At 39.3% G+C, this 540,605-nt stretch overlaps 3 protein-coding genes, 1 long non-coding RNA gene, 1 other non-coding gene and 1 pseudogene across 12 annotated transcripts; 3 read left to right on the top strand and 3 right to left on the bottom strand.

Moving 5' to 3' along the window:
• Positions 1-20,281: 20,281 nt before the first annotated feature.
• Positions 20,282-120,924, bottom strand: CCDC150 (coiled-coil domain containing 150). 5 transcript variants are annotated; one of them, XM_043577371.1, is made up of 27 exons: positions 120,734-120,924; positions 113,198-113,361; positions 109,810-110,030; positions 108,758-108,936; positions 106,862-106,930; positions 97,924-98,040; positions 97,161-97,290; positions 94,057-94,100; positions 92,437-92,529; positions 88,527-88,634; positions 83,552-83,676; positions 83,132-83,309; positions 82,510-82,578; positions 68,320-68,433; positions 61,757-61,840; positions 48,319-48,426; positions 41,468-41,596; positions 39,811-39,980; positions 37,396-37,489; positions 35,571-35,740; positions 34,030-34,156; positions 24,785-24,979; positions 24,324-24,392; positions 24,068-24,229; positions 23,307-23,393; positions 21,054-21,173; positions 20,282-20,645 (listed from the first exon to the last, which is right to left on the bottom strand). In XM_043577371.1, the coding sequence occupies exons 1-27, from the start codon at positions 120,743-120,745 to the stop codon at positions 20,526-20,528; spliced, it is 3,258 nt and encodes a 1,085-aa protein (XP_043433306.1). In that variant the 5' UTR covers positions 120,746-120,924; the 3' UTR covers positions 20,282-20,525. The 5 variants fall into 5 exon arrangements, 4 of the variants coding, with proteins under 4 accessions (XP_043433306.1, XP_043433308.1, XP_043433309.1 ...); XM_043577373.1 differs by having other exon boundaries at positions 20,282-20,642; XR_006296897.1 differs by lacking the exons at positions 20,282-20,645; positions 21,054-21,173; positions 23,307-23,393 and adding an exon at positions 24,502-24,571 and having other exon boundaries at positions 24,183-24,229.
• On the top strand, positions 26,975-27,045 carry LOC122482348. Its single transcript, XR_006297135.1, has one exon. It is a non-coding gene; the product is annotated as a small nucleolar RNA SNORD56 (small nucleolar RNA).
• Positions 85,090-86,016, top strand: LOC122481603 (annotated as a pseudogene).
• Positions 120,925-160,066: 39,142 nt separating the features above from the next.
• LOC122481601 lies at positions 160,067-164,034 on the bottom strand. Its single transcript, XR_006296896.1, has 2 exons — positions 163,926-164,034; positions 160,067-163,781 (listed from the first exon to the last, which is right to left on the bottom strand). It is a non-coding gene; the product is annotated as an uncharacterized LOC122481601 (long non-coding RNA).
• Positions 164,035-164,231: 197 nt separating this feature from the next.
• Positions 164,232-534,119, top strand: HECW2 (HECT, C2 and WW domain containing E3 ubiquitin protein ligase 2). 4 transcript variants are annotated; one of them, XM_043577366.1, is made up of 29 exons: positions 164,232-164,328; positions 299,937-300,251; positions 380,083-380,190; positions 390,354-390,448; positions 395,259-395,334; positions 399,770-399,939; positions 402,577-402,719; positions 407,337-407,437; positions 408,130-409,479; positions 410,504-410,599; positions 420,558-420,708; positions 421,389-421,492; positions 422,226-422,350; positions 434,881-435,066; positions 454,167-454,301; positions 458,499-458,601; positions 462,714-462,810; positions 471,508-471,591; positions 476,854-476,963; positions 488,449-488,569; positions 490,028-490,141; positions 500,582-500,734; positions 502,508-502,606; positions 505,912-506,041; positions 507,076-507,222; positions 507,865-507,979; positions 510,832-510,917; positions 511,900-512,012; positions 527,545-534,119. In XM_043577366.1, exons 2-29 carry the CDS (start codon positions 299,960-299,962, stop codon positions 527,654-527,656), a joined length of 4,716 nt encoding a protein of 1,571 aa, XP_043433301.1. In that variant the 5' UTR covers positions 164,232-164,328; positions 299,937-299,959; the 3' UTR covers positions 527,657-534,119. The 4 variants fall into 4 exon arrangements, with proteins under 4 accessions (XP_043433301.1, XP_043433303.1, XP_043433302.1 ...); XM_043577367.1 differs by lacking the exon at positions 164,232-164,328 and adding an exon at positions 165,036-165,130; XM_043577368.1 differs by lacking the exon at positions 434,881-435,066.
• Positions 386,218-388,678, bottom strand: LOC122481600 (proteasome assembly chaperone 4-like). The gene has a single exon (XM_043577370.1). The coding sequence runs from the start codon at positions 386,835-386,837 to the stop codon at positions 386,418-386,420; it is 420 nt and encodes a 139-aa protein (XP_043433305.1). The 5' UTR covers positions 386,838-388,678; the 3' UTR covers positions 386,218-386,417.
• Positions 534,120-540,605: the final 6,486 nt, after the last annotated feature.

Raw genomic sequence — 540,605 nt, 5'->3', positions numbered from 1 at the left:
GAAAATTATAATTTTGAGGCATTTTAAAGAAGGAAATGATAAATAAACAATATTTGAAGTGGGGAAAAGGTGGATCCTGGGAACCACATAAGTATGATGTTCCTGACATGATTCTAGCTTACTCAAGTGCACATAGAAGTTATATTTCTTAGGAGACCTACTCTGTCTCCTTGGAAGGGGACTTGGTAGCCCAGAGGACTACTACAGTTTGAATGTATCTGGATTTCAGCAGAGTATTTGAGGACGTCTCTTGGACTATGCTTGTGGGTTGAATGGAGAAATGTGACTTACTGATCTGCAGTGGACCAAAGACTACCTACTGGAGGAGTCCCATGATGGCAGGCATGGCCAGGCCCTTGTATTCCAGACTTACTCAGAAGCTAAGGCATAGCTTATAGTTGCTAATGGTTGAAGGCAGTCAACTAACCACATCCCTGTTTACAGAGCTACCCAGAAGTTTCAAGACCAAAAAACTGCCCAAAACCCAAAAACAGGCAAATGACAAAACAATTTTAGAAGTTGGGGCACGTGACTGGCTCAGTCAGGAGATCGTGTGACTCTTGATCTTGGGTTCGTGAGTTTGAGCTCCATGTTGGGTGTAGGGTTTACTTAAGTATTAAAAAAAAAAAAGTTTTTAGAAGCTAAAAAGCAAAGGGGCAATTAGCAACTAAATAAACCAGGGAAGAATGAAAGCTAAGTGCCCACAGGTGGTGGCAGTATGCAGCCAGAAGCAAGCGGATTCAAGCTCAGAGAGGCTCATGCATAAGAGATACATTCAGTATCCCCAAAGGCAGATGAGGTGGGGCTAAAAACAGGTGAAGCAGTTGAAAGTCTGTTAAGCAGGCAGGAGGTGCCTGGGTGGCTCAGGCAGTGAAGCATCTGACTCAGATTTTGGCTCAGGTCACGATCTCAAGATTGGTGAGTTTGAACTCCGGGTTGGGTTTTGTGTTGACAGTGTGGAGCCTGCTTGGGATTCTCCCTACGTGCCCCTCCTCTGCTCTTTCTCTCTCTCAAAATAAACATTAAAAAAAGAAAAAAAAAAAAAGCATGCCAGCGTTAAAAAAAAAAAAGATCTTCAAAGTTACCCTCTTCACTCAGAGCATGTTACCATTTCACCCCTGCCCTACAGAACACTGGTGGTTTATTTTCTGTTGAGGCTGTATCAGGATGTCTGGATTCCGGAACACCAGGTGTAGCTGAAGGCAGAGTGTTCGGATTAAGTGAAAGCGCACATTGAACAGTGACTTTGGCCTCCTCCTATTTGACTCCCAGAAAAGTGGCAGCCAAGTTATATCCTCCAAGCAGGGGATTAGAGGCTTCCTCTCTGAGAAAAACCCGGCCCAAGAAAAAAGACCTATAGAGACTTACAGTTTCAGGTCCCCAGTGAAACAGCCTGGTCCTGGCCAGGAGCTCGCCAATGGGATAACCCTCCCACTCCCACCTGGCCCCAGTCAGCTATCCGAGGAACAGACAGCTCGTGAGCATTAGGTGTTTGCGGATAGCTTCTGAGATGCAGAGATCCATATGAGCAAATGGGCAGGGGAGGAGGGGTCCTCAAAGAAAACAATGCAGGAAGTAGAGAAATAAAATGTAATTAATATCCCCAGATGATGGGGTGCCTGGGTGGCTCCGTTGGTTAAGCGACCAACTCTTGATTTGAGTTCAGGTTATGATCTCACAGAATGTGAGACTGAGCCTTGTGTCGGGCTCTGTGCTGACAACGCAGAGGCTATTTGGGATCCTCTTTTCCTCTCTCTCTGCCCCTCCCCAGCTCATGTGCACGTAGCAAATGTTCATTAATTTAATGAAAAGATTGGGGAAATTGACTTTTAAAGAGAAAAAAGGGAAAATTTAAGAGATAAGAAAATTTCAGATAAGGAAATTAAAGGCTACAAAAACAATCTAAATGAGAAGTTCTTTGTGGCAGTTACCATATCTTATAAATTCATTTATTTTTTTTAAATTTTTATTTATTTTTGAGACAGAGACAAGAGCATGAACGGGAGTGGGGGTGGTCAGAGAGAGAGGGAGACACAGAATTGGAAGCAGGCTCCAGGCTCCCAGCTGTCAGCAAGGAGCCTGACGCAGGGCTCGAATTCAGGAACTGTGAAATGACCTGAGCTGAAGTCAGAAGCTCAACCAACTGAGCCACCCAGGCGCCCCTTATAAAGTCATTTACATTTCACGGTGTTTGGTTATAAGTAATTCCTATAGGAGGAACAAAGTCCTACAATGATTTTTTTTTAGTTTTATTTGTTTTTTAGTAGGCTCTATGCCCAACATGGGGCTCCAACTCACAACTCCAAGGTCAAGAGTCCAGTGCCCTACTGACTGAGTCAGCCAGGTATCCCCTGCAATGATTTTTTTATACGCAACACATTGCAGTATATTTCTATAATTTAGAAGTGTACTTCATCATTCATCATGCCAGCTTTTAACATTTTCCTCCAAAAAGCTTAAATTTATTTGAATAGAAGAAATTCAGTATTCTTCTCTACATTTTGGCAATCACATCCAAAACTCCGTCCCTTTGCACTGCTCTCCGTCAGCATGGAAAGGGCAGCTGGAACCTTACCTAACGTATGTTTCTCGTCCATTTTTTGGCCTTGACCCAAAAAAAATGTCTAGAAGATATCGGGGTAACCTCTTCCTGCACTAAAAGTTTCTAATGATACGCTGAAGATTGTACCTGGCATTTACCCTGTTTGTGGACTCAAGGTAAGCAAGTGTAGAATGCGAATTAGCACCGAATTAGCTGGCATTTCAGTAAAGAGAGTCAGGTGTTTATATTCAGCAAAAGGAGTTCAAGAGAAAAGAGAAAGCCAATAAACAGATCCCTCTGGCTCAACTCCCCACAGCTGCGTAGGACAGGTGGAAGTCAGTTCTGATGCGAGTTCTAGGGCTGTCCGTTCCCTCTTTTCTCAAGCTAGTGTTGTAATGAAACAAGTTTTCTTATTGAAGCATATCTTCATAACTATAGACAGCTGAAAGAAGTATTTTTGTAATTACTTGCTTTACAGATTAGTTCTGTCTTGCTTGGACAGAGACTTGCTCAATTTATGGTGTGAGTGAGGCTGATCCTGCACCTTCTCCATCTCAGGTGCTTTCCTGATTGGGAGAGAAAAGTAGAAGCTCTGACCACTAGAGGGGGTATGCTAGTCACAGAACTTCCCACCGCACGCAGGAAGGCTCGCGCTGGGAGCAGTCAGGATCACCTCTGTCGGGCAATCCCCCAACAATGTGTAAGTTTTGTAGGATCTGATTTAACTCTCCCAGATGAAAAAGAAAAGATCTGTGTATAGTCAGAATTACCGGATTGTAGGGCACCAGCACAGTTTTAATATGGGTACCAAGTTGCTCTCCCAGACGGCTTTACCAATTGTGTGGGGATACCTGTTTTCCCCAGGCCCAGTTCAAACATATTTTCTCCCCCGATTGATAGGTGGGAAATGGATGTTGCAGTTGCATACTGGTAAAGTTGAAACCTATCTTCTCATATGCTTATAGACCTTTCAGAATCCTTTTCTTCTTTGAATTGCTTTTGTTACATCCGTTGCCCATTAAAAATTTTTTTAAATGTTTATGTTTGAGAGAGAGACAGACAGAGCATGAGCAGGGGAGGGGCAGAGAGAAAGGGAAACACAAAATCCCAAGCAGGCTCCAGGCTCTGAGCTGTCAGCACAGAGCCCGACGCGGGGCTCAAACTCACGAGCGGTGAGATCATGACCTGAGCTGAAGTCAGACATTTAACCCACTGAGCCACACAGGCACCTCTCCTTTGCTCATTAAAAAAAAAAACAAAAAACAAAAAACATACTGGGTCCTATTTTTTTCTTATGGAATTGTAGGCACTCTTTATTTAACCTGGACTTAAGTCTTTGTCATTTGTTTTTCACTTTATGGTGTCTTTTTGTAAATCTCAATTTTTTTTAATAGCCAATATGAGACTTCAAAAGAAAGTGTTTAGCAAAGTAAGGAAGATCTTGGAAAATCAAGCAGAGTTCTTAGGAAGATCACAGCAGAAGGCAGACCAGCCCCATCTCCATCTGGACAGAAACAAGGGAACAAAGAGTAGGACCACTGAAGTAGCCTGGGTGGAAAGTGAACAGGTTCTGGGCACAGAGAGTGGATTCTGGGGGGACAGAGAAGCAGCTAGAGAAAGAAGTATGGCTAGACTTCTTAGAGACTTAGAGGCAGAGGTGGATTTTGAAGGATTTGCAAGGTTCTCCTTTGAGATGTTGTAAAGATTAAAAATACAGAGAGGGTACGTGGTCCATATGCTTGACTACTTAAGAGCTTCATATAGCAAACTTCTGGCTTTGCCTTACAACACAAATGACTCTAGTTTCATCCTAAAGCCAGAAGTCTTCTCTAGAACAATCAAGAAGTTACTTACATGTTGTTAAAGGCACTAGAGGGGCACCTGGGTGGCTCAGTCGGTTGAGTGTCCGACTTTGGCTCAGGTCATGATCTCGTGGTTCGTGAGTTCAAGCCTCACATTGGGCTTGCTGCTTTCAGCCTGTCAGTAGAGCCCGCTTCAGATCCTTTGTCTCTCTTTCTCTGCCCCTCCCCCACTTGCACTCTCCCCAAAATAAATATTTTTAAAAATTAAAAAAAAAAAAGGCAGTGGAGATAGGCAGGGGTCAAGTAAGTCCTGACAGCTGTGGGTCAACTTCAGGTTATCTCAAGAGGCAAAAGAAACTCCTGAGATTTTTCATTTTTTAAAAAATATGTTGTTATTGGGGTGCCTGGCTGGCTCAGTCAGTGGAGCATGCAACTCTTGATCTCAGGGTTGTGAGTTCGAGCCCCTAGTTGGGTGTAGTGGCTACTTAAAAGTAAAAACATGCAAATGTTAAGATCATGTGTCTTTCTGTAAAAATGCGATTAGAATTTTGATAGGGATTGATTTCACTGGGTCTGTAGATTGCATTGGGTAGTTTGGATGGATATTTTAACAGTATTCTTCCAATCCATGGACATAGAATATCTTTCCATTTATTTGTACTCTCTTCAGTTTCTTTCATTAGCATCTTAAAGTTTTCATTATACAGGTCTTTCACTTCCTTGGTTAAGTTTTATTCTTTCTGATGCACTTTTAAATGGGATCACTTTCTTAATTTCTCTTTCTGATATTTTCAAATTAATATTTTTATCCTGCAACTTTACTGAATTTATTAGTCCTACTGGATTTCTAGTGGAGTCTTTAGGGTTTTTATATATATCATGTCATCTGTAAACAGTGACAGTTTTATCCCTTCCTTCCCAATTTGGATGCTCTTTCTTTTTTTAATGTTTATTTTATTTTTGAGAGAGAGACAGACAGAAAGAGAGGGAGACACAGAATCCAAAGCAGGCTCCAGGCTCTGAGCTGTCAGCACAGAGCCGGACATGGGGCTCGAACTCATCAGCCATGAGATCATGACCTGAGCCAAAACAAAGAGACACTTAACCAACTGAGCCCCCCAGGTACCCCTGGATGCCTTTTATTTCTTGCCTAATTGCTCTGGCTAGGACTTCTAATACTATGTTGATTAAAAGAGGCAAGAATAAGTGTCCTTGTTTTATTTGCAATCTTAAAGAAAAAGCTTTCAGCTTTTTACTGTTGAGTATGATGCTAGCTGTACATTTGTCACATGTGGCTTTTATTATGTTGAGATGCATTCCCTCCATAACCTTTGTTGAAACTTTTATCATAAATGAAAGTTGAATTAAAAAAAATATTTTTTTTAACGTTTATTTATTTTTGAGACAGAGAGAGACAGAGCATGAACGGGGGAGGGTCAGAGAGAGGGAGATACAGAATCTGAAACAGGCTCCAGGCTCTGAGCTGTCAGCACAGAGCCCGACACGGGGCATGAACTCACAGACCGAGAGATCATGACCTGGGCCGAAGTCGGTCACTTAACCGACTGAGCCACCCAGGTGCCCCAAAAGTTGAATTTTATCAAATGTTTTCTCTGTACATATTGAGATGATCATAAGATTTTTATCCTTCATTTCTTAATGTGGTGTATCACATTGACTTATTTGCAGATATTCAACCATCTTTGCATTCCTGGAATAAATCCCACTTGATTATGGGTTATGATCATTTTAAGGTATTGTTGAATTCAGTTTGCTAATATTTTGTTGAAGATTTTTGCATCTATGTTCATCAGAGATACTGGCCTGTAATTTTCTTGTGGAACTTTGTCTGGTTTTGGTGTCAGGGTAATGCTGGCCCCATAAAATGAGTACAGAAGATTACTTCCTCTTCTGTTTTTTTGTTTTTTTGTTTTTTTGTTTTTAGGATTTTAAGAAAGATTGGTGTTAATTCTTTGAATGTTTAGTAGAATTCACCAGTGAGGCCATCTGATCCTGGACTTTAGTTTATTGAAAGGTATTCAGTTACTGATTTAATTTTCTTACTAGTATTGGTCTACTCAGATTTTTTATTTCTTCATGATTTAGTCTTGTATGTTCGTAGAATTTATTCATTTCTTCTAGGTTGTCTAATTTGTTGGCATATAATTGTTCATAGTAGTTTCTTAGGATCCTTTGTATTTGTCGTATCAGTTGAAACAGCTCCTCTTTCATTCCTGAAAAATTTTATTATTTTTTTTTTTGAGTCTTTATCTTTTCAAAGAACCAGCTCTTAGGTTCATTGATCTTTCCCATTGGTCCTTTTTTAACTGTTTCATTTATTTCTGCTCTGATCTTTGTTTATATTCTTCCATGAACTTTGGGTTTGGTTTGTTCTCCTTTTTCTAGTTTTTGAGGTGTGATGCTAGGTTGTTTTGAGATTTTTCTTGTTTCTTGAGGTAGTCATTTATTATGAACTTCCTTTTTAGAACTTTTTTGCTGCATCCCATAAATTTTGGTGTGCTATTTCCATTTTCATTTGTCTCAAGGTATTTTATTTCTGTTGATTTCTTTGTTGACTCCTTGGTGGTTCTGTAGCATGTTTGCTAACTTCTACATATTTGTGAATTTTCCAGTTTCCTTCTTGTAATGACTTCTAGTGTCCTACCATTTGGTGGAAAAGACGCCTGATATTGTGTCAGTCCTCTTAAATAAATTAAGACCTGTTTTGTGGACTAACATGTGACCTATCCTGGAGAATATTCCATGTGTACTTCAGAAAAATGTATATTCTGTTGCTTTTGGATGGAATGTTCTATAAATATCAAGTCCATTTGGTCTAATGTGTTTTTTTTTTTTTAACGTTTATTTATTTTTTGAGACAGAGACAGACCATGAACGGGGGAGGGCCAGAGAGAGTGGGAGACACAATCTGAAACAGGCTCCAGGCTCCAAGCTGTCAGCACAGAGCCTGACGCGGGGCTCGAACTCACGGGCCATGAGATCATGACCTGAGCCGAAGTTGGCCGCTTAACCGACTGAGCCACCCAGGTGCCCCCTAATGTGTTATTTGAGGCCAGTATTTCCTTACTGATTTTCTGATCTCCACTGATGTAAGTGGGATACTAAAATCCCCTACTATTTTTGTATTGCCAATTTCTTCCTTTTGGTCTCTTCATATTTGCTATATATATTTAATGCTCCTATATTTAGGTGCATAAATACTTCCTTATTATATCCTTTTTAGTGAGCTTGACCCCTTATTTTACAATGCTTTGTCTCTTAACACAGTCTTTGTTTTAAAGTCTATTTTGTCTAATATCCATATAGCTACCCCAGCTTTCTTCTGGTTTCCATTTACATGGAGTGTCTTTGTTCATCCCCTCACTTTGTGTATTCTTACAGCTGAAGTGATTATCTTGTAGGGAGCATATAGATGGGGCTTGTTTGTTTTTTAAATTTAACCACTTTTTTTTTTCTTCTTGGAGAATTTAGTCCATTTACATTGAAAGTAAGTATTGATAGGTACTGTTGGCCTTATTTACATTTTTGTTTTCTGGCTTTTTTGTAGTTGTTTTTTGTTTTTTTGTTTGTTTTGTTTTTTGGTTGTTTTTTTTTTTTGGCAGTGTTCTGGTTTTTTGTAGTTCTTTTTTGTTCTTTTTCTTCTCTTGGTCTCTTTGTGGTTTGATGATTTGCTTGGGTGGGATGCTTAGATTCCTTTTTCTCATTATCTTTTATGTATCTACCTGATGTTGTTTTGTGGTTACAATGAGGCTTATACATATAACAGTCTATTTTAAGTTGATTAATTGTAATACATTCTAAATCTGTTTTTATCCACCTCCCCCCCCCCCCCGCTACACTTTATGGTTTTGATGTCACATTTTACATGTTTTTGTCCTTGTATCCATCAACTATTGTCATTTTAGTTATTTTTACTATTTTTTTCTTTTTATCTTTGTATTAGCTTTATAAGTGATTAATCCACTACATTTACTATATATCTAACTTTAACAGTGTGAGTTACATTTTCATATGTTTTCTTGTTACTAATTAGCACCCCTTATTTTTTCAACTTAGAGTAGTCTGACATTTCTTGTAAGACTAATTTGGTGGTGAACTCCTTTAGCTTTTGTCTGTAAAACTCTTTATCGTTCCTTCTATTCTGATTAACTTCACCAGGTAGATTGGAATTGCTTTGTTTCTTCTTCTAGCACTTTGAATATACTGTGGCACCCCTTCGGACCTGCAAAATTTCTTCCAAAAAAATCTGAGTTTTGGGGTGTCTAGGTGGCTCAGTCAGTGAAGCATCTGACTTCAGCTCAGGACATGATCTTGCAGTTCATGGGAACAAGCCCCACATTGGGCTCTGTGCTGACAGCTCAGAGCCTGGAACCTGCTTTGGATTCTGTGTCTCCCTTTCTCTCTGCCCCTCCCCTGCAGGTGCTCTGTCTCCCTCTCAAAAATAAATAAAAACATTAAAAAAAAATCTGATAGTTTTATGGGGCTTCCCTTGTATATAACAAGTTGTTTTTCTTTTGCTTTTAAAATTCTCCCCTTTAACTTTTGAAATTTTAATTACGTGTCTCAGGTAGGTCTCTTTGGGTTCATCTTATTTGGAACTCTTGGATCTTCTGGGTCTAAATGTCTTGTTTTCTTCCTCAGGTTAGGGAACTTTTCAGCTTTATTTCTCCAAATGTTTCCTGCCACTTTCTCTCTTTCTTCTCCTTCTGGGATCTGTATAATGTGAATATTAGTATGCTTAATGTTGTCCCTAAGTTCCTTAAAGCTATTTTTACTTTTTTCATTGTTTTTCCTCTTTGTTGCTCTGATGGGGTAGTTATATTGCCCTGACTTAGAGTTAACTAATCCTTTCTTCTGCTCAAGTGGTCTGCCATTCAACGCCTTCACTGTGTTTGTCAGTAGTTACTGTATTCTTTTGCTCCGTGGCTTCTATTTGGTATTTTCTTACATTTTTCTCTGTTTCGAAGTTCTGACTGTTCATTTTTCCAGTTTTGGTGAACATCTTTTTTGTTTTTAATTTTTTTAGTGTTTATTTTTGAGAGAGAGAGAGAGAGAGAGAGAGAGAGAGAGACAGAATGTGAGTGGGGGAGGGTCAGAGAGAGAGGAAGACAGAATCGGAAGCAGGCTCCAGGCTCCGAGCTGTCAGCACAGAGCCCAGTGCAGGGCTCAAACTCACGAGGTGTAAGATCATGACCTGAGCCGAAGTTGGACACTTAACAGACTGAGCCACCCAGGCGCTCCGTGGTGAGCATCTTTATGATGATTACTTTGAACTCTTTATCAGGTTAGTTATCTGTTTTATTATGTTTTTTCCCTGAGGTTTCCTCTTGTTCATTTGGAACATATTTCTTTATTTCCTCATTTTGCTTCACTCTCTGTGTTGGTTTCTATGCCGTAGATGTAACAGCCACCTCTCTCAATGTTGAAGGAGTGGTCTCACGTAGGAGATGAACCTTATTGTTCATCCTTGCTGTAACTCTTATCTCTCAGACCTTTGTGCTTATTCCAGCAGCCTGTTTGTGCTTAATAGCTCCCAGTGGTTGAAGGTGTGCCCCTACTGTCAGTGTCCCAAAGGGGGTGTTATCTCAGTCAGCACCTATATACAGGCTGATTGGAAGTCAGATCCTCAGGCAGTGCATTTTAAAGTACCACAAATGTATATAGTTGTGTGGGACCACAAGCATAAACCCTGCTGTCCAGTACAGCCAGGTCCCCCAGGCAGGAGTCACAAAGATGTGGGTGTAATACAAGGGTATAAACTCCTCTTTAGGAGATCCCAGCAAGCCGAAGTGAAGCAGAGGGAGAGTGCCAAGACTGCATCCACTAGCTCTATTCCCTGAGACCACTTCCACAGGCCCCTAGAAACGTGCCAGACGAGCAGCCTGCCCTTCAGCAGGCAAACTAAAGAATTAACGACAAGCAAACAAAAAAGCCAAAGCAGTTCATCACCTCAAACGAGCCTTACAAGAAATATTTAAGCTGAAAAGAAAGCCCCTGGACAAGTAAATAGGCATCTTAGAAAGGGTGGGGGTGTTTCAGCCTGCCATCTGAGCAGTGCTCTGGAAGGCATTTGGCCAAGAAGTGTCTCTCTGAATGTTACAGTCCCATGGGTGCTCTGGAGTGTGGCAGAGGAAGAAAGTGAAGCTAGCGCATGCAGAGTGGGGGAGGGGGAAAGGACTGCCAACCTTAGCAAGGTAGAGAGGTGTGAAAATGGTGCTGGCCCGCATCTGTCCCCACAGAGTATCCCAGGACCCCCTGCCTCTCCTGCCCACTCTTTAGGATTAGCTATTCAATCTCACATAAAATCTGGGCTTCTCTGCTGGGCCCTGTGGTGAGTTTATGTGTGCCCCTTAAAAGCCTTTTCTCCTTTTGCTATAGCCCTTTGGATCTCATGGACGTGAGCCCCATTGGATTTCAAAGCCAGGTTTGGGGGGCTCATCTCTTGGGTACAGGTCTTAAAACTTGGGGTATGAAGCCTTTGCTTCTCAGGGAGAAGTTCCAAGCTTGTAAGTTCTCTCCGGATTATGGGTCACTGTGTCACGGGTGAGGCTTATGGTGAGACTGGGTCTCAGACTCCTACCCTCTTCATCGTGGTTTCTCCTCATTTGCTTGATAAGAAGTTGCTCAGCTAGTTTTCAGGTCTTTTTCAGAAGAAACTGTCCCATTTGTAGCTGTAGATTCAGTGTGACCTCGGGAAGAGATGAGTTCAGGATCTTTGTACGTTACCATCTTGCACCTCCTCCCTCACCTGTACTTTTTTTTTTTTTAATTTTTTTTATTAATGTTTTTTTATTTATTTTTGAAGGAGAGAGAGAGAGACAGAGCATAAGTGGGGGAGGAACAGAAAGAGAAGGAGACACAGAATTCGAAGCAGGCTCCAGGCTCCAGGCTGTCAGCACAGAGCCCGATGCAGGGCTCGAACCCACGAACCGTGAGGTCATGACTTGAACCGAAGTCAGCCGCTTAACCGACTGAGCCACCTAGGCGCCCCTCACCTGTACTTTTTTTTTTTTTTAAAGCGCTTAGTCCTGTTTACTTATTTAACCATTGACCATCTGGTTTATCAAGATTCCATTATCCTTTAATGCCCTCCTGTGGCCCATACAGCAACTGTATTCTACTTTTGTATTTCCCTTTCCTTTCTTTCGTTAAAAAAAAATTTTTTTTTAATTTTTTAAAGGTTTATTTATTTATTTATGTATGTATTTAGAGAGAGAGAGAGAGAGAGAGAGAGAATGCCAAGTAGACTCTGCACTGTCAGCACAGAGCCCGATGTGGAGCTCTAACTCACGAACCGTGAGATCAGGAACTGAGCTGAAACCAAGAGTTGGGTGCTTAACCCACGGAGCCACCCAGGTGCCCCCCACTCTCTGTCATTTTTGTATCTACTTTATCGTAATATGTGACATTTGTACATCAGTTTTCCACTCTTATCTTGACCTTTGCCTTATACATTGCTATACATAATTATATATTTTTAAAACTTCACCCCATCAATCCTTTGCCTGAAATTTTCAATTACTACTTAGTTGGATGAAGCTTCTTCTCTAACACAGGGGTTATGAAGATAAGGCCTGAAGGCCAAATCTGGCTCCTAATCTGGTTTGGTGTGGCTTATGAGCAAAGAATCCCCGCCCCCACCTCCATACCACTTTAAAGGATTGTTAAAAACAACAACAACAACAACAGCAACAACAGCAACACGGGGCATGTGGCTCAGTTGGTTAAGCTTCTGACTTTGGCTTGGGTTATAATCTTGAGAGTTTTGAGAATTCAAGCCCCACATTGGGCTGTCTGCTGTCAACGCAGATCCCGCTTCAAATCCCCTGTCCCCTTCTATGCCCCTCCCCTGCTTGCTCTGTCTCTCTCTCTCTCTCTCTCTCTCAAAAGTCAATAAACACTGGGGCACCTGAGTGGCTCATTCAGTTAAGCGTTGGACTTCGGCTAGGGTCATGATCTCAGTTTGTGAGTTTGAGCCCCACGTCTGGCTCTGTGCCGACAGCTCAGAGCTGGAGCCTGCTTCAGATTCTGTATCTCCCTCTTTCTGCCCTTCCTCTGCTTGCACTCTCTCAAAAATCAAAAAAAAAAAAAAAAAAGGTAAATAAACATTAAAAAAAAAAAACCAACAATATGGGACATAAACTCTATTTGACCCTCAAAGCCTCTAACCTTTACTGTCTCATCCTTACACAAAAAGTTGGCTGATCTCTGCTCTTGTAAATTTGTCAAGAAGGCCTAATGGATGCAGAATTCTCTAAGTTCTTATATGTTTATAACCATTTTTCTGTAGTTTTATTTATTCTATTTATCTTTTTGGGTGAACCTCCCCATTCCCAGGTGAGGGGCCTTGGGGGGGGGGGATGGTTACACAACCAGGTGGGAGGGGCCCTGGAACAGGGAGGGGCTGGCCCACCCTCTGGCAATGGTAGCCTGGCTTCAAATCCAAGTTTCTGTAGTTTTGATAGTTGAAAACTGAATATAGAATCCTTGGTTCACACACATTCTTTGAGTTTTTAAAAAATGCCAATTGTGCTAATTTTTTGTTATTGCTGCCAGCACACACTTAGGGGCTTAAAATAATGCAAACTTGTGCTCAGTTGGTGGAGTGTGCAACTCTTGATCTTGGGGTTGTGAGTTCAAGCCCCACATTGGTGTAGAGCTTACTTTAAAAAATGAAAAATTAGAAAATTAAAAGAAAAAATACAAACTTACCTAACAGTTTCTGTGGGTTAGGAATCCAGGGCGGGGCTAGAATCTCAGGATTTTGCAGGCTGACACCAAGCTGTTGGCAGCACTGTGCTCCTTTATGGAGGTCTGGGGAAAGAACTACTTTGAAGCTTATTCTGGTTGTTAGCAGAAATCAGTTCTTGGCAGTCTTGGGACTGAAGTCTCCATTTTTCTGCTGGCTTCCAGCCAGGGCTGGCGCTCAGCTTGTAGATGCACCTGCATTTCTTGCTACACAGCCTTATTCTTCTAGCCAGCAGGGGCACAAAAAGTCTTCTTGTGCTTCAAATCACAGACTTTCCCTTCTGCAACCAGTTGGGAGAAAATGGCTCTTAAAGGATTTATCTGATTAGGTCAGCTCTACAGGATAATTTCCTTCAAGTCAACTGTGACCTATAATCTAATCACGAGTGAACTCCATCATTTTTAAAGTCCAAGAGATGATGCAGTTATGTCTACCTGAAGGTGGGACATCTTGGGCCCTATTTTAGAATTCTGCCAACCACACTGCTCCATTGTTGCCTTGCTTAGTGTGTTGGTTTATAAATGTGAGGCCAGTTTCTTTTGCCTTTGTAAGTTATTTGATCTTTTTGCCTGTACACTTTGAGAATACTTTCTTTGAAATCTATAGTTTTATTAGAATGTGTCTTGATTTTTTTTTCCCAGCTTCCTGGTGAATTATTTCAATATGTAGATTCAGATACACTTTTTTCTGTTTTTGGAAAGTGTTTATGGGTTGTAGTTCTAAATATTACTTCTGATCTACCCTTTTTTCTTCCATAAGGGCTCCAATTAACACAAATACTATTCCTTCTTTGCCCGTATTCCATTCTGTTACCTTTTCTCTGAACTTTTTTACTTTTATTATTTTGTTCAAGTTTATTTTGAGACAGAACGGGAGAGGGACAGGGAGAGAATCCTAAGCAGGTTCCAGCTATCAGTGTGGAGCCCAATGCAGGGCTTGATCCCACAAACCGTGACATCATGACTTGAGCCAAAATCAAGAGTCAGACACTCTAATGACTGAGCCACCATGGTGCCCCAGACTTTTTTAGTCCTTAATGCCATTTTCATTTCCTTGTTTTCCTGCCTTTCTTCAGTGTCTCTTACTTTGATCTGAATTGGTTCTCCCTTGGGCATCTTGTAACTTATTCTTCGTTTCTGAGATAATTTTGTCTTTTTCTTCCACTGTTCTAAGTGCAAACAACACTCTTCATTTCTCTGATTTTTGTCCATTTATGTCCTTAGTTTTTAAATTTGTTTCACAGTGGTTCTCATATCCTGAAAAGTTTGTCTTCAAACTTGAAACATATTGAAGTTTCTTTCCCTTCATAAGGGTTTATTGGGAGAAATTTTCCTCAGTTGAGATGTAATTTTATTCCCGACTTTCTGCAGTACTCTGTATAGACTTAACTTTCCTCTTATTCACATTTGTGCTATTGGGTTGTTTTGCAATATTTCTAGTTTACTGAGCCCTCACTGGTCAGTATAGCAAAGTCCAGGTGCTTTTTCCAGGGTGTTGTGATTTGGTGGGGAGGTTTTTGTGTTGTGGGGAGGGTTATGAGTCCTTCAATTTTGTGCTTCTCTTTTTCTTATTAGTCCTAAAACTTCAATTTCTTTTCCCCTTAACAATCCAATTTCCAATAAGGTCTTTTCCTCTTTACCTTTTTTGTTCCCCTAGCAGATCCACATTTTGAACAGTGCCCCTTTAAATCATGCCTGCACCTTTAAACCATGTGTATTTAGAAGTTCCTTTCCTGTAGTTCATACTCTGATCTGCCTGGACACTTTTTTTTTTTTTTTTTTTTTTTTAGTATTTCCAGGTTTAGGATACATGTAGTCCTTGTGGTAACAGTGTCCGGTGAAACTGAGACCCTTTCACTAGCTTCCTTTTTCCATCTCCGTTTGCCTTTGTCTGTTACAAACCTTCTAGTGAGGTGGGGCAGAAGTGTGAGACAACACACACTGGGATCTGGTGATTTTTCTCATTTTACTTAGTTATTTTTAAAGATTTGACATTGTCTGCCTTCAAGTTACGCTGAGTGTGGTTTTATGTAGAATTCACCTTTCCTTTCTTGTTTCATATTGCTTGTGAAGGAAACATTAGGAGGTAGGTGACTAAGCAGCTGCCTCAAAGTCTCTATATAGGTTATTAAAGAATCCGTTTTAAAAGCTCGGGAAGAACCTGATAGCTTGTGTCTCCTATAAATGCTTTGGAGGAAAAGGAGTGTCAATATGAAAGGAATCTAGCAGCTACTCAGAGCTCTGTGTTAATGAAGTTCAGTAGTGACCGTGTTGGTGTATTTTCTCTGCTTACAATCTTAAGATTGTTGTGATAGACATTTACGGTTTTGATTTGACTTACCTCTGTTTCCCCGTTCTTCTAGGAACATCACTGAGATTTCCTTTGGGGAACTATTCTCAGTTTCAGAGATGGGCACATCTAGGCCTAGCCAATTAGTATATAATCTCTCAAGTGATAGTGATTAATTGAGGGTGGACATGTGATCAGCCCATCCAAGGAGACTCAATCCTGGATTTATTAGAGCTCTAAGAAATCTCTGCTGGATTGGTAAGCAGAAAATATTTCAGTCTGTTCTAGTCTTCTATATATTGTACATTGTTTCTGACCATTTATAAAAAAGGCTTGCATTAACAAATGGTGTAGAATCCCTATTGCCCAAAGAAGTCCAAGGTGGAGAACATATGATGATGTAGACCAGTGTGAACATAAAGCCATCTTGCCCAATGAAATGAGATTGATCACGAGATAAGAGCCCAGAATAAATGCTCTTGAGAAGAGAGATGCCAAATACCATCAAAAAGTCCAATTTCTTAAATATTTTGCTCTTCTTTCAAATGGTATCCTGGGGCAGACCCAACAGCTGAAGTAAGGGCCTTGTCTTCTTTTTGTTCATGGGCTCATTATCTAAACTAGGGACTTTAATAAGAAAAACAATTGGAATAATTGAAAAACTAGGGACTTTAATAAGAAAAACAAACTATTTTGGAAAACCAGTAATCTGTAGCTAGATGTCTCTAGAGAGCCTTAGAAAGTAAACAGGCTCTGGCTGTCTATCTAAAACAACTGGTCCTGAGATAAAAACAAGGCCCAATATCTTCTGTTAAGAACTGGAAGTCTTTGGTAAAGAAACTAGAGAAATTGCAAGCAAAAAGATCACTGAGCTAATAATTGCCCAGTGCTGGCTAAGAAGCTGAAGGACAACCATCTGAAGTCCAGTGATGCCACCCTGGGGGAGACATTACTCCACAAGTCCGTGTCTTCCCTCTAAACTCCCAAGTGGAACAGAACAGTACTTGATATTACCGTTACCTACAATTAATCCTACTACTCTGAACATCAGATCCTTCAGACCCAAATTTTACAGTTGTCTAAGAAGCAAACAGATAAGCAAAATGATTTCTAGTGTGAGAGAGTATTATCTTATAAATGACTTTATGACAAAAGATGGTAATAAAAGGTAAAACTGAAAATGTATAGTAATTATAGAAGTTTGAGAGGCAATGAACTTTGCTTTCCTTTACTAAAACCACTCTGAAAAATGAGAACTTGGAACAATTGTGAGTCCTTTCCTAAGTCTCAACCTGTATCTGATTCTTTGGGATCACTGTCAGAGAAACAGTCCTTTTTTCTTCAGGACACAGAGATTTAATAGGTAGGATCTACTTCCAGATAAAATATGCTGTAGCCCATACATGTGATCAGATTAAAGCTGCTATGACATTAGGATATTTATGGTAGTCTCCAGAAATACCTCAAAGAATTGGAGCACCTGGCTGGCTCAGTTGGTACAGCGTGTGATTCTTGGGGTTGCAGACTCGAACCCCATGTTGGGTGCAGAGATTAAAAATAAACTCTTAAAAAAAATTCAAAAAATCACCAAAGACACTTATATGTGGAATCTTAAACAATCAAACTCTTAGAAGCAGGGAGCAGAAAAGTGGTTGGCAATGACTGAAGGTTGGGGAAATAGAAGTTGTTAAAGGATACTTTCAATTACAGGATGAGTAAGGTTTGAGGATCAAATGTATAATATGATGATTAGAGTTAACACTGTATTATATAATTGATATTTGCTGAGAATAAAAATGAAATGTCCTCATCAAAAATTAAGTATGTGAGGTGACAGATGGAATAATTTCACAATGTGTATCGAATCATTATGATGCTCACCCTCAATAACTTACAGTTTTGTCAATTATACCTTAATAAAGCTGACCAAAACAAACAGCTATAGTGTCAGAATCCCCAAGGGCAAATGACTCCATAGACAGTTTACCTGGACCAAAGTCACAGTCCAGATGGGTTCTTCCTAGATTTTCACAAATCACTTTTTGTACTCACAAGAAAAGGTTAGGTCATGCTCTATGGGTGTTAACAACACAGCACAATTAATAGAACCATTGCTTATCCCTTAATTCAGGAGCCACAGCTCAGTCTCCTTGCTTTAGAACAACTGCAGTCATCAAAAAATCAAAACATCTTCAGATCTTGTATTGAAATCCCCTTTAAATCCAATGTTCCTACATGTAGTCAGTCTCTACTGCTAAAGGAAACCATCAGTTTTCTACTAGTTAATAATTATGAATTCTTTTCAATTTTTCTATTACCATCCATTGTTTTAATACTCTTTGAACATATAGTTATGGTAACTGTTTTCATGTCCTTGTTTGTCACTTTTTTTTTTTTTTTTAATGTTTATGTGAGAGAGAGAAAGAACGAGGGCAGAGACAGAGGGAGACACAGAATCCAAAGCAGGCTTCAGGCTCTGAGATGTCAGCAGGCCCCGACGGAGGGCTGGAACTGATGAACAGTGAGATCATGACCTGAGATGAAGTTGAATGCTCGACAGGCTGAGCCACCCAGGCGGCCCACTGTCACTTTTAACATCTGTTAATCTGGGTTAAATTTTCCTGCTGCTTTGGATTGGTACCACAAATTGTGATTTTTACCTTGATGGGTGCCATATATTTTTGTATTCCTCTAAATATCCTTAAGCTGTTTTGGAATGCAGTTACTTGGAATAGATCATTTGGGGTCTTGCGTTTCAGATTCGCTGGGTAGGACTAGAGCAGTGTTCGCTGTAGGGCTACCTATTCTCTACTTCTGAGACAAGTATTCTTTAGTGTTCTCCACCCAATGCCCTGCAAATCATGATGTTTCTCATGCTGGCTGATGGAAGCTGGTATTGTGTGTGTGTGTGTGTGTGTGTGTGTGTGCTGGCCACTGTTAACTTAAACCCTTTTGGATGATTCTTTCTCCAGCTTTAGGTGGTTTCCTCACATGCATGTGCTCAGCTAATACTCAAGAGGGCTTTCAGGACATCTCTGAAATTCTCCTTCTGTAGCACTCTCCTCTCCGGTATTCGGTCCTGGAACTCTAGCAGTCCTGGTCTCCCTGGACTCTGGCTCCTTAACTCAGGACCAGGTGCATGAACTGTCTGAAGGCTAGAAGGCGGGGTGATAGTAGGGTTCACCTCATTTGTTCCCTTTCTCTCAGGGAGTACTGTTCTTTGTTGCACAATGTCTGGTGTCTTAAAAGCCACTGGTTGATATTTTGTCTGTGTTTTGGTAGCTTCAGATGAAAGTACAGGCCCACAATAGAACCTAGTATACAGCAGACCATTATAAAAGTACTATAGAAACACTTCAGCAAATTCATCACTCTAAACAGGCTGTTCTAAATATAGGTTTTACTAGAAATGATCACCAATCTAATGCTATAATTCACTTCTCCCAAGCTAAGGTTTAGTATAGCCAACCTAAAAAAATGACTTAAGGTTACACTGACTTTATCAATAATGATACTCTTTGAGAACAAAACACAAGTGGAGAAAAATGTCCTTGCTCTGGATGAAGAAGATAAACATATTCTTGGCCAGTAACGGTCATGTCATGACAACACTCAAGAACGGTGTATTTACAACCCAATAAGGTTGATCATCTCTCCGCAGTAATTGGGATCTTTTGTCCTATGAGGAATTCAGGACAAAGGAACTGTTCTGTGGGGTTCTTGCTTAGACTATTTCAAGATTGACTCTCTGGTACCTTAAAATAACTTTATCTTCTTATGAAGACTCTAAAGGGATAAATTCTGTAGGAGTTAGATAACTTGGGGAGGCTTTTCCCAGCCTGCCAATCAGTGAACCCTCACCTCTGGAAGTCAGACACACAGAAATAGATGCATTCCAACAGGTGCCCCCTGAATGCCAATTACCAACCTTACCCACATAACTACACTTCTACAGATGGTACCAACCCTCAAGGTCTCTGAAAGTCTTGCGATTCTTGAACTTCGTGTTTCCCCCAAACGTTATATAAGATCAGCAGTCTGCTCCGATCAGGGAGGACTCTGCCTGACCAACAGAGCTCTCCCTCAATTATTACGGCTTAGTTTAGGCTATAAATTCAGCTTTGTCTTTTTTATATCAGAAGAAGAATGGTAGGCTCTTCAACCTCTGAGAGTCTTATTAATGATATTCCCTCCAATTCACAATGCTCACTCAATTTAGGTCCTGATAGTATCATCAGTAGCTACCATTACTTGAACATGAATAAAGCCAGGTACTATGGTAGCTGTTTATGTTAAGTCTGGATTACCTACTCTACTGCTCCCTATCTAAAATAAAAAATATACATATATATAAAGCTGAATTTATTGCTTACTATAGTAAGGAAGAGCTACATGGGCCAGGCATAGTCCTGGAGCAGAGCAGTCTGCTGTATACAATAATTTGATTTGTAAACATCTGAGGAAGTTATAAATACAATCTCTGAGATATCTAATATAAGAATAGAGCTGTAGGGGCACCTGGATGGCTCAGTTGGTAGAACACATGACTCTTGATCTCGGGTTTGTGAGTTCAAACCCCACACTGGGTATAGAACTTACTTAAAACAATTTAAAAAAATAAAGAAAAGAGATCTAATCCTACTAAAGATGTGCTGGTAATTACCCAGCATAAAAGGGTATTTTTTTTTTTTTATGTGGAAAAGTTTTTACCATTTTCCAGGTGATCCCATTTTCAAGGATTATCTACTGGGTGTTAGACTAGGGGATTTTATCGAAACAAAATATCCTATCATTTAGTGGCTGTACATCTAGTACCTCACTAAATGCTTTTTGATAAAATGTACTTAGAAAAATAGACAAGTATCATACAACAGTAACTTCTATCATACAACAAATTCATATAAATTTATTGGGTGGAAAATGGGGAAAGAGACAAAAAAGATGGGGTGGTTCTGTACTGATATCAGCAAGTTCCTGAAAGAATAAACTCAAGTCCAAAAATCTTCAGCCCACATCAAAGACTTGATATTCTGATGACTATGGAAAAGGCCAGTCCTGATTGCTGGGCTCTGGAAATCATGGTGGTGTAGCTATCGATGAAGAAGTGCCTCTGTCAAGGGCATCAATCTCTCTCTAGTTCAGAATGACATTTCTTGGGCGTAAGTCTAAGACGCTGTTTATTCTCCCACCGATGTAGAGCAGACTGGCTGGATGCCACGTCGTGCTTGTTACCTTGGTCCTGCTGGAAAGAAAACAGACCCGACACTGCAAAACTAACTGCATAGCTGAGGCCGTTTTGTCTTTACGAATATAATTTATTCATCAAGGTGAGTGGTTCTAATCTAGACAGGTTGGGAAATGTAGAACTTTTAAGAAAGAAATTTAATTCATTTGTTTTCTTTGCAGTTTAAAGAAATCTACAGATTAGTGGGGAGAGTAGCTGGATGAAGAGAGAACTTCTGTAATTAGAAATTTGAACAGGGGCACCTGGGTGGCTCAGTCGGTTAACTGTCCGACTTGATTTCGGCTCAGGTCATGATCTCACGGTTTGTGAGTATGAGCCCTGAAATGGGCTCCATGCTGAAGAAAAAGAAATCTGAGAAGGAACAAATCCAAAATTGCTTACGACAGCCATGTCCAAATACCCTACCTCTTCCATCCACCCGTCTTCTCGGGGAAGCCTCTGCAACCGGTTTCTCGTCAGCTCAAGCTGCAGGCCATCGAACCTGCACTTAAACCAGCGATGAGCTTCTTCCAGGTTAGCTGTTATCTGGACATACAAGCGTTATCATTAAACATTACAACAAAGAAACAGTTTTTTGTGTATTGGTTCAAGAGACTTTTTACCTAGATGTTAAGACCCAAATTCTGAATGCAAGGTCCTTGTACCTATTTGCATCATATCCATTCTACAGATGAGAGAGATTTCTGAATGCAGAGCTGAGGGATGCCTGCAAGCCTGTTGCTTTTTCATGCATTTGTTCCTATTTCTTGGGCGTGACCTAAGGTAAGAGAACCCCGGGGAAAAATCAGAATGACGGGGTAAGATAGCGCTGCAAGTGAACGTGGTAGTGCAAACCATGGTTGGGACTTGTGAGTTCTGTTCTCCAAGACTAAATACTTCTCCAAAGTCCCTACACTAGATTTTTCTGTTGTGCTTTATGAAAGTAAACTGAATTAGTAAAAGACGGAACCAGCTTAGCGTAAGTTGCATCCTCTTTATTTCCTTTATCATCAAAATATTTTAGACTTCAGCTCCTAAGCACAAACTTCCAAATCACCTTTGTTAGATTGACTTAAATGGTCCCTCTAGTCGTCTGCCTTTGAAGATGATCTGGACTCCGTATTCATTTAATTGACAAATATCTACTGTGTGCCTGGCACTTTTATGTGTATTTGGGATACTATGGTATTTTAAGGTAGGGCCAACAGGCTTTTCTGTGGTATAATGGTTGCTTCAAAACAGCTCCAGAACATATCCTCTAGAATAAAAAGCAAAATGACTGTTTTCTTCCCTTTGATTATTTGTTTCATGGACAGCATTTTCGTTTTTTGATTCTCAAGTCTTGAGAGGTATTTCTGTCTTTCCTGGGAGAAGGCAAGATCTAGGAGAGCAGGGACTTCGTCGGGCTTGTTTCGCCCTGTGTCTCCATCACGTAGGACAGCGCCCAACATATGACAGGTCCACAGTAAATACGTGCGACCATGTATTTGTCCTAGCCCAGCCAGTTCACAGTGTGGGCACAAAATAGGTAAAAAAAATAGAGCTCCCCTGGCATTTAACTTTTAGAAAGTTACAAAGTTCAAATATTTTCCAGGTCTGTTTGTATACTCTAATGCCGGTGATACTCACACCCTGCCCCCCACCAAAGGCAGTGTCCAGCACTCTTTACCAGGAGTGGAGGGAAAGAGGCTTGAAATGGCCCTGTACATCCATCCTATCTCCTCTTGTTTGGTAAATGAGAAGGGAGGCACCGTTTACTGAAACTTACTCTGAGCCATCTAACAGAACAACAGAAAGGTAAGTCTCAATACCCTGACTTTTCTAGATGGGGTAACTGATGAGTTAAAGGAAGTAAATGTAAATTCCTTAAGGGCACTGTGTCACAGTGTGACAAACTCATGTGACAGTGTTCAAACTCATGTGTGTCTGAGTCCATATTCCCTTTAATATCCCACTATGACAGTCATGTTGTCTTGTAATTTAGTGGCTGTAAAAGGCACACACATCATGACCAACTGACAAAAACATCACTGTGATACCTTAGAAGCTGTTTTCCTTATCTGGAAAATGAGGAATGGTTGTGGCAGACCATGATTTCAAAGACCCTTTCCAGCTCTAAAAAATGTATAATTTTAAATACCTTCAAATAGGCCAATTTAAGATTAGAGAAAGGAAAATCACAAAGTAAGAGGGCCTACTCAGGGGACCTGACAGGCTCAGTCTGAAGAGTATATGATTCTCAATCTCAGGGACATGAGTTTGAGCCCCACGTTGCATGTAGAAATTACCTAAATTAAAAAAAACAAAAACAAAACAAAACTTAGAAAAATAAGGCCTACTTAACTTTTTTATTGACTGAACAAAGAGCTTCCACTTTTATTAGTGATGTTGAGTAATAATGCATTAAAATCTACACACATGCTGGTCTTCCCTTCTTATATTAAGTGGTAAAGACTTGGACTTAATCAGTATTTTGGCATTCTGTTATCTTTTATCAGGACACAGTCTCAACCTAAAAATCATTCTTCATAATGGAGATTATACTTCGTAAGTCATAATGGTTCTTGCCTGTTATGCTCCCAACCATGTTAACGAGGCATTTTACTCTGACTTGAGTGTTTCAAAATTGTTGTGTGTGAGGAAACTTGTTAAGTCTTTATGTCCCTAGGTCTGGCTTACCTGTTCTGATTCCACACTGGCTTCTTTGAGTTTATGCTCTGTTGCCTCTTTGCATTTCTTTAGGTGTCTGATGGTTTCTTCCAATTCCTGAAAACGTGATACAAAGATTTTTACAAATTCCCACAGTCCCATATGGAACAAAGAGCTTCCATATTGTTCTAAATGGGCAATCAAATTATGAAAGCATGATGGAGTACACTTTCTAACTTCAGGTGCCACCATAATATAAGATGAAAAGTGTTAGTAGTATCCACAGATGTATATGATCATAGATTTTGATTTATGGATTCTCCTGAAGAAAAAGTGATTAATAGCTCTTTCCAGGACGGAAGGAATACTTTTTCATTGGAGACAATTTCTGCTAGAAAGCAAGGGCTTAATGATCTCTTGAAGTCCTTTTGCAGTGATAAAATGTTATGCTTTTCCAGAGGCTGGGAAGAGCTAAAAATCCTGTCATAGCAACAGGTGTATCTAAGCTTCAGGGAAGAAGCAAGGGGTGTAAAGTGCCTGAAAGACTATGAAATTCAGTTCAGAAGTCTTTAATAACCAGTATTTTGCATATGTGAGCTGTAGCTGTTAAGAATGAATATCTTATTAAGTTGAAAATTGAGAACATGGGTCACATTCAAAGCTATAGGCTTCTTCCTACTTGTAGACTTATGTTTCTTCTACAGAATCTAGAAAACGTAGATGCTCTGATGGTGGGTTTCGGTACGTGTCACTTGCTGATAATCTGAGATGAACCTGAGGGAACTTTTTACCTGGCACCGGTTCTCCAGTTCCTGCCTTACTTTCCGCTCTGCCTCCAGGCGCAGCTCTTGCTGTTTATTCCGTGCTGAGGTCTCATACTGGCTCTTGGCCAACAGCTGCATCTCTTTCTGTAGGTTAGTCATTTCAGATACAAATTTCTGGATACTCAGTGACTGGGAGGGCACAAAGAGAGAAGCAGTTGGTGAACCTGTCCAAGTGTGAGATTTTAGGTGAATAGTAAACATAGAGTTTGTGGAAATCATCTACCTGTTCATAATTTTTTTTCTGATACTGATCCTTAATTAGCTCCATTTGCCTCAATTCTGTTTCTATTTGCTGAAAGTAAATGTGGAAATAACATAGAAAGATGATCAGTGGAGAATCCCATATGAGACCCACAGTTACCAGCCCCTGCTGGGCTCTCCTTCCCGTCTGGCCCACTGACCCTGAAAGAGCAAAATCCTGTACGATCACTGTGGGAGAGGCAGATGGGGGGCCAGAAGGTGACATGGCAGCTGAAGAGAAATCAAACATTGACACAGCAGTGTCTGTCTCTGCTGGAGAAAGACAGTCTGTCCATCCCCCTGCAATCTGCCCACTTCCCAGGTGTAGCTGTAATTCCCGGAGCACACATGCTGCTGTTAGTACTCTGGAACTATCTTCCAGAGCCTGCATGGATCCTCATCAGATAACAGGGAGTAAGGGAGACTTAGCATTTTTCATACAACCTTCATCCTCTCTACATTCTGAGTATTATTCGCCTTAGTCGACAAGTGGAGCTTAATTTGGGCCTTTTGATTCTTTATTTTCTCCTTGCTAGTGTTCAGGATCTTCTCCAGCTCTGTGAGTTTCTGCCGCAGCTCTCGGTTGGTCCGGGTTACTTCCACTGATCTGAAGTTGGCTTCGTCAAGGGCTTTCTTCAGCTGTGGAACACAAAGGGAAAATTCAATCATTTTTACCTTTCATTAAGAGAAGCTTGTAAGTATGTCTGTCCCCATACTTAGTTCCTTCTCTTTGGAACTTTCTTTTAACAAGAAGGGAAAGTGAGGTAATAATAATGACGTTTGATTAAGAAGACCTGTGGAGCAACACTCTCAGTGGTTTTCATCTTTTGTTTTCATAACTATTAACACTAAAGAACACAACATATATAATGTTCGTCATTCTCTTTTCAAGAGCACGACCTTGGAGTCCAACCCCAGTTCAAATCCCAGCTTTAGCACTTACTAGCCAAGTAATTTTGGATAACCGACTTCCCTAAGCCTCAGGTTCATCATTGGCAAAGTATGCACATAACCTATTTCATAGGGTTCCTAGTTAAATAAGACAAAGTAGAGAAAGAAAGCAGAGCCTGGCATATGGTAATTTCTCAGTGATCATTAAACTTTTCTTTCCTGTCACTTGTGACCTCATGTCTGGACAACTGAAAATTATATGGTAATTTCTATAAATACTTGCCAGTTACTACCACTGCATATATTTTTAGAATACTGCTTTTAGTTTTTAAAGATTTTAATAAAATTGTCTAGTGGAAAAACAGCATAGTGCTTACTGTTAAAAACCAGACAACAATTTCAAATGGAGTCCCTTATGCTCAGTCCCAAACTGAGACTGAATTACGGTTTTGGCTTTCCCAGAAATGAACTCTTAAACAAGTCCATCAGGAATTACCTGATCAGCAGTAGTTTGGTAATCTGCCTGATCCTGTCATCCCCTAAAAGGAAAGAAACTGCAATAACCAACTCAAGTTTTTGTCTAGTAGAACTTGTTCTTGCTCCCTTTTGCTATAAAAAGGCTTTCATTTTGTACACCTCCTTAGAGCTCTTGATCTGCTAGACTGGATGATGCCCAATTCGAACAAATTTGCGTTCTAATTAAACTCTTAAAAGATAAACTGAGGCATATTAAAACTTTTCTGATTCCAGAACTGTTAAACTGAAGGACAGCACTGGTCCCCAGGAGCAGTGAGCTGCCTGGTGTAAGTGCCCACTGAGCTCCCCGCTCCATCACTGCCTCTGGAGGCCACAGGTTACATCTCTCTTGGATCCTGGCTCTGCAGCTTTCAGACTTTAAGCCTTCCATTTTCTGGACTGGGTCGCTCCAGTGTGAGGTCTCAGGTGAATAAAACTTTTTTTTGAATTACAATGGCTATAGTGGAGAACTTTTAACCTAAATATGCTTATCCATGTATGAGGTGCTCTAGAGAAGGTGCTCTAGAAAAGCAAAGCCAAGCCCTCATAAAGGGAAAAGAAAAATTATTTTCCTTTCTCTGTGGTTTCTGGGGACTAGAATGAGATATGCTGGAACACGAGCCTCCAGATGGGATCTGGGACAACTTAGCAGAAGCTAACAAAGAGTGAGAATTCTCAGCAAAGTCAGCTTTCTCAGATGTCTGTGATGTCTGGCTGATAGAAGAAAGTAAAAAAATTCACACTGTCCTTTCCTTTCCAAATTCAGATTGATAGGCAAAAAACAGCTGTAAGAATTAATCTTTGAATTGTATTTTGTGAATCTCCTTTTGGGTACCCACTGGTTGTTGATCCTTTCTCACCCAGGGACAGCTACTGCCTTCTTGTTTATCTTGCTTTATGTCCTGAGAACCTGGCGAGGCAACCATCGGGTCAGAGGCTGGATAGAAATAGGGGTGCCATCCCATTCATGGCTAGGGACCTACTGACCCCCAACACAATTCTCTTTCTTTTGGTTACTTTGGGAGTGGCTCTGATCTTGGGAGGGTAGTATCTTTTGTGCTCTTTGGGGATCTCTCTTATATTCAAGGGTTTAATACTGCTAGGAATATTTACTGTTTGTCCTGGCTGAAACTTGGCAAGATATCTGAAAGAATTTAAAGGAGTTCTATGGTCAGAAGATGGCCATATTCAGAGCCTGAGAGACTTTAAAAAATTCCTTTCTCCTCTCTGCAATGATGGCACTATTACTGGTCAACAGCAGTTCACCTCCTGCTTGTTGATCCTTTGGGTCTGAGTGAAGATGAGGGGAAAAAAAAAAGTCTTCTCCCCTGAGCTAAGATGAAACTATGTACCCAGAGAGAAAGAGGAACATTCTAAAGCCTCTGTGGAAGGATTTACTAGACATTCCAGACACACAGCTCTGAATCTAGAACCTAAGAATCTTTTGACTTCCACCTTAGTTGAAGATCTTCTCCCTGGGGTAAAGAAGCAAATAAAGATAATGTAGTTGGGTGAGTGGGTCAGCCCACGAATTAAAGGTTGCAACCCAATTCTTTGAGAAATTAAAAACTGTACTTGTCTTATAAATCAAGTGTACAAGAACAGAAATTCAGCTCTAAAAACAATTCAAAGCCCTCTTGTTCTTTTTACTGATCCCCAAACCTCTCTATTCATCTAATGTTTGCAGATAGTGTAAAAGATCTGGACTTAGAATACAAGTTCCACCAAGGGGGCTTTTGTTCCCTTTTTCTGTGCCTTTTGAGATAAAAGTGTTCTACTTGGTCTTCTCCATGAACGAAAAGACCATTCGTACGAGTGGGGGGTAGGGAGAAAAGATATTTGGAAAACTAGGCCCATGAAAATCTTAAGTCACCTTTAAAAATATTAGTTAAAAGCTTTAGCCATCTGAACAAATGACCTTAATTTTATTCCATTTGCCAAGAACACAATATGGATCTAACTGTTCTTTTATAAACTAGTGAGTTTTGCAGTATTGTACCCGTCTCAAGACTAAAATTATAAAATGAAACCTGTAAGACCTGTTTGTATGTTTATGTCTTTTATACATATTACTTTTTTCCTACCTTTGAATGGTATTGCCAAAATGACTTTGTAAAGAGCTCTATTTAATTGGTTTAAAGACAAACAAGTATTTATACGTATTCAGTGTTCTCTAAGAAATAGAAAATGTAACCCATATGATTTTCAAGTTCACATGACCTAGGATAATCATCAACAAATCAAACAATGAACTTAAGCTACCTTTTTCCTTCTTTAATTTTGTGTGTGTGTGTGTGTGTGTGACAGAGAGTGCCTGAGCAGGGGAGGGGCAGAGAGAGAAGGGGACAAAGGATCTGAAGCAGACTCTGTGCTGACAGCAGACAGCACAATGCGGGGCTTGAACTCACCAACTGTGAGATTAAGACCTGAACTGAAGTTGGATGCTTAATCGACTAAACCACCCAGGTGCCCCTGAAGCTACCTTTTAATTAAAACATCCATGTCTTAAGAATTATCAACATTAGCTGTAATACTTCCATTTTACCCAGGTTTACTAAAAGTCAAAGAAGCTTATCTATGTCTGTCACAGAATTTGTCGGCAAGAAAGATAATTTAAGATCATGGTTAGCTGATTTCATGTCTCATAAAATTTTCATGAGTAATCTAAATGTAATTGTTAAATGGAGGATAAGTTTCCAAAATCTTTTTGAAAACTTTTAAATCACACTAAAATAAATGAAATGATGGGTACTCACTGAATATCTAGATCAATTCCAAGTAAGAAAATACCAAAACATAACTAAACACAGGTTTATCCACTTTTGGCTTCCTTTCACAGAGGAACTAAAGGTATTTGGGTCTGTGAGTAAAGCTGTTTTGTGCTACATTAGAAGTTTACTATGAGGAAGAATAGACTTCTAGAAATTAATGGATTTACAGACTGGCCAACCCACAGAATGTTAGTGTAACACACTCCACAACTGCTTACTTCCTAGGTTTTACTAGATATGAGGATTGTAAGGGTTAAGAATTCTAATCAATATATGTAATTATAATTACTTTGAAATAACAAGGGTGAAAGGAAACAACTGTGTATGAAAAGTAGTAAGTAAATGACGGACTGTTCTAGAATGAGAAAGAGGAAAAGACACAAAACAAAATCTGAATGGATAAAAGAAAAAATTGAAGATTTGTGGAAAAGGAATCTTAAGAAAGGAATTTTCTGTGTGGTCAAGGTGGCTAAGTTAGAATTGGTTTATTCAAGTTTCTAAGGAATGAATTTGGTGCAAAATTAGAATTTGTTTTTTTTTTTTTCTTCATTATAAGGACAAAGTTTCCTTGGACTATTGGTCTGTTCTTGATTAGATTTTATGAAAATGTTTTTTTAACCTTTTGGGTAATCTACCTGAAAGATAAAGATTTTGCAACTAAGCACAATAATTTACCGTGCTTCACATGGTCTTTTATTAAGTCTGTGATTACGTTAAGAAAACCTAGTCTTGTCAATATTAAGAGCTAAGTTTTGTTCACAACTATGTAACCTTCTGTATTTGCCTTTAAAATTTTCCATTATCAGTTTAACTAATACTTCATCTTATTTAGTCACATGTTCAAATGTTTTGACAACTTCTCCAAATCAAATTCTAAATGGGGTCTTTCTGATCTCAAAGCAACTTGCAGATTTCCCAGATAGTCCTTGGAAAATCTCAAAGGATTTGTGTCTTACCTTGTAAGAGAGAAATGTTAAACTAATCAGGCTTATTTGGTATGCTAAATTACATGGGAAGCATTGTCAAGTGATGATAAACCTTACATAATATTCGTACAATGTGTGTTATTAATATGTGTTCTAGAAAACATAGGAAATTCCTAAAAATCTGATATGTCCTTTTATGAGTCATAATTTCAGTTTTTATCTTCAAATGTTGTATATCATGGATATAACCAAATTTCCTTGTCAATCCTATTATAATGAACTCTCATCAGATCTTTAAACATGAGCATATTAAGGTTTTTTATCATTTATAGACAGCTATTGTTAAACTCTGATACTTTTGCAAAAGGGAGATTTCCGGGAAGGAGCCTACTAGGTACTCTTGACCACTGACATCCCTGCTGTAGTAGGTATCAGTAGATACCGTACAAGGTATCAAACCTTGGGTGCATATTTCACAACTGAAGAAGGCCCCAGCTGACATGTGGTCCTATGTAAAGACGTTGCAGAGGCCTCAAAATCAAACTGACAAGTAGCAGACATTGAGGCAGACTGCTTCCTCCCAAGACGTCAGATCAAAAATTATTTGTTTCTTTCTATTCTTGCTGCTCTCTCTGACAATCCTTATCCTAATTCTTATATCCTGAAGGTCTTTATGATTGTTTTCCCCATGTTTTGCCTTGCTCTGGCCTGCAAAGATGATGCCATTGCAAAGGGGGTAACGTAACCGCCAAACAACTGGTGAATTTGCCACGATGCTGGTAATTCTATAGGTCTGCCCATCACACATTTCTCCCTGACTTCCAATGCTTGTTTCTCTGTACCAAACTGCCCCCTCTCCATTGTATCATACTCCCTACTCCTAGGGGTCAATTTCTCTGCCTCTGGCTAAAAACTCCAAACCAGGGGAATCTTGTATCCAAGCTCTGTATAAAGAAATGGACATAGGCAAGGGCAACCAGTCTGTGGTCTACAGACTCGTAAATTTTACTGGCTTTCATGGCTGTCGCCTTTCTAATCCTGAGCCACAGACTGAAATCAGGACTTACAGGAGGCGCTCATAATCCAAAATTCGCTTCCTTTCGCAGATCCCTACTGTCTTGGCTAGGAGTAAGTACAAATGGGAATACCATCAGAAACCTCTCCTTAACTCTTGAAGGTACTGCGGAATCTACTGATAAAGTAACAGCTGTCCAACAAAAACCACTAGACTGTCTGAAGTTGTTCTGATAACAGGACAGCCCTATCTTTTAGTTGAACACAGAGGTGTTTGTTCTGTGTACAACACCACATGCTGTACTTAGATGGACACTTCTGGGCAGGCTGAGACTCGGCTATGTAAGATCACTGAACAAGCTAAGCTAGTTAGTTGGCTTGAGAAAGGGACTCCTTCAACAGAATCCTTCACTTATTTGACTTTTTGATTGATTTGGGTCTTGGGGACCAAGGCTCCAAAGGACACTCTAGATGTTGGGAATTATCATGCTTATAATAAACTTAGTAGTCTCCGTAAGTGTGCTGTATTCTCTCAAAACCTTGAAACACATGTTCACAGTTGCTAACCACCAAGCAAATGATCTAAGACTAGAACGTCAGAACAGAAATGAAGAGAATGACTGACTTAAAAAATGTGAATCTAAAATGTCATGGCCTGTGAATGCCACAAAGAATATCAACAAAAAGCATGACCTATGAATACCACACAGAAATTCAGCAAAAAAACTTCAAGAACTCCCGAGTAGTAGCTGGGAGTAGATAATGCCTTAAACTTTAATGACCTCTCTCAGGCTGAGAGTCTGATCAAAAGGGGGAATTGTCAGGGTGCCTGAGTCGGTTAAGTGTCTCTTTGTTTTGGGTCAGGTCATGATCTCACGGTTCGTGAGATGGAGCTCACATCGGGCTCTACGCTGACAGTACAGAGCCTGCTTGCGATTCTCTCTCTCCCTTTCTCTCAAAATAAATAAATAAACTTTAAAAAGGGGAGGGGAAATTGTTAAAAACAAAAACAAAAAAAACAGGCCCAAAATGGAGTCAGCTCTCTGTCACCAAACTGAGACTTAATGCTTCAGCGATTCCAGAAACGGACTCTTAAACCAGTCCATCAGGAATTGTTTGATCAGTACCAGTTAGGTCATCTGCCTGTATAAGACCTGCCATCCCCTAGAGGAAAGTACTTTGCAGTAACCAACCAACCTGCTTTTATACCTAATGCAAGTTGTTCCTGTTCCCTTCCACGAATGAAAGCCTTTCATTTTGTACAGCTCCTTGAAGCTCCTTTTTATCTGCTAGATTGGACACTACCTGATTCGAATTGAGTTTTGCTCAAACTCTTAAAATGTTTAATATGCCTCAGTTTATCTTTTAACATTACTTAAATCATTTTACAGAGCTCCCTTCCTCCTCCAGTGCCCTTAAATAAGTGCTGCTTGATTTTTAGGAAAAGGTGGCAGCAGAGAAGGGAGAAGATAAGAACACAGTATTCTGAATGGGTGATAGTGTTTAACGTGCAAGGTTGTTTGTATCTTTTCTTTCTACACGAACTCATTGTTTCTGATACTAACTTCATGACACAGTGCTGGTCTTTTATTACTACTCAACTAACTTCTTGTTAGCTGTTCTGCCATTATTTTAATCATAGCTTTGTCAAAACTGGGTAAGCCCTAACAACTATCACTTACTTTGTATTTAATATGTTTGGGCACTGTGACAATGACTTTACATATATTTTCCAACTTAAAAACAAAAAGTAGTTATGATGATTTCCATTTTATGACTGAGGAAATAGACTCAGGAATTATTGCAGACAGAAAATGTACACATTGTTAGTAAGAGGCAGAACTGGGACTCTTAAGTGGTATGCCTTGAGCCTACCCCTGATATCACACACTCACTCTGCCCTTGGTCTCCTCACAAGGTCACAATCTCCAGTGATCCTTGTTAAAAGGATCTACATTTTATAGGTATTCTGACAACTATCTCTGATTTTAATTTTAATTTCAGGGCACATTTTTGTTTCCCACAGAATTTTGTTTCTAACCTTTAAAAAACTTTTTTAAAAAAATACTCATTTTTTGAGAGAGAGATGGAGACAGAATGTGAGCAGGGGAGGGGCAGAAAGAGGAGACACAGAATCTGAAGCAGGCTCCAGGCTCTGAGCTCTCAGCACAGAGCCTGACGCGGGGTTTGAACCCACAAACTGTGAGATTATGACCTGAGCTAAAGTTGGACACTTAACCAACTGAGCCACCCAGGCACCCCTCTTTCTAACTTTTTTTTTTTTAATTTTTTTTTTTTCAACGTTTTATTTTATTTATTTTGGGGACAGAGAGAGACAGAGCATGAACGGGGGAGGGGCAGAGAGAGAGGGAGACACAGAATCCGAAACAGGCTCCAGGCTCTGAGCCATCAGGCCAGAGCCCGACGCGGGGCTCGAACTCACGGACCGCGAGATCGTGACCTGGCTGAAGTCGGACGCTTAACCGACTGCGCCACCCAGGCGCCCCTCTTTCTAACTTTTTAATATTTACATAGTGTTTTGTAATTTGCAATTCTTCCCTCCTCTTTGTTGATGATACAACATTTAGTGTCTGTTTAATGATTTTTCTATTAAAATTGCCTTTCGATTTGTTTTCTATTTTCACCTGAGCCATGTTGCTTGGCCCTAGTCTTCTAAAGCCCAAAGTAACTGTTCTGGTTTCGAGTCTTCATATCTCCTGTTTCTCCTTCATTCTTGCCTATTCTCCACTACCACCAGACTAACCTTCCTAAAATTGTGCTTACAGTGCACTATCCCTTTCTCAGAAACTCACAGGGCTCCACTTTGACTGGAAAGTTCACCTCTACCATTCTGACAGTCAAGGTCAGCTGGTACCATCTCAGCTAACCACTCTTTCTTAGACACTTCCCAAAGTCTGCTCTGATCAAGAGAGAAATCCTATTCATTTGGTCACACATCCTGTTCATTTCTCTAAGCTTGGGTCATCCCCTTATACTGGGTGTCCCAGCCCTGCTGGTTCTGTCTCAATTGTGTACTTTCATTTCTCTTCTTCTATCACCCAACTTTCCCTTGCTTTGAATTCCTTCAAGATTGTACCTAGCCTCTAGTTACTCAACAGAAGTCCTCAGCTGTTTACCCTATTTGTCTCCTTTTGTAAAGAGGAGATCATAATGAAATAAAGGTCATGTAGCACGCACCAGAGCATGGACCATACATGCCTCTCAGGAGAAGGTAGATGAGTGATGGGTGCTGGTGAAGCGAACTGAGGGGACAGATGATTGGATGTCTCCCAATGGCCACTTCCTTCCTCTAGCCCTCAGTTATCACTGTCCAATGCAAAAGCTGTCATTGAGACATTCCTTCGCTGGGCAGAGAACTGTCTATCAGAAACTCTCTGTGTTTCGATTTACAAAGAGCACAGAGATGGTTTGATCACTTTGGGCTTATTGGTCAAAGAGGAATGAAAAGGGCCAAAGAACAGCTGTAGGTAGCCATTCTTGGAAATCCTGCGACTGGTTCTCCTCTTGAAAGATTCACATCTAGAAACCTTTTTGTCACTCGACTGCATACCTCAGTCATTTCCCGTTGCGCTGCCTTCTTTGCCGTTTCTCTCTCAGTTTGAAACTGCTTTCTTAGGGCTTCTATGCGTTCAGCATGCATTTCTGCTTCCACTTTGGATTCCTCAGTCATCCGTTCTCTGTTTAAAAAAAAGATAAGTCACTCTTAGAAATCATCTTAGCAGGTAAGGAAGGCCTGGACGATCATGGGCAGCTGTCCAGAAGGTATGACATGACATGTATGTACATGAGAAGCACATCAGGCACCAGGTGAAACTCACTGGTCTGGAGCCCATTAACACAAAGGGAAGAAAAGCATATACCTGTAGCATTAAAAGCCAAAAAGTCTTTCAACATCAAGAAAACCAACCAAGAATGAAACACACACTCTTGTTTTAACCAGCAACCAGTCTTGAGCCAGCAACATTTCACTAGATAAAATTTGCAGCTCATGGACAGGAAAAAATGCCTTCTCTGCTTTAGCTTATACCTTCCTCATATCCGTATGTTCATGACCTGAAAGGCATAAAGGTCTATGTGCACACTGCATTTCCCTTGGGTAAAAGTTTTCATGGAACGTTATTTATATCTAAATCCTATTTACCAAGGTGCAGTTTACAAAAAACTCTGGTGGCCTGACTTGAACTTGATGCGTTTGACCTAATCTTAGGCCCAAAAGGAAAACAATGGCTAAAGATCTGCCTGGGTGGAGTCATCCCACTCCTCCATGGGTTCTTCCCATCCAGGCTGAGGCTATTCCTTTTCCAAATCATGCTTCTAAAGGACACATTAGCTTTTGATAGAAAAGGCTTGGCAGAAACATACAACATTCTTTAAATGTTGGCTTTACCTTCATGTGGAGCAGCAGCTTGACACCAGATGAAGGGAGAGCTGAAAAGGAGATTCACATGAGCATTTCCCAGCCTGCTGGCGGCTGCTGCTGCTCAGGATGCCTGGTTCCTAACACAGTTCTGCTGGAGTACTAGTTCCACGCAGAAGATGAGCATTTTATTTTTTAAAAAAATTTTTTTTTTCAACGTTTATTTATTATTTTGGGACAGAGAGAGACAGAGCATGAACGGGGGAGGGGCAGTGAGAGAGGGAGACACAGAATCGGAAACAGGCTCCAGGCTCTGAGCCATCAGCCCAGAGCCTGACGCGGGGCTCGAACTCCCGGACCGCGAGATCGTGACCTGGCTGAAGTCGGCGCTTAACCAACTGCACCACCCAGGCGCCCCAGAAGATGAGCATTTAAAAAAAAATTTTTTTTTAAATGTTTTTATTTATTTTTAAGACAGAGAGACAGAGCATGAGTGGGGAGGGGCAGAGAGAGAGGGAGACACAGAATCTGAAGCAGGCTCCAGGCTCTGAGCTGTCAGCACAGAGCCCCACGCGGGGCTCCAACTCACAAACTTTGAGATCATGACCTGAGCTGAAGTTGGACACCCAACCAGCTGAGCCACCCAGGCGCCCCTAACCAGTTTAGGTAAGTGAGCCGGACGTAACTCTCCCAGAGGCTCTTCCCTAATTTCACTGTGACTCTACTGCCCTTACTTGAAGGTTTCCAAATTTTGTCGCTCAAGTTCTTTGTTTTCCAATTTCTCTTGCACATGATCAAGCTTTGTTTGTAGATGATTATTTGTCTGGAGAGCTTGCTCCAGGCTCATAGCCAGTTTCCTGTTGTCTTCTCTAGCTACATCTAGAGCTTTCTGTAGAGGCTCCATCTGAAAGAGAGAAGGCGCTCTTTAATTCTACTGTCACAGATAGATTCAAGAAGTCGGTAACACTATATACTCACTCCTTAAACCTTTTCATCAAATGCCATTGAGACAATAACTGGATGGAACCAGAACTAAAGATTCCAGATGCCTGGGATATAGATGCGAGAATTTACTGCAGACACTGCTTAGACAAAGCAACGGGAAAAGCAAGCTCTGCTGATTACTATGAGCTTTGAAAAATAGAACCAACTTATTTATTTTAAAATTTTTATTTATTTTTTTAATTTTTTTTTCAACGTTTATTTATTTTTGGGACAGAGAGAGACAGAGCATGAACGGGGGAGGGGCAGAGAGAGAGGGAGACACAGAATCAGAAACAGGCTCCAGGCTCCGAGCCATCAGCCCAGAGACTGACGCGGGGCTTGAACTCACGGACCGCGAGATCGTGACCTGGCTGAAGTCGGACGCTTAACCGACTGCGCCACCAAGGTGCCCCTTAAAAATTTTTGGGAATGCAAATTGGTGCAGCCGCTCTGGAAAGCAGTGTGGAGGTTCCTCAGAAAATTAAAAATAGACCTACCCTATGACCCAGCAATAGCACTGCTAGGAATTTATCCAAGGGATACAGGAGCACTGATGCATAGGGCCACTTGTACCCCAATGTTCATAGCAGCACTCTCAACAATAGCCAAATTATGGAAAGAGCCTAAATGTCCATCAACTGATGAATGGATAAAGAAATTGTGGTTTATATACACAATGGAATATTACATGGCAATGAGAAAAAATGAAATATGGCCTTTTGTAGCAACGTGGATGGAACTGGAGAGTGTGATGCTAAGTGAAATAAGCCATACAGAGAAAGACAGATACCATATGGTCTCACTCTTATGTGGATCCTGAGAAACTTAACAGGAACCCATGGGGGAGGGGAAGGAAAAAAAAAAAAAAGAGGTTAGAATGGGAGAGAGCCAAAGCATAAGAGACTGTTAAAAACTGAGAACAAACCGAGGGTTGATGGGGGGTGGGAGGGAGGAGAGGGTGGGTGATGGGTATTGAGGAGGGCACCTTTTGGGATGAGCACTGGGTGTTGTATGGAAACCAATTTGTCAATAAATTTCAGAAAAAAAAAAAATTTTAAAGTAAATTCCCCTTTCCAATCTTATAACTTCTGGTGTCACTACCTAAAGAGAGAAGAACTGGAAATTGTTCCTTGTATGTCCTTCCAGAAAAGCTTATTTATATGAAATATCAAAGACTTTTTAATATATGTGCATATATACTTATAAATTCATGTGTGCATATATCCATGAGCACACACATGTAAGTGTGTCTCCTTATTAATAGTGGGGTCACTCCACCTACTTCTGACTTAAATTACAAATTATTCCCTAAGCCCTTTAACTTCTGCAATCATTTATGCATTAATAAGTAAAAAGAAGTAAACTATACCAGAGAGAGAATTAGGCATAATTGTGGCCCTGGTTTGCCAATAAATGACTCACTGTAAGGTTGCAGGCCCACTTCCCATTTGTAAACATAACTCAGACTTGAATGAAAAGGAGATTTACCTGATTACTTACCCCATTTTCCTAAAAGAGCAATGTCCCAATAAAACCAAAAATATCAATATTCTCATCTATAATAATGGCCTTTACCTCACTGTTGTGCTGGGCATCCACAACAAGCATTCTCGCCTGCCACTGGTCCACTTCTGCCTCCAGCTTCTGCACCCTCTGTTGATTTAGAGCCCTGAAAATGGGAGACACAGAAAGAGTGACTACAGAAAAGAACCATCTAGGAAGGATACCACTGGGAGCTACAGGGCACTCTTCTTCCAAGAAGCTCAAATAGCATATGTGATGAACTACAGATGCTCAGAATACCTTAGAGTTGGCAGGTGACAATTAGTAGCCTCAGCTTCAGGTTAAGAAACTAAGACTCCCAAGGATTAAAAAGTTGTCCCATCTACGCCTGGGTGGCTCAGTCAGTTGAACGTCTGACTTCCACTCAGGTCATGATCTCATGGTTTGTGATTTTGAGCTCCACGTCAGGCTCTGTGCTGACAGCTCAAAGCCTGGAGCCTGCTTGGGATTTTGTGTCTCCCTCTCTCTCTGCCCCACCCCTGCTCATGCTATCTCTCTCTCGCTCTTAAAAATAAACATCAAAAAAAAATTTTTTTTGTCCCATCTATGATTCAATTTGGATTGATACATTAGCTATCAATACTTGTCAATGACTAACTTATGAGCTGGTAATTTTATACTATATACATATATCACCAGTACAAAAATATATTGCTTCTAGATGGATGGGCCTGCTGTTGAGATTTTGCTTCTAAATACACTAGCTACCCAGAATCTTATTGTGAATGGTGAACAATTTTCAGTACCATCCCCTTGACTTTTTTATGTTCAGAGGCAATACACGTTTATAATATGCAAAAAACAAAGATAAGCACAATGGAGAATATAAAACTGGCACCTGTTCTCCCATAGCAGAGAGACAATAAGCACTAATACACTCATCACAGTATATTTCAGAGGACCCGTTAAACTGAAACCATTTGCTCATTAACCTCAAGGGGAAACTTTTATGCAACTTGAAACTTTCAAAGAAGGAGTTTACTTCTTTTTAAAAAAAAATTTTTTTAACGTTTATTTATTTTTGAGACAGAGAGAAAGCATGAACGGGGGAGCGTCAGAGAGAGGGAGACACAGAATCTGAAACAGGCTCCAGGCTCTGAGCTGTCAGCACAGAGCCCGACACGGGGCTTGAACCCACGGACTGCGAGATCATGACCTGAGCCGAAGTCAGCTGCTTAACCAACTGAGCCACCTAGGCGCCTGGGAGTTTACTTCTAAAACATGGCTAGAAGTAGGTCTCAGAATGATTCATCTAAAAATATTAATCTTTAAAAAGGATACTAATAAAGATAATTCAAACTCAACTAGGCACGGAGCTTCAATTATCTAGATAATTACTAGTCTGCAGACCCAAGGACAGGTTTAAAGGGTAGCAGTAATATAGCACATGAATTTCTAGAATACATACTCCTTTACATCATTACAAAATATGGGAATTTTGAATTTTTGAAAGTCATGTTTATTTCTACTTCCAGATACTCCCTAATTTTCTAGATCTTTACTTTTTTATAATACCATGTTTTACTGAATAGGTCTACATTTCACCACTTCTGAAATGTCAAGCTAAAATAGAGGACTTTTAGAGAGCAACATAGTAAAGGGGGTGAACTGTCAGATTCATACATTTAGTGAGTAGTAAAATAGGGAGAGGGAAATATGTAAAACTTTGGGTTGGAATTGGGGGAAAAACCTGTTCAGGACTGAAGGGAGGTCCTTGATTTCAAACAAAAATCTCCCCTTGAATAAAGACTATACAAATAAGAACTTTGGTTTACAAAGAACATCGAATAGCACAAAACCCCATTAGGCGGAAGAAATGGCCAGGACAGAGGGGTGTGGGCTGTGGGAGCAGGCAGTCTGCAGCAGGGATGGCTGGGCTACAGGCTGGGAACCCCGCTGGAGGCCGCAGCTCAGGTACAGGATCTACAGGGAAGAGCAGGTTGGGAAGTCTAGAGGCAGAGGTTAGTGCATTCACCAAAATCCCTTGCTTTCCAGTCAAGTTCCTAAGATGTTTCCCCAAACAGGGGCTAGATCTTTATTTTAAAGTGACTTTGTTTCTCGCGGTGCCTGGGTGGCTCAGTTAGTTAAGCATCTGACTCTTGGATTTAGCTCAGGTCATGATCTCACAGTTCATGTGTTTGAGCCCCACGTCGGGCTCTGCACTGACAGTACGGAGGCTGCTTGGGATTCTCTCTCTCTCTCTCTCTCTCTTTCTTTCTTTCTCTCTCTCTTTCTGCACCCCACCCCCCGCCTCTGCTCACATGCTTTTGCGGTCTCAAAATAAATAAACAAACATTAATAAATAAACTTAAAAAATGAAGTGACTTTGTTTCTTGACTGCATGCCACTCCTTACTATTATGGAGCAGACATGCTCCATTACATGCACAAAGACAAAAAAAAAAAAAAAAAAAAAAATCTCCAGTACCTTTCTTTCTTGAGGCCTGCAATCTCTGAATCCCTCCGCCCAAGCTCTATTTGTACTTTTTCCAGAGCACCTTGCATCTTACTGTGAGAAGCCAGCACATTTTCCAACATAATTGTAACTTTGCAGTTGTCTTCTTTAGCCTCTGCCAGTTGTCTCTGAAAGTTTCCCACCTAACAGAAAATGAAACAATACAAAGATATTTGATCCTTTCTCCTTATTCCACTGCTGCTGGGTCCCATTACTTCTAGGCAAGAATATGGAAACCAAGCATGGCAAAATGCTAAGAGGAATAATTGAAGCATATTTTATTTTATTGTTAAGATCTTAAGTTATTGTGACTTTGAGAAAAGAAAACTAGCCCCCGCCCCCCACCGCCACCCTGTGGAGAACTCTGCAGCACTTCCCAACTTTTGTCATGTCATAACATCTGTATTAACTGCAGACAATGGGATCAACAACTTCCTGGTTCTAGATGTGTTCCCAGGCTGGTCTGCTCTGGCCCTGATCAGTTATCTTGGGACAGAAGAGAACATACCTGAAGCCCATCAGAATCAGGAACATGTTAGTTACACATAGTAGGAAGATTACTGTTACCAAGGTCAGATGATTTTCAATAGAAAACATTAGGACTTTCAAGACTAGAAGTTAAAAAAACACTGGGGGGTGCCTGAGTAGCTCAGTTGGTTAAGCGTCTGACTTTGGCTCAGGTCATGATCTCATAGTTTCTGAGTGTGAGCCCCGCACTGGGCTCCCTGCTGTCAAGGCAGAGCACATTTCAGATACTCTCTCTCCCTTTCGCTCTGGCTCTCCCCAGCCTGTGCTCGCTTGCTTTCTTTTCTTTTCTTTTCTTTTCTTTTCTTTTCTTTTCTTTTCTTTTCTTTTCTTTTCTTTTCTCTTTTTTTTTCTTTCTTTCTTTCTTTCTTTCTTTCTTTCTTTCTTTCTTTCTTTCTTTCATAAATAAAATAAAATAAAATAAAAATAAAATAAAAATAAAATAAAATAAAATAAAATAAAATAAAATAAAATAAAATACCAAAACCAACAGCAGTTAGCAGCGCCTGGGTGGCTCAATCGGTTGAATGTCTGACTCTTGATCTCGGCTCAGGTAAGGAGCCCACTGTTGCAGGATCGAGCCTTGCATCAGGCTCTATTGAGTGTGGAGCCTGCTTAAGATTCTCCTGCTCTCTTCCTCTGCCCCTCTCTCCTGCTTGTGTGCACGTGCTCTCTCTCTCTCTCAAACGAAAACAGGAGCACCTGGGTGGTTCAGTTTGTTAAGCGTCCAACTGTGGTTCACGTCATGGTCTCATAGTTCATGCGTCAGAGCCCCAAGTGGGGCTGTCTGCTGTCAGGGTGGAGCCTGCTTTGGATCCTGTCTCCCTTTCTCTCTGCCCCTCCCCTGCTCTCGTGTGCTCTCTCAAAAATAAACGTTTAAAAAAATAATGAAAAACAAAAACAAAAAAAATTGGGAATTAAATCATGTACTTTTAAGGAAAATATTTTACAGCTCTTCTAAAGTTATCTTAAAAAAAAAAAAAAGCTCCTCTTATCAATCCTTGTTCTTACCAAAGGTAACAAGAAATGAAGGAATACGACTTGCGCAAGATTTCTTAAGCACCTCATTTCAATAACAAACTTTCAAAAAGGATTGATGCCTTGCCTTCTTGCTCTCTCTGTCCTCCAAAGCCTCAAGGTCCCCTTTCAACTTCTGACTCTCTTTTAGGGCTGCATCACGACACTTCACTGCTCGGGAGAGCTCCTCTTCATTCTTTTCAAGAATGGATTTCACCTTAGTAGAAAACAAGGAATGATAAATAATTTGTCCAAAGCACTATAAATTAGCAATTAGAATAAGAAAAAGCAATTTGGACACCAAACTTAAAATGTTTAATTAAATATGCTCATCCACTATAATAAAAAAAACAACTTTATTAGCTACTTTTCCCTTTAAAGAAAACTACAAAGCAAAAAAAAAAAAAATTTGTGTGAATAAACATGAGCAAACCTAATATATGTCAATCTCCATGAAAATACAGGGTAAGTGATAAAGGAGATAAGACTATGAAGGTTAGATGTAAAATGGTTGGGGTGGTGGACTGATTATCCTGGAATTTAAAAATACAGCAAAACCTTGGTTTGAGAGCATAATTCATTCTGGAAATATGTTTGTAACCCAAAGCACTTGTGTATCAAAGCAATTAAAAAAAAATTTTTTTTTTAACGTTTATTTATTTTTGAGACAGAGAGAGACAGAGCATGAACGGGGGAGGGGCAGAGAGAGAGGGAGAGAATCGGAAGCAGGCTCCAGGCTCTGAGCCATCAGCCCAGAGCCCGATGCGGGGCTCGAACTCACGGACCGCGAGATCGTGACCTGAGCTGAAGTCGGCCGCTTAACCAACTGAGCCACCCAAGCGCCCCTCAAAGCAAATTTCAAGAACCATCAGCCCAGTTGTGATCATGTGATGTCTGGCGTCACACACTACTCATATTGCAAGACATCGCTCCTTTATCAAGTTAAAATTTTTAGAAATGTTTGCTTGTCTTGCAGAGCACTCGCAGAACAATCCAAGGTTTTACTGTATAACAACTGAAAGAATATAACAAAAGCCAAGATGAATAAGTAGCGTCAAGAAAATACTGTTATAGAAGAATGCATCCTAATTAGAAGTATGAGAATTTTATATCCTTGAAATACTTTTCTTTTTTCTACACATTCAAATGATCACAGTATTTTAAATATTATTTTTAAAAATTTTTGAAATAATTAGATTCACAGGATGTTGCAAAAGTAGTGAAAAGAATCCCATGTATTCTTCACCCTGCTCCTAATGGTGTGGAGACATCTTACACTACTGTAGTTCAACATCAAAATTAGGAAACTGACTTTGGTGCATTACTGTTCACTAGATTAACTGGCCCACAGAACTTACACAGTTTTCACCACTTTTTTAAAAACCTGCATTCATCTCTGAGCGCACACATAGCTGTATGTAATCTGATGTCGTGCACATTATTCATGAACCATCACAATCACAATCAGAACCGTTCCATCACCACAGAAGAATTCACATATGCTACTTCTTTGTGTATATACACACTCTCCCAAACCCATCCCCGGTCCTGCGGCAACCAATAATTTGTTCTCAATCTCTACAGTTCTGTCATTTTAAAAATGTTAAACGTTTTAATATAATTAACTTTTGTATAGGTAATACATTCACACTATTCTTTTTTATCAGCATTACCGAGGTAAAAATGACCTGCAAGAAGCTGTGTATATTTAAAGTATAGTTCTGACTTCAAGAGTGTATAAGCTCTTGAAGCCATAATCAAGATAAGCCATTTCCATCGTCTCAAAATTTCCCTCATGGGGGCGCCTGAGTGGCTCAGTCCGTTGAGAATCTGACTTCAGCTCAGGTCCTGATCTCAAGTTTGGTGGGTTACAGCCTGCAGTGGACTCTGTGCTGACAGCTCAGAGCCTGGAGCCTGCTTCAGATTCTGTGTCTCTCGCTCTGCTTCTCCCTCATACTCTCTCTCTCAAAAATAAATAAACATTAAAAAAAAAAAAAGTTCCCTCATGCCTTTGTGTAATCTCTCCTTTCTGTCTCTCCTTGTTCCCACACCTCCACACAACTAATCTGTTTTCTGTCACAATAGTTTTTTTTCCTAGAATTTTATATAAATGGAATTATATTGTATGTACTCTTTTTTTTGTATGGCTTCTTTCACTCAGCATAATTATTTTGAGATTAATTTTGATGTAGCAGTAGTTCAATCCTTTCTGTTGCTGAAGAGTGTTGTATTGTAGAACATACCACAGTTTACTTATCCATTCACCTTCTGAACACTTGAGTTGCTTCCGGCTTTAAGATATAAGCTGCTGTGAAGAGCTGTGTACAAGTCTTGGGTAGACATATGCTTTCATTTATCTTTGCTTAGAAGCGGAATGGCTGGGTTATACGTAGTGTTTTATTTTTAAAGAAACTACCAAAGCATTTTTCAGAGCGGTTATACCATCTGACATTCCCTTCAGCAGTGTTATGAGAGTTCCAGTTGTTCTACATTCTCACTAATACTTGGTATGAACAGTTTTTCAGTTTTATACATTCTAATAGATGTGTATCTCACTGCAGTTTTAATTTGCATTTCCCTAATGACTGATGTTTAACATCTTTTCAACTACTTATTTATCATCCAAATATCTTTTTTTTTTGAGTTTTCTTTTTTGTAACCTTTATTTTTTTTTAATGTTTATTTATTTTTGAGAGAGCACACGCGTAAGCAGGGGAGGGGCAGTGAGAGAGACAGAGAATCCAAAGCAGGCTCCAGGCTCCCAGCTATCAGCTCAGAGCTCAACTCGGGGCTTGAACTCACAAATCATGAGGCCATGACCTGAGACGAAGTCAGACGCTTAACCAACTGAGCCCCTCACGTGCTCCATGGAGTTGTTTTCTTCTTAATGAGTTTTAAGAGTTTAATACATTCTGGAGACAATGCCTTTATCAGATATGTGATTTGCAAATATTTTCTCCCAGTCTATAGCTTGTGTCTTCATTCTCTTAACACTTTAAAGAGCATAAGGTGTCAGTGCATCCATTTTTCCCCCCTTTAGGGATCATGCTTTTGATGTCAAATCTAAGATATCTCTGAGTAATCCAAGATAACAAAGATTTCCTCCTACATTTTCTTCTACAAGTTTTACAGTTTAAGATTTTACATTTAGGACTCTGATGCATTTTAATTTTTATATATAGTGTGAGGTATGGATCAAAGGTTTTTTGGTTTTGCATATGGATATCCAACTGCTCCAGTGCCATTTGTTGAAAAGATCATCCTTTCTCTACCTTCACTTTTGTTGAAAATGAAATGTTCATTAAATGATTTTGAATTGGTAGCACATTCACATTATTCTTTATTTTTAATGTTTATTTTTATGTTTGAGAGACAGAGCGCAAGTGGGAGAGGGGCAGAGAGAGAGGGTGACACGAAATCCAAACCAGGCTCCAGGCTCTGAGCTGTCAGCACAGCTGACACACCCCAATGTGGTGCTCGAACTTACAAACCATGAGATCATGACATGAGCCCAAGCAGGCTGCCCAACTGACTAAGCCACCAGGTGTCCCACATTCACATTACTCTTAAGATACAAAAGGGTAAAGTGGAAAATTTCCCAGTCACCTGGTTTCCCTCCTCAAAAATAATGTTGCCATTATTATTATATTATTATTATCCATGATAGAGACATTCTATGCATTATAAGTGAAAAATATCTATATGTACTCACATAGGGATATATTTTTTATTCTCTTACCCCTTCTACAAATAATAAAATATTATGTATACTCTTCTGAGCCTTGGTTGTTTTAACCTAATAATACACACATACATATGTATGTATATACTATATACATATGTTCGAGCAGTATTCCAAACCATGAATACACCATGATATACTTAGCTAGTGTCTTATTGATGAAATTTTGCTTACTTCCAGTCTTTCGCTATTAACAAGCAATACTTCAATAAGTAATCTTGTAAACATGTCATATGTATAAGCTAGTATATCTGAAGGAGAAAGTCCTAGAAGTACAACTGTGGGGTGAAATGATAGGTATTAAACTGTCTTCCACAGGAAGTTGTACCATTTTATACTTCCAACAGCAACAACAAAGAATATTTTTCCCCACATCTTCCTCAACATTACACTTCCTTAAAACTTTTTACCTGTAACATTTGAAATACTTTTTCTTTAAGGATCTAAGAATATTACAAAGGATGCCAATTCATAGGCTCTGAAAACCTATAGAATTTTGTTCTAGAAACGGACACAAGGAAGGGTACATACTTTTACCAGGGTTTTTAAGATACATATGAAAATGTCACTAGCAAAAATGTTGAGAGAAAAGATCTAAATAGCTACCAACTCTAGAAGACAAGATACAGAACTTTCTATTTTTAAACATCAAGCAAAGATGTACGCTCTCAAAGGTTTTCTTTCAAAAATAATTTCCAGGGGCACCTGGGTGGCTCAGTCAGTTGAGCCTCTGACTCTTCATTTTGGCCAAGGGTCATGGGTTCAAGCCCCACATTGGGCTCTGCCCTGAACCTATTTAAGATTCTCCCTCTCTCTCCCTCTGCTCTTCTTCCCCGCTCACATGCTCTCTCATAAATAAAGAAAAGCCTGAGACATGATAGGCTCTCAATAAATGTTGGTTCATGCTTTTCTTATTAAGCAGTTGTTGTTTTCAATTTTATCATGATAATTTTCACCAATAACTTGGTTAAGGCATTCAGACTATAAGGTTCACATCTAAAAACAACCTAAAACTAAGATAATACTCAAAAAAATTTTTCTCCAATGTTCAAGTTCTTAGGGCTTTGATTAATGTATTTCTATTTTAAAATCAGGCTTGAAACATTTTACCATGAATATTAAGATTAGGTGGAGGGGCGCCTGGCTGGCTCAGTCGGTTAAGTGGCCGACTTCGGCTCAGGTCATGATCTCTCAGTCCGTGAGTTCAAGCCCCGTGTCGGGCTCTGTGCTGACAGCTCAGAGCCTGGAGCCTGTTTCGGATTCTGTGTCTCCCTCTCTCTGACCCTCCCCCATTCATGCTCTGTCTCTCTCTGTCTCAAAAATAAATAAACGTTTAAAAAAAAAAAGAGAGAGATTATTAAAAAAAAAGATTAGGTGGATGTTTTGAATTTGTAAAAACTCAAAATCATATTAAAAAAACTCAATGGCTACTGTTAATCAAAATCTTTCTATGTCTAAAAATTAACCATGTGATAACCAAAATAATGGTTGCAATCCACATTGTCAATTTTTCTTATCTGTGAAGAACCTTTCTTGTTACTCATACCTCCATATATTATCTTTCTGAATTGTTACTACTTTTCTTCATTGTTGTATAAATCTGAAATTTCCTTATGATTTAGTTTGTGGTCTCCACTTACCGAATCCTGTTTAAGAAAATTTGGTGACTCATTTATTAATGGTCTTGAAGCAAGAATGTCTATTTTACCTTCCAGTCTTCCCTCCATGGTTTTAATAGCATTCAAAAGAGTCTTTAGAGAGATTCTAGAGTCTCCAATCTCCTGAGAAGCTCTCAAAGAAGTGAGGTTAGATGCAAAGGTCACACGGCGTGCAGAGTTTGGAATAACACTGGGTAAACCAACTGATGAAGTTCTTTCCTTTATATTGTTTACATGGGGCCTATAGCCTTCAAAGAATTTCGAAGATGCAGGCCTCTCTGGAGATTTCCTTTTTCTTGGAGGCATCACCAATCAAAAACAGTAAAACAACTAAACCTAGAGTTATTTTTCAATGAGCGCTCCTTTTATGAAGAGGAACAACACAAAGTTCTAATGAAGCTGTGATAGAAAATATACTTGAAAATGTGTTCCTTTGCTTTCAGAACGAAGAAATCACACTGTAAAGTTGTCCTGGTGAAGAAACAAGCCTTCCTTAAATCAAATTCCCTGTAGGAGAGTATATCTAATGAGGCCCTCTTTTCCAGTAGTCAGATGGTTAGAACCCTAACAGTATTCTATTTGAAGACACATTCTAGCTCCTTGGTTACCAAGGGTATAGAAACAGAAATATTATAGCTAATAGAAGTCAAACATATTTGAGTAAAAAAAAAAAAAAATGCACACATGGTAAATTTGTAAATCACTGAAATGAATCACTTTCTTTTGGTTACACATTCTTGGATTATTTTCTTCACTAAATGTTTTGTATCTTGTTTGTCTAACTTTCTCTATTCATTTGTTAAAATGTTATGTGACTTACAAAAGGATTGTAGCCTCAGCAGTCACCCTGATGACAAGTAAGCATTTATACCACTAACACCTCTTTCAACTGAGCTGTCTCCTGCAGTTCTATCTTGTTGCCACTGAGTTCTAAGTTTGCCTATAATTAAAAAACCATTTCCTCTATGAAAGTGTTTCTCCAAACTGAGGGTTGATGGGGGATGGGAGGGAGGGGAGGGTGGGTGATGGGTATTGAGGAGGGTACCTTTTGGAATGAGCACTGGGTGTTGTATGGAAACCAATTTGTCAATAAATTTCATATATATAAAAAAAATAAATAAAATAAATAAAAAATAAATAAATAAATAAATAAAAATAAAAAATAAATAAAAAATAAAAAAAAAAGAAAGTGTTTCTCAATGCTTTCATTATAATGATGCTCCCTATGAACGCTCACTCTATTTTGCTTCTGAAAGACTTAACTTCTAAATCTATAATAAAGTTTATGAGTATATTCTTAAGCCTCCAATTAGAACATAAGTTGAATATCCCAATCCTGCTTCAGGTATGTTTATTTCTCTACAGTTTAGCAAAACCTTGTACATTGCGGGTGTTTAAAAAATGTTTGTTGAATTGAGTCAAGTGAAAGAATATTCATCTTTCTGGGACTGTATGGTAAGGTGGAGAAAAAGGCATCAATTTCTTAAAACCTAATTAAAACAATATAATAGCAATTTGTTTTATAGCTATTAATCACACCTGCATATAGCTGCCCTCTAGAGCCTTGTTCAACTTGCGTAGATGGTCATTCTGTGAACTGGTTTCAGTAAAAGAATGTAGTTGTTCTTCTAACTGTTTAACTTTTATCTAGGATAAAACAGAAGAATAATAAAATAAGGAGTAATTATATATATTTACATATTTTAAAAGGAAAAAGATGTCATGAGTTTGGAAAAATCACAGAGAATCCTTAAAACTTGTAGAAGCAATCCTAAGTTTTTCTAATCATGTAAAGATTGCTATTTCAACTCTCAGAGCTATTTCAATAGCTAAAAGTAGGCTATAGCCATTTATACGTACTGAGATAACTCATTTGATTTCTATTGCTTATGAAAACTCCAGCGGCACCTGGGTAGCTCAGTTGGTTAAGCATCCAACTTCCCGGTTCAGGTCATGATCTCCCAGCTTGTGAGTTTGAGCCCTGCCTCGGGCTCTGTGCTGACAGCTCAGAGCCTGGAGCCTGCTTCGGATTCTGTGTCTCCCTCTCTCTCGGCCCCTCTCCTGTTCACATTCAGTCTCTCTCTCTCTAGCTCAAAACTAAACATTCAAGAATTTTTTTAGAAACTCCAAATTAACATGACTTATAAATATAACAGTGAGACTTTCGGGGTAATAATTTCAACTTAAAAAAAATTGTAATACCTAACATTCAAAAACCATTTTGGCTATGGATAATTAGAATTGTCAACATGCAAGTAGATGACACAGACTCTTGTGTTTTACTGACAGAATTATAAAATCTGAGTAAATGAAATTCTTATATGATGAATTATACTTTAACACTAACTGAGAAAGATAATTACGGCTTTCTCTTTAAAGAAAATGATCATTTGGGGGAATGAAATCATTAATATTTACTCACTAATCTCCAAATTGTGTTTTCCCACATTTTCTTCCCTTTATATCCAACCCTTTCATACAAATCAACAATGAATCCCTGAATCAGACAAAATGTCATCCAAAATTTTTTACTTAAATCGACTTTTTCCTTTCTCTGTGTCTTGTTTCCTACCTGTGGAGGGAAAACACTTCTTGGCTGGAGTTACTGCACACTTTCAGGAACTGTTAAATTTTGATTGCTAATATTAGTATTTTTTTTTGAAGGACTGCATAAAAATACATTTTGTCTCAGGAAATCTCTCTTGTTCTATCAAGCAGAATCCTTCTTTTATCTCTGCCTGTTTCTGTTGCTCTTTTCCACAGTGTACATTATAAAATGTGTGCTATGGCTCCCTAAAGCCATCAGTAAAAGTTAATCATGACTTTCACTTAAGGTTCAGAATTAAAATGACTGCCTCTAAAGGGAAGTATTCATGCAACAATTATTCTCATTTTAAACAAGCAAGCTGCTGTTAACCCATAGAATCTAATGGAAAATGGGCTGAATAACTCTGAAGACTTTGAGATTTGCTTTTCTTCAAGCAAAGAGAATATCCTTATTCTACAATATTTCTCAGATAATTTGCCCTAACTCAGCCTCTGGGCACACAGTAAAATGCCCTGAAACTTTTTAGATGGGATGTTCTCATCTACAAGCACTTTAAATTTTGTATTGAGTGTCTTATTTGGCATGATTTCTAATTCAGGACATTCACATGGGAAAGAACACAGAAGCAAATAAATTGTGCTGCTGCTCAGAGATCTGGTTTTTCCGTGTCATTAAAAGTCAAGCAACTTCCATTATTAGCTTATCAGCCAGTCTCAGGAACTGCAGTAACTTAGGTCAAGGTCCTTTGTTCATCATTTTTAATCCTTTTTCATAATTTTACCATAAATGTATTCCTAAACAGTGTACAGTATTATTTTATAAGATTGATCTATGTTAGGGGTGCCTGGGTAGCTCAGTTGGTTAGGTAGCTGACTTTGGCTCAGGTCATGATCTCATGGTTTGTGGGTTCAGGCCCCACATCAGGTTCTGTGCTGACAGCTCAGAGCCTGGAGCCTGCTTTGGATTCTGTGTCTCCCTCTCTCTCCGTCCCTCCCCTACTTGTACTCTGCCTCTCTTTCTCTCTCTCAAAAATGAATAAACGTTAAAAAAAAAATTGATGTATGTTAGCACATGTAGGGGGCACCTGGGTGGCGCAGTTGGTTAAGCGTCCAACTTCAGCTCAGGTCATGATCTCACAGTTTTTGATTTCGAGCCCTGCATCAGGCTCTATGTTGATAGCTCAGAGCCTGGAGCCTGCTTCGGATTCTGTGTCTCCCTCTATCTCTGCCCTTCCCCCACTCACACTCTGTCTCTCTCTCTCTCTCTTTCAAAGTAAATAAACATAATAATTAATTTTTTTTTAAAGATTGCTTTCAAGACTGATATAACTACTTTCAGGAGAAATTTAATAAACTCCAGTAAAATTCAAGATCTGTAAATCCTACAACCTAGTAATTCTTCTTCTGAGAATTATACTAGCTAGAGAATTTTTTACATGAATACAAGGGGACCTGTACAACAGTTCATCATTTCAGTGTTGTTTGTAAGAAACTGGAAACTACCTAAATATCCATCAACAGAAGAAAGGATAAATCTATTTTGGTATATTTATAAAATGGAATAGAATATAGCACTGAAAATGTAATTCACACCATGTTTGAATAGGGAAAGCAGTTTCTGACACAGTCTACATTAACACCTGAAACCAAGTGTTTATACCAATCATGAAGTCAATTCTAAAATGTAATCTTTTATCAAATGATTCATAGGTAATATTTTTAATCAATTATTCAATTTAGAGAGAACACAGCAGACTATTTTGATTATGCTTAGTATGCAGCTCTTCCTTTAAACTATTGCAAGGGTATTATGCTTTAAGAGCACTTTCCCTTGGGTTGATGAAGTCAGTCTGGAATGTGCCAACCCAAGGTATGACATAAAAACACCAGTGAGTCAATAGTTTCAAATGTTTCAGCTTTCAAAGACTATCAAAAATTTTAAGCCCTTGTTGTAGGAATAGGAGTAGAAAGTAATATTTTCCTTAAGATTCTGAGGATAACTTCTAAGGTTATAACTGAGGTCTAAAAGGTTAAATAGATATCAGCTCACTAATTTTAAAATGTATCCTATTCCCAGCCAAAACTTGGCTTTAAGTTGGCTATGAACATTTGGTTTTTTTCTTATATACTTAACAATACATTTAATTTCTCTTGGGAAAGATAAAAGAAGGTCAAAATCATTGGTCACAGTTTTTATGAGATCATTAGTTTCACAAAGGAGAAGGCTCTTCTGTGCCTGTAATAATCTATATACCTAGTCTGTAATGTTGACCAGCTTTCCTAGTGAAAAGTAGATGAGAGGTATGCTTTCCCCTCCTCAGTTTATAGGTGAATAAGATGAACCTCAAACAAGAACAATCAGAAAACAATGAACAAAGTGCCAATAAGTACCTATCAGTAATTATTTTAAATGTAAATGGACTAAATGCTCTAATCAAATGACACATGGTACAACACAAGCACTTCTAAGAGGGAAGTGTACAACAATACAGGCCTACCTCAAGGAAAAAGAAAAATCTCATATTAACAACCTAACCCTACACCTAAAGGAGCTAGAAAATGAAAAACAAAGCCCAAAGCCAGCAGAAGGAAGGAAATAATGAACATTAAAGTAGAAATAAACAAAATAGAGACTGAAAGAATAGAAAAGATCAATGAAACCAAGAGCTGGTTCTTTGAAAAGACAGACAAAACTGATAAACCTTTAGCCAAACTCATCAAGAAAAAGAAGACTCAAATAAAATCAGAAATGAAGAAGAAATAACTACCATATCACAGAAATACAAATGACTATAAGACAACATTATGAAAAATTAAATGCCAACAAATTGGACAACCTAGAAAAAAGTGGATAAATTCCTAGAAACATACAATCTCCCTCAACTGAATCAGAGATAGAAAATTTGAACAGACTGATTACTAGTAATAAAACTGAATCTGTAATAATAATAAAAAAAAACCTCCCAATACATAAAAGTCAAGGATCAGATGGCTTCACAGATGACTTCTAAACATTTAAAGTAACAGGTTCTGCTAATACTACTGTGGTTTCATTAACTACATTAAAAAAAACTTCTTAAAATGTTTATTCACTTCTGAGAGAGAGAGAGAGAGAGAGACAGACAGACAGACTATGTGAGCAGGGGAGGGGCAGGGACGAAGGGTGACACAGGATCTGAAGTAGGCTTCAGGCTCTGAGCTGTCAGCACAGAGCCTGACGCGGGGCTCAAACTCACAAACCGTGAGATCATGACCTGAGCTGAAGTCACACACTTAAATGGCTGAGCCACACAGGCGCCCCTACATTTAAAAAAAATTTTTAATTGAAGCATAGTTGACATACAATACTATATAATTTTAGATGTACAACACAGTGAATCAATAATTATATATATTACAAAGTGCTTACTATAAGTGTAGTTACTATATGTCACAATACAAAGTTATTATAACATTATTCCCTATGCTGCACTTTTCATCCTGTCACTTATTTATTTCATAACCGGAAGTTTATATCTCTTAATCCCCCCTTCACCTATTTCACCCATTCCTCCACCCTTCTCCCCTCTGTCAACCACCAGTTTTTTGTATTTATGAATCTATTTCCAGTTTTTTGTTCTTTGGTTTTGCCTTTAATTCCACATAGAAGTGAAATCCTGTGGTATTTGTTTTTCTTTGACGTATTTCACTTAGCTTAATACCCTCTAGGTCCATCCATGTCATTGCAAATGGCAAGATTTCATTCTTTTTTTACGGCTCTTCTTCCTTCCCAAATTATCCCCAAAATATAGAAGAGGAAGAAAAACTTCCAAATTTATTCCACAAGGCCAGCATTACCCTGATACCAACACCAGACAAAGACTCTACTAAAAAGAAAACTCTAGGCCATTATCTCTGATGAACACAGATGCCAAAATCATCAACAAAATACTAGCAAACTGAATCCAACAACACATTAAAAATATCATCAATACATTGAGTAAGGATAAAAACCATACGATCATCTCAATAGATGCAGAAAAAAGCATTAAGCAAAATACAACATCCATTCGTGATAAAAATTCAACAAAGTAGGGTTGGAGGAAACATATGTCAACATAATAAAAGCCATACATGAAAAATCAACAGTGAACATCATACTCAATGGTGAAAAACTAAAAGCTTTCCAAGATCAGTAACAAGACAAGGACATCCAATCTCATCACCTTTATTCAACATAGTAATAGAAGTCATACCCCACAACAATCAGACAAAAAAAAAAAAAAGGCATTCAAATTGGTAAGGAAGAAGTAAACTGCCATTATTTGCATATGACACTAAACTGCCATTATTTGCATATTATATAATGCGATATATAGAAAACCCCCAAAACCCCCAAAACACAGAGAAAACTCTGTGCTGATGATGTGAAGCCTGCTTAGGATTCTGTCTCTCCTTCTCTTTGTACCACCTTCCTCCGGATTGTGAGTGCATGCTCTCTCTCTCAAACTTAAAAATTCTTTTTAAATGTCCATTTTACCCAATGTACAGATTAAATGCAATACCTATCAAAATACCGATAGTATTTTTCACAGAACTCTTAATAAATAATCCTAAAGTTCATATGAAACCACAAAAGACCCCAAATAGCCAAAGCAATCTTGAGAAACAAGAACAAAGCTGGAGGTATCACAAGGCCAGATGCTATTTTATTTTATTTTATTTTATCTTATTTTATTTTTTAATGTTTTTATTTACTTTTGAAGGAGAGAGAGACAGAGCACGAGCAGGGGAGGAGCACAGAGAGAGGGAGACATAGAATTTGAAGCAGGCTCCAGGCTCTAAGCTGTCACACAGAGCCCAATGCAGGGCTTGAACTCACAAACTGTGAGATCATAACCTGAGCTGAAGTCGGACGCTTAACCGACTGAGTCACCCAGGCGCCCCACAAGGCCAGGTTTTAAACAATACCACACAGCTATATTAATAAAAATAGTATGGTACTGGCACAAAAACAGACACATAGATCAATGGAATGGAATGAGAGCCACACTTATATGGTCAATTAATCTATAACTGAGGAGGCAAGAATACACAATGGGGAAAAGACAGTCTTTTCACTAAATGGTACTGGGGAAAACTGAACAGCTACATGCGACAGAATGAAACCGGACCACTTTCTTACGGCATACACTAAAATAAAGTCAGAATGATTTAGAGACCTCAATGTAAGACTTGAAACCATAAAACTCCCAAAAGAAAAAACAGGGAGTAAACTCTTAGATATTGGTCTTAGCAGTATTTTTTTGGATCTGTACCTGCAGACAAGGGAAGCAAAAGCAAAAATAAACAATTGGGAATATATCAAGTAAAAAGTTTATGCATGAAGGAAACTATCAGCAAAATGAAAAGGTACCCTACTGAATGGTAGAAAATATTTACAAATGGTGTCCAAAATATATAAAGAAGGCACAAATGTGTACACACATACAGGAATATCACTCACCCATAAAAAAGAATGAAATCTTGCCATTTGCAATGACATGGACAGACCCAGAGGGTATTATGCTAAGTGAATTAAGTCAGAGAAAAACAAATACCATTCACTTCTATGCGGAATCTGAAAGGCAAAACAAAAGAACAAAAAAACTGTTAGACCTAAAGACACCTTCAGATTCAAAGTAAGGAGATGGAGAACCATCTATCAAGCTAATGGTCAGCCAAAGAAAGCCGGGGTAGCCATACTTATATCAGACAATCTAGGCTTTAAAACAAAGACTGTAACAAGAGATGAAGAAGGGTATTATATCATAATTAAGGGGTCTATCCACCAAAAAGATCTAACAATTGTAAACATTTATTCTCCAAATGTGGAAGCACCCATATATATAAATCAATTAAGCACAAACATAAAGAAACTCATTGATAATAACACCCCACTTACAGCAATGGACAGATCATCTAATCAGAAAATCAACAAGGAAACAATGGGTTTGAATGACACACTGAACTGGATGGACTTAACAGATATATTTAGAACATTTCTTCCTAAAGCAGCGGAATATGCATCCTTCTCCAGTGCACATGGAATGTTCTCCAGAACAGATCACATATTGGGACACAAATCAGCCCTCAACAAGTACAAAAAGACTGAGATCATACCGTGCATATTTTCAGACCATAATGCTATGAAACTCAAAATCAACCACAAGAAAAAATGTGGAAAGATAAATACTTGGAGACTAAAGATCATCCTACTAAAGAATGAATGGGCTAACCAAGAAGTTACAGAGGAAATTAAAAAGTACATAGAAGCCGATGAAAATGGTAACACCACAGCCCAAAACCTCTGGGATGCAGCAAAGGCGGTCATAAGAGGGAAGTATATAGCAATCCAGGCCTTCCTAAAGAATGAAGAACGGTCACAGATACTCAACCTAACCTTACACCTTAAAGAGCTGGAAAAAGAACAGCAAGTAAAACCCCAAACCAGCAGAAGACAGGAAATAACAAAGATTAGAGCAGAAATCAATGCTATGGAAACCAAAAAACACAGTAGAACAGAACAATGAAACCAGAAGCTGGTTCTTTGAAAGAATTAACAAAATAGATAACCCCTAGCCAGTTAGATCAAAAAGAAAAAAGAAAGGACCCAAATAAATAAAATCAAGAATGAAAGAGGAGAGACCACAACCAACGCCACAGAAATACAAACAATAATAAGAGAATATTATGAGCAATTATATGCCAATAAAATGGGCAATCTGGAAGACATGGACAAATTCCTAAAAACATATAAACTACCAAAACTGAAACAGGAAGAAATAGAAAATTTGAACAGACCCATAACCAGTAAGGAAATTGAATCAGTAATCAAAAATCTCCCAAAAACAAGAGTCCAGGGCCAGATGGCTTTCTGGGGGAATTCTACCAAACATTTAAAGAAGAGTTAACACCTATTCTCTTGAAGGTGTTCCAAAAAACAGAAATGGAAGGAAAACTTCCAACTCTTTCTATGAAGCCAGCAAGCCAGCGTTACCTTGATTCCAAAACCAGAGAGAGACTTCACTAAAAAGGAGAACTACAGACCAATTTCCCTGATGAACATGGATGCAAAAATCCTCAACAAGATACCAGCCAGCCAGATCCAACAATACATTAAAAAAATTATTCACCACGACCAAGCGGGATTTTACCTGGGATGCAGGGCTGGTTCAATATCCACAAATCAATGTGATACATCACATCAATAAAAGAAAGGGCAAGAACATGATCCTCTCAATAGATGCAGAGAAAACATTTGACAAAACACAGCATCCTCTCTTGATAAAAACCCTCAAGAAAGTATGGATAGAAGGATCATACCTCAAGATCATAAAAGCTATATACGAAAGACCCACTGCTAATATCATCCTCAATGGGGAAAAACAGAGCTTTCCCCCTAAGGTCAGGAACAAGACAGGGATGTCCACTCTCGCCACTATCATTCAACATGGTATTGGAAGGTTTAGTCTCAGCAATCAGACAACACAAAGAAATAAAAGGCATCCAAATCAGCCAGGAGGAGGTCAAACTTTCACTCTTTGTAGATGGCATGATACTCTATATAGAAAACCCAAAAGATTCCACCCCAAAACTGCTAAAACTGATCCATGAATTCAGCAAAGTCAAAGACTATAAAATCAATGCAAAGAAATCGGTTGCATTCCTATACACCAACAATGAAGCAGCAGAAAGAGAAATCAAGGTTCAATCCCATTTACAATTGCACCAAAAACCATAAAATACCTAGGAATAAATCTAACCAAAGAGGTGAAAAATCTATACACTGACTACTATAGAAAGCTTATAAAAAAATTGAAGACACAAAAAAAAAATGGAAAAAGATTCCATGCTCCTGGATAGGAAGAACAAATATTGTTAAAATGTCAATACTACCCAAAGCAATCTACATATTCAGTGCAATACCTATCAAAATAACACCAGTATTCTTCACAGAGCTAAAACAAAAACAAAAACAAAACCAAAAAACCCTAAAATTTGTATGGAACCAGAAAAGACTCCAAATAGCCAAAGAAATCTTGAAAAAGAAAACCAAAGGTGGAGACATCACAATCCCAACTTCAAGCTGTATTACAAAGCTATAATCATCAAGACATATGGTACTGGCACAAAAACAGACACTCAGTGGAACAGAATAGAGAACCCAGAAATGGACCCACAAACATATAGCTGACTAATCTTTGACCACGCAGGAAAGAATATCCAATGGAATAAAGACAGTCTCTTCAGCAAATGGGGCTCGGAAAACTGGACAGTGACATGCTGAAAAATGAACCTGAACCACTTTCTTACACCATACATAAAAATACACTCAAAATGGATGAAAGACCTAAACATAAGATAGGAAGCTATCAAAATCCTAGAGGAGAAAGCAGGAAAAACCTCTTTCAACTCGGCCGCAGCAACCTCTTACTCAACAGATCTCTGGAGGCCAGGGAAACAAAAGCAAAAATGGGACTATTTTGGGACCTCATCAAAATAAAAAGCTTCTGCACAGGGAAGGAAAGAATCAGCAAAACTATAAGGCAACCAACAGAATGGGAGAAGATATTTGCAAATGACGTATCAGATGAAGGATTAGTATCCAAAATCTACAGAGAACTTATCAAACTCAACACCTAAAAACCAAATAATCCAGTGAAGAAATGGGCAAAAGACATGAATACACACTTCTCCAAAGACATCCAGATGGCCAAATGACACATGAAAAAATGCTCAACATCACTCATCATCAGGGAAATACAAATCAAAATCACACTGAGATACCACCTCTCACACCTGTCACAATGGCTAACATTAACAACTCAGGCAACAACAGATGTTGGCGATGATGCGAAGAAAAAGGATCTCTTTTGCATTGTTGGTGGGAATGCAAGCTGGTGCAGCCACTCTGGAAAACAGTATGGAGTTTCCTCAAAGAACTAAAAATAGAACTACCCTATGGCCCAGCAATTGCACTCCTAGGTATTTAGTACAGGTATGCTGTTTCGAAGGGACACATGCACCCCAATGTTTATAGCAGCACTATGCACAATAGCCTAAGTATGGAAAGAACCCAAATGTCCATTGAAGGATGAATGGATAAAGAAGATATGGTGTATATATATATATACACAATGGAGTATTACTCAGCAATCAAAAAGAATGAAATCTTGCCATTTGCAACTACGTGGATAGAACTAGAGGGTATTGGGGCGCCTGGGTGGCGCAGTCGGTTAAGCGTCCGACTTCAGCCAGGTCACGATCTCACAGTCCGTGAGTTCGAGCCCCGCATCAGGCTCTGGGCTGATGGCTCAGAGCCTGGAGCCTGTTTCCGATTCTGTGTCTCCCTCTCTCTCTGCCCCTGCCCCGTTCAAGCTCTGTCTCTCTCTGTCCCAAAAATAAATAAACGTTGAAAAAAAAAATTAAAAAAAAAAAAAAAGAACTAGAGGGTATTAGGCTAAACAAAATCAGTCAGAGAAAGACAAACATCATATGACTTCACTCATATGAGGAATTTAAGATACAAAACAGGTGAACATAGGGAAGGGAAGCAAAAATAATATAAAAACAGGGAGGGAGACAAAACATAAGAGACTCTTAAATATGGAGAACAAACAGAGGGTTGCTGGAGGGATTGTGGAGGGGGGATGGGCTAAATGGATAAGGGGCTTAAGATATCTACTCCTGAAAACATTGTTGCACCATGTGCTAACTAACTTGGATGTAAATGATAAAAAATAAATAAATTATAGAAAATTAAAAAAAAATAGAATGCGATAAAAGCAAATCTAGTTAATAATATCATCATGGATGCAAAGATTAAACAAGGATTTGTAAATTTTTTAATTAAAAAACGTAAACGTCCAACAATGAGAGCAGTTAAATCATGGTTACATAGTGTAATTGTTTGGTGTTTAGGGACTGCAATCTGACCGCTTAGATTAAATCCTGGCTTTGCAACACAAGAACTGTGAGACCTTTCAAAAATTACTTAAATTCCTTATGCTTCCATTTCCTTGCCTATAAATGGGCATAATTACAGTACCTGCCTCCTTGTAGTGTCACTTGGCACAGTGCTTGATATATTCCTAGATAACCGTACAGCAAGAAATGGTTCAGAAGATGCATTCATAAGATAGCCTACTCTTGAGGCATTAAAAATAGTATATAGAAATAAGAAAAAAAACCAGATTCATAAATACAGAGAACTGGTGATTGTCAGAGGGGAGGAGGGTGAAATAGGTCAAGGGGATTAAGACGTGCAAATAAGTGACAGGGATTAAAAGTACAGCATTGGGAATATTGTCAATAATGTTATAGTAACTGTGTATGGTGACATACGGTAACTACACTTAGGGTAAGCATTTTGTAATGTATATAATTACCAATTCATTATGCTAAACATCTAAAATGATATAGTATTGAATGTCAACTATACTTCAATTAAAATTTTTTTATTTAAAAAAATTTTTTTTAATGTTTATTTTTGTGAGAGAGAGAGAGAGAGAGAGAGAGAGAGAGACAGAGCGCAAGTGGGGTAAGAGCAGAGAGAGCAGCACACAGAATCCGAAGCAGGTTCCAGGGTCTCAGCTGTCAGCACAGAGCCCAATGCAGCGCTTAAACTCACAAACCATGAGATCATGACCTGAGCCAAAGTCGGACACTCAACTGACTGAGCCACCCAGGTGCCCCTAAAAAATTTTTAAATGTAGGCAATAAACCACAGTAGTATTAGTCTAACCTGTTACTTTGTCTCCAATAGACATCACAGATATTTTCGTATTATAGAATAGTTATTGCAAATATCTTGAAAAGCTGTTTGTGCTTATCACCAGTTTGAAATTAATAGAGTTTATAAGAACACCATTAGATCTTGTTATTGAATGCACCAGTAAAGAAACAACTGTTAAATTATCACAATTACTATTGAACTTTTTAATTTTTTTTTTTTTTTGAGAGAGAGAGAGAGAGAGCGTGCAAGCAGGGGAGAAGGACAGAGGGAGAGAGAGAGAGGAATTTTCAGCAGGCCTCACACTCAGTGCGGAGCCTGATGTGGGGCTTGATCCCATGACCCGGAGATCATGACCTGAGCCAATATCAAGAGTTGGACACTCAATCAACTGAGCCACCCAGGTACCCCTGATAAAAACATTTTAAAGGAACTGAATTTTTTTTAAAAAGATGAAACTCAAGAAAATTAAGACTCGTCCAAGGTTACACAAGTATAAATGCATATTATACTTAAATGTATCATTGGCTCTAGAAAATATTAATTAAAAGTACACAAATTGTGGCCAAATAGCCTTATGTTTTTAGTGGCCAACATATGGTTTCACAACCATGGTTTATCATCTTTCACATAGCCTGCCATAAGGGCCAATCTCATCTGCTAACCCTATAATAAACTCCTTGAGCAGATGAGATTAGATTAACATTGACACGTTTTACATGTCTCTAGTGAGATCACTTAATTAAATCAGCTCTTTGGTTGCCAAGCCTAAATGGACTTTGTACCATTGAATCCAGTGGTCCTCATGTATGGTTGCATACTGGAATCAGTGGGGAACTTAAAAGTATTGAAGCCTAGGATCTACTCCCTGAGATTCTGATCTAATTGCTCTGGGGTGCAAGCCTTGTCATGGGGAATTTTCCCCTTGTATTTTATAAATATACAGTAAAATTCATTTTACTGTGAATATGCATACCCTCACCATCCAAATTCCACAATTAATTTTTTTAAACTTGCTCATCACATATCAATCCATCTATCAATCTCCTCTATCCATCAAAATGTTTTTTCTTTTTCTGATTCATTTCCAAGTAAATGGCGACTATCATATACTGCCCTGCCTGAGGTATTTAAAAAATTCCTCAATTTGTGATGTGTAGCTAAGGCTGTGAACCACTGATTTAGATTTCATTTAGCATTTCCACTGGAGTTGGGTGTCAGTGGCCAGCTTCCTGCTCTGTATACTATAGAGATAAAACACACAGGAAGCAAAAGAATAGTATCATCCCAGTCACTCAAGTCTATTGCCTTTGAGTCCCAATATCCAGGGTTATTTCTTTTTAAGAATGCTATAAAAATTCAGCAAAAAAGAGAGCATGAGCTCTCTAACATTCTTAGTGAGTGGCCATGCACAAAACAATCATAATACAACTTTCAATAGCTACAGAATGGGATCTGGTTTCACAATTTTAGTTTCAGTATTATATTACAGATATGTGAACAGCAATCACCTGATTTTACTTAATGAGGCAACAAACTTAGGAGGGTTCAAAAACTTGTCCAAAGTTAGAGAATTAGTGGAGCTAGGTCCTCTCAAAATCCATCATTTATTATATTTAGCTTGATAATTGGCATTAAAAAATTAGACAACACAAATCAGAAAATAAAATCTCATACCTGGAGTTTTCCCTTTTCATAGGCCAGTTTATTTTTACTCTCAGTAATTCTTCCCAAGACCTTTTCCACCTGCTGTTGAGCCAGCTGGGAAAGCAAACACAGGTATCAGTACCTTGGCAGAGAAAGGAACAACCATTTTCTGAACAAGCATTTATACTCTTATCATTTCTACAGTGATGAAACCAGGATTCATATTTATTTGTCTTTTTGCCTCTTAGTTTTTCCCTACATAGCTGATCATAGTGCTAACATGCAACATTAAAGGATTGCTAGTGAAAGTGTGAGTGCCTTAAATGTCCCAGAGTTTGTAGTTTTTTGCTTACTTATTCTAAGTTTACTTATTTATTTTGAGAGAGAGAGAGAGAGAGAGAGAGAGCGAGCACATGAGCAGGCATGAGTGGGGGAGAGGCAGAAAGAGAGGAAGAGAGAGAATCCCAAGCAGGGATGCGGGGCTTAGTTCCACGAACTGTGAGATCATGATGCCAGCCAAAACCAAGAGTTGGACGCTTAACAGACTGAGCCACACAGGCGCCCCTGTAGTTGCAATCCAACCCAGATGTGGGGTATCAGCAGTTGCAGATATGCAGTTTAAAGATTATACATTTCTTTAAGAAAACAGGAGCTGCAAATCATTACAACTGTGTAGACAGAAGACACTTCAGTTACCATGCAAGAGGGAGTAAAAAAAAATCTCTGAACAAAAGAAACATTTATTGGAAATTCCAATATTGTCTGATCAAGCACTCTACACAGTGTTATCCTGGAGAAACACTACTGAAGGCTCTATATTTCAAGAAATTACATATCTTATCATTCAAACAGCCTTTAATAATGACAGTTATTTTTTATATGTCTTTTTCCTCAGACTTTTTCAGAAAAAATAAGTATAAAATACAGTTTCATTTTGATTAAATTTTGGTCCTTGTTGGTACTCCAGTGATTGAATTTGGAATGATTACATATTAGTGATTGAATATGGAAATTTTCACCTTCCATGATCTATTTCAGTGTTATATCTTAACAGCAGGACATACTGATATTTGCCTTATGTCAAAATCATCTTCACAAATAAACTGCAAGAATAATACACACAAAAGCAAATGTAACTGAGAATGCAAATTCTTTTTTTTTTTTTTAAATGTTTATTTACTGTTGAAAGAGACAGAGACAGAATGGGAGTGGGTTGGGGCAGAAAGAGAGGGAGACAGAGATCTGAAGCAGGATCCAGGCTCCAAGCTGTCAGCACAGAGCCTGACGCGGGGCTCGAACTCACGAGCTGTGAGATCATGACCTGAGCTGAAGTTGGACACTCAACCAACTGAGCCACCCAGGCGCCCCAAGAGAACGCAAATTCTTAATCACATTGGCCAATGAGCTGCACTATGGATCATTTGCAGTAAATCTTTAGTGGGAAGTGTTATTAATGCTGGTAAATATCCTACATTGACATAATTACTATAGACCAGGAGGCCTTTTCAGCATTTAAATCCAAAGAATTTAGACTTGTTTTATGTTCAACTTTAGGCAATTTAATAAAGATGTCAACAGATGTAGAGATATGAATTTATACAAGAGATAATTCTCACCATCTCCAACACTGTTATAGCTATTCCTTAGTTATCACTTTGTAGTGTACTTTATTTCAAGTGTTATGAATATTTTCCAAATAAAAGCAAAAACACATTCCAAACTAGATTACTATGTAATAACATGTAACACATTTCTTCTTGGGTTCAAAATACTTTCATGATAGCATATGTTCTACAAGAGTGTACACTAGCCTGGAGCATTGTTTTCCCTTTGGTAGTTGCCTTGGCTAGAAGAATTAGGCTATTTTAGACATTCTAGGCTTGATAAAAACCTATGGAAAAGCCATAAAGAGTGATTAGTTCTTCTATACAACCCACCCCAAATTATGCACATTCAATATAAAAATTTATATCCAATTTTTGGCATCAGTGGGTTAACCATTATGGCCTATCTAAGTGTTTGTCCTATCAGACCAGTATTTATTTCATACGTAATTATACATATTCATACATTGTTTCTTAAACTTTCAATTTTAATCACTATATGTGGTTCCCACTAAGTCAAAGGAAATTATTTTTTTAAAGCATTCAGGCCAATAAAGAATTGGTTTCAAAATAAACTAAGGGTGGGGCTCCTGGGTGGCTCAGCAGGCTAAGTGTTGACATCGGCTCAGGTCATGATCTCACTGTTCGTGGGCTGGAGCCCCGCATCAGGGTCTGTGCTGATAAGGCGGAGCCTGGAGCCTGTTTCAAATTCTGTGTCCCCCCTCTCTCTTTGCCCCTCCCCCACTCACACTCTACCTCTCTCTCTCAAAAATAAATAAACATTAAAAAAATTAAAAAGCCAATTTGACAATAAATTATATTTAATAAAAAATTTTTTTAATTAAAAAAAATTTTTAAAAACCACACAAAATAACCTAACGGAAATATAGACTGTTATCAATAAATAGGAGGTTAGAACATATTACCATAAAATTAATCATCAATTAATTTTCTGTCAGTGTAACACATACAGTCCCCCTTTCCCACAATACTTTCTATTTTGGAAACTATGAGGTAAAAACATTCCATGAACACAACATTTGGGATAATGTTCTGACCAAGTCTTCAGCAAAATAAACAAGGATGGCCAATGATGTTACAAAAACAAAAAACAAAAGCATAGGTATTTAAAATTCAGTTCTAAGTTCTATAAATTGTGGTGCCCCATGTGCTATAAAGTGCAATATAAAATACCAAGAGCTAGATTTAAACCTAAAATATGCTAGCTATAACAAACACTCAAAGATAACTTTGCTTGTCTTCTTGGAATATGAAGTCTTTTTTTTTCGCAGTAACTTAAATGATCTGGGTCTCTTATAAAAGATGTCCAGGAATTTTTTAAATAATGGCACTTTTTACCTCAATAAAGTTCCCTCTTTTAGGCAAAGGCATAAAGAAATTCCATTAATCTTTTAAATATACTTTAAAAATGATTTCCTCTTTTTTGGTCACCTAAGAGAATGTTAATGCAGTGATAGTGTAAACTGTCTAAGCAAAATCAAAATGTGATATTTGACACAAGGTCACTTATTTAAATTCACAACAAACAGAAAAGAAATTGTTCCAGTTGTTCCAGTTGCTAAGGGAAAGCAGATATTAAAGCAGTAGTTTAAATTATTGTGTCCAGATTATTTAAATAGGGCTTATATTTAAGAGAATCAACGGAAGACCAGAAATTAGAGAGCGCTTAAATGAGTGAATATCTCAGATTCTGAGTTATGGAAGGCCAGAGATTAACCTTTGCATAAAAAATCTTGGCAATATACTAAAAAGACCATTAATATGCAAGCAAAAGAGAAATTGGAGACTCACTTGAGAATTAGAATACCAAGAAAAATGCTAATTGTTAGAATATGCATTTTAACTGATATACAAAGATATCACTCCTTGGAAAAGCAGGAAGCAAACATAAAATTATCTTAAGAAATAAAAGGTAGGTTGACAAGGGTCAATTGTAAGCCACAAAATGATTTCTAAAATCATTTTTAAAATTAAGATGAGCTGTGAAAGTTAGAAGGCTATTAGAAGAATACATGAAACCAAAAGATATTAGCATCTTGATAAAGCTATTTTATGAGCAGATTGTAAGCAGGGATTTTTTTGAAGATTTTATTTTTAAGTAATCTCCACACCCAAAGTGAGGGTTCAAACTCACAACCTTGAGATTGAGTTGCATGCTCTACTGACTAAGACAGGCACCCCTGTATGCAGGGATTTTATTCAAAATATTTAACAACTGGTTTGCATGGGCCACAGCAAACTGAGCCAACTTGGATACCTACATGAGCGTGCACTGAATGTCATCCTAGTTGTAAGAAATACTACATTTAATTCACGGTTTAATTTCAAATCATTGAAGTCCTGGTTGCATAGGGAACTATACTTCTGTCTAGTGCTACTGTTTGAAAATGTATGTTTAAATTCCAAAAGAAGGGGCACCCGGGTGGCTCCGTCAGACTCTTGCTTTCAAATCAGGTCATGATCTCACAGTTCGTGGGATTGAGCCCCATGTTGGGCTATGCACTCAGCTTAAAAAAAAAATCCATTTGGATCATTTCTCACTGTGGTTCCCTGCATGACTGACTATAGTAATAGACTTAAATTATACCATCATTAAAGGCTGAAATAATAAAAATAAGCCCAAAATTGGTGTGAAGAAGAAAAGAGAATAATGTTTATACATGTATTAAGTATGCTAGGCACTGTGATGGGTACTTTACGCACAATATGATATTTAATCCTCCTTGTGACCCTCCTTGTGTTCTACTCAATCTTTCTAAAATACCTATTATGGGAGTGCCTGGATGGTTCAGTCAGTTGGGCGACCGACTTCACTCAAGTCATGATCTCACAGATTGTGCTGACAGCTCAGAGCCTGGAGCCTGCTTAGAATTCTGTGTCTCCTCTCTCTCTGCTCCTCCCCCACTCTCATTCTGTCTCTCTCCTTCAAGAATAAATAAACATTAAAAAATTAAAAAAAAATTTTTAAATACCTATTATGTATTAGGTGCTATGCTAGGCAAGGGAGTGTAAAGGTGAGTAACTACTACTCTTGCATCAGAAGACAGTGAAGGCAGATGCATCAACAGGTCAATTTCTAATTCACAAAGTTACCATTTTGATATGTGCAGACACAGTGTGCTGTGATTAAGGGAGATCTCCTTAGCCCCAAGGGCCATAGGGTTTAAGCCCTGCCCAGGCCACACAGTAAATGGAACCTTGAGGGTTGAAACCAGGTCGAACTTCAAATCTGTGGTGTGGCATACACAACATACACTCATAAGCATATCTCCAAAAACCAGTAACAGATTATACTAGAAAGGTAACTTGTATTGAGAATTTCAAGTGTGAATTCCCAAAGAACAAACATATACTGCCAGCATTGAACGGTGATAAGTTTAATGATATTGCTGAGATTAAAAAACAAACTAATACTGACATCTCAACCTCATTTCTCAAGACTCATACAGCCAACTGGAGGACTTCCAGGCAGGCCTGGTCAGAGAAAATTCTATGTGGAAACACAGAACTACAAGCTGGACCTGAGGTGTGGTTTATCATTGGGAGACCTTAAGAGGTGTGGTGAGAAAGCAAGAATCAACACTGACAAAATCATTAGCAGGATCTGTCAAAGTCACTAACAGGGTAAGGCCACAGGCCTACTCACTGGCAGGGGGGCACTGAAAGAATCCGAGAGACTGAGATGTAGTCTTCCAGAAAGACCAGAAGCAAGTAGGCTGATAAGTCTAGCTGATACATGGCCAACAAGCAGAGGACATGGATAAGTCTTTAATCTTGGGAAGAGAGGGTTGGTCTGAGATAGTACCAGGAACTAGAGCTAATGCACCTTGTTGCTATAAGAGGAACTTAAAAGCCTTTTTTCTGGGACAGTTCAAATACTAAAAATTCAATAAATGTTAGTTATCTGCTACATGCTTTAATGTATTAACTTACTAAATCCTCCAACAACCTCCTAATAATGGTATTACTTCCCCCACTTTGACAGATTAAGAAACTGAGGCTCAGAGAGGTTAAGGCTCATACTCGAGGTCATAGCCAAAACTGAAATGCCGGCCGTCTGGCTCTAAGGTCATGAAAATGTATTAGATTATTCTCTAGGATTTCACAACTGAAGTAATGTACAGCTTATGACAGAGTCTGAAAGAATTTAACTCAGATCAAGACAGACTCACACCAGGGTCTTCTATGCAGTTTTCAAAGGTGATTTGCATGTTACAGAAGCAGTAACTAATTTTTTTCAAGTACTCAAAAGCACACAGGAAACATACTAGCTGCTTAACAGAATGATCATCTCTTTAAATATCCTCCCCTTAGAGATGGTCTAAACTCTACCATTTATTTGTATTGCACTGACTGTGTCAAACAGCTTTTAGATATCGTACTTATTACTGATTGCCTAATGGAAATGTCAAAAAAGGAAAAGAAAAATACAGCCTTCTGCCTCATAATTTATGGAATAGGAAGTATTTTAAAATATTAGAAATATTCATACTTTTCAGTATTATAGATCATCTGTGGAGGCAGATGTTTATTAGCTGCCTTAAATTCTTGTTTTAGGGGCGCCTGGGTGGCGCAGTCGGTTAAGCGTCCGACTTCAGCCAGGTCACGATCTCGCGGTCCGTGAGTTCGAGCCCCGCGTCAGGCTCTGGGCTGATGGCTCAGAGCCTGGAGCCTGTTTCCGATTCTGTGTCTCCCTCTCTCTCTGTCCCTCCCCCGTTCATGCTCTGTCTCTCTCTGTCCCAAAAAATAAATAAACGTTGAAAAAAAAATTTTTTTTTTAAAATTCTTGTTTTATTAATCTTTTACTGTTTGAGCACTTGTAAGGCTCTCTGCACAGTCAGCCCAAGTTATTCAGGACTAAATGATAATTATTAAAACACAAGTGAAGAAAATCCATCTCCTAACTTCTGATTTTTTAAAACACACTAGTCATTAATTCCTAATTTAGACTGACCTTTTTATACCCACCTCATTGTAATCAGAAGGGACTTGCTGAAGTTCTAGGGAAGCCATTTGTTCTGACAGGTGCTTATTCTTTTCCTCTAGAGTCTGTAGGTTGTGGGTCAATGTATTTATGTCTACCTTTGAAACACAAAAGGAGAAAAGAAATCTATTTATGCCAGATCCAAAAGCATTATCTTGCTTTTAAAATGACATTTGTGGGGAGCCTGGGTGGCTCAGTCAGTTGGGTGTCTGACATCGGCTCAGGTCATGATCTCACAGTCTGTGAGTTCGAGCCCCGCGTCGGGTTCTGTGCCGACAGCTCGGAGCCTGGAGCCTGCTTCAGATTCTGTGTCTGCCTCTCTCTCTGCCCCTCCCCTGCTCAAGCTCTGTCTCTCTCAAAAATAAGCAAACATTAAAAAAAATTTTTTAAATGACATTTGTAACTGTAAAATAGCAGTTATTGTATGAACATGTTATCCTGTGTCTAAATGCAGGGATTTGTAGTCTGACAGCTCTGAGAATTTTTTTAAACTTTTTTTCCTTTTCTTTTACATTTTTTCAGCTTTTCTAGTTGTCTTCAGCAGGAGGATTATGACAAATTACCTAATTCACATATACTAGAAGTCCTTCTGGTACTTGATATTTACTTAAATATTAATTTAAGCTAATGAATACAGATGCAGAAGGCCTCTGCAAAAATACTAGTAAAATGAATCTTGCAATATATAAAAAGGATAACAAACCAGGATCAAGTTTATCCCAGTAATACAAACCTTATTGAACACCCGAAATTAATTAGACTATAGTATATAGAAGAAAAACTATAATGGCAATTTATATAGATGCAGAAAAAGCATTTCACAAAATTCAACATTTATGATAAAAACTCAGCAATCTGGAAATGAAAGGGAACCATCTCTACCTGATCAAGTGTATCTATAAAACACCTACAATTAATATCATTTATCGTTAAAATTTTTTTAATGTTCATTTAATTTTTGAAGGGGAGAGAGAGAGAGAGAGAGAGAGAGAGATTGAGACAAACTGTGAGCAGGGTAGGGGCAGAAAAGAGGGAGACACAGAATCCAAAGCAGGCGCCAAGCCGCCAGCACAGAGCTCGACACAGGGCTCGAGCTCACGAGCTGTAAGATCATGACCTGAGCCAAAGTCAGATGCCCATCTGACTGAGCCACCCAGGCGCCCCTACAACTAATATCTTAAAAGTGAAAGACCTGAATGTTTCTCCCTAACACTGGGAAAAAAGCAAGGATATCTGCACCTTATCAGCAATAAGGTAAGAAAAAGTATAGAAGGCATAGAGATTGGAAATGGAGAAATAAAAATCTCTACTTATAACAAATATGATTGCCTACATAGGAAATCCCAAAAAATTGACAAAAAAGATACTAGAATAAGTGACTTTAGTAAGGTTGAAGGATATGAGGATGCAACTCTATTGTTTTTATATACTAGCAACAAACAATTGGAAATTGATATTTCTTAAAAGTGTACCATTTGTAATAGTACCGAAACCCATGAAATTCTTTGGTACAAATCTAAAATATGTCCAATGTTTAATATGCTCAAAACAAAACACTGATAAGAGAAATTAAAAACCTAAATAAAATGGAGAGATATGTCATGTTCACGTATGAGATTCAATATTGCTAAAATGTCAATTTTTTTTGTAATTCATTTATTTTTTAATTTATATCCAAGTTAGTTAGCATATACTGCAACAATGATTTCAGAAGTAGATTCCTTAATGCCCCTTACCCATTTAGCCCAACTCCCCTCCCAAACCCCTCGAGCAACCCTGTTTGTTCTCTATAATTAAGAGTCTCTTATGTTTTGTCTCCCTCCCTGTTTTTATATTTTTGCTTCCCTTCCCTTATGTTCATCGGCTTTGTATCTTAAATTCCTCATATGAGTGATATCGTATGTTTGTCTTTCTCTAATTTCGCTTAGCATAGTTTCATCCACATAGTTACAAATGGCAAGATTTCATTCTTTTTGATTGCTGAGTAATACTCCATTGTGTACATGTAGCACATCTTCTTTATCCATTCATCCATCGATGGACATCTGGGCTCTTTTCATACTTTGGCTACTGTCGATACCACTGCTATAAACATCAGGTGCATGTGCCCCTTCAAAACAGCACACCTGTACCCTTGGTTAAATACCTACTAGTGCAATTGCTGGGTTGCAGGGTAGTTCTATTTTTTTTTTAATTTTATTTTTTATTTTTTAATATTTACATCCAAATTAGTTAGCATATGGTACAACGATTTCAGGATTAGATTCCTTAGTGCCCCTTACCCATTTAGCCCATCCTCCCTCTCACAACCCCTCCAGTAACCCTCAGTTTGTTCTCCATATTTATGAGTCTCTTCTGTTTTGTCCCCCTCCCTGTTTTTATATTATTTTTCCCTTCCCTTATGTTCATCTGTTTTTTTCTCTTAAAGTCCTCATATGAATGAAGTCATATGATTTTTGTCTTTCTCTGACTAATTTCACTTAGCATAATACCCTCCAGTTCAATCCATGTAGTTGCAAATGGCAAGATTTCGTTCTTTTTGATTGCCGAGATATATATATATCTATCTATATATATAGATATATAGATAGATATATATATACCACATCTTCTTTATCCATTCATCCATCGATGGACATTTGGGCTCTTTCCATACTTTCGCTATTGTTGATAGTGCTGCTATAAACATGGGGGTGCATGTGTCCCTCTGAAACAGCACAACTGTATCCCATGGATAAGTACCTAGTAGTGCAATTGCTGGGTCGTAGGGTAGTTCTATTTTTAATTTTTTGAGGGACCCCCATACTACGTTCCAGAGTGGCTGCACCAGTTTACATTCCCACCAGCAGTGCAAAAGAGATCCTCTTTCTTTGCATCTTTGCCAACATCTGTTGTTGCCTGAGTTGTTAATGTTAGTCACTCTGACAGGTATGAGGTGGTATCTCAGTGTGGTTTTGATTTGTACTTCCCTGATGATGAGTGATGTTGAGCATTTTTTCAGGTGTCGGTTGGCCATCTGGATGTCTTCTTTGGAGAAGTGTCTATTCATGTCTTTTGCCCATTTCTTCACTGGATTATTTGTTTTTGAGGTGTTGAATTTGGTAAGTTCTCTATAGATTTTGGATACTAACCCTTTATCTGATAAGTCATTTGCAAATATCTTCTCCCATTCCATCAGTTGCCTTTTAGTTTTGCTGATTGTTTCCTTCACTGTGCAGAAACTTTTACTTTGATGAAGCCCCAATAGTTCATTTTTGCTTTTGTTTCCCTGGCCTCCAGAGATCTGTTAAGTAAGAGGTTGCTGCAGCCAAGTTCAAAGAGGTTTTTGCCTGCTTTCTCCTCTAAGATTTTCATGGCTTCCTGTCTTATGTTCAGGTCTTTCAACCATTTTGAGTGTATTTTTGTGTATGGTATAAGAAAGTGGTTGGGGCGCCTGGGTGGCGCAGTCGGTTAAGCGTCCGACTTCAGCCAGGTCACGATCTCGCGGTCCGTGAGTTCGAGCCCCGTGTCAGGCTCTGGGCTGATGGCTTGAAGCCTGGAGCCTGTTTCCGATTCTGTGTCTCCCTCTCTCTCTGCCCCTCCCCCATTCATGCTCTGTCTCTCTTTGTCCCAAAAATAAATAAAAACGTTGAAAAAAAAAATTAAAAAAAAAAAAAAGAAAGTGGTCCAGGTTCATTTTTTGTCATGTCACTGTCCATTTTCCCAGTACCATTTTCTGAAGATATTCTTTCCTGCATGGTCAAAGATTAGTCAGCTATATGTTTGTGGGTCCATTTCTAGGTTCTCTATTCTGTTCCACTGAGTGTCTGTTTTTGTGCCAGTATCATACTGTCTTGATGATTATTGCTTTGTAATACAGCTTGAAGTCCGGGATTGTGATGCCTCCAGCTTTGGTTTTCTTTTTCAAGATTTACTTTGGCCATTTGGGATCTTTTCTGGTTCTGTACACATTTTAGGATTGTTTTTTTCTAGCTCTGTGAACAATGCTGGTGTTATTTTGATAGAGATTGCTCAATTCTCTTTAATCTCAATGAAAATTGTGTAGGTCTGGACCAGGGTCCACTCTCTGGTGGGGCTATGGGGCTAGAAAAAAATGCCCTAGAAGAAACACGAGAGAGAGTTCTTCAAGTTGAAATAAAAAGGGATTAGATAATAACTGAAATTCACATAAAGAAATAAATAGTACAGCCGCTACAATAAAGGTAGCAATATAGGTATATATAAAAGAGTGTTTTCTTGTTTTGGTTTTTAAATGTTTATTTATTTTGAGAGAGAAAGGGAGAGAGAGAATCCCAAGCAGACTCTGTGCTGTCAGTGCAGAGCCTGACACAGGGCTTGATCTCATGAACTGTGACATCATGACCTGGGCTGAAATCAAGTTAGGCGCTTAACCGACTGAGCCACCCAGACACCCCTAAAAGGTGTTTGTATATGTATTTTTTTGTTTGTAAGTTTCTTGTTTACCCATAATGCAAAAATATGCAGTAAAAGAAAGAATAAGAGAATTAAAATAGTGCACCAGAAATATCTACTTAACACAGAAAAAGACAGTAATGGAGACAGGAACAAAAAGCATATAAGACATAAAAAATAAAGAGTAAAGTAGCAAATGTAAATCCTATCTTATCAGTAATTATGTTAAATATAAAAAGATTAAACACTCCACCAAAAAAAGCAGAGATAGGCAGAATGCATCTTTTAAAAGATCCAACTATATGCTATTTATAAGAGACACACTTTAGATTCAAAGACACAAATGGGTTGAAAGTAAAACAATGGAAAAAGGTATATCATGTAAACAATAACCTGAAAAGAGCTGAAGTAGCTATATTAACATCAGACAAAACTACATTAAGACAAAAAATGTGTGAGACAAAGAAGACTAGTATAATATAATGGTTTATAAGAAATATGTTTGAAAAAATTAAAAAATTAAAAAAAAGAAATATGTTTGGTCTTTCAGGTGACCAAAATACATTTCTCAGATATATGTGGTCTTCATCCACAGTTCCTGAAAACATTTCAGAGCCATAATGGTGAAATGGGTGTCCTGTTAATAAAGAAGGTAACTTTTGAACCCCACCCAAGGGTGGGGGCTGATTGCCAGGAGGACCAACCAAGTGATTAGGGGGTTGGACCTTTGAGTCCTAGCCCCTAACCTCCAGGGAGGAAAGAGGGCTGAAGATTGAATCATCCAATGGCCAATGACCTAGTCAATCATAACTGTGCAGTCAAGCCTCTATGAAACCCCCAAAGGACTGGGTTCCAAGAGCTCCTGAGTTGGTGAATACATGGAAATTGGAGAGAGTGGTATGCCTAGAGAGGGCATAGAAACTTGTTGTCCTTTTTCCATACTTCACCCTATGTATTTCTTCATCTGGCTGTTGATTTGTATCATTTATCATATCCTTTAATAAACTAGTAAGCACGTTTCCCTGAATACTGTAAGCCACTCTAGCAAATTAAAAGAATCTAAGGAGAAGGTTGTTGGAACCTCCAATCTATAGTCAATAGGTCCGAAGCACAAGAGCCTGGAGCTTGTGAGTGGCATCTGAAGTGGGAGGTCAGGGGTGGGAGAAGTCTTGTAGGACTGAACCCTTAATGTGTGAAATCTAATGCTATCTCTGGGTAGACACTGTAAGAATTGAGTTGAATTCTCAGACACCCTGCTGGTATCCAAAAACTGCTCAGTGTTGTGGGGTGGGGGGGCATCCCTGCTGTGTTAGAATTGGGTCTAAGAGCCTACGAGATATATTATATATTGAAAAAATGGTCAGTCCATCAAGATATAACATTTATAAATATATATGCCTCTAACAACAACAGAGTCCCAATACAAATGAAGCAAAAACTAATAGAAGTGAAGAGAGAAATAAATGATTCAACATAGCTGGCGACTTCAATATCCCACTTTCTTTTTTTTTTTTTCCAATATATGAAATTTATTGTCAAATTGGTTTCCATACAACACCCAGTGCTCATCCCAAAAGGTGCCCTCCTCAATACCCATCACCCACCCTCCCCTCCCTCCCACCCCCCATCAACCCTCAGTTTGTTCTCAGTTTTTAAGAGTCTCTTATGCTTTGGCTCTCTCCCACTCTAACCTCTTTTTTTTTTTTCCTTCCCCTCCCCCATGGGTTTCTGTTAAGTTTCTCAGGATCCACATAAGAGTGAAACCATATGGTATCTGTCTTTCTCTGTATGGCTTATTTCACTTAGCATCACACTCTCCAGTTCCATCCACGTTGCTACAAAGGGCCATATTTCGTTCTTTCTCATTGCCATGTAGTACTCCGTTGTGTATATAAACCACAATTTCTTTATCCATTCATCAGTTGATGGACATTTAGGCTCTTTCCACAATTTGGCTATTGTTGAGAGTGCCGCTATGAACATTGGGGTACAAGTGGCCCTATGCATCAGTACTCCTGTATCCCTTGGGTAAATTCCTAGCAGTGCTATTGCTGGGTCATAGGGTAGGTCTATTTTTAATTTTCTGAGGAACCTCCACACTGTTTTCCAGAGTGGCTGCACCAATTTGCATTCCCACCAACAGTGCAAGAGGGTTCCTGTTTCTCCACATCCTCTCCAGCATCTATAGTCTCCTGATTTGTTCATTTTGGCCACTCTGACTGGCGTGAGGTGGTATCTGAGTGTGGTTTTGATTTGTATTTCCCTGATGAGGAGCGACGCTGAACATCTTTTCATGTGCCTGTTGGCCATCCGGATGTCTTCTTTAGAGAAGTGTCTATTCATGTTTTCTGCCCATTTCTTCACTGGGTTATTTGTTTTTCGGGTGTGGAGTTTGGTGAGCTCTGTATAGATTTTGGATACTAGCCCTTTGTCCGATATGTCATTTGCAAATATCTTTTCCCATTCCGTTGGTTGCCTTTTAGTTTTGTTGGTTGTTTCCTTTGCTGTGCAGAAGCTTTTTATCTTCATAAGGTCCCACTAATTCATTTTTGCTTTTAATTCCCTTGCCTTTGGGGATGTGTCGAGTAAGAGATTGCTACGGCTGAGGTCAGAGAGGTCTTTTCCTGCTTTCTCCTCTAGGGTTTTGATGGTTTCCTGTCTCACATTCAGGTCCTTTACCTATTTTGAGTTTATTTTTGTGAATGGTGTCAGAAAGTGGTCTAGTTTCAACCTTCTGCATGTTGCTGTCCAGTTCTCCCAGCGCCATTTGTTAAAGAGACTGTCTTTTTTCCATTGGATGTTCTTTCCTGCTTTGTCAAAGATTAGGTGGCCATACGTTTGTGGGTCTGGTTCTGGGGTTTCTATTGTATTCCATTGGTCTATATGTCTGTTTTTGTGCCAATATCCCACTTTCAAAAATGAGCAGAACAATTAGAAGATCATAGAGGAGACAGATGACTTTAACAACACTATAAAGCAACTGGACATCTATAGAACACTCTTCCCAACAATAGCAGAATACTCAATTTTTGAGTATTTTTCTCAATTGCATATGCAACATTCTCCACAATGTACCATGTTAGGCCACAGGACAACTCTCAATAAATCTGAAAGGACTGGAATTATATAAAGTGTGTTCTCCAACCATAATGAAATAAAATTAGAGATTAATAAAAGAAGGAAATTTGGGAAAGTCACATATATGGGAAAATTAAACAAAAAACTTGTAAATAACCAATTAGCCAAAAATAAAATCACAAAAGTAGTTAATACTTTGGGATGAATGAAAATGAAAACACGACAAAATGTACGGTATGCAGCTAAAGCAGTGCTTAAAGGGAAATTTATAGCTGTAGAAAACTATGTTAAAAAAGAAAAAAATAAACCAACAACCTAAGCTGCTATCTTATTTTTTTTTTTAATTTTTTTTTTAACGTTTATTTATTTTTGAGACAGAGAGAGACAGAGCATGAACGGGGGAGGGTCAGAGAGAGAGGGAGACACAGAATCCAAAGCAGGCTCCAGGCTCTGAGCTGTCAGCCCAGAGCCCGACGCGGGGCTCGAACTCACGGACTGCGAGATCATGACCTGAGCCGAAGTCGGACACTTAACCGACTGAGCCACCCAGGCACCCCCTAAGCTGCTATCTTAAAAAACTAGAAAGAGCAAATTAAACCCAAGCAAGCAGAAGGAAGAAAATAATGAGGATTAAAGCAGAAACAAGAGAATAGAAAAATAAGAGACAGTCAGTAAAACCAAAGTTGGTTCTTTGAAAAGATGAACAAAATTGACAAACCTTAAACTTGTTAACAAAAAAAAAAAAAAAAAAAAAGAAAGAAAGAAAGCAAAAAGGAGACAGAAAGAAAGACCCAAATTACTAAAGTTAGGAATGAAAGAAGGAACATTATACTGAACTTAAAGAAATGAAGAAAAGGAGCTACTATGAACAATTGTATGCCAATATATTAGACAGCCTAGATGAAATGGTAAAATTCTTAGAAAAACCAAAACTATTGAAATTAACTAAAAAAATAAGTGGGAATTGTGAATAGATCTCTAACAAGACATTGAATCAATAATAATAATAATTAAAAACAAATAAAACAAAAAATTCCCCACAAAGAAAAACCTAGAACCAGATGGCTTCTGGTGAATTCTATAAAACATTTAAAGATGAATTAGCACCAATGCCTCAAAAACTCTTCCCAAAAATAGAAGGGGTGGGAACACTTAACAAATCATTTTAAGAGACCAGTATTGCCTTGATACTAAACCCAAAGTCATCACAAGAAAACTAGAGAACAATATCCCTTATTTATAACATTTCAAAAATCCTCAACAAGCAAGCCATATGAAACAACATAAAAGGATTATACATCATGAGCAAGTAAAATTCATCCCCCAAATGAAAACTTGGTTCAACATTTGAAATCAACCAATGTAATATACCATAGTAATAAAGGACAAAATCTACAAGATTATCTTGGTAGACATAGAATATGCAATTGACAAAATTCAACATACTTTCATGATAAAAACTCTCCAAACCAGGAATAGAAGGAAATTTCCTCGTCCTGATAAAGGGTGTTTAGAAAAAGCCCACAGCTAACATCATACTTCATGGTGACAGACTGAAAGCTTTCCCAAGATGAGGAACAAGACAAGGATGTCTGTCTGCTCTCACCATTTCTATTCAGTGTTGTATTGGAGATTCTATCCAAGGCAATTACACAAGGGGGAAAAAAAAGAAGAAAGAAAGAAAGAAAAGACAGGAAAATGTGAAAGGGAGAAATAAAACTATCTCTGTTTGCAGATGACACATTCTTATATAGAAAAAATATACTGATTGCAATACTCCCTTAATTGAGATACAGATTCAATACAAACTCTATCAAAATTTCAGCTGCCCTTTTTTTGCAGAAAATTAAAAGCTGATCCTAAAACTCATATAGAAATATAAGTATCCAGAATTGTCACAATAATCTTAACAACAACAACAAAAAAAAGCTCTTGCATCTTGATTTCAAAACTTACTACAAAACTACAGTAATCAACACTGTGTGGTATGGGCATAAGGAAAGACATAGAAACCAGTGGAACAGAATTGAAAGTCCAGAAATAAATTCATACATCTATGGTAAATTGGGTTTTGACTAAGGAGCCAACACTATTCAAGAGAAAGAATAGCTCTGCAACAAATAGTGCTAGGACAAATGGATATCCACAGATAAAATAATGAAGTTGAACCTCTACATCAACCCATAAATAAAATTAACTCAAAATGGATCAAAGACCTAAATGTAATATGAAAAACTGTAAAATTCTTAGAATAAAAAAATGTTAATCTTTGTGATCTTGGATTAGGCAACAGTTTCCCAGTTTCTTTGATTTTGTAACATCAAAGCACAGACAACCAAAAAAATAAATAAGTAAACTGAATGTCAAAAAATCTAAAAATTTAAAAACAGAACCCATAGTGGGTGCCTGAGTGGCTCAGTCAGTTGAACATCCAACTCTTGATTCTGGCTCAGGTTATGATCCCAGGGTCATGGGATTGGGCCCTGCATCAGGCTCTGGGCTGAGCATGAAGCCTGCTTAAGATTCTCTTTCTTTCCCTCCCTCCCTCCCTCCCTCCCTCTCTCTCTCTCTCTCTCTCTCTCTGTCCCTCTGCCCTTCTCCCCTGCTTGAGCTCTTTCTTAAAAAAATAAAAAATAAAAAACAGAACTCATAGAATGGGAGAAAAATATCTGCAAATCACAAATCTGATAAGGAGCTACCATCCAGAATGTATAAAGAACTCCTACAACTGAACAATTAAAAAACAACCCAGTTTGGGGCGCCTGGGTGGCGCAGTCGGTTAAGCGTCCGACTTCAGCCAGGTCACGATCTCGCGGTCCGTGAGTTCGAGCCCCGCGTTGGGCTCTGGGCTGATGGCTCGGAGCTTGGAGCCTGTTTCCGATTCTGTGTCTCCCTCTCTCTCTGCCCCTCCCCCGTTCATGCTCTGTCTCTCTCTCTCCCAAAAATAAATAAAAAACATTGAAAAAAAAATTAAAAAAAAAAAAACAACCCAGTTTACAATGGGCAACTGATCTAAATAGACATTTCTCCAAAGAAGATATACAAATGGCCAATAAGCACATAAAAAGAGGCTCAACATCTTTAGTTGTTAGTCATTAGGGAAATGCAAATCAAAACCACAACAAGGTACCACTTTCATAACTACTAGGATGGCTATTATTAAAAAACAAAAAAATAAAAAAGTTGGTAAGGATGTGGAGAAATTGGAATCTTTGTACACTGCTGGTGGGAATGTAAAATAGTTTGGCACTGTGGACAACAGTCTGGTGGTTCCTCAGAAACTTAAAACAAAATTACCATACGGCCCAGCAATTCCATTCCTTGGTATGTATCTCAAACAAATACATGCACAACACATATGTACACTTATAGCAGCACTAATCACAACAGCTCAAAGGTGCAAACAATGCAAATGTCTATCAACAGATGAACAGATGAACAAATTGCGGTATGTGTATATATACATCATACACACACACTGTGAATATTACTCAACTGTAAAAGGGAGTAAAAGGGTATGGATTACTGAAATGTACAAAAACATGAATTAACCTCAAAAATATTATGCTAAGAAGCCAGACACAAAAGATCACTTATCGTATGATTACATTTATATGAAATATCCAGATAGGCAGATCCATACAGACAGAATGCAGATTGGTCGCTGTCAGGGGGGAGAAGAAAGAGGGAATTGGAAATGATTACTTACTGGGTATGGGGTTTCCTTCTGGGTGATGAAAATGTTTTGGAACTAGACAGAGGTGGTGGTTACATAACACTGCAAATATATATAAAGCTACTGAATTGTTCCCTTTAAAGTGTTTGATTTTTTATTATGTGAATTTCAGCTCAATTAAAAAAACACCGTGAGATACTTCATACCCACTTGGATGGGTATATTAATTTTTTAAAAAGCAGAAAATAACAAACGTAGGTGAAAATGTGAAGATACATGAATCTTCATACACTGCTGGTGAGATTGCAAAATGGTGCAGTCACTTTGTAAAACACTTTGGTAGTTTCTCAAAATGATAGTTATCATATGACCCAGTTTTATTCCTAAAGATATGCTTACACACATAAAAATTGTATGCAAATGTTCACTGCATTATTCTTCACAGCCAGAAATTGGGAACAACCAAATCTCTATCAACTGATGAATGGTTAAGTCAAGTTTGGTGCAGTCACACAATGTAATATTATTCCGTCATTAAAAGGAATGAAATATTGACATTTACTACTATTTCAAGGACATACCTTGAAAACATCATAACTAGTAAAGAGGCAAGACCCAAAAGGCCACATACTATTTTATGTTATTTATATGAAATGGGAGAAAAAAGACATTCATAGAGACAGAAAGTACAATAGTTGCCAGGGGTTGGGGGCAGGGCAGAATGGAGAGTGAATGCTAATGGGTACCAGGTTTTGTTTTGGTGATAAAAAGGTTCTAGAATTAGATAGTGATGATGTTTGCACAGACTTGTGAATATACTAAGAAATCGCTCAATTGTATATTTTAAGAAGGTGAATCTATCATATACTAATTATCTCAATAATACAAAGGACTAGAACAATCAATCCATCTGAAAATAAAATGAACCTTAAACTATACCTTGTATGATATCCAAAAATTAACTAGAAATGGGTCATAGCCCTGATCTAAAACCCAAAACTATAAACGTCTAGAGAGCAAAAAAGAAAATCTTTGTGATCTTAGGTTAGGCAAAAACTTCTTAGATATGATCCAAAATTAAAAGTATGACACAAAAAATATGATCCAAAATTTTAAAAATTCCTAAGTTGGATTTCATCAAAATGTAAAACTTCTGTTCTTTGAAAGAGCACGAAAAAATAAGGCATAAAGTGGAAGAAAAATATGTAAAGCACATATAAGATTTGTACATATACAAAGAATAAGAATTTTTTTTTAATGTTTATTTATTTTTGAGACAGAGAGAGACAGAGCATGAACGGGGTAGGGTCAGAGAGAGGGAGACACAGAATCTGAAACAGGCTCCAGGCTCTGAGCTGTAAGCACAGAGCCCGACACGGGGCTTGAACTCACGGACCACGAGATCATGACCTGAGCCGAAGTCGGCCGCTTAACCGACTGCGCCACCCAGGCACCCCAAGAATAAGAATTTTTTACATAAGAACCATACAAGACTGTTTTACAATCTCTAGAAAAAAACAACAGTAAGAAAATAATAAGAAAAACTGAATTACAAGTGGTTAAAAGATTTGAAGAGACACTTCAAGTTGTAGATGACAAGCAGAGGAAAAGATGCTCAATATTATTAATCACTAGAGAAATGCAAATTACAGCCACAATAATACACCCCCCTATGCCAGTCAGAATGGCTAAAACTAAAAGGACAAACAATACCAAGAGCTGGTGAGAATGCAGAGAAAATGATGGGAAGGCAAGATAGTACAGATTCTTTGGAAAACAGTCAAATGGTTTATTATTATGTCAAACATATATTTACCATAGGATCTAGAATTCCAAATTCTGTTAAGTAGCCAAGAGAAATAAAAATACATGTTCATATTTGAATATTTATACAGGCTTTATTCGTAACTGCCAAAATTTACCATCTCAAATGTCCTTCAAATGGGTAAAGAAATTGTGGTATATCCATATAATGGAACACAAACAACTGATACATATGACAGCATGGATGAACTTCAGATACCTTATGCTAAATAAACGAAGCCAGGCTTAAAATGCTGCATGTTGTATGATTCCATTTATGATATTCTGGGAAAGGCATAACCACAGGAACAGAAAAGCAGATCCATGGTTGTCAAGGGATGGAAGTGGAAGAAGAGGTTGATTACAAAGAGACACGAGGGGCCTCCCTGAGGTGATAGAAGTGTTCTGTATTTTCATTGTGATGATAGTTATATAATTGTGTTTGTCAAAACTCACAGAACTGTACACTAAAAAAAAAGTGAATTTCACTATGCATATTATAACTTAATAGGTCTGACTTTAGAAAAACATAGCTTTACAATGAATACACATTTGAAAAATATCAAATTAGGCAAAAAAAAAAAAAAGAAAAAAGAAAAGGACCCTCTATAAGCATGATCACTTGGCCTAATATAATTTCTCTAATGAACAAATATCTTTTAGCCCCATGAACTTACATTTAGGTTATGCTCAGACAAATGAAATCAGACAAGCAAAATGATGCTATGTTTTTGTTTTATTTTAATAAGAATTATATTGTGTCTCTGGCCATTCTATCTTTTTAGAACCCAGAAAAGAGTATCTCACAGATGAAGTGACAGGTGCTAATAGGTACTTAGGAAGCCCAATTGGCTTTAGGAAACAAAAAACCCAGCCCTGTCAGCAATTATCTCTTTGCCTCCCACAGGACCATTAGCTCACTCGTAAGGGACTTCCTGGCTAAAATACCCAATAACACTCGGGCCAGAGGTGGTCATGACTCACTGGCAAACGCCAGATCTCAACAAGTGCTCCCTGGAAGCAGCCTTGTGCCACAGTGCCTGGAGCGCTGAGTCGCATCCAGCCCAGGGGCTTCTTTGTCCTTCCACATCCTTGGTATTCAACAAAATAACCCATCTCCTCAGTAAGGTAAGCTGATACAGGAGGCAGAGGTACAGAAGGAAATAAAATACGGTGAAATGTCAACAAATAAAATGTGGAGTACCTTGTTTTTAGCTAATTCCTTTTCCAAATTGCATTTTTCTTGAGCTATTTCTTTCTCTGTTTTATTAACCTGCCCAAGGAGGGGAAAAAAAAGAAATGGGTCAATTTTAAAGCAGGTGACGGTCTCTACTATAGCAGACACACCCTGCATGTTAATTAATACCTACACTGCAGAGATAGAACATCCTCTCAGAAAAGGGGCCACTCAGGGAGTCTCTGAGGCAGAGCAGACTTCACAAATAGCCCTGAAATTAGAAAGACACGTCTGCATGTCAGACTCTGATGGTACCTTCCTAAATAGGAAGACAGGGCTGTTCCCCCTTAACCTCCATTGTCCACTCCTTCAGGGGAAATCAATTTTTTAAATCTGACCCCTTCACTAACATGAGGATGTGTGAACTATGAGTTGACATTCACTAACGCTGTATAAGGACATGCTGTTTGGCACAGACTACTCCACATGCTAAAAAACATAGATCAGCTACCTAAAGATTTCTTTAATGGGCAACTCAGACAAACTGCATCTGAGTGGGCTGTATTTCTTTTCTTATCTTGCACTGAAAATAGTTTTAGAACAAGATCACCACCCCAACCAGGAGGTAATATAAATCTGCTTCCTCTACCTCTTCCTGAAGTCTTTCTTTCTCCTCTAGAAGGGACTTCTTCTCTTGCATCGATGCTTCCAATTCACCTCGCAATCTTGCAATAGTTGATTCCAGCAGCTCTTTCTGCAAGGCTGCCCTCTTCTCAGCATCCTGTGCTTTCTGGATACACTGATTATGTTCAAGGATTAAATGGTCCCTGTAGGAAGAGAACAAGGAGACATGAGCACTCAATGAGAGTTCTTTAATAGAGTCATTTCTTGGAGAGCGTACTGCCTGACAGCAGTTACCAAAATGTTCTAACAGAACTAGTTCCTTGAGGGCAAAGTCTTTACCTTTGTGTCTGGCCCAAGAAATGCAGAATTAAATGTTCTCATTAAAGATAAGAAATACAAAGGCAAGAATAAAAGATACAGAAGAAGTTGTCTATAATTTACTTACAGATGTGCCTGGAGCTGGGTCTTCTGATTCTGAACACTCTGTAGCTCAGTAGTGATACTGGCATGGGCTGCATCCAGCAAGAAGTTTTGTTCTTGAAATGTCTGTGTCATCATTTTCTGCTCTATCTGAATTTTAAAAGTAATATTAAAAGCTGAGATGCCAGAAAGTCATTTGATGGGGTATCATTCAATCATACTGAATTAACTTACAAAAGACAAATGTTTATATAAATAAAACCTTTTTAAAAAAGAACTTAATGCTCAGCTCTCTCTGTCGCCACTCTGACCTGACCACAGTTCTATCATTTTATGGCTCTACCAGCCAAGAGTGAAGATGCATTGTCTACCCAGCCTGCTGCAAAATCTGTAAAACTCAACATAAACATATTTTTAGATAAAAAATTCTATTAATATTTTGGTATTTTAAAATTTCAATATGAAAAATTTCAATTATTTTGAAAAGTAAAATATCAATGCAGATAAAGTGAAAAGATCTCTTCACCTATATCTCCCGCCACCCCAATGAAATAATCCCACTTTCCAGGGACAATCATGTTAATAATATGGTGTGAAGTCTTTGGAAAATATTTAAAATTGCACCCAGATACCGTGATAGCAAAAGTACTATATAGGAATACCTAGGAGATATTATGGGCTCAGTTCCAGACCACAACAATAAAGCAAATATTACAATAAAGCTTGTCAAATGATTTTGTTTCCCAATGCATACACAAGTTATGTTTACACCATACTGTAGTCTATTAAGTGTGCAGTAGCATTATGTCTTAAAAAACAATGTACATAATTTAAAAACACTTTATTGCTAAAAAAATGTTAACCATCAACTGAGCTCTGTGTGAGGCTGAAATCCATTTTTCCAAATTCCTGTGAATGTTGATGCTTTGGCCTCTTTCCACAAATCACAAATGTTTTTAAAGGAATCTAGAATGCTGAATCCTTTCCAAAGGTTTTCAATTTCCTTTGCCCAGATCCATCAGAGTAATCACTATCTATGGCAGCTATAGCCTTATGAAATAGATTTCTTAAATAATAAGACTTGAAAATTAAAATTATTGCTTGGTTCATGAATTGCAGAATAGATGTTGTGTAAGCAGGCATGAAAACATTGATCTCGTCCAACTCCATTGGAGTTCTTGGGTGACCAAGTGCATTGTCAGTGAGCAGTAATATTTTGAAAGGAATTTTTTTTTCTGAGCCACAACAATGGGCTTAAAATATTCAGTAAATTGGAGCACCTGGGTGACTCAATTAGTTAAGTGTCTGACTCTTAATTTTGCTCAATTTTGGCTCACAGATGTGAAATTAAGCCCCATGCCCTTGGGCTCTGTGCTGGGCATTGGAGCCTGCTTAAGATTCTCTTTCTCCCTCTTTTCCTGTCCTGCTCACACACATGCACACTCTAAAAAATAAATAAATAAAATAAAAATAAAAATATTCACTAATCATGTTGTAATCAGATGTCATCCAGGCTTTCTTGTTCCACCTGTAGAACACAGGCAGAGTCGATTTAGCAAAATTCTTAACGGTCCTAGGATTTTTCGGAATGGTCAACAAACACTGGCTTCAACTTAGAGTCACTTGTTGCATTAGCCCCAAACAAGAGTCAGCTTGGCTCTTTCTCTTCAACAAGGTGGCTGAGCAACAAATGCAGAGATGCAGATTTTTGTGAAGACCCTGACTCTCACTCTGACCCTTTAGAATGGGTCCAGAGACATCACTTGGAATGTCAATGTCAAAATCCAAGACAAGGAGAGCATCCCCTGTAACCAGCACTGTCTGATTTTTGCAGACCAACAGCTAGAGGATGGCTGCACTCTCTGACACTATAATATTCAGAAAGAGTTCACCCTGCACTTGGTGCTTTGTCTGTAGGCTACAGCATTGAGCCTTCTTTCCCTCTTCTAGCTCGTTCAGAAATACAACTGTGACAAAATTATCTGCTTTAAGGGTTATGCTCACCTGCACCCCTGAGCAGTCAACTGCTGCAAGAAATGCGGCCACACCAACAGCCTGTGACCGAAGGGGAAGGTCAAATAAGGCCCCTCCCTTAGCTCTTCCTTTGCCTGCAGGGCAGACTCCTGCCTGAGTCCTATGGTCCTGGAGCTTCCATAAAGTTTCCTTTACACTGAGTGGGGGAAAAAAGGGGAGTCAGGCTGTGTTTTGAAGCCAGGCATTGACTTCTCCTTTCTAGCTATGGAAGTCCTAAATGGCATCTTCCAATGGCATGTTTTGTCTACATTGAAAATCTGTCATTTAGTGTGGCCACATTCATTAATCATCTTCTAGATCTCATAGAGAACTTGCTGCAGCTTCTATGTTAGCACTTGCTTCCACTTTCATGTTATGGAGATGGCTTCTTGCCTTAAATCTCATGAACCAACTTCTCTTAGCTTCCAACTTTTCTTCTGCAGCCTCCCCACCTCTCTCAGCCTTCATAGAATTGAAGAGAGTTACTAGTGCCTTGCTCTGGATTAGGCTTTGGTTTAAGGAAGTGTTGTAAATGGTTTGATCTTCTATCCAGACCACTAAAACTTTGTTCATACCAGCAATAAGGCTGTTTCACTTTCTTTTTTAATTTTTATTTTTTTTAAATTTTATTTAAATCTAAGTCAGTTAACATATAGTGTAAAAATGGTTTCAGGAATAGAATTTAGTAATTCACCATTTACATATAATACCCAGTGCTCATCCCAACAAGTGCCCTCCTTAATGTCCACTACCCATTTAGCCCATACCCCCACTCAACAGCCCTCCAGCGACCCTCAGTTTGTTCTTTGTATTTAAGAGTCTCTTACGGTTTGCCTTCTTCTCTGTTTTTACCACTTTCTATCATTCATGTGTTCACTGCAGTACTTTTAATTTCCTTCAAGAACTTTTCCTTTGCATTCACAAGTTGGCTAAATGTTTGGTACCCAGAGGCCTACCTTTTGGCCTTTCTTGGCTTCTGACATGGCTTTCTCACTAAGCTTAATCATTTCTAGCATTTGAATTATAGTGAGAGATGTACAACTCTTCCTTTCACATGAACACTTAAGAGACCATTGTAGGATTATTAACTGGCCTAATTTCAATATTGTTGGATCTCAGGAAATAGGAGGTCTGAGAAGAGGGAGAGATATCGGGGAATAGCTGATCAAAGAAGCCAGAACACACACAACATTTATAAAGTTTCCCATTTTATAGCGGCATGGTTTGTGCTGCCCCAAAAGAATTACAATACATCAAAGATCAAATTATCACAGATCACCAGAACAAAAATAATGAAAAAGTCTGAAATGCTGTGAGATATTCCAAAATATGACACAGCACAAAATACAGCACAATATGAGAAAATTGCTACTGAAAAATGGCACTGACAGATTTGCTAGATGCAGGATTACCACAAACCTTCAATTTGTAAAAAATGTGATTACTTGAGAAGCACAATGAATATATATCTGTAAGTGTTTTGCAGAATTTATTTTCTCTGGCTCATCATGTTGGACTTATCAAAACATAACATTTTTACACATATCCCCTCTACCTACAATATACAAAACTTTTGCAAGTATAGTACATATTAATAATTACTTTTGTAAACATATTTTAAAACACTTTTATCTTAACAATATTTGACTGCAAAGCAAACCTTCACACTTTGGAAAATAAAATGTGTAACATTCCAAAGTTTAAAAATGCTTATGACAGTGTTACTTGCATATGTCACATTAATTATTCTACTAAATTGTTAGTCCACAAAAGTAGAGATTTTTGTCTTGTTCACCACTATAATCCCATCTAGACCTAGCATCATATCTGCACTGAATAAACACTAAGTGCTTGTTGAATTAATGACAAATATTTATTGAGTATCTTTCTGTGCAGTGGTTAGCACTCTGGGAAATAGCAAAGATCTAGAAGACAATGTCCTTGGTTCTAGGAAGCTCACAAAGTTATATAGGAAATGAGCCATACATATAAACTGCTCTAGAATGCACAGAGAGGCAACATAATGTAACAATTAAAAACACTGACTCTGGAGTGAGACCTAGGTTTCAATCCAGCTCTACCCCTTACTAGCTAGGTGACTTCCGTCAAGTTGTACATTTCTCTAAACCTCATTTTCCTTATTTATAAAATGAAGATAATATTCCTTTACATAATGGCTGCTAGAATCAAAGGACATAATATATGTAAAATCCTTAGCACAATGCTTGGTATACAGTAAGTATACTCCCAAAAGAGTGAGAGCTATTATTACGATGTTTAGTGTCCCAGGAGTAGAAGTTAACAGAAAAATTGATCCCTTCTGGTTAGAATGAGCAAGCTTCCTGATAAAGGTGAGTCTTAAAGAATGAACAGAATTTCAAATAGCTGAAGAAGAAAAGACCATTCTCAGCAGATGGAATATGGCATAAGCAAAATGGGAAAGTACTGGTGTTTAAGGAAAAAGTATTTTAGGGTCAGTCATAGTATTTTCTATGATTCTATAAACAATAGGACAGGTAATTACTTTTCCTAAAGCAATAGTATTTGAGAAGAAACCATTAAGAAAGTATTGAGGGGCGCCTGGGTGGCTCAGTCGGTTGAGCGTCCAACTTCAGCTCAGGTCACGATCTCACGGTTCGTGAGTTCGAGCCCCGCGTCAGGCTCTGGATTGATGGCTCAGAGCCTGGAGCCTGCTTCTGATTCTGTGTCTCCCTCTCTCTCTGCCCCTCCCCCGTTCATGCTCTGTCTCTCTCTGTCTCAAAAATAAATAAACATTGAAAAAAAAATTAAAAAAAAAAAAAAAGAAAGTATTGAGTATAAGGCTAAATGACCACTCTTGATTAAAACTGAAAACTGCCAATCAAAAACATTTCTTGGAATTGTTAAAATATTTTATTTATTCAGTTGGTCATGCTTATTTCCTTATCTCTTAGCCAAGGAGTTTTATTGTTGACTCTATCAGAGATGGACTAGTATTAAATGAATACCTGCAGAATGGCTTGATGGTCAGAAATAATTCTAGCATTTTCCATACTAACAGTCTCAAGCATGCTGTGCAGCTCTGAACACCTCCTAGTCAGTTGGTCATTCGAAACCTAAGGTGATATGTACAGCATGTCAGGTCTCTCCAGTAAATAATTTTTTACTTATTAACCATTATTTTTAATGATGGCATAGTATTTCACTCTGTATGTGAACCTAATTTATTTAACCTACCTCCAATTGATATTTCATTAGATAATGCTTTCAGTATTTGGAGTCAACACCCCACATAATTCTAAATCAAAAGGAGAAATTTGTTCATCTGGTGGAGCAAGTGAAGCATTCAATAGTTTCTTCAGAATTCTGGACACTGGTCAGACACAGCACGATATCTACAGAATGGACTTTACAATGTTGATGCCAAGATTATAGAAATTCATTCCCCAATTTAGATGAGCATTCTGAATTATTTGGCTAATAACACAAAATGTTTTAAGTTATTTCGCTACCAATTACAGTATTCATAAAAGCAAAATATAGATAATTGTACCATTTCACAAGACAGATCATCCAAACTAAAACAAAATTCTTTTGTACAACAGATCTTTCATACAATTCTGTTGTCTTTTGATATGTAAAATTTGTATTCCTGTGGAAACCATTTATCCTAATTATCAGTTATTTTTGCAAACTGTATTTGCCACGGATCTTATCTTTTTTTTTTTTTTAACATGCTGTGGTTTATCTTTATTTTTTTAATTTTATTTTTTATTTTTTAAAGGATCTTATCTTTTAATGAACAAGTTCTTCAAGGATGGGGACAAATAACTCTATAGGATCAATTTAAAAAAATTCAAAAAATGGTAACAAAAAAGAAATGAAAACTTATCTGGAAAGCCTAAGTGGTATGTATAGTACACAAGTTAGGAGTTCTGAGTACACATGTTCAGGAGCACTTTTAAGTTCTAAGTTATACACCAAGAAATACGTGGGATAAGACAGAGGTGAATTCTTGAACCTTGAAAAGAACAAGCTAATTTTCTTTGGAGCCAGATTGCTTGAGCTCAAATTATAACTCTGTCACTGATTAGCTATGTTATTAAACCTCTCTGTATATCAACTTCCTTATCTTTAAAATGAGAATAATAAGTTTCTATAGTAGCACTACTGTGAGGATTACAATTTGTTAGTAACATAAGGTGCTTACAATTGTGCCTGGAATGTAGAATGGGTTTGGTAAATGTTAATTACTACTACTACAGCAAAAGTAGCAGTAATAATTTTTATTATTATTTTATAAAAGAACACGTTTATTTTGCATTTTCTTTATCATAAAGACAGCACAGCAACATTATGATCCCAACATTGAAGTAACCAAATTGTACTAGCAACAGTTATTTTAAGTGATTAATACTATTTCTTGGCTCTATGAGAAATAACCTGTTTGCCGACACACACACACACACACACACACACACACAAGTAACATCCGCTAAATTTGGCAATAACCATCCCACAGAAAATAAGTACACATAACTCTACAATCCAGTAAGCATTTATGAGGTTCCTACTGTGCTACTTGTTATAAAAGATACAAGGAAAGTGTAAGACATTGGCCCTGGCACTCAAGTGCTTAGAAGTTCATAGGTTGAGATGAGAACTATATATATTCAATGGGTAAATTATAAAGCAAACAAAGGCAAAGTGTAAATTAGTGCATTATTTAGCAGTATACCTCATATACTGATGTATTATAGAACTTTGGTAATGGGAGATGTAGTTAATGTGATCATGTTTCATAGATGAAATAGATTTCATGAAAATAAAAAATCTGGATGATGGCAATAGTATGAATTTATATAATCAGGATCAATCGTGGTTCTTTGTTTTTTAATTGAACAAAATTAAATAACATGTGAAAACCAGAGAAATGCGAACATTTACCTGTGCTTTTTCTGATGGGGAAAAGACAGTTTCTTCAATAAATGGTGTTGGGAAAACTGGATAGGCACATGCAAAAGAATGGGAAACTAGACCATTATTTTGTACCACACATAAAAATTAACTCAAAATGGATCAAAGACTTGAATGTAAGACTTGAAACCAAAAAACTACTGGAAGTAAACATAGATAAGCTTCTGGATATTGGTCTTGGCAAGATTTTTTGGATCTGACATCAAAAGCAAAAGCAACCAAAGCAAAAATAAACAAGTAGGAGCATATCAAACTAAAAAGCACAACAAAGGAAACCATCAACAAAATGAAAAGGCAACCTATTGAACGGGAGAAGATATTTGCAATCATATATTAATATATCTGATAAGGGGTTAATATCCAAAATATAAAGAAATTATACAACTCAATAGCACCCCCCAAAAAAATCTGATTAAAAAATGGGTCCAAGATCTGAATAGACATTTTTAAAAAATGTTTATTTTGAGAGAAAGAGAGCATGGGAGAGGCAGAGAGAGGGGCACAGAGAGAATCTCAAGCAGGCTCCATTCTGTCTGCACAGAGCCCGATGAGGGGCTTTATCTCACAAACACTGAAATCATGACCTGAGCTGAAATCAAGAGTCAGATGCTTAACCAACTAAGCCACCCAGGCACCCGTGAATAGACATTTTTCAAAGACATACAGATAGCCAACAGGTACACGAAAAGATGTTAACATCACTAATCATCAGGGAAACTCAAATCAAAGCCACAATAAGATATCACTTCACATCTGTTAGAAGGGCTATTACCAAAACGACAAGAAATAACAAGTATTGGAGAGGATGTGGAGAAAAGGAACCCTTGTGCACTGTTGGTGGCAATGTAAATTGATACTACCACTGTGCATTACAGTACCAAATTTTCTTAAAAAATTAAATATCAAACTACCATAGGATCCAGCAATTACACTCTGGGTATTTATCTCAAGAAAACAAAAACACTAACTCAAAAAGATATATGAACCCCTATGTTCACCGCAGCCTTATTTATAATAGACAAGATCGGGAAACAACCTGAATGTCCATCGACAGATAAATGGATAAAGAAAATGTGGTATATATATCGATATTTATTTAGCCACAAAAAAAAGAACTTACTCTTGCTATTTGCAAAAACATGGTGAGACCCTGAATGCATTATACTAAGTGAAATATGTCAGCCAGAGAAATAAAATACCATATAATCTCATTTACAATATATGTGGAATCTTCAAAAAGCAAAACACCAAAAAACAATACCAAGCTCACAGATACAAAGAGGTAAGTGGCTGCCAGAGACAAGGGAGAGTGAGAGATGGGAGAGAGGTAATAGAGATCAAAAGGCATAAACTTCTCGTTATATAATAAGTGAGTCATAGGGATGTACTGTATAGCATGGTGACTATCGTTAATACTGTACTACATATTTGAAAGAGAGTGAATCTTTTTTTTTTTTTTTTTTTCAACATTTATTTATTTTTGGGACAGAGAGAGACAGAGCATGAACGGGGGAGGGGCAGAGAGAGAGGGAGACACAGAATTGGAAACAGGCTCCAGGCTCCGAGCCATCAGCCCAGAGCCCGACGCGGGGCTCGAACTCACGGACCGCGAGATCGTGACCTGGCTGAAGTCGGACGCTTAACCGACTGCGCCACCCAGGCGCCCCGAAAGAGAGTGAATCTTAAAAGTCCTCATCACAAGCAAAAAATTTTTGTGACTACACGTGGTGATGTATGTTAACTAGAATTATCGTGGTGATGATTTTTCAATGTACACAAACACTGAATCATTATGTTGTATACCAGAAATACAATGTTATATGCCAATTATACCTACGGTGTTGGTATGAATTTATATAATTAGGGTTAATCTTGGTTCTTGATTCCTTAATTGAACAAAATTAAATAACCTCTAGAAGTTAGAGATACGATAAGATCTACCTGTGCTTTTTCTGATGTTTCACGAAGGGATAGTATTTCAGTCCTCAAATATGCATTTTCTTCATGTTCCTTGTTGAAAGACATCTGCATATTCTGAGAAAAAACAGTAATTTCTCCTTTTTTACACATAAGAACGATTACATATATCTCTACCAAAATACACGTTCTGTATTTTAGTATGAGTTCAGGTTCTAGTGCTTCCTTCAGCAGCACATATACCAGTGCAAATTCTAATGATCAATATAGACAAGTATCTTACAAAGAATTTTTAAAAATCTTGGTATCTTCAACTCCCAAACTTCTTTTTAAACAAATTATAAAAGCTGTTTACAAAATGTTCTCATACTGAGTTTCAAACTAGAAAGAATTTGCCTAAAACCATAATGTAAATATTTACTTAGCATCCTTAAGAAAATTCTGCTAAGGTGAATATTTTTCCCTAAGCAGTAAGATCTTGTGATTTTCTTTATTTTCCATTAAAAAAATTTTTAAATATTTTTTTGAGAGAGACAGAGTGCAAGCAGGGGAGGGGCAGAGAGAGAGGGAGACACAGAATCCGAAGCAGGCTCGACTCTGAGCTGTTAGCACAGACCCTGACATGGGTGCTCTGCCCCTCTCCTGCTCGCTTGCTCTCTCTTTCAAAAATAATAAACATTAGAAATGTTTTTCCATTAAAAAAACAAATAAGTAAAATAAAATAAAATAAAATAAAATAAAATAAAATAAAAGATGGGAGAAAGGTGGCAGGGATGGGAGTTGTGGGTTGGGCTTTCCCTAACAGGTAGTAACTGAAATGGGGAAGGATAAGTCCCCCCCCTACAAAGAGAGAATCACTCCATTTTGAGAAGCATCTCAAGATTTAAACATCACATAATACAGGATGAGACAGAACCCAGAAAAAATTACTCCAAACAGGATTAAGATTTATTTAGAAATGAATTAAGATATAAAAGTTACAATATTTCCTGTTTTTCATTTTTTATTGTGGTAAAATATAAATAACAAAATTTACCATTTTAATCATTTTTAAGTGTACAGTTCACTTAAAAATATTTAAGTGTTAAGTTCAGTGGCATTAAGTATATTCACATTGTTGTGCAGCCATCACTATCACTAGTATTTCTTACATTTTATAAAAAACTTTCCTTTTAACAATTAGTTTCCAATAAGCAGAAGATGCAGATAAGTCTATTTTTGCTAATTCATCTTTTTTCAAACCATATTAACCTGCCTGAAATGATTTCTTAATACCCAGTTTGCAACAGGACTGAATATACAACTTATTTATACTGCAACTTTTTTTTAATAAAAATTTTAGGAGAATCAGAAGAACTGTAAACCAGGGGTACTTGGGTGGCTCAGCTGGTTAAGCCTCTGCCTCTCGATTTCCACCCAGGTCATGATCTCACAGTTTGTCAGGCTCCATGCTGACAGTGTGGAGCCTGTTTGGGGTTCTCTCTCTCCCTCTCTCTCTGCAACCCCCCCCCCCACACACACAATATAAATAAATTTAAAAACTTAAAAAAAAAAAAAAGGAACTGTAAACCAACACGAGTAAGGGGATACTCCTTAGTGAAGAGAGGAAAGATCACCTCTGAACTCTACAACCTCAAAACTTACCTTATTTTCTTCAGCCAACTTGGAAATGAGGTCATCTCTAGAAACTAAAAACAAAGAGTCCACATAACTATGATAATAACTTACTACAACTAAACTGAGATCAACACATTACCTTTTCCCTGAGCTTTCCTTTTTTTTTAGTATGTTGTGGAAATGAGGAGAATGCAAGTATTTCTACTATATTTTAATAGAGTGGAAAATAAATAATGAAATTATCAAGAAAATAGTCCACAGTCATGTGCTATAGTAAATGAGGTCATATTTTACTCCATGATGCGTCTGAGGGATTTTAAGCTGGAGAGGCACAGGATCAAAAGCTTTGTGTTAGAATATTCTAACAGAGGCTCCATAAGGAAAAGAGGAGTTTAGTAGCTGTTGTAGTACTCAAAGTATAAAACAATGAAAGCCGGCTCTAAGGGATTGGCAATGGAGATGCAGAGGGAAAACACACTCATGAAATAACAAGCAGGGAGAACTGTCAGGACTCAGTGGCTGCCTGGTGGGGTAAAGGCAATAGATAAGTCAAGGAGAGTATCTAGTGTCCACATGTCAGCAATGGGGTGGGAGGCAGACTCCAACAAAATAGGGAACACAGGGTAAGGGGCAAGTTCAGGGGACAGAATGAGTAAGAATGACTGCAATAGATAAGTATTCACATGTGTTTTGAGATATGTTGAGTTGACAGTAAGATACTATCTGGAGAAGGAAGATGATTTGTGTGGAAAAGAAAAGATGTGAAACCACTCAGAGAGAATACAGTGATAACAAAACCAAAGAGAAATAGGAACAGTTTGGCATTATATATTGGTAGCCCCAAGTAAACTTCCCTGAGAGTAATGTTTTGGTTTCATAAACAATTCACAAAGATCAGTTTTGTTTCGCTTAAATATTCTAAACCCAGGGGCGCCTGGGTGGCGCAGTCGGTTAAGTGTCCGACTTCAGCCAGGTCACGATCTCACGGGGTCCGTGAGTTCGAGCCCCACGTCGGGCTCTGGGCTGATGGCTCAGAGCCTGGAGCCTGTTTCCGATTCTGTGTCTCCCTCTCTCTCTGACCCTCCCCCATTCATGCTCTGTCTCTCTCTGTCCCAAAAATAAATAAACATTGAAAAAAAAAATTAAAAAAAAAAATTCTAAACCCAGAAAATTACAAAACATATAACTCACATTTTATGTAGAATATACTCAGAAAAACTATGCTTTTTGAATGAATAAGTCCAGGACTCATTTCAAATAGAGTAAATGCTAATTTAAAATATGTGAAGGAGGGGCGCCTGGGTGGCGCAGTCGGTTAAGCGTCCGACTTCAGCCAGGTCACGATCTCGCGGTCCGTGAGTTTGAGCCCCGCGTCGGGCTCTGGGCTGATGGCTCAGAGCCTGGAGCCTGTTTCCGATTCTGTGTCTCCCTCTCTCTCTGCCCCTCCCCCGTTCATGCTCTGTCTCTCTCTGTCCCAAAAATAAATAAACGTTAAAAAAAAAAATTAATAAAATATGTGAAGGATAAAAAGGATACCCATAAGATCTCTTCTAATAATTCCTCGATCAAGTTAAGAATGAAAAGAGAATGTTTATCTTACTTGGAAGAATAATTTAAGCACTTTAATTAGTGGGTGTGTATATAAATGTTTATTGCTAATAAACAATTACATTTTTAAATTCATTACAGCAAATATACAAAGGCATTCCGTTTACTCATCTAGTTAGTTTAACTATTTGTACCTTATAGTAATCAAATTGCAAGCACATAGGGAGTCTACTATTCAATAAGAAGCACATGGTTGGTACTCAGGCAGGCTTCTTTTCCTCGTGTTACTTTTAATTACTGTTGTATAATTGTTATATTTTAATGGTCTTTCATATGTTCTTTACGAAATTCGAAACTACAGCATTAATCCAATGAAAGATAACATTAAAAAATTACTGACAGAAAGATCTGTTTTAGTTCCAGCTATACTATTTGCAGTGGATCCTTGGATACAGATCTTTTTATTCTTCTACAGAATGGAGTATATTTTCTTATCTTCTCACAAGGTTGTAAGGTTCAAATGAGATACTGTGGCAGCACCATAAAATATAATATGTATTTTTGTAGTTCCAGTCACAGGAAGACAAAAAATTATCTTGGGGCCTTATCAGTGAGAGCTCCCCAGAGTAATTCACTACTTAACAACTATTAGGAAAAAGAGTACTTTCTGTTAAAAGCAGTAGGTCAAAACATTGAATGATTACTCTTTGCTGTATGCTTTTTATAGTTTCCATTTCCCTTTTGGTATTCCCTACCCTCATTACAGCCAGATACAGAAGGCACACTGGCAGGAACACTGCGTTTGGAGTTAGAAGACACAGGTTCAGGCCTCACTTCACCATTTATTCCCTTTAACTTTGGGAAGTATGGATAGTTTTGCATGTTGCATGCGATCGTTTATGTGAAAGCCTTAGGTAAACCATGAAGTGTTACTCATGTGGGGCCATGCACCATAATTCTTTGTGATCTATTTGATACTGTCTGAAAATTGCTTTACAACTATATATTAACAACAGTAAATATGGTAAGGGCTCAGGGGCTGGAAGAACTTTGATTCTGAACAACATGGGACCAAATCTAGACTCATCCATTTCCTAGCTCAATCACCTGAAAGGACTCTGTTAACTCATCTGTAAAATGAGGACTTTAAGCTCTAAGGTAACTTACAACCATCCATTGCTACAAATTCAGGACAATAGACTGGTAACCTGAAAAATGGAGAGTCTGACATGATAAATGGCTAGAATCAGTAGATAAGCAAGTATCAAAGGCCTTAATTCCTTATTAATAATCTAGATTTCTAGAAACCCAATGTTCCTAAGTCCACAAACACTTAAATAGACCTGAAAAAAAAATCTAAATAGAAAATAGTTCACAGTTAAGAGGATCAAATTCTATTTTATTACCAGCACTCTTTTTTTTTTCTCCCCGTGCCACAGACAGAAAGGAAATCAGCAATTTTTTATATTCAGTCTTGTGGTAAATATCGGTAACGGTCACTTCAAAAATTTGGGATCTTAAGAGTTTTTGCATGAAATCTCAAAAAAACTAACAAATGTAATTTCTAGCACCTATTTTCATACTTAGATTAGACTTGAGCTGTGAGATAGTAGTCTCCAACTCTCTTTTTTTCTGTTGCTCCTGTGCCAGTAGTTCTTGGGTGGTCTGTATATGACTGCGTAGGGCAATGCAGTTTTGCTGCAAAATTTGCACCTGGAATGTAGAAGAAAAACTCCTTTCTTTAAGGTACAAATTTCTACCCAACTACTTTACAGTAAGGAACATTTTCAAATCTTAACATCACTAGAGGGAAAAGTTTCTAGGTCATGGTTAAAGATCCCAACAGGATGCAGTGTTTCAGAGTAGGGCCATCCAGCACAACTTTCTATGCATTCTCCCACCACAGCAGTCACCAGTGACAAATGACTGCTGAAAACTTGAAATGTGGCCAGAGTGAGTGAGGAATTGAATTAATTTTAACTAATTTAAATTTAAATAGCCATATGTGGCTAGTGGCTACTATACTGGTAGTGTAAGTAATAAATTATCATTTACAAATTTTTTAAGTAGGATCTTTTTCATAATTAATTCTGTTATGAAGGACAGCCACTGGTTAAAATAGTAAAGATTATGTAATCCAATTACAGGTATTAGAATTTGGAACTACTAATTAATTTCCTTCAATACTTAGAATTGAATAGTCTAAATTACATGTAGGTATGTTGAATAATACAGGCAAAAATTTAGTAAATCTAGAGAAAATTAGCAAAACCGTAGGGTTCAAGGTATGTCAGCTTTCTCTTTTGGTTTCACTTCCTTGACACAAATAAGGAGAGAAAAATCTACCTGTTTCCGTTCCACCTCCACTGTTGATTCCATTTCTTGTATTTTGAATAGCATAGCTGATCCAGATTTCTCAAGAGATTCCCTGAGGTTCTTCTCCTGAGACAGCTGTCTCCTTAGCTACAGAGCAAGTTGCAGTTAGGCAAGACCAAGGGAACATGACAGCAGTTTGCCAAAGATCAAAGTCACCAAGAAAAGTTTACCAGACACTTTGCCATCTTACTCCCATTCTTCGTTCATTTATGACTACTCAGGAACATGCTTTTGTTTCCCCCTAAGGGATAAACTACTAAGAAATGAGGCGTCAAATCTGTTGCCCTTGTCTTCCCATTGTATAAGTCTTTTTTCCAAATTGTGGGTCAAGACGCATTAGTAAGCTGCAAGCAGCACTTGAAAAAGGGAAAAAAATATCAGAGCACACAGCATGTAATAAGGAAGGGTAAGTAATGCTTCATGAAATGTCTGTATTATTTATGTATGGTGCTATGGTATAAAATATGCATCTTACAATGGACTATTACCAAAAAGAAGATTGAAAAACACTATTATCATACCTTACTACATGTACTTTCTGTATTTCCTGGCTTTCATTTTTAAGTCTCATTTTTCTGTGTTTCATTACTTCATCTATATATTTTTTATCCCATACTATTATAAACATACTTCTAAAAGCTGTTCCAATTCTGTTTTGGAATTTAAAGGTCTAAACAAATAATAAAGTAACTTAAGTAGCAGATAAACTACCACTCAAGAATTGGGGTACACTGGGGCGCCTGGGTGGCTCAGTCGGTTGGGCGGCCAACTTGGGCTCAGGTCATGATCTTGCGGTCCGTGGGTTCTAGCCCCGCGTCGGGCTCTGTGCTGACAGCTCGGAGCCTGGAGCCTGGAGCCTGCTTTGGATTCTATGTCTCCCTCTCTCTGACCCTCCCCTGTTCATGCCCTGTCTCTCCCTGTCTCAAAAATAAATAAACGTTAAAAAAAAAAATTTAATAAAAACAAAACAAAAAAGAATTGGGGTACACTGACATTGTTTCTCTCAATAAATGATGAGTCAGATAAAGATACAAAAGAATCTCTTTTATCATGAGGTAAAGAGAACTTTTTTTAAAAAATATAATTTATTGTTAAATTGGCTTCCATACAACAGCCAGTGCTCATCCCAACAAGTGCCCTCCTCAATGCCCATCACCCACCTTTCCCTGTCCCCCACCCCCCTCATCAACCCTCAGTTTTCTCTCTGTATTTAAGAGTCTCTTATGGTTTGCCCCCCTCCCTCTCTGTAACTTTTTTTTTTCCTCTTCCCTTTCCCCATGGTCTTCTGTTAAGTTTCTCAAGATCCACATGAGTGAAAACATATGGTATTTGTCTTTCTCTGACTTATTTCACTTAGCATAATACCCTCCGGTTCCATCCACATTGCTGCAAATGGCAGGATTTCATTCTTTCTCATTGCCAAGTAGTATTCCATTGTATATATAAACCACATCTTCTTTATCCATTCATCAGTTGATGGACATTGAGGCTTTCCATAATTTGGCTACTGTTGAAATCACTGCTATAAACATTGGGGTACATGTGCCCCTATGCATCAGCAGTCCTGTATCCCTTGGGTAAATTCCTAGCAGTGCTATTGCTAGGTCATAGGGTAGTTCTGTTTTTAGTTTTTTGAGGAACCTCCACACCGTTTTCCAAAGCAGCTACACCAGTTTGCATTCCCACCAACAGGGCAAGAGGGTTCCTGTTTCTCCACAACCCTGCCAGCATCTATAGTCTCCTGATTTGTTCATTTTTAGCCACTCTGACTGGTGTGAGGTACCTCAGTGTGGCTTTGATTTGTATTTCCCTGATGATGAGTGACGTTGAGCATCAATCGTTTCATGTGTCTGTTGGCCATCAGGATGAACCTTTTTTTTTTTTTTTTAATGCTTATTTATTTTTGAGACAGACAGAGACAGAGTGCAAGCGAGGGATGGGCAGAGTGACAGAAAGGGAGACACGGAATCTGAAGCAGGCCCCAGGCTCTGAGTTGTCAGCACAGAGACCGACATGGGGCTTGAACCCATGAGCCATGAGATCATGATCTGAGCTGAAGTCAGACTTAACTGACTGAGTCAACCAGGCACCCCTGCAGAGACCCTTTTAAACTTAAATGGGATTTGCAAAATGCTATTCCTTTTGCGAAGTGATGTTAAGTTAAAAGAAATTCTATTTTTGAGCCCCAGTGAAGATGACTTAAAAGAAATTCTATTTTAAGCCCCAGTAAAGAGGACTTTATAGCCCTTCCCGAAACTGTACATATTTTATATGTGTTTTCTCTATGAATGACATATTTTATAATGTTTAAAAAGTTTCTAAAAACAGTTGAAAGACATGAAAAGTGTGTTGGCATGAAACTGTTATAAGCCCATTTTGGAGTTGTTTTATTAATATGCTTAATCATACCCCTAATAAACATTTAGGTTTTTCCAGTTTTTCACTATTCTAAATATTGTTCTGCTAAACATGCTTGTGAATAAATCTTTCACTGCATTTCTATTTCCTCTGGATAAATTCCTACAAGAGGAATCACTAGATTAAAGGTATAAATAATTTTTAGACCTTTGATATATTTGATATATAATTTTCCTTCAGATATTAGCCACCTATCAATAACATTAATAATAAATCCCATCAGTAGTATGTATTATTATTTTCTTAAATCTTTGCTAATTTAATAAATGAAAAATAGCATCTTGACAGTTTTTCATTTCTCTGGTTACTACTGGGGTTAAATATGTTCTAATATGGTTATAAGCTCTGTACATGTTCTGACCTGTTAGTTGACCACTGTTTTTGTTTTTTCATATTGTCTTTTTTTAGCCAATTTTAAGTTCTTTAAAAGGTAAGATTATTAACTCTATCTAGTTTTGCTGGGTTTTATTAGTTTTGCTTTTGCTCTTTTTAAACGTAGAATTTTTAATTCTTATGTGGTCAAATCTATCCTACTTTTTATAATTCTGTCCTTTCAAGTTTAGAAATTCCTTCTATACCAGTTAAGTATTACAATCTTATGTAAGAATGAGCCATAGTTTTTGGTTTTGGCTATATTAATAATCTGATACTAACTATACTGTCAGATTATAATTATTTTGTTACATTCGGTAGATTGCTGCATTTTTCTAAATTCTGGATCAAATTATATAGTATAATATACTCAAGATCTAATTTAAGTCCTTTGTAGAGCAAATTTTTTTCTTAATGTTTGCTTATTTATTTCTGAGAGAGAGAGGGAAAGAAAACGAGTTAGGGAGAGAGGGAGAGAATCCCAAGCAGACTCAGTGCTGTCAGCGCAAAGCCCAACACGGCTCAGTCTCATGAACTGTGAGATCATGACCTGAGCTGAAATTAAGAGTTGGATGCTTAACCAACTAAGCCACACAAGGGCCCCTAGAGGAAATCTTTATTTGATAATTATACTACTGAGGTATTTCTGAAGCATTATTAAAAGCTATTAGCTTTATGTTTATCAGAACTAGATTTTATATATTTTATCTCTTAGGAAGATATATACCACATTTATTCTGTCTTTATACAGCCCTCTGATCTGGGCTAACCTGTATTCCTCCAAATTACTCCAATGAAGCTCTAACAGTAGTATCTCAAATGTTACTGTATTCAGAGACAGGGCCTTTAAAGAGGTGATAAACTATAGTGACACTGTTAGGGTGGGCCCTAATCCAACCTGAACGGTGTCTTTCTAAGACAAGGAAATTGGGACACATAAACAGATATCAGGGATGTATATGCACAAAGAAAAGACCATGTGAGGACACAGTAAGAAGGCAGCCATCTGCAAGTCAAGTAGAGAAGCCTCAGGAGAAACCAAAAACCTACTGACATCTTGCTCTTGGACTTCAAATCTCCAGAAATATTTTAAGAAATTTCTGTTGTTAAGCCACCCAGTCCATGGTACTACTTTGTTACTGCAGCACTAGCAAGCTATTACACCCATTCTGCTCGAATACAAAAATGCATTTTGACTAGGACAGTCCTATGGGTTCTTGACAGGGTTCAAAAAAATTCAAGATTTTATCTTGAAGTAAGATGGTCTTATACCAGAAATAGCAGAAATAAGACTGTCTTAATAAAAAACTAATAATAAATGGTAATCACTGATAATCTTTTAAACAAATGGTGCTGGAACAACTGGACATACACACACTAAGAATCTAGATATAAACTTCACATCATTAATTCAAAATGTATTGATGAGGGACCATAAGGCAAGCTGAGGGCCAAGCACAAGTTAGCACAATCAACTCCCCCTCTCCCCCCACCTCAGGGTGTGTGACATTCCTCAGGCACTCCTGGCTGCCCAATAACAAAGGGAAGGACAGAAAACAAAAGGTTAAACTGATAATCTCCATCAGTTTACAGATATCTCATCAATAGCCTCATCAGGAACTTCCTACTATCTTAATGATAATGCTTTGCTACAGGGAAAAATAACCTTAGCTTGACAATAAATAAGTAGGCCTCCAGTAATCTGTAAATCCTCTTCAGCATATGGAAATCCCTTCAAGAAACTTCCTATTGACTTTACCTTCCTCCAGACTCCACAATATATAAATCAGTCACTCTGCACAACCCCAGTGCAGCTCTTTCTTCCCACAGGTCCTGTTCCTGTGCTTTGATAAAATCACCTTTTTGCACCAAAGACGTCTTCAAGAATTCTTTCTTGGCCATTGGCTCTGAACCCCCAACACCCTAAAATCCCATCATTTGGTGCCTGAACACAGGGCTGATTCTTTTCATCTGGATTCTGAGTTTCAGTGCAAAGTTGCTGAGTACTTTCTCTTTTCCTCCTTTACTTTAATTTCAGAGGCTTTTCGAGGAGTATCATCTTACTGGAACACTTTGCTGTTGATTGTTCAGGCTGCAATCCTCTTGCCCATGACTACAGGGAGGAGAAAGCCTGCCTTCTGGCTGGAAGTTAGTACCCTGGCTGGGATGGTAACGAGACCCAGAAACTTGATGCCTTCTCTTATTCCTGTCCTTATACAAAGTTGTCTGTATTGAGCACAGGACAGCCACCTAGATGGCTGCCAATCTTAAGACTCCTGTGTGAGGTTTCCTCCTCACTGGTCTAATGTGATCCCCTCCACATCTCTGGTCTAGCCACTTCTGGCCACGTGACCTCCACTGGGAGGTGGCCAAAATCAGTACCCGAATGAATTAAAACCCAACAGGGACCATTTTCTAGGGAAGTTGGCTGTGAAGACTGTATGTGTTTGAATGTCACTTAAAGCATGACGGATTTCTATCTTTACTGTTTTTAGTCAATGTCCTCTACTAACTACCTAAATTACAAAATTGGGTAATTGCCTCTTGTAAAACTTTTCTAGTGTTTTCCATGGGTTAAAAACAGCAGTTTTCCTCAAGAAACTAAAACATAGCTTCTGTGGCATGCTCTTCAAAGATCAGGTAAACCAAGGCATGACAATCAGGGCATGTTCTTCAAGGCACGGCCTTTTAGGGCACAGCCTTCAGGGTATGGTATTTCGGTCCATACACCAGGCACCTATTTGTAGCCTAGGATGCAACAAGGAAGTGGAAGGATGCTGGCATCCCTTCCACTGGGGGCCCTTTATGGGGCCTTCCAGGGGAGTATTGCCCTCAGTGGCAAGGTAATATTGTGGCCATAGTGATTTCGTTCGAGGGATGCGTCAGGTCGCTTTGACACCTCAGGAACCTCTGACATATCCTATGCGTGGGACGCCACCCAGGTGTCAGGGGATTTTTTAGTAATGGTCCTTCCCTACTTGTCTGGGAACATGGGAACTTCTTCTACAGTCCTCAAGGACTCTTCCTTGGGATGCCCTTTTAACCCACTGGAAATAATTCGGATTGCAAAATTTAAGAAAGGACTGATCTCCTATAATATTGCATGGCCTTAGTAGGATTTAACAGATCTCTCCTGCAGGAAATAGGGCAAATAAATGGAGTTACCGTAGGTCCAGGCCTTCATGACTCTAAATCAGGACCTGGAGCTAAAGGTCTCTTGCAGAATGTGTTTGGCCCAAACATGTTTGACTAGGAAACTCCCTCCTGACAAACTGCATGTCTAAACAGGCCTCCTCCTGATAGAACTCAGGTTTCTGAAGGAAAGACAGGCCATCCCTAACAAAAGGGACATAGACTTTTTCTTACTGTTCTTCCTCCTAACAGATGTGAGGGCTTCTCCCTCATTTATTTCCTGGGTTAATGGCTATGACAATTAGAGCCCCTCCAGCACTCCAAAACCCCATCAGTATCACAGATCTAAATGTAAAATGCAAAATTATAAGGTTTCTGTGGGGTGCCTCAGTGACTCAGTCAGTTAAGTGTGCAATTCTTGGTTTTAGCTGAGGTCACGATCTTGCAGTTTGTGAGTTTGAGCCCCACATCAGGCTCGGTGCTGACAGCAAGGAACCTGTGTGGGATTCTGTGTCTCCTTCTCTCTGCCCCCCACCCCCCCCCACCACTTGCTCTCTAAATACATACATACATACACAAACAAGCATTTAAAAGCTATACAGCTTCCAAAAATTACACAGTAGAAAAATCTTGGTGATGTTGGGTTCAGTGATGACTTAGTAGATATAACACCAGAGTATAATCTCCAAAAGAAAAAAAAGTTAAGTTGGACTTCATTAAAATTAAAAGCTTCTGCTCTGCAAAAGATAAGCTACAGAAGGGGAGAAAAATTGCAAAACATGTATTTGATACAGGACTAATACCCAAAGTACACAAAGAACTCTTAAAACTCAACATAAGAAAACAAACAGCCCAACTACAAAATAAGCAAAAGATCTAACAGATACCTCACCAAATAAGATATACAGTGGCAAATAGGCATATAAAAAGATACTCAATATCATATTTCATTAGAGAATTATAATTAAAACAAGACACCAATACCACCACATACATATTAGAATGGCAAAAATTCAAAACACTGACAACCTGCTGGTGAGAATGTGGAGCAACAGGCACTCATTCCTAGTTGGTGTGAATGCAAAATGGTACAGTAATTTTTTAAGACATGTTGGCAGTTTCTTACAAAGGTAAACAAAAGCTTACCATATAATCCAGCAATTGTGCTCTAGGTATTTATCCAAATGAGTAGATAACATGTCCACACAAAAACCTGCATATGAATGTTTCAAGTAGCTTTATTCACAATTGCCAAAACTTAGAAGCAACGAAGGTGTACTTCAATAGATGAATGTATAAACTAACTGTGGTACATCCATACAATGGAATATCGTTAGGCAATAAAATGAGTTATCACACCATGACAAGACTTGGAGGTACTTTAAAGGCATGTGCTAAGTGATAGAAGCCAGTCCAAAATAACCACACACGGAATCATTTCAACTATAGCAAAACTACAGACAGTGAGAAGATCAGTGGTTGCTAGGGGCTCAGGAAGAGAGGGGGGCCGTTTTAATCCTCTGTAATCAACAAAGGGTGAATTTAAAATAAATTGTGGACTTTAGCTAATTATGATTTATCAATATTTGTTCATCAAATGTAACAAATGTACCACACTAATGTGAGACGTTAATAAGGGAGGAAACTGTGGAGATGGGAAGAACAGGTTTATGAGAACTGTTTTCTGTGTGATTTTTCTATAAATGTGAAACTTCTCTTAAAAAAAAAAAAAAAGTCTACTGGGGCACCTGGGTGGCTCTGTCGGTTGAATGTCTGACTCTTGAATTTGGCTCAGGTCATGATCCCAGGGGTGGTGGGATCGAGCCCTGCATCGGGCTCCACACTCAGTAAGGAGCTGGCTTAAGATTCAAGATTCTTCCTCTCCCCCCCTCTGCCCATCTCCCCCACTTGCACATACTCTCTCCCTCTCTAAAATTAAAAAAAAAAAAAAAAAAAAAATCACATTAAAAAATAGTCTACTAAAATATCTGAAAACTAAAAATATGCTAAACATAACACATTCGAACTATGAACAATCATGCTTTTATCAATAATTAGTAGCAAATAAAATATATATAAGAGAATTTTTCAGATAGCTATACTTCTCACTGTAAGCACTAAAATCCATAACTTAAAAATTAACTTTAGGGGTGCCTGGATGGCTCAGTAGGTTGAGCGTCTGACTTCTGGTTTCAGCTCAGGTCATGATCTTGCGGGTTCTTACGATTGAGCCCCACGTCGCGCTTGCACAGAGCCTGCTTGGGATTCTCTCTCTCTCTCTCTGCCCCTCCCCTACTCATTCATTCTCTCTCTCAAAATAAACATTTAAAAAAAATAAAAAAGTAACTTTTCTTGAAATTTTTCCTAAAAAGTGTATCTACTTCTCTGTTTTATGTAATAGAATATTTTAAATATAATTTGACCCTCTTGATTTGCATTAACATAAATGATTATTCTGTCAGGAAATATTGAGGTTTTTAGGCCAGGGTATGTTGGATTACTAATTCTCCTGACTCTTCTACTGTTTTCAGCTGCCAATTTTTAGTCCAGCAACTTTTAGCAGCCACCTACTTCACAATTCCCAATCTGTTATCTACTAAAACTTAGGTTGAAATGGAGGTTTCAAGGTAAAATTAGATGAACAGGCTTCTTAAAAGCTTTTTGTTTTAAATACTTTAGTTTAAAAGGTCTTTGTATGAAGGTGTTCACTTAGCTCTAGCATATGAATATGTGGTAACTAATTTCCTTTGTAGTTCACAGAGCACTTATTGTATTTCTGGTTGTATGACCATATTGAGGCAAAAAGAATTCTTAGTGTCAAATAAGGGCAGCCACTTTCATTTGAATTTCACGTGGTATATTTTAAAAGTCTTCCTACTACATAGTAACATTTTCTTTTTCAAAGTTTTTCATTTTTTCTACTTTCTTGACGTCCTCTTAGTAATTCCAACGCCCCCTCCACCCGCTAGCATCTTTTCTATCTTACCTCTTGAATTCTCAGGTTCATTTTACGTTTTGTGGTCTTCAGTTCCTCTTCAATAATGGCTGCATTCTTCTAAAAGTACAAAGAGAAAAGGTTCTAAACAATCTGAAATGACAGAAACTGTCTATAGGCACATCAGTTTAAATCTAGACTCTTTTCTAACAACCTATAAATGCTATTCTGAATATGGTTATAAATACCTATTTTGTGTCTGAAGTAATTATGGTGAGATATCTAAAAAGAAGGTTATTTGATTACTTTGATTCATGACTTCTTTCATTTTCCCTTTTAGACCAAAGAAGTGATTAACTTCTTAAAGTGAACTTCGCATTCACTTTACACATAACACTCAATAATGAGAAAACCTGGTATAATTGATAGAACTCTTCCTTACAGGGTATATTCCTTTTGCTTTTTTTTCAAGTATTCTATTTCTTCTAGCCTCAAATATTATCCATGCTTAGGAACTGAGAATCAAAAACACAGCTTTCAGGGGTGCCTGGGTGGCTCAGTTGGTTAAGCATCTGCCTTCAGCTCAGGTCATGATTTCACAATTCAAGAGTTCAAGCCCCATATTGGGTTCCCTGCTGTCCATGCAGAGCCTGCTTCAAATCCTTTGTCCCCCACTCTCTGCTCCTCTCCTGCTTGCACACATGTGTTCTCTCTCTCTCAAAAATAAATAAGACAACAACAAAAACAAACACAGCTTTCACTATTTATTCTCTTTTACATCACTATTAATGGCACCACAATCCAACATGTAAAACCTCAGTCATCTTTGCCTTCTTTCCTACTCTCCGCTCCTGTCCAACACCATATTCTAGTGTTATCTTTGTTCACAGTATCTTTCACAGTATCTTTCTTTTCAAAATGCCACAACCTTAAGTCAGACCTAATAAGGCTTATGCCCCAAATCATACAATGGACTCCTAACTGGTTTCCCAAAACTCTACACTACTGGTCAGATTAGTTTGCCTGTTTTTGATATGTTTCTTCCTTATCAAAAATGTTAATCACCCTCCATAGGATCAAGCCCAACTATTGATTATTTTTGATTTTGAAATCCTCCATGTGATCTCTAACTAAGTTCCAATTTATTTGCCCCAAACAAATCCTCACTGCTGTCAGCCTAGTTTGTGCATTTCCTCTAACTGTACCAGTGGAAAGATCTAACTTCAAACCTGGGTTAACAGTAAGAAGACAAGGAAGTGTGATCTTAGAGAAAATGAATTCTCTCTGGGCCCCAATACTTTTATTACTAAAATGGGGACAATAATATCCTATGTCATGTGTGTTTTTTTTTTAATTAAACACAATAACATATTTACCATCTATGATACTGCGCAGCCCTAGGAGGTTAAACAAAATTGTTAGTTTATTATCCTACTCTATATGCTTTCCTGCCTCAGTATGTACTCCTTGAAATGTCCTCACCTCTCTATCTTAGCTTCTAAAGGTTCAGCTCATGTCTTATCTCTTTCTTGAAGTTTCCCCTTCTCTACATAGGGCACACTCACCCTCTCAAACCCCCTGAACGTGAAACACTTACTCTTCAATATCCACTGATTGTCCCACACTGCCCTTTATCATTTCCCATGCCCTTATTCTTTCTCTATTTAGTACTTCACATTATTCCTTGTTCTCCCACCTAGCATGTAAGCTCGTTGAAGAGCAGAGACACTACTTCTATCTCTGGACTTTCACTTTCATGTGTATAGGGTAAGGGCTCTATAAATATTACATTACTGATGGCACACAATGGTTTACGTTATCAATGTAGATAACTTTGAAATGTCAAGAATCCTCACATCACCATTTTTAACTCAATTTTATGGATCTGTTGCCTCCTCCAGTTAACAGATAATAGTGAATCTGTATTTCAGAAATCTGGATTCAAACCTTGGTCTCTGAGGCAACCTCCAGGGTAGCAGTCAACCTTTGCACTTCTTCTTGTGCCTTGTCTTCTTCCTCTTTTACATCTCTTAGTTGCTGGCGCAAATTCATCACCTCAAGATGCAACAGCTTCAGGTCCTTGGTATGCTTCTCCTGTATTGCGTTCAGTTGATCCTTCAGAAGAGCTACCCAACAGCAGAGAAGGGTCATTGTGGGGTATAAGCTTAGGAATTCCCTGAGCTTGCACATGGGTTAACAAGGCATAAAGAATTAGAAAGCCATAGGATGTACACACCCAAGTTTGGGTAAACAAGATTAGGTAAATAAGGTTAGGTAATTGGGGCAAAGGCCCCCAGTATAGGATAAAGGTATAGGAATAAGGAAATCTCAGGAGGAAAACATCCAAGATGAGGTAAACAAGATTAGGTATTCAGGCAGAAATGCCCGCCAACTTAGTACAATAGCAGAAAGCTGCTTTCACCTGAAGGAAGGACCAAATTAGGTAAAAAGGTAAATAGGGCTATAGGCCACAGCAGGACAAAGTTGCTCAGAGCGCAGCTAATTAGCAAAAGAAAGGTGCCTTGTTGGCCCTGAGGTAGCATGCTCTGCACTTCTTGTCCCCCAGGCCACTTTAGGCTAACAGAGGTGGGGCCTCATGTCTGCCCCACAGACTTTCCACCCAGCACCAGGATTTTGTTTTGTATTGACCCAAACCCCTAACACCACAAATCTCCAAAATTCCCTTCTCCCCATGCCCGTAAGATAATGTTCACAATTTCATCGTCTCTCTGCACGCCCATCAAGCTTGTAAGCCTTCTGATCCTAATAAAAACTGCAAAAGGACCCTTACTCAGGGCTCTTGTTCCCTCCTGGACATTAGCCTCTCTCGCATTTTTAATCCTGCATACCGCTTTCTTGCTGAACAAGAGAGAACTCCAGACCCAGAGTCTACAACAGGTCATCAAGCATTTGAAAGAAGATCAGGAAAAGAAAAGGATCAAAAACTCATTAAACACCCATATAGGATCAAATTTCTGATGATGCTCTCCTCTCTGTACCTGTTTTCTGTGGATTCAAATCCTTTTCAGTTTGCAGACGAAAGATGTTCATCTTCAAAGACTGGATAAGGCTTTCCAGACGGCACATTCGATTTACCAGAAACTCACAGTTCTTCCACAGAATATCCGTTTTTCCTGAACAAATTACTTCTTTTTGGATAGGACTAATGATGTTCTGGCTCAAAGCCTCTTCTAAACATTTTGGAGCTTCCAATTGGCCTCTGGACAAAGATCCCAATTTAACAATATTATGTAATGCAATGTACTATGATAATCCCAACCATCAGGTCAGTGTAACATTCTACCAAGAATGAAAATTAGATCCTTAGTTAACAAGCATCCATTAGCTTCTCCAAATTTACATTTAGAAGGCACCGTTAGGTATTGAGGATGAGACTATTATCAGATGGATAAAGACCACTGATTTTATAATGGTTGTTTCTCCTTCAGCAAAGTTGCAGGATACAAAATCAATGTACAGAAATCAGTTGCATTCTTATACACTAACAATGAAGCAACGGAAAGACAAATAAAGAAACTGATCCCATTCACAATTGCACCAAGAAGCATAAAATACCTAGGAATAAATCTAACCAAAGATGTAAAGGATCTGTATGCTGAAAACTATAGAAAGCTTATGAAGGAAATTGAAGAAGATTTAAAGAAATGGAAAGACATTCCCTGCTCATGGATTGGAAAAATAAATATTGTCAAAATGTCAATACTACTCAAAGCTATCTACACATTCAATGCAATCCCAATCAAAATTGCACCAGCATTCTTCTCGAAACTAGAACAAGCAATCCTAAAATTCATATGGAACCACAAAAGGCCCCGAATAGCCAAAGGAATTTTGAAGAAGAAGACCAAAGCAGGAGGCATCACAATCCCAGACTTTAGCCTCTACTACAAAGCTGTCATCATCAAGACAGCATGGTATTGGCACCAAAACAGACACATAGACCAATGGAATAGAATAGAAACCCCAGAACTAGACCCACAAACGTATGGCCAACTCATCTTTGACAAAGCAGGAAAGAACATCCAATGGAAAAAAGACAGCCTCTTTAACAAATGGTGCTGGGAGAAGTGGACAGCAACATGCAGAAGGTTGAAACTAGACCACTTTCTCACACCATTCACAAAAATAAACTCAAAATGGATAAAGGACCTAAATGTGAGACAGGAAACCGTCAAAACCTTAGAGGAGAAAGCAGGAAAAGACCTCTCTGACCTCAGCCGTAGCAATCTCTTACTCGACACATCCCCAAAGGCAAGGGAATTAAAAGCAAAAGTGAATTACTGGGACCTTATGAAGATAAAAAGCTTCTGCACAGCAAAGGAAACAACCAACAAAACTAAAAGGCAACCAACGGAATGGGAAAAGATATTCGCAAATGACATATCGGACAAAGGGCTAGTATCCAAAATCTATAAAGAGCTCACCAAACTCCACACCCGAAAAACAAATAACCCAGTGAAGAAATGGGCAGAAAACATGAATAGACACTTCTCTAAAGAAGACATCCGGATGGCCAACAGGCACATGAAAAGATGTTTAGCGTCGCTCCTTATCAGGGAAATACAAATCAAAACCACACTCAGGTATCACCTCACGCCAGTCAGAGTGGCCAAAATGAACAAATCAGGAGACTATAGATGCTGGAGAGGATGTGGAGAAATGGGAACCCTCTTGCACTGTTGGTGGGAATGCAAATTGGTGCAGCCGCTCTGGAAAGCAGTGTGGAGGTTCCTCAGAAAATTAAAAATAGACCTACCCTATGACCCAGCAATAGCACTGCTAGGAATTTATCCAAGGGATACAGGAGTACTGATGCATAGGGCCACTTGTACCCCAATGTTCATAGCAGCACTCTCAACAATAGCCAAATGATGGAAAGAGCCTAAATGTCCATCAACTGATGAATGGATAAAGAAATTGTGGTTTATGTACACAATGGAATATTACGTGGCAATGAGAAAAAATGAAATATGGCCTTTTGTAGCAACGTGGATGGAACTGGAGAGTGTGATGCTAAGTGAAATAAGCCATACAGAGAAAGACAGATACCATATGGTTTCACTCTTATGTGGATCCTGAGAAACTTAACAGGAACCCATGGGGGAGGGGAAGGAAAAAAAAAAAAAAAAAGAGGTTAGAATAGGAGAGAGCCAAAGCATAAGAGACTGTTAAAAACTGAGAACAAACTGAGGGTTGATGGGGGGTGGGAGGGAGGAGAGGGTGGGTGATGGGTATTGAGGAGGGCACCTTTTGGGATGAGCACTGGGTGTTGTATGGAAACCAATTTGTCAATAAATTTCATAAAAAATAAAATAAAATAAAAAAAATAAAAATTATATGAAGCTTAAAAAAATGGTTGTTTCTTTTAATGTAATTTTTTGTAAACTTTTATGTGATACCTAAAACATGATAAATGCTGAATCTATAAACTAAGAATTAATGTTTATTTTTGAGAGACAGAGAAAGAGTGCGAGCAGGGAAGGGGAAGAGAAGGAGAGGGAGACACAATCTGAAGCAGGCTCCAGGCTCTGCGCTGTCAGCACAGAGCCCACACAGGGCTCGAACCCACAAACTGTGAGATCATGACCTGAGCCAAAATCAAGAGTTAGACACTTAACTGACCGAATCACCCAGGTGCCCCTAAACATTCCTACTTTATTCTAACATACTCAACATCTGTACAGATTTAATCTTTAAGTGAAGAATTATTCATTTTTTGGTTGCTGTAATACCAATTATAATTATTTCAGGTTTTCAAGAGAAACACAAAGGAAATATGTACGTAATCTTAAAGAAAATCACACCAGTAAATTTGATATTGGCTGCTAAGTCACCCAGATTCTTCAGGCCATTGATAATCCAACTTCTAATGGCAATATCTTCTTTAGCCATTGGGGAAAAATGGTTTTTAAAGACTTAAAGCCTTTCTTTTAGTTTACAATAAGTCTGGGGAAAGAAAATGAAAACTATTTCAATGGCATGAATCAAGTTTAAATGTTCACCTTAACTAATATCAAAGACTATTTCTGATTTAAAAAATAAGAACCAAGTTTTTTCTAATTATACAAAAAATTCCATGTTTGTTTTCAATCAAGATTTGAAGGTGAACAGGATATCAAAGTTTGTGCACCTAATTAGCACAATTTAAATATTTATTTAGGGTAATAGTGGTAGTACCTCTTACACGATAACAATTATCTTGCAAATATTTTCTAATTAATGTTCAAATGGAAACTGTTTTTTTCTCAATTCTTTCATAAACACCTATTTCATCAGCCAAACCATCTGTAATTCGACTCCTTATTAATAACCAGTGAAGCAAAATTCTTCAACTTACAAAGATCTAGTTCATTTTCCACGTGTTACCTTTTTTCACCAAAGTCCAACATTATTAGGTCATCCCTCAGAGAACTGGTCTGTTCCTCAACTATTCTCATCCTTTGTTGAAGTACCGTGAACGTTTCAGAAGCTGTAGCATTGATGTGGGTTGGAGAGAGGACCTGTCTGGACATTGCAGTTTCCATATGCACCTGAGATTAAAATCACATTATTAGTATAGTAGGTTCTACTATGGTTCAAAACAGTCACTGCCCCTTCTTATGGGAGAATTATACATCCCTGTCCTGTTGAGCTCAGGAACAGCCATGTGTTTTGCTTTGGTCAATTTAATGCAGGTGGAAGCTTTAAGAGCCAACTTGTCTTATTTCATCTCCTTCTTTCTCCCCCTCCATGAGATGGGCAACACCCAGACAGGGCCTGCCTCCTGTGCCAAGATGAAGAAGACATGAAGCAGAGCTATGACCCGTCCGTGACATCCATGGTGAATGGGCAATAAACTTAATGCTGTTATCATCCACTGAGATTGTTGAGTATTTTGTAACAAACTACTAGTCCAATCATCATAATCTAGTCTATCCTATCTGCTACTTTTAGACACACACTAGGACCTATGACTTGGCTGAGGGAATTATCACTCTTTCATTACCATCCACTGTCACTGTAACACATTCCCACCTGGGGCACCTGGGTGGCTCAGTCAGTTAAGCATCTGACCCTTGGGTTTTGGCTCAGGTCATGATCTCACAGTTCATGAGATCAGGCCCCGAGTCTGGCTACGCACTGAAGCACAGAGCCTGCTTGGGATTTTCTCTCTCTCCTTCTCTCTCTACCCCTTCCCATGGCCTCTCTCTCTCTCTCTCAAAATAAATAAATTTAAAAAGGAATAAAACATATTCCAACCAACCTATCAGAAAAAAAATCCTATACTGAGACTTCTGAGTTATTTATTTCTCTCTTGAGAGAGCGTGCACGTGCAAAAGAGAGAATCCACTAGCAGTGCAGAGCCCACCGTAGGACTCAAACTCCCAAAACTGTGAGATCATGACCTGAGCCAAAACCAAGAATTGGACACTTAACCAGCTGAGCCACCCAGGCACCCTCTGAGCAGTTATTATAAAATAAATGTACTAACTACACCAAAGCAGCAATTTTAAAAAATAATCCACAAACTTAACTTCATAGCCTAGCAAAGACTCTTCTATAGCTATTGATATAAAATTTCCAGATTTCTCTCCCCAAATGGTCTAAGAGTAACGAGTAGCAAGACTACTTTTTGAAATGTTAGTAACAAATGAGACAGAATTAACAAAGAAGCAGTCTTAACATATAAGTGAATCATGGACCCAAAGTTCATGACAAGATCATTGATGGAAAGAAACTTTAAGGACATTTTCCTGCAACTCCATCCTGTATAGACATTTCTATAGTAACCAGCCTGTAAACCTTAACCATTACTAGCAATGGTATCCCTACGGAAACATGTTCATAAAGATCCCATTCAGATATTAGGAACACATGTTTTCTCCCCTATTTACTGTATAATTAGATCTCTCCCCCTCACCTCCCAGGCAGTTGAAGTGTCCCAGTCACTGAAGGTCGTATCCATCACTCAAGGCAAGAATTAAAGAAGTGGGAAAACTGATGGCAAGATTTAAGGGGGCAAGAATTATGGTGAGGAGCTATGAAAAGGATGAGCTTCTTGCCAATATAACAGTGCTACAGCCATCAACGACATATCTTCATCCTGAAATAGCTCTCCAATCACTTTTTATCTTCCTCCCAAAGGTCCCAGAGAATGGCCTATTGTCTTTTCCATCTTCCTTTTTTTAAACTTTTGAATATAAACTTTTGAATTTAAACTTTTAGAATAGAATTGAATATATTTAAAGTGGACAATGTGATATTTGATATACATATACATTGTAGAATGGTTACCACGATCAAGATAATTAACACATCACCCCACATAGATAATATAGTGAACTTTGTGTGTTTATGGGGTAACAATGCTTAAGACCCACTCACAACTTTCAACTATACAACAGATCACTATGTTACCATGCTGTACATTAGATCCTCAGAACTTCTTATTTGAAAGGTTACCTACAGAATGGTAGAAAATAATTACATACCACTGATCTGATCAGGCATTAATGTCCATAATATAACTCGATAGCAAAAAAGCAAAGAATCCAAGTAAAAAATGGGCAGAGGACCTAAATAGACATTTCCCCCAAAGACAATGTACAGAGGGCCAATAGATAAATGAAAAGGTGCTCAATATCATTAACCACCAGGGAAGTGCAAATCAAAACCACAATGAGTATCACCTCACACCTATTAGGGTAGCTATTACCAAAAAGACAGCAAATGTTGGTGAAGATTTGGAGAAATGAGAAGCCTTATACACTGCTGGTGGGGATATAAAATAGTACAGTCATTATGGAAAACAGTATGGAAGTTCCTCAAAAAATTTAAAAATAGAACTACCATATGGTCCAGCAATCCCACTCCTTGGTATATATCCAAAGGAATCAAAGACATCATTTTGATGAAGTGGCTGCTCACTCATGTTCAGAGCAGCATTATTCAGAATAGTCAAGATAGAGAAACAACCTACATATCCTTATCTTTCAACAGATAAGTGGATAAAAAATGTGATATATATATATATATATATATATACATATACATGTGGATGTGTGTGGATGTGTATACTTAATAAAATATCATTTGGCTGTAAAAAGAAAGGAAACTCTGCCATTCACAACATGGATTAATCTAGAGGGCATTATGCTAAACTGAGATAAACAAGACAGAGAAAGAAAGATACTTTCTGATATTACTTATATGTGGAATTTAAAAAAAAAAGGCTGAAACAGAATAGAATGGTCTGGAGGGAGGGATAAGGAATGATAAAGGTCAAAGGGTACAAATTTTCTTTTTACTCTTACTTTAGTGCTTCTGACCAGGATTTCTCCCTTTTATCCTCCTCTATGAAATAGAAAGCATTTCTGACACATATAATTTCAATTTTTAAAAAATATTTTCTGTTAACAATCAGTTTAAGAATATGGGGGTAGAGAAGCTCATTATTAACTTCCTTCCATGCTTTCAATTTTTCCTGAAGGGAAAGACAAAGGTACATATAGGTAGTAAAGGGGCCTATGTATATACAAAGATTTGAAGTAAGGTTCATCTATGTTTCTGAAAAAAGCCAGATTTGGAGACTCCTGCTCATGTTACCACAGGAACCAGGATAGTATTTCTCAGGTAATAGAATGAAGAGCCTCCATGAAACTAGGGCTAGGGTTGGGGAAACCACCACTAGTGTGGGGTAGGGAGAAAATGGAACGGTAACAATGGAGAAACACCACATGGATTTACCCTCCATTGCATTTTCTGTCACCTGCTGTCTCTTTACTGTCCACCTAGAGATAAACTAGGCCTGAAGTGAGGAGAAAATGTAAAAGGTGTTTAATAAGGTTTGGGGTAGACATAGTTGGCTCCTTTGTTCTCTCCCTAACAGAAGCTGAAAAGTTCATGTCCCCAGCCTCTCTTGCAACTGGCACACCCATATGACACATTCTGGCCAATGAGGCTTTGGGCACAAAGTTTGCAAGGAGCTTCTGGGAAGGGTTTTGTTTTTGCCATTAAAAAAACTGAAATGATGGCACCTGTCCTTTCTTTCCCCATATGAAGCCCAGAGTTTTGAGAACTCTCTTTCAGTCAGTCATGTAGTACCTCACTTTTAGATATAAATAGCCAGAGATCACCAGCATCTGAGAAACACAAGGAAAAGGCAAGAGAAACTCAGATTAGCCTTTTTTTTTCAAAGCTTGTAACATCCAAACTTCTTATTTAAGAAAAATAAACTTTTTCTTTTGTTTTAAGCACTTTTTTCTGTTGCTTGCAACAAGATATTCCTAATACACAGTAGTCCCAGGCAATAGCTGGTGGAGAAACAAGTAGAAGGAGGCCATAAAAGAAAAGACAAGCAGTGCTGGGAAGTGGGAGGAGGACAACGTCCTTAACAACTTGTTAGGCTGAAGTATCCGGTTATAATACAAAGGATGATCCCTATTTATTTATACCAGAAGCCGAGCACAAAATACTAACACAAACATTAGTCCATTTAGGGGAAAAAATACAGGAAATGGAATACAAGCTTCCCACATATTTTGAATGGGATATAGGTTGCCACCTAAAATTTCTGCATGTAATTGTTGAAAAAAATCACGGTTATGCTGACATGTCCCTAAGGTACCTACATGTATAAAATGCTCACATTTACTTTACAGTATGTAGGCTCTTTCAGACATGAAAACAAAATGGAAAACAATTCAAATTAAATTGCTTCATTTTTTAAAAAAAGAGGAAGTCCATATATGTTTGAGTAAGAATTTGATTTGCATCATCACTCACACCCACTTGATCTACGCTGGAGCTCCTCAGGCTTCCAGAGATGAAAAAAGTAAACAAAAAGGAAGAAATAAACTTGGCCTCTAGACTCTGAGGGGGAAGAGATTTACAGAAAATTCACCCTAAGGAAGGGAAGACTGAGGTGCCTGGGACAAACTGATGGCAGGCAGGGATAAAGCTTCTTAGTGAACATGGCAGTGTTCTTGAAATATTCTTAGTGAATCACTCATGAGCATGATCAAGTCATCCAAGAAGTTGACTAGAAAAGCAAACAAGCCAATCTACCCTTTGGAGATTAAAAAACAGGTGTCAGGATTAGCTGAAAACCATCCCTCCACAAACCTTCCCTACAATAGGAAAGAGAAAAAAAAAAAAAATGTCAAGGTCAGGAAAGCCCAAGGAAGCAATGGTAGATGAATAGCAAGAGGGAGACAGCCTTAATATACACCAGGGAGAGTCCCTGAGTACCTGGCAGCTTGTTAAAGAAAGAGTGAGGTAACTACCTGGGATCCAATAAATCTGTTGAGTTGGGAGACTCTCATTTCACTACAGTTATTCATACCCGTCTGTCTTCCCTTATTTGGCAGGCTCCCACACACAATCCACTGGCCACTTGGCAGATCTTCTGAAGTCATAGCTCAAAAGCTCATAGTCTAAGAACAGTCTTACAAGAAAAGAATATAGCTCCAATTGCTACTATTCTAGCAAAGAGACTATGGCTTGACTTATGTGTGCTTTGCTGCTTTTGAAAAGGTGAAAATATCACTGTAGTCTTGAACCTAAGTCCTGATACTTGATCGTAACAGTAATAAAATCAATGAGATATAAACTTCTAGTTTTTAAAAATGTTCATTCATAGCTACTTTTAAAAATGTATTATCATCAACTTAATTTAGGGAGAGTATTTCTTTTTTTAATAAATGTTTTTTATTTATTTTATTTTTATAACTGTAAATAAGCATATTTTTATTTTTTATAATATAATTTATTGTCAAATTGGTTTCCTACAATACCCAGTGCTCATCCCAAAAGGTGCCCTCCTCAATGCCCATCACCCATTTTCCACTCCAGGGAGAGTATTTCTAAGAAGCTTCTAAGTAGGTTACCTCACTGAAAGGATGGCATGAATAAGACTAATATTATAAGTAATATCCTAGTATAAGCCAGGTGACTGTAAAGGGAATACGTGGGGCTCCTTGGTGGTGAATGCGACTCTTGATCTTGGGGTTGTTAGAGCCCCACATTGGGTGTAGAGATAACTGAAACATAAATTCTTAAAAAAAAAAAATAGGGACACTTGCTTCAGTGGACATAGGCTCCATTCCTACACCTGGCAATAGGTACAACTACATGCTGTCGGTTCTAAAATAACAGGCTAGGGACTTGATGTTATCACAACCGTTGGAAAATAATGTGTTCAGTAATACTGTCTTCATTCACTCATAAAGCCAACAAATATTTCCTGAATGCTACCATGAGCTGGAAACTGTTATAGGCACTGGGAAATACAGTAGTGAACAGACAAAAATCCTTGCCCTCGTGAAGCTTATATTCCAACTGAGGAGCACAGACATTAAGTAAAATACATAGTTTGTTTATTGCTGATAGTGCAATGGAGAAAAATAAAGTAGGAAAGAGGATACGATAAGAGCTGTGGTGCTGGCTTTCATTTTAAACAGACTGATCAAAGAAAGCCTCACTGAGATGATATTCCAGCAAAGACCTGTGAAGGAGGTGGAGGCGTGAGTCATGTAAACATCTCGGGGACAGAGAAGTCCAGAAAGAGTGAACGATGAGTACAAAGATCTTCACAAACAGTAAGGAGGTCAGTCTGGCTGGAGAGGAGTAAGTGAAGTAGAGAACTACAGGAGGTGAGGTCAGAGGGTAATAAAGGGACCAGATCATATTAGGCCTGAAGGGCTATTGGAAAGATTTGGTCTTTACTCTCAGTGACTCTCAGAGCCATTGGAGGGTACAGAGCTGAGGCGTGCTGTGATCTAACTTACTTTAACTGGATCACTCTGGATACCCTCCCACGATGGTAGGAGGACAACCACAGAAGTAGGAAGACCAGTTGGGAAGCTGCTACAGTAATCCAGGCAGGTGGTGCCTGGTGGATAGGACCAGGGTGATAGATAGCAACACAATAGTAAGAAGTGGTCAGAGTCCAACCATATTTTAAAGATTGGTTTTGCTAATGAATTAGATATGAAACATGAGAGCAAGGAAGCAATTGGAAGATGGTGCTGCCATTTATTTAGACAATAGAAGCCCTTCAGAAGAATTAGCTTTAGTCGGAAGATTGAGTTGTTTTGGAAATGTAAAATTTAAAACCGGAAAGACGACCAACACGACTGAACTTGTAGATACAGAGTTCAAGGGAGAGTTGTGGACTGGAGATATAAATTCTTAAATTCTCAACACACATGTAGCGTGTAAAGGCACAAGACTGCCTAACAGAGAACAGAAAGGATTAAGGGACCTAGTCCTGGGTGCTCCAAGACTCACAAGTCAGGGACATGAGGAGTGGGTGGGTGTTCAAGCCAGACTGTGAGCTTCTTCCCAGTAGGGTCAGATTAATCCCTCTCTATCTTCAGAGCCTAGCACAGTGCATGGGACACTGCAGATGGCAAACAAACAGGAAGAAATTTCGGAAAAATTTAACGAACATGTATTTTGTCCAGGCACTGAGGAAACTTCAATGAACGAAAGCCAATTCCTGACACCTGCATTCTAATAAACAGATCAGGGAATATAACCGGTGTTATAATTAATTAATTATAATTAAAAACAAACAAAAACGTCAAAATGGCTTTTCTAGGAACCGATAACCTCCAGCCAAACATAAAGAAAAGGTGGTGTTGGGGCTCATCTGGAGGCCCTCTCTGGTAGCTATCCTCCTTCCCTCAGCTAGAGCCAGGCCAATGCAAACTTTGCTCCTAAACGGTTTTCACTCGCATCAAGCACAGAAGCGCCGTAAATCAGGGTCCCGACGTCCAGAGAACGAGACTAAACTCTGCCAGGGAGGAGAAAGGGCAAAAGGGACAGGTGATGGTGGTCTTATGTGAGCTGCCAGCTCTCCCCCGCGGGCCCAGCACCTCCGTTCCCGGATTAACCGGTCCATGGCACGGTCGCCCTTACCCCACAGTCCATCCGTCCGCCTGTAACTCTGTCTCGCAGCAGGTAGGCGGGTTTCCATGGAACTAAACGCGCTTTAAACCAACCCGCTCCGGCGCGGTAGCTCCTGTACGCAGGCGCATCCGTGGCAGCGCATGCCGGGAATTGCAGTTTTCCCGGCCCAGGAGGGCCCTCCGCCCGGGGCGGGACCCAGGCCGGAATCCGGCGGTGCGTAAGGAACGCTCAGCCCCGTGACCCCGGATGACGACAGGGCTCCATTGTGCTCGCGAGCGAGGCATGCCGGGATATGTAGTTTCCTCCCACTCAACCTCACGGATTGTCCTGTCTACTTTGCAGAATTACTGGTTCTACCTGGGTGAACCGGCGGCACTTAGGTAATTTGGCAAACATACCCTGTAACAGGAGAAATCCATGATTAGAAAATGATTTTAGTTTTAGGAGGACTAAAGTAACAAGTAACTTCTGAACGATAAGAAAATACAACAGACTTTGTTAATGAGCATTAAAAAAATGTTAAAAATACAAACACAAACATTCTTCTCTCGAAGGAAAACCCAAGGGCCTCTTCATCCTCGTCCATGGCCAGACGGAGAGTAAAAGTCATGTTTTCTGTTCGCTTGTCTTTTGTTTCATCAGCATAATCTATTTCTTGCCTTGTCAACCGGGAAGTGAATAGGTATTTCTAAATAGGGCTATAAATAGCTAAGAAAGAAGAAAGATTTGAAAATAATACTGCAGCCGTTTTAGAGTTGTTTTGCTGTAAGACTGGGAACTCACACTTGACGAGAAGCCTCTAGTGAAAAGACAACATGGCTTTGCATTTAGGTAGCTGAAGAGAACACCTGTTACCACCATCAGGGCAATTAAGGCGTTTCTCTTATCTCCTTGGGGGCGCAGCTGAGAATAACTTTAGCCCTCAAATGAATGCAGTCAAATTCCAGATGAGTCCTCATTTGCTAAGCAAGTGCCTGACTGAAATGATCTGGCTATTTTGATAATTCTGATAGCCAAGCTTCAACATGAGATAGAAAGAATGTCTATCAAACCACAGCTGTAAGATGTATTCATTAAACTGTGAGCCCGTCTGGTAAAAGAGAAATGAGCCCTGCATACATTATTCAGGTGGAGGGACCAAATAAAGCTTTTAATAGGAAAAGTGGGAGAGTACTTTAGAGCATCAACACAAAGAGCCAATTATTCTCTCAGTATGTACATTTTCAATGATGTCTGATTTATCTGCGGAGATGAGCTATATGTGTATGCCCTCCACAGATATCCACACACTTCAATGTAATGAGCATTTTCACCTTCCTGAATCTGCATATTAAGCAACAGTCAGGGAGCCAATTGATTAAATTTACTGTTTTTCATTTCTTTTCCTCTTTCTACCACCTGGAAAACCATATAAGAACTTAAGCAATTACAAAGTTAGAGAACAGAATCTGAATTCTTCAATAAACGAATTCATCTGCTAGAGAATCAGTCTTGGATACCTGAGAATTCATTATATAAAAAGTCTGTTTTTATTTTTTTAAGTGCCTAAGATTTTGTCTGATTTCACTCTTGATTTTCAAGTGATAAATGGCTTTTATATGTCTTGACCCATTGATAAAAGTCTTTTCAGTCATCAAAAGCTTGAGATTCCATGAAAACCATATATTCTCTCACTAAAATACCACATTAGACTTCTAATTGATTTTCTGATCACCCTTCCCAATGCAACCTTTATATATCTGCTAAAGTGATCTTAAAAATCACAGTTGACCCAACAACAACATGGGGGTTAGTGGCCCTGAAACCCCATGTGTTCAAAACTTCATGTATAACTTTTGATACCCCAGAATCCTTAATAGTCCACTGTTGAAGTCTTACAAATAAAACAGATTTGATTAACATATTTTCTGTTTTTACAATAATGTAAGCTAAAGAAAAAATGTTAAGAAAATCGTAAGGATGAGAAAATACATTTAGAGTATTATGCTGTATTTATTTAAAATATCCATATATAAGTGGACCCATGCAGTTCAAACCCATGTTGTTTGAAAGTCAACTGTAAATCCAATTATTTCTGTCTCTTGCTGAAAAACATATAATAGGGGCACCTGGGTGGCTCAGTCTTTTTGCGTTGGACTTCAGTTCAGGTCATGATCTCCTGGTTTGTGAGTTCAAGCCCCGCATTGGGCTCTCTGCTGTCAGCACAGAGCCCGCTTGGGATATTCTCTCTCCCTCTCTCTCTTTGCCCCTCCCCTGCATGTGTGTTTGCGCTGGTCTCTCTTTCTCTCAAAACTAAATAAAAACATTAAAAAAAAAAAACCATTTAATAGTTCTCCCTTTGAACTAGTAGCTTTCCACTGAACAGGAAGAAATAGAAACTGCTTATGACTTCAGCCTAATCCACCAGCCATATCTGCACCTGGTCACCCCAAAAAAGCTTGAATTCAAGCATACCAGCATGTCTCTGTGCATGCAGGCTGTGTATCCTCTGCCAGGCATGCCCTTCCTCTAGTCTGCCTGGTGAACCCAACAGAAATGTAACCTCTTCTGTGAAGCCATTCTATTTGCTCCCATAGTTTACTGCACTGCATTATAACTGTCAGTGTGTCTTATCTACCCTTAATTAGGCTGTAAGTTAAAGATGGGAGTTTTGTTCTTATTTTGAGCTTATTATTTTCAACACCAAGCACAATGCCCGGCACACAGCCAGGCTTACAATGCTTGGTAAGTCCTCTTTATTAAGTGAGTGAACTAATGAATGCTTCTACAGACAGAGGCTATTTCTCAGTCTCTTGACTATATATGCATATATATATATTATATATATATATTCTCTATATATAATATATATATAATATATATATTCTATATATATTATATTTGTAGGCCAAAAAAAAAAAAAGGCATCTACTTTCTTCCAAAGCTGGCAATGATTTGCCATTGCGATTACAAAAATGATAGCAAAGTTACTTGCAACCACTTCTCCTTGGAAATGTATTCTGTGGATAGAGAAATGCAAACACAAAAACTCAAAGTTTTCATACCAGCAAGAGCTGGTACAATGGAGAAAAAAGAATGGCAGGTTCACTAACCAGTCCAGCACCTGATGTGTGCAGTCCAGACCTTTTGGTAAAGTATTGGCTCTCTACGTAGAGATTAGAATTTGAAGGGGTCTTGGACTTTTTATTGAACTGGTGCTTTGACTCAGGGCTGAGAAAATAAATCTGTTATTTCCATCAGTCTAGAGTAACAACACTTCTTTACAAGGTCTCTGTCACTTAGTTTTACCAACTAAATTTTGTGGCCAAGTAGCTTTTCAGATTGTTCTAGTGACCGAATTTCAGAACAATCAAGATTATGGTGATATTGCTGCAGCTCTATTTTACATTTCCCAAGATTGGAATACTCTTTTTGTCTTAATAAGATGATACATAAGGGGCGCCTGGGTGGCTCAGTCGGTGAAGCGTCTGACTTCGGCTTAGGTCATGATCTCACGGTCCGTGAATTCGAGCCTCGCATTGGGCTCTGTGCTGACAGCTCAAAGCCTGGAGCCTTCAGATTCTGTGTCTCCCTCTCTCTCTGACCCTCCCCCATTCATGCTGTAACCTTAAGATGCAGTTGTGTTCCCATAGGAGATAGCCATGCAGCCAGTAAGTGACAGAATGGTTATTGGGACTTGGGTCTGTCTTCAAAGTCCTGCTTTTGAATCTGATTCCATCTCCTGCACATTTTGACAACAGTGGGTCAAGACAGAAATTTCAGCATCTAACTATAAGATAAGAAATACATTGAAAAGAAAATGAGGGAAATCTATGTATTTATGGAAAGTTTCTAGGATACATTTTAAATGAAAAAAGCAAGGTACATGGAAACAGGAGAAATAAGAATATTGTATTTATATAAATAAGTACTGAGAGGATACACAAGAAACCAGCAACATTAATACCTTTTATTACCTCTGCAGGTAAGGCAACCATATAATTTTTCATCTTACCCAAAATGATTTTTACCAATTTTGTGTTATGAAATAATTTTAAATTTACAGAAGAGCTGCAAAAACAGCACAGAGAGTTCCCGTATACCATTCGCCCAGCTTTCGCCAATGTTAACCTCTTACATAGTCATGCTACAATGATCAAATCAAAGAAATTAATACTGGTGTTAAACAATTAACTAAACGACAAACTTCATTTGAATTTCATCAGTTTGCCCACTAATGTCCTTTTTCTGTTCCAGGATACAATCCAGGATTTTACATTGCATTTACTTGTCCTGACTCCTTCCTCAGCTTTTGTCTTTCATGACCCTGGGATTTTTTGAAGACTGCTGGTCAGTTATTTTTTAAAATGCCCCTCATTTTGGGTTTGTCATGATTTCTCATGATTAGGTCAAGATTCTTCATTTTGAGACGAATACTATAGAAGTGACATTGTGTACTTCTTGAGTGTATCAGGTCTGGGGGTGCACACAATGTGTATGTCTTATAACTGTTAAAGTTAAGGTCCATCACCTGTTTAGGTGATGTCTACTAGATTTCTCCAGTAAAATATTTCTGTGTTCCTCTCTGTACTACTATTAAATATTGGGGGGGGGGGGGGAGATACTTTGAGGCTCTGCAAGTATCCTGTTTCTCCTTAAACTTTCACTCACTAATTTTAGCTAGTTTGTCTCACCAGAAGCAGTTATTATGCAGTGTGCTTAACAGTGACTTTCCATATTCCTCATTTATTAATTAGAATTCTTTGGTAGGGAGAAATTTATGTTTTTTCCCATTTATTTATTTGGATTTGTTCATTTGTGTATTTATATCAGTGTGGGCTTATGGATATTTGTTCTATCCTTTGTGTTATAATTCAATACTGTTGTCATTTTATGGCTCGAGCAATAAAATTGTTCTAGCTTTGGCCATTCAGAGATCATGAAGGAGCTGCTGTGTCCCTTCTTCCTTTTTTTTTTTTTTTTTTTAGCACTTCCTTACTTTTTGTCACTGCAAGATTTCCAAGTTCATCTTGTATTTTCCCTGCCTCACCACAGATTTAACCCCTTTTCCAAGCAGTCCTGTTCCTTTTTATGAAAGAATGGTATTTAAAATCAAATGCTAGGGTATCGCTGCTGATAGCTCCTCTCAAAAGGTAGAGCTAGAAAATACATGTTTATATACCAATCCATGCATATACATACATGTCTATATTTCTTTATCTATCTGTATATATATTTGCATATACATAAATAAACAAAACATGAGTTCCTACTGATACTGTCACTCAAATTAGCACCACAGCTTATTCCACCCTTTGTCCTTTCTTGACTTTTAACTTCTTTCTCTGACTGTTGGAGCCCTGACTTTCATTATCTACAATGTATCTATTTGTTTGTTCAACCCTAGTACACTGCATAAAGTCGTTTTAAAACTTGCTAACCCATGCCCAAAGAGAAACACAATTTAAAACTAGAGCATATTGCTTGAGTACTGTTCTTTATGCCTTAGCCTTACAGTACCCAGTCAAAACAGTTTTCCAAAGTTACTTAGATCAGCCCCTTTCTTCTCTACCTGCTTCCGTGTGGCTATTTGATTTATTTGTAATGCAGTTAGATTCATGAGTGCCAGTCTGCATTCTATCTTGTGTTCTGTGTGCATCCTGGTTGATTTTATTTAATTTACATACAGTAAAATTCACTTCTTGTGGTGTAGAGTTATATGGGGTTTGACAAGTTATTAGTCTTAGTCTCCCACCATGAGAACACTCTCCTCGCTTTCAAAACTCAAAACTCCATCATGCTTCCCCTTTCTAGTCAACCTCTCCCCCCACCTCCTAACCGCTAGCAACCACTGATATATTTTCCATACCTATAATTTTGCTGTTCCAAAATGTCACATTAATGGAGTCCCACCCTTTTGGGTTTAACCTCTCTCAGTTACCAGATGCATTTAAGATTGATCCATGTTGTTACATGAATCAATAATTCATTTGTAACTCAGAAAGTTCTTTTCAGTTCTGGGATGACAGACTTCCTAGAAAACGCTATAAAGATAAAGCATGGTCTTGAAGATTATCTAAAGTATCCTACTGTTTTAAATTAATAAGGTTACTGAAAGGTTGATAATGATGTCCTGAGAAGACCCCAAGGAAGAACAAATTGAATAAATAGTTATATGTGGAATTGCTCATTCTTTTTTAAAGTTTATTTATTTTTTGAGAGGTGGGAGAGGAGAGGGAGAGAGAGAGAATCCCAAGCAGGCTCTGTGCTGTCAGCACAGAACCCAACACAGGGCTTCACCTCACGAACCATGAGATCATGACCTGAGCCAAGATGAAGAGTCGGAGGCTTAACTAACTGAGCCACTCAGGCGCTTCTGGAATTGTTTATCCTTATACAGACACAGGCATGCTCTCATTCCCACTATCTCCCCAGGGAGCTTACTCCTTCACTTACGCACCTTCCTCCTCTACTTGGTTCCTTCTCAAAAGCCTAAAAATAGGGGCGCCTGGGTGGCTCATTCAGCTGAGCGTCCCGACCAGCTCAGGTCATGATCTCCCAATTCGTGAGTTCCGCCCTGCATGGGGCACTGTGCTGACAGCTCAGAGCCTGGAGCCTGCCTCAGATTCTGTGTCTCCCTCTCTCTCTACCCCCTTCCCCGTTTGTGCTCTCTCTTTCAAAAATAAACATTAGGGGCGCCTGGGTGGCGCAGTCGGTTAAGCGTCCGACTTCAGCCAGGTCACGATCTTGCGGTCCGTGAGTTCGAGCCCCGCGTCGGGCTCTGGGCTGATGGCTCAGAGCCTGGAGCCTGTTTCCGATTCTGTGTCTCCCTCTCTCTCTGCCCCTCCCCCGTTCATGCTCTGCCTCTCTCTGTCCCAAAAATAAATAAAAACGTTGAAAAAAAATTAAAAAAAAAACATTAAAAAAAGCCTAAAAAAACACATTTTCGTGACACTGCTTTGGTAGTAGGCTAGCAATACCTCCCTCAATCTTTCATTGACAAACTTTAGGAAAACATGATGTAGCAGAAATAATGCTCCATGTACTAAATGTCACCCTCACCCCTAGATTTCATATGTTGAACCCCTAATCCCCAACATGATGGTATTGGGAGGTAGAACTGTTGAAAGGCAGTTAGGGTTAGACTAAGTCCTGAGGGTGGGATTAATGCTCTTAGAAAAAGAGAAAGAGACACAAGATCTCTCTCTCTCATCCATGTGAGGATACAACAGGACAGCCATCAGCAAACTAGGCAGAGGGTCCTCACCAGACACTGAATCTTCCAGCATTTGATCTTGGACTTCCTAGCCTCTAGAACTGTGAGAAATAAGTGGGTTTTGTTGTTTAAAAAATAATAATTCATTTATGTAACCTACTAACATTCCACCAAACGGATACATCTGAGTTTGCTTATTCATTCACTGGTTGAAGGACATTTGGGTTGTTTCCAGTTTTTGGTGATTTTTTTTTTTTTAAATTTTTAAAGTTTTTTTTTATTTTTGAGAGAGAGAGCATGAGCAGAGGAGGGGCAGAGAGAGAGGGAGACACAGAATCTGAAGCAGGCTCCAGGTTCTGAGCTGTCAGCACAGAGCCTGACATGGGGCCTGAACTCACTAACTGTGAGATCATGACCTGAGCTGAAGTCAGATGCTCAACCAACTGAGCCACCCAGGTCCTCCTGGTTTTGGTGATTATTAATAAAACAGGTATAAACATTTGCATAGAGCTTTTTGTGTGAAAACAAAATTTTCATTTCTCTCAGATAAACCCTTATGAGTGTGATTGTGGCATTATTTATTAGGTAAATTAATAAGAAGCTGCCGAATTGCTTTCCAAAGTGGCTCTACCATTTTGCATGTCCATCTGTAAGATTGCATGACATTCTTAGTTGCTCCTCACCATTGTCCACACTTGATATTGTTAGCATTTTTAAGCCATTTTACTAAATGTGTAGTGGTATCTTGCTGTGGTTCAATTTCCATTTCCTCAATGACTAACGAAGTTGAACACATTTTCAACATGTATATATCTTTTGCCCATTTTTAAAATCGAGTGGTTTGTTTTCTTAATTAAATGGTGGTTTATTTCTCAAGTAAATTTTTTGAGATACAAACCCATTATCAAAATATTTTTTGACAACATTTTCTCCCCGTCTGTGGCTTGTCTTTTTATTCTCTGCACATTATCTTTTGCATGGCAGAAGTTTTTGATTTGTTTTTAACTTTAAGTAATCCTTATACCCAATGTGGGGCTTGAACCTACAACCCTAAAATCAAGAGTTGCTTGTTCTGCCGACTGAACCAACCAGGCACCCCCAGAAGTTTTTAATTTTGTTAGAGTCCTACTTACCAGTTTTTCTTTTATGATTAGTGCTTTTGATATCATACCTAAAAACTCCTACCCTAGTCCTAGGTCATGCAAATTGTTTTTCTTACATTTTCTTCTAGAAGTTGTATCATTTTATGTTTTACCTTTAGGTATATGAATAAAGTATGAGGTATATGTTGTCAGGGTTTTGTTTTTGTTTTTGCTTAGGGACATCCAATTATTCTAGCACCGTTGCTGGAAAAATTACCCATGATTTCTCCATTGAATTGCCTTGGCACCTTTGTCAAAAATCAATTAATCTACCTAAAAGTCATGAGCCTGTTTCTGGCCTCTCAATTCTGTTTCATTGATCTTTGTGTCTCTCTTTCCACCAGTGCTACCCTGTGTTCAGTTAGTGTAGTTTATAATAATTCTTGAAATCAGGAGGTGTAGTCCTCCAACTTTGTTCTTTTTCAAAATTTTTTGGCTACTCTAGTTCTTTTGCCTTTCCTTAGAAAATTTTAAATCAACCTGTTGATACCTACACAAAATTCTGCTCTCTTTTTAATTGGGAATATGCTGAATCTATATATCAAATTGGGGAGAACTTAATATATTATCGAGTCTATCAATCCATGAACATGATGCATCTCTACACTTTTTTAGGTCTTCTTTGACTTCTTTAATCAGTATTTTGACGTTTTCAGCGTACAGGTCCTATACATAGTTTCATAGATTTATATCTACGTTTTCATTTTGGGGGTGTTATTTTAAATAGCAGTTTTTTAAGTTTCAAATCTGAGTGCTCATTGTTACAACATAGAAATATATAGAATATAGAAATAGTGTATAGAAGCATACTTGACTTTTGTACTTTGATCCTTTATCCTGTGACCTTGCTAAACTCACTTATTAGTTTTAGGAACTTTTAAAAAATGTATTCTTTGGGATTTTCTACATAAAAAATCCTGTCATCTGCAAATAGAGTATTTTTCCCCTCATAATCTGAATAACTTTCTTTTTCTCATTTGTTACATTGACTAGGATTTTTACTCTGATGTTGAATAGGAGTAGTGAAAGAAAGATATCCTTGCCTTGTTCGCACTAAATTTGATATTAGTTGTAGGGTTATTATGGTTGTCCTTTATCAGGATATGTAAGTTTCTGGCCATTCCTAGTTTCCTGAGAGTTTTTATTGTGAAAAGGTATTCATTTTTGTCAAGTACTATTGAGATAATTATATATTTTTTTCTTCTTTAATCTAGTAATCTGATTAATTACATTGATTTTTCAAAAGTTTACCCACCTTGCATTCTTAGGATAATACACACTTGGTTGATCTGTATTATCCTTTTTATGTATTCCTAGACTTGATTTGCTAATAGTTTGTCAAGGAGGTTTATGTCTGTATTTGAGGAGGGATATTGGGTTTTATTTTTCTTTCATTATAATGTGTTTGGTTGTGATATTAGGATAATTCTACCCTCATAAAATGTATGGGTATTTCCTTTTCTTGTATTTTCTGAAATACATTGTATAGAATTGGCATTATTTTTTTCTTACTTATTTTTTAGAATTTTCCAGTGAAGCATCTGGACCTGAAATTGTCTTTGTCGGAAGGTCTTTTAACTACAAATTCAATATCTTTTATAGTTATCAGACTATTGGATTTTTGTTTGTTTTTTTGTTTGTTTGTTTGTTTTTTGTTGTTGTTTTGTTTGAGTAGGTTTAGGTAGTTTGTATCTTTTTAATTTGTCCATTTTTTCCAAGTTGTTGATTTATGGGTTTAGAGTTATTGGTAGTCTTACCTTATTATCTTTCTACTCTCTGCGTGGATCTGTCATGACAGTTTCTCTTTCATTTCTAGTACTAGTAGTTTTTGTCTTCTCTCTCTCTCTCTTTTTTTTTTCTGGTTAATCTGGCTAAAATTTTATCAATTTTATTGATTTTTTTTCAGAGGAGTAGCTTTTGGGTTCATTGATTTTCTTGATTGTGTTCAAGTTTATTGAATTTTTCCTCTCATGTTTATTATTTAAACTAGAACGCTTTTGAAAATAAAAGGTGACATTATTAATAATTAAAACAAGACAAAAGGCACAAACTGGAAATGTGCTAGGAAAACCAGGATATATGGCCACGCTACCTGTAGGATACATAGGATGAGGAAAAAGGTAGATGGGAACTTCTATGCAAATAAAACTTTACAGTATATACCTTTTAGTATTATTTTATTTAATTTTATTTATTTAAAAAAAATTTTTTAACGTTTATTTATTTTTGAGACAGAGGGAAACAGAGCACGAATGGGGGAGGGTCAGAGAGAGGGAGACACAGAATCTGAAACAGGCTCCAGGCTCTGAGCTGTCAGCACAGAGCCCGACGCGGGCCTCCAACTCACAGACCGCAAGATCATGACCTGAGCCGAAGTTGGCCACTTAACCGTCTGAGCCACCCAGGCGCCCCTAATTTTATTTTTTTAAGTAAACTTCATGCCGAGTGTGGAACCCAGTGTGGGGCTTGAACTCATGACCCCGAGATCAAGACCTGAGCTGAGAACAAAAATCAGCTACTTAGGGGCGCCTGCGTGGCTCAGTTGGTTAAGCATCTGACTTTGGCTCTGGTCATGATCTCATAGTTCATGGGTTCAAGCCTTGCATTGGGCTCTATGCTGACAGCTCAGAACCTGGAGCCTGTTTCAGATACTGTGTCCCCCTCTGTCTGCCCCTCCCTTGCTCATGCTCTGTCTCAAAAATAAACATTACAAAAAAAAAAAAAAAAAAAGTCGGTCACTTAACCGACTGAGACATCCAGATGCCCCAGGATTATTTTGATTTTTAAATCGTTTGAATGTATGACCTATTCAAAAAATAAAATAAATGTACTTCTTCAATGTACTTCAATTGTACTTCAGAACTGGTAAAATTCCCAGCATATAGAAAATCTCAATGTATAAAGTTGAATAAATGAATGAATCAGTCAATAAGCATTGAGGACTACCTGAGTTTTATTGGAGAGAATGGGGTAATATTATATACCTAATTCTAAATGTCTACATATGTATCAGAATTGAGTGATTGAACCAATCGTTAAGACCTGTAGTCTTAACCTGCAGGTTTGGTAGCAAAAGTATTATCATCACAGACTTAGTTATTTTGTTTTTATTATTTATATCTCCTTTTCTTGCCTACTTTCATTTGTGGCATCTTACGTACAAAGAGTAAACTGCAACTTGCTTTAGAATATCAGGGGGAAGGTACAGGATATCATTGAGGGATCCGTTGAGGGTCTCTCCAGCTCTGCTCCTTTTCTTTACAACCTACGCCCTAGTTCCATAGTGACTGTGGGGATTTCCATTTTCCTACATGGTACTATATGTATGTCCTCAGCATAAAATTCTCTTCTACATGATTTTTGGTCAAGAGAATCATTGCAAAAATGGGAAAACCGTTGCAAAATAAGATCTATAAGTGGTTATTTAGAATTCAACATCTGAGTGAAATGTTGTAACTGTAGTCAGGACCTTGGTTCAATTGTTTCTGAGATGTATTACATTCTTAGATATTGAGTGTGTCCTTGAATTCCACGAGCCAATAAATCAGATAAATAGCATAAAATTGTTTTATTTATGGAATGAAAAGAGTCAAAACATTATTCATTTTTCTATGACTTGGGGGAAAATCGCATCTCTCTCTTAAAAACACATTGAAAATATGCACATACACACATATCTTAAAGAACTGATATGATGAGTTAAACACAAGTAATGCATTCCAACAAGTATTCCTTAAAACAATAAGAATGCTCTTGGTTATAGTCAACAAAGATTAGTCCAGCCCTTCAAAATACAAGGCTCTGAGGTAAGCTATGTATCAGTGTCACAGCAGAAATATGTTGTATCCAAAGTGTAATAGAATTGTTTCTCTTCTGGCTCTCAACAAATAGAAAATCCATATTTACATTTCTTTCTTCATTGTTTCTCCATAACAATCAATACAGAGGGCCCGCCAAGGTAGTAAATTTAATCAAACTTATTGATGATAAAATCAAGCTTCTACATTAGGTCTAAAGTGCATATTGTCTCTTGAAGTCCTTGACAGCTTGACTGGTTTCATTTTCTACCCCTATATACTGCCTTCCTGGAAAGCATCCTGGCTTCTTAAAATAATTATTTATGAAAAAAGTCTTCTCTAGCTATAGTGCTATCAAGATACAATTTCTTTTCTTATATAAACTGAACAGCTTAATAAAATCAAAAGGACTACTTCTTATATGATAATGAAAGAATTGGGTTCCTCAGATTTTTCTTAAACAAAAATCTTTGTCCTAGAAATATTGACCACTATGCCTGACTCTCCTATTCTTTAGCTGTATGACCTTGGGAAAGTTACTAAATTCTCTGTGCTTTAGTCTACATATTTGTAAAGTAGAGAGAATTAAGTTAATAATACCATTAGGAGACAATTGTCCATAGATCTCTCCTATTTCTCTATGACTTGTAAGGAGAGGCATTGACCTCCCTTTGTTCTGGTCTATCTTTTCAAGAAGATTTGTATAGGGAACAGTCTTAAAACATAGAATGTCTGCCACTGGAACAAAGGCAGGTTTGCTTACTAACTTTTATAAAAGATTTGGATTCCCTAAACTCAAGGATCCCTTGCTGTAACATAATCCATGTGCAATTATCCACCTGGGCCAATCTGTGATGCCTCTCTGGTGCTTAGGAGAAAGGGGAACTAATACAAACCTGCTGCTACATATGCTGCTTGTCCTAAGTAACAACGTCCTTTGTCTCTGATTCAGGAGTTTCATGTCTTTGTCAGCATCTACGAAACTGTGGCAAGATAACTTGTTAGCTTGCAAGTAGGATAAAAGCTCATACCCTTTACAGTTCTTGACGCATGTGAAAAATTTAGAGTCTGGAATGTAGAAAATGCTTAACAAATGTTAATATTTACCATCGCCCACATTAGCTAGCTAGCTTAAAAAATATTAAGATTTGACTTAACTATTATGCTTCTAGGAATTTATCTGGCTGAAAGTTGCATAAACGGATGGATACTTATTATAAATTTTTTATAATAAAATGTGATACCACATAACAGAAAACACTCTAAAACTCAGTGTCATACAAAAGAAAGCATTTATTCTCAGAATCACAATGTCTACAAGCTGGCTGGGAAAGCTCTATGTGGTCTCATTCCAAGAGAGGAAGGCAAAAGGGGTCAGTGACTACCTGGAGCATGCTCTTCCTGAGAATGATAGAAGAACCAGAGGGCAGCCCAAGTGCACAAGCACATTTCAAGCCTCTGCCTGTGTCACATCTAGTAACATCCCAATGGCCAAAGTATGTAATGTGGCCAAGCTGAAGTCAAGACATAGGAAATTATACCAAGATCACTAGGAAGCCACAGCAAGGGTGTTAGATGGACTATAGGAGAGTGGAAAATTGGAATCTGTAATTTAATCTACCACAATCTTCAACAGGAAGTGGTTAGGTAATAATAGTACAGTAACACTAAGCAGCCATCAAAGAGAATGAGTATATCTGAATATACTAATTGGAAAATATACACCTCACATTGCTGGATGAAAAGAACAATTGTAAGATATGTATGTCATCCTATTTTTATTTAAAAGAAAAACTTTTGAATATATTTATTTTATGTGCCTAGTAAAGAGTTTGAGAAGATACATAAACTGTTAGTATTTATCTCTCAGGATTGGAGTTGGGAGATGAGAACTAACTTCCTTCCACTTTATATTTTATGTATTAACATAAATACTTGTGTATCATTGGGAAATTTTTTATAGATATGCATTACTTTTATAATAAAAACTTAAAAAGATATAATAATAAAGCAAAAACAAATACTAAAAATGACAAAAATGTTTTTATCTCCCAGGTACTCTCTAGTTGATAACACATTTCCCATTCCCTTTCCCCAGTCCCCATAAGAATAAAATAACATCCAGTATCTAGAGGTTTTAGGTCTGAGGTCCTGTGCTATAAAACTTCATTCTGCTTCAGAAATTATCTGTTTTATTCCTCATAGAGCTCATTTTAATCCTATTGGGTATCTTGGTGGAGCAGAGCATTACAAAGAGTATTTGAAGATTTCCTGAGTTTCTTGACATTTATTTTAGATATAGTATTTTTCTGTTTCAAAATTCCAATTTGTTATAGTAGATAGAGATAATTTCCATTTCTCAGTTGAGAACTTTGAGTATCTTTCCATTCATTTCAAGAATGTTTACCTTCACTTCATGGAGTATTGTTACAATAGCTACTTAAAATTTTTTTTAATGTTTATTTATTTTTTGACAGACAGAGCATGAACAGGGGAGAAGCAGACAGAGAGGGAGACACAGAATCCGAAGCAGGGTCCAGGCTCTGAGCTGTCAGCACAGAGCCCAATGCGAGGCTTGAACCCATGAACTGTGAGATCATGACCTGAGCCAAAGTTGAACACTTAACTTATTGAGCTATGCAAGTGCTCCTATATACTTTAGAGTGTTACTTCCAACAGCTAGACCAAGAGTCAGCAAGTGAAGGCCTGTGAACCAAATCTAACCTGCTGCCTGTTTTTGTATGGCCCATGAGCAAAGAATTGTTTCCACACTAAACTAAAGCTTTAACTAAGATTAAAGTTTTAAATGATTGGGAGAAAAATCAAAAGAAAGCTATATTTTTTGACATGTCAAAATTATATGAAATTCAAATTTGTTTCCATAAACACAATTTTATTAGAACATAGTTATATTCATTCATTGAAATATTATCTATAACTGCTTTTGTACCACAATGACAGAGTTGAGTTGTGACAGAGACAATATGGCCCACATAACCTAAAATATTCCTTCTATCTGTCTGTTTACAGAAAAAGTTTGCCCCGATCTGGGTTATCTCAGACTTTACATCTGTTGATTGTCTTTTCTCTTAAAAATTGGTTATATTTTCCTGGTTCTTTGTATGTTGAGTAATTCCAGATTGTGTCCTGGACAGTTAAAATATTATATGGTGAGGCTCTGACATCTATTCCGTGCATGCATAGCTTGGGAGTGAGCCTGGGGCTTATGTTGGTTCATACACAGAATTAGAAGATATTCTCCAGCTCTCTGCTCTCTGATATTTCCATTATTCTCTACAATTTCTGAGGGCCCCTTTTCCAGTACTCTGGTTAGAAAGATGGAATTTCTCTCAGAGTTATAGTTGTCCATGTTGATACATAGTTACATACAACTGAAGTTTTCTTTAGGTCAACACTAAAACAATAGATAACAGAGAGAGGAAAAAAAAAAAAGCAAAGCAAAGCAAAGAAACTCACCCCCATAGAGGTCTTTCAAGTGTTCAGTCTTCTCCATGAGAGAAGTCTTCATGACTTGCTGTTTTTTACTCAGAGTGCTCAAGTAGTTGCTTTCATATATTGTCTAGAGTTTTTCTTTGTATAAGGTTTTAACTCCTGTAAAGAATTAAGGAGTTGAGATTTCCAGGGCATAAGCCCATTCCAAATAATATCTTAATAATTCATATGCTACTATTTGGTGGTGATTTTGCTGTAACATCTTAAACTTCTTGGGGCTGGGAATATGGAAAAGACAAGATCATTGTTTTATTTACCCAGGACATCAATACCCATGAATCCTGAGAATCTTTACTAGAGTACACTGGGTGGATGAATTCCTATGATGAAGCCATGTTGACCTGCGTGAAGAGGCTTATAGGCAATGATAAATCAAAGTGGACTCAAAATACTTATTCTGTTAGATTTTGTACAAGAAGTTGTATGGTCAGTTAGGACTCCTGTTTGCAAGTGACAAGAGGAAGAGAAGAAGAAAATAATTTTTTTTTTCTTTTTTTTTTTTAAATTTTTTTTTTTCAACGTTTATTTATTTTTGGGACAGAGAGAGACAGAGCATGAACGGGGGAGGGGCAGAGAGAGAGGGAGACACAGAATCGGAAACAGGCTCCAGGCTCTGAGCCATCAGCCCAGAGCCTGACGCGGGGCTCGAACTCACGGACCGCGAGATCGTGACCTGGCTGAAGTCGGACGCTTAACCGACTGCGCCACCCAGGCGCCCCAATTTTTTTTTTTTTTGGGAGCCTAGGGATGGGGTTAGTGTGATTAAAAGGCTAATGTAGAGGATCCTAAAGGTTTTTGTGGTAGAAAGCTCCCAAGGAAGCAGAGGTCAGAAAGAAAAAAAGAGACATAGAGACAAAGAGATTTGAAAATTCTATGCTGCTGGTTTTGAAGATGGAGAAAAGGGCCATGAGCCAAAGAATGCAAGCAGGCCCTAGCATCTAGTAAAAGCAAGGAACCAGATTCTCCTCTAGAATCTCTAGAAGGAACAAGTCCTGCCAATACTTTGACTTTAGCTCATTAAGATTGATTTTGGATTTCTGACCTCCAGAACTGTAAGGTAATAAATTATAATGTTTTAGGCCACTACATTTTTGGCCATTTGTTACAACAGCAATATGAAACTACTGTAGTTAGCCAAGGCACAAATAGATCCAAGGAGTCAAATTATGTCATGAAATCTGAGGCCCAATCTCTCTTTCTCTCAACCACTTCCATCCACCCACTCTCACTTCTTCTTATCTTTTCTTTTTTCTTTAATGTTTATTTATTTATTTTGAGAGAGAGAGCAAGTGATAATGTAAGCAGGGGAGGGGCAGAAAGATAGGGAGAGAGAATCCCAAGAAGGCTCTACACTGTCAGCACAGAGCCCGAAGCAGGGCTCAAATTCACAAACTGTGAGATAATGACCTCAGCCAAAATCAAGAGTCAGACACTTAACCAACTGAGCCACCCATGTGCCCTCGTTTATCTCTTCTTGACCTCATTTCTGTTGCGGACTCAGGAAACATGGCTTCAACCAGCACCAGTTTTACCTCTTTCCTATTGTGTACATTCAGAGTCAAATGATGCTTTGTCCTCTAGAGCCATTTAAGGCAATCTCAGAGGACTTTGATTGGCTTGGCTTGGGTCAAGTGTCTGCCATTGAACCAATCATCCCAATACATGGAAGAGGGCACAGTTATAAGGCAGAATTGCCTGAGTCACTTGCAGACCCCCTTAAACTGAGGGGTAGTAATGTAATGGCAATCTCACTAGAAACACATGGAAAAAAATAACAAATTCTCCAAAGGATTAAGGGGTGCTGATGAGACAAAGAGAACAAATGTCCACCATAGTTCGTCATTTTACTAGCCAAACCCAGCAAGACCACAATAAGGATAATGTCACACATAACCCCTAATTCCTGTTGAGATTACCAAGATCACAAACCATTTCCTTCCTATCAGCATGTCTACACTCCCTTGTCCACTTTACCAGTTGTGTCAGTTAATGTTATTAGATCTTTCCTTTAGTGACAGTAAGCTCAAAATAGTAATGGCTTAAATAAGATAGCTATATGGGGGTGTTGTTTCACTCTCATGAAAACGCTGGAGATAGATAGTTCAGGCTGGCAGATCCGGGCTAGATGATTTCTCTCTTGTTGTCTACCATTCTTAGCAAGTAAATGCCCCCCTAATGGTCCAAGATGGTGCCTCAGGCTCTACCCATCATGTCTGTGTTCCAGAAATCAGGAAACAACTAATAAAGAACACACCTCCTTCCTAAAGATATTTTCTGGAAATTGAACACATCTATTGATCTAAATATAGCTATTTAGTTTGGTTCTCAAGCCACTAGCTCATTTCATAAAGCTGGTGGGGAAAATAATTGAACTTGAGGGAAGAAAAGTATGACTTTACCACTTTCTAGTTTGGTGACTTTGGGAATTCATAATCTGAAACTCAGTTTATCTGCAATTTGACAGTATGAAAGTCAAAATAATTTTTAACTAAAAAAGGCTATTCATTCTTTTAGTTTGTAACAGAAAGAATGTTCTAAACGGATTGTATCCATTTCTTTTATCTGTCCATCTTTAGGCACTGTAATTGGGTGATTAATTTCATTACTTTCTTGTAACGGCCATCTAGAATGGCCCTGTTGACCTCCATTCTGCAGAGTCCCAGTAGCCTTTTTTTTTTTTTTTGCCTTCATTCTTCTTGACCTCTTTGTAGCACATGAAACCATTGATTACCTTCCTTTTTATTAGCACACTCTCTTCACTTGGGTTTCGGAATAAATCACTCCAAATCAAGCACAGACAGACTTAAATCCTCAAGCTGAGCTGAAACTAGGCTCTGCATCATAACAAAACTTGACTGTAGTCTTAGGGGAAATGGAAGGGAAGCATAATACAGACTACTGGCTACAAGATACGACTGTTTTTGTAATTCTGGTTCATCCGTACAGCATCACTTCTGCCTAGTTAACACATGAACTCATGGTAGAAGCCAGTTTCCTTCCTCTTATAAGGGGCTTCAGGTACATTCTTGCAACCCAGGCTGAGAGAGATTGAGAGAGAGAGAGAGAGAGAGAGAGAGAGAGAGATGCCTTCTTACCCTATTTAGGGTTTTTCTCTTCCCAAGATGTTTGGCTGTGAAAATAACCATGTCTTTCAGAATAGCTTGTATATCCTTCCCCAGGATGAACCTTGATGTACAGTATCCAGTTTCAATACAGGAGATGCACTCCCAACAGTAGCAGGATAGCAACCCTAAATGCCTCACTTTCAAGTAGTAAACAAAAAAAATTTTTTTTAACTTTTCTCAAACCTGTGTTGTTACCTATTAAATAACACCAGATGTTGGACAGCCGTAATTCAGTTCAAGATGAACTTTGTCAAACCCAGTCTGGTGCCTTTTGTGACGCCTTCTTCCGTGTGAGATAAAAACATCTGCACATGCTTCCTGCAGTTCTCAGGATTACAGGATATGATCTGTGATAACTTCCCAGACGAGAACAGAAGCATCTCAACAAACGTAGCAACATTTTACAGGCACAGGGCGGTTTAAATCTACTCACAGTAAGCGTGTCTCTAAAGAGGATATAAACTGCAGAGATTCAGCTCTGGCTAGGGCGAAGAGACAAATTCATGAGCAGAAATGCAGTTTAACTTCTTAAAACCCAAAGCAGACCCTTGGGTGCCCCGGGCCCGTGTAATTCTAGCAGAGCTGTGGGGGAAAATTCCAAGAACAGGGCCAGTGTTAACTGTATTCTCTGTCAACTTCCATATATCTTAGAAGTGTGAACTTACTTAACTCATTAACCAAATAAATGACCATTTCTTGCTTGGGTCAGAAACTATGGAAACTTTAGGGCAAACAGAAATTAATAAGATAAGATTCCAGAAGATAAGGAGGTCACTATCATATGAGAGACTGAAACAAAAAGAAATACCCAACTTTCTGTGATCAAGAAAAGCCCAGGTGGCTCAGACTGCACATAGGAAGGGCATCTAACTTAGACAGGGTCCAGGTAGTGAGGTCTAAGAAAGTGTTCTGGAGGAAATGATGCAAGAATTAAGTAAAAAGTGATGAATAGGAAGTTTCCAGTTAACTAAGGACAGAAAGGGAGCACCAGGTAGGAGGAACAGTCTATACCAGTATATTTGCAGTGAGAAAACAAGATGCATGTGGGGAGCTGGATGTGTGGTGTGAGGAGAGCAGAAATGGTGAGAAAGGAAACTAAGCAAGTAGGAGTAGTTGGATCAAAATTATGCTAAGGACTCTGAATTTTTTGTTTTAATTTTTTTTTCAACGTTTATTTATTTTTGGGACAGAGAGAGACAGAGCATGAACAGGGGAGGGGCAGAGAGACAGGGAGACACAGAATCGGAAACAGGCTCCAGGCTCTGAGCCATCAGCCCAGAGCCTGACGCGGGGCTCGAACTCACGGACTGCGAGATCGTGACCTGGCTGAAGTCGGACGCTTAACCGACTGTGCCACCCAGGTGCCCCTGAATTTGTTTTTTAAGTTTGTTTATTTTTAAGGGAGCGAGTGAGTGGGGGAGGAGCAGAGAGAAAGAGAATTCCAAGCAGGCTCTGCACTGACAGTGCAGAACCTGATGTGGTACTTGATCTCACAAACCCTGAGATCATGACCTGAGTAGAAATCAAGAGTTGAATGCTTAACCAACTGAGCCAACCAGGTGCCTCAAGGACTCTGAATTTTGTCTTGAACCTGTCTGATTTTTCCAAGTCCCCAAAGTCATTTAGTTATGGAGTGAATTCATTAGATTTATGCTTTTAGAAAGATACATTTGGTAGTCCTATGGGAGTGGATTGGAAACAGTAAAGGTTAGAGGCAGAGAGACTGACTAAAAAGGCCGCAGTGATATCTGGGCAAATGATTCTAAAGATCTGAATTTATATATGGCATCCTTAAAGAATTAGGAAGCTATTCAGGAGGCAGAAGTGGTAGCCCAAAGGGATTGGTTGAATGTGGGGTGAAGAAGAGGGAAGAATTCAAGATAGCTTGATAAGTAGAGTAGAATATACAGTCCTTTAAAAAGACAGAGAAAAGGGGTGCCTGGATGGCTCAGTCAGTGGAGCATGCAACTCTTTGTCTCAGGATTGTGAGTTCTAGCCCATGCTGGGTGTGGAGATTACTTAAAAAATAGAGTCTTTAAAAAAGAGAGAAACAGAAGAGAAAAGAAGTAGAAGATGAAGTTTGGGGTGTATTAGTTCTGTCTTGCTATGTAACAAATTTCCACAAACTTAGCAACTTTAAATAACATATTTATTATGTCACAGTTTCAGTGGGTCAGGAAGTTGGACATGACTTATTGGATCCTCTGCTTAAGGTCACACAGGCGACAGTCAAGGTGCTCGCCAAGTTGCATTCTCGCCTGGAAGTTCATCTGTGGGCAGGGAATCTGCTTGTAAGCCCACTCAAGTTGTTGGCAAAATTCATGCCGTATGGTTGTAGGACTGAGGACCCCACTTCATTGGTAATGATCGGCTGGAGGCTGCCCCCAGCTCCTTGAGAACCAGTTGCAGTTTCTAGAGGTTGGCCATAGATTCTTGCCACATGGAATCTGCCAACATGACTACCAACTTTGTTAAGCCAGCAAAGAGAGTCTCTAGTGTGAGTCAGCTGGCAAGAGGGAATCTTAGAGAACATCATGTCCCAGAAGTGCCATCTCCTCAATTTTGCCACCTTCTACTGGTTAGAAGCAAGTCACAGGTCCCATCCACTCTCAAGGGGAAGAGCTCACGCAAAGGTGTGAACACTGTGTGGCAGGAATCAAGGGTCACCTTAGAGTCTGTCTGCTGCTATGGGGAAAGATGAGTTCAGTTTTGGCATGTTGAGTTTCATGAAACCTCCAAGTAAAGATGTTCAGTGGGATATGTTAGTCTAGAACCAAAAGACAGGTTTGGTGCTGGAGCCATAAATCCACAATCTGCATGTGGAATATAAATGGTAACAGAAATGGTGAAAGTAGAGGGTATTGTCCAGGAAGAGTATATACGTAGGCATCTGAGGAGATGGAAATGAACTAACATACTCTCCTTAAACTTAAGGACCGCCAAGTTGTTCCTTAGCCTTCTTCTTTGCGCAGTGAGACAATGCAAAGAGCCGCTTCTATTTTCTCCATACTCACTCCTGTTTATATTTTTTGTTTGTTCTCCTTCAGATGTTCATTTGTTTCTGTACATTACACTCAAATTAAGGAATTCAAATTAGAGGCAGTACATCAATAAAGGTTCTGATAAATCCTTAGTAAAGCAGAACTACCTTCAGAGTATCTCATCGTCTCTTTTGTTTGCCCCCATTAATATAATTTTAAACTTTTAAATAATATATTGTATCCTAAAGGTTATTTTACATACCTAAGACAATATTGTAAGAAGCCAAAAATAATTGAAATCTCCCCAACATAATTAAAAGCCTCAGAGCATATCTAATAGTAACTTAAAAGAATAAGAAGGGAGCATGTAGTTATTGATTCGTTTGACACATTAATGTGGGCATCTGTATTGAAGGGTAATACATAAATAAGGGAAGAATGTCAACCATGTTACCATAAATATATCTGGTTTAGTTCATGAGATTTTGGAGTCAGAATTTACAGGAAAATTATAAATTGTGTAAATTAGGAAATTGCATACCTTACTTCTTGTAGTGTGTGTGATAGCAAGTGACCAAGGGACTTGAAAATGAAAGGGTAGTGGAGTAACAGCTAAGAGGTGTGGAATTTCTTACTGAGAAAATAAGGATGTTGTAAAATTGGTTGTGGGGATGGATGCAAAACTCTGAAAACAGCTGTAGTGTTCAGAGATAAAAGTTCTAGTTTAGTAACTTGAGTTTTTAATTTATGGTTTTATGGAAGGAAGCAGTTCACACATCAATTAAAAATTAAATTCATGTACCTTTTGATAATAAATTTGTTAATTTTAAAAAATATTTATTTTATTTTTGAGAGAGAGAGAGAGAGAGACAGAGAGAGAGAGAGAGAGCGCATACAAGCAGGGGCAGAGAGCTCCAACTCACAAACCGTGAGATCATGACCTGAGCCAAAGTTGGATGCTTAACCAACTGAGCCACCCAGACGCCCCTATATGTTAGTTTTTAAAATACAGAGAAATTGTGTTATTATCCATTTGCCTTTCCAGATCCATTTGCTACCCTTCTCTTTCCTGTTTTCTGCCATAAGAAACTGGCCTCTACAAATAGATCACATAGCCTCTCCTGCCTTCCAGTTGGTTTGTGGCCAATGGGAGGCACAGGCAGGTGATCAGAAGAGGGAGGAAAGAGAGCCTGATATTGATTTTTCCTGGTAGACCTTGGTTTGAACAACAATTGAGATCTTCTAATTCCTCTACTGAAAGTCAAAGCTGCTGTCAAACCCCTATCCCATGCTGTAACTCACAGCAGATTCTGGAAACATTAGTCCCTCTCTCTGCCCTTTCATGTTCAGAGGTGATAAGGACTTCCCACTGTTGCTACTCCCTGGATGTTTTACCATGTCTTGTTCTTTAAAACTGCCCATACTTCTATAAACAGTCTCTGCATTACCCTCTTTATCACTCTCTTTCTAATTGACCTTTGTGCCATCATCAGCTTTTTGCTGGGATCCTAGCCATATTAGGATTGAACCAGAGTATATCTTGTGTCTGGATGTACACATATGGAGAAAAATGTTAGCAAACACCAAAAAAAAAAAAAAAAAAAGGGATGCGAATGATATATTCTATCTTCAAGGTGGTGGTTATTTCTGAGGAAGAAAAGGAAAAAGAAAAGTGGGAAGTAGGGGGTTTTAGCCATATCTAAACTATCTTGGTTCTGAAAATAATATTTAATACACAAAAACTAAAATAAATAAGGCAAAGAGTTCATGCTTGTTTAATCTCAGTCATGGATACCTGGATGTCTATTTTCTGTATTTTGGAAAACTTAAGAAAGGAAATAAAATCTACCTTATTATATTATTTAAAAAATTGTCTTAATGTTTATTTTTGAGAGAGAAAGACAGAGAGTGATAAGGGAAGGGGCAGAGAGAGAGAGAGTGAGACACAGAATCTAAAGCAGGCTCCAGGCTCTGAGCTGTCAGCACAGAGCCCAATGCAGGGCTCAAATTCACAGACCCTGAGATCGTGACCTGAGCTGAAGTCGGCTACCCAACCGAATGAGCCATCCAGGTGTCCAGTTTTTTTTTTAATGTTTATTTATTTTTGAGATAGAGAGAAAGAGAGAGAGAGTGAGTGGGGGAGGAGCAGAGAGAGAAGGAGACACACAATCTGAAGCAGGCTTCAGACTCTGAGCTGTCAGCACAGAGCCCAACACAGGGCTCAAACTCACAGACCACGAGATCATGACCTGAGCCAAGGTCGGATGCTTAACGGACTGAGCCTCCCAGGCACCCCGTAAATTTACCGTACTTTAGATTAAACCTATTTGTAAAAGAACCTACTGTGTGACAGGTTGAGTGTGCATATGCATATGGATTTGGTGTACATTCACTAAGGAAAGGGAAAACAAAGCCTGAACATTGAAGGTACTAGACTGGTTGAATTGCACCCAAGAAATGAGCTGAGTCTATGTGCATAAAAACAGGGAGAAGCAAGCTTCTATTGTTCCTAGGAGGTGATGTGCTGACATTACCCATTTTAGAGTTTGCATGGAAATAGTGTCTCAGGGCCATGTAATTTCTTGCAAAATGTATATGCCAATAAACTTGGAGTAGATTTAACCTTGGGGCTACCACCAAGAGAACTCTCTTCTGTTCTGGGGAAGACAAGAGTTCAGGAATGATGGTGTAAACAGAATGGAAGACTGAGGCCAGCTGTGGGCTAGGAATTAGACATGTTTGCATTAAATCCTCACTTCTTGAGGTAGCAACACTTTTGCTAATTATTGTATGGCTCAACTTCTCAAAGTTCCTAGAGAAGTCTGTTACGAAACTGGTAGGCTGACCCAGTAAACCTCCTAGGAATTCTCAATGTCTCTGTAACATACTTGGCACTTTACTACCCTCCCCTGGTTCTTAGCCATGTTGTTTGTGTGGGATGGATCCCACTCACATCTGTAGGGGTAGGCCCTGATTGGTGTGGGTGTAAAACAAAGGAAACAATATATCCCAACTCCCATCCCCCTAGTGACTGCCTCAGAAATATGCACATAATCTAATCATAATCAGTTAGACCTAAGGAGACCTTACAGGGCTTCAGGAGGAGAGGCTTTTAGTCTTCCTCTAGGCTTAGAGAAATAAAGATATGAGAAGGATGGGTTACTGCAGCCATTTTGCTACCATGAGAGGAACCAGCCAGATGATGATGTCCTAAGAAGGCAAAGTCAGCCTGGGTCTTCATGTTCTAGTTTGGCTTAAAGTCAGGCTGTGCCTGGTGCCAACCCTAACTGAAGGTTTCAGTTATGGGAGTCGACACATTTTTTTTCCTTCCTTTTTCTTTTCTTTCTTTCTCCTTCCTCCCTCTAATCTTCCCTTCCTGCCTCCCTGCCTCCCTTCCTTCCTTCTGTCCTTCTGTCCTTCCTTCCTTCCTTTTCCTAAATTTAGTTTGAAAGCCCAACTAATTATAGAGGCACATAGTGCAGTGTGACTCTCAAAAAATACCCTCTGGTCAACTGACAAGGTAGATCTTCTGAATTAGACAATATCAGACAAGAACTGTGTTTGGCTGATAGTAATATAAACACAAGGAGTGACTTATGTACCCAAGAGTTTATTCTCTCATGTAAAATAAGTCCAGAGTTTGGCATTTCAGTCTGGTACAGTGACCCTGAAAGTCCCAGGCTTATTCTGTCTTTTTTGCTTCATTATCCTAGTCATGAGTTCTATTTCCAGTGTTAACCTCAAGGTCCAATGTAGCTGCTAACATCCAGCCATCATGTCTATGTTTTGGGCAGAAGGGAGGAAGAAAAGAGGAAGAACAAAAGAGTGCATTTTGCAGTTAAATCAACTTCCTTTAACTGTTCTTCCTAGAAGTTCTTCCTATTACGTCTCTTTGGCCAAAATTTAATCTTATAATTGCATCTGGGAGAGAAGTTTGTAAATTTAATGTTTCAGCTGGAAATACAGCTACTTATGATAGACTGATTAATGGCCAGCTTCCTCCTCCAAATCTATGAATGTGTTACCTTACATGGCAAAAGGAACTTTGCTGATGTTATCACATTAAGAATCTTGAGGTAGAGATATTATCCTGAATTATCTAGGTGGGTCCAATGTATTAACAAGGGTCCTTAGGGAGGCAAAAGGGTTAAAGGTAGAGTAGAAGAAGGGGATGGTACAATGGAAGGGGAGGTTGCAGTGATGAGCTTTGAAGATAGAAGAAGGCGTCACAAGGCAGGGAATATAGGTGACATCTAGAAGCTGGAAAAGGCAGGGAAGTAGACTCCCGGAGAGTCTCCCCATGGCAGGCCTGATGACACTTGGACTTTTTAGTTCAGTGAAACTGATACCAGGCTTCTGAACTCTAGGACTGCAAGGTAATACATTTGTGATTTACAAGCTGTTAAAATTGTGGTAATTTGTTACAACAGCAGTAGAAAACTAATACAGTGTTCTGTTACCAAGGAAACAGGTTCTAAACGTTTCTTCTGGAGCAGGAGGTAATAAATATGTGAAGTGTTGTGCAACCCCCAAAACCCATTGCTGCTTTGGTACAGCTCATTAATCAGTCCTGATAAACCCCTTGTAAGTTGAAAATCACGTTAGGTTGAACATGTGTTTAATAAACCTGACTTACTGAACACCATAGCAACTAGTCTACCTTAAACATGCTCAGAGCACTTGCATTAACCGACAGTTGGGAAAATCATCTAAAAGAAAGCCTATTTGATAGTCAAGTATTGAATACCTCGTGTAATTTATTGAACACGATACCGAAAGTGAAAACCGGAAGGGTTGTATGGGTACAGGTAGCTATAAGTGTGTTTATTGGTTGTGGACCCTCGTGATTGTGGGGCTGATGTGGAGCTGTGGTTCGCTGCCCCTGTCTAGCGTCATGAGCAAGTATTGTGCTGCATATCACTGGCCTGGGGAAGAAAGTCAGAATTCAGAATTCAAGGTACAGCTTCCACAGAATGCATATCACCTTTGCACCATTGTAAAGTTGCAAAAATCACAAGTCAAACCATCATACACTGGGGGCCATCTGCAATCATAAAAGTATGACGTATCGAAAAAGAGGATGGCCTTACCCAATGCACTTTAATTTGGAACCACGGTTGGCTGAAAAGTCCTCTCACACTTTAATTTCATCAGCTATTTAGCTTGTAAAAGGTTTAGTTGGTTTGTTTTTGGAGTTTTTTTGGTGGTGGTAGTGGGTTGGGGGTGTAATAGCACCTATATTTGCCACAACTTTAGATAACAAAAGAGAAAAGAATGTATTTGGGACTGGATTTCAAAAAGTGGTGGATTGGAGAGTTCATAATTGTATTAGGACACCTACCTCTAGAAATCTGATTGTTAGGAATACAATGGTTACAAAAGAGATATTTGGACAATTTTAGTGACAGTGTAATTTGCTAACTTTGTTGATATATGCTAAGCATTTTGAAAAATTTCTTCTGTTAAATATCCTCATTGAAGTTGTAATGAACCAGAATTCTTCCCCAAAAGGAGCTTATGAAGGCCACAAGGGTTTTCTGGTTTCCTTTGACAGCTAGGTGGGTGAGACAAATCTTTTTTTTTTTTTTTTAACATTTATTTATTTTTGAGACAGAGAGAGACAGAGCATGAACAGGGGAGGGTCAGAGAGAGGGAGACACAGAATCTGAAACAGGCTCCAGGCTCTGAGCTGTCAGCACAGAGCCCAATGCGGGGCTTGAACTCACTGACCGCGAGATCATGACCTGAGCTGAAGTCGGCCGCTTAACCGACTGAGCCACCCAGGCGCCCAGAGACAAATCTTATTACGAACAAACTAAACCAACATAAATGCCTAAATAATCAATCAATCAATCAATAATAATAAATAATACCAAATGCTTAAAATAATAAACTACCATTATTATTATAAACAATCACATGATAATTCTCATAGAAAAATAATATTTTCTTTAGATGAGTCAAGGCAAAATGGAATGAAAGCCTTTATTGCAGGGTTTCTTTCGTGATGTTTCAGAATGTTGTTTAAACAAAGTCCCTCTGGCATGGCAACTGTTGCCAGGTAGGGCTTTGCTTCCTAAGGAGTTCAATGAGATGACGCTGTTTTTAATCAGTGCACCACAGGAACCATATGTAGGCTTTAGACTGACTACATAATGCTTGTTCCCACCAGTCAACATCCAGACAAAATAAACAAGAACCAAAATGGCCACTGTACACATCCTTTGTCTACATACAAGTCTATGGGGAATTCTGGACTTAAGTGGAGGGCTACTGGTGCCACAAGAGTTTCTTAATGGCCCTTGGGTTTGGTTTTATGATCTTCCTCCAATAGTGTAAACTCTTAGCTTATTTTGTTATAAAATAAGCTAAATAAAACTCCAGAAGAGTGGTTTTTTTGGGTGGTAAAATATACATAACATAAAATTTACTACATAAAGTTTTGTTTTTGTTTTTTTTAGAGAGCATGATCTGGGGAGAGAGGCAGACGGAGAGAGAAATTCTTTTTTTTTTTTAATGTTTATTTATTTTTGAGAGAGAGGGAGGGAGAGAGAGAAAGAGAGAGAGAGAGAGTACGTGAGCAGGGGAGGGGCAGAGAGAGAGATGGAGACACAGAATCCAAAGCAGGCTGCATGCTCTGAGCTGTCAGCATAGAGCCTGACATGGGGCTCGAACTCAAGAACTTCAAGATCATGACCTGAGCCAGAGTTGGACACCCAACCGACTGAGCCACCCAGGCGCCGGGAGAGAGAAATTCTTTTTTTTTTTTAATTTTTTTTAACGTTTATTTATTTTTGAGACAGAGAGAGACAGAGCATGAACGGGGGAGGGTCAGAGAGAGGGAGACACAGAATCTGAAACAGGCTCCAGGCTCCGAGCTGTCAGCACAGAGCCCGACGCGGGGCTCGAACTCACAGACCGCGAGATCATGACCTGAGCCGAAGTCGGCCGCCCAACCGACTGAGCCACCCAGGCGCCCCCAGGAGAGAGAAATTCTTAAGCAGACTCCATGCTCAGCGTGGAGCCTAACACGGGGCTTGATCCCATGATCCTGGGATTATGACCTGAGCTGAAATCAAGAGTTGGATGCTCAACCAACTGAGCCACCAGGTGCCCCACTACATTAACCATTTTTAAGTGTACAGTTCAGTGGCAGTAAGTAATTCACAGTGTTGTACAACTGTCTCTTATCATTCATCTTTAGGACTTTTTCATCTTCCCAAACTGAAATCTGTACCCATTGAACATTTACTCCCTATTCCCCTTCCCCTTGGTTCCTAGCAACCACCATTCTACTTTCTGTTTCTATGAATTTGACTACTCTAGGGACCTCATATAAGGGGAGTCAGACAAGATTTGTCCTTTTGTGTCTGACTTAGCATAATATCTTAAAGATTCACCAATGTTGTAGCACGTGTCAGAATTTTATTCTTTTAAAGGCCGAATAATATTCCATGGCATGTTATACCAGATTTTGTTTATTCTTTCATCCAGGGACATTTGAGTTGTTTCAACCTTTTAGCCATTGAGAATAACGCTGCTATGAACCTTGGTGTACCAATATGTGTTGGAACAGGAGAGCAGTTTTTAAGTAGGGAAGTGTGTATGATTCACCCAGGACACATTCTGAAAATATATATGACAAGAAAGTGGGAAACGACTCATGGAGGCTTTGAGTCAACAGGTGTGGAGGTGAGATTCCAAGGCACACATCTGACTACAAATCACTGCTCTGATGTATCCAGAGGCACATAAAAAATATTTTTAATTTTTTAATGTTTATTTATTTTTGAGAGAGAGACACAGAGCACAAGTGGGGGAGGGGCAGAGAGAGAGGGAAACACAGAATCCAAAGCAGGCTTCAGGTTCTGAACTGTCATCACAGAGCCTGATGTGGGGCTTGAACTCACGAACCGTGAGGTCTTTTTTTTTTTTTTTTAATTTTTTTTTTTTTAACGTTTATTTATTTTTGAGACAGAGAGAGACAGAGCACAAGTGGGGGAAGGGCAGAGAGAGAGGGAAACACAGAATCCGAAGCAGGCTCCGGGTTCTGAACTGTCATCACAGAGCCTGATGTGGGGCTTGAACTCACGAACCGTGAGATCTTTTTTTTTTTTTAATTTTTTTTTTTTAACATTTATTTATTTTTGTGACAGAGAGAGACAGAGCATGAACGGGATGAATGGGGGAGGGGCAGAGAGAGAGGGAGACACAGAACCGGAAGCAGGCTCCAGGCTCTGAGCCATCAGCCCAGAGCCCGATGCGGGGCTCGAACTCACAGACCGCGAGATCATGACCTGAGCTGAAGTCGGCGCTTAACCGACTGAGCCACCCAGGCGCCCCAAAAAAAAGTTTTTAAAAAACATCGATGGAACACTTTACAGAAATAGTCCAGCCTAGGAAATTATTTCTAAGAATTTTGTGAAATGAAACCAGAGCATCATCATTATTTCATCATTCATTCATAATCTAGAATAGTTGTGATGAAGGAGCACCTGGGTATCTCAGTTGGTTGAGCATCCAACTCTTGATTTTGGCTTAGGTTATGATCTCATAGTTGTGAGATCAAGCTCTGCTTCAGGCTCTGCTGGACATGAAGGCTGCTTAAGATTCTCTCTCTCCCTCTCCCTTTACCCCTCCCCTGCTTGTACTCTTTTTCTCTCTCTCTAAAAAAAAAAAAAAATAGCTGTGATGTTGAACATTATTATTTGAGATAATATCATGATAGAAACTTCAAAACTGACAATGAATACCCCACTGGATAAACCAAGTTGGTGGTCATGGGTCAGTGGATTTACAGTATTGTCCCAAAGAGAGAAGCTTTGGTTCTAGAAGTGGTACTGGTAAATTTTTTAAAAAAACTTTTTATTGAACTGTAGTATAAACATAAAATATTTACCCTTATGTAGATGTAAATTTTCACAAACTGATCCACTTGTGTAAAGAGCACCTAGATTGAGAAAGAGAATATCACCCTCTCGAGAATCCCCCCTCATGGTTCTCTTCCAGTTATAATCCCCACCTTCACCCCCACACCAAGGTAACTACTATTGTGACTTCTAAATGGCAGTGATTAGCTTTCCTGCTTTGTGCTTATATAAATTGAATCATACAATGTATGACTCTTTGTATGTCTTCTTTCACTCAACATTACACTTGTGAGATTCACCCATACTGTTGGTTAGTTGTAATTTGTTCATTCCCATTACTTTATATAGCATTCCATGTGAGTGCTATTTGGTTTTGTTGTTGTTTTCATGTAGGCATATACTTGAAGTGTATAAAAACATGGGGCACCTGGGTGGTGCAGTCGGTTAAGCGTCCGACTTCAGCCAGGTCACGATCTCGCGGTCCGTGAGTTCGAGCCCCGTGTCAGGCTCTGGGCTGATGGCTCGGAGCCTGGAGCCTGTTTCCGATTCTGTGTCTCCCTCTCTTTCTGCCCCTCTCCCATTCACGCTCTGTCTCTCTCTGTCCCCAAAATAAAATAAACATTGAAAAAAAAATTAAAAAAAACCCAATGTATTATGGCAATTAAATTTGTAGGAAAAACCTCTAAAAATATACAATGACTGTATTCTAACTCTGTGTCCACTATGATGCAAACATTTGATCTATAATTTGAGACTCTAAAGGATTTAAAAATTTTTTAAATGTTTATTTATTTTTGAGACAGGGCATGAGTGGGGGAGGGGTAGAGAGAGAGAGGGAAATACAGAATCCGAAGCAGGCTCCAGGCTCTGAGCTGTCAGCACAGAGCCTGACACGGGGCTTGAACTCATGAGCTGTGAGATCATGACCTGAGCCAACGTCAGATACCCAATCAACTGAGCCACCCAGGTGCCCCAAGTCTCTAAAGGATTTTATCCACCAGAAAGGAGACCACCTGAGCTGATGACCTTATGGTTCTGGTGTCAGATTCACTTCTTGAAGATAATAAAAGGAAGTCTGGAAATATAAATCAGTGTCCTGTGAATTTGGCATGAATTACAGGTGAACTCCAGGTGAATTGATAAAATTGAAGTTCTTGAACCTTCAAAACTGAGTTGTAAACTCTCAGTGAATCTAGGTCTGAAATTACCTGATGGAAATTGATTGGAGCTCTATTGATCTGAACTTTATTGATCTGAATTGTAAAAACTGTCTAGTTTAAATGTACTTCTGTACCTAAATCTATCATTTTGTAAAGTGTAAATATCCTGGAAAAGAATGCCAAACAGGAACCCAGCAGAAAATAGAAGACATGCTATGCTGCAAAGTTGTACAGAATGTCAAGAAAAGTCTACTCACAGAAACTTGGGCAGAGTGAAGATAACCAACAAGGAATGTTGAGGCACTCAGGGACCAGAAACAGTGGGGAAACTGTTACTGTCCATAGGCACAAAGGAGTAAGGGAAGGCAATAAGGTCCTAGAGTCCAGTGAGGGCTGGAGTAGTAGAAGCCGGGCTGTCTGACAGGGTGGGTGCTGGAAATACATCACCAACTCAAGGAGGGAGTTGGGAAGAAAACACAGTCCAGCCCCTCTCTTTTCTACCCTCTAGTCTCTTCCATTGCGAGGGAGCAAGGGAGCCTATGATGCAGTCCATATGGGTCAGTCTCCCAGGACACAAAGCAGGGCAGAGAAGGGAGAGACATGGGTCTCCAGAGGAGGTAGCTTGGCCTACAGAGAAAACCAGTGTGAAAGGGTAAGTTGTATGTAGTATAACATTGGCCCTAGGACATTGGCGAGAATAACACTTAAAAGGGCGTCATAATTAAACTTTTTGTATATCTTATATCATTTTTCTAGGGCCTCACCCTTGCCTTTAATTTCACAATGTATTTTCTAGGCTGCTGTTTCATTTTCTGTCTTCTTAGATTAACTTCATCACCTGTTACCTCTGTGTGACCTTGAACTAAATCATGACATAAATGCTTTGGCACAAGTTTCAGTAATGATACAACTTCCAGAAAAGATGTCTTTTCTTTGGCCAAAGCTATAGTTTTCTCCCAAGACAGAATCATGTTTAGGTTGGAATTCTGAGCCAAGTAAGAATTCTGGGTTTATTTGACATATTTGTTCACCAACAAGGAACAAATGACAGCTGTGGTATACATTTTGGGTTTTGAAAGCTTTGATGGTATTTCTTAATTATATAACCAAAATGTTATCCTCTTGGGGGATCTCTTTCCACATCTTCAAGTTTATTTTGGCTTCTCCTAAATTGTGATAGCCAAATTGTGATAGTCATTCAAAGAGCAACTTGGGGCTCTTCATATGTGAATATTATTGAAAATCCTGTAAGAGATGGTAGTATTAAGAAAGATGCTATAGGGGTGCCAGGCTGGCTCATTCATTTGGGCGCCTGACTCTTGATTTCAGCTCGGGTCAGATCACGGGATCAGCCCTGGTCAGACTCTGCGCTGGACATGTTGCCTGCTTAAGATTCTTTTTCTCCCTCCCTCTGCCCCCCTCCCCTCCTTGCACGTGCGTGCATGCGCTCTCTATCAGATAAAGAGAAAATACTTTAAAGAAAGATCTAGGGGCGCCTGGGTGGCTCAGTCGGTTAAGTGGCCGACTTCGGCTCAGGTCACGATCTCGCGGTCCGTGAGTTCAAGCCCCGCGTCAGGCTCTGTGCTGATGGCTCAGAGCCTGGAGCCTGTTTCACATTCTGTGTCTCCCTCTCTCTGACCCTCCCCCGTTCATGTTCTGTCTCTCTCTGTCTCAAAAATAAATAAACGTTAAAAAAAAATCTATAAAGAGGAAAACAATAAGACAGTAAGAAACTAATAAGGAAGTCAAAGAAATGCATAAGTGATCTGAGGTAGTGGGTGATGTGAGTGAGTCTTAAGGAAATAAAACTTTAAAAAGTAACTTAAAAGCTACCTTATCTTAACGAAAGGGACAATACACCGTGGTGGAAAAACACTGGATGAGGAGTCAGAGGCCTCGTGCTAGTCCTGGCAAGTGACTTAGCCTTTCGGTGCTTCAATTTCCCACCTATTAAGTTGAGATAACAATGGAATCCATTTCTTAAATGAGATATTATATATTGAAGTTGTTTGAGACGTTAAATATTCTTTGTTAATGGTGCAGTTGCAATATTTTAGAATTGCCCCCCTGATTTAGTTTCCCTTATTGATAAACCCGACTTTTTTGCTCCTATCCTGGCCTCATTAAGGCTTAGCAATGAGGCTGGGTTTGGGAAATAGCACATGGTGTGAAGACATTGGACAGCAGAAGGGCTCATTTTTAGCCAAAGGAAGTTCCAAGTAGACAGGAAAATAAAGTAAAAGAAGGACATCTCTTCCAGTTCTGGCAGGTCATGGGAGAAGGCAGACAGGGATAGGAGAGGCCCATCGTGTGGCAGATGTGCGTCTCATAACATATGCCCTCTCCAGGCTTTGGCCTGGATATGTTAGAGCAGGGACACTTGCTTCAATTTGTTTTATTATTTATTTATTTATTTATTTATTTATTTATTTATTTATTTATTTATATTGTGGTAAAGCATACATAACATAAAACTTACCATCTTAACCATTTTTCATGTATAGTTTTGTGCTATTAAATACGTTCACATTGTTGTGTGACCATCACCACAACTCTTTCATCCTGTAAGACTGAAACTCTATACCCATTAAACAATAACTTCCCATTCTCCTTTCCATGCAGTCTTTTTGTCTTCATGATTTTGACTGCCCTAAGTACCTCGTATAAGTGGAATCATACAGTCACAAAACTATATCTTTATACATGTGTGCCCCCAAAATAAATTAGTAATTCTTTAAAAAAAATTTTTTAATGTTTTATTTTATTTTTGAGATACAGAGACAGAGCACGAGAAGGGGAGGGGCAGAGAGAGAGAGAGACAGAATCTGAAGCAGGCTTAGAGTTGTCAGCACAGAGCCTGACATGGGGCTTAAATCTACAAACCGTGAGATCATGACCTGAGCTGAAGTCGGTCGCTTAACTGACTGAAGTACCCAGGTGCCCCAATAATTATTTTAAATGTATTGGCCTCTTAAATTATATAGAAAACAAGATCTGGAGTTACAAACCAAAGTTATAGTAATACTAACATTTACATTAATGATATTTTCTTTAAATGCATTAATCTTTTAAATCATGGGGAAAACAAAAAGTGCAGTAACAAATCATTGTTACAATAATACTAGCTTTCATAATTACCTGTGTATTTTTCTTTATTGAGATCTTTATTTCTCCATATGACTTCAAGTTACATGTCCAGTATCCTTTCATTTCACCTTGTAGGACTCCTTTGAGCTTTTCTTGCAGGGCAGGTCTAGTGGTCATGGACTCCCTCAATTTTTGTTTACCTGGGAATGTCTTAATTTTTCCCTCACTCTTGAAGGACAGTTTTGTCAGATATGGGATTCTTGGTTGAATTTTTGTTTTCTTTTAGCACTTTGAACATATCAGCCCACTGTCTACTGGCCTCTAAAATCTCTGATGAGAAATTGAAATCTGCTGATAATCTTAGATTAATGTGAGGATCCCTTGTATGTGATGATTTGCTTCTCTTTTGATGCTTTCAAGATTGTCCTTTGTCTTTTGATACTTTGATTATAATGGGTCTCTTTGAGTTGATCTTGCTTGGAGTTTGTTGGGCTTCTTGGATGTTTATATTCGTGTGTTTCATCAAATTTCAGAATTTTTCAGCCATTATTTCCTCAGACATTCCTTCTGTCCCTTCTCTCTCTTCCCCTTCTAGGACTCCCATGGTGCATATTTTGGTCTGCTTGGGGGTGTCCTATTAGCTGCTTAGGCACTGTTAACAGTTTTAAGTCTTTTTTGTTTTCTGTTCCCCAGACTCAATAATTTCCCTTGTCTTTTCTAATAATGTGGTAACTGTAAACCAGATTCTCCCACTTCCCCAAGATTTGATGTTTTTTGTTATTTTTCTTTTTAAGTTGTGCTCTATCTCTGTACCAAGGACGAGCCTGAGTTGTAAACTTAACGCCTCCTCAGGTGACCCTTTCCCTGGGAATGTATGGTCAGTTTCAAATTTTTCATGTATATACAGTAACTTTTGAAAGTCTTAATCTTTAATGTCTGGCTCTCAGAAGGGTAAAAAGTGAAAAAATAAAGGGGGAGAAAGGGTACCATCTCTTTAAATCCCTTAGAAATCCCTTCAGCCAGAGAGGGAGGGTTTAGTATCAAGGGGGTTAGGTGCGACAAGAATGGTTACCTGCTTTTTTTGTCTTTACCTTTGTGATCAGAAGCAGCAATCAGTGATCAGAACACAGATCCCAGATATTTGGAGGACAGGGTCCTTTTCGCCCACCCTGGCTCCCAAAAGCTGTGTGCAGGTTGCTCAAGGACCATGTACAGAGCTGCCTGCCATGTGGCTGAGGATGGGGAATGGGTAGCTGCTACTGTAATAAGAAGTGAAATTGACCCAAATTAACCACAGTTTACCATACAAGTATTCCCCTGCAACAGACCCCAGAGTTCTAAAATAGTTACCTCAGACAGATTCTGAGAGTGCAATTATTGTCTAAGTGGAAACAGATTCCTGGTGCTTCCTACTCCACTATCTTCCCAGAATCTTCTTCAATCCATATTTAAGGTTTAGTGAGGAGCTTGCCTCACAGGCTGCTCTGGCACCTGGCACCAACCAAAGGGCAATTGCATCAATCTAGAAATGACCCACTTTGGTTGTGCTTACATTTCACTGGATAGAACTAGTCACATGGCCACATAACCATAGAGCATCCTGGGAAAAATAGAGAAGCACAAAGTGATTGGTAAAAACCAATATATTTTTCTTCTGTTCATCAGTTATCCAGTTGTCCCACTTTCACCTGTGACAGACAATGAACTAATCCCCCAGTGAATCATGTCTTTGTAAATCCCTTTACTTGAATGTGGGTGAGGTCTGTGACTTGTTTCTAAGCAATAAAATATGGCAAAAGTGATAAAACATTAGTCTCTTGATTAAGTTATGTTATATAAGACTCTGTCTTAGAAGACTGGAAAGATAGATTCTCCTACTGGCTTTGAAGAAACAAGATGCCATTAGTTCTAGAGCCATAAGGAGATGAATTCTGCCAACACATTGATGGAGTGGGGTTTTTTTTCCTAGTCAAGCATTTAGATGTGAATACAGTTGGCAGACGTTTTGATTGCAGCCTTATGAGACCCTAAGCAGAGGTCCCCATTGAGCTCTGCCCACATTTTCCACCCACAGAAACTATGAAATAATGTGTTGTGTGTTAAGCCACTGAATTTGTGGTAATTGGTTATGCAACAATAGAAAACTAATATATTCCTGTATTTAAAAAACACTCATTTTTCTCCCTAAGGAAAACAATATAGTCATTTTTTTTTTCTGGTTCTAAATTCAAGATCTTTGATGTATAGTCCTCTCTATCAAGTCCAGATGTGGTGCTTTACGGTGTAGTAACAACTTATGATGTAACAGGACAAGATATCTACCTCCTATGAAGTCCAAAATATAATGATGGACACCCATAATAGATACCACATTCAGAAAAGAAAATAATGGAAGATATGCAACAGACTTGTCCAGAGTAACTCTGAAATCCTATGGGTAGATATTGTTATATATCCCTGGCCTGGCAGTTTGCTAAGTTTCATGATTAAATTCTGGTTTTGCCCTTGGAGAGGACCTCCCTTGTCCATTGTTTCTCTCTACCCTCATCCTTTTCCCTTCCACCTCTGTGAGTTTCTTCCTTCCCCATTATCTTGCCTGGCCACATATGAAATAAGAAACATTATGTGAGATCTCCTTGGGGAGAGTATACAACATTCAAAGTCTGCTCCTTGCACATGGAAAATTATAAGTCTTGGACTGACAAATAATTTTTTGTCTGGGCTCATGGTTTCTTTGGTAATATAATTTTCTCTAAAATAAACTGATTTGTGATTTTTCTTTTTTGCATCCAATCAGTAGTATGTTCCAGTAACTGCACTCAAGTGTTTTTTGAAACATAAGTTTTAAACCTCTCTCAACTACATGGTAACCTTGAAGCTATCTGACCATACCCTCAAATTTGATCTTTTCACTGGCTGAGTTTTACCGAGCTTTTGTCTCTCAAAGTCTTTATAAATCCCATTTTTACTGCTTGGGATCTAAAGCAGTCAGCCTTTCTACCTTTGCAAAGACCCAAATATCTAGACTCCGTGTATTCTCTTTCATTTATTTTTGAAAACTGGTGACTTATTTCCTAAATCATCTACTTATTGTGATACTTTGCCATGTGCTACCAATAGCTTCTTTTTTTATATTGTGGTATACTTGACGTACAATATCATATTAGTTTCGTGTGTATAATAAAGTGATTCAGTATTTGTATACATTGTGAAATGATCATCACAATGTCTAGTGACTATCTGTCACCATACGAAGTTAATACGGTATTGTTGACTATATTCTCCATGCTGTTCATTACATGCCTGTGACTTATTTGTTTTATAACTGGAAGTGTGTACTTGATTTCCTTCACCCATTTTGCTCACCCACCAACTCTGTCCCTTCTAAGGCAATCACCAATCTATTCTCTGTTTTAGAAGTCTGGGTTTTGTTTGTTTGTTTTGGTTTGGTTTTTAGATTCCACATATAAGTGAAATCATGTGATATTTGTCTTTGTCAGACTTTTTTCATTTAGCATAATGTCCTCAAAGTCCATCCATGCTGTCATAAATGGCAAGATTTTGTTCCTTTTTATGGCTAAGTAGTATTCCATTGTGTGTATGCACAGCTTTTTTATTCATTCATCCATTGATGGACACTTAGATTGCTTCCATTTCTCAGTCATTATAAATAATGTTGCAATTAACATAGGGGTACACATTTCTATTTGAATTAGTGTTCTCATTTCTATCTTTGCATAGATACCCTGAAGTGGAATTGCTGGATCATATGATCTATTTTTGTTTTTTGAGGAATCTTCATACTGTTTTCCACCATGGTTGCAACAATTTACATTCCCACCAACAATGCTTGAAGGTTCCCTTTTCTCCACAACTCTCCAATAGTTATTTCTTTTTTGTAATAGCCATTCTGACAGGCATGAGGTGACATCTCGTTGCAGTTTTGATTTACATTTTTCCAATAATTAGCGATGCTGAACATCTTTTCATGTGTGTATTTATCATCAGCATGCCTTCTTTAGAAAAATGTCTATTCAGGTCTTCTACCTATCTTTTAATCAGATTTGTTTGCTTGTTTGTTTTGTTATTGAGTGGGATGAGTTCTTCATGTATTTTGGGTATTAACCCCTATTGGATATATGATTTACAAATCTCTTCTCCCATTCACTACCAACCAATGGTTTCCATCACTGACTAGTTGTTTCTTCTAATCAATTTACTTAGAGCTGCGGACTCAGTGGCACAAGATAAATTTTAGTTATTATAGCAACATTTTATTGTTTTTCCACTGCATATCATTATAACCATATTTCTAGCTTCTAATATTAGTTTCCTTGCTGCTTGCTACTGAACTCCTAAGTAAATGACACATATTTTAGGTTTTAATTATAGCAATACCCTACTTCAAAATACCAGTTTCTGTTGTAGTCAGGATCATTAATGCTGGCTCACATAACAAATAACCCCACATCTAATTATCATAGCACTTTATTTCTTGCTCACATCACAGTCTCATATCAGTTAGTCAGCTTTCCTCCAAGTGATGGTTCAGGGATCCAGTCTCCTCCTATCTTGGGATGACACCATTGCAATATATAGCCTCTGTGGTCTCAGTAAAGGTGAAGAGAATGAGAGAAGTCACATTAGATTCTTAATCTCGAGGTAGAAGTGACACCCATCATTCCTCCTTAAATATTTGCCAGAAGTGATCACATGGCTATCCTAAGTACAAAGGAGAATGGAAAATGTAGAGGAACATATGGATATTGTAAACACTCACACTTTCTGCTGTATCTTATTTGACCTCTCATTCCCTATCCTATTAGAATATAAGCTTCACAAAAGCAGTGATTTTTGTCTCTGCCCCTCACTTTTATATCCTCAACACTTAGAAGAGTACCTGGCTCACAGTAAGTGGTTATTAAATATTTACATAAGGAATATATGAATGGGAGAATCCAGAGCTTTTCAACACTGATAATGGGTGAGAAATTGGAAGAAAATGAGAAAAGATTCCAAGCGACCAAAATAGATGCCACAAAATGTAGGCACTAAAGCTCAAGTACATTATTCACTGACCCTCCTCCTTTCCACAAGCCATTCTAGACAAAGTTCTAATGAGAATATATATCTAGAGTATAGATTCCATGCAAGACATAAGCAGGAACTTAAGAATGAGATATGATTATCAATAAAAGAAAAGGTGATAGGAAAAATATGGGGTTCCAAGAAGAAGGTTACTTTTTAAGTACAACAACAACAAGAAAACTATAATGGTCTAAGGTCATTTGGTGTAGAGGCCAGAAACCTGTTATATACCTACATAGTACCTAACGACATCACTGAATTACAGCACAGTAAATAAATCATAGCCACTATGAAAATAATGAGGCAGTTAGGTTTGGTAAACTTTCTTTAAAAATACAGAAAAGTTGGAATACATTTAAGTTCCATTTTGGCATTCACATGAATACCCTTATGTCAGACCCCAAATGCCCTAATTGTAATTCACCACTTATTCCCTTATAATGGTTGATAGATAAAATACGACAGGAATGGACGTCTCAAAACATTATTGCATTTAGTCATTTCTGTGGAAGCTCCCACCCCATGAATGCTATACTGATTAGGCCGCGTTTAGAGTATCTGTTTCAATAGGGGAGAGGTCCATGTTTTTTGGAGTCTGAAGATAATACAGCTCAGAACCTTCTTTAGGAATACACACACATACACACACACGAAAAGAATACACAGTTTACATATTTTTTTAAATATTTATTTGGAATTAAAAATCACAACAGATTACAAATTAGAATAAATTCACAAGTATCAGACATCATCAAATATAAACAAATACAATTATTAAAAAAATTAATTGCCTAATATACTTTCACAATACTTTTCCCTACATTTTGGCTGTATACTGTTTTCTTCTTCATGTAAAAATGATTCTGTCACATTTTGTTCTATAGTATTAATAGCTATTTCAGTCTTTCCGTTAGCGTAGTTGATTGAAATTTCTTTTTATTATTGATACTTTAGAAGAGTTTCTTTCCAGTCTACAGTTCATTTTTGCAAAAGTTATATACATTTTTAAGATTATCGTCAAATATGGAAAAATCTCTACCAAACTTCTTTCCCCTATATTAAGGTGTGGGGGGATTTTCCACATTCCAGTTCTGGGTCCATGTATTCCAAATATTGTCTACCCCGTTACCTGTATACTTACATGCTGGATCCTGAAGGACATACTCATTTGCTGATAAGGTGTCTGGCCCTCCACCTTTGTGTCATAATAACCTTTGGTCAGATAACTGTAGGCCTTTGAGCTGCTGGAATAGATGTCACTGTTACTATAGGCTGTGATGCCCATGAACTACATACATTTATTCCACTTACAAAGTCAATTTTCCCTTAGCCAGGTCCCCAAATGTCCATGACCACCATAATGCTGGGGAAATTATGACAGAATGGAAGTTAGATGAAGGAATACAGCAGGCTCTTGAGATTAAAATATTTTACTGTTTAAACCTTTACAGAAATGTAAGACCATGGGAACATATTGCTAGGATTCCACCTGTGGTGTTAGAAGGGGCTTGATGTTTCAGTTTCTTGGAATCTGCTTTGGGTTCAGCTTTGGACACTACACTTCAGAGGCAGTGTTCACAAACTTGAGCACATTCATAGAAAGGAGGTAACCTAGGATGATGAAGAGTCAGGACACTCATATAATCAGCAGTTAGAGTCCATGCAAAGATCTTGGGAGACACAACTCAAGTAGTGTACAAGTCTGTCCTCAGTTCTTGGAGTCCTGTGAGGTAAAAGAAGTATTATGACTCAATATTAGGAATCACTTTCTAGGGTTAGGCCAGTTTCAACATAGAATTGATCAGCTTGTGAAATACGAGTTTTCTTTATAAGAATGGTTTAAGGAGAGGGTTTAAGGAGAGGCTACGTGAGAACCTGTCACGGATTCTGTGAAGGGGAGACTCATATTAGGTAGTGGCGGTGACAGGGGATGGGGGGGGGTTTCAGTATGAAATAACCTAACCCTTACACACTTTTACAAGTCTGAGATTCTAGGATGACTTTGCTATTAATTTTATTTGACACCTTAGCCTCAGGTTTAATGCTTGATAAATGGAAAATTTTAAAGATTAGATGGGGCTACTTTTAAGGTAAGAGGAAAAAATTTTTTTTTCTTGAAACCTAAGGGCAGCAATACAGATTCATTTTAGTGTTATTTATTTTTATGCTTTTTTAATTTAAGGCAAGATTCTAACATAGTTAATCAATACAGGAGGTTAAAGGTTGGAGGTATGGAGTTGCTGGGACTAAAGCAAGTTGTAGAAACAGAACATCATGTGGGATCTCTATGGATCCTGATTCTTCTAGTAGGAACAAAACCAAGCTTTTTTTTTTTTTCTTGCCATGTGCTGGGAGGGGGGTTCCTCAATTCTGTGGAATAGCCTAGCAATGGACAGATGTCTGGGAATAATGAGTCAGGGCTTTTCTATGACAGGTAACAGAACACAATGGAAACTGGTCTAAGGAAATAAAGAGGACGGGGATTTATTGGCTTCAGAGGTAGCGTTCATTCAGACATATTTGCCTCCTAAGGCTCAAAAGGCATTATCCTCTCTCAGCATTCCTTCCCTTGAAGTTGGCTTCCTTCACCTGCATTAGTGGTACCTGTTATCACTGCCTTATTAGTTATCCTCGTTTAAAAGGCTTCTTGTTCTGAACTGATTCAGCGAAAGCCCCAGATGGAGTTCTCCGACCAAGATATCCATCTCAGAACCAATCTCTGTGGTCTGGACTATGATGACTGGCAGTTCTGGGGAGTGAGGATGGGAGGTGTAATCATCCAGAACCATTAAGACTCCTGGGCAAGAGGGAGGGGTAGTTCCCAAAGGGGGTAAAAAATTTTTTTCTTTTAACAGAGAAGGGTGGGGAAGATGGATAATACTGAGAGCACACACTCAAAAATTCCAAAATAATGGATATCCATTATTTAGGGGAGGGGACAATGTTTGGGGACTTCCTCTATAGGGCTATAGTTGTTAAACTGTAAAATCAGGTAAATCTTTCCCACATATGGATAGATATAATGCATAGGGGGCAAGATCCTTACATTTTGGCGTTTTTACTCTTTCCTCCAAGTGGGACTGAGAGTCAATGAAGATGCTACAGAAGAAGTAAATGGAAAGCTGAAGCTATTAATGCAGTGATTTTTTAATTTAGTGCCCTCTTTAGGCAAAGTACCCCAAAGCACTTTCAATAATCCATTTTTATTATGACCACACCCCGTGTAGGTGACATGAGTATTACCGTCTTGCCCTTGCAGTTGGGGAAACCGAGGCATGACACTCCTCCATTCAGCTTTTCGGTGGGATTTGGGCAGAGACCTGCTTGCATGACCTCAGAGGGTCTCCTTCCTCCACGGCGCCTCTCAGAACTCTCGTGTCCTTCGGCGTCGCAGGAGAGAAGCTCCGGATCCTCCGCAGCCTCGGGATTCGTCTTCCGCCCGGCTGTACCCGCCCCACTCTCCCGCACCTTCCTCAGGAGGTCCAGCTGGCCAAGGTCTGGCTGTCCCTCTCGTCCTTCCCCCTGCCCCCCGACTCCTTTTCCCCGGTCCCCGACGTGCAGGAAGCCCCCAGCCAAGCGCCCCGCAGGAAGGTGCGGGCAGATGCTGCCCAGGCGTCTAACGGGAGGGGCGCCGGCGCCGCCGGAGGTGAGCGGGCCGGCCCTGCGCTCTCCGAGGGCCGGGGCGCAGGGGTTGGTTGGGGCGGGCGCCCGGGCTAGCCCGGCAGGAGGAAGGTGGCGGCGGGAGGGAGGCCGGGCCAGGCGGCGGGTAGCGGCGAGAGGAGAGATCCAGGCGGGCCGGCGCACTGCTCGCGGGCGACGCCAGGAGAGCGAGCGCCGGGGAGCCGGACGCTGCGGAGCGGCTCGGGCACGCGCCGCGCCCCGCCGGGGTCGCCGAACTCGGCCGGAAACCTCCTCGCGGCGCCCGGACCCCCGGCGCCCTCTCGAGCGCGGGCGGGAGACATGGCTTCGCGCGTCCCCGCCGCCGCGGGTGCTGACTCGACACAATCGGCGGGTCGCGCGGGGGGCGCGGCGTAACCCGGGGGTGGGCGGCGGCGCGGAGCCGCCAGAGGAGCTCCGAGTGTCGCTGGGAGCGAAGGAAGATGCCAGCACAAAGGCGAGCGGAGACCCAGCCCGCTGCGGAGGGCGGCGGGAAGAGTCGCTGAGGGGCGCACCGGACGCGCTCTGCTCTTGCGCCGCGTCTCTCCCGTCGCCGCCTCGGGTCGCGGGGTCGGGGACGGCAGCGCAGGGTCCCTGGGCCCCTTGGCAGCGGCCGCCGCAGTGGGGAGCTGCATGCGACGCGCGGCGGCGCCCCCGGCCGCCTGCTTTCCCCGCGGCGCGCACGGACCGGCCGGAGGGCGCCGGGGCCGCCGGTCTGGTCGACTGCGGGGGCGCCCTCCCGCCCCGCGGCCCCGTTCCCACCCGCAGCCCTCGGCGGCGCCGAGCCCCAGGTGAGTGTGCGGCCGGCGCCGGGCCCTGGCGCCGCAGGTACCGGCTAGCGGGAGGTGCCTTTGTTTTCCTCCCTCGCGCTCCGGCGCGGTCATTCATTTGACATTTTGGCTTCCGCTACCTTGAAATGCGGGCGAGAGACACCGGGACGTGTTTTCTGCTTTGATTATCCGAGGGAGCTGAGACTTTCGGGTCCGTTTGGGCATCATTTGAGGGAGAGGGGGCTTCATTTCTTTTCGGTTAGGAATGTTTTGTGAACATCCTCTGCTGGAGCTTGGGGCCTGGAGAAAACTGGGGCTGCAGATTTAGACGTAGTCGTTTCCGAGGACGTGCAACTGCAGAGGTCTGGCTCTTCCATGCCTGTCTTTTCCTCCCTTTGCAGTGCTCAAGTGTTTTTCCTTTATGATTACCAACTTTAGGAACATCTTTACAGGCATGCTTATTTCTCTAAGAGTTGGAAGTCTTTGGAGACAATACTGAGAGCTCACAGAGTTACAGGGGATCGATGTTAAAGTTCGAGAAGGCAAGCATCGGCGATCATCATAGATAGAGGTGGACGGTAGGCAAACTTCCTGGGAGGCTTTAGCCTTCCTGGTATGTTTCTGCTCTCACTGCCCCAGAGTCAAGGAAACTCTGAATTCTCGCTGTACGTACACCTTTGTCAAAGGGTGAAACTTGTCTTTTCTTGCGCAGTTTTCTGTACTTTGTCCTTTAGAAGAAAAATATTTTTATGCAATTAGTAGAGTCTTCCATTAGACCTGGTGAAATTTCATGTATTCGTTTGTCTTACCAGTATGATTTTCATTTTACTGTTTCTCCTTTTCCCTGAAGGGCTCATTTCTTCGTTGCCTAGAGAGAGCTTTCCCCACCCCCCTCCTCCCAACAGATGGCTGTACCCTCTGAGAGGTTATCTTTAACATGACACTCACATTACCTATACAGAGAAATCAGTTATATGGCTTATCTTTGGCGTTATTAAAGCAAGAGGCCTAATCTGGATGGGGATATTATTAATGGTGTGAAAATCTGGAGCTTGCTAATCTGTTTGGTCATCAGAAGATTCCTGCAGGGATTGTTTATATAGTGTGGGAGACAGATGGCATCCTTAGCAGACAAGAGAAGCCCGGCATAAAGGGTCATTGTATTTTTCAGAAACTATCCACTTCACTGTTGGGAGGAGGGGTAGGGTGCTGTGGAGGGTGGGGAAGATGTAATTTTGATCTCCCAAAGGAGACATTATAACCTTACCATTTGATTTCCTAACCAGTTAATTTCTTCTTTCTTTGAGCATTTAAAAAGTCATCATTAAGTTGTTTGTTTTGATTATTTGTTTGGCACATCTTGGTCTCATTTGTGGTTATGTGAAGCAGTTTAAACAGTTATATTAGCAAAGATGTCTTTGCATTTAAGATTACCATACCACCTTTGGGGAGAAAACAGTCATAACTTTCTTAGCTCTTGTTCATTTCAACAAAGGGCCCCTTGCTCGCATACAGTCTCCTCGCTGGAAGGATGGTAGTCCAATCTGCATGAATTCATCCACCATCTCTATGGCAGGTGGTTCCCAGTCTTACAGCCCTTGCCCCCAGAGCCTCAGCTATGGATAGTACTTACCTTCTGTAATTACTTAGCCCAAGACATTTGCTTTACCATCGCCTCTATCACAACTTTGAGCAGACTTTGGCAGTGAATCTTTATGAATGACCATGGAGTCTGTGAAGAATCAAAGGCATTCTGAATATTTGAGATAAGCCAGCTGGAGCTTTTCTGCTCCATCCAGTATTATAGCTCTTTATGTGCTGTAGATTATAGATCTGGTCTTCCCTCTCTGATTGTGAGGGAAAATATCCCAGCAAATTAATATTCATCAATGGCAGGACTAGATTTAATGAAGAACATGAGCAATGTTTGACCCCTCTGAACAGGAAATATGGAATAAAAGTAAGCATTGGCTTTGTTTTTCTTGGGCAATGTGATCTTGAGAGAAAAACATGGTTTCTTATTCTTTTCAAAGACTTTTCCACCCTTGATTTCAGCAAAAGGCAAAGAAACTTAGGTTGTTACCTGTAGTTGAGGACAGATGCTATAACCTTTTCTGTGGATGAATGTATTTTGCGGGAGAGGTGGCTTTTTGGGTTCTGTCCAGTTTCAACGGGTGCCCTAGCGTCAGTGAAATGATCTAACACTCGAAATACTTTTTAAATCACTGGCTGGTATCTGTGTACCCTCTTACCAGGTTGCTGTCTCGTGAAGTGTTGCTTTAAGAGAAACCCGAGGCTCCGGGCCTGAGGCTTGCTATGAGCCTGGCCTGGATCCACGGTTTAGTGTATTGCTTTTTTCCTTGGGTAAAAATGGAACCAGTTTTGCATGGTGCGTTTAATAGGGAAGGGCAGCATGGAGTGAAAACCTTTCCATTTCCATTGTTGGAAGCCAGGCATGACCTGAAAGAGAGAGGACTATATTTGAAGTTTGGTTGACCTAACAGAGACAGAGGTTGCTTCTTTATACACAGGATGTCTTTTGTATGGGAATATGAATGGGGAATTAGAAGAGTGACCAGACCTCCTAGTTTGTCTGCAACAGTCCTAGCTTATTCCTGTTGACCTTAGTTATCAAAAGCACCCCTATTCACGTTTAAAAGTGCCCTGGTTGGGATGATAAATTTTTTGGTCATCCTAGATGTTAAGGAATCTTGACTTTTCTTTACCACCCTCTCTGGACCACAGATTTGTCTTTTAGTCATTATATGCAAAGATAAGCAAGACAAACAAAACAAAACAAAAAACAAAAAATGCACACAGAAAAAAATATCAAGGAAGATAGAAGAATGAGGTAATTGATTATGTATTTATTTACACATATAGGAAAGAAATAGTTTTATCCTTAAGTTGCTAAGTGTCTGCTATGGCTCTAAGCCTATGTTATTATTGTCTTTCAAGAATGTGAAGAGCTAACACTTCCCTGTTGACCTAGGGCCAACAGGGCTTGCAGAGAAGAATGTGGTGAGCCTGCTCAGCCCATGAAAGTTCTCATAGGGGTTTGAGATTGTGCAGGTGACCTGGTAAGGGTTTGGGTTCCAAACCTAGATATTTGAAGCTTGTGGCATCTACTTCTGCAACTGTTGCTATCTACCTCGCCAGCCGAAGAATTGCCTGTTTGAAATAGTTCACTTGCAGTGCTGGCCAGTATGTGTTAGAATTAATTATGGCTGTCACCTTTTCCATACACACTCCAGTAAAATCTTCAAAATTGAGGTCAGCATAGGAAGGGGTTTATTTATCTCCTTTATAACTTGGATGACCATATAATTCTTTTGTCCAGACAAGGACACTTTTGAGAGTAAAAATTAGCAATAACTGGAAAAGGCACTGGGTCAACAAGCATAACCTGGGACTGTCCCAGGAAGACGATGATGTATGGTCATCTTAACTATGACCCAAGCCATTATCTTTTTATGAAGAATACCCATAAGATGGAAAGATGTCTTTAGCTTCTTCTAGATTTGTTCAACATAATTTTTTTTTAAACAGAGGGAACAGTTAAAACTTTTTTTTTTAAATGTTTATTTATATTTGAGAGAGAGAAACCGAGTGCAAGCGGCAGAGGGGCAGAGAGAGAGGGAGACAGAATCCGAAGCAGGCTCCAGGCTTTGAGCTGCCAGTACAGAGCCTGATGTGGGGCTTGAACCCACAAACCATGAGATCATGACCTGAGCCGAAGTCGGTCGCCTAACCGACTGAGCCACCGCGACTGAGTTCACCCATGGGTGAACACCCCATGTTCAACATAAATTTTTATGCATGTGCATGCATATACATGTATGTGTGTATTGTTTACACAAACATTGATCATATGTCTATAGACGTGTGTACTGTAAGGTTGAAATAAACCATTCAAGAAGGCCTAGTTATTTGGAAAATTGTGGCCTTCATAATCTCTTCTATGGATTGACTTTTGAACTAAACGCTCTGCATCCAGCCTGTCTAAACTTTAAATCATCTCCTGACCTTGTGTAGTTTGAATACCAATCTGTTAGTATAATTCTTGTTTAAAAACCAGTGTTGGTTCTCACTTTCTGTTTAGTTCTCAAAGATCTGCAGATAGTTTGGTGGTTAGAAAGGAAAAGCAATGAAAACATTTTATTCATTGGTTCATTAACTCAACTACTATTTATTAGGCACCTTTCATAAGTCAGTGTCTGATCTAGTTGCTGAGGATATACCAATGAATAAAACAAGAGATCCCTGCCCTTGTGAAGTTCTCATTCTCTTGGGGCGGAAGGGTGGGATGGGAGACAGATAATTAAAAAAATGAATAAGTAGCTTAAATAGCATGCTAGAAGGAAGTACATGCTTTGGAAGAAAGGGAAAGTAGAACAGGATAAATGTGTTTGAGTAGCCTTCCTGGGGAAAGAGATCCTAACTTTAAGCCAAGACTTTGAAGGAGGCGAGAGAAGTTACTCATACAGAGTTTTCCAGGTGCAAGGAACAGCCAGTGTGAAAGCCTAAAGGATGTGTTCAAAGATTAGCAAGAAGATCAGCATGATGGGGTGGGGTGACTGGGTGGAGTTGGAAATGAGATCAGAAAGGTGTTATAGAAGTGGCAGAGCATGTAGGACCTTGATATTACAATATGAAGAGTAATTACAATGTCAGCAGAAATCCCATTGTGTTCTTAAAACTCATAATATTAAAAAATTGTGTTTGTGCTATGAAGCCTGCACTGGTCAATATGACTTACATTTCACAAATAGTGCACTTCATCTTGGTTAATATACTCTTTGTGTCATTTGCTTACTGTTTATTTGTTAAACTAGCATATTTTTGTTTGTTGCTAGTCTTAAATTATACCCCCATTTTGCAAAAATAGAACAGTGGCTCAAGAGTGGTTCTTTGAAGTGTGAAAATAGTAATTAAAATAGTAATGTAAATGCTGGGGTTCAGAATGTCATAAACATACTTAGAGAACTCAATCCTGCTGCAAATATAAAATGTGAAATCTGTATGTATAGAAACAAGGGAATCCGTGATAATCTCCAAACAGTAACTGAAATTGAAAAGTGCTAATGGAAGTATGATGATGACTATCTTAAAGCTATTTTTTTTTCTTGACTTTGCCATCCATTCGCTCCTAATTCCCAGTCGTTGCCTGTTATGAAACTGTCCAATAGTGGCATGAAGCCATGGATGTTTTGGTGTCATTTTCAAACAAAGCACAGTGGCTTCTCTGTTATACCATTGAAGTTTTCCAGGACAAGCACACAACAATGCTTTCCATTACAAAATTAACATATCCTATTGCTACAGGTAGGGAAGGGACTAAAACCCTAGTAGCATCATTAAAGGACTCTTGTAGCAAAAATAAGAATGAGTCATATTATTGGATAGACACTTGCAAAATCGGCTAGATAGCTAAAGACAAACATCCTTAAAGAGAAACCAGAAGTTATTGACAGAATTTCTCTGTCAAATGACACGGTTGGCTGTTGCATAAGAGCAGTGGAGTAGCATGTGGAAGAGCGATTCCGATCAAGTACATACTAGCAGATATTTCACTTTATGGTTGGATGAAACCACTGAGGTCATGCACAGAATGAATCAGCTCTTGGCACTTGTTCAGGGAGGAGTGCTTGGTGATGCTTTGTTCATTTATCACTGAAAACTCGTGCTACAAGAGAGGAGATTTTTCTTTTGGCTAACTGTTATTAATGAGACTGGAAAAGTTGCTAAGGGGGCAGGACTTACAGAGCACTAGTTTCATGTTCGAATGAGAAGGTGATGGCTTTGTAAAGAAAAGAAGCTGTACCTAGAAGCCAGTCTGTGTGCTGCTCCGTTCACAGAACAGATGTAGTGCCTTCTGATCTTGAGGGAATACTAAAAGAGAGACCTGGGTGTAGTCAAAGTGCAGCCCCTGAGTATAGGAGTGTGCTGTGCAAAGTGACAGGCAGGGAGCCTAAGACTGCTTTTCCATGCTGACATATGCTGGCCATTTAGAGGGAAGGCACACGTAAAATATTTTATCTGTGGAGTAAGAAGAATGTTTCTTCATGGCACCGATGAGAAACCATTTCTCTTCTATCAAGTGGCACACCTCAGCGATATACTCTGCCCACAGTGAGTGATGTCAAGAACAGGGAGGGAAGGAAGAATTGTCAACAAATAAAACAATCTGCAACAATCTTAGGACTAAGAAATTTTTTCATTAGAGAAAGTTGGAGATCTACATTGACCGTAAAGGGTTACGGTGGTAATATTTTCAGTAATGGACAGTCCTTTAAATAATAACCATATTTCCTCTTGATGACCCATTAAAAGAATAAGAACACAAAGAAGTAGAACTTAGACCTACTAATTTGATGGAGAGAAGGTACAAGTGTATACATGGTATTTGAGAGCATGTAGAGAACCATGCTGGGAGGAACCTAGGCCTTTAAGATTTTCATGGAGATACTGGGTGTTGGGGGGGGACAGGTAGAAAGAGATGGAGAAGTCTGACCATTGGACATCACTTTTTATATACTTTTGCCTTAGGCTTGGCTTCATTCGAGACAAATGGAGTTGATATTCAAAAGCTTTCAGGACATGATTTGTATTGCCCCTGACCTAACCTAGAAAAAATAAATGATCTCTAATGGTCTTGGATTCTCTATGCATAGGCCTTCTTCCCTTCCTCCCTCCTTCCCTGTCTTCTTCCCTCCCATCTTCTTTTCATTTGTTCTTTCCACCTTAAGTCATTTAATTGGCATCTTTAAGCTAGAAGAGACTTTGTGAGCCCATCTCTTGTATCTCCGTGTCTTAGGTGGATACCTGTGCTACCCAGGGCAAGAGGGATAAGGGCCTCTAGGGGAAGGAAATTCTGTTCCTTGCTCAGCTAACCCACTCTAATGTGTAATGTCCAGTTATAGCACGCATTTAAATTTGAACCCTCATTCTTCAATGAAGATCCATTTCCCTTTTTTTGAATATAAATAAAGATGGAATCTTTGTCTTTTGTCTGATAACCCATCTATGTTGGTCACCATTATTTACTTCTAGAACATAAGCGATTCATGCATTATTCATTGAACAAACATCGAGAGCTACATACGTGCCAGGCTCTATGCTAAGTGATAGGTATAAAAGAGGTTGATAATTAGACATGGCCCTGTCCAGATAAAACAGAGAATCTAGTAGGAAATAGACAACAAGGATATGATAAACAAATACATACATAATTGCAAAGCAGATGTGGCAAAAATGTTTACATTTGTTAAATGTGGGTAGTGGTATATGGGCTGCTATTAACTTCTGAACTAGATGAGCTTCTGAATATATATTTGCAATGTTTCCTAAGTAAAAATGAAAAAATATGGTCGGAAGCGAAAGTACTTTGTAGAGGGGACTTCGATAGACAGTGGAGTGTAACAGACTTCCTTTGGATGGAGTAGTCAGGGAAGACCTGAAGTGCACCTCATTGCCTGCCTATGTGAGAGGGATAAGGGTCACTTGGACAGGGCTCAGAGAAGAGTCACAAAGATAACTGATGACATGGTTGGAAATAAGACATATCTATGAGAACAGCCTCGAAGAACTGGGGATGCTGAGCAGCGGGAGAAATTTACCTGATGCGGCGGGGTTGGCTGTCATTTTGTTAAATTTATAGGGTCTTTTACACAACCACATTCTCTTCAGTCACGTCCCATGCTCAACAGCAGGCAAGGCATGTTATTCCGGTTAGAATTATGTGTGAGAGGAAATTGAACTTTTGTGCTTCAGCTGAGGAAAAATTGGAAAGGACCTGAGAGACAGACCAGTTCAGCCTTCCTGTGAAGAAATATCTCTTTAATCTTCTTCACAGGCGGTCATCAAGTTCTTAGGAGATCCTTTCCATGCTTCCTCTACTCAGAATGGGGTGGTGGTGAGTGGGGCACTCACTCTGGTTTACTTTTATTAGGCCGGTCTTCTTTCTGTCCCGTAAATACCCGACTCCTCTCTCCCTCAGTACCTTCCTTCTACCACAGGAGGCACTTCCCACCTGGAACACCCACCAATTGAACTTACTCTTCAGGCCCCGTACCTCCATTGCCTTTCTGTATACAATCTGAAAACAGTAGTTTCCCCATTTTTCCCGTCTTACCTTTCTGAAGAATATGGCATTTCTTTTTTTTTTTTTTAACGTTTATTTATTTTTGAGACAGAGAGAGACAGAGCATGAACGGGGGAGGGTCACAGAGAGAGGGAGACACAGAATCTGAAACAGGCTCCAGGCTCTGAGCTGTCAGCACAGAGCCCGACGCGGGGCTCGAACCCACCGACCGCGAGATCGTGACCTGAGCCGAAGTCAGACGCCCAACCGACCAAGCCACCCAGGCGCCCCAGAATATGGCATTTCTTGTAGCATATGTAGCTTCCTTTGTCAGTGACTGACAGAAAGGGCGGGTAGAATCAGTGTCATAATCTGAGGGGATAGAAGGAAGTGGGTTTGGTTTGACATCTTCCCCTCCAGATGTTGATATGCCACCCTCATATCACTGTTTTATAGCAGTTAATATCATAATCTTCTTTGCTTTAGATGGTGTACTAGTTATTTTGTTTCCTACCAGCCTTTCACCAACTAGGTTTTAAGCACCTTCAATATTTGGAAACTTGGCCAACACCTGTGTATAATGCCCAGTATTGATCATGGAGTGAATATACAATTATCAATGCCTAATGGTTGAAAGGCATTGTTTCTTTCTCATGGACCATTATGAAAGGTTATTATTTATATAAATCAGATATTAAGTTGGCACAGATACTAAATAATTAACATTTTGTAGTTTTTAAAATGGCAGAAAGTCAAGTCTTGGGGGTCTGATTCATTGAGATAATCCTAATCTCAGAACTCCTTCTTCCTTTGTAAGTCTTCTAACTCCTTGCTAGTCAAAGTGTAGTCCATAGACCAGCAAGCATCAGCATCACCTGGAAGCTTGTCAAAAAAAAAAAAAAGAAATGCCGAATCTCAGGCCCCACACCAGAACTACTGTGAATCAGAATCTGCATTTGAACGAGATCCCCAGCTGTGTTGTATTAGGGAAAGCAAAGTTGGAGAAACATTGTTTTAACTTACCAGAATCCTGAAATTTAGGAGGAGCATTTATCTTCAAAGAGAAGGAAGACTGGAAATGAGGATTTCATCAGTCTCTGGGTGAGATTGTCAGTGCTTTCTGCAGTGTGGCCTCATTACTCTGCTTCACGTAGAAGCTTCCAGGCCAGAAGATGTCTCTGTAGGAGTGTCCTGGAGGAATTTAAGTGGGTGATATGTGTGAGACATGATGGTGATTACAGGAATTTGAAGCAGTTGTTGGAGCGAGAAACTAGGAGAGCTTGGTAAAGGCGGAGGGGCGTGGCCATGCAACCTAATACTGAAAATAAAGAGGTCTTCCCTTTAGAATCTGAAACAATTTCTGATGCTGAGGGCTTGCACTTGTCTTAAAGTGTAATGCCTCCAGAACCAGCAGGTCACAGATGAAACCAGCTGGATGTGCTGTGCATGGAGACCTTGTAGAGTGGTGAGGATCATGGAGAGGCATTCTTCATCAGAGTGGAGAGAGGGGGCCACTCAGCTCACTCTGTTGTTACCACATGGGAATTTGGGTATAGCATGGCCAAATCTTCACATTTTTCAAATGAAGCTAGAAATGTAAGTTTGTATGTAAAACATCTCTTGAGTGGTAATTAAAATGTTTTTAGAACAGCACAGGCCAAACAAAATTCATATGCTGCCTGCATCTGTTTTACAACCCTTGTTCTGGAGCCACAGAACATATGAGATTGTATCACTGCTCAGCTTTTGTGATGCAGGGCACCAAACACAGAGGTGTTTGGGTTTTGGTAGGGACCATTTTGGATCATTATTAAGTAAAAGAAATGAAAGACATGAAAGAAAGGAGCTGCATTTGTGTTGATGACCTGACAAAATGTATATCTGCAGAACCTCGGTGACTAAAGGTATTGGAAAGAAAGAGTTGGGGGCTTAAAGGAATACAGTTTAGGTCCTGTGAGATCTGAAGGGGGTTGGGACGAGGGTGAGGAAATGGAGACATGGAAATTTCTTGGTACACCCAAGCTGGGATCCCACACAGCAACACAGCAATCAGGGCTGGAGGGCTGGACCACAACTTGGACGTTCTTGTGTTGGGAGAGGAGTGTGACGGGAAATAGAATTTGAGTTAATTTTTCTTTAGCATCTGGTTGTTATATTTGGGTGCCTGCTAATACTGAACGTTTGCTGGAATTAGATTTTCAATTAAAGTTTGTCATGGTAAAATTAGCATTTTATATATTTTGAAAGTGAAAACTAGGAGAAAGAATCAAAATTCTTTCCAAATATTTATTATTGATTATGTTTCTTGTTAAAAACTAAGTTCCTCAAGGGTCAGTACTGTTTGTTATTTATCTTTGCATCCTGGCATCTAGCACAGTCTGGGTTAGTGAATGTTTGTTGATCTGAAATGATTGTAAGGCAAAATGTAATTTATTTTTCATCTTGGAAAATCATTCTGTAGGTATTCATTTTCCTCACTGATTTAAAAAAAGATAGCCTTATTGAGATAATAATCCTCATACCATGAAATTCACCATTTTAAGTGTACAATTTGGCGAGTTTTAGTATATTTGCGAAGCTGTGTGACCACCACCGCTAGGTAACTTCAGAACCCTTTCATCCCTCCCAAAAGAAGCCCAGTTACTCATTAGTTACTCACCGTGACCCTTCCTCCCACCTCCTGGCAACTGCTGTCCTACATTCTGTCTCTATAGATTTGCCTATTCCAGACACTCAGTTTGTGAGATTGCGTCCCGAGTTGGGCTCCCTGCTGACATCATGGAGCCTGCTTGGGATTCTCTCTGTCCTTCTCTCTGCCCCTGTCCAGCTTGCTCTCTCTCTCTCTGCCTTCTTCCCACTCACATGCAAGCATTCTTTCTCTCAAAATAAAATAAACTTAAGAAAAGGTAGAGTTATATAATATGTAGTGTTTGGTGATTGGCATCTTTCACTTAGTATAATGTTTTCAAGGTTTATTCATGTTGTAGTGTGTATCAGTACTTTGTTCTTTTTCTTTTAGAGAGAGAGAGAGAGAGAGCGAGCGAGCGAGCACAGGAGTGGGAGGGGGACAGAGAGAGAGAGAGAGAGAAAGAAAATCTTTTTCAAAAAGATTCTTTTTAAACTTTTTTTTTTTTTTAACTTTATTTGTTTTGAGAGAGAATGAGCACAAGCAGGAGAGGGGCAGAAAGGGAGGGGGAGAGAGAGAATCCCAAGCAGGCCCTGTGCTGTCAGCACAGAGCCCAACACGGGGCTCGAACTCACAAACTGAGAGATCATGACCTGAGCTGAAATTGAGTCAGACACTTAACCAACTGAGCCACCCACCCAGGTGTCCCAAGAGAGAAAATCTTAAGCAGTCTCCAGGCTCGGTGCAGAGCCCAATGCAGGGCTCTATCCCATGACCCTGGGATCATGACCTTAGCCAAAATCAAGAGTCAGATGCTCAGGCAAATGCTCAACTGACTGAACCACCCAGGCTCCCCTATTTTGTTCTTTTTTATAGCCAAATAAAATTGTACTGTATGGATATCCCACATTTTGTTTATCCATTCACCAGTTGATGGACATTTCAGATGTTCTCACTTTTTGGCTGTATTATGAATGATTCTGATATGAAAACTTGTGTAAAAGTTTTTATATGGATATGTTTTCAGTCCTGTTGAGTACATACCTCAGAGTGTAATTTCTGGGTCATATGGTAACTACATTTATCATTTTGAGAATCTGCTAAACCATTTTTCAAACTGAGTGTACTATTTTGCATTTCAGTCAACATGTGAAAGTTCCAATTTCTCCGTATCCTCAGCAACACTTGTTATTTATTTTTCTTTTTGACTTTAACCATCCAAGGGAGTATTAAGTGCTATCTCATTGTGGTTTTGATTTGTTTTTCCCTAATGACTAATGATGTTGAGCATCTTTTCATGTGCTTATTGGCCATTTGTATATATTCTTTGGAGACATGTCTCTTCAAATTCATTGCTTATTTATTTGTTTATTTATTTTAGAGTGGAGGCGGGGTGGGGGGGTGCGGGGGAAGAGAGAGAATCCCAAGCAGGCTCTGCACTGTCAGCGCAGAGCCTGAAGAAGGGCTTGAACTCACCAACCGTGAGATCATGACCTGAGCAGAAACCAGGAATCTGACGTTTAACCAACTGAGCCACCCCAGGCACCTCTCATTGGTAGTTTTTAAATTGGGTTATTGTATGTTTGTGTTGTATGAATTCGTTTTATATCCTGGATCCTAGACCTTTATGAAATACATGACTGGAAAATATTTTTCCTATTTTGTGGATTATCTTTTTACTTTCTTGATAGTGCCATTTGAAGCACAATCGTTTATAATTTTAATGAAGTCCAGTTATTATTATGTTTTTCACCCTTGTGCTTTTGGTGTCATACCTATCCTTGTTGGTCTAATTATTATGCAAGTTGTGACAAGTAGAATATTGACATCTCCAACTATTGTTGAATTGTCTTTCTCTCAACTCTATCAGTTTATACTTATGTATTTTGTAGTCCTGTTCTGAGGCACATACATTGTTTATATCATTATGTCTTCCTTCTGAATTGACTCTTTTATCATAAAATATTCTTCTTTCTCTCTAGTTACAGTTTTTGTCTTAAGGTTTATTTTGTCTGATATTAGTATTGCCAGTCCATCTCTTTTTTTAAGTTGCTCTTTGCATGATGTATCTTCTTCCATCTTTTTACCTTCATCCTGTTTATGTCTCTGAATCTAAAGTGTCTCTTTTAGGCAGCAAGTAGTTGGATCACTTAAAAAATATGTTCTGCCTATCTCTGCTTTTTGACTAGAGTGTTGACCTAGTGACTGGAATGTTTAATTTATTTGCATTTAATGTTAATTACTGACAATAAGATTTTATTTGTCTACCATTTTGCTATTTGTCTTCTGTATGCCTCAGGTCATTTTTATTCAGTTCCTTCATTACTGCCTTGCCTTGTGTTAAATATCTATTTTCTAGTGTGCCATTTCAGTTCCCTTGTTGCTTTTAATTCCCTTGTTGATTTTTCATAGGTCTTTATTCTGTCATGACTGATAATATTATTGTGATATTTTTTGAGTTATATCATTACGTTTGCTGTGGGGATTACAATAACCTTTTTAATTTAAAACAGCCTTACTCAGATGAATTTCGGAAGTATACAGAAGCTTCAATATAGCTCCATTCCTTGCTTTACATATTATAAGCCCATCACTGCACTTTTTTTTTTTTAAGTTTAATTTTGAGAGAGAGAGCACACGCGTGCATGTGCAGGCAAGTAGGGGAGTGGCAGAGAGAGACAGGGAGATGGAGGATCCGGATCCCAAGTGGGCTCCCTGATGACAGCAGAAAGCCCTATGCGGGGCTCGAACCCATGAACCATGAAACCGTGACCTGAGCTGAAGACAGATGCATAACTGACTGAGCCACTCAGGCTCAACTGTCAATGCAGTTGTTCTTAAATCAGATAATAGAAAAGGGTTATAGCAAATACATTTATGTTGTCTTTTACGTTTAACTACGTAGTTAGCTTTACTGATTCTCTTAATGTCTTTGTGTAGGTTGGAGTTAATGTTTGGTGTTTTTTCATTTCAGCCTCAAGGACTAACTTTAGTATTTCTTGAAGGACAGATTCTCTAGTGACAGATTCTCTCAAGTTTTGCTTAAATGGGAATGTCTTAATTTCTTCTTCATTTTTGAAGGATAATTTTATTGGATATAGAAGTCTTGTTTTACCTTTTTATTTCACTGCTTTGAATATGCTGTTCCACTGCCTTCTAGCCTTCTCTAGTGTCTGATGAAAAATCAATTGTTAATGTTATTGAGAATCCCTTTTATATGGTAGACTTTCCTGCTGTGTTTAAGTTTCTGTCTTTTGACATTTTGACTATGATGTATCTTGGTGGGGTTTCTTTACAGTTTATCCTACTTTGGGTTTGTTGAGCTTCTTGGATGTATAGATTAATGTTTTCATCAAATGTGGGAAGTTTTTGGTCATTATTTTGTTAAATATTCTTTCTGTTCCTTTTCCTTTCTTTGGGGGATTCCCCATATGCATGTATTGATACAATATTTGTTGTTCTCTAGATCTCTGAGGCTCTGTTAATTTTTCTTCATTCTTTTTTTTGTTCCTAAGACTGGGTAATTTCAACTGACATGTCTTCAAGTTCGCGGATTCTTTTTTCTGCCTATTCAAATTGTTGAATCCCTCTAGCGAATTTTCCATTTTGGGTATTGTACATTTCAACACCTGAATTTTTAATCTTTTTTTTTTTTAATAATTTTTGTCTCTATATTGATATTCTCTGGTGAAATATTCTTTTTATATTCTACTTTAATTCTTTACACATGGTTTACTTTAATAATTTGAACATGCTTATAATAGCATATTTAAATCTTCATTTAGTATGCCCCATCTGGATTTCTCAGGGACATATTTAAAAAAAATTTTGGGGGGGCTCCTGGGTGGCTCAGTCAGTTAAGTGTTCAACTTCAGCTCAGGTCATGATCTCTTGGTTTGTGAGTTTGAGCCCGACATCAAGCTCTGTGCTGACAGAGCCTCTCTCTCTGCCCCTCACCATGCATGTGCTCTCTCTCTCTCAAAAGTAAATAAACATTGAAAAATTAAAAAAAAAATAAAAAAAATTAATGTTTATTTATTTTTGAGAGAGAGATAGAGAGAGAGAGAGAGGGAGAGGGCTCAAACTCATGAGCTGTGAGATCATGACCTGAGCCGAAGTCGATGCTTGACTGAGCCACCCAGATGCCCCTCGTAGGGACATAATTTAATTTACTACTTTATTTCCTATGCAGGGACCATACTCTCCTATTTATTTGTGTGTGTGTGTGGGGGGGGGGGTAGGTTTTTGTTGGAAAGTGGACATTTCAAATAATATCTCATGGCAACTCTGAAAATGAGATTTCATTCCCTCCCCAGGGTTTGGTAGTTTTGCTCTTTGTTGTTATTTGTTTACAGACATTTCTGAATAAATTCTGTAAAGTCTGTATTTTTTGTCACATGTGGCTACTGAAGCCTCTGCTTAGTTACCTTAGTGGTCAGCTAGTGATTTGACAGAAATTTCCTTAAATGCTTGGAATGAATAAGTCCTTCCATCTGTGCTGAGAAGCCTGGGTGCATGTTAGGGTACATCTTCAGCAATCAGCATGCTGCTATTTACAACTCTGCCTTGGCCTTCAGTTGCTGCAGGCATAGAGGCTCAGTGTCAGCCAGAGGTGAAAGATGAGGGTCTTCTCAGGTATTTGTTGCATGTGTGTGTGGTGCTACATATGCATGTGGTCTTCTGTATCCCAAGGAGTATGTCAGAGCTCTTCAAGTCCTTCTATGTACGTCTTATTCCCCAGAGTTTCGTTTTAAGTTTTTTAGTCAGCCTCTCCCCCATCTCCTCCCCACCCCCGCCCACAACTGGTATTGCTGCTTCAGGTGTTTACAGTGTTAAACAACTGTTTTCTTTTCTTTTCTTTTTAAATGTTTATTTATTTATTTTGAGAGAGGGAGAGAGAGTGCGCCAGTGTGTGTGCACACGCGTGTGCACGCTAGCAGGAGAGGGGGCAGAGAGAGAGAGAGAGAGAGAGAGAGAGAGAATCCCAGGGAGGCTTGACACTGTCAGTGCAGAGACTGACACAGGGCTTGATCCCACAATCATGAGGTCATCACCTGAACTGAAATCGAGAGTTAGAGGATTAACCAAATGAGCCACCCAAGTGCCCTAAACAGTTGTTTTCAACAAATGCTGAGAGGCTAGAGCTTTTTCCAATGAGTGATCCCTGAGTTGGGCCCAGTAAACACAAGCCCTGAGAATGGGGCTTTTCCAGATAACTGCCAGGTCAAATAATGACAGTTCTCTGGGATAGGGCCTTTTTAGGGGAACTCCAAACCCATTTTGCCTTCTTATGGATCACTAGAGTACTGGCTTTCTCAGTCATTTGTTCCTGCAAGGATGCTCATTTTCAAGGGTCCTGTGATACGAGGGAGAGAGTGATGGAAACAGGGAAATTAAAATCCTACAAAACTCAGTGTTCTTATTGAGATTCAAACATTCATGACTCAAGTATCATTGTAATGTTGTAAGTCTTTTGTTTATTTCCATAATTTTGAAAAAGTTGATTTTGACAATTTTTGGTAGCTTTTGTGCTTTTATGGAGGAGCAAATTTTGGGTGATTCTTACTTGGCTATTCTGGAAGTGCTTCCCCCTCCTACTGAATTTTACCACTGGCTGCTAGAATGTGATGTTACAATTGACTGGCTTCTTTTTTTTCTCTTTCTTTCTTTCAAGATTTTGAAGCATGATTTATTTATTTATTTATTTATTTATTGAATTTATTTTTATTTTTTAGCATTACTTATTTTTGAGAGAGAGAGAGACAGAGCATGAGCAGGGGATGGAAAGAGAGAGACACACAGAATCCCAGACAGGCTCCAGGCTGTCAGCACAGAGCCCATTGTGGGGCTTGAACCCACAAACCACAAGATCATGACCTGAGCTAAAGTCGGATGCTTAACCAACTGAGCCACCCAGGCGCCCCAGAAGCACAATTTTTATTATCTTTTTTCATCTTTTTTATCTGTTTTTTTTAATGCTTTTTATAGGTATATACTTCTTTAAACATCCATGTGTATATTTTAAAAATATTTAAATTGAGGTAAAATACACGTAACAAAATTTTGTTGTCTTAATTAACCATTTTAAATGTACAGCTCGTAATGTTAAGTACATTCACTCTGTTGTATAAGCAATCTCCAGAACACTTTTCATCTTGGACAACTGAAAATCTGTACCCATTAAACAAAAATTCCCCATTTCTCCCTCCCACTAGCTCCTGAAACCACCATTCTACTTTCTGTCTTTATGAATTTGACTACTGTAGCTACCTCATATAAGTGGAGTCGTACAGTATTTGTTTTTTTTTGTGACTGGGTTATTTCATTTAGCACAATGTCCTCCAGGTTCATCCAGGTTGTAGTATATGTCAGAATTTCCTCACTTCCTAAGGCTGATTAATATTCTGTTGTATGCATTTAACACATCTTGTTTATCTGTTCATCCATCAGTAGACACTTGTGTTGCTTCTACCTTTTGCTATTGTGAATATGAGCATAGATCTACACATCTCTTTCAATTCTTTTTAGTATATTGCTTTTATTTATTTATTTATTTATTTATTTATTTATTTATTTATGCATGCTTTGTGTGGCAGCATGTACAGAAATATCCAACTTGATAGTTTTCTTAAACAGGTTAGTAAACTAAATGAGTTTCTCAGATTTTGCTATACAGTACATTCTTCATTAAGCCCAATTAAGTATTATTTTCTGATTCTTCCCGGACTTAGACATTACCTCACTTGTTCTCCCATTTTTAAGCTGGTAAAGTTTAACAATTTTTAGATGACTTGACGCCATGTCAGGGGTTAGGAAACGAATAAATTACAAAATTAAATGGAACCCAACTTCCGATTCCTAGTTGAAACCTTAAGTTGCTGTGTTTTGTTATTTTTTATGTACCTAAATAAAAAAGAGTGTAGGGATAAGAATTCTTGTAATCCTTTTGAATCAGAAACCAACATGGGATTTCATAGTTTAAATTTCATTGATAAATGAGTAGGCTACTGGGGACACATATTTAGGGATAGAAAGTAACAGGTTTAGTCATGTAATAGATGTGAGTGGCCATACATTCTTTGTACATCTGGGGAGCAAGCTCAAATACCTGCACCACGTGGGAAGGTAACATAAATCTGTGAAGCAAACTAGATGAGAGCTCTGGTAAGCTGGACCTTACATGCAGTTTCTAAAGGGACAGCTGTTACCAGCTCCTTCCAGAGTGTTGCCCCAAGATGCTACATAAGCTAGTTTTTCTTTCTTTCTTTTTTTGTTTATTTTTGAGAATGACTGACAGAGGGAAACAGAGGCTCCAAAGTGGGCTCTGTGCTGAGAGCAGAGCTGTGAGATCATGACCTGAGCTGAAGTTGGATGCTTAACCAGCTGATCCACCCAGGCACCCCCGATAAGCTAGTTTTTTTAAAAAGAGAAATTAGAATTTTTATGTGTAATCTTCTTATTTAAAAAGAAATGGGCAGATAATTTAAAAGTGAAAATAAAAAATCGTGCTGCCCAGCCAAACAAGATTGCAAGCTGGATTTATGACTTTGATTGAGGTCCAGGAATTTATAAATTCAGGGGGTAGCCTGTTTGATGGATACCACATAAGCGATATGTTTGTAGTAATTGGAGAAAGTTGACTAGGGTAATTACGATAATACCATTTCTAGTATTGCAGAGGACTGTAAGGGTCATCTAGCGTGTCTATTTTATCGTATAAAGAAACAAGACCCACCAAAGTTATGTGACTTGCCGTGGTACCTGCTAAGACTCTTGGAGTCATGCAAAGCAAGCTTAAGGATAACAATGCCAGCTGCTCTTTCTTAGTCCAAATGCATTTGGACTTCTCTTGTGTTATTTTTAAAGAAAATTTTTAAGGTTTATTCATTTTTCAGAGACAGTGAGACAGAGTGAGAATGGGGGAGGGGCATAGAGAGAGGGAGACAGAATCCGAAGCAGGCTCTAGGCTCTGAGCTGTCAGCACAGAGCCTGATGCGGGGCTCAAACTCATGGACCGTGAGATCATGACCTGAGCTGAAGTCAGATGCTTAACTGACCGAGCCACCCAGGCTCCCCCCTTGTGTTCTTATTTACAATAACTTAGGTTTATATAGAGCTTTTCCATGTCATTCGCATATGTCGTCTCCTATAATCACAAGTTGTAGCACAGAGGTTATTCTCCTTGGGCCAAAGAAGAAACTGAGTTCCAAAGAAGTTTTGTGACTTATTCAAGTTCACATAGCTAGCTAGTAATGGATAGTGTGCCCATTATACTTTCTCTTCAGCCTGAGATACCTTTGAGATTATTACAGTGGGACAACAGACACAAATGGGGATAGTCCTTGGTAGTCTGGGACAGGGTCCCTTAGTGATAGTGCTGAAATTAAGGATCTAGTCTCCTTATTTGTATTGTAAACCTCACCCGTCACAGCAGGAAGATAAATAAGATGATAAAATAAAGGTTTCTTAAGGAGAAAACGCACAAATGCTGAATAGACCAGAAGGCTATAAAAGTATCCTGCAGAAAAAGTAGACAGAAGGCATTTCTTGGATAAGTTTTGGTGTTTATCAAGGAGGAGTTGACATTTGAGACAAAGTTTTATTTCTATAATTTTTCTTAGGTTTTTGACTAGTGCTTTTTAAGGCTTGTTGTTTTCTTGCACTTAATTTTATTCACCCTTCTAGTCTCTATTTTGCATGAGGTGGGGGTGGGTAAAGTTCAGTCCTATGAGGTTTTAAGTTGGTGTCACTGTCAGACATGCTTTTGGGAACTACAGTTTCATATAATGAAAATAGAACGATAACTACCATAATATAGAGTTCTTTTATTTAGAGATATATTTGAGGGTTATAATAACTTCCCGATTTTTAAAGAAACATATAAGTTGACCTTGAATGAAGTTCTAACTAGTCTAGCTAAATTTGGAAATAAAAAGATATTAAGAGAGGACAAGTGAAGCAAAATATGCAAAATCTCCAATTAAGTATATCTAAAGGAAATACGTCTGCAGTGATGTGTTTTATTGTTTTATTTATTTATTTAAGTTTATTTATTTATTTATTTTGAGAGAGAGAGAACACGTGCATGCCTGATGATGAGGGGCTCGAACTCACAACCTGAGCCGAAACCAAGAGTCGGACGCCGAAATGACTGAGCCACCCAGGCGCTTGAATTGTTTTCTTTTTAGACATGTGTATCATCAAAGTGAAACAAGACTAACTAGATAACTGTGGTATATAAGATTAAAAATTTGTTTTCATCCAACAACTTTTGGGGGAAATAAAATATTCCATTTCTCAATTTCCAGAATCTGAGAAGGTTTTATTTAGTGCTTGCTATTTAATTCTTATTGAGGGAGGGATGAAGTTAATCTGGAAACAAACTTAAGAAGGCATATTACCACAGATATTTTTATTATATGAGGTAGGGAAGCCTCTGACTTTTGCTGAAGAATGTAGTTAGTTCCAGGATTTCTTTGTGACAATAGCCCCTATCAGTGTTGGCTAATTAATTCTGGTGGAACACCCGGAATTATGGGAATGGCCCATTCTTGCACTTTCCATCTACTTTTTCCTTAGGGCAATAAGTTCTGTAGGTACGTGGTCGGCTGCCTTAGAGGTTGTCTCAGGTGAGAGATATACCAAATGTTTTACTCTGACAAACAAGGGTCACCGGTTTAGGACATTTTTCAGCTAGCAACATCTTTCTTGTTACTTAGCACCCAATCGCTAACCCAGTGCCTTCTATTTTATATTTGTTTAACATCAGCACCCCATTTCTGTTACCACTTCTTATGGTTGTTTGGGTATGAGCTAAGCTGAGGAAATGTCCTCAAAATTACAGTGGCCCTAAGGATAGAAAAGCTTATTTCTCTCTAACATTTTCTCTGGCCATTTTTCACTTATTTTTTATCTGAGGTAGTGTTTTGGAAAAACTTCAGTCCTTCCCTCCTGTGTATCTCCTTTGCGTTCACACAGAATACTTCACTTCAGACACTTCTGGTTACCAAATGTGTGGAGGTTTTCTCCTAATAAGCAGTTCTCTGGCACACCAGCTGGTTGTCCTGTAATTTAACTCATTTCTGACCCTATGTGCCTGGGGACAGCATCAAATGCCACAGGTTAAGGGCTCAGTTCCACAACTCTGCCATTTCACATGCCAAACACAAGTAGTAGGTCCCCAGGTTACCTATCACTTCTGGTCAACTTGGCTACGAATTGGAGGTTCCCGTGACCTTTGGATTAGATTTATTTGCTAGAGCGGCTCATAGAACTCAGGGAAACACTTGGGTTTACCAGTTTATTAAAGGATATAGTGAAGGACGCAGATGAATAGCAAGATGAAAAGATACCTAGGGTGAAGTCTGGGAGGGTCCTGAGTGCAGGAGCTTCTTTCCCTGTGGAGTTGGGGTGCACCACCTCCCAGTACATGGATGTGTTCATCCACCTGGAATCTCCTTGAACCCTATACTATAAGGATTTTTATGGAGGTTTCATCACCAAGGCATGATAGATCATTCACTCTATTTTCAGCCCTTCTTCTCAAGAGAATGGGAGGTAGGGTGAAAACACCAGGCTTCTAATCATGGCTTGTTCTTTCCAACAACCTGCCGTCATCCAGAACCCCACCTGGAGTCACCTGATTAGAACAAAAGACACTTCTGTCTCCTAGGAAATTACAAAGGTTTCGGAAATCTTGTGTCAGGAACAGGGATCAGAGAGTACTGCATGTTTTTTTCTATTATTTCACAGGTAGATGGGTAGTCCAGGATGGACGGGCCCTTTAGCACTGCTTGATTCCTGTGTTTTGTTGCTCTGCCATCCCTTAGGGTACTGTTGTCATCTGCATGGTTGAAGCTGCCTCAGTTCCACATTTGTGTTCTAGCCTGAGAAAGGGGAGAGGCATGTAACACGGCAGGTACATACATCACCTCCACTCAGTGTGAGAACGTAGTTCACCAGTGAGAACTGTTGGTGAGAACTTAGTCCATGACCACATGGAAATTGAATGGAGGCTGGCAGATGTATCCTCTTGCTGGGCGTCCATATGCCCGGCTAATACTCTGTGACTAGGAAAGAAAGGGATGTTAGATTTTGGACAATGCCTAACAATATGCCATAGTTACTTAACTTTTCTGAATTTAGTGTCCTCATCTCTAAAATGGTGATAATAGTACCTGCCTCAGAGGATTATCAGAAGATTAGGTATGGTAATTTGTATACATTATTTACTCAGTTTCTGGTATATAAAATATGCTCAATAAATATTAGATTTTAACTATGAAGATGTTTCTAATAACAAGAATAACTTCCTTTTTTGTTTTTCAAAGCTTAAAGAAATCTTAAGCAGTATTTTACTTCAAGAGAACTGTACTATTTAAAGTAGTAAAAGGCACTAAATACATGGAAACAACAGATTTTATAGGAATGTAACGTCTAGGCTTTTTATTTTAGCTTACTTTTGAAAAAGTATTATTAATGGAACATCTCACGCTATTTCTTAGAATGGTTTTAATGTGGATAACACATAAGTAGGTTTTGAGGTAAGTAGTCCATTAGAGTAATTTAATTTCGCTTGCAAAAATTTTAGTTGGATTTTTCTTTTAAAATGGGTCATCGCCAGAAGCAATTCATTTATTTGGCAAGGTGTTCTTAGCGTATGGATTTGTTGCAGAAGTGAGAATTCTAAAATGCCTCTGTAACTTTAAAAGTTGTTTTCTTGGTATTTTGCTGGGACGAATAAACTATAAAATCTCTTACTAACCTGAATCCAAACTTCTTTATTATTGATTTTTTAAAGTTTATTTACTTATTTTGAGAGAGAGGGAAAGAGAATAAGCAAGAAAGAGCATGTGCATGCGTGTGTGCACAAGTTGGGGGAGGGGCAGAGAGAGAGAGGCAGAGAGAGAGAATCCCAAGCAGGCCCTGCACTGTCAGTCCAGAGTCCCATGCAGGGCTCGAACTCATGAACTGTGAGATGACCTGAGATTAAACCAATAATTGGGCACTTAACCAACTCAGCCACCCAGGTACCCCTATTATTGATATTTTTAACATATACCAAAGTAAAGAAAATTTGCTATTATTTTAAACTGATTTTGAAAGTACAGAAAGTAGTCCCTACTTTTCCTGGTATAATACTATTGTGATTATTTTAGTGTACTAGATATTATGTGTCATTGGTAGCTGGAAAGAAACCTTTAAACAAATGATCTTTAATCCCCATAGCCAATTGTAACTATTTTCGAATAAAAAAAATAACTTTATTTTGTTTTAGGTTCCTTGTTTATTTTATCCTGTCCGTTGTTAAGGATCATTCATTAACTTAAAAAAAATATATTTTTTAATGTTTATTTGTTTTGGCGGGATAGAGAGAGAGAGAGCAAGTGAGCACATGAGTGGGGTAGAGGCAGCATCTGAAGCAGGCTCCAGGCTCTGCGCTGTCAGCACAGAGCCCCACACGGGGCTGGAACTCACTAACTGTGAGATCATGACCTGAGCCGAAATCGAGAGCCAGATGCTTAACTGACTGAGCCACCCAAGCGCCCCTTCATTAACTTTTTTGAAAGTAATTTTACTAAAGTTTTTGGTTAAAAAAATAAAGATAAAAAGAGGCCAGACATTTATTCAGGAATCTTCTTTAGTTTTGTGAGATAGTATGTTAATTTGGTTCAAGCAGAGTCTTTCCATTGGCAGTGTATTTTAAATATGACAGAGCTTACCTATCAGTCTATTTGTGCATTCATCCCTTACTCTCTTTAGTGATAAGGACGTGAGAAATAAACAAGTGAAGAATAGGTTAAGTTTTGTTTTGCCTTAGCATCTCTCAAGTGTGCTCATTTGTTGCATAAGAATTCTTCCTTGGTTTGCTATTTCTTGGGCCAAATGCCAGAAGGGAATACGTGTGCCATCTGCTCTGTCATCGTCAGTTTGAGATTGAATTCCCCCAATTTAGATTTTCTCATTGATTTAACCTGCAGCTTTTGGTAATTTTTTTTCTTGATCTCTGGTATTGCTGCTGGCTAATTTTGTGAGTGAGCTTAAGATGACCTTTTCATGTACATTTCACCCTGAACAACGTGGGTTTGAATTGTGTGGGTGCCATTATACGTGCATTTTTTCCATAAATATAATTGAAAATTTTGGGCAGGTTTTCACTTATGATTTTCTTGACAACATTCTCTTTTCTCTAGCTTACTTTATTCACTGTGAGAGTACAGTATATAATACAACATACAAAATATGTGTTAATCAGCTGTTTACGTTATTGGTTGGGCTTCCAGTTAATAGTAGGCTGGTAAGAGTTTTGACTTAGAAAGTTATGCACGGATTTTTGACTGTGTGAGCATTCGTGCCCCTGACCCTTGAGTTGTTCAAGGATCTACTGTGGGGAGACAGGGCTGGGGACACAGCTACCAGCCTTGTAATCTCTTACATTTGACTTCATTGTTCACTTGGTGTGGAGCATTGCACTAAGGACAGTTTTGCATTTTACCAAAGGGTTTCTCTAATTGTCTCTAAAGATAGTTGAAGTACTTGCCTCAGAAAAAATGGAAAGCAGAGAAACAGAAATGAGCACTCTGCTTTTCACCTATTATCTTCTGGACTACCCTGCCCATTAGACTTTTGATGCTCTGTTTTATTGTTAAATATATTTTTATTACGACCTCTCTAGATTTGGAATATTGAATGCATCATTCAGAGAGGACTGTAATTGTTACCACACTCCAAGTGTAAGTTAGTGGAAACTTCTGTAGTAGGAGGTATGAGGTTGAGGAACATAAGCTTTTATGTAAAAAAATAAGGCTGAGGGGAAAAGAAACACTCATGAGTGTTTAAATTAAACAAAAGTTTATAGCCTTTTTCTCTCAACCTTTAATTTTGAAAAATTACTGTGAAAAATTTGAAATAAAAAAACCCACTTATATACTCTTCATCTGTATCAATTGTTAACCTTCTGTCATATTGGATTCTCTCACTGTATGTCTATTTTTTCTGACCTTTTATTATTTTAAAATGTCTATTTTTTGAGAGAGAGAACGCATGCACGCACACGGGAGAGGAGCAGAGAGAGAGAGAATCCCAAGTAGGCTCTGCACTGTTAGCACAAACCCTGATGATGAGGGGCTCCAACTCATGAACTGTGAGATCATGACTTGAGCTGAAACCAAGAGTTGGATGCTTAATCAACTGAGCCACCCAGGTGCCCCTGAGCTTTAAAGAACAAGTTGCAGACACCATTGCACATCACCCCTAAATACATGTTTCCTGAGAATAAACAGTCTCCTGCCACCCCCAGTATTATTGTTACTGTTTTTATCATCGTTAAACCTAAGAAAATTAACCATAATTCAATAATATCATTTCATGTACATTTTATGTTGAAAGTGTTTAAGTACTTTTTTTTTTTTTAAGTTTGTCCGTTTTTATTTTTGAGGGACAGAGAGATAGAGTGGAGGAGGGGTGGAGAGAGAGGGAGACAGAGAATCCCAAGCAGGCTCTGCAATGACAGCGCAGCGTTGCTGGACTTGAACTCATGAACTGTGAGATCGTGACCTGAGCTGAAATCAAGAGTTGGATGCTTAACTTACTGAGCCACCCACGGGGCCTCACAACTTTTTTTTTTTTTTTTTTTTAGATCCAGGATGCAGTAAAGTTTCATGCATTGAATTTGATCACCCTGTCTCTTCCTTTTGTTTCGTTCTATAACACTGTTTTGAAGAGGTTAAACCAGTTGTAGAATGTTCCACATTTTGAACTTGTCTACTTGTTCTCAATTTTTAGAATCGGGTTAGCAGTTTTGGCAAGAAGACAGTGGATGTGATACCACTTACGGTGCCACAGCAGGAGGCACGTGAAGTCTGATCATCCTGCTGTTGGTGACAGTGAAATGGGTCACTTGGTTAAGTGGGGGCCACCAGAGCTTTCCCATATACAAGTACACTTGTCCTTTTATGAGTGGTAGGTAATCTGTGGGATGATGCTTGAGGCTATGTGAATATCTTGTTTCCTCGTTATCTTTTCCCAAGAACTTTTACTATTTATATGTGATTGTTGCCTAAATCAATTACCTGGAGATTGCAAAGGGATTATTTTCTAATTTTATCATTCCTTTTCCACTGATAGCTGGCATTTTGCAAGAAGAAATTCCCTCACCTCCCCCATTAATATGGATTCATGAATTTTTAAAATTAGATGTTATAATTATCAACATTACACTTTTAGATGTGCAAATTACCCTAAATCTGGTGCCATTACAAGCCAGCTCCTGTGTTCTTTTTATACATGACTTCTGTACTTTTTGAGCACTTCCCTGCTTTTTCAGAATACATATTTTTTAGTGACTCAAGTGAAGTAATAATATTTATAATAAAAGAAATAAAGGTATCTTAGACATTTATACAAATTGATTTCCTTCGTTCCTTTCCTTTGATGGAATGTTCTCCTTTCCTTGTAGTATCAGTGATATGTGCATAACTGGCTTATTGAAGATTACAAGCATATCAAGAGGGCAATTTTTGATTTCTCAAAGCTAGTCCTTTTCTGATTTATGATTCAAAATAAACACTCCTGTGTGCTATCTCCTGGGACCCTCTCTGATCCCAGAGAGGCAGAATAATGTGGATGCTTAAGATGGTAAAAAAGCTTTGGGACGGCCCTCCTCACATACATCTCTGCTCTGTCCTTCCTTCCTACTACACACTTTGTAAATACGGTGTATACTGGAGCTCGTTGTCCATTATCTTTCCCAAATTTTAATTGGAAAAACCCCTGCTGCTTCTCCGACATCCACTTTACCTCCTCTATTACCAACCTCTCTTTAAGCATTAACCACAGAAATTGCCATTTGAAAGCAGTTTAAATAACTTACACAGGGACAAGTCATTACATTTTAATTACTGGGGCCTTATCAAGAGAAATTGCTGTCAAGTATACTGAAATTGAATCCCTCTTTTGTAGAGTTCTTATATGAGTATGTGTAAGAATTTATTTCAGTACATATGACCTGGGTTGTCTCTAATCGGTTGGAGGTTGAGAGGAATTGGTGGATGGGGGGTGGGCTGGTGGGAGGAAGGAAGCGGTCTTAAAGGGGTCTGTTCCTAGACTGAGGTTAATTCACCCACCTGCTGGATATTCTGTTTAACCACTGCCTTGTTGAAATCTAAGTATCTAGATGTCTGAAGCATTGTCCTAGTCCACTGTTCTTACAAGCCTGTCAGAAAGGAAGTAAAGGATTTGGCATCACTAATTCTCAGTGAAACCATGCTGTTTTCTAGTGAATGCCTGTTTTTTTTATCTGCCCTAAGTTCTCACAGACTGCTTATTCAGTAATCCATTTCAGAGGTTTGGAGGACATGAAATCAAGCTCTGTGATTTTCAGAATTTCCCCTTCCTCCTAACCTTGGCTCCAGTCTGAGGGCAGTCCTTTTCCTGCAACTGGATGTTGGTTGTACTCCTGAATAAGGTAAAACTGATCAAGAAGTCATTGTATGGCCCTCTTTTATGGAAGATTATTCTTGAGTGCCCACCAAGAAAATGTCTGCAGACTCTGTTTTGAGAAAAGCTGTCTTAAATAAAACCTATTTTCTGGAAATGCCTGTCAATTGTTTCTGCAAATGAGAAGTCTTTTGTCATTGAACTAGTACAATGTATGTTTTTTAGGTTATCCAAAATATGAAGGCACAATACATAATTTGTGTAAAGTTCAGTTTGCTGGGGCCAGTGTGAGGAACACTGGCATGTTAGTGAAGAAATCGAGGCTGAGATCTTTGCTGCTAAGGGCTGTTCTGGCTGTTCTCTGCACATCAAGGTCACCTGGGTGCTTGTTAGAAATGCAGAATCTTGGGCTCTGTTCTAGCCTATTGAATCAGAATCTTCATTTGAACACTCTCTCCAGGTGGTTCACATACAAATTAGATTTGGGAAGCACTGAAAATCATTTTTTGTGAGCCTGTCCTTCTCTGCACATTAACTAGTTGGGTGATAAAGGCTTGTTGTGTGAAGTACCTGCAGATATTAAGTAGCATATTTCGGAAGATCCTTCTTGAGTGAAAGCATTTCCCGTATATGGTGTAAGCTCTTGGCTCAATACAGTAGTTAGAGATCAACCTTCCCACATCACTCCTCCCAAGAAGACTTAAAGAGAAGTTTTCAAAATGCCAAGAATATTATTTTCAAAAAGTGATTTTGCTAGTCATAGGCTAGCATGCACAAATACTCCCCTCCCATTCCTTGCTTGACATATTCTTTGTATTTTGATGATACCACGGGGCTAAAATTTTGAAGTCCTGCTTCAACTTGTAAGGAAAACTTACAGAGAAAGGCTTTAGGCTGCCTCTGTTGTTTGCTGGATAGCCTGTTTGTTCCACGGCACTTGAGGGGTCAGGCACAGGTGCTGATTTACTGCATTACCCTGTGCATAGTACTCATTAGGTTTCTGTCTTTCACATTAACCCAGCATTGGCTTTAGTAATGTTGATGGCAGCTTGATATAAGTCAGGTTTCCCCAGCTTTTTAGATGTTTCACTTAGATCTGGAGGTGATGGGGGTGATGGTGAAGAAACTGAGCCACCTCACCTCATGAATCTCCCTCAAGTCTCTAGATATTTCTGAGGGGAAGGTGGGTGAGATATGCCTCTGACAGGTTAATTAATGTGCTGTTGAAGCAAATGCCTTAAGCCAGTGCCAGATTGCAGGTGCACCCTACTGGCTCAGTCCGGTGGGAGGTCCATCGGGACCCACGAGTGTGAGGAGCTGACTGAGGGCGGCAGTATGGCGGTGTGAAAAAGAGTATTGCATTTGGAATTAGTGGGATGTGGATTTGAATTCCGTCTCTTCTGCTTTTTAGTTTTTGATTTAGTAGCAGTTATTTAACCTCTGATTTTTGAGTTAGATAATTATAAAAATAAGGTTAATTGATTTCTTCCAGGGTTGTTGTGAGACTCTAATAAGATAATATATTAATAGCCTAATACTGTGCTGGCATAGAGTAGGTACCCATTCAATATCAAATACACATTATGATATACATTTTGTATATTAAATAATTCCTTACCAGTTTTTTTTCCCTCAGTGCCTGTCTCAGCTAAACTAAGTAGGGATTTAAGTAGCTTCTGATAGTTTTGTTCATCAAATATATTTCCAAGTGATTCTTAGCCAGGTAAGCATCATTTTTTGTTATCATCACTATGGCAGTCCTTGGCCTTCAAAGGCACAGTGTTTTCAGCCTGGCAGATTCATCAGCTAGATCATAGCCAGGAGGGATTACATGTCCAGAAAACTGAGACTATTTCATTTTACACAGAGGATATGCCAACATGTAGTCGGAGTCAGGAAAAAGTGAGGATATGCGTAAAGCAGTAATGTTAACTTGTGATGAAAAGGGCTTTGGTGAATTAATCATGTTTGAGTGGTTGCAATATGTAGAATTATTTTTCATGAAGAAGGCTAGGAAATGTGCTTATTACTATTATTTTATTGTTGAATCCTTCCTTTTTCCATGGATCTGAAGTGCACTCTTATCATCTAATAAAATTTTATATATACCTCAAGTCTTTTATGCAGTTAGATTTTTTTTAAGCTTAATTATTTTGAGAGAGGGTATGTGCCAGTGTGTGCTAGTGGGCAGAGAGAGAGAGAGAGAGAGAGAGAGAGAGAGAATCCCAAGCAGGTTCCATGCTGTAAGTGTGGAGCTTGAACACACAGACCATGAGCTCATGACCTGAGCTGAAATCAAGAGTCCGATGCTTAACTGACTGAGTCACCCAGGCACCCCTGCAGTAAGCTGTTTTGATAGGACCCATATTGATATTTTTTTTCTTTACTTAATCCTACGTGAGGGGAAATCTGTTCATTCTTGATGTAGGCCTTATTTATCCTTATTCTTGGTGTCCTTATTCTAGGCTTACATTATAGGTTTTGTAATCCTCGTTTGGCCTTTTAAGTTAGAGGGCTAAGTGCTGTGCATTGTGTTACTGTGGGCTCTATTGTGTATAGATCTGTTGTCTAAAGCAGAGATTTTCTGATGTTGTGTTCTTGTTATCTTTTTATAAAGGTGAGAATTTATTCCTGGATGATCTGAGAAACTTACAGGTAATTTCCAAGCCAGCAGTTTTGCACACCACAGAATCTACTGCTTATTGTTCTTCTAGGCTAAACGCCAGCAGTTGACTTCTTATTTGTGCACTGCACACTGGGAAGTGTAGTTGGCGGGAACTAAAGTGGATTTGGTACAAGAAAAGAAGTATTGGCATATGGGGGGCAGCTCCCTGCTGCTTTAGAAAGCAGCACGAGAGAGTGGTTTGCTTTCTTTTTGTGCAAAGCCCAGATTTGGGCAGGGAAGGGGTGGGGGAAGTGCAGATATTTTTTGGTAGGGATGGAATTCTCCTATATGATCACCTGCTCTCCTTCTTCAGTTTAGGTCTCAGGGCTTCAAATGAGGGTCAGTTAGGAGATGTTTCTGTCAAATTTCCAGGACCTTGAAAATGTCACAGAGAAGTCAATGAGCCAATGAGTGTAAATCAGGGGTTGCTTATTTTCTGTCATTGTAATTCAGAAATCTTAAAAAAAAATCTCTCTATTCACATCTCAGATGTCTGGGAGATAACCTACCAGGTGAACAGCTTCTTGTCTTCTGTGGCACTTGGGGCTGGGTCATTTGAATGAGATCCTGAGGTTAGTGACGGTAGAGATCTTATTGGTTTTGTGAAAATGACACTAGCATATAAATGTGTTTTGAGGCTTGCATGGGTTGAATATTGTTGATGGCTCAAGTTAATACTGTCTTTGTGAAAAACTCATGCAGTCTGTGGGATATCAATTTGATTAAATATAAAGCTCTGTAAGAGTCTCTTTTGGTCTAGTGAGTCATCAGCCTGAAGGCTTCTCCAGACAGTTGTTTTGCAAATCAGAGTTTAAATGCATATGTCCCCTAGACCAACAATTTTGTGCAATTTTCTACCATGTTTTCTTGGTCACTGCTTCATTCTGCTAAGGAGACTATGGCAATTGGGTAGTGCCTGGGAGTATAATTTTGTTGCAGGATGTGATGCAAACACCTATTACCATTTGTAATGCTCTATTTACTTGTTTACTTGTTTTTTTGTCTGTCTCCTCAGTAGTCTTTAAGCAGTGGGCACATTTATTTTATTCTCCACTGTGTGCTCAGAGCCTAGTGCTGTATTGGGTATGTGATACATGACTTATACATATTTGCTGAAGAAATGAACTTGAAAGAGTCTAAGTACCTTCAGGTTATAGGGGAGTTACAGTCTTAAGTTTTTGACTTTTGTTGGCTAACCCACAACTTTGATTAACTGGATTCTAAAACCTCTTGCAGGTTTTATAATTACTGCATGTAATCCATACTGTGAGCAGAATTTGAACAAAATGATGTTTCTGGAGAACTGTTGTTTGCCTGTGAAATCTATTTTCTAATGACTTGCAAAAACAATTGTTAGCTTCTAGTGTATCTAAATTTGGCTCCTAGAAAGCAGCTATAGTAAAACATAATGGCTTGTGAGAAAGGATTGGATTTTCTTCCCTTTGTGCCCACCATACCCAGTCTTTCTGGGGTTTGGAACACAGCCATTATTTTTCTTCTATGGCCTTGACCAGGTTAGGTTAATGGGAACAGGTATGGTAAGGTGGGTTGGAAATTTGGAGGTGTTTTTGGATCTAGGTTTATGTTGAGGGGGTGGTGGTCCTGGAGACTTCACTCTCAAGCTGGATCTGGAAGTTCGTTTCTCCTGATTCTCTGAAGAGGAAGGATCTTCACCTTCACTGCCATTCTCTCCTCCACCTTGTTCCACTGAAGGAAAATCTAGTGGAACCAAATGGGAGGAGACTCTTCGCCAGTAGCAGAGGAGGAGGAGATGAGCCTGGGGCTCTGGTTGACAAGTGAAGACACGTAAGGAACCATAGGCAAACAGGAGAGGAAGGACTTCCCTGAGCCTCCCAAAGTGATCATGTTAGGAGCTGGGATTTAAGAAACTCTAAAATAACTCCTTTGTACCATCCTCTGTACTGTATGCCTCATCTTGTAATAGTAAGATTTTTCTTCTAGTGGACTGTATTTCTGGTTTCTCTGAAGTTGAAGGTTAAGTCATCTTCTGTGTCTGAGGCAAACAGAGGCTGTCTGGAAATTTTGAGGAGAATGGAGAAAGTAAGAAATAGTTGTCATGCAAGTGGACCAGAGAGCTGCCCTAGGGAAAATCTAAAAGGACTTCCAGGCAGCTGAGGCCTGAGGACTACTTTGGGGGAATATAAATGTGTCTGGCACAAACCTAGTTGGTCAGCATCACATGCTCCAGGAAGCCTGCTTTGACCATAAATCCTCAATTCTGATTTACAACTTAAAATATCCCTCACTGATAGTCTTACACCAACTTGGTCATACCTTACAATTCTGATCATTTTGGGCTGAAATGTTAGTTACTTGCATCTCTCTCCTCAAGGACCAGACACGTCTTGATCCTTCTTTGTCTATAGGATATAGTGTTGTGCCCATCTCCTACTAGGCTCTAGGTAATGTTTGAATTAACAGAGATTGGGAAGAGAGGGAGAGAAGTGATTTAGGATGGTATATTGTTAGAAAAGCTGGAAAGTAGAGAATGTTAAGAAAGAGCAATATTCAACAGTAAGACATGCTAGGAAAAGAAAATTCAAGAATGAGAAGTATTGCATGTGGCATAAAGGAAGTCACTGATGACCATGGAGAAGAGAGTTTCCGGCAAGATTTCGATCCTAAAGTCAGACTGTAAAGTCTTATGGAAAGAATATATGATTAAATAAAATCACATTTTCTCAACATTTACTGTAATTTTCAATTCATGTTGATTCTCTCACAAATCAGGGAGTAATTATTATACATCTGAGTTTAAAAGAAATTTATAATCATGTTTACCATTTAAACAAAATTATCAGACACTAACTATATTTGGATGTCTTGAAACTGTATAGTATAGCAGCGAAACACATCTTTACATCGTTTGGGGAAAAATTACACATTTGTAAAGAAGCATATTCAAGCATTTGTTCTGGATTACCATTTGGAATAGAGTTTTAAAATTTTTTTTTTTTCAACTTTTATTTATTTTTGGGACAGAGAGAGACAGAGCATAAACGGGGGAGGGGCAGAGAGAGAGGGAGACACAGAATCGGAAGCAGGCTCCAGGCTCTGAGCCATCAGCCCAGAGCCTGACGCGGGGCTCAAACTCACAGACCGCGAGATCGTGACCTGGCTGAAGTCGGACGCCTAACCGACTGCGCCACCCAGGCGCCCCTGGAATAGGGTTTTAGTGGTAAACAAGCCAACTTCTGCTTGGTGGTGTCTACAAATTCTTAGTCTTTCCACTTCCTAGAATGGAGTGATTCAAAATAGTTGTGATTTCTATAGTCTGCCACCTTGTGTAGCTTGAAATTTTTTGTTCTTTTAAGGTGTCCTACAAATGCTTGTGAAAAATAGTATCTAATTACTGTTTTTCCTGCCCCTATGCTTGGCTGTAAGAGTTAGTGTATTTCTTCCTAATAAAATGAGGTGGGCGTGTTTTGTAGTTGTTTTCATTGTGAAACTTTTTTTTTTTTTTTTTGGTCCCCAAGGCATTGCATTTCTCTGCCTCTTTCTTAACATATTAAGCAGATAAAGCTGTTTACCTGGTCTGTTGTGATGGAGATAGGAGGAACATTTGGATTTCATTGAATTTTCTAGTGTGGAGACAATGGCAATAAAAATACTGGGCAAAAAGACACATTTTTACATTTTATCCTAATCAGAAGTTTGAATGTTTAGCACGGCCTTGCTTACATGCTAGCAATAAGGCATGAAGGATTTAAAATCTTTATTGATCTTATTAGAAATTCTTTTCAGTCATTAATCTTTTGGGGTGTAATTAAGGTTCCTTTAGCATCTTGTAGTTGACTGTATTTGGTCGTAAACTGCAACAGATTACCAAGGCAGAAAATCAGAATGGAATGTTCTCATTCATCAAACATATACCTTTACAAAAAAGTTTACTTAGAGGCCTATTAGGTCTGTCTGTCTGGTACATTCTTACAGTGGAATTCTATTTTGCCATTAAAAGTGATGATATAAAGAAAAAATGTTACCAGAAGATAGTCTTTGTAGTATATATTTTTAAGGCAATAAAGTAAGTCACAAAATAATACAAATTATAACATGATCTCATTTTTAAATCTATTTACCTATGTATTTATGAGTAGAAAAGAATAGACTGGAAGGATATGTGCCAAAATGTTAACAGTGATTATCCTCGAGGGTTAGAAATAAGAGTGACTTTCCCTTTCTTCCTAATAATTTTATAGAGACTAAAGATTAATAATAAATTTGAAGGGAGAAGCTATTTTATTATTTAAAGAACTTTTGTGAATATTTCATATCTGTTGTAATTTCTTAATTTCCTTTTTTATTTAGCTCATTTCTACTTCACAGAGATACATCCAGAGTGACAGAAAAAAAACAGCTTCCCAGTAGTGATTCATTTGTAGGGGAGTCACGTTGCCATTAGGACTGGAATTTAAGTTGGGATTGGAAAATAAAGCTGCTTGTCAGGACCAGGAATGAAATCTGAATGGAGACTTAAAAGCAGGTTTTAGGATCTAATACAAGTGAAGGATGGAAGGCCAGTCTACCTCTGCAGGTCCGGGGCATTAACAAGTAGATGAGTTAACCAAACTAGTGTCAGATATCAGCCTGAGATTGCAGACTGAAACCCAGTTCACAAAGGTAAGCAGATAGGCAAGGTCAGAGTACTGAGACCATTAAGTTAAGTAAATCTCAAATAGAAGTGACCAAGGAACAAGTCTCTGACCATTGAAAACCCAAGAATTGGGCAAGTCTGTATTGTTAGCATAGCCCAGCAAGTTACAATGTTGTCTTTCCTTTGAGGCCCTTTGAAATCTGTCAACTAGACCCTGACGAATGACTGTCCTCTCAAACCACTGAACCATCCCGTCTCATTTTTTCCTGCTGGTTCACGTATCTTGTGAGAAATGGTCTGTGGGCCAGTACAACCTTGAATATTATAGCATTGCCTAAAACGATCAAATTGTTTAGTAAATATGCTTTGCAATGAGTATCATTTCTTGTTCAGTTTTTCTGGGAAAATGCAGAGGTAACACTGAAGAAAGTTGCTTGTGTGCTTGTGTTATAATCTGTCTTCATAGACACAAAAGCACAAAAGGCTTTTTTTTTTTTTTTTTGGTAAGGAAAAAACCCCTTTTTTATAAGGAACAAAAACTATAAGAGTAAGTTTTAGTCAGAGTAGTGCCCCAATCTCTCCCCACTGCCCCCAGCAAATTCATATGTTGAAGTCTAACCACAAATACCTCAGAAAGTGAACTTATTCTGAGTTGAGGTTTACAGAAGTAATCAAGTTGAAATGAGGTGATTAAGGGGGGGGCCTCATACAGTATGACTGATGTCCTTCTAAAAAGGTGAAGTTTCAAGCTCAGACACACGTAAAGGGAAGACATTGTGAAGAGACATCTACAAGCCAAGGTAAGAGGCCTAGATCCTTCCCTCACAGAACCAACCCTTCTGACATCTGGACTGTGGACTCGGCTCCATCTCCGTGAGACGATAAAGTTGTTGTTTAAGCCACCCAGTTTGCGGTATTTGTTATGGCAGTTCTAACCAAGTAGTGCAATTTAAAGGCTGATGAAGATTTTACTTTGTCATTTAATCAGTGCCTTTATTTATTACAATGACCTGTGTGGGTTTTTCAGTGCTGAGCAGGAGAGCTACTTTTCCCATGTGATTTGGGAGTCTCTCAGGTGATTGAAGAAGGTTAGGAGCAAGGGTGTGGTTTATTCTCAGATCATCCAGATTTTCCTTCATATAATAGTTACCTAATTATCTTTCAGGTCTTTTACTATTTTTTTTTTTCTCTTTTTGTAAACATTTGTCAGTTTTATGTAGTGACTTCATAGTGAATTTCTTATTGGTGTAATTTAAGCAGTGAGTTTCATGCTTATATTAAACTCATACATACTGTGGAGAACAGATCTCACTCAAGTTTCTTCAGGTGATGGGAGCTGCACAGGGAAGAAGGCCCCCAATTGATGTATGAGAGTATAATTTCACTTAGTTTTCCTTTGGTTGCTAGTGTAGAGATTAATTTCCTTGCTGCCCTTGAAGCTAGGCATGATCATGTGGTAAAATCTGACCAATGGGGAAGGAGTGTGCCCTCCATTCCTCTTTCTGCCTTCCTACTGACTAGGGGATGGTGATACTTGACATAGCTATCTGGAACTGGAAGTGGAAGATTTTCCAGTGTGGACTGGTTACATCTCGACTGTTAAATATTAAGATATAAATAGGGCTCTTGTTCAAGCCATTTACTTTTTGGTTTTTGTGTAATCACACCCGAGTCTAAAGCCCCAATGAACATATCCCAGTAGTTAGAGGAAGGTAAGGGCTCCAGGTCTCCCACCAGTTCCCCCATCCCTAGATATGAAAGCCAAATGTACATTTGTAAGAGGACATACAAATACACCTACAACTTATTTTATTAAGTTTAATAAAGTCTGTATTTTTGCCCTTTGGATGTTCCTTGGTTTGCTTAAGAGATTCACTTGAGGCAAATATCACAATGTTGTAGAGGCAGGATTCAATTAAACTTTGAGTTGGTATTGGACAACCAAGATCATCTAAGTAAACTGTGCCTGAGTGCAGAATCCAGCCTGGGGCCTGTTCCTGAGAATGGCCTGGTGAGATTATACCCCTTCATGAAATGGTGGGGTACCCCTGAAGTTTTTCTACCCAACTCACAATCCTTTTTTTAAGCTTATTTATTTATTTTGAGAGAGAGCGAGATCACATGCACTTGTGCATGTGCGGGGGGGGAGGGGCAGGGAGAGAGGGAGAGAGAATCCCAAGCAGGCTCTGTGCTGACAGTGCAGAGCCCGACATGGGGCTCGAACTCCCGAATCATGAGATCGTAACCTGAGCTGAAATCAAGAGCCAGACGCTTAACTGACTGAGCCACCCAGGCAACCTGCCGACTCAGAAGTCTTAAATGTCTCTGATTTCAACAATAAAAGCCTACTTCTAATGTCCATTTTGATAATTGACAACCTCAGCTCTTTAGTAGAGGTAAAGATAACTGAAAAACTTACAGTACCTGTCTCTTAATGTGGCCTTTTCATCCACTGACCTCATGTTGTATTGTAAAGGAAATTTGAGATCACATTATAGTGGCTGGAGTTCTTTCCTGATACTTGTCTCAGCTTCTTGCTGTGTCTTCTCTGTAGTCTTAAATGCTTCCTTCCCCCTACAGACCTCAAGATTTGAATTATTCTTGGCTTCTCTTGCTTTAGAGTTTCAGCTTTTACTTTCTCTTGATTTTTTTTTTTTCCTGTGCTATTCTCTGACAGCTTTCTCTGTCAGAATTGCATTCACACACTCTGAGAAGGGATCTTACCGAGTTGCTTCATCACTATTCAGTACACTTTGTCCCTCCTGGGGTTCAGCTCTCATGCCTGGCCACCTTGGAGGCCAGTGGCCTTCCTCGTGTCCAGTCTCTATCTGACACGTTTAGGTCAAGCACCAACCCCTCGGCCAGAGAGCTGTAGCCAGGGTTGCAGGATATATTTTACAAAGGTTGAAAATTTGTTCAGAAGAACCTGTTTCGGGACCCCTTGTTCTTGGAGGGAGGGCAGACACCAAGTTTCTAAGACTCCTCTCCAGTACTTTCCTTGATGCTTGAAACTGAACAGTGACATAAAGGTCACAGACCAGATATTCTGGTAAGTTGTCGACAAGTGTAGTGAAATCCACACAACTGATGTGTAAAGTGTCTGCCAGACACTGTGCTAGACTGGTGATCAAGTCATCCAAGGAGCTGAGTCTAGTGGGGGCGACACAGAAGCAAATGATGATAATGGTTTGAGGAGAGAGAAACTGTTTGCTTCTCTCCATCGCGTGGGTTAATTGGGACAAGGGGCTGGGAAGTGGTGCTGGGGGAGGCACTCAAAGAATGTAACCACACACAGGATTTGTGTCTGAAAGGAGGAAAAAAGTGGTACACTGCAGCCATTATTTGCCTAACAGGTGCTCCAATTGGAGCTTAGCTTACAAAGATGTATACTTTTGTCTTGTCCTACAAATTGGAGTGAGCGTAAACAACTCCTTGTAATCGAAATAATGTGGGTTTAAAGAACCGACCTTAAAGTATCAGAGCTATGTGTTCACCTTAGTGAAAATATCATTGATATATTCCCATAGTCGGAAACTGTTGAGTATGTCATTTTGCTACAGTGAATAATTTTTTGATGCTAGAATTCACTGGAAGAAATTCATAACATTTAATTTGAATGCGTTACGAGTTCTCTTGGGTGCCATAGAATTTAATCTATTAAGTGGTTTTCGATTATTCTTGGTACTTGGGATCCAGTGATGCATCCCCATAAGAACTTGGGAACAAGGGATATGTGATTGCCCTCTGAGAGCTGGTTAAATGGAGCAGAGACAGGCTTGCCAGGCGGATTGAACATAATGAGCATGGTTTAAGAAACAGTGTGTCTGTGCAAGTGGCTCTGGTCCTTCTGAAGGACAGAAGGATGCCCAAGGATGAGTGTTGGATTGCCTTGGTGTGGATACTAATGCATTAAGCTACTTTGATGTTGATTAAGGATTCAAATCATATCATAAACCTTCCTTAGTCCAATTCCATTTTCTCTGTGAAAGCACTTATATAAACAAGAAGAAAGGACTTCTTTTTGTTTACAGGACATAGAATCCCAGCTCAAAGTGAGTTAAGAAAGGAGTTTATTTTCTCTCATAAGTGAAAAGTTCATTGGGTATCCTGGTCTCAGGCATGGCTTGACTTCAGTGTTAAATGGTATTATGAAGCAACGTCTCTCTCCATCTCTTGCCTTCATTTTCATTTTCAGTCAAAGCTCTCTCATTTTGAGGGGCTTTCTGCATCTCCCTGCTCACAGTTTAACAATCCTGTCAACTACTGGGACAGGTTCAGCTCTGGGACTGGCCACTCCTGGGACATGTGCCCACCCAACCATCTAAACCATAAGTTCTGTTAATGGGGAATGAATAGTTCTCAGAAATGAAATTCTGTAATCAGAATAAAGAGGAATGGATTTGGATAGGTGGAAATGGCAGTTTTTCTGTAGTTCGGTTATTTGATTTTCATGTATGTGCCCACAGAAAGAAAATGCACTTGCCTCCATGTTGAGTGTTTATGGTTCCTTGACAGAGTTCTCCCTGTAAATGAATACTTTGGCATTCTGTAAGTGTATGTGTTTACATACATACACACCCAACGCCCCCCCCCCCCCGCCCCCATACATACACATAGATCTTATGAGTTACAATAAGGTGAATTTGCCTGAGAGAAGGGTCTGCTCTGAACAACTAATCAGGTTCCAAAGCCTTCCAGAGACGGGTGATGCAAGTCTGGACTTGAGCAAAAGCCTGAGGTATGAGACCCATAGGAGTCTCCTCTACTTTACTGTTCCCACTTGCTTTTCCCTTTTGAATTCCCATACTGATTACCACATTGTATGTGTGGTATGCCAGTTTTTAAAAAGGCCATGGCATCACGAAGAGGTGAATTGCCCTAACAGATCAGATCTGTCATCTAGCCAGCTTTGTATTTAATGTAAATACTCTTAGAGACCTCTGACTTGACTTGCTTTTTGAGAAGTAGCACCATCCCTATTTTTACACTTTGAAAATAGAACTTTGGATGGAATTCATTTCCCAAAAATGGTACCTGTGGAATTGTGAGGTAATTTTGCAACAGTGGATTGAGACTTTCTGGGAGACTTATACATTGATCTATTAGAAATACCTGTATCTGTCTATCCCAAGTTTAATGCTTAAGATTATATTATTATATAAATATATCCATGCTTGTATGCATGTACTGTCCCTGGAAGGAAACAGAATCTAGTAACAGTAGTTGCCTCTGGGGGCGAACGGGTGGCTGAAGGAAAAGTGTGTGAGGGAGACTTGCTTTTCATTATTTACTCATTAATTGTCTGAATATTGTATGAGGTGTATGTATTACTTTTCCTAAAATTATGGATGAAATAAAATGCCTAAAAATCACATTATGAGCAGTTTCTTTCATCAGGAGGTAGTTTTTCAAGAGCCAAGTTCTAACTTCTGCTTAATTTTCTCGTTTATTTTTCATTTCACCAGTTCTGGTGTTTCAGAGTATTGGGTTAGCCTTTGTCCAGTGTGGTTTTAGTTCCATGCCTTTCTCTTGCTCTTCTTTGTGTCCTGTGCTTTCCTTTAATTTGTAGTTTTGTGTTTGTATTTCATTCAAGTTCTTTTCAATTTGGCCGGCTTTTCCTTTATCTATCTGCAAAACATTGAGATAAAATCTCTCTCTCCCAAAATAAATAAACACTAAATAAAAAAAGAGTCTTCCCCCTGGTTTTTGACACTTGTATTTTTAGAATAAAAGCCAAAAGGTGTTTTTTTTTTTAATGTTTTATTATTGGGGTCTTTAAATATGTGGAGTCAGTTAAAACAGTCAAAAAGAGATTAAAAAATTTCTATGCACACTCACCAGTCTTTTGAGAAGACTGAGGTGTTCTCTCTGAGTCTTTATCTGCTCATGGGGGTTCCTCATGGGCTTTCTTGTGTGAGCTGCACCCATACTGCCTCTTCCATGCTTTGCCGTTCCAACCTCTTCAGTAGGGAAAGTATGCAGACTTGTGAAGCAGTCTGAGTCAAGAATTCTAGAATTTTAAGATTTCCTCCAATCCTTTACTCATTCTTAATTTGACAGAAATATTTTTAGGTCCTTGCCTTTACCAGATCTTTCTAAAGCATTTAACTTGGTTTCCATAGTTACTACCACTCTTTCTTTTTGCTCTCAAATTTCTGGGATTTACATAATATTTAATTCAATTATATAATTAACAATAACAAGTAGAGCTGGCATAAACAGGTCTGGGAACAAACACAATTGGCTTTGGTGGGCACATGACTCAGCTGGTGGGAACAAAGGTGCAGAGGCAGCCTGGAGGGCAGCCTCTCGGGGGCTTCTGGGAACATCACTCAGGAGGGGCAGAGAGAGAGGTAGAGAAAGAATCCCAAGCAGGCTCTGTGCCACCAGTGCAGAGCCCTACACAGGGCTTGATCCCATGAACCATGAGATCATGACCCAAGCTGAAATCAAGAGTTAGATGCTTCACCAACTGAGCCATCCAGGCACCCAAGGTAAGAGAGTTTTTTAAGATAAAGATACTGATGGATAGAAGAGTACAGATGAGCTGAGGATAGTTTTATGTACAGTCTTCTTGCTGCAATGCTAAATTGCCATGTTTTTTTTCTTTTTAGTTGCTGCTACTATTCGTATTCTCTGTCGTGTAAATAGGATGACCAGTCGTTTGTGTGATCATTCCATGGAAAAAGTGAAATGATTAAAAATATTGTACATCCTCATAGTGATTTCTTTGTTTTAGGAAAAAAATGGGTAATAGAAGATAGTATTTGAGATTTAGACTTTTTACTAGATTCTATTCCTGAAGCCAAGACTACACTGTATGTTATCTAATGTGAGAATAAAAATAAATAATAATCAAAAAAAAAAGATACAGAGATTTAGACTTTTTAGGCACAAATACATTCCTCTCCTATACTTGATTACCAAATACTAATCAGTTTCACTGATATTAACGGATTTCTTTAGCATAGTAACTTTTTTTGTTTTGTTTTTTAGAGAGAGAGAGCATGAGTGGGGGAGAGGGACAGAGGGAGAGAATCTTTTTTTTTTTTTTTTTTTTTAGTGTTTATTTTTAGTTTTGAGAGAGAGAGGTGGGGGAGGGTCAGAGAGAAAGAGGGAAACAGAGGGTCTAAAACTGGCTCTGTGCTGACAGCAGAGATAATCTTAAGCAGGCTCCACGCTCAGCATGAAGCCTGATGTGTGCTCCATCCGACAGCACTGGGATAATGATCCAAACCAAAATCAAGAGTTGGATGCTCAACCAACGGAGCCACCCAGGTGTCCCATAGCACAGTAACTTTAAAATAAATTAATGAGGGGGCACCTGGGTGGCTCAGTTGGTTAAGCATTCGACCTTGGCTGAGGTCATGATCTCATGGCCTGTGAGTTTAAGCCCCGAGTCGGGCTCCGTGCTGACAGCTCAGAGCCTGGAGTCTGCTTCAGATTCTGTGTCTCCCTCTCTCTCTGCCCCTCCCCCACTCTGGCTCTGTCTCTCAAAAATAAACATTAAAAAAAAAGATTAACGAATAGGTCTTTAATGGATACAGTGACGACTTGCTCTTTCAATTTTTAAAAGCCTTAAAGGAACAGCAGAGTAGCAATCATGGTGATAAAAATGTGTACAAATATTTGCTTATTGACTAGTATTTTATGGAAAGCTCTTCCATGTTTTCTGTCGTTCAAACCTTACCACTTCCTGTGAGGAGAGATGGTGGGGGATATTATCCCCACCTGACACATTTGTAAAATGAGCCTCAGAGGTTCAGTGATTCACCCAAGATCCTACAGTGGTTGAGTTTCTCAGACAAGAACTCAGGAGTGTCCAGAATTTCTCTTCCAACCCACCTTTAGTCTCAGCTTAAGGCTCTAGGATACTTCTGCACTTCTGCCACTTTTCCATGCCATTTGGGCAATAGTTACTTGCTTTTAGGACTGAAAAATTAAATAGACTCTTTCTTTGCAGACTACCACTTCTCACTGTTGGAAGGACTTGTTTTCTTTGTTCTGAGATATTTTTTCCTCACTTCAAAGTGTGTTTCAGCTCCAAGGAGACTGCCATGGCAGCGGGCTGATTTGGTATGGAGGCAACAGCTGGTTTCCTTGCACGTTACTAAGCTTTTAATTCTGGTAAGTTTTTTTTTTTAATTTTTTATTTTTTTTATCGTTTATTCATTTTTGAGAGACAGAGAAGAGACAGAGTGTGAGTGGGGAGGGGCAGAGAGAGAGGGAAACAGAATCCGAGGCAGGCTCCAGGCTCTTACCTGTCAGCACAGAGCCTGACGCGGGGTTCTAACTCATGACCCGTGAGATCACGACCTGAGCCGACATCGACGTTTAACCTACTGAGCCACCGAGGCGCCCCTATTTCTGGTAAGTTTTGACGAGCAGCCAGCAAGCTGGCCTCTCTTTCCTCTCATATCACCAGGATTGTCTTTCATGTAAAAATAAAGGTACCTGGGAGAAAACCTTATACAAGCAAAACCAAAAGTGTCAGAACATGTTGGCTTATGATATACCTTTGCATAGTTTTACAGATGCAGAGTTTTCAACAAGACAAATCTTTGTTTTTTTAAAAGAAACCAAAAATCTTGGGATGCCTGGGTGGCTAAGTTGGTTAAGGGTCTGACTTCGGCTCAGGTCATGATCTCGTGGTCTGTGAGTTCGAGCCTCGCCTCGGGCTCTGTGCTGACAGATCAGAGCCTGGAGCCTGCTTCGGATTCTTTGTCTCCCTCTCTCTCTGCCCTTCCCCCGTTTGCACTCTGTCTCTCTCAAAAAATAAATAAATGTTAAAAAAATTAAAAAAAAATAAAAAAAGAAACAAAAATCATGAGTAGGCATGTAGGGGCACTGGCTAAGTTTGTGATTAACTGGCCTTTGAGGTACTGCTGTGATAGAAGAGTATTTTAAATTGGAGCCCTAACTCTCCCATAAGTGTAATGTGGGCAAGGTTTTTAGAACCCCTTTGCAGTAGCCTCTCTGAGGATTGTGGAGGGTGCAGGGTATCTTTTATGCTGTCAAAACAAATCTGGAGCTGCTGGGCTGGCTGGAAAATTAGCCTTTTTATTGCCCTCTCGGTCGTTCAGTGTTTGCCAAATTGTGGTCCGGAACTGCCTGCATTAGAATTTCTTGGGGTGGGACTTAGGATTCTTAATTAAACAAACTTTCCAAGTATTCATAGATACTTTAAGATTTGACAGCTACTGGCGCCTTTCTCATTTCCCTTATTTGTCTTAATCACAAGTAATTGAGCTACATTAAGGACAAATCACTTTGTGGAAGGGGGTGAGGAGGATACAGGGGAATGGTCTCAAAAAGGTAGAGAAACAATTGCCATTCTCAACGGTCTCTGCTAGACTCTTGAGTCTTTCTACTGAGCGCTCTTCGGTCACACCTCAGCCTGGTCTGTTCTCTGCCCTGGTTCATGTTGTCCCTGGTTTTACGAGAAGTATTTCATATTTACAATCATCTGTGCCCTGACTGGTCTGCCTGGCAGTCAAGAGCTCTGCATCTCCCCATCCTTGGCTTCAGTTGAATTATAAACCTTTGGATATAGCTACCTGGTCTCTAGATTGGATGTTTGAGTTCCTCTTGGCTCTATTGCCTTCTATCCAGAGGCTTTCATTCATTCATTTTTTTTAAGTTTTTTATTTCAATTCCAATATAGTTAACATACAGCGTTCTGTTAGTTTCAACAGAAATTCAACAATTTCATACATTACTCAGTGCTCATCATGATAAGTGTACTCTTTAATCCCCTTTGCCGGGGCGCCTGGGTGGCGCAGTCGGTTAAGCGCCGACTTCAGCCAGGTCACGATCTCGTGGTCCGTGAGTTCGAGCCCCGCGTCAGGCTCTGGGCTGATGGCTCAGAGCCTGGAGCCTGTTTCCGATTCTGTGTCTCCCTCTCTCTCTGCCCCTCCCCCGTTCATGCTCTGTCTCTCTCTGTCCCAAAAATAAATAAACGTTGAAAAAAAAAATTAATCCCCTTTGCCTATTTCACCCATCCCCCCACCTGTCTCTCCTCTGGTAACCATCGGTTGGTTTGATCTCTATAGTTACAAGTCAGAGGCTTTCATTCTTCTCCCTTGTCATCTTGGTCCCATATACATATACAACAGATTCTCAAATTCTAAACAGTTTTCCCCGATATACTTTTTTGCTTTTTGTTTTTGTTTATGTCTACCGGAAACTCTGTCATAGTGTTAAGGTGTTCAGGTTCTTCCACGAAGCTTAATTCACTTTATATGGTAACCGAATTGTTTCCCAGGAGCAGGAGGCTTGTGATATGGAGGGAGGACAGAGAACAGTTTTCCTTCTTCTTCCTAGTATAGGAATGACTTTTTACCCACTCCTTTTCTTCCACTAGATCCTCCTTTCTTGGCTTCTGTATTTGAAGTCAGGTGATGGAGCTCTGAGGTGAATGATGCATCCCACACACAGGAGATGGCTGATGTGTGGGGAGCTCTGGCTTGTTCACTTGTGGCTGCTGCTGCCTTTCACCCACCACCACCACTGATGTAGCCATCAAAGACCCACTGAGTTAGAAGTCAGGACTTCTGGGGTGCCTGGGTGACTCAGCTGGTTAAGCGTCTAACTCTTGGCTTTGGCTCAGGTCATGGTCTCATGGTTCGTGGGTTCCAGCCCTGCGTTGGACTCCACAAAGAGCCTGTTTGGGATTCTCTCTCTTTTCTTCTCTCTCTGTCTCTCCCCCACTTGTGCTTTCTATTTCTTTCTCCAAATAAATAAATCTAAAAAGAAAAAAAGAAGTCAGGACTTCTAACTAGGTGGATCAATGCTTATTAGTTTATTCATGGAGTGCGTTGGCCATTTGGCAGATTAATATGGAGGGTGACTGGCCCCATAGCTCTCAGCTTCTAGTCCAGAAAATTGGATGACATGCTGTCTGAAGATCATTTGCCCTGTAACTTTTTGGAATTTATAATCTCCTTTTCCCATTCAAGCTGGAAGTGAGTCCTAGAAGGGGGTCTAGGCACCAAATAGCAAGGCTAAAATTTTTCAAGAAATTATTATATACTTTTTGCTTCTCTTTCTGCTTATCATTGGAACAATTCTAGAAGTTGATGGAGATAGGAGGTCTTTTGTGAGGCTGAGCATGCCAGCTTTTAAGATTTATGGGCTTTAGACACATAATCTGGAAAGCAAGTACCCACGGACATTTCTGATTTTTCTACTTCGGCTCTCTCATGTGATCCTATGGCCCCTGCAGTAGTCCCTTATGCAGGATGCTGCCACAGCTGTCATAGTTTAGAGTGGCAAACCATGCACCGAGGTGAGCCAAGAAAACTAATGAACTCAGAAGTGGACAAAGCTAGAGGGTCCGTGAATATTCTAGCAGAGCATCGGAGGGTTCTCATATCAAGTTACTCGCCAACTTATTAAGTGTGTCCTCCATATCCAACATTGGTCACTTAGAAAAAGAGAGTTTGAGTTTTTAGGATGCTGTATGGTTCCTAAGAGCCCACTTCACCTTTCCAGGTTGTTCTAAAGTGCTTCCAGATTATTAGGTCTCTGTCATCCTTTTCTTTCCTCTGTAGCTGTTCTCTGATAAATGTTAGGATAGAAAGCGATCTGATTAAATTCTTCATAGTATAATGATTCCCCTGAAGGTGGTTGGATTTTTTTAAAACAAATAATGCTTGTTGACTCATATCTTTAATTGGTGACATCTGAGGCAATGTATCATAATGAAGTGAGCAATTTCAGACATTCTGAACAGAAGTGAAGGGACAACACAAAAGAGGTCTGTAAGCTGTTTCTGCTTTCTCTGACTTTTGCTGCTTTTGAAGTCCTCTCACCTATTTCCAAAGTGACTGTTAATAGGTTAGGGATGGATGAGGTGGGGGGTGGGTAAGACTAGCCAGGACTATTATGTATACATTTAGGGTTGAGTTTGCCACAGACAGACCTAAAAAAGTATATGGTAAGAGGATAAGGCTTTTAATTAATTGTCTTGTAGTTTGCCTTAGCAAATCTCTTTATCTTTCAATACATTATGCAAGGCATTACATCAGACTCACCCAAACTGCCTATGGCATGTAAATGTGATGTGGAACAGTATAAAATTTCTAAACATTGATGTATTTGGACTAGCGTCCTTTCTTATGCATTATGTTGGAAGCAGCCCTTAAGAAATAACAAAGCCAGCATGGTGAGCAGTCTGTATGTCTCACATTGGTGGTAAGGACCAACCACATCTATTTTAGTATGATCCTGATTTTGAGTTTCTGCATTTGGAGTCGTTACCAAATCTCTGAAAGCAACACTGATTTTCACAGACTGGGAAATCTGTTTTCCCTCTTCTGGGAGTGCTGTGAGAAATGAGGCTTGAAGCTTTAAATACGGCTTTTTAGGGGCTAGCTTTTTTAGCAGTTGAAGAAGAGTTATGTCGACAATTTGTTTTCTTCCTAGTCATTTTGTTGTGCGCATTGTGGAGAAGACTAGTTAGGTGAGGAGTTAGCTGCTATGCTCATTTAGTGTTTGCTATTTAAAAATTTCCCCATTTAGATGTGGGGAGCTGTGGGGCAATTGAAATGGGATATGATTTCAGTATATGAGGCTTGTAGCAAGATGCTTTGCCCTCACACACACTGTGGCAAGAAAAGCATGAAAGTGTCGTGTTGGTCTGGTTAACCCTGCCCGGTGTGGTGAAACCATGAGAGGAGGCAGATGAAGCCCATCTTGTTCCCCAGTAGAGACTGGTGGTGGAAATGCTGAGGCTCAGGCAGGCGGTTGTGTTAAGCAGGTTCTTGGGAGCTACTTTTAGTTCTTTGAAAAATTTATATCTCAAAGCCCCAAATCTCCCTCCTGCGTCACAGCAGCTGGCCTACATTCACCAGAATATGCAGCCTCTCATCTGATATTTATGGGTGGTGGAGTGAGGCAGAAGAGAAGAGGATTTAACTATCATTTCAACCCCCGTTTTCATTTCCAAGGCTGAAAAGATTCTTCTGTGGTCCTCAGATATGTATTATTTAAAGAGGAAAAAAGTAACACATTCCCTCTGATGTTTCACTGAACTCACTGAGTTGAGATCTCAGAGCATGTTGCTGCTAATAATTGATTCCTGTGTATTAATGCTGACATATGAGCGGCCTAGTGTGTGTGGCAGGGAAGAGCTACATAATTTAAGAAAAAAGCAGAGTAAAGATTTTTTGCTGCACAAGGATAGGAGGTCCTGACATATACTGAAGACTCATTTACAGCCAGACTGAACCTTTCCTGTGGTCAGGCAACACATCTGGGAAATAGGACTATAAATAGCTGGATATTAAAATTTATACATACTACTTTCCAATTGGCTGATCTCATTTAGTTTAGGACACAAAATTGGGACCTTTTAGCAGACTCATATTAACAGTAAAAACAACTGAAATCAGGATTCTGGGAATTGTGTGCAATAGTAAATCAGAGTGCAGTTATATAAAAAAAAATACTCAGCCTTTGCTGATAACTGCTATCAAAAATGAGGTTCTAAATTATGTACAGTAATCCTTTTTTACAAGGCTAGTATTATATTTTCGCCTCAAGCAAAATTTGGTTTCTTGTTCTTGATGCAAAACAAGAATTGGAGGTGTTATAAAGCTTTCATCTTAGGCATTTAATTAAATTCTGCAATCTAGCGTTGACCTCATACTGTTTTATAGTGAGGTAAGCTGAGCCAGAAAAAAGTCAGTCTAGTTTAAGGTGACAGTAACAGAGCCACTTGCCTAATTAAACACATTGTTAAAGGAAGATCAAGAATGAAATTACATCTGTATATTCCTTTTCTTGTGCTATGGACAAGAGAACAGATAATTTTGCTGAGATTAAAGAATAGGAGCTTCTCTGTCTTATAACCTTAAAATTGAAGGGGAAAGCAGGAGTATGGAAAGGGAAGTGAAAAACAAGGTAAGGGAAAAAAAAAAGGCAAGCTGTCTCTTGGCTGTTGTGATTCAAAATAATTAAAGGACAAAGTTCATCTATGGTGGTTGAGGCTGTTTCAAAATATGAAAGGGGCTCTAGAATGTCCCACATCAATGACAGACATTTGTCTTCCAGCATCATGGCTTTGGAAGTAGATAGAGGTCACAGGTTGCTAATTCCCAACTAACTTGGGGGTCTTTCTTGGTTTCTCGACAAAGGATAAGGTAACTAAAGTTTGGACATACTTGCAATATTATAATTTATTTGTTTACTGGAAGATCAGCTGCCAAATCCCTGGCTTCCAGAAGAGAAAACATACTAGCTAAGCACCTGTCTTAGTCTTCAAACACACATGGTTAAGATGCAATTGAAGTTCTATCCAAGGTGAAGAAAGACGTAGTAATAAGGCACCTAGTTGGTCTCCATACCACATAAATTATATGCTATGGGCTTGAAAAAAAATTACAGCTAAAGAACCTATATGCAATCTAACTGTCTTCAACCCCCAAATATTTTGAATATATTTTCTTAACAAAGTGTTTTGGGAAGTAACACAGACTGGAAGGTTCACTAAACCATGCCAAATTATGCCATACTAATCTCTTCTTCTCCGCCCCCCCCCCCCCCCCCCCCCGCCTTTTGTCCTCTTCCCTTTCCTTCTCCTTATTAGTGTTTCTAGAGGTAAAATAAAACAAAATATGGAGATATTTCTAGATTGTAGTAAGGTAATTGACAAGATCTGTTGAGATGGCATTGTGGTCAAGATGGAGGTTTGCGCCCCAGATCATATGTTAGGTTGCCAGATCCACAGGGTGCTGCCAATGCAGCAGTAGATGAGTGAGAAGTGGCCTCTGTCTGCAAAGAGCTTATAGTGTGTTGAAGGAAAGAGACTATTACAAAACAAAGGGTAGTAAAATATGTTGAGATAATGGTGGTGGGGGTGCAGGATCTTCTGTTGGATCTAATGGATCCTCAAGGTTAGGGAAGATTTGTCCAAGATAATCTTTAAGCTGTGATTTGGAGGCTAATAGCTACATTAACGGTGGGAAATGGTAGAGTATTCCAGTCATAGCCCTTGCATGTACAAGGACTCAGAGGTGAGAAGGACATGGTCTCTTCACAGACCTGAAAACCATTGAATATAGTAAGTGCATCTGTTAAGGTACAAGCTTAGCTGCTGTAACAAAGTCATCCCAAAGTATAGTAGCTCAAATAAGACAAATTTATTTCCTCCCATGAAGTTGTCTGGAATTGGTCGACAAGCCAGGTTGGTTAGGCAACTCTATTTCTAAAGGAACTTAGATTCTTTTTATCTTTATCATTCACTTACCAGTGAAAAACTATTTCTAGCATCTTTTATACACTTAATGAACCACTGGTGTCTAAAGTGATAACTGAAAGTCAGAAAGAAGTCTGCTATTGGAATACATATCAAGTGGAATGGAGCCCAGACTTAAGGTTAGGGATAATTTCTCCATGGAGGTGAGAACTGAAGTAGAAGTTGGTAGGATGCAAGTTAGGAGGTGGGAGAGTTCCAGGCAGAGGGAAGAACATGTGCAGAGAACCCATGGCAAGAGGGAATATCGGAGATTTAAGGAACTAAAAATCACTGGGTATAGTATTAGATAGGGTATAATTTAAGGTGCAGCAACACAGAGACCACAAATTACAATAACTCAAACAAAACAAGTTTACTTTCCTCCCATAGAACAGCAGCTTCTAGAGGATGGATCCCTGAATAGGGTGTTTGCAATGCTAGCAGGAGTGAACTCTTGATTAGGGAACTTTAACTGTGAACTAATTGTCTCATGTCAATTTATATATATATTATATATTATATATTATATATTATATATTATATATTATATATTATATATTATATATTATATACACACACACACATATATCACCATCTCACTATATTTTAAGAAGTTTAGGATTTATCCAAAGGCAAATATGAAGCCATTGGAAAGAAGGGAATTAAATTTATAATTTAGAAAGGTGGCTCTCGTTTTAATGCCATGAATGAATGGGTGGGCAAGATGTAAGGCTGGGGGGCCAGTGGGGCTATTGCTGTAATCCAGATGAGAAAGAATATGGTGATAAGGATATGGTGATAAGGGATGGTTATCTGTTAGCCATAATATAGTTAATAGGCAGAACTTTGTGGAGTAAGAGTTTGGCAGAGATGAGCTATTTTAATCTATTGCTATCCAGGGCTGAAATTCATAAAATTATATGAATTCCAATAATTTTGAATGGCCACAAATTTATTTTGATGAGGGGTTGCAAAATCAAGTATTTACTATGGCCTAAGAATAGGAAAACAAAATAAATAAAGCAGACCTATTGTAATATTGGGAGGTAATGGAGAACTGGATAGCACATGCTGTCTCCAAAGGGGTCAGATATCCTCAGTTCCAGCCAAGCGTTGTCATTTATAAATAAAAATTCATTGTTGCTAGATCTAATTTTTTCCCCTTTTATCTTGGGTTGTTACATGAAATCTTCTGATTTTTAAAAAATGTTTTATTTATTTTTGAGAGAGCACAAGCAGGGGAGGGACAGAGAGAGGGGGACAGAGGATCTGAAGTGGGCTCTGTGCTGACAGCAGTGAGTCCAGTGTGGGGCTTGAACTCACAAACCGCGAGATCATGACCTGAACTGAAGTCAGATGCTCAACCGACTGAGTCACCCAGGTGCCCCTGAAATCTTCTGATTTTGAATGTTGACATCTAAGTAAAAATTAAGCAAACATACGAAGTACTGTGTAGACCAACATTGTAAGGACCAAGCAAAACAGGTCTGTAAATGAGATTTGATTTGCACAGATTCATGTGTGCTTACATCTTAATAACTGTATTAGTTTGGGTAGGCCGCTGTAACAAAGAAACCCAGTGGCCAAGAAAACAGAGATGTTTATTTCTTATGTGACAGTTTCAATGTGAATGGACCGGGTGGCTGGACATTGTTGCTCTTCGTAATCTTTCAGGTACTTCCCAAGTTGTTGTTACACCATCCCCAGGTAGAGTGTTCATCTTCATGGTTAAAGTTGGATCATTACATCTGGATTCCAGTCCTCAGAGAAAGAGAAAGAGAACACAGATGAAGTATCTGTCCATATATTCATAAAAACTCTTACTATTTTCTTTTAATTTTTTCTGGCATACTTCCTTATTAATTTTTATCCTTATAGATTTTTGAGCCTGGCATGATGGATTATTAGTCCTATTTAACAGATAGAAAAATGAGGTGTAAGTAAGTTGTAACTTACCCAGGATCACAAAGAGAATTAGTGGTAGGACTAGAATCTACCTTGACTCCCTTTTAATAATAATAAAATGTCTTTGAAATGCATATGTAATACATATTTAAATAACAGTTTATTTGAATTCCTGTTATTAAAGTTCAGTCACTTACTGAAGCATGAAAACAGATAGCAATGTATATTTTTCCTCCTGGATACGTTATCATATCCCTCTTCTGAAGTATCATTCTTGTTTGCTCCTGACATCACATGGGGAATCCACAAAAGCCAACGGCCCTTCAAATATTTTGTAAGATGATTTTGCTTTGGTAGTACCAGAATATTCTTTTGTCTTAAATGTTACAGTTTAATTGTGTGCAGGAACATTGATTCCTTATAGCATGGTGTTTACATGTGGCTAGAGCTCTCAGCCTCATTCAATTTCTGTTTCTGAGAAAACTATTAGAGAGTGTCATGGCCAGAATTGCTGTCATTAGTCAAGTCACTTTTCTCGTCTGGGTAACCACAACTATGCACAGATAAGTGAAATTTCATTTGACAGTTTTGGGGGCATTTCACTAATACAGATCAGACAAAGCCACAGAATTTCCAGATACTTTCCAGATACTGTCTTTTGTTTTTACTCAGGCCTTTGAATGAAACATTTAAATAGTGGATTTGGAGTTCTAGAAAATGAAACATTGTAAGGATGTGGAATTCTCCTCTGGCTTTTATTAGAAAAAGGAAAAGAAGGCTTGACCATTTAATTGTGGCTGCTCTGATGAAGAATGGGCAGAACAATGAAGCAGTGATGTGTTGACAATGCCTTGGATATACACAATAGAAAAGCCTTCTGTTTTGTTTTGTTTTGTTTTGCTTTTTGAAGGAGCGTCATGTTCTGGTTGGTGGAGCCCAGGATTATAATGCCCATATATCAGGATTCTAGTTGCGGTGTTTCTGCCACTGATTCTTAGCATTGACTTTGGAAATAGCTTTCGGTTGCTTCAGGCAACAGATAATTTTTTAAATGAGTGAGGGTGAGTGTGTTCTACCCCCCACGTAGAGAACAGGATGGTGATACTGTTGCTTTTATGTAATTTAATTTATATAATTAAAAAAATAATTCATTTGACTCGTTTTCCATTAGTCAGTCAATTTCCAGTAATGTAGGCACCAGTGTTAATATTTAATTAATTGTTGGATAATGCATCACACACTTCTGCAGTTGAATCATTTAAAGAAATATATTTAAAAGTCTATGTCATATTTATTGAGGGAAGAATTTGGCATATTAAATAATGGCCCAAATGATCTGGAAATATAGGTGGATATAAAGATAGCACCACCAGTACAGTTGCTGTTACCTTCATCACCAATATTAGGCTGTTGTGAAGGTTAAGTGAAATGATGTTCTTCTTTTTGTTTGAACCCTTTTCAGTATATTCCAGTATATTCCTATGCCACATAGCCATTGGGTAAGGATATGAGAAACATTAAGGAATGGATGGGAAACTTGTCCCAAGCTAAAAACACATACTTTCTTTGATGTATCCTAAAACCATACTGTTTTATGTTTTAGCTAGCTTCTTCCTGTTTATGGTGTATTTTTTCTGACTTTATGAATAATTCTGTCTTATATATGGTATAATTATGACTCATATTTCCTCTTATGAGAACTGAACATTAATCTTTTTTAATTTTAATATTTATTAATTTTTGAGAAGCAGAGACACAGAGCGCCAGCAGGGGAAGGGGGCAGAGAGAGAGAGGGAGACACAGAATCTGAAGCAGGCTCCAGGCTCCGAGCTGTCGGCACCGAATCTGATGAGATCACAAACTGTGAGATCATGACCTGAGCCGAAGTCGGACGCTTAACCAACTGAGACTCCCAGGCGCCCCAAGCATTAATCTTAACTAGACAGGATTCCCTCAGACCTACCTGTCTCATGTTAACTGTTCTGCTTATCCATGAGGCATTGATGCACATTCATCTTTTGAAGTTACAGTTGAACAACTGTTTTGAGTATTGTATTACAAATGGATCTGGTTCTGCACAACCAGTAGACTCACCTGTTTCGGTACCTATGTCTAAACTCCAATAATTAGGAGTAATTTCTTACTGGGTTATAATAATGAAAGCAAGTTTCAGACTTCATTCCACTGCATATAAAGATGTTTATTAGAGAAGGTATGAAATAACCCTATATAACCTGTTCTTTGAGCTCTCTGAATTCTCAACAGTCTTTCAGGTGCTCTCTAGGTGCACATTACAAGTGCCAGGTTTAATGCCATATTCTACATGCTCACTCGGTTTTTACTTTTTGACAATCATTTGAGATTTATAGACAAATTGCGAAGATAATACAACGTTTTCATATACCTCTTACCTGATTTCTGCTCTTGTTAACTTTCTACATTACAATGATTTATCAAAACTAAGAAATCAATATTATTATTATTATCAGTATTAACTATACTCCAGACTTTTTTCCATTAATATCCTTTTTCAGTTCTAGAATCCAATCTAGAATATCACATTGCATTTAGTCATTAGACTTTGTACCAGGTTCATGAAAAAGATCAGTTTATACATCTTAAACACCACTAATTTTAACCAATGAAAATTTGTCTCTAGTATCTACAACACCTGTGATCAAAACCACCAGTATCAGTTGGAAAGAGATAGCCAGCTGCCTCTGGGAGTGTGGTTCTTTCGAGTAAATATCAGCTGACCACCAGTATAGTGTGTAGTTCCAGTTAGGGTAGGAGACAAAAACTAACACACACATGCATTTCATATTGCTCTGCTGTGGTATTTGAAAGTAAATTCCAGGTAATCTAACACTTGGGCTATATTGAAGTTCTGTTTAAGTTAAGTGTATGCTATAGATTACTGATGAAAGGAGATCCTTAGTCCTTTTTAAAAATTTATAACATTTTCTACCCTAATTATAAAAAAATAGTACTTTTATTCACTTGTCAGACATACAGAAAATATAGAAAAGCATACAAAGGAAACATTCACATAATTCCTGTCATACTGATTTTCTTGGCTTAAATGTTAATTTTTCCCTTAAATCTAATTACCTCTGTGACCTCCAGAAACAAAGAAATACTTTAGTCTGAATCTGTATCCATCTTTCTCTGACTTAGTGTTTCAGAGAAGCTTTAGCTTTTTTGCCATCAGGAGTGGACTGGACTCAAGAATTGAGGGGCAAGGAGACGAAGTGTTTCCTAGCATAAATTACTACTTTTAAGTAGAGTTCTTTATGGAATTTTACACTTCTGTGTTTTCAAGAAGTATAAAGATGTGCAAATGTTCCTCAGAACATAAACTAACATGCTAATGTCATAGCTGAATAAAAGGTGCCAATGCTCTTTTCTGTTTATTTTGAATTATTATTATTATTATTTTGTACAGTTGTTGCGTTACTGATACGGAATTGTGGGAGAAGTTGATGACAGTGGCTTTGCATGTCATTTGTGCTGATAAACCTGCGAAGGTAGAATAGGGTACGGGGGAAAGTCAGGTTCACACAATGGGGGCATTTCGTCTTGACTCCACACCACCTTCTCAAGTTTAAGATTGGGCATGGATATGTCATGTAGCCTCTCCCTGCCTTGTTTCCTCACCTGTAGCACAGGGATGGTGATAAATGCCTCAGAGGTCCAAAGGTTACATTAACTGAGATGATGTGTGTAAAACACTGAAATACATGGTAGCTATTATTAATATTCAATGTATTTCCTTTTTTTTCCTTTTTAATTTATAAATTGAATCAGTTCCAGTCGTGAGGCAGGCACATGTTGAGTTTTCCTCTGTGTGCTAAGATCTGGACATGGTGTTAGGGACATCGAGAAATGACATGTCTGGGTTCTCAGGCACTGCACAGAGTAGTAGTGGAGACAGATGCCAACACCATGGGACGCGGTGGGACAGGCATTGTGGGAAGACTGGTGAGGAGTGAGCCACCCAGGCCTGTCTGGGAGAGGCAGAGATACAGGGAGGACACCCAGGCAGACAAGAAGGCAGTAGGCACTGAGCTAAGGCTGGGTTTTAAGTTATTGGGCAAGGGTGGTGCATGGCACAGAGGAATTAAGGATCCTACGGCTAATTTTCTCCCTACAGCCTCTTACCGTGAACTCTTTAAAGGAGTTCTCTGCAGTCATGCGCAGAAGCCTTTTGTTTTTTTAATTTTTTTTTTCAACGTTTATTTATTTTTGGGACAGAGAGAGACAGAGCATGAACGGGGGAGGGGCAGAGAGAGAGGGAGACACAGAATCAGAAACAGGTTCCAGGCTCTGAGCCATCAGCCCAGAGCCTGACGTGGGGCTCGAACTCCCGGACCGCGAGATCGTGACCTGGCTGAAGTCGGACGCTCAACCGACTGCGCCACCCAGGCGCCCCTAACGCAGAAGCCTTTTGTAAAGCAAGCTACCACCACATGGGTCTTATAAATTTGGTTTCAGTATCCCCTGTCCCATCTAGGTGTCTCTGTGTATTTTTTAAACATTACACTTAATTTTTTCTTCATATATTTTTGGATTATAAAAGGCCTATAACAACATTACAGAAAATTTTGAAAATAAAGAAGAGGGAAAAAAAAAGTCCACAATTTGCTAGCTGTGTTAATACAGTGGATTTCATTCTTTGTTCATCTTATCCTGAATATATATAAAAATTATCTTCCTCCCTTTCCTTTGTTATAGGGATAAAATTTGATTGACACAAACTTTAGAGGAAGTCTGAATTGTAAGCCTCATGCTCTGTATGTGGTGTTAAAGGAAAAAAGGGTTACAGTAAGGATGGGTTACCCCACAGGATTCCCTGGGTGATGCTTTGAGGCAGAATTATGGGAAATTATGTGCCCCAGGCCTTTTTTTTTTTTTAAAGCAATAGCTGCCTCCCCTAGTTACTGGTGATCTTGAAATTGTGGGGAGGTGTGGCTGGGATGGTTCACAGTGTTCATTACTTAGGACAGAACAATTTTCACAGATTTTTACCTTATATGCTTTTACTATTGATTACGTAATATTTTCTTTTCTTTTTCTTTTTTTTTGAGACTGAGAGAATGTGCATATGCAAGTGGGGGAGGAACAGAGGGAGAGAGACAGAGAGACAGAGAGAGAGAGAGAAAGAGAGAATCTTAAGCAAGTTCCACGCCCAGCGCAAAGCCCATCTTGGGGCTTGAACTCTCGAAACTGTGAGATCATGACCTGAGTCGAAATCAAGAGTCAGTTTCTTAACTGACTGAGCCACTCAGGCGCTACTTAATTACCTGATATTTTCTATTTACTTACTTTTTATTTAACTGAAGGAAATTTATTTTAAAAGGTAGCTCTATACTATTATTACATGATTAAGAGAAGGTCACTCTAGCATTCATTACAATGAAAACAAGTGAAAACAACATAATTCACTTCTAGGTGGATATGGATACTTGCCAGAGGCCCTAAACCAAATTTCTGCTCTTTGTTAAAATGGGAGATGAGCAGGTGTTGAAGATTTATTGGTGGGATCCTATCATTAAACAGAGACTATTTCATTAGAACTATTGGAATAAGATTTTTATATTGTATGTGTGTAATTTACTTTGGAAGTGCTTCAACATAAACAGCATGATTCTTGGCTTATTTTCTCCTTACAGGCTGGTGTCATTTCAGGCACCTTAATAAGGAATTAACACCTTCGGTATTGGATACTTAGAACTTCAAATATTGTTTTTCTATTAGTTTTTTAATTTTTTTGGAAAGAGAGAGAGCATGCGAATTGGAAGAGAGGAGCAAAGGGAGGGAGGGAGGGTGAGATAGAGAGAGAGAGAGAGAGAGATTGAGAGAGAGAGAGAATCTTAAGCAGGGTCCACGCTCATCATGGAGCCAACTCCCACAACCCCTGGGAGTTGATCTGAGCTAAAATCAAGAGTTGGATGCCTAAGCGACTGAGCCACTAAGGTGCCCCAGAACGTCAAATATTGTTATAGAAATATATGCCAGAGGATTTACTTAGCTTAAAGGATGTTAGGAACAATTTTTCATCTGTGACATGATTGCGAATTGTGTGAATGAACTGTGGGAAGCCCAGGAGGGCTCATCCTGCCATCTAGGTTTTCCGGTGTCTCTCTGGGAGTGTCTTTCATCTTAGGTGGTAGTAGGAAGTGCCTTAAGAAAGTGGGGCTTCCTTGAGCTACAAAACAGGTTTGGTGCCTGCTTGCTAAAGTACTTTTGGCTGAATTTAGTTTATGACTTGATTTCATAATGTACTACCCCGTAGCGAGGTGTATGAGGAATGAGATATATGGCTTATACCTAGCTTGACAGGTCCTTCCTAAATGATGTAGACCCTTCCTGAACAGGTCAGCTTGCAGTATCTTTCTTCCTCTGATTCAGTGTGATTGAATGCCTTGTCTATGACCAATCAACACGTCCTGAATTTTTGGACAATATAGCCCAAGGGAAATCTTTGTTTGCATAACTCTGGCTTGTTTTCTAGCAGTCTTGGGTAGATCAGTATTTTTCAAATTATCTGTGGAGAAGGTCAGGTTTTTTTTTTTTTAAATTTTAATTTCCAATACATTGTGGACTGGTACTCTGAATTACTAGAAAAATAAAATAGTGACTGTGCATACAAAATAGAAGTGTAGACTTTTTAAAATTAGGTTTAACAGATAACATGACATTTCAATAAATAACAAACCTAACATAGGAAAGAAGAGAAAAACTGTGACAATGATAATTATGAAAATTACACAGATTTCTTGAAAATGTGTATATGTGTAGGCAGTTACTTTAGAGAATTGTTATTGCATTCATACCTTTCTTGACCTGCAGTTGTAACTAAACAAATAGTTATAAGTGAAATAGTGATCTCTATATGCACACTTTGAATGTAAACTGTGTGTGTATCAGTATTTATAGTTTCTAATTCTTCAAATGGGCTTGCTTCTTGCTTGTGGACGTATCTAATATAGGTTGAACTGCTGACATGCTACTCACAATGCGTGTCTACCCAAAATGTTTAAGGTTTTGTTTTAATAACACTCACAGCAAAGAAGCCAGGCTCACAGAAGATATGTTTACAAGAATGGAAAAAGTATTTTTATAAATCAGTTTCTGCAAGCTCAGGATATTCATTTCAAACTTTTATCCAAAGTAAAGCAAGTAAGGCTACTATTTTCACATTAATCTTCTGTCCTTTGTCAGTAATCAATTTCAACAATTTTGTAGTAAATAACTTGCTTCTTGAAGAAAGATGGACACCTATTCAATGTTATTCATGACTAAAATACATACACATTTTTTTAGGCTTAAAGAATAAGGGTCAGTAACAGTGGAGTAGATTGTCTTACAGCTTTTTGTTTTCTTTGTCTGAAATGGTGTATTATTTGGTGAAATGGTGTATATTAAAAAGTAAAACCAGCTGAAGAGTTAAGTCTTTTTTACATAGGTAATAGAGGTAAAATATTGAAGGAAAGTTATAAAATGGTGATCCCCAAACTTGATTTATTTGGTCCACTATAGTTTTTAAAAAATTGGTGTGTCATATGAAAAAAAATCTAGTTTTCTAGTATATCTTTATTTAAAAAATTTTTTTAACGTTTATTTATTTTTGAGACAGAGAGAGAGACAGAGCATGAATGGGGGAGGGTCAGAGAGAGAGGGAGACAAAGAATCTGAAACAGGCTCCAGGCTCCGAGCTGTCAGCACAGAGCCCGGGGTGGGGCTCGAACTCACGGACTGCGAGATCATGACCTGAGCCAAAGTCAGACACTTAACCGACAGAACCACCCAGGCACCCCTCTCTATATCTTTAAAAAACCCTAATATTTGGCCCCTTGTGGGGCCTGCATCTCTAGGTGACCTCAGTCAGTGCAAGGTCTCCACGGTCCCCACCTTTCACACAGGGTGCATATAGCTGCTTCATTAATTTTCCTTACCTGCCCACCCACTGTGGACATTGGAGTTTGTCATCTCCAGTCCAGAGTAATGTCTGAGTGTCCAGGGAGCAGGCTGTGTTGAGGGACACCATCTAAAAGAGAATCCATCAGGTTGTGGCACTAGTGATGTCATACTCCTGTTGCCTCGATTCTCAGACCTTGCTTTGAATGGTTGCTGTTCTCTTTACCCTGTCTTCTACCTAACTCTGCCCCTGCTTTCCTATTAGCCTTTGTAGAAACCTCGACCTATGAACCTCTATCTGCTTGCCTCTTACGGCTCTGTCCTTTGGATTACACATTTTTTTCTCATGTAGTGCTAACCTTACAATACCTCTGGTTTTGCCTTTGTATATCCCTTATTCTGGAATATTCTTGATAGCACTGTTTGTTTCCTTAATTGCACTTACCATAGTTTGTAAACATACACTTATTTATACGCTTACTTATTTAATCCAAAACTGTATGCTCTATGATGGACCATCTCTGCTTTGTTCACCACTGAATTCTTTTTTTTTTTTTTTTAATTTTTAAAAATATTTATTTGTTTCTTAAGACACACACACACACACACACACACACACACATACACACAGAATGTGAGCGGGACAGGTGCAGAGACAGAGGGACACCCAGAATCTCAAGCAGGCTCCAGGCTCTGAGCTGTTAGCACAGATCCTAACATGGGGCTTGAACTCATGGACTGTGAGATCATGACCCGAGCTGAAGTCGGACACTTAACCGACTGAGCCACCCAGGTGCCCCATGTTCTCCACTGAATTTTTAACCCCTACTACTATGTGTGGCATACCTAGGACATTGTCATAGTTGATGGCTGGATGAAATGAAGGTGTTGGCGCAGTAGGCTTGAGGGTGGGTGGTGGAATTGATTTGCACCCATGCAGTGTGCAGTCACCAGTGAATCCTAACTTAGAGCTATTTGAATTATTTGAATGATTGAATTATTTCAGAAAATGAATGGAAATATTGATTGATGGTTTAGAAGTATATTAATTATTTTTTTGGCGCTCATGATTTCACATTTAGGAATGTGATATTTTATACTCCCAAAAATAATTTATTGACTGTATTTTACATTATTATCAATCAGATTTAAGTGTCTAATTTTTAGAGATTTTCAAGAAGGTAGGTCCTCACTACTGATGGCTTGTGGTTATAATTCTGAGGGGAGAAAAGAGTCACCATTAAATTAGCTTCATACTAATTAAAACTGCAGGCTACACAGTAATTAGAACTGTTTGTCCATAAGGTCTTTTGGGCTTTTGATCACACCATTAAAAAAATAGATGGTTAAGTAAAAAAAAATATGATAATCCTTATATTTGTGGAAAATAACTACTGAAATTCTTCTTTAGTGTTGAGAGCTGGAGGATTTTTTTGTTTTGTTTTGTTTTGTTTTGTTTTGTTTTGTTTTTTCAAATTATGAAGTATAGCAATTTAGGGAATCATTTTAAAGAAAATCTTATAGTCCTACTAAACCATTTTTATTCTTGACCCAGAAGCTTATTTAAACATTTAATAAGTTATTTTTTGTCCTAATTATGGTAGAAATATCTTTCACAGAGTGATAATTGTGATTGTTTGAAAGCTCAAGATTAGAATATTCATAAAAAGAAATCCTATAGGGAATGATGGAGTTCTCTTCAGGGAGGAGCAAAATGGAGGGGAAGGAAAGAAACAAGAGTCATCATCCCCCACTAAGATGCCATTGGGGGATGAGGGGATGGAGGGCAAAGAGGCAGAGTGGGGACGGTTGGTCTGAGAGGCACATTCTGGGATAATTTGCATATTCTCAGAAATAGTAGTGGGAGGTTGGGATGAAGGAATTAAATCTGCTGAAGAACCAAAATACTGTTCTTTCTTATTATACCCCCACCTACTCATCCTACACACATCCCTCTGTACACACTGATGCTTTTTTATAATCCATGCATGTTGAAAGTCAAACATTTGATGTGCACCAGCTGCAGTGAGAACCCAGTAGGTTTCTTCTGCAGGCTCTTCGATTGTAATCTTGCAAAAAAAGTTTACTGGTTTGGTTTTCTAATTTATATTTTAGTTGCACCACTGGGAAGGGTGGAAATATTTGGCTTGTTTGTCTCAAATACACCCAGAGATTGATGGACTCAAGCTTCTCTGTTTGACACAGGTGGCTTATTAACTGTCTTTTCTCCTCTCTGCAGTCGGAGTACGGGAGTAGAAAACAGGTTAGAAGAAGTAGGTCATGAGAGTTAACTGAAGAAAAGTAAAGTAACATATTTATGTCTCTTTCCATCTTTCAGAAAGCAGTACACTTCTAGACAGTTGCAGAAAGGTAAAAATACTTGTTTAAAGTCTGGTTTTTTCTCTCTTAATACCTATTGTATAAATGACGTAAGCTAACAATATTTAACAAACACTAGCCTATTACAAAATTTCCCAGGCTCGTTTAAAACAGTGGACCTAGGTTTCCAGAGCATATTGGAGTCAAAGAGAAATGTTAATGTCAGAGGAGAAGAATAGCTGGACAGAGATTTTGGTCAACTGCTCTTAAACCTTCTGTCCGTTGCCTGGTGGTAGAAGGAATTTGTTAACTTTTCTTGCCTGTAGCTCCACTAGGGAAAGAAGACTCCCTGTGGGGTGAATGTCCTTTCTCTTAATTATGACTCTTTAGTTAGGTATAGTGTTTAGGTAAGTTTTAGAGTTGGTTATTTGGAATTCAAAATGCATTTTTCCATAGAAATAAAGTTTTAATTCAGTGATAGGGGTGCATCGTAACAGTGAAAGAGCCCTGGACCCAGAATCCAATTTGGAATTAGATGTTGCATTTTGTCTAAGCCAGGGTTTCTCAACCTTGCCATTATTGACATTTTAGACCTGTTTTTTGTCCTGCAAGATTGTCCTGTATTTCATTGTAAGAGATGTAACAGCATTTCTGACCTCTGACCTGGTTGCCAGTAGCAGTCATCCAGTCATGACAATGAGAAATGTCCCCTGGGAGGCAAAATTGTCCCTGGTGGAGAATCCCTGCTTTAAATGTATGATGTCTAAGACCTTGGACATATTATCTAACAGTCCTCAGCCTGTTTTTCTGTCTATAAGTTAGGTACTACTTACTTCAAAAAAGTTAATGAATGGTCTTTAATTTGTAGTCTATCTACATGTGTCTTTATTAATATATGTGTGTATATATATTACTTATATATAATATATATGTATATTAATTATATATAATTATTTCTGGAGTAAAACCTGATGGGTCATGATATATTGTTCTTTAAAAGAATTTTTTGTATTAGATTTTCTAATATTATATTTAAAATTTTTTATACATAGAGTCATTCATAAGTAAGTTTGATCTATGTTAGTATTTCTTCAAATATGGTCCATATGCCAGTACCAAGTACTGGGAGAATGTAATCTACTCTTAGGTAGTATGTAGATAAATATTTCAAAAATTGTAATATGTATGTAATTATTCAATTACTTTTGACAAGTGATACTGTTTTTCATTCTTGACAGTGATAAAAATTTATCTTTTAGAGTAGCCAGTCAATTTAAATGAACATTAATAATATTTATATGTACTATTGGTGGTTTCTGGATATGTTAAAAATTGTGAAGATGGTTTGAGGCACATAGGCCTTTAAAGTTGTGTGTGTGTGTGTGTGTGTGTGTGTGTGTGTGTGTGCGTGTGTGTGTATTTGCTAGATAAATGGATGGAGGTGAGTAGTAGAGTTATCTATATCTATCTATCTATCATCTATCTATCTATCTGTCTGGTTTGTTTTCCATATTCTATGAGCCTCATTAATGTTCTGAAGCTTTTCACATAGGGCTTATCAGTTCTTCAAAGGCTTGGTGGAATTTACCTTTAAAGCTATCTGGGCCCATTTTATTTTAGAGGTGTTTTCTGTTGTTGTTTTTGTTTTGTTTTATTCAGTTTTTAATTTTAATTCCAGTATAGTTAGCATACAGTTTTATATTAATTTCAGGTATACAATATAGTGATTAAACCATTCTATACATTACTACTCAGTGCCCATCATGATAAAGTGTACTCTTTAATCCTCATCACCTATTTCACCCATTCCTCCACCCCCCCCCCCCCCCCTGGTAACCATCAGTTTGTTCTCTATAGTCTAAGAGTCTGTTTCATAGTTTGCCCCCTCCCCTTTTTTCTCCGTTGCTAATTTGTTTTGTTTCTTAAATTCTACATGAGTAAAATCATCTCATATTTGTCTTTCTCTGACTGACTTATTCACTTACCATTATACTGTCTAGCTCCATCCATGTTGTTGTAAATGGCAAGATTTCATTCTTTTTCCTGGCTGAATAATAGTCCATTGTGTGTATATACCACATCTTCTTTATCCATTCATTGGTCAGTGGACACTTGGGCTACTTCCATAATTTGGCTATTGTAAATAACGCTGCAGTAAACAAAAGGTGCATGTATCCTTTTGTGTTTTTGTATTTTTTTGGGTAAATACCCCGTAGTATGATTATTAGATCATAGGGTAGTTCTATTTTTAACTTTTTGAGGAACCTCCCTACTGTTTTCCACAGTTGCTGCACCAGTTTGCATTCCCATCAACAGTACACAGGGGTTCCTTTTGCTACACATGTTGCCAATACATGTTGTTTCTTCTGTTTTTGGTTTTAGCCATTCTGACAGATGTGAGGTGATATCTCATTGTGGTTTTGATTTGAATTTCCCTGATGATGAGTGATGTTGAGCATCTTTTCATGTGTCTGTGGCCATCTGTATGTCTTCTTTGGAGAAATGTCTGTTCATATCTTCTGACCATTTTTAATTGGATTAGTTGTATTTTGGGTGTTGAGTTGTACACATTCTTTATATACATTAGTACCAACCTTTATCAGATATGTCATTTGCAAATGTCTCCCATTCTGTAGGTTGCCTTTTAGTTTTGTTGATTGTTTCCTTTGCTGTGCAGAAGCTTTTTGCTTTGATGTAGTCCCAGTAGTTTATTTTTGCTTTTATTTCCATTGCCCTAGGAGATAAATCTAGAAATATGTTGCTGTGTGGCCAATGTCAGAGAAATTACTGCATGGGCTCTCTTCTAAGATTTTTATGGCTTCAGGTCTCACATTTAGGTCATTAATCCATTTTGAGTTCATTTTTGTATATGGTGTAAGAAAGTGGTCCAGTTTCATTCTTTTGCGTGTAGCTGTCCATTTTCCCAACACCATTTACTGAAGAGACTGTCTTTTTCCTGTTGTGTATTCTATCCTCCTTTGTGGAAGATTAATTGACCATATAAATGTGGGTTTATGTCTGCGTTTTCTATTCTTTTACATTGATCTATATGTCTATTTTTATGCCAGTACTATACTGTTTTGATTACTACAGCTTTGTAATATAACTTGAAGTCTGGAATTGTGATACTTCCTGGTTTTTTTTTTTTCAAGATTACTTTGGCTATTTGAGGCCTTTTGTGTTTTCATACAAATTTTAAGTTTCTTTGTTCTAGTTCTGGGAAAAATGCTGTTGGTATTTTGATAGGGATTACTTTAAATCTATAGATTGCTTTGAGTATTATAGATATTTTAACAATATTTTTTCTTCCAACCCGTGAGCATGGAATGTCTTTCCATTTTTTTGTGTCACCTTGAATTACTATCATCAGTGTTTTATAGTTTTGAAAGTATAGGTCTTTCACCTTTTTGGTTAAATTTATTCCTAGGTATTTTATTATTTTTGGTGCAGTCGTAAATGGGATTATTTGTTTTTAAAATGGTTTTTCTAGTTTCTCATGTAATTATTGTTCTGTGTAGTGTTTTCACCTCTTTTTGGTCTTATTTTGACCTTGAAAACTTGCTGTATGTATGTATGTATGTATGTATGTATGTATTTAAATTTTAGAGAACAAGAAAACATGAGCAGGCTCCATGCTCAATGTGGAGCCCAGTGTGAGGCTCCATCTCATGACTCTGTGATCTTTACTTGGGCTGAAATCAATATTGGACGTCCAACTCACTGAGCTACCCAGGCATCTCTTGAATGCTTCTTTTTTTTTTTTAATTTTTTTTTCAATGTTTATTTATTTTTGGGACAGAGAGAGACAGAGCATGAACGAGGGAGGGGCAGAGAGAGAGGGAGACACAGAATCGGAAACAGGCTCCAGGCTCTGAGCCATCAGCCCAGAGCCCGATGCGGGGCTCGAACCCGCGGACCGCGAGATCGTGACCTGGCTGAAGTCGGACGCTTAACTGACTGCGCCACCCAGGCGCCCCTTGAATGCTTCTTTTAAAGTATACACCAGTTCATGTTACACATTTACTCCTAACTGTACTTGAGCAAGCTGGATACACTCCAGTTCCCTTTCCCTTTGATCCACATGGCTCCATTCTTTCTCTGACCACAGCTTTGAAAGTTGTTCCTCCTTCCTTGTCTCCCTCTGACAACCATCTTTGTTCTTCGTGGCGTGTATTACCATATGACATGCTATGTATTTACTTTTGTCTGTCCTTCGATTCTAACCCCCAAAGGAAAGCTCCATAACACAGGGACTTCATCTGTTTGATTGTGATAGCCCTAGTACTTGGCATATAGAAAGGCTTCAGTAAATATTCATTGAACGATTTGATATATTTATATTTTCCTAGAAAGTTATCCACTTGGTTTAGAGTTTCAAATTTATTGTCATAAATGTATTATTCTCTTAATACCGTTTTAGCAGCTGTGTCCTCTTTCTCATCTGTAACACTGTTTATTTCTGTTTTCCTTCTTTTTAAAAATGAGTGTGGCCTCTGATTTGTCTCCTCTCTTGGTCGTTTCACAGTATCATCTCTTGGTTTATTCATCAAGTTAGTTTCTTTGTTTTCTCTTTCATTAATTGCTGTTTTTATCCTTATTAATTCTTTCTGCTGTCTTAGTGTTTAAAAATTATTTTTTAAAGTTTTTTTTTAACTATAAAGTCTGGTTAATACAGTATTTTACTCTTATTATTGTGGGTCAGCCCTTGAAGGCTATTTGAGGCCCCATGTAGCCAAATAATACACAAGAATGTCTAGAGTTGGCCATTCATCAAGTAGGAAGCTAATTCAGTGGGAAGAGTAGCTTTGGAGTTTCACAGGTACAGGGAGAACTCTGTTGGGTGTTCACACATTTCCTAGGTTTGTCATCTTGAGTCACTTGCTTAATTTTTCTGAGCTCTGGATAAACATGTGGGTAGTAATAATGGTTGTAAAGCTTTAAACATGGTTCCTGAACATGGAAGGCATGTTCAAAAAGTCCTTCCCTCCTGTCTTAGTGCGTGATATATAAGGTTTGATCATACATGCTCTGTTCCAAAGAACTCACGAGTAAACCAATAAGTCAAGTCGAATAAAAGAGATACGTCAGAAGAACAGATGGGAGGGGACTTGAATTCTTGTGAGGGTGAGGGCTGGTGTGGAGGAAGAAGGGGAGAATTACACTAGAGATGGAAGTATAACATGATGTAGAATGTAACTTAATGGATAGGTTTGTGGGCCTCTGGGCTGGCATGGACCTGGTAAGTATTTCTCTAAAGCCCATAGGCTTTGCCCAGTGGATAGAGGAGAGAAGGGAGAGTTAACTGTTGTGATGGGCACGTGAGACAACTTGCCAGGTGTCTCTGACTCAGAGGGACTGAGAGGGGAATTAGTCAGGTGGAGGCATCTAGCAGGTGAGCCCAGGAGAGTATGTACTGCATCTCTATGATTGAAGGTTGGGTGTACCAGAGTCCTGGCACCACTGGTTAGCCAGGCATTCATTGCATGCCTCTGCCATTTGTGAATAAAGCAAGTATGGGATGCTCCCAAATTAGAAACATCTATGATTATTTTAACAGTGGCAGTTGCTGAGTTGATGGCTCTGACACAGAAGGCTCACAAACAGCAGAGCAAAGCTGGTGGTGGGAAAGGTACTTTACTTAAATTTTTCTTTTGGTAGGGGCGCCTGAGCAGCTCAGTTGGTTAGGTGTCTGACTCTTGATTGTGGCTCAGGTCATGATCTCTGGTATGTGGGATCGAGCCCTGCATCTGTTTCTGAGCTGACAGCTCAGAGCATGCTTGGGATTCTTTGTCTCCCTCTCTCTCTCTGTCCCTCCCCTGCTCACATTCTCCCTCTGAAAATAAATAAAGAAAAAGTTAAAAATTTTGGTATAATTTAATAAACAACTTTTTTTAATGTTTATTTTTGAGACACACACACACACACACACACACACACACACACACACACACAAGTGCAAGTCGGGGAGGGGCAGAGAGAGAGAGAGAGAAAGAGACACAGAATCTGAAGCAGGCTCCAGGATCTGAGCTGTCAGCACAGAGTCCGATACAGGGCTCGAATTCACGAACTGCGAGATCATGACCTGACCCGAAGTCAGGTGCTCAACTGACTGAGCCACCCAGGCGCCCCTAGACAACTTTTTAAACACTGCTGCTTATGTTGGAGTTTTTATTTGTTTGTTTGCCTTTCTGTATTTCTGAGGTGGGTAGAGCTGGCCTTCAGCAGAGTCTTAATAAATATCAGTTCCCTTCCATATTCCTTCTTGTTTCCTTTCTCTTTACCTGAGTCTTCCAGGCTGTGTACTCAACTTGGCCTTTATAGGGAGACAGCACTCACGCAACAGCAGAGTACCTGGCCGCTCCTTTTCCCCTCCCTCTGCTGCTGTTGGCAATCTGGGTGGAGGAATGCAAGGGTTCCTCCCTTGGGGTGGTGGAGATTACCTGTTGGCATCAGGGTAGTATGTTGTTTTTTCCTTTCCCTTGACTCCTCTTACCCTGTTGCTCAATGCTGCTCTTGACTGATTCTGAAAAGTATAATCTCCTGTTTCTGTACAGACCACACTAATGCCCTTTGCACTGGGTGAGAGGCCATTCCTTTGGCCCTCCTTTCTACTCCTCCCTGTAGGGCAAGGAGTCCACAGGGCTAAGTGAATATGCCCACCTGGAGCCTGTGTCCTGCCTTCTGGAACACCATCTGGGCACTCTGGGTACATTTCCCTTCCCCAAAGCCCTAAGCCTGCTTCTGGGGACTGCTTGGGCCTCTTCATAGGGTTTCTTACTGAGGACACATAGGGAAGCCAGGGTGCAAACCCAAGGAGTGTTTAGAAGTACCTATTTGCAGGTAGTGTGAATGGAGTTTGATGAGGTGGCTTAAGTGCCCACAAGTATGCACAGATGAGGCCCCTTTGCTGGATGGAGCTGGGGTAGATAGAGAAGGGTATCTTGTACCTCCAGACCCCCACATTTTGGTTTGAATTCTCAGCTCCAACCTGACCTTTCAGGCCATTATGAGGATCAGAGTAGGAGAATAAAACATATTTATTAGTTAAATTTATAGCCTTTAAATATTTAGACATATGGAGGTCAGCTTCTATTTGTATACTTGCCCTGAACCTTGCAAATGTTAGCAGTGGACCTACAAAAGAGCATTGCCCCAGGCAGGCACTCTGCTGTCTATTGGTGTTGAGAGGATCAAGGCTGGGTGAAGAACATGCCTCTCCCACCAAACATCAGCTCCATTGGGCAGGAACCATCACTCCTACTGCTCACCATTGTTCCTTAGAACAATGCCTGGCACATGTTGAATGAAAGAAGGACTAGTCATGGGATCTGAGCAGCAGTGGAAGGGAGGGAATTATTCAGCAGGAGAGGGAAATACCGTTACTGACTACATTGGGGTACAATTATGTGTAATAGACTGATAGCTGTTCCAGGATGCTCTCTGGTATCCATTTTTCTTTTGGATCATATGAAGCTTGAAAATTTTTGTATCATTTAGAGACCCTTGGTTATGTAAATTTGATAATATGTTCTTGTTTCACTTTGTATCTATATCATATTTTTGAGGGAAAGGAGTTCTACCATAATTTCCTGATTCAGGTTTTCACCACAAATATCCATATAGGATGGTATGTAGTTCAATTAAGTTGGAAGAAAGAAGGAAAGAAAGAAAAAAAAAAGAAGGAAAGAAAGATAGAAAGAAAGAAGACATATAAACAAAACCCCAGACTACCATAAATTAAGCCAAAAAGGGGAAGATACATTATAAAAACCATTGTGATTGTTATCGATTGAGACTAAATTTTTAAACAAAATAGGAATGCTATATTTTCTGAAAAATTTTTCAAAGAAGTCCTAGCACTATTTTGAAAGCATTTTCAAAATAAATAAAACTACCAAGGATATCAAGATTCAAGTATATCAAGATTCAAGGCTAGTCCAGGTTTTCATAGTGAAGAATGCTAATCTCAGTGTGACTTGAGTCATTTGAGACCTTGATTAAGGTCACTGGAAATCTAGCCCATTTGTGGATGTTGGGAGAGCGTGCTAGGAGAAAAGGTCAAGTGGGACCCATCCTGTGTCATGGTCTTCTTTGGGAACGTACAGTGGCTGGAGCTGAGGAAAACGTTATCTACTGACCTTGTTTCTGATTTTGGAAAACCATGCAACGACTCTTTCTCATGCTCAAGAGAAGTGTAAGCATTCATAGTTTCAAACCAGAAGATACGTTTTCTTATATTCAATTAGAAGTAAGCCTAAGTCACTGAGTGTTTTGATCTATGATAGTACTTGTGGGTTTAGATATTGACAGGGTTTTTTTCGTGTTTATTTATTTATTTTGGAAAAGAGAGAGCAAGAGAGAGCAGGGGAGGGGCAGAGAGACAGGGAGACAGAATCCCAAGCAGACTCCATGCTGTCAGTGCAGAGCCTGACACAAGATTTGATCTCATGAACCATGAGATCATGATCTGAGCTGAAATCGAGTTGGATGCTTAACTGAGCCACCCGGGCACCCCAGATTTTGAGAGTCTTTTACTTAAAGGAGTCTTTAAAAAATCGAAAGCAGGAGAAACTCTGTGCTTTCATGAATATACATACAAAACACATGGAGGAGTTAGCCTATTAGTGCTAATTTGAGAATTAGTAGTTTGTTCCCCAGAACATTCTCCTTTTGTCAGTTTTTGTACTTGTGACATCTCTTCCAACTCTTTAATATCATGCAAAATCTGAAAGGAGAGTTTCACAGAAAAGAAAACATTTTTAAAAATATTAGTCATCTTTTATAACTTATGATTTAAAAAAGTTATTTGGATATTTTAGGATTTTCACAAAAGAGACAGATAAAATGCATTTCTGCAGCTACTAGAAGTTTATTGTTTTCACATGGAAATTCTGTGTATTATTTCTTTATTTTCTGAAAAGAACAGACTTCTGAACAAGGATTAAATTCAGTAGGTGGGTGGGGCGCCTGGGTGGCGCAGTCGGTTAAGCGTCCGACTTCAGCCAGGTCACGATCTCGCGGCCCGTGAGTTCGAGCCCCGCGTCGGGCTCTGGGCTGATGGCTCAGAGCCTGGAGCCTGTTTCCGATTCTGTGTCTCCCTCTCTCTCTGCCCCTCCCCCGTTCATGCTCTGTCTCTCTCTGTCCCAAAAATAAAAATAAACGTTGAAAAAAAAAAATTAAAAATAAAATAAAATAAAATAAATTCAGTAGGTGGGTTCATTATATTATTATTATTTACGCTCATTTTATCTTTCTTCCTTATCCTTCTCCACCTTTGTATTCAAAAGAGAAAAACCTTCACTTTTGGAAATGGGTTAACCAAGACAATTAGGGCAGGAAAAGTTAAGGATGATCTCACCGCCAGAGATTTGCTGTCCATCTATGGGCATGGTGTCCCTCAATCAAAGTGTGCCTTGACCTTGTGTCTGAAGTGTTTAATCCTGGATAGGTGACTGCCCTGTTGGCAGACAGGGTCTCGGACAAAAAGAAGTAGCACAAGGGAAATATAGGTGAGAAATAGAAATGTGGAGGTGATGCTGTTGTCCTTAAGTCCAGGATAGACTAGATTAAAATTATTCCCAAGTTCTGTTCCGAGACATTTTGTATGGGGTTAGAAAAATTCCGGCCATGTACTCAATTTTAATTAAAGGTGAGGTGATTCAACTTTAAGGAAGTAAGTGGTAAAGTGGTAAAATAGTATTAATGGTTCTAGTTTTTTTCTTTCCTAAATATCTTTGTTTGGCAAAATAAAAAGTCAGTTACTCTATGTCAGCCTGCAAAATGTGTTTGAAGTTTTATTATCGTGTGAAATCCCAAGGCCTGCCATTCACTCTTCTAGTGGCAGTGCAATTATTTTTTTAGCTTTTGGTGTTTTTTTGTTTTTTTGTTTTTTTTTCCCTAGTGGTGTCAATTGCTCCTATGGAAATTGTTTGAAACGCTTATGTCTTTTAATGGTGGAGTGTTTCTACGTATGTCTGTATATACACATGTATGTTTTGTGTGTGAGTATTAAGGAGATCAGCCTACTGCAAATGCCAGTGTTGTCTTTAGGTCATATGGTGAGGAAGTGAGCTTTGAGCTTGCTTTATTTTGAGTTACATTAAATTATATGCTATTTTTTCTTTTTCTAGAAGTTGATGTTCAGAGTTCTAGATCCTGGTCAAAAAATCGAGGAAAGGAGGTTCTGTAGTTCTTGAGAGTGTTTTTCACATGTATTATCTCATTTAATTCTTACAACAACTTGGAGTCGTAGAGATAGCATTATTCATTGGAGAATTTTAATTATGAGCAAGGGGTTTGCAGTCTCTCTCTTTTTTTCTTTTTTTGAAGAGGGACATTTTTAGGGATGGTTAAGGTTAGAAAAAAATATATAGTAGAACTTGAAATGAAATCACAGACTCATTCCATCTGTTTCCATATGTTCGTAGAATAGAGTGGCAGTATAATGCACCAATGGGTTTTGTTATGACAGTCTGTTCTCTGAAAGGTCATGTAGCATAATCCTTAACTCAGAATGATAAAGAACAATGAAGTTAAAAAGAAAAAACAAAACAACAAACCCCGAGGAAGAGAACTTTCTGGAAGTCCTTGAGTTCTTTAGGGAGGTGTTAGTGGTTTGGTCAGTATTGATGTTTAGGGTAAAGTGCTTTCTAACTTAAAAAATGCATGCATTTTATTATGTTGTTGAGTCTAAGAGTGAAAAGCAAGCCCCAGAATTTAATGTAATATGAATATTGACAAATGAAGGACTCTAAATTTGCCTTTGAGAAGATTACCAATAAAGATAAAAGATGTCTGGATTAAAAAAATATATTTATTTATTTTTGGGAGAGTGCAAAGGGGTGAGGGGCAGAGAGAGAGGGACAGAAGATCTGAAGCAGTCTCTCTGCTGATAGGCTGACAGCAGTGAGCCTGATGTGGGGCTTGAACTCACGAATCTCAAGATTATGACCTGAGCTGAAGTCAGACGCTCACCCAACTGAGCCACCCAGGTGCCCCTGTCTGTAGATTCTAAGAATAAATGCAGCATCATTTTCCATGGTAAGCCCCTATCTAAATAGCTTATCTTGTAATGCATTCTCGAGTCTTTTCAGGGTCTTCTTGCTTTGATAAAATTTTTTAAAAATATATTTTTTAAGTTTATTTATTTATTTGAGAGAGACCGAGCACAAGTGGGGTAGGGGGCAGAGAGAGAGAGAGAGAGAGAGAGAGAGAGAGAGAGAATCCCAAGCAGGTTCCATGCTGTCAGCACACAGCCCAGTGCAGGGCTCGAACTCACGAAACCGTGAGATCATAACCTGAGCTGAAACCAAGAGTTGGACACTTAACCTGACTGAGCCACCCAGGCACCCCTAAGGTCTTCTTGTTTTGAAACTGTTAAATGCATAAGGGATTACTTGCATTTATTTGTCAGATGTGTTTAAGTTCACACGTGAGCATTGATGTAAAAAAATTCAGAATGTTTAAGCCTGGGGAAGGTACAGTGAAGCTAGTATTGTAGTCCTGCAGTCAGAATGAATTTAAGTTTTGTTTAAAAGCAGTTTGTCAGTACATCATAAGAACTTTAAATATATGACCTTTTCTTTATTTTTAAGCTTATTTATTTATTTGGGGGGGGAGGGGCAGAGAGAGAGAGAGGGCAAAAGAATCCCAAGCAGGATCTGTGCTGTGAGCACAAGTACAGAGCCCATCGCAGGGCTGGATCCCACAAACTGTGAGATCATGACCTGAGCTGAAATCAAGAGTTGGATGCTTAACCAACTGAGCCACCCAGGCCCCCCAAATATATGACCTTTTAATTTTACTTTGAGATCCCTATTCAAAGAGCAATCAGAAATCCATACAGACCTTTATGCCCAAAGATGTTCACCATAATATTATTCATAAAATGAAAATAAAAAGGACCTTTGGGCTATTCCAGCAAATGGGAATGGTTAGAAAAATTATGACATAGTCATGCAATATTTATCTAGTTTCTAAAGTGACGCATGGTGAGAATTTTTGATTAAATGAGAAAACACTTCTGCTAGAATGTTAAGTGAAAAAAGACAGGTTGTAAGATTCATATGACTTCCAATTATTAGGAGTGACAGTAGCTCTTGAAGTTCCAAAATGTCTTGACTTTTCTGGTGAGTGGGTGCATTATTATTGCAGAATAGAGACCTTGTGATTCATTCAGTTAAGTCAACAATCATTCATATTCTGTCTACTCTGCCAGATATTGAGCTGGGCTCTGAGATACAAAGGTGAAGTGCCTAAAATCTTTAGTATCTGATTGCAAACTTAATATTTACTCATAAGTTGGGGTGCCTGGGTGGCGTAATCTGTTAGGTGTCCAACTTCAGTTCAGGCCGTGATCTCTTGCAGTTCACGAGTTCGAGCTCCACGTAGGACTCTGTGCTGACAGCTTAGAGCCTGGAGCCTGCTTCAGATTCTGTGTCTCCCTCTCTGTCTGTTCCTCCCCTGCTCACGCTCTGTCTCTCTCTCAAAAATAAATAAACATTAAAAAAATGAAAAAAAATTTACTCGTAAGTGTTTATTAGTAAGCAGTGGAGTTCTAGTTAAATGTCACAGTCTGGAATTTGTTCCTGGGTGGAAGGCTTTGTTTGCTTTAGGAACCAGGGTGGGGCAATCAAGGTGCAGCAGAAAAAAAAAAAAAAAGGCCAGGAAAAACAACTTACTTTAGGAAATTTTAAGTGCACAGGTGCGTCTGAACATTTTTGGCACATATTTTGGGAGTAATCTATAGATCCTGGAATTGGGATTTAGGAGTAAAATTTTTCCCTATTTTTCCCTCTGCGAGGCTCCTAAAGACCTTCGGCCAGTCTGGTTTGTACTAGTCTGTACTATCAACCAAGAGTGGGTCTTCTCCACTTAACTGAGAATTCCTTAAAGGCAGGTACACAGATTTATTTCTCTTTTCGTCCATTTCTCTCTAGCCTTTCATGGTGTCTGGCTAATGGTAGGCACTCAATAAATGGTCGGAAAAAATGACTTGCTGGTGTATTTATAGTTAACAACTGCTGTGATACAGAGTAGATGGATGGAGAAAATCCAGGTTAATATTTGAATAACATAAAAAAACATGACCTCCTCAATGTCAGTACTCTTCTGCAGTGAACATTTAAGAAGACTATTTACAGGACAGTGAGGTTATATAGTATTTTATACCTACTATCTCACAGGACTTAATAAACTTGAGACTAATTATAAAACAACCTAAGCTCCTTGGAAGAAAAGTGCTATGCATATCTGAATTGGAAATTTGATTATTTTTAACTTCAGTGGGAGTTCAACGGCAAAAGAAGAGTGAAAAGGGTTTAAGATTTGGAGGAAAACATGCTGTAAAAAGAATATGAGTGTGATAATTATAAAAAATGTTTCGGATTAGTCATACTGATAGAAGATAAACATGAGAATTCTATATATGTATGCATATATAAATACATGTATTATAAATACATGTGTTATATGGAAAAATTAATCAGTGTTTCTCATATCAGCACTAGTGTATCGCACTTATGATTAATAAAAAGAAAAATTATTGAAAACATCAGTAAATATTCTCTCGGTCTTATGTTTCAAATACTGTACTGGTATCTGAGGCCGCCATGGCCCAAGGGTTTTCTTTTTTTTTAGTGATACAGGACACACACACACACACACACACACACACACACACAGAGTTAACAAAAAATATGTACAAGGACGTACTATAGGAATTTCAGGCAGGTTTTGTTTTTTATTTTTATTTTTTAAGCAGGTCTAAAATTAGTCCTTTCAATCTCTGTATGTTGTTGGAAACTTGTGTGTAGTCAGGCATGGGGTTGAAAGCAGATAATTTTATAATTGAAGTTCCTTATATTGTAAATGTAAAATCAGATATTTGGAAAGATAAAGGACATGCATCTTCCTTTCCTGCTCTAAAATCATCAGTGGCACTTCTTGCCTGTAAAGTCCACAATTCTGTCTCTCTTTTTTAAAACATTTATAGTCTGTTTTTAATTTTATGCCCACTACTAAGCATTGTGAACCAGGCACTAGTCAAATTGACCTTCCCTTAATTTCTGCCTCTGTTTCTGCTAAGTATGATGCTAGCTGACATGTGCCCTGTGCTAAGAATCTTACATATTGTGTCTCATAAAATCGTCATGGTGACTGAAAGATAGTTGCTCTTATTCTCCTTCAGATTCATTATTTTGTCCAAAGTCACACAGCTAGTGAGTGCCGGAGCCTTAATATAAAGCCAGCTTCTCTGACCAGAAGCCCATGCTTCTGCTATTCTGTCTTTCCCTACTATTTAGATTGCCCTGCTGTCTCTCTGCATGTCTATATCCTACCCTTTTCTATAGGTGGTCTCTCCCTCCTTTGATGGCCCATCACTCTTTATATCTTCTGTAGAGGTGTCCATTATCTTTGCAGTATATTATAGCATTTTTATGTTACATACCTCATCTTCCCCACGAGCTCATGAGCTCTCTGAGTATAGAGAATGACAGAGGTTGCATTCTTCGAGCTTTTACTGATCACCTACAGAGTGTCTGGTATCATGTTATTCCTTTCCATGCAATTATCTCATTTAATCGTCCCAGCAGTGCTGGGTAGAAGAACTCCAGTGCATTTTACAAAAGATCAGAGTGGGCAAGTGCTGGAGATCACAGGGAAGATGCAAAGCCAATATTTATATTCTGAGTCTTCACTCTGAGTCTAGAGCTCTTTCCACCATGTACAGAAGCCTCATTGAACCCTCAGTGGAGTGCCCTGCATCTGGGAAGCATGTGATAAAATCTGTCAAGCAAATAAAGATGAATCGCCTCAACTGGCACCCAAAGAGTTCTGCGTTTAAAAAATGTGCTGGGAAGTTGTAGTAGACTTGAATTTTTGGATTTCATATATTTAGTTGTGTACTGGACAGTCTTGAACATCACAGATTGTCTTGGTCCCCTCAGCTGGCATGCCCTTCCCTTGTGTGCTCCGTTTTTGTTAATGGCAGTACCATCTAGACAGTTGGTCCAAGAAATCTAGGAAATTTCCTAAACTCGTCCCTTCTGTTACTGCTTTCCTTTCCTCCCCACTCTAACCAGAAACGGAGTTCTGGAAATTCTATTTCTTGAGTATCTTTTAGTCTGCACCATCTTCTCTGCCATTTGGGGTCATTGCAATTGCTTTCCGGTTTTCTCCTCTCAATCATACCCTCCACATTGCTACTTGACTGTGATTTCTAACATGGAAATTGGATCATCTCACTTTCCAGCTGAAAATTCCTTTTTGATGGCCCCGACTGCCAATTTGGCAGCATGGCGTAGGTGTCTATGATCGGGACTCCAGCTCTTTGTCCAGCCTCAGTTCCCACTTCTACCCTCTGGGCGGCACAGCGTGTATTTTGTAGTCTAGTCGCTCAGGAAATGCTTATAGAGAGAAGCCAATTTTGAGTAGTAAGTAAATAGGCTTCACCCCTCCAACTCCCCATTTAGGAGCTAATGTTGAACTATTGTATAAATTTGATTGTAATCTTACTAACCTCTTGTCCAGAATTTGCTTTTTGAAAAGGATTGAGAGCACCTGGAAAATTCTCCTCCTCCATCTCTAGCTAAAATTATGGCCAGTTAGGTCTTTGACAGATCAAGGAAACATAGGTTTTTAAAAAAGAGATGGACAATATCCTAAGCAGTGACATCCCTAATTTAGTCTTTGAAAGATAATCGGATTGAGCATCGAGATACACAGAGACTTAAAAAACAAACCAGAAAACAAAACTATATCCATTAGTAGCAAAGACATTTCTGAATCTCTGTTTATCATCTAATTCTGATCTTTTTGGAAGCATTCAGGCAGATTTTTGTGAAATATCCAGAAAGTGCTTATTTCAGTCAGCTATCTCTATTCTGTACCTCACCCCCATAACTTTATAGCAAAGTTTGTATCTTTAGGGTTTTTTTTTAAAGTTTATTTTATTTATTTTGAGAGAGACAGAGACAGTATGAGTGGGGGAGGGGCAGAGAGAGAGAGGGAGAGAGAGAGGGCCCCAAGCAGGCTCAGAGCTGCCAGTGCAGGGCCAGACTAAAGACTTGAACTCAGGAAACTGTGAGATCATGACCTGAGTTGAAACCGAGAGTCAGGTGTTTAACTGACTGAGAACTACCCAGGCACCCTTGTCTTTCATTTTTTAAAGAGTCAAGGTTGTTGATAAAGTTACATCTCTGCTCTCTAGCATCACAGACTTGAAATATGTTTGTAGTTTTTGCCAGTAAAATGAGTCTATTAAGTTTTGTGAAATTTTTGTTAAAGAGGGGCAATTTTTCTGGCTGCCTCATGGGTATGTAATGTGGAAAGCCTTAATTGTGGAAAGAATATTATATACAAACTTTTTTCTTACCACTTTATTGAGGCATCATGTGCTAAAATTCACTCATTTTAGCTATATGATTCAGTGGTTTTTAGCAAATTTTTGGGTGTACATCGCTACAATCCAGTTTGGGAACATTTTCATCACCACAGTAAAATTCTTCGTGCCTTTACTATGAATCCTTTTCCCATGCCCAGCCCTAGCTGACCACAAGTATACTTTCTCTTTTCTAGATATAAATGAACTCCGGGGTGCCTGGGTGGCTCAGTCGGTTGAGCATCCGACTGCCGCTCAGGTGATCTCATGGTTCATGGGTTCAAGTCCCGCCTGGGGCTCTGTGCTGACAGCTCAGAGCCTGGAGGCTGCTTCTAATTCTGTGTCTCCCTCTCTCTCTGCCCCTCTCGCACTGTCTCTGTCTCTGTCTCTCAAAAGTAAATAAACATAAAAAAATAAATGAACTTCCACAATATGTATTGTTTTGTTTTGTTTTTCCTTTTCTTTTTTCTGGGCATATTTTTGAGGTGTTGTAGCATGAATCAGTTCTTTATTCCATTGTACTGTTGAATGATGTTCCATTGTATGGACATACATATGTTATTTAGCCATTCACAGTTGATGGACATTTGAGTTTTCACCTTTTGGTTTTGATGAAAAATGCTGCTATTGAACATTTGTGTACAAGTTTTCATGTGGACGTAGGCTTTCATTTCTCTTGGGTAGATACCTACCTAGGTGCGAGGTTGCTAGATTGTGTTGGTAAATACATGTTTAATTTTTAAAGAAAATGCCTGTTTTTCAAAGTGGCTGCATATGAAGGTTCTTGTTGGAATAAATCTTGTTCAAGTGCTTTGAGGCGTTCTCTGCGTCAAATGAGAGCAGACTGGTGAATGAATTTAGTTTGTGGGCAAGTAAATCCCGTCATTGTCAGGGAACAGGTGGAGGAGTATGACTGCTTTTATAAGAAAGATGAAACAGGAAAGGAAGAGAAAATAGAGGGAAAGAAGGGCAACCCCATCCTCCAGCCTTTGAATAAGCACTGTTGAATTGTTTGTTTGTTTGTTTAATTTGGTTTTGGTTGTAGTTTTTCAGTGCTTATCAAGAATAGTTCAGTAAAATCCTTTTCCAGGAAGGCCTAGCCCAGTGAATGGAATGTTCCAGGCAACTAGTCACCTCTATCCCATTTTGTTTGTTTGCATCTGTGTGGAACCCCACGTGGGTCTTTACCTTTATCCTGTAAATGTTTTCTAGTGCCTGTGCTCTTCCAATTCTCACCTACCCTATTCTTCTTGGCTGCTTAGCTTTTCCCTGTTTACAGTCTTCTGTGCAGATGAGTTCAGATATTATCATGGGGCTTAAAGTATCATCCAACGGAAAGAAGAAAGTTCGGGAACAGGGCATTCCTATTCTTTACCTTTTGCTGTGCCATCCCACTCGTATTTCCTTGAGTTCCTCACTAGTTCATGAGATCCACTTCCCAAGGCTGGGGGCCAAGTGCATGGGCCATCCCGCACTGTTAAAATGACAGTGGCAACCTTGACTGCGTAGGGAGTAAGCATTTGAAACAGGCTTTGCGGTCTGTTTTCACACTCCCAGGGCTGTTTTTGTTTGGGATTCTTTAGTTTAATGGTTTGAAGGAAAGGATTTGGATTAAGTTGACTCTATGGGATTTTCATTACTGTGCATATCTGTGATGTGGGTTCTTTTGATCTTTCTGCTGGTCAGTCATTAGTCCCTATTGAATTTAGCTGTGTCCCTCCAGCACACCACTGAATTATAACAGTGTCTTTGAAAATAAATAGCTTTGAGGACCTTAGAAGAAAAGTAGTACTTTGCTATGGAAAATGATAGCTTTGTTATGATAGGGTGGTTATAGCTCCCTCTTTGAGTCCTTGTAAAATCGGCTCACAGTTTCTAGCAAAGCATAAAAACAAAGCACCGTTTTGAAAAGTGTGTTCAGTCTACCCTCCTATGAGCCTACTAATTTACAATATTATACTGTCTTCTGATTGGCAAAGCAAAACAATACTGAGGACTCACTGCCTCTTGGAATTCCAGGTTTCTTGAGGTCATCTCTGATGTGGGAAACAAAGGCAGAAGGAAACATAGATAAAATTAAGTTTCCTTATAGCCTGCAGCCCACTGACAAATACTTAAGGCAGGCAGAGTATAGCGTTCCTCCAGGAACTCCCAACTGTCCTTATGTTAATACTTTGCTACAGGGAAAAACAGCCTTAGCTTGACAATAGCTAGGATCCTGGGAATCTTTTTTAGCATATGAAAATCCTTTTGGAAACTTCCCTTTGCCTTTACCTCCCCTAACACCCAAGTATATAATCGTCACCATCCTGGGGCAGCACTTTCTGCCCCGGGGTCCTGTCCTCATGCTTTATTTAATAAAACCACCCTTTTAGCACTGAACACTATCAAGAATACTTTCTTGGCTGTCAGCTCCGAACCCCAATATTTTCCACATGAATCCTCCACTGTACGTACACTTAAAAAAAGGAACTTAAATAAAATTATGAGAATAAAAGAAACTAATTTCATTACTGCAAAAATGTTTTGAATTCATTTTGGTTGATATGGAATTTTTAATACAATATACTTTGTGTAGGTGATGTTTTACACTTTGCTTTTTAGTTTATTTTGGTCTGTGTGCATTTTTATGCGTGTTTTATAACTTTTATGTATTTTTTTAAATGTTAATTTTGAGAGAGAGAGCAAATGTGAAGGGGGGAGGGGGAGAGAGAGAGAGAGAGAGAGAGAGAATGAATCCCAAGCAGGCTCCTTGCTGTCAGGGCAGAGCCTGGACCCAAGGCTGGATCTTATGTGAGATCATAACCTGAGCCGAAATCAAGAGTTGGACTCAACTGACAGAGCCATCCAGGCACCCCTGCATTGGATTTTTAAACTAATGTTTTTTTGAATGCTTACTATGTGTAGGCACAGAGTTTTGTGTTTGAACTCAGGTATTATTTAATTTCCAAAATAACCCAAAGGTCACCGTCATTGCAGAAAAGTAGGAAAATATTGAAAAGTAAAAAGAAAAACTCATTAGCAATCCAATCTTTGAGAGATAACATTTTGGAGAAATTAATTTTATTCCTTTCCCCCTGCCGCCAGGTTTATATGTGTGCAGGTGTGTTTTATATGGTGTGTATGTGTGTATTCTTCATTATAAAATTAAGATATTAATGTATATGTTGTTTTGAAATGCACTTTTTATTCCTTTAACCACGTATAGCGGAATGAACATTTCCCCATTCCATTACATATTCTCTTATAACATCATTCTAATAATTTTTCCTCCTTATTGTAAAGGGAATAAATGCATTGTTATTTAGTGAGCCAATTCAGAAATATAAAGAAAAAATAGAATCACTGTTTTGTGTTTCTGCTTTGAGACTTTTTTCTATTCTTGATCTCCCTTAAAAGAACTATTTACATGTGGGTGGAAATATTTGTCAGGATTATGATCTGACATGCCTTAACTCTTACTGGTGTTTGTAAGAGGGGAATTGGGTATTTTGTTGTTTTGGATGGAAGAAAGGATTTGATCCTGTTCCTTGTAATATGCCCCTGAGAAATGCAATTTGAAGAGACTGGAGAATATGAGCAAACTGACCTACATGCTCAGTGTGGTAATGATAATCCACCTGAATACTTCCTAATCTTAGAATATGTACAGGTACTTTCCCATTTTAAAAATGAAATATAGTAAATGAGGTTTTAAAAACATCATCCCACTGTAGTTCTAGGATTATAGTTTTTGTTTGTTTGTTTGTTTAAGCCTTGTTCACATTCCCTAGCCAGCTGATTTAAGGATAATTAAGAATTTAATTCATGTGTCCTGAAAGACCAAAGTGTTCCTTAAAACTGGGGCATTTTGGAGAGATCTTGTTGCCAATGCTCTCATGGCAATACTACCTAATTAATGCATTGATCTAATAGAATTGTTGTTTTTATCTGAACATCTTATAACAGTATCAAAATATTTGAGTCATGCATTTATGGTCAGTATTACAGTTTTGAGATGACTCAATTCACTTAGTATTTGGCCCCTGTCTTAGAAGACATCTGTATCACAGTCAAATTGTCTAACAAGGTATTGCCTGCTGTGGGAGGTAATTTCAGGCAGCTACCAGGAGACCTTCTGCGGGCTCTGTGACCAAATAGGCCAACTTATTTCTCTGGACAGTGGGATATGGTTCCACACTATAGGGTTAAGGTCTCAACCTTGCATATTGGAGCATTAGTAAGCAAGGTCTGAATGGGGTTAAATTTTTCCAAGAATAGACAGGGAGCCTTTCTTTATGAGCTGGCCTGAGTATTATCCCCCAGAGATGGGTGATGTAGTGATAATTACCCATCTTTTATGGTACCACTACAGCAATAATAGCAGTCTATTTAAATCTTATGTTTGAGGATTTAATATCAGCCCTACATTCGTAATGAGGAAATGTGTAGAAGTGAGAAACACAATTTCTCCGGACTTATATTTGGAATTACATGGAAAAGGGGTGGACCCTGAGCATTTTTATTCTTGTTTAATAGTTCCCTTGGATGCTGGGTTGCAGTCTTTGTTACCAGGTTGAACTATCATTCCATTCATTAAGCTTCTCTCAAAATAGGGCGGCGTATGGAGTAATAATTAAGGGTGCTTGATTCTACATGTCTTCTTCCATTTCTGTCCCTTGCAGGGGAAAGCTGCCACCCACACTCTGGGCCCAGAGAAGATGTTGCCACTGATTTTATTTATTCTATTAGGAACATTCATGTGTGTAATGCTGGCCGAGTGCATGGACTTGAGGGTTTTCCAAAATCATCATTTTTCTCTGAGCCCAGAGGGATTGCATCTGTAGCATGTGACAGCGTGAAGCCTGGCCACCCTTGCTGTGCTCTGACATAATGAAAAGGCCTAACTGCCCAGTTCCACTGCTTGCATGAAAGTTGTGAAACATGCAGGCAGCTCCGTGGGGAAGCCCTGGAGAGCTACAAAAATGCATTTAGTTTGCGTAATTGCAGAAATTACCATGTGACATCTACTGATATGGCCTTCAGAGCATTTCCTCATCCTCTGAATTGTTCTTTGCCTTTCTGTTGAGTTATTTCTTTTCTTCCTTTCTCCCCACTCCCACTTTCTTTCTTTCCCTTGAAACGTAACAGAAGGCTGCAGGAACTAAGTAAGGCCTGGGCTGGATTCTGCCCCCCACAGACAAGGTCAACTACCATCAAAACCATGGTGCCAGAATCTGGATCTAGAATACCACCACACCCTTTACAAAATCCACAAGAATTGCCACGTTTCTGTCACTATTTCTGTGTGATATAGGTGGGGAAGTTGTAGATGCTATATTTGACATTGGTAAGAAGTAGGAAAAACATGGTATGATGAAAGATAGCTCTGAATTGACTCAGGGATTTATCTTCCTGTGTTTTGAGAATTTCTACTTTTTACTTATTTTACTGGTCTTTTACTTTCTAAGTTATCCTCCTTCCTTACATTTTTAGATCACATTTTTCTTCCTTCCTTCCTTCCTTTCTTTTTTTCTTTTTTATTTAATTTTTTATTTTTGAGAGAGACAGACAGAACATGAACAGGGGAGGGGCAGAGAGAGACGGAAACACAGAATCTGATGCAGGCTCCAGGTTCTGAGCTGTCAGCACAGAGCCTGAGGCAGGGCTCGAACTCATGAACTGTGAGATCATGACCGGAGCTGAAGTCGGCTGCTTAACCAACTGAGCCACCCACGTGACCTGATCACATTTTTCGTCTTAAAACTCATTTTAAATTTTAAAAAATTAATTATTTTTTAAAACCTTGGTGTTATGGTGATAAGTCATCTCCTTTCTTTCCTTTTCATCTCACTGGGCAGTTCCTTTCCTGGTCTTTTTCCCAGATGCATTTTCCTCAATCCTCTTGTTACATACTGATGTTCTCTCCTCCTCTGTGTCCTTGACCTGATCTTTTTCTCTCCCTGGTTTCAACTCTGTGCTCTGCTCCCAACTCAGTTTCTCTGAGCTACACTTTTTCTGAAGACCTCCACTTTGATGTTTTACAAATCCTCGCACTCAATGTGCCCCGAATGGAACTCTCATTTTCTTCTGTTTTCTCTTCTCTAACTGCTTTTTCTCTTGTGATCTTGATCTTCAGCAAGTGAGGACTTGTCTCGACTTCTCCTTCCCTCAGTCACCACGCCCAGTCAATCCCTCACAGGGCCCTGTTGGCTCTTCCTCCTCCTCCACAGGCCCCATGGCTCCCAGGCTGGTTTGAGTCAGACCCGCATCACTTCTGCTTTAGAATCCTGTAGTAGAACCTCTAGTAACTTCCAGCATTGTCACCCACCCAGAGTGCAGCCAGAGGACTGTTTACCACACTGAATGAATGTGTAACTTTCATGCTTGACTCCCTCAAGCACTTCCATGGTTTTCAAGATGAAGTTGAAACTCAAAGGTACATTGAGAGCCCTCTATGATTTGACCTTTTCGTGCCTCATCACCTCCATGGTTGCTGTCTTGCCACACACTTCATCCTCAAATCACATTTGCACATCCACACCCACACACACCCACACACGTACAGATGCACAAGCACCACACTCATGTTACCTTCCCTTGTAGATGAACTGTTAACAGTTTCCTGAACATGTCATACTCTCTTATTCCTTTGTTTTTGTTTGTGGATTTGATTTTGGCAATCCCATTGCTTCTCCTAATTGTTCTTCCTTTGCTTCTACACCTGGCTATCTTCTTGTGATCCTTATTTAAGACTCTGAGGGGGTGCTTGGGTGGCTCAGTTGGTTAAGCTTCTGACTTTGGCTCAGGTCATGATCTCACAGTTTGTGAGTTTGAGCCCTGCATCGGGCTCACTGCTGTCAGCACAGAGCCCTCTTTGGATCCTCTCTCCCTGGCTTGTGCCCCCTCTCTCAAAGATAAATAAATATTAAACAACAACAAAAAAGACTCCCGAGTAGGCACCATCTCTTCTGGACGAAGTGACCTAACATGTTGAGTATTATTCTATGCTTCAGCGCTCCTATAACTGTGGCCACAGCCCTGTTGTATCATTTGTCATTTTGCCCTGTAGTGAACTTTGTACTTATTTGCTCCTTAACTGGACCAACTAGTTAATCATGATGTAAAGTCATCAAGGCACAGACTTATTCATGCATGCATTCATTCATTCATGCATTCATGCATTCATTCATTCATTCAGCAAGCATTTGAGTGCCTTCTACCTACCGGGCACGGGTCCAGTTGTTGTTTTATTTGTGTCTCTGGGCTTAGCACTTAAAATGTAATGATTGGAAATAGTAGGGTATCAGTGGGTGTTTGTCAGATTACAATCTGGGAAAAGATTTTCATCTGAGGATGAACAAACATCCTGGACAAATACATCAAACTGGTAGCAGTGGTTGTCTTTGGCTCTGGGAGTTCTGGTTATTTATGCTTTTTTTTTTTTTTTACCTTTCTCATTTACATTGAGCATATGTTACTTTTACAATAAAAGTAAAACACCTTAAACACGATAAAGAAGAATTATAATTATAAGAGAAAGTGATGGTATTGTAAGTCATTGTATATTTTCAAATGAAAGAAGTAGACTATAAAGCAATATATTCCAGAGAAGCACAGTTTTTTTTAATGTATGTTAAAAAGGGGGCCTTAGACAGAAATAAACCTTGAGTGTATGGTAAAATAATCTTCAACAAGGGTGCCAAGGCTGCACAATAGGGAAAGGATAGTGTAGTCAACAAATGGTGCTGGGAAAACTGGATATGCACGTATGCAAGAAGAAGATGAACCTTACACTGTATACAAAAGTTACCTCGAAGTGGATTAAAGACCTAAATGTAACCCTGAAACTATAAAACTCCTGGAAGAAAACGTAGGGAAAAAGCCTCATGATGATTGGATTTGGGAATGATTTTTTTGATATGACACCAAAAACACAGGCAACAAAAGCAAAAAGAGACAAATGGGACTCCACCAAACTTAAAAACTACTATACAGCAAAAGGGCCAGAGTGATAAGACACCTTACTGAATCCAGTAAAATATTTGCAAACCATATATTTGATAAGGGATTAATATCCAGAATATATAAAGAACTCCTACAATTCAAAATGAAACACCAAGTTATGTAATTAAAAAAGGAAAAAGGTCTTGGATAAACATTTCTCCAGAAAAGATACACACATGGCCAACAAGCATATGAAAAGATACTCAATTTCACTAATTATCAGAGAAATGCCAATCGAAACAACAATGAAATACCACCTCATGCTTGTTATAATGGCCTTTATAAAAAAAACTAGAAAATAACAAGTATTGGTGAGGGTGTGGAGAAATTGGAGCCTTTGTGCACTGTTGGTTAGGAATGCAGAATTGTGCAGCTGCTATGGAAAACAGCATAATGAGTCCTCAAAAAATTAAAAATAGAACTACTGTATAATCCAGCAGTCCCACTCGTGGGTATATATCCACAAAAATTGAAAACAGGATTTTAATGAGATATTGCACACCCATGTTTATTGTAGCATTTTCACAGTGGTCAAGAGATAGAAACAACTTAAGTATCCATCAGGGTCTATGTTTTCCAGAACTGTGGAGACTAGTAGATGCAAACAGTTTGTATCTGCTGTTCAACTTACAAGGAAAGATTTGAACAATTAATAATTTGAATAATAGCTACATCAATCGAGTGCTTCCTGGTACACTGTTTCAAGCATTATGTGAAGCAGTTTATACTCACTATCTCATTTAATCCCCACAAAAAGCCCTATGAGTTAGATACTGTCACCTCATCTTATAGATGAGAGGCTTGCCAAGTCCCAAGCCCTCATAACTTGTGTGTGCAATCTAATGTCAGATGATGGTGATAGGAAATTGTAGAGTAAAAAATAGAATGGTAGGGTTTTTGCAATTTGGGATTTTCTTTTTTTTTATTAAATTTTCTTTTTTTTTACATTTATTTATTTTTGAGAGAGAGAGAGAGAGAGAGAGAGAGAGAGAGACAGAGCACAAGTGGGGGAGGGGCAGAGAGAGAATGAGACACAGAATCCAGAGCAGGCTCTGAGCTGTCAGCACAGAACCCGATGTGGGTCTCGAACTCACAAACTGTGACATCATGACCCGAGCTGAGGTCAGAGGCTGAATCAACTGAGCCACCCAGGTTCCCTGAAAATTGGAATTTTCATATATTCTTTGGAAAACCAGGCTATCAAGAACAGGCCTAGTATCTCATTTTTGCTTCAGAGAAAAACTTACCTCTTGAGGCTACAATTGGCTTCACTTAAAAAAAAATCTTTGAGTTATGTACTTAAGTGATTTCAGAAGAAAAATTAGTAGCATCCTACCATTTTGCTTCCTAATAGGTAATTCTGAAGAAGTTTGTAGTTGAAGAGCTTTTTGTAATTAACTCTTGATTTGCATACCAGACCTGTTTTGTGAAGCTGAGAGCCTCTGGCTGAATGCTGAACTGACATGAAACTTTATTAATGTAATGAACATTTATTTAGCAGTTACTAAGTGGTAGGTACTGTGCTTAAGTACTCTCGTGTGTTATTTCATTTAATCCTTGCAAAGTGTTGTGGATACAGTTACCATTATTTGGCCAATGAGAAAGCCAAGGCTCAGAGAGGTTAAGGGCTTTGCCTAGAGCCACACAGCTCATATATTGCAAAGTTGGGACTCAAATCAGGGCTGCCAGTCTTCAAAGCACCTGCTTTTAGCCACCATATTAGATTTTAATTCAACATATATTGATATGTTAAAATACCTTGAGTTTGAGAATGGAATACAAAACTGTAAACTGGTTGGTCTCTTCCTTTGTCAAGGAAATGATATCATCTTTATAATGCTAAAGTTGGAAGTAATCTATTATCCATAAAAGACTTTGGCCCTTTGAGTAAGATGAACTTTGTGCTTTAAAGACCTTCTCCTCCATTCAAGTTCAATATATTTTATTGATTTGTTTGTATTCTTTTTCCTTGAATTTCTTCTGGCTACTAGCCTGATTTTATTTAAGAATCTGTTTTCTCTCAGGTCAAGTGGCTTCAACCTAAGAGGCCTCAAACTGAAGTGTAGTAAGAATTCAATTTATGCTTAAACGTTTTTGCCTGTTAGGTCATTTTAAATGCACATTAATCTAACTGTGAAATAGGTACCCCGACAAAGTAAATGACAGGCATTTTAATTAATGTATGGCAACACGGATTTCTTTTCCTGACTTCGCTTGTGAATTTGTTATATCTCTTCCTTTCCTGAGAAATGAAAGTGATGTGAGAGCACTTTGGGTGTGCTCAGGTGTGCAGTACATTTATTCTGAATGTCTTTCCAATTGGTGTCACCCCTGAGACCGGTTGTGCTCTCCTCCTTGCTCCGGGGAATCTCTGGAGTACTTACTCCATTGTGCTAGCTCGAGTTGTTGATGCACTGGCTTGTGGGCTCCTTGATGGTGAGAAGGTGTCTTCCTGGAATTTCAGATCTCCCCTGATGCTGCCAGGTGCCTTCCATGTAACAAGTGCTTGCTGTGTGCTTGAATGAGTGAATGGGGCACTTGGCAAATGTGTCAATACATTGGGTGACCAAACGGAGTCACATCCTAAATTGCTTCTTCAAGACTATCTAGTAGCCAAGTTGCCTGAAATAGTTGGGAAGTGTTCTACCATTATAGATGCTCGGTATATTTTTAGGTTTAGATAAAAATGAGGTTCATTAAATTTGAAAAGTTAAGTAACCAATCTAAAAACACATTGTAAGCTTACCTAGATTGAAATTTATGAAGAATATGCAAGGTAATGCTGTACTCACAACTAAATATTTTAAAAACAATAGAAAATTAACTCAGTGCTCATAAGATCATCCTTCATATTCTGTGATAGCAGAGATACTTGCTGTTAAAATAATATGAAAACATGCAGTGTGAGTCACAAAAATGATGCCATTGTTGTGTATATAAATTGCTTATTTACTAACACACTGTGCTCTGGCCATGTTTTAAAAGACAATAAAAAACCTCCTTTAATCATCTGATATAACTGATAATGAAATATCTCAAGTGTTTGTATCATATCCTCAACTTACTTATACGTAGGCTAGGGGTAAGACACCAGAATTTTGTAAGCATGTTATCACATTTTATAGGACGTTCATAAATATTAAATTTATAACCTTAGAATGAAGGCAGAGTGAATATTAGCTTTAAAAGATGGGGAAATTGACACCAGTTGAGATTGTGATACGCTCAAGTACACACGGCTAGTAACTGACAATTGGAACTTGAACTTCCATTTCCCTGTTTTTAGTCCCATGGTCTGTCCAGCAGTTCTCCTTTTCTAAAATACATGACATATTTGTAAAGAAAATGGTTCTTAGGTATAGTCTGTGCGTTGAGTTATATTTCAGATCACTGCATTAATTAATGTTAGTGTTGGGCACTATAACTAATGCCAGGAGCTCCTAAATTTTCAAGATAAGCTTTAAGAAAATAAGACCTTGTATAATGAGTTTTTGATGTATTCTATATATAATACAGGTACTTTAAAATATCTTGCATAAGCAGAACTACCTACCCATGAAATCCTGCCACTTTCCCTTCTCCAAATATTGTCGTATAACCCGATGCTTAACAACAGCAGAGGAGCTTAGTTTGTCCTTTATTATACTTGAATATTGAACTAATGAAAGCTGCCAAAAGAAATGATCTTCCTTAAAGTCTGTGGTGGAGCTGAAAGGAGTAAGTGTTTGTTATTATTTAAAGGCTTTGGCTTATAACTCCTTAGAAATGGTCTTTACCTTAAAGAGGCTTGTGGAATAAAGTGGAAGATAGATGAATGTCTATACTATATATACTACTACTTATACTTAATGTATATACTATATACTTATACATCTTATAAGTATATATTTATATGTGTATAGTATACATATACTACTATAACTTTAGTATAAATGAATGATATGGTCAGTAAAGGGGACCAATGGAATTAAATGTTCTTATTTTAAAGTCTTTATGGAAGATGTGGGTCTTGAGCTGAGTTGTAGAAAACTGTTACGATAGAAGCAAGGTGGTAGCGTGGTGGGTAAGGGGAGGTATTCTGGAATCTGACATCTTGGGTTTAAATCCTTGCTCCACCCTCTGCTAGCTATATGACCATAGAGAAGTTTCTTAAATCCTTTGGGCCTCAAATTAATCATCCATAAAATGAGAAAATCAGTGGTACCATTCATGGGGATGTAAAGATTAAAGATGTCAATACCTACAAAGCACATAGAATTGCTCCTGGTGCATAGTAAGTGCTCAGAGATTGGTAGCTACATGTGACAGTTGGGGATAGAACTGTAGTGTGGTAGAAAAATTTGGGAAGCCAACAGCAGCCCTACATTCTCAGGTGCTTTGTGACAATAATTCAGTTCCCAGGAAGACTTCTGACTTATTCCAAATCTTATGGAATATTGGAGAAAGGCTGACTAACCTGGGTTCCTACCTTGTGCTACCATTTACCTGAACTTAAGTTTCCTTGTAGATTATCCTGAGACCTACACACCTGTAATTCAGATTAACAAATGGAAATTGAGTGTCTGCTGTGTGCATTGACTGATATCAGCCAGGTTTTTTTAGGTTATAAAGAGAACCTCACTTTCTGCCCTGGAGGAGTGAACAGTCTAGTGGAAACAAGTATCCCTGCTTAGGCATAACCAGCGTGTTGCCAGCACATAGTAGATCCTCGACGATTGTTAATTATCCTTCCTTCAGGACTCCTTAAATCCAGAGGGTCTCTGGAAATTCAGATTAGTGCTAGGTTTGCCATCCACTTAGGGCAGGGGTTGGCAGACTTCTTCTGTAAAGGGCTAGATAGTAAATATTGTAGGCTTTGCCGGCCATGTTGTCTCTGTTGCAGTTACTAAACTCTGCCATTGTTGTGAGAAAGCAGCCATAATATGTGAATGAGTATGTATGGCTGTGTTTCAGTAAGACCTCATTTACAAAAACAGGTGGCTGGGGGACAGTTGAGGTAACTGGACTGTCGAGACTGGATTGAAGATGGACGGGCCTATGTGGAATCTAGATATAGACCACTGACTTCAATGTACACTATTTATAGTATGCCCACTGCTAAAAACATGCCTCAAGAATTAACGAGTTCTGTTTCTGAAAGAAGTCAGATGTGGTAGGCTGCCTGAAACAGGATAAAGTGGGTTGTTTGGGAGGTGAGAGTGGCAACATGGTGGGGCCACACAGAAGGGTGATGTAGAGTCCTCCGTGCAGACATGGTGGACGGTTTTGTGGGAAGGCTTTAAGAAAGGGCACGAGGAAGAATAATTGATGTAAATTTTAATCGCATTACAGAGGATGGCGTGAAGGTGAGAGAGGAAGGGTTTTTCTAAGTATAAAGGGTGAAATGGGTTGGAATGGCAACCCAGATATTTGAATGAATGTCATAGATTCATAGATGTTGGGTTCAGAAGGGACCTTAGAGATCTGGCGGTCCAGTCCTCTCATTTCAGTGATAACGGCATTGAGGCCCTGAGAGGGGTGGTGATGTGATTGTTTGGACTTCTTTTAGTGGGTGGCCAGCTCTTTAATCCAGGTATCCAGATTTCTTTTCCACTCTTTCTCTCAGCAGCAAGATGCCAAGAACTTTAAGACAGAAACTGTGATTTGATCCCCATTACGAGAAACCTGCCTCTTTAAGTTGTGATTGCCCCCGCCTCCCCCATTTCCAAAAGAGTGTTTCTTCTGTGAAGAAGACTGAGGAGATTTTTAGCTTGACTTTCTTTTGAGATCAACCTTTTGCTTGTCATACAGTTTGGGGAGATTTTTGCCGGGGCTCCTACAAACCCTTGCCTCTCTATGCCATGGCCATTAGATTCATTGTAATGGAATTTCCACAGCAGGCAAATGTAGGCCCCAAACAGGTCCCAGCTGGCAGGATGCTGAACTGAAGTCCTGCTCCTGTGCAGGCTATGATTTTGTGATTTCTGTTTACAAACATCGATTTTAATTGTTGTCAGTTCTCTGGAAATGTTTCTGTCTCTAGATGAATTTTTATAGCATTGGCTGCATTCCAAGATGCCGGTTTAAGGTGGATGGATCAGCCTTCAACAAGAGTAGTTGATAACTCAATTTTATACCTAACTTTCAAGGAACAGAGAGGAACACAGAAGGGGGGCTAAAGCCGTGCTCTAGTTTAGCCAAGGCAACCTCAGTTTAGCATGATACAGTCTCTAAAACCTGAACAAAGTATCATCTCCGGCAGAATTCCTAAGTAAATGAACGAATTCAGCAGATAGTGGACTGGCTACCATGTACAAAATACGGTGCTAGAATAAATGCTCATATTTAGTATTTGAAAATGTGCTGGACCCTGTTGCTAATAAACTATTAACATTAACTAACATTGGTACTGTTATTTCACAGAATGTTAGACCAATACTCCATGACTTTGGTACAGGCAGTTTAAATTTCTATACGGCAACTAACATAGGTATTATTATTAGAACTTACAGAAATGTTGGTTGTCACATTAGTGTTCAATTTGATAGTCATGAAGCATTGTTGGTTAATGGTTATTGTGAAAATAGTCACTGTCTGTGAGTACCATCACTTGAGACACAGCATCTGGGAGTTTTATCTTTTACATTCAAAATCATACCTTCAGAGTATGGGAGGGTTTTTAGAGATTCTGTAATCTCACGTCTTCATGTTGCATATGAGGAAGGTGGGGCCTGGAGAGGTTTAATTGTTTACTGAGAGTCCTATATGTTTAGTTATTAGCACAACTATGACAAACAACCGAGATCTATTACTAAGAAGTCAGGAGTAATTAGATTATTTTTTTCTTTTGGGATAGTAGCAGGGGGGAGATTTTAAGAATCGTGTCACCTTCTCTACATTAGTTTCCCCGAGGCAGTGTTTGTACTCTCTTTTCTCTGGCCCCTGACCTGTAAACCAGCCTTATTCCCTGCTCTTTAGTATTATACAAATTCACCAAGGATTTTTTTAGTGCCTAAATGTACAAAACACCAAGGAATTGGCCTTGGAGGAATCAGAACAGTGTAAGGTGGTCTCTGGTCCTAAGATTCACCAAGGGTCCTGTCCTCTGCCCCGAAGAGGAGAGAGGGACGGGATTGCTGCAGAGGATGGGAACTTTCAGACTTGGCAGGTGCTTTTGTGGCCTGAAGGCCATGAGAAGCGGCAAATGGTGGCTTGTGTTTGTCGCATCTTAGGGCATACAGTACAGACCCGGAGTGAAAGAAGAAGCATGAGCTTGCCCTAGCCACAGTCGGGAGGGTACTGCCTGGATCCTGCTGGGCTGAATGAGGGCATGAATGTAGGAGCTGAAAGAGGCTTCACCCAAAGACATTTAGCAGAGGAGGTGACTTTATTCCTGGAAATTTACTATTCAAGTCCACAGGGCAGTAAAGGAAAGGCACAGGGATTTGTGAATTTGGTGGCTGGGAGGGGAGATGCACGTGAGAGAGAGCAAGCAAGGAAGGATGGTGGATGTGAATGGTGCACCCCCATTAAAGGAAGTCCTGCAGGCATCAGGGTGAGCCAGGCAGCCTAAGGGAACCAGGTTGGTGTGCGCAGTTTGAGAAGAATTGTGATTGAAGTAATTTTGAACACAAATTCTAAAAGAAAAGCTAAATTTTGATCACTTAATAAGGGTGCTGTGTATGGAAAGTGCAAGAAGAGTAACCTAGTTGAGATCAGAGTAACGTGACTGCGTGAAATTGATAGCGAGGTTTATAAAAAGTCCCTCATCACCATACTAGAATGAACATGAGATGGACGCTTCCTGTGGACCAGGCACCTTTTCGTGTACGTCTCAGCCTCCAACAACGTAATGAAACAGCTGCCATTATCATTTCCTGTTTTAGAGGATACACAGCCATTGGGTCTTACTTAACCTTTTGTTGCCCAGTCTCAGAAGGGGTATTTGAAACCAGGAAATGTAATACCCAGGCTTGGACTCTTAACCGTTTTGCTTTCTTGTCTCCTTATCCATAACTATAATGCCAGAGTTAATCTAAAACACTAGCAGTTCCTTAATTTCCTTAAATATTTTGGTCTCCTAAGTGTCATAATGTTTCATTCCCTCCACAAGGATACAAAACACTTCCACACAAGGCCCACGCACTGCAGACAGTTAATATATCTTGTAGATCTCTTTTCATCTAACGAGCATTCTATTTTTTCCTTCGTCCAATTTAGTTTTTGAAGAAATTGAATGATTTGGCCTATTAGAGTGTCCCCCACAGTCTGGACATTGCTGAATGCATCCCTTGGTGTTAGTTTAATACATTCCCCTGTACCCTGTTTTTTCTTATAAATTGGTAGTTGAATCTTGGAGGCTTGAATAGATTCAGGTTTTGATTCTTTTTTGTTTTTTCGGCAAGACACCTTCTCATACTTCAGAGGTAGTATTGTGTTCTCACACAGTAGATTCTGAAAGCTTGTAGGAGAAGGTTTGTAACTCCAAGGTGTTGTCAGTTTTCTTGGGAAAAAATGTTCCCGCGGACTTAATGGGAAAGGTTGGAAAACCTTCACCCCAATTCACCTGGCTGCGTTGGATGCCCTTCCCTCCCTGTGTCTTCAGGGCACATGATTCCACAGCACTTAGGAAACCAAATGGTCTGCTTTCGTGTGTGTCTTCTCGGCGTGACTTGTGGACTCTTCAGGGGATTGTATAATTCTTGATTTTTGTAACACAGACCTCAGCATAATGCCTGGCATGTAGGTACATAAGATTTATTAAATCCACTGAATAAATAAATTAATGAAGATAAATGCATTCTCAAGGCATGTTTCAATCCATGGTTATTGCTGTGCTTGGCCAGTTGTCCATGTTGTCAGTATTTGGGTGCTACAATATAAGGCTTAGAAATGAGGAAAATAAGAATGCTTCCTTTAATTCCATTATGAAATCAATACCCGTGTGGAAGTTGTTTAGTCTTTAAAGTACCTGTTTAGGGGCACCTGGGTGGTTCAGTTGGTTGAGCTTGATTTTGGTTCAGGTCATGATCCCAGGGTCATGGAATCAAGTCCTGCATTGGGCTTCCCACTGTGTGGAGCCTGCTTAAGATTCTCTCCCTCCTTCTCTCTCTGTCTCTTTCTCTCGCTCTTCACCTCTCCCCTGCTCTCTCTCTCTCTCTCTCTCTCTCAAATACAAAAAAAAAAAAAAAGGTTAACTAATGAGGAACCTTAGTTTTCTTGAGGCAGGCTACCAAGTTGTAAGTGTAGGCAAAATTGAACTGTATTTGCTTGTCATGCTTGTCACTGGCATACGCAGTGACATTTAGAAGACAAGAAGCAAGAGAAGGAGGGTATATGACTCGTGCAGTCACACGGGCACACCACTAGGAAGGGCTCTGTGCTTGGGGTACAGTCCTTTGTGTTTGCTATTTTGAAATTCTTTTTTTTTTTAAGGTTTTATTTATTTAAGTAATCTCTACACCCAACATGGGGCTTGAACTCACGACCTCGTGATCAAGAGTCGCATGTTCCTCTGACTGAGCCAGCCAGGTGCTCTGCCAGTTTGAAATTCTTAATAATTTTGTTTTTGAATTTGTGTTTTTGTAAGTAAAGTCTGATGGGACAGTGGAGCTTGTCTAGGAGCATGGAGCCCTGCCTCTCCAGACTTGGCAGCCTCCTCCCCTGCTCCCTGGTCCTCTGGTCCTGCTCGGCCTGTGCATACCCTGGTCATCAAGTAATCACTATCACCCTTTGTCCCCTGTGGGAGACTGGGTGCAGGAAGTGTCAGGGTCCAATATGTATACCCCGTGGTGTCTTGGTGAGAGGCATGGTGTTGGTCATTTTCACCTTGGGCTGGCAGCACCATAATGCTTTCAGCAGGTGATTTGATGCCCCTCACCCACTTGTAATCCAGGTACAGAGTATGTCCTAACGTAGATGTTGTAGATGTTGCAATTCCTGGGATAGCCTACCTATGGTGGGTTGGGCTGCGTGCCCTGTCACAAGGGGAATTGTCTGGCTTGGCTTCACCTCCCCTGGCATAGACATTGTCCAGCAGCTGGTGGGAGGGGGAACCCACTGGTTAGTGGGCTGCACACTTACACCAAGTCATGGTGCGGGCCTGTCTGGTGCCCCTGAGCGTTTGTTCTGGTCCAGGGAGTACCTCTGTACTCAAGGGGTCATGCTATTAAATAGCAAATTAAAAATAACATGATAGGTCAAGAGAGAGAAAGGCCATGGAAGAAAGGAAAAATATATTTCTGCATCTTTAGCAGCATTTTTATCTTACTTTTTTTTTAATATTTATTTTTAAGAGAGAGAGAGAGAGACAAAGTGCAAGCAGGGGAGGAACAGAAAGAGAGGGAGACACAGAATCTTAAGCAGGCTCCAGGCTCAGAGCTGTCAGCACAGAGCCCAACGCAGGGCTCGAACTCACGAACCGTGAGATCATGATCTGAGCTGAAGCTGGACGCTTAACCCACTGAGCCCCCAGGCGCCCCTGTCCTACTTTTTGAACAAGGAGTTAGCTCCACATTTTTCTTTTGGATTGGGCCCTGCAGATTATGCAGTCGGCCCTTGAAAGAAGGCAGCAGAATTCATATGGAAAAAGGGGGAATTTGGTCATTGTGCAGCTAGCTCTCTTCATGGGAAAGGAGTGTGGTCAATTTACTTGGAATATTATGGGAACAACATCTTCTAAGCTGCCTTGTGGGAGGTAAGGACATCTGTAAGGACACCTAAATCCCTTAGTCTTTGATTTCACTGTTTGCCGAAGCAGTCGAATGATTATGATTTGTCTTCCATGAGCTTAGCTAGGGGAGAGAACATAGTAATCAGATGAACTCTAAATTTTCTGGTACCTCAAGTTTTCTAATACCTCCTATCTAATAAATATAATTACCTCTTAATGTAAAGTAGATTAATTGGCGTTATGGTTTTCTATGTTAGTGTAAGCTTATTTTATGAAAATCTACCTCTGAAGATGCATCCAGCTTGGTGGACTGTTACAGATAGGTTTTTGAGCCGCCAAGGCTGAGGGCTGAGTTGAGTTGTGGTCCGTGAATCCCGGCAAGGAGCGCCACCCGGAGAGGTCTCTCAGGAGATGGTCTGTCACGGATTTCCCGTGAGCGAGTCCACCCCACCACAGTGTGCAGGGCACATAGGCACTCCTTTTCCCAAAGCGTTCACAGCCTGGGCACAAATAACAACTGTGATGCTTTCTCAGACCTTGAGCAGATCAGGCATAACTATATCTCTTTCGGCAGCACCTAATGACCTATAGCTTCTGGGTAGGATGAGATTAATATGTAATTGACAGGGTCAGGGAAGCCAAACTAAAATTGTGAGACTCTACCTAATTTTAGAATGAGAAACAAGTTTGTGGTCTTCAGAAGATCTTTTGAAAAACATTTGCTGCCAAACACCTGCTTTGCCATATGCTACTAGTACTTAAGTAATCCTGAAAGCAGGGGTGAGTTTTCACAGAAGAGTTTAATTATGAATGCAAAGCCTTCCTGAAACTTGCTAATGAAAGCTTTCCAGTGTCTACTGACTACAAGTGATAAGGTGATGACTGGAGAGACTGCAGAGGGCTAAAATTAAGTCCATTATTTCTTCCCAGTTAAAATATTTATTCTCAAATGCATGTCAGAAACATTTCTTGAGTACAAGTACTTATTAAGTACAATGCACAAATGTCTTTGTACATGTGTATAATGGTGGTAACCTGCTGAGCTATGCATGGGGTGGGAAACATGACTGAGGGTCAGACACTTCCCTTAAGTAGCCAACCGACAATAGAAAGGATGTTTTAAATAGGGCTCTGCTTGCAAGGGACCTCAAACTTGCTTAAGCAGGAAAAGGATACTTTTTACCCGTGTAACTGACACTCTAGGAAAGGACGAGGTGTTGTGTGGCACAGTGCGGACGTCAGAGAGTGTCTCTCACCTTTCACCTCTGTGTCCTGTGGCCCGTCCAACTTTCCATTCTCCCAATTCAGTGCTTTTCCTAGTCCCTGTCTCCACTTTGTCAAGTGCGCATACCAGAGCCCCTGGCTGTGGCTGAGGATGGAATGTGTAGATTGCCTGAGCCTGGCCCCCTGCTCCACCCTGGGGGCCTCATTCAATTCTAGTGGACTACTTATGGAGGGTACTTGGTCCCCAGACAGAAACCAGGCTTTTATTACATGTGGAACAACCCAAATGCAGCATTGTTTCACTATAGTGGATGAGGGAGTACACAAGTAGGTATATTAGGATAATAAAGTACAAAGTGCTGTGTGTGGAGCAGGATGAAAGAGAAAAAAAATCTTGTGTCAGGGAAATTGGAGACGCTTTGTGAAGGACACCTCCAAAACGGATGTGATTTGCTAGAAATGTGGAAAAGAAGGTGTTTCAGGCAGACCACCTCTTTTATTGGGACGTACAGGGAAAACAGATGGCTGAGATAGGAACAGGGTTAGGGTAGAATACAGACTGGAGAAAAGGTATTTGTGGGGGAGTGATGGTTGGTGTGGTGGGAAAAACCTTTGGGGTCATGTTGTGAAAGATCTCAAATGCTGGGTCAGGTATCTAACTTAGCAGGCAGTAAGGAGTCTTTGAAATACTTCTTGACATGGGTAATATACAAATAGAGCTGCAGTTAGGACACAGTAGGAGGTTCATGATGCACTGAAGCAGGGAGACCCGTTAAGAGACTATCTCCGTCCTTCAAGCAAAATTATGGTTGTGGGAGTGGAAAGTCAGGGCAGGATGACAAAGAAAATATGGGACTGGCAGGAAGAGTCAGAGATAACTCAAAGCTCTCGAGGCAGGTTTCTGTTTATAGAAATAAGGAAGTCTGGAAGAGGGAGCTGGTAGAGGAAAAGGAGAGAGACCCCGAGTTTGTCCTTGGAAATATTGAGTACTGTGTAAACACAGCATAATGTGCTGGGTTAAGCATTGGATGGAGACCCAGGTAGTGGAACAAAGTAGCTATGGCTCAGTGACCTAGTGATTTTCAATCAGGGGGCAGTCTGGGACGTGTGTTGGGACAATTTTGATTTTGATTACAGTACTGGGATTTAGCAGGAGTTGCTCTGCCATTCTTGAGATGTCCCTCCACAAGGAAGAGCTGTTCCCCCCAGATGTCAGTTGCACATCCTGTTGAGAAGATTGAGAACCCCTTGCTGACCATGGAAGTTTTGCTGGCAAGTGTAAATTCCTGCTCCTTGTTGCTTATTTCTGTAATGGAATGATGAGTATTATGCCAAAGGCTGTAGATACTTTTGGAATTTTACTCCCACCCTCCTCTTGATGGAGATGGGGAGAATGTATGGCGGAGACAGAGCTAGAAATGATTTCAAAGGCCCTGGGTTCACTTCCTTATTCGGCCACCGATTTGTATATACTCACACTGGCCAGTTTTCTGCACCATCGCTTCTTTATCCATTACATGAGAAACGGAGGGCACGGCTCTGCCCCTCAGTAATAGTATGCTGGTGGAATGAGCTTATGCTGTACTATATTGTGACCTCTTTTCAAGTATTTTACAATTATGTACCCTCCTCTTTGGCCCTGACATTGGCTGTGTTACTTCTCAGTAAGTGGGGTTCCAGTGGGTCCTCTAATGGGTGCTGTCTGACCCCATTTGTCTCTTAGGATGAAATCCAGTAATCATGAAGTTTGTTATAAGAGACCACATTGTATACCACAACTTAGAGGTTGTCTTTTCCCTAGCCTGGGCTGCTATGTTTCTATTCGGCCATACAAATCAGTAAGCATTTCCAGTGAATTGAGAAAGTGGTGAAGAAGGCAGCTTGCTACTTTCTCATATTGTAGACTTCCTGTTCTCAATCGCAGGGCTGGCTTCCTTCTTCTGGTATGAGTTGGGATCTCCTCTGGTACTTTTGTCATATTTTTTTCTGATACTGTTCTTGATGAAAATGTTTATGGGGATTAGGTAAAAAACAGCTGTTGAGAGTGACGTTAAAATGAATAGTGATAATACTAACAACAGCAATAATTTCTCTCCCTGACATACGTTTTTAACCCATTCTGGTTAGTGGGTATAAGCAACAGAATGTTCAGACTGACTTTAAAGAAGTATCCAGCCAAACCCCAGTAACTGCAGAGCTACTGGGCAGTATAACATCCACCTTTCACGTTAACGAACAGTAGGAAAAGAAATGACATTACATGCCAGCAGCCAGGAGGCATGTCTGTGGGAGTGGGTCTGTTTTTACGAGAACCATTTTGCATTGTACAGGGTTTGTGTGGGGAGTTTTTCCTTCTCCATGCTGCCTGTTTAAATTCTGCTCTTCAGAGCCTAGGTCAAGTTTCCCCTTTGCTTGGAGCCACTCCTCATGCCAGGGACACTATGATTTCTCCTTTTAAATTTCCTGCTGCTTCTGTTTCTCCAAAGCCACTGTCTAAGTCTCTCTGGACATTTGTTTCATGAGTGGGACTTGTGTTTAGGAGATGTTTAGCTCCTGCAAGACGGTGGTGGTCCTTGGCATTCCCTCCTCTGACGTTATCAGCAAGCAGCGGGAGCTTAGTATCTTCCTGTCCGTTTTATTCAGGTTTTACTTTAAAGAAGTATGAAGCATTCATTCAGATTTTTTGACAATAAACACTTGAAAAAAAGGAAAGTCAATTAATAGCATAGACTTTGTATTAAATTATGACACAAATGAAAATGAATCCCCTGGGACACTTGAAGGGATTTTGAACATGAATGAATTTTGCATGCATCCCATTTAGAATTTTCCTCCTGAAACACTTGAAAGCTGAGAAAGCAGAAGTGTTTTCTTTATTTTAAAAGCATGCAAGATTTCCTATCAATGGTCTATTAATTTTTAGCTTTAATAAGGAAATTTAGATTGAGTTTGATTTTTTTTTAATGGCAGCAATTTGATGAAGTGAATTGACCAAAATTTTTATCAGACAACTGCTAGAAAAATATTCATGACAACTTTCTTCCACACATTAAATATGGGCTAATTTCTCCTTTTCTTATATTCACATAGCTTTTGCTTTTTTTTAAATGTTTTTTTTGAGAGAGAGAGAGAGAGACAGAGTGTGAAGAGGGGAGGGGCAGAGAGAGGGGGAAACACAGAATCTTAAGCAACCACCAGGCTCTGAACTGTTGGCACGGAGCCAGATGTGGGGCTTGAACTCATGAACCGTGAGATCATGACCTGAGCTGAAGTCAGATGCTTAACCAACTGAGCCACTCAGGTGCCCCATTAGCTTTTGCTTTTAATGAGTTGAGGATATGATATTTCTATCTAGATTTTTTTGCATTGCCTGCAGGGTTATAAACACAGTCTTTTACAGTTCAGAATTCTGCTTTCCTATGTACTCCAAATTTTAAGCTGTACTTTCTTCTTTTCTGGCTTTATCAGTAACCAAATTAAATAATAGACACAATATAAAACTAGTGAGAGCTTTGGATAAACTATGCATTAATTATTATATTTTTAGATTTTTAGGTGTTTAGTGTCTTATGGATTAAAAAAGACCTACTTTGATAATTGTTAACTGAATTTTTTCATAATAGCTCTGCAAGAAGGATAAAAAGATAATGCCCAGTTTGGTAAAGATGAAGTGAAATAGGCCCATTCATTCATTGATAATGAGAATATAAATTAGGAAATACAGTCTTAGAAAACACCATTAGATACACCCCATCCTTACATGTTTTCTTGAGTGATATCTTTTTATAAATTGCATTTGTAAGACATCTCAGATATAAGCAAAAATGAGGCAGTGTTAGTGAAGTGTTAACCAATCATTGAATATTAATACCTACTGTTTTTCGAGAGATAACTTTGTTCCAGGCACTGTTTTAAGCATTTTGCATGCATTATCTTATTGATTTGTCCCAACAACTTAATGATAGATGTGCTATTGTCACCTACCTTTTTTTAACTTTTTTTTTTTTTTTTTTTTTTTTTTTTTTTTGAGAGAGAGAGAGCAAGCGAGCAGGAGAGGGGCAGGGAGAGAGGGAGAGAAGGAATCCCAAGCAGGGTCTGCGCTGTCAACATGGAGCCAGACACAGGGCTCGGATGCATGAATCAATTAACTGATGAAGTCAAGAGTCGGACGATTAACTGACTGTGCCACCCGGGCTCTCCCCTCCTTTTTTTGATGAGGAAATTGAGGTGCAGAGAGACTGTGCAGGTTGCTGAAGTGATAGAGCCAGAAATGGAACCCAGGCTGTTTGACTCTAGGGTTAGTACACCACACGAGTTTTTCCTGTGTCAGGGAAACATGTGGAGAGGTTCTGTGTTTGACAAACATGGTAAAGGCTGAAGGTTGGGGGGGCGCCTGGGTGGCTCAGTCGGTTAAGCGTCCGACTTCAGCTCAGGTCACGATCTTGCGGTCCATGAGTTCGAGCCCCGCACCGGGCTCTGTGCTGATGGCTCAGAGCGTGGAGCCTGCTTCCCATTCTGTGTCTCCCTCTCTCTCTGCCCCTCCCCCATTCATGCTCTGTCTCTCTCTGTCTCAAAAAAATAAATAAACGTTAAAAAAAAAAGGCTGAAGGTTGGGAAAGTGTGGGAGGGGGTTTGAAGACAGGATAAACAAGGAGGGTCCTGAGATCAGCTGTGGGCTTGCCGAAACCTTCCTCTTCTGTTGCAGCACCCTGGTTTGCCTTTTGAAACCTCCCTTCTTCCTGATGCCAGGGGTGGGCATCTGACTTGGGCTGGGCCAATCATAGAAATCCTTGTATCTCCCCAGCCACATGATTGGTTCTGGGATGAGCACATAACCCATGAGAGGCCAATTAGAACTGATAAATTTTCATTCTGGAAATTTTGCTGAAATTCTTTAAAAGGAGATGCTCTCTTTTCACTGGACTTAAAGCTGGGGAGATGTAAGCCTGAAGCTGCTGGCAGACATCGTGTCACTGTTAAGGTAAGACCCTCCTAGAAAATGAGGATCATGCAGAGAAAAGCAGAGGGAAGAGATGCAGAGAAAGGGATCTAGTTCTGATGAAATCTCCTGGATCCAGCTATGGATCCCTTCCCCTTCGTCTCCTGTCTCCTCTCTTCCTTGCTTCTCCCCTCTGTCCCATTATTTGTAGTTGAGAGAATTCTAGCATAAAAGGTGGAAAGATTTAGGAATTGTCCAACCTGGACAGATATTCATTTCTGCTCCTGGTTTGAAGGAGGAACTGTTCAACTGCATCAAGGGTACAAAACTGAGTGGGAGCTGTGTTGTCTGGGGAGTTTTCTGAGCCTCTCAGAGGAAACCACTGAGAAAAGACTTTGGTCACTGATGCTCTCTGGGAGGGAGAGCCGTGGGACCACGGACCAAGCTACTGTCGTGCATCAGAGAAATTTGTAAGCCGTGGACACCCATCTATGGTTAGTCTTCTCTCCCTAGGCCCAAAGGGTTGGCTCTAGGGGATGGGAGCACGATACATGCCATGTTTCTATATGGAACATATTCTAATAAATGGGCCTCTTGCTTTGAGAGCCTGGATGTTAGCGTGATTAATTTGCTTAGTTTCAGGCACTTGAGGGAAGAAATTAGAAAACCTAGCAAATGCTTTCATCAAAAACTTATTTATCCTGAAATGACCTATTATATTCTATCATGTATCTGGTAGGAAGCAAATCCTTAATGAGTAATCAGCAGTGGAGACAGGATGTAAATTGATAAATCTTTCCATTATCATATATGAAATGGCAGATAGCTTTCTAAGCTTTGCACCTTTTTTAGAGATATGTAGCTCCCTTATGGCATATCATAAAATAGGTGTCTGTATAAATTGGTACTGCTGAAGGCCTGTGTTAGATTTTGTGAGCTAGAGTCCAAATGAATGTTTTTTTAAAATATTGGTGTGAGACCATTATTATTAAAGCAAAATGTACACTCTCCTAGTAACTATCTTAATTTCCCTTGATTTATGGTTTAATGATATTTTTAGTATCCAACCACCTCTATTTCTGCTTCTGCCAGAATGCAGGCCTTTATGGTAGCTGGTTATGTGCACTTATTACTTTGTTGTTAAACTGACAGGGGCGCCTGGGTGGCGCAGTCGGTTGAGTGTCCGACTTCAGCCAGGTCACGATCTCGCGGTCCGCGAGTTCGAGCCCCGCGTCAGGCTCTGGGCTGATGGCTCGGAGCCTGGAGCCTGTTTCCGATTCTGTGTCTCCCTCTCTCTCTGCCCCTCCCCTGTTCATGCTCTGTCTCTCTCTGTCCCAAAAATAAATAAACGTTGGAAAAAAAAAATTAAAAAAAAAATAAACTGACAAATCACACATGTGAATATATACTCATCTCACTGCATTAAAAGGTGTATTTAATTTATTTATTTACTCAAATACACAATGTGTGTGTGTGTTTTTTTTTTTAATGTTTATTTATTTTTGAGAGAGACAGAGACGGAATGCAAGTGGGTTAGGGGCAGAGAGAGAGGGAGACAGAATCGGAAGGAGGCTCCAGGCTCCGAGCTGTCAGCACAGAGTCCGACGCGGGGCTTGAACTCACGAGCTGTGAGATCATGACCTGAGACGGTCAACCGACTGAGCCACCCAGGTGCCCTAAAAGGTGTATTTAAATTTTTTATTACACATTTAGTAAAACTATTTATTTTTATCATGAATTCAGTTGGCAGTAACTAAGATCACTAGGATAAAGACCAAGCAGTTTATTTTAATTTAATTTAATTTAATTTAATTTTTTGAAGATGTTTATTTATTTTGAGAGAGAGAGTTTATTTATTTATTTATTTATTTATTTATTTTTTCAACGTTTATTTATTTTTGGGACAGAGAGAGACAGAGCATGAACGGGGGAGGGGCAGAGAGAGAGGGAGACACAGAATCGGAAACAGGCTCCAGGCTCCGAGCCGTCAGCCCAGAGCCTGACGCGGGGCTCGAACTCCCGGATCGCGAGATCGTGACCTGGCTGAAGTCGGACACTTAACTGACTGCGCCACCCAGGCGCCCCGAGAGTTTATTTATTTAGCATACACAAGTCGGGGAGGGGCAGAGAGAGAGAGGGAGAGAGAAAATCCCAAGCAGGCAACACGCTGTTAGTGCAGAGCCCCATGTGGGACTCTGTCTCACGAACTGTGAGATCATGGTGACCTGAGCCAAAATTAAGAGTCGGATGCTTAACCGACTGAGCCACCCAGGCACCCCAACGGAGTTTATTTTAAAATGCAGCTTCTTTGAACAATTATTTATAGTAAGATGATACTACTTGATTTTATATAGTTTATTTTGTTGGAAGATTACATTTCAGCCTAAAGGGTGTGTGCAACACATATTCTTTTCTGGCTTCTGAAGTTGGCTCTGGAAAGATTCTAGCTGCATTGTATCAGGCAAAATCCTACACCCTCACCCACATTTTCTGGTGATGTGCCATTTTCTAAATATGTCCTGCCTGTTCCAAAATGAATATCAATAGCTGGAAGCAGTTGGAGAATGTTAATTTAGCTCTTGTGTTAAAGAGTGGCACTCAGTTTCCTAGATTGTGCCCTGTTCCCCTGTGGGTTTTTTAAATGATTTATTTTCTTTCTGTTTCTTTTCCCTTCTTTTTAAAACAAAACGTTCAACAGTAATGTATTCAGACCTGGTGCTGCATTGGTTGGCATTTATATCAACCTTTATCTTGAAGCCTGATATAACATTTCATCTGTAGAGAGTTGGTAGAGTTTGTTTATTTATTTTGAGGGAGAGAGTGAGAGAGCGAACACAAGCAGGAGAGGGGCAGAGAGAGAGAGAGGGAAAGAGACTCTCAAGCAGGCTCCACGATCCTCACTGAGCCTGACACAAGGCTCAGTCTCCCAACCTGTGAGATCGTGACCTGAGTGGAAACCAAGAGTAGGACACTTAACCGACTGAGCCACCCAGGCACCACTCAGACTACAATTTTAACTTTCTGGTTTAAGATATTTTCCACGAATAATTTCTGTCTTAAAAATCCAGTACTGTTCTCAATTTCTGTTTTTAACCTCTAGGGTTTGGGTATAGATTTCTTGGATGGGTGGTTTTTAACGTTCGTTAATGGTCATCTTGAACAGTGGTTTTTAATCTTTCTGGATTTTGTACCCTGGCCAGTAAAGTTTATTTTTCTTAAAAATTTTTTTAAAAATGTTTTTTTATTTTTTGAGAGAGAGAGTGAGAGCACACAAGCAGGGGAGGGTAGAGAGAGAGGGAGACACAGAATCTGAAGCAGGCTCCATGCTGTCAGCATAAAGCCCGAAGTGAGGCTCGAACCTATGAACGATGAGATCACAACCTGAACTGAAGTCAGACGCTCAACTGACTGAGCCACTCAGGTGTCCCAGTAAAAGTTTACTTTTGAATGATATACACTTAGCACTATGCAGGACCATATTGTAAATTATATATTATATAATTAATATAAATAATTTATATTAGTGTCTATTATGCATATTATACAACAGACAAAAACCTAGGAATCAAAAAGATTTTATGAGAAAAAAATTCTGTTATTTTTTTCTTGAGCCCAAACGTACCTCACTTTAGAGACCACTGATTTAGAAATGAGAGGTTCTGTCTAGGAGAGAACCTAGATGGTTCTTTTTGCGCCATAACACTAATTCCAGCTTGATATTTTTGAAGGATGTGGCTCTTAGTAAACTTCAGAATGAATGTAACTTGAATAGAACTTTTGGTCATAATTAATTGCTATCAATTCTTTATTAAGGGAATGTGGTTACCAGTTCCCCAAAACAATATCTTAAATTTTTATTATGAAGCATTTAAGAAATACAAAGAATATAACATATGACAAATGCCCATATTTTTGTCTATCACCTTAAAAAATAAAACATTACTTCCCTCCTGCAGAGGGATCCATTCTTTTGAATTTGCTGTTTCTTATTCCCATGCAATTAAAGACCTATGTTTGGGACCCAAACAATGAGTGATCATTTTACACATTGTAAGTTTTATGCTAAACATACATACAATGTATTTATTTTCAACTTTGCCCCACTCCATACATGTTGATCATGGGTAACTCAAATTTACTCATTTCCACAGCTGTATAGTATTCTAAAGTTTGAAAATACTGTGGTTCCTCTATACTATAAGTGACATTTGTTTTTTTTTTTTCCTTTTCCTTTTCTTTTTTTAATTATAAATAATACTGGTAGGATTTTTAGTGACAATCTGTTACTATCTTCCTGTTTATCTGTTACTATGTTACTGTGATTTTTCTAGAATGTACCTGGCATGGGAAGTGCTAAATTGCCGGGGTATGTGTACCTCTTCACATATGTGAGGTACTCCCCACCAAGGGTACACAGGGATTTCCCCGGCTCAGCATCTTTGGTAACACTTGGTATTGTCAAATGATGAAATAATGTGAAATAATATCTCATTGTGGCTTTATCTTTTCATAATATGTTTATTGGCTATTTAGGTTTCATTTTCTATAAATTGCTTACTCATATATTTTGCCCAGTTTTCTGTTTCATTTTTTTCTTACTCCGTTTTCTCGGTTGGTCTCATATGCTTGTACACACACGCACCCACAATGATTCAATGACCTTCAATTAAAAAAAAAAAAAGTAAAACAGACTTGTTTTTCTTCTCACATGTGGCCCTGATATGGTATCATATCCTACTCCTCTCCTTTAGAAAAGTCATCGCTTCTCCTACAGGGTCACATTGCAGTGTAAGTAAGCTGTCATTAGGTTGCTAAAAGATATTTTACAGCCTAAGGGCTGTCGAGGAAGATGAGGCAGATAAGTGGAGGAAAGAAACAGCAGTCCAGGTCTGCTGTAACTCTCACGAACACCTGCAGGCTTGGTTTAGATACGTGTGTGCTGATACGTGCACATCGCGCTGCCCTTTGTTTCCTTCCTCTTCCAGTCCAATTTCCAGTGTTCAGATCTTGCCTACCCTAGAGTTATTTTGAAAAAAGACCTTACACCTTCGTACATTTAGAAAACCTGTAGCTGGAGAAGTGGAAGCATTAACAAGCAGTGGAAAAATGCAATAGCTTAAAGCAGTGCTACTTGAAGTGTGGTTTGCTGATGGGCAGCCTCACCAACCCTTGATAGTTTGTTAGAAACACAGATTCTCAGCTTCCACCCAATCCTGCTGAATTAGAGGCTGCATTTTAACAAGTGAAATTTGAGCAGTTTTGCTTGAAAAATGTTTTTTAAAAAATATTTTATTTTTGAGAGAGAGAGAGAGAGAGAGAGAGAGAGAGAGAGAGAGATTGCAGGAATGGGAGCTGGGGAGGGATAGAGAAAGAGGGGACAGAAGATCCGAAGCAGACCCTGTGCTGACGGCAGCAAGCCCAAGGTGGGGCTCAAACCCACAAACTGCGAGATCATGACCTGAGCTGAAGTCAGACCCTCAAATGACTGAGCCATCCGGGCGTCCCAAGAAGTTTTGCTTTTAAACACAGAGTCCCAGGGGCACCTGGGTGGCTCAGTCGGTTAAGCGTCCAACTCTTGATTTCTGCTCAGGTCAGGATCTCACGGTTTGTGAGACTGGGTCCCGTGTTGGGCTCTGCACTGACAGCATGGAGCCTGCTTGGGATTCTCTCTCCCTCTCTCTCTGCCCCTCCCCCACTTGTGCACTCACACATGCACCCACTCTCTCTCTCTCAAAATAAATAAACGTCAAAAAAAACCCACGTAGAATCCCAGTCAAGGTTGACCTGCCCCAGAAAGGACCCCTCCTCCACTAATCTTCTCTCCCAGTAACTGAAGCCTGGGTGTGGGTGGGTGTTGACATATACCATACATGTACCATATGTACATGCGCCGTATAATTTGAGTCTCTACCAATGAGAGGTTCATTTAAGTTCAGTGAATCTAATCGCTCCTCTTTAAAGAAATAACTAGGAGAATGAAGGGGCTACTAACAATTTGTATGTTAATGATTATAGACCTTGTTGCTATCTGCTATTTTATAAGGAAACAGAAGTCTTTTAGGAAGAGAAGAGGAGGTTGTTTTGTAACATGGGTCACTTAGGGAGTAGGCTGAGCCTGGATTGGAGAGGCTGTAAGGGAGACTAGGGGAGCCTGAAATTTATTTAGTAAGAAGAGGAAGTATGAGGTGGGATAAAGGGAACATCGAAGATTTTGCTCAGAAGTGGGGAGAACACCTTCCCTTTTCCTTCTTCTGGGTTACAATGATTTGTATTGCTAAGACCCAGTATTATTCTAACCTATCAAGTTTAGCCTGGAAAGTTAATTACCATTTCTGACACTGTTTTTACTCATCAGTTTTCTACTGAGTGTCATTATGGGCACATAGCAGAATGGGGTTGTATGCACACGTAGTAGTCCTTTCCTGGGACCTTCGAGCCGAGGAAGGAGTCAGATGTGAAACCAAAATTATGCAAAGTATGGGAGTGAACTAAGTCTGTGTCTTCCTCTTTCACAGGATTACTGTGGGGATTTATTGGGGTCTGCGAAAGGCTCAGTGAAAGTTTTCAATAAGTTGTAGCTCTTCCTCCCCTTCTCTCCACATGCACCGCCTCCCCCCAACACCGGCCAGTTCTTCCCCCCTCATCCTATTCCAGTTTGATTACAGTCTGTAGAGGTTAGCACTAAGAGGTTAGTGCTCAGAGTAGTCGTTGTGCCAGAATTATTTACAAGGTGCAAAGATAAGAAGGAAGGGGTTTTCTATGGGAAGAGCCGTGTGGGGTTCCCAGTGAATGGCTTAAAGAATGGATATACATAGTTTTTGTAAATGTTGAAGATGAGAATCACCTTCATTTAAATCCCGATAATTTACAACTTGCTGAAGACAAAAGCTAGGCTGAAATTTCCCCTAAGCTACTTGGGAATCCCTCATACAAACTTTATGAGGCAAAGCTGGCATCAGCTGTTACTTGTTAGGTCTCAGCAGATGGCTCGGGGTTACCAGGTGACATGCCGGGGTGCTGTGCTCAGTGCTAGCATGGATTCTAGTCTAACAAGTCTGAAAACTAGGGGGTTTGAGATTATCAGAGATCAGAACGAAAGAATTAAAGATCATAAAGACAAGGAGGTGAGCAAAATTGGGAAGAATATTCCTAAAATACTTTATCACTGTCTTCTCAGAACTTCAGTAGCTCCCTCTGCCTATTTAGCTTTCCAGGTATCCTTCCTCATATTGGCCCAAAGTCCCTTTCTGGCTCATCTTACTCTCTAACCTCTTTGTCTTGCCCATTCAGTAATCCCCCTTGGGATGACTGTTTCCACTCTTTCCAGTTGACCAAAACCACAACTGCCAAGTAACTTCTACTTCAAATCCCATTCCCTCTTTGTCTTTGAGCTCTTCCTGACAGTTTTATCTGATTTGGATCCTTCCTGCCAACTTCACTAGTATTTTGTACACCTGCCCCTCACAGCATTACTTCTGTCTTGACCCTCTGAATGCTTTGGAGGTTCCCCAAGGGCTAGGGATCTTCTACTTTTCTATTCTTCCTAGTTCTTACTGTTTCTTGCAAGTGATGATTTCCTAATGTAAAACGTAACACTTACTAGCCAAACCCAGGAGCAGAATAGATTTGGATTTTTTGGAGAGGGGACTATTTGGAACAAAATCACAGAGGTGTAAATACTTTCCTCCTGGCTCATCTCAGGCTGCCAACTTGAAGTCTCTGAAGTTTGGGATGAAACACACAAAGTCAGTTCCTGAGCCAGTTGAGAGCGAGCTCCAGTGCACCATATAAAGGGATCCCTCACTTCCCAACTGGTTACCTCGTCTCTGGAACCAAATATTAATAGATTTGAATAACATGGTTTCCTTTACTGTCAAACTCATGGATGAGGCAGGACAGTCATTTGTGCTTGATCATTGGATTCTTCTATTATGAGGTTGAAGTGAAGAGAATTCTTAGCCTTTAGAGTAACTTTCTAGTTTCTAAAAAAATAGTTTTATAGGCTTCTATGTTAGAGAGCCAGTCAAGAGGTTATGGGATTGGATCTGAGAGCAAAGTTTTATAGCTATTTATTTGGACAGCTGTAAAAGTAATTCTTTGCAAGACTAAGTGCATAGCAGATGTTCAGTAAATATTGGCCAGACGACTGATCTAAGGAAAGAGGCAAGAAAGAGGAATGATTTCTTTGTATATCCAGTGGAATTGCACAATGCACTGTAAAAGTAATGTAAAACAAGAAACTGCACAGCTTTTTTAACATAACGTCTGCTTGGATCAGTGGTCAACCAGGATGGCCAGGGATTGGCCTGGTACAGTTAGGAAAGGAGTTCATTTGAGCTTAATGTCAGTACAGGTATTTGTAGAGAAAACGTACTAATCTTTATGACGGACTAAGTGAAAGATAAGGCAGGTTCCTTAAAGTAAAATTAGCTTTAAAAGCAGTAGAAGAAAGGATGGATTTAAGAGCACATTAGAAAGGATGGTAAAAGTTGGGTCCATATTGTCCTGGGCACATGATTATTTTTTATTTTTTTGATGTTTATTTTTGAGAGAGAAAGAGACAGAGTGTGAGTGGGGGAGGGGCAGAGAGAGAGGGAGACACAGATCTGAAGCAGGCTCCAGGTTCTGGGCTGTCAGTACAGAGCCTGACATGGGGCTTGAACTCACAAACGGAAAGATCATGACCTGAGCCAAAGTTCGATGCTTAACTGACTGAGCCACTCAGGTGCCCCCACATGATTATTTTTAAATCTGTTCTTATTTGCGAGGACTAAAGACACTGAATCCAGCATTATTTTGATTATTTGAATTTGATTTCCTAATTAAAGCTAACTATTGCTTCACAGATAATCTAGATAAGAAAGTTAAAGCCTGTTGCCTTTAATAAACACTGCTGAATTTGGAAGGTTAGCTGAGCCAAAATCTTATTTTATAACTTGAGATTCTAAAAAGCAATAGAAAATCGGCCCCTTAGCATTTCCCAAAATATTCCAGTCCATCTGCTTGAAAAAATTACTGCCAAATACTTTAATTTGTTAGTAAGAAAGAAAACACACTGACTCCTAAAGCTATCTTTTGGGTTTTTCGTCCTCCATTGAAGTGTATATAGAGGGTGTTAGGATTACAGGCAAATACCTGCATTACCATTCTCCTGGTTAAGCAAATGTTGTACAGACTTGTAATCTTATCCTCTTTGGAGGTTTATCTTCCTCTGTCCTACCATACATATTAAAAAACCCGGTTAGGACACTTACCTTTTGCCCTCCTTGAATTCTTACGGATTTGAGCATAGCCAATGAGATGATCACAGGCTCAGTGTTTGCCTCCTGTTTGTAAAATCCTTCGAATTATACTTCAGGTTTTTCTTTGACTTTTTCCCTTTCTTGACTGCTTGGTAGTTTTGTAATGGAAAGAGGATTGAATGTCTGAATTTAGCCATCAAAAACTTGTCATTTCATATCTCTTAAGGAAACAGAGTCTACTTAATTTTGGTGGAGCCTTCACGGTTAGTAAAACAGAACAAAACAACAAAGACCCTGATGATACTTAAGTTGTAATTCTAACTCCTGCCAATACTGTTTGACTCTGCATCTACATTAAATTCTTTCTTTCCTACATAACATTTGCAGGTTTTCAGGTGAGAATTCTGGGTAATGTTTAAAGGCCCTGAAGGGGAGTTAGATAAGGCAATAAATAACAGCTGGTGATAATGTGGCAACATATGCTTTCTTGGGTGCCATTTTCTTAATGTTCATGTCGAAAGATCCAAAATGAAATTGGAAGCAATAGGGCTGGTAAGGGCCCCCAAAGTGGGTCGCAGTTTTACAGTATTCCTCTTCCAAAGTGCTGATAGAAGAGATTGCCCCAAAAAAACTTGGATATGGATTAAAAGTAAGATAAAAGGACCTGACTCGAATCAGCTTGGAAATTGTTTCCCTTTATAATTTAAAATATTATATGATCAAGTTTAAAGCACTAATAAAAATATTAGCTATCTTTCTGCAATGGCTACTGTTATAATGCAGATACCAGTCTATATTACTATTCTGAAGCATAGCCCCATAGTTTTGAACTTTCATTTCTATTAAAATCTCCACTTTTTTTTGTCTTTTTTTTTTTTTTTTTTGAGAGAGAGAGAGAGAGAGCATGCAGGGAGAGGGGCAGAGAGAGAGAGAGAGAGGGAGAGAGCGAGCATGCAGGGAGAGGGGCAGAGAGAGAGAGGGAGAGAGCGAATCCCACACCTACAGCACGGAGCCTTTTAGGGGGCTCGGTCTCAAAAACCACAAGATTATGACCTGAGCCGAAATCAAGAGTCTAATAATGCTTAACTGACTGAGCCACCCAGGCGCCCCAGTTTCCACTTTGTAGTTGCATTTTTATATTCTCAGAGTGGTAGTGGTGGTGTGTGGGGATGGTGGTGGTGCACCTGCATGGTGAAAATCTGCCTTGGATCTGTCTCAATCTATTCCCAAATATTTGAGGCACTAAGGCCTCTCTCGTCTTTTTTAGAGAACTCATCTCTCAGTAACCCACACTAACGATCGCCACTGATAGAATGAACGTCTGTTACAGTAACTACTGCTGCTTTTCTTTTATTCTAATCTCGTGAAAAAGGTGAGACACCCCTTCTACACCCACAGGGCTATTGGTGTATCACTGGTGATCATGAGTGAAGACAGAATTGGGTTATTACAGATCCCCATGGCTAATTGCTACTTAGCAACAAACTTCTATCAGTACTCAGAAACCCTGGCATTATTAGTACCATTGGGGAACGGGAGAATTTGCGATTTCTTTGGCCACTGGTGTGATCGGGGGGTTATCTCGGTCTCGTTGGGAATTCTCCTTGGAACAGGGGACAGTGAGCTGGTGAGAGCTGGTTGCCCTCAGCTGGAGCTCTCACCTGTTTGTTTATTGTCTTAGGCCACTCTCTTCAGGTTTTCTCTTACATTTTATTTTCTAGTCTTTCTGTTTGCTCGCCACTGGATCTCCTTAGAGTATTCATTTCTAATGTTGAAATGAAAGAGTACAGTTGTTTTGACCTGATTTCTGTCCATCAGTACTGAGGATTGTTAAGCATGATGATGAAAGATCATTTCACTTTGTTCAGTGTTTGTTGTTTTTTGTTTCTTCCTTTTGTTTGTTTGTCTGTTTTGGTGGTGGTGTGGTGGTTAGGAGTTGATTCAGAGATTTATGAGTTTATCATTTACTAAAAATTCAAAACTGTCTGCTTTATACATAAATGGCCTTAATGGAAGACCTATTAATAAAAAGGAACATGTTTTGGTTGTATTTCTGGGAAGTAGTGATTACATTAAGTTTTAAGATTCTATTCAGCTAAGACCTGATTAAGGCAAAACAAGGAAATGGCCATCTGGAAAACACTATTAATGGATCCAGAAATGCCACTGTCACTTGAATCATGTAATAGAATTTGCACTGAAGAAAAATGTGGTGGGTTGAGTAGAATCCAGTCTATGAAAATGTCTTGTCTTTCTAATTCTATTCTTCCTTTGGGCCAATTTATTTTGCATTTCATTTCCAATGAATTATAATTTTCTGTCACTTTTGTACATAATTTAACATTTAATTTTTGTAGTCCCATGCTATTTGTTGTTTTTGTGATGTTGTCTCCCCAACTGGACTGCAAGCTTCTAGGAACATGTCTTTCCATTTTGTCTATATTCTGCAGCACCTAACATGGTTCTGGACATAAAATAAATGCTTAATGAATACCTAGTACTTAGTAATACCTAGTACTTAGCGGGTCAGTGTGTTCACATTCTTGTTATCTTTATCACCTGGTTTTATAGTTTTTGCTCTGGACCTTTTTAGAGTCTTGTATCATTTGTTTCAGCACCTAGCAATGCCAAGTCACACATTTTTGCCCATTGGTGACATGTAATAGGTCAAGGCAGAGACTGCCAGCCTTACAAGATCTTTCACTGTCAGAGACTGGGTTGACTCAAATGTATAATATAATGGAACTGGTAGAGGGCAGAGGAAAGAGAAACAGCTCCCAGTGTATACCACTGTGGTGGATTTAAAGAGTTATGGGCACTACCCTTTTTGATTCTTGGATCAGACACCACCTATTTTATTGAAATATGTGAGAGTACGGTCAATAGTTAATAGAAGTGTCAGGAATAGGACAATGTTGTGAATAAGTTGAGATAATCAATTGATACTATTTCTCAATTCTCTGACCCGGTTTGGAGAATGTATTATTCTGTAGATAGATATCCACATTCTTAAAAAGTATAAATTTTTTAAGAAGAAAGTCTTTCAAAAGATTTTTTATATGTGCATACATTGAACAACTCTACAAGATGACTTTACATGGAACATAGTTGGGAGGGAAGATACCGTGTAGTGAAGCATGTAGTTGAGAAATCTGGGCCATAATTCCAAGTCTGTTTATTACAAACTGTGTGACCTTGCAACGAGAAATCATACAACAACTAGAAAGTCAGTTGGCGTTATCACTGAAAAATTAAAGAATTAGACTAGAGTCTCTCTGGGAGACCTTCTAGTTGTAAAATTCTGGGTAGAAATGAAGCAGTGGCCAATACTTGGAACTTGACATGATCAAGGCTTTATGAAATCAGAGTAGAGACTGGTGTATGTAGTGTCTTACCAAGCATGTCAGCTGTTCAACATTTAAAATTTCATTTCTTGATTCCATACTGTATCTCTGCATTAGGCACTATTGGTGCTCTTTCAGATGATTTCTATTTCTTAGGCTTTATTTGAGTATTTCTTCTTTGCTTGGAGTTGTTGTTTTTTTTAACGTTTATTTATTTTTGAGACAGAGAGAGACAGAGCATGAATGGGGAGGGTCAGAGAGAGAGGGAGACACAGAATCCGAAACAGGCTCCAGGCTCTGCGCTGTCAGCACAGAGCCCGACGCAGGGCTCGAACTCACGGACCGTGAGATCGTGACCTGAGCCGAAGTCGGACGCTTAACCGACTGAGCCACCCAGGCGCCCCTGCTTGGAGCTTTTTATAGGAATATGAATAATGAGTATAAGTATATATAACCAATAAACCTATTATTTAGGAATCTTTTGGCTCTTCCAAATGAGTAGTCCATACATATTTTATATGTATTGGTATGTTAAAGAATCAGGAAAATTAAATTTGAAGTGTATTTGTAGTGAAAAGTGCTGTAACTACTCCAAGGGCTAGTTTTGTTGGATTAGTGTGTTTTGCCTGGTAAACTCCCCTTATTTTACATTCTGTGGAAAAATAAATCCAGAGCTTCTTAGCCACGCTCAGTCTTCTTCAAGGAAAGTGTCCCCGAAGGGTAAATGGGAAGGCCATCTGGTCATACTTAAGTGTCATTTTACTTCTCCCGCATGCTGGGATATGGTTACTCTTATTTGCTGATTGTTGTGATCTCAAGTGATCAGTCTCTCACCAGCCCAAGTTCAAACTATGTCTGCAACGCCTGGAGCCCTGAAATTTCTCCTGCTTTTCTTCAGAGGCAGCTGGTCAGTAATGACTCCCAAAGAACCATTTGCAATCTGTTTATAGAGTGCTTTTGGAAGACTCTGTGTGGCAAAGGCAATGTGCAGCCAGTGGGGTGGCAATATTTTCCTTGTTGGGGGAAGGTAAAATGGGTGATAGGAGATGATGTGGGCAGCACAAGATCATAACCTAGGGTCTAGCACATTTCAAATGCTCAGTTAATATGGTATTATTCTACCTTACAATTTAGTCTCTAGGGTTATAGACCCCAGGCAGTCAGCAAGCAGGCTTATGTATTTGTTAAGACTTAGGGAAGATCTTCCAGAATATTTGATTTATTATAGGGTTTTAGCACCGTGTCTTTTCTGTTGTTTAATTTTTAAAAAACAAGCTAACTGTTCTGTGACTTGAGTATCCCTCATTTTGGGGATTAGCAACTAGGACCTTAATATGTACCGAGGGCTTTTATATCTAGAAATAATACAGGCTCCTTTTCAGAGGGTACAAGTAAGGGAGGGTGAATTGTGAGAAATGGAGTCATTCTTTGGAAATTTATATGCTGTTTTTGGATGAAAACACAAGGAGTAAAAATACTAGATCAAATTGTAGCTGTTTAAAATTAAAGGGCTTTATATTTCTGGCTGCAAATGGTGGTTCAAACTTTTTGTGTTATTTACCAGATTTATTTCTTTAACAAAAAAAATTGATTTTGGATCATTAGACAAACTACATTATTGTCTTTCAAATTTCTTTTGCTTCACAAATCAAGTAATATAATAATTTTTATTTTTTACTTTACATTCTTAGTGTTAAGTATACTGTGCTCTTTACTGAAAGTATGTGCGAATTTAATTAATAAAGCTCATTTCAGGTTAAAATGTAAAAAAAGACTTTTCCCCAGAAGAATGCCACAATTTAGAAACAATGCAGAATTTCTATTTAAAGAGTACTTTGTAAGAAAATGTGTAGAAAAAGTTGCTATCACATTTTCTAATTTTGAATTTTGAAATACTTTAAAAAGCTTCTATTACTATAAAATCATGAATGAGATAAAGATATTTGTGACCACTAATATTTTCACCTTTGTTTTAGAAATTCTAACCCGTGCAATTATCCTGGAAAAATAAATCAGGAATGTACAGATATTTGTAAATGGTATGGTTGACTACTTAAAAAAAGTTAGGCCAAGGAAAGTAAAATCACTTATAAAAATTAAATAAGGTGGCCTATGTTTAATCCCAGTAAGAATTGAGAAAATACAAATTAAACAAAAGTGAAATTTGTTTTTACCTCTCAGATGGGTACTATTGAATATAATAAGAGCAAATTTTTATTGAGTACTTACTGTGTATCAGGTGTTGTAGTAACTCATTTAATCCTTAAAAGTTACCTCTGTGGGGGGCACCTGGGTGGCTCAGTCGGTTAAGCATCTGACTCCGGCCCAGGTCATGATCTCACAGTCTGTGAGTTCGAGCCCCGCATCGAGCTCTGTGCTGACAGCTCAGAGCCTGGAGCCTGCTTCGGGTTCTGTGTCTCCCTCTCTCTCTGACCCTCCCTTGTTCATGCTCTGTCTCTCTCTGTCTCAAAAATAAATAAACATTAAAAAAAAAAAAAGTAACCTCTGTGGTAGGTATAATGATACAATCCCTGTTTTACAGAAATCTACAGAAATGTTGACTAACTTTCCCAAGCATAGCATACCTAGGCTTTGAACCAAGCTATAGAATTCTAGCTCTAGAACCTGTTTTCTTAGCCGTTAACCTGCCTCCAGAGATTGATAACATTCAGTGTTGGTGAAGGTATCAAGAATGAAGTAGCTGCCTTCCCTATACTGCACGTATGGGGAATATTCACTTCAACTTCTTTCTAAGTGGCACTCTGGTAACACTTGTCAACACCTTATGACCTGGCAACTCCACTTCTAAGAATTATCCTAAGGAAATAATCAGGCAAATGTGCAATAATGAATGTATGAGGATATGTTTACAATGTGATTTATAGCAATAATTACATGACCATCTTGAGGACATTGTTTAACTAAATTATGCGATGTCACACCATGGAATGCCATGTGACTATTTTAAAAGGACGGCGTGGTGCTATGTTTATTAATAATAATGCCCCCATTACATTTTGCATGAAAAAGATTAGGTTACAAAACAGTCTGTACTCTGTAGTATGATCTCATCTTATTTATACGTTTAAATAGCAATGCATGCATTTATAGACCAGACTACAGTGGGCTGGCATCTCTGAGTGGTGGCATTATGGATGATATTTACCTCCTTCTTTATCTTTTCACATCTGTTTTGAAATTTTATGATGGTATATATGATCTTTATTGTTGGAAGAAAACCCTAAAAAGTATTTATTTTTCTTATTCCCTCAACTCCTTTCTCCTGTGATACAATTAGGTTGGTAAGTTTGATCGTTGGTTTCATGCTTTCTGAATGTGAGCCATGTCACAATTTTGTTTCTGAAGTTTCAACTTCCAGTTATGTATTCCTGCACCCAAACTACTCCAGAGTCCTGGGTGTGCTGTCATTAGGTGGGGCTCGTGAGCTTTGCAAGCACTCTAAACTGCAGAGCCACCCTTGTTGGCTTGAGCTTCCTTATTTAAACCTGATTTTTCCATAACCTAATTTACATAAAAATAGAACTCAGAGTAACTAGATATAAGCTATCAGTGAACATTAGAGCAGATGACATTTTAAAGCTGCATTTAAAATCAACAAATATCATTAATAATCAGGAATCTTTTGTCAGGTCAGATTTTTGTTTCATGATTATATATGCAGATCCTGATTAGAATGTCCCTTTCTTCTTCAATCTTAGTTTGATGTAAAAAATCTCCCAAAGCTTATGCTTTGTTGCACACCCCTACCCTGGGTTTAGACTTGGCTGATACTAAAACACTTTGGACAGTTTCTTCTTTATTTACACTTTGAGCACGTGTGCTTAAAACTAATTTAGTTGGCAAGATTCTTTCAAAGTCCTCTTTAGAAGTAATTGCCTGGCAAATTTTAGCATCACTCCAGTGAGGGACCCTAAACTTCTATGATGTAAAAGAAGAATTACAACTAGTTTTTTGCAGGGAACCCCAAACCCTCAGTGATTAGATGCTTTCAATTCATAAAAGTCTGTTTTCTTAAAAAAGAATAGAGCCTACCCTTTCTCTCTTGTATGAGTGTGTTAATTTGGTTACATGGTTTTGAAGGCAGAGTGAATACATATACAGGTCTTGCTGAGTTCCCTGAACATATTACTTAGAACATAACTAATTACCATTAAAAGCAGATTTACCAGAAAATAAACTAGTTTTCATTGGAGGCCACAGTTTCATCATGAATTCTCAATAGTCCTTGTGGATGAGGCTTAGTCTTGGGATTGATTTGCTGAAATCATAGGATTATCTCACTGGACAGTGGCCCACTGATAAGCTCTGCTCTGAAAATATACCAGGCCCATGAAAACATGGGGCCCATGTTTTTTCCTTAGAGCTTTGGGATCAGTCACTCATTTGGCTATGCATAGACAGGGCCCAGAATTGTTTTCTGGGGAAGATCTTGCCCAGAAGTGATCCTACCTCCATGCAAGAGAGGAGTGGCCTTTTGTGTGGGCACATGTATTGATCAGCTTCCTTCATATTTGTAAAAGAATGAGACCCTTCCCAGAGGCTTTGCCCCTAGGCACTTGTGTCTAATATTCAAGGTCAGATTTCTGTTAGTGGACATTATCTTGAACTTATGGAAAACTCATTTATAAGAAGTTACATTCACCAAGACTTGCTTAGAGATATGAAGTCTAGTTATTGCTCTAAGCTATAAAATTTAAGTCTAAATTTTATTCTTGAGTTTAACTGGAGTATAGCTACTAGACCAGTACCATTCCAGTAGAAGTATAATGCAAACCATTCATGCTAATGTTTTTAGGAGCCACCCTGAGAAAGGTAAAAAGAACGGGTGAGATTTGTTTTAGATCTATGTAATTTAACCCAATATACCTAAAATACTATCATTTCAATATGTAATCAATATAAAAGCTTATTAATGAGCTATTTTACTTTTGGGGGGGTACTAAGTTTTTAAAATCTGGTGTGTATTTTATACTTACAGCATATCTCAATTTGGACTAGCCCTATTTCAGATGCCCTATAGCCACACGTGGCTGGTAACTCTTATAGTGGATAACACATTGTAGACCATTGTAGAGCTATGTGCGAATGTGCCTGAATTGGAGCTATTTTTGTTAAGCCAATGAGATGTCATGAAAATGGTAATATAACAGCACTGTCATACTTCATGTAGATAGAAGAATGCAGAATAACAACTTCATAGTACCATGAAGACTAAGGAGTCTGTGGGATGCTAGAAAGTTCAGAGACAAATTAATGACCTATTTCTGGTATCTGAGCAGTGCTGAATGGCACAAGTCCTAGGTATAAACTTTACTCCTTGGCTTGCTTTCTCTTGCTGTTTTGGCTTGCTTCTTTTCAGCTTATTGAATGTCCTGTGGCAACATGTCATGTATTTTTGTGTGTGTGGAATAAGGATGGGGATACATAAAGCCTTGTGTTATTTAAATTGTTATTAAGTGTAAATAATTATGTCAGTCTAAATTTTATGGAAAATAGAATCCAAAAAATTTTCCGAAGACTGAAGTCTCTCGGTTGACTTTTGGTTCTTTTAAATTTAGTTTAATAGGGGCGCCTGGGTGGCGCAGTCGGTTAAGCGTCCGACTTCAGCCAGGTCACGATCTCGCGGTCCGTGAGTTCGAGCCCCACGTCAGGCTCTGGGCTGATGGCTCAGAGCCTGGAGCCTGTTTCCGATTCTGTGTCTCCCTCTCTCTCTGCCCCTCCCCTGTTCATGCTCTGTCTCTCTCTGTCCCAAAAATAAATAAATGTTGAAAAAAAAATTAAAAAAAAATAAATTTAGTTTAATAAACTTGGATGTACTTGGGACAATGGCATCTAAGTTATTTGGGCTAACATGGGACTATATAGAGATACTAACTGGTGATTTCTTATGTTAGCAGTTTTCAAATTTCAGCATTTAACAACGTTAATGAGAATATATTAAAAATCTGATGTCTGAGCCCTGCCTCACAGGTAGGTTAGGATTAGTAGATTTGGGTTGGGGTCTAGAAAATGGTAGTTTAACATGTTCTCTTGGATTTCATATTCCTGGTAGCTGCTTCTCCCATTTTCTTCCTAACCCTAATCTTCCAGAAAAAAAATGCTTTCCATACCTGACACCCACAGTCTTTTTCCTTTGGTCTTTTCCCCAGCTCTAGCTTTACTGAGAGATAACTGACATACAACATTGTGTAAGTTTAAGGGGTAAAACGTGGTGAGTTGATACACATATATTGCACAGTGATTACCCCTGTAGTGTTAGCTAACATCTCGATCACATCACATAATTTCAATTTCTTCTTCTTTTTTTTTTTTAACCCTTTATTTATTTTTGAGACAGAGAGAGACAGAGCATGAACGGGGGAGGGTCAGAGAGAGAGAGGGAGACACAGAATCTGAAACAGGCTCCAGGCTCCGAGCGGTCAACACAGAACCCGACGCGGGGCTCGAACTCACAGACTGCGAGATCATGACCTGAGCTGAAGTCGGACGCTTAACCGACTGAGCCACCCAGGAGCCCCAATTTCAATTTCTTCTTGTGATGAAAACATTTAAGATCTACACTCTTAGCAACTGTTAAGCATATAATACAGTATTATTAACTATAATCTCCATTAGATCACAAGAACTTGTTCATCTTATAATTGGAAGTTCGTGTATTTTGATCTCTAACCCCCCCCCCCCATTCTCCCCTGCCCTCTCTCCCTACCCCCTCACCCCCCCCCCCAGTATTTTTCTTATCTCTCTTCCTTGCCTCTCTCTGGCTAATACCGTGTTTTGTAGGGCAACTCCTTATGCAAGGAACCCTCTAAGTATATATTCATTATTCTTTAAAAAAATAGATGGGTGAGAAGAGAACGACAAAGGATGGGACTTACCTGAGTCCTGCGCTGGAAGGGTTGCCCGCATTGGCAAAGCCACTCTTTCAGATCTCTGTTACATACACCTGCACATTAAAAAGTTGTCAGAGCCTATGGAGAATGTCCTGAGGGAGGGAAATTGCTACTTATCAACTTATAATAAATCTGTGGCTCATAACAAACAAACAAACAAACAAATAAATAAAGACTTTCTCTGCCTGCAAAGCTTACAGTAGATGGACCAAAAATGAGAACCAGAAGGCTGGGGAGAAGGCAAGGCATTTCTGGTAACTCAGAAGCTCTGTTTTGGCAGTGGGAGGCTGTTTGGCACCTGCCTTTAGGACATTGACTTTAAACCCTGTAAATAGATGATTTTATCTTCCCACCCCCCAATTTTGTGGGTAACCCCAGGTACCACATGATGTGGCCTAGGTATAGAAGCTATAGGGAGCTGTGATATATGGTCAGAGAAGCAGGCTTTAAGGATCTAAGTGTGGATCTCAGCTGTGTCACCCACTCGCTTGGTGCTCTCATCTGGAAATCAAATCTAGAATTACAGCTCCATCATAGGGTAGCTATGGAGATAACATGGGGTTGAGGGTGGGGGCAGAGGGTACACAGGAGGTATCAGAAAAGCAGGCCTTTTAAGGTGAATCTGTTCAGGGGCGTCTGGGTGGCTCAGTTGGTTAAGCGTCTGACTCTTGATTTTGGCTCAGGTCACCATCTCACGGTTCGTGGGTTTAAGTTCTGTGTCAGGCTCTGTGCTGTCAGTGTGGAGCCTGCTTGGGATTCAATCTCTCCCTCTCTCTGTCCCTCCCCTGCTCTCTCTCAAAAATAAACATAAGAAAAAAAAATAAAGTGAATCTGTTCATAATGGGAAGCCAATTTTTGTAGTAAATAGGGGGAAAAAGGTTTGATCTGGACAAGGAAAAGTTCAAATTATGGGTATCAGTTTATCTTGCATACAACAAAATTTAGATTTAGTCACAAATATGGCCTGATTATTAGAAGGAAAAAAGAACAAATGAAAGCGTTGACATTTTTTAAGTTGAGGGGAGTTAATTTTTTCAAGGAAATTGTATGATAGCACAATGTAATATGTGTGTTTCTTACCACAACTGTGAAAGTCTTACTACAAAAACTGCCAGGGCTCTGTCGACTTTCCCACAGCCTGTGTTTAATCCTGTGACATTCAAATTGCTCTTAATTTTTTTCCGCCTTCACTTGTCAACTCTTCTAACTTCGCCAGACCCTTTTTAATCAGTGGTTTTGCATGTGCTTCAAGAAGTTATTCAAAATCTCTTTCATTGACTTTTATGAATTCCTGAATCTCTCACTAGTTCATGCAGTTTCTCTTTTCAGTCAGTTTATTCTTGGAACATCTGAGGCTCCGTGAGTGACTGACTGACAGATGTGATTGGCAGGGATCAACTCTATCATTGCAGGGAAGAAGTAGTTGAATGGGGATGAATTTAAAAAGTCTTCAGCTCATTGTTTTGTGAACTGTTTTGCTTTCTTCCTCGGCTCCTTAATAGAGTGGAGCTGGATAATGAATACCTAGGTAAAAAGATCATTTTTTTTTTGTCAAAAGAATTTGAAAACAGTAGTACCGTGAAAATGTAGGTAGTTCTTTTGGGAAAGGTTTCAAACATTTTCTATCCTAATACTTGAATCGAGATTAATCAAGACTAATCCTTGCTCAGGATCATGATGCTGAGCAGAACGGTTTCCTTCTCCATATGCTGCACCTTGATGTTCATTAAATTTGTTGGTTCTTCCAGATGATTCTGCAGACCACTGGGAATCTTGGACGTTGGGTGGTTTATTAATTATTATTTTAAATTAGTTCTTTTTTCTAGTCTTAAGACTTTACGTTCCTTGAGAATAGAGTCTGTTTCATCTGTGTTTCCCTGGAGCTAGAACAATGCCTCACACATAGCAGGCGCGGGAGGTTGCTGGTATGAACAATCAGGTCAGTTTAGCACTCTGTATTTATGACTTACATGTGACTCCCCTCTCTAACATGATTATTCCTTGGTGTTTGATTATATCTCATTTCCCTTTTTCTTTCTGAGGTGCTTTTGTTAACCTCGGTGATAACAGGAAGCATCAGTTGGTAATCTCAGACTTTGAAATTTAACCTGTACGTTTGCAGCTTGTGCCCACAACTATTGCAGGTGCCAGTGAAATTGCTTCCGTTAGAAAACTTAGCGTGGTGGCGTATCACCTGGAAAGCTAAAAACAACAGTTGATCGTGTCATTGAATGGACGTTGTTCTTGGTACTCTGCTGAAAAAAAGGTCTAAATATATTTGCCAACTTAGAGGTGACATCTGTCTGTCATTTCCGAGTCTTCATGAAGCATACATTGTAGTGAGGAGAGACACTAGACACTGGAGAGATATTAATGATTTATACTGGATATTAGGATGTGAAAGTGCTATGGAGGAAAAATAAAGCAGGGAAAGTGTAGTGCTGAGGCAATTGAAATTTGACATGGAGTGGTCTGGGAAGGTCCTACTGAGAGGGTGGCATTTGGTAAAAGTGTGAAGGGGTAGCAAAATGAGCCATGTGGATATTGAAGAGAAGAGCTTCTGTGGTAAAGGAAACAGTAGATGCAAAGGCCCTGTGGTTGAGTATAGCTGGTACCTTCCAGGAGCTGCAGTGGGAATAGGATGGCATGAGCATGGGTGGCCACGGTGGTAGATGAAGTCAGAGAAGACCAGATCATGTGTCCTTGTAGACCATTATATGGGTTTTGGCTTTCATTCTAAGTGAAATGGGGGCCCTTGGAGGGTTTTGGGTAGAGAGCAAATGATCTGACTTCCATTTGAAAAAAATCATTCTGGTTGATGTTTCGAGAATAGACAGCGAGAAATCGAGGATAGGAGCAATGAACGAGATGGGTTTTTGTTTTGTTTTGTTTTTAAGGTTTACTTATTTATTTTGAGAAAGACAGCAAGTGAGCAGGGGAGGGGAGAGAGAGAGGAAGACAGAGAATCCCAAGCAGGCTCTGCGCTGTCAGTGAAGAGCCTAATGAGGGGCTTGAACCCATGAACCGTGAGATCATACCTGAGCCAAAATCAAGAGTCGGATGCTCAACCGACTGAGCCATCCAGGTGCCCCAAGGAGATGATTATTTATTCAGAGGACAGATGATAGTGGTTTGGATCAGACTGAAGCCACTGAAAGCTAATTCCTATCTTCCCATTTTTGAATTGGATTCTTTCTTTGACTTAGAATTCACTCCACGTTTCCGTGGCCTGTTCATATCTTTCAAAGTTCAGCTCAATTTTTCTCATTAGGCTTTTCTTAAACACTGCAGTCTCTGCAGTGAATTCTTACTGACTTCTGCACTTATACCTTATAATATAGGAGGGAGTTGTTCTCTATTTCTTTCATGTAGGTTGATTGGTTTTTATTTCTTTCCATTGGATAGCATGACCTTATCTTGTACTTTTCAGCATAGAGTTGGCACTTGACCTAATAAATCCTTTTTTGAATGCCTGGCTAAATTCTAAAGAAAAGTCCACGTGTGCTCCTCCTGTTGATTTGGTCCTTTCAAATTCTTCTTTCCTCATTAGTGGCAGTTAACTACATCCACTCATTTATTTGAAAAACATTTACTGAACACTTACTATTTTGCTGAGGATATAACATGCAAGAGAAATAGAAATTGTCCTCGGAGAGTTTATAGTCTGGCAGAGGAAGACCTGAATCTTCATGCTCAGACTCTGAGGCGTTGTGAGGTACAGAGGATAGGAATGTAAAAAGGCTGTGGGAGGGGCACCTGGGTGGCTCAGCCGGTTGAGCATCTGACTCTTGGTTTCTGCTCAGGTCATGATCTCCCAGGGTTGGGGATAGAGCCCTGCATCCGGCTGTGCACTGAGTGTGAAGGCTGCTTAAGATTCTGTCTCTCCCTCTGCTCCTCTACCCTGTTCATGCTCTCTCTAAAAGAAAAAAAAGGCCCCTGGGATTCAATAGTAGGAGAGTTGCCTTCTGGCTGGGTTTTCTTCAAGAAGGGTGGTCTCCAGGCCTTGAACGTGGGTGGGTGCAGTAGGTGGAGAGAATGGCGTGGACACTGCCAAGAATGCTGAGCAATTTCATGCTTAGCAGAATAGATGAGTTCTCAGGGAGAAAGTCTGTATGCGACTTTTTCATGTGTTTATTTAGGGAAGTATAAAGAAACAGAAGACCATGAGGGAAGGGAAGGGGAAAAAAATAGTCAGACACAGAGAGGGAGGGAGGCAAACCATAAGAGACAAATACAGAGAACAAACTGAGGGTGGATGGGGGGGGGTGGGGGACAGGGCAAAACGGGTGATGGGCATTGAGGAGGGCACTTGTTGGGATGTGCACTGGGTGTGGTACGTAAGCGATGAACCACAGGAATCTACCCCAAAAACCAAGAGCACACTTTACACACTCTATGTTAGCCAGTTTGACAATAAGTTATATTAGAAAAAAAAGAGGAAGTATAAAGAAATCCACCCTTCAGGTTTCAGCTTTATCAGCCTAAACCTCACTCCCTGTGAGAGGCCTGCCCTGCTTTCCCTGCGTAGACTTGGTCCCACCCCTGCCTCTTTGTTTGCTTCCTTCCTGGACCTGTAATTATGTTCCTTGATCAGGAGTGCTGTCATTGAGGGAGTGCTGCAGGGTGGCAGAAAACACCGGAGTCAGAGAGGCCTGCTGAGAAGTGACTGTCTGGATAGGATATGACACGAACTTGGCTTAGTCCTGCTGTGCTGGTGGGAATGGAAAGAGAGAGGCATTAAGCCTTAAAAAATGTGCTCTGTGGAGTGCAGAGTACCTGCAGCCATTACTAGTGTTTCTAGTTATGACCTCTGGGTGTTTTATGGAATACAGTCGATTGTCTTTTCTAGCAGCTTTGGACAATCAGTAACTAGAAGCTTATGTTTTGTGGTTTGCATTGCAAGGAAAACTTTCCCACGAAAATGTGTTCCAGCCACCACAAAGTGATGCAGAATGTTTAATATCTGAATTCCACTTACCAACAATTGGTAATTATCTGCAGCTTCAGCTAAAGATGATGTTTTGAGGTGTATTCCATGCGAAAAAAAAAAAAAGACATCTTTCGCCCTAGGGATGTTCAGGGAGTAGAAGTTTAATATCTTTCAAAAGAGATGACTTTAAAATGAATTGATTCCACTTCCTGCACTCAAACCATTGATATTTGTCAACAGATAAGCAACCCACCAAAAGTGCTTGATATACAAGCAAAGGCTTTTTTCTTTTTTTAAAGAAATATTTAGACCGTAGAACTTCATATGTATTTACTGAAAAATAGGTTGGCATTTTAAAAAGGCATTGAAAATACATGAAGTTTTGATTCCCATTTTTTCTAATTTGGCATAATGTTTGAAAATGACTCTTGAGGGGCGCCTGGGTGGCTTGGTCGGTTAAGCGTCCGACTTCGGCTCAGGCCATGATCTCATGGTCTGTGAGTTCAAGCCCCGCGTCGGGCTCTGTGCTGACAGCTCAGAGCCTGGAGCCTGTTTCAGATTCTGTGTCTCCCTCTCTCTCTGCTACTCCCCTGTTCATGCTTTATCTCTCTCTGTCTCAAAAATAAATAAACGTTAAAAAAAAATAAAAAAAAGAAAACGACTCTTAAGTTTTACTCGTCTTAATTTAATAGAATTTTAAAAATATAGATTAGTGTTTTAAAAAATCAGGGGCACCTGGGTGGCTCAGACAGTTAAGCGTCTGACTCTTGGTTTTGCCTCAGGTCATGATCTCACAGTTCGTGAGATCGAGCCCCATGTTGGGCAGTGCGGAGCCTGCTTGGGATTTTCTCCCACCCTCTCTCTCTGCCCCTACCCCACTGGTGCGTGTGTGCTCTTGCGTGCGTGCTCTCTCTCTCTAAATAAATAAACTTAAAAAAATAAAATAAAAAGTTGATATCCATGCCAATTGAATATCATTCCAGTAAGGGACTGGTTACAATCTACAATCAACTTTTGAGGTACATGAGTAAAGTTGTTGCTTTTCTTCTTCCCATACTTGCTGTCCGATCCTATATTCTTCTCTCGTTACATATGTAAGGGTCTGTCATTTGGGTGCTCATATTTTGTTACTTTCATTTTTCTTTCTCCTTTATTTTTGTCCAGCATTCGTTTCCTCTTCTTCTAGTTACAACCATTCCCCTTTTTCTGAGGAAGCTGCCTTCACTTTTGGTCTGGATGCCTTTCGTTCTCCCAGGGTGCCAGCAAGCTTTGTGAGACGTCTCACTGCACCTGCACGTCTGAGTACTGTTAGTTTTCTTTTTTAAAAATAATTTTTTTAAAAGATTTATTTATTTTTGAGATAGAGAGACAGACAGACAGGCAGACAGACAGACAGAGACGGAGCACGAACAGGGGAGGGTCAGAGAGTAGGAGACACAGAATCTGAAGCAGGCTCCAGGCTCTGAGCTGTCAGTACAGAACCCAATGCAGAGCTGAAACTCACGAACCGTGCAATTGTGACCTGAGCTGAAGTCGGACGCTTAACCCACTGAGCCACCTAGGCGCCCCTATGTTAGTTTTCAAACTGGACATTTTAATGGATAAAAAATTACATCTCATATTTAAAATATTTGTTTTTTGATATGTAATTATCAATTATTTAACTTTTTCCTTTTGGGAATTATCTATTCACACCTACAAAAGAAAATTTAGTAGTTGAATTAAAAACCTTATTGAATTTAAGGAACTCCAAAGAGTTGAACCAAATCGTAATGATTTTCTCTTATTTATCTCATATATTCAGCAATTGAAGGTTAAAACAACATATTGAATGCACTGTTGGACTCAGTCTTTAAGATTAAAAGCTTTTTGGGGGGCGTCTGGGTGGCTTGGTCGGGTAAGCGTTCGAGTTCAGCTCAGGTCATGATCTCATGGTCCGTGAGTTCGAGCCCCGAGTCGGGCTCTGTGCTGACAGCTCCGAGCCTGGAGCCTGTTTCCGATTCTGTGTCTCCCTCTCTCTCTGCCCCTCCCCTGTTCATGCTCTGTCTCTCTCTGTCTCAAAAATAAATAAACGTTAAAAAAAAATAAAAGCTTTTTGAGGTGTCTGGGTGGCTCAGTTGGTTAGGTGTCCAACTTGGGCTCAGGTCATGATCTCATGGTTCATGAGTTCGAGCTCTGTGTCAGGCTCTGTGCTGACAGCTCAGAGCCTGGAGCCTGCTTCAGATTCTGTGTCTCCCTCTCTCTCTGCCCCTCTCCCACTCACGCTCTCTCTCAATAATAAATAAACATTAAAAAATTTTAAAAATTAAAAGGTTTTGGAACTTAAAGTGATTTCTTCCCATTTGTGTACATTCCTTTTCCAAACTGACACGTGGACTATTTTTATGTTGTGGATCCTAACATATTATTTGGTGAAACTGTGAGAAGGACAGGCTTTTTCTAAAGAGCAGGAGCCTGGAGGGTAAATTGCATTTTCTGATACTTCTCCCCCTGAGAAGAGGAAGTGAGAGGCAGGCAGCTTGAGTCAGCCGAGGCTCTCTGTCAAATGCCCTGGAGTCCTGGGAGCACTTACTGACAAGTGTTGTAGCAGGGATTTTCTGGTATTAATCACCTTACTAGAACATTCTTGCTGAGTAAGCTGAGTATTGGGGTTATGATTATGTAGGATAAACACTGAGTGATGACTATGATTGCTTTCTTTTAGCAGCAGGTATGGTGGAAATCCACTGGGAGAGATCTGTAGTTGGGAATTTGGTGATGACTTTCTTCATTTCCTGTGTCAACTGGCCTGGCGGGTCTGCTGGGTGGCTGATTTCTCTTCCTAGGTTTCTCACATCTCCGCTTGTTGCAGGCTAATTATATTTCCTTTAGTGTCTCTTGACATCTTTTCGCCCTTTGTTTCCCTCATTTATATAGTAAAACACACACGGAGTTTAAAGCATAGTATAGTTGAGTAGGTATATGTGTGTGTGTGTGTGTGTGTGTGTGTGTGTGTGTGTGTTTATGTGTTTTTGTTTTTGTTTTTTTGGAATTTGAATGGTTAAACAAGGTTGTTTTAGCTTTGTTTATCAGTATACAGTCTAGGAAGTTAAAATCCTAGGGTGCATTTCTAGTTTGACATGGAATGTTGTCAGTACTTACCCTTCAGGTGAAATTCAGTAAATTGACATTCACCTCCAGTTTCTTGAGCAAAAATATTTTAAATAAAGATGCTTGCTTAATGTATTTGTCGTCTGCTACTGTCTCTGTCTTCTGCACAAAATCTGCTGCTTTTGGACATGGAGTCATATACTAAGGTGTTTTGCAATTTGCTTGGTAATTACATCTCTGTTGACCTCTGGAAGAAAAGTGATTTTGTTTTTAGCTGTTGTTTAAGCAGACGTCCGTTATCCGAGAGAGCAGCATAGTGCAGACCTCATCATAAATCGAAGGGGGCGGGGTTTAAGGAGTGCTTCATCATATTACATTGTGTCCTTTGGGAATGGGACCTAGAGCTGCAGCAGCGCTCCTCAAGGGAGGGATTGTCTAAGGATCTTCCAAGGACCAGCTTTCTGTGTAATAAGTATGGTGGGTACTAATCAGTTTCCCTTCCATTGGCTTTATCTGTAAAGCTTTTCAGAACAGCATGGATACTTATCTAAAGAAATTGTCTTTCTTATTGCATAAGGCATAGGTGTGAAACCAAGAAGCAAGTCAAGACTTCTTAGATTTCAGTAGGAAAAAATATAAAGTAGCCATTCGCTGTCATTTCAGTAGCTAATTTGCCCATGTGGGAATAGTGCTTTGCATAAGGTAGTTATAAAGGAAAATTGTATCTATAATATTTAGAGTGGTTTGTTATTTTTCATTTTCATGCAGCCTTGAGAATTTTTGCATGATGTTTGATCTTATTTACTGTTGAAACATGAACTCTAAAATATACTTTTCTTTTCCTATAGGGGAGAAATGAAATTTTCCAATACAGGCTTGGACTATTGTCCCTCATCGTAATCTGAGCATTTTATTTTATTTTATTTCATTTTATTTTATTTTAGAGAGAGAGTGCACTCACTTGTGTGTGAGTGGGGGAGGGGCAGAGAGAGAGGGAGAGAGAGAATCTTAAGCAAGCTCCATGCGAGCCCAATGCAGGGCTTGATCCCACGACCCTGGGATCATGACCTGAGCCGAATCAAGAGTTGGATCCTCAACCGATTTAGCCCCCCGGGCATTCCCTATTCTAATTTTTTTTCTTTTCCATTGATCTAAGTTATGCAAAGTAAAATCTGAATGAGGCTTTTTTATTTTTTTTTAATTTATTTTTAACGTTTTTTTAAAATTTATTTTTGAGACAGAGAGAGACAGAGCATGAACAGGGGAGGGTCAGAGAGAGGGAGACACAGAATCTGAAACAGGCTCCAGGCTCTGCACTGTCAGCACAGAGCCCAACGCGGGGCTTGAACCCATGGACCTCGAGATCATGACCTGAGCCGAAGTCGGCCGCTCAACCGACTGAGCCACCCAGGCGCCCCTGAATGAGATTTTTAAACCCTGGACTAGTAAGGCTTTTAGAGATGATTTTAGTTGATTTTAATTAACAAACAATAAGGCTATTATTAAGCAGAAACTTGCATTTGAATATTTATTTTTATCCCTGGCTTCATAATAACCAGCAACTCGACCCACCTTCACAAGAGTCTTTGGGACATAGTGACTTGGGTATATTGCATTTACTTCCAACTCACCGAAGATCGTATTGATTTTCTTAGCCCCATCAATGTTTCTGGGATTTTATTGCTGCTTGGACTGAAAATCCAGAATTTAGTCCTGATTTTTCCCCACTTTGATCCCCTGTATTCATTCTGTTGCCACATCTTTGGGCTCGCTCTTTGAAATATTCCCAATTGATATATTTCCCTTCTGTGTTACTAAAATCCGTTTTTCAGCACTCAGTGCGGGATTCCTCACTTAATCAGCTTCTGACTGGTTTACCTTCTCTGTTACCCTCCTTTTACAACCAGCCCTGCAGAGGCTCTCAGATTAAGTTTCTCATACTTATATTTAATGTTTTGACTCTTGTGCTCGAGACCCTGCAATGACTCCTGCTTATCACTCTTAGGTTCCAGCTGACTTGTTTTCTGTTCTGTGCCTGAGGTTCTTCTAATCTCACCTCTCAGTTCCTGGCTTGTGGGTGCGGGGCTCTCAAAGTTCTTTCCTAAGTGGATTGTTTGGAAATTGGAATTATTATTTTTTTAATGTAGAAACAATTATTTAAGAGACGTGGTTGAGTTAAAAGCTATAACTCAAAGGGCTGTGTATCCATATGTAGCTGATTTCTGGCTTCTGTGAGCCAGGAGCCATGTTGAATAGGGAGGCAGGGGAAGAATGGACTGTTTTTTCCATGGGGTCATCTAACATGAGGAAGAATTTAGAGTAATTTTTCCTGTGTAAAAAGGTAGTCTTCAGCATTTGATTTTCTTAACTGTCTCCCAACCCTTGGAGCTACTCCAAAGTAAATCGTGCATTAATTAATTCAGTAATTATATTGTTACTAAAAATAACAGTAGTTGCTTTTTACTGAACACTTTCATGTATGATTTTTCTTAAAAATATTTTTTAATGCTTATTTATTTTTGAGAGGCAGAGCATGAGCAGATGAGGAGCAGAGAGAAAGGGAGACATATAATCTGAAGCAGGCTCCAGGCTCTGAACTGTCAGCACACAGCCCATTGCGGGGTTCACGCCTGTGAACTGTGCAATCATGACCTGAGCTGAAGTCGGGTTCTCAACCGACTGAGCCACCCAGGCCCCCCTCACTTAAGATTTTTCTTTTCTTTTTTTTTTAAATTTTCTTTTTTATTTTTTTAAAATTTACATCCAAATTAGTATATAGTGAAACAATGATTTCAGGAGTAGATTCCTTAATGCCCTTACCCATTTAGCCCATCCCCCCTCCCACAACCCCTCCAGTAACCCTCAGTTTGTTCTCCATATTTGAGTCTTTTCTGTTTTGTCCCCCTTCCTGTTTTTATATTATTTTTGTTTCCCTTCCCTTATGTTCATCTGTTTTGTCTCTTAAAGTCCTCGTAGGAGTGAAGTCGTACGATTTTTTGTCTTTCTCTGACTAACACTTACAATTTTTCTAATCCTTACAGCAATCTCTCATGGTACCTTAAAGTCATCTCCATTTAATAATTGAGGCAGGGCGAAGTTTAAGCATGTGCAGCTATTGATTTATAAACACAAGTCTTACAAATAACCTATGTGTTTGTGAATCACTTGAAAGATTAAGTACTGTGTGAATGTTTGTTAAAGAAATATACAGATAACCTCCTCCATCCTTTCTCCATGTCAGCTTCTCCCTTGCCGTACATAAGCACCCCTGAGACACTGTTCCTGCTTTTAAAGACTGTGTAACTTCAACAGACCTGGTTTCTTTTGCTGTTCAGAGACTTTTTAGTTTGATATAGTCCCAGTTGTTTATTTTTGCTTTCGTTGCCTTTGCTTTTGGTGTCAGATCCAAGAAAAATTATTGCCAAGACTGATGTCAAGATGCTTACTCCCTATGTTTTCTTCTAGGAGTTTTATGCCTTCAGGGTTTATTTTCAAATCCTTAATCTGTTTTGAGTTGGTTTTTGTCTACTGTGTAAGATAAGGGTCCAGCTTCATTCTTTTGTGTGTGGCTGTCCAGTTTTCCCAGCACCGCTTATTGAGGAGACTGTCATTTCCCCAAGCTTGCGTTCTTGTTGGGAGAAGTATGCAATAACCAAATAAATAAGTAAATGGTACTGTGTGGCACATCAGGTTATGGTAATTGCTATGGAGAAAAATACAGCGAGAGAGGAGAGATGGGGAAGAGATGGGGTGTTGTGGTCTTAAATACGATGGCCATTCTATTTAAGAGCGGAGGTGACATTTGAGCAAGTTCCTGATAAACACTGATGGGTTACATTCCTGTGAGAAGGAAATTGAGCAGGTTAACCTGTGCTCAGTGGTAGATTTCAACTGTGTTTAGCACGTGTCACAATTTTCTGTCTTGCTATTTTAAAATTCAATTTCCACAAGAAATAAGTATATGGGGTGGGGGTGAAGGAAAAGAGGACCATTCCTGAAGGTGGGGTGTCTGGGAGAGGATAAACCTAAAGGGACTGGTAGGGAAATCTGCTTGTCCCTAATTGCCAGGGGGAAGCTGTGCCCTGTGAAATCAAGGGCCACAGGTGCGTGATGGCCTTTGCCATCATGTGACCTCAGACTATAGAAGTTGTTTCTGACATCATCAGTTGACAAGTAGAATAATAGGTTTTATTTTGACAGCAGAAGATTATTGCATGGCCGGGCTTTCGTAAACACTCTTTAGGGCTTTACGTCTGGGAGGCTTAAACCTAATTCCCTCGCATTGTAGCACTAATGCTTTGTGCTTGTCTGTCTCTTGCAGCTTTGTAGGAAGCTAACCTCAGGATGGCCAGCTCAGCTCGGGAGCACCTGCTTTTTGTGCGGCGTCGAAATCCCCAGATGCGGTACACATTGAGCCCAGAGAACCTTCAGAGCCTCGCCGCCCAGAGCTCCATGCCAGAGAACATGACCCTACAGAGGGCAAACAGCGACACAGATCTGGTGACCTCTGAGAGCCGCTCCAGCTTGACTGCCAGCATGTACGAGTACACGCTGGGGCAAGCCCAAAACCTCATTATCTTCTGGGACATTAAAGAGGAGGTGGACCCCAGTGATTGGATTGGACTTTATCACATAGGTGAGTGACATAAGATGGACTTGCATGTGATGTAGAGCATATGTTTTTACTCTGACAGTATCCTAGTTTGTATTTTTTCCTGGAAAAAAAAAATCACCCACATACAAATAAACAGCAAATTCTGGGAATTTTTTTCCCCAGAAAAATTTGAGTCAAAAATGATAAATACCTTTGCTGATATGAATTTGTGGTTACATTTCTACCCTGATTAAATGCCAGAACCTGCAGATTTTACAGTGTTTTCTTTTAAAGAAAGAAAAATTCACATTGCCCTTGATCAGTAGTCCCATTTCAGGGAGGAGGCGGATATTAGCTTTTACCTATATTTTTGAACTGACTGAAAAGAAGTCTAGGTTTAGATAACTGATGTGAGAAAATGTTCTGTAGTTTCTAAAGATTGAATTCCATGAAGAACAACCTGCAGTCTGTGGTGTCTTTTTATATCAAAATTCCTGATGTGTGCTTGATCAGTTAGGTGAAGAACGTGTCATATTCTCTTAATAAATGACTTAGAAATAGGTTGGTGTTTGTTTTCATAAAAATGTCCCAGCTGTATTTAGCTAATTTGTACCTGTTATTCATAGGTGAGCAAATGATGAATGGCACATGCCAGAAAATATAAAATTTGTTTTGTTGAAAGCAAAAATCAAAACCTATCAACCAGGCTTAAAGAAAATCTAAATTAAACGTGATAATGGGACACCTGGATTAGCATCCAGCTCTTGATTTCAGCTCAGGTCATGATCCCTGGGATCGAGTCCCATGTCAGACTCTGTCCTGAGCATGGAGTCTGCTTAAGGTTTTGTTTTTTTTTTCCTCTCTCCCTCTGCCCTTCTTCCTGACGCACAGGTGCTCTAAGACAAACAAACAAACAAATAAACAAAATCCTTAAAGTTGGGGAACTTTTTCACTCAATGAAGGGAATTCTTTTCAAAATTTAACATCAAGTATTTAAAAAAAAATTTTTTTTTTAACGTTTATTTATTTTTGGGACAGAGAGAGACAGAGCATGAACGGGGGAGTGGCAGAGAGAGAGGGAAACACAGAATCGGAAGCAGGCTCCAGGCTCTGAGCCATCAGCACAGAGCCCGACGCGGGGCTCGAACTCACAGACCGTGAGATCGTGACCTGAGCTGAAGTCGGATGCCTAACCGACTGAACCACCCAGGTGCTCCAACATCGAGTATTTTAATGGAAAGACATTGTTGCTTTCACTGTAGATTATAAGTCCAGCATTTTGTTGTTGTTTTTTAATGAATAAATTAGGGGGAAATAAAAGACCTAATCATTTATGGCAGCGCTCCTCAGTTGGGGGTGATTTTACCCCCTACAGGACATTTGGTGATGTTCAGAGACATTTTTGGTTGGCACAGTTGGGTAGGGAATGGGAGACCAGAGATGCTGCTATACATCTTGGAGTGTATTACAGAACAGCCTCCCACAACAGTTATCTATTAGCGCCACTATTGACAAATTCTGATTTAAGACAAAGTAACATCCTTTCAGAGATTTTATTAAAATGTTAAGCCCACTAAAATTGATGTTTCTCAGCAACAAAGAATTGTATTTGACTAAAATAAATTCATTTGTATTACTAATGCAACTCCTTATTAATCATGCTGGATAACAAATCTAAAATGGCAAAAAAACAAAATTCAGGAATTTTTATATTTTCCTCTTATGACAACAAAACAAAGGAAAAAGTCTTCAGAGTTTAGCATTTTTACCAAGTGTGTTTAAATATATATATTCAGGGGCGCCTGGGTGGCGCAGTCGGTTAAGCGTCCGACTTCAGCCAGGTCACGATGTCGCGGTCGGTGAGTTCGAGCCCCGCGTCAGGCTCTGGGCTGATGGCTCGGAGCCTGGAGCCTGTTTCCGATTCTGTGTCTCCCTGTCTCTCTGCCCCTCCCCCGTTCATGCTCTGTCTCTCTCTGTCCCAAAAATAAATAAACGTTGAAAAAAAATAAAAAAAAAAATAAATATATATATTCAAAATTAGGAAGGGAGGATTTTAAAAATTATATTTTTATATCTGCTATCTATTATATTCACTGAAAAAGTTATAGTTTTGATGTGACTTTAGAAGTAATTCTTTTGATTTTGATATAACTTCACCATTTTGGATTTCACAAAACTGTTTTATTTTTTCTTTAATATGATTTTTTTATATGTACCTATCTTCAAGTTCACTCACTTTATTTTTGCATTTTCATTCTGTTGTCAATCCCGTCCAATGGATTTAAAAATTTTACTCATTTGACTTTTCACTTACAGAATTTGCATTTCTTTCCCTTTTTATGGATTTTATTTTTCTTATGAGATTCCCTTAATCTTATTAGATTTCTAATGAGTATGTTAACTCATTCAGACCATATTTTCCTTCAGTTATTTGAATTGAACTGAATTGAATGTAGCTGCTTTAAATTTCTCTGCTAAATCCAGTGTCTGGACCCCCAAGGGGCAGTTTTTGTCGTCTGTAATTCCCTGACCGTGGATCCCATTTTCTTGTTTGTTTGCACATCTAGCAGTTATTGATTTTACACTGGCTGTTGAGAGTTCTAAGTTGTCAAAATTCTGAATTCCGTGGAACAATTTTTATTATTCATCTATTCATTCATTCATTTATTTTTGAGAAAGAGAGAGAGGAGAAAGTGAGAGTGAAGCGGGGAGAGGGGCAGAGGGAGACAGAGAGAGAATCTTAAGCATACTCAGTGTGGAGTCTGACCTGGGGCTCCGTCTCACAACTGTGAGATCTTGACCTGAGCTGAAATCGGGAGTCAGGCACTTAACTGACTGAGTCGCTCAGGCACCCCAACAATTTTTACTTTAATGTTAATTTTTATCCAGTAGGCAGATTTATTTCTTTGCACTTTCTAGGTATGATTTTCCACCTCGTTAGGATGGATCTGTGGAAAGCCCAGTGTGGTTCCCCAGCACTTCTAACTTGATGGGATGTGGGATTCAGCCTCTAAGTTTGGTCTCCCCTGTGGATTTTGTTAGGGCTTTGTTAGGCCTAGTACTTCTTCCAAAGCAGCATTTCTGATGTCTTAGCTAGATGCCTGGAATGATGATCAGGTGTTCTTTTTCTTCGGCTGGGTCATAACTCCCGTGTTCTCCAGCACTGCTGGACCTCACGGAACTTCAACACACCCGTCAGCCCTGTAGCAGCTGCTCTCTGGAAGGCCTTGGTAGTGTTTCCCTGCACATGCGCAGAGCAGACATTAGCCAAAGGCCTGGGGGGCATCCCGATGTGCACTTCTGGCCTCCACCCCTCCATAGCTCTTTCCTTTCCTGTGCCCTGCCTGTTGATCTCTGCATCCTCGGCTTGTCAGAACTTCCCAGGACTCCAACTCCCTGCGCTGCACTTGGGAAGTCATCACCTGGCCGAGATCTGGGTGGTCGTAGAGTCACCTCCTGAGTTTTTCTTGTCTCTGGGATTTTTGTCTTCAGCCACCTGCTGTGCAATGTCTGCAAACCACTGCCTCACAGTTTTATAGTTGGTTACACTGGGAAGGCCAGTCTGGAACTAATTATTGGCCTATGCCCTGAAGCAGAAGTTTTCCCCGTGCTTTTGATTGACAGTAGGGAGTAAGCTGTTTCATTTTATTTTCCCATTAATAAATGGTAGTGGAAGTCCCGTATGTTTGTTAGTTCTTCTTAGTATGTCTTCTAATAGTTTTAGTTCCGTGGCAGGGAAGAGAGGGCAAGCACTGGAGCCCTCAGGCCTCTCGAGTGACCGGGATGCGCACGGAGACTAACATTTGCAAGTAAAAATAGCACTTATGTAGAACTTGGTGTGCTTGGGCATGTTGTTGGTCTCAACAGGTCTTCTGCAACCAATGACTCTGAAAGGCCCAGGTCCCAGCATCTAAGACATTAAGTATGGCTCATTTCTGTAGTTGAAGGGCCACGACTGTGTTTAGAAGAAAAGCCTGACTTCCCTGGGACCTCAGAATGACTGAACAGAGACCTGGCCTTAAGCAGAGATAGCCATTTCTCCTGAGGCTAAGATGGGCTATTCTGACCTCTAGACTGGAGGCAGCCTCACTTCTGTGGGGACTTTGCCATCCCGTGTGGAGAGGGATAGGTGGCAGCATTGTCATTTTTAACTGACAGCTGTTTCCAGATCCTTCTTCCTTACAGGGTGAGGGTTAGACAGCAAGCCATTCATCTAGAGCAGGTAGGCCCTCCCCAGATTCATGAAAGTTTTAAACTTATATGGCAATCCAACCAGTGACTAGCGTAGGAGTGGGCGGTGAGCCAGGCCTGGCCAGTGAGATGTAAAGGAAAGACTTTTGGGGAGCTTCCTTTTCCGGTGAAAAGCCAGAGCTTCCTGTAGAGTCATTAAACTTCCCCTTCTCTTGTACCTGGGACTCTGCCGAAAGGCCGTGAGATCTTGCATTGGTGCACCCATGTATCCACCGTAAGACATCAGTCAAGAGTAAAAGCCAAGAATGACAGAGCAGAAAGTTAGGATGAGCTTGGACTGTCACTACAGAGTTCTTGCTTCATGTGAAAAAAATCTTCCCCTCTTTGCTTAAGTCATTATTGTGAAGCTTTCTTGTACCTGTTGTTAATGCTGAGCTGCTAAGTGGTATTGACATGCAGAAGGGAAAAGGAGGGACATCAGCGGTTTGTGAGGGCAGGAGAGAGTGTGTGGGCGACTGCAGTAGTTACTACTCCCGGGAGTGTGCTCGGCACTGTTTCACCAGAGTTAAAGACTACCAGGTTGTGTTTTATAAAAGCAACAAAAATCTGATACCAAATTTTTGAAAGTAGTAACTCCAAGCCATGCAGAAATTTTCAAAAGTTTAATAGGACCAATCATGTGAGGGAAAGAATCTATGAAATGAGTAAATTAAGTAACCTGAATATATACCAAACCGTTTTCTTGGGCATTGCTACGTGAAAGTGGTGAGGGGATACATTTGGAGAAGCTGAAAGAAAAGAGGAAATGCAAGGCCAGGATGGGGAAAAGAATTTCAGCGTACAAATGATGTCACCAATTTAAGGCTGTTACGGCTAAACAGAAAAATATTCTCTCTCAGGCTCTGACATAGGTGCACGGAGAATCTAGGGTTCCTAACAATAGCACATATGTCAGGTAGAGATTCAGACTCCTGTAGCTCTTGGTAGGAAGCAGCCACCCCTCCTTAGCTGGATCCTGAGAAGCCAGGCTGTTTCCTAGCAACGCCTAGTTTTATTTGCGGAACAGAGAGATGGTCTCTATAGAAATCAATCCCAAAGGGAAAGGATTTGGGTGGAACGTCTGGCCGGTGAGGTGTGGTTTACTGGCACGCCCTGCACTTTGATTGTGTTTCTCTTGGCTTACATTTTCTTACTCTCTAGGAGTGTGAGTGTTGTTTGTGTTTGGCTAATTGTTAATAAGGTTTTGCATTGTACAACTCAGTCCAGATGACTTTTAGCTAATCTGGAGAGAAAATATATACTCCTGGGTCAGAAAAATAAATTGTTCTCCAGGCGTTTGAGGCACTTTATAGGTCCTATTGGGAATACAAAGAAAACAAGTTGAAAATATCAAAGCGCCATTTGGGGAAATTTGGGGTGTGAACACAGTTCTTGAAACAGGTGCTAATTATATTTTCTCTCTCCAGAAAGTCTCACATGCACCCTGAGATTTTCACAGACGATTGCAATGTAGCTATAGCCCTGAATCTCCAAATTACAACAATTAGTGCATCGTAAATGGTTTTCAAAAATCACTGGATTTATAATTTATTTTGGTCTCCATAATTAGAAGTGACCTCTGACAAGATTAACACTGCCACTCATTGCTTCCTTCCAAGCTGTCTAAATAAAAAGAGCCAAATGCTTAAACATGCAAAAACACTTAGGGTACCCAACACAAACAGCTTTCCATGAAAAATCAAATGATCGCTGTTTAAAGAAGAGACAGAGCATATTAAATTCGTTTCAGGTTCACTATCTAATTCCCCTTGACCTTTGGTCTTGTGCTTTTATTTCTGGCTGTTCAAAAGGAAAACACTTCAAAAGGCTTACTTTGCTGTTTCTCATTTTCAGGCAAGTTGAAGTCCCTAAACAGAGCTAGGAAAACGCTCCTTATGAAAATTAGAAGTATATAGTGTGCTGTGCACCAATGCTTCTCAAAGTGCAAGCCTGCGATTTATCTGTGACTAGATAAGAAGTTGTCTCTAGAATATAAATCAATGCCCTGCATCCTTCATTGAGAAAATGTCACTAATAAAAAATTAAATGAAATAATGGGCTTATTGATGTAGGTATTTCATATTCTGGCTCAAGCTTGTCTTGCCATAGACCAGTAACAAATAGTTTGCCAGCATTTCTCTGGACCACGCTCAGTGTCTGCATGCCGATTATATCTTCAAAGGTGAGTGAGTGGCACAACAAATGTATTTTACTCTACCTTAAAAAGTATTATGGCTTATGTATTATGATATTTTCCATATTTCTTTGCATTTGGATGGTAAAAAAAAAAGTAGGATTGTAATAGTTAACCAAGGCATTTAGGTTATGTATTTTAGACCTTTAAGATCCCAAAATTTAAACTGGTATTTTATAGATTAAAAACTAAGGTTCAGAGCGGTGAGCCATACAGCTAGTTGGGAGCGGTCAAGGCTGGAACTTAAGTGTCTTGTGTCTCAGTCTTCATTTTCCCCCCCTGTGTTGCAAAATGGAGTCCAATGTTTTCCACCCTTTAGTTATTTACTCAGCACCTTCTTGAGTTTTGCCATATTGGATTACCCCCTGTACTATTAATATTTTTCTTCAAACCATCTGATTAAAACAAACAAACACACAAGCAAACAAACAAAAAACCGGTTATCTACCCTGACTTTGTTTTAAGTAGTAAGGTCTGGGACAGGTTTTCTGTGTTAGTTATATTTCTTTCCAACATACATTAACTGTTAAAAAAAAATAACTTTTGTCTGTGCACCACCAAGATTATCACCCAGAGCATACTTTGAGAAACTCTGGGGTTATCAGTGGTTAAGAACACAGACTCTGCAATCAGACAGACTAGTAAATTCAAATACATTTACTAGCTTGAGTGAAATATGTAATATTTTTCAACCTCCTGTCCTCATCTGTAAAAAAAAAAAAAAAAAAAAGAGAGAAAAAGAAAAGAAAAAGGAAAAGTACCAGTATGGTAAGAAATAAGATACTATGTATAAAGTGCTCAGCAAGGTGCCTGGGCTTTTTGTAAGGCCCTGCTAATTGCAAACTATCATCCTTTTAGCTACTGTTAATCATTTTCCTGGTGGTCCGAAGCTGCACTGCAAACTTATCCACTGGTTGAATCCACAAGAAGAGATTTCTGGATTAAAGTGACATACCAGGCCGCTTCTGCTTACGAAAACCAAAACCCAGTCCTTTGAATCAGAGTTCTAGAAATTACATAAAGCGTTTAAAATTTCAATACCAAATAATACAGGATTTTAATGTGAGCATCACGTAGGTTCTAAACCAACATGCTTTTAAAGGTGATGGGAAAGCTGCAGTTTAATCCAAAATTCAATCAAATGGAACAAAGAATTTATGTATGAAGTATTTAGTTTCCAGAATAGCTATCCAACATAGCGAAGAGTGACTGTTCTTAAGCTCCTTGGTATTTTGGCATGATTGCTGCCAAAGAAAAGTTGTTTCAGGTCATGTGTTTGCATTTTAGAAAATGCTTTTAGAAACTAAGAGCTTCGAACATGAAGTGGTTTTTGGAACAACTTAACTCTAAATTACTTTTTGTTACCTAGTTGTACTAGTCAGCCTCAGTCAGATTATGCTGTGCAAATGAGCTAACCCTGAATTCTCAGTGACTTAACAGAACAAAAGATGATTTCTTGCTAATGCTACGTGTCCAGCATGGATTGGCAGGGGGTTTACTTTGTACTGTCATTAAGGCATGCAGGCTCAGCATCCTCTTGACTTTTGCCATATTGGATTCTTAAAGGATCTGCCATCTTGACATGACACCATTTGCAACAGGAGGCCTCTCCAGGCAAGTGTTCAGGGAAGAGAGCACTGGAGACCCCCATACCAGCTCTTACAGTCTTGGCCCCAAGGTGACACATTTCACTTCAGCTCAGGGTCCACATTCAGCAGTAGCCCCATGATCTGCCTAACTGCATAGAGACTGGGAAATGGGGAGAAGCCCTTGGCCATGTAGTGAGCAGTCAGTGTCTCTGCCATGGTAGATGTGTCTTGCTAACAACGTGTCTGGTCCTCTAGTCTGTTTCAGAGCCTAAGACATCTATTCTTGCATGGTCTGGAAGAATAGATGCTGGGGATTTAAGAAGTGTCATACTCTGGTATATACTTTATAAAGTGTTCAGGAGACTGAATGAGAAGCACACCCAGAGCAGGACCAAGGACAGTACCTGAACTATGGATGTACAATAGTTAGAATCTGAATTCACAGCATTGCATTGGCATCGCAGACCATCACAGATCTTTCTTAGAATATGCATGTTAGAGATTTGGTTTGCAGAGAATTCCATGTTTTTAAACTGGTTATGGAAGAGTTCCCTGGATAGTAGGCAGGCTTTAAAAAGATGGATGGCTCAGTGTATCCAAAGAAGTTTTAGTATATTTTATTCCCTAACGTACTGGAAGAAAGCCATACTTGAAATAGGCATTCTTCTGTCTACGTACTGAGATGGTGAGGCGGTTTTTATTTTTTATCTGGTTATTCTAGGAAAGTTATCTGAGGTGTTTTTTTTACCCCCTCATGTAACTTGTGTCACTTTTCCTTAAAGGATACTTATATAGGTGCTATAATTAGTAAATGTGAAATGATTGTATTTTGTGATGGAGTTAAGATGGTGTTGGCATGAGGTTTAGAAATTCTTCGTTCTGATAAAACCCATTACAAACTCACAAAATAATTGCTTCCCACACATACTATTTTTATAATGTTTGTTTGAATTGTCTTTTCATGCTTTTCTAAGGACTAATGGGCACATCAGTAAGAAAATACATTTATAATGTCATCTTTTTATCCAGATATCTCTCTTAAAGTCTGTTATCAATTGCTACATCAGCTTCCTTTGGTTAGTTTTTGCTTGATGTGTCTTTTGCCACTGATTTCCTTTGAGCCATTCTTTGGGATGCCTCAGATATATCTGCTGTGAATCATCTATGGTTTTATGATTTTTAATCCGATCTGAGTGACCACCTTTTAAAATTGGTGCATTTAGTGTTTTAACATTTGCTGTTATTTTTTGATATATTTGGACGTATTTCCATGTCTTACTATATCTTCTGTATTACGTGCTTTTTGGTAGTTATTTTTTTTCAACCTGTTTTTGTGCCTTCCATTGAAATAATGACTTTTATTTACTCCCTATCTTCCACATTTTTCCTCATTTTATTTGCTTGGAAGTTAAACATTCTAGGTGTAGTCTGTTAGCAGTTATCCTTAGAATTTTTGTCATGTATTATTGAGTTAAAGGTTAAAATGAATCCGTGTCCTCACACATCTCTCAAGCTGTACAAGGATCTTAGAACATAACTCATTGCAATCACTTCCTTCTCCATCTTTTCTTTTACTATCGGCAACATTTAATTCTAGCCTGTTTTGGGGTGCCTGGGTGGCTTGGTTAAGTGTCCAACTCTTTGTTTTTATAGCATTTATTTTATTTTTGGGGGAGAGAGAGAGAGAGAGAGAGAGTGTGTGTGTGCGCGCACACAAGCGGGGGAGGGGTAGAAAAAGGGGGACACAGATCTGAAGCAGGCTCCAGGCTCCAAGCTGTCAGCACAGAGCCCAATGTCGGGGCTCAAACCCACAAACTGTGTGATCATGACCTGAGCCGAAGTCAGATGCTCAACCGACTGAGCCACCCAGGCGCCCCTGAGAGTCCAGCTCTTGATTTCAGCTTAGGTCATGATCCACGGTTGTGAAGTCGAGCCCCACATTGGGCTTCACGTTGGGTGTGGAGCCTGTTTAAAAGTCTCTTTCTCCCTCTCCCTCTGCCCCTCCCCTGCTCGCTCTCTCTCTCTCTTTCTCTCTCTCTCTAAAAAAAAAAAAAAAAGAAAAAAAGAAAAAAGAAATTCCAGCTTGTTTTAAACCCCCTTTCCCATATTAGTCATTGTTATTATTGTTGTGGGTTTTTTATAGACAGGGATTTTTCCAGTTTTTTATTCTTCATAAAAAGCCACCAGAAAACTTAGTGGCTTAAAACAACAATTTATTAAGTAGACAATAAGGATTAAAACAAGAGACTGATCTGAATCAGCAGCACTGGAGTTCATGAGGTTTGATTTTCTTACAAAACACACATGCACACACAGCAAATGTTGCATTCTAAGATAAGTGGAAGCAAACAGAAGTTTCAAATTTAACTTCAAATTCTTGTTGATGTGCCAAACCAAAGAATATTTCTTTCTTTTTTTTATTGTTAATGTAGATAATGATAAAAGGTACCACGTATACCTGAACTCTTCTTGTCATTTTCTCCAGTGGGTTTTCCCTGTTACGTGTTCTCTCATTCATTTTGCACATTTATTATTTTTTTAATTAAAAATTTTTTTAATGTTAATTTATTTTTGAGAGAGAGATAGAGCACAAGCAGGGGAAGGCAGAGAGAGGGAGACACAGAATCTGAAGCAGGTTCCAGGCTCTGAGCTGTCAGTCCAGAGCCTCATGCAGGGCTCAAACCCACAAACTGTGAGATCATGACCTGAGCTGAAGTTGGACGCTCAACTGACTGAGCCACCCGGGCACCCCTGCACCATTTATTTTTATCTTTATCTTTAATTTTATTTTATTTATTTATTTCTTTAAAGTTTACTTTTCAGAGAGACAGAGACAGCATGGGTGGGGGAGGGGCAGAGAGAGAGAGGGAGAGAGAGAGAATCCCAAGCAGGCTCCACACCACAGCACAGAGTACAATGCGGGGCTTGAATTCACAGAACTATGAGATCATGACCTGAGCCGAAACCAATAGTTGGACACCTAACCGACTGAGCCACCCAGGCACCTTTATCTTTATTTTAGACCAGTCTTATACTGGCAGTCTTTGAGTTAGAGTAGAGCTGTGATAACTATCAAAGTCATTATATTAATTTCTGACAGTTGTTTCCCACGGTCTGGCTGACATTACTGTTGAATTTTTGAGTAAATATAGGCTTTCTTTACAAATGTATGTACTTCATATGGACAGCAGAGGAACTATGAAGAGCATCTCAGATTTTCAGTCTAAGTGGTAGGGACCAGAGTGTCATAAGTTGGATTCAATGGTGACACGAGAGAATTCTTCCTCTAAGTCCTGTTTTGTGTGTGTGTGTTTTAATTTAAAATATGAATTGTAAAACTCCCAGTATATGCATGCTCATTGAGAAAGCCTGAATTTTCTTTTCCTACATAAAAACTTAGCAGTTAATTGATCACATTTTTCTCAATTTACTGTAGTTCATAAAATCATTAGAAGAACAACACTAACTCCGTAGTTATATCTAGAGCTTGAACTGGGTAGAGTCCAGCAGTAGTAGAGTGGCAAAAAGGATGGTTTTGGAGTAGGGGTGTGGGATGGGTCTAGATTCAAGTTCTGGCTCAGCTGTTTAGTTGGTGTTTGGGAGTTATTTCACCATTCTGAGCCTCAGTCTCTTATGTAAAAATGGGAATAATATCAACCATATACATTTGCAGGGAAGGTGAAACAAGATGACATCTGTGAAGCGTACCCAAAGGTAGTTGCTTTATAGGAGGTAGCCACCACCCCACCCACAGGCTTTGTGGAGAGTCTGCTATTTGTCTTCCACTAGGCACTGGGATACAAACATGAATCAGCTTGCCTTTTGGTGGGGTGAGAAAGAGGAATGGTTCTGCGTGTTCGGGACAATATTACAGAGGCCATGAGAGCATGGTTTAATGCCTGAGATGGGTTCAGGGACCGGGAAGGTATAGAAGGTGCCTCACTAAGATGGTGATATTTATACTTATCATCAAATAGGATTTTTTTTTTTTGGGTACTTACATGAGAAAACATCATTCTGGGGGTGAGAATTTCATATGTACGTCTCTTTCTCATGAAGGGTTTATGTCAGCTTTACTTGAAGATTGTACCTCCTGTCCTATCCCTTTTTTGCCTGGCTGACTTATGTGAATCCTTTTTTAAATTTTCTTCTAAAGAATTTCTTTTATTTTTTAAATGTTTGTTTTGTGTGTGTGTGTGTGTGTGTGTGTGTGAGAGAGAGAGAGAGAGAGAGAGAGAGAGAGAGAGAGAGAGAATGAGCATGTGCAAGCGGGGGAGGGGCAGAGAGAGAGGGAGACGGAGAGAGAGAATCCCAAGTACGCTCCACACTGCTGGCTCAGAGCCCGATATGGGGCTTGATCTCATGAACTGTGAGATCATGACCTGAGGTGAAATCAAGAGTTGGATGCTTAACCAACTAAGCCAGCCAGGTGCCCCTGTGTATCCTTTTACATAAGATTCAGAAGTCACCCACTCCACGCTGTACCCCAGAACTATTGCAGGCAGTTGGTCTGTTTTGCTGCTTCCTTAGGAACTTTTTCATATCAGTGTTTCAGTGCCAGTTACTGTGTGTTGTAATTTGCCTTTTTCCATGTCTGTCCCTTCAGTTGCACTCTTAACTCCTTCACTGTGTCCTGTGCACGTTGTATCCTGAGCACCTCACCCAGCTGTCTGTGCTGCCTTATTCATGCAGATTACTGAATTTCACTGAAGAGTAGGTTTTAGGCTAGGGCAGTCATGACAGAAAAGTGAGTACTTTTTTACTGGAGATTTATTCCATTTATATAGTTTTCTCCTCAAAATTTTATTCAGATTATTTTTGGTATTCATTCACTCATTCATTTGTTCAACAATATTAGGCATTTACTATATACCAGGCATCTGAAAGAATTTTTAAAATATCTGTATTTAAGATCATAGTTAAGGAGCTGTCATTCCAGTTATTTTTTTTTCAATTATCACATAATATATTGGCCTTTTGCTTCCTGTTTCTGTACCTATGGATTCTCTCTTCAATATGGAAAGAGCTATGTGTTTAAATAGAAATGAATTTATTCCCTGAATTCAGTGTGCTTACTGCTTTATACCCTCATTCTTTTTTGTCCTTATTGTCTTGCTTCCAAAAATATGCATCTGCTGTTCTAAGCAGTGATAGGGGTTTATCTGAAAGTTGTGGGTAGTTTGGCATGAAGAATATCTGTTTGCCGTTCTAATATGTACTACCTTTATATTCACACCATAATTACTAGACATCTGTGACCAAGTGCTGGTATAAAATTGTTGATGGATCAAAGAATGATCGATCATCTTTTTACTCCATAAAAATATGTACAATTGTTTTGGGGACTGTAATTATAGCACTAACCTATAATATTGGACACAAATATATTACTGTAAGAGTAAAAAAAACCTTGAAATTTCCAAGTGAGAATTTGCATTAAGTTAATGATAGGATTTTAAATATTTGTATATGTTTTTAAAGTGTCCAAATAGATAGATTTTTTAAAGTGTAAGTCTGTGGCATATTTTTGATAGGGTGAAGCATTCCATGCAAAAAGGAAAGCCGTAAGAATTCAGCGAACATCTGGAGGACATTACATTTTTAGTTTTGAGCTCTGTGACAGCCATTTTTTTTTTCTTTCTGTTCACTTAGCTACCAAACCCTGTCATTCCTGAGCTATTTCGAGGAGATAAACAAGGTGAACTGTGTATGCACAAGGCCCAGTGTAACTGCTGATTTGAGCAAGGTTATAGGTCAGCATCTGTCAGGTAGTTTAGAATTTTCTAGTTCATCATATGATTTATTTGCCTGAATGGAGAGCTATGAAACAAATAAAATTACTCAAAATTTTTTTATGTTTATCTATTTTGAGAGAGAGAGAGAGAGAGAGAGAGAGAGAGTGAGTGAGGAGGGGCAGGGAGGGGCAGAGAGAGGAGGGTGAAAAAGAATCCCAAGGAGGCTTCATGCTGTCAGCTCAGGGTCCGAGGCAGGGCTCGATCCCAGGAGCCACGAGATCATGACCTGAGCCGAAATGAAGAGTCAGACGCTCAACCGACTGAGCCACCCAGGTGCCCCAATAATACAATTACTTTTTACAAATTATTTATTATTAGTTGTAAAAGTCTCTCCAGCTAGAGTTATCATGTTTGTGTTATGTGCTGCTATTGTGGAACCTCCAGAATTCCTCATTTTACGTAAATTTCACTCAAATGTAGGGAAACTATTATTTAAGGAAATCGAAAGCTGGTAGTGAAGTGTATTTTTCATCATCTGGAATCATTAAATATATGATCCATCTGTTGAAGTTTATTTTAAAACTTAGAGGCACGGAGGTTTTAGATTTAAAAAGGAAATTAATGATCATTTACTCTGCTGGCCCCATTTTACAAACGAGAAACTGAGGGCCCAGATGGATTAAGTAATATGCCCATGGTTGCTCAGTAAAGTGGTTGGAAAAAACACAGTGTTTAATAGGAATTTCCTCCACAGTGGGGTTGCTTTTTAAAGGGAGTTAGGTACTAAAGTCAATTCCTGCAGGTGATTTTGAGTTTAGCTAAAATTACTCTCGAAAAACCCCAGGAAGGCAATAGGACTTAACACCGAGTTTGACCCAGCTGGTTTTCCTTCAGTATTGGAGCAGACTCCTGTCTTAGATTGAGTGCCAGAGAAGTTGGCTTGTGTTTAGGAGCTGTTTTTATACCCCTCGAACCCTATCCTTTGAAACTGAATTTCCACTCAGCCTGGTGGGCCCCTTGAAAGAGCTGCACCCTTCATGCTCCCTGAAGGGGCACACGCTCCGAGTCTGGAAAGGTTCCCATGCAGTTCAGATCGTTCTCTTTCTCAGTCTCTTGTCTTGTACCGACTGGGCGTGTGTGGTTACACCGGAGTGTGTGAAATGAGCATTTGCTGTGCCTCCCCTGAACATCGGTTCATCTCTGTAGATTCCATAGAGTACGATGAGTCACTTCCTTTACTGGAGGCTCAGAGAGATTTATTTTTTAAGTTGTTTTTGCTAGTTTTTATAGCACTGTCTAAAATACTCCCCCAAATACTTATTGTCCATTTGTCTGAGCAATACTTCAATGAAAGAATTTTATTTTTTTAGAGCTGTCAGAGTTTTTCAGATATGCATAAATACTTCGTTCTGTTACGTTTGCTGGTTCCTTTCTGGGGCAGCGCTCCGATCCCTGAGGTTTTGAATCCAAGGGTTGAGTGTGTACATGAACTCCAGGCATAGGAAAGACTGAGATGATCTAATATGATTGTTTCGGTACACAATCTCCTTTGCCATAAAGTATCAAACCTACTCATCTTTCTCTAAACTGTAACTGATGAATTTATTTTTTCCTAAAGGCAGATGGGACCAACACCTGTGAGTGTCCATGAGCTGAAATATTCCAAACATTCTTCAGATATTGAAATATTTCAAAATTACTTTAATAACTCTATTAAGAAAGATATGAAGAATTAAATGATGTATATGCAGAAATATTATGTATAAAAGGTTACAGGAGGACCCCTGAGCCCCTACTGTTTTCCAAAACCATGCACTTGCAAGTCTGAAAAGTCACACACCGGACCTTTTGTCAGCCTTCACCGCCCTGGCCTCAGATGCTACCTGCTGGCCTTTTGTTTTGAGGCTGTTTCTTCATTTGGCTGGGACACTGTCCTGACTCCCCTGGTTTTCTGCCCATTCGTTCTTTTATTCTTTACTGAAACTCCTTTCTTTTCTTACCCTCTTGTAGGTGAATTTTCTTTTTGTTTTTTTCTTAAAAAAATTTTTTTTAATGTTTATTTATTTTTGAGAGGGAGACAGAGGATGGGGGGGGGGGGAGGGACAAAGAGAGAGAGGGAGACACAGAATCCAAAGCAGGCTCCAGGCTCAGAGCTGTCAGCATAGAGCCCACTGTGGGGCTCAAACTCACAAACTGTAGAGATCATGACCTGAGCTGAAGTCAGACGCTTAACCGACTGAGCCACTCAGGTGCCTCTGAATTTTCTTTTTTAGTATCTCCTTTCTTGAATGATTTCATTCACTCCCAGTTTTTAGCCAGTCTGGGCAGAAAGCTTTATTTCTAACTAAGGGTGGCTGAAGCCATCCTGGCCCATGAGAGCCAGTTGGGCACATCTCCTCCTGTCTCTGTGATCAGTGTCCTCACATTGGTGGCATGAAGTCAGCTGTGAGGGGAACATGCATGCCACAGAGTGGGGCACACGCTGCAAATCAGGGCCGTGCCTCGCTCTAGCTAGCCCAGAACCAGCTTGCTAGCTACCCACTATCTAACCCCAACCTCTGTCTAAAGCTCCCCAAACCATTTCTCTCTGAATATCCTATTCCTTCTTTAAACTCAGCTTATTCAGGAGCACCTGGGTGGCTCAGTCAGTCAAGCATCTGACTCTTGGTGTTGGCTGAGGTCATGATCTCATGGTCTGTGAGAGCCCTATGTGGGTCTCTGTGCTGACAGCATGGAGCCTGCTTGGGATTCTCTCTCTCCCTCTGCCCCTCCCCTGCTCTCTTTCTCTCTCTCTCTCAAAATAAATAAATAAACTTAAAAAACAAACAAACAAATAAGGGGGCCTGGATGGCTCAGTCAGTTAAGAGTCCAACTTTGGCTCAGGTCATGATCTCATGGTTTGTGAGTTCAAGCCCTGCATCAGGCTTTCTGCTGTTAACACAGAGCCCGCTTTGCAGAGCCCACGTCAGATCCTCTGCCTGCCCCCCCCCCGCCCCTCTTCCACTTACTGTGCACGCTCTCTTTCGTATTGTTTTAGTCTCTCAGGTTTGAAAATTGCTCAAGATTTTGACCCTACCCCACTCTTGACTCCACCCCCACTCTTAATGTAAGATTTCAGTTAGCAGTGTTTCCTGGCATTGTCACCTCTTTTGATTCTCATTTCATGTGTGTCTTTATTATTAGCTTCCTAAATAATCGCCTCAATCTAACATAGTCTAGTCCAATCCACATTCCACATTCCTGTCAAATAGTTAGTAAATAAAAGTTTATTTTTGCCGGGCATTAAGCTAAGTGCTTTACATGTTTCATCTCATTTAATCCTCAAAACAATGTTATGGTGTAGTGTATCAGTTGGGATTTGTGACGGACTAAAAACAGCCAAACAAACCTAGCCTTTCCCTGGACCAGTAAGTGGCCGGGAGAATGGCATATGCACATTGTCCTCTAAACCACCAAGGGCCCACCTGGAGGTGGGGGTGAGGTTAGTGTTATACAGGCCACACTGCTGAGAATGGGAAGGGAGATGGAAACTGAGTAATGCAACAAATGTCTAATTTAGGCAGTTATTAGTATCCTCATTTTATAGAAAAGTAATAGGCTAAAGTTAACTAGCTTCTCCACGGTATTTTCAGTTAGGATGAGGAAGCGTTGAAACTCTCCTGACTCTGCACCTTATGCTCTCCGTTATCCTTTGTCATAGACCTCCCCACTTATGTAGCAGAGGCTTGTGGTCAGATGCTTTGGCTGTGAAGTTGAATAGACCTATATTGGCTTTGCCACTTGCTTCCTGTGTGCCACTGGGCAAGTTACTTACCCACTGGTAACCATATTGATCTCCTAGGAAATAAAATCCTCAGTTGGATTTTTCTGCATACATAGGACACAGAACTTGGTTTAGTAAGAATAAAAGAAATGTCGACTATGGTGATGATGATTAAACTCTATTTCAGCAAGGCAAAGAACTTAGTTGCTGTACTGGCGAGTATAGGGCATAACTTTTGGATAAAGTATTTGTTGAGTTAAAAAAAAAAACAACCAACACTATGTGTAGGAAGATGTGATGATGAAAACTGCACTCCAGGCATTAAAAAACATTGTTAATGTGCAAGACTGACGAAAGGGAACTCGTCCTGCATCAGCTGAGGCTCCTAGGTGGAGGGTAACAACCACTGCCACATGCCAAAGTGAGATGCTTGACCACCCAAACAGCTCTCATGAAGAAGGTGCCCAGAGTCATTGTCATGACCCTTGCCTGGCCACCCGGGTGAGAGAGGAGTTGTCGATTTGATGGAGGATTGCCTTGGGGGCATTGTCAGTGTGCTGGGCGGCCATTCCATCAACCATATACATGCTGGAGCGAAGTAGGGTGCTTCCTTCTACCTCAAGTCAAGTGAGAGGAATGTCAGGGGAACTGCCCTGATGGCTTCACGAGTGTCCTCTACCATGTGAGGGACACATTGGACTGGTGTCAGATCCATGCCTGAGGACTTGAAAGGTGAGGAGCTGTGGCTGGCTCAAGGAATGTGGGCATGGCTCGCTGGCAGTGAGCTGCACTGCCTGAGCTTTTGGGATAAGAATGTGTTTTGGTGGACGAGGAGTGGGGTCTGTCCATAACAGAACTGGTGTTGGGTCACTGTCATGCTTGCTCCAAAACACTACCAGGAGGAGCTGATGTTACCCAGGGGCAATTCAGAGGGACAGGGCAGAAGACCTTGGCAGAAGGAGACTAGGTGTGCTCCGGGAGGGCCACCATTTGTGGGAAAGGGGGTTGTGAGTAACCACAGCAAAGAAACTGCAGGTGGGAATCCCCAAAATGGGGTATTTTTTCCAGAACCCAGGAAGTGTCCCCTTGTGTGAGAGAGAGAGACCCTCGAAGCTCAGAGTGTTGGCAGTAGATTGTGGCAGTGCCCCTCAATCATACCTCCTCTGCCCCCTAACCTTTCTTTCTTCCACCCACTGATAGTCTCAGAGAGTCAGAAACCAGTGAGAATTAGAGAATCCAGTGACACCCCCCCTTTCTTTCTGAAGACTTTCTGCCTGAAGCAGGCTTAGCTAAGAGAGAGGATAAGATTTGATTTTAACTGAAATTTGAAGATTTAACTGGGACACAGGACTGGACATTGCTGCATAGAAGTGAACCTTTTTGTGACTTGATGTGACCTGAGGACTTTTCCTTTATCTCAGAATGACCAGAGAAGCCAAAGAGTCTGCTCTCATTTCATCCAGTAGTGAGCAAAGAGCTAGTCCCCCAGAGCAGATTAGAATAGGTAGCAAGGTTAAAGAATAACCTTGTGTTAAGTTACGCCCTGTGTGTCCTGCTTGCTGAATGTAGCAGCTGACCAAATACCCAATTGTAAAATTTACATTGGCAGATATGGGGTTAAACATCGTCTGGCGTTTGAAGTGGAGAAGACAAGTTGGGATTTGTTTGGTTTGACTGTCAGGTTGCAAATTGAGATGTTACAAGACTGGACACTGGGTGCGGTTTTAGTCTTAGATTCAAGGGAGAACGTGAGCTGACTTCCACAGGCACAGTGGGATAGAAGATGGTACTGTTGGGGAAATGTTGCCTTTGTTTGGTCCCTTGCTTCTAAGTCAAAGTCTTGCTCTGACTTGCTTCTAAGTCCGTCTGAGTTGACTGATAGCTGTGCTCAAGTCCCCCTGGAGAGAACCATTTTTGAAGAAATAGGCAGGTGGCATTAGGCTCTGAACTATTTATGGAAAAGCAAAGAATTTCACTCAAAAGTAGCACAGAAGAGAAAATCAGGGACTGTATTCTCAGTGGTTTTTGCCGGTATTGGTAGAATACAGCTGGGAGTAGAGGTGAAATAGAGTGCGATCATCACTAGAACCAAACAGCAACACGTTGAGGCAGATTCTGCCTCAGTCCTCAATGCAGGGGGTGCAGGGTGGTGGAAATGAGGCCACATGTCCCTAAGATTGGCCTCGGCCTTCTTGTAGAAACCAGCACGAACTGACAGAGAAGTGAGAGATGGTGTGGGCAGTCTGTATAGCTGTGGTAAACCTCAAAGAATAAAGGAAGAACTCTGAATTAGTGGAAAAGAAGGCTCAATTAAGATTTTACGTTTTTGGTGGGGTCTTTACAAAGGTATCAAGTTTCAGTGACGTCATTAGAATGGGCCTTAATCCACTTGACTGTTGTCCTTATGAAAAGGGGAAATGTGGATAAAGACATGCCAGATAGGAAGAATGCCATATGAACGTGAAGATGGCCATGCACAAGCCAAGAAGAGGGGCCTGGAATGGACCCTTCCCTCATCGTACTCAGAAAGAAACAATTGTTGTCACTTGATTTCAGATTTCAGCCCCCCCCAGCTGTGAGACAAGAACTTTCCCAGTTCATGGTACTTTGCTATGGCAGCCCTAGGAAATGAAAACAACAGATACTTGTTTAAAAACAAGGACTATACCTCAATAAGAATGCTTAAACTGAATAACCTGATCTTCTTCCAGTGTAGTTTTGATCAAACTCATAATAAATTTCAAATTCAATTGCCTCCTCAGGAGCTTTGAGGCCATCCCAGGCTGCCACTTTCCTCTCTTTGTATTCAACAGTGCCCCCATCCCCACCGACACTACTGTCTCCTGGGCTTGGACACCCTCTGGTGTATCTCCTTTTATGTTCGGTGCCCTAGATGTCTGGACTTTTCCACCCTGAATCATGTCAAGCCTGTCCTCCTTTCCACAAGGCCTTTGTGTTGAACTTGGATTGCTTTTCTAAACTCCCACTGCTTTTTGTTTTTTTGTTTTTTTCCTGTTTTTACTTCTGTCTAGAAAAAAAAAATGTCGCCTCTAGAAATGGTAGCACCCAGTAAGAAGAAAGCACTATTTGAATTCACCACAGATCTTGACCCTTAATTAAAAGATGCTACTGCCTCCAATTTGGCTGTTGCCTTTCATGGCATTTGGAGCTCAGAGTCTGTACTTATCTGGGTGGGCTGTTATCACAGCTCTTAGCACACTGTGCCCTTACCACTTGTGGGTGCATGCCTTCCATTGTATACCATCAGCTTAGAGACTGGCCATGTCTTAATCATATTTGGATCCCCAGTGCTTTGTACCCAATCCGAATTCAATACAACTTTGTTGAGCCAATGAGCATTTTAAAAGGAAAACTGGGATTCAGTGTCCTATAGTTTGTATTTCAATATGACATACAATTGAATTCTGTGATGCGTTGTTGCATCTGAAATGTTCTTCTAGTCTTTAGTTTCAGGATGTTGTTGATTTGGAGAATGGTTTTAGCCCTAGACTGAAGTCCGAAGATTTTATGGAGCCTCTATTCCTAGGGAGCTTAAGGACTTTTTCCAGTGGTTTAGGTGTGTTGATCTGGTTAGACACAGCTGATGGACCTAAATCATTGCCCCCCTCCCATTTTTTCCATAATCTCTTAAAGATTTATTTCTATGAGTTAGACTGGACACAGATGATCATTTTCTAGAATCCATCCTGTGCTTTAAACCACTCATCTATTTTTAAGTTCCGCTTTCTGTGACTGAATTTTTAAAAATCTGGCTGTCAGTACAATGACAAATTGGTCCTCCTGAGTGACATTCTACTTCTTGCTGCTTTTAGGATTGTGTCCAAATGCACTTTTGCCATTTACCAATTAAATACTTCCCCCAAGTGTGTTATGTGCACTTTTATTCTGAAGAGCAAGATGGTGGCATGATGATGATATTTACAAATCCTTGCATCCAGAAAGGAGAACACTTACTTGGACGAGGGACAAGGGCATTTACATCTTCTCATGATCAAATGGTGCACAATGACACTGCCATCCTATATCATAGGATAAATCTGTGCTGGCTTGTCAGGGCAGCTATTCTTAGGAGTCCTTTGCTGCTCTGGGAGAAACATTTAACTATATGTTATTTGTTGCCCAAATAACAACCTCATGTTTATGAACTCCAAACTGTACCAAACCAGGGAATTCACTTTAACAGATCTTTCATGATTCTTGTGCCAGGTTTTATAGGTAACACCCAGTCTCTACTTTTAAAGAACTTACTATATAAATGAGCTCAGGACGGTAGCTCTGGTTTGAGGCTGGAACTCTGGTATTAGGGCAGGTACTTCTTCTAAGTCTTCTTCTGGAAACGTGGCACTTAAAAAAAATGTTTGTTTATTTACTTATTTTGAGACAGAGAGATACAGCAAGAGAGAGAGAGAGAGAGGGTGAGAGGCAGAGAGAGGAGAGAGAAAATATAAGAATACCAAGACATGGGGCTCGATCTCATGGCTGTGAGATCATGACCTGAGCTGAAATCAAGAGTTGGATGCTTAACCGACTGAGCCCCCCAGGTTCTCCACAACATGGCGGCTTTTATTCTTGCCCTCATGCCCAGTGGGCTCCTTATAAAACCTCACCATTGCAACAGGAGATAGAAGTAGCACCTGCTTAACAAATATAGCCAGGAATGCTCTGTGGGCCTTTAGCCTAAGTCTAAAGGAAACCCTTGGACCAGCTGGAGGCTTTCTGAAACTCTCTTTGATGTAATTCAATAATTAAGAGATCCAGGGAACTTTAGAACTATGACCAGGTTTGCCCACGGTTGGCCAGATACATCAGACTGAAGAAGTACCAAATCTCGCTCTTGCAAACGGAGAGAAGATTGGTCAATTTCTTGGTGCTGCCCAGTTTTTGGAGCATATCCTGTTAGGAGACCTCCGAAGTCAGGATGTTCTCCCAAACAGAACCACAAAACCTTAACTTTTAGACCCTGCAGGGATCTTGAGCTCACTTGTTTCTCTTACATTTTAGTCAATAAAACAGAGGTTCGAAGACTTGCTCCGGTTTTCATTGCTACTTAGTGGGAATATTAGGGCTAGAAGTCAGATCTCTTTGTTCTCTGTTGGTCTTGCATTATGTGTTTTGCCTATAGTCTTTCTAGCCAAACATTGCATTCAGTGGTGTGTTGATAAGCTGGCTGTCTCTAAGACAGACACACTCCGATTTGTAGTGTTTATAGATTTCCACAGTGTAAATACTTCCACCATAGCCAATTTCAAATTATCAACAACCTAGCAGCCAGATTTCAAGATTCCAGAAACAACATGTTAATACTTGGTTCCAGCATGCCACTGATTGTATTCTCCTGCCTGGTCTTTTGGCTCTTGTTGATGGCGTATCAGTGACCAATGGCTTGTGAGGTGGGTAGGCCCCTGTGTTGATAGGACATAAAATAGTGTGGCTAAGAGAAGGGACTGTTTCATTGACTAGCTCAGTTCATGTGACTCCAGAATTCCCTGGATTCTAATCTCTTCCTTCATAGGACTCTGTAGTCTTTGAGTTACATTTGATAATAAACACTAGATGTTAGGCGGAGGTATATTTCTTTTGTTCTAAAGCATTTTGAAACAGTCATGTTTTGGGACTTGGAATTCGCTATTCATAAAGATTCTGCATCTTGAAAGTAAATCCAGTGGAGGATGCAGAGTTTCCCATCCGTCTAGTTATTCATTTATATTTGACTGTTACCACTGCATCTAAACCTAATTATGTCACTCCTTCATGTAGGTATTTTGAATTGGGAGATTGGAGGGGATAGGATACTGGGGACAGTGTAATCAGGACTGCATAGCAGAAGAACAGATTCTAGAGCTGGAAGGGCCCTAAAGATAATCGTCACTCGTATTCTATAGGAAACTTAGAGACTGATTGAAATCAGCACATACTCACACAGCTGTTGAGAGTCAATTGGGATCATAACCTGTGATTCTTGATAATCCATGCAGTGTTTTTTCCATTACAGCATTATAACTATTTGATGACTATTTGTACATTCAGAGCATGGAAGAAATATAGCATTATGTCACTAGCTTCTGACTTCAGATGGAATAAATCTTAGATTTTCTACATGCCTTTTGTTCATATTAAGAAGTGGAAAATGAATTGGAGTACTGATTTGGAGGACTGCCTAGGGCTTGTTTAACCCCCTGCAACTTCTGGTACCTAAGTTGCCCATGAAAGGCCTCAGAAAGTGCTGGATGATGTGAAATTTGAGGCTTTTCAGAAAAAATAATCATTAAAGGTTTTTTTATATATGCAGAGTGAAATCTTCAGTACTGAGATAAAGAATAACACATCTGCTTTATACTGAGAGGAAGACTTGGCTCTGATGTGAGTATCAGTTAATTCCACAAGCATTTGAAACCTACAACATACCAGGCAGTGTGCTAGTCACTGGGAACACACAAATGAATAAAACATCAGCTTGGTTTTCTAGAAACATGTAGCCTGTGGGAGAAGAGACATGTGAAGAAATACCTTTAGCATAATCCTCTTTTTTTTAATTTTTAATTTTATTTTAGAGAGAGAGTACCAGCGGGGGAGAGGGTCAGAGGGAGAGAGAGAATTTCAAGCAGGCTCCATGCTCAGTGCAGAGCCCGACACAGGACTCAATGGGATCATGACCAGAGCCTAAATCATGAGTCAGACACTCAACTGACTGAGCCACCCATGCGCCCTGATCAGCATAATCTTCCAAGGACAGGACATGCACAGAGCACATGATGGCAGAGGGGTTGAGTTTAATATGTGTTTTCACTTGTTCATTTAGGCTTAGCAGGGAGAGCACTGAATAAGCAATTAGGTTTTGGTCCCAGCACTGCAGTGTCTGACCGTGTAACCTGATAGTAATCATTAAGCATCTTTCTCTCTGTGCTGGAGAAAGGAAGAATCATGGTGAACTCTTAAAAGGTTATCGGGGAGATTGAACAAATGTCAATGAAAGAGTTTTGAAAGTATTGTCTGCTGTACAAATGCAAATTGATTTTCGCTTTCAGTTTGGAAATAGGTAACTTTTTCTTAAGCTCATATTCTTTGACTAAGCTCTCTATAAAAACATTCATTATCAAATATTTATTGGGCACCTACATCCGTGTCCTGAAATACAACAGTGAATTAAACAGAGAAGGTCCCTACTTGTGGAGCTTATATTCAAGAGGGGAAAGAAAAGATAAAAAAAGTTTTAAAAAGTAAAGAAAAATATCAGACAATATTTCAAGTACAATGAAGATAATAAAAACAGGATAATATGATAAGAATGGTTGGATAGACTTTATATTGGATCGGGAAAGACTCTTTGAAAGGTGACTTTTAAGCTGGATGACAAGAAGGAACAAACAAGGCAAATATCAGAGATTGGAAGGAATGGTTCTAGCACAAGCCCTAGGCAGGAACAAGCTTGGCAGTTTTCAAAAATGGAAAGAGGACCAGTGTGGCTAGAGTACAGTGGATAAGAGGGAAATAGGGCATGATGGGGCCAGAGAAATAGACACATTGGATCACAGAGAACTTTGTAAGCCATCATAGGGAGTTCAGGTTTTATTCCAAACACAGCGGACTGGTGAAGGATTTTAACTAGCAGAATAACAAGGTTTGATTTTTTAGAGGATCACTTTGGCTGTCAGTGGAGAATGAATTATAGGTCAAAGTCTCATGGCAGTGAAGGTGAGACTAAATATGGGCTTATCCTGGGCTTATAGCGGAGAGGCCGATAGAAGTAGAAAGTATATAGGATATTATTGAAGATAGTGTCAACAGAATTTCCTCATGGTTCAGTATTGGATAATGTGGAAAAGAGAAGAATCTGGATAGCATCTTAATTTTTGACCAGAGTACTTCAGTTTACTGAGGGGAGGAGTAATTGGGGGAACGAGGCGGGAAGAGAAGAGGCAGTCAAGAATTGTTTTGTTTGTGTCAAATTTGACATCCTATTAGACTTAGGTGCAGATGTCAAGAAGGAAGTTGGGTCTGTGAATCTGGAATCCAGGAATCATTGACAAATAGATAGAGCTGGAGGAGGCTACCTTGAGAGGGTATATCCCTACACTATCTAGAGGGGGGTCTAGGATGGAGGCTGTGTAGAGGGCAGAAAGAGTCACAGAAGTCAAAGGAAGTGTGGTGAGGAAAGAAAACCATGTGAAGGAGGTGTCTTGGAAGCTACAAGAAATAAGTGGCATATAATCAAATAGGAGAGAGTAATCAACGGTGCTGGTTAGAGCTCGAGAGGCCAAGTACTATAAGAGTAGTGACCATGGGTGTCAAAAAGTAATGACCATTGGGCTTGGCAACATGGAAGGGAGATCATTGGTGTCTTGACAAGACTGATAGAGATAAAAGTTGGGATGAAGTGAGTTGGGGGGAGAACGTGAGGTGAAAAGGTGGCTATTTTGGCTGCAAATCACTGCCTCAAGAAGTTTGCTGTGAAGAGGGTGAAGCAATGGTGTAGTGCCTACAGGGGCATTCAGAATAAAGCAAAGGCATTTTTAGGTTTTGCATTATTGGATATGATCTAGTAGACACTGTCCAGATGACACTGAAGATGCAGGAGAGGGGATACTCACAAGAGATAAATCTTTGAAAAGATGAGAGCAGATGGGATTTAGAGCACAAGTCAGGGGCCTGGCCTTCAACAGGAGCAGAGAGACTTCATCTAGAAGAGTGGAAAGCAATGTAAAGATGTATCTAGCGGCAGATGAGTGCTATATCTGCCAATGAAAATATGAGTTTGCTTCTGTTTTTATGCATTTGAAGGTGGTGTAGAAGGGTAAACATGTGACATAGTCACCTAGGGAAGTGAGAGAGTGCGTATATCAGAGCAATGTATTAAGTTTCCTGGCATATTGAGTGCCATGTATGACTTGGGGTCACGAGTCTAATGGAAGACTGGGGAGCATCTTTGTGTTTGGTTTTGTTTTACTTTTCCATCGGTTGGGTGTCAGAGGTGGTCTAAGTAGGTAGGGAGGTTCAACTACCTTAGAGCTTTATCATGGGGTATAGTGAAAGGAGAGAAGGAAGATGGAGTTAGAGGGTGATTGTAAGAATGGATCAACAAATCTAATAGGATAAGGAGGATATTGATGACTTGGGGCTGATTGATGGAGAAAATGAAAGGGAGGACCTGAGACAGAAGGATTTCTGGAGTGGGAACACTGGAGCTGGTGAGCTGGGAGGTGAGGAGGTGTTTGAATGCAGAAATATGCCAAAAGATAGAAACAATTTCCAAGTTGGTGAAAGAAAGCCCAGGAGTGAAAGTCCATTTGGGGTTTAATGTGACTATTTTGAGGGTTTCTTTACAATAAAAAAAAGTGGCCTTACATTCTCAGTTATAAACTTCTGACTAGGAGAAGCCTTAGAAGACCCTTTGAACCTTCCTGGATGGTTAGGACAGGTTTATCGGATGCTGGGAAATGAAGACATCATTTTCTTCCACCAAAGGATCTAGGAAGGGACTTTGAAAACTTTCTTTATTTCTATATAACCTTAGCAGACATGGCACAAAGAAGCATGACTAATACTTTGGGCAAGTAAGTACACATTTGTGGGGAGAGTGATAGGGAGAATTATGCTTTTCAACTATTAAAGAATACAGCGGGGCTCATACCCAGTCTCAAATTGTAGTACCATGCATTTCCTCAGCCATCAACAATGATTTAAAAAATCAAGTTTATCCAATGTGGATATTACAAGTTGCTACAGATACTTTAATTAAAAGAAAGCAGTTTATTGTTGACTTCAAACAGAAAACTTTTCCCTGGAACTTAATTACATATAGTCAAACCTAATAATACAACGTGATTAGGCAGCCACAGCCCATTAGTCATTTCATTGTGTATTACTAAAGCCAGGTGTCACCTAAAGCATGGATCTTAAGTGAATATGAGACCCAAACCACATTTATGTAACATAATTTTAAAAGAAAGTCTGGAAACTATTGAAAATGTTGATGATGTAGAATTGAAGTAGGACATACTTGATGCACAACCTGAGTGAGAGCTTGAAAAAAAATGTCTGGCTTACCATCTGTCTACATATATAAAAGTGGGAGACAGACATGTCTCTGTTTTTAAACATTTATTTCGAAAGATCTAAGGTCCTATTACATTTTGTCATACGTCTTCCCTGTGTATCTCCTTATACCTACTGGTCTTAAAGCCATGGTTATCTTCCCTGAAAAGAATGAACTTTGCAGAATGTTTTGGTTCATTTCCTTGAGAGCTTTCAGGCTTTAGAATTTTTTCACTGACAAGAGATAGCTGTAAAATTTTAGGGAAGTGACTCAGTGTCCTAAAATAAATCTCATAAGTTGCTGAGGACTTTGTAATCAAGTCACATTTTGCAGAGATGAGCTGCATAGTATAAATGTCTTTTTGAAAGGACATTTTAAAAATCATGGCATCTTGAAGATCTGAAGATTTGCACTTACTGAATCTCTTTCATGTGATGAGATGAATTTTATAACGGAAGAGCCTTCCTTTGCCTGGAAGTCTATTTAGTCCATGTGTTTACCCAAGTATATGTAAAAAGCAGAAACATTCAGCGATCTGTTGCTTTAGTAGTGTGATCAAGTTCCCTAAAACATATCTATTAAACACTTCCTTGCACGTTATATCAACTGTCAAAGAACCAAAATACAACAGTTAGTTGAGCATCCTTTTGGTAGCCTGTGGCTGCGTGGAATTTACTGGCTCTTCCTATGCATGGGCTCTGCCGTTCGCGGCACAGTGAAAACTGGTCGTCAGCTGGGGGGAGCTACCCAAGATTATAAACCCCCAGACAAAGAGTCCACGTGTTAGTTAATTCTCACTCCATTTGGCTTACAAATATTTAAGTTTCCTTCATAAGGACACATTCACTCTCTCCAGTTAAGTTGTTGGCCATAGAAATTTTGTTTTCCCTCTTACAGGTTTTTTTGGTTGGGGGTGGGGAACATCAAAGGTACACTGCAGTGGTTTGTATTGGGGAACCCTGAAGAACATTTCATTCAACATGCCACACTATTCACTCTGACAAAAAGCTGTTAAACAAATGACAGGAAGATGTTATGGAGCACAGTCTCTCTTGGGGACTGAACAATCAAAGCAAAAGCAGCTCAAGTAACCCATGGTGTGGAGGTGCACCATGTGAAATGTGGATGGCTAGAAGTTTTGCACTTGGATTCTCATGTTGGACAAGAGTTCCAGAGTTTCTTAGACTAAGAATAAAAAATATATCACTGCAAGCCATTCCCCCAAAACTGAATCCAGGTTCTGTTAAATGACCAGCTGCTGTGTACCTGCTTGATTACTGAATTTCTGATGAAAGTTTGTCATTTCTTTTTTTTCTTCAGTAACTTAAGGTTATTATGGCAAGTTTCTCTTCTGGTGTTACCTACTTATTGCTGGTACTCTCTCCATGTGATGGTCCCATTAACAGTAGTCATCCCTTGATTTAATGTTTTAACTTACCTAGGGAATTTTGTTTTCCATTGGAAATCATGTTGGTAAAGGAAATGGCCTCATTAGTAAAACTTTTTCTCAAAGTACAAAGGAAAGCTCGTCAAGTGTTCACATTTCATTTTAAAACATCTGTGTATATATGTTCACATGTGTAAAGCACCTGTGAAAGGTAGATTGTTACCTGCCATGATATCTTGAAATATTTGGTAAGAAGAGGGGATGGTCCATATTTTTAGAGGTAGAGTTTTTAAAGAACAATGTCATTTAAAACTTGCTACAAGAAGATTATAAATTTTGTAAAACTTTGAACAATACAAGTTGTTTCCCTTTCTCCACCAAAGGTAAGAAGTGTTAATGATGGATTATATATAGCAGTACATAAACACATCAACATACATGCACGTATGCACACACAAATATACTTTTAAATGAAAAACTATTATGCTAGGCATATTTTTCTGTAAATTGCTTCTGTAAATTTGCAATGTGTCTTGAACGTTTATCCATTTCACTATTCATTGTTTTTAACTTCTTCGTGACATTCCCTAATATGTTTGCACAATGATTAATTTAACCATTGTCCTATTGATGGTCATTTGGGTTGGTGCCACAGTTTGATATTACAAACAATGCTGCAGTAAATATTTCTACACTTGTATTTTTGAGCATTTGTGTCCATATTCCTAAAAAATTAGTTTCTAGGCATGTAACTGCCAAGGCAAAGAATGTGCACATTTAATTTGAGAGATACTGATAAATGTCCCTTCAGAAACATCGTATCAATTTACTAAGGCATGAAATTAAATTAGAAATTGCCCAAATGATAGGGGTTACAAGTGTGCTGTATGATTAGGGCATATATTACAGATGATGTTGTATACCTTTTTTGGGTTTCATAGAAATTTTAAAATCTTTAACTAGACACAGGTTGAGTATAAAATAAGAAATTATTTTAAACTTTGCATTTTACATTTTCTAAGAATGCAGGTTAGTGGCTCAGAGAGAGGGCAAAAAGTCACTATTTGGCCTTGGACATGGTGGCGAATGTAGGGCATCGTAACAGGAAGGTGCTATCTGGAAAAAGATGGTCTCTAGTCAGGGTTTCATGGTTTTAAGTAAACAACTGACTGGGACTCCGTCCAAGAAGGTCTTTGTGCTAGGACAATACAGATCTTTAGGCTGTGGAATAGAGTTAGAATAACAAAATTTCCTGTGCATGTTTGGCTTATAAATATAACCTCTTTGAAAGCACATTTTCAGTTTCAAGTATCCCATGCTTCTGAACTATTTCTAGGCTATCCTGTTTTAGTCAAAGGGCTTGATTTTAATACAATACACAAGCTTATCTTTTCATTCAAGAACAAAATGGTATATGTTTTCCAGAGGTATGCCGGCATTAGTCATATACCCTACTCTGCTTCCCCCAACACGAAAATCCTTCCTCTGTCTGTCCCATTTCCTTGCTGATGTATGTAACAGAAGTGATGCACTTTCTCTGCAATGTTGGCAGCTATAATTAGGCTCTCATTTTGGAAAGGCCTCAAGAATTCCACAGTGAAGGTTGCAAACCACCAAACACTATTCACTGTGATTAGAAAAATTGTTGAAAATCAGAGATTTGGTTCTTAGATTTATGAAAAAGCTCCTGAAAAACTGGCCTCAGGAGGGAGCTAGTTAATTTCTTATAAGACAAATTCTCCATGCTTCCAGATTTTAGTGTAATTTTTCTTATTCTAGGGGGTTCCCAGTTATTAATTATTCTTATAATTCAAGTATATAATGTAGTGTTGAGTGCCTACTGTGTTAGGACCTTCTCTAGGAGTTTATTTAAATCCAGAGGACTCTTTCTTATCTTGAAAACATGTCAACATCTGGTATAATTCCTCTCTTATCTAGAAAATGTCAGTAGACATGGCACTGAAGGGCTTTTGAACTAAAGGGCTATTAAACTGTGTAAAGATGTGTTAATATTTGCTTATAATTTGAAGTATTCTCTTGAAAACTTGTTAGGCCTACAAGTCCAAGCATCTGTCAGCCCCACTCAGGAGAACAACAACAATGATGTTCAGTAGGCCTGGCTTTGAATCACACCCTCGTCACCTCCTAGCAGCTTGAACTTGGGCAGATTATGTAAATTTACAGTTTTGTCATAAGTCAAGTGGCAGAACAGCTTCTATGGGACTGGAAAAAGAAATGAATAAATGTTCATATTTGATTTTGAGGAAGAACTTGATCATGAATTGCTGTTCTTAGAGTTGGGACTTCACTCTCAGTTTTGTGGAAACTTAAAGTCATGCTTCCCCAGATTTTATACCAGAGTATTCCTATTGCAGATGGTGGTAAATAAGTAACGTTAGTTTCCAGGGGCACCTGGGTGGCTCAGTAGGTTAAGCGTCCAACTTCAGCTCAGGTCATGATCTCGCAATCAGTGAGTTCGAGCCCCGTTGAGCTCCGTGCTGACAGCTCAGAGCCTGGAGCCTGCCTCAGGTTCTGTGTCTCCCTCTCTCTCTGCTCCTTCCCTGCTCATGCTCTGTCTTCCTCTGTCTCTCAAAAATGAATAAACATTAAAAAAATTACAAAAAAATATCATTAGTTTCTGAAAATTTAGCCCAAAGTAGTCTGCTACCGGGGTGAAATTTTTTGACATCTTATTTTACCTCTTTATAATATAAATATATTTTCATTTAGAATTGCTTTTTTAAAATCACTGGTTAAATTACTTAATGTTCCTTGGTGCTTCCCACCTTCTTCAAAGTAGCCTCTAAAAATTATGCTCTGTGTTTGTAATGGGACTGGAGGGGGTCCCCGGAACACCAGTGCATTTTTCTGCAGCATGCATATTTAACGTGAGAGCCAGTGCCTGAGAGGAACTCTAAGACTATGAAGGCCCATATGTAGGGGTCATTTTGAGATTGAGAATGGATTTTTTGGCCAACACACCATCACTAATTGAAATAAAGTTGTGCATGCAGTAACATTGGATTGTAAACATATGTAGGTTTGGAAGCCATACTTCTATCTCTCTCTTTCTCTTTTTTTTAATGTTTATTTATTTATTTTTTGAGAGGGAGAAAGAGAGAATCAGGGAAGGGCAGAAAGAGAGGGAGAGAGAATCCCAAGCAGGCTCCACGCTGTCAGTGCAGAGCCTGACCTGGGGCTCAAACTCACATGAGATCAAAGAATGGGATGCCTGACTGAGCCACCCAGGTGCCCCATCTCTATTTTTAAAATTTACTTCTCCTCAGATTCAGTGAAGCACCTGAGTCTGTAGAATAAAATGAACGTTTTTATTTTTTTTTTATTTATTTAAATTCAAGTTAGTTAACATACAGTATGGTATTCATTTCAGGAGTAGAACCCAGTGATTCATCACTTACATATGACACCTAGTGCTCATCCCAACAAGTGCCCTCTTTAATGCCCATCACCCATTTTCCCCACCCCCATCAGCGCTCAGTTTGTTCTCTGTATTTAAGGGTGTCTTATGGTTTGCCTCATTCTCTGTTTTTATCTTATTTTTCCTTCCCTTCCCCTATGTTCATCTGTTGTGTTTCTTAAATTCCACATGAGTGAAATCATGATGTTTGTCTTTTTCTCTGACTTATTTTGCTTAGCATAATATACTGTAGTTCTATCCACTTCGTTACAAATGGCATGATATTTTTGATCTCCAAGTAGTATTTCATTGTACGTATGTATATATATCACACCTTCTTTATCCATTCATCTCTTGATGGACATTTGGGCTTTTTCCATAATTTGGCTATTGTTGATAGCACTGCTACAAACATTGGGGTGCATGTTCCCTTTTGAATCAGCATTTTTGTATCCTTTGGATAAATACCTAGTAGTGCAGTTACTGGGTTGTGGTGTAGTTTTATTTGTAATTTTTTGAGGAACCTCAATACTGTTTTCAAGCAGCTGCACCAGTTTGCATTCCCACCAGCAGGGCAAGAGGGTTTCCCTTTCTCCACATCCTCACCAACATCTGTTGTTTCCTGAGTTGTTAATTTTAGCCATTCTTACAGGTGTGAGGTGGTATCTCATTGTGGTTTTGATTTGTATTTCTCTGATGATGAGTGATGTTGAGCACCTTTTCATGTGTCTATTAGCCATCTAGGTGTCTTCTTTGGAAAAGTGTCTATTTGTGTCTTCTGCCCATTTCTTCACTGGATTATTTGTTTTTTTGGGGGTGTTGAGTTTGATAAGTTCTTTATAGATTTTGGATACTAACCCTTTATCTAATATGTCATTTGCAACCTTTTATTCTCACTGGACAGACAAGATACGGGGATACAAGATTACAAAAGATTCATAGTTATATACGGTGGCATAGGATTAGGTGAAGAATGAGATGTGGATAGTAAATGATATGCTTAAGAGAGAAAGATTCCACTTTGGACTGAAAGCCAAGGGTGGTTTCACAGAGGTTCATAGAGGACTTGATTGGAGTTTGAAGAATGAGTGGGATTTGATTGATTGGAAAATGACTCATTAGGGGGATTTCTTCTTTCCCCTTCCTATAGCCAAGCTGCTTCTAAGTCTTAACTGTTACGTCTTTTACCAGATCCTGAAACACCAAATTTATTAAAACCTATAGCAATATCTCTTGCTTGCACAAAGACCTAGTAATTATTTAACATTTCTGCCTTGTTGAAGCCGTTAACAGGTTTATTTAAGCTGCCACATTTTGCCAGGTATCTCGGTTTCTGTGCATGCAGAATCAAAACATTTTCCCCTCACGAACTTGGCCATATTATTTGTTTTCAAAATTTTTAAGTTGACCGTTAGCCTTCTCCATCAAATTTTGAGTCCTTCACATCCAGCTGAGATTATTTCAAGGCCAGTGTGTCTTCTCTCATTCATCACATGGACAGATACTGATTTCCCAGGCCATTTTGTCCTCCTCTCCACCCCCAACTCCTCCACCTCCACTTTTTCCCCCTTTTTCCCTTTTATGTCTCCTTTCCTCGATTTTGCCTGCCTAAACCACCTACCTCTTTTTTTTTTCTTTTAAGTTTATTTATTTGAGAGAGAGAGAGAGAGAGAGAGAGAGAGAGCAAGTGAAGGGGGGGCAGAGAGAGAGGGAGGAGAGAGAGAATCCCAAGCAGGCTCTACGCTGTCGACACAGAACCCTACCCCGGGCTTGATCTCATCAACTATGAGATCATGGCCTGAGCCAAGATCAAGAGTCTGACGTTTAATTGACTGAGCCTCCTACGTGCCCCTTACCTACCCTTTCTTGAGAAAAACTCCACTTCCTGCTGATGTGCTCCAGGGAGGGCATGCTTTCTACAAGGTTGTCAGAGCTCTGTGAAAACTTGTTCTTATTATTTTTGAGCTCACTGTGTCTCTAGCAGGCCCTGCCATACACATCTTTGGGTGCAGCGGGGGAGGATGAGGCAAGTGAAAACAGTGGTATTGGAAACATTTGGAAAACAATGTCTTGGCATGTATGAAGGAAGTGGTAGCTAAATACGTCAGTGGAGACCCATAACTTAAAGAGTTTAACTGTTGGTTTCCAAGGGAAAATAGATTGTGATGATGGAGCACATAAATAAAAACGGGAAAAGTGCCCTGAGTGTTTACAACTAATGATGTTCTGTGCCATTTGGTAGGAGATGAAGGAGGGTTCTGTCACTATTACCTGTAAAGTTGTGTAGAGTGCTAGCAAACCTGTTACGCATTAACATGTTTTTTAAAAATAATAAAACAAAACCCCCCTGCAAAAACCAAATTCACTTATATCCTCATTCTCTGCTACTTCCCACCTCTCAAAAGAACTTAGCCCAGGTCTATAGAGACTGGCTGGAAGCAGTTTATGGGTTTAGATGCAGGTCATAGGAGGGTATGAATGGGGTGGGTACACAGTGGCCCAGGAGTGGAAGGCCTACTCTCAGAAGTAAGATTCCTCTGGGACCTGAGTCATATTAGGCACTACTGTATGGATGCCTTCATTTGTTCTTCTAGGGCAGAAAGCAAGGACACTGCTTCCTCTGTCACACCAAACAAAACAATTTCCATTCTTCTATATGTAGAAGACGTCACAAAGGCAGTTTTGTTTTTTTGTTTTTTGAATTGGAATATATGCAAACCTAGGCCTGTACTATATTTGCAAGACAACAATTTGCTGGAACTGGCAGGGACTTGATCAGGCCACTTGTACTCATTCGTGCTTCCTTCTTGATCTCTGGAACCAGCTTGGTCACCGCTAAGGAAATGCCTGTAGGCAAATCTCTAGATATCTAGAGATTTGAGGCATATTTCTCCAATAAGAGAAATAATGGGGACACTTTCATAGCTCATGTTGAGCATTTAAAAATTATTCTTTGGAGGATTGAAACAATCACATGTTGCAACCAGAAATGGATAAGAATGACTGTTTTTATGTGTTTATTTCTATCGCTATTAGATACTCAGTGAATCTTTAAAAATGGCCTTTCTGAACTCTTCTCCATGTAATAATTTACTATCTATTCTTGGTCTTGTATATATTTTCTTTCATCATTTTGTATAGATCTTGGGAATTAACCATATTGTTTATTTAAAAATTGTTTTTATAGTTTGAATTATAAGCTTTTCATTTACTTTAATGCGGTTGCTTTCCTTAGTATATTTTTTATTGCATTTAGATCTGCAAACTTTTTCCCCACTCCCCCCAATCCTGATCCCTGGCAACCACATTCTGCTTTCTGCCTTTATGAATTATACATTGTATACATTTATACATTATACATTGTATAAGTGGAATCATACAAAATTTGCCTTTTTGTGACTGGCACGTAGCATAATGTGTTCAAGATTAATCCATGTTGTAGGGGCGCCTGGGTGGCTCAGTTGGTTAAGCGTCCGACTTCAGCTCAGGTCATGATCTTAGGGTTCACAAATTTGAGCTTTGCTTCAGGATCTGTGCTGACAGATCAGAGCCTGGAGCCTGCTTCAGATTCTGTGTCTCCCTCTCTCTTTTCTCCTCCCCCACCCACATTCTGTCTCTCTCTCTCAAAAATAAACATTAAAAATTTTTTAAAAAGATTAATCCATGTTGTAGCACGTGTCAGCATTTCCTTCCTTTTCAAGACTGAATAAGATTCCATTGTGCATATCACATTTTGTGTCTCTCAACAGTCATTGATGGACATTGAGTTACTTCCACCTTTTGGCTATTGTGAATAATGCTGCTGTAAACATGGATGTATAAATGTCTGTTCCTCTTTCAGTCTTGTGAGTACTATCCAGAGGTGGAATTTTTGGACTCTGTGGTAGTTCTATGTTTAATTTTTTGAAGAATTGCCCTTGTATTTTCCACACTTCCACAGTCTCCAGTGTTCATTTCCACCAGCAATACCTAAGAGTTCTAATTTCTGTCTTGTATTGTTTTGTTTTGATAATAGACATCTTAACAGGTGTGAAATGGTATCTTATTGTGGTTTTGATTTGTATTTCTGTAATGGTCAGTGATGCTGAGCAACTTCCCATGCCCACCTGTGTATCTGTGTTAGAGTGATGTCCATGCAAGCCTTTTACCCATTTTTTAACCAGGTTTTTTTGTTGAATTGTAGGGGTTCTTCATATATCCTGGATATCAGCCCCTTAATTTGCAAATATTTTCTCCTATTCCCTGGGTTGTCTTTTCATTCTGTTGATAGTGTTGAAGTTTTTAAATTTGAGGAAATTCACCTTATCTACTTTTTCGTTTGTTGCCTTTGTTTAGGCATGATATACAAGATGTCATTGCTAAGTCCAGTATCATGAGCTTTCCCCCTATGTTTTCTTTTAAAGTTTTATAGTGTTAGCTCTTACGTTTATGTCTTTGTCCATTTTGAGTTAGTTTTTTTATAGAGTGCAATGTAAAACTCCAACTTCATTCTTTCCCATGTGGATATCCTGTTTTCCCAGAACTATTTGTTCAAAAAACTTTTGGGGTGCCTAGGTGGCTTGGTCGGTTGGGCGTCCGACTCTTGATTTCAGCTCTGGTTGTGATCTCACAGTTATGGGTGGGATCAAGCCCTGTGTTAGGCTCTGCACTAAGCATGGAGCCTGCTTAAGATTCTCTCTCTCCCTCTACCCCTGCTTGTACTCTCTCTCTCTCTCTCACACACAATAAATAAATTAGCTAAGGGCTCCTGGGTGGCTCAGTCAGTTAAGGGTCTGACTTCAGCTCAAAGTCATGGTATTATAGTTCATGGGTTCGAGCCCCGCATTGGGCTCTGTGCTGACAGCTCAGAGCCTGGAGCCTGTTTCAGATTCTGTGTCTCCCTTTCTCTCTGCCCTTCCCCTGCTCACTCTCTCTGTCTCTCTCTTTCTCTCTCTCTCAAAAATAAACATCAAAAAAATTTTTTAAAAATAAATAAGCTTAAAAAAACCCCAAAACTTCCACAAAGTACTGTTCTTTTTCCATTTAGTGGCAAGCATTTTTAAAAATAATATTTGCAAGTCCATCATTTCTTTTTCTCAGAGAAGCTCTGTGTTATATTGAGCTTTGGAATCATACGAACCTGAGTTTAACTGTAGCTCTTTGCTAACTGTATGATCTGGGATGAGTTAACTGACCTTTCTGAGCCAGGATACTGGATGCATCATCTGCCTGTCTGGCTCCTGTATCTACTTCTAGATGGTCTGAACTCTGTCATGGACTAGAGGGGTGGTGTTTATTGACTCACTAAAATTCAGGCAAAGAGATGGAGGAAATATTACTCTCAAAGTCAAGATACAGCAGAATTTAGTTTCCCTTTATCTAATTAATTTATCTTTTAACTTATGTATTGAAAGAAATAGAAACCAAATTGTATTCTTATTTTTACTCTTCTTATTTGTAATGTTTTTTCTGGGATCACTTTATAGGAATATGCAAGTTTTGTTTGTGAAGAGCGATATTTTCATGTCTTCCTTTCCTGTATTTATTTACTGTTGTTTCAGTGTTGATTTCTATTACTTTTGGATTTCTTTCATGTTTTGCAGCAATGTTTCTGAAACACGGTGGCACTTGGCATTTTTTGTATTTTATATTTTGTCAGGGGAATGATTCATGCTTTTCCATTAACTTCTCCTATGTCTGAGATTTATAAACTATTATTTTGATGTGTTAGAAGATGGAATATATTGTGTTACATTGCTGACTACGCACTAACAAACAAATCTTTTCTCCTAAGTCCTTGACTTGAACATTTACTATTAAAGGAATGGATTTCTTTTATGTAACACATTTCCTTAAGCTTCTGTGCACAACACTTTAATTAATGAATATAAAGTTTAAAATCAAATAATTAGAAGGATTGATCCTTAGAGACCACATAGCCCTGACACAAAACAAGTTTCATCTTGCATGCCTATCTGAGTTGAATAGTAGAAGCTATATAGAGTACTATGTTTAGTAAGATTGAGGCTTCATTCAGGGAAGAGTTATGTAATCAATTAGCGGGGTTTGACGGGTGGGAGATGAAGAGAAATATTATTCAATTTTATTCTATTCTGTTACCAATTTTAGCCCAATCTATTTTATAGATTAAAAAACTGAATCTAAAAAGGAAAATGGTTTGTACGAATTTACATAGCATATCTGTAGTGGTTTGAATAGTCCTCCCCAAATTCATGTCTATCTGGAACCTCAAAATATGACCTTATCTGAAAAGTGGATCTTTGCATACATAATTAGTTAAGATAAGGACATACTGCCTTAAGATGGGTCCTAAGTCCAATGACTGGAATGCTTAAAAAAAGAGGAGAGGACAAATAGACATAAAAAGTCTGGGGGAAGACAGAGGCAGAATTTGGAGCGATGTAGCTACAGGCCAAGGAACACCAAGGATTGCCAGCAACTGCCGGAAGCTAGGAAGAGGCAAGGAAGAATTCTTCCCTGTAGCCCTCAGGGGTGCATGACCTTGCCAACAACTTGATTTCAGACTTCTGGCTTCTGGAACTCTGAGAAAATAAGTTTCTACTGTTTTTGATTCTTCATCATGACAGTCCTACAAAACTAATATATCTGGGATTAGAATACATAATACCTCCTTATTCTATATCCAAAGAGTTAAGTGCAGCTTGAGAGAGAAAGAGTAGAAGAATTAAACCTTGAGAAGTGGGAACTCTGTAGGATTATACATGATAAACTTTGGGGTTCCAAATGTGAGATCATACAATCTAAATTATACATTTATGAGAATTAAATATTATAATGAGGGAAATATCAACTCAGTACAAAACTGGTACAAGGATGTTCTTGATTGAGTGCTGTGTTAGTCAAGATCCATGCAGAATGTGGATTTAGGTAATTTGAGGAGCCTTCCATGCAAAGGTAAATAGGGCAGGGCATAGAGAAATCACAAGGGGTGATACTTGGCTAGTAACAATGGAATGGGGTATCATTACCACTGCGAGGCCTGAAGACACAAGAAGAGGGGGCAGTTAATAGAACCTGGATAACAGAGAGCCAGGTGGAGAGGGTCACCTGGTAAGAGCTCTGTAACCTTCAGGAGACCTATGTATTTAGGACTGGGAGTTTGATATCCCAACCTTTCTCTTCTCACCCCCTTCTATCTCTTGTTGGTGCTCCCTGTTGACTAAACCCAAGTACAATCTTGAAGACAAAGGAACTCAGTGATACAGACCTCACAAGTCAGTTTCCCAGGGCAGAGAGCAGAGCAGAGAAAGGTACAGAGTGGATCATGGGTGGAGGTGGGGCAAATAGACAACCTCCAGTACTAATGCCAACAAATCTAAGAATATACAATGTAGAGTTTCCTAGACAACATGCCAAGTTCAAATCAGAAAGTCCTCTTATCTAAATACTTAGCTCATTCATCATGAACACAGACATCAGTCTTGTTCGGTGTGAGTGAACTCTTAATCCTCTTCTCTCCTAGTATATTGTGTCTTATGGTGACAGCTTTTGTAGACATGTTTGTTTCTAAAATGGTGAATGTATTGGCCCCTGCAGGCCTTAAGTATGAAAGTCCTGTATTAATAAAAAACAAATCAAAACAAAACAAGATGGTAGATGGCATAATTTCCCCCAGGCAGCTGACGGTGCATTCATAGTACTTTCTCTGCCACATTATAAATTGGTGCAAGTGCAATTTCTGTTTTGCAGATGAGAAAATCAAGGCACAGAAAAGGCTAGGAATCTACTCAGGATCATGCTTACTATTCCATGCAGTGAGTTTCGCTGCTTAGTCTGAGAGATGGTCCAGTAACTGCTGTGAAGTCATGATACGTGATAATTTGGGGAATCACAAGGAGTGCTCGCAAGAATGTAAAAATAATTCCCCCTCAGAGAATTAAGCTATAAGGTTGATATATTGATCGTGCCAAACAGCCTTAAAAAAAAACTTGCAATGTTCTCAGCCATGTCTTAAAATCACGAAAGCAGCTGGTAAAGAGCATGGATTCTGAAAACTGGTGGCCTGGATTTAAATTTTGACTTGGCCACTTTTTCTCTGTGACATTGGGTAAGCTACTTGACTTCGTTGAGCCTCAGGTCCTCATGAATAAAACAGGCATCATAATAGGGTCTGCCTCATGGAGCTGTAGGGGAAATTATAAGAGCCGGTGCGTACAAACCATTGTATACGGTGCTTGACATTGAGGAAGTACTGAAAAAATGTTCACTGTGACTATTCCAAGCCCTGGCTGTTAACAGACCTGTTTTGAAGTAACCAAAGAGGTTATGAAAAATCGGAAGGGGTCTTGGGTAGTTGTAGAAGCTTAGAGTGAGCAATGACTGTCTGAAAAAATGTGTTGGCCTGAGGATGGGGTCTGTGTGGTCTCAAGGGCCAGAGGCACATATATCAGATGGTAGTAGTCATCTGAAATTATTCCCCTACTTCTGAAATTATTCCCCTACTTCTGATTTCTTGCTGCCAAGCAAACATGTGATGATAGTTTGGCTCTCTGGGTAGTTTTCCTAGAAGGCCAGAAGATATAAGAATTAGGCCCCCTTTGGGGCACCTGGGTGACTCAGTCTGTTAAGCATCAGACTTCAGCTCAGGTCATGATCTTGCAGTTTGTGAGTTCGAGCCCCGCGTCGGGCTCTGTGCTGACAGCTCAGAGCCTGGAGCCTGCTTCAGATTCTGTGTCTCCCTCTCTCTCTGCCCCTCCCCTGCTCACGCTCTGTCTATCTCTGTCTCTCAAAAATAAATAAAAATGTTAAAAATTTTTGTTTAAAAATAAAAGAATTAGGCCCCCTTCAAAGCTACCTTTCCTCATCAGCTAAATCTGCCTTTCTGATTCTGACCACCTCAAGGAGCCTGACAGGATCAAACCTCTTACACAGCCAGGAGGTGGATCCAGAATAGCAGGGGATTCCCAGAGTCACAGTCTCTCAAACTGCATTCCTCAGGCTGTTCATAGGTGTTATGTCATAAAGGGCTTAATCAGTTAGATCACTTTATGACATCATGGAAGTCAGGAGCCTTCTGGGAGCGTTTTTTTAAAAAAAAATTTTTTTTAACGTTTATTTATTTTTGAGACAGAGAGAGACAGAGCATGACGGGGGAGGGTAGGAGAGAGGGAGACACAGAACCTGAAACAGGCTCCAGGCTCCAAGCTGTCAGCACAGAGCCCGACTCGGGGCTCGAACTCACGGACCGTGAGATCATGACCTGAGCCGAAGTCGGCCGCCCAACCGGGCGCCCCGGTCTGGGAGCTTTTATATTTGCTAATAATGCATATTGTGAACCTCTAAGAAGGGGTGTGTAGTGTCCACCACATTCTCTCCTTATTTGACCAAGAGCCTCCTTTCCTAACAATTTCTCAAAGCACCCAAGTTTCTCAAATTGCACTTTGGAACACACTGTGCTTCTAAGGAAACCTCTCTCTGTAAGGCTTCTCGATAGCACATCCATTTGCTTGCAACAGACAATCACGCGATATGAGAGTTACTTCCAGGCATGGACTATTCTTCAATGAGTGGTGTGAGGTCTGTGTGTCACCTCGTGTCTGGAGACAGAAACCGGACATAGTGAAAAATGTGTCCTGAATGATCCATACAGTGACTAATTCCTAACAGATTGCATTTCAATCACAATTTATGTGGGCCAATCTATGCTTCAGAATCTAGGAACTTTTGCTTTCCTGTTACCTGTAAAGATTATCCCCTAGAGAGGTTTATACTTCTGTTCAGTTTTTCACGGGGATGTTTCTCACTGTGGCAGTAGCCATCTCCCCAGTGCTAGTCTTCCCTGCCAACAGAAGTTAACATAGGTAATAATCAGAAAACACTCTGTAGACAGTGATTCTTATATGTGACAGGTAAACACATCCAGTAACCCTAACAGTTTTACTTCTGCAAAACTGCCACGATAGTTTGCTTTTGGTACCCAGCAAAATTTACCTCTTATTTCACCTTTCTAGATTTCCAGGCTTATATATTGAAAGTCATACATATGATTAATTGCTATAATACATTAAGGAAAATGAAAATAAGTACATGTTGAAGGCGCATGAGTAAACGTGAGGTAGCGTAGCATGGGAGTTAAACTCATGTAGTCTGAAGCCAGATGTTTGGATTGAATCCTGGCTCTGCTACTAATCAACCATGTAGCTGTGGGTGTATTACGTAATCTCTGGGTGGCTTACTCAGTTTCACCATCTATAATATGGGAATAATAATAGCATCTAAGTCACGGAGTTGTTGTTAGGATTAAATGAATTAATATTCATAACACATTATAAACAATGCATGACAGATACTACATATAAGGTGTTAAAGAAGGTCATGAAAAAGCAAAAAGTCGGTCTTTAGGAAGTGACCTTTCCATACGATTAGAAAAATAAAATAGCATTAAATTTTTTTTAATGTTTTATTTATTTTTGAGAGAGAGAGACAGACAGACAGACAGAGTGTGAGCAGGGGAGGAACAGAGAGAGAGAGAGGGAGACACAGAATCCAAAGCAGGCTCCAGGTTCTGAGCTATCAGCACAGAGCCCAACATGGGGCTGGAACTCACGGACCGCGAGATCATGACCTGAGCCAAAGTTGGACGCTTAACGGACTGAGCCACCTAGGCACCCTAAAATAACATTTTAAAGAATGCTTTTTAATAACTCAGTGCTCATAAGCTTGATTTAATTTAATTGAGGCAAATGAGGACTTTGAATTTGATAAAAAAATTATCTACTGCTGCTACTTTTTGGTGAAACAGGAAGTTGCCAAGTGATATTCCCAAAGTAACAGCAAGGAAAACAAATGCCCTAACTTGGCGTAGTTTTCTCTTACATACATCACACTCTACACACACCTCAGTGGTCTCTTCTCTGCTTATTAACTGTATGCTGGGATGTGGCCAAAGATCCTGATCCCCGGGAACATGTAAGCATATTCTCAGGGGTGTACTTTTTATAAGAAGTGTTAAGTTTTGTGTTTTTGTTCCAGGGATGATCCCCCGCAAAGAATTTAAATCTTTTCTGACTCATTAGGATCATCAGTTTATAGCATTTGTGCTTATAATGTTGCTGTCGCTGAGTAATACTGCTTTCATTGTCTGAGCTTACGAGAAAAGACAAAAGGTAGATTTAATATGTAAGTGATGTGCTTGAGCCAAGGAAGGGCCAAAAATGAGGATTTCATGGTAGTTTTCATAGAGAAAAATGAACAGAACTGAGTTATCATCTAGCATCATGCGTTATTTTCATGATGAACTCAAAATAGCCTTTGCTGTTAATAGTCCATGTTGCAACCTCATTATCGTCCTGGCGAAGCACCAGTTATCAATTACAGTAAATGAGCGTTGTTAATTAGAATTTTATTTGTCTTTTTAGTTTTGCTTATCATTCACACATTTTATGGTTTTATGTACTTGTCTAGTACTATTGACATTTAATTATGTATTTGTGTGTATATATTATGTTAAAAATGACTTATCTGCATTAGAGACTATGCCAGAATTTCCCCCTCCTTTCTATAAGGGATCCATGCATTAGTGAAATTCAAAAAACACTGCCTAGGGAGGAGATGGTCTTGGCCCTGCTAGAAAAGAGACTCAGAGCACAGAAGGTCAAGGAGATTTTTCCCCTTTTCTGACTTGGCCGTGCCGGGTGTCCAGCTTATCAGCCGACACAAATCAGTGCTGTACACAGTGGCTGCAGTGGAAAGCTGATGCAGACAGGTGGTCTGTTTCTTTATATCACCCTCATCTCTCTGTTCCCTTTACATCTTTAAATGTTCTCTTCTGTCTTCTTGCTGCTCCTCACGCATTTTCTAGCAAGCTTCTGTGTTAGGGTCTTTGCACATTGGTTCTCTGTGCCTGGAACACAAGGCTAACTCCCCAGAATTACTCACTTCTTTGCTCCTATATCACCTTCTGAATGAGGCTTGTTTTACATTCCTATTCTTGAGTCCTTTACCCACTCCAGTATTTTTCCCCAAACACGTATCATTTTCCATTGCACGCTGTAATTTACCTATTATGTTTATTATTTATTGTGTCTCTCCCTCTTTCATTTTCTGTTAGAATGTCAGCTCCATAAGGACAGGAGTTTTCTATTTTGTTTAGTTCACTAATATATCCTGAAGGCTTAAAATAGACGCTCAATAAAAAATCTTGAATGAACTTGTCATTTTACTTTTTTCTTAGTACAATTCTTCATAAATTTATAGCCTATGTTTCTTGTTTCCAAACAGTTTGAAGGATAGGGGTGGTGAGGGCACAATTGTATATAGTAGTAGGTGGAAGTTTAGGATACATAGCTCTGTACTGTCCTGACAGTTTTTCACTTTAAATGAGGCATTTCACATTAAATGAAACATATTTAGTATATGTTTATAGATAGTCTTCCCGTCTGGTTAGTTTCCTGTGGACTATTTTGGAATAAGTAATTAAGAAAACCAACTCATCTACTATAGCAATTGTTTTAATTCAGGTGAATTAGAATCCAATAAAATGCTTTGTATTAGTATTGCACTTGACCATTTGAAGAGCACTTTGATAAAAATTCCCTTGTATGTTCTTTTCATCAACCATGACTGGGGTGACAGGTATTTTTAGTCCCTTCACTGAGGTTGCAGAGAAGTTAAAGAACTAGTTTAAGATAATGAAAATGATTTTCTAAGACCTGAAACCTAGGTCTTTAAAGTCCTACGTAGGACTTTTTATAGCCAGTTATGGTATCAGATTATGGGGCAACTAATGGAGAGGGAGGACAAAGAATACAGAACCTCAGGAAGGCATCTTATAGGATGAAACATTAATTTCTCTCTACTGAGATCATATTAAAAGATTTTCTTTAATATTCCCATTTTCAGTGGTCTAGTGAACACTTCCTATTAAGTAACTATAGCTTTTATATTCTGATTAAGTAAATGAGCTGTTGTTTGTAAGGCAGCGAAGGCTTTTACATCTTAATGAGATTACACTGTGATTTATTGCATATGGGATACAGAAAAGAAACCATCAGAAAGTGACTCAGGAGATTTATGTTAATGTCATGAAGTTATTGAGAAATTCAGAGAAGAATAAAATAGATTAAACCTAGGTATTTAGAATAAGTGATTAGTATTTTATAAAGCATACACAAGAAATTAATCAACTGGCAGTTTAGTTTAGATTGTTGTTGTTGTTATTATCCTTAACTCGGGACATTGTAATGGAGGACTGTAAAAAGTAGTAGGCAAGGGAATTACAAGTGGTGTTTTCATCATTTCATTGTGTAAATACTCATAAATTTGTGTTCTCTTGTTTGCTTTCCCAGAGCCCTTATAAGTAATTTCACATTGTTATTTTTCTTACCACCTTGTGATTTTTTTTTTTTTTTTCTTAGTGCGGCCATTCTTCTGGCCTGTGAGAGTTGGGACCAAACTTTAATCATTTTTGTGTCCCCAGGATCCAGCATCTATTTGACCCATGGAAGGGGCTCAGTGCCTGTTCACCCTCAAGTGAATGAGGAAGTGTAATGAGCAGTCCTGGGTTGGATTTTTCTTTTAATCAGACTTTCAGTTTGGGAGATCTAGATTTCATTTGTTTTTGGATTTGCACAGATAGGAGAATTAGGAGACAGACCATCTAACTCTAGAGTGGAGCAGACACTAAGCCCGTTGCTGTAAAACCATTGCTCCATCTAATCCTCAACAACTTGTTAATGTTGTATGATTTTCATCCCCATCTTACAGATGAGGAATATGGAACACAGAGACATTAAATTACTTTTCCAAAGTCATGCAGTAACAAGTGATAGAACAGGATTTGAACACAGGGGATATATTTAACCACTGTACTAAAATGTTTTACTTTTTTGCCACAGAGCAGAAGAGAATATAGTTTCCATGTTCACTTATCAAAGATTTGCAAAGGGAGGCATCTGGCTGGCCCAGTTGGAAGAACATGGGACCCTGGACCTCAGGGTTGTAAGTTTGAGCCCCACATTGGATGTAGGAGTTACTAAAAAAATAAATAAAAACTTAAAAAAAAAAGATTTGGAATGAATGGTATACATATAGCGTGAAAGTTCACTAAATGCTTTAGGTTTTTGGTTGAAATGTTCACCTTCCATTTTATATCTCAACCCACCTCACTTTTGGCTTTTGGCTTTTGACTTTTGGCTTTTGACAGTCACTGCCCCCGCTAAGGTCATTAGGGACTTCATCATTGCTAAATGGACTTTTTTTTTTTTTCAGGCTTTAGCCTCTAACCTTTGAGAATTTGTTGCTGTTGATCTCAGATTCCTTCTTGAAAATGTATATATTTTTGGCCTTACATGAGACCATTCTCTCCTAGTTACCTGCCTACATTTGTTTCCACTTTGTCCTCTATTGTCTCTTCTTCCTCTTTAAATACTGGTGTTCTCCAGGTTTTTATCCTAGGCCATTTTCTTCTAATTTTGTGCTTGGCACTCTCTGAGAAACGCATCCATCTCCATGGCTTCAGCCAACACCCATAGCCTTCAAATCTTCAATTTTAATTGTTTCTGAGTGCCATCATTGTATTTTCAGTGTTGACCTGACATCTCTATCTGGATGGGCCCCACACCCTTCAAACTCATTATAACCCAAACCAAATTTGACCACACCCCCATCCTGTAACCAGTTCACCTCTTCTTTTCTCTAATGTTGCTGGTGGCGGTTACCCACATAGAGATTTGTGACTTATTCTTAAATTTTTTTCCATCACCTCCCCCCGAACTGGTCTGGTCAGTTCCCCTCTTCAACATCTACTTCTACCCCCACTGCCTCTGCTCTTATACTTGTCATCTGTCCCCTAACTTTGCAGCACACTTCTGACTGATGTTTTGCTACAATCTCTTCCTGCTGTAATTCATCCTCTGTGTTTTCACTAGAATCATTTGTCTTATAAAATACGGTTTTGTCCCTGATTATGAAAGTTAAGCTCAGTGAAAAACATGGAAAAGACAGGAAATAGAAAGAATAAAATAAAAAACTACTCGTAGTCCTGCTACCGCCTCCAATATAATTCTTACTAACATTGAAGCCAGTTACACTTTTATAGTACAGTGTGATCATCTCAGCTACCCTGATTTAAAACCTTCACCATGAAGGTGGAAGTGCAGTTGCCATCTGAATCTGTTGGTGTAGATAGCTTGTTAAAGGCAAGTTAGTTATAAATAATGCAGGCAAAGTAAAGCATTTATTGTTATCCGATGGAGAACACAGTCCTTCGTCATCTTGTACAGACTGTCACTCCCTTCTTTTTGAGGTTCGTAAACTTTGTCTTGACTACAGTGATTTGCAAACTTTGAAAATATCCCTAGTTTCTAATTTTATTTAAAAATGGTTATGTTAAAACCATTTTAATACAGAGTCTTTTGCCATGTTTGAAAAACCACGTTATTAGGGCCTGTTTTACTTTAAGTGATAGAGTCACATGGCACCAAAAATTATTTATTTATTTATTTATTTATTTATTTATTTATTTATTTATAGCACGAGCAGGGCTGGGGCAGAGAGAGGGAGAGAGAGAGAATCTCAAGCATGCTCTGTGCTGTTGGTGCAGAGCCCCACATGGGGCTCGAACTCACGAACTGTGAGATAATGACCTGAGCCAAAGAGTTGGACACTTAACCAACTGAGCCACCCAGGTGCCCCTGGATCAAAAAAATTTTTAAGTGAGAAAAGATCTAGATTGAAAAGTATCCCTGCAACCTCTCCTGCATTTCCAAATCTCTCCCTTTCCCTCCAACAGGTAATAATGCTTATTACTTTCATGCTTATCCTTTCAGGCTCTCCATATATACATGAGTAGGTATATATTCTGCCTATGCTTGTGTATACATATATGCAAGCAAATGCAAATATATACATATTTTTAAATTCCCCTTCATTTTCTATAAAAATTAGCGAAGTATGTATATTCTTCTATACCTTGATTGTTTCACTTTATATATTTTGTAGATTTTTCCATGTCAGTATATAGAAAGAGCCCCATTCTTATATATTTGAACACTATTTTAATTGTTGAGATGTCCATGTTTTATTGACTGGTACACCTGATAGAGCTTTAAATTTTCTCCAGCTTTCTACTACAAACAAATAATGCTTTTATTTTATTTTATTTTATTTTATTTTATTTTATTTTTTATTTTTATTTTCTTTTAAGTGTTTATTTATTTTTGAGAGAGAGACAGAGTACAAGCAGGGGAGGGGCAGAGAGAGAGGGAGACACAGAATCTGAAGCAGGCTCCAGGCTCAGCTCACAGACCTGAGCTAAAATCGGACGCTTAACCAACTGAGTCACCTAGGTGCACCAAACAAATGATGTTTTAATGAATAATCATATATATATATATATATTCATATATATATTTATATATAAGTATATATTCATATATATTGATACATATATTCATATTATATATGAATATATATATATATTAGAAGAAAATGGCCTAGGATAAAAACCTGGAGAACACCAGTATTTGAAGTGGAAGAAGAGACAATAGAGGACAAAGTAGAAACAAATGTAGGCAGGTAACTAGGAGAGAATGGTCTCATGTAAGGCCAAAAATATATACATTTCAAGAAGGAATCTGAGATCAACAGCAACAAATTCTCAAAGGTTAGAGGCTAAAGCCTGAAAAAAAACTCCATGTAGCAATGATGAAGTCCCTAATGACCTTAGTGGGGGCAGTGACTGTCAAATATTGAAGCCAGAAGCTAGACCGAGGTGGGTTGAGGTATAAAATGGAAGGTGAACATTCCCACCATATATATATATGAAAGCATTCATTGCAAGCATTCTTATTTTCAACTGAGGTAAAATTCACTTAGAATAAATTAAACATTTGAAACATTTGAAAATGATAAGTTCAGTGGAATTTACTGCACTTACAATTTTGTACAACCATCACCTATATCAAGGCCAAAAAACGTTTTTACAACCCTTAGAGGAAATTCTGTATCAGTTAAGCAGTCATTTTCCAATCCTCTTACCCAGCCCCTGACAAATACCAGTTTGCTTTTCTGTGTCTATGGATTTACCTGTTTTGCATATTTTATATAAATGGAATCATGTAATATATGACCTTCTCTATGTGACTTCTTTCTTTTTTTTTTTTTAATTTTTTTTTCAACGTTTATTTATTTTTGGGACAGAGAGAGACAGAGCATGAACGGGGGAGGGGCAGAGAGAGAGGGAGACACAGAATCGGAAACAGGCTCCAGGCTCTGAGCCATCAGCCCAGAGCCTGACGCGGGGCTTGAACTCCCGGACCGCGAGATCGTGACCTGGCTGAAGTCGGACGCTTAACCGACTGCACCACCTAGGCGCCCCTCTCTGTGACTTCTTTCACTTAGCATAATGTGTTTGGGGTCCATCCATGTTGTAGCATGTATCAGTACTTCCTTTCTTTTTATGACTAAGTAACATTTCATTGTATGTAGATACCACATTTTATTTATTCTTTCATCCATTGGTAGATACCTGGGTTATTTCAACATTTTGGTTTCTGTGACTAATGCTACTATGATCATTTGTGTAGAGATATTTGTTTGAGTAACTACATTCAATTCTTTGGATATATGTACCTATGAGTACGATTGCTAAATCATATGCTATTTCTGTGTTTGACTTTTTGAGGAACCTCCAAACTTTTTCAAGGCAGGTGTACCATTTTACATTCCCACCTGTAATGGATGAGAATTCTGATTTCTTCACATCCTTGCCAACACTTATTATTATAGCCTTTCTAGTGGGTGTGTGGTGATATTGCCTTGTGATTTTTATTTGCATTTTCCTAATGACTAATGATGTTGAGCACCTTTTCATGTGTTTCTTGACTAGTTGTTTATCTTCTCTGGAGAAATGTCTATTCAAGTTTTTTGCCCATTTTTAAATTGGGTTTTTGGTCTCTTTGTAGTTGCATTGTAAGAATTCCTTATATATTCTGGGTATTAGACCCTTAACAGATAAATGATTTGCAGATATTTTCGCCTATTCTGTAGACTGCCTTTTCACTTTCTTGATGGTCCTTTAAAACCCCAAAGGGTTTCATTTTGATGTAGTTCAACTTACCTATGTTTTCTTTTGTGCTTATGCTTTTATTTCCATAATTAAGATTCCCTTACCAAATCCAAGCTCATAACATTTATCCCTATGTTTTTTTCTAAGAGTTTCATAGTTTTTTCTTTTACATTTATGTCACTGATCAGTTTTTGAATTAATTTTTATATACGGTGTGAGAGATAGGGGTCTGATTTCATTCTTTTCCATGTGGAAATCCAGTTATCCCAGAAACATTTGTTGAAGAGACTCTTCTCTACCTATTGAATAGTCTTGGCACCCTTATTGAAAATCAGTTGATCATAGATGTATGGGTTTATTTCTGTACTCTCAATTCTATTACATTATTCTATATATCTATTCTAGTATTATTACTACACTGTTTTTATTGTTGTAAATGCTTTGTGGTAGGGTTTTGAATCAGGAAATGTGTACCTTCCAACCTTTTTTTTTTTTTAAGATTGTTTTGGCTATTTGGAGCCCCTTGCAATTCCATATGAACTTGAAAATCATCTTTTCCATTTCTGAAAAAAAAGACCTTTGGAATTTTGGTAGTGATTGAATTGTAATCTGTAGATTGCTTTGGGTAGTATTGACATCTTAAAGATATTAAATCTTGAATTCATGAATGTAAGACATCTTTCTATTTACTTAGGTCATTTTCAACTTCTTTAAGCAATATTGAACAGATTTCTGTGTACAAGTCATTTACCTACTTGGTTAAATTTATTTCTGGATATTTTATTCCTTTGGATGCTATTGTAAGTGAAATTGCTTTCTTAATTCCCCTTATGGATACTTATTGCTGGTGTATAGAAATACAATTGATTTTTGAGTTTCCATCTTGCATCCTACAATTTTGCTGAATGCATTTATTAGGTCTAATAGTTTTTTTTTGTGGATTCTTTAGGATTTCCTATATAATACTTTGTCAACTATAAATAGAGACAATTTTACTTTTTGTTTTATTTTGCCTGACTTTCATATCCCTTTCCTGTCTAATAGCTTTGGCTAGGATTTTCAGTACAATGTTGAATAGAAATGTCAAAAGCAGACATCTCTGTTTCATTCCTGATCTTAGGGAGAAGGTTCTCAGTCTTTAGCCATTAAGTATGATGTTAGCTGTGGGCTTTTCTTTTCTTTTTTTAAAGTTTTTATTTAAATTCAAGTTAGTTAACATAGAGTGTGATATTAGTTTTAGGTGTACAGTTTAGTGATTCAGCACTTCCATGCATCACCCAGTGCTCATCATAACAAGTGCCTTCCTTAATCCTCATCACCTATTTAACCCATCTCTTCCCTACCTCCCCTCTGATAACTGTCAGTTTGTTCTCTAGAGTTAAGTCTGTTTCTTGGTTTACCTCCCCTTCTCTTTTTCCCCCCTATGTTCATTTGCTTTGTTTCTTAAATTCCACATGAGTGTAATCTTATGGTATTTGTCTTTCTCTGACCGATTTATTCGGCTTAGCATAATCCTCTCTAGCTCCATCCATGTCAGTTGCAAATGGCAAGATTTCATTCTTTTTATGGCTGAGTAATAATCTACTATATGTATCTGTATATTGTATATATGTGTATATCTATATCTATGTCTATATCTATATCTATATCATCTATATCTATATACACCACATCTTTATCCATTTCTCAGTCAATGGACATTTTGGCTTTTCCATAATTTAGCTATTATAGATAATGCTGCTATAAACATTGGGATGCATGTATCCTTTTGAATTAGTATTTTTGTATTCCTTGAGTAAATACCTAGTTGTGCAATTGCTGGATCATAGGGTAGTTCTATTTTTAACTTCTTGAGGAACTTCCATACTGTTTTTCAGAGTGGCTGCACCATTTTGCATTCACACCAACAGGGCAGAAGATTTCTCCTTTCTCCACATCTTTGTCAACGCCCATTGTTTCTTGTGTTGACTTTAGCCATTCTGACAGGTGTGAGGTAATATATCATTGTAGTTTTGATTTGCATTTTCCAAAAAATGAATAATCCAATTAAAAAATGGGCAGAAGACATGAACAGACATTTTTTTAAAGAAGACATACAGATGGCCAATAGACACATGAAAAGATGTTCAACGTCATTCATCCAAAAGATTTTTCTTTTTGATGAGTGGCTGTGTATATTTTAATATCATTATAAACTCATGTGTTTTAATGAGTTGCAGAGTTTTTTAAATACTCAAACTGTACCATTTAGGGCAACAGAAAAACTATATTAGAAGGTTTTTCAAGAGCAGTTGTATATTTTATCTCTTGTACCTCCACCCAGAACCCTCATTTTCTGCAGGTAACCATTTTGTGTTGTCCTCTTCTTTATCATCCCCACATTTGTTTGTTTGTTTGTTTTTCATAAATAAAAGCAAATTTGTGTGTGTGTGTGTGTGTGTGTGTGTGTGGCGTACCATAGCACTATGTATACTATTTTGGCTCTGTACAATGGCCGCTAAAATGGTTTGGCCAAGTTGACAAAAAGATGACAAGGCAGATGACAAGTCCAGATATAAAGTCAACAGTCTGACTCCTGAGCTTGGGCTCATAGTGGCCTGCTTATACTTATGGCAGTCCCATTGACTCACAACCCAATAGAGACCCTAAAGGAGGCTTTTGTGACTTTTACTTTCAGAGTAATGAGTAAAAAAGTAATTTGAACACAGTATTAGCAATGGAGCCTGGTTTTCAAATAGTTGTAAAGATGCTATGTGAGAATGCATCAGAATAAACTTGTACCAAAAAGAAAGAGAAAAGCTGCTTCTTGGTTTTGTTTCCTTTTTTTTCTTTGTATTTCAATAGTTTGGTTGATTCAAATTTTCTATTTTTGATTTAGCAATATTGATTTGCTGGCAAGAAATGGGGAGAAAAGCTTATTCTAAGCACTTTAAGATATAATATTTGTTATTACATGATGAATTTATGAAATGGATGCTTTGCCTCAATCATGCATTAATTATTCTGAGGCCTTTTCAGGAAAATCTCCACCCAGATAAGTTTTAGTACTTTAGATTATTAATGTAATTCTTCATAGCAGACAACTTTAAGCAGATAAAGAATTAAAAGGAACTATAATATAGTTTGCCTTTTAGCTTATATTTGAAACTCTGTCTCTCCAGGATTTTTGGAATTTACTCATTTTATCACTAAAAGTCTAAGCAGCTTTTCCTTGGCACTAACTAGTGAGTAGCTTCAACTAACTTGGTTTCTTTTTGACTTAGAGTTTATTGTTGTTAAAACTTCCTTGACCTGCCAGTGAAACTTGAGCATCGTCAGAGTAGTCTTTATAATAAAGTTTTCCTTAAAGAATGAAAAATTATTTTAATTTATGTTTTGTTACCAGATTCTTCTTCTTCACTTCTCAATGTAATCGGTTATTTAGATGTGCCTTTGTGTCTGTTCCACACTTAGTATTTCTTCAAATTTTGTTTTAGCGTTTGTTCCTAAATACATAAATTTGGACACCAGTAAGTTATGAAGTACTTCACACTTAATGATGTTTAAGGCAAAGTCTGAGGGAAATAAGAACTAATTTAGAGAATCAGCTCTTATTTATTTAATCAAAAACATATACCAGATGTTTCCCAAAATTGGAAGATTGTTAGCAGTATGAAGGTTAATAAAATATGGTTCCTATCCTCAAAGAAGATAGACTGATAGAGGGAATTAGGTAGGACAGTGTTTCCAAGTGGACCAGATTCTTTAACATTGCTGTAAGAGGAAAAGATTTTAAAAAGGGCACATGTGAAAGCACTTTGCATAGTGGTTGATATTTAATGACACAGAAGGTTTTAATTTTTTAAGTTTTTTTTTAAATTGAGGTATAATTGACATATTAATGACATAACTTTTAAAAGTGTTACCTTGATTTTAAAAAGTAAAAATTAGTTTTCTGGTAAAATTCATTCAAATTTCTTTAAAGAAAAACTGGAAATTGTGTCTGTGGTCGTGAATGCTTACAATGGTTGATTGTACTGTGATTTTTCTGAAATAGCCTGGAACTATTTTCTGAAACTATTTTTCTGAAAAGCCTGGAATTTTTTATATTTGTGTTTGATTTATATTGATTCACAAATCCATTTAGAGCAGATCTCTTTGGGTTGATGACTACTGAGTACTTGAAGTTTTGAATATAACCTTCAATTTAGTTAGATTCTAAATAGTTTTCATGTGATACCTTTTGCTTCAATTTTTTTTTCTTACTGTTCCTTTACCAGATGTCTCTTGAATCTGTGTCTTGTCCCCTAGAGATGTCCATATGATGAATGATACTTGTGTTTTTCAGCATCTTGAGACGTGGGTTATTGATAATATGTGGCTAGCTACAAGGTCATTTTTTTTGGCAGCTCCATTTGACAAGTAAAAACTTCTTTTGAATGAGTACTTTAACGTAAGTAATATTTTCCAGTGTCAGAATATTTATGATTAAATATAGATTAGAAAGGAGAACACAGAGCATATAGAAAGATAAGAGAGAGATGCCAAACTTAATTTTTTTTCTGTATTACTGTTTCTATATTTTTTCTGCAATACTAAGCCAAATTGAAGCCTCTATTTTCTGATTATTAAAGTAGTGCAAGTTCATTATAGACAAGTTGGAAAATATGGAACAGCATAGGAAACACTTGAGTCTTCCTGCCAAGTGGTAATTATTATAAGCATTTTAGCATATCCTTTTTATAATGATATTTTCATAAATATGTGTATTTAAGAATTTTGAGTATAGTTGACACACAATGTTACGTTAGTCTCAGGTATACAACACAGTGATTCGACTTCTCTATATATGTTGTACTATGCTCACCAAAAGTGTAGCTACCATCTGCCTCTATACACTATTACAGTATCACTGACTATATTCCCTATGCGGTGCCTTTTATTTCCATGATTTATTCATTCCATAACTGGAAGCCCATATGTCTTCATGCATTTTGCCCATCAACTTACTCCATTCCCTCTGGCACCCATTAACTTGTTCTCTGTATTTATAGGTCTGATTCTGCTTTTTTGTTTATTTGCTTATTTGTTTTGTTTTTTAGATTCCATCTATGAGTGAAATCATATGGTATTTGTCTTTATCATTCTGACTTATTTGACTTAGCATGATACCCTTTAGGTCCATCCATGTTGTGGCAGGTGTGTGTGTGTGTGTGTGTGTGTGTGTGTGTGTGTGTGTGAATCACATCTTCCTCATCCATTCACCTGTCAGTGGACACTTAGGTTGCTTCTGTATCTTAGCTATTATAAATGTATAATAAATGTAAGGGTGTATATATCTTTTTGAATTATTGTTTTCATTTTCTTTGGGTAGATACCCAGTAGTGGAATTATTGGATTATATGTTATTTCTATTTTTAATTTTTTGAGAACCTTCCATCCTGTCTTCCACAATGGCTGTTAAAATTTCCATACTATCCAAATCTATCTGCAGATTTAGTGCAATCCCTATCAAAAACCAACAGCGTTTTTCACAGAACTGGAACAAATAATTTTAAAATTTATATGGAGCCACAAAAGACCCCAAATAGCCAGAACAATCTTAAAAAAAATTTTTTTTAACATTCATTTATTTTTGAGAGAGAAAGCGACAGAGCATGAGCAGGGGTAGAAGCAGAGAGAGAGAGAGGGAGACACAGAATCCGAAACAGGCTCCAGGCTCTGAGCTGTCAGCACAGAGCCCGATGCGGGGCTCAAACTCGTGAACCATAAGATCATGACCAGAGCTGAAGTCGGATGCTTAACCGACTGAGCCACTCAGGCGCCCCATAGCCAAAGCAATCTTGAGAAAGAAAAGAAGCTGGAGGTATCACAATTCCAGATTTCAAGACATACTACAAAGCTGTAGTAAGCAAAATATTATGGTACTGGCACAAAAATAGACACACAGATCAATGGAACAGAATAGAGGGTCCAGAAGTAAACCCATGCTTATATGGTCAATAAATCTATGGCAAAGAAAGCAGAAATATACAATGGGGAAAAGTCAGTCTCTTTAATAAATGATACTGGGAAAATTGGATATCTACATGCAAAAGAATGAAACTGGATCACTTTCTAACACCACATACAAAAATAAACTCAAAATGGACTAAAGACCTAAGTGTGAGACCTGAAACCATAGAAATCCTAGAAGAGAGCACAGGCGGTAATTTCTCTGACATCACCTGTAGCAATGTTTTTCTAGATAGGTCTTCTAAGGCAAGGGAACAAAAGCAAAAACAAACTATTGGGACTACATCAAACTAAAAAGTTTCTTTATTTTTGCACAGTGAAGGAAACCATCAACAAAACAAAAAGGCTGCCTAGTAAATGGGAAAAGATATTTGCAGGTGATGTATCTGTTAAGGGGCTAATAGCCAAAATATATGAAGAACTTAATATAACTCAATACCAAAAAATCAGGTAATTTGATTAAAAACTTGGCAGTGGATCTGAATAGACATTTTTTTCAAAGGACTTACAGATGGCCAACAGACACATGAAAAGATGCTCAACATCACTCTTCGTCAGGGAGTTGCAAATCACAACCACGATGAGCAATGAGAGATCACCATATACCTGTTAGAATGGCTAAAATAAAAAAGACAAAAAATAACAAGTGTTGACAAGGATGTGGAGAAAAAGGAAGCTTTGTGCACTGTTGGTAGAAATATGTGTTACAAATTTTAAACCCAATTAAGCTCATATTGTGCATACAGCTCTGCAGTATGCTTTTCACTTATTATATCATGAACATTTTCCATGTCATTAAAAATTGGGAACATTGTGTGATGGCAACATAATAGGGTATAATGTGGCTGTGCCATACGTACGTATTCATTTATTTTTGGATACTTACATAGTAGTTTCTAATTATTACAGATCACAACACAGTGACCACTAAATTTACATGATCTTAAGTGGCACATATTTTTAGAACATGTGTCTTATTTTGCTTAGTAAGCCATGGCAGATAATTTTTTTTCATGTGTAAAATTATCCTTACTTTTCTGGTATTTCTGTTTTTTTCCCCTTGTACTATTCTCCTTTACTGAAGGAAGTTTTTAAGTTTAAAAAACAATGGCTTTTTAAAAATGCGATTGAGATGTTTATTTATAAAGTCGGAAACAGATTAGAGGGTAAAAAGACAAATCCTGATGACAGCAATTTGTAATGGAAATGCTTACAGACCCTTAAATATATCTTGGTAGGGAAGGGCGGCGGGAGGGAAACAAGTTGTTACAGTTTGTTCCAGGAAAGGCATTTTGGATGAATGCCATCTTTTACAAGGATGCCTTGTGATTTTAGTTTCATCCACTGCACTTAACCTTTCCCAAAGTGATTGCTGAAACAAATGTATATAGTGCAAAGAAGTCATTAACATAATTCTTTTCCTCCAAAGATGTTATTTGAATTCTAGTAAAAGCATTGAATTTGTGCCAGATTTAATCATGTCAAATGACCTAGAGCAGAATGACTCCAGAAGTCAGTTCAGCTGCCTTCCTGGTGGAAGTATCTATTTCGTGTTAAAATTTGTCACAGAAATAACATTCTAAAAACTTTTCTAGATATTTCAGTGATTTGGTCTTCTCTGTTGAGAATAACAACACTAATACCTGAGAGTTTATTGACAGTGAATACATACTCTTTGCCAGGCACTGTCTCCGTACTGTGTGTAGCTTTACAGTCCTTCCCAAATTGTGCTGGTCTTGCATCGTTATTGTCCGCATTTTATACATGAGGGAACTAAAGTTCAGAAAGGTTAATCATCTGTCAAGGTCTCATGTCTAAGAGATGTCCATTTGGGCTGCAGAACCAGTGCTACTCTGTACTGTATTTACAAGCTGTTGGAGAGATCTTAGGCATATAAGTAACTGACTAAATGAGAAAATGTCTTAAATTATATTAAAACATGTTAATAAAACATAATGAATAAGTTTAGTGTCTGACTTATAATTTTTAAACATTACAGAACATACTTAAAGGTTGACTTTATTCTTTTTGAAAAAGGGACACAATTATTTAGGGGGAAAAAAAATCCTCACTTTTCACCCTTCCTGGCTAGAGATCTTGGCAAGCAGGAGCACAGTTGCTATTATTGTGACTTTGTCTGTTGTGTGTACAGATATATGCTGCCAGATTCTGTGCCCCACACCTTTTATAAACACCATATTTAACTTGGAAGAGAAAAAGTTATTCTTGGCAACGCTCACATGGCAAAAGTAGCAAGTGCAAGGGCCACCAAACAGTATCCTGACCTGAAGCTGGAATTGTGAGACTACGTCTAGAATTGAACTTACTGTCTACAAGGCACGTCTCAATAAAGGAGAGGATTATTACTCAGTTTACCAGGAGGCAGGAAAGCTGCAAAAATAAGATCTATGTCCCATCTCCTTATGTATTGCTGGTTTGTGCTTCTTACTACTGTTGTCATTGCCAGATATGAAGATCATTAGGTAGCTAATAAGGACCCAGTACTAAGATGACCAAAGTGGTTGAAAGACCTTCTTTTTTGAAAACAGCCTGCAACAGTCATTTCATGTCAGCAAAGACGCACAGATAGGGTATTGGTATGATGATGGAGCTCTTCACTGAGTCCTCAAATGTTAGAATGCAAGGGTCTCTTTGAAATTTGAGAGACATACATTTATAATAAGTGAAATGTGCTGTTATATGCGTCGAAAGTAATTTTTTATGAAATTTTACTCAGTGTTATCTAAAAAAATTTTTTTTAATGTTTTATTTATTTTTGAGACAGAGAGAGACAGAGCATGAGCAGGGGAGGCGCAGAGAGAGAGCGAGACACAGAATCTGAAGCAGGCTCCAGGCTCTGAGCTGTCAGCACAGAGCCCAACGCGGGGCTCGAACTCACGAACCGCGAGATCATGACCTGAGCTGAAGTCGGACGCTCAACCTTTTGAGCCACCCAGGCGCCCCTAAAATGTTATTTTGAGACGTGGCACAAGCTAAAAAGAAAAGTTGACAGATCCACAAAAACATGTAGATTCATATATTGCTGACAGATTCAAAGCGAATTAGTATGAGAAGTTAAGGATGTTCTTACAGACATTCATTCAATAAATTCTTTCTGGCTGCTAACCTTTGAGATGGTACCACAGAAATCCACTCTTGTGTCCAATCTTGGGCTCACTGCACAGAGCAAGCACGGTCAAATCCTCCTTTCTAGAACCCACTAGTGCTTCTCAAATTTTCTATGGCCTTTCAGTCCCATCACGGACACTGATCTTTTGTAAAGTACAATAAAAGTAGACCTAGGGGTGCCTGGGTGTCTCACTTGGTTGAGCGTCTGACTCTTGATTTTGGTTCAGGTCCTGATCTTGGAGTTCGTGGGACTGAGCCCCATGTTGGGCTCTGTGTGGATAGGGTGGAGCCTGTTTGGGTTTCTCTCTCTCCCTCTCTCTCCGCTGCTCCCCCTTCCTCTCTTTCTCTCAAAATGAATAAATAAACATTAAAGAAAAAAAAACTTAGAAAAATGAAATGAATACAAGATCTACAAAATATAAGCCCACATTTTCATTATTATTATTATTATTATTATTGAACAGACTTAAAATTACTCTGACAAATTTCTGTAAAAGTTTGTAAAGTCTCATGTTCAATTTCTGTCCTTCTCTCAAATCATTAACGATAAGTTCATGGCCCAGTGCTGGTCCACAGCCTATATTTTGAGGAGTACTGTTCTAGACTTATATACAAGCAAAAACTTTTTTTTTCTCATGTTAGCATCCCTTTCTGTGTTCATGTTTTCTGTACTTGCTTTCCATTATACTCACTTTTTTCTTCTTTTAAGATAGATTGAACATAATCATCATGAGAATTGTTAGGAAAGAGTACACTGCAAAGATACAGAGATGTATGTCTATTTTTGAAGTTTCTAACAAAACACATTTGCAAAACCAAATGTGACATTCACATATACATGTACATTAGTGTACAGTCTAATTAAATTTTGAGACTGCAGACTAGTGTCTCTTAAAGTGTAGTTCTAGTATTACCTATATCAGAATTAGTTGGGGTTATTGTTTAAAATGCAAATTTCTAAGACCCATCCTATATCTACTGAATCAGAATTTCTGCTCTTTGCTCTATGGAGTCTGATTTTTAAGTTTATTTTTAATTTTTAAAAAATGTTTATTTATTTTTGAGAGAGACAGCATGAGCAGGGGAGGGGCAGAGTGAGAGGGAGACACAGAATCCAAAACAGGCTCTAGGCTGTGAGCTGTCAGAACAGAGCCCAACATGGGGCTCGAACTTAGGAACTACGAGATTGTGACCCGAGCCACAGTTGGACACTTAACCAGCTAAGCCACCCAGATGCCCCTATAGTTTATCTAGTTTGAGAGAGAGAGGGGTGGGGGAGAGAGAGCGGAGGAGGGACAGAGAGAGGGAGAGAGAGAGAATCCCAAGCTGGCTCCACACTGTCAGCATAGAACCTGACGTGGGGCTTGAACCCATGAACCATGAGATCATGACCTGAGCCGAAATCAAGAGTTGGTCGCTTAACTGATTAAGCCACCCAGTGCCCCTGGAGTCTGAATTTTAAGCATAAGTCCCAGATGTTTGTAATATACAATACAATTTGAAAACTTTTCTTTCAGAGTTGGGAATTTATGTGATTATTTGATTCTACATCATGCACTGTTGTGGTAAATTATAAATCCCAATTCTGAAAATGTTCCCTGTGTGAATATAGTGGAGTCTCTATGTATGTACTTCTAGCAGAGACTCTCCAGGATATATTATTGAGTTCATTGCTATCTCAGCTATATGCAAAGCATAACTGGGAAAAGGTAATGTTCTCATTGTACAGATAGAAACAAAGTATACACATAGACAAATAAAATAATTTTATATTCTTCCTTTTTTGGCTTCATTTTAGTTTCTTAGTTTTACATGACTACAGTCTATTTTTAAATTCACCCTGTTGTACAATATAAATTTATTTGGAATAATAAATAGCATAGGAGCAGAACTCGCTAGTCATATGTAATTAAACAGTTGTTATGAATTGAATGAGGGAGGTGGAATTGTATGTAAACCACCGTTAATATTTCATTAGCAATACATTAACATAGTATTAATACAAAATTCATCTGTAAGTAAAGATATAACATTCTTAGATATTTATATAAAATTCACCCATAAGGAGAAATATATCTTAGAGCTTCTGGATACAGGTCAGTCAAATAAAGGAGACCCCATTATAGCTTCTTCTTTAATTATGTTGTAGAGATTACTGAAAGAAAAAAAAAACAACATTTATTCTTATTTCTGCCTTTCACGTGTTTGGCACATTACATCTGCTTGTGTGTATCCGTCTGTTAGAGAGAGAAAAATGAGGGTCATCTATTCATGTTAATGAAAGCAATGGATCCCAGTTCCGATCATTTGGCTTGAGTGGACATCGATAAAGGGATTTTCTTATCCACCTAAGATGAGAAAGTCAGTTTTGGGGGACATTACTGTCTTCCAGAGCATAATGATAATTTCCCAGATGAAAGTGCAAAACCCTAAGAAAACATGCCCATACCTGCTTCTACTGAACTCAGAATACTTCAGAAATGTTGCTGTTGTGAAATTGTCCAGGCTTCTGGAAAGTCTTCCTCTGCACCTTTCAGCCTTGCCATTATGTGCCCTTGATCAAGTTACCAGACCTCCCAGAGCTCACTTTCCTTATCTTAGGGATAACAGCTCTCAGAATTGCTGTGAGGATTCTATCAGTTAGTGATTCTGAAATACCGAGCACAGTTCTTGTCACTTGATGAACAGTACTTAGTTATTTTGGGGGAAAGTTGTATAATGGTGGGAAATGTGCAGATAAGCTTTGATGTCATGCATACCCTAGATTTGAAATTCAGCTAGTTTTTTGCTCTGTGATTTTGCTATGCATGAGCAAGTTATTCAGTCTCTTTATCCCACAGTTTTCTTATTTTGTGAAATGGGGTTGTAACAACCAGCCCAGAAGGTTCTCTTAGGATTAAATGAGAGAGTGTATGTATACACTTATAGTGCCTGGCATGTGGTAAGTTCTTAATAGATAACAGATGATAGCCCTTATTGTTTTTATTTAATTTGATTACCTACCAGTTTCTAGGCTAAAATTTAGAAACCATGTATTTCATGTACAGTCGTCAAACTGATTTTTATTTGAGGCTCTACCCTTGATCTTTTAGCAGCTGTCTCTTTTTTGAATGAATTTTCAAAACGTTTTCTGATGTATACACAGACTGATGTGCATTTCCATTGGAAGATTTGGGGAATCTGAAAACAAAGTGGTGAGGAGGCCAGCATTCATCTGGCTGTTTAAGGAACACAATGTCACAAGAAAAACCCTCCGATAAAAGTTGCAGCACATAGGCAGACACTTGCTACAGGACTGAAATAATGCATATGGGATAATATGATGTCAGTCTCAGAGGCATGCAAAGTGCAGAAACACAAAGGAATTTCATAATGGGCTTTTCAGGAAAATGGTTGTTCCTTCCTGATGTGCTAACCTTGATTCTGTTTTGGGTTTTTGGTGCCAACATAAAGCTAGATGGAAGAGACACTGCTGAATTTTTCCATTGTCAATTTGTATCGTAATCTAAGAATTGTGTCTTTGCTCTCCTCTACTCTTTTTTTTTTTTTTGAGCTTACTCATTCTTTTTTTAAATTTAGGTATAGTTGACACACAATGTTATATTAGTTTCAGGTGTACAACGTCGTGATTCAACTTCTCTATACATTGTGCTGTGCTCACTGCAAGGATGCTACCATCTGTCACCGTATAGTACTATTATAGTATCATTGACTATCTTCCCTATGCTGTGCCTTTTATTCCCATGATTTATTTATTCCGTGAGCTTTTGGGAATAAGCTACATTAGTTAAATGATGTCTTCTTAGTTCTATGATTAATCCATTCAGTATCCATAAAACATAATTTCACCCATGAGCATCCTTGCTAGATCAATAGCTTTGAATGTTAACAACTGTGATATCAATTGGCTTTCAGAAAGAGATCTTGTGGAGATGGGATGAAAGGACAATTTTCATTCCTCTATTCTTTTTTTTTAAAGTTTATTTATTTATTTTAAGAGAGAGAAAGAGAAAGTGAGCAGGGGAGGGGCAGAGAGAGAGGGAGAGAGAGAAAATCTCAAGCAGGCTCTGCACCATCAGCACAGAGCCTGACATGGGGCTTGAACTCATGAACTGGGAGTTCACGACCTGAGCTAAAACCAAGAGTTGGGTACTTAACCAAATGAGCCACTCAAGTGCCCCTCATTCCTCTATTCTTTAGCTTCCCTTTCTTTCCCTCTACATTGATGCTTAAAATTTCTAGTCTATTCTCCTTCACTGGCCTCATCTCTCCCTTACCCTCTGTGTTCTAGTCACACTGGTCTTCCTTCAGTCCATGGAAGTGCCATGCTGCTTCCCATGCTAGGGCCTCTGAGCAGCTCTTCTATCTGGAATGTTGTCTCTTTTCTCTTTCCTCCCCTCCTTATCCATCCTTCAGAGCTCAGTTCCTACATTGATTCCTTGAGGAAGATTTCACTTATTTTCTGGCCTGGGTCATGTCAGCAACTCGCCCATTCCCTTATGCCCTCTTTTTCCTTTGTAGCATGTCTCATAGTAGTAGCTAAAGCATTCATTTTGTATTTGTTATTTAAATGTGTCTCCCTGTCTCTAAAATAGAAGCTCTGTAAGAAAAAGCAGAGGCTCTGTTTGTCTTGTTGAGAACTATCTCCTAATGCCTGGCACCGTATGCCATCATAGCGAGTGAAAATGCTAAGATGTTACATGGATGCAAATATTGTATTAATGTGCTTCCCATTTTACTTGTTGATCTTCAAGGTCTTTCTTCACACTGGGTTGTGGTTTGGAGAAATATTCCTTTATATATTCCTAGCATGTATACATTTTGAGGTCTGACACTATGTTGTCTTGCCGTACCTTCTTAATGCAATAGTCCACTATGATTGAAGAGGTACAGCCTGAACTACCCGTGTTTAAGAAATACCACCTCTATGAAAAGGTGCATGTATGTGATGGCCTTAAGTCTAGGCTCCAACATCGTCTCACATCCCTTGATCCACTTTATAAGTTTCTTGATCAACTTGGAAATCTAGTCTCCTATGACAGTAGCTTGTGCTGTGGGGAAATAGATTTCCTTTACACAGGACAGTAGCCTGTTTGACACATGTGAACATCAATGACACACGGACAGACCAGAGCCTAGAGTTCAGCTAAAGTGGCCTGTCTGGCAAATGTTACACTATTTGGAAGGTAAAGAATCGTGGCTTGGAGAGCCAGAGTTGTGGGAGCATCAGGTGAACTTCATGGAGGATCTGTTGGTCCATAACTAGGAAGTAAGCAAGTATTCAAGACTAGACGCTTTTGACTGGGGCTGAAAACAGAGATGCTGACATTGATGAGAAGTCTGTTGTTCATAGGCTGTAGCCACCATTGATGCCAATAAGAGGAAATGAACTCATCCCTTCTAGATTACTTTTTCCTAAACTCCTTTTGGTGACTCCGTCAAATTAGTGAGGCGACTGCCATCTTCAGGAGCGTTGTCTGAGAAAGGCAGTGTATTGTAAAAGAGCTTGGGTTTGGGTGTTGGATGTCATTCAGATCCAACCTGAAATCCTGGCTGTCATCACTTCTCTGGGAGCCTCTGTTTCCTCACCTGTAACATAGCTCTAATAACATTGACCTCAGCCTTGAAGCGCAGTGCCATTCGTGAGGCTATTTTTATAGCGTCTGCGATGTGTCCCTGGTACATCGTAGGCATTGTGCACATGCTTGCTCTTTGGGTGTTCAGTAGCACACACCCAAGAATCTACAGTGATTTTCTCTAAGACTGGGCAGAGTTTACATGTCAGAAGCAGCCTGGTGGTGATTCTGGAGTGCCAGGCTTGCTATGCCCACACAGTCTATTGCCAAAGCTTTGTGGCCCGTGAAGCTTCATGGAAAACTGTCTGGATTAAGGGACCAGTAGAGAGTAAATTGCATTCACTAAATGTAGCGCGGAGCTTGAATCCAGCCTGTCTCACTTCACAGCAAAACGTGTGACAGTTGAAGATATTTTATCTTGCTTTCTTGGAAGCTTTCTGGAGAGATACAGTCTCGCACCCTTTGATTACATCCACCCATGCAACTGACACATAATAATTGCGACAACTGCCCTGGGTGGGCTAGCTTCAGGAGGCCCCTTTTCCATTAAAGAATGATGCATCTCATCTGGAAATTCTCCCGCCACAACTTCTTCCTTGGATAAGACAAGAACACAGCTAGATTGATGTTTTGCATCCATTTTTTTCATTAAAAGTGACATCTGAAAATAACTTCAGGGTTGATAACCACAGTTTGGGATTTTCATTAAACCTGTATGATGTTTCAAAAAGTTTTAGTTGATTTTTACAGTTTGAAATCCAAGTCCACATATTTATTTTGGATTAGTTAGGATGCTATAAGCCTATTTTAATACCCTAAACAAATTCTTTATCTTATTAATCATAGTAGTAAATTAGAGTTTCCAGGTAATGGCTACTCTATTCTTAGTAAATCAGACAGAAAATTCCCCTCTCTGTGATAACAGTTTGTTGACATCAGCTCACTCTGTATGAGAGAGAGAGAGAGAGAGAGAGAGAGAGTGTGTGTGTGTGTGTGTGTGTGTGTGTGTGTGTACACATAACTCATTCTTTGGAATTTTCCCAATGGAAAAGCAAAGGAAGGAAGCCGAGGGGAGGATGGGGTGATTGCATCCTGTACCCTTTACAGGGTGTGGCCACAACTGCCTCAGCGTATGGGATACTAATAGGTTATGTTTTTTTCATTAAGGATGCCTGAACAGTGGTAAGTCTTGAGGAAGAGTGGGAGTGGCTCTCAGTGTTTTTTTTTAGCCAGACAAGAGTATCCTGGTAGAGGTCTGCTCAAATCCTGCTTAGGATTTCATCTCTAGAACGTTGGGAAAGAGAAAGAGAAGCAGGAGCATCAGTGAAGTGGACCCGCAGAGCTCTCAAAGCCACGTTAGGACTCCAGACCTGCCTGACTTCAGTTCTGGCTGCTTCTATGAATGGAATTGCCAAGTGGGTAGGCCAGTGCATGATTTTAAGGAGAATGAAACATGTTTCTTCTTGCTGCTTCCAAACCAGATTTGAAATGATGATGGATTCAACCCTGAAAAAGGCAGAGAGAAACTTTTGGGGATTATGTGAGGTAAGGCAATAGGAAGTTCTGTAAAATGAGTTCTATTGTCACCTAATTTCTGAGTCTGACCCTTAAAAAAATTTTTTTTTAAAATTTATTTATTTTTGAGAGAAAGAGAGTGAGCAAGCAAGGGAGGGGTAGAAATACAGGGGATGGAGGATCTGAAGCAGGCTCTGTGCTGAACAGCTGAGAACCCGATGCGGGGCTTGAACTTACAAACTTCGGGGTCGTGACCTGAGCTGAAATCAGATGCTTAACTGACTGAGCCACCCAGGCACCCCCTGAGTCCAACTCTTTGAGATTTACAGTTCTCTTTGCCTTTCTCTTTGAAATGTTCTTAAATGTGCTCTCCTCCCAGCTCGATTAGGGATAGCTGTTAACAAACCATGTGGTGTGCTTATCACATTTTATCACTTGACAACTCAACAGCCGTCAGTACAGGTATTAAAGCATGTGAAACTTTTACAAATAAATATGCAGTCCCTTTGCTGATGTTCTAGAGCCCCACTGGTTTCAAATAAATTACTGTGATGTTAAGTACAGGTTCTACCTACAAGAATGTTTTGTTTTGTTTTTTTTTTAATGTCATGCGATGGAGTCTAGATTTCATGACAGGTTATCTGCCTCTGGCCAATAATGTTTTTAGACAGATTTTAAAGCTCTTCTCTCATGAATGAGATGTTAAAGCAGATTTATTTGTAATGTAACGTTTATATGGACAAGGATTCATAGACATTCATGTTTTAGAAACTGTTGATTAAACAACAATCTTACAAAAACACTTGGAGAATAAATTCACGTTTTTGTTAAGATTTCCTTGTGGCAAACCGACCCAGCATTCAATAGACTTTTGGAATCTGCTTAGATTGTTTAAGAGCCAGGATGAATACAGGGATAAGTTTCAGTTTTATCCTAATCCTTTATAAATTAAATGTTTTCAATGAAAAAATTTACTTTTTGGCCCTAAAATGCCACTCAGTTGTTCTCAAGGTCAGCAGGGATGTTATTTTTTATTGTCGTATAGTGTGCACCTGGCACACAGTGCCGGAGACCCAAGGATGCTATCATGCCTACACTGCACTGGACAGAACCAGTAGTGCCCCATTTAGAAACATACATAAAAGCTCAGTTTAATGAAAAGTAAGGTGATGGTTTAGTAAGGATTCAGGTGAGCAGTCCAACCTTTGGGAAGGTCATTCAGCCTCTGGTCAAGCCATTTTGGGGAGGGACCCGCAGGGAGTAGCCACATCTGCAAGATTATTCTTTAGGATTAGTAGCAATGAATGTCCCAGAACGATTGCTCTCATATACTTCCAACTAATATTTTCATACTGAGTTTGGATCAGCTCCAATAAATATTTGGTTCACTTCAATAAGGGTAACCTCCTTCTTTACATAAAGTTAGCTATGAAAGTTCCTGATCCTTGTTGTATGAGCTCACTAAGATCAAAGGTGTAATTTACTCCCAACCAAAGGATGCTTTTGCATTGAACTTTATATTTTGTAATGGTTGCACATTTCTCAGAATCTGTAGCTATTAGGTTCATATAAAAGTAACATCCTGAAGCATCTAGAGGTTGCTTCTAAACTTCACTTAGTATTAAAAAGGTTTATCTTTGAGTGATAAATTAGTGTGTATATGACATTTAAAAAAATAATAATTAGGGGCCCCTGGGTGGCTCAGTCGGTTAAGCATCTGACTTCGGCTCAGGTCATGATCTCACAGTTAGTGAGTTCAAGCCCCACATCAGGCTCTCTGCTGTCAGCACAGAGCCTGCTTCAGATCCTCTGTCCCCCTCTCTCTCTGGCCCTCCCTTGGTTGTGTTCCTCTCTCTCAAAATTAAAATAAATAAATAAAAATAAATAATTAGAAGAAAGAAAGAGGGATATGGAATTAACACCTCATTGTCATTCCTGGCAACTTTTGAACACACATAGTACCACCCAATCCATGTTTCATTGCGTAGGAAGATGAGGGCATCTCTGCCTGTCTTTATTAGGCTAAGCTTAAAGCCTGACAGAATTTTAGGCTTTGAGTGACCTTCCACCTAAGAACTGCATAGACTGGTACACTCTGTGTGAGAGACTGTATTCACATGTAATGGCATAACATGCTATTAGTGTACGTATGGACTGCACTTTTGTTGCCCACTCATTTGGCATCCAGATTAAGAAAACAGTCTCCAGGGGTGCCTGGGTGGCTCAGTCAGTTAAACATCCGATGTGGGCTCAGGTCATGATCTTATGGTTCATGGGTTTGAGCCCTGCATTGGGCTCTGTGCTGACAGCTTGGAGCCTGGAGCCTGCTTAGGATTTGGTCTCCCTCTCCCTCAGCCCCTCCCCTGCTTGTGCCCTGCCTCTCTCTGTCTCTCTCTCTCTGTCTCTGTCTCTCTTTCTCTTTCAAAAATAAACATTAAAAAAAATTAAAAAAAAAAAAAGAAAACAGTCTGCCAAGACATAAGTAAGCACACTTTTGTTTTATATATATTTATGAGAAATTAAAATAAAATGAGTTTATTTAAAAGAAATTTAACAAGTAAAACCTAAGGAAATGAGATTGAGGAACTGTGCTTTTGAGTATTAAAGGAAAAACGTAACTTCTTAGAAAGAAGGAAGAAATGGATTAAGAGATTTTTAAACCCCACACATTTAGCTCCTAAATATGTGCCAGGTTCAAATACTGTACCCATGTACTCCTCACAGTTTTCTGAGCTTGGTGTTGTTATCATTTGATAGATTGAAGAAATGGAGTCTGTGCAGTTTTAAGACTTGCATAAGGTTATGGTTTCAGCAAACTAGAGAGGTGGAATTTAACCTCAGGTCTGCTGTTTCTCAAAGTTCTGGGATCTTAACCATCACCTAAGAGCCGCTGCCGAACAGCTTCATTATCAGGCGGTGTATTACTCTCTTGGTCCTTGAAATAAGTGATAGGTACCTAAAAACATAAAGCATGCTTCTGTGGGTGAATAGAAGGTCCATGTGGACTAAATGCCAGTGATAGATTAAATATGTTGCGTTAGGAACTTTATTGAGTTACTAAGTGATGGAGAATCTGAGCTTTCTATCTTGACAAATTAAGGTTGAGTGTGGGAAAGTTGGATTTTTGAGAGTTGTTTGAATAAAGAGGGGACAGGAAGAGCATGGTGGGCTTAGAGAGTGAAATCCAGGATGGTGGTTGGACTTGGAGAATGCTTAGAGATGGATGAGTCACCTCGCAGGGTCGTTGGACTGACGAGTCTGGACTTGATTGCCAGCCTTTTGCACTCAGGGAGGCTCTTTATAGCTGCTGCAGCTCTGTCTACACAGGAAAGATGGAGACGGAGGAGGGTCACGTTTAGGTTATGGTTCCAGCACTCGGTGCCGGGCCTGGGCGCGAAGCATGGTGGGCCATCCTCTCTTGCCCTCCTACAGCCCACTCTGCACACAGCAGCCAGGAGGATTAAAAAAAAAAAACAAAAAAACATGGATCATGTTACTCCCCTGCTTCAAGTCTTCCAGTGACCTCCTATCAGCATGGAATCCAAATTCTTCACAGTGGTCTAGATAGAAGGTGTGGTATAGTATCAAGGAGCGTGCTGCACATACTAGTTCTGGGATTGTGGACAGATTTTCTAACGTCTCTGTGCTTTAGTGCCTTTAAGAATCTGATTAAGAATCTGATAGCGGTACCAACCTCAAAGGATTGTTAGAGGTGTCCGTGAACTGGTAAAGACAAAGTGGTAGGACAGTGCCTGACATATAAGCCATCTCTGAACTGCTCTTTACTGTCTGGTGTTCTGGGCCATGACTGAAAACTCTCAGAAGGTATTTGGCAAAATGAGTTCAAGTGTTGCTTCTCACTGATCTCTTGGTGGTTCCCTCCCTTGTCAAAATGAGTGTTTGGTCGAATAGTTTGGGATCAGGTATCTTACATAGAAAGTTGCTTAGCAGAGCATCTTGCCTCTGCTCAGCATGTGTGGAGGTGTGAATGTTCAGGAGGCCTCCTCAGGGGTGTGCTTAGGACTTGTCTGTATCACCCAGTGTGGATCTAGTGAAAGATTTCACGTTCTCCGAGTTGGGCTCCCCCACCCCCAGTAGATGGCCTGCCTAGAGGAGACAACCATAGACATCTTTCTCATACTTGCAGGTGAGTGGCCTTGAATCAACACATAGGCACCCGCCCCACCAGTGCAGTGATACACGTGCCTTTCAGAGCACACGAATCCCCAAGGCCAGACCTTACAGACTTGTCATCAGCTCTTCTCAGCCTCTGTTGCTTCTTTGTCCTGTGGTGTGCTGTGCCTTCTTCTCCCATCTCTGGCACAGTGCAATCAGCAACTCCTTCTGGTATCTACGGGAAGATAGCTATTCAGTTGACTACCTACCAGGCCACAGTCGTTAGTGGGTACATGCTCAGCTGGCGGTGTGGTATCAGGATTGATCTGACACTTGCTCTTTTTTCAACCAGAGAGAGCTTCAGTGTAACGAATTGGGCATCTAGGGAGACTGGGTTAAAACTAATGCCACAGTTGCAAATTCATGAGGAATTTGTTGATGAATTCTCATAGTGCTGCATAAGATTGGTGTTCTTGTGTAGTGCAATCCGTAGTAAAGACTCACCCCTCCCTTGGGATGTAGTTCAGATCCCAAAGTCGTGGTCAGAGTTTTCCTGTCACATTGCAGTAGCAGGATTCCATAACCTGCCTAGAACATTCTGGTAAAAATTTTGCAAAAAATTTTGCAAAAATTGTTAAAAATAGTCAAACAGTCCCTGTGAAGGTGTGCTCTTTGCCCAGATCTATAATGATCATTTTGGGGCCCCTGGGTGGCTCAGTCGGTTAAGCATCCCACTTTGGCTCAGGTCATGATCTCGTGGTTCGTGAGTTCAAGCCCTGCGTCGGGCTCTGTGCTGACAGCTTGGAGCCTGGAGCCTGTTTCGGATTCTGTGTCTCCCTCTCTCTCTCTGACCCTCCCCCGTTCATGCTCTGTCTCTCTGTCTCAAAAATAAATAAACATTAAAAAAAATTTATAATGATCATTTTGATTCAAATTGGAGCTTAATATTACTTTCCAAATCCCAAATCCCAGGGCATCTAAGTTTTGAGTATAGCCAGAACAAACCAGGCCCCCGTGTGATCCAATCAGAAGACATATATAACATTGAATATAACATTGAATATAACTTCAATTTGTATCTAAAAAACAATTTAAAACAACTTAGGTGTTTATGCCATTTGTGAGAAAATGTGGGGAGGGATTACTTGAAAGCAAAATAAAAGTTGCAAGCATCATTTTTCATTTCTCTGGCACAATCTGTCACATGGCGTCTTTCTCAAAAAATTCTTCACCGTGTCTTAACTCTCCTGGGTTGATTGGCAGAAGAGGAGGGCTTTGAATATAAGCAGTTTTGCTCATATTTTATCTCCAGCACTGTATGCAGGTTTTGGAAATATTAACAGTCATAGAAACATTTCCAAATCCAAATTATGTTTGGATATGTTTGAGATGTCTGGTCATGTCTCCTATATATTATCTTAAAAGCCTATTCAGAGTCCTTTTTCTGGAATCCAGAATCAGGAAAAAAAAATCTTTTAAAGGTAATTTTTCACACTGATCTCTGTGTATGAAATATTATGGGGAAGGAAGAGTTTTTTTTTAAAAAAGTTACAAGTCTTTCTGCTTACATTATTTTAGCTTTTGGTGGCATTTTAAAAGAGAATTCATTATTTAAATTACTCTTTACAATCATGTTGTACATTAATATAATTAATCTTACTTTTCTAAGGATGAAAAAGATAACATCCTGGGGCCCAGGCAGCAACAGTAACTTTTACCACTGAATTCAGCTCTAAACATGGCCACTTGTTTGCTGCTTCTGATGACCACTCATAGAACTAAAAAATGAACCCTGGGAGGTAAAGCAATAGGTCTATGGAGCAGTGAAGCAAAGGAATGGATGAGACACCTTAATGATTGGCTTAAATGTGTAGATCTTCCAAAGGATACCTCCATATGTGCCTCCCAAATATACATCGAACTCGGTAGATCCCGAGCCATATGAATTACACACAGTCATGGGGATTGATAATTATTCCTTCTCTGTTCCTCTTTAACACTTTATAAAGTATGTACACCTTGGTCATAGCATTCTTCACATTGCATTGTACCTTATGTGCCAGTCTTCCCCCACCACACTGGGGACTCCTGATGGCAGGAAATGGGTGTTCCTTATATTCCATAGGGGGCAGTCCATAAATGCTTTTCATGAATGAATGAGTGAATGAATGAATGCACAAGCTGACAAATTGGAGGCACAGTAGTCAAAGAGAAGTACAGTGTCCAAAACATCGCTGTGATTGCTCAATATCCCTGGATATAACCATGGAACAGAGTTTTATCATGTGTGGTCTTTGTAGTATCCTTATCAGAATCAGCTCCCTAGGGTACTTGCTAGAATTCTGTTTCCTGCATCCTGACTCAAACCTACTGAACCAAAAATCTCTGGAAGAGCAGGGCAGGAATCTGCATTTTAAATGAAGCCTGCAGGATATTCACTGTGAGTAATGAAGTTGGGTAATCATTGCTGTGGAGGATCAATTAGGTAAAGGGGAAGTAGCCAAGGATGATTTGTGACCTAGTGAATGTGCGGGAGATGTTAAGTCTGCTTACAGAGATTTTGTTTAAGGCCTTGATGTGTTCCTCCTAAAGATACTATGGTTTTAATGTAGGAAAAGGGGCCTGTTTTTAACCTTATTAATTAGACCTGAGAAAATTCTCTGAGCCACCACAAAACAATATAGTTAAGAGAGTTGTGTGTGGCAATCTTCTATCTCTATGCCTTTGTTTTCTGGGTCCAAACACTTAATTTGTTTCTCCTTTGGAGAATCGGATTTACTAGATTTAATTCCAGTGTTAATAACAGAATGAATTGAAATAGTCCTAAAGAGTAATTAAAAAAAAAAACCAACACTAAATGAAATCACTTCACAAAAGTATCATGGATTGTTAAAATAGGCAAGAGTGAGATTTTCACAAGTTTCCTTGATTGTGTTCCCATAATATTCATAAACAGATAGGTATAAAATTATATTAAAAGGATTTTAAGGCTTTTTTTGTGTGTGTACTTTGCTTTTCTATTTAGAGAAAATGTACCGCCAACGAGACTTGTAAGAGAACAAAGAAGACATATGAGACATGAGTGGACAAACTTTATATAAACCCTAACAAACAAGATTAGATTTAGAGAAGGTATTTAGGTACATGAATTAAACATCTTCAGTGTTACTTTTTGTAATTATATTCCAGCCTGAAAGTTACCTAAGTCTCTAAAATATGCACTCCTAGAAAATAGACTATTTCAGTTGGAAAACAGACATTTGAATCCTAAAAGGAAGGAAAATAAGAAGGAGAATGGGAAAGGGAACAAGAAAGGTAATATTCAAAGAGCAAAAGCAAAACCAGGAGAGTGTGCCTCACAGAAGCTGACATGTTTTTAGGTTGAAAGGAAGAAGTAAAAATCAAGGTGAGAGGTGACTGATGGGGAGGATTGGGTCAAAGCCTCCACCATAACAGGGTAGAACCCTGTAAAAGAAGGCAAGGAGTAGGTATGGACCCAGAAAAGAGGGCGTTAGGGAAATGAGACCTCATGTTCTCCATGGTTTGGATGCTACCCTGCTCCAAGTAGGAGCTTGGAAATTAGTTATGGGATGTGAGGACGGTGGGACAGATTTGAATATTTGTTAAGAGAAATGGAGAAAGGAAGTAACTAAGTATAAATGCACCAATTGATAATTGGCTTTAAAGGCCACAACATTTCTTTGATCAATCAGAACCTTTATTTAGTGGGGGGAAAATAGATTTATAATTATGTCTACATTCTACTCGTAAGGGATTTAGAACCCTTTCTTTGGTATACCATTTTATACTCAACTATTTTTCTTATTTGGAGTAGGGACATTTAAAAAAGACCAAATCACTAATATACATGTTAGATGAGGGGAAAGAAAAATAACTCCTACAGTCTGGGAAAAAATAAACTGTCCTCAGATATCCATGAAAAGTAGATCTCAGCATAGAAATACTGTCACAGAGGGGTGCCTGGGTGGCTCAGTCGGTTGAGTGACCGACTTCGGCTCAGGTCATGATCTCACAGTTTCTGAGTTGGAGCCCCGCATCGGGCTCTGTGCTGATAGCTCAGAGCCTGGAGCCTGGTCCGGATTCTGTGTCTCCCTCTCTCTCTGCCCCTCCCCACTCATGCTCTGTCTCTCTCTGTCTCAGAAATAAATAAACGTAAAAAAAATTAAAAAAAAAAAAAAGAAATACTGTCACGGATAAGGTGTTCTGGGTCTAGACTAGAATTGACTGCAACCTAAACAGTGTTAACCTACTTAAAGACAAAATTTTACTCTGAGGGACCAATTAAAATTGGTCTTCTTGAAATACAAGGAATGAGTCATTCTAGCTGTTCTTTATATGGTGTGAGCAAGGCTGGCCAGAGGTGTGCCAGCTAGTGGCCGTAGGAGCTGTAGTAGTGATGGAGGTTGTGATAGTCATATCAGAATAATTTGTCCTGTTTGCCCCTAAGCTAGTTTATTTATATGGACTTGGTATTTTCAATTAAGGGTAACTGCCACTCGATGGCAGGAATGCTTGTATCTGTCAGGGATAATGAAGTATCAGAAACGTAATCTCATCAGAGAAAAATTTCAATCCAGAATAAACAGTATTAATCAACTTGAGTATCTTCTATGTGACAAACACTATGCCTGGCGGGGAATGAGATCTTCCCTATGGAGATTTACAGGATGGTCTCTTGCTGTCGCATTTTAAATCAGAACAGATCCGTCAAACTTCTGCTCTGGGCCTGCTTATCCTAATTCTGACCCATTTCTCATCATATATGGCACATTTGAGTTCCAGATGAGCCTAAATAGTCCTGGTACATTTTCAGCATTTTGCTTCAAGGGGATAGTCTGTTTTTCTTTAAATACAAACGTAACCAAATGGAGTTGTCCACATCACCTATGAACCAAAGAGGGGAATTCAAGTCAGAGATATATGGCTTATCCCAACCTACAGGAGCTGAGGGGTAAATTGAACACGTGACTCTAGATCTGTTTCTTATGTGCGTGCGTGCAGAAAGGACAGAAAGAAAGAGAATCCCAAATAGGCTGTGTGCTGTGAGCGCTGAGCCTGACTTGGGGCTTGAACCCACAAACTGTGAGGTTATGACCAGAGCCAAAATCAAGAGTCAGACACTTAACTGAGTGAACCACCCAGGCACCCCTCCTCCCCTGTTTTTGTTTGTTTGTTTGTTTGCTTTTTGTTTTTTGTTTTTTTAATTTATCCTCTAGATATGTTTCTTGGTTAAAGGTCTTAGAAGCAAGCACCCATTCCTGTTCTCCCTTATTTCCTATTCACATGGTATAGTATTTCTACCTTGAAGTGGATGTGGTTGGCAAAGAGTTATCAGTGACCCTTCTTGGAACAAGAGATGCCTATAGTGGTTCTCTGTCAAAGTTCTTTTTCTAGGAATGTGTACGTGACGTGTAGCTCAGGCATCACTTTCTGTTCGGGACTCAGACCACTTGCAATAGTTTGCATCCCATTACCACCTCCCATTCTATTTCTGCTCCTAGTGGTCCTTTTTCCCAAGTTTGTGTCAGAAATGCATACTTTGGGGCACCTGAGTGCCTCAGTTGGTTAAGCGTCAGTCGTCGGCTCAGGTCATGATCTCACAGTTTGTGAGTTTGAGCCCCGCATCGGGTTCTTTGCTGTCAGTGCAGAGCCTACTTCAAATCCTCTGCCCCCTTCTCTCTCTTCCCCTCCCCTTCTTGCTCTCTCTCTCTTTCTCTCTCTCTCAAAAATAAATAAACTTTAAAACAAAAAAAAATAAAATAAAAAAGGAATCTGTACTTCATTTGGCTTACCTGATGGTTTTGGGAGAAAAGGTGAGTAACAGCAGAAGTGCAAACCTTAGTGTGAGGTTGCATTAACAAGTACAGTTTTATTACCACTGCTTTTTATCGCTGTGATCCTGCTGATTGCTCCCTAAAGCAAGATGCAATGCTACTTCATCTTTCCTGATGCCCCAAGAGGAAACTCTCACAACAGGATTTTCAGAAATGTGTTATGTGCATAGCCATGTTTCTAAAAAAGTATTTTGCATAGCTGGGCACTGTCTACTCCCGATGCATATATTCTGTTCCTTCCAGGGTCCGGCTTTCTGTGCCTTCCAAGTGGCCAATAGCTTAAAAATAGTACATTTATTTGCAGAAACATGAGAATCACTCTTTTAAGCACCTCTGCCCATTAAACTATCTTTTAGAAGGGTAGCAAGTACTTTGTTGTCTAGCCTGAAGCAGTGATGCAGTCACAGGGATTCGGGCATGATGAGTCTAAATCACTGGTTGATTTTTAACAGGTATTTCTGTTAGGAATTGTGTTAAACTGCAAGTAACAGAAACCCAACCACAGGGGCTTAACCAAATAGGAATTTATTTTTGCATAGGTAGCAAGAAGTCTGAAGGCAGGTAGTTCAGGACTAAAGGACTCATCATGGTTACTCCTAGCTTCTTCCTCTTGCCATCCTTAGTGTATGGTTCTCATCCAAGAAGAGGGGAGAGGGAAGAGCAAAATAGGATTGCTGGGTCTGTCCTTTAGAGCTGGGAAGAGCAGAGAAAGAAAGAGAGAGTCCTAAGTAGGCTCTGCTCTGTCAGCGCAGATCCCAGTGCAGGGCTCGATCCCACAAACCATGGGATCGTGAACTGAGCAGAAATCAAGAGTGGGATGCTTACCCGACTGAGCCACCCAGGTGCCCCAAGTCCGTCCTCTTTTTAATCAGGAAAATGATACCTTTCTCAGAAGTCCCATCCACTAGACTTCCACTTACACCCTACTGGCCATAACTAGATCACATGCTACCTTTAGCTGCAAGAGATTCTGGAGAGATGAGTATTTTTAACTGGAAACATTGTTGCCTTGGATAAAATTGGGGTTTAGTTGGCAAGGAAGAAGCTCAGTGGATAGGCAGTGATTGAGATCTGCCCCGAGGAGCCACATGACATCTTTCACAACCAGGTTTAGGTGACTGCCTTTTAAACATTGACATTGTTGGGGCGCCTGGGCAGCTCAGTCGGTTAAGCGTCCGACTTCGGCTCAGGTCATGATCTCACGGTTTGTGGGTTCGAGCCCCACGTCGGACTCTGTGTTGACAGCTCAGAGCCTGGAGCCTGCTTCAGATTCTGTGTCTCCTTCTCTCTCTGTTCCTCCCCTGCTCACACTCTATCTCTCTCTCTCAAAAATAAATAAAGATTAAAAATAACTAACTAACTAACTAACTAAATAAATAAATAAATATTGACATTGTTGGGGCCCCTGGGTGGCTCAGGTGGTTGAGTGTCTGACTTCAACTCAGGTCATGATCTCATAGCTCGTGGGTTCGAGCCCCATGTCGGGCTCTGTGCCGACAGCTCAGAGCCTGAAGCCCGCTTCACATTCTGTACCTCCCTCTCTCTCTGTTCCTCCCCTGCTTGTGCTCTATCTCTCAAAAATAAATAAACATTAAAAAAATATTGGCATTGTTTTTCTATTTCTGTGATGGAATGGAGTGGTGTGCCTTGTCTTGTTTGTTTAGGAGAGCAGGTGATGGCATGAGTGTTTATGCTTTTCCATTCTTACAAAGAACAGTGGCTCCTTCTTGGCTTTTCACAGAAAGAACCTTTAGCTTGCAATGTGCCTAATGCAGATGGCATGGGAGGACCTTTCCTCCTAGAGTTCTTTGACTTATGAATATGATGAAAATAGTAGGCTCCAAGTGCAACCACAGACACAGACAGAAGTCTCCCAGAGCTGGATTATCTGACTCCTCGCTATGGCCCATGTTTCTAGTTCTTTCATGTTCAGAAGCGTGAAAAAAAGGGAGGTTTTTCTTTTTCTTTTTTTAAGTTTATTTATTAATTTTTGGAGAGACAGAGAATGGAAGGGGAGGAGCAGAGAGAGGAGGACAATCTCAAGAGGGACGTGGGGCTTGAACTCCTGTAACGGTGACCTCGCGACCTGCAATGAAATCGAGTGTCCGATGCTTAACTGACTGAGCCACCCAGGTGCCCCCTTTGTTGCAGGGGACGTTTCTTCTCAGGCCTATTCCCTTGAGCTTGGGACCTTTTCTCCAGGTTTACTTTATTTTGGTGTAGCTCTCACTTCACCATGTCTAATTTATCCCAGCTCTCAGTTAAAATGTATCTTTAATCTTTCCTCCTCGGAAAGGGGTTTGGGGAAACAAATGAAAATATCTGACTTTAAGAGCCAGTATCACTGTATACATTTTCATGTGCCTGTAAAACTCTGAATGGTCTTCTTTTCATGTTTTTAGTTTTATTTTCTATTCTGGGCCCTAGGACAGAACTTCAAACTAGTGTGATGCGGGCAAATTATAGAGTATGAATCCTTTCAGCCTTTGAGGTGATGGGGCAGAGCTGGGTGCAGCCAGAGTTTCCCTGCCTGCCCTTTTAAGTTATAAGCATGTCTTTCGTTTATCCCAGTGTGTCCTACAAATATTACCATTTTCTGTGTGCCAGGAGGTCAGAAAGCTTGGAAAATGCAGGCTGATTCTTCAGGTTACTATCCATACAAAAGCCTAAACATTCTTTCTCTCCTTTTCTTGTGTTGTTTGAGGTTTACGGCCTCTGGTCTTTTGTAAAAGATTATCCTAGCAGACATGGTGACTTAGTTGGTGTCTCCCAAATACTGTTCATAGCAAACCCATACTGTGTCCTCACTCATTTTCATAGCTTAATGCCCCCCCCTTTTTAAATGCCATTTTAAGTTCTATTATATTCTCTCAATTATGCTCTTCCTTTCTTTTTTATATAGGATTTTATAGATGGGAGCACACCCAACTCCTTTCTTACATATAAGCTCACCATTGATGCTGAGATAGTTGTAGCCTGTGTTCTTCCCAGTTTTGCCTTTTGGCAACATTGATTAACTGGGCCAAGCCCACAAATGCCAACTTCTTTCCACCCTGTCCCCAATTCCTCAGTATCAGTGCAAGGACAGAAATGCAGGGTAATAATCTGCTGGGAGCTGGTCAGTAATAATAGTGTTCATTAATATTTCCCCCTTTATCTTTTTTTCCTCTTATTTCCTTTTATTTTATTTCCTTTTTATTCTCCTTTTATTTTAAGTTGTATTAGTCTGAACTAAGGGAGGAGACATAGGTTGTGATTAAGCTGAAAAAGTGTTTGTTTGGTTTTTCCAGATGAGAATTCTCCAGCCAACTTCTGGGATTCTAAAAACAGGGGTGTGACTGGAACCCAAAAAGGGCAAATCGTATGGAGAATTGAGCCTGGGCCCTATTTCATGGAACGTAAGTACTCAGCGAGAAGTAGAAGTTTGTTACTGAAATTCCATAAATATACAGAAATCTAGGGAGTCTTGTCTGAATTTATTATAAAAGTTTCTGGCTCTGATTTTCATATTTATGCCATGTATCCTCAAACTGGGAAATATATTGTTTTAGAAAATGCTCGTTAGAGAACGTTCACATATTTTGAATAAAGTGTATGTAAATATATATGTGTGTGTATAATACATATACACATTACATATATCTTGTGAATGCATAGTATATAAGTCATGTTTGGTTATTTTAATACTTTACACATTTTTATATACCCTTGTATCTACATTCGTAATTAATATTTATTATATTAACTTCCGGGAGCAGAAAGAATAATTCAAGATTTCAGTTAACTTAAGAATTTTATTTGTCTTTAGAATACGTTGCTATTATTTTTCCCAGCAGCGGAATAACTGTTGCATTCGGGTCCTCGTCTTTACAATTCGATGAGAGAGTCTGGGCAAACTGCCATAGAGGTCAATTTTAAGAATAAGAAATTGGCTGCGGGTAACTCAGCCATTACCCCGTTGATCTGATGTTGTATTTCTTTGCAAATACAAATGCTTCTATATAGTACATGGCTCACAGAAATAGCTCATCTCTTTTTATTTAGGGTGAAGGAGAGTATTTATATTTGCCACTAATGTTATTGAGAACATGGTATGTACATTTTTGTAGGCTAGATAGAAGCGTGAATGAATACACGATTTACTGAGTGGTTCAAGTTAACTTTTACATTTACACAGTTCTTCATTAATGTAGAAAATGGGCTATTTAAAAATTTTCTGAGTTGTTTAGTTTGTGTAAGAATTAACTTTTCTATATTGAAGAGATTTAATACAAGAGAGAGAATGTGTGTATGTGTGGATTTTAGTACTGAAAGATTGTACTTATTAAACCTTAAAATATAAAGTAAGGTTTGATTAAATGGGAACATGCTATGAGCTTACTTTTATTCAAGTATATAAATTTTTATTATATAAAAAGTTATTTTCAAAGATTAACATCTGTTACTTTGAATTGCCATTAAAGACATTAGATTATTTCTTCCACATCCTTACTGGTAAGTCAGCATTTCATAACTTTCTCTAATCATGTTTCTGTCTCCTAAGAACTATCTGTTTTTCATAGTTCAATATTTGACTAGGGTCTCTTGAAAATCTAAAGGGAATGTAGTCTTTAAGGGAAAATGTTCACGTTATATCAATAAGTGAGGGGGAAAACAGGTAGATACACGCAACATAATTCTAACTAATACCATAACATATAGGAAAAAATCTGGAAGGAGATTTGCCAAAATGTGAACTTGGGTTGTTTGCGAGGAGGTGAGATTATGGGACATTTGTTTTTCTACTTATTATTTCTACTTTATTTTCTACTTTACTTTCCAACATTTGTCCCAGCTGGCAGTACCATGAATTAATAAGAAAAAGAAGTGGGGAAAATGGAATGGGTTTACTTTCATTCAGTGTGATTCCTCCTTTGAAAGGATGCCAGGGTTTAAGAGGCTGACGTAGCAGAGAATCTTGCCAACTGAATTTCAGGGGAAAAGGTAAAACAACCTTCCTGTTCCTTCCAAAATGCCAGCCTGCTAGGAACGATTGCCTCCGGATGGAGTGTGTAGCCTCATACCATGGGGTTCAGATGAACACCGGGGAAGACGTTAGTATCACATACTATTATAATTTGGAACATTTTTTTGTGAAAAGCCCCACTTGCAGATATTTCATTTGCCATGACTGATTTTTTTTAAGCTTTTATTTATTTTTGACAGAATGAGAGAGAGAGAGAGTTGGGGAGGGGCAGAGAGAGAGAGGGAGACACAGAATCCGAAGCAGGCTCCAGGCTCCGAGCTGTCAGCACAGAGCCTGACGCGGGGCTCGAACTCATGAACCATGAGATCATGACTTGGGCCAAAGTCAGACGCTTAACCAACTAAGCCACCCAGGCGCCCCTGCCATGATTGATTTTATTTCTCCTCCCCAAAGCGTTAGAGATTCATAATGTCCTGGCCGATCAGGATATACTAATATCTCTGTCTTGAATGTTTTTCTTTACGCTTCACTCTAGTGTTTAATAGAAATAAGCTTGACGTTGACACTAGGAGTTGGGAATGAAGAGTAGGTTTTTGTTGTTGTTTTATTTTCTCCTCTAAATTCCATCTCAATTCTTCACACACAAAACTGGAGAAAATAAAACTGGAAATATTCAGCAATGAATTTTTGTAAGGACTAGGAAAAGTCGTGTATGTTAAAATCCAAGACGGTGAATGAGAATTACAGGAAGTTTGGTTTTAGAATACATTTGTCTTCATTAATCAGAATGAGGCCTCTTTCAGCACACATTCATATCCTATCAACGTGTAAAAACCTAAGGTGGTATTTATCTAAGTGCTTAGTAGCGTAGTCTGTGTCTTTTAGACATCATTTTTTTTTTTTTTTAACCCCTACAGCAGACCTAAGGGGACTTCCGGCACAGTGAAGTTTTGCTTGAACCTCTGGAGCCGATGGTGTGGAACTTCTAAAAATTGGGTGGGGAGGGGTTAGACAGCTTCTATATTTTCAACCTCTGATTTTGAAAACTTGAGACATTTAAAAACTTTTGCTTTCATCTTCAGAAAGAAAATTTATCTTTAGCTCAACAGAAGTTCAGGCAAAATAAAATTAAAATTCTCTGAAAATTGCCCTAAGTGCATGGGCAAACCTTGATCTCAGCCCCCTCTAAGTTCTTTCTGAATGTAAAGATGGCTTTAGTTAGTCTGGAAAAAAATCCAGAGGAGGCAGGCAGCCCAGACTTCAATTATTACGGGGCCTGCTTAAATGAATTTGAAGGACAAAGACAGGTGTAATTTTGGACACATGACTTTCCTAGACCCTGGAGAGGAGGATCAGCTTCCTCTGCACCTACTTGTCACCAAACTGTCAGATAGTCCTCAGATGAGCTTATGCTTGCAGAAGCTGAATGGGTCATCTTTGCAGGATGCATCTTGAGTTTTGAAATGTAAGAGGTTTCAAAGTTGTCTTATCATACTAGGATGTCTCTGTTATTCTTTGTAGTCTTTCATAGACTTTGGCCATTCGTTCATTCATTCATTCACTCAGACCTGCTTTTGTCATTCCTTCATTCCTTCTATTCATCTGTCCATCTCTCTCTCCCCAGCCATCATGAAGTATTTATTAAGTGCCAGCTGTGTGCCACACACTATTCCAGGAGCTCACTAAATCCTGGATCAGTGAATGAGCTTAGAACTTCATTGCTGTGTGATAAACTGCTTTGTGATCATTGAGGATAATATCAGAACATTGATATTTATATAAATGATAAAGTGCTTTCACACATCTTACCTGTCTCAGCCCTGGGAAGTGGGCAGGCTTAGGAAACTGAGCATCAGACGTGTAAGTGGCTTGTGTCTCTGATTGGCACTCAGGTTAGTAAGTATGATTGCCAGCATACGGTGCCTTGACAAAAGGCCTTTGCTTTATGAATGGCTTTTTGGGGAGGTAAGGGAGGCAGGTGGCCTTGGTACTGTTCAGAGGCTTTGCCCTAAATATCTCCATTCCCAAGCCCCTTCCTGCCAACATCAGAAGGCCTTTTTTTGCCCCTTGGATGGATTTGGTGCTTTTTATTTTCCACTCTCATACATTAGGTTTTGGATCCTGTTCATTTGCTAATCCTATTAGGTTTCCACTACCTCCACACCAATATTATCTATCTTTGATTTTCATGATTGTTTAGCTGAGCTTTCGCAGAGGAGGAGGAGCAGAGCCATTTTAGGCTCTATTGGCCCTTAGTAAAGAGAAGATAACTTGTAGTAACATATAAACGATAGGTTAGCGGGGTGCCTGGGTGGCTCAGTCGGTTAAGCAGCCTACTTCAGCTCAGGTCATGATCTCATGGTTCACGAGGTCGAGCTCCGTGTCGGGCTGCATGCTGACAGCCCAGAGCCTGGAGCCTGTTTCAGATTCTGTGTCTCCCTCTGTCTCTGCCCCTCTCCCGCTCATGCTCTGTCTCTCTCTCCCTCTCAAAAATAAACAAACATTTAAAAATTAAAAATAAATAAATAAATAAATAAATAAATAAATAAATAAATAAAAAGCATGTCACTGGAAATGTGGGCAGACTTCCTCAAAAGCATGAAGATTAAAATGTATTTACTTTTTCCAATTTGTGGCCTCTGAATATAAGAGCCTGTGAATAAGAGTCATAGTACAAAGAATATGATAAAAGCACACAGGACAATGGTGAAAATCATGTTTTAGAATTAATTGCTTTAATTGTTTTAGAATTAATAAAATCAATAAGTTGAATTTTTTAAAGATTATTCTGTTTAAATAAAAATGCTTGAAGGAAGAGCATCTCCATTTCATCTCCTTTATGGTTCAAAATATTCAGCTTCTAGAAACCTGGGGAAAATGCACACTTTCTAAATAGGAACAAGCTATTAGTGACTGCCTAAGTGAATCTTGTTGCTATTTAAAGTGATGGATGAGATCCCAGCCTTTGAAATAAAACTATTTCTTGCACAGGGTGGCCTGTAGAATCTTTTTTCAGAGAGGGCTTGAAATGAAGTTTTATACTAATGCCTGGAGTTAATGTAGCTGAGTTGAGATTCTTTTTAAAAAATAATTTTTGAATAAGTAGTGTATGAAAGAATATAATGTTGAAAAGATCCAAAGGTAAACGTATCTCCTCAACTTCATGCCCCAGTCATCAGTTTCTCCTCCCCGAAGGCAAGCACTTTTACCAGTTTCATTTGATCTGTCTGAAAATATTTTATTCATATACAAACCCAGAAACACAATGGTTGCCTTAAAAATGCAGTGTCACAGGGGGCACCTGGGTGGCTCAGTCGGTTAAGCATCTGACTTCGGCTCCTGATCTCACAGCTTATGAGTTTGAGCCCCATGTCAGGCTCTGTGCTGACAGCTCAGAGCCTGGAGCCTAGAGCTTGCTTCGAATTCTGTCTCCCTCTCTCTGCCCCTCCCCCACTCACTCTTTGCCCCTCCCCCGCTCATTCTCTCTCTCTCTCTCTCTCTCTCCCCTCTCTCTCTCTCTCTCTCTCAAAAATAAACATTAAAAAAAAAGAATTAAAATGCAGTGTCAGGGGCGCCTGGGTGACTCAGTTGGTTAAACATGCAACTTCGGCTCAGGTCATGATCTCACGGTTTATGAGTTCAAGCCCCGTGTCAGGCTCTGCACTGAAAGCTCAAAGCCTGGAGGCTGTTTCAGATTCTGTGCCTCCCTCTCTGTCTCTGTCTCTCTCTCTCTCTCTCTCTCTGTCCCTCCCCCACTTGTGCTGTCTCTCTCTTTCCCTCTCTCTCAAAAATAAATATACTTAAAAAAATGTTTTTAAATGCAATGTCAGTATCATGCAGTTATAGAAACCCCTTTACTTAGGAGCATGGTTAAGTTCCTAAACCCTGTTCAACTTCCCTTCCACCTCCCTGACCTCTCCTCCCCCACCCCAAACAAGCCGAAGGTACTATCTCCCCACAATCCCCCTCCCATCACCCCACAGCACCAGTGCTCTGGGAGATGTCTTCATTAAAATTAGTAAATTAAAAATTTAAAAATAAACGGGCTTCTATGTCTGGTCAGCATTTAAATAGAGGCTGCCAAGTCTTTATTGTAGTAAACCTTTAAATGAAAGTATCCTGAAGATTACTAAAAGGCACCAAAATATATTTCCATAATTCATGACTGGCTTTAGCCGTTCAGAAGGGACCTCTGAGAGAGGAAGATGCCTTTTGGGTGGTGCTTCCTTCCTTCCTTCCTTCCTAGGCTAGAGCGGGCCCAGCCAATGGCAGGTCCTTTTTTATTTTTTCTATTTTTTAAAATGTTTATTTATTTTAGAGACAGAGAGGCAGAGCACAAGCTGGGCAGGGGCAGAGCACAAGCTGGAGACAGAATCTGAAGCAGGCTGCAGGCTCTGAGCTCTCAGCACAGAGCCCGATGCAGGGCTTGAACCCACGAACCATGAGATAATGACCTGAGCTGAAGTCGGACACCTAACTGACTGAGCCCCCCAGGTGCCCCCAGTGGCAGGTCCTTATAGGCTAATGTAGGAGGCCTCCTCACCCTTCTCCTGTCTTGCTGCCCTCTGAGGCAACATGCTTTTTTTTTTTTTTTAATTCAGTCCATTTATTTAAATGTATATTGTACGTAAGTTACAAATTCTCACTTCTGCCACTCTGCTAGAACTTTTCTGGATAAGCCTCCATTTCTTCCTTGATCCTGTGTTTTACAAGTAATGTGAGGTTACTATCTGTGTTTTGAAGGTTATAGCTGACAAACATCTGTTTGTTGGTCTTCCTGGCTAAGTGCCGGGTAAGATCAGTGGAGGTCATGCCACAAGTGTCTCTGAAGACGGAGGTAGACACGGGGATGGAATCATAGTGGCTGCACAGGGCCACGGCGAGGTTGCACAGGTGCGGCATGGCCCCCACCCACAGGAAGAGCCAGTGTGTCAGCCGCATGACGTGGAAGTGGACGAGCTGCTCCCACAGCCTTGTGCTGAAGTTGTGCAGGGAGATGTCCCGATCTGGGGTGGCCCCTCCATGCTGCCCGTTGGGCCCAGGACCACAAGCACCAAGACCCCGGCCCCCCCCCACCATCACTGGCCCAACCAGACCCTAGCAAGCAAGCCAACATGCTTTTTATAAAAGGCGGATTTTTTTTTTTTTTGGAGAAAATACTCTTACTTTATATATACATACACACATATTTTAATATATATATTTCCGTAATCTGAGACCGTTAGGAGGAGATGTTGGCTCCCACATCGGGCTATGGAGAAACCATTCTAAGGTACATGGGATCATTCATCGCTCCTTAGGCCTCCATCTCCCCTGCCTGTGCACAAGGGCTGGCTGGTGCCACAGGCAGCGGGCTCCTCCCATATCTGATGCTTGGTCATCATTCATATGTTTACTGTTATCTGTCCGTGTATCTGTTTCTCAGAAGTAGCTTTTTGTTTTCCTCTTGCAGTTAGTGCTTACAGACTGTAGCTAAAGTAGGAGCGCGAATGTCAGCTCCCCTGTCCACCCTTTTTGAGTCTTCTTCTAGGTTACCTCTCTCCACCGCTAAAATGTTTAAGCACGTCAATCAGAATGCAGCTCTCTGTCTTTTCTCTCTCACTCAGAGGAGATTGCATTTAGTAACACCATTTAAAAAAATCTTGAGTGACCTCATAAAACACTAATGTTTGAAGAGGAACGCTCTCACCTTGTCAGCGTGGAACGTTGGTGTATTTTAGGGGACAGAAGTCTTCACTGGTGTTCTGCTGAAGGGGCCAGTGTGTTTCAGTCCAGGCGCAGACGACTAGTTCTGTCCAGTACTGTCTTATTCTCTCTGATGACCAGCCTATGTGTTTGGTTCTGTAATGGGTGATCTGTGCAAATCCCCTTGGCTTTGCATCTAGCCTTGAAGCATTATGAAGCTGTTAGCTTTTGTTAGTTTTTGGCGATCATGTCCACAAAATCTATCCTGTGCAATTCAGAATGAGTTTATCTTATAGTTTCAAGGATCCTAATTTGTCACTGGGGTTGGAGACTTTTGTTATAGCAAGGAATAAATAACACCCCACATGGGTTCACTAGCAAAGCAGGCCTGGCTATCAACATCCTACACACAAAAATCAGCAGTCCCTTTTTTTTTTTCCAGTCTCATAATCTATTACCTAGCTGACTCTTAAAACCTTACAAAAGAGGAGATAGCATCCTGACTTGAGAGGAAGCTAGGGGAAGATGTCTTATAAAAATGCACTTCTCTTTGTGGAAAAATGAGCTGCTCACTCCCTTACCGCTGATCTGATCTATGAGGTGCTGCTGCAGGCGGATTCCCAGACTGCTGGTCGCCAGCATTTTGAGTGTGATCCTAATGAGCTCATGCCTGCAGAATTCAGTCCTCGTGCACACCATCAGGCTTGTTCTGCTTTGGCAGGCTTTGTGCATGGTGCTTAGCTTTGTTCTCGTAGAATACATGCTCTTGGTCTTGGAAGAAAGCAAGTGGAAGAGGAGGGTTTGCGCAGACCTGTACAGCTGTCACTATTTCAGTAATAACCAAAAGCTTGTGTTAATGTTCGGGAAAGTCCTTTGCAGAGGTGTTCCCGGGCGAGTGAAGTCATAGTGCGGCTAGAATTCCTGTGTGCGTCATCTTGCTGTTCCTCAAACTCAGCATGCTTATTCCTGCTTCCCTGCTTTTACCGCCCCTCACCCGTTATCATCTCTGCTCCATTTTTCTCATCTAGAAGTGTGAGTCCAGACCTATTTGTTCCATGAGGCCTTTCTGACTGCACCGTGTCGTCGCTCATCTTCTCCGGGGTCTCCACACTCTGCTACCCGGCCGCTCTTCCTTTTTAGCCCTTCCTGTAAAATTGTCATCCTAACAGCTACACGAAGAACACCTGCTAGACCAGAAACCTTTCTTTGATTCTCTTGCACTGTCAGGCATATGTTGTGATGGGTACATGGTAAAAATCTTTTGCTTGATGATGCTAACTACATTGTGAGTCACTGCACTGTGATCATCATGCATAATGGAAACACTCAATATTTTCCCTCATGACAGAGCTAATTTTTTAAGCTTTAGTATTTTGTCATTGACAGAAAAATGTAATATTCCTGTACGTAGTATTCCTAATCCTATGTAAATTCCTAAAATGATTTTTTTTAAGCATTCTATCTTTCTCTTAAAACTGGCAAACTCGGGGCGCCTGGGTGGCGCAGTCGGTTAAGCGTCCGACTTCAACCAGGTCACGATCTCGCGGTCCGTGAGTTCGAGCCCCGCGTCGGGCTCTGGGCTGATGGCTCAGAGCCTGGAGCCTGTTTCCGATTCTGTGTCTCCCTCTCTCTCTGTCCCTCCCCTGTTCATGCTCTGTCTCTCTGTCCCAAAAATAAATAAACGTTGAAAAAAAAATTAAAAAAAAAAAAACTGGCAAACCAAATACACTGTAGGAGACCATTTGGTGCAGTCAGGAGAGTTGATAGAAGAGTAAGTTCTTGGGGAAAATCCATCTAGTGGCCCCACTTTAATAATCCAGGTGACTCAGTTGAGAGAGGAGCCCCACTTCTCTAGGCTGCGACTCTTCCCTGGTGCCTGTCCATCAGCATCATTTCCTATGACATCATTGCCTTAAATGACACCTTGGGGAAAATGCGTCTTGTAGGGACACTACAGTGACTCAGATACTCTGTATACAGAGAAATTCTAGTGGCTGTGGGTTTTATCTTTGACACATTTGCCTTCACGGTCTTTGAAATTGTAATTACTTTCCAAAATCAATAATTGGCATTTTTATTGCTTTTCATCAAGCTCAAATTTTATGTGTGTGTGTGTGTGTGTGTGTGTGTGTGTGTGTGTACACATGCACCTGTGGGGAGAGAGGTATATATATGTCCACATATCTCTATCTGTCTATCTATTTATCCATCTATTTATCTATCCAGATCTATATATTTATGTATCTATATGCCAGTGGTTCCTAAATTTGATCCCTGTCTAGTGACTACATTGAAGCCATCTGAAAAATTAAAATACAGATTCCCTATCACTGCAGAATCTATACAGCATTCTTTTTTACTCTGTTAGACTGCTTTTTTGTATTTCCACTAACAGTGGCAGTCTATTTTGTAGAGGTTAGGAGTGAGCGCTTTGGAGTCCCACAGACTGGGTTTGAGTTCTGACTCTGTCATTTCCTGTTTATTTGACCTTCTGCAAACCCTGCCACTTCTTCTGTAATATGGGGATGGGAATTTCTGCCTCCCAAGGTTGAAGTGGGTATCAAATAACAACATGAGTGGCGACAAACCATGGTGTCTGGTGCGCTGTGGAGCGCCTCAATAAATGGTGACTAGTTTTCTTCCTATCCCTACACTATACATATTTTGGTGTGTTGTTTTGTGCATTATTTTTCTCATATCTTTGGGATATTCATAGAAAATTTCAGAGAACTCTGTAAAATCAAACAAGAATTGATGTAATTTATTTCTTTGATTGGAAAAGAAGGGATTGATTATTCAAAGAGTCTAGAGTAGGATCTTCTGACAGGGGGTGTGGCAGGTTTCTTCAGCTGATTCCTAAATGACTAGTTTCAGTGTTGAAATTACTGTTTTTCTCCAATCAATTTGCAGCTGAGATAAAAATCTGTTTCAAATACTACCACGGCATTAGCGGAGCCCTGCGAGCCACGACCCCCTGCATCACCGTGAAGAATCCTGCTGTGATGGTGAGTGCCCCTCATTGCCGGCTTCCTCATGAGGTCCCCCCGGGCCCTCGGCTTCTATTTTTGCCAGTGCAGCTCTGGCAGGGTTATGAGGAACGATGAAAAAGGAAACACGTAACAGTGTGGGCACTGTTGTAGGAAAGGAAATAACTTACAGGCTGGCTTACCTGGATCCATAATACGAATCGTGGAAAAATATGATTTGATTTATAACAATTCTGCAAATGGTCAGCTCTTCAGAGAACCCATTCATGAAGCAAATTAGTGAGTATGCCATCAAATTTAGTCTTAAACTTGGTCTAAATTTAGTCTGGGTGACTGGTTGGGAGGAAATGGTGGTATTGCGTCTTACCTGAGTTTAATTTACATGAGCTCAGTGAGTAAGAGGGGAAAATAGCAATTCAAATCCTGTGTGATTCTACCCGCAGTCATCCTTACAAGCTTTCACTCCAAAGAGTGTGAGATGGGGATCATGCATGTGCTATTCCCTCAGGAGGTCTGAGCACCAGATTCCTAGATGCTGAGTTGGGCGCTAGAGCCTAAATATACCACACATTTTTAGTATAACATGGCCACTCAACGGAAGTCCCCCTCTTCACCAGGCCCTCAAGTGAAGAAAGAGATGCCTGATTTAGTTTGGAAGGAAACTGGTTGTGTTAGACTTTTGAAGGCAAGTATATATATATATATATACATTTTCAACATGGTACTTTCTGAAGGTTTATTTTTCACAATTTTGTGGTTTTTCACTCCATTGACTAAATTTAGACTCTAACAGCTTTGTAGTATGTACTCATTGTAGATGGGTGGTTGGGTTCAGGTGGTTTGGGGAGATTCTTAGAGTCTAAGATATGTAAAGCATTGGAGGTTTAATAAGCCATTAATAAAAATCAGATCATGAAAGCAAAGAAGAAAAATATTGACTCCCACAATATAGAACCTTTATCACAGTGTGTGTGTGTGTGTGTGTGTGTGTGTGTGTGCACGCACATGTGTATTGTGTATGTGTGCATTTATAGATGCAAGCATTTTTGGAAATAGGCAAGTAGTCATGTTGACTCCCTGAAATTCAGAAAGTAATCTCTGCAGGTGGCATTTTGAATCAACAACGGTATATCATGAAGTCTTTCCTTTTCATTTATTCACTCAAACAAATATTCATTGGGTACCTGCTAAGTACCAGCCGTTGCATTCACCATTGGGGATGACATGACAAGCAAAAACTCAGTCCTTTCTTTCACTGGTCTGGTGGGTACAAGAGACATCACTAAATTAATTTATGTTTATTTGAGTGATAATTGCTGTGAGGGGGAGTAAAATGGAGCTATGAGGGCACATACTAGTAGAATTTATCCTGATCAAGTAGGTCTTGGAAGGCTTCCTTGAAGAAGGAAGATTGTTTGCAGGACAATCTGAAGGATGAGTAGGAGATACTTAGGTGAAGAGGTGGGGTGGGGGCGGGGTGGGGGGAAGATCATTTCAGGTAGTGGGAATAGTATTTGCAAAATCTTTAGTATCCAAATATTCTACTCACATTTGAATTATATTTAAGTTCCCATGTAGTAAACATAATTTAGAATTTAAAAGAATAATCCACATTTATTATACAAGACTTTGAAGGTCACCAGGAGAATAACCGTCATTGATTACAAAATCTGCCATGTCACATACTAAGCAGTGGAATGTGCTTCAACTGATATTCTAAAAAGAAAAATTACAAAAGTGGAAAAGTGAGGTCTTTAATAATAGAACCTTTGAAAAATTAACTGTGTGTGAAATTAGACAATAACTTCCAAACATGATTTTCTAGATTCAGATTTTATTAGACTTGAGCAACTTAAGTGATCAGATATCACTGAAGGCAGCAGGGTTTTACAGCGTAGTGAACACTGGTCTCATTCCATTGATTTTGCATTGAGATTACTCTGTCAAAGCCTGTGGATAGTTTGTAGATAATTAATTTTCTTCAGACAGCTTTTAGAGAACCATCAAAGCTTCATAGATATAGCTCTGGCAGTCAGAATAGAATATTTCTGTTCAAAGGGTGACAATAATGGAATTGTTGGTCAATAGATTTCTGACCCAGCTGAGACAATTTGGTGTATGTCCAAAATTGGAAGTCTGGGGGACACCTCATGGTGGGGATAAGTGCTGTGCTTCCATGATGGTCACCTAGTTATATGACATGTGTCTAGTTATTGTGACTGATGGACAACATTGATATTTTAGTTTGATTATTCCATGACCATATGCAAAGAATAGCCCTGGAGGAAGTGTCTGAGCACCTCTCTAGGGAAGAAAATGAGCTGCCATCATCCTCTTATGGCCTCCTTTCTCATATATCCTTTTGCAATGAATCAAGGATTTTAAAAAAGTTGCGTCTTTTCTGTCATTTGTACTTTGACGTCATTGTCATTCATCAGAGTACTCAGTGATACGTGTCTCTGACACTTGGAACAGGAAATCCTTTGGCTTCGGGGACAGATAAAGGCTAGCATCACTCACTACCATGTATTGTTTCAACACTCGGTTGTCAGTGTTCCTTCTGGGTTTTCCTGGAATGAATCTGTGGCGTGAATTTATTTAAAATCTCTCTTTAAACATTGAGTGCAGATGTGTTTCGTATCACCGATGTTCCTGTATCTAGTGATAATGTTTGGTCTTTCCTGGCTTTCTTGTCACAAATGATGGAATTGAATTCATGAGTATTACTTCAGAAGAGCATTTGCCTCAGTTGTAGTACAGGACGCTATCTGTGAATTCTCTGAGAGTTGTTTCACATTAGCTTTTGCCAGACAGTGGTTTATATTTTTAAAATGAGAATTTGAAGGCATTTTCTTGTGTTTCTATAATATCTTATAACATTTCCAACACGTTTAAATGAAGACTGACCATGAATCTTTTTCATCTCCTTTAACTCACTTAGCATCGGTGTAGCTTAGCAGGAAGAGACTTCACGTTTTTGGAGGGAACACATCTTATTGGGTGGTGTGGTCCATTTGGTGGGAAGCTATGGTTTATCAGGCTGTACTCAGGACTTGGAGGGCAGGTTGCTGAGTGTCTGTCTCACAGCAGTCTGTACCACCTCACGCTGTTCATTGCTCTATGGTCCAGGGATGTGTGTGGTGAAAGCAGGATGAGACAGAGACAGCCATCCGTTATCTGGCCAGTCTGCTGCTGTGTCTTTTCCGATTAAACTGGGGATGGTGAGTCAGAGAGAAACAACGCAATATGGTAAACTTTACATACTTGTTGAGAGTCAATCCAGAGTTATCACGAAGTTGGTTTTATGGATGAAATAAATTAAAGATACCTGGATGATACCCTGTTATACTGCAGATGACGTTTGAAAGCATCAGGAATCAGTGAAGTGCCATGCAAAATAGTTTTGATTAAGGTACAGGAAGTAGAGGGGCACCTGGGCGGCTCAGTCGGTTAAGCTTCTGACTCTTGATTTCAGCTCAGGTCATGATCTTATGGGTTCGTGGGATTGAGCCCCACATTGGGCTCTGTGCTGACAGTGTAAGACCTGCTTGGGACTCTCTCTGTCTCCCTCTCTCTCTCTGCCCCTCCCCAATCTGTGTGTGCACACTCTCTCCCTCAAAATAAATAAATAAACATTTAGAAAAAGAGAAGGAAGTAGAAATTTATATTTCAAAATTTGAATAGAATTTATTTAAAAAAATTTTTTTAACGTTTATTTATTTTTGAGACAGAGAGAGACAGAGCATGAACAGGGGAGGGTCAGAGAGAGAGGGAAACACAGAATCTGAAACAGGCTCCAGGCTCTAGCCATCAGCACAGAGCCCGACGTGGGGCTTGAACTCATGGACCGAGAGATGACCTGAGCTGAAGTCAGACGCTCAACCGACTGAGCCACCCAGGCGCCCCAATGGTGGTAGATGATTTTTTAAAAAGTGAGGGAGTGAGGCAAAATTTAGATGGAAGGGTTTAATCCAAAGTTTAGAATTAATATGTGGTCTCTGTTTCCCAATTATTCAAAATATATTCTGCCTTCAGTTCAGTCTCTTACAGCGTTGTGGGCTTCTTTGTTAGAGAACTGGGAGACCTTTTTTTTTTTCCTAGTGTACCATAAATGGAGCACTTACTTGTACATTAATTGAGAGAAAGGCTAAATTTGCCATCCTTGGTGGTCCATAAATGACAGGTTTCAAGTGAGATAGCCTTTACAAAAACTTTTACAATACAATAATCAGTACAACAGCACTGCAGACTCTTACAACTACTAATTATAATAGCTGTGCCATGTACCTGCAGCACAGTAAAATAGGAGTCTACGAGGGCAGTGGGGCATCCACATGGTGACTCAGAAATATTTGGCAGGTAATTGGAGGGTAATTCTACATATATGTGGATGAGTTTGAGAAAAATCACCTGTTTAGTTTATTCTGTTTTCCTAGTAAATCTAAAGGAATCTGGTGTTTGGTTTTTAACTGAAAGGAATATTTTAATATAGTAATAGTAATGTAAGTACATTCAGTACATATCAGCTATATTCTTATCAAAGAAGTAAAAGGACATAAAGTAGGTTGATTCCTGTCCCAGGAAATTTAGAAGTTCATATTGGTTTCATTTGGGGTAATGATTAAATTTAGGTGTGACTCTTTCTCTCGTCTCTGAAAATATGCATTTTTATGTGTCTGGATTCCAAGATTTATAGTATATGAAAGGCATATACTACAATGCATGTTTGATACAAAAAATCATCACATTTGTAAATATATGTGGTTCCCTAAGCACGTTGGGTACCATCATACTCCTGTGAAACTTCATATGTGCTTTTCCTCTGCAGATGGGGGCAGAAGGCATGGAAGGAGGTGCTTCCGGAAATCAGCATTCTCGGAAACTCGTCAGCTTCACGTTGTCAGGTAAAGGTGTCTTTAAATGTGATGTCCAGTTTGAAAGTGTATAATTTCAAAGACATGAATAGTCAGTTTTGTCTATAGATTCTTTTTTTTATTAAAAAAATTTTTTTTAATGTTTATTTTTGAGAGAGAGAGAGTGAGCAGGGGAGGGACAGAGAGAGAGGGAGACACAGAATCTGAAGAAGGCTCCAGGCTCTGAGCTGTCAGCACAGAGCCTGACATGGGGCTCGAACTCATGAGCTGTGAGATCATGACCTGAGCTGAAGTTGGACGCTCAACCGACTGAGCCACCCAGGCACCCTTACAGAGTCTTACATATGATATGTGAACTATTTATTTTTTTGGTAAAAGTTCTGGAAATTCAAGTATATTTCTTACCATGAAAAAATTAGACTACTAATATAAACTCAGAAATTATTTCTTCCAGGTTTTCTAGTGATAAAATGACTGTAACTATATACAGTTACTTAAAAACAACACTGTAACATATGCTATCCCTACTGGAGAACTTTAGTTTTGAAAACCATGTATGTGCTTAGCTCATCTGAACAAGGAAAATATTGGAGACTAGGAAAAATAAGCCAAGGTTACTCCTCCTATTTCTGTGGAGAAATTCACATAAAAGTTGGAAAGCTGATAAGGCAACTTTTTTGTTTATTTTCTGATTAAGGAGATATTCTAATTGCTTGTTTGTTTATGAAAATGTGCTGCTTTTCAGATTGTGAGTTAGAACTCATCTGTGTTTTGTAAGTTTAATTTAGTTGAATCCAACAGTTCAAAAAAAGAATAGGGGGAAAAATCAGAGTTTTTCACCAAAGGGAAATATTTTTTCATAGAACATCAGTTTATACAGACTGAAAACTTTCACACACAAAATATACCCACACCTATGTATGTGTATACTGGGTTTCAGAATAAAATATATTTCATATGTAGATCATGGTCAAAAATGTTTCAAAGCTACTGATTTAAAAAAAATAATTGGCAGTCATAAAGTCAGGAAGACACTAAGAAAATCAGTCTTTGAAATGCACTTTTAAAACAGACAACTGTGCTATGACACATATAAAATGCAGTCTAACAGATGTCTGTCACTAAAAGATGTTTTGTTTTCATTTTTCCATTGGTGCAGTGCTTCTACATTTTAAATTAGATTCACTTTTCTTGGCTGCAAAAAGTATTGTGGATGAAAATTCACATTGTCAAGAGTGAGAGAAAACTGATCTTGAGAACAGACATTTCCATGATGTATAATGACCACATATGATGAAAGTGTGCACATTAGTTCATTGCTGGCCCATGGCCTTCCAGAGTATCCATTTCTGTTCTAGCATGTTCCTACTCCCCTATATGAGTTTACTTACTATGAAAGCCTTTTTTTGCCTTTGGTTCTCTGGTGGATCTCAGAAGTTGTAAACTGGTGGCTTATGGTTCAATTTTGGCCAAGAAGTATGTTTTGGTTGGAACCCTCAGGTTTTAAAACATATCTAGGTTTTTAGAAGCACACTTTGAAGTTCCACTGCCAGTGGAACTTACCCTTACCCTCAATGTCTGTGTGTCTCCTGGAAGCATTTATTTGGCTCTGCTTTAGACCTTCACAGTCTTGAGGGGTTGCAGGTACAGAAATCCTTTGTGTATAGGTAGGGAACAGTTAGCCCACCTCCATGGTTACTTTAATCATACCATGGTCTTCTTAGTTTAGACGCATTGCCTTAAGCTTCCAAGTGATCAATATCATTCCAAATGCAACACACACATACTGATTTTGACTCCAGAGGGGAGGTTAATTAATTCACTGCAGGAGAATGACCAGCTAGAACTTGAAAACCCCAGGACGTTTTCCTAAAAAGTAGGAAATAGCTTTGGGGCATCACCAGATGCTTCTTCTTTAAATATAATTTCTTCCAACATCCCACCTCAGTACACAGGGTGGCTGGCTACTTTATATCTGTTTTACTTCCTAATGTATGGTCAGATATTTGCAGATGGTGTACGGAAGTGGCTAAAAATTATATAAGATGAAAGCAGTTCTATAATGGTAATTCTGAACAATTAATCCAGTTATAGCATATTGACAGTGATAATAGTGTTTAGCGAAGAGCATTTAAGCATTGTAGAATGTCTGCCTGCAAATGTTCTACTCTTGATTCTCTGTGGTAAGTAGGGACACAAATTAGTGAATTCTACAGCTAAAACAAAAGCTGTTTGTGTTTTTTTTTTAAGTTTTTTAATGTTTATTTAATTTTGGGAGAGACAGAGGCGCAAGCGGGGGAGGGGCAGAGACAGAGGGAGACACAGAACCCGAAGCAGGCTCCAGGCTCTGAGCTGTCAGCACAGAGCCCAAGGCGGGGCTTGAACTCATGAACCATGAGATCATGACCTGAGCCAAAGTGGGACGCTTAACCAACTGAGCCACCCAAGTGCCCCCAAAACTGAGTTTCGGTTACTATCTTAATCCTCTTCTCCAAATAAGACTTTAAACTAGGGTATTTAGCATGTCATACTTTTGTGACTTTGAGGTCTTAGTTGGTCTATTAGGTGATGCAGATATTTATGAGCAGTAAAATATATAAAAGACAAAATGGAGAAGCCAGAGCAGAAATGAGATGGATAAAGGAACAGAATAATCAGACTACAAATAGTTGGTAGATTCTTATATTTATTAATGAAGATTTATTTGTGCAGCATTCCTTGTGGAAAAATTTGATATGAGGGTTATTTAATAGTGGCATCTTTCATCACAGTGGCGTAACCTTCTGATGGAATGCTTTTTGTCCAAAGGAATGCTTTGCGTGAATAATTTAGCTCTGTCATGCTTTGTGGCAGCCATTTCCGTCCATGTTACTCCTCATTTACTGCAAAGAAATCCCTTGTTTAGAAGTAGATTTAGTATCTAAAGACTATCATTCTTCTGTCTTTGAGTCTGAGGCGAGCCTAATCGAGAAAGGTAAGAAAGTAAATATGCAAATTGTGTTTTCCTCTCGGAGCTATTTTATGCCGAATAAAGCCACGCGAAAACATGTAGCACCATTAAATTGATAGTGAGTTGCAGATGCTGTGTTAAGATGACTGTGTAGCTTATGAAGTGCCAGGAGTGGGGACTGTAAGGCTAGAGAGATGACAGTGGCATCTCTGAAGTGCCTTACTCATCTTTCTCTTCTCCTTCTCTTTTCTCTTCAGATCAAAGATCTTACTGTATTTCATGCAGTGTCCTTAGCATAAGGACCTCCTGGTTGACTTTTTCGGTCTTTGCTGACATATGAAACTCGGCTGTCAGTTAGTTGTTATTAGACAGCACTCTGGGCCACAAGTTGTTGTTGGCCATGGGTGAGCCTCCTCCAGGAATTGCTCCCTAGACAATGTGGTTCTATTGGCAACCCCACCAATTCTGTCCCTCCAGGAAAGACTTTGAGTTTCAAGAATGGGCTTGAGTAGGATGACTCAGGGAACCTGCCATCATTGACAGTCACCATACAGAGTCTGCTGCCCAGCTGATCTGGGTAATCCAAAGGTCTTTGGAGGTTTAGAGGGATCTGCAGAATTTTTTTCTGGACTAGTTATCAGGACCTCCCTAGACTGATCATAATTGTAGCAAGTTGCTTAGAAACGGTCCGTTATTCCAGAAGCTTTCAAGATCCCTTAGCTCTTAGGCCAATCTTATTCAAACTGATACTCTCAGAAAGGTGTTGAGGACCCGGAAGAGCTGGGTTTGTTACCTGACATGTTGGTGTCCCTTATCCTCACTCCTTTGAAAAGTGTCAGTCTCTCCACTTACCAGATTTTAGCCAGAAATTTTAGCAACTCACATACTGTGAAGTAGCAGCTGGTGAATCTAAGATGTTCTGGGACAGCCATCAAATATTTAAGTTACTAACCAGTAGACTCACAATTATTTAATACAGCAGGTAGCATTCAAATTTTAGAAATATTTCTCGTTTTCTTTTCCCCCTAATATTCATTACATTTGTGGAATATATAACATTTTAAATGTGGTACAACTGAATGTGTGGTCTGAAGTTTCACCCCCAATTAAACATAGGTCTATAATTTCATTATATGTATGTAGAAGAGATTTAATTTTTCTCTCATGAAAGAACATATTAACATTCTTTTTTAAAAAAATAAACTGTTTCCTAAGAATTTCTCTCAAGATACTGTGTGAAATGCTGGTTGCCAAACCACATAGCAAAATGGTGGTGAAGACGCACGTTAGAATCAAAATGGTTCCCAGGAAGTCAGTTTAGGTGCATGAGGTGATGGTAAATGTTTGGCTTCATTTATTCAGCCTGTCAAGAGACTCCCCCTCTGCTGGAATTATTCATAACTCACTTGTCCTTACTTATCTCAGCGATCATAGTGTGAATAACGTTGTTATTGTTTACTGTTGTTTACCCCCCTCTCCCTTTCTCTCCCTCCCTCCCCCTCTCTTTCTTTCAAGATCTTAGAGCAGTTGGGCTAAAGAAAGGGATGTTCTTCAATCCTGATCCTTACCTTAAGATGTCCATTCAGCCAGGGAAGAAGAGCAGTTTCCCCACCTGTGCCCACCATGGGCAGGAGAGAAGGTCTACTATCATCAGTAACACCACTAATCCAATTTGGCACCGAGAGGTAAGATGATCCTCAGGGATCTTCTACTTGACAGGAATTTGGCCAAGTTCATCTCTCTTATGTGTACTGTTGAGCTGTTTATGAGCATGGGCAAGATGGCTAAGATATCTCGGGATTCTGTTAGGAAGAGTGTAGGAGGAGAATGAGACAGTCCCTTGTAGCCAGGGCCAGGAATAGGGCAAAGCAGGTGAGGTCCTTGATCTTGGGTGCATGACTGAAGGGAGCCAGAAGACTCAATAATCAAAATTAAGATTTTAGTGAAATATTTAAAAAAATGAAAATCAGTGCAAAAAATTCATGATGAACAGATATTAAAATTTTAAGTAAGGACAGGTTCAATAACATTGGCTTGCAGAGCCATATTCGAGCCTGAAGCAGAAGGAAAAGTCAGTAACACTGATCCTGTTTTTATTTAAAATTTTTATGTTTTTACACCCAAAACTAATGTAACACTGTATAACTAACTGGAATTAAAATAAAAACTTGTAAAGCCCCCCCCCCCCAAATTTTCTATATTTTGTTCTAGTTATGTATTCAGTACAGATTAGAGGAATTTCTCTCCCTATGGGCTTTGGCAAATGTTTTTTGGATTTCTAGATTTTGGTTAATTAAGCCATTCAAGGTAGTTGTCATCCCGAGGGAAGCCAGATCGTTGATGTGTTGGTGATAGATACTTTGACGTTCCTTCCAGCCACTTTATGCTACCAGTCATCTTAGCGCACCGTATCAGTGAAATCAAGCAAAGCGTTTTCTCATTAGAACTAGGGAAAATCAAGGAGTGAACAGAGATATTGTTTCTCATCTAATGAGCAAAGCATGAACTCTGCCACCATTTCTCAGAGATCTAAGACATGTTTCACACACTGGTGTTAGAGTGTTTCTAGGTAAACCTTTATTGGCGTAGGAGTTGCATAGTTAATCAGATCATTCCCTACTGTTTAATGACAATATGTTCTAACTTTGTAGAAATATTTCCATGGGGAGGGAGATGATTCGGGGATCTAAAACCAGTTGGAAAAAAGGTACTGCTCTTTGAGACTTGCCAGCACAGCAAGATGTTTCTCCTGAGCAGTTCTTATAGTTATTTAAATGGATTAAATATTGCGTGTTTTCTTACACCTGGTTTAAAAAAAACTGCTTATGATCTCCACATAGTAAAAAATTCTTAAAGGCACACGACTTAATTTAACATATGTACAAGCCTAGAAGACATAGCATGTATCTCACTATGAGCTTTAGAAGGCACATAGTGGATTTGGTAATGATATTGGCAATAACTTTCTTTTCCTAACATTTTATATTTACAAAATTCTTAAACTTTGTATGCATAATAAGGGTGCATAAGGGATGAGATCATCATCCATCCATTTTGATGGTTAAGAGACTGAAGCTTGAAGTGTTTATGTAACTTAGCTGTTCAGAGGCAGAAGCAGTGCTTAAACTTTGCTCTCTTATTCTAAGCAAGTGCTTTTTCCATGAAGCAAATTACTAGATGACATGGCCCTTTGGGGAACTTTAATTGTTATGACTAAATAAACTTAGTAGTGCCTAAGTATAAAGCTGGCTGGAACCTTTCACATCACTGTGGTTGAATGGATAATATCAGGACTGGGATGAAATGATTCTGGTTAGATTCCCGGCTTCATCACTTATCCGGAGATCCTCGTCCTTAAGAAGAAAATTTTATCTGAGGCACCTGGGTGACACAGTTGATTAAGCGCCTCTTGATTTCAGGTCAGGTCATGATCTCACAGTTTGTGAGATCGAGGCCTGCATAGACCCCTGCCTGGGATTCTCCCTCTCCCTCTCTCCCTCTGCTCCTTCCCTCTTGCCATGCTCTCTCTCTCTCTCCCCCAAAACAAACAAACAAACAAACAAACAAACAAACAAACAAACAAACATTAAAAGAGAAAGAAAATGTTATCTTTCTAAAGATAACATGAAGGTAATGTATGTGAAAGTCTTTGTAAACGAATAAAGCTCTTTATATTTATTTTAGATTCTTATTAATAACCAGTCTGATTTTCTCCAATGGCATTGCTAAGCAAAACAACAAAACTTATGTTAGCTTCATATTTTGATTTTTCTGTCTCAGAAAAAAATGACCCTGTGTGCCTTTTAAATTAAGTAATTTGCCTGTAAGCATCGTTTTATTTTCATATTTGTCAAGAGAAACCACAGTATTCTGTAGGTGTTCCTACTTTAGCCACTAAGTGAAAGTTCTGTATAATTTCAAAATACCATGGGATTAAGAATTAAAATTGCTGTTAATCAACTACAGTGGTTAATGTGAAATTGTCCAATAACAGGATATTAAATTTCAAAGAATTGAGATACAATAAATATAGTAAGTGCTAAAATTGTATTGCGCAGTTTAATATTTGATAACGTCTCCTAAAACTGTTGAACCAGGATCCTAAGCTTCTTTTGTGACAGGTCCTTAACTGAGGCCTTGTAATCACTGTGAATGCTGATCATTCACTCAGAATGACAATGGTTGTAGATATTTCTAGCAATGTGGACTCTGGGTGTCGTCATTAGGATTTGAGAGATCCCATTTTCTAAGTAATAATAAAATGATATAATTTCATATTTGTCTTCCTTTTGAATCACCACGTTATCTGTTTTTATTTTCAGAAATATTCCTTTTTTGCGCTTCTTACTGATGTCTTGGAAATTGAAATTAAAGACAAATTTGCCAAGAGCCGTCCTATCATCAAGCGTTTTCTGGGGAAACTAACCATTCCAGTCCAGAGGTTGCTGGAGCGGCAAGCCATTGGGTAATCAGCCCCCACTTGGAGGGATCTTGTTGAGATTAGTTTGCATAGAATCGACTGAAATGAAACTTTGTAGTCCTAGGACTTATCTTAGTGATAAGAAGTGGTAAGGTAATTCTTTTAAAATTAAAGTGTTCGTATACTCATTAAACTGTGTGGGACAAAAGGCTCTGTTTTCATTATATACTTTTTTGTTGTTGTTGTTTCTGTTTATTGTATCTGTCTTTTCCAAGATGTGCTTACCATTAGCATGTCAGTGTCAGATGTCATAGTACTCAATTGTTTTTGAAGATATTGAAATCTTGCAGTAAAAGCTTCTCCCCAGAGCCGGATTCCAGCGTCAGGTCGACAGCTCCCTTATCCTAATTAATCCCATCCAGACAACTCGTTATTCCTGAAAAACAAAACCACCTTGTTTCAGGGCCATTTGAAACAAGACCTTGACTCACAGGAGATATTATAGTAGAGCTCCTACCTACACATTCATTCAGGCAACTAAAGCTTACTCACTGAGAGAATTTAAAAATGTGATTTCATGTCTGTTTTCTTTCTATGAGCTTTTTGTAAACTGTGAATAAAGTAGTTAAGAAATCATAACATTGCTTATCATAAATGGTAGGTATATTTTTGCTTGATAGTTTCCAACAAACTCAGTAACACTGCTGCTCCGAAGTAGCACTCAGGGTACTTTTCTTGTATCTTTTTCATCATAGGCAACATTGTGAACATACCGCAACAGTAACAGTGATAGTAGTGATGGGGCATCTTGTTTTGTATCTTTTTCACTGTCAGACCATGAACAAATGGTAGTGGCAGTAACAGTAGCAGCAGCAGCAGACTATAAGTAGTAGCAGCAGAAGTAAAAAATAAAAGTAAACAGTGTAAGAAGATGCTGAGAGCTTATTCTGTGTCAGGGGTTAAAGACATTCCTCGCATCAGCGCCCGTAATCTTCTCAACAGCTCTGGGAGGTAAATAATGTGATTACACCCATTTCAGAGATGAGGAATGTGAGGCTAGCAAGCAAGAGGCAGAGCTGGGATGCGAGTTCAGATCTCTGTGCTCTAGATCCTGGCAGCGCCCTAAGGATGGGCAGCAGTGTGATATTATTCCAGCTAACTAAGGAAGGCTGGTCATTCACATTCACTCTGTAACAAATGAACTGTTCTGTTTCGGCAAGTCATAATCTACTTGGGCATTAGTTTCCTCATCTGAAAAATACAGTGTTGCGATCAGTGGATCTCAAAGGCCCCTTCAAAATCTGAAACTAAGAGATTCTAATGGATTGTAATTCTCTGGCCATCAGAGACCATGAAATGTGTGGTTGAGCCAGGACACATGAAGTAGAAATATTATACTGAAATCTTAGCAGCCTGATTTATCTGATAAAAGCTAGGAAATCACAAGTATTGCTTCTGGTAGAGATACTATACTTGAGGAAGTTTTTTAAAAGTTATTTTTAGGATTTCTAGAAAGTGAAAGATTTTAGAGAGTCAGGATTAACTAGGGTAAATACAGTATATCTGTCATTTAATGTATATAATTATAATCATTTAATTTATATATCACGCTTGCTAAAAGTATGAATTTATGTACACTAGTAAGAATGATCAAGGCAAAATAAAACCTTTTCAGTGCATGAAACTGTTGTTGACTTGTTGGCTTTTCATTTCAGCTTTTAAACAACTGGACACTTAGAGAACTGCCAGTCATGAATTTATGTGCACTGGAAGGAAGTCCAGCATGAATTTGTAAAATATTGGAATTAAGAAATGTTTCTGTATAAGTATATTTAAAGCATTGCCTGATACAGATACTGGGGATTTGCTTTATTAGATAAGAGTGACACTACATACTAGTATATCAGCTATTAACACCTAAATGTGTATTCCTGATCTTAAGATTGCCTTCCATCAAGTGATTAATTCATCTCGAAAAGTGCTGGGTTCTCATTACTTATATGTTTGGTAGATTGCAATCCTCTGAGGTAGTTGAGGTTTTACAGAATGTGGTTTGTAGAATGAGATAGAATCCTTACTAAGTGCCTATTTTGAAGGCATTTGTTTGAATGTAACATTTTACAGGGTGGCCTGCGTTTTGTCCAAAATGCAGATCACTTTCCCATGCTTTGTCACCCCCTCTGATTACATTAGAAAGAGAATGTCTCAAGTAGTGAGAGTACTTTGGCACTTATTCTTTGCAATTATGTATCATAATGATATATAATATATTGCTCACAACAGTATATCACAGGAAGAGACAGGATGAGTCAGGTAAGACTGGGTAAGAACAAGAAGGCGGGCGACTCTTCCGACAGGCACTCAGCAAGGGATGAAACCCTTGACTCGGAATCTCCCAGGAGGGAAGATTTCCTGTATTTGTAGGTTGAATAGTTGAATTGAGTTATCTTGCCAGTTTGGTAAATAAACGGTACTAACACTTGTTAAAATTCTTCTTTCCGAGTAAAGAGTCTCATTTGTTAGTTAATTTATTCAACAAATATGTGTGTATGCATATTTAGTGTCTTCGAAATGTGAAGCACTGTGTCTGGTATCGGGGATGTGTCAGTGAGCAAAACAGATGGATGCAGTTCTTTTCTTACAATTCCTACTAAACACTTATTTCCTCGCTAAAATCCATCACTTTTATAAATCTCCATCATCAGCCTCAATACCTTAATTTTACTGGCTGAGGAGGAGAAGAGGAGGGTCAATTTATTTTTAACAAAGAAATGAAGACTTTATTTTTGCCGGGACTTAATGCCCAAAGAGATGGGCGAGGAACCACAGTGTTAAAGGCAGGCCCGTGTAATGTGCTGCTAGATTCATGCATCAGTGGGCAAAGATCAAGAACCTCTGTGTGTTAGGTGCTATCTAAATACTGGGAAGTCCGTGGTAAGAGAAAGAAAGAGACGCCCCTGCTATTATGCAGATTACAATCATTAATATAACGTTATTTGAACACTCTAATGTAAAAGTAACGTAACTATGTCTAGTAGTAAGAAATGCCTGCGTATCCCTTTGCAGATTTTTTTGTAAATACCAGTTGAAGCAGGAAAAGCATTATAAAAGCAGGCACGTTTCGATGAACCATGAGTAAATTATGTCATTAAAATGCATGCTCCTGAAAGCAGCCCAGAACCACTGGGAATTGTAAAGTGAGATGGTAGTATGATGACTACAGAGCAGGGGCTTCTGTGTCAGATGAATCTGTGATCTCATCCTGGGTCTGTCGCTCATTACTAGTCTGGCCTCGGACAGGTCACTTACCCTCCCCACGCCTTGGTTTCCTGTTCTAGAAAACTGAGCCACCACCTGCCTCACGCGGTTGCTGAGAGATGGTATATGCACAGCCCTTAGCTGAGTGTGCCTGGCACACATCATGCACTCAAAGTGGGAAACCAAAGTGTCAGTTGAGAAAGAAAATATGACAATGTTTCTAGGGAAGAAAAGCAAAAGAAAGAAGAAAAGGAAATCATCTTACAGTTTTAAGAAATTCTCATGAAGTCAAAAGACTAACAGGTGAAGTGGGGTTTTATAGTAGCCTGTGCTCTTTTAAATGGATGACATCCATTTGGAATTGTGCCAAGAAGGTAGAGACGAACAAACAAAATAGTTACATACATTCATAACAAATGGCAGACCAGAGGCTCTAAACTGTACCGTGGTGCAGGTATTAGGTCGAGGCATTGTTTTCCTTCTGAAGTTGCCAGTAGAGGGCAGTGTGAGAGCAGAGATGGCGTGATTTGGTATCCCTTTGATTATTTTCCTTAATTGAGAATACATCAGATTCAGAATAAAAGTTGCTTCCTACAAGGTAATGATGTAATTGCATTTGACTTCGATCAAACAAATGCAGAATTACAAAAGATTTGACACCTCCATCCTTAAGGAGGCTGGTAGCTGGAGCGGGGGGCCAAGATGGGGCCCTGGTGTGGTTCCCTCGAGTACGCCTCTTAGTGAGGCAGCAAGATGCCTCCACAGCAGCCCATCTAGCTTCTCCACTGGCATCACTCACAGCGCGCACTGGGAATCAGTTGATAGCCAGGCTCCCCCAGTGTGAGGGCCAGCGGCTCCAGCCCCCTTGCTCTGCAGGTAAGGAAGGGAGGTTCAGCGGCCCCCTTGCCTCCCACAGCTGGAGCAGCTGTCAGAGGCAGCCACTCCTCCCCCCGCTGTCTCCTGACTTCAAGTACAGTAGCATGGTGCCCTCCGTGCCGCTCTGTGATGGTCCTTCCCTGTTGTGTGCTCGTAGGATTGGTTTCTTCCAAATGTGCTAAATGCTAAGGAACCAGGCCCTCTGTGCTTTTATACCTGAGTCAAAAAATACCAAAAACCGTAGACCTTTCACAGCTCCTTGATGACCTTCAAAATATGCTTTTCTTGGTCACTGTTAGCAGTGATGTGATACTGTATTGCATTTTCTGCTTACAGAGTTCTTTTCATCCTGGAGTTTATAAGTATTCCCTTGTGCCAATGAATCGTATTACATTGGACTATCTATACCGTGCCTTTGAGCCTTTTATTTTCTTTTGAGTCTGAAAGTTTTAAGAGAAATGTGTAAGATTTGGGGGTGGCCTGCTGAAGGAGGTGAAGGCTGACACCAGTGTATTTCTCCTCTTACAGGGATCAGATGCTCAGCTACAACCTTGGCCGAAGGCTTCCAGCTGACCACGTGAGTGGGTACCTCCAGTTTAAAGTGGAGGTTACATCTTCTGTGCATGAAGGTGAGATGTCTGGATAAGTACATCGCTGTACCAAAAACTGTTCGGTCTTACTCAGTTGTCAGTTTGCATGTGAATAGAGTTGAATTTGTGTCCTGTTCTGAAAATAAGATAGCTTTTATTTATTTATTTATTTACTTATTTATTTATTTATTTTTCAACGTTTATTTATTTTTGGGACAGAGAGAGACAGAGCATGAACGGGGGAGGGGCAGAGAGAGAGAGAGGGAGACACAGAATCGGAAACAGGCTCCAGGCTCCGAGCCATCAGCCCAGAGCCCGACGCGGAGCTCGAACTCCCGGACCGCGAGATCGTGACCTGGCTGAAGTCGGACGCTTAACCGACTGCACCACCCATGCGCCCCGTGAAAATAAGATAGCTTTTAAATGATTACTGCCAAAGTTTTCCAAGCAGATATGAAAGCTTGTTTATCAAAAAATATCTCTTAGGTTTATGCCTACATTTGGAAACCAGGCTATAGAATTTCTAGTAATAGTGAACATATATAATTCCTGTGTCAAAGTGACCAACTCATTTAGTCGTGAGTGGCTAATCTTAGCAAGTCAGTAATACCGTAAAGAGACCTTACTGGGATGATTGAATTCGTTGAACTGATTGGTGGTAAAGGAATAGGACACTAAAAGTTTATTTGTTATTACCACTTTGTTTTCATCAATGCCGTTTTCCCCTTCAGATGCTTCTCCAGAAGCTGTTGGCACAATACTTGGAGTCAATACTGTGAATGGAGACCTAGGAAGTCCTTCTGACGAGGAGGACATGCCGGGGGGCCATCATGACAGCACGCTTTGCTCTAATGGGCCAGTTTCTGAGGACAGTGCTGCTGATGGGACCCCCAAGCATTCTTTCAGGACTAGCTCTACTCTGGAAATAGACTCAGAGGAATTAACCTCTACTTCTTCAAGGACCTCACCTCCCCGAGGACGTCAGGATTCACTCAATGATTACTTAGATGCTATTGAACACAATGGCCATTCCAGGCCAGGCACGACTACCTGCTCGGAGAGGTCCATGGGAGCCTCTCCAAAACTAAGGAGTAGTTTTCCCACCGACACGAGGCTCAACGCAATGCTTCATATCGACTCAGATGAAGAAGACCACGAGTTCCAGCAAGACCTGGGATATCCGTCTTCCTTGGAGGAGGAAGGAGGGCTAATAATGTTCAGCAGAGCGTCAAGAGCTGATGACGTGAGCCTGACATCGCAGACCAAGCCAGAAGACAACCCAGTGGAGATTGAGGAAGCCTCCACAAATGAGGCTGCTTCCTTTGAGGATAAGCCAGAACATCTTCCCGAGGTTGCAGAGGGCTCCTTACCCTCGGGCCCAGTCGCAGATGAGAGTGAAAGTGGCCCAGAGTCTCAGCCAAGCGCTGAGCAGGGCAGCACCGAATTGTGTGGCTCTCAAGAGGTGGATCAGCCCACGAGCGGGGCAGACACAGGGACTTCCGACACGTCGGGAGGAAGCCGCAGGGCCATCAGTGAGACCGAGTCCCTGGATCAGGGGTCTGAGCCTTCCCAGGTGTCCTCTGAAACAGAGCCCAGTGACCCTGCCAGGACAGAGAGCGTGAGCGAGGCCAGCACCAGGCCGGAAGGCGAGAGCGACTTGGAGGGTGCCGACAGCTCCTGCAATGAGAGCGTTACCACGCAGCTGTCCTCGGTGGACACGCGGTGCTCGTCTCTTGAGAGCGCACGGTTTCCCGAAACCCCAGCCTTTTCTTCTCAGGAGGAGGAAGATGGAGCCTGTGCAGCAGAGCCCAGCAGCAGTGGCCTCGCTGAGGGGTCACAGGATTCCATACGTACTCCCACTTCTTTACCTGTGGTGCAGGTGCCCGCTGGAGAGGAGGAAGGGGCAGGGGCAGACTCGGCCCCTTTACCTAACCAGGAGGAGGTCGGGGAGGTCTGGCAGCGGAGGGGGAGCTTGGAAGGAGCTACTGCTGCTGAGAGCCAGCCCCAGGAAGAAGGGGATGCCAGGGATGCCCACGGGGCTTGTGAAGGGGCCACTGCCCAGGAGGAGGGCGCCACCGGAGGTAGGATGTACAAGACGGCACGGCTCTTGGCTCAAGCATACTGCTTAAAGAGAAGTTTTGTCCCTCGATGTAAATTATACTGCAGGTCACATGTTCTCTGAGTTCTTCACCTTGGGGTTCAACAGTTAGCTTTTTTTTTTAATGGATCTTCTCTTTTTAAATTAAGAGGCTTGTGAAATAGCAGTCTTCAGATCTTGATCATGAATCTCCAGTGGCACCTGAGGTTGTAGACACAAAACCAAACAGGCGAGTAGCTTTCACATCAGTGTAATCTGCAGGGGTTTGCAGGAACATCATAAGTCACTCTTCTTTATATAAAACCTTCAAAACAGAACTTCATATGTACTTTGCATCAAGTATAATATTTTTGACTTCTGCAGTATGGAAAAAGTGAACTAAGTTAGGTGATGCGTTCGGACACTTGAAGAAAAGGCTATTTTTAGTATCTCAGGATGCCAATTCACACATAAAATTTGTATTATGTCTCAATGAATGTGGCTTGGTGGAATGTTTCCTTTGAAATGTTCTATTATAGATGTATCAGAAAGGCTGAGGATAATTTCAAATGCCTAAATAGCATAGAATCAGAAACAGGAATGATTTATTTATTCTGTAATTTATTTTTCTATCTAAATTATCCCCTTCTCCTCCTCCTCTTTTCCTTTTATTTGTGTTTTTGTTTCCTTCATTATCTTGTGGCCATTATGTGACCCTAAAGCATTAGTGCATGAGTGGGTCCAGCCAGGGTGGAAAAAGGTGGGGGAGGGAAGGGATAGGTGCAGAGGGACATTTCTCTAGAAGACCCTCTTCTGCCTAAGCATTCATCTCCTATTCTCTTCTTTTGTTTCTGGGTCCTCATGTGGAAAATGAGAGACACTAAGGAAAGAAAAGAGACTAGCTCCAAGATTTATGTTAGGTGGTTTTTGTTTGTTTGGTTGGTTGGGTTTTTTTTTTTTTTTTACAAGACTGTTTTGATACTAAAGAGGAAAACAATACCCAAGTGCCTTTTTCTCTTTAATCCTAGGTTCTCAAGCCAATGGCCACCAGCCATTGAGATCACTGCCTTCAGTACGCCAGGATGTTAGCCGATACCAGAGGGTGGACGAGGCTCTTCCCCCAAGTGAGCGCCTGTGAACTAAGGGGTTCCCCTTGATCAGAGGGTGCAAGGATGGCGGGCAGATCCTTTCCACAGAACCTAAGAGATGGAAACCCACTCCCTGAGAGGAAGGGACCTTGTTGGGGCTGCCACTTGACATAGCAGATGTAGTCTGGAAAGTGCTAAGCTGGTGACTCCTCTCTGGCACTGTTCTGCTGAACGAGCGGGCAGCTGGGGGAAAAGTAAATACTGTAATGCCCACAGAGTAAATATTGTAATTGGGGAAACAGATCCAGATATTTGGGACAATTGGGTTTATAATAGAAACTTTTTAAAATTATGCCTAATGGCAGCAAGAATTTTCAGTTAGTAGACAAATGGGTACAATCTCTTAGCAAAGCCTCACTCTATGGAATATACTTCTCTCTCTTTACTTAACAGCATTTTAAATCATTAAATACAGGGCTCTGATTTTTTCCTTGGGGATATGCAGAGAACTATTCATAATTTCAGAAATTGGTCTACCATTTATTTGGCACGTGACAATTACTGGGGATTTGAAATATATGTTATTTCTTTCACTTTCTTTTTTCACTTTGAAGGAGGGATGGCTGAGAATGAGGGATTCTGGGAAATAGTTATGCAACCTGTATCCAAAGGTTAGAGTGATATGGCCAGTCATAATCTGGACATAATTTAAACTCTGTTATAAAGTGATATTGCTCTGTAAGAGCAAGCATTTTGATGAACAGTAACAAAGCTCAGTAAATACTGCTTGTAGGAACATACTGGAGTATATATCTTTCTGCCTTATTGCTTTTCCTTCTTATTCACCCTCTCTACTCTCCCATCTTATATGTGACCATAGCAAGAAGCTGATGCCCTTGGCTTTCAGTATTTTAAAAGTGGTGGGGCAGAAAGGTAGAGATGCAGGAGTATGCATTTATAGAGTTAAAATGCTGAGTGCTTTGTTTTGAGGAGTGTTAACAAAAAAGCTGAATGGACTATGATAATAGGCCAAAATATTGGCTTGATCCTTTGAAAATTCTGTTACGTACAGTTCCTTCCCTTGTTCATATATTTCAATAATTGAGGGTGGTTACTTATAGGAAGTATGTATTTTAAGCAACTTTTAAAAATAGACCAAGGGATTAATTAACCATTGTATCATTTTAAGCAGATGGGAGAACAAAAATATCCTTATTGCTTGCCCTTGGAGAAAAGATTAGAGGCAGAAAAGGAAAGTATTCCTCGGAGATGCTTCGATATAATAGGAAAAAATGAATTGGGAACATGAGGAGAGAATTCTGGAGAGCTTTCTTTATATGTGTATGTGGATTAATAGTAAGTCATTCGAATTTTAGAGGCATTGCATCACATCAGGGTATAGATAAATGGCATTTTCCTGGCCACACCTAATTGCTCTGAATTTTGTTGAACCATAATTTTGGTTTTCAGATTATAACTAATAAAGACAGGTATTTTCCCGCTGAAATTATGACCACTGTTTGTGGTATTTCAATGCACTTATTTAAGTACTGATATTTGCATTACACAGAACGTATTTTAGGATTAATAAAAAAACAACTGGCAGTTTATTTTAATAGGTTGTTATCTCCCACAGCAAAGAAGGAATTTAATAGTATATCTAATTTAATGAATGACTGATGAAGAGGAGAAAAATTCTTTTTTTTAAGTTTATTTATTTATTTTGAGACAGAGAGTGTACAGGGAGGGGCAGAGAGAGAGGGAGAGAGAGAGAATCCCAAGGAGGCTTTGCACTGTCAGCCCAAGGAGCCCAATGCTGGGCTCGAACTAACGAACCCGTGAGACCGTGACCTGAGCTGAAACCAAGAGTTGGGTGTTTAACCAACGGAGCCACTCAGGCACCCCAGAGGAGACAACTTTTTAATTCCTCTTATGCAACTTGCAAATACGGGGGTTTATATTATCAAGGAGAGGTTACAGATTACGGTCAGAGCATGCCTGATTACTGTTCCCACACTGAGCATGCCTGATAACTGTCCCCACACTGTTTTGCCCTCTCCTACTCCTGTGTCTGTCTCTTCTTTTCAATAGTTTATTTAATCACGTGGCTGCCCTGCTAGTTGTCTATCCCCAACCTAGTCAGTTCTCTGCCTTCCTTTCCTAACTGGGCGACTCTAGTACAGCCTCTGACTTTGAGCTATGGCCTTCCATATTCCACACTGTCTTGTGCCTTCTGCCTTCATGCAGCATCTCCCAGGAGGCTCAGCTAAGGGGCACCTGCTTGGAGTGTACAGATGAGTCCATCCCTTAAATGACCTGGCTGAGTTATTTTAAGGCTAAGAGTTGTATTTAAAAAAATATATATTTATTTGAGAGAGAGAGAGAGAGAGAGTCAGAGAAAGAGGAGAGAGAATCCCAAGCAGGCTTTGCAATGTCAGTGCAGAGCCCAACGGGGCTCAATCTCATGAACCGTGAGATCATGACCTGAACTGAAATCAAGAGTCAGATGCTTAACTGACTGAGCCACTGAGGTGCCCCTTAGAATTGTACTTTTAACACTATTAATTGTAATACTTCAAACTTGCATGGTGCTTTACAGTTTACAGAGCACTTTTACATGCTTTTGAAATTTTTATTCTTTGTTACATTTTTGTGGGGTAGGTCAAGTGGATCAATGGGTAGAAACTGGTTAAAATGATTCTTTCATTTTATAGATGGAGAAACTGAAGCCCAGATAAACTTGTTTAAGATCCCGTACTAGTAAAAGTTGGGGCAGTCTTAAACCTTCCTTCTCTATTAGATATTCTGATCTAAGATTAGACTGTTGTGTGGGTTGATGAGTATAAATTCTAAAAGTTTACTTAGCAGCAAAGGTAGTGGCTTATATTGTGGTATGTTATCTATCAGGTGCAAACAACATCTTAAATCAGAGGCTTTGGAGGTTTCACTGAAGCTTTATTATATTGTAGTGTTTTGAGGCCAGACCTAGGAAGGCTCAAAAAATGCTCAATTTTCTTTTTGCCCCAGCTAATCAACTGACTAGCTGATTTATTTTGAGAGAGAGAACTCAGCAGGACTCTTACCTAGGAGCCCCTGAAGTGTAAGAAAAGCCGTTGTAGTGACCATATGAGCATAGCCCAGACAGGTTTGCTCTGTTAAGCATCTGTATCAGACTCAGAAGCACTTTTTCTTCTCCCCAGCCAGGTAGGGCCAGCTACTGACACATTGTGTCTTAGACTTTAATACCCCCCTCACCCCCATTATTGATTTTTTATTTTCCTAATTGTTTTTGTTATTTGAGCTTACTTTCACCTTCAAAATACTCACGTATTACCATATGGCAAGGAAACCACCCAGCAAACTTGTGCTTCTCTCTGAAGATTTACAAACTCAGCCAGGGGGATTCAGTGGTGTCCCTTGCTGTACTGCTTCCCTGTTACAGCTGATCACGTGGTGGTCTATGCATCAGTGTTATAACTTAGTCTCTGAACATCTCTTTGAGCTCTTCTTATGGACGGCAGTTCTCCTGGCTTTTCTGCTGCTTCTTCCAGTCTCACTCCTCCTGTCTCAGGATCGGGGAACTCACCTTGGACTGACAAAGACTGCACAGCTGTAAAGATGTTCGACCAGTTGTTTTCACAGCCTTACCTTTGCTTTAGGCCGTGGATCCTGCGATAGGACCTTGTGGACTGGGTAACTCTAACCTCTGACTGACAGATAGTCTAATGGTCCCTACAACGTCCTAAGAACCGCCCCCTCCCGCCCCCACAGTGTCCTAAGGGCAGCTTGGCAGTGTGGAGAGCCTTTGGCTTAAATCTGAATATGCACTGAGCACTTTAAGAATGTGCTTATCTTCTGAGGTGATTGATGGTGCTGGCAGCTGGAGGCAGTTCAGGCTGAAGCCCACCAGAACATCATCAGCAAGACAAATCTTGGTCATTTTAGCATTAACATAAGCGGAAAGAAAAAAGAATGGCTCGCTTAGCCCCTTCTGAAAAACGATTTTATTTCTCCTCCTGGGTCCAATATAATTGTCACTTAATCCCTTGCTGCACTGGGGACAATAAAGAACTATCGAGTAAGTGTTTTCCCTCTAAAAGGGTAGGAATAGGATTAGATACAAGATGAACAGTCTGGATTATCAGACTCTTGTAGGATCCCAGGATTATTGCCATGTTGTTAGGATTAGTGTATTATTTAGGCGGTGGCTTCCAATGGGCAGGTCTGGAAGAACACAGGAGAATGTTTATCATTCTTTGTGGTTGTGCACTTTCATTATTAAAGCATCCTTTGACATGAAGGTTTAAAAAGACGGCAGTGACTCTGAAAGGTATAATTAATCTCACTTTCTATGTTCAAGGCTAGGAGCTCTTATTTTCTAAAGCTTAGAAGTTAGTTTTATGAGAGGAGAATTGATGCTTTTTTTTTATTAAAAAAATTTTTTTTTTCTTGATGTTTTTATTTATTTTGGAAGGAGACAGAGACAGAACGTGAGCGGGGGAGGAGCAGAGAGAGAGGAAGACACAGAATCTGAAGCAGGCTGCAGGCTCTAAGCTGGCAGCACAGGGCCCGACACGGGGCTCGAACTCACGAACTGTGAGATCATGACCTGAGCTGAAGTTGGACACTTAACCGACTGAGCCACCCAGGGACCCCAAGAATTGATGCTTTTAATCTAAAAGCTACTTTCTTTAAAAACTGACCCACCATATTAAGGCCCACCATATGCATTTGTTTGAGAGATTTTTAAAAACTTTTTGTTTAAACATAGTGTACACACAGAAAAGAGCACATTCTCCCTGCTGAATTCTCCCAAACTGAGGGCATGTGTGCACTGGATGCCATGTCACTGGCACCCAGAAGTCTCTTTGTGCCCCCTTCCGATTACTGAACCCCACTCCTGAAGGGGAAGTGAACCTACCATGCTGACCCTCAAGTCACCGAGAAGTTAACTTGCTTTTGTACTTGGTACAAACGGTTACCTCCTTGAGTGTCAAAATAAGGAAAAACTAATCTTTTAAACGTTGTTGTCCAACATCTATCGCAAAGCTTAATTTTTTCCTCAGAAGTACCTTTAGTTTGTTACAACCTCATTATCCCATCATTTGGTGGAGATACTGTGGTTGTTATAATTTCTTATAGTTGGTTTATACATTTACTTCACAATGTTCAGGTTCTTCATCTTTCTTTCTTGTTTTTAATGTTTATTTATTTATTTTGAGAGAGAGCACAAGCATGAGTGGGGAAGGGGGCAGAGAGAGGAAGAGAGATTCCCAAGCAGGCTCCATGCTATCAGCGCAGAACCCAATGCTGGGTTCGAACCCACAAACCGTGAGATCATGACCTGAGCCTAAATCAAGAGTCGGATGCTTAACTGACTGAGCCCCTCAGGTTCTTCATCTTTCTAAACCCAGTTACAACTAATTCCAGCCCTACTCATGATTCTCTCACCCCCTTGGTTCTTGTGGTTCACGAGTCCCCTGAAATGTCATTCTACCTAGTCATTGATCTTCTTGTCGATCTCAGTGCTGAGATGTGTTCGTTTCTTCACCTCATTGCCAGCTGGACAGACAGTCCACTGGGGGCCAAGGTCTAGTGTGAAGGGACTGAGAAAGAAGCATTTTGAGATGAGGAGGGATCGAAGGGATGACCCCTGCTTCCTTCCCACATATGCTGATTATGAAAGTTGAAAATGAGTAAGACCTTCCTTGTTCTACCTCCCTCTGGTGCCCTGCTGAGGGATTAATGCTGCGACAGTAGCCTTTGGTATATACTTTGACACACTTTCCAACTCTGACTTCCCCTTATCGTGCACCTATTTAAAGGGGGCACAGGGCATCTGTGAGTCCACTCGCTCCTGGATTCCAGTTCAGAATATTTAGGCTGAAGTTTAGTTTCTTGTAAGCCTGTACTTCATGACCTCTTAGAAATTTAGCATGAACTCCATGGGTTTATCTGGTAAATTAGCTGCTTTAAATTCTTAGAAATTTATGTCCGTGTTCCTCAAATTTTAGTGCGTCTAGAAGTCACTTGGGAAGGTTCTCAAAAATGTAGATAAGTGAGTCCTAGCTTCAGATAGTCTGGTTTTACAGACCTGAGGTTTGTCCTGGGATTCTGCATTTATATTGGTCCTCAAAGTGATTCTGACACGTGCTGTCAGAGTCCCAAACTTTGAGAAACATTTCTGTAGATGACAGTTTTCAAACTCTTTCACTGAAGCTCTTTATGAAAATGAAGTCTTACGTGGAAGACCAGTAGGCACAACAGATAACACGGGGGGGGCTGCAATGGCTAACATGGTGTTGGCAGATAGTTCTGGAGCCCCAACACTCAGCATCTCAAAGCCCCTGGCTTTATAAGGCTAAATTAATTAGAGTTTAGTTTGCAAATTCTGGCCTAGACATAAGATGTTGACAGGTTCTTACTGAACCTAATGTAGAAAAATGGGTGTCGTTTTGAAGATTCTTATAATTTTAGAACCGAAAGAGACCTTGGCAATGTATAATTCTGCCCTCTAATTTTTCAGGTAAAGAAACTGTGGTTCATAGAGATGTAATGAGTTGTTGAAGGTGTCGTAGGAAAAGTGTGACAAAGCCATGGCCAGAAACCCCAGGCCTTCTTCCCGATTTGGTGCCCTACATATACACACATCTCGGTACACTGTTCTCAGGCTCATGGCGCACTGATGATATACCCCATTGTACATTGTGGCAAGACAAGGAAGTAAATGCCAAGTGCCCGGTCTTCTAATCCTGCCTGTCTGATTTTATCATGATCTCTGAAAAAAAAACTTTGATGTTGGGCAATGAGTTCTTAATATGGTTGCTTGTACCCAGAACAAACCAGGTCCAATATAAAAATTTATAAGATGTAAAATAACCATACCCACCTCTCTCCTTTGATAGATATGATAAAGAGCTCATCTTTCTGGAGGCCCTTCTACTGTCTTTTTCTCGATGGTAGGGTATTGACCACTTGGATAAGAATGGATATGTACTTCCTGAACAGGTCAAAGACCTGTTTGAAATCGGGAAGACAACATTACTCTTTATGGGAACTTAAGTAACAACGTCAATTTAAAGTTATGACATTTGTGGGTGCCTGGGTGGCTCAGTTGGTTAAGTGTTCAACTTCGGATCAGGTCATGGTCTTGTGGTTTGTGAGTTCGAGCCCCATATCAGGCCCTCTGCTGTCAGCATGGATCCTGCTTCGGATCCTCTATCCCCCTCTCTCTGCCCCTCCCCTGCTCTCTCTCTCTCTCTCTCTCTCAAAATAAAATAGACATTAAAGACATGACATTTGGTAGGGATAGTCTTTCTTTTTTAATTAATTAGGGTTTTTTTTTATGTTTTAAGTTTACCTATTTATTTTGAGAGAGAGAACATGAGCAGGAAGGGTGAAGAGAGAGGAAGAGAGAGAGAATCCCAAGCAGTCTCTGCACTGTCAGTGTGAGGAGCCTGATGCGGGGCTTGATCTAATGAACCCATGAGATCAAGAGCCAAAATCAAGAGTTGGATGCTTCACTGACTAAGCCACTCAGGCACCCCAATAGGGATAGTCTTAATATACATCCAACATCCCGTGTTCTTAGAAAGCACATTTTTGGGCTTCTTTTTCTTATTCTTCTCATTGCACACAGAGATATCTTTGTTGAAATACATCAAGGTTATTCCTGGACTTTGTGGAAAGCGAACACAAGAACCATTCTTTGTTATGGTTTCATGTTCTTTAAATTACTCGTCCATTCATTTCATGCTGTGTGCAAGGTATGGTGATAAATATATTTGGAGATTCCCCACCCCACCTCCACTGTGCTGCCCATGTGGCCTCACAGAGACCACATTCAGTGGGGTAAATTCTTGTCTAGTTTGCTCAAGGAAAAAGTTCTATGTTTGAAGATAATTTTTTTTTACTTTCTTCTGTCAGAAAATGGAAAGTATGCAACAATGTTTTCTTTTCTGCCTGAACTGCCAGAAAACCAAAATTTAGAGCCAAATTTTAGTTATACGCTTATCTTGGGAGTTTGGCAGCACCTCTCTTTCTACTTCCTTTAGTTGGTTTCTGTTCTGTTTTTATCCCTTGTTGACTGATTCTCCATTTTTAAAATTGGAAGCTAACTGCAAACAATTTTGGGAGAAGGAATGGCCATTTGTTTTCTTGTGCATTTGGTTTGCATAGAATATGTGCTTGAATTACCCTGGCTCTAATGAGATGGCATAATTGCTTCTCAAGATCTTTGAGATGGGAAATATGCAAAGAGCAGAGCAAAACAATGGAATAGATCAAAGGGTTTTGGAAAATCATTCCTGAAAAGGCTCTAATGTAGTAACCATTTGTCAGCTTATGGCAGGCTGATCATGAGGTCATTTTGAAATGTCCTATTGATGGGATTGCAGCTGGGGCCAAAGAATTCAGATTTGGCTGGCTGGTTCGTTGTGAGTCTGCGTTACCTTGGAGCATGAGTGGCACTGAATTTGTCTCTCTGGTGCTTTTTCTCAGCGCAATTTTTCTTTCTCCTGCCATTTGTTATAAATTACCACGTGCTAGGAACAACAAGAACAGATCTTTCCACCTCCCACTGAGGCAGCCCGCAGTGATTGTCTGGTGCTGGCATTCAGGTCTTTCCAACCCTGAGAACTTTGTTGGAATCCTCGCTCTGTTCACCTCCAGAGTAAATACCGTAGGAGGTCAGGAGCAGGCATGCCTTCCTACTAGTCTCCAGGATTAGACCCATGGTATCTGTTGATAAGCTATGTGATGACATGGGGAGTTTTGAAATAATTGAGCTGCTAAGGAAAAAGTTGCATATTAATTTCAAAAAATATTTTACTTAGAAATGGAAATGTGTAAAGAACTTTGCTGGTTAAAGAATAGATTTCTGCTCTTTTCACATACTGCTATATAAAATCACACTTTCCAACTACAATCCATTTCAGACTTGTGCCTTTTGAAAAGATCAGCTCATGCTTTGTGTATTTTAATAGAATGGCCTTTTAGAGAGCCACAGAGGAGGTATGTCTGGCTCTGCTTTCTCTGTTTTTGGGTAACATGCACTTATGTATTTGTTTACAAAGATGAACACAATCAATGAGGTTGCTTAAACAGAAAATTAAATAATGTTTTAAAACATTGTATTTATTTGAGGTTGGAGGCAAGTAATTACCCTGCTCTGAAAATGTATTCATCTTTGGGAAAACGCAAATGGGAGCTTGTAGGTAATGATGTTATTTGATGCCTGGGCTAGCATTATTTTCTTTTGAAGACTACATGTACCAAAATTTTATGTAAATATGCACTTGGAAGGTTCTAGCTATGAGTCGTTCATCTACGCTGGAAAAAAAAAAGGAAATCCATTTTTGGTGAAAATGATCATCAATACCAATTTCGATGCAAATACCTGAAGTCTTTGCAGTAGACCAACTACTTGTATTTTTATTTTTACTTGTTTTTTAAAGGTTTATTTATTTATTTTTGAGAGAGAGAGACAGAGAGAGAGAGTGCACGAATGTGCTAGCAGGGAAGGGGTATAGAGAAAGGGAGAGAGAGAATCTCAAGCATGCTCCATGTTGTCAGCACAGAGCACTACGATCTCATGACTGGGAGATCATGACCTGAGCCAAAATCAAGAGTTGGATGCTTAACCAACTGGGCCTGCCCCCTACTTGTATTTTTAAAATGCTGGCAGTTATACATGAAGATGAGCATTGTGGGCAGATCTGGAAGGATTCTCTACATTCAGAAACTCTTTAAAGGGTTGGTATTACACCCACACCCACACACACACACACACACACACACACACACACAGTATGTTTACTAACTGATCACAACAGATCATGAAGTGGACTGGGGGAAGTGCCTGATTATACAGTGAGGTATATGTTATTAGCCCCAATTTATAGCATGTCAGGGAAAACACATGCTGAAATTAATGACCCACGTTAATGGCCTCAGGTCCTCTTCTAACCAGCCTTGGTGCATTCCTGCTATATAGATTGGGAAGCACGCATTGACAGCCACGGCAGGATCTTCTACGTGGATCACGTAAACAGAACCACCACGTGGCAGCGACCAACAGCTCCTCCCGCCCCTCAGGTGCTGCAAAGATCAAACTCCATACAGCAAATGGAGCAGCTGAACCGGCGGTGAGGATGCACGTTTTCACTGTGACTGTTAGTGGGTGGTTGGGCTTATTTTTACGTGGGCCCAAGTAGAAAACATGGTTGTCTCTCTTTCATCTTTGGGTGACCTGTCATTAAGATGTAGCTGGTACCTCTTGATTTAGAGACTTTCTTGAATTTCTCCTGGTTAAAAAAATAATAACTATATGCATACACCACTTGTTTGCAAACTAGAAAAGGAAGTAATGATGATGCTTTTAGTCATCCCAAGGCATTAATTTTTAGCAAAACAGAGCATATACATATATAACTGAAGCCAAATATCTTTCTAAATATCTAGAATCTCCATTCATCATGCATCTTTATTATTAAGCTTTTTAAATGTTGTTCTTTTTTTGAGAACTAATTGCTATGAAGTAAAAAGTTCTTTAACAATATAAGAATTTAGTTTTCTTTGGTTAAGGGCCACAATTTTTTTAAGTTTTATTATTTTGTTAGGAAAATGTTCCACAAACAACAGACAGAAGAAATTCAATGCATTGTAATTTACTTTTAAACAACAGATGGCCCAGAAGGTCAGGAAATGGAGGTTTGGGGAGATAGGCCTGAGGCTGAGAAGATAGTGATGCCTTCTGGGCTCTGGGGGAATGGTTGAGCCTTCTTTCAGAGGCTGCCGTGATGTGATGGTAGGCTCATGATTTCAGATACCAGAGTATTCGCAGAACCATGACTAACGAGAGGCCTGAGGAAAATACCAATGCTATTGATGGGGCAGGAGAAGAAGCTGACTTTCACCCAGCCAGTGCAGGTAAAAGCCTTTAGATTGGTTTGGTTTGTTTGTTTTTAAAGTTTGTTTATTTATTTTGAAAGAGAGAGAACATGGGCAGTGGAGGGGCAGAGAGAGAGAGAGAGAGAGAGAGGGAGAGAATCCCAAGCAGGCTCCATGCTGGCAGTGCAGAGCCTTACTTGGAGTTCAGTGCCACGATCTGTGAGATCATAAATTGAGCCGAAATCAAGAGTTAACTGACTGAGCCACACAGGTGCCCCTAGGTTGGTTTGGTTTGTAATCTCACAAAAGTAGAAAACAAATAATAACGATTTCCAAGAAATGAGATTTTCCTTCTAGTGAACTTTTGTTCTTCAATAAGATCTGGTAATCAAATGCAAATAGCAGAATTCACCAGAGACCTCTTCTAATCCCTGACTTTTTGTTAGTGCTAAGAAAAGAACCACAAAACCAACTAGAATATAAATGACTTTAATCTCTGGATCTGTGGGATAGTGGAAAATGATTGAATCTGATCACTTAGAACATCCAAGGATGCATTAAAATGTTAGTAGTGGCTAGAAATGTTCAATTCTATTTTCGTCAGGTCTTATCTATGAATTTGCATCAAAGAAAAGAGTATTCAGAGAATTAAAATAATAGCAAATGATATAGGCATCCTTTGGTTCTTTTAAAGCATAGATGGAAGTGAATAAGTATGTTTCCAGTACATGGAAAGGTTTCCCTAAAAGCCTTTGTGGTCTGCCCCATCTAGATTTCCGACGAGAGAACGTCCTGCCCCACTCTACCTCCAGATCCAGGCTCACGTTGCTGTTACAGTCCCCCCCTGTGAAGTTCCTCATCAGCCCAGAGTTCTTCACCGTGCTGCATTCTAACCCTGTGAGTATCAAACCTAAGAGTTTGTAACGGAAAAAGTCATTGGCCAAAGGAAATTATCCTCATATATGTGATAATGGTAAGAATGACAAGAGCTAATGCTTGCCGAGCACTAAGTGTGTTCCAAGGTCTGTATTAAGCACTATTTATGTTTTAACCCGTTTGGTCCAAAGAAACCTATGAGTTTGATAAAACTCTCATTTTTCCAGATAAAGAAACTGAGGCCCAGAGAGGTTAAATAACATTCCTGAGATACAGGCTTCCATTATGGGATGAATAAATCATGAGAATAAAAGCTAGAGATAGGAAATACAGCCAATGGTATTATAGTAGCATTGTATGGTGACAGATGATGGCTGTACTTGTGGTGAGCATAGTACAGAGAGTGGTTAAATCACTGTGTTGCACACCTGAAATTAATGCAATATTGTGTGTCAGCTATACTTAAAAAAAACCCAAACAAAAAAAAAAAACATTCCTAAAGTTATACACCTACTAAGTGGTATCATTGGGGTTAAAATGCCAGAGATACTAACTCTAGAGTCTATGCTCTTAATGACCACCTTATTTTGCCTGCAAAAATGTGACTAAATATCTGTGCATTGACAGCAGGCAGTGGTCAGGTCAGTCTTTGAGACTGTGATACATATTCTCTGAAAGAGAAAATATAAACTTTATACATTGCTGTAATCTGAAAAATAAATCAATGCGTAGAGGAATGTTTTAAAGATATAAGAAGTTTGCATGGAAGTTCAGGGTTTTATTTTTGAGAGGGGGAGGCATGGTGATGTGTTTAGAATGAAATAGATTTAAATTTTTGTCCTTTTACTCATGTGTCTATTGTTTAGAAACCCTACCTCTGTGATTTTGCTATGGGCCTAAAAATGTTAGTATCAGCTAAAAGAATAAATCTTTTGTTAACCAGAAGATTAAAAAAAAAAAAACTTTAGTCCTTCAGTCTTTTAGTTATTGTTCTAAATAGAGAGAAATCACTATGACTCCCTCCTTTGCTTCTTTGCTTTCATTTCCTCAAGCCCTGAGTATTAACCGAAATTACCCCTTTTCCTGATCTTGATTCCTTAACCAAGAAACCCCTCACTTACATACCATCCCCTTGTTTAATTTTTCAGGACAACCAGTCTCTCTAATTCTGCCCACAATTATTTTGGAGTTAAACCTGGATTAGAAAGTTTTTATTTTGCTCAAAAAACATTAGGGGTGCCTGGGTGGCTCAGTCAGTGAAGCGTCCGACTTCGGCTCAGGTCATGATCTCAGTTTGTGGGTTCGAGCCCTGCGTTGGGCTCTGTGCTGACAGCTTAGAGCCTGGAATGCTCCGGATTCTGTGTCTCCCTCTCTCTCTGCCCCTCCTTTGCACACGTGCGCTCTCTCTCTCTCTCTCAAAAATAAATAAACATTAAAAAAATTAAAAAAAAAAGCATTGACCTCCTGAAGAAACTAGAGTGTATAGGGTGACAGTGAAAATGTTGCACACTTATTTTTTGGTCATGCAGCATGATATTTGTCTAAAACATTTCTAGAAAAAAGAGAAGGGTTTGAAAATACTATATAAATTAAGCCAAAACTCTGTGTGTGTGTGTGTGTGTGTGTGTGTGTGTGTGTGTGTGTGTGTAGAATAAAAATTAGAATGTGAATAGGAAAGCATTTTGGTTAGAAATTGGTTGGTTAGAAAGGATTTCTTTGTGATGTGAATCTTGTATCACAGAATAAATAATGGATATTAGTTGGTAAAAATCGTGTAGAATGACCTTCTAGGTGGAAGATATGCATGAACAAAGATGGAAGTAAAAAATGTGTCTTATATGCATACTGAATTCTTTCATTCATCCAATAAATATTACTGAAAACATGATCTATGCTAGAAATTATGGCAGGTGCTGCAGACGCTGGAGAATAAGGTAAAGTTCTTTCCCCAGGGTGGACAGAGAGTAAGGGCAACTTTAGGATGATGGCTGCAAAATGCCTCTCAGAAGAACTAGTTTTGAGTTAAGAGCTGAAAGATGAGAAACCATCAGTCATGGGAAAAGCCAGGGGAAGCTCATTTCAAGCAATTGAAGCATTGAGCGCAGGGACACCAGAAAAGTGAGCAGACTGTACAGGGCTACTGTGTCATGATAGAAATGGGGAATAGTGTGATATTAAGTCAGAAAGTTAACAAGATCCAGATTGTGGATCATTCTGAGATCATGGGGAGCCATCATGCACTTAAATTGACACACCCAGTGTGGAAACTGTAACTCTGAAAGACAAGAGTGAAAGCAGGATGATGAGAATGAAGACTCTTTCCTGGTCCAGGGAAAAGACAATGATGACTGGAGCCTTGGGCTTGGCATGGAACTGGAGAGAAGTGCATGGATTTGAAAAACATTCTGAAGGTAGAATCACTATGATGTGGTGAGGAATTGGTTGTCAGAGATGAGAAAAGGGAAGAAGCCAGAAATACTTTTAAGGCTTTGGTTTGGCCAAGTTGTTAATTATTTTGGATCATGGTGCTAGTGTAGCAATAAATAGCTCTAAATTTGACTAGGTAGCTCTTTATCTCTGCCAGGTGTTTAGGTGTAACATGGTGGGAAAAGGGGCATTATGCCACACATCTCAGAGGGCTGAGGGAAGATAGTAATTAGAGGAAGGTTTTCCTAGCTGCACATGGAGTGATTTAGAATGAGGGAAACAGTGGCCGTAGAAGTCCAGTTGGATATCCAGTTGACCCTTGAACAACACAGGGGTTAGAGTTGTCAACCCCACACACAGTTGAAAATCTGTGTTTTGACTCCCCAAAAACTTTACTAATAGCTATTTTTGACCAGAAGCCGTACTGATAAAATAAACCAGTCCATTAATAACACATTTCAAATGTATATTATTTACTGTATTCTTCCAATAAAGTAAGGTAGAGAACAGCAAATGCTATTTAAAAAATCTTAAGAGTGTTGTAAAAAATCCACATCTAAGTGGACTCACATAGTTCAGATCCAAGTTGTTCAGGGGTCAACTGTAATACCTTCATCATGGCATGAGTTGATAAGAGCCTGGACTAGGAGGTGAGGAAATAGAGAAGAACCATCCAACATGAGAGGAACCACAGGCAAAGAGTAGGCAAGATTTGGTGGAAAATAGATAGAAAAGAATTAGTGAACAATAAGAGGAAAGTAGGCATGGATGCTCATTAAGGGAATGGAAGAAGAAGAACACATGGAACTTAACACAGTAGGAAAACCAGAGATTACAGGGCTGGGTAGAAGTTGGCATAGTTCGATCACCAGGACTATGGTCCAGAGGTGGGGTGGGTGAGGTCATCAATGTGTTCATATATACTGATGTTAATGTATTTCTGTCTTATTTCATTAGCTTTGCTTTACAAGTATAAGCATCTGTCTGGTTCACTGATTATTACCTCCTGGTTTACAGGTTTAGCTTGGAGCAAAGAGGACTTGGGACAGGGGTGAGCAATGCATAGCATGCCAGCTGTCCTCAGGTTTCATGCAAGAGGGATTAGATTTACCATGCATTCAATTTAGCAGTAGTTTGTTGATTCCCTGTTACGTGTTGGGCACTATACCAAGTCCTAGAGATACAAAGATGACAGAAGCTATGGACCCAGGAGTCCCATACTTGGAAACACATCCCCCTGCAATGAGCAGAGTTATGAGTGCCATAGTGGAAGGCTGCTAGAGTGAGTGATTCACTCAGGCTCCCTGCTAGAGTGAGTGATTCACTCAGGGCAAGGCGCATGGAAGGGTAATGAGTGGGTTTGCATTTGAGATATGTTTTTAAAACTGAACAGGAACTTACCCTAGAAATGAGATGGCCAGAGCACTTTTGGTAGAAGGAGCAGCATTTGCAAAGCAGAGGTTCCTGGAGTTGTAGAGCAGTGTTGATAATCATTATGGAAGTACCAGAACTAGTACAGAAGTATAGCAGTTTGGCATTGCTGGTGTGTTAAGGGCATAGGACCCTACTGAAAGTCAGGTTTGAGCCTGGCAAGGGAGGCAGAAGCCAGGTTATATGAACCTAAACTCATGTATGGGACAATTTTAGGAGATGGTAGGGGCTTTTACACAAGGAAGAATGGGCTCACATTTAGAATTGATACTGTAAGACAGTATCATGCTGTGGTGGGAAGAGCTTTAGACTTGAAGTCACATAGCTCAAGTTTTTCTTTATTTGTTTGCCCTTTATGCATTCACTCAACCAGTGTGTATTAAATGCCTGTGACTTGCCTGGTACAGTCTGGACTGGGAATAGAGTACTAACCAAGACAGAGTAGATTATAAATAACAAACTAGTGAACAAGAAAAGGCCATTCGAGTTATGCAGTGTGGCATGAGGTACAGTACACTGGGCTAGGGTGTACTTGGGGATGAGCTTCTGGAGGCACTGCTTTAGATCGGGTGGAGAGGAAGACCTCTTTGAGGGAGCCACATTGAAGCTATTGTAAAATGTCAAGAAGCCAGGAGGGTAAAGGTCTGGCAACAGAACCTTCCTTGCCAAGGAAAAGGAAAGGCTCTAAGGCTTGAAAGAATTTGAAGTGGTATATATGTGGTATATAATAACGTCAGAGAGGTGGGCAGGGCTTCAGTATGATCTGGCAGAGTTTGGACTTTATTCTAAATGGATTTTATTCTAAAGTGATTTCCTGTAGGGAATAATTCAGGGTTTGAAAGTTCCTTCTAGGGTTGTGTAGGTAGCTCAGTCGGTTAAGCGTCCGACTGCAGCTCAGGTCATGATCTCGCGGTTTATGGGTTCAAGCCCTGCATTGGGCTCTGTGCTGACAGCTCAGAGTCTGCAGCCTGCTTCAGATTCTGTGTGTCCCTCTCTCTCTGCCCCTTCCATAGCTCATGCTCTGTTTCTTTTTGTCTCTCAAAAATGAATAAATGTTAAAAAAAAAAAAAGAAAAGAAAAAAGAAAGTTCCTTCTAGCTGCTTTACCAAGAATGGGTTTTAGAGGGCAAGACTGATATCAGAAAGACAAGTGAAAAGACCCTATGGGGACATATAGAAGGAGCTTGAACTAGTGCAGTAGCAGTACATATGATGACAAGTGGATGAATATGGGACATATTCTGGAACGAGAGCAGACATTCTTGCTAGACTCCCCATTAGACTATGGGGAGAAGAAAAAGGAAAGCCTACAAGAAAGAGCAATTGATTGGATGGTAGTGTTCAGCGGTTTGCTGGTAAATGTTCAACAACTGACTCTAGGAAGAAAGTGTGTGTGTGTGTGTGTGTGTGTGTGTGTGTGTGTGTGTGTCTTATAATTTTACTGAGTGAAGGATGTATAGCACACAATTTAAAAATAATGATAAAATATACACAAAATGCTTTTGTTGCCTTTTGCCGAAGTCTTGTATCTGTAGCCAGCCTACCATTGTAGTTCACAGGCAAGTTCCCACATGAATATATTCATTTGCATTAGCCATTAGGACAACAGTAAAGCAAGGGAGACACAAGGCAGAGCTTCCTACTCCTTTGTCAGTGAGGTCGGTAGCACCTTCTTTTTGAACCAGATAATAGCTTTTGAATACTGGACTTCTATTTCTTCATTTGTGTGTGTGTATGTGTATGTGTGTGTGTGTGTGTGTGTGTGTGTGTGTGTGTACACGCGTGTGCACGTGTGCGGGCTACTTGCAGTGTAACAGCACAATGTGAAGTTTAATCTGTATTATTAGCATTTTATTTTCTCCATCAGTTTCTTAAGTCTGGACCTTACATCTAGAAAAAAGCAACACACTTTAACAAAAACAAAACAAAAGCAAAAACAAATGAAAGCTGAAAGCCTTTTGGGCCAAGGACAATATGTAAACAAATGGCTGTGGCTACATTGCAAAAAAAATTTGTTTGCAGACACAGCCAGCCAGCCTATGGGTCCATCGTTTGCCTGCACCTAGCTAGGCAGCCCTCAAAATAATATCAAGGCCTGGTTTGCATTTACTGATTTTTGTAATATTAATACTCTCAATGTAGCTGATTTTAAGCTACCAATATGACCTCACTAATCACCAAGTTCTAACTTGACTTATGGCTGCCTTCTTGGGTACAAGTTCCTCGTCACTTCTGTGTTTCAAGTAAAGAAAGGCTGGATTCACAGTTATTGGGTTGTGATAAAAGGCTATAGCTTTTAAAGTTGGTCAAGTTCTATAAATAAATGCGTATTCTTAGTTCCCAAACCTTGGAGATCCTGGTTCACTCGGTCTGGAGTGGACCTCAGGCATTTGTTTGTTTGCTTGTTTGTTTTTTAGGTTCCTTAAGTGATTCTGATGCAATTGGTCTATGACCTATAATTTGGGAATTCCTAGAATAAAAACATACTGCGTTAAATGACCCCTCTGCTTTTGTCACAACAGTAACGCATCTGGACTTTTGACAACTCATGTATTTTAACAACATGAAGATACTCAGCAGCTTAAAAGTTTTTTTAATTTCTTTTGTCTTCATGTTTTCATCGTCTTTCCCCTTTCTTGGGCATGTTTCAACTTTTTACACTGGGAAGCCAGTCTTGATTTTAAAGTACTCTCTCTAAAGCATTTAAACTTCTTTTTCTCCAACCTAAACTGTCTTCATTATTAGCTACAAAGATGATCTGTGCTGTGCGTCTATGCACTTCTATAAGATTTAAATTCTGTTGGGTTTAGGAAGTCTTATTTGCCTGGCTTTTATATGGCAGGAATTAAAGTTGCAGGATTTATCTCACTAATGATCTCAACATATGAATTTATGGGAATAAGTCACACAAATTTTTTTGTAAAAGGGCATTACTTGATGAAATTAAAAGCAAACTTTTATTTGGTTTCCTCATTTTAAGATTTATTATCTAGTGTTTTTTTGCTTGAATTGTTTATTATCCATAACTGTTTCAGTAGCTTCCTTGTTTATATTGTTGAAAATGCTCAACATACAAAAGGAGTATTCTTTTTATGATTTGAAGATAATCAATTTATGTTGAAAAATACTCATGAAAATAGATTTCATGTAGCAGTAACTTACTTAATTTTTATTGAAAATAATGAAATTAAGTAGACATATGATTGTCATAACTCTAAAGGAAAACTTTAGAAACAAAGTTTTTTTGTTTTTTTGTTTTTTTTCAAATTTTGCATTGTGGTTGCTTTAAGATATATACTGCTGCCCTCTGCTGGTGTGATCAGATTTCTTCCAATATTGTATTCATAAACTGACTCTGATAACTCAAGATTTAGTTATTAGCGTCATGTCTTTTATAGTTGGTATGCCTGTGTTTGTCTAATTAATGTCAGACGTAAATACGTTTCCTTATATGTAACTGAATAATGTTTCCAACATACACGCCAAAAATCATTATTCTCCTTTTAGTAAGCTGTAGAAATACATTAACTTTACCATCTAAACTTCTTGGTAGTTAGGGGCGCCTGGGTGACTCAGTCGGTTGAGCATCCGACTCCGGCTCAGGTCATGTCTCATGGTTCACGAGTTTGAACCCCACATGGGCTCTGTACTGACAGCTCGGAGCCTGGAGCCTGCTTCAGATTCTGTGTCTCCCTTTCTCTTTGCCCCTCCCCACTCATTCTCTGTCTCTCTAACTCTCTCAAGAATTAATAATAAACATTAAAAAAAATTAAACTTCTTGGTAGTTAATGGAGAAAAAAATATTCAAAAATACATAAATATATTCTTACAAGTCAGGAATTCCTGCTATTGCAAAATACACGAGTTGATAGTTTACAGTTAGTTTTGCCGAATAAGTTAAATTTTCCCTCCATTTTACTCTTTAGCTAGATGAAAACAATGTAAGATCCCTTATGATTAAAGTGAAGACAGACTATGTATGAGAACTATTTCCATATCCCAGCATACATCTTATGGAAACAATGTTACTTGATTTTATTCATAGTAAAGCTCGTTTAGTGAATAAGGTATACGAATGCTCACATCTGTTCCCTTGTGAATATGAGAGACATTTGCTATAGATGCAGTGATGATATTTTCCAAGTGTGGATTCAGAGTACCTATTCTTGATGAAGGATTTACAAAATATGAAAGATAGATTTTATTTAGAGTTAATGTACTTGCCTGTGTTATTGAAAAGAACCAAATTAGATGAAATCAAGACTGGGCCAGGTAATCCCAGACATATGTTCACCATAACACTAAAGAAAGAAAGAAACCTGACAGAAAAAGAAAAAAAGGATTGACTATTATTTGCATTGTGGTTGGTTGATAAGAAATGAATATTTATATATAATGTTCTTATTCTGTCACCAAATGGGAATAACATTCCCCTCAACCCCTCTCAATATTTTTCACTTCTAATACCTTAACACACTTAACTAAACAAAACACATTAAGCTCTGAGGAATGTTATTTTAACAAAATTCCACTAAATAAGTTCAGTTAATCATTCACGCAGCCATTGGATGTTCATTTCTTGCACGGGAAACAAGAAGCAACCAAGAATAAGGTTAAGAAAGGAATTTTGGAATAGAGAAGCAATAATTGAAGAGGACCTTTTAAATCACATGAAAGGAAAAGAAAACAGTGCATCCTTTAGAGATCATGTAAAGGGGCTTCATCTGCAATTAGCAGTTGCCAACTCGCCTTGCTACTCGTGACTCCACATGCAGCAGCTTCCCAGACGAGATCGTTCTTTGCATTCTACACATTACCATCTTTTTCTATAAGACCAAAACAAAACAACAACCCAGACACCGGAAAGGTCCTCACTCAGTCAGAAACACCGAACCACAGAGGGAGAATGAAATGCCTCTTTTCTCTTAACCCACAGCTTTCTTGTTGTCCACTTCCAGGAAGACTAAACTCGTTTAATCCAATCCCACCTGTTTAGTGTTTCTCAAGTCTTGGGACCCCTCTTATACTTAGCTCTGCTAGTTTTATCTGTGTTTCAGTATTTTCACTGCTACTGTGGCCTTCGATTTCCAAACTCTCATTTCTGCCTCCAGGGAACCTCTTCCTCCCACCTTTCCCTATAATGTTCCTTACCATCCTTTTGAATCATGGGGCTGTGCTCATCCCCATGTGTGTATCCTTGGGGTTTAACACCGGGCTTATGACATAATTAATGAAAGGTTATGAAAACCTTCTTTAGTTAATAGAAAATGGGATGCTGGCCCAGGATCTTCAAAGACCTCAAAAGTAGAAAACAATTTTACTGCTATCATTCATCTGTTATAACATACGTATGATAGGTATAATCCCTTATATATTCCTTTAGTTACTTCTACTCTGTATTTTTATAGTGATTTTTTACCTCTTCAAAGCAGTTTTACATCCTTTGTTTCATTGGATTTGAATCTCACATGCCTGTGAAGAAAGCAAGGTAGTTATTATTAATCATTTTACAGTTGAGCAAAGATGTAATCTCTGAGGCAGAGATTAAATGATTTTCTTTGTCTCTGTCCATGAGTGACAGGGCTGTGACTAGAATCTTCAGTGTAATTCTGTATAAAATGGAGTATAATTATTCTTTCTGAAATATATTTACTTATATATGTATAACTATATATTTAAAAATAGTGTATATGTTAAAAATGAAATATGTATTAAAAATATAATAAACATGTATATAAACATAAACACACATAACATGTGTATAAATATATGTCACATGTGTATATACATAAATACATATATAAATAAATTTACACATGTATGTGTGTGTGTGTGTGTGTGTGTGTGTGTGTGTAGTTTCTTTATAAAAATGTAGCAGTATGGAGGGATGTTCCTATTTGCCTTAAGGGTTTTATATAGACACTTACAGTCTTGTGCATGTTATTCAGACTTGAAAAAGCTATGGTTCCAAAGATTGTTTGCTAGTTTCCAATAAATCTTTCTTGCACTTATTTTACTTTGACAGATGCTTTTTTAGCAGATCACTTGAACTTGGCCCTATATTGTATGTCTTACTGAGAGGAGAGGAGAAAATGAAAACACATAATTAATTATACGATCAGCCATAAGACTCCTGAACTGAAAGAGCTGGGTAGCCCCCGGAATTACTTCCAGCTTGGGAAGGAGGTTCTTTCACCTAATCGCTACTTCTTTCCCTAATGAAGTTCTCCTTTTCTTCAGCAGAATGAGGAGCAGGTCTGGTGCTCTAGATAGAGTCGGGATGTGGCCTATTTACTTACATTAGAGAGGGGAGGAAGAAATGAGGGGTGCCAAGAGATTTACCTATTTAGAACAACAGGTAAGGTAACGATTTATCTGGCAGAATTATCCCACGATAATTTGTCCCCAAAGAGACTGATTAGGATGTATGACTTGAAAGCTCATTGCCGACCACCACTCAAGCTAGTATGGTCTCAGGCCTCTAAGCTTGCATTGGCTTCCGTGAAAATACATCTGCGGCAAGAAGCCAAATGCAGAAAACAGATGCCTTGCTGATTGTGCATAAAACACCAAGACAGGGTCAGCCACGGGCTAAACTATTAGTTAGCTAATGTTTGTCTCTGACAACCTCCAACTTCTTTTATTAGTCTCCTTCTCCGCTTTCATGGTATCACTTTCTTATTCTCTCATGCTCTCTAATTGCCCAGAGCCTCTGTGTAGACTTGCCTGCGTTGGCAGTGTTCTGTGCTCTGAGCCTCACAATTTCTCACAGCCATCAAAGCCTCCTCTCATTTAGATTATCAGGTTGAAATACAACCTCAAAGTATTTTATACTCAGGTGTACCAAGGAGTTAGTGCACTAATATTTGAGGATGGTTCAATGTGGTCCGTCTCCCTCTGTCCCTGCCTTCCATCTTTCCTTCTTTCCTCCCTTGTTTCCTTCCTTCCTTCTTTCCTTCCTTCCTTCCTCCCTCCCTCCCTCCCTTCCTCCCTCCCTCCCTCCCTCCCTCCCTCCTTCTTTCCCTCCCTCTCTTCCCTCCCTCTCTTCCTTCCTTTCTTCCATTTGTTTTGACAGGAAAAAAAATATTTTAGTAAAAAGTATATCATGATGGTGAGTCAATCAGAAAAACTATATAAAAGTTATTTTATGTAGTTTAAGCTATATGTCAATAATAGCAACCAACAAATCTCAGTGGTTTAAGGGGACAAAGGTTTGTTTGTCATTCCCAGTTGGGTCATCAAGGTTCTGTGATCCCTGTAGTCATTCAGGGATTGAGGGACCCGGGCTGGGGAGCAACCTCCATGTCAACATCACTAGCTTCTATGATAAGTACCAAACATAAGAAAGCTCTAGAAGGATGCACATCATCAAAAATGCTTTGACCAGAACATGACACATCTTGAGGGATCCTGGACAGACAAGAACAATATTAACTGACCTCATTGTCATTCATCTTTTATCTTCAATAACTATCACAGTACTGGGCATAGCAAAGATAGTAAATGTTTATTAAAATGAAATTATTTCCAGAGATTCTGGTTTCTTTGGGGTTTGTTTTGATCTACCTTAGTGTATGAAATAAATAACAGAACCTATGAAATAAAGCCTGAAGGCCTCCAGACTCCATCTAGTGGCCTGGGAAACTAAAGGTAAGAAGAATCCTTTGAACCTGTCTGAGAAGAATAGAATTTCAGAGTAGGTCATTCACCACCTTGTAATTTCATGAATATCATCTTCTGTCTGACAATTCAAGGAAATAGCTCCATACAGTTACTCCTTTTCTACTTCTTGGCACATGATATTATGTGATGAATCTTTGTCGACTTATATGTTGATAGCCACGGTTTATGGTCAATTTTTGGAATCTTGTTTAAGTATCATAGAGATAAAGAATACAGCATTTTTCACAAGACAATCACTTTTTTTGTGTGGTGGGGTTTATTAAGCATGCATTTCAACTGTATAAATTCAGCCATATATGTATATATGTGTATACACACACACACACACACACACACACACACTCACTCACACATACACACAGAAAAAATAGAGAACGAAAAAAAAAATATGTATACAGCCCAGGCAGTTCAGCCTGTCATTCTGTTCTCTGTGATTTTGCCTCAAAGAAGGTGTAAGATGAAAAACTTCGATCTATTGTGGTCTCAGTTGGATTTGAGTCTCAGTGACTGCAACTCAGCCCTTTGCATGGACTCCTAATATTCAAATATGTGGCCAAGCATTTTTCCATACAACTTGGCTGCTAAGTGCATGCCAACTGCTTCCTCTGGCGCTCACCCAAAGACCAGTCATCTCTTCCAGTGCTAGAGCAAAAAACTGGCTATGTTGGGGGTCCCTGTGAGGTGGTATATTTGTGTCTGACATGATGTGACTTTGTGTGCTTTTTTTCTAAGACCAACTTTAGGATCTAACATCCCCTGTAGAATGAGACTCCACAGCATTCTTGTTCTTTAGAAAATGAGACCTCATCAGTGAAGATACCTTACTTTCTGCAGTCTTCCTATTTTATTTTCATCAAAATATTGTTCTCAGCCTGCTGCTTCCATGTGTGGGTCCAGAGTTACGTTGAAGCTGATACGCCCACTGGAAGACTAAATGTGCCCTCGAGTACCATGTGTGTTCCTTTTGCGGTCCCAGGCCGGTTAACGTGGGCTCTCCATTCTTTCCTCCAGAGTGCCTACCGCATGTTTACAAACAATACGTGTTTGAAGCACATGATCACCAAAGTCCGGCGGGACACCCACCACTTTGAACGCTACCAGCATAACCGAGATCTTGTGGGATTCCTCAATATGTTCGCCAACAAACAGCTGGAGCTGCCAAGGGGCTGGGAAATGAAACACGATCATCAGGGCAAGGTAACATGGGGGAGTTGCCGCGTGGAAGCTGCCGAGTGACCGCGGGCTGCTTGTGGCTTTGGCAGTGGCTCTGCCATTGAGGGAGGGCTGAGAGCCTTTGAGAGGTGAAACCTTCCCCGTCCAGGTTCCAGTGAAACCTGGACTACAGGTTGTTACTACAAGCAGTGATATGCTGTTCTGAAACAGTGTGTGGAGCAGACAGGTGTGGGGACATTTGTTTGGGAAAATACTCCCTTTTGCCTGGATATTCTTCTACCTGTAGTCACCATTTTCTGCTGATCAGAGAAAATATTTCTTAGGCAGTGACACTTCTTTCTCAGTTGTACAGCTTGTGTGATAGATAGTTTATTTAAAAGTTGGGGGGTTGTTTGTGGAAGGTGGCTAGGAGGTCAGTAAATAACTATACAAGGTGTATCTTGTGACCTCAGTGATGTTGGTTCAGAACCCTGATTTTGTTATATGAAACAGCACTCACGGAGTAATTCATTTATGATGAGAAACGCATAATTGTGTCACACAGGCCAGAGTAACCACATCTGCACTCTCTTTATAGATAGATGAACCAGAAACCTGGGTTATGATCAGGAAGTTGTTATGAGTAAGAAGCAGAATGAGAACGTTAGTAATTTTTATAAGGTGTTTCTCAGTTAAGATTGTATTTATTTAACTCTGGTTTAGTACCTGCTATGAGCCATGAGCTGTTTAAGATATATTTAAGCTCCTCACAACAATTTCAGAAGGCAATGGTTACTATTATTGCCACTTACAGATTAGAAGCCTCAGGTCCAGAATGGTTTGGTGACTTGCCCAATGTCAGAGAGGGCAAGTGACCAAACTGTGCTCTAACCCAGGCAGTCTGGTGCAAGGGTTCATGCTCTTAACCGCATATGCTCTCCATGTATTGAGTAACTAGCCTCAGTTTCCCTGTATGTAAAAAGACTTGAAATACATGACTTGAAGGATGGAGAGGATTAAAATGACGTGATATTTAAAGTATTTAACCATGCTTCTCTCATTCATTCAGCAAATATTTATAGAGCACCAATGCAAAACAGGTAAGCCAGCTATTTCATAGGACTGCCATTCTCCTGGAAAGAGACAGAAATAAACAAATAGCATGCCAAGTATTGATTAATGCTGTGATTAAAAAAAAATCAGGGGGATGGAGTCTACAGAAAGACAGGAGTGGGGAATTATTTTATACAGGGTGGCCAGGGAATGCCTCACAGGTAAGGCTATATGTGAACAGAGACCCAAATGAAGCAAGGAGTAAACCATATAAGGAAAAGAGCATTCAAAGCAAATGAAATGTTTAAGGTACTCAATAAATGCCATCCTCCCTCAAGGTACCCTAGCAATAATAACACAGTAGCATCTTATTCACTTGAACTCAGCTTCCAGCTAGCTTATCTGAGAACCTATAACCAGTCCAAATAGATGTTACAAAAGGCATGTATTTTAATGCATGGGAGGAGCCCTCAGACTCTCATTGAAACTATTGACTTGATTTCTAGAAATTTTAAAAATAAACCTATCATTCCCAGCCAAGAGAAGATTAGAAGTCTCAAGCATGAAATTTAGAATAGATGAAAGAGAATGGATTTGTGATTATGTCCCTGGCAGGGAAGCCTTTCCAGGACACTAGGAAGCTGGAAGCAGGGCCACCTGGCATTTCCTGTACTCTCTCCTCCTAGAGAAGATGGCACATTGCTGGTGCTAAGTTTGGTTCCGCAGCCTGAGAGCCCAATGTTGGTAAACATTCTACTGAATGGAAGAGCATAGGTTGTCCAAGTAAAGACTTAGGAAAATACTGATGGTATTATACCTGGGTATAAAAGAGAAGTACCATATCAGGAATTCAGATCTGTTCTCAGCTCAGACAAGATGTCCCCTGTGTCATGAGGAGTTATACTCATTAGAGAGCCATGGGTCCAGGGAAAGCCCAAGTTGAGATAATGCTGCCATATATTTCTGCTCTGTCTAGAGACTTACTAAGTCATTTTTGTATCCTTCACTAAGGGAGATCAGGAACTTTTGTATACATAGTGGGGCCCTCCTTTCCTGCCAGTCATAACTTGCCAGACACACTTCAGGAGACAGCTGCTTATTAATAATCCCTGGACCTTGAGAAAAGTTTTAAATTACATTTAGGACACTATTTAAGAAGAGTTACGATGTATTCTTAAGAACAAGTTCTGTCTCATAGTCTTTATAAAAGTTTCCATAGTTAAACACAGGTAAACATTATCTCAGCTATGTGGGTAATGCAACTATGTATTTTATTCCCTGAAGGTTTTGGACTTATTTGGGAATTTCAACCTAAAGTTGTAGAAATTGTAAAGAACCTTGAGTGTGGGCTGGTAGATAGTTGATCTTGCAGTCTACTGGTGGCTTTGCATTTGAACGCTGCTTGGCATGAAAAATATAGAAAGACCCCTTCTATATTGCCTTGTGGACAAAATGGATTATCAAACAGGCCTGAAAGCTTATCACATTAGCCTAATCTCTGCTTTGTGCAGTAGGACTTTAATTTTTAGTTAAGTTGGACACCTTAACTGAAGCAGGTATATCTCCCTGTGATTCCTCCCACCTTCCTTTACAAATGACTGGCTTCCAGTTGTCTGAAATAATTTGAAGGAACATTTGGAAGATGTTTGTGCTAGGTGTGTAGAGGGCTGTACTGCATTTGGCTGCATTTTAGATAGCATAGCTCTTATCCTCCAAGGCAGTTAATAGGTCTTTTTCTAGCCCTGAAATTTTAGCTCACCCCCCTTTTTTTTCTCCCAAGATTTTATTAAATGCTACACTGCATATAGTGTAGTATTGGTTTCATGAATAGAATTTAGTGATTCATCACTTACATATAACACCCAGTGCTCATCCCTACAAGTGCCCCCCTCCTTAATGTCCACCACCCATTTAGCCCATCCCCCTACCTACCTCCCCTCCAGCAACCCTCAGTTTATTCTATCATTAAGAGTCTCTCATGGTTTGCCTCCCTCTCTGTGTTTATCTTATTCTATTTTTCCTTCCCTTCCCCTATGTTCATTTGTTCTGTTTCTTAAATTCCACGTGTGAGTGAAATCATATGGTATTTTTCTTTCTCTGACTGACGTATTTTGCTTAGCATAATACACTCTAGTCCCCCTTTTTAATGAATTGCTTTGCTTCCAGAACACTTAAAGGGAGTAAACTTTTCCCCCACTTAATATAAAAAACTATTAAATACTACAAAGTTATTTTCCCACAGTGACTACTGGTTTTTAGAATTGACATGGAACAGGATATCCAAGTCCGCATCTACATGAAAGGAAATGCTTCTCAAGCAGAGTGTTTTCAAAGTTAGCTCTTCAGACTTACAAAGCCTGGCTCCATCTTGTCTTCTCAGTTGCAACATTTTCTTTTTGTGTTTTCGGTTATAGTCATTCAGCACATAATCACATCCTTCTGAATGCCTCATATGTGCATGCCCCTGTGATGGCAGTGATAAAAGCCAGCAGTGTAGCATTAGGTAGTATGTAGCTTTGACTATGTGCTACCCACTGGTGTAAGCACTTATATTAGTTCCTTTCATGCTCACAGCAGCCTTGTAGATAGCTGCTGTTTTTATCCACATTTTAAAGAAGCGGAAACTAAGGCAGAGCATGGTTAAGTGAACTGACCAAGGTCCCACAATTAATACGCAATTTGAACACAGACAGTTCAGCTCCTGAGTCTGTGCTCTTATTCTGCCTGTCACCAGTGAGTAGGGAGAATGGATGTCTTCTCACAATCATAATAAAGGTAGTAGAAGGTACCATAGGATTTCCTACCACCATCGAGGAGGTGGGGACTTTCAGATGCATCATTGAAGGACAGCATATAGTGTGAGCTGCTCTTTGCAATCTGGGCGTAAGTGATCAGTCCTTCCTTGTATCCTCACATAATTTCCCTTGTATTGTTTTCATGACATCTATCTGCATCTTTCTCATGCTATAGCCGTTAACATGATTTATCTCCCCAAGCAGATGATCCCTTTCTGGGGGGTTCTTGTATTTATTTTTTAATTACCCTCTCTTCCACCTCAGTGCCTTTTACATGGAAGGTTCTCAAAACAAGTTTGATGTATGAAACTTGTCACCTGTAGTTCCCCAGTTTATAGTAATTTCTGCTTTGGACAGATGAAGACTCCCTCCCCACTTCCTCCTCTTTCTGTGCTTTCACCAGAAATAGCTCCTAGATTTGCTCCATTCGACCGCTCTTAATGCCCATGTTGCCTTGGATCTTCCATAATATTGTTTAAACAAGGTGGTGATTATGCTTGTACTGCACGTTAACAGTCTTCAAGTTGGGGAGAGACTTTTTTCTAATTACTTGAAGCCAAGGATTTAAATTGGGTGAAATTTCACAGGATTCTAGATCTGGTATCCTCTTTTTGGAAGTTCAAGGGTGAATCATGTCCTTGACTCACAAAAAAGAATGGAAATAAAATACTGTTTAACTATTAATTAAAGAATAAGAACAGTATCAGGCTTGCCAGGTGAGATAATGATGATGGTGATAATGATGACAGTGATACTGATGATGACAATGATACCTGCAGTTATTAAACTCCCGCCACATGCCAGGCACTGTACTAGGTACTCTCCTATGGATGATCTTATTTGCACTTCATGGCAATTTATGATGTGGCTGTGATTATTATTATTATTATCCACATTGTGTGAAATTTAGGGATGGTAAATAATGTGTATAATTTTAGCAAGCAAGTGAGGAATCCAGGAGTCAAACACTAGCAATGTGACTTAACCACTGTTCTCTACTGGAACGGATTGTCTTTGGAAATGAGAGATCCTTTATTGAGGGTTCCAGGCCAAATGCTGGGGTTGCCAGTACCCTTCAAGGCTGAGACATATATGGATGCCCTGATGAGATCACAGGTATTCTAGCAGAGGATACACCACCAGAGACATATACATGGCTTCATACTTAAATACCATTGATTTCTTATGCTAGGGGTACTTAGGATAATGAAATATAATAATAATAATGGCTTGTTAGATGCAAGGCTCTATGTTAGGGATATTATATTAGCTCATTAAACTTTCACAATAACCCTATGGAATAGGTTTTGCTATAGATGAAGGAACTAAGGCTCAAAGAGATTAGGTGTGTAAGTAAACTCTTAGATACAAACCCAGGTCTTTCTGTATTCAAGGCCGTTAGCAGTTTTTCTATAAAAGATTAGACCTTACTGGCCACTAACCACCTGACTAACTTGAAGTATGTCATTTATATTAACTGGATCTGAGTTTCTTCATCTCTACGTACACATTTTTCATGTGCTTATTGGTCATTTGTGTATCTTCTTTGGAAAAATTTATGTTCAAATTATTTGCCTATTTGTAATTGGATTATTTATCTTTGTATTATTGAATTGTAAGAGTTCTTTGAACAGTATATTCTGAATACTAGTTCCTTATCAGATATATGCTTTGCAAATACTTTCTTTTGTTCTTTGAGTTGTCTTTTGACTGTCTTGATGGTATTATTTACAACACAACATTTTAGATATTGATGTAGTCCAGTTTATTTGTGTTTTTTGTTGTTGTTGCTCATGCTTTTGGTGTTGTATCTAAGAAAACATTACCTAACCCAAGATCACAAAAATTTACTCCTGTGTTTTTTCTGAGAGTTTTATAGTTTTAGCTCTTACATTTAGATCTAGGATCCATTTTGAGTTAATTTTTTATATGGTGTGAGGTCAAGGGTTCAATTTCATTTTTTGCCTGTGAACATCTAGGTCCTAGCATCATTTATTGAAAAGACTGTTCTTTCCCATTGATATCATTAGTTATTAGGAAAGTGAAAATCAAAACTACAGTGAGACACCACTACAGACCTACTTGATAGGCCATCAAAAAAAATCTCAAAAATAATAAATGTTGACAAGAATGTGGAATCTGGATACTCATATGTTGCTGGTGGGACTGTACAACAATACAGCCATTTTGGAAACAATTTGACAGTTACTAAAAAAATGTTGTACAAAGAGTTGCCAGATGATCCAGAAATTCCACAACCATGTATATACTCAAGAGAAATGAAAATACACTTTCTTCTATAGAACTTGTACACAGATACTTCATAGTAGCATTATTTGTAACAGCCAAAGTGTGGAAACAACCCAAATTCCCATGAACGGATAAATGGGTAAATACATGTGGTAGATTCATACAATGGAATATTATTTGACAATACAAAGTAATGAATGACTAATACAACATGGATAAGCTTTGAAAATGTTTGCTGAGTGAAAGAAACTGTCACAAAAGATCACATATTATATGATTCCATTTATATGAAATGAGCAGAATAGGCAAATCTATAGAACTATAAAGTGGATAGGTGGTTTCCTTCAGTTGGAGGTGCAGTGGGACCTATAAATCCTTGATTCTTTAGATTTGAAGTTGAGATGATATGATTCAAAAACTAGATTTGCCATGAAATATGTAATGCTTTTGTTTCTGCTTTTAATTCCAGGTCTCTTGTTCAAAATTCTACTGTGTGTTTTAATCAGTATTTTCTTCCATTACTTGATTTCCCTAATTATTTTGATTCTGTAATGGTGGGACTGGAACTGAGCCAAGTTTTATTTTATGCAAGATCATCCTTATGAAACTCTGATCAACATCTGTGTTTATTTGTTGGATCTAAGGCCTAGGATTTTCACCTAACATATAGAACACATTTTGACTTGCCTCATTTTAAAATGAAACATAAACAAAGAAAGCAAGCCAATATATAAAAAAAATTCTTCTTGCTTTTTATTGTAATAATTCTTAAATTTTTATACACTCTCGGGAGTGTAAAAACTAAGCGTAATTTGGGATCTGGATACAGTATCAATATAAATGTTTTATATTTTTGCAAGAAATATGCATCAATAGTATTAAAATGTGACTTGTTTAAAATGCTTCTGATTCTTGGCTGGGTTTGATCATTAGTATGTGCTCATGGGGATAATATATCTGGAAGACAAATATGCGCTTTAATAAGAAAAACCAAATGTATTTAACCTAGGAACTAACTAACTTACTCTCTTTCTTTCTTTCCTTCTCTCTCTCTCTCTTTCTTTCTTCCCATTGTTAATTTGATGGATTTGAGAATATTGTGCCGCAGTGGGGTCAGAATTTCTGGATCCATCCCTATCTGACCTCTGTGAACCTCAGTTTTCTCTAAAGTGAGGATTAGTAACCTATCCTTTCCAGCTCCTGGGACTGGAAATAACTGAGAGTTTCATCAGTTTAGAATTTCATGAAAATGATAAAGATATGTTATTAATGGCCAAATCCTTTTTCTAATAGGAGATACACAATGGTTTTATAAAGAAAATAATGTAGGATTAGTACAGTGTCCCATTCTTCCTCTTAAGGTACTGCTGATTTTCTGTACCCATGATGGTCCAACAGAATGGTTTTTTCAAAGTAGGGTTCCTTTTGCTATTGTTTTTTGTTGTCCTTGTTGTTCATGACCACTCCAGGGTAGTCTGTCTTCAGATGTTTGCTCCTATCTTAAAACAACCCAGAAGCATTTCTTTCTCTACCATGGCTATTATGGTCATTCTGGTTGATTTCTCTCTGTGTCTCTCTGTGTCTCTCTCTGTCTCTCTCTCTCTTTCACACACACACACACACACACACACACACACACACACACACACTAATGTGTGTAAGTTCTAATCCAAACCTGACAGGCTTGAGACCCAAAAAAAGCCTATGTTTCAGTCTGAGTCTTAAAGCCAGAAAACACCAATATCCCAATTCAGTTAGGCAGATGGATTTACCTCTTCTCAGCCTTTTGTCCTATTTGAGTTCTTCAGTTGATTGAATTAGGTGTGCCCACATTAGGGAAGGCAATATGCTTAACTCTCTCTGCTGATTCAAATGTTAATCTCATCAAGAAACACACTCACAGACACATCCTGAAGTGTTTGGCCAAAGGTCTGGGTACTGGTGGCCCAATAAAATTGACATATAGAGTGAACCATCACAGACCCATGTCAGGGGAGTATTATCAGTGGAATATCTATTGCAGAGGGGTAAGGATAACAAAGAGAAAAAGGCAAAATGGCATTGATAATTAGAAAAATACCATAAAGCTTATTATTTCTTTTTTCTAATGTTCATTTATTTATCTTGAGAAAGAGAACATGTGAGTGGGGGAGGGACAAGGGGTGGTGGAGAATCCCAAGCAGGTTCTGCACTGTTAGCACAGACCCCGATGGGGGCTCAATCTCACAAACCTCGAGATCATGGCTTGAGCTGAAATCAAGAGTCGAATGCTCAATTGACTAAGCCACCCCAGGTATCCCGCTTATTATTTCTTAAGTTCACACAATGGGATTATCATTTGGTTTAATTTTTAGAAAAGAAAGTTATTTTTTGATTCCCCTTCCAGATGTTAAATATGGAATAACTCCCCCCCCCCACCTTTTGGCTTTGTACTCGCAAACAGTATAACACAAAATGTTTTACCGAGATTATTCTACATGGGCTTAAATTGAAATACTAAGAAACTTGAAACTTTAAGAATAACATATCATAAACTTCATTTTTTAAATAAAAATCTAAAATGCTAACCATCTTTTTATTTAAGGTGAAATGTCTTTTCCCATATTTTCTTGTGTGTTTTTTTTCCTACAAAATCATATGCTATATCTCCCAGCTAAAATTGACATCCATTTCTATATCCAAGCTTGGTAACTCTAGAGCTTTGTGACTTCGGATGTCAGATTGGGGGTTTGAGTAGCAGAATGGTCCAAATAACCAACTTAGATGACCATGGCAAGTAGAAGTTATGGTTATGAGGATAGATTTTTAGAAGAGAACAAATATTTGTACAGTGAAAGTTACCACAGTTTGAGCCTACTTCTCATTTTACCAGAGTATAATAGCCTCTGTGGCTGCAGAAGTTGCCCCCGTGATGGCATAGGTTTTGGTTGTATCCCACAGGAAGCTGATAGCCACAATTTATGGGGTCAGGCTCATCTCAATGAGTAAAATGCAACTTAATATTTGGAAGTCTCAAGTGAATTCCTAAAATACCTTAGCAGGATAAGTTCTACACTTCGAGAAATATGCTTTTTGTTAGTTTGATGACTACATTTCTTCTTTTTGTGGCACGTCTCTAATTGCTTTGAAATAATACCTCTTTGTGGTGGTTACCTGGTTTAATAACCTGAAGTTATACAGCAATCCAGGTGGAGATGGAATGAAATTCTAAATTTGTAAATCGCATTGTGGTTTTTTAATGATCTCTTGCTGATTTTTAAGGGGGTAAAAAAGTGTTAGATTAAATAATAATAAGTCACATAAACACACATAGGAGGTAATGGGAAAGAATATTTCTGGGACAGTGTACCGTTTTGAATGAGAGAATAGAGCAGAAATTAAGTTTCATGAGTGTATTTCTGAGTAAAATGGTAGACTCATGGAGTCTTGAAGGAATTATCCAAGTATGGAGATGGCCTTTGTCTTTTATTTTTAAACAGTTATCTTCATGACTTGCACTGGATATTTTTTATAAAATATAATATGCTATTTTTAAAATTTTATGGCAGTGACTTTCTGCTCCACCTAAAATGGGCTGATTTGGACAATTCCATCCTCAGTCTTCTATAGTGATGTGCTGCTAAATGTTTAAAACCCAGCTCTCCAGGGGAATTGCAGAGGAAGGCTGATCTGTAGAATTTGCCATTTTCTGTGGGGTAAATAACCAATTTCAGGCTGCCAGCATAGTCCCCTAAAATCTCACAGTCAGCTCTCATGAGCTGGTAGAAGCCATCCCACCATATCACTGGCTCTCCTAATATATTTCCTACAGCTAAATACCACCACTCCTAACATGTAAAGTACCCTTTGGCTAATATTTTATACCTAAAGTGTTGAGGATATTGTACTTATCCACATCTGCTAACTGACCAGCTGTTTCCAGAACTCTAGCCCAAGCACCATAGATTCCTGTTTTGTCTCCTCATGACTTTAGGTCTCTAATCATAGCTGTTTAAAAAAAATGACCTTCTTTAACTTATTTTGTGACTAATACAGATGTCATGAAATATTTGGGATCATTCCTTCTTTCAAAAGACCAAGTGATGGAAAACATTAGCATGACTATTTTTTTACTTATAATAAACTGTATCAATCAGCCTTTTCATTTCTCCTACTGCTAAGAGCACTGTTGGGATATAATGCAAAGAAAATAATAGCATGTTTATTACTAATAATTGGATAAATACTAGGGAGGGAGCCAAGAGCTGAGAAGAGATTTATATTTTGGAAGGGAGAGAATATGAGTATCTTATTCAAATGTTTGATAGAATTTACCAGTGAAGCCATCTGATCTTGGATTTTTGTTTCTTGGAAGTTTTTTGATTACTGATTCAATGTCCTTACCAATAATTGATCCAGTCGTATTTTCTATTTCTTCATTATTCAGTCTTGGAAGATTGCATGTTTCTAGGAATTTACCCATTTCTTCTATGTTGTCCAATTTTTTGGCATGTAGTTACCTTTTTAAAAAATTTTTTTAGAATTTTTTATTTTAGAGAGAGAGAGAAAGAGCAAAAGAGAGAGTGAATGGGGGAGGGAGCAGAGGGAGAGAGAGAAAATCCCAAGCAAACTCCATGCTCAGCATGGAGCCTGATACGGAGCTGAATCCCACAACCCTGGGATCATGACCTGAGCTGAAACCAAGAATCAGATGCTCAACTGATGGAGCCACCCAGGCACCCTAGCATGTAATTATCTTTTATAATTCTTTTGTATTTCTTTGGTATCAGCTGTGAGTTCTCCTCTTTTATTTCTGATTTAATTTATTTGAGCCCTCTTTTTCTCCTTGTCTGTTGTCTAATTAAAGGTTTGTCAATTTTGTTTATCTTTTCAAAAAAACAGCTCAGTGAAACTAAGGTCTCTTCTATTGTCTTTTTAGTCTCTATTTCATTTATGTCCTCTCTTATCTTTATTATTTCCTTCCTTCTACTAACTTTGGAGTTTGTCTGTTCTTTTTCTGGTTCTTTTGGGTATACAGTTATATTGTTTACTTAAATTTTTTCTTGCATCTTGGAGTAGACTGGTACTGCTATAAACTTCCCTCTTAGAACTGGTTTTGATGCCTCCGTAGATTTTGGTATGTTTATTTCCATTTTCATTTGCCTAAAGTCAGTTTTTAATTTCTCTTTTTCTTTCTTCATTGACCCATTGATTGCTCAGTAGCATGTTGTTTGATCTCCACATATTTGTGATTTTCCCAGTTTTCTTGTAATTGATATCTAGCTCCATACTATTGTGGTTGGAAAAGATGGTTGATATAATTTCAGACTTCTTAAGTTTATTGAGAGTTGTTTTGTGGTCTGGCACATGATCTATCCTGGAGGATATTCCCTGTGCATTTGAGAAGAATGTGTATTCTGCTACTTTAGGATGGAGTATTGTATGTATGTCTATTAAGTTCATCTGATCTGTTGTGTCAGTTGAGGTTAGTGTTTCCTTATTGATTTTCTGTCTGGATGAGCTATCCATTGATGTAACTGGGGTATTAAAGTCTCCTACTAGTATTATGTTGCTTTCAGTTTCTCCCTTTAAATCTGTTAATATTTGCTTTAGGTACTTCTGTGTTGAGTACATAAATATTTATCAATGTTATGGCTTCTTGAATTGACCCCTCCATTATTATGTAATGTCCATTTTTGGGTTTTGTTACAATCTTTGTTTTAAAGTCTGTTTTATCCAATGTAAGTGTAGCTACCTCAGCTTTCTTTTGGCTCTGTTTGCATGAAACATCTTTTTCCATCCCTTCACTTTCGGTCTGTGTGTTCCCTTACATCTAAGGTGAGTCTCTTGCAGACAACATATATAGGTCTTGTGTTTTGTTTCTTGTTTTTAACCATTCAGCCACTCTATGTCTTTTGATTGGAGAATTTAGTTCATTACATTTAAAGTAATTACTGATAGATGTGTACTTATTGCCATTTTGTTTATTGTTTTCTGACTGTTTTGTAGTTCCTCTCTGTTCTTTTCTTCTTTGCTTGCCTTCCTCCCTTTGTGGTTGAATGCTTTCTGTAGTGTGATACTTAGATTCCTTTCTCATGATCTTTTGGGTATCTACTACAGGTTTTCACTTTGTGGTTACAATAAAGCTCGTATATAGTAGGCTATACATATAACAATGTGTTTTATGTTGATAGCAAGTTAAGTTTGAATGCATTCTCAATCGCATTTTTACACCCCCCTCCAAACATTTTACATTTTTGATGTCACATTTTACATCTTTTATCTTATGTATGTTTTAACTAATTATTGTGGTTATGGTTATTTTACTACTTTTGTTTTTTAACCTTTATACTGCCTTTATAAGTGATTAATTCTCTTCCTTTGCTATATATTTCAGTGAGTTTTTTCTGTTGTATGGTTTCTTATTCCTAATTAGCGCCCTTACTTTTCAGCTTGCAGAGCCAGTTTATTGGTAATAAACTCTTTTAGCTTTTGCTTGTCTGGTAAATTCTTTGTCTCTCCTTCAATTCTGAATGATACCCTTGCCAGATAGAGTATTCTTGCTTAGAAGTTTTCCTTTTAGCACATTAAGTATATCATAGCGTTCCTTCTGATTGGCAAAGTTTCTCCTGAAAAATCTACTGATTATCTTATGGGGGTTCCCTTTTGTATAACAAGTTGTTTTTCTGTTGCTACTTTTCAGATTCTCTGCATTAGGGGCATTTTCAGCCATTATTATCTCAAATAGTTTTCAGCCCCTTTCTCTCTCTTGTCTCCTTCTGGGATCCCCTAAAATGCACATGTTATTTTTGCTTGATGTTGTCTTACAGGTCCCTTAAGCTATCTTCACTTTTTAAAATTTTGTTTTCTTTTTGCTGCTCTGTTTGAGTGAGTCCCACTACCCTGTCTTCCAAATCACCGATTCTTCTGCTTCATCTAGTCTGCTGTGGAACCCCTCTAGTGTATTTTCAGGTGTCATATTCAGTTATTGTTCAGCCATTGTATTCTTCAGCTCTGTGACTACTGTTTGGTATTTTCTGTCTTTTATTGAGATTTTTCTCAATGTTCATCCATTTTCCTAAATTTAGTGAGCAACTTTTGACCACTACTTTGAACTCTTTATTAGGTAAATTATCTCCATTTCATTAGTTGCTTTTTTTTTTTCTGGAATTTTATCTTATCCTTTCATTTGGAACATATTCCTCTGTTCCTTCATTTTGTGTGACTCTGTGTTTGTTTCTGTGTTAGGCAAAACAACTGTCTCTCCTGGTCTTGAAGGGTGTCCCTGTGTGGGCAATGAACCTTGTCATTTAACCTTGCCCTAGTTCTTAATCGTCTCTCATGGTGCCTGTCCATTTATTTCAGCTCCGTGGGGTTCAGAAATGCAATCCCCCCTGGTTACTGGAGCCAAGTACTCAGTGGGTATCCCCTGTGTGGGCTGTCTACACCTACTGGCTTTGGGGAGCTGGGAGGGAAGCTGGGAGTGGGACAGGGCTGCAAAAGCAATAAGAGGGCTTAGGGTGCTCACCTACTGCCTCTGGCCAGTAGCAGTAGCAGTGTCAGGGATTAGGGCACCCACCTCTGCCTCCAGGGTGGGGGTGGGAGTTGGCCCCAGCAAATTAAAGTGAGAGTGCAAACATGGCACCCACCAGTACTTCCACTCCTGGAAAGAGTCCCAACAGGCTTTTGCCCTGTGGCAGATGCTTTGAGATTATTAATACATGAATTTCTTCACATATGATCTAGGCTCTTAACAAACTGCTGTTTTTGTGCTGGATCCCAGGGCAAGTGAGTCTGCACACAACCCTTTTAAGAGCACAATGTCTGCTCCCTACAGCCTGATGATTTTTCTGGATGTAAGTCTTGTTGGCTCAACAAGCCAGATATCTTGGGAGCTTGTCTCTCCAGTACAGGTCCCAAGGAGTTGGGTGCCTGACATGAGGCAAAAACCCCTCACTCCTCAGGGAGGATTTCCATATTTGTGAGACGCCTCCAATGGTTGCTACACTTGGGGGTGGGATTTTTGGTGAGATCTCTGCTTCTCCTACCCATCTCCCTGTGGCCCTTTTAATCCTTTGTTGTGGAGTAGTTGTTCAGTTCTCTTGTTTTTTTCCGGAGGGAATTGTTTTCTTATGTAGCTGTAGATTTGTTGTGTCTGTGGGAGGAAGTGAGTTCAGGATCTTCCTGTGCCACCATCTTGAACTGCTGATTTCTCCATAGCTCTTTAGAAGAAGATAGAAGATTTGACCTTCTTTGTGGAGCAGAGTTACAAGTGCTTTTTGTTTTATTTTGTTTACATGGTCTTTTAATATGGATTCCTGGTTTGGCAGAATGTTAACTGGAAACAATTTCAAACTTCTGTAACTTAGATTTGTTGAGCCTGAGGTTGGTATTTCTTCACAAATACTGATGACTTTTTCCTTTCTTAAAATAATAGAAGCTTAAAAAAATAAAAAGAAAGAATTGTGTAAAGAGAGAAGTGTATTTTGTTTGGCCTCGCTAAAATACCACTTGGCTCCAACCAGCCCGTATTTCCTGACTCGACCATGCCCTGAAGCAGTGAAAGGGAAGAAGTTTTTCAAATGAGATTTGAGTTTGTGTATTTGCATTCCTTTCAGTTTTTGACTGTGTTGTTAGTCTTAGTTGGTCCAGCACTGTGAAGCTTGAGTCAATTTCCTTAATAAAACTTAACAGTAGGGAATCCATGTTGTTCAAAATTTGCTTTTCTATGGCTAATCTGAAAAAGACTCATTTTTTGATAGTTGTTTTTTTCACGTAGTCTACATTCTCAGCATGTCGTTTATCCACATAGAATTTATAATACATGTTAAATGCTTTCATAAATAAAGGCAGGTGATTCAAGAACAGTGACATAAAAAGTGACCCAAATTAAAAAAAAAAAAAAAAAGTACTAGGTCAACTTCATTACTGGCTTGAACTACTTAGGATATCCTGTGGGAAAGTGATCCACTTCTCTGACATAATTGATTTGTGTGTCACAAATAGAAATGGCAAACCTAAAATTGGCCCAGGAAGTTTTCTGTGCTTTTCTCTCTATTTTAAAGTAGAATACATTTTTCACAACTCAACTGTTACCCGAGTGAGTGGTTACCTTTCTGTGGAAATAGCAAAGCACGAAGGAAACCTGTCCATGGTCACACAGTGGGTGGGCAGAGTCAAAATGCATGCCAAGTAATTGTGTCTTTGTGCTGCATTCCGTTAGTGCTCTACCAATGTGATTTTGATAGAGGTCTTAATCAAGATCTTTCTCCTCAAGTACTTGGCAGAGTTAAAAAAGCATGTGTAAACAATATGCACATTTGATTTGACTCTGAAACTGACCTTTTTGTGGGATACAAATAGCACCTATTCCCCACCCACAGCCGTACCTCCAACTGGTTAGTGATGCAAATTATGGAAATTGTGTACCGTTTGCTGTCTGGCGTTAGTAGCCTTTTCAGTGTTGAAACAGTGTTGAGGCCCAGCACTGTGAATGGCTGTTATTGCCAGTCTAATTCAGTAAATACTTGAATGCTTTCTAACATCACGTACGATGTGAGGTGCGAGGGGAGTGGGAGGAACATGAAAAGGAAAAGATAGGGAGCAGAAAGCAGAATGGAAACAAAAAGATATATGAAAAGGAGACAGAGGGGAAAGAGGTACTGCTCATTGGGCTTTAGCGTCAGACAGAAAGGTAAGTTCAAGTCCCAGCTTTACAGGTTCCCAACTATACATTTTACTTAAGTCAAGAACTATTATCCAACTATATTGAAGCTGAACAACAATGAGATATCATTATTTTTCAAATAATGAAAATCTTTATTTATAATGGTGGTTGCTGGCTTATGTGTTCTTCTGTGTTTTTAATTTTAGAAAGACCATGTTTCCTTTGCATTGCAGAGGAGACTTCAGTGGATCAATTAGGATTTGGTTCGGCTGCATTGTGACAGAGACCTGTACAAAGTTTAATATACAGGATTTTATTCACTCAATAAAGGAGCTCAGAGGCAGGCAGTCTGGGGCTTTTAAGGTGATTCCTCAAGTTGTGAGAGCCCTGGCCCCTTCCATTTTCTGCTCAGCCATCTTTCTTTCATCTTTATGGCTCAGTGTGGCTGCTGGAGCATCCTTATCTCAGGGAACAGAAAAGATGAAGGACAAAAGGAGGGCTTGACTTTGTAAAAATCTTCTTGTGAGGAGGTTTCCCAGGAGTATCATGTGACACTCTGTTTACATCTCATTGACCAGAACTTAGTCTGGGCCACACATATCTACCAGGAACTCGGGAAATGTAGTTTCACTGGTTCTCCATTTTTTTGAGCTTCGTTCATGGAATATAGCAAGAAGCATTGTGATCCTGGGAAAAATGTCTTAGAAGTTAAAACTTATTATTAGTACTAATAATAGTAACATTTAAGAAGTTATAGGCACTACAATAAAAAATTTATGAGAACCATCTCATTTAACCGTCCTTTGATGTAGGTGTTACTATCCCCATTTTACAGAAGAAATTGTGGTTTAAAAAAGTTAAGTAAGTAGTTTGTCCAAGGTTACATTGCTAGTAGGTAGTGGAGCTAGCTCTCAGAACCAGGCTTGTCTTTTTCTAGATCCCAATAATTTGATTATTATTTTGCCTCCCACATCTCGAGTCTTACCTTGGTAGTTTATTCATATCTACAATGGGATGTGTTAAAAACTCCTGTTCTGTGGTTTTATATTCTTTAGCTCTCCACGTTTTTCACCTAACACACATGCGCACACACACACACACACACACACACACACACACACACCCCTCATTGGTTTTTTAAGATCTTTAAGTATTTCTATGCTTATGTAAAAGAATGTGACTTTTATTACTTGATTAGTTCATTGTGAGTTGTCTCTGTACTTTGCTCAAGATACTAGCATGTTAGAATTTTGGACAATTTATTATTTTCTAAGCCTCCAACTTTCCCCTAGATGCAGTCCCAAAAGCTACCGGGGATAACAGGATGAGTAAGAAAGAGTCCTTATCCTCAAGGCATTTACAGTATAATTCTTTAGAGAATTGGTTTTAGACAAGCCTCTTAACATCAAATTACACTGTGACACTACATGTAAATCACAGCTGACCTAGATGTGCACACCCATTTATCCTTGTAATTATAAGTGCATCATTGTTACCTCTAAATGGCTACCCATCCCTTCAAAACATTCCAAAGAAATTAGGTAGAGTAAATAGGCAATTCTATTTTAGTACTCTTTGTATTTTTCCCTTAAAAAACATGGCTTATATTATTGTTTTAGTAATAAAAACTTTAATAAAGATACATGGCTGATTATAGTGTCTATTACTTTGAAATACCCATTTGTAAAAATAATTTCTATTTTATGACACTTTGAATAGTGGCAGAAATGATGTACAAGTATATTAGAAGCCCAAATCAAATGGGGACCAGTATGACATTTGGGACCAGAACCTGCCAATATAAGCCTATATAGAATTTATCATTTGGTGTATTATTTTTTTACAAGATCAGAGAAGACAGGTGTTCCACCTGACATGTTAGGAAAAAGAGAGCATTACCTAGGGATGTGAGGCTGATGACATCATCTCCTACAAGACTTCCATTTAATTCAGTCTTTGTACCTGGAAATTGGCTATGGAAAGAAGGGACTGGCAAAGATTCTCATTCTGTATATTTCTCTGCTTTGTTTTCTAGTGCATCTACTGCTTAAAGTTATTTAATTACAAAAAAAATAATTTTTTTTCCTATTTGTGGACTACATTGTTTCGCCTGTTTCCTGATTATGTGTATACAGAAACATTTTATTTCATAATGGGAAGGTGATTGATTTTTTTTATAGATATAAATATATCATCTAAACCTGGTATTTGCCTAGGTGTATTCATTCCTAGTCTTTAAGGTACTTTTTAAACTGAGCTCCATCAGTTTAAGAAGTCCGTTCTTTTTTGCTTAGGTTATTTGGCATATATCATGTGCCCTGACACTTGACTTACAGGTTAAGTGTCTCCTGACTCTCCTAATCATCTCTCTTATCTTGATGACTTAATTAACTTTATCTGATCATGGAAAACTTACATTTTCTAATTGTCCTGGAGATACTGGGCTTTGTTACTACCTAGAGTGAATTTTACTTTGAAGACTTATACCATTTGGCTCTTAATGATAAGGATAAATAGCACTGGCTTAGAGCTTCAGAATTAAACAAACACAAAGAAACAGTTTGTACTCATTCATGATTTCATGTCATCAGGGATTCTGCAGTAAACACAGTAGAACATGATTCCTCCCTCCTTTCATGTTATGGGGAAAGAAATGTTTATTATGAATGAAGCAGACATGTTTTTATACGAAATCTACAGCTCAGAGAAATTAAGTGACTTGCCCAAAGTTATTGTAGGTGATAGAATTTGTATGGATGTATGTGATCAATGATTAAACTGGGAAGGTAGATGGGAAGGAGATTTTAAAGTCTTGGAAAACCTCCAAAGAGTTGGAATGTTTTTTTTTTAGATAAACACTGGGTAGCCAGTGGAAGCTTTGGACTGGAGCAGTGATGTAATCAAAGCAGTCAGAAAGAATATTCTGCTACTGAGGTGCCAGCTAAATGAATACGGTTGTTGAGGTGTGGAACAAGAGAAAACCCTGAAATAACGGGCTGGTCATCAGGCTGGGATGAAAAAGTAGAGAGGGCACTACCCTGGGAAAGTGGAGAGACTGGGGGCTGACAGCATGGGAGAGGAAAAGGAGCAGTCAATGATGGTGAAGTTTTTAGGTGATAAAAACTTCACAATAACCACGGATAGCAGTAAGAGCTTAATGAGAAGCCCAAATGCCCTTTCATATGGCTCCTTTCTCAGATCCTATCTTTGATGACTGTTCCTTAGAGTATTTCCTAAAACCAGGGATGACGTTCCCCAAAGATTAAAATTAAAAGGAAATGGAGCTAAGATCGTTACTCAAAAGTCAAAATTGGGACTTTTCCTGAATGTATCAAATGATAGGGCAGCCAGGACAAGTGTGTGGCATGAATGGACTACTGATTGAGGGGATTGTTTCCTAGGCATTTTTTGTCGACCACAACTCCCGCACCACCACTTTCATCGACCCCCGGCTCCCGCTGCAGAGCAGTAGACCCACGAGCGCGCTGGTTCATCGGCAGCATCTGACCAGGCAACGCAGCCACAGTGCAGGCGAGGTGAGTCACGCGCCTTGGGGATGGGCCTGCGGGTTCATGGGAGCTGCAGGGATGTGGTGGTTTGTGGAATCTCTCTCATCATTTTGTTTTTCCAGTTTGATTTAGAGATTATCATTTGGAGACTGAAAAGTGCTGGAATGCTGGCAGGGCTTCTCTGAAAATACCCAAAGCCTAATTTACACATTTTAAGAGCTAGATATTTGAAGAAAGATGGAAGAAATGAGAGAATTTTTTATATTCAGAAGATGGTGAGAGAGCATTCTCCATGTATGAAATGTTCAAGAGAGGATGGTGGTAAACCCTTTTGCCCACCTAAGGACAGCTTCAGAGGAAAAAATAGGGCTAAAATTCAGTGACATATGGGAGGTTTTTTAAGTGAGCGTTGCTGGATTGGATTAAAGTCTTTAGCCAATGCTATGGGTTGTGGTGTCCTCACTAATAGTCTTTAAAATCATGATATATTGGGGCACCTAGGTGGTTCAGTCGGTTAAGCATCTGACTCTTGATTTTGACTCAGGTCATGATCTCACAGTTCAGAGGTTCAAGCCCTGCATCAGGCTCTGTGCTCACAGTGCAGAGTCTGCTTGGGATTCTCTCTTCCTCCCTCTCTCTCTCTGCCCCTCCTGCTCTCTCTCTCTCTCTCTGTCTTAATCTCTCTCCCTCTCAAAATAGATAAACTTAATAAAATAAATAAAAATCACAATATATCTGAGCATTGATTCATGTACTCTGAGGAAGAGAAAATAGGCAGAATTAAGAATTCCTAAATTACTAAATTACTTGCTCTACTTTACTGGTTTGCAGTGACCAGTGGTAACCACATGGGGGCTCTCTAATAGCCTAACCCACCCCCCCACCACCTCCACCAAGACAAAGGAAATAGTCTCTTCCTGTTTCCCTTTTTCTTTAGCAGCTTAAATAAAAGGAATGCTTTAGGTCAACTTTGTTTCTCTTTAATACTGGCTTAGTGTTGAATGTATGTCATCACTTGGTAAACATTGTTTCGAAAGATTTGCTTAGGCAAAAAGAATTAAGGTTCTTCTCCTGCGTTCCTTTCTAGGTCTATGTGCATATTCTATTTTCAGTGTTACATTATAGGTCAAAGAGTTTTGTAGACCCTGTTATAAGGAAAATTACGAATGTGATAAATAACTGGATTTGATTCATCAAAATTCTACTCTTGGAATTTCCCCTCGTGATTTACAGACTTGTGGGTTTGCTGGTTGTATGTGCAGAATATACTTGAGAAGCTCGTATAAAAATGATATATAAATCTATTACAAGATGAGGTATGCACAAAAATATTTATGTTTTATGAGTAACTAATAAATCTTTACTTTGCTGCCATGGAAACCATTAGTGGTGACCTGGATGATGCCAACAGCATTCATCCTAAAAGCAGAAAACACACCTCTCACCTTTGGACTTCGTGTGTGATGTGTATCATAATTAGGGCCCTGCCTGACTTCATCACAAGGCCAGTGCACTTTAGCCACTTGTATTTTTTTTTTTTTTTTTTTTTTTTTAGCCACTTGTCTTATCTTGACTTCACCGTATGAGCCGGCTGCTTGGTCTGGTCAGGTCTGCATCAGATTAATAGCTGTGCTCCTTTTGCTTTCAGTTCTTCTGCCTCAGAACTCGAGTTATTTCCATGGTCTAGTAGCAGCCTGTTGTGGGAGAGGGATCCTAAGGCACACATTCAAATGCAAGTTATCTTCTCCTGTTGATGGAGACTGAGTGGTAGAACAGAGCTAACCCCATAAAGCCTCAGCAGTCAGCCCCAGCCTTGTCAGACCATTTATGGGAAGGTGTTTTCTGGCACAGCTGTTGGAAGCCCGCACGCCCCGCCGTGCTACACACATTTATCTGGCCTTGCCCACCATCTAAAGGTCTCCTTCGAGGAAGGAGGGTGTTGAAGAGAAGACATTTGGCTGTTCTGGGAAATAATGACACATGACCACGTCCTGACAGGAGGCAAAGTATATGTTCGTGTATTGAATGATAAGTTCTGTGACTGGCAAACAAGGTGTAGTTAATGATCGAATCTCCTCTGAGAGTGGCTGACTCTGTTCTTCAAAGCCAATAATTCAAGAGACGCACAGCAAGCAACTTCGATTATACACATGAGTCTTACCATCTACTCTCTTATACTCATTTAGCAAACATTACAGGTAGTAGAAATTTTGCTGTATCTTCCATCCAGCAAACTGATTCTTACCAAATGCGTGCAGTGTAGAAACATGGTGGTTGGGGTGAAGGATGCCAATAACGTATGTTCCTTGTTCTTATTAAGGAGAAAATGTGTGAAACAAACCATAATACAAGTGAGTAAAAATATGACTGAGGGGCGCCTGGGTGGTTCAGTCGGTTAAGCATCTGACTTTTGCTCAGGTCATGATCTTGTGGTTCATGAGTTCGAGCCCCGTGTTGGGCTTTGTGCTTACAGCTTGAAGCCTGGAGCCTGCTTCCGATTCTGTGTCTTCCTGTGTCTCTGCCCCTCCCCTACTCACATTCTGTCTCTCTCTCTCAAAAATAAATAATAAGACAAACATTTTTTTGAAAAAAATACGAATGAAATGCTTTATAAAATGTTAATGATGGCGGCTGCTTAAGAAATGTATACCAAGTACTTTGGGAGGTCAGAGAAGGGTGCATTTAAAGTCAGCTTGAGGGGCAGCTGAGTGGCTCAGTTGGTTAAGCGTCCACTTAACCAGCTCAGGGCATGATCTCACAGCCCCGCGTTGGGCTCTGTGCTGACAGCTCAGAGACTGGAGCCTGCTTCGGATTCTGTGTCTCCCTCTCTCTGCCCCTGCCTCGCTCGCACTCTGTCTCTGTCTCTCAAAAATGAATAAATATTAAAAAAAATTTTTTTTTATAAAGTCAGCTTGAAGGGAAGGCAAGGTTTCATTGGGGAGGGGGGTTGCTGTTTGAACTACACTCTGAAGAATGAGTGAGATCATTCTTGAAGGATAAGCAAGCAGTGTAGGGTGAGAATGGTAGTTTCAGTTTTAGGGCCTTTAGAAAAACCCGTCCCCAGGCACCTAACAGATACGATGTGATAAAATGGCTGTGAAGGTTTTGATGGGTGGGAATAGAAGCTCTGTTTTATTTTCTTATTTTTTTTTTAAATGTTTATTTAGCCTGGGGGGGGGGGTGCGGAGAGAGCACGCGAGTGTGCACGCAGATGAGCAGGGGAGGAGCAGAGGTAGAGGGAGAGAGAATCCCAAGCAGGCCCCAGGATACGCGGGGCTTGATCTCACAAGAACCATGAGATTGTGACTGGAACCGAAACCAAGAGTCAGACACTCAGCCGACTGAGCCATCCAGGTGCCCCTAGAAGCTCTGTTTGAAAAGTACCAATTTGTAAATCCAATATGTTATTTGGCCTTTTGTTCTCTTTCCCTCTAATACTTCTGTTCTACTATCACCTTAAAAGACTTGTGTAATACGGGCAAGGAGGGGATGCTAAAACAGAAGCTAAAGCAGTGTTAGAGTTTACTGATAAGACTGTTAGTGGGCATTTTTGTTCACCTACTTGTATGTATGAGTTTCTAAATCTATAATAGGTACAATAAATAATTTCGGTTAGGGCAGCCCTATGGTAGCTCTTCCACAGCTGCTGCGATTAGCTGCCTGGTGTGGGAGGTTCAAACCAGAAAGAGCTGTTGTACCGGGTGCTCTAACAGGCATGTAAAATTGCTCCTGAGGAGATACCACACCAACCCTGAAGCCCACACGAAGCTGGCTGCTCTTCAGGCTCTGCTGAGGCAGAGAATTCTCCGACCTGCCTTAGCCAAAAGAAGGTATAACCTGGCACTCGTACCCTCCAGGTTTTCTCTCCAATGTATTGTTCCAGGTTTTTGTTTTGTCAAACCAGAGGTTATTCCCGATGAACAGGTCTGCTGCTGTTCGGCTTCTACAGCCCCAGTAATTGTACTCGTGTGGAACTACCTCGATACCATGTGGTAAATAGTCACTGCCCGGCCCCTCTCGAGGATACGGATGCCTGAACCCTTCCCCTCAGTTCGGCAACTAAAGCAGAGCTTGTGAGAACCCTGTGTCAGCTCCTCACCTGGCATCTGTTCCCATCAGTTGGTACTTAGTAGTCGTCAAGTATTTTGAACAACTAGGCTTGGTGTGCTGATTTAAACCAGTCTCGATCTTGGTGCAAAACATAAACGATGCTTTTGTTTGCAGGTAGGAGAAGATTCTCGACACACAGGACCACCAGTGCTTCCCAGGCCATCGAGTACATTCAATACAGTCAGTAGGCCACAGTACCAGGACATGGTTCCAGTGGGTATGTCATCCCATTCCAGAAACCTTTATCTTTGCTTTTCCTATCAGTGTGAATCATGCATCCTGTGCTGATACTTCTCTATTGGCAGCCTGCTACTTTTGCCCTGTACTGAGAAACGTGCATTATCCCTAAGAGACCAATTTGAATCGCAAAACACTTCTGTCATACAAAATCCTATAGAATGAGATTTTTTATCTTGCTCTACGTTTTCTGAGCAGAGCTATTATATTAGATTGTTGAAATTACTCTTAAGGCAAATATGTTATGTGGTCATTTCACATTAAGCATTGGACAAGCATATATATTAGTATATACATAATGCTCAGGACAGAATTTTTTAAATTTTTTTAATGTTTATTTATTTTTGAGAGAGACAGAGAGAGAGAGAGGGAGAATGAGAGCATGAATGGGGGAGGGGCAGAGAGAGAGGGAGATACAGAATGGGAAGCAGGCTCCAGGCTCTGAGCTGTCAGCACAGAGCCCGACATGGGGCTCGAACCCATGAACTGTAAGATCATGACCTGAGCTGAAGTCGGACGCTTAACCGACTGAGCCATCCAGGTACTCTGGTACAGAATTTAAATGGTGTGTGAGCCTACGGTAGCCTCAGAATAAGAAAGCAATTATGGCACATTCTTAACGTTTTGGTGGAGAGCTATGTAGTTGTAGCAAATACAAGGCAGCAAGAGCCTCCAAAATTATAAAATACAAATAAATGAATGGGGCAAAGAGGCCTAACCAACAACTTGAATTATTATTCACATGATGAGGTTGACGTAGATCGGTTTTCACACCTGGACCCCTAAAGCAGGTGGAGTAGACAGGTAGGTGGTAGGAGGCCATGTCAGCTCCCTGCTTCATCTTAAATTTGAGTAGTTCTCCATTTGTCTGTTTTTACCTTAAAATTTTTACTTCTTTAAGAAAAACTTTAATGTGAAATATAAAGTAATGCCTGTGGCATTACTTAGCTAAAGAAATTTGACAAACACTGGACAGGAAGAAATCTTGGATCAAAGTCTAAGAGTCTGTGTATTGTTATGCTGTTATTAATAGGATACTAAATGCTGCATAGAGAATTTTAAAGTCTTATGAAATTATTGCTAAAAAAGTTATATAGTCTCTGATCTTGAATGGAGTGTAAAACCCAGTGACAAAATTTCAGCTATCAAAGTGTTTTCTCAAAAAAACTATAAAAAGTGTTTTCATTATTTTTGTATGAGGAAACGTGCAGTTAGGTACACTTCAAGTTTGACAATGCGATTCCATGTTAGCAGGTAGTATTTTTTAAATTTTATTCACATTTAACTAAAATTTGTATGCACAGGTGGCCTGATGCATAAAATGTGAACTAGCAAATGTTTAGAGCATTATATTTCTTTTGTTTGATCACTTGTGAGTTTAAGTAAGGCATGTTACTTGATCATATTTATGAGCTGAATCAGAGTCACTGATGTTTGAAAATTCAGATATTCAGTTCTGTGATTTAAATATGTCCATATTTCTGATTAGAAATAGATATAATCAAGATAAATAATCTTAAGTAAACAAATTAGTTTTCTTGACAAAAGAGGTATTAATTATTAGAGCCCTTAATAAATTTTAATTAACTATTTTTAAATTTCTATAGACATTAGCCAGTCTTGACAGAGGTGAATTTTTCTTTTAATTCTATGTACATAGTTGATGATTCCGTTTGTGTTGTAGCTGTTGGTATAGTTGGTTTGGTAAAAAGCTAAGTGTGGCTTAATGGCATTTATTTCCACAGAGAATTTGGGAATGGTTTGTCTTCTACCTTTTGGTAGTAACTGTTGCTGACAACTGTTTTTCTTTTTTTTTTTTAATTGAAGTACAGTTGACATACAATGTTGTATTAGCTTCTAATGTATAGCATGATGATTCCACACTTTGATACGTTACTCAGTGTATATCTGATACAAAATCATTACAGTATTGGTGACTGTGTTCCCTGTGACGTACTTTTCATCCCTGTGACTTACTTATTTTGTAACTGGAACTTTGCCCCTCTTAATGCCTTTCACCGATTTTGTCTATTCCCTCAGTCCCTGCCCTCTGGGAGCCATCAGTTTGTTCTCTGTATCTATGAGTCTGTTTCTGATTTTGTTGTTCATTTGTTTGTTTTTTAGATATCACGTAAAAATGAAATCACACAGTATTTGTCTTTCTGGGTCTGACTTATTTCACTTAGATAATACTCTCTGGGTCCCTTCATTTTGTTGCAAATGGCAAGATTTCATTCTTCTTAATTGTGAAGTAACTTTCTATTATATATGTGTATAATATATATATTATACATGTATAAGATATGTATATATGTATATAAGATATGTACCACATCTTCTTAACTCATTCTTCATTCATCTATCGATGGACACTTAGGTTACTTGCCTATCTTGGCTATTGTAAATAATGCTTCAGTGAACAGAGGGATACATATATTTTTTAGAATTAGTGTTTTTGTTTTCTTCAGGTAAATATACAGTAGTGGAATTACCAGAGCATATGATATTTCTATTTTTAACTCTTTGAGGATCCTCCCTACTGTTTTTCATAATGGCTGCACCAATTTACATTCCCACCAACAGTAAACAAAGGTTCCCTTTTCTCCACATCCTTGCCAACACTTGTTATTTCTTGTCTTTTTGATACTAGTCATTCTAACAGGATGTGAGATGATATCTCACTGTGGTTTTGATTTGTATTTCCCTGATGATTAATGATTTTGAGCATCTGTTCATGTGTCTGTTGACTATCTGTATGTCTTCTTGGGAAAAAGAAGACCTATTCAGGTCCTCTGCCCATTTTTTAATGGGATTATTTGTGCTTGTGTGTTGTTTGTTTGCTTTTGGTGTTGAGTTGAATGAGTTCTTTATATATTTTGGATATTAACTTGTTTTTGATATATGATTTGCAAATATCTTCTCCCATTCAGTATACTGCCTTTTCATTTTATTGATGTTCCCTTTGCTATGCAAAAGCTTTTTAGTTTGATATGGTCTCAATAGTTTATTTCTGTTTTTGTTTTCCTTCCTGAGGAGACATATCAGAAAAATGTTGCTAAGGCCAAGGTCCAAGAGATTACTCGCTAGGTTTTCTTGTAGGAGTTTTATGGTTTAGGTCTTTAATCCATTTTGAGTTCATTTTTATGTATAGCGTAAGAAAGTGGTCCAGTTTCATTCTTTTGCATGTAACTGTCCTGTTTTCGTGGCACCATTTATTGAAGAGACTATCTTTTCCTTATTGTATATTCTTGCTTCCTTTATTGTAGATTAATTAGCCATATAAGCATGAATCTATTTCTGGGCTCTCTATTCTGTCCCTTTGATCTGTGTGTCTATTTTTGTGCCAATAGCCTACTGTTTTAACTATTGTAGCTTTGTAGTTGAGTTTGAAGTCTGGGATTGTGATACCACTAGCTTTGTTGTTCTTTCTCAAGATTGCTTTGGCTATTATGGGTCTTTTGTGGTTCCATACAAATTACAAATTTTAAGATTGTTTGTTCTAGTTCTGTAAAAAATGTTGTTGGTATTTTGATATGGATTGCATTGAATCTGTAGAGTGCTTTGGGGCATATGTACATTTACCAGTGTTAATACTTCCAATCCATGAACATGGTATACCTTTCCATTCATTTGTGGCATCTTTAATTTCTTTTATCAATGTCTTCAGTTTTCAAAGCACTGTTGTATTTGGGCAACTTTTGTTCTGTCTCTTTACCTCTCTGGATGGTTGCTATTTAGTCAGAAGATAGTTTTCCATTTCTAACAATTGCTTATGAGGTTGATTTTGGTAAGCAGTAGCTAAAAACCATCCATATCTAGAATCTTGTTTGTGATCTCATCCTGCAACTTGATAATAAATATGGCTTATGAAATGAGTTTAATTTGTGCTTAAGTCACACCTAATACATCTAAGTCCGATAATCATATAACAGGTAGACACAAATTAAAATTTAAGCATCTGTAGTGGCTTCAAACTATGACTTTGAGTAAAAGGAATATTAACCACAAAAAACAGACTTAAAGTTTGGATTTATGTGCATAAACTTAATAACAGATTTTTAAAGCGTCATCATAATTTTTTTATTTTTTCAGCTTACAATGACAAGATTGTTGCATTTCTGCGCCAACCCAACATCTTTGAAATTCTACAGGAGCGCCAACCTGATCTTACCAGGAATCATTCACTCAGGTAACTGTTGTATTAGTATTTGGTTCAAATTCTGTAAGCCCCAACTATTAAATCATCAGTAATACTGATAATCATCTTGGAAATTCACTCTTTCTTTCTGGCAGTCTGAACAAAGGCATCTTGTACACAAAGACTTTATGTCATCAACAACCAGGTCATTGTAGTACTGGCTTTTCTCTATTAAGTATAAAGATTGAATAAGATTGACTAAAGAACCTAGAACCCTCTTTAAAGAAGAAATATGAAAAAGAAACAAAAATTCATAACCAATAATCCATCCTTGATCTGCAGGTTATAATGAAAATAATAAGACACTAACCTTTTTGTGTGTAGCTTGAGTAAACAAAAGTAACTTAGAGTTTACTGAATTGAGACCTATAAAATCCTAGGCTTGGTATTCACATTTTTTCATAATAAAAACACAGTGGAACCCAAGGAGGGAATCTGATCCCCTCACTGTCCCGTATTACCCTGCATGACCCCTCTATTCTAAATAGCTATTCAATGCATCACACTTAAGTCCAGTTTTACTTTCCTGAATACATGCTGTTCCTGTTCCTGGCAAGTTTTTCTCTTGTGTGTTTGGCAAGAAAAATCTTTCTGATAAAACTCAATGCAAACTACCTCTTCTTGAAGCCTCTCAGCTCCACTGTGAGCTCTTACTCTCAAGATCTAGACTAGTGTTCCTCACCCTTGGTGTGGTAAGCATCAGTGGAGATGGGAAAAGATGTGAGTTTCTGCTGAAAATGTGACATAACTCAAAGCTTATTTGGTTTATATGCTACCTTTACTGGTAGAAATCTGTTTTTGTCCAGTGGTGCCATCTTGGCCCACAGCCGTGATTCTCCAAAACTACTGTATTTAGTTGTATCAAGCTTTTTTCATCAGAATCACCTGGGGAGCTTTGTAAAGTACAAAATGCCAGGTCTTCTCTCCCCTAACTCTTCTCCCTTCTCTGAATTTAACCCCCTATCCTCCTACAACTTGTCCAGAAATTTAATTCAGGAGGTCTGTGGGAGAGCTGAAGCATTTAATATCTTAAAACTTCTCCATATGACTCCAGTGGCACATTCAGGTGTAATAACCTCTGTTCTAGACACTAATTTCATAATTAATTATGTAGTGTATCACATTGTCCTTTATACTATTTTGTTTATGTGACTTTCATGCTGTAATTTGACTTTTCAAATCCTTATGCTTTTTTTTTCAACTAGACTATAAGTTTCTTACAAATATGGATCTTCAACTCATTATTTCTCCTCCTTATTGTTTAAATATCAAGAATATCACTTGGCATATAGTGAATGTAGATAGATAGATACATAGATAGACAGATAGATACACAGATGGGGATAGAGATTTTCTTGTTGATTTGAAAATAAATTGTCAAATATTCTTCTTATTATGTTCTTCGTCTCTCATATCTTTTGTTGAGGTATCATTGATATACAATATTATATTAGCTTCAGAAATACAAAATAATGATTTAATATTTGTATACATTGTAAAATGATCACCACAATAAGCCTAGTTAAGGTCCATCAGCACACATTATTATAGATTTTTTTTCTTATGATGAGAAGTTTTAAGATCTCCTTTTAACAACTTCCCGATATGCATTATAGTATTATTAACTTTAGTTGCCATGCTGTACATTACATCCCTATAACTTACTTATTTTATAAGTAAGTTTGTACCTTATGACCCCCTCTGCCCATTTTGCCCACCCCCCCATCTCCTGTCAGTCTCTTATAGCTTTAAAGATGTCATTAGCTTCCAGAGTTTCTAAAGGCTACATGTAATTTCAAGTATGAGTATAAACATCGCTTACAAACAGAAATCCCAGTTTCACATTAGTTACCATCTAACTCAAGTCTCAGTGCTTTTCCCAACCTGACAAGCATGCTGTTCCCAATCACAAGAAAGTCATAAAAATTAGACGAGCTGTCATTTTGCATATTCGCGTACTATAGCATCTACTCAGTAATCCATGGTCCACTGGAGCATCTTGTGTAAGAAGTTTTAGTTAGCAAAATTGCATAAATAAACTCCTCAGTTGTCTAATGAGAGATCTTAGATTCCGGACCACAAAGCAAAACAAAAAAACAAATCTCTCCTCTTTTGCTAACCACAAAATAAGGAGAGCTCTGTTTTCTTTCTTTCCCACCAGCTCTAGCCCCACTGCATAGACATACTTCTAGTCAGTATCTATTCCTGTCAAAGTACCCCCTCCCAAAAAAAAAAAAAAACAAAAAAAAAAAAAAAAAAAAACAAGAAAGAGGAAGCCCAAGGTTTCTACTTTTACTCTGCTCTCCACATTATTATTTACAGCAGTTTAACATATCTTTACATTTCCACCATGGGAGATGTCAGATGATTTAATCTACCTGAACAGCACATCTAACAGCATCGTTGTCTCCAGTGATTTGACAGAACCTTAATAGACCCTAACAGAGGGAAAACTGCTGGGCCCCAGTTGGTATCTTTCAGTTTTGTTTTTGTCTTTCTTTCTGCTTTTCAAAGTCTTAAGAGTCTCTAATCTCCTAAAGATCGGCAAGGATTTTTCTTTTTTAGTGACACCTAGGGTCTTCAGCTGAGCCCATTCTTCTAACGTAGCTCTCACACGGTGATTTAATGGCAAGAAGTTATTTGATAGGTTTTGAGATAAGTTTCCACTTTATTCCAAAGTACTTACAAGTTTCTACTTACGCTTTCTGAAACTATTTACAGAATCTGATCATAAAAAGCTTATGCTGTCATGACAAGTAGAAGGAAGCAGGGACATAAATCAATGAGATAATGCTGTTCCTCTTAGAGTGTGTGTCATGGTGCACTTTTATTTTCTGAAAAGTTTGTGGTAGTTAAGCATCCTGCTTATCACAACAACATAATGGGGAAGTTCGTATATCTAAGAGAACATTCTGCTTTTATAGTGAAAAACTGCATTGTAAGATGTATTCCCACAAACGCAGGGGTGGGGAAACAGTTGGGGCTCTTTAATCTCGTATTTCAGTGATATCTTTAATAAAAGATTTATGCATGGGATAGAGCCACTGTGTAATTGTGTGTCAAAGGTAACAGTGGGCCTTATATTCATATTCCAAGCGAGGCTTCCCCATACCAGCATCCTTCTGTGTGTATGCTTCCTCATCTGTGGCACAGCCGCTTAAAGGAAATATCCCTTCTTATGCTCTCCATGAGTATAATAAGGAAAAGTGCTAGCTGGAGGGAGAGTCAAACGGATACACCTATTTACTTTGTGTTTTTATGTTTGCTCGTGATTCCTCCTAAACCAGAGAATGGCCAGCAGTTTATTTAGTTTGTATCCATGTGTAGTTTCCTCTTCCTTGAGACTGCCCTTGCATATCTGTGACCGTAGAAAGGCTATGGTTTTCTATGCAATGGGATATGGCTTTAGCTTTCAACTACTGTATTTAAGTCACTGCTCCCTCTAACTTTATCTGTCATGCAAATGTGATGCTACCAACTTTTCCTCTCCTTTTTTTTTTTTATTTCCTCAGAAAAGATTTATTTCCTTGGCTAGAAAACGCAACATCCATAAGTCAGTACCACCTCCTTCAAGTGGGCACTGTCCTCCACGGATTGCCATATCCTACTAGGGGCTCTCATTAGAAGACAGTATTCATGCTAAGAAGCTTTTTATATGTGTGACATTAAAATAAAAGTCAAAATAATATGTTCTGATATTTTATTTGGAGACAAATATATTCATTTAAAAAAGAACCTTTTAATGATATTTTATTAGTGAATATACTGAATACAAATTCAATAAAATTTTTGGTATTGGTATTTGTACAACACTACATTATGAGCAAGGATCTATGTGTCATAAAACCGAATTAAGAGTTGAGAATAATCACTCTTGTGTGGTTATGAGGTCTAGCCAGTAAATCTACTCCCTGCTGGTCTAGCTTTCCCCAGGTATAGGGATAATTATTTTGGGTTTCAGGTTGATTCTGTTTCTATTTGTGAGAATCATGTGACCATAACAGACCTACATTTCCAAATCTTATGGGAAGTAGAAATAAACATTGATCTTTCTACTATGTGGCTCTATCCTTCAAGTCAGACCATGTCCTGTGACTATAGTAAAGGGTATGAACAATCAATCAAATAGTCGATGCTAATTCTCCTTTCTTGGCATTACACCATTAGAGAAATCATGGGATTTCTCTAAAATTGCCCTCAGGCAGTGTTTTTAGACCATGTATTTTTGAAGGTGTTACTGAATGGTATGTGGGTACAGAGTCTGCAGTCCAGAGAGTTTTTGTGGTTTCGAGGCATTGCTGCTTCTGATTGTTTCTAGTCACGTGCCCTTCTTTAACTTCACCAAAAATGTTGGTTGGTTTCAATGAGAGTATGTTCTGTGGGAATTCCGGTCTTGAGACTATGTTTCATTGTCCTCAAATGATCTTCTGCTAGCGTTGATCTTCTGGGGTGATTCTGTGCACTTGAGGAAGTGGTTACAAAGGTCTAACTGAGAGACAGCAACAACTAGCAAGCTTTTCCTGTGTTGTCTCTGTACAGTTTAGTATCTTGTTAGAACAGTCATAAATGTTCGTATTAAAAGATTGCCTCTTTATCCACCTTTGCACTTCCCTCGCGGTGGGGGGGGGGGGGTGTTTGTTTTAGCAAACAATCTGATGTCAGCTCTCTGCTTCTCTTTTTCTGCGCCACAACAAAAAATGATAGTTTATTTCAGACACTGAGTGGAGTCAGAGAAATTTGTTAGGAGCCGACTCTGTTATAATCTTGTGCCCGGTTGTGTTTTACTGAGCATTCCTTATGTGCATAGCACAATGCTAGGTACTTGGGGAACATGAAAATAAAGGAGGAACGGCTTTTACTTTGAAGAAATTCATGTTTCAGGGCGCCTGAGTGGCTTAGTCAGTTAAGCGTCCAACTCTTGATTTCGGCTCAGGTCACGATCCCACCGTCAAGGGACTAAGCCCCAGGCACTGACAGCGCGGACCCTGCTTAGGGTTCTCTCCCTCCCTCTCCTACTGCCCCTCCCCCCAACTCACACTCTCTCCCCCTCCTCTCTCTCTTTCTCAAAAAACCCCCTCATGTTTCAAAAGGAATTTATGTTGTAAGTGAATGGCCGGCCCAGTGAGAAAGTACACTGGAGGGCGTGCTGGAACGTATTCTAAAGGACACACAGAGAGAAACATACCCATGCAGAGAGGATCAGATAGAAAGTGTTATTTGAGTATTATCTTAATCCTCATTAGGAACCACGAAAATTGAATAGGATTTCTTCATTAGAATGAATGCAGTGAAGATAGGAATTAAAAGGACTGCGACAGATTCCTTCTAACTCTGTAAATTGATAAAATAAACTCGAATAAATATAGTAATATAGCTCTCAAATGTCCTTCTAATCAGAGTCATATGTATCTTTAATAATACTGCTCAAGCTTGTTATGTTTATTTTAGTCACTGAGTGGACTCATGGAAAATTGTTAGGAGCCAAAACTGTTATTTTCCATTCTAAAAGGAAAAATATTGCAGATCTACAATGTTGACTTTAATCCCTTTTATTTTAGTGAAATGTAAGTGTGCACAAATATAAAATATGCAAACACTTCTTACAACTTCTATGAACTATAAAACCAAAAGACATATCAATTAAGGAAAAACTGTAAAAAAAAACATTTAATTGAATCATATTAATGTGAGATTTTGTTGTTCAGAATCCAAATTACCAATATTGAGATCGTGGTCAGTGGAAAGATACATTTGTGCTTTTTGTTTCACTTGTGTTTGACTTGATTCTTTCCATTTTGTATCTAATGGTTCACCAAGCGCATCTGTGGCAATATTGTGGCCATCATTTTTCTAAATCAATAGCTTATTTTTGTCTACTAATTTACCTACCAATTTTATTTTTACCTACTAACTCATTGTTTTGATGAGCCAATTCATTTAATACCCCCCACTACAATAGTAAAGAAAAAAATATTTTTAAATGCACCCTGTGATGATTCTACCACTACTTTTCTATTTGTAAAAAACTATTGTAAAACTTGTTCTCATAATAAACTGTGACATCTTTAAGGCTTTAGTTAACCTAAATGCATAATTTACTTTCAAAATCAGGGGCACGTGGGTGGCTCAGGCAGCTAAGCATCCGACTTCGGCATAGGTCACGATCTCACCATTCATGAGTTTGAGCCCCACATTGGGCTCAATGCTGACAGCTCAGAGCCTGGAGCCTGCTTCAAATTCTGTGTCTCCCTGTCTCTCTCTGCCCCTCTCCCGCTTGCACTCTGTGCCTCTCTCTCTCAAAAATGAGTAAAAGCATTAAAAAAAATTTCAAATCCATTTATTTTGTTATCTCTTTAGCCTATAGCAATTTATATATATACATAACCTTGCCCCAGTTCATCAGTGTCAGTATGCAAATTAATACTGCAAAAGAAAAGCTTTGCCTTTTTAATTGGTAAGAGAATTGTGTGTGTGTGGTAGATGGGGACTGCTCCTACCACACTTATCATCCAAGGCCCTGCCCACCTCATGGCCTGCTCACCAACACTTTCCTCTCTGATCTTGGAGCAACAACTGTCTTGTCATTGCAAACAGGAGAACTGAAGTCAAATGGCAGTATTCAGTCGTAAGTGTCATTCAGATTATCCAAAACGTGCCTGCCTAAATAGTAGCAGTTTTGATCCTCAATGTGAAAACGTGGAATTTTTTAATTCCCCCAGAATTTGAGATGATGTCTATAGATTTCTAGCAGACAGTGATGCCAGTTTGAGAAATACCGGTATGGAATATCAGGCAAATACCTAATAACCAAGATGTAGTTCCCGTTTGTTTTTGTTTTTCTTAGAAAAGGTTGGCGACGTTTCTGAGGCTATCTGCCGACCTTCTCTTCCTCGGCCTTCATGTGCTTTCTTGACGTTCAGTGAACCAGTGCCCTCTTTGTTTTTATGTGAAAGGACTTTATGGGATAAGGGTGGGTATAAGGCCTAAACAGAATCCAGTGAAGGGAATGGCCCTATTCTATTTAAATATTTTCATATAATACTAGAATTGGCTTTCTCTCTTCCAGTGCTCCATGAACTCTTTGAGGAAGGAACTAGGTCTCCGACCCTATTGGATACCTAGTGTGTGATAACCAGGCCCAGCACGCAGTAGACCCTCAGAAAAGCGAAAGAATGAATGTTAGTATAAGAAGGTCCTTAGTGGCACAGTGTGCACCAGATGACAGACAGCCCCAGTGTCGTGTTCCTGAAAGCATATGACTCTTGGCTGGTCAGTGCCATAAATTAGCTGGACTGGTAGAAAACTAGCCTCAGCTTGCCTCTGGTATGTTCTGGCTTAAAGAATCAGACCCGTTGCCTTCACTGTCTAATAGTATCTGAAAAGTGATGAAAAGTTTCCCAATTGGCGTATTTCCTCCGGTGTCTTTCCCTTTCATCACTCTATCATCCATGTGACTCAGGAAGCTGTGATCTTTTCCTTGTTCCCAGGAAGCCACAGTGCACATCACTCACCTTGCTCTGTGTAGCTCCAGTTAAAGAAGTGGAAGGAGAGTGTGCACCCTGTTTGTTTTCTCGTTTGTTTGTTTGCCTGATCCATTGTGATGACGGGCTAAGGAGATAAACTGTGGACTTATTGGAGATAGCTTTTGATTGTTCAGGATCAAAGTATGTTCTTACTGACCCTTATAAGAATATTTCTTGGATTAAGTTATTGTTCATTTTTCTCCAAGACAGCTTTTCTCCAATGTAGCTTTTTTTCTTTATCTTATGCAAATTAATACGGTGTGCTTTACAATAGTATCATGTAAATGAAGGGAAGCAACAGGAAAATTTGTATTAAAATTTTATTCATATAAAGAATTGAAGATAGTAGCATATGGTGACTCATCAAAAAGAAAAACATGCCATTTTTACATAATATGTAATAAAATAATGGCAGAAATAGCTCACATTGTCATGTTTGATATGTGTAAGTATATACACATTTGCACAGGTATACACATAATCTGTTCCACCAACTATAGTAACTAAAAGTGTCTTGGATTTTTCGGTTATTTTAAAGAGCCATATGCCTTTATATTGAATATATAATAAATAGATACTATCTGTCTCCAAGTAAGAATGTGCTCATCACACATAATTTAGAGGTATACCCCCAGGAAAATAGATGAATATCCCTACACACACGCGCGCGCTTTTCGGAATAACAGGGAATTACCCTGAATAATCTAGACAGTTGCTCAGATTCAAGCCCACAGCAGGCTTTAACTCAAAGCAAAGACTGGGTTGGATGGTACCACTACCTCTAATAGTACATGGGCAGCAAAATGAATGAAAGCAATAAAGGAAGCTTTTCCAGCATTAGGACGTGGTGATGTTGATGCTCATTGGGTCCTCCTTGAAAGCAAGGACGATGTCTCTCTTGGATGTGGATTCCCATATTATGCATTAGATACCACATGATAGATACTGTATATATAAATGTTTTATATATATAATACTTATATATATGTTTACATAACATATAACATAAATATTTGTATATGTTTGTATAACACTGTGTGTGTGTGTGTGTGTGTGTGTGTGTGTGTGTGCATTGTGGCTACTATTTTTAAATGGTACCTAAGTCACTCAGTTTTGTTTCAAAAGCCTACCACATATGTTTTGAGCTGTTTCTTTGCTTGCATAGGGAGAAGATCCAATTTATCCGAACTGAAGGGACCCCAGGATTGGTGCGTCTTTCAAGTGATGCAGACCTTGTCATGTTGCTGAGGTAGGTAACCAGCTTTTGAAGTAGAAAGTCTTTCTGTCATCAGATACTATGGAGCATTTTAGAAAATAATATGCCAATATTTGTAGCCTAAGAATGTCTCCATTATTTTCAAAGACTTGTGGAATACTCATGTTGAAAACGTAGCATGCTGGTTTAGTGATAATTCATTTCAGATTGCATTTCTTATCCTAAGATCTGTTTGATATATATTCTTTTACCCTGGTGATAAATGAGGTGGTGCTGGAGAAGGGCAAGGTTAGTAGAGGCCGATGGATAAAATGTCCACTCACAGAATGGAACAGAAGGGCATACAGGGCTTTACCCCTTTGGAGTAGAAGAGAGGCTGAATTTATATTTTCTTTCAATTTTTTTTTTCCCTCAAAGTATGCTTTTCTCCTTTTTCTGATTTGTCCTGATTTTTTAAAGTGATTTTGAGAGTTTAGGTTTTGGAAGTTAGATCAGAAAGTTGCAATTTGGTGACTGGTACTCACTGCCAACTTGATGGCCCTTCAAAAAATTAACCAATTGTGGGGCTCCTGGGTGGCTCAGTCGGTTAAGCGCCCGACTTCAGCTCAGGCCATGATCTCCCGGTCCATGAGTTCGAGCCCCACGTCGGGCCCTGTGCTGACAGCTCGGAGCCTGGAGCCTGTTTCGGATTCTGTGTCTCCCTCTCTCTCTGACCCTCCCCCATTCATGCTCTGTCTCTCTCTGTCTCAAAAATAAATAAACGTTAAAAAAAATAAAAATTAACCAATCGTATTTTCTTTCCTGATGGTTAGATCAGCTTTGGTTTTAAATTTTAGAGAGTTTAGAAGGGAAACTGGCAAGTTTTCATAAGAGTTTTCATTTTTAATATTATCCCACAAATGTAGGAGGCTAGAGTAAAATAACACCTTGCTCTACCCAATAGTCGAGACACTCACCACTGTAACTTCCAAAGAATTAAAGGGAAAATCATGCTGAACCAACCACACAGTGTTTTATTTATCCCAAAGTGCCAACTAACGATCTCATTTGTGATATTCATGATGATCTACACCCTAACCATTTCTAACTGCCTACGTGGTAGTTGCCCTATTTGTAAAACTGAAGTCAAAAAATTGTTCTCCTTTACTGGATAGATGGAGCATAATTCAAATCATGTCCCCCAGAGACTTCACCTTACCTGATTCTCAACAAGACCTGTTGGGAGGCAGGGTCGCTTCTCAGTCTGAGAGATGACTGTGACTCTGCCGGAACGAGCTAGTTCTGAAAACAGACTGTTGGTCAATTAGTATGTGGCATGATGTTTCTACCATAGTTTAGTTGGTGATAAAATAGTTTTGTTACAAAATTCTGACTAGGATATGACACTCTCGCTTCATTCTAGACATCTAAAGCTTTTAATTTACGCTAAAGAATTCTGCTTTTGGAATTAGTAGAAACAAAAATGATTACAAAACAGAAATCATGATTATTACTCACCTTGTCTTAGTTAAATAATCTTTAGATGGTATAGTCCTAAATATTTTAAGTTACAATATAGCTTAGAATATTTGTACTTTAATAAACACTGCTGTTTGCATGAGTTTCTATGTGTTATGTGGTTGAATTTTAAAATATTTGAAAACTGATGTACATTTATGTTTTATGTATGTTTATGTGTATGTATATATCTACATACACACACACGTATATACATACATATATAAACACATATTAAGAGCAAGGCTACACTTTCCCCTATTTGGAAAATAAGCATGTTCTTTGAAGTTAATGGGTCTTTGGAGAAGCATGAGAAATTCACTTATTAAATAATTGTTCTATAATTATTACATGCAAATGATGTTATTCAATTCTAGAGTTATTTCATTTAGATGATCAAATGTAATTTATTATTTTAATAATTGTACAAATGGTGACACAATTATCACATGTGTCTACTTAAATAATGTTTAATAGTTACTAAAACATATTCAGATATCCTCAGTTCTTTATTTTTCATTTTACTTTGGAGTTTGAGTAGTTTGAATCAGTGACTATAAACTCCAGCAATGGGCTAGTTGCACATGTAGTGAAAGACTCTGTGTCTATTTTTGTATTGTGTCTATTTCTTAAAAAGGACAATCACTCCTCGTACAAATGGACTTGATTATCGGCAAGCCGCAGTGTAGACATGCTGTAGTTCTAGGAAATTATTCAATTCAAAATAAGCCCATGTAAGGTTATTTTCCAAAATAGCTGTTCTAAAACTCAGGAATTTGTAAACGACCTTGCTGCATTTGTTAGTGATTATTCTATTTCATATATTCTTTCATTCACTCAACTCTTATAAAAAATGTACCTCTATCAGATTGATAAATTTAGCTGCATTAGAATTTTAAATTTTATATAATGAAGGGTACCATATATAAGGCATAATGAAAGGTAACACCCTGGAAGAATATATTCACAACACATAAAACAAAGATATTATGAATGCACAAAGAGTGTCTTTAAATCAATTTAGAAGAAAAGAGCCCAAGAGAAAAATGGGCAGAGGGTATACAAAGGCATGTCATAAAATTGAAGTAAGAATAGCCAGTAAACTTACAGAAAGATGCTAGCAATCATAAAATGCAATTTCCAGTAATGAAATAGTATTTCACACCATCGGATTAAAAAAAATCAAAAAGTGGGATAATATATAAGATGAGATTTAGGGACTCTACTACTGTCTGGACTTGGTGGGATTACAATTTCTGCAACTTTTTCAGAGTACAATTTGACAATGCCTTGTATAGTTAAAAAGGCATACGTGTTATGACAGAGCAATTCTGTTCTTAGATACATACCATATTTATACTAAGAAATTCTTCCAGGTTCATGGGGCAAGAAACACAGGATCCTCATTGCACCGTTACTGATAAAAGCACAAAGTTGAAAAAAGTTAAATGTTTGTTAAAAGAGACAGGTAAAGAAATTGATTTGTTCATAGAATGGACTCCTGCATAGCAGGTAAAAGTCATAAACTAGATACTTATGTGTCGACATAAGTTCAAGAATGTTACATACTTACATAGCCCTTATGTAGTTTTTTAGCAGTGCATAAGGCAAAACTATATTCATCTATGGATATATGTTATAAATATAAAACTATGGAAGGAGGATACCTTGTTAAAGTCCTGATAGAGGAGGACAAGAGGGGCTTCACTTACACACTGTACACATACAGATTATACATGCATATACATATAAGTATGCATGTGTGTTTGTCTGAAGCAAAAATAATAGTGATAACATTTGTGAATCCTGGATGATATCTCTCAAGTGTTTTTATATTACTCTCTATCTCTTATGTATTAAATTTTTCTAATAAAAATATTTCTCTCAATATAAAAGATATCAAAGTACTGATTATATTTAAAGGAAATGATAAATGTCATGGAGCAAAAGGACACAGGTATAGGTATCCGAGTAGAGTGTGCTAATTCTTGCTCTTCAGTTAATCTAGTTATAGGTTTACCGACCTTTGTGGGATCAACTGTTACATGGGACTTTGCCTTCAATTAATTTTAAATTCACATTATTTCAATGGTCATTGATTTATTGACAAAGAAAAGGACCTTCTCGGGGCTCAATTTGGTATTATACGTATGATTAATTCCTGCTTCTGTTTCCAAAACTTTTGACTTTCGTAGTTTAAAAGTGGAAAGATGGCTTTAAAAAATAATATCATGTCTAAAAATTTGCTACAGCAGCGTGGCAGACGTGTGCATGTGAATGAAGAACCAGCACAAGAATCATCAAGTTGTTATTGCGTTGCTATAACCCCGGATTTCTCAGCCTCAAAAGTATTGCCATTTTGGTCTGGATACACCTTTGTTGCAAGGAACTATTCTGTGTTTTACAAGATGTTTATCAGCATGCTGGCCTCTGCCCACTAGATACCAAAAGCATACCCTTTCCCAATTATGACAACCAAACATGTCCTCCGACATTGCCCAAAGCCCCCAAATGCTATGAGAGGAGTGCAAAACTGCCTCAGTTGAGAACCAGTGCTTATAACCCTTGAGAGTCTTTTCCTTAATCTCTGAGTGATTCAACTGCTGCTCCTTTTTTTCTGAGTGTTTTCTGAAAACAGGTAACAGGTTTCTAGATTTGGCCAAGTGGGAGGAAAACCTGCTTCTACCTCTTAATTAAAAAACACCAGGCTCTTACTTTTATTATTATTTTAATTCTACTTCATCAACTGTCAAAAGCTTAGTGCAGTTGGTAGTATTTTTATCAGAATATTTAATGAAAAGTCTGTCATTCTAAGATCTCATGTCCCTGATTAGTATCTTTTGGGAGAGTCCTAGAAAGAAAAATTTCAATAGGGAGACAAAAGACACTGGACTGAATAATCTAAAATCAAAATCCTCACATTTAAAAAACATTGTGAAGCCCGAGTAAATAAGGGAGCTAGTTATTTAGGAGTTGTAATTATTTAGGAGGTGTTTTGTTTTGTTTGGCTTTTAATTGTCCAGTTAAATCCTGAGCCCTTTGCACATTGAGACCCTGTTGTATATTTTTTAGAATGGAGGTAGAGAATATATTTTGAGCTTCTGTTATGAGTTCTCAATAAACATTGTCTGCTGTGTTTGAGTCTTATTCTTAAATCTAAAAACCTAGGTACTGTGATCAAGCAAACATGGAAATTCAGACTCACATATTAAAGTGGCAAAATAGAAATCTAGGGGAACAACAAATAGTTGTTCTAGGAAAAGACAAACACTATATGATTTTACTCGTATATGGAATTTAAGAAACAAAACAGATGAACATAGGGGGAAAAAAGAGAGGCAAACTGGAAAACAGACTCTTAACTATAGAGAACAAACTGAGGGTTGCTGGAGGGAGGTGGGCGGGGATGGGCCAAATAGGTGATGGGGATTAAGGGTACTTGTTATGATGGGCACTGGGTATTACATGTAAGTGATGAATCACTAAATTCTACACCTGAAACAAATATTGCACTGCATGGTAACTAACTAGAATTTAAATAAAAACTTGAAAAAAAGGAAAAAAAAAATCTTGTTGTCCAAAGTTGGTAGGAAAATAGGCAAATAATCACAGGTTTCTACAGAAGTTGCAACAGACGGCTTTTTGTCCCAAGAATTACCTACAGGAGGAGGACAAGCGCTCCCTCTGGAATGTGAACTGGACCTCAGAGTGAGAAATTGACTGTCTTACTCATGTGGAATGAGGCTTCTCCCCACCTATTTGGCTAAAGTATGCATTTTGTTTCTTGTCTTTCCCCAGTTTATTTGAAGAAGAGATAATGTCTTATGTGCCTCCACATGCCTTACTTCACCCCAGCTACTGTCAGTCCCCACGTGGCTCCCCCGTGTCCTCTCCCCAGAACTCGCCAGGTGAGTCCCACCTGCTGCTCACGGTGAATCCTCTGAGAAGTGTACCCTAAAGTCAGACCTTCTGCCCTTTGTAAAGGACAGTAAGGGAACACTTTGGGCGTATCTTTAGTGTTAGCACAAATGCACATTGTGTGCCACGGCTTGTTTCCATGGCAATTCATTTTGACAGGAAAATAATGACATTCCGAAATAGGAGGATAAATGTTAGCAGTATGATATACTCAGATACAGGATTTACTTTTCATTATATCATGTAGTGCCTAATATATATTGGAACGTATCAGGACACAAAGTGTTATGTTAGCTTTGGGATTTAAAACGTCCTAGTTAGAAATCTTATTCTAATAAAAAAGAAATCTCTACTTTCAAGAAATAATACAGGATTAAAATTAGTTGAATGGACTTGGATAGTTTTTTCCTGCAATAATCACTAACTGCATTAGTTAGGAAGACTAGAGACACATTGGTAGATAGAACATATTGCTAGAGAAAATAAACTAAAATTTTTATAAAATTTTTAAGTTTATTTACTTTGAGAGAGAGAGCGCACACACAAGCAGGGGAGGGGCAGAAAAAGATCATGACCTGAGCCGAGATCAAGAGTCAGAAGCTTAACCAACTGAGCCATCCAGGCTCCCAACAAACTAAAATTTTTAAGTTCAGATTCTTTTTTGAAAGAGGTATGGTATGAATTAAGCAGTAAATGGATGTATGGATGAATGGATGGTAGAAAATGTAGTTTAGGAAATGAGTTTTTTAAAGGAAAGTAGTCATCATGTTGACAGAACATCAGCTGTATTTATTTTTATTATAGGCCATGTATTGTTTACACTTTAATAGCTATCAGAATTTAAAACTATTTTAATAGAAATACAACCTCCATATGTGTCCCTAGAAGCTACTCTATGGTCTTTGATATATGACATGTTTTCATAAATCCTATGATAATGAAGCTACTGCCTAATTGAATACCACAAACAGGAAAAGGTCTATTAATTTGTTCTTTAACACAGATTTATTGAGCATCCAACTATGATCCAAGCAAGGAATTAGACTCTGGTGCTACAAAGATGAATAATACCATCTCAGCCTTTGAAGGATTGGTGGTGGGGTACTGAGTCCACAAATAACTCTGTAAAGCCCTGTGGTTAGCTCTGTAATGAAGAGAAGTTTGGGAACACAGATATGGGAACGGTTTTTTCCTTCAAGACTGGGAGCGGGTGTTTGGGGAAAGATGAAGACAACAGGTATGAGCAAGCCTTGAAGGGTGATGAAGGCGAGCCAAAGGAAGGAAGGTGTTCTGGGTGAATGAGGAGCGTAAGCTGAGTCTCAGAAGCATGGAAGTAGTTTAAGCCAATTAACAGATACAAGTAAGAGCAAGTTCTCAAAGCTCAGGTTGGAAAGATAGGCCAGGGCTAGTTGGTCATTGAAGCTTTATTTTGTAGTCCATATGGAGCAACTGAAAATTTATAAACAGAGGAATATCCTGTTATACAAAGATCAGTTTGGTAGCAATTTGGAGGCTGGATTAGAAGACAAGAGAATGGTGGGGCGCCTGGGTGGCTCAGTCGGTTAAGCATCTGACTTCAGCTCCAGTCATGATCTCATGGCTTGTGGATTTGAGACCCGTGTCGGGCTCTGTGCTGACAGCTCAGTGCCTGGAGCCCGCTTCAGATTCTGTCTCCCTCTCTCTCTGCCCCTCCTCTGCTTACGCTCTGTCTCTCTCTCAAAAAATAGATAGATAAACAAACAAACATTTAAAAGAAAACAAGAGAATGGAGTCTAAGAAACCACTTGGGAGGCTGTTGCATTAACCCGGGTGACCTGCTAAAGGGCTGGATTAGAGGTGATGGAGAAAGAGAAATTAGTTCAAAGGATATGTGGGAGATCTAGACACGAGGACTTTGAGTCTCCACCACCGAGACTACTAGGCAGATGGCAAACTATTGGCCAAGGAAAGGAAAAAGATTAGACTGCAAGGGAGAGGTTAGATGAGTTTAGTTTTGGACATGGTTTGTTGAGGAATTTCTGAGCCATCCAACTAGAGATACCAAAGATGTCTGGAAAAGATAATCGTGGAGCTCAAGAGAGGTTGGTGGCCAGGCATATACATATGCTGGTGGCAGTTGAAGCCCAAGGCAAATTAGAGGAACTAAGGAGGACAAGCTCATGGAAAGAAGAGAAACCAGAGGATGGTAACATTGAGGAACTCCAGTATTTAAGGGATGGGCTGAGGATGGAGGAGCAAATGAAGGAAAGAGAGCCAATGGATTTTGGAAGAGAATTAGGAAAGTCTTTTCAGGAAAGCCAGGCTTCAAGGAATAGAGAGTGTGGCCAAATCCTCAAAGCATTCAAGAAGGATAAGGCCTGAGAAGAGGCCATTGGATTTGAAAGTCATGAAGTTATAAATGTCCTTCGCCAGAGCAATTTCTATGACATGAGAGGTTATAAACTCTACTGTGGCCAGTTGCAGAATGATATAGGATGTAAAGGAGAAACTAAGAGTATAGAATATTCTTTCATGAAGTAGGTGGGTAAGAAAAAAGGAAAATAGGACAGTACTTAGAAGGAGAAGATGGGTTAAGGAAGAGGTTTTAGGATGGAGAAGTTGAGCATGTGTGTGTGCAGAGGTCAGAAGATGTGGGTGGAAGGAAACTAGTTTGTTGGAGCAGCGATCATACAAGAGACCCATGGGAAGGCAGGATGCCGGAGACAAAAGTGAAGGCCAACTTTGGAACAAAGTAGGGTCACCTATTTTGATGATCCAGGATGAGAAGAAATAAGTATCTGACACTTCAAGTAAGTTTAAAGGTGTAGGGGAACAATCGATGGAATGTATAGCTGGCCTCAATCATTACTGTGTGTGACTTTGGACAGTTTACTTCCTTCCCTGAACTTGACTTTATTTTTCTATAAAATGGGAATAATAGCAAACACCTCCCATGGTTACTTGGAGGAGAACACCTTGTCTGGTGCCTGCAACATAACAATTATCTGATAACTGTTAATTTATCCCCTTTTGCTTTCTTTCTGGAAATCTGATCCTGAGAAGTGTAGTTTTTCCATGTTTAAACCATTAATAACTGGGAAATATGAATTCATTTCTCCCTGATTTGCACAGCTGGCTGCCTAGGTATTTAATTGTTCTGACTGGTCTTTATCTTAGCTAGGAATTATGATGGAGTTTAAATGGGTCGTCCCTTTACCTGATGCTTTGTGGTTAAAGAAATGAAGGTGTGGGGCGTCTGGGTGGCTCAGTGGGTTAAGCATCCGACTCCTGATTTAGGCTCAGGTCATGATGTCACCGTTGTGAGATGGAGTCCTGCATCGGGCTGCACTACACTGACAGTGCCTGCTTGGGATTCTCTCTCCGCCCCTCCCCCGCTCATGTGCACACTCTCCTTAACACACACGCACTCTGTCTTTCTCTCTCTCTCTCAAAAATAAACAAACATTTATAAATGAAAAAGAAAAGAAAAGAAAGGAAAAGAAAAAAGAAAGGAAAGGAAAGGAAAGAAAAGAAAAAAGAGAAGAAAAGAAAAGAAAAGAAAAGAAAAGAAAAGAAAAGAAAAGAAAAGAAAAGAAAAGAAAAGAAAAAAAAAGCTGTATGGATTATTGCTCATTCCAGTCAAGGCTCTCCTTCCCAAGGGCTTTTCTTCAGCCCATCCTCCCCAGGAAAAAGGTGGATCAACAGATTCCGTCCCTTCCCGATCCCTGCAGAGGCATGTGCTCTTGGAGACTGGCCGGGCATTCTTTGAGACCGTATGAACATTCTGAATGGTGACTGACTTCGCTCCTTTTCATTTAGCGTCACAAATGTACACGAGTCATCCATGGTGGCGGTAAGGATACATTCTGGAAGCACAGTTTGAGTCAAACGATTTCCAAAGATACGGAACCCAAATATATCTAAATTGCTAGCAGTGTGTGTGGTGGTTTTAATTTTCAGGGAGAATCATGTCCACATTTTTGGCCTACTCAGTTTCAGGGGGCTTCATTTGATCTTGAAATTGGGATGAACTGCCTGGTATCAGTGGACATTACTGTAACTAATTCCACATGATATTGCAAGGCCAAGACTAGCTAGCCTCATTTACCCTGTGGAGGAATCTTCTGACTTTTTGAGTAAAATAGCCTCTCCTTCTACCACTTTCCTGAAGTTTTTTTGTGAAACACATTTCAAACAGATTTTTTTTAAGCGGTCTCTTCGTCCTTCTTGTGACTAGAATTTCATCTCTTTTAGTATGAGGATAATATTCTGAAAATTATGACAATAATAAATTTGAATGATCTTTCAGAACGCCTCGGGATCTGGTAAACTTTCCACACTTTTCCTCATTTTGAGCATATTTACATGTCTTTTCAAGTGCAGAAGAGAGAGGGGCTTCGGAAACTTTGACTCGCTGCTTTTTGCAGCTGTTAGAGTGCTCACCTACAATTTGTCAAAATTTCGGAATGTGAAGGTTTGTTTTTCTAGGACCGTTATAATGCCAGTCCCGACCTTAGCTATGCCAGAAGGAAAAAATCTTTCCAAACACCATATAGTTCATTATCCCAAATATGGGACCCAGAAGTTTATTTAAGGACCTTTTGTAACTCTACATTTCTAGGAATTTAAATTCAATAGCACCTAATCTATCTAATATTATTGAAGATGTGCTCACTTATGTGAATTTTCCACGTAACCAAAGTTATGATTAAGTGTCAGAGAATTTGTTTAACCCACCATTTGCTGAAACTCTTTCATAAATACTTTGTATTTCTTTCTGCTTCCCCATATCCAGTACATTGAGGATATTTCGTGGTTCAGGGGCATCATCGTACAGAGCTGTTATTACTTGACTAAAACCGGACTATCTGGAAGCTAGGCCAGGTCACACTCAACACAAACAGACCAGAGAGCTCTGAAGAGCCACGGTGGTTCTTTGCTGAAGGTTGTCTTGAAGGCATGGCTTTGAGAGGGAGTTATTCCCCGCCTCCCCGCCCCCCCCCCCCGCCCCCGCTGCACTAGGACCCTCTTTTCCTCTCTCTCTCCCTCCAGAGTCTTAGCATCTTGGCTGCTATTTATCTCCTGCTCTTTTCTCTTTCTTTCTCTCCTTTCCTCCCTTCTTTCCACTCTTCCTCCATCTTGCCCACAGCCTGAAGTAGCTTTATGCCTTTGAACTCTGTGGGCTCCAGGCACTGACCCCGCTGTGCGGTAAAAAAATCTGCATATGACTTTGACTTCCCCCAGAACTTAACTACTAATAGCCTACTGTTTCCAGGAAGTCTTACCCATAACATACAGTCAATTAACACGTAGTTTATATGCTGTATGTATTATGTCCTACATTCTTATGCTAAAGTAAGCTAGAAAAAAGAAAATGTTATTAAGAAAATCATAAGGAAGAGAAAATACTACAGTTCTGTACTGTATTTATTGAAAAAAAATCCACATATAAGTGGATCCAGTTATAAATCTGTGTTGTTCAGGGGTCAACTGTACTTGTTTTTAGAAAGTATTCTTTCTCTTTGCTCAGTCCTACAAAGATGTACTAGGAACCAAACACTACAGACAAAGGATGGTCCTTGGATGGGTGGAGACAGAGGAGTTGTGATTCCAGAGACTGAAGGAAAGCCAAATATGGTCTCTGTCACAATATATGGGTGTTTTTATGTTTGTTCTATTGTTATTAGTCTCTCCTGTCCCCAACCCCTAATGCTGTAAGAGAATACCTGTTACTGGCATTCCCTACAGCTTTGCCTTTTCATAAATTTCTTCTGGAGTACATGGGTGGCTCAGTCAGTTAAGCATCCAACTTCGGCTCAGGTCATGATCTTGAGCCCCACATCGGGCTCCGTGCTGACAATGCAGAATCTGCTTAGGATTCTCTCTTCCCTCTCTCTCTCTCTGCCCCGCTCCCATTTGCGCTCTCTCTCTCTCAAAATAAATGAATAAATTTTTAAATAAATAAATAAATAAATAGCTTCTGATTTTCAAGGATTAAAAAATCAGCTTATCAGGTTGGTTTTTAAAAATAGTGTGTAAATACAAAGCACCAGCAAACTCAAAACAGTGATCTAGGGCCTTTTATTGCTCTTAAAGAGTAAAGCAAAAATGCAAGGACTTCAGTGCTTCTGCTTTGTGGCAGCCATTTGGAGATGTTTTTTCACGTTAATTGTCATTGTTGAGCCATGTTCCAGACGGTGGAGTTTTCCAGAAATTATTGTAACGCTTGATGGTTTGTTCTCATTCACTAACAAGGAATTGTAAAATGATGATGATAATGATAATAATAATAATAATAATAAATTTTTTAAAAAGCCATAGAGACTTTTTTTAGAAAGTGAGCCAGGAAAGAAATGGACTATTGATCCATCCCAGTACACTAACCCAGAGCCAAGCTTGATTAGACCAAGCCCCATCCCATCCAGTGCATGGTGAGTGCTAGTCATCAAAGCAATCTGGGATCCTGTCACACCTGGAATCCAAAAGACCCAGACTTCCTAGCGGTTTGATGCCAAAATACTAATGCTATCACCTGAAGTATTTTGTCAGGTAGAATTCTTTAGTTTGTACATGATTAAGCAATTTTGTAATGATAAATGGAAATAGTATCATACTTTATAGAAGTACTTTAGGTCTGCCTAGCAATGATAAAGAAAAAAAAACTAATATCTGTTACTGAATTTTTTTCCTGCAAATAATTAACATAATGCTGCCTATCCATGAAGTCAGTCATGTATTTGATCAGTTCCTAAATGCAACATTGTTTTTTTTGTATCCGATTTTATTTTTTAAGACCATAAAGACCATAAAGTTACTCTCTATCGGAGTATTGTATCCTAGAACTTTACTGGCAGTTATGGTTCCCATACAATTCTATTAACTCAGTCTTCCAAGATCATTTTTTATTTCTAAAGTGGAAGTAACATCGTTCCTGCCCTGGAATTTCTTGGCAGTGACACCTGACTTGCATTAAGAACTTGACAAGGGCCAGGAGCATAATTTATTGTAATTTTTAAACCATGAAGTAATGTATAAATGATTTTTTTTTCATAATAGAACTATTAAGCAAAAGAATTTTTGCATTTAACAATTTCTGTCTCCAGGGTCTCTGTAATTGAATCTCTTTACCTGAGCGTAAGTGGAGTCAGAGCTAATTTTTATTAAGTGTCCATATTGATATTGATGGAATGCATTATGGCATTTCCCACATCCTTTTAAACGTCTCAAATTATACAGCAATAATATGTGTGCTTTTATTTTAAGTAACCAACTTTAGAATCATGTTTCTTTTGAGTCCTGAAAGATTTTTATTCAGTCTTTTGTTTTTCTTTTTCCTCTTCCCTATTAATGATTGTGTTCTTGAAAGCTGATTCATGACGGCTGCTTTCTGAGCTGTCTGGGTTTACTAGCTTACAGTTTCTCAGACTGCAGCACCAACAGCCTTCTGATGCCATCCCTGAATGGCCCTGTGCTACACTGCCCTGTCCCCCAGCCATGCAAGAGAGCAGCCTTAAGCTGGTGGAGATCATGTTCCTTCATGTTGCAAACGGTGCCTTTCAGATACACAGGAAGCACTGCCTCTGTGTTGGTCTCTGGATGTTGCCCAGATGTTTCATTGGTTACATTTGACCTTCCTGTAGGGGATAATGGGTCTCAACCTTGGCTACACAATTGGAGTCTGCATAAAACACTTATGCCTGGGTCCTGCCGCACAGATTCTGATGTAATGTGCCTTGGGTGTGGCCTGAACATTGGGATTTTTTTAAGCTTCTTGAGTGATTCCAACATGCAGTCAGGATTGAGAAGCACTGCTGAGGAGCCTCACCTGTATCCTTGAGCTTTTAAGGTCAAGTTTATTTGTTTCCTTTATGACACAGTTCTTAGCTCTCTGGCTAAAAGATTCATAAACATGCCAACGGACCTCTGGACAAATCATTGATCGATAGCCAATTCTATTAAATATTCACTCTTGGGGCGCCTGGGTGGCTCAGTCGGTTGAGCGTCCGACTTCGGCTCAGGTCGTGATCTCGCTGTCTGTGAGTTCAAGCCCGGCGTCGGGCTCTGTGCTGACAGCGCGGAGCCTGGAGCCTGTTTCGGATTCTATGTCTCTCTCTCTCTCTCTGACCCTCCCCCATTCATGCTCTGTCTCTCTCTGTCTCAAAAATAAATAAACGTTAAAAAAAATTTTTTTTTTAATCCATTTTTGGGATGCCTGGCTGGCTAAGTCGGTGGAGCATGTGACTCTTGTTCTCAGAGTTGTAGGTAGGAGTCCCATGTTGGGTATAGAGATTACTTAAGAATAAAATATTTTTTAAAAATCCATTCTTAACACCCTAACACATTTCCCCATGTCTTTAGTATTTGCTTCTATGCAGATAATATCAGGAACAGCTAACACCTACACAAAGGAACCTCAGAAAGTGCCTTATGTACACGAACTCATTTAATGCACGGGTGTGGGCCTGGTCTCCCGCTGGAACTCCAGTACTGCGTTTTCAAGTGCCTATGGAGGATACCCACCCTGAACAGCTCTCGTCTCCAGCACAACATGTATAAAGCTTCATGTGCCTCTGTCTACTAGCATTTTCCACACTTCTTTTAGCGTCAGATGGACCTGGCTCAAATCCCAAACCTACCATTCACTGGCATATGACTTCAGTTTCCTTAGTTACAAAGTGGTGATGATGGTGATAATAATAATGTCTGCTTCATAAATCTGTGTTTCCCAAGATCCTCTCTGTAAAGTGTGTGGTTTCTAATGCATAGCAGGCACTTAACAAACGACAGTTACTCTTATTGTTTAAAAACTTGACCGTGTTACCATCAGAGCTTCCTATTTTTCTTCCTTACTATCTGTTGGCAATTCTTATTTTACACTGTAAACGTTTCAGTGAGTCACCACACTGCCCTCAGGCCTCCATGGCTGCAGTGACTCCTAACTGGGTCCCCTCCCTTTGGGTTCCTCCCCTCCTTCCCACCCTGAATCCACTCAACACATTCTGAAAACCGTTGCTGAAAAACCACCATGTGTTGGGGTGCCTGGCTGCCTCAGTCAGTTAAGCATCCAACTCTTGACTTTGGCTCAGGTCACGACCTCATCGTTCGTGAGATTGAGCCCCACGTGGGTCTCTGCGCTGACAGCACTGAGCCTGCTTGGGATTCTCTCTCTCCCCCTCTCTCTCTTCCCCTCCCCCACTCGCTCATAATAAGTACATAAACATTAAAAAGAAAAAAATACACCATGTGTTATGTTCCTCCCTAGCTCAGAAATCTCTGAAGTCCTCCCACTGCTCACTGCATCCTGCCCAAACCCCTCAGCTAGGTTTTTAAAAATTTCCTCACATAATTTGGCTCCAACTATCTGATTAAATGTCCCAGTTACTCTGCACACTCCCCTGTGCTCTGAGTTAGTAGGGTCTCCTCGATCATCTTTTTTTTTTTTTTTCAACGTTTATTTTTGGGACAGAGAGAGACAGAGCATGAACGGGGGAGGGGCAGAGAGAGAGGGAGACACACAGAATCGGAAACAGGCTCCAGGCTCTGAGCCATCAGCCCAGAGCCCGACGCGGGGCTCGAACTCCCGGACCGCGAGATCGTGACCTGGCTGAAGTCGGACGCTTAACTGACTGCGCCACCCAGGCGCCCTCCTCGATCATCTTTCAAACATGCATGTGGGGCTTCTCCCAGCTCTCGCTGCCCTGCCCCAGCGTAAGATATAGATTCTCTTGTGTTTACGAGGCCTGGCTCCAATAAAGCCTCCTTTTGGTGATCTTTTCCATCTTGATCTCTGCTTACCCTCCTTTACTATCACTTTTCTGTAACACTGATCCCAAATGCAAATACTGGGGGGAGCCAGGCAATCAAGATCATTAAACGGCTGTAGCACAGTCTTCATTTAATGGAGCAGCTGGCCACCTTGGCCTGAAGGAAAATGCAGGCCAGTTGTTGAAAGAGTTCCCCAATAATTTTCAAGAGAAAAGCTGTTTTATTCTGTTTTTTTTTTTTTACTTGAAATCTCCTAATATTTAAATGTTGGTAGTTAAGTTAAATCTTTAAAAACAATTATATGCCAAGCAAAATAGATCATTAGGGCTGAGTACAGCCCCAAGGCTATAGTTTTGTCTCCTATGCTTTATAGTTTGTTGACCACATGGTGTAGGACTTAATTATTTATCTAACTGATGTGTTTTATTTCTGTCTTCCTAACCAAAATATCTACTTCAGCAACCCCACCTTCCTCATCTGTACATATGTTGCTGAACTTAACATAGTATTAGCAATGGATAGTAATCACTTAGTTGACTCATTAAAGAATTATTTAATGAGTTTGTATGGCATGTCATTGCACAAGACTCCACAATTTTTGTTTTCTGGTTCCTTTCGTTGTGTTGTGAAATAGTTCATGGAAATGTTCAGCATTTTTTGTCATGGCTCTGTGTCTGATTCCCATATTTATCATCAATTTTGTGTCCCAGCTTGTTGGTTAGTCACTCTGTGGCACAAAGCTAGATTTTTGTATGAAAAGACGAACACGCTGTGTTACTCTTATATTTTATTAATGAGACTTACCATTGGATGACATATGAAACATCTTTATTTTTCTTAATGTTTATTTATTTATTTTGAGAGAGAGAGAGAGGGAGGGAGGGATTGAGCCCACGCATGGGGGAGGGGCAGAGAGAGAGAGGGAGAGAGAAAATCCCAGGCATGCTCTGATAGCACAGAGCCTGACACGGGGCTCAGTCTCACGAACTGTGAGATTATGACCTGAGCTGAAATCCAGGCGGATGCTTAACCAACTGAGCCACTGAGGCACCCGGATGTGGATGATCATAGCACTTGGCACATATTAGGAGTGTAACAAATAGCATTATTATTTATTCTTTGCTTTGCCAGGAAACATGGTGACTCTGCAGTTATGTCTGAATTCTGTGTTTATATCAAGATTATTTTACCCTGCAGTATAAAATGTATGTTAATTATAAGTCTAAAGTAATTTTCGGTTATAGTGCCTATCTAGAAGACATTTTGTACATTTTTCATAGGGCAAGTCTGGAAACTCGCTGTTCTTGCTTTATATACCACATACTTTCACATTGTAACTTCCTGTATAATTGCCATGATATCATCTCAGCAGCAAGCAGATATTCCACCCTGAACAGTTACCATCAGACATGAGTAACTCTGCTTGACTCATATTAGTTTGGACTGAAAAGGGAAACATATTTGACACACACATGGTCACACATTGTAACTATGCAAACAGAATTGTTATTCTCAACCAAAATGCCGCATAGAAATATCTTAAGACTTTACTTCAGCTCTGTTAGAGCCTCCAGCTTGAAGAGGTGAGAAGCAAAGCCACTGAAAGAATTGCCTCCTTTCACTTGTTGACTGTGTTCTCATCCTCCTGGCAGTGTTTTTACATGGTGATGTGATACATCAATCAGGACATTGCACAAACCGGGACCCTTCTCTTTTTATGGTTTGCTCTAGGTACTCAGCGTGCCAATGCCCGGGCTCCTGCCCCTTACAAGCGAGACTTTGAAGCCAAACTAAGGAACTTTTACAGGAAGTTAGAGACTAAAGGATATGGACAAGGCCCAGGGAAATTAAAGTAAGTCAAAGTGATACAAACCACAGGCTTGGGTGATGGTGAAGGGATGGGATGCAGTTGGGAATGTAGGAAATTGATTGTGATTTCAGATGACCAGTCTTTGTTTTAGTCAGTGTAATCATTTTGGTAATGATGTGTGAATTATAGGATCATCGAAAACAAAGTTCTGGAATTAAACACCATTCTGCTTAAGGTTTTAAAACAAACACCACGTTCCATGTAAAAATATAGGCAAAATAAAAAGCTGATTTATTTCTCCTGAAAAGTACCTCTTTGTTTTTGCTTACAGTACATTTGACAGCCGTAAGGCTGTCACAGTGTCCTGTATCAGTCTCCTGACCTGACTGTAGGAACACTGCTCAGCTTTGTTTTGTTCTGTGAAATAAATGTCACTTGTCCAATGAAATATGTCATGAATGTTGTTTCTGCCTTTCTTTACCCACCTTTAAATGAGGAAATTAAACATCATCACGCTGTTTGGCCTAGAATTATTTTCATTCCCTACTTATCCGTACTGCCTTCATCCTCTCCTCCACTGCTGCCCCGCGTACCCACTAGAGATCACTGTGCCACCTGAGAGAGGGCAGAGGAGGAAGGGTCTCCACTGCCACACCCGTGATGCTGGGTGCCTGGGAGGAGATGCAGGAGCCACCCCCCAGCTCCCCAGCTCACTGCCTCACAGAGAGGGCTCCCTCCAGTATATTCACAGGTCCTACTTTCTCACCCTCAAAGTACATCAGCTTGAGATTCCCCTTTCTCACGCTTCACTTAAGAAGGGCTTGAGCTCAGGCTTCCCTGCATTCAGCCTATTATTTCCCTTTCTAGGACTATCTGTACTAACTGCAAACTGATACCTTCAGGATGACTTTTATTATCATCATCACAAGTAGACTGTCGGCTATGAGTATCGTTCATTTGTATCTGTCACTCGGGGAACCTCAGATTCGCTTAATTTGAGAATTAAATTAAGCATAGTCATAAATGTGTCTTCTTTGGAGAACGTGGAGGGTTTTGTTTTGTTTTTTGTTTTTTTTCCTTCTGGTTCTGATAAGTCTTTCCCTGCATACTTCGTAATTGAATTCCTTGTCTAGGTACATTCTCACTGAAAACATGTCCTCATAGGGCTGTCCTTTCTTTATTAACAAAAGCTTTGGGTCTGTGTTGTTTTACAATCATCTTCCTTCTGGGGTAAATTGATTTGGCCACTCAGAAAGGACTCATGAGCCGTTTTCATATGTTGTAGGTGGAGTGCTCCACTTAGGTAACCATTTGCTTGTGTATTTTGACTTCTACTGTTAAGAGCAAAAGCCAAATGTGTATTATTGCAGACGACAATGTAGTAAGTCACCGCAATTTTCACCTAATTATGGCAAGTGGGAATTGAATCAAAAGTGTCCGGTTCTAGAAAGATAAGGATTAGGAAATAATCTGTTTTTCAAATTGTCTCTTTATGGACAGGTTAATTATCAGAAGAGATCACTTACTGGAAGATGCTTTTAATCAAATTATGGGCTACTCCAGAAAAGACTTACAGAGAAATAAGCTGTACGTCACATTTGTCGGGGAGGAAGGGTGAGTAGAACAGAGAAGTGGTGTGTGGAACACAGACTGCGGCTGCACAGTGGATGCTTCACCACGTGGTTGCTGTGGTTGCCTGAAACAGGAAACCCTTCTGGCAGGAAATGCCATTCTCATACACTTAAACCTCTGGGCTTTTTTTTTTTTTTCCCTAAGGCTTCCTCTGGTTTTTAAATCATTTGACATAGAAATTCTTGGGTAAACGCTAGTAACTATAGATCATGTTGAGAGCAGAAGCTCGTTTGGTTTCTTCTCTGTGCCTATCTCTTTCTTAAAGGGACAAAGTGGGGCTGCGAGGGACAAGACAGGAATTCTGCTATCTGTGAGCATGTAATCTGCACTGGGGTGGAAGGAGTACACGCTTCACCTGTTCAAGAAGCTCAGTTTCAGAGTCACGAATTAGAATCCTGCTCTTCTACCTGGAAGCTTCTGAAGCAGTAACTCCGGGGCCTTGGTTTTTATTTCTCTGTCGCCGGTTTTCCTCTTTTTGGGGGGGACAGTAACACCTACCAAAATAACCACCTGCCATAAACAAATGTCTCCGGCCTTCTATGACTCTTCCGTGAGTGTGCTTGTGGAGATTAGGGTTAAGAAACAAAGGAGCAAGACTCCTACGCACTGTTTGTTGCGTCCACATAGACATAACAGCTGTTCTGTAACACTTCAGAAGGTGACAGCTCTCGTCTTGTCCAGACCCCTTCCTCCTTCCTCATTTCAGGTCTGCGTTTCAAGTCGCAGCACCTTCTTTGTCACCCAGCCATCACGAGGGCCAATTTAAAAAGTACCACACGATAGCCTGAACTCTGGTTGTTTTCTTGACTCTGTTGATTTGGATCATTTTAAAGCTACTCTTCTCAGTCCTGCCCAGGAAATAAAGTGTGCTAGATTATAGACTCATAGTAGTAATACCCAACCATTCAATATATGCAGCCATTCAATATATGGTTAATTTGGAGGCTCCAAAGTGTACAATAACTTGCACATGCTGATGGAACTAGGTAACAGCAAAATCAGGATTCAAAACTGGGCTTTTCATCCATGACTCTTGGACCAGCACTGGGATAGAAGCAAAACTCCTGAACTCTGCTCTATCAGAATTTTTTTCTACCTGTGGATCTTTTCCCTCTTACAGCTGACTGATAACCACTAGTCTCATCACATATGCTGTTTATAGTCCCAGCTGTAACTACATGGAAGGAAAATATTGTATGGGAAAACAAGACTAAGTGACAGAATTTGGGCAGAAGCTTGCCCGTGACTTGTTTTCATTGCTGAAGTGCATTAAGAGACTTCTAGCTTCTGTTGGCTTAAGATGCAGGTGCACAGTTGAAAATGAAGGCAAATGTTTTAAGCCTAATCATAGGTGTGCATGGCATTCCAAATATTTCCTTACATAACTAGTCTCGTTTGGGTGAGAATACTTTTCCTCCCCCAGGAGTCCAGCTGCCTTCCTTCTTTGTTTGCACAGTTTGTTGAGATCTCAGAGATGTAGGGAAGAGTCTTTGGAGGCCCTGGTACTGAAGTTTGAATAGAGCGGATGCTTATCCTACTTGATCATCCTCAGGTAGTTGTCCTATGATCTGGACTGATGACATCTGTTCCTAGGAGGAGGCCCAGGCTGAGTGTGGTTTGATACCTTTGTATCCGGTTGCCACTAATGTCCAAATGTTTCCTGTTTCCATCACCTGTCTCCTTCCTGTAACCCCAGAGGGGAAACAAGAGGTAGGGCATTTTGAAGTGTGACCTCAGCCATCAGGAACAATCTTAATCAAGCCCCTTCTGTGTATGGCTTATCGAAGCTGGAATAATATGGCCAGGTAACTTCTGGTCTCATGTCTTTATTCATGTCAACATCATACACATAGGTTATTAGATATATATATATACTTCATTTTGCTGTTAAAGCATTGAGAATACATACCCTGTTTTAAAAGATTAAAATAGCACTCTTGCTGAAAAAATAGAAACCTCAAAAACAACATATAATTAAGAAGTTATTTTAGACTTTGCCACCTTTACAGACACATTGATTTAACCGCATTAAAATTGAAGATCATAACATTCCTTTCTGGATTATAATCAATATTCAAAGTGAAAATCTACCTAAATTTTTCTATTGAAGTGTAAGTGTAGAGGTGAAAGTTTTCCATCTCTCTCTCTCCATCAATTTTAACGCTCTCAAAATGTGTCATGTCTAGCCCCAGTAATAGGTATTTAAAAACATATACACCCAGTGGCTAGTTTTGGTTTCTAATATTATTCTTCAATAAAAGGAACAAGATTCCTTGGAGAAATGACTGATTCTAGGGCTGGTCGGAAGTATACAAGATGGAGCTTAAAGTAGCTTGTAGTGCAAAAAGTAAAAAAGTGCTCAAAACATCCACAATGGTAGGAGTATGTCAAAGAGACTCCAGAACCAACTGAAAGATCACCCAGTGGCCCAAGCTGGAATAATTTGAGCAACAAAACCGAGTAGGATTAGATTATAACCCAAACTATAAAGTAAATATCTGTACTGATGTAAATACATGATTGAATAAGTAAATAAATAAATGACGAATAGACAAATCTGTGCAGAAGATTTCCAAATAATTCAACATAATTCCTCACTCCTTAATTGTGGGTTGCACATAATGACATTCTTCCAGTAGTATAATATGGGAAGTGGGAAAAAGAAGTAAGTCCAGAGTGGAGAAGCCTGGCAAACACATAGCCCAATGATCAAGGTTAAAATCAACAGTGATATATCATGTTAATAGTATATACCCTTCACATGATGTGATGAAAATGGCTCTTATCTCCACAATCTTTGGTCCCCCAAACCCATAATGTGAGTCTATCCATGAGAAAAACCTCAGATAAATCCAAATTGAGGGACGTTGTATAAGATACCTTACCAGTACTCCTTTAAACTATTAAGGTCATCAGGGGTACCTGGGTGGTTCAGTCGGTTAAGCGTCTGACTTCGGCTCAGGTCATGATCTCACAGCTTGTGAGTTCGAGCCCCACATCAGGTTCTGTGCTGATAGCTTAGAGCCTGGAGCCTGCTTTGGATTCTGTATCCCTCTCTCTCTCTCTCTGCCCCTACCCCACTAGCACTCTCTCTTTCTCTCAAAAATAAATAAACGTAAAAAAATTAAATAAAAAACTGTTAAGGTCATCAAAAACAAGGAAAGTCTAAGAAACTGGCACAGCCAAGAGGAACCTAAGGAAACATGACAATTAAACATTAATATAGCATTTTGGATGAGATCCTGGTACAGAAAAGGGACATTAGGTAAAAACTAAGGAAATCTGAATACAGTATGGATTTTAGCTAATAATAATGTCTCAGTATCTGTTAATTAATCATAAATAATGTGAGGTGTTCATAAGAGGGAAACTGGGTATACAAGAATTCTCCGTATTATCGTTGCAACTTTTCTATAAGTAAAAAAACTATTCTAAGACAAAATATTTGCTAAATGAAAGCATATAGTCAGGATTTGGGAGATTTAGGAAATGTTTCCCTAAACAACTTTTCTTATTTCCCTATTGTCTGATGAGAGAGTGCCACCAGGGTGGTTTTGGGTATATGTATACTTCCTTCTGCACTTAAGGTCAGTAGAATAACATGTATATAGAAATGGTTAATTCTGTGGAAAGTCCAAATTATTAAGGGTAATGGTGGGGAGAGACAGGGAGAGAGAGGGGGAGAGAGAATTGTAAGCAGGCTCTGAGTTGTCAGCGAAGAGCCGGACTCAGGGTTCAATCTCACCACCTGTGAGATCCTGACTTGAGCTGAAATTAAGAGTCAGCCGCTTAACCGATGGAGCCACCGAGGTGCCTCAAAAGGGATTTATTTTTAAGAAAACTGCATCTGCTTGCACTCCAAAAAAAGTATGAATGAACAGATTCACAGACCTCAGCTCTGCTTTGAGCTCTTTGCATAAGTCTGAAGTACATATATATTATTCTGAAATGGAACAGCTGAATCAAGAGAAATTATGAGAAAATTTATAGTCAGAAATAGGATAACTACAAATTCCATGTAAGGTAAAATTAATCTCAGAATATTGGTGAAAACCTATGTTCATTTTTAAAAATACAAAAATAGTCCCAGAGCCTGTGAATGCAAGTGTGTTAGTTGACAAGTAATTATTATTTCTCGCTAAAATAATGTTATGGTTGGCTTTTTACAAAAAGTAGACAGTTTCTAAGCAAACCACTGTGATTTAATTTGGTTAGAACTGGAGGTTTTGTTCTAGTCATTACATTTTCCACCCAAGTTAATTTGGTTATCTGTCCCTGCAAAAAAGGGTAGGAAGTCAGCAGTGGCAGAATGGCTGGAAACTGAGTCATCTTGACAGAATGTGGTGGGAAATTGCATGCATGTGGTTGCCTCTTTCTGTTGGGCTTCTGTCTGCCTAGAAGTTGCTTCTTTAGGAAGGAGGCCAGTAGAGCACTGCATATTCTCCAGCATATTATTTTCTTCTCAGTTAAAAGCCCTAGCAACTAAAGCTTACGTGGTGTCAAAAGTTAGCTAGGCAGACTGTTGTATTCTGATAAGGTGTCCGGGGCCATTAACTTCTTAGTATCCTGAACAGTAAGGCAATAATGGCCTGGATAAAGAAAGAATGTTTATACTGTGATTGCCTCGCCTCTTTTTCCCCCCCATGGCCAGATCTTTAAAAGGCACCTTTCTTTAAGGAAGAATGTGTTCATTATATGTGAGGTGCCATCTATTGACATCAATCATCTGTCTTGCAAAACCACGCTTAGACTAGGGAGGGGCCGTGTGCAAACAGTTGTAGTTCAGGGGTTTAAGAACAGATGAGCTCCTTCTGTGCTGTTTCTCCTGAGGCAGGCAGATGAACATAACTAAGGAAGATGAGATCGGAAACGGTTTTCCTGCATCTCTGCTTATAAAATAACCAGAGGCTCTTACATATGACTGGTCTAATCCTTGCTAGAACTTGTCTGGAGTCCTGAGCTTGACTATTTATTCCTCAGGAGTCAGTCTATAAAGATGCAAGTTAAACTTCATGGTGCTGCTTGTTTTTCTCCAAAAAGAGACATTTGCAGGGTGACCCCAATAATCCAAGCCCTGCTGAAGGGTACTTCTGCATAGGCTTGGGCTTGGTATCACCAGGCAGAATTTTGTTTGTCACACTAATTGCTTGCAAAATTCTTTACTCACCCAGCAGGCCTCCTTAAGTAGCTCAAGAACTAATGCCTTGCTGCTATAAATACCCGAGGGTGAATCAGAAGGTGAGTAGGAAGGCCATGTTTGCCTGAACCAACTATTAAGAGAGCAAAGCTTTTCTGCCTTCCAGAAAACTTATAGGAAACAGTGGTGTGACTTCCTACTGCCACCATCCGCCTTCATTCAGTAGTCTACTTACGTGGTAATACTTTGTTTTTGGTAATTTTTAGTTGGAAACAAAGGACAGGAGAATAAAATTACAAAATTAATTATTTTAACAAGTATTGAATACCGCTGACAACTTGGGTGCTGTTGGCCCAACAACGAGATGGTGTTTAAAATGCTTCCTCAGCACTTCATGGGCTCAAAACTACACTGCCAGCCCAAAGACATCTGTGCATATTCCGAAATGCCCTCAGATGCAGCTGTTGTATGGCTACCCACCCGTTGTCTGGAGTTTCTGTACTTCCGTGCCAAGCCTTTAGCTGTGGAACCAACCTAACTGGCAAAACAGGAATGTAACAAACGATCCCTGTGATATGAGTCATATTAACTATTTATATGGAAGAGGTTGGTAAGACATTGCAGGAAGCACATGCACGAGATGCCCTGCTAGGACACGTCTTACTGAATTAGGTAGACGTGTATCATTTGTAATCTACAGCCTGGTCTCAGATATGCATTCTAAGCTTTGGATGATAATCAAATCAAATGTTTAAAACTGTCTTGGCTTTAGAGTGGCTCCATCAGTGCTGCTAGAGTTAAAACACACACACACACACACGCACACACACACACACACACACACGCACACACGCACGCACACACGCACGCACCAGCAGATAAAAACGTGACCAGTTAGAGAAGATCCATTTTCCTCCTAGAGGAACTATTATTAGCTTTGTTTTCTCTTGGGGGGGGGGGGGGGGAAGGAGTTTTACTTTTCACTTTAACACTTCAGGGAACACTCTCCTTATCTTTAGCCAGAATCAGCTCTAATCATAAACAAAAAACCAATCAGTGAGGTCCGCTTTTGTTGTTTTAAAAACTTTACCATATTAGAAGATATTAGATCTGGAAAGGGACAAGCACCAAGCTAAATATAGTTCAATTGAGTGATTTCTGACAATGTGTGCAAATCGAGTTGTCTTTTAGGGATTGGCATACCCTAATATCACTGAATGAATCTACCACCTGAAGGCAAACTTGTGCAAAATTATTCACTCTGCTAGATTGTCAAATAACAATGTAAATTATGTTGATTTTCTTTAGAGAGAGCATCAGAGAGCTCCACTCATGGATTCAACAACAGACATTGATCCCCTGTGGTAGATCAGGCTAAGGTACTTGGAATACAAAAATGGGAAAGAGACACGGTCCCCTTCTCTGTATGGTTACAGCCTAGATGTGCGGATAGGGGAGGCAAGCACATAAACAGGTTATTATAATACACTCTGGTAGGTGTGGTATTATGGAAACACTGAGAGTTGAAGCTCAAAGCTCTTTCTAACTGAATGCCACTGTTTAATTTTAAGCAGCTATAAGCCCATTTTTCTTAAACCAGTTGTCTCTTTGTAAGAAAACCTTCTTATAAAACTGGCTCACGTTTCAGTTGTCTGTGGCCCTTCATGTGCCTCGATTGTGTCTGAAAGGCCCTTCAGGTCAGGGACCACTGAAGACCACAGTCTCACACTTAGTAATTGTGACTATTCTTTTTTTTTTTTTTTAATTTTTTTTTTCAACGTTTACTTATTTTTGGGACAGAGAGAGATAGAGCATGAACGGGGGAGGGACAGAGAGAGAGGGAGACACAGAATCGGAAACAGGCTCCAGGCTCCAAGCCATCAGCCCAGAGCCTGACACGGGGCTCGAACTCCCGGACCGCGAGATCGTGACCTGGCTGAAGTCGGACGCTTAACCGACTGCGCCACCCAGGCGCCCCAGTAATTGTGACTATTCTTAAAGTTACATATACCCTAGGGTACTATAGTCATTATTTCCTTGAAGAGATCTTCACTAAAGATGAAGATTTATAGTAAGCCAGGTATTTTAATAAAGGAGCATTTTCCTCTTCCTTTCTTTGATCTTCCATTGGCCAAGTTTCTGTGAAGGCCAGATAGTAAATATTTTAGGCTTTGCAGGCCATACATTTCTTGTTGTACTTACTCAGTTCTGCCACTATAGTGGGAAAACAGCCACAGATAACATGTCAGCAAATATGCATGGCTGTGTTCCAATAAAACTTTATTTACAAAGCTAGAGGATGGGCCAGATTTGACCCTCAGGCCATAATTTGCTGACCCCTGCTTTTTTTTTTAAATTTTTTTTTTCAACGTTTATTTATTTTTTTGGGACAGAGAGAGACAGAGCATGAACGGGGGAAGGGCAGAGAGAGAGGGAGACACAGAATCAGAAACAGGCTCCAGGCTCTGAGCCATCAGCCCAGAGCCCGACGCGGGGCTCGAACTCACAGACCGCAAGATCGTGACCTGGCTGAAGTCGGACGCTTAACCGACTGCGCCACCCAGGCGCCCCATGCTGACCCCTGCTTTATAAGCAACATTTTTATTAGTCTTGATAACATTTAAAATGTACTGACCGGTAGGCTGTAAGGAGTAATGAGCATTAAATGTGGGGTCAGGAAACCTGTGCCAAGGCCTAGAGTTGCCCCTGCAGCTTTCATTTGATCCAAGTCAGTGATGTCCTTCAGCCTCAGTCTTCTCTTCAGTAAAATGAGGGGATGGACAAAATGACTTCTGAGATGCCTTTGATTGGCATTCTCTATTTCTGGAAAGACACAAGGATCTGATGATGAAATTCACCATCAATAGGAAATTTAAAGGGACATTTGCATCCACAAGGATCTGGGTAGACTGGAATGTGGACCATGTTTCACAAAGTGAAATTTAGTAGGAAGAAGTATAAAGTCTAGTACTTAGGTCCTAAAAAGATACAGCGACATGCAGACAGGAGGGGAGAGTCTTGGGATAAAGCAGCACAGGTGGAAGGTTTGAGCTGATGACTAGCACATTATGAATCAACAAAGTAAAGCGGCTGTCCCACGAGGAAAGATGGCTTTAAGCTGCATTAGCAAGAAGAGTGTCCAGGAAGAGAGGACAAGGGCTCTTTCTAAGCTCTGTGCTGACAAGACCACACCTGAAGTATTGTTATCAGTATTAGACACCACCCCTTAGGTCAGACTTTGACACCCTGGAGAGTGTCCAGAGCACAGGACCAGGGTGGCAAGGGAATTCCCAGCCCTTTCCTTCAGAGGAGATTGAAAGACGTGGCCATGTTCAAGAGTGGGGGAGGACACAGAGAGCCAGTGATACCCAAACGGCTACACTTAAGAGTTCCTATAGAAAATTACTTGTTGAAAGATTTTATATCTTTACATCTAGGTTAGTGCTCAAAATATAATAGGCACTCAAATATTTGTTGAAAAAAAGCCTAAGTATGTGAAGAGCATTCAAGTAGAAGAAGTATTCTACTTGTTCTCGGTGGCGTCAGAGGCCAGGAGTAGGACCGAGGGAGGAAGCCACAGGCAACTGCTGCGGTCTTAGCATGTGGAGAGGTAGTCCTCATCATTGTGCCTGGGAGGGAGCCCAGGTGCTGCTTTGGGAGTCCCCATGGTAATCTTAGCACAGTCTCACCAATGCTGGTGGTCACCTGGTAGCCACAATTATATTCAGCTGCCTCGAGACAGCTGCATCATGTCACCTTAAGGCCTCTTGGGTTCTGAGAGCGTGTGTTATGTTTGCATTTTTCTGCACACATAGGTTTCCTGTCTACACTCGTATTTCCCAAAGTGCAGTGAGGACCGGAGATGTATGAGATGACTTTAGCTATTACACAAACTGACATTTTTTAAATATTTACATATTTCTTTTAATGTGTATTAGAAAAAAATAAAGCTAGCACATCATAATTCCATAAATATTATGTAAGACATAATACAGGCTACATTAGAAAAGCAAGAAAATTTAAAGTTGATAATGAAACGTGGTAAGCACACTTAACAGGACCTATATATTCAGATACGGCAAAAGTTGACAAAGTAGTATGTGAATGGCTGAAGTACGTTCTAAGTAAATTCTATTAAACTCTCAACGAAGAGCTATAAAAGCCATTTTATTTTGCTTACAAGTATCCCATCTCTTTCTTCCACCTATAACAAGGTAATTTTTCTCTGTCACACAATCCCATCACTGGAAAAGACTCAGATGATTTTCCTTTTTCATTAAAAAAAAAAAATGCAGTAATGCCGATGGAGAAAATTCCAGAAGAGAAAAAAAGTCGAGTGAACAAAAGAAATCTTACAGAATCCCACCACCCAGCTTCCCGTTCCCCTCCAGCATTCCCTCCTTTCTTTGAACCCTTGTGTAAACTTGTCATCGTGGGATAGATGTGCTTTATATTTTTCATTTTAAATTTAGCGTATCAAATCACTCTATTACAAACTCCTCTTTGCTGCATTTTTTGCTCTCAGCATTCTTGGCCACTTGTCATTCCTCAAAGTTAACGCAATTGCTTCTCATGCGTCTCCTTCACCCTGATGTCTTTCTAAGTAAAATGGAATTTACACTGTAGTTCAGGTGCTAGAGTTTCAGCCTCTTCTCTGGATACCTTCGTTTAGGAAGCTTTAGACACCCTCATTTTACTTGTCTATAATTTTCCTTGGTGTTTTATAATTTAAAGTTTTCACTCGAACCCTGTCATTCCATTTTTTGGGCCTCTGATCTCCCTAGGGGGTCTTGTATCTGTACTCTCCTATCACCAGTTCAGGAAAGTCTCTTTCTTCTCCCATTTCAAAATGTTTCAGAAATCCATAAGGACTCCATGTCCCATGGTTGTAGGTAGCTGATACTCTCTGGTTTTACTCTGTTTAAGTATTTCCCAATGTACTCCCTTTCTCCATAACTCCATTCCAGACATTGAAAACATTTACTTTTTTATATGTGTGTATATATGCAACCAAATTATTGGCATATTGCCTATTTTATCCGTTATCTGATGTGTAGCTTTAGCCTTGGATATGCCTCATACAAATGCCCATTCCACTATTCTGGGTCAAGACATGGATAAGATTGGGACTCATGATCATTCATTTTATTCTGATAGTCCAGACATGCGGGCAATTAGACTTGTAATGACTGTTCTATAGACAGCTGAACTTTGTAGAAAATGTGCCCAATATATAGAAAAAAATAATAGTAACTGGTTATTCTTTCTGTGGAATTTTTCTAAAGGCTGGATTACAGTGGACCTTCCAGAGAGTTTTTCTTCCTCGTGTCCAGAGAACTCTTTAACCCATATTATGGCTTATTTGAATATTCAGCCAACGACACATACACAGTACAAATAAGTCCCATGTCTGCTTTTGTAGACAATCACCATGAATGGTAAGTACTTTTTCCTCAACACTTTTTTTCAGTTGATTTTCTGTGAGAGTATTTTTTATAGGAACCCCTATTTCTTTTAACACTTCTTTCCTTGGAGAAAATCATATTTTCAGTTTCATTTGACTCTTATTTTTGTTGTCAAATTTAAATATGCAGGCAGTCTCCAAGCTAGGGATAGATTATATTCCACACTTGATCGTAGCCAAAAGACCGAGAAGTAATATATTCCAAAAAACCAATTTTAAGTGAGTTGGGTAGAATTCAAAAGGTTTTTTTCCCATTGAAAGAAGGTTCCAGATGATGTTAGGTTCCCAGCAAAATCGCTAGATTCTGCTCTGCACCTTTGGGCATCTCTGAGCTGTGAGATGGGGTGGGAGAAGGTCCTGACCCAGAGGTCGGGCAGCTGCTAGAGCAGCCCTTGGGGAAGTGGCCAACACTGGGGGTGGGGCAGAGCAGCTGGGGTGCTGGCTGAGGGTAATGATGGCATTCTAGTAGGAGGGAGGGAGGGTGCGGTGCCCTGGAAGAACCGATAGTAGAAGAGAACCTGGCAGAAGGACACGGGCTCAGAGTCTCAGCAGTGGCACTTACCCTATTAGCTATTGAAATTTGTAGCCAGGGACTGCTCCTTTCCTATTTTTTCACATAAAATCATCAAGGAAAACTGGTATAGGATTCCCCTCTGGGGATTACTTTTTTTGAAAATCCTGAATTGCACTCTTTCCAAATGTCCTTACATACCTTTTTAATCCCTGTGTTTATACACTTTAAATACTCTATAACCCCTATTTGCTTGTTCCTCTTTATTTATAGTAACAACAACCAAAAAGAAGTAAGTAAGACTCATGGAAAAATTCTCTTTGAGTCATGAAGGTTAATATTGGTGGGTGGAGGGCATTAACTTTTAGGACTTATTCTTCAAATTAACTCCATTTAGTTACAATTTGGAGTCCTCTTAACTGTAGCTATTACAGTTATGCTACCTTAGGTGGAAATAAAGAAAACAAAGCTGCTGGACATTCATCTTAAAATGGCTGTCTAAAACTAAAATCACAGATGGACTGTATGGACTTCAGTGTGGATGTACACTTTTGGATCCCTTTCTGAAAGAGAAAATAAGTGTACATCTCAGCAAATCCAGTCATGACTGATGTATTTAGTAAAGTTTCCAAAGTGATTCAGAATAGGATTGAGCCTTGAAATTTTAGAGAACAGAATGTCCCATGAGGAAACTCCCCCAAAGGTCCACATGCATAATTCTTGGATCGTGACAATTACCATCCGGAGTGCAGTTTGAGAGAGACCAGGTATAGGAACTTTCTCACTTTGAGATTGGGCTTTTCCTCAAGAGGGGATTGCTAGTGGGTTTGTACTAGAGAAATTCTGCGAATATTCTTGCAAGCAAACTAGAAGGGGACAGCATTTTCCCCACCACCGCTGGTCTCAGTCTGTCATCTCTGAGAAATGGCTTGGGGAAATTTCACTGACCTGCATATGGGGAATTCGTGTTGACCATGTGGGGTGCTACATGGTAGACATTATTAACATGAGGTGAAGGAATTATTAACAGAGTGAAACAGATTTTTTTCAAGTAAATGTGAATATTTGCCTAATGAAGACACAGGCTACAATGCACACAAACTCTCACGGACCCAGTAAACGATCAGTCCTGGACAAACTTAGATGATTAGAGCTGAAAGGCTTTCTAGAAGTCAGATAGAACAATTTAGAAACTGCCTCATGATGTGTAAGCTGTCTTGTGCTTTTTCTTCACAGGTTCCGATTCAGTGGTAGGATTCTTGGTCTTGCGCTAATACACCAGTATTTGTTGGATGCTTTCTTCACGCGGCCCTTTTATAAAGCTCTTCTCAGAATGTAAGAGTATTTTTGTTGCTTGTGCAATTAATATGTAAGAATGTAATATTTCTTTTATTAAAAAAGGGCCTTTTGTCAGTGTCATGTATCTGCTTAGATGTCTGAAGCTAAAACAGTTTCAAATATGGTCACTGTGTTTTCCCCAACCCTATATTTCTGTCTTGCCCCTAAAGTCTTAGTTTTGCTTTGTTCTAGAAAATTTATTCTCATTTGTTGCAACACATGTTTCTTCAAAACAATTGTACTTCAAATACAGCTCTGGAATTCCTGTGGTATTAATGCCGATTATTAATAGAATAGTTGTGGGTTAGTCTTGGTGACTCACAGCCCCCTATCCTTTATGAGAAGCATTTTATATATTGCTTAATGCAGACTTGAACTGCTTACTCTTGGTCCAAGTTTTCATTCTCCTTTTGTTTTGTTTTTGTCTTATTTTTTGTTTGTTTGCTGGAGGTGGGCAGTCCCTTATTTTTCTTGAGACTTCCCTATATGCAAGATAGTAATTTATTATGGCAGATGAGAATTTAGCATTCACAGAACTTTTTCTTCATTGTTGCCACAATGAAAGATTGCAATTATTGTAAAATGTAGAGCAAACAGTTTCTGTCCTGTAATCAGTAGTCATTTACAAGGCTAAACAGGAGAAGGCAACTGTCTGGTGGGGTAGTAGCTCAAACTTGCAAGGAGAAAGCACAGAATGATTGCTGGGTTCTGTCCAGCTTATTCCCTGACAGGCCTTGTGCCTGCTTTCTGTAAAATGGAAGCCTAGACTTCAAATGAAAAGCAAGCGTTTCTAATGGGCTCTTAAGAGGGTCAGTAGGAAGACTTTTTGCTTTCCTCCCTTTTGGTGTCTGGGCAGATGAAACCCTGGGCAACTGGGCACTGTCCATTTGCCTCTCGGGTTCCCCCGTCCGATTTGCACCTTCCCATTTCATTGCCTTTTCTCATCTTCTCCTATAAGCTTCCTAAAAGAGTGGTCTGTGCTGATGTGCCCTCAACACACTTTAGCCTGGCTTCCTTGCCACCAGCAACCCTTAGAAGCTTTTAAAGAATATCCTTTAGTCCTCATCTTACTGTATCATCCTACTGCTTTTGATACTGTTGACCACTCCAACCCCGAACCCCACCCACTTACTTTGTGTCTTTCCTCCACTGGTGTCCCTGACACTATTCTCTCCCAGTTCCCCTTTTATTTTTATGTCTCTTTCATGGGCTTCTCCTCTGACTTCCCCTTAAATTTCGGTGTTCCTGGATCTTCCATTCTTGCCTCTCCCCCCTCCTGCTTTTCCCTCTCTATGTGCTGTCATGGCGAAATGTCTACACCTGTCTCTTCTCCTACTGGCTCACATCTGCACCCTTAGTCTTACTCTTTGAGTTAGAGGCTCATGTGGTCAACATTCCACTGAGTGTCTCCACGTGCATGTCTCCTAGGCATCTCAAAATCAACATGGTGACCACTAAACTCCTCAATTTCCTCAACCTAAAAGTGTACCTTCTCCCATGTGCCTAATCACAGTCCATGGTGCCAGGATTCTCAGGTCACTGGTCAGAAACCGGGAGTCACCCTCACACAGGGATGGCAGATACACAGCACAGATTCTGCTCTTCCCTACCACCCATTCCACTGCCATGCTGTGGTTCACAAATCATTTATCATATTTTTCCCCACTGAATTCATTTTGGCCTCAGGAATTTTTTCCACTTATAGTCCTCAAGACTGGCAGTTAATCAGAGCTGGCTTGCAACATGAGTTCATTTGGTACCCCTATTTTGATAGCCTTCTTTATACCCCTGATGATACCACTTACTAATGCCCATGTTTACCCCTTAAATAATTCTTAAATTCATCTTCTCCTGTCCACCCTTAATAGCAAAATAAAACTCTTATCTTATTTTGGCCAGATTACTGTAGTGGTCTACTAATTGCCTCCACCATCTGATGAGAACCACTCCTCTCCCCACCCCCATTTTAAGTAATCCTCTATACTACAATCTCCAGAGAACTATTTAAAATCGCATCTCACATCTGATCATGTCATTTCCTGTCCTAAAATATTTCAGTAGTTCCGAAGCACCACGCTCCTTAGAATGATATTCAAGGCCTGGTCCCAGCTACCTTCCTAGCCTTCTCTGGATGTTATGTCTTGTGGTTAACTCTCTGATACTACCAGTATGCTTGAGTATTTTGCATATTCCATGGCCTTGTGCTTTGTTAATGTTGTTCTCTCCTCCCTTTCTTTTCCCCCGTCTCCTTCTTTTCATCCATTTCCCTTTACTTCTCTATCTTTTAAACAGCCTACAAATTTTGATGTAGGTATTACCTACTCCAAAAGACTTTCCTGAATCTCCAGGTTGAAGTCCCGCATTCTTGCTATGAGAGCTCCCTGTATCTACCTTATCGTTGTTTTTAATTGGAGTGTAACATTCATGTAAGAAATACACAAATTTTAAGTGTTACCCAGCCTAGGCTATCATCATCACCTTATATTAATTGACCTATTTGTGTGCCTGTCTCCCCAACTAGACCATTAGCCCCTGAGGGCAGTAACTGTTTATCAAGTAGCTGTTAAGATGTCTGGCACTTCCTTGATGGCTAATAAATGTTTACACTGAACCAAACAAAATGACCTCTGAAATTGGGCTGATGGGGGGAAAATTCAAAACAACAAAAGCAAATCCGTTGTTACCACCTTAAAACTGGGCTATGTAACAGTAACTCCATTGTATGCAGATCCTCTCTCCACAATGAAAAAAGAGGAAAGAAGTATGGAAAACTATTATAATTGTAGAGAGATTCCATAGCTTGCTGTTTTCAGAAACCTGGAAAGAACAAGAACCATGAAGAAAAAGGAGATGTATGTGAATGTGGATCACTCAATCTAGTCTTTGAAAAAAATAACAAAGTTAAAGTACAGTATAGAAACACACCAAAAATATCTAATTATGAGAACAGTGTTTTAAGGTGGTATAACGTAGCCAAAAGAATATGGGACTCAGGCTGTGAACACCTGAGTTCCAGTTCCTGCTCTGGCATTAGTCGTGAATGACTAGGCAAATGGCAGCCACTCGGACAGGCTGGTTGATTTAAGGCATTTTATATATCCAGGATTTTTACATCGTATAGCGTAATTTTTTTTTATTATTTAGCTGCTTTGGTTACTGAGTTTGACTGAGAACATTCCAGAAATCACTGCCTATTTTGTTGACCTTGTTCTTGTCTTCAATTCTTAGTTTCTTTCCTGTGTCTGGGGGGTTTTCCTAACAGTCATCCCTACATATCTGCTTCTATCTGTTTATCATCTTAGTCTGTGTGACCTGAGTGATCTAGAATACCTTGATGAAGAGTTCCACCAGAGCCTGCAGTGGATGAAAGACAATGATATCCATGACATCCTGGACCTGACATTCACTGTGAATGAAGAAGTTTTTGGGCAGGTCTGTGTATGTGAATCCCCGGTGACTTAGTGTGGTAATTAAAGGCTGTTGGTTGATGAAGAATTAATTCATATGCGTACTTATTTGTGGCTTGTTGGGTGGTTTCAACCCCTGTTTATATACAGTTATAATAATTTTGGCTACAAAGATTATTTTAATACCAACAGCAGAGTAGGATGGTCTAATTTACAGATTGTGGTAACTACTTGTGTATTATAAGCAATCTTCTTTTTATTCCCAACTAAAATATCCACATAAAATTTTAGAATTGCCTTGTATAAAATACAGCTTTTCAAAGTCCATGCTACCCCAGAGTTGAATATTAAATTATTTAATTGGCATTTGTACTTAACTCTCATTCATGTTTAAGAGAGGAAAATGTTTTGAAGCTGAGGGATGAAATAATGTTTTGGTGAAGGTTTGAAAACATGGTTGTTGGTTAAAAACATTTCTTTCAAAAATTATATACTGTTTCATAAGTAATATTCTTATTTACACATTTATGTTAAGTAATATTCTTATTTACACATTTATGGTCTTCTGTATTTCGTGTTTTGGAAAAGAAGTTCTCAATGTAACATTCACTTAAATGTAATTCTGCTTCCTTAAGGCAAATCTTTACTTAAATATTGGCTTTTGATATGTAGTTGATTCTGAACCCTAATGGAATTTGCGAAAATATGTTTTTGCCAAACATTCCAATAGCAGTGGGGCAGAACCTGGAGCTAATTTATTTTCATTTAAAAGACTTACTAGTTTAGTCAGGATTTAAAATTTAACCTCCAGCACTCACAATATATAGATTTTTAACCACTGAGGCTTTTAGACATCAGCTCAATGCCTAGTTTTTACTGAGCACCGGTGTGTGTGTGGGCTCCATGTTGCACCTCCCCCACTGCTGTGGAAACCCCCCTCCCGCCGTGGCCAGGGCAAAGACAGGTAGCTGGGTGATTTCGGCTCATTGGTAGCAGTGTTCTTCTAACATCAAGAGTATTTCTTTATGTTCAGTGTTTTGTTTTGTTTTTTAATCTCAGATTACCGAACGAGAATTAAAACCAGGGGGTGCCAATATCCCGGTCACAGAGAAGAACAAGAAGGAGTACATCGAGAGGATGGTGAAATGGCGGATTGAGAGGGGTGTTGTTCAGCAAACAGAGAGTTTAGTGCGTGGCTTCTATGAGGTAAAGACAATCAGAGGGAGTGGGGTTTTGCAGGCTGCTATCTATGATACCACAGTCCATCTTCTGGTGCTTTATTTGTGTGCGATATTTCCATTTTTCTTTTATTTATTATTGCACTTTCAATTTAAAAACTCCAATATATTTTGTATGTGTTTCAAGAACACAAAAAAGCTCCATGCCCCCTTACAAGAGATCTTTGAAATAAAATGATGAATTCAAGTAGCATTTCATGACTTAATGACCACTAATAACAGTGAAGTCATACGTCTTACTCATGCTTTGATACGGGTGATCACGTCTCATGCTTGCTATGTGAAGTGATTGTATCTTAGGGTTTGAATGAGTTGTGACAAATACTCCATGTGACTTCCTTTGGAGGAGCACTAGATCTTTTTAAAAGAGAAAAACAAACTGGATTTATCAGTGGTCAGTCTTAAAATGAAAATTCTGTTGAGGAGAAGCTCATCCATCTTGTCTTAAAAATATATTTGTCGAGAGCATTGCATTCTTCAGAGTGCCTACACAGAGCACTTCCGTCCTATTCCTAAAATTCCTTGTGCCCTCCTTTTCTGATGAGGCTTAATTATAGCTGAGATTTCTCCTGACTCGCAAGCCATGCCCTGCATTCTTTTTACTCCACAGGTGGTGGATGCCAGGCTGGTGTCTGTTTTTGATGCAAGAGAACTGGAACTCGTCATCGCGGGCACAGCTGAAATCGACCTGAGTGACTGGAGAAACAACACAGAATACAGAGGAGGTGAAATGTGATTTAAAGATGGCTGAACTTTTACGTTTCATATTCAGGGGAAGCAAATGGTTAGCATGCCAGCCTGAATCCAGGACAGGCAAGGCACTCTGTGTTATAATCATAGGTTTGCCACAGTCTCCTCTGAGACCTTGGGCAAGGTACATTCCCTTCTTTTCCTAGTTACCTCATCCATCAAGTGGAGGAAGGACTGTTTACACACCATCTGAGGATGTCATAACTGTTAATTGTTGGTGAAGAAATGTGACCATAAGAACACTAATTAATTGTTTTATGGTGTTGTTAGTGAAGCACCTAGGAACTCACATCCACCTGGTCAAACTCCACCTCTTCTCCCTCCATTCTAAAACTTGAAGCGACACACCCTCTAAGCTTCCCAATAGAGCAAAGGCAGTTTTTCTGCATTTCGCTGAACGACCTACCAGTCGTAATTCACGGTTGAAACACATAAATGGAATAAGACCTGGTTCTCAAAATTCAAGAAGCTTATTGAACAGACCCTTCTAAACTCAAGCATGAAGTTCAGCTGAAAAGGAAACTACTGTAAGATTAGTTAAAACCTGCATCGTATGACAGTTCACTGCCTGGGAAGCTTTAGAAGTGGCATTTCTGTAGATCACTATAAATTGTCCACTAGCAGTTGGGACTGAAGCCATTGAAATCTCCTCACTGAGTTAATAGACTTTGAAAGGGACCTGATGGTGATCCAGAGTTGAAGTTTTATCCCGTAATTTTAAGCAAAGAGAGAATACCTTTTCTGAAATTTATTGCAGTGTGATAGTCTTCAGAAAGTCACGACAAATAGCAGTTGCTTTTTGTTGTGATTTTGGCTTTTGGTTTTTAACTCAGAATGTAAGGCTAGCAGCAGTTCTGAACTTGGAGAGTAAAAACTACAAACTTTAAGTCCCTGAATTAACCACTTAGGAGAATACACTGAGAGCTGAACATCTCTATCTTCAGTTATCTGTAAATTGAAACAAAAGGTTAAAAAAAAATTTTTTTTAAGTTTGGAGTAAAAGAAAAAAATAACCTTAACATTTGCTGGATTGCTTTTGTTCTTGCCTGTTCGTGGCTCTTCCAACTCATCGCTGTTGCCGTGGGCTGGCCGCGTGTGCCCATTTTCTCTGAAAGGCGGTATTAAATTGCAGTCTCTCTTGCTGCTATTTCTGAAACCCAATTGCTACGATGCATCTTTTCCAACTGGCCCCATGTGTAACCCATATGTGGCCTTGGTTATTGTGACTTTGTTAACCAAGCTCTTTTTACCACCTAGAACACAATTTTCTCCAGCATGCTACATAACTTAAAAATCTTACCATAAATGCCATTAGCCCCCCGCCCCCCCCCCCCCGGCTCCGCCCCGGGCAGATTCTAATAGCAACACTGCTAATCAGATCAGCCATATTCATCTTTACGTATTGTAAGCTTTATTCACAGTGTATGTCTACTCAAGTCCCTATTTCCATGGTTATTGTAAATCTTTCCAAGTGAAATGCTTGGGAAGAGAGTGCTCCGGGTGGGGAGGCAGGGAGATGGTGAGATACCCAGCTGTTTGCTGACCCAACTAGCTGGCACTGGATGAAGAGGCAGCTCTGCCACCTGCCATGTGGTCATTAGGCAGCTGTTTGTAGAGAATATGAAGAGACACTTGCTGTCCTCCTCCTCCAGAAGGTTTGGCACAAACAGCAAAGGAGAAGCAGAAAGGGGCCTGATTCATAAGATCAGAAGAGCTATAAAGAGCCACTGTGCTTATTTTATAGATGAGAAAACGATTTGCTCAGCACCAAATAGCTAGTTTCTGCCAAATGGACATGGAGCCTGTATAACACCATGTCCAGTATAAATATATTTACCTTTCACTTGGATCCCTTTCTTGTCCAAAGCGCACTAAGCATCACTGATCAAATGGTAAACGCTAAGGAAAAATTTCCCCCAAATGCTACAACCACTGTAACCTGTGAGCAAAAATTCAAATTCAAATCGTTTTTTACCCACCTTGTATGTTGGACTTACTTGTGCTGACTCGGAATGAGAGTGGCTTTGTGTACCTCGAGCACATGAGTTAATTGGTTTGAATCACCAATTGTACCTTAATCTTCTCTCAACTTAATTTTTCTCCGATGAAAGATTTTGGGATCCACACGTACTGCCTTAATCCTCCCGGGGATGATACTTTTGACATTTTATTAAATTCTACTAAGCTATGGAATAAAAGTAACATTTAGGTTTGTGGTTATTTGCGATTTATTAGTTGAAGGAAATAGAGTAATAAAATTACAAATTCCTTTTTATTAATAAAAAGTAAGTTGATTTAAAAATATAAACATTATATGTAGTTTTAAAATAGTTTGCAATTAAGTATTTACTTGTATACTTATTTGATTAACATGTCTCTCCTTTACCAGAAGCCCTGTAAGGGTCTGTTTTCTTTGCCACTGTTACCCCCAAGCTTAGTACAGTGCTTGGCATAGTGATACTTGAAAATTATTTCTTAAATGAATGACCAAAAGAGTTAGGTATTTCCAGTAACAGCAATGATCTTTTTCAGAAATTGTATGGTTAAAATGACAACTTTGTTGTTTTTCTCTCCACCAGTTTTGTTTACTGACCACTAAATGGAAACAGAGACCTCCTAGTTTCATTGAGTATTGTCTTTGTTTGACTTTTGACACTCATGTGATTGTATTTACAGTGTTATTCCCTAGCCTTAAATGATAAACAACCTTTAAAGAATCCAAGATGATGATTTATGTCTGGGGGTCTTTTGTCGACACGTCATGGTGTCATGTCATCTTAACATAGAAAAGTCAAAGTAATGTGGGCTTTCCTGATTGGTTTAATAGGATATCATGACAATCATATTGTAATTCGGTGGTTCTGGGCTGCAGTGGAAAGATTCAACAATGAACAGCGACTCAGGTTGTTACAGGTAAGATGCCATTAGTTAATTTTTTAATGCATTAATATAATTATTATTGGAATTGCTTATGTTTAATAATTGCTAAGTACTCAGTAAACACACCCCATGTTTGCCTGCAAATGTGGGATACATTGTTTCAGACTCTTCTGATTGCATGTTCTGTGGCTCCATCACTATGCAGAACATCCCCAGCCATGTCCAAGCATCTCATTAGAATTTTGAGGAAATACCAACTCCAGTCCAAGAATCCCAGGAAAAACAGCTGCCTTCAGGGCAACTTGGTCCCTTCAACACGAGATCCCGGGGGCACTCTGCAGGGCAGCACCTCTAGCAATAGAAAATGACCTTCAGTCTCTTAGGAAGTGACCAGGTCTTTGAAAAAGAATCTTTTCTTTTCTTCCATGTAACTTTCCACAAACTTGAGATAACAGTGAAGTTCAAGGATACTGGGAAAACTAACTCATTATTTTCTTGTGGTGTTCATAGTTACATGGGCATTTGGTGGTTGATCGCAGCCAAAGAAATATCGGGAACAAGCCTTCTGAATGCTTAGGCTGAGCCTTACAAGTAGATTGGGTCTTAACTCCTTTGGATCAAGGATCTGGTCCTCATTTATTTACCTCAAGTTGATCAGGGACTGATGCCAAGTAGACTTAGGCTGATTGATATACCTACTTTATTTATCTATAATGGGAAATACACCCAGTTTAGTCTACTGAGCTGGCTAGCCGTACAGGATGCTTTATCTACTAAGACCCTCTGGATCTCCTTTTCTTTTATAATGCACTGTCTTTCCTTAGTGTTCCCCAGATCTTTGTCAGAATTCTTGTGTTGGGTTTTTCCACACCCATGGAGTTTTGTCTTCAGGCTTTCCCACCAGTGAGCAACCTGCTGTTCTTCCCTGAGAGCCCTGCACATGAATGATGCCATGCGTTTGTCAGCAGCTAGCCTCTTGGTTTCACTTTATCCTTCTGTTTTCTTTGGTTGATAGTTTGTCACGGGCACATCCAGCATTCCCTATGAAGGATTTGCTTCTCTCCGAGGGAGTAATGGCCCAAGAAGATTCTGTGTGGAGAAATGGGGGAAAATCACTGCTCTTCCCAGGTAAAATAAAAAAACAACACTTCTGTACTGTCACGACAGATGTTCCAGGAGAGAGAGACCTTTAAGTTATGCGTGTATTGATTAATTACTGTTTTTATATTAAAAGTTTGGGAGAGTGGAAAAAGGCTTTAAAATTTAGAATGAATTTATCTTTGATTACCTTTCAAAATGGAGGAGTAAAAGATCTTACTGGGCATCCTTAAAATGCATGCATACATATCTTTTTCTCTTTTTTTATTGAAGTATAATTTACACATGATGTTACATTAGTTTCAGGTGTACAAAATAGTGATTCGACAAGTCTATACATTATGCTGTGTTCACCGCAAGTGTAGCTACTATCTGCCCCAAGACATCACTATTATAATATCATTGACTGTATTCCCTATGCTGTGCCTTCTATTAGCCTAACTTATTCATTCCACAACTGGAAGCCTGTATCACCTTCTCCCCTTCACCCATTTTGACTATCTCCCATTCCCCCTCCCCACTGGCAACTATAAGTTTGTTCTCTTTATGAGTCTATTTCTGCCTTTTGTTGGTTTACTCATTTGTTTTGTTTTTTAGATGCCACATGTAAGTGAAATCATTTGGCTTTCTGTCTGACTTATTTCACTTAACAGAATACACTCTAGGTTCATCTGTGTTTTTACAAATGATAAGATCTCATGTTTTGTATGACTGTGCAACATTCCTCTGTGTGTGTGTGTGTGGGTGTGTGTGTGTGCGCGCGTGCGCGCGTGCAGGCACATGTGACAGGCACACGCATCACATATTCTTTATCCGTTCATCAGTCAATATGGGTTGCCTCCGTATCTTAGCTATTGTAAATAATGCTGCAGTATCTTTTTGAATTAGTGTTTTCATTTTCTTTGGGTAAATATCTAGTAGTGGAATTACTGGATCATATGGTATTTTTATTTTTAATTCTTTGAAGAACCTCCCAACTGTTTTCCATAGTGGCTGCACCAAGTTACATTTCTACCAACAGTGCATAAGGCCTCATTCCTTTTTCTCCACATCCTCGCCAACACTTATTATTTCTTGTCTTTTTTATTTTAACCATCCTGAAAGTGATAGGGGATGTTGCATTGTGGTTTTGATTTGCATTTCCTTGATGATTAGTGATGTAGAGCATCTTTTCATGTGCCTGTTGGCTATCTGTATGTCTTCTTTGGAAAAATATCTGTTCACGTCCTTGGCCCATTTTTAATTGGATTATTTGTGGGATTTGGGTGTTGAGTTGTATAATTTCTCTATATATTTTGGATACTAACCCCTTATTGGATATATCATTTGCAAATATCTTCTGTTATAATACAAAATGCTGTATAACCAAAGCATTTGTTAGCTTTAGTGAAACAATGTTGGTCATCACACTGTGGCTTCTTATGATTGTGGCTCTGACTTAGGTGTTCGCAGAAGCTCTCATTTTAAGTATATATGAATAACTATTTAGAATCCCGTCACTAAAAATTGCCACTATGGTTTCTAGAGAGTATTAAATCATGTCAACGTACTCTATACCTCTTTAACTTAAATCATACATGCCTTAGTGCCATGTGAATGCTCTCTGCATTGATTCTCATTCATAATAAGATAATGCACTTCCCTGGAGTGAAAAAAAAATTGCTTTGCTGCTGCTAATAAATTTAAGAGCCTGTAAGGTAGTAGTTGTGAATATAAGTGTTTGGGGTTGAATGGAGAACTGGAACTGAAACAAAAGAAAAGGAGGGAACACATGAATAAAAGAGGAATGGAGGAGAGTTGATTTTAGAACTCCTTTATGTAATCAGCAGTAACAATACAGTATTTTTGAGGTAAAAAAAGACTTCAGATTGCCTCTCATTTTACTAATAATAAGACTGTGGGGCACCTGGGCGGCTCAGTCAGTTGAGCGTCTCTTGATTAGGCTTAGGTCATAATCTCGAGGATTGTGAATTGGAGCCCCTCATAGGGCTCTGACATTGCAGAGCCCGCTTGGGATTCTCCCTCTCCCTCCCTCTCTGCCCCTCCCCCGTTCGCATGCTCTTTCTCAAAATAAATAAATAAATGTTAAAAAAAACCCGCTGCAATCTGGGGGGGGGGGTGGTTAAATGATCTTCCCCAGTGGTATTAGGTACCCCAGGATGTCATCCTGAGTTTTTTTTTTAAGTACAAGTAACTTTGAGAAACCTGTTAACGAGACTTTCTTCCTAGCGATTGCAAGACACTGTTTCTTAATAATTATTTTCTAAGCATCAACACATGACAAGAGGGGCACTGAAAATACAGATACAGATGGCAATGAGCAGTGCAAGCTCAGGGCCAGCGTAAGCCTCCTCAGTCACCCTCAGTATATTTCAATCTGTGAACAGAGGCACTACATCCAAACCCCTAAGTATTAGCCAGCATACCTGATGTTCCAGATTTGGGAGACTGTAATTTCATTATTTAAAGAAATATTTTCTTTATACCTGAATCATCCCTCCCCCACCCCCACCTTAAACACATATTTGTATCTCAAAAACAGATTCACACTGTCTGATTAAGGCTTTGCACCATTCTGAAAAACTCAAGGATTAGCATCAAGGAGGCAGGAAATGGCAGATTAATTGTGCCACTTTACTCTTGAAATCTATTTTTTATAAAGATTTATTTTTGTAAAGTAGATGGAATAAACTGTAATAATAAGCAGATATATAAGTTGTTCACATTTAATCACTGCAATTTTCACCAAACATGGTAAGCAGAGAAAGGTAATTTGATGTAGACCTGAGACCTAGCTTCAGAGAGACTGGGCTGCATTCCAGCTCTGTCGCTTACCTGCAGTTGAGTCTTGGAGAAGTTGCTTAATTTTTCTGAGCCTCTGTTTCCTTATTTACTTTGTAGGTCAGTAATTCTGAGGATTCAATGCAATCATTCGTGTAAAACATTTACTGCTGACCCTGGCCTTGAGTAGTTAGTAGTGGCTGCCATTATGATTTCTGTCACCATCATCTGTAAAATATATCAGGCAGTAGTGTATTGGAAGGAGCACAGGGTTGGGAGTTAGAAGATCTGGGTTCTAGTCCTGCCTCTGCCACCAGCTAACTCTGGGACCTAGAAGATCACTTGATGTGCAAAAGGCCAGGGAGAGGGTGGTATATTAGGTTTGGTTGAACAAAAACTTATAGTGAGAGGTTTCTGAAAATCTTGGGAGTCAGGCTGGTTCACTTTCTACTTCCCCCTGAGAGTTCCAGGAAGTTTGTGTGCTGACTCATTATAAGTGATGGTGTTCTCCATTATCATTGCGTACACACAGTTGGGCAACAGACGTTGTTTCTTCCTTTCTTCATTATGACCTAAGGTTGGTTCTAGATTCCTAGTTTTACCCAGATTATAAAAATGCATAAATACAGATGATATATGAAGCACGTCAGGCAAGCAGACTACTTTCGTATCTTGTCTATAACAGGTTCTAACGTTTTAGATCTGATAGGGAGAAATAGCTGTTCAGCCATTCTGCTCCACAGGTAGTGAGCTTATCTATTGGAGAGGCATGCGTGCAGATCATAGCGCAAGGATATACTGGCTTTCTGCTCCGAAGCAAGAGGCCTGATCCATCTCTGCAGAATAGGGACAACAATGCCCTGCTCAAAGAAGATGTGACAAGTGAGTAAGATAATGCATTTGAAAGTCCTTAGAGAGAGTAGCTTTCCTTTGTTCTTTTTATCCCTTGATTCTGACTCTTCCGTAAGCCCACCATACTGCTATAACTATGAAGATGTGCTCCTCAGAGAAAGTACACTTTTAGTGTCTCACTTTTAGTGAGACAGTGTTTAACCTGTAAAGTGTTAAACAGTGTTTAACCTGTAAAGTAGGACCTCTCTTTTGACTGGAGACAAAATGGATGGGTGTTCTTCTTACTTACAAAATGTATTCTATAAGAATTCTGGCATGGGGCACCTGGGTGGCTCAGTCGGTTCAGCGTCCGACTTCGGCTCAGGTCATGATCTCACAGTTTGTGAGTTCGAGTCCCACGTCAGGCTCTGTGCTGACCACTTGCTCAGAGCCTGGAGCCTGCTTCAGATTCTGTGTCTCCTTCTCTCTCTGCCCCTCCCCTGCTCACGCTTTGTCTCACTCTGTTTCTCAAAAATAAATAAATGTAAAAAAATTTAAAAAAATTCTGGCATCATCTCATTCAGAAATGAGAGGCTGTAGCCTAGAGAGCTGGAAGTGGCTGTACAGAATGAGGATGGGCAGTTCTGGCAAACGGGAGGGCATCTTAGCCTTTCTAGACACAGATGATGGAGGGCTTTTCAACCTTTCAAGCAAGCAAATTTGAGTCTTATTTTCTCAGATTTCCTAGTCTCACTTTGTGGTAGCACTACTTACATTGTGAGCCAAAAAGTGTATTAAAGTATATAGGGTTGTTTCTGAAGCCAGTACAAGTTGAGTCCATGGCTCTTTTTTTCTCTCTTGTGGTAATGAAGTAACTAGAGACGCAGATGATAAATAATGATGGAGGCAGACGGGTGTCTCCGCAAAGGCTTATAGCCTGAACACATTACTGCACTTCCTCTGCTCTGCGGTTGGTAGTTAGTTCTGTATTTTGAGTTTCTGTAGATTTCCTATCCCCTGGTGCTCTGATGTACTTACGAGACAGTCAATTCACTTTATGGCAATTGCTCTGAAACATTCTGAAAGACAGGATGCTAACATGCCAGCCTGGAAAATGCAGGGCAAATCCTCTCTCCCAGCATGGTATGGAGTTTATGTGTTCATCTCTGAAGGTTCTTGCCAAGTAGGATGATGGGACAAAGGATTTGGAGAGCTGCAATAATGATGGAGGGGTAGTGGGTTTTTTGAAGGGGGGGGAAGCGTTTTGAAAATGGCTGTGTCTGGAGATTATTATGAATGAAATGCTGACCCAAATTAAGAAATAAGCAAGAATTAATTATGAAATGGGTGTCTCGGGGAGACAGTTTCTCTAGTAGACTAGAACTTTAAAAAATAAAAATATTTTTTAAAGATACAACTTTTTTCATTTTTAAAACTCTGCTTTTTATTCTTATGAAAACATTTACCAAAAAACAAAAACAAAAACAACAAAAAGGCCAAGAAATTCTTGTTCTCCTCAGAAAGCCCCTCCAGGCTAGTGCCCCCAGTGCACCTGTCACTCTGTCACACTTTATTTCCTTCATTAGACATACCCCAACTTAATCATTATGTTTAGTTATTGGTTTACTTGTTGATTATCTGTCTCTCCCTCTAGGATATAAGCCCGTGAGAACAAGGACCTTGTTGGAATTGAATATGGCTTTGCCTATAGTGCTGAGTCCTGGCATGTAATTTGCACTCAGTGAATATTGTTCTTAGTGAATTCTTTTTTTTTAATAATTTTTTTAAATGTTTTTATTTATTTTTGAGACAGAGAGAGACATAGCATGAGCAGGGGAGGGGCAGAGAGAGAGGGAGACACAGAATCCGAAACAGGGTCCAGGCTCGGAGCCGTCAGCACAGAGCCCGACGCGGGCCTCGAACTCATGGACTCTGAGATCATGACCTGAGCCGAAGTCGGACGCTTAGCCGACTGAGCCACCCAGGCGCCCTGTTCTTAGTGAATTCTTAAACTTAGGGTATGACTGTGGACTACTCCAGATGCGATATGCCAGAGTCACTTTTGTATCTCTGTATCCTCATCTGAACAATTGAGATACATACCAGTAATTACATCACAAAGTTGTCTTGAGGATGAACTGAGGTAACACATGCAAAGTGCTTAAAATGAGGCCTACTACATCATCCAATAAATGTAGCCATTATTTTTTTTGAAGTTTATTTATTTTGAGAGAGAGAGAGCAGGGGAGGGGCAGAGAGAGAGGGAGAGAAAGAAGCCCAAGCAGGCCCCGTGCTGTCAGCATGGAGCACAATGTGGGATTCAATCTCATGAACCATGAGATAATGACCGGAGCCAAAACCAAGAGTCGGACACTTAGATGACTTCACCACCCAGGTGCCCCTAGATTTAGCCATTATTACTGTTGTTCCTAATATCTAGCCCTCAGAGCTGGCATGGTATATCTTTGGGTGGGCAAGAAATATGCTATATCCACTCAGGATATTTATATTTTGCTTGGACTTCCAAGAGTTTTCGTCCTGGAACTGTTCCCTACTGAGTTTTCTTCTACAGCTTTAAATTCTTACATTTAACAAGTGTGTAGTCTTCTTCATTTACAGGTGAAGAAGCTCACAGTGCATAGGTTGAAGTTTCTTCCGCCGATCATCCCCAGATGCAGGAATCCCCACTATGGGGACATTCCACACTGTATTTATAAATCCAGGTACATTTTAACCAAGGTGTCCTATTGAAACTTTGGAAGGCATTATTAGCAGAGAGACTTCCTCTAAAAAAGCCTTTTGATACTCATTATGCATTTATTGTATGCAAAACCTTGTGGTAGATATAAATTGATCTCTGTCCATGTGGACCTTAACAGTGAAGCAAGTAATAGACATTTAAATGAACAGGTAACCAACATCATTGGCCACCAGATGGGATATGACAAATGAGTAGTGGGGGTAGTAAAGGCCAGAATTCCCTCCCTTGATTCACGTTTATTGAACACCTGGTGAAGGTCAGGGATTATTCTGTGTCGCCATGGATTACACGAATATTTGTGAACTAGTCTTAGGAATTCCTGTTCTAAATCTCATGGTCTAAGAAGATATTAATGGGGATATTACAGAAATTATGAATATTTTAAAAATCCTAACAAGTTTTACCTTTATTTGTGTTTATAAATCTATCTAGGCTAACAAAACAATCACTGGATTACTTTAATTGAATTTTATCATTCTGTGTGATTGGTAACTTTGAATTTTCATGCTGATTACAAGCTCTGAACTCATCGTCTATTCCCCCACCCATTTCCTATATTTCTTGCTTTGTTTAATGGTACCTCTGCCATCTTACTCCCCATACTTAGTCACCGGCTACCTTTCCTCTATGGAATAAATGGGAAAGGTCTTTGCATGAACACACCTCACTTCCTGATGTGGTCCTGCCTCCCCAACTGGCTTATGGTCTAGTCTTGGCCGCTGTCACTCAAGTACTTTTACTTCTCGAGTTTCCTGATGATGCATTGTTTCCCCATACTTCCGGGCAGTCTGCTAAGAACATCCTTCTCCTTGTTGTTTATCCAGAAAAACCCTATACACCTACAAATCCTTCAAGGCTTGGCACAAACAGTATCCACTTAAAGCCTTTCCTGACTCTGCGGAGCAGACTTGCAACTCCTTGTATTAAAATTGTTTGTGTGCAGGGCCACTAATAGCTCATCTGGATCTTTTGGATTAATTAGACAACTGTGTCTTGTAGCCTTGTGGAGAAATGCAGCCCTGAGTTAGGGCTCATGGTTTGGTGAGCATAGGCAAAGGTAGGCTGGATTTTAGTGCCCACTCACCCAGCCAGATCCCCTAGTGCAGAGCACAGACGGCACAAGCTTTAGGGCCTCCGATTTGCTTGCATATTTTGATGCCAGGTTGTAAATTCTCCTTGTGGGCAGAGGCCAGACTTTACTTCCTCATCTACCAGGGGACAGGTCAATGCCTGGCATGCAGTAGGAACTCAGTAAGTAATTGTTCAGTGAATGAAGGAATAAATGAAATGTTGTGTAAATTGAAAAATCTTTATTCATCATGGTACTTTGTGTGGGGAGGACAAGCTTTCAGAATATGGCATCTTCAGGGGGAGAAATAGTATAAGAGGTTTTACAGGGAAACAGCCTTGGATGCTGCCTGAAGAGTCATTGAGCCCTGAATTAGAGGCCCCGGAAAGCCTGGAGGAAACCCCCCTTTGCGTACTCCACAGCCCAACTACAGGCCCACTCTGGCCCTGCCCCCAGCAGCCCTGACAACCAGAACTGCAGGCACACCTGATTCCCTTAGGGGAAAGCCTGTGGACACTCACAGAGGCAAAATGTGGCCTTGAAAGGTAATTTAGGTCAGGAATACTCACATTTTCAAAGGAATCTAGACATTAACAAGTAATATGTTCCAAGGTTCCTTAGGAATTTTCCAGAATGCCTTTTGACTTATTAATTACTTGATAAAGAGGTGGGAATAGGAACAAGGAGACAAATCTGAAGGATTATGCACCACTGCCGATTGGAAAAAAGAGAGTATGAGTAAAACACTTTCTAAATAATAATGCAAGTACAAAGGATTTATTAGATTCAAATATATTTTGTTTCTAGGACTACCCCCAATTGATAAAATGAGATCCATGATTTTCTCCTTCTCTTTCTCCCTCTCTCTCTGTCCCTCATTTTCTCTTTTAATTTAAAATCCTGTTTGTAATTTCTTATTTGTCTTACATTTTGAGTCCTAAAGCTACCAAAAAATCAGTTCTGGGAAAATGGGCTATCAATTAATAAGTACACACACACACACACACACACACACACAGTGAAAGAGAGAGAGAGAGAGGAGAAATTCATTAATTTACTGTGAAAATTTAGAGGGGATTGTGATACTTTGGGCTCACTGGATTTAGATAATTGACTTGTCTATCTATAGGAAAGAAGAGAGAGTAAGCATGTGACCTGGTTAACGTTTGAAGAATACAGAAAGCACCAAGAGATTAAGTCATACCAGATGTCTGGAGGGCTTTAAGTCTTCTTTATATTGATGGCTGCACGATTTCCCAAAGATGGGTTCAGACCTGCCCTCCTTGAGTGGTTCTGGCTGCATAGATTAAAATGAGGTAAACTCATTATAGCCTTAGTGTAGCTGGCTTTGAAAGATTTGAAAAATGTTCTTTTATTGAGACTGAATAACTGGATGTGCTTTTGCTGCCAATGTCAACATAGTCTAAGAGCCCTCCTGTTATTTTCTGCTAGAGTTTTCTTAGGACATGGAATGGGGCGGGAGAGGGAGGAGTGTGAAAAGCCTCAGAGGATTGTGTTTTGTTTTGTTTTGCTTTTCCTCTTCTTGGCTCATACTGCAGGTTGATGGTAAATATTGGGCAATTTATTTAACCACACTATTCCTCAATTTCCTTATTAGCAATGCTGTCTTGTTTATAAGGAGTTTTGAAATTTTTGCAGGCATACAAAATGCTGATGTAGATAGCCAATGTCGATATCTTATTTCTCATCCACTTGATGTCTGTCCAGTAGTGGAGACCACCTGCATCGGACTCACTTGTAGTGATTGTTAAAATACAGATCCCTAGGCCCACCCTAAACTTTCTGAATTAGAATCTTAGGGGGTGGAGCCAAAGATCTCCAAGGTAAACAGGCTTCTTGGGTGATTCTGATGCACTTCAATGTGTCCCTTAACGTACCTCTGCTTTCTGGTAAGCCTGAGATAGGACTGATGGTTTGAACTGAGCCTAAAAATCCCCCGGTATCTCCCAAGGTTTTCTGGACTGACCTAATGCAGACCATTTTCCCCAGAGCTACTGCATATTGTGTTTGAGTCATTCATTTAAAAAATATTTGAAGCTTCATTTGGCTAAGCCTTGTCATCAAAATGTATGTAATCTAATATGATGTTCAAGTAGGATGTCCTGTAATGTATGTGGTCTGTGAACTAACAGTTCACAGTCAGGAGTAGGATAAAATTAACACTCAGACTTCAAAAAATGAAAGAACAGAGCCCATGAACATTCCTGTTTTCGGTTTCATCTTGGACTTCCCCTAGGTTGGGGTCCTATTTTTGATTTGGCCACTGACTCAACTTTGACCTTGGGAAAACCACTTAATCTTTCTGAAGTTTCCCCATCCACAGTATATATACTTTCCATCCTCGTGAAGCATTTTCTAGAGAAGCTATTTAGTTTATTCAGAGGGAAAGTTCTTTTATGGTAACCATATGTTATACAACTAGATATAATTTCGGAAGCAGTGATCATCTTAGATTATGGATCAGTAATGGTGATTGTGTCTTATGACTGAAGAGGATCAAAAAAAGTTGTCCAGTCCTTCCCTTTGTGTTGAGATCTGAGTCTTTAGAGAGAAGAGTACTCAGGCGTAAAAAAAACCATTCAGACTTATAGATTTACTGGATAAGATACCATAGTATCTGCAAAGATACTACAGAAACTGCAGAGAGAGAGACATGCTGAGTTCCTGTTTCTCTGCTCAGGTACCGGGGGAGTGGAAGGACATCTGTTTACTCTCAGCTGTGCCCCCTGCCTATCCTTGATAGGGTGATTCTACTGTATTACATTCATCACACTTACCTCCTTTCCTTGGACTGTTCTACTACCTTGAGACCTGCAGTCATTTTCTATTGCTGCATCACCAATTAGCACAAACTTAGCACCTTAAACCAACACACAATTATATCACTTTCTGCAGATCAGGAGTTCACGCAAGGCTTAGCTGGGTCTTCTGCTCAGCATCTCACAAGACTGAAATCAGGGTATTGGCTGGAATGCATTCTCATCTGGAGGCTCAACTGGACCTGCTTCCAAGCTCTTTTAGGCTGTTGGCAAAATTATAGCTATAGAATCCATGGCAGGTGACTTCTTTAAATCCAGCAACATTGAGAGTCTCTGACCTCCCTGATGCTTTTTTATTTTTATTTTTATTTTTATTTTTAATTTTTTTTAACGTTTATTTATTTTTGAGACAGAGAGAGACAGAGCATGAACAGGGGAGGGGCAGAGAGAGAGGGAGACACAGAATCGGAAGCAGGCTCCAGGCTCTGAGCCATCAGCCCAGAGCCGGACGCGGGGCTCGAACTCACGGACCGCAAGATCGTGACCTGAGCTGAAGTCGGACGCTTAACAGACTGAGGCACCCAGGCGCCCCTGATGCTTTTTTAAAGGTCTCACCTAATTAGGTCAGGCCAACCCAGGATAATCACCCTTTTGTTTAACTTAAAATCAACCCCTGGCTTTAATTACATCTGCAGTATACCTTCATCTATGCCATATTCCATGGATTGCAAGTTACAAATCCCACTCATGCTCGAAAGATGGGGATTATACAAAGGCTTGGGTCATGGTGAGTCATCTTAGAATTTGCCTGCCACAGACCCACAGTGAATTAAAATTCTGCAATTAAGTATGTGCAAGAACTTAACTGGGGACTTTAAACATTACTATTTATGAATCCCTATTCCTATGTATGTGACCATTCTGTTAATTCTTAATTAACTAAAACTAGCCTCTAGTTAAGGGAAAATATTTGGTGTCAAGAGGGAAGGAACAGGCTTAACTAGGGTGTGATAAATTACACTGATAGTCATGCCCTGTCCTAAGCAAATAAACCATTAATTAGGGATTATTACTTAGCTAGCAAATGGCTCATCTTGAACTATTTTTATTTCCTAATTCACCCAAAATGACTCAATTCATGAAAATGAGTTCACACGTATCTATTCAAGATTACAACTATGAGCTACTCTTTTGAGAAAAGTTGTCCCCAAAGTTGATCTATAGCACTCTTTAATACACCAGCACTACCAAAAGAAAAGCATAGACAACAAAAAACTCCTACTAGGTGTAAGCAATAATGATCACTTTTTCAACATCTTTCTTATCAATACACTGAAGACAGAATGACAATGTATCAGAAATGGATAACAAAGAGCCAGGTTTACATTGTTCTGTAAATAAAAGGCATAACTAAATTAAAAAGTGAATGGCTGAAGAGATTAGCCGGAGATAATACAAGAGTTAATCTCTTTATTTTGTACTGTTTATGCCAATCAATAAGAAATCCTAAAGCTTTAAATGACAAAATGGACTTCACACTCAGAGGATGGCTGTTATAAAAATAATAATGGTAATAAATATTGATAAGGATGTACACAAATTGGAACCCTTGTTCACTGCTGATAGGAATGTAGAATGATGCAGCCATTGTGGAAAACAGTATGGCAGTTCTTAAAAAAAATTTACAATAGAGGGGCACCTGGGTGACTCAGTCAGTTGAGCTTCTGACTTCAGCTCAGGTCATGATTTCATGGTTTGTGAGTTCCAGCCCTGTGTTGGGCTCTGTGCTGACAGCTCAGAGCCTGGAGCCTGCTTTGGATTCTGTGTCTCCCTCTTTCTCTTCCCCTTCCTGCTTGAACTCTCTCTCTCTCTGTCTCTCTCTCTGTCTCTCTCTCTCCCTGTCTCCCTCAACAATAAATAAACATTTTAAAAGAATTTTTTTTAATTAAAAAAAATTTACAATAGAATTGCTATATGATCCAGCAATTCCATTCCTGGGTATATACACAAAAAGAATTAAAAGCAGGGACTTGACAAGATACTCGCACACCAATGTACATAACAACATTTTTTTTAATAGCTAAAAGATGGAAACAACCCTTGCCCATCAGTGGATGAATGGATTAACAAAATGCAGTATATACCTGCATTGGAGTATTATTCAACCTCAAAAAAAAAAAAAAAAAAAAGGAAGTTCTGATCCATGCTATAATATGGGCCTGGAAGACATTATTATGCTCAGTGAAATAAGCCCATCATAAGGGACAATGATTCCAGTGACAAAAGGTACCTACTATAGTGAAATACATAGAAAATAGAGTTGTGGTTGCAGGGGTAAGAGAGGATTGGAGTTGGTGTTCAATAGTATAGTTTCAGCTTGGAAAGATTTTAAAATTTCAGAGATGGGTGGTAGTGATAGTTGCAAAACACTGTCGATGTACTTAATGCTACAGAACTGCACTTAAAATTGGCTAATACCAGATGCCTGGGTGGCTCAATCAGTTGAGCATCTGACTGGGCTCAGGTTGTGATATCACAGTTCATGAGATGGAGCCCCGGGTGGGGACAGGTGCAGAGCCTGCTTGGGATTCTCTCTCTTCCCCTCTTTCTGCTGCTCTTCTGCTCATTCTCTCTCTCTCCTTTCCTCTCTCTCTCTCTCTCTCTCTCTCTCTCTTTCCTTCCCTCTTTCCCTCCCTCCCTCTCTCTCTCTCTCTCTTTCCTTCCCTCTTTCCCTCCCTCCCTCTCTCTCTCTCTCTCTCAAAAAAAAAAAAAAAAAAAAGAACACTTGAAAAGATAAACAGGCCAAGGAGATGAACATGTAGGTCACAAAATAGGAAATGTTACAAGCAAGCTAACTTGGAGAAAGATGCTCAGCCATGTCGGTCACCAAAGAAATGAAAAATTTTATATTTCATTTAATGAAGCATTATCTTTTAGTCTAATGGGATAATCAATGTTATTCATCTAAATACAAAGCCCGGCATATAATTATATTCAAAACATATTTTACTTCTCTGCTTCTTCTCATTTCCCTAGAACAGAGATAAAGTCTTCATTGAATAATTCTATACTGGTACACAGGACTATCCTAGGACTATCTTTTAAACCATTCTAGGACTATCTTTTAGTATGCTAGTTTAATTTTTTTTAAGTTAAATGTCTTTGGGACGCCTGGGTGGCTCATTTGGTTGAGTATCCGACTTCGGCTCTGGTCATGATCTCATGGTTCATGGGTTCGAGCCCCGCATCGGGCTCTGTGCTGACAGCTCAGAGCCTGGAGTCTGCTTTGTGGATTCTGTCTCCCTCTCTCTCTGCCCCTGCCCAGCTCATACTCTGTCTCTCTCTCTCTCTCTCTCTCTCTCTCTCAAAAATAAATAAAACATTAAAAAAAAAAAGCTAAACATCTTCCTTGAGGCCTCCAAGTTGAGGTTCCAGTGTAAGGGAGATACAACAAGAACTACATTAACAAGAATTATATTAAATGCAATTCTGAAATAGTTTGTTATGTTAAAAACGTGTTTGGGTACAAAGATTAATTAGATGACTTCCCCCCATATATCTAGCATTTGTAATAACAAGAGTCATAAACTCTGAGCCAGTACCATATCTCTGTCCTAAAACTGATATTCTTATAATTGAGCCCCTTTGCATTCCCCGTCTAAAAAGGCACGTGGCCAGACACCTGCTTGATTATCTCTTTGTTATTTTGTCATTTCCATGAGTCATGATTATCTTTTGGCAATTTAATGAAGGCAACTAGAGCAAATCTTTTTGATGGTAATGAAATGTAGCTAACAATACATCCCTTATTTATTGGTCAAACAGTGTGAGCCAGGCATGATATTAAACACGCTTCTGTTACTTGATTTAATTCTTTAATTCTTCATTTAATTCTTTGGATCCTTCTGAGACAAATGATATTCTCATTTTATAGGTGAGAAATGGAGTCTCAGGGAGTTTTAATAACTCCAAATCACACAGCTGGGTGGTAGACCTAGAATTCAAACCCCAGTCTGTTCAACTTCAAACTTCTCATCCTTCCATGGCACTAAACTGCATCTAGGAATGTAATTATATTTACGTCTTAAGGGTTAAAGTGATTTATGAGAGTGAAAATTTAAACATGTAACTTTGTAAAAATAGTCCATCAGTAATTATAACTCCTAAAATTACATATGAATTTGGGAGCAGTTTTTTTTTTTCATTTTTTTTTTCAACGTTTATTTATTTTTGGGACAGAGAGAGACAGAGCATGAACGGGGGAGGGGCAGAGAGAGAGGGAGACACAGAATCGGAAACAGGCTCCAGGCTCTGAGCCATCAGCCCAGAGCCTGACGCGGGGCTCGAACTCCCGGACCGAGAGATCCTGACCTGGCTGAAGTCGGACGCTTAACCGACTGCGCCACCCAGGCGCCCCTGGAGCAGTTTTTTTTTTAGTCAACGTTGTTTAGCCCCCACAAAGAAGCTGTTGTACATTCAGAATAAAATGCTTCCTATTCCATGTCAAAAGTGCAGATTTTTTTCCTGATAAGGTGTACTATTTGGAGACTGTCTATTTTTTATTGTGATTCAGGTGCAAATAACAGGAAAGCATATTTTTTTCCTATCTTGGCAAAAGGGGAGGTATTTCTAAAAAAGAATACTTAATGTAATGATTTAAATGGCCATGATTTTGTACTGTAGTTAGGAGAAAACAGATTATAGCACAGGATTGGAAGAAGTAACAATGGTCTACTGACCTCGGCAGGAAAATCCAGCCAGGGAATTTCCCCAAGACTCTAAGCCAGTCTTCAGAGATACTCAGTGCTCTTCTGTGCCCAACAAAATGACAGAATGTAAAACCCTAGATTTTCTGAGACATCCATGCATAATCAAACTCTGAAAATGAATTACTTTGCAAGAACTTACATTCATGTCTGTGTAAGTGTTGAATCTCTAAATTGTACACCTGAAACTTATATTACACTGTTATGTTCACTAACTGGAATTCAAATAAAAACTTAGAAAAAAAGTATAACATCAAAAGAGATGCAAAAAATCAAACTTGTCTTTGCAGTTCTTAGACAACTAAACAAAGCAATATGTATGTAATGTGGATTTTAAATGGTTGTGAAAACAAAGAAAATATTTTTTAAATATCCCATTCCTCTTTAGAAATTCAAATGTTTTCAGTTTCTCCAAAAAATAAGTGTGAAAATTGGCAACAATCTGAATATGAAAGACGAGCATGAACACATGCGTGTGCACGCACGTGCACGCACACACACGCACACACACACACACACCAATCTCATTTTGTTCAAAGCACGTTAATCTTGGTACTGCTGCTTCTGTTTGCAGAGCTCACACTTGTTTCAACCGTCTGGATCTCCCCCCGTACCCATCATTCTCCATGCTTTATGAAAAACTCTTGACAGCAGTTGAAGAAACAAGTACCTTTGGACTTGAGTGACCTGGAAGAACGATGCCAGGCTCTGTATGGACAGGCAATTTCAGAAGCTGCTGTCTAGAAGAATGACTGAATGTTGGAAGTTTCAAGAGTATGCTTCCACTAGAGTCAAGCTGAGTGCTATTATTTTCCAGGAACACATGCTCTGTCACAATGGGGTCCGGATAGTGGTGATGAGTCCTCTTGGAAGGATTTGGGTGAGCTTGATGCCCAGGGAACTACCCAACAGTCTTTCAATCAACAGTTGTTGACTGCCAAACTTTTTTCCATTTGTGTTATGTTCCAAGACAAAGATGAACCTGTACACGATCAGCTCCATGGTAACTTTCAGGGACTTGGGAGAATCTTGAAACTTACCTTTGAACGCGGTTCAAGCCCAACTGGCAGCACTTGGTCCAATCTCCAAATTAGCTCAAGTTAAATAATATAATAAAAACAAATATATTTCCTAAAAGTACATTCATTTAAGCCCTACGTTATAGCAGAATATTCATTTTCTTGCTATGAGTGCCTGCATGGTGTGCACCATAGGTTTCAGCTTTCATGGGACACAAGTGAAAATGAAACCAAGTCAACATGAGGTAACTTTAAAGATTTGCAATAAGGTGGTCTGTGACAATGTATATGCAAAGTGGTATGTGTGTAATTATGGCTGAAGACAAACTGTTCTACAATGAATAACTAATGACAGATTTTATGCTTTATAATGCATGAAAACAATTTAAAAATAACTAGCAATTAATCACAGCATATCAGGAAAAAATACACAGTGAGTTGTTTACTTTTCATAGGTTCATTATATTTATGTTCTTTAAGATGTATATAAGAACCAACCTGTTCCGTATGTATCACCTGTTCCATTTTCATGTTCCATGCTTACTCGGGCATCATGCTAGTACGTATCCTTTTAAGCACTCTCAAGGGAACAAAAGGGCCTTTTATTTTTATAAAGGTACAAAAAAAATTCCCCGAAATATTTTGCACTGAATGTACCAAAGTTGAAGGGACATTACAATATGACTAACAGCAACTCCATCACTTGACAAGTAAATAGAAAATAGCTTCTAAATCAAACTTCCTTCACAGTGCCATGTCTACCACTACAAGGACTGTGCATCTAAGTAATAATTTTTTAAGACTCACTATATGTGATAGTATGATATGCATTTATTTAAAATGCATTAGACTTCTTCCATCCATCAAATACTTTACAGGATGGCATTTAATACAGATATTTCGTATTTCCCCCACTGCTTTTTATTTGTACAGCATCATTAAACACTAAGATCATTTAGAGAGCCATCAGCAACACCCAAGAGATCAGCTCTCTTTAGTAATAAGAATTCCATTTTCCCTCATCAGTGAAGACATCACAAATTGAAACTCTCAGCACTATATTTCTAAGCCTGCATTTTCACTGATGCATAATTTTCTTATCAATATTAAGAAACAATTTTTCTATGGTCTCTCAGAAACTGCATGATATCACTAATGTTATTTCTGCTTAGTTTTATCAGACGATGTTCTTCATTTTTATTGCTTTTGGGGTTATTTCACATCACTGTTTATTTCTTGACTTCTGGCCGTAACTAATCAAGAGTGGGTTCTTCAATAGAGTGAAGTTAAATCGTGGATAATAAAAGCATTGGATTCACATTTGGTTTGCCAGCCTGTGGTTTTACAGGCACTGCCCAGACACCTCTTTGAGAATTATAAGTAGCCATGGAATTCCTATTATGGGATGTTGGCAATCTTGTATTTTATAGAGTCAGATGCATGGTTTTCACAGATGGTTTTTAAGAACTAATTGCTCTCCTGTTGGTTAAGCTATGTTTACCATTGAGACCCTCAAGAGGAATACCACTCATGCTGCGATCCTGAACTAAAGACAGGTACTATAGCATGGGGAAATGTTCCCCCAAAAGGTTACAGAAATCTGGAGATAAGAAAGGAAGATTTATCTGTGTACTATAATTAGACCAGGAAAAAAGGGAAGAGAAAAAAATTTTAATTGGAAATGTTAGCTTGTGTTTACTGATCATGAATATAAGTATATATTTAATTTGCAAACTATTTTTACTTGTTTGTATTTTTTTCATTATAAGGAAAAATAGTATAACATACTTTTTCAAAAAAAAAAAACAACCCACATCTTTGACGGTATATAAGATGGTTCAGAGCTGGCATTCTCTAAGCAGCTGGTATAAAAAGTTACATTTCTTTCAAAAATAGACCATGTTAGCTTTCATTTGGTTTGTGACACTTTGCTATCATGTTCCACATTATTAGGTAAAAGAAGTTTGAAATAAAATGTATCTCTTTAATTATTTCTAACAACTATAGTCCTTGTTAAGGCATCTAACGTCTTCCCAAATAACAGGATAATCATCTGCTGTTGCTACTGTTCTCAGAATTGGGAATTATCGAAGACATACTTAACATATCAGAACACTATTATAACTGATCCTACTATTCATAATCAGTAAAACAAAAAAATCCAATAATAACTGTGAAAATATTAAATAACGTTTCTACAGAATAAATTGGACTGTAGCATCTGCTACAAACAGAAATACCCATAAATATTTTCTTTTGGACTCTGAGCCTAGATGACTTGGCTGTATGGTCTCGTTTTCTTTAAGAAACTCAGGAGTGATGCTTACACTCTGCTGTCTTCTATAAAAGACAGTCATGATACATCATGTATGTTTGTAGAACATCTCTTAGATGAAGCAAGAGGCGCACTCTTGGCCTTCACTCTGTGCCAACCACTATGTTTGATGATAGAGATGTAGGATTCAAAAATCTGCCCTTGAGAAGCTCACGGTCTAGTGGAGTAGACACCAAGGTTTTAAAAAAAAGTATTTTTAATAAAATTTGTCATGTTTTACAATCAAGGAATGAGGAGAGAACAGCTTGTTCCATCTGGGAGATCCAATGAAGGCTTCATACATGGGAGATACTGTGGCTGAAAATAAAAGTCACATAAATAGTAACTAAGAGCATGTAATAGTGTGTCAATACTGGTCAAGTGTGGAGGCCCAGGGTACATTTACCCACAAGGGTTTACAGTGTGCAGGCGGGAGCCGAACCATGAAGGAGCAACTCAAGGATCTTCAAATTATCAAAGAAATGCCAAAATTAAATCCAGTCATTTCCCTCCGTTTCCTTTCACCTGTCCTTGAGCCCAACTCACTTCTGGGGTCAAAACATTGATTTTGTGCACAAAAATGAATAGATCTTGGTTCAAGAAGCATGGTCACAATTTTCTAGCCTATGTTATGTTTATAATTTAATAGACATTCTATAATCAATGAAGGAACACCTCTCACCTGCATAACAATCAGAAGTGCTAGAACTGCCTTCAAATGGTTAACAGTAATGTTAGACTGTGTGTGTGTGTGGTGCTTTAAGGTTTCAAAATGCTGTCACGTGCATCTTCTTTTGCTCCTCATGTACTTTGTGGGGGAGAAGGTATCAATCCCCGCTGGGTTGACACTGGTTTTCATGGATGGCTCGTAAGATCCATTTCAACACTTTACGGTTGCAATTCTAGGCTTCACTTCAAGAAATGTGGAGGCTAACGTTTCTTCCAACGTATTCCACTATCAGTGAATTTTGCAAGATGCTTCATCTGCCCAAATTCTCATTTCTTCAAACAAACGCTCTTAAAATGTGACACCTTCTAAAAAGCCCGTGGAAGAAATTAGTGTATTCACAGAAAAAACTCCTCATGGACTTAATATTTGCATTTTACTACTTGTTACGAGAAATTTCAAACCATGCAAAATGGGATGGCTTTTGGTGGATTTCTATAGTACAGTTCAGTTCTCTAGAATATAATTTGGAAGCAAGATAAGGTTTGAAACAACCACTTTAATCAAGAGTTTTACTTTATTTTTCAATTCTTAATGAAGATGGATCCAGAGCTCTGGTAGTTAGGTTCCTGTGATGTGGATGAAGGAACCCCTGCAGATTCTCTTTTCCTCTCTGTCCTCTTCATGTTTATTCACTTTTTTCTTTCTTTCTGCCCAAATTGTATTTATAACTTGACCACTTCTAACTAAAGCAAACATCTTATAATAAAGAATCTGAAAATCTTTCCAACTTAACCCTCTTGGGGAAATTCCCAAGGCAGGCAAAATGATGATCCACCATCATTAAAAGATACCCATAACCCTGCATAGTAAAAACATGCAAATAAAGAATGTGACCGAATCTCCAAACTGGGTCTGAGCTTTAGGCCTTATTGTGCTCCTCTTATCTGCTTTAGTGGATGACTAAAAACACTCTAGATCTCAGACACCTTACTTGTAACCATAAAACTTGAGTTGAAATTAATGAGCATGTCACTTTTAATCAGATTCTAATTTTGAAAAACGTGTTACCTTTCTAGTTCAATTGTGTTTTCCAGATAGACTTGTTTATCTAACACGGAAACATACGAATGCCAGAGATATTAAGCTGTCTAAATTTTGGCTTAAGGCCAACAGCGGTCCACTAGAGGCATAATAAAAACAAAAAGTAGAAAAGAGAAGTCCAGCGGTTGTGTTCCCCACCCCTGCCAGAATGTAATGCTAACTGTTGACCAACTGTCAAGACTCAGAAGTGGTAGCTGCATTCCAAGGAGCTGGCACAAAGGATATGAGTGTGTGTGTGCTACCCTTATCATGGCAAGCTGGGCCGGGGGTGCAGCGATGATTAAGACAGGACCGTAAGAGAGGGAAAGATAGAACAAGGGTTGGAAAGATCATCTCAGGACCTGCTGGTGGGGGTAGGAACATGTACTTCAATTTGGTTTCTGACTTGGGGGGGGGGGGTGGGGAATAAAAAAGAATGCTGCCTAGTAAGGGCACTGCTTGATAATCTGCCTGGTGGGAAATAACCCTCATTGTATCATTTCAGTAGATCGATAACATCCTCTGTATTGCAAAACAGAATTTAGCCCCAAATTATTAAAGCTAACCATAGCTGAATCAGGAAATTTGACAATTGGGCATTAAATTATGTCGTGGATTTTATTTACCTTCAGAATTATTACTGATATTATTGAGCTTTCTATATAAGTAAAAGAAACGGGGTAGTTAGACATATTTATTTTGCTTAATTTGTTTTTCAGACATTCTTTGACATTAGAATAGCTTTTGGGACATTTCCATGGTTTCTAGTGGTGACTTAAATGTTCCCTGTTAACCCAGAAAGCAAAATCCTAAGAATTAGGTTGCTGAATTGTAAATGGAGACCTAATCAGTGTTTCCAATTTTTCAGGAAGTTAATCAAGACTGAAAATACACTTGCTTAGATTTAATCTGCTAGCTAGTTTATTTGGCTTTCATGATGGCACAGTTTGGTAGAATTGGCAGGCCCTAGTTGTATGGTATTTGGGGAACACAGAGAAATTATGTTTATATATGTGATTTTTATGTCTAGTGGCCTTGGGCAGGTGATATCTTTCTATCTAATTTTCTTTTAGGATATTACAACCCTGAGGAGTGTTGATAGGTATGTTGTATGATTCAAACTGAATCAGCTATTACTGATGCAGGTAAGGAACCGTCAGTAAACTTCTGGTTACTACACCTTCTGTAAAAAAGGATGGATAATGTTCAAGAGATACCTTGGAAGGACTAACCAGGAAACACACAGAACTGAGTGTTCTTTTAGGACCCTAAAGCTCTAAAAGCTGTTATTACAACCTATTTTTCTTTATGTGATATCGTAAGTAAAATTTGAAGCTGTTAATATATTGGAAAGTGCATAAGATTACATGTTTTTATAATAGGGATGCAGGCATTCCAAAATAAATAAATAAAAATACATGCATCTCTCTTGCCTCTTACTGAAAGTATTAATCTAATTTTATAATAATGCTTACTTTTTAATATTAAGGCTCTGTAAAAAGAGACATATTTATTTCTAAGATTTCAGTAGAGCACAGGTGATGTATTTTTTTAAGCCTTATCATTTCTTTTCACCAACTCTACCCATGTATCTACTATACCATGTATCCCAGTTAATAGCTATGTTTCTATTTTTGTTGAGTTAATTTAAGCTTCATATTCATTCAATGTGACTTTAGATACAGAATAACAATGGGAGGTATTTAATACTGGCATTAAGACCATACAGCTCTCATTTCACCTTATATTTAAATTTCATCTATTTTTTTTCAAAGCTAATAATGCAGATTGTTGACATCCTTGAAATGATTTGTGGGTGGTATTAAATGGAGCCTGGGACTTTGAAATGTAGACTAGATGTTTGTTTTCCGGAAAGTTTGTATTCTTATCCTCACCTGAACCCCTGACTTTTGTGTTGTATTTTTTATGATTCCAAAATGCTTTGAGGGAAAGATATTTTAATGTGTACAATTTGTTTTATTTTCATACTGATCTCTATTTTTGTTTAAAACCATGTTGCATCATGAAATCACTTAATCCAAAATAAATCTTCTTTAAAAAAAATAGATTATGACTTCTCTGTGATACATTTGGGAAAGAAAAAACTCAAAAGGAAAGAGAACAAAGTAGGGATAAAGGTCTTGTGGGATTAGTATGCAGCTTTGTGGATCCAGAAAGTTCTCTTCATGATATTTATAATTAGGACTCCATTTTGTTTATCCCTAAAAGAATGTTTCAGTATTTGATAGCCCCATCAAATAATGTTGAAGAAATGAATTAATACAAATCATAGTCTCTTAACTCACATGGGCTGAGACTATTTGTTAAGCCATCTTGGTTGAATGCTTGTTTTATAAACACATAATGCATACCACCACTCCCACCACCACTACCAATCTAATCCAGGGATCACATATTCACAAGCCTCCAGGGATCAGTTAGGTATTGCATGAGTGAAACTGGCTGGATGTAAGCAACAGAGAGTGATTGGATTTACCCAAAGACGGCATTCTAATATTTTACTCCAGCTCTAGTCACATAAGATTTAAGTCCAGTGTTGAAAGATCTTCAGATTTATCAAGAGAAACCCAGAAATCTAATTTTTATGTGATAATTCTAGATCTTTTTATGCTGGGTGAATCAACGCAAATAATGTCTGTAGGTTGAATTTGTCTTGCAGGTCCAACCAGTTTGGACTCTTCATTTAATCAATTTAAGCAATATCATTATCTGTTATACTTGATTCGTAGTGTAAATGAACTGACCAAACAAATAAAATATTACTAAGACAAGTAGTTGACAGGAAGAGATGGGGAAAGGAGAAAAGCAGCTCTATATGAGGCCAAATAGTCACTAAAGGATGTATTTGAAAATGATCTGTGCTTACCAGTCTTTCTGAAAAAGACCTGTGTTAATTCGTATGAGTTAAGAACATCCTTGTCAAGATTTCATGGAACAGATGTGCCATTAAACTCTTCATTCTATATTTTAGACTAAAAATAAATTTCATACACCACAAGAAAGCAGTTAAAGCAAAGGCTCATCCTTTATAATGACTAACGTTTCAAGTCATTAGTGAAAGGGAAGAGCAAGAGATTGTGTTCATGGCACCGACTTCCTGGTTTTTGTGTCATATTATTCCATCTATAACATTTGACCTCAATGTGATTTTATCATGATACATTTATCTGCCTTCATTTTACTCTTGTATTAAAACATAAAACCCATTTAGTTAGTGAATGTTTTAATAATGCATAATTTCCCCCATCCTACTAATAGCTCCTGTGAATTCTTTCTTGGTGCTTTTTTAAATTTCATCCTTTAACTAGAAAGCATTTAACCTCTTTATCAAGGAGGAGAAAAGATTTTTTCTACATACTTTGCTGTATTGATCAAAAATGTTAACCTATTAATGGCTTTTCTCCCCCTTCTAAATGGGTACTTCCTTCTATAGATACTAGGTTGACCAGTATAACATTTGTCAACCAAAGTAAATTTTGGAATAACAATAATTGAAATGAGAATTTCTGGAGGCACCTGGGTGGCTCAGTCAGTTAAGCATTCAACTTCGGCTCAGATCATGATCTCACCGTTTGTGAGTTCGAGCCCCGTGTTGGGCTCTGTGCTGACAGCTCAGAGCCTGGAGCCTGCTTCAGATGCTGTGTCTCCCTCTCTCTCTCTGGTCCTCCCCCACTCGTTCTCTGTCTCTGTCTCAAAACTAAATAAACATTAAAAAAAAAAATGAGAACATCTGATAAAGATAAAATGTTTACATTGACAGAAATGAGCTTCACACATTATATTTTCCCCATTATTATAGGTTCTCTCAAAAGATTTTTATTCACTGATTGTTCCTTTAGAAAGGAAAAACAGGGGCGCCTGGGTGGCGCAGTAGGTTAAGCGTCCGACTTCAGCCAGGTCACGATCTCGCGGTCCGTGAGTTCGAGCCCCGCGTCGGGCTCTGGGCTGATGGCTCAGAGCCTGGAGCCTGTTTCCGATTCTGTGTCTCCCTCTCTCTCTGCCCCTCCCCCGTTCATGCTCTGTCTCTCTCTGTCGCAAAAATAAATAAAAAACGTTGAAAAAACAAATTAAAAAAAAAATAGGAAAAACAAGCAATTTTCCAAAGCATAAATCATTGGAACTGTATATATATATATATATATATATAGTCAGATATATATATATATATATGACCATTTATATAGTTATAAAATACTACTTCTTGCTATACCAAATAATGTAATAATTCCTGTCTAGTTGGTATTCAGCTGGCATTGGAAAATACATTCTAAATCAAATCCTTCAACTTTGTCATGACATTACCAACACATCCCTCTCCCTGCTTCCATCTCCAAATTAAACCCTAAAATCAAGGCCAACTAAAGACCTGCTTTTTATTACTATGAGGCTTTCCCCTCAATGTCCAATGCAATCTTCTGTGAACTAGATTAAAACATATGAAAGACATTTTTTGCAGTAAGTGGAGTCAACTCTAAAGAGACCAAAGGAGGTCAAAAGGCTTCCTACACCTGTGTCTTCCTACACTCCCATTCACAGCTTGATTAGTCTTGATTATGTCTTACTTAGAGGGAAAGGCAAGTTCCAGGAAGGGAAAGCCAGCCTGTTGATATATGAATCTGGATATGTAATACATGACTCTGGAGCTCGTCCGGATTGCCTACTCTTCAACTTCTCAAGGGAAAGAACCCGGAATGGAAATAGTCCAGAAAAAAGGGGTGAGTCCAGAAAAATAGGAAAGCCCCAAAACAAGATGGCCAAACATGACGGAGGTTTCAGCAGCAACCCTTATCTTCCAAACTAATGGCCTGGAAATGCAAGAGAAATTTCAAGTGATGAAATACCAAAAGACAACAAGACCCAAATCTGGGCCCCTGAACCTGACCAGTCCAGATCAGCATTTCTTTTTCTGAGGATGAAATGAGGGGCTATACCTTTCCCCTGGGAGCAATTTCATTCTCCACTGAATGGCTTCCCAACAAAACAAAAGAAACGATCTTTAATTGTTGACTAAAGAACTACTCACCAATTATTGATAATTTCCATTACTCCAGTTCCAGTTAAGAAGCCATGTCAAAAAATTTTAAATGTGGGTCACTTGGATGGCTCAGTTAAATGTCCAACTTCGGCTCAGGTCATGATCTCGCAGTCCGTGAGTTCAAGCCCCACATTGGGCTCTGTGCTGACAGCTCAGAGCCTGGAGCCTGCTTCGGATTCTGTCTCCCACTCTCTCTGCCCTTCTTGCCCCCTCTCTCTTAAAAATAAACATTAGAAATTTAAAAAAAAAATTTTTAATATACCACCAAATGACCATGATAGAGGACCCTCCAAGTATGGAATTGTAGCTTGAAGCCAGCCCTGCGAAACAAAATTATTTGTTTGCTTAATTTAGTTCTAAGTAAAACTTTCATATATCATCAAACTTGTTTTTAATTTGAAAATAGGAATTTTCCCTCATTAGCTTTAATAACAACTGGTCCCTTACTCCCCCAACTATTGAAGCAATTTGATGATCCAGGGAGATAGCACTTCAATTTTGCCTATTCCTTGAACCGACATTGTGTACCCTGGGGTGTGCACGCATTGGTTCAAAAGGCAATGTCTATATCATCAGAGTCTCTTCCTCACACAATACTACTGATGATTTGGAGCTAAAATGTTTGGGTTTGTTTGCTCTCATCTGCAATTAACCTGTCTGTTGTATCACTCATAACAATGTTTAAGGAGGAATGAAGATAACAGGCTGTCTGAATCTTGGAACCAAGCAGGAATGCCAATAGTTTTGTGGCTGGAGTATATGTACAGAGTTTTTCTAACCAGTCACAGTCGGGGTGGAGTGATGGTTGTACACATACATGCTAGTAAACTAATGTTTCCTCACTGACTTTGACCTGTCCTAAGCTAAGGCCCTTAGTTAAGATATAAAACATATTTGAAACATTAGCCCTGCTCCTTGGAGAAATGACTGATTCTAAGAAATAATCAAGAGAAGCCTGAAACATCTTGTAGTGCTTGAAAGTAAGGAAGCACTTAAAAAAAAAAGTCCCAAAGATGCGAGTATGTTAAAAAGAACCAGAACCAACTGAAAGAGCTCCGATGGCCAAAGCTAGAACAATTTGAACAAAATAAATAAGGTAGTACCAAATTACAACACAAAATATAAAGTAAGTTCATACTGATATGTAAATGATTGAATAATTTATAAATGAAGAAACAAATATTCCATTAAGAATTCCAAATAAAGACTCTACCCTTAAATGTGGGAACACTCATTATAACTTCCTTCCAAAGAAAACAGCACAGAATGCAGGTGGGGGAGAAGAGCAACTTCACAGTGAAGAAACCTGACAAACACTACCTCAGCCAGTTGATCAAGGTCAATATCAACAGTCATAAATCACATGGTTAGCATGTTCTCTGGATATGATGTGACAAAAATGGCACCTTACATCTGTGTTCTTCCTCCCCAAGCCCACAACCTCAGTTTAACCATCAGAAAAACATAAGACGAATTCCAATATAGAAGCAACCTACAAAATACTTGACCTCTTCTTCTCAAAACTATCAAGGTCAAGGTCATAAAAACCAAGAAAAATCTGAGAAACAGAGAAACAGCTACAGCCAAGAGGAACTTACTAAGACATTGTGACTAAATATAATGTGGTAACCTGGATAAGACTGTGGAATGGAAAAAGGACATTAGGTAAATACTAAGGAAATCGGAATAAAGTATGGACTTTAGTCAATAATAGTGTATCACTATCATACAAGCTTACCTAACGTTGATTAATAAATAGGATTTGATAAGAACCTGAGGGCTATTCTTGGATAAAAGGATGAAAACATCCATATTTGAGAGAATGGTGTGAAGCAGTACCTTTCCCACCAGAGTGTCATGTGGCAATAAAATTCAGCTCCATACACAACCTTTTCAACAGTATTTGGTTGGTAGCAGCAGGGGAATGGCTTAGTGTTATGAACTTTATGTGGAGGTCACTTTTAGGTAACAGGCTTGAGCAATGGAAACCTGAATGAAGCAAAAGGGCCCATAGTGACTACTGAGCTGATGCAAACAGGCTCATTACAGGACCCACCTCGAAATAGCCATAGGCCCTAACTGACCAATGGGCTACTTGCAACCAGGCCGAGTTCCTAACGTTACCAAAAGTGGAAAATTCCATATGTTCCCAGACTTCCTCACTCTACCCTATAACTCTAGCTCCTCACCACCACCTCATGGCAGACGGTCGCTGCTATCCTGCCTGCTACTCCCTTGCAGTGTATTCAATAAACTTCCATCTCTTGTAACTGCCTTGGATGAATTTTTTCACTGCCCATGCCACCGGTCCCCATCCAATCAGAATGCATCACACTTTACATGTGATTAAAAGGAACATTTACTAATAACAACTAGCAATTATCATCCATACTTACCAGTATTATATAAAATGGAATAAAATTTAACACCTACATGAAGAGAGGGGCAATCTCTGAATAAATAACTATCTTTTTAAATGAATTCATGTTTATTAATAATCAGGTTGTAGTCTGTTATTTACAGCCCAACAGTCCTAACTACTGCACTCTATAAAGTATGAAGCACTATATCTGGCATATAGAAAGTGCTCAAAAAATGATAACTTGTGGGAGAAATTTTCTGATATCTTGACCTCCTATGTGAGGTGGGCACTTTCTTACCTAAAAGAGTCCTGCTCTGGTGTTGAAAAGGTAGACTGGCTTTGATGATGCCTATTAACTGCTCTGCTGGAGGTTCCTGTGGCTCTCACCAAAGGGATCAAAGTTTCTCCCTTTGCTGTGACCCATTTCTCTCTCAGTGGGTCCATTTGTCTCAATCACATTCATGAGACAGTTGTTAGAGTCTATTCTATCCTCTGAGGAGACCCCACTTCTTCACCCACTGTGTGTCCAGACGTGAGATCCACATTTTCCTGTGATACTAGAAACCTGGGAATAGTAGCGTGTCAGCTTTAACCAAGAAGCAGAGACCAGCTCTTGGTCTTCCCTTTTCTGAGGGCTCATGTCCCCACATGCTAAGGCACCAAGGTACAGTTTGTAAAAACATGGCCTTCCTCCACCAGAGTAGCTAAAATTAAAAGGACCGATGATAGCAAGAGTTGGCAAGGATAGAGCACGGGGAATTCTCTGCATTGCAGGTACAAATGTAAACTGATGTAACCACTTTGAAAAAGCGACAGAATTGACCAAAATTTAACATATAACTAGCTATGACCAGCAGTTTCACTTCTGAGTGTATACCCAACAAAAATGAGTGCCTATGTGCACCAAAACACACTTTCGAGAATATACGTAGCACTTTAACACTGGAAATAATGCAAATATCCCTTAACATTAGAATAAATAAATCAATTGTGATTATATGAATATATTGGAATACAAATCAAAGATGAAAAAGAATCAATTACTGCCACAAGCAACACAGATGAATCTTGTAGACAAAAGAAGCCCAATACAAAAGAAGGCATATAGTGAGATGTGATATGTATAGAAAGTTT

Source organism: Prionailurus bengalensis, chromosome C1, assembly GCF_016509475.1.
Source record: "Prionailurus bengalensis isolate Pbe53 chromosome C1, Fcat_Pben_1.1_paternal_pri, whole genome shotgun sequence".
NCBI classification, from domain to species: Eukaryota; Metazoa; Chordata; class Mammalia; order Carnivora; family Felidae; genus Prionailurus; species Prionailurus bengalensis.
The sequence above is the reverse complement of the archived record's forward strand: the minus strand, read 5'-3'. Positions and strand labels throughout refer to the sequence as shown.

Bases quoted from the DNA above. Each gene is read 5' to 3' on its own strand.
- CCDC150 (XM_043577371.1), bottom strand. The intron at 97,291-97,923 runs GTAGATTTTTCT...TCTACATTCCAG, and splicing joins TGGAGGTGGAACGGAAACAG to GTGCAAATTTTGCAGCAAAA. The intron at 68,434-82,509 runs GTACTCCACATT...TGTGTTTCAAAG, and splicing joins AGGAATTAGCTAAAAACAAG to GTAGACATAAATACATTGAC.
- HECW2 (XM_043577366.1), top strand. From the start codon at position 299,960: ATGGCCAGCTCAGCTCGGGAGCACCTGCTTTTTGTGCGGCGTCGAAAT. The intron at 506,042-507,075 runs GTCTGTGTATGT...TTTTAATCTCAG, and splicing joins ATGAAGAAGTTTTTGGGCAG to ATTACCGAACGAGAATTAAA. The intron at 510,918-511,899 runs GTAAGATGCCAT...TTTGGTTGATAG, and splicing joins AGCGACTCAGGTTGTTACAG to TTTGTCACGGGCACATCCAG.
- LOC122481600 (XM_043577370.1), bottom strand. From the start codon at position 386,837: ATGGTGGGGGGGGGCCGGGGTCTTGGTGCTTGTGGTCCTGGGCCCAAC.